The 576,716-nt window shown below is 43.5% G+C and overlaps 6 protein-coding genes, 2 long non-coding RNA genes, 1 other non-coding gene and 1 pseudogene across 21 annotated transcripts in view; 5 read left to right on the top strand and 5 right to left on the bottom strand.

Moving 5' to 3' along the window:
- The first annotated feature begins 11,762 nt into the window (after positions 1-11,762).
- On the top strand, positions 11,763-114,075 carry LOC100345369 (transcription factor SPT20 homolog). Its single transcript, XM_089324675.1, has 3 exons — positions 11,763-12,839; positions 109,413-112,852; positions 113,270-114,075. The coding sequence occupies exons 2-3, from the start codon at positions 111,040-111,042 to the stop codon at positions 114,073-114,075; spliced, it is 2,619 nt and encodes an 872-aa protein (XP_089180801.1). The 5' UTR covers positions 11,763-12,839; positions 109,413-111,039.
- On the bottom strand, positions 70,272-74,891 carry LOC100345113 (transcription factor SPT20 homolog). Its single transcript, XM_089324674.1, has 3 exons — positions 72,599-74,891; positions 72,384-72,460; positions 70,272-71,633 (listed from the first exon to the last, which is right to left on the bottom strand). Exons 1-3 carry the CDS (start codon positions 74,073-74,075, stop codon positions 70,713-70,715), a joined length of 2,475 nt encoding a protein of 824 aa, XP_089180800.1. The 5' UTR covers positions 74,076-74,891; the 3' UTR covers positions 70,272-70,712.
- Positions 114,076-117,096: 3,021 nt separating the features above from the next.
- On the bottom strand, positions 117,097-118,287 carry LOC149119553 (uncharacterized). Its single transcript, XR_016227962.1, has 3 exons — positions 118,180-118,287; positions 117,866-118,020; positions 117,097-117,730 (listed from the first exon to the last, which is right to left on the bottom strand). It is a non-coding gene; the product is annotated as an uncharacterized LOC149119553 (long non-coding RNA).
- Positions 144,656-145,213, bottom strand: LOC100328970 (dynein light chain LC8-type 1 pseudogene; annotated as a pseudogene).
- On the bottom strand, positions 201,726-212,656 carry LOC103351780 (uncharacterized). Its single transcript, XR_519484.5, has 3 exons — positions 212,516-212,656; positions 202,255-202,519; positions 201,726-201,997 (listed from the first exon to the last, which is right to left on the bottom strand). It is a non-coding gene; the product is annotated as an uncharacterized LOC103351780 (long non-coding RNA).
- Positions 212,657-212,817: 161 nt separating this feature from the next.
- PDK3 (pyruvate dehydrogenase kinase 3) lies at positions 212,818-315,388 on the top strand. Of its 3 annotated transcripts, none has more exons than XR_016228472.1 (12): positions 212,818-213,067; positions 243,959-244,100; positions 248,830-248,901; positions 254,186-254,370; positions 255,641-255,730; positions 268,406-268,483; positions 279,834-279,910; positions 281,593-281,694; positions 293,589-293,699; positions 296,451-296,564; positions 298,579-300,529; positions 303,728-315,388. XR_016228472.1 is itself a non-coding variant. In XM_089324868.1 (12 exons), exons 1-12 carry the CDS (start codon positions 212,962-212,964, stop codon positions 303,756-303,758), a joined length of 1,248 nt encoding a protein of 415 aa, XP_089180994.1. In that variant the 5' UTR covers positions 212,818-212,961; the 3' UTR covers positions 303,759-304,401. The 3 variants fall into 3 exon arrangements, 2 of the variants coding, with proteins under 2 accessions (XP_089180994.1, XP_089180995.1); XM_089324868.1 differs by having other exon boundaries at positions 298,579-298,718; positions 303,728-304,401; XM_089324869.1 differs by lacking the exons at positions 268,406-268,483; positions 279,834-279,910; positions 281,593-281,694; ... (2 more) ...; positions 298,579-300,529; positions 303,728-315,388 and adding an exon at positions 267,539-267,678.
- Positions 315,389-324,310: 8,922 nt separating this feature from the next.
- Positions 324,311-447,864, bottom strand: PCYT1B (phosphate cytidylyltransferase 1B, choline). 8 transcript variants are annotated; one of them, XM_008272466.5, is made up of 9 exons: positions 447,523-447,857; positions 437,956-438,033; positions 390,949-391,048; positions 377,954-378,070; positions 358,979-359,130; positions 356,399-356,477; positions 343,214-343,356; positions 340,195-340,383; positions 324,311-328,105 (listed from the first exon to the last, which is right to left on the bottom strand). In XM_008272466.5, the coding sequence occupies exons 1-9, from the start codon at positions 447,595-447,597 to the stop codon at positions 327,893-327,895; spliced, it is 1,146 nt and encodes a 381-aa protein (XP_008270688.1). In that variant the 5' UTR covers positions 447,598-447,857; the 3' UTR covers positions 324,311-327,892. The 8 variants fall into 8 exon arrangements, with proteins under 8 accessions (XP_008270688.1, XP_089180998.1, XP_008270690.1 ...); XM_089324872.1 differs by lacking the exons at positions 437,956-438,033; positions 447,523-447,857 and adding exons at positions 408,202-408,325; positions 420,983-421,368; XM_089324870.1 differs by lacking the exon at positions 324,311-328,105 and adding an exon at positions 329,650-334,846 and having other exon boundaries at positions 447,523-447,864.
- A 3,018-nt stretch (positions 447,865-450,882) lies between these two features.
- LOC100345882 (large ribosomal subunit protein eL42-like) lies at positions 450,883-451,685 on the top strand. Its single transcript, XM_008272469.5, has one exon. It carries the CDS (start codon positions 450,910-450,912, stop codon positions 451,207-451,209), a length of 300 nt encoding a protein of 99 aa, XP_008270691.5. The 5' UTR covers positions 450,883-450,909; the 3' UTR covers positions 451,210-451,685.
- A 20,306-nt stretch (positions 451,686-471,991) lies between these two features.
- Positions 471,992-576,716, top strand: part of POLA1 (DNA polymerase alpha 1, catalytic subunit) — a 330,362-nt gene continuing 225,637 nt past the window's right edge. For all 4 annotated transcript variants that reach the window (XM_008272470.5, XM_089324875.1, XM_089324876.1 and 1 more), the window contains exons 1-26: positions 471,992-472,303; positions 477,429-477,544; positions 481,395-481,491; positions 482,488-482,568; positions 489,797-489,912; positions 490,369-490,431; positions 491,734-491,826; positions 492,254-492,341; positions 492,606-492,807; positions 492,897-493,081; positions 498,488-498,600; positions 499,318-499,434; positions 502,020-502,094; positions 502,970-503,108; positions 503,778-503,932; positions 509,892-509,976; positions 511,633-511,694; positions 513,257-513,346; positions 515,974-516,090; positions 517,731-517,906; positions 521,077-521,206; positions 521,688-521,807; positions 523,523-523,619; positions 525,601-525,725; positions 529,563-529,712; positions 530,441-530,563. In XM_008272470.5, coding sequence (XP_008270692.3) covers positions 472,261-472,303; positions 477,429-477,544; positions 481,395-481,491; positions 482,488-482,568; positions 489,797-489,912; positions 490,369-490,431; positions 491,734-491,826; positions 492,254-492,341; positions 492,606-492,807; positions 492,897-493,081; positions 498,488-498,600; positions 499,318-499,434; positions 502,020-502,094; positions 502,970-503,108; positions 503,778-503,932; positions 509,892-509,976; positions 511,633-511,694; positions 513,257-513,346; positions 515,974-516,090; positions 517,731-517,906; positions 521,077-521,206; positions 521,688-521,807; positions 523,523-523,619; positions 525,601-525,725; positions 529,563-529,712; positions 530,441-530,563 — 2,958 coding nt within the window. In that variant the 5' untranslated portion in view covers positions 471,992-472,260. The remainder of the gene's footprint in view (positions 472,304-477,428; positions 477,545-481,394; positions 481,492-482,487; positions 482,569-489,796; positions 489,913-490,368; positions 490,432-491,733; positions 491,827-492,253; positions 492,342-492,605; positions 492,808-492,896; positions 493,082-498,487; positions 498,601-499,317; positions 499,435-502,019; positions 502,095-502,969; positions 503,109-503,777; positions 503,933-509,891; positions 509,977-511,632; positions 511,695-513,256; positions 513,347-515,973; positions 516,091-517,730; positions 517,907-521,076; positions 521,207-521,687; positions 521,808-523,522; positions 523,620-525,600; positions 525,726-529,562; positions 529,713-530,440; positions 530,564-576,716) is intronic.
- On the top strand, positions 524,946-525,075 carry LOC127485049 (small Cajal body-specific RNA 24). Its single transcript, XR_007912249.1, has one exon.

Genomic DNA, 576,716 nt, shown 5'->3' on the forward strand with positions numbered 1-576,716 from the left:
TCTGATTAGAAATGTATCATTCATAACATGTTCCATTTTAAAAAGTCTTTGTGCTTTTATCATTTTGATTTTCTCATGGTTTAGATTAATCTTTTGCAAGCAGAATATAGGAAGATTTTAAAAATTGAATATGAAAATCTTAGTCTTTTAACTAATTTTTAATGCCATTGATATATTTGCTATTTAGTCAACCCAGCATACTTTTTCACATTTTATCATCAAAATATTTCAACCATAAAGGAAAGCAAAATGGAATAGGATAATGAACCTTTGTTTACTCATCATCCTGATTCAGTAATGACCAACATTTTGTCAGTCATTTTCTTTTAAAGATTTATATATTTTTTTTAAGGTAGAGTTATAGAGAGGCAGAGGCAGAGAGAGAGAGGTCTTCCATCTTCTGATTCACTCCCCAGATGGCTGCAACAACTGGAGCTGGGCTGATCTGAAGCGGGAACCTGGAGCTTCTTCTGAGTCTCCCACATGGGAGGACTTGGGCCGTCTTCCACTGCTTTCCCAGGCCATAGCAGAGAGCTGGATCAGAAGTGGACAAGCTGGGACTAGAACCGGTGCCCATCTGGGATGCTGGCACCACAGGTGGCGGCTTTACCCTCCATGCCACAGTGCCGCCCCCATATTGTTTAAATTGCTCTTTTCTGCATCTCTGATCTTCCTTCTGTTACCATTTTTTGTTGTGCCAGAAGAATACTTTTTAGAGATTCCTTTACTACAAGTCTACTGGCGGCAAATTTGCTCAGTTATTTGTCTGAAAATATCTTGTGCTGTCTTTACTCTTTTTAAAATTTTTAAGATACTTATTTGAAAGGCAGAGAAGGAGGTGGGGAGAGAGAGAGACCTTACATTCTCACTGGTTCACTCCCCAAATGCTACAACAGTCAAAAGTGGATTAGGCTAAAGTCAGGAGCCAGGAACTCCATCCGGGTCTTCCACATACTTGAGCCATCACGTACTGCCTCCCCGGATGTGCATTAGCAGGAAATGGCATGGGCAGCACAGGTGGGACTTGAACTAGGCACTCCAATATGGGATGTGGGTGTCCCAAGTGGTGGCTTCACCCGCTGTTCCACAACATGTGCCCCTGTTCTTATTCTTTTATTTATATATCTTTAAAGGATGCTTTTGTTAGGTATAGAGTTCTAGGTTGGTAATTATTTTCATTATATTGCTTTCAGGTGTCCATTGTTACTAATGAGAAGTCAGTTAATTGATCCAGTTATTGTTCCTTGGAAAGTAATCATTTTTCCCCCACCTCTTTGTGCTTCCCACCCCCACCCCCCGGCAGTTTCACTATGAGATGTCTGGGTGTGAATTTGTTTTTATTTATGCTGCTTAGAATCAGTTGGGCTTCTTGAATCTAGATATTAATGTCTTTCGGTATCTCTTCAGATGTCGCTTCTTCCCCAATCTCTTAATTCTTTTGGGAGTGAAATATACAAATATGTTAGATCTTATCCTCTGTGTCTCTTAAAATTTTAAAAATTTATTTATTTGAGAGGCACAAAAAGGGGGAGGGAGAGAGAGAGAGAAGGAATATGAACTCTTCCATATGCTGGTTCACTCCCCTAAATGCCCTCGATTGCACAGACTGGTCTGAGACCATAGCCAGGAGCCAGAAATACAATTCAGGCCTCCTATGTGGGTTGCAGGAACCCAACTACTTGAGCCATCATTGCTGCCTCCCAGGGTCTGCATTAGCAGGAAGCTGGAGTCAGGAGCTGGAGGTGGGTATCCAGCCCAGGCACTCTGATATGGGATATGGGTGTCTTAATCTGCTATCTTAAGTGCTAGGCCAACTGTCCACCTCTCTTATACTTACAGTTATTTATTCTAAAGACACAGAGAGAGCTCCTTCCACTGGTTCACTCCTCCAATGCCTGCAACAGCTTGGGCTGGGCTAGACTGGGCCAGGCTGAACCTGGAAGCTGGCTGGGAATTCAGTCTGGGTTCCCCACACGGGTGGAGAGGACTCAACTACTGCATTAGTAAGAAGCTGGAATCGGGAACCAGAGCTAGCTGTCAAACTAGGTATTCCAGTATGGGATGCAAGCATATTAACTGGCGTCTTAACCACTAGGCCAAATGTTTGCCTCGCCTCTTAAACTTTTTAAAATGTGTTTGCCATCCTTTAGGTCTCTCTATGGTTCATTTAAGAATTGTTATTTATTTTTTTAAAAAAAATATTTTATTTATTTGAAAAGCAGAGCCATGGGGAGATGAGGGAGAGAGAGAGAGAGACAGAGAGAGAGAGAGAGGCCTTCCATCTGCTGGTTCACTCCCCAAATGGCCGCAATGGCTGGGGCTGGGCCAGATCAAAGCCAGGAGCCAGAGCTTCCTCCAGGTCTCCCACATAGGTGCAGGAGCCCAAGCAGTTGGGTCATCTTCCACCATTTTTCCAGGCACATTAGCAGGAAGCTGGGTCGGAAGTGGAGCAACCTGGACTCAAACTGATGCCGATAGGGGGTGCCTGGGTAGCAGGCGGTGGCTTTATGTGCTATGCTACAACACTGGCCTCTAAAATTTATTTTTATTTATCTTATTTATTTGAAAGGTAGAGTTAGAGGGAGAAGCAGAGAGGGAGAGGTCTTCCATCTGCTAGTTCACTCTCCACATGGCTGCAAACAGCTAGCATTGGGCCAGGTTGTAGCCAGGAGCCCGGAGCTTCTTTCAGGTCTCCCATATAGGTGCAGGGGTCCAAGCACTTGGGCCATCATGCATTGTCTTCCCAGGCACATTAGCAGGGGGCTGGATGGGAAATGGAGCAGTCAAGACTCAAACTGGCTCCCATATGGGATGCTGGTGCTGCAGGCGGTGGCTTAACCTGCTATGCCACAATGCTAGCCCCTATATTTTAATAGTTTCTTTTGACTACCTTCTAGTTAAATAATTTCATCATTAGCTACATATACTCTGGTATTTACTATGTTTTTTTTTTTTAATTATTTACTTTTGGGGCTGGTGCTGTGGCATGGCAGGTAAAGCTGCCCCTTGCAGTGCCAGCATCCCATATAGGCGCCGGTTCAAGTCCCGGTTGTTCCACTTCGAGTCCAGCTCTCTGCTATAGCCTGGGAAAACAGTGGAAGACGGCCCAAGTCCTTGGACTGCTGAGCCTGCATGGGAGACCTGGAAGAAACTCCTGGCTCCTGACTTTGGATTGGCCCAGCTCCAGCCATTGCAGTCATTTGGGGAGTGAACCAGCAGATGGAAGACCTCACTTTCTCTCTCTCTCTCTCTCTCTCTCTCTCTCTCTGCCTCTGCCTCTTTGTAACTCTGCCTTTCAAATAAAACAAATAATTCTTTTAAAAATTATTTATTTTTATTGGAAAAGGAGGGGGGTGGAGAGAGAGAGAGAGAGAGAGAGAGAGAGAATCTCCCATCTGGTTCACTCCCAAATGTCTGTAACAACTAGTACTGGGTCAGGCTGAAGCCAAGAGCTGGGGATTCGATCTAGGTCTCCCACGTGGATAGCCAGGAGCCAGTGCTTGAGCCTTCACCTTCTGACTCCCAGGATGTGCGTTCCCAGGAATCTAGGATCAGGAGCAAAACCAGAAGTGGAACCTTGGCTTGTCCAAAGCAGTGTCTTAAAGGCTATGCTGAACGGATGCCTCTTTCCTTCTTAGTTTTATTTCTTTGATTCCGCATGATTATTTTGATATTCATGCATATTGCTGTTGATTCCTTTTAGTTGCTGAATGTTATTCCATTGTATAGACAGATCAGAATCTATCCATGCATCTCTTGATGGACACTTGAATGTCCACAGTTTCAGGTTATTGCAGTAAAGCTGCTGCAAACATATATTTGTGTGGACATATGCTTTCCACTCTCTTGGGTAGATGACCTGACTGGTTTGTATGGTAGATCTATGTTTAACTTGTTGGATGTGGCCTGACAATTCTACTAGTAGTGTTAAGATAAGTTGCTCTGTATCCTCATCAACACGTGTTGTGGTCAGCCTTTTGACAAATTTTCTAGTGGTTATTTAGTAGTATCTCACTGTGTTTTTTTTTTTTGTCTTTTTATTTTACTTTTAAATAGTATATAGTACAATAAGCCTTTTTGGTAAGAGGTCTGTGGCTATTTTGCAAAATAACAAAATTGAATCTACTCTTATTTGGTTTTGGTGTAAAGTTCCATGAATTTTAATGAGTGTATGTGTTTGCTTAACCTCCACCACAAACTGGGAACAAAAAAATTCCACTGTCCCAAAAGTCTCCCTGCAGCTGCCTTGTAATCATACCCTCATCCAACCCCAGTCCCTGGCAACTAGCCATCTGTTATATCCATCGCTATAGTTTTCCTTTTTCCAGACTGTTATATGAATGAAATAATATAGTATACAGTATTTGAGAGTGGCTTCTTTCGCTCAGTAGAGTGACTTTGATTCATCCATGTTGTGTGCATCAATAGTTTGTTCCTTGTTATTGCTTAGTAGTAGTATTCTATTATAAAGGCTATATCACAAATATTTATTTACTCATCCATTGAAAGCTGTTTGGTTGTTTCTCGTTTTTTTACTCATGATTTGAGCTGCTATAAACATTCATGTACAGGTTGTTGTGAACATAAATTTTCATTTATGTAAGGTACATACCAAAAGTAGGATTTCTGGATAAAGCTTTTCCTTGGAGTGATTATACCATTTTATATTCTAAACCAAAACATGTGAGCATTCTAGTTTCTCTGAATTCTTATCAGCACTTGATAATGTTGGTTTTCTTTTTTTAGTCATTTTATTAGGTGTGTAATACTATCTCTTTTTTTGGTATTTATTTGAGAGGTGGGAGTTACAAACAGAGTCAGAGAGAGAGAGAGAGAGAGAGAGAGAGAGAGAGAGGTCTTCCATCCATTGGTTCACTTCCCAAATGACCACAACTGCTGGAGCTTTGCCGGTCTGAAGCCAGGAGCCAACAGCTTCTTCCAGGTATACCACACAGGTGCAGGGGCCCAAGGACTTGGGCCATCTTCCACTGCCTTCCCAGGCCACAGCAGAGAGCTGGATTGGAAGAGGAGCAGCTGGGACACAACCAGCACCCATCTGGGATGCCGGCACTGCAGGCGGAGGCTTAGCCCACTATGCCACAGCGCTGGCCCCTCATTATGGTTTTAATGTACATTTCCCTAATGACTAGTAATATTGAGCAACCATCCATATCCCCTCTTTGGTTTATTAATGTATTTTGCCCATTTTTAATGGAGTTGTTTTCTTACTGTTGTGTTATATTTATATATTCTGGATACAAATTCTTTGTTTGGTATGTGATTTGCAAATATTTTATTCTAGTCTGTGGCTTGGAAAAGTTTTGGCTATTATTAATCTGCTGTTAATCCTATCCACTGTAATTTCATGTCAGACACTGTAATTTTCATCTGGAAGTTCAATTTGAGTCTTTTGTTCATGTGTTCATGTCTTAACTTTTTTTTCATGTCTTAACTTTTTTTTTTAACTTTTATTTAATGAATATATACTTCCAAAGTACAGCTTATGGATTACATTGGCTTCCTCCCGCCCCCCCCCCCCGGTACATGTCTTAACTTTTTGAACTTACCATAACTCTTAACGTTTGTGTCTACTTATTCTGTTTATTTTAGGGTTGGTTTTAATTCCTTTTCCCCCACATTATTTTGGGTTGTATTTTCCTACTTTTTCCCATGACTAATAATTTTTTAAAACAATTTATTTATTTAAGAGGCATAGTGACAGGAAGAGAGAGAGAGAGAGAGAGGGAGAGAGAGAGAGAGGGAGAGAGAAGCCTGGAACTCCATCCATGTCTCCCACATAGGTGGCAGGGACCCAAGTACTAGAGCAATCTTCTGCTCTTTCCTAGGCACATTAGCAGGAAGCTGGATCAGAAGCAGAGCAGCTGGGACTGCAACCTGCACTCTGATATAGGATGCCAGCATTACAAGCAGCCCCTTAACCCATTGCACAATGCTGGCTCTGACTAGTAATTTTTGATTGGGTATCAGACATTGTGAATTTCAGCTTGTTGAATGCTGGATAATTTTATAATCCTATAAACATTTTTAAGCTTTATTCTGGGAAATAGTTAAGTTACTTGAAGACAATTTGTTCTCTTCAAGTCTTTTTTTTATAAAGATATGTTAGGCAAGACCAGAATAGTGTTTAGGATCAATTATTCCCACAAGTGACCAAAATTTTCCTGAGTATTCTACCGAATTCTCTGAATTTTGAGATTGTCCAGTCTGGTTAGTGGCAACAGGCAGTGTTCTTGTTGCTGTTTAAGCTTTGAGTCCTGTTCCTTTTCATCTCTTCAGTTAGTTTCTTCCGTGGCCTTGGGTACTTTTCTAACAAGCTTTCACTGATTAGTGCTCTGCTGGATACTCAGGGAATCTCTGTTCATATCTGGGGCTGTGTCTTTTTGTATTTTCTCTTCTCTAGTGCTCATTCCCACAGATCCTAGCTCCTTTATCTCCCCAGATTCTCAGCTATGTCTCTTTTTTAAAAAATATTTTATATAAATTCTTTTAAAGATTTATTTATTTATTTGAAAGTCAGAGTTACACAGAGAGAGGAGAGGCAGAGAGAGAGAGAGACAGAGAGATCTTCCATCCACTGGTTCCCTCCCCAGATGGCCACAATGGCCGGAACTGCACTGATCCAAAGCCAGGAACCAGGAGCTTCTTCCCGGTCTCCCAAGTGGGTGCAGGGATCCCAGGACATCTTCTAATGCTTTCCCAGGCCATAGCAGAGAGCTAGACAGGAAGTGGAGCAGCCGGGTCTCGAACCGGCAACCATATGGGATGCCGGCGCTTCAGGCCAGGGCGTTAACCCTCTGTGCCACAGCGCCAGCTATGTCTCTTGAACTCAGGGAATGCACCATTACTTAATAACTCTTCCAGAGCAGTAAGGGGGCAGCAATCCAAGGGCTTGCCTTGATTATTTGCCAGCTCTCCCCATCACCATCACTTGTTTCTTAATGTTCCGTATCTTGTAACCTGTTGTCTCATTTGTTTTTTTAAATCTTTTTGGTTGTTTCAGATGAGGATAGGTTCAATCCTTTTATTTCATCTTGGTAAAAATCCAGGAATACTTTTCATTTAAATATTTGATGTTGTCCATGAAAACCTTCTAGAGATTAGTTGATTCTCTGCACAGTGCTGTTTTCTTACAAAATGGCTTTGCTTTATCTTCAGGTTGGCAGTTGCAAGTGGGCTAGTTTTCTTCAATCTAATCAGGGACTGCACTGATTTGCAGCTGGGAATGGCTTTTTGAAGGCTTATTCATTTCCGATTCACCTTTCTCCCTACTATGTAGCCCTTCAGAGACTCCAGTTGAAAACCTGGCGTGTTTACCAGGGTCCCTTATCCTTGGTGTGCTCTAAACTCTATCTAATGTCCTCCTGTCTTAGTCCATTTTCAGCTGCTATAATGGAATACCACAGACCAGGTAGTTCATAAACAATACAAGTTTATTTGGCTCATGGTTCTGGAGGTTGGGAAGCAAGATCAAGCATCCAAATGTAGTGAGGGCCTTTGTGCTGTATTATAATATGACAGAAAGCATCATATGGCAAGGGAGTACCTGAGAGAGAGAGAGAGAGAGAGAGAGAGGAAGGAAGAGAGAGCAAGAGGGGGAGGGAGAGAGAGAGAGAGAGAGACGTGGTCTGAACTCTCATGATAACTAACCTACTCCTGTGATGGCATTAACCCATTCCTGAGGTCATAGTGCACATGGCCTAATCACCTTTAATTTTTTTTATTTTTTTTTATTTTTTTTTTTGACAGGCAGAGTGGACAGTGAGAGAGAGAGACAGAGAGAAAGGTCTTCCTTTGCCGTTGGTTCACCCTCCAATGGCCGCCGCTGCAGCCGGCGCACCGCGCTGATCCGATGGCAGGAGCCAGGATCCAGGTGCTTTTTCCTGGTCTCCCATGGGGTGCAGGGCCCAAGCACCTGGGCCATCCTCCACTGCACTCCCTGGCCATAGCAGAGAGCTGGCCTGGAAGAGGGGCAACCGGGACAGAATCCGGCGCCCTGACCGGGACTAGAACCCGGTGTGCCGGCGCCGCAAGGTGGAGGATTAGCCTATTGAGCCACGGCGCCGGCTCGCTTTTTGTCTTTTCTTAAGATTCATTCATTTATTTGAGAGGCAGAGTTACAGAGAGAGAGAGAGAGAGAGGTCTTCCATCAGCTGGTTCACTCCCCTAAATGGCCACAATGGCCGGAGCTCAGCCAATCCAAAGCCAGGAATCAGGAGCTTCCTCTAAGTCTCCCAAGTGGGTGCAGGAGCCCAAGCACTGGGCCATTTTCTTTTTATTCTATTTTTTTAAAAAAAGATTTTTTTTATTTATTTGAAAGTCAGAGTTACACAGAGAGATGGAAAGGCAGAGAGAGAGAGAGAGAGAGAGAGAGAGAGAGAGGTCTTCCACCCACTGGTTCACTCCCCAGGTGGCCACAACAGCTGGAGCTGGGTCGATCCGAAGCCAGGAGCCTGGAGCTTCTTCCAAGTCTCTCACGTGGTTGCAGGGGCCCAAGGACTTGGGTCATCCTCTACTGCTTTCCCAGGCCGTAGCAGAGAGCTGGATCAGAAGTGGAGCAGCTGGGACTTGAACTGGTATCCATATGGGGTGCCAGTGCTGCAGGCGGAGGCTCAGCCTACTGTGCCATAGCCCTGGTCCCTCAGCTGCTTCTTTAAAGTCAATAAATTCCTTGGAGAGTAAAGCAGCACTGAAAGTTTGTCTCGCCTTTCTGTGTTTCTCAAGTCTTTTTAATCTTGGCTCTCAAGTACTCATTGCATTGGTAGCTCTCCGAAACCTTCAAGTAGATTGTAAGTGATACCTTACCCTATTTTTCTGGTGATACTTAGTGAGAGAGTTTGGTATTCGAGAGGTTGGTCCACTTTTGCCAGAAACAGAAAATCTACCTTTTATTTCTTGTTCATTACTTTCTTATAGTTCATCAAAGATTTGAAACTTGAGTTCTGTTCTATAGTTGTAACTCCCAGAGTTGATTCGTGTTAGCTCCTAGTTTAAATGGATACGTCGTTCACTGTCAGGTGTTTCACCATTGCAGCGCCATTTCTGAGCTCTTTAGCTGGCTTCAGCATTGATTGGTTGGATTTTTTTTTTTTTTTTTGGACAGGCAGAATTAGACAGTGAGAGAGAGAGAGACAGAGAGAAAGGTCTTCCTTTGCCGTTGGTTCACCCTCCAATGGCCGCCACGGCCAGCGCACCGCGCTGATCCGAAGGCAGGAGCCAGGTGCTTCTCCTGGTCTCCCATGGGGTGCAGGGCCCAAGCACCTGGGCCATCCTCCACTGCACTCCCGGGCCATAGCAGAGAGCTGGCCTGGAAGAGGAGCAACCGGGACAGAATCCGGCACCCCGACCGGGACTAGAACCTGGTGTGCTGGCGCCGCTAGGTGGAGGATTAGCCTAGTGAGCCGCGGCGCCGGCCATTGGTTGGATTTTATTCACAAAAGTTTTTCTGTGGGGTCTTCCTTCCCCTGTCCCAACTGCCTTGATTTCTCTCCATGTCCATCTGTAGTTGCTAACCTTGAGTTATTTCTTATTATTTTCCTGGGTTTATTTTACTGTTTCTTTAATATTGCGTTTTTCTAGATTTACACAGTCGCTTGCTGGAATACATCCTCTACATTCTTGAAACTTTAGGTCCTGGCATGTCTGAATATGCCTACACTATTTTCACTCGTGCTAGATGAAGCTGTATTATTCTATTTTTACAGCATTTGGAGGTACTTATGAGAGTTCCAAGGATAAACTTATTCTCTTGCTTTTGAAGCAGTATGTTTTTCCTTTTTGGACACTTTAGATTTTTTTCCCCTTTTATTCTTGGTATCCTACTATTTCAGCACAGTAGGTCCAAATATGTATTTTAAAATTTATCTTACTTGGATTTAAATGACTCTTAAATATGAAAACTGGTGTCTATTTTTTCTTAACCTCTGGGGAATTTTTGTCTTTTTTTTTTTATGACTTCAAGCCAATAGTCATTCATTCCATTTAAATGAAACCATGAAGAGACACAATTAAATCATGAAATCTATTGTAGGCAGTGAATATCTTTGACAGCACCTCCATGCCTAGGCCCATCCCATTCCACTTCATTTTAATTTTCAAGAAAATTTATTGGAGAGGGAGAGGAGGAGGAGGAGGTGGAGGAAAGAAAGTGAGCAAGAGAGTGAGAGAGCACTCTCATCCACTAGTTCACTCCCCGATACCCGCAGTGGCCAGGGCTGGGCCAGGCTGAAACCAGGAGCGGGAACCCAATCTGAGTGTCCTCATAGGTGGCAGGAACCCAATACCTGTACTAGTACCTGCTGTCTCCTGGTGTGGACCCTAGAACAAAGCTGGAATCGGGAGCAGAGCTGGGACTCAGATCCAGGCACTCTGGTGTGGAATGTGTGTATACCAATGCCTGCCCTTCCTCTCATTTTTTTTTTAGATTTTTATTTATTTATTTGAGAGGTAGAGTTACAGACAGAGAGAGGGAGAGACAGGGAGAAAGGTCTTCCTTCCATTGGTTCACTCCCCAAATGGCTGCAATGGCTGGAGCTGTGCCCATCTGAAGCCAGGAGCCAGGTGCTTCTTCCCAGTTTCCCATGAGGGTGCAGGGGCCAAGACACTTGGGCCATCCTCTACTGCTTTCCCAGGCCACAGCAGAGAGCTGGACTGGAAGAGGAGCAGCTGGGACTAGAACTGGTGCCACACGGGATGCCGCCACAGGCATTAACCTACTGCGCCAGGGCGCCAGCCCCCTTCCTCTCATTTCAAAAAACTATTTTCCCCTTTATTTTCTTTAGCTCCCCCTAGAACCTTGATTAGATCAGTACTGATACTTCTGTTTGTCGCTCCCCGTCTTCATGGGGGAACGACACTAAACCCTGCCTAGGCTTCATATCCGAGTCACGGCACCATTATGTCACTCCCCGTCTTCGTGGAGGAACAACACAGGACCCTGCGCTGTTCTTTTGTCTGCTCGGCCATCCCCGGGTTTGCTGCTGGTTCTTCCCGGGTTGGCTACTGTCCCTTCCACCTCCATGGAAGGGCGGTTCCCCCTGGCCACTTTCCCCACTTCCGCAGGGGAGCGGCACACCGCCGGCCGGCTCTTCTCGGGGGCTGCACAGGTGTTCCCCTTAGATGTTCCCCTTAGATGTTCCTGGTGCATGCCGTCTCTCTCCTCCTTTATAGTCCTCCTCCGCCAATCCTAACTCGGCTGCCCACACGCCGAGTATGCTGCTCTCCTCCAATCAGGAGCAAGTCCTACAGTTTATTGGCTGAACTGGAGGCAGCTGTGTAGAAGCTGTTTTCTCCTCTCCCAGCGCCATATTGTGGGAGAGCAGATGCATAGAATAAGTCTTAATTCCAGTAACTTAGTCTAGTCCGAATTGCTCCCCACACTGTTCTCTTTTCTTTGACATTTTACTGCCTGTTGCCATGTGTTCTAAGAAAATCACTCAGAAAAACTTATTCTCCAGCTGGAGTATTTTGATATACAATTTTTATTTCCCAATCTTTAATTGGTTTGTTTTAAACAGCCAGTTGTTTTATGAATGTGATATTCTCTCTAATTTTGCTGTGGATATTAAATTATAATTAATTTTAAGTCATCTTGTGTTTGCTACATCTACACTTAATAATTTTAATATAAACCAGAGCCTTACGTGATGCATTGATTGCAAGTCATCCATCCAAGGAAACCTAGGTCAGCAGTCAAAATCCATGACAAAAAAAGATTTATTTTATTTATTATTTGACAGGCAGAGTTACAGAGAGAGGTAGAGACAGAGAGAGGTCTTCCATCTGCTGGTTCACTCCCCAGATGGCCGCAATGGGTGGAGCTGCACTGATCTGAAGCCAGGAGCCAGGTGCTTCTCCTGGTCTCCCATGCTGGCGCAGGGCCCAAGCACTTGGGCCATCCTCCACTGCCTTCCCGGGCCACAGCAGAGAGCTGGACTGGAAGAGGAGCAGCTGGGACTAGAACCCGGCGCCCATATGGGATGCCGGCGTAACCAAGTGAGCCACAGCGCCGGCCCCCCATCCTTCTCTTGAGGTCACTTTCATTGCCTTTTGTGGCATCCGGGAGGCACTGCCATGCTTCCTTCTCACACGCCTTAGAGCCGGGCGGAGGTGGGCAGTCCACAGCTCCTGCGCCGTAGGGGACAGTGAGGATGACTGTACTCAGTAAGTAGGTAACTTCCCATTTGCAGGCTGCTTCTGGGTGACATTCTTTCTTTACGACTCGAAGCAACTTCTTTCCCCTAGAATCCCAGAATCATCTGGGTCCGCTGTATAATTTAATCTTGCTTTTGGAGAACAGATGTGGGAACATTTTCCTCTTCCTCATATTTCCTGCACGTTGGTGAGAATTCCGGAGCTTGTGATCACTGAATACATCTTGACTATAAATTAGGATTATAGGCCCTTCGTCTAGCTTAGAGGTTCTCAACTCTATAGCACGTTGGCTTCACCTGCTGCTTTGGTTTGGCTAATAGTTTGGGTGTTCCCCAATGGCTGGTGGTGTGGGGGCTCGGTTCCCAGAACCTTACGAAGTGATGGTTAGTGCATCAGTGTTAATGGGTTAAGGGTGGAGACTGAATCTAATTATGGTCTCTCGGAGGTGGTGTCAGTGGGAGGTCTTCTGGTCATTGGAGCCTTGCCCCCACAGGGCGGTTCTAAGGAGAGGGCTGGTTTGATAGGCTGAGGCCCACCTGGCTGCTCTCTCTGCTTCCTGGTGCACGGTGGTCTTCCTTCCACGTGCTTCCCCACTGTCATCCTCCAGCCTCACCAGGAAACTGAACTGAAGGACTCTACCTTATCCTGGGCTGTGATTCTCCAAAACTGTAAGTTGAAGTACATTTTCCTTCCTAAGTAGCTCCTTTTCGATTTCCGTTTAAGTAAGGAAAAGCTGACTAACACACCTGGGCCAACTGAAGGCGACGCTATGAGGGAGGGGCTCAGGCAGCAGTTTAACAAAACTCCCCTCTACGTCAGCACGCAGCCAACATCGACAAGCGCTCCTCTGGGTGCTTCTGCCCTCCTCGCTATTGCCTCCCTCCCCAGGGACTGACTGCTGCAGGAATCGCTCCAGTCTGAAAAATGCGGAGTGTACTTTACCCCTTGTCTCCAACACCTGCCGGTGAATTGGGCCTGTGAATTGCAGCAGCTGTCCACTGTGCTTTTCTGTCCTCAGAAACAAAAACAAATCCAGTAACAAAGACAAAATGCTGTTTTGGTGACCCAGGGTCCATGAGCAACTCGAGTATGGGAGTCGCTTCATGGATGCACAGTTCTTGGGGCTTTCGTCACTGTACAACTGCACTGGCAATCCCAGATCAGAATCTTTTGATCTGGTGCCTTAAGAGGTACTTCTCACTCATGTATTATGTTTCTGTGACGCCTACCTGGTTCCACACCTCCAGAGGCTGCTAGGTCCCAGGGAGCTGATGGTACTGGTGGGCCTTAAGTGAGTGCCATGGGTCCTCTGTCTGCATCCAGAGACAACTTACGTTTCCCAAGAAACCGGACATCTGTGCTGGTGAGGTTTTAAAAGGCACCTGACTTAAAATATCAGATTTTCTTAATTGGGTAGACTTACATAATACCACATATGTTTGGTTTTCTCTCAGGTATACACAGTTCTGACAGCATATTCTCTCCAGATTTGCCACTCTGACTCCAGATTATGGTGTCTTCCCGGGGCTCCACAGGGTGAACCTCAGGTCTCTCATGACTTGGGCGTGCACAGCTCTGGCTCTTTAACACCATTGTTCTGACAGTCTGACATTCATGGTGAAAATTTCTGGTTTGGGTTTAAGCTGAAAGCGTTTTTTTTTTTTTTTTTAAAGATTTTTATTTCTTTGATAGGCAGCATTAGAGAGAGAGAGAGCTGGCAAATGAGCTCTTCCATCCCCTGATTCACTGCCCAAATGGCCACAATGATCAGGGCTGGGCCAGATAGAAGCTGGGAGCTTCTTCCAGATCTCCACGTGGGTGCAGGGGCCCAAGCACTTGGGCCATCTTCCACTGTTTTCCCAGGCCACAGCAGAGAGCTGGATCAGAAGTGGAGCAGCTGGTGATGCCAGCACTATGGGCAGTGGCTTAACCACTGTGCTACAATGCTGACCCCAACCTGAAAGTTGTAATATGAAGTCCAACTAAATATCACACCTTAAGTCCAAAGATGGCTTATAGCACCCCAAAAGTAACCTAGACCTTATGTGCCTTGCTCTGTTGGAGAAGGGCTGGGACAGTCAATAACTATCCCACATGAGCTTTTCCTCTCTTGATCTTCTTTGGGAAAAAGCAAAATTTTATGGGTGACTGGAGAGGTAAAAGATAAACTGCGCATACCTTAAACCAGGGCAAACGCTCAAAGTTGTTACTTTACTTCATAATCTATGCCACGTGGAGGCTAAAGAAGACCTTGGGAGGTTTCCCCCTCACCCATCCAACTCATATAATGCAGCTGTGTCCAGTACACCTTCACCCCTTCGCTACAGTCCTTGATCTGTCCCCCTGGACTCTGAGTTACACTGTATGCCATCCAGGTCCTCTCTTGGGTAGGGGTGGGGCTGAGGGGGGAGATGAGCAGTGGAAGAATTCATCATGGGGCTGTAACTGGTGGGTGAACAAGTTAGAAAGCAATCAGACACTCTGTGGAGGAGAATTTCCTGTAGTTACTTTTAAGGATGTTTAACTATTGATTTGCAATGAGAGCAAGCAAGCGAGTGAGCGAGCGAGCAAGCACTCCCCTATGCTGCTTCACCCTCCACATGCCCTTGACAGCTGGGGCTGGGCTGGGCCAAGGCTAGGAGCCAGAAACTCAATTCAGGTCTTCCACGTGGATGGCATGGCTCCAATTACTTGAGCCATCACAGACAGCTGGAGTCAGGAGCTGGCACAAGGAGTTGACCACAGGCATCTTAACTGCAGTCTCTACTTCTAGGGTAAGTGCTCAGTCCTTAATGACATTTTTGAAAAAAAGACTTTTCTGTTATCTCAGCCTTGAGAGGTAGAAGGCTCCTCAAAGTGGAGTGGAAAGAAAAAACAGCTCACATGAATAAAGCTAGCCCTCTGTAAACATCAGAGGCAATGTTGGTATTTCTTGGGGTTAGTTGAGCTTGGTGCCTGGCTGATGGCAATGAACTTCCTAAGGTGTTCTGTGGTTTTTGTCTATGTGCTCGTGTTGGCGTTTGAGAACTCTGGCTTGTATCGCTACGGACGTTGGCTTTGATTGTGGAGCTCATTTCAAGTATTTTGGGACTGGAGTAGGGAGAAGGGGTAGAGAGAGACAAAAGAGAACCGTATGTGGTCCTCAAAAGACCCACCTGGAGGATTGCTGCACGATCCTCACGCTCCTTACATCCCTCGCTCCCAAACTTGTCCAGCTTTCCCAGTCCCTTTCCTCAGTTTTCTCTTGGTTTTGTTGGGGTCACAAATTTGGTACTATATTCTATTCTATTTTATCTTCAAGAGTTCCTCAAAATTTGAGGTTTGCAGTGTTTGGCTCTCTAATAGTGTTATAAATAAGAAATCAAATGCTTTTCCTATTATTTCAGGCATGTGGGAGGGATTTAGGTTCATGTGACCAGTTTGCTTTTTTATTTAAGTGCCAGGAGACTTCTAGAAAGGGAGGAGGTAGAAGCTTCTTCGGGTCTCCCACGTAGGTGTAGGAGCCCAAGGACTTGGGCCATCTTCTACTGCTTTCCCAGGCCACAGCAGAGAGCTGGATCAGAAGTGGAGCAGCCGGGACTAGAACTGGCACCTGTATGGAATGCCGGTGCTGCAGGGGCTTTAACCTGGCTGCACTACAACGCTTTATGCAGCTTAAGGTTTAAGTAGAGAGGAGATGGAGTATATCCATATATGTGATAGGAAATTATTCTATGTCATTGAATTAAAATTTTTGACTTTGCCCTGTATGAAGAAATAAATATCACATAGAAAGTCATTAATGATGCACACATCAAATGGGTGATAGTGATTTTTCTGTTGTATTTCATTAAGGCACTTATTTTTCTAAATATGACATCAAAAACATGGGAAGCAAAAGAAGAAATAGATAACTTGGACTTTATCAAAATTAAATCATACGTGTTGGGACTTGTGTCTCTAATAGCAGTTAACACTCCATTTGGGAATGCCCACATGCCATATCAGAGTGCCTGGGTTTGAGTGCCAGCCCTAGCTCCAAATTCCAGCTTCCTGCTAATACACAGCATGCAGTGGTTCAAATAGTTGGGTCCCTACCACCACATGGGAGACCTCATTGAGTTCTAGGATCCTGGTTTCAGCCTGGCCCAGCCATAGCTGTTGGAAGCATTTGGGAAGTGAACTAGTGCATGGAAAGATTCTCTCTCTCTCTCTGTCTTTCAGATAAGCAAAAATAAATAAATCATTTTTCTTTTTTTTTTTTTAATTTTATTTTTGACAGGCAGAGTGGACAGTGAGAGAGAGAGACAGAGAGAGAAAGGTCTTCCTTTGCCGTTGGTTCACCCTCCAATGGCCGCCGCTGCAGCCGGCGCACCGCGCTGATCCGATGGCAGGAGCCAGGATCCAGGTGCTTTTCCTGGTCTCCCATGGGGTGCAGGGCCCAAGCACCTGGGCCATCCTCCACTGCACTCCCTGGCCATAGCAGAGAGCTGGCCTGGAAGAGGGGCAACCGGGACAGAATCCGGCGCCCCGACCGGGACTAGAACCCGGTGTGCCGGCGCCGCAAGGTGGAGGATTAGCCTATTGAGCCACGGCGCCGGCCTAATAAATCATTTTTCAAAACCACATATATCAAACAACACTAACAAGACAATGAAAAGATAACCCACAAAATGAGGGAAAATATTTGCAAATCATATTTGAGAGTTTGTTACACAAAACATATAAAGAACACCTACAACTCAACAAAAACAAGTAAACATCCCAATTAAAAAGTGGATAAAGGACTTAGATATTTCTCCAAACAAGATAGGGAGATGGCTGATAAGCACATTAAAAGATGCTCAACATGTATTCCAGTTAGGACAGGATTTGAATCCTCAACTCATGCAGATGCTAAATCCCTAAGATCATAAGTTAATGGAACTGGGATGGTGGAGACTTGATCCATTATGGTATTTAAGTGGGTCTAGTAGGACGTCTAGGTTATTGGGGTTGTCCCCTCACATGGTAGTTCTCAAAAGAGAAATGGTTGAATAAGCCTGAGTCTGGCCCAGCTCTATCTGCTTTCTGGCTCACTGTGTGATAATTCCTTTGCACACGCTCAGCCGTCACCAGATGGCTGGATCTATGGGGCTCATCTGATCATGGACTGTGAACCTTCAAAACCACGAGCCTAAATAAACCTTTTCCCTGAAAAAGTAGCAGTAGCCTGTGTCAGACACTTAGTTACAGGGATGAAAAAGCTGATATAATATCATTAGTCATTAAGGAAATACAAATCAAAACCACAATGGAATATTGCTTTGTACCCAACAGAATAGCTGATATGAAACAAAAAGTGGAAAGATGACAAGTCAACATCGCAACTGATAACAACGTGATCACTTGTGCCTAATAAAATATTGTAGTTGTCCAAAGTGGCTGTACTAAATTTTAACATGTCAGTAGCTACCTTTTAAACCTTTCTTCATATGGTTAATTCTCTATTAACAAAAATACTCGATTGGCTGCTTAAATCTCTTTATTCCCTGGGTCTGCTTTTCTCAAGGGGATGGGTCCCGGCCCATAGTGTTGGGTGTCACCTACTAGACTTGCGATCTTCTCACGACACAAGGCTTCCTCTTCCAGGACGCTACTCAATGTTATGATTTCCTCCGCTATTGGGTCATTCCCTTGCCCCTTATCCCATGGGCCCCCTTTAATCACCACATAAACAGAGCCCAGAATTTCCATGGAACTGTGGCAGGCCGTTAAGGCGGTGCTTCCCAGAGATGCTCATCTCCACTTGAATATGGGCTGCTCTAGTGACTCGCTTCTGGTGAACAGAATGTGACAAAAGAGATAGGATGTGCCTTCTGAGATCAGATTGCAAAAGACGGCCACTTCTGTGTGGATCACTAACTGTCAGCAGACACGAGGGGCTGGTGACCGGGCGTGTTGCAGAATGATCAGCCTCAAGTGGACATTGCTCAAAGGAAGGCTTTGTTTACTTGTGATAAGTAAGGGAAACAGTGGGAAGGTGGAGTTCCCTAAAGAAACTGCCTCCCTGAGAAGCAGCTTGCGAGGGCTTTAATAGCCAGGGTTAGGGGAGTGTCCAGGATGTGGAAAAGAGGGAGCAGGAAGGCCCTTTCTGCTCAATTACCATGCACCGCCATGCATTGCCAAAACTGGCTCACACTGGATTCTTGCAGCTTTCCTTGTTTGTGGTGGTCTGGCCCCTTCTGGGTAGTGCTGCACCGTCAGCCTTCTCAGAACTTCCCCTGAAAAACAAGCTCAAGAGATAAAACTGCTGCAGCCTCTCTGCCCTGTTCTTGTTCCTCCTCTTGCCGGGATCCTACACTTGGTTAGAGAACTCTCTCAGTGCTTATTTCAAAAGCTTGTTCTCATAAAGCCAGATGCCATATTGTCAACTACCCCATGGGAGAGGTCCACATGGCAAGGAACTGAGGGCAACCTTGGGCCAACAAATGAAAAACAGAGAAACCAAGGCCTTGGGCCCAACAGCTTAAGAAAAATAGAATCCTGCCAACAACCACATGAGTGAACTTGAAGCAGATCCTTCTCCTGTGGAACCTTCCAGTGAAAATGCAGCCCTGTGAAAGACCTGGATTCTTCAGCCCCAGGAACTGTGACAAAATAAATGCTGTTTGGGTTCATGAAGTTTTAGCATAGCTTTTTTTTTTTTTTTTTAAGATTTATTTATTTATTTGAAAGGCAGAGTTACAGAGAGTCAGAGAGAGAGTCAGAGAGAGAGAGAGAGAGAGAGAGAGAGGTCTTCCATCTGCTGCTGCACTCTCCAAATGGCTGCAATGGCTGGAGCTGAGCCAATCCGAAGTCAGGAGCCAGGAGCTTCTTCCCGGTCTCCCATGCGGGTGCAGGGGCCCAAGGACTTGGGTCATCTTCCACTGCTTTCCTAGGCCATAGCAGAGAGCTGGATCAGAAGTGGAGCAGCCTGGCCTCGGTAAAGATATGGTGGCTTTTCAGCCAGTTACATCTTGGTTTCTCAGGGAAGTATTCCTAGAAGCTTCTGGGCTCACTCGGTTGTTCTGCAAAGAGGATGTCAAAAAAGGAAGTCCTTATTATACACCACGTGACTGAGCATTTCAAGCTTAAGTATACTTTCTGGAGTAACGTACATTATTTTCTATTATTAGTTCTTGATTCTAAGAATGTAACATGAACACATTCTCCTTATGAAACCAATTATGCTAAAAATAGAGTCCTCTTTGACCATAAACCAATCTGAGTCCTGCTTCTCCCTTCCTTTCCTTACCCTCTATGAGTTTGGAGGAAGCTTCCCAGATCTAAAGAAAAGTTATATATACATGCATCTGTTTGCTTTTACAGCAATGACATTCTTCCTATATCATTCACTTTTTTCATTCCTGCTTTTTCAGCTCAGCCGTCTCGTCCAGTTTTGAAATCCCTGTTGATACATGTGCATCTAGTTCATGGCTAGCTACACAATGGAAGCATCACATTTTACTTCTCTTTTCTGCTGATGGCCTCGAGCTGCTTTGCAGGTTTTCATCCTTTTCCACAGTGCTACAGGAAACCTCTTCTACCTGTGTATGTCAGAGCACGGTTTTCTATGGTAGACACCTACAAGGATGAACACCGGTCACATAATGTGCACATCTTTAGTCTTAGAAATGCTGCCAAATAGCTTGCCAAAACGCCTGTGCCAGTTTACACTTCCTGCATTAATGAAGGTGCTGGCTTATCTTAAAGCTTGCCAAAATGTCATGTTTTCCAGTCTGGTAGGTGAAACATGATTCTTTGTTGTCTCAGTTTGCATTCCCTTGATTATTCTTGGAAATTGAAAATCATAGTGGGCTTCAAAATCTTTTCATGTATTGGTCAGCAGCTCCTCTCCCTTCTAATAGGGCTCTTAAGGGAAGAGTTTTGTAGTGGTTAGGAGACGGCGGACTTGGGCTTTGATGCCAACCCGTCAGAGGAGTTGCATGCCAATTCGGAGAACATCACTTGCCCAGGGCTGATGACACTGGGAGAGCTTGGGAGACAACTGAGATAATGTACAGCCCGTTCTTCTAGGGTAAAGAACAGCCATTAGTTCCAGCAACGTTCTTAATCTAGGGAGAGCCAGGGGGCTTATCAAGTACACAGTCTACTTGCCTCTTGGCAGTACTGCTGTGTGAAGGCCAAGACAAGGGAGCTGGGATTGGGCTTGACTGTTTGCCTCTGATCAGTGCAAAATGGTTTGCTGCCACACTCTAGGGATGGGGCTGGAATTCAGGGCACCCCCCTGGTAAAAGCTAATTAATGGCAGACTACTGGTTGCGTAAATCTGCAGGACCAAGCAGGGCAGAGACCTCTGGAATTAAAGTCTGGGGCTCCTCACCACAGCAAGGCAAGTGGAATTAGGATTGTATGATGGCAGAGGGAAACCTCAGGACTAGTCATGAAGATAGAAACTGTTGCTGAGCCTCAAATTTTCTTCCTTATCCTCTATACATGTTTATTAGGTATTTCAAAGAGTTTCTCATCTCTTTGAAGGCCCCTCTGTCCTCAGCCCGGATGAAGACTGATAGACTTGCTGGTCAGCTCGTAGGTCAGAGACTGGTGATGGGATTAGAAGAGGATTCCCTCTGATCTAAACATTTTCATCTTGGAGCTGGGTGCAGACCCTGCGGCTGCTTTGGTATCTGGCTCCAGGCAGTGTGAATAGATTTTATGTGGCAAGGGGGAGCATCACATTTTTTTAGGCAACAGAATTTTTGGAAGTGTTTATATGGGAATATGGGTCCAAAGAGAAGGCCCGTTTGGTGGGGGAGGGGCTCCCATCACCGTTCATTCATCCTTCCTGACGACATGCACAATTACTCCTGGCCACTTCCCAAGGTGCGTACAATCTGGGTGGAACAATTTATCCAGGATCTGGCAGAACTCCCACTACAGAAACTCCAGAGGCCCCTGAGGGTGCCATCTGCCAGATTCTTCCTCTAATCTCTGCAGCAGAGCGAAGGTGCCAGCATGTTGCCTCAAGTATGTGGGGTGACTCATTCCCTTGGAACTTTTAATCTTTTAATCCTAAACGGAGTGAAGCAAGTCTGCTCACTCCAGAGGCGGTGCTGGGAAAGGTTGTCAAGCTGTTCCAGCGTCAGAGACTCTCTGGAATTCCCTGATTCTGTTTTTTCCATAGGAGGAATATACTCCAACTAATTTTTCTCTGTTAACACTTGGGGATATCTCAAATACTGCTCCTAGGAACATTCTTGCACTTCTCTTCGAGTGCACATTGTTCACACGTCTGTCTTGGTTATGTACCCAGGAGTCAAATTACTGGTCGTTATTTTATTTTATTGATTTATTTTTATTTATTTTGACAGGCAGAATTAGACAGAGAGAGAGAGACAGAGAGAAAGGTCTTCCTTTTTCCGATGGTTCACCCCCCAAGTGGCTGCTACGGCTGGTACCTTGGTATCTGAAGCCAGGAGCCAGGTGCTTCCTCCTGGTCTCCCATGCGGGTGCAGGGCCCAAGGACCTGGGCCATCCTCCACTGCCTTCCCGGGCCACAGCAGAGAGCTGGACTGGAAGAGGAGGAACCGGGACTAGAACCCAGTGTGCTGGCACTGCAGGTGGAGGATTAGCCTAGTGAGCTTCAGCGCCAGCCTCGTTATTTTATTTTATATTTTATTTTTGGGTCATGATTTTAATAAATATTACAAGATGCTGCTTAGATTTACTAAAATCTAATGTTGATTGGCATTTTTCCTACTTCTAAGACAATTTAGGCATCCTAGAACATTCCATTTAGGCCCTCTAAGGTATTACCATCATTCTATGGTTCAGGTAGTGCTAGTTTAGAACTGCTCACATATTTAAAGTTTCAATTTCACTTGCTCTTCATTCTTTCTTGAACATACAGACTGTCATCTGGATCATTTTTTGTCTGCTTGAATGATGCTTTTTAGTTATTTCCTTTAAGAAAATTCTACAAATAATGATTTCTGTAAGTTTTTTGTCTGACAGTATTTTTCATTATTTTATTCTGAAAGATTTATTTATTTATTTATTTGAGAGAGAGAGAGAGAGAGAGAGCGCGAGCTCGTGCTCTTCTATCTGCTGGTTCACTCTCCAAAATGGCTGCAGCAGCTGGAGCTGGGCCAGTCCAAAGTCAGGAGCCAGGAGCTTCCTCAGGGTGTCCCATGTGGGTACAGGGGCCCAAGTGCTTAGGCCATCTTCTTCTGTTTTTCTAGTTGTATTAGCAGGGAGCAGCATGGGAAGTGGAGCAGCCAAGACTCAGACTGGTGCCCTTATGGGACGCTCGCACCACAGATGGGCAGCAGCTTCACTCGCTATGCCATAGCCCTGCCCCCTGAAAATATTTTTATTTCACCTTTATTTTGGACGGATATTTTCATTGAATATGTAATCTGGGGTGGGCAGTTAGTTTCTCTTGACACTTTGAAAATGTCACTTTACTTTCTTCTAATTTGTCCTATTGAGAAATCAGCTGTCAGTCTTGCTGCTCCTTTGAAGGCCATTGCCATTTTTTTGTGTTTTCTTTGTTTTTCATTTGCAGCAGTTGGACTACGATGTGCTTAGGTGTGGTTTTGTTGGTATTTATTGTGCTTCAGATTTTTAGGGATTCCTGAATATATGGCTCACATGTTTGATAAGTTTTAGAAATACTGCATCTGTCCTGTTTAGTCTCTTCTTTCCCTCTGGAACTCTGATCAGGTCATTGTAACCTTTATTTTTTGCACTGTTTTCTAATTTTTTTTCTGTTTTTTCTTCTCTACTATGTCATGGATTTTTTGTACTTCTATCCTATCTTCCAGTTCAGGAATTATCCTTTTAGCCATGTATAACATGGTTGTTCTCAGGATGTATGATGGCTTGGTTCCAGAACCCCCCATGATTATAAAAATCCTTAGATATGCAAGTCCCTTATATAAAATGATGCCATGTTTGCATACCATCTATGCACAACCTCTGGTATACTTGTAATCATCTCTTGATTAGTTGTAATAATCTAATGCGATGCAAACGCTGTGTAAATAGTTGTTTGCTGTTTAGGTATTAATAAGAAAAAAGTCCATACAGGTTGAGTACAGATGCCATTTTTTTCAAGTATTTTCAGTCTATGCTTGGTTAAATCCATGGATATGAAACCTATGGATCTGGAGGGCTAGCCATAGGTTGTAAAACCCATGAATCAAGTTTTAATTTCAGTGACTGTATTTTTTGATTTTAGATTTCTGTTTGATTCTTTCATAGCTTTTATTTTTTTGGCCAAAATTTTAAACCATTTCTTTGAATTCTTTGAACATATTAATCATAGTTATTTTTAAGTTGGTGTCTAATAACTTCATTATCTGGATTTCCTGTGATCCTAGTTTGCTTTTTATTTCTCATTTATTCTTTTAAAAAATTTATTTGAAAGGCATAGAGTTACAGAGAGGGAGGGAGGGAGGGAGAGAGAGAGAGAGAGGTCTTCAATCCACTGATTTCACTCCTCAAATGGCTGCCATGGCCAGAGCTGGGCCTATCTGAAACCAGGATCCAGGAGATTTCTCCAGGTCTCCCATGCAGGTGCAGGGGCCCAAGGACTTGGGGCATCTTCCACTGATTGCCCAGGCCATAGCAGAGAGCTGGACTGGAAGTGGAGCAGCTGGGACTAGAACCAGCACCCATATGGGATGCCAGCACTGCAGGTGGTGGCTTTACACCACAGCATTGGCCCCTCATTTATTCGTGAAGAATGCTTTCACTGAAAATATTGTTAGGTTGGCTGTTATTTTCCTGTCAGTTTATGGAAATGATCTTTACATTTTCCTCTGGACTTGTTTATTTTTGTTGAAAAGTCCACTGTCCGTTTCCTCTTTGTAGGTAGTATGGCTTATTTTATGACGCCTTTAAAATTTTTATTCAGGGGCCCGGTGCTGGAGAACAGTGGGTTAAGTCTGCAGTGCTAGTTCAAGTCCCAATCCAGGTCCCTGTTAATGTGCTTGGGAAAACAGCGGAAGATGGCCAAGTGCTTGGGCCCCTTTACCATATGGGAGACCCAGAGGAAGCTCCTGGCTCCTGGCTTGGCCCTTACCTATCCCCAACCATTGTGGTCATTTGGGGTGTGAACCAGGGGATGGAAGACCTCTGTCTGTCTTTATTTGTCTTTTTCTCTCTTTAACTCTGCCTTTCAAATAAAGTAAATCTGTTTAAAATTTTTATTTCTGAAGACTTATTTTCCTGTAATTTCAGGATGATGTGTTAGGTATGGATTTCTTTTTTTAAAATAAAGATTTATTTATTTGAAAAAGTTACAGAGACAGAGGGACACACACACATACACACACACACACACAGAGAGAGAGAGAGAGAGAGAGAGAGAGAGAGAATCTTCCATCTGCTGGTTCACTCCTCAAATGACCACAATGACTGGGGTTGGGCCGGGTTGAAGCCTGGAGCCGGGAGCTTCATCCGGGTCTCCCATAAAGATGGCAGGGGCTGAAGCAAATGGGTCATCTGCTGCTGCTTTTCCCAAGCCATAAATAAGGAGCAGGATCGGAAGTGGAGCAGCCAGGATATGAACCGGCGCCCATATGGGATGCCAGCATCGCAGGTGGCACCTTTACCTGCTACGCCTCAACGCTGGCCCCAGGTATGTTTTTTTTTTTTTTAAATAAAAATCCTGCTTGGGATGCATTGAGCATCTTGAGTCCATGGATTAATGTCTTTCATTTCAGTTTATTTATCTTGAAAAATATGCCTCTATCTAATATTTGCTCTCTTTATCCTTATATGAAACTTCTCATCCAATTTCTTATATTAACATGTCTTTGTATTTTGTTTTTGTATGTGTTTTGTATATTTGTTTTTGTCTAAATTCTGGATGATTTCTAAACCATCTTTCATTTGGCTCATTGTTCATCTCTGCATTATCTTTTGTCAAACTTTTCCATTGAATATTTCATATTTCATATTTCATTTTGCTTACCATTTTTTTTATCTCTAGCAGTTCTGTTTTCCAAATGTTTGGAACTTTTTTTAACAAAATAAACTTTCAATATTACAATATTTTTAGATTAACAGAAAAGTTGCAAAGATAGTGCAGAGATTCAGTATCCGCTCCCTTTATAAAGTCTAGCCTCTTGTTAACATCTTACATTACTGTGGTACATTTATTGCAACTAATGAACAAATATTGATAGTGTTAACTAAACTTCTGTACTTTATTAATTTTAAATTAGTGTCTTCGAATCTTTCCAATATCTTTCTTGTGTTCCAGGATCCCATTCAGAATACTGCATTATGTAGTTACTATATCTTCTTAGTCTCCTAAGATAGTTTCTCAGACTTGACTTATTTTTGGTGACCACGACACTTTGAGGAGGAGCCCAAGTCATGCTTTTGGTAGAGTATTACTCAATTTAGGTTTGCCTGATATTTTGCTCACGATTAGACTAATATTATGGGTTTTGGGGATTAAGACCTCGGAGGTGAAATGCCCTCTCATCACATCATATCAAGGATGCACTCTGTCAACGTGATTTATCACTGATGTTAACCTTGATCACCTGGCCGAGATAGTGCTGGCCAGGTCTCTCTACTGCAAAGTTGCTTGCCCTGTGCCTTTCCATACTGTGCTCTTGGGAAGTAAGACTCTAAGCACAGCCCACACTTAACGGGTGGGGTTGCTTCTGTGTCCTGTGATGCACCTACATCATTTCTGCAGCTTCAAGATGCTCCACGCTCATCTTGTATTTTCTTTTGTGCCTCAGCCCTAGAATCAACCATTTCTCCAAGGAATCTTGGTTCCTTTAATTGGTGAATGCAGTTACAAAGAAAGAGATCATGTTTTAGTTTTTTGTTCCTATTGCTGACATTTTTAGTGGTATATTTTATTTCTTTAAATAAAGTGGTTTTGTCCAATTAACCTCTGGAATTTTGGTAATTTTGTTCTGAAGTCTGTTGTTTAAACAGGTTCCCACTCCTGGGGCCTTGCTCTCCCGTACGTTTGGTTATTTTTCAGTTCATATTGGTCATCACACTTGAACAATTATTTTGGAGATTCTCTGAAGCTTTGGATGAAGCTGCTTTTTTCCAAAAAGGCTTTGTACTTGCTTGTCCTCCTTGAGGTAGTCCTAATCTGGGCCCCTTTAAGTGAGCCATAGAACTCTAATTTCCTGGAACTGCCCAGACAGTGTGAACGTGACCTCAAATACACGCCAAGGCCAGATTTCTGGTCACACATTGCTTTTATTCTTCCCTTTTTAATTCTTGCTCCAAATATCATTTAGCCAGTGTTCTCCCAATTTAAAATGGGAGAAGGTCTCCTGTTATTTTCTCTACCTTGAATCTGCCTTTGGTTTTTATCCAAATTTCCCAATTAATCTGAGAAAATTGAAGCACAAGTGTTCCTTGTTAGCAAGTCACCTTGAGGCAAAAGTGGTTTTGTATCTTGAAGCTGTTGCTTTCTACAGACTCCTGCTTCCTGTTGGATTTTGACCTGATGTTTACTTATTTTTACATTAGCTTTTTAGTACTCTTTTTTTTATTTTTATTTTTTTGACAGGCAGAGTGGACAGTGAGAGAGAGAGACAGAGAGAAAGGTCTTCCTTTGCCGTTGGTTGACCCTCCAATGGCCGCCGTGGCCGGCGCGCTGCGGCCGGTGCACCGCGCTGATCCGATGGCAGGAGCCAGGAGCCAGGTGCTTTTCCTGGTCTCCCATGGGGTGCAGGGCCCAAGCACCTGGGCCATCCTCCACTGCACTCCCTGGCCACAGCAGAGAGCTGGCCTGGAAGAGGGGCAACCGGGACAGAATCCAGCGCCCCAACCGGGACTAGAACCCGGTGTGCCAGCGCCGCTAGGTAGAGGATTAGCCTAGTGAGCCGCGGCGCCGGCCAGCTTTTTAGTACTCTTTTTAAAAAATATTTTATTGTCCACTCTGCCTGTCAAAAAAATAAAAATAAAAAAATTAAAATTTTTATTTATTTATTTATTTGAGAGGTAGAGTTACAGACAGTGAGAGGGAGAGACAGAGAGAAAGGCCTTCCTTCTGTTGGTTCACTCCCCAAATGTCCACAACGGCCGGAGCTGTGCTGATCCGAAGCCAGGAGCCAGGAGCTTCTTCTGGGTCTCCCACATGAGTGCAGGGGCACAAGCACTTGGGCCATCCCCCACTGCTTTTCCAGGCCACAGCAGAGAGCTGGATTGGAAGTGGAGCAGCCGGGACTAGAACTGGCACCCATTTGGGATGCCGGCACCGCAGGTGGAGGATTAACTTACAGCGCCATGGCGCCGGCCCCTGTAGTACTCTTAAGACTTAAAACAATTTATATCATGTTTATTTGTTTTCAGTGGAATGGTTGATACATATAACAGCCCATTTTTTTTTTTTTTTTAGAAATAACTTTTTCCATATAGGGATACCATCTTTCTTCAGTTCTGGAAAATTCTCAGACATACTGTCCTTAAATATTCTACTTCATGATTGATTCTAGTTGTTCTTTCTGGAGCTTTCATTAACTATGTTTTGGTAGACTGAGGGCAATCTGTCCTCCTAGCTCTTACTCACTGTTGAATCTTGTTATCACTGTGCTGCCTCTGAGTGCCTTCCTCAGCTCAGTCTTAAAAATCGTGAATTCACTCTTTGTGCCCATTCTCTTGTGTATCTCATTATGTTGGGCACTTGTCAGTTTGTTCTCAGATTCATTTCCCATCCTACTTTGCATTGGGCTGTATTGCAAGGAAGATCTATCCCACAATCCCTTCTGGGCAGGTTTGACGAAGGGGAGAGGGTTATGTGTCTCTCCCTCTGTCTCTGCTTTGGGCAGCGTCTCTGCAAGTGACTGTGTTGGGTCTTCTGTGCCTTCATCTCCTGCCAGACCTGCACCTGTCATAGTCCCAGCTCCTATCAGAGGCTTCTAAAACCTGCGTTCTCATAGTACAGCCTCCTCCTGTTGTCCCTCATTAAGGTAGCGGCAGCTTCTGGTTGTTCTTTATCTGTGAGAGGCCTCACCATCCCCTCTCGACTTCTCAGTTCCTCATCATGTGTAACAAGTCCTTATATACAGTTCCCTTTGTTGAACATAGCCAGAGAGATTTTTCTCTTCCTGACTGGACCCTGGATGATACACCATCTAAAAATTATTTCAGTGATTTTAAACAAATTTCACACAGCTTTTATCTGTTCTTGAATCAGCTTTTGTTTGCTGATTTTAATTGCACTTATTTTATAATCCTTTCCAGATTGCTGAACTATCTCTGTTTTCTTTGATGTGAATCCTCCTATATATTGGGTCTGTTGGCTTCCTTTTGCTGGGTTGGGTTTCACTGTGACCTTTGTAATACTTTTTGAGTGCTCATTTTACAAGCAGGCTTCCCCGCCCTTCCCCCCCACCCCCAACTCACTCTTCCTGGACAATGATTTTGTGGTTGCTTTAGCCTAGTTTTGTCCTCAGGATAAAATTCAGCAACCCAGTGCAGTCACACAGTTTGGAACCAGGAGCTCAAATGGAATGTGTACTGGGCGGTTGTTGTGCAAATATCTCTGCTTTTTTTTTTGCTCTGTCATATGCAGAAGTTTGTTCTTAGCTGCATTTCCGGGCAGACAGGTAGGAATATTCCAGCCTTGAAATATGGCTGGTGGAGCATGAGCTCAGTGCATGAGTTTCCCTGCTGTGCACGGGAGTGCAGGGCTTCCCTATTGCTTGGTTGGAGTTGAAATTCTAGACTTGATTTTCTATGTCAGGTCCTGAGCTCTGTGGGTCCCTGCATTAGGTGCCCACTTACTGCTATGGGTTTCCACTTAGTTTCTGGACAATGATTTTTAAAAATCACATCCCTGAGTATTTTCTGAAACACTCTAAAATTTTCACCTTTTTGAACCCAAATGAGGAAGGTTTGGCATATGTTTACCCCAAGTCAACACCATACTCAATCATAATGTTGTCTGGCTCCTATCAGAGGCCTCTAAAACTTGGCTACACAAAATCTGGTCTGTGGAGTTTGTTTTAGATGCCCAATCTCCGGTCTACCTGACACCTATTAAATCCTAAGCTCCTCTTTATCAAAATTTCCATGTGATTTGGATACAGATCAAAATTTGAAGAGCACTAGTCTGAGTCACTCTCTGTGTAACCTACCTGAGCAAAATAAGTCCCTTAGAAAGCTTTTATTTCCTTTCTTCCCTCTCCTATCTCTTCTATGTTGATATATTTTGAATTCGAGTTACAGTCTGGTATTAAATATTTTTATCTACATACACACTACTAACAGATTTGCCGTATATGTTATTGATTTCTTTGTTCTCCATTGCTTCTTGCATCCACTATTTATTTTAGTTTGATTTTCCTCTTGAAGTTCTGGAACCTCTGGTATGATAGAGTTTCTTAGTCCGTTTAATCTGAGTGTCTTTATTTCACTTTCCTTCCTTTATTACTTTCTTTCCTTTATTTTACTTTCCTTCTTGAAAGACAATGTTAACAGACATCAGTTGGAAGTTCAAAGCTGTTTTCCCTTTGCAGATATTAGTCTGTTATCTTTTTGCATCCATAAAAAACCCCCAAAAGGAAATCTTTTTATTATAAATATTGTAAATTTTACAGAAAAGTACGGAGTAATAAGCCCTCAAGCATTTATCACTTGACTTCAGTAATCAGGAATATTTTTGCATTCATTTCACTGATGGGAAATCTCACATCAATCCCATTTTCATGCCTTTTTGTTTTCTTCTTCTTTATTCTGGCATCTGGACATGGGTCTTTTTTATTAAGAATCTTGATTAGAAGTGAGTGGTCTTTCTCAATCTAAGGGCTTGTGTTTTGGTTCAGTTCTGGGAATTTCTTTTCTGCTATTTTTTAAAATATTGTTTCAGTTGTCTCCTGGAGATTCTTCTAGAGGAGCTAAACCTTTTTTTCATGTGGCTTTTACAGTTTCTTTTATTCTTCTTATGCCTTTATCTCCTTGTGTTCTGAGAAAATTTCTCCAAGTAACCTTTCAGCTTTGTAATTTATCATGCAGCTGTATATGGTTTGATACTCACTGATAGATTTTTCTTCCTAAGCTGCTGCTGCGTTGTGGTTACAGTGCTTGACTCTGTACTCCTCTCCTCCAGGAGGATTGTCCTGGGTGCACGTGGGGTGGAGATGCTCTCCCAGCAGGCCTGGCTGGCAGAGAGGCTGGTCACACAGGAATACTGGGGCTGCGGCGGGAGCCGGGGCTTTCCAGCGGGGAGGGCCGTGTCTCTCTTAGGTAAGGATCTCTGTTATGACTAACAAAACCCAACTGATATTCTAAACAGAAAAGGAATTTTATGTCTACGTTTTATTGAGGAATGGAATGAAATACTTAAAGGGCATTAATGCATTATACATCTCAATTAAGTTTTACCTCTGTATGCGTTTGTGTAGTCACCACCCAGATGAAAATACAGACTATCCTTAGCCTTCCAGAAGTGTTTTGCACCTCTTCTTAGTCAGTGTTTATCTCTTCTCCCAACAGAAGTAACCATTTCCTCTGCTTTCTAGCACCGTTGGTCAGTTTTCCTGCTTGAGCGTTACACGCACAGAATCACGCCATTGTTGTCTTACTTCCTCCACAGCACATAATATCTCTGAGGTTCGTCCTTGTTGTGTATGTAAGTTGCCGTTTTTTGTTGCAGTGTAACATATTATTGGATGAATAGACCACAGTTTATATATTTGCATTCCTAATGATGTTTATCCCAGTTTTATTGGATTTTGTTTATTTATTTGTAGAGATTCATTTATTTATTTGAAAGAATTACAGAGAAAAGAGTGGAGAGAGAGAGAGGCAGAGACCTCTTTAAAAAAAGAAAAACATAAGCATAGATTTCAAAGAATTTTGCACCAAAATCAATGTCTCTTTTAATTCCATCTTCCGTGAACTTTCTGAAGCTACAGTTTGCGCCTGCACTGGTGAGAGCCAGATTCTAGAATCTGAATGCTGGATGCTGGATGCTGATGCCACCCTCAGCAGAACAGGGCTTCCATGTGTCCCCTGCTTCTTCACCTTGGTCACTTTTGAATCACCGATTCAGGGTGTCTGATGTACAAGCCCTAGGTCAGGTGTGAATTGCCTGCGTGGGAAGCTGAGAAAGGAACTTGTCTGGCTTTTACTGGGGAGTCAGGGCTAACAACGGAAGAGCGTTCCAAAGATGGAACCAAGAACCTTAACAAAATCCCCTGGCAATGTGATGTTCGAGACTTGTTGTAGATGTAACTTAGGATTACTACAGAAGAACTCATGTGATGACTTTTCCACAACTTAGCGATTTTTAAAAAGATTTATTTATTTCTTTGAGAGGCAGAGTTACAGAGGGGGAGCAAGAGAGAGGGAGAGAGAGAGGGAGAGAGGGAGGGACAGAGGGAGGGAGGGAGGAAGAGAGGGAGGGAGGGGCCTTCCATCTGCTGGTTCACTCCTCAAATGGCCACAACAGCTGGAGGTGGGTCGATCCGAAGCCAGAAACCAGAAGCTTCTTCCAGGTCTCCCATGTGAGTGCAACAGCCCAGGACTGATAAGTAGAAAATGGGTACAAAGTGTTTTATGACTAAAACAAAATGTGAGTCTCAGTATATTGATGAAACTCATGTGAAATTAACATTTGTATAATTCAAAGGGCTGTAGGAGGTTTCTTTTCTTTTGGTTTTGACAGTTATTTGATATAGAAAAACAAAGAACACCCTTGCATTTTTAATATGTGTATCTTAACCTGGCAGCTTCTGAAGAGCTTGTCCGATAGGTGGCAGTACTGCCTAAGAGCAGCTGGAAAGTTGTCCAGGCTGCCTCCAAGCAGTAGTTCTCAAACTGGGGTGGGCAGCACAGGGACCGTGCTGGGCCCTCCCCGCAGTTTCTGACTTAGTAAGTGTCTGAGTCTGTTAGTGCTGCTTGAACAAGTTACCCGACGACACTGGGTCATTTGCGAAGAGTAGAATTGTATTTCTCACGGTTCTGGAGTCCGGCACCTCCTCTCCGATGAGGTGGATGGCTTGTTTATGCTCCTGGGCAAGAACAGCCTCTGCCCCAGGCATTAGATTGCACTCCCACCCAAGGATAAAGTTGCGCCATCCTCCCTCCCTCTCGGCTGCCTCGCTGCTTCCCTGCTAATCACCGTATGAAATAGCTGCAAGAGTTGCTTGTGTTCACTGTCACCAATTTCTTTGTTCCTTTTCTTCTATGAACCCACTCACCTCTTTTGTCTTCTCTCTTCTTTTAAAATAATTTGTATTTATTTCTTTGGGAGGCGTGTGTGTATGTGTGTGTGTGCGCGCACACAGATTGAGAAACAGTGAGTTTCCATCCATTGGTTCACTCTCCCAATGCCTGCAACAGCTGGGGCTGGGCCAGGCTGAAGCCAAGAGCGGGGGACTCCATCCAGTTTTCCGATGTGGGTAGCAGGGACCTAATTACTTGAACCATCACTGCTCTCTTCCAGTATATGCATTAGCAGGAGGCTAATCAGTAGCAGTCAGGACTCAATCCAGGCACTCTGATATGGGATGTGGGTGTCCCAAATGGTGTCTGTACTGTGACAAATGCTCGCTTCTTTTCTTCTCCCTGCGATCACTCTTTCTTGTCTCATTTTCGGATTTCTCCTCACCTTCCCAACTTCAAGTGTTAAAGCGCCCTACAGTTTAATTTTTAGATCCCTTTTGTAACTACTCTCATTTTCTAGTGATGTAATTTAAGGTCTTGGAGCTTTACCTACCATCTGTATGCTGACAGTGCCTCAATTTATATCTGCAGCCTGGGGCCATGTCCCTCCAAATCTGAACACCCAACTGCCTACCTAGCGTCTCTGCTTGTATATGTCCCCTCACTTACCTGTCCCAGAGAGCATCTTTGGTATGTAACCCCATCCCCCCTCCAAGCTACTCTGGCTAACTTCCCACCTCAGTTAATGGCAGCATTTGTTCAAGACACAGACTTTGGCATCATCTTTGATTTCCTTCTTTCACAACCCACATCCAGTCTGCTGGGATCCATCTTCAGAATAAACAAATTCACCACCTGCCTTACCTTCTTTCTGCTCCTGACCGCTTGCATGCTGATCCAAGCCTTCTTCATCCCTCACTTATTCCAATAGCCATCCCCTGAAATTTCATATCTTCTTGCCTGCTTTATTTTTCTTCTTACCACATGCTGCTCTCTAAAATACCGTAAATCTTGTTTATGTATCTTGTTTACTGTTTGTAAATGACTTGAAGGTAAGCTATTGGGAAGTTGGGGGGATTCTGGAGGATCAATAATGTGTAATTGAAAATAGTAGTTAAAATGTATCCTATGTCTAACATATGATAGTAGATGCTGAGTATTTGTTAAACAAATGAATGAACCAAAGTATGACTAATTGACTAACTAAATGAATAGATGAATGAAGGTGAAGTAGCTCCTGAACCAGGCCCTCCAGTATGGGATGTGGACATTCTAAGCGGCGTGGTAACCAATGCATCAGATGCCCATTGCTATATTTTTAGCTCTTTTCTCTCTCCCTTCCTTTGGTAGTTCCTCTGACGTTCCGTGTTCTCCCATGGCATTTTCTGCAGCCTTTCATGGTTTATTTTTTTTTAAAAGATTTTATTTATTTGAGAGGTAGAGTTATAGACAGAGGGAGGGAGGGAGGGAGGGAGGGAGAGAGAGAGATCTTTAATCTGCTGGTTCACTACCCAAATAGCTGCAAAAGCCGGAGCTGTGCCAATCTGAAGCCAAGAGCCAGGAGCTTCTTCTGGGTCTCCCACGTGGGTGCAGGGGCCCAAGGACTTGGCCCATCTTCTGCTTTCCCAGGCCATAGCAGAGAGCTGGATGGGAAATGGAGCAGATGGCACTAGAACCAGTGCCCATATGGGATGCCGGCGCTGCAGGTGGAGGCTTAACACCGCAGCACCAGCTGCCATTCATGGTTTAAAAGCGGATGCTGAGCACTTAGTTTCAGATGAGCCTGAGTGTCCAACCCCCTTGTCGGTCTCCTTAGGTGCTTCTTCATTTAATGATAAAACTTATTCTCAAAGAAAAAATTATATTATTGTAAAAATTAAAAGAAAAATAAGAAAGGAAGTAGGAGGAGGGATGGGAGGGAGGGAGAATGGAATGGGAAGTGTTACTATGTTCTTGAAACTGTATGCATCAGATACACGAAACTTGCTCCATTTATATAAATAAAAATTTTAATAAAAAAATAAAAGCATATGTTGCTAAGAGCCCGTTGTGAATTGGCCTCAGGAGTTATCTGTTCTCCAAGAACAGTATTTCACCAGGCTCTGGGCTTCGGCCTGGCCCTAGCCATTGTGGCCATTTGGGGAGTGAACCAGTGGATGGAAGATCTCTTCCTCTCTCTGTAACTTTGCCTTTCTAATAAATAAATGCATCTTTTAAAAGGATTATGTATAACTCTGTACACATATACACAAAAATGTGCATACGGTTTTCCTGGTCTCTGTACCCTATCCCCAGGCCCTGAAATTAAGCCCTGATAAGTGCTGAGCTCAGTAAATATTTGTTAAATAATTGGATGTATAATTGAATGGTGCGTTCAGTGATCTCTTGAGGGTTTAATTCACAGGCCACATGTATGAGCATCGTGACAATCATTTCAGTGATCCCTTTGCCAAGGAAGAATTGTGTTCCAGAAAGTTGAGGTTGTCAGCGGGGTGGCTTTCAGAAAAGCACAGCACTGCAGTATCCATTGCTTTATAAAAAGCAGATGAATTGTAAAACATTAAAAAGGCAGTGTTGGACCAGGAATCTGAGTCTAGGATTCTGTAGATCATCCAACAGCTAGAAGCTTGACTTTCAAAGTCAACCACTTCTCTGCACTTCTGTCTGCTTGTTTTTAGTAAAGTGATACTGGATTAATAGTTCTTCACTGCTTTTTGTTTGCGAACTCCTTTGCAGGTCTGATGGCTAAGAAATTAGCTCTCTAGGGGCCGGCGCCGTGGCTCACTTGGTTAATCCTCCACCTGCAGTGCCAGCATCTCATATGGGCACTGGGTTCTAGTCCTGGTTGCTCCTCTTCCAGTCCAGCTCTCTGCTGTGGCCCAGGAGGGCAGTGGAGGATGGCCCAAGTGTTTGGGCTCCTGAACCCGCATGGGAGACCAGGAGGAAGCACCTGGCTCCTGGCTTTGGATTGGCGCAGCGCCAGCCGTACCGGCCAGTTGGGGATTGAACCAACGGAAGGAAGACCTTTCTCTCTGTCTCTCTCTCTCTCACTGTCTATGACTCTACCTGCCAAATAATAATAATAAAAAAAGAAATGAGCTCTCTGTCCTTAGTAATGCACATTTACGTGTAAACACAAAAATCCGTGTTCAGTTTTCCTATTCTCTCTGCAATCCATCCCCAGACCCAAAATTAAGGTCATGTGCCAGGAAACTCCCTTAACTGTCTCTCACTTTGAGTGAGAGAAATTTCTGAAACTGTAATGTCTGACTTAGAGAAAATTTCAAGGTTGTAGTGTTGTTCCAAGGGCTCTTCCATTGTATGATCTCAGGAAACTATTCCAAAACTCCATCCCAAATATAATATTTGACATTTAAATTCTGAAATAGGTCTCCCTCCTGTGAGCCCAATTGCAATTTTTGGCTCCTTGAAGTAATTTTTACATAATAGAAAGGAGTGTGCTATGCATTTTTTTCTTTTGTAAAAGTTTATTTATTTGCTGCCATGAAGGGAGACAGAGAGGGAGAGACTGAGAGATCTACCATCTGTTGATTTACTCCTCTAATGCCTGCAACAGCCAGATCTGAGACAGGCCAGAGCCAGGGACCCAGAACTCCATTCGGATCTCCCACGTGGGTGGCAGGGCCCTGATGACTTTGACAATCACTGCTGCCTCTAAGGATCTGCATTAGCAGGAAGCCGAGACTGGGAACCATAGCTGTTACTTGAAGCAGGCACTCTGATACAGGAGGCAGGCGTCCAACCTGGCATCTTAACCACTACACCAAACGCCCAGCCCAGGACACAAATTTTTAAATGGTAATTCTAGACTAGCTTACCTATAGTTCCTACAAAAGCCCAAAGAATTTGCTTTTAAAGGGATATGTTTCAGAACCAAGACAAATGAGTGGGTGACTGTGAAGGTGACTGAGTGGGCCCGCACACACAGGCTTCTCTGTTCCTGGTCCATCTCTATGAATCCCTGCCATCATCCTTTCCATCGTTCCCAATGCACCAAGTTCAACCTTAACCCACCCATAAGCTCCTTTCCGGGTTCACAGATCCATTACTGTCCCGGGTTTTATGGTGTCGCACCCACTGAGCCCATAGATGCTGCCACACTGGTTTGGCAAACCAGCTAGTTTGGTTAAAACCCACCAGATTCAACCAGTGGAATCACTCAGATGACCTTGACCTCAACTTGCATGACACAGCATTCTGCTCTGGGGATGGTGCTCCTTGAAAGCTAGCAGGGGTCACTTCCAAGGGCTGCAGGGAGCCTCTCACTCATCCTGGGAAGAGTTAAGGCAGGCAATGGCTAAATGCAGCGCTTGCATTGCAGAACTCAAACCAGCACGTGGAAGCCGCAGCTCCTCTCTTTGACCACAGAATGAAGACAAGAAAAAGAGTAACTGAAGAGGAGTAAGTGCCTGTGAGGGGAGCAATTCCTCACTCAGGGCAACGTTAGCCTGGAATAATGCGGAATTCAATAGAAACGTGTGTTACATCCCTTGGGAACCAGATCCCTTCACCACAGCTAGTGTTATTACAATGAATATACAAGAAATTAATGATTTGCTGTTTAGTTACCTTTCTCCCTTCCCCCAACACCTTTTCTTCAGCTTTAACTAACTGGTCTGGAGCCAACCGCGACATCAGTTTAGTAATGACTTTAAGCACCATTTACGCTGCTATCATGGCAATTTAAATTGTCACTTTCTATTAAAAGGTCTACCTCAGAATGGTTTTAAGTGAAAGCGTTCCACACTGACAGTGCAATTAAACAAGAAAAAAAATCCTTTCTCGGGATGTCAGTGCAAACGCATTTTAAATAGCGGTTCAGCAGTGCCTTGCTAATTTAAACTACAGTATTGCTTTCTATGAAAGAATAGAAGCTGATTTGGGTTTTTTTCTCCTCCCTGTACTGTGTGACAGTTTGAATTGGCACCGTGTCCCAGTCAAAGCCCTGATGTGCCAATGGGGTCTCTGAACCTAAAGTGTACCCCTGCCATGGCAGGCATTAAACAGAAATAATCTACCCGTGTGATGGGGAAGCATCACCTTTCACAGCGTTTGCTTTTAAAATTGCCCTTTTCTGCTCCGCCGTGCCTCTTGCAAACTGTGGCCTCACTTGCTCTCCAGGGATAGAACCAGGAGTTACAGAGGATCTGCTTTATCCACACAACTTCCAGATTCCAAAATGGAACGTCGCCCCTGGAGCAGCTGGAGTGTGGAACGCGATTCCAAGGATAGGTGTGTGAGCCTTTCTCCTCCTTCCCCGCCGAAGGCTGAGTTTTGAACCTCACGTGGTTTATGCATTTCCCCAACCTCTTCTTCAGTTTGGTCGAGGAGAGACCCTTCAGGCACTTCAGGCTTTGGATGCATTTGAACACATCAGATGGTAGCGGAGCACAAATGTTGAATGCGCCCGTACAAAATAACACGTTTCATCCACCTCATTTGTCTTCTGGACTCCCGGAGCCCCAATAGTCCATAATTCCCAGGCATTTGGCTTAGATAGATTCCAGCTATCAGAGAGAATAACACAATTACATTCTTAGGTGTTGGCGCCTTAAATTAGAAGCTGAAGAATATTTGAACAGCAGGAATGGCTGGCATTTTATTTTAATGGTCTCGAAGTGTTTCTAGCCTCTCCGAGAGCACCTTATGTCATGAGCAATAGCCTTGCTCCGAAGCACATTGGTTTCCCCGAAGCAAGCGAGGCATCACATTTAAGTTGCTTCTGTTACGTTCTCAATTGGTATCGTTATTGCTCTGAAGGACACCGAGATAGCATCTTGAGAAAAGTGTCCCGATGATGGCTATCGAGATGCAATTTTTTATGTCTACACAATTACACTTCTAACTTCATTGTATTCCACACTTGACTGCCATGGAAAAGATGATCGATGTAAAACCAGTCCTCGCAAGAATAATACATAAGCCACTGGGATCGAAACTCATTTTTATTTTACAAATTAGGCAAACTTTCTTTTGGTTCCATTTTCTTCCCGTTAAGATACCCAATGTTTTGCATTTAACTCTGGGGCAGCTGGAAATGGAAGAAATGGCCTGTGTTTTCGGGGGGCTGATGGGCCAGGCCGGGGTCACCTCCAAAGAAGGACTGCTTCTTGAAAGGTGGACGTGCAGGGAAGACGAGAGACCCACAGGTGCTTTCTTTAGAACAAGGCACAGAGGGCAGGTGGTGCAATGAGTGAGATTCCAGAGAGGGACACAGAAGAGGTGCGCGGCAGGTTTTGTCTTTGTTTGTTTGTTTGTTTTTTTTTTTTTGTTTTTTTTTTTTTTTTTTTTTTGCCTAAAAAGATAGAAACAGATTCTGTTGCTTTAGAAGTTTGAATCAAAGTATTGGTGGGGCTGAAAGCTCTAGAAAAGATTACTCCCTTGCTGCATCCTAGCTTCTAATGGTTGCTGGCGATCTTCGGTGTCTGTCTGCTTCCTGCTGTGTCACTTCGATTTCTGCCTCTCTGTCCCCATGAGGCCATCTTGTTTCTGCGTGTGTCTCTGTGTCCTTCCTTTTCTTTAAGGATGTCAGTCATATGGGGTTTAGTCCCCATGCCAAGCTAGTATGACCTCATTTTAGTGAATTGCATTGGCAAAGATTCTATTTCTAACATTACTCATCTTACTTTTTAAATTCTTATTTGACAACAAGCTTCCATCCACTGGTTTACTCCCTAAACACCCACAATGGCTGGGGCCAGGCCCAGATTCAAGCCAGGAGTCAGGAACTCAGTTCAGATCTCCGACCCTGGGTGGCAAGAACCCAACTACTTGAGCTGTCACCACTGCCTCCCAGAGTGTGCATTAGCAGGAAGCTGAGGAGTTCATGGTGGGTTTTGGCATCTCTCATCTTTTTGACCCTTCCAGTTCTGGCTGCAAAGACAGTGTCAAGAGAAATGAGCAAAATGGGCCACTTGCTTTATTGCCCGAAGCACAGTAGGGATTGCAGTATGTGGCAAGGCCTCTGCTCCCCGAGGGACACCTCAGGGCTTAGGTGGCCCTTTCTCACCCACCCAGTTTTAGACTGTGAGCATGGAGAGCCGAAGGTTTGCTCTGCAGAGATGGGAGCTGCGGTGGGGGAGATGGTCGAGAGCCCCATCCAGGTGAGCTCAGAGTATGGGAACAGAAACAGAAGAGAAAATGGCAAGCAGGAGGTGCCATGGAGCTTGGGCTGGGCACACAGGCTGATTGGTAGCCTGCCCTTCAGAGAGCAGTGGGTGGCCACTTTCAGGATCTCCTCGAGCAGCTAGGACTCCCCCTCCTCCCCTGAGGAGGACTCGGGAGGAGGCTGGAGAGAGGGCCTGAAAATCTGTCCCTCTTCCCTAAACACGTGCCGCCTTGAGCTTTCCAGCAGCATTTGCAGAATGACACCGAGAGGTTCTCAAAGAACTCTGCAAATGCAGTTTATTGGAGGTTAGAGGCTGAAACTTACCAAAAACCGTAGAGCTGTAGTTGCTCATTTTCCTGGGCTCTCCTTGCTTCTAGCCACTTTTTGTGGGAAGAGGGGACTAACTTCTGTTCAAATGTAACGCATAAGGAAGTGCACAAAGAACAAGTGTGTGGGTTGATGAATTTTCACAACGTGGACATGGTGTAGATGGAGCCCAGATAAGGAATCGAGCCCCCACCCCCACCCCCGGCTCCCTGTGCTGCCCTTGACAGAGAACCTAGAAGCAGCACCAGAGGAGGGGCTATGTGTTCCTGAAAGCAAGTGATGGGGAATTACTTGGCAAAGAGTTTTCTCCTGGTGGAAACAGGACTAGCCACGGACGTAGGCTTTCACCAGCAACATCGGGAGCTGCCTGGACCATGGGATAATTGTGCCCCTGGCCACAGTCTCCTATTTGGTGCCATGCTGTAGTTTTTTTTTTTTTTTTTTTTTTTAGCCTATGCTGAGCCTATGAAGATCTGCTAGAATAGAAGTCATTTCTCAAGCTAATTGCCCACTCTGGCTGGCACATACACAAGGCAACTTGAAAAAGTTCATAGAAAATAGAGTTAAAGGCTAAGTTTATTTTGGTTCAGATAATTGAAGTCCACGAATGGTTTTTCATAATATGTATTTCCTTGAACTTTTTGCATACCCCTTGTATACACAACACCAAGGTTATTTTGAGGCCGAAGACTTCCAGATGGCCTCCCCTAGACTCATTCTGCCTTGCCTTTGTCCAAGTACTGATGAAATGGACGAGGTAGCTGGCGAAATGAAAATTGATCTTGAAGGCAAGAAGCTTGTATCGAGGCAATATTTTAAAGTAATTTCTTGGGAAAGAAGTAATTTGATGAAAGCTTTGTTTTTATGTTTTGGAGTTAAAGCAATTTTCCCTTGTTACATTTAGAAATGTTGTGGATTCAATTAAATCCACTACATTTATTGAACTGATTGAAGAAAGTGCTATGTGCATTGAAAGAATAAAAAGCCTGGTTCCTGCTGTTTGAGAGAATGCTCTAACTCTCGGTGGCTTTTATTATTTTTTTTTTCCCATTGCAGCAAAATATATGTAGCATGAAATTTACCATCTCGACCGTATTGTAGCGTCCGGCTCAGTGGCATTGGATCCACTCCTGCTGCCATTGCTACTCTGAGTCTGCAGAACTCTTCCTCTTGGAAAACGGAAACCCAGTCCCCGTCAGACGGTGGCTCCCCTCTCCCCCCAGGCCTTGGCAGCCCCCGCGCTACTCTCCGTCTCAGCGAGTTTGACTGCTCTGCATGCCTCATATGAGGTGGATCAGGCAGCGTTTGTCTTTCCTGTACTGGCTGCTTTCATTGAGCCAGATGCCCTCCAGATTCACCTATGGTGCTGCTTGTGGTCAGCATTCCCTTCCTTTTTAAGGTTAAGCAGCACTCTTTGTTGCTCTCAAATTCTTCATCTGTCTTGTAGTATGAGTGTGATTATTAAAATATGCCGTCCTTGGGACTGGTGCTATGGCACAGTGGGTTAACGCCCTGGCCTGAAGCGCCGGCATCCCATATGGGCACCGGTTCGAGACCTGGCTGCTGCACTTCTGTTCCAGCTCCATGCTATGGCCTGGGGAAGCAGTAGAAGATGGGCCAAGTCCTTGGGCCCCTGCACCTGCATGGGAAGACCTGAAGAGGCTCCTGGCTTTGGATTGGTGCAGTTCCAGCCGTTGTGGTCAACTGGGGACTGAGCCATCAGATGGAAGACTTCTATCTCTCTCTCTCTCCCTCCCTCCCTCCCTGCCTCTCCTCTCTCTATGTAACTCTTTCAAATAAATAATTTTTTTTTGACAGGCAGAGTGGACAGTGAGAGAGAGAGACAGAGAGAAAGGTCTTCCTTTGCCGTTGGTTCACCCTCCAGTGGCCGCTGTGGCCAGCGTGTTGCGGCCGGCGTATTGCGCTGATCCGAAGGCAGGAGCCAGGTGCTTCTCCTGGTCTCCCATGGGGTGCAGGGCCCAAGCACTTGGGCCATCCTCCACTGCACTCCCGGGCCACAGCAGAGAGCTGGCCTGGAAGAGGGGCAACTGGGACAGAATCTGGCGCCCCGACCGGGACTAGAACCTGGTGTGCCGGCACCGCAGGCAGAGGACTAGCCTAGTGAGCTGCGGCTCCGGCCTCAAATAAATTTTTTAAAAATAAAATATGCCATCTTTGCCCTCAGAGAGGTAACACTATGTGGCACTTGACTGAAAACATGTGCTATTAGTTTTATTTGGGTCCCTGACATAAAGATACTTGCTGAACAGACAGATGGCAGCAAAACATGATGTCAGGTGGTTCCTCTGGGCAGAACCTCGTGGAATGCCCCCACCCAGGTGGGATCAAGGATGAGTCCAGATTCTTTAGTTTTATTTTATGTATTTGAAAAAGTTACAGAGAGCAGTAGAGATAGAGAGAGCTTCCATCAGCTGGTTCACTCCCTAGATGGCCACAACAGCCGGAGCTGAGCTGTTCCGAAGCCAGGAGCTCCTTCCGGGTCTCCCACATGGATGTAGGGGCCCAAGCACTTGGGCCATCCTCCACTGCTTTCCCAGGTGCCTTAGCAGGGAGCTGGATTAGAAGTGGAACAGCTGGGACTTGAACCAGCATCCATATGGGATACCAGCGCTGTAGGCCAGGGCTTTAATCCACTGCACCACAGCACTGGCCCCTTGTTTTTTAATTTTTTAAAAAAGATTTATTATATTCATTTAAAAGGCACAGTTACAGAGAGAGAAGGGGAGAACGAGGGATCTTCTATCCATTGGTTTATTCCCTGAATGGCTACAATGGCTGGGGTTGGTCCAGGCCAAAGTCAGGAGCCCAGAGCTCCATCTGGGACTCCCACGTGGGTGCAGGAGCCCAAGCACTCAGGACATCTTGTGCTGCTTTCCCAGGCCATTAGCAGGGAGCTGGGGAGGAAGTGGAGCAGCTGGGACTCGAAGCAGCACTTGTATGGGTTGCTGGGCATTGAGAATGGTAGCTTAACCCAGTGTGCCACAACCCCAGCCCCCAGTTCTATTTTTTAAATAAAAATTTATTTTCATATATTTGAAAGGCAGAGAGAGAGAGAGACAGACTGATAGAGATTGCCCGTCCACTGGTTTACTCCCTAAATGCCTATAATAGCAGAGGCTTGGCCAGACCAAAACCAGCAGCCTGGTTCAATACATTCTCCATATGGGTGGCAGGAACCAAAACACTGGAACCATCATCTGCTGCCTCCCAGGAGGTGCATTAGCAGGAAGCTGGATCCGAAGCATAGCTGGACTCAAACCCAGGTACTCTAATGTGGGACCTATGTATCCTAAGTAATGTCTTTTTTTAAAAAGATTTATTTATTTATTTGAAAGTCTGAGTTACAAAAAGAGAGAATGAGAGGCAGAGAGAGAGAGAGACAGAGAGAGAGAGAGGTCTTTCTTCCATCTGCTGGTTCACTCCCCAATTGTCTGGGCTAGCCAGAGCTGTGCTGATCCAAAGCCAGGAGCCAGGAACCTCCTCTGGGTCTCCCACATGGGTGCGGGGGCCCAAGAACCTGGGCCATCTTCCACTGCCTTCCCAGGCCATAGCAGAGAGCTGCATTGGAAGTGGAACAGCCGGGACTCAAACCGGCGCCCATATGGAATGCCAGCACTGCAGGCGGCGGCTTTACCCGCTACACCACAGCGCCGGCCCCCAAGTAATGTCTTAACCACTGAGCCGGATACCTGCCTCTGACTTTCAGTTTTAAAGTTTTAGAATTTGGTAATGAAGCTCTAGAGAGCTGAGTTTTGCTAGCTCATGAGACATTCATTCTTTTTTAAAATAGCAACATTATTGAGATGTAGTTCACATACCATAACGTTTAGTTTTTTAAAATTTACAACCCGGTGGTTTTTAGTCTACTCACAGGCCTGTGTAAACATCACCACAGTCAGTTGGAGCACTTTTGTCTCCAGTTAAAGTAACCGCTGCACTTTACCAGTTCACTCTCCAATCGCCCCTTGTCCAGCACTTGGCAAACACTAATCTACTTTGTGCCTTTATGAATTTGCTTGTTCTGAATATTTCATGTCAGTGGAATCACACAATCATTGTTCTTTCATGTTTGGCACCTTTGACTTAGCATAATTTTTTTTGAGGTTCATCTTTGTTGCTGTACCTCATTCCTTTTCTATGGCCAAATAATAGTCCATTGTATGGATATATCACATTTTATTTAGCACTCAGTATTTGATAGATGTTATGAGTTGAATTGGAATTGTGTTCCCTCCCACCTCCAATGTATTGAAGTCCTAACTCCCAGAACCTCAAAACGCGACCTTGGGTGAGTGTTACGGCACAGCAGGTTACACCACCACTTGGGATGTGCACATCACGTATCAGGGTGCCAGTTCAAATCCTGGCTTCTCCACTTCTGATTCATCTGTGATGGCTTGGTAATTGGGTCCCTGCCACTCATGTGATTTCAGCCTGGCCCAACTGTGGCTGTTAGAGGCATCTGGGGAGTGAACCAGAGTATGGAAGATTGATCTCTCCTTTTCAAATACATATTTTTTTTTTACCTAGAAACATTTTATTTAAGGCATACAAACTTCATGCATTTTATATATACAAATTTAGGAGCATAGTGAATCTTCCCACCATTCTTCCTCCTCCCTCTCCTATTCTGATTCTTATTTTTTTTACAAGAGTCTTATTTTCAGTTAACTTTATACTCATAAGATTAATCCTACACTAAGTAGAGTTCAACAAATAGTCTTAAAAAAAAGTACAAACAAAAAACTTCCCAACACTGTTCTCCAAGAGTCGATACAAGGATTGTTAAAATCATCACATCTCAAAATGTCAATTTCACATCTTTAGATTACCTTTTGGGTACTCTATTAGTTACCACAGATCAGGGAGAATATATGGTATTTGTTCTTTTGGAACTGGCTTATTTTGCTAAGTATAATGGTTTCCAGTTGTATTCATTTTGTTGTAAATTACTGAACATCATTTTTTTAACTACTGTGTAGTAATCCATAGTGTACATACACCATAATTTCTTGATCCAGTCTTCAGTTGATGAATATCTATGTGGGTTGATTCCATAACTTGGCTATTGTGACTTGAGCTACAGTGAACATGGGGGTACAGATAACTCTTCCATATGCTGATTTCATTTCCCTTGGGTTAATTCCCAGGAGTGGGGTGGCTGGGTCATATGGTAGGTCTATATTCAGACTTCTGAGGTATCTCCATACTGTCTTCCACAGTGGTTGTACCACCTTACATTCCCACCAACAGTGGGTTAGGGTACCTTTTCCCCCACATCCTTGCCAGCATTTGTTTTTTGATTTCTGAATGAGGGTTGTTCTAACTTGGGTGAGGTGAAACCTCATTGTGACTTTGATTTGCATTTTGCTGATGGCTAGTGATCTCAAGCATTTTTCAAAGTTTCTGTTGGCCTTTTGAATTTTCTCTTTTGAAAAATGCTTGCTCAATTCCTTTGCCCACTTCTTAACTGGATTGTTCTGTTGTTGTTAAGTTTTTTGAGCTCTTTATGGATTCTGGATATTAATCCTTTATCAGGTAGATTGCAAATATTTTCTTCCATTACTTGGTTACCTTTTCGCTTTGCTGAGTGTTTGTTTTGCAGTCCAGAAGCTTCTTAGCTTGATGTAATCCTGTTTGTCAATTTTGGCTTTTTTTTTTTTAAATTATTTATTTATTTGATAGGCGAAGTTACAAAGGCAGAGAGAGAGAGAGAGAGAGAGAGAGAAAGTCAGTTTTCCATCCACTAGTTCACTCCCCAAATGTCCACAGTGGCTGCAATGGCTGGAGCTGGGCTGATCTGAAGCCAGAAGCCTGGAGTTTCTTCCGGGTCTCCCACATGGGTGCAGGGGCCCAAGGACTTGGGCCATCTTCTACTGCTTTCCCAGGCCATAGCAGAGAGCTGGATGGGAAGTAAATCAGTTAAGACTTAAATCGGTACCCAAATGGGATGCCAGCACTGCAGGTGGTGGCTTTACCTGTTATGCCACAGTGCCAGCCCCCAAATTTTGGCTTTGATTCTCTGTGCCTCTGGGGTCTTTTCCAAGAAGTCTTTGCCTATGCCAGTATCTTTCAGGGCTTCCCCAATGTTCTCTAGTAATTTGATGGTAGATGGATAAATCTTATACAAGAAAGTGACTTTATTTGGAAATAGAGTTGTTGCAGATATAATTAGATGAGTTCATTCTGGAGTAGTGTGGGCTCTTGATGCAGTATAACTAGTGTCCTTTTTTAAACTTTTATTTAATAAAAATAAATTTCCAAAGTACAGCTTTTGGATTACAGTGGCTCCCCCCCTCCCCATAATAAAAAAAGATTTATTTATTTGAAAGTCAGAGTTACAGAGAGGGAAGGAGAGACAGAGAGATCTTCCATTCTCTGATTCACTCTCCAAATGGCCACAACAGCTGGGGCTGAGCCAGGCTGAATCCAGGACCTTCTTCCAGGTCTCCACATGGGTGGCAAGGTCCCAAGCAGTTGGGCCAACCTCCGCTGCTTTCCCAGGTACATTAGCAGGGAGATGGATCGGAAGTGGCACAGCTGGGACATGAACCAGCACCCATATGGAATGCCAGTGTCACAGGTGGTGGCTTTACCTGCTATGCCACCATGCCAGGTCTAGACTAGTGTCCTTTGAAGAAGAAAATAGACCCAGATGCACACAGGAAGAAAGCTATGCACAACAACAGCCGAGACAGGAGCGAGGCAGCTGCAGCCCAGGGAACTCTAAGGCTTGCCAGTTGACACTGGAAGTTGGAAGGGGCAATGATGGTTTCCTTTGTCACCCTTAAAAGGGAGCATGGCATGCCATGCTTCATTTTGGCATTCAAGTCTTCAGTACTATTAGAGAATACATCTGTTTCAAGCCACCCAGTTTATGGAATTTTGTTACAGCATCCCTGGTTTGCTTCCAGTGGGGATTCAGTGTTAATGATATGTTGGGCTTAGTCAAGTTCAAGTGTCTCAATCCACATGACAAACTTGTGAGGAAGGTTTAACCCTTTTCACTTAGTCACTAAAGAAACTGAGGCCCAGAGAAGATAGCAAGAAGCCATGCCAGAGTTTCAACTGAGATCTTCTGACTCCAGGTTCAGCACTCAACAAACTGCTTAGTTACCAGCCGAGTAAGATAGCACCAGACGAGACAAGTGGGTGAGATGGTACACGCTTCCCTGAGGAAGCTACCAACCACAGTGACAACAGCGGCCAGCACTTGTTGGTAGTGACTGAGTGCCAGGCCCCGTGCCAAGCACTTTCCCACTGGTGACATGCAACATTTGGTGCCCACAGAGTCTCCTCAGTTTCTTCCTTGCTAACAGAAACCCCAGCTACCCAGGACTGCAGCAATACTGGTTGAAAAATTTCCTGGCTCTTCCTGCAGCTGGAGGTGACTGAGTGTTTAGTTCTAGGCGCTAACATTTACATGCAAGTTGGGTGGATTGCCAGTGCGGCAGGGATAGTTGCAGCCTTCAAGGGTTCAGGCTTCCTTTGCACTGCAGGGAGACGTTGCTGGGGAGAACTGCCCACCCAGGGACTGTATTTGTGGCTTCCCTTGCATTCAGATTGGCCTACGTGAATAAAGTCCGTGGAACTCCCTGCACAATTCCAAGGTGCTTTGCCTTCTGCTGGCCTACTATGATCCTAGAAGCCCCATATTTTGAGTTGGTCCCTGTCAGTCTAGACTGAGCAGAGCTGCTTCCCATGACTTTCTGCCCCATGCTATCAATTTACCTTGGCAAGCACGAGAAATGAACTTCGAGTGTGTTAGTTGACTGATGAGTGGGGCTTGTTTGTTAAATCACTTAACCTACCCTGACTTAAACATCTGGGGAGGTTTTTGTTTTGTTGATTCAGCCACCACCCCACCTTCCTTTTCCTAGTTAGGAATGTGGACATGATGGCAGAAACTACAGCAGCCACATTAGGGTCATGAAAAAAAAATCATGGGAACTGCAAAGAGCTCAGCTCTAAGGTCTTTGAGCCTCTTAACGAATACCAGTGAGCATCTTCCTTTGGACTTCATGGTTAGTGAGGGAAAAATAGTGTCCTGGGCTGAGCTAGCCACTATTTAGGTGCTTTTGAGGTTGCTCACAGTCAAGCACAATCCCGAACTTGGACAGTTCATAGTTTCAAATAAACCTTACACAACTCCTTGCAAGCAAGTACTGTTAACATTCCTGGGTTATGATGAGAAACTAAATATTTTGTTGAAGACCACACAGCTACTTAAGAGGCAGTGACCAGGGCTTGAATCACTAGGCTGCAAAGCCTGAATATGAACCAATATATTATATTGCTTTCTCCTATTTCATGTTTTTCCTAAATATGCATAGTGCTACATCTTGCAGGATATCATTCCATAAGAACATTAAAATCCTACACCCAAACCTAACCAGCTCTTTTTTATACAAATATATGGTTGGGTCTTTGTCAAGAGATCCAAGCACCAATATTGGAAGATAATGCCTCCCAAAGCTGAGCCTAAGGACAGAGAAGCAGGCTGCTTCAGCAGTGCAGCATTCAAACAGAAAGACATCATCATCTGAACTTGCCATATTAGTACTAAAGTAAGGTTAATCATGGAACAAAAGAATCTCTTGGTGGCTGAGTCATTGGGTTTGCAAAATATGACTCAAAGGCAACAACTTAAAATAATCCTTGAAGCTTTCATGCTTAATATATACTTATTCTTTTCTTATTCCATTTTTCCTCTTAGAAGTAATGTGTCATCCTTTGATGTTGAAAATATGCTCATTCGTTCCTTGATCTAACTCTCCGCTGTCTGTGGCATAAAAATACTTATCTTCTTCCTTTCTTTCTCTCCCAGGGGGTGCCAGTTCGACACCTGGCATCCTCCAGGAATGAAAGCATCAGCCCAAAGCCTGGTACCTTCCGAATGTAAGCTGGTGTAGGTGGCAGCCAGCAAAGCACCTGAAAGTGTGTGATGACAGACATGCCCTGGAGATAACTTGACTCCCCTAGTGGACAGTTTTTGGACTATCTACCTTGCCACAAAGCAAGTGAGTCCCCTGTCACCAGGAATTGTCCTCCAAATTCCCCCTGCCTTGCCCCCCACTTTTCAAGGTGACACCCCTTGGAGGGATGTTTGCACACATCTCCCTGTCTCCTTGCTCTGGGGTTGATCCCCATGATCAGAATCTCTTTCCCAGGAAATTTGGAGGTTCAGTTTTTTTTTAAGATTTATTTATTTGAAAGGCAGAGAGAGACAGAGAAACACACAGAGGTATCTTCCATCCACTGGTTCATTCCTGAAATGGCTGCAGTGCTGGAGCTGGGCTAGGTTAGAGCCAGGAGCCTAGGACTCCATCTGGATCTCCCACATGGATGAAAAGTGTCCAAGTACATTAGCTGTCATCTTTTGCCTTCCCAGGCATACTAGCAGGGGGCTGGATAGAACATGGAGCAGGTGGAAATATTGAAGCATCACTTCAATATGGAATAGAGGTGTTGTAAGTATTGGCATAACTATGCCACAATGCTGATCCCTCAATTCTTTTTTTTTTTTTTCAAATTTTACTTATAGAGGCCAGCATTGTGGTATAGTGGGTTAAGCTGCTGCCTGCAATGCCAGCATCCCATATGAGTGTTGATTCAAGTCCCAGCTGTTCCACTTCTAACCCAGCCCCCTGCTATTGCACCTGGGAAAGCAGCTGAAAATGGTCCAAATGCTTGGGCCCCTGCAGTCACTTGGGAGACTTGGAAGAAGCTCTGGGTTCCTGGCTTCAGCCTGGCACAGTCCTGGCTATTACAGCCATTTGGAGAATGCACCAATGGATGGAAGCATTCTCTCTCTCTCCCCCTCTCTTTGCCTCTCCCTCGGTACCTCTGCCTTTCAAATAAATAAAAGCAAATCTTTAAAAAATTACCTTTAATTGATATGTAAGACTGTACTTTATTTATGAGGTCTCATGTGGTATTCTGACACACGAATACATTTGTTGCTGTTCAAATCAGGCTAAGCAGCTCTATTTCCTCAAGCATTTATCATTTCTCTATGTTGAAAGCATTCAAATCCTATCTCCCAGCTTTTAGAAAAATCTGTGGTACATTAGTATCGACAGTCACACCAGTGTGCAACAGAACCCCAGAATTTCTTTCTCCTGACTCTAACTTAGTACCAGTTAATCATGTTTTCTCCTTCCTTCCCTCCCTCCCCGTGTTCTCCCTGGCCTCTTGTAACTGCTGCTATACCATATACAGAGGTCAGATCTGAGAGGGCCTTGCAGGCTGTGGTGAGGACTTTGGATTTTATTCCACTGAAAATGAGAAGCTAATGGAAGGTAGACATACATTGGGAGGGAAGGATGGAGGGAGAGGGGAGAGACACACAGAGAGGGAGAGACAGAGAGGGAGATAGATAGAAAGAGCCAGATGTAAAGAGCCTTGGTATACGTTACAGAAGCCAGTCCACTTAGTGCAGGCTCGTACTATACTACTATACTTGTGACACCAAGGATGAACTGCTGGGGAGGGTCTTGGTCTCCCAAAGGTGGTACAGGCTGCAAATCACACGTGTATTTCCCTGGAGAAGGAGGTGGGCAACAGGGAGGGAGGGAGGGAGAGACTGAGTAGCAGAAGTGAGTGCGAGGCCTGCCGCAGATTACTTGTCATATGGGTTAATTATTTCTGATGGGAGGACAAAATCGACTCAGAGTGAGCTGACTTACTGCAAGGTGCGCTGTCGCGGAGTGTGTGTCCCAACCCCACATATTGGTTTCAAGGATTCTCGACGGTTGTGATTTCCACAAAGCAGTGGCTCTAATCCTGGCTCTGCATTAGCATCTCTTGGAGAGCCATTTGAAATGTCCGCTGCCCAGGATTCACCCTCCAACAATGAATCAGAAGCTTTGGAGTAGAGTCCAGTTAGCAGTATTTTGTTCAAAGCTCCCCTAAGATTATTCCAATGTCTAAGTATGGTGTGAAAACGATTGGGAAAAAAAGCAATGTAAACCCAGCTCATGGCATTTAAAAATGGCCATTTTGGTAAGCTCTTAGCTTAAAGCAAGGACTCTAAACTGAGCAATGCCTTGAACCAAGGAAAGGAACAATTTGTCTTGATTTTCCTTGAGTGCTTTTTCATGCCACAGGGTATTAAATCTGTCCATCACTCAATGCCAGTTTTCCATAAGTAAATCTCTGTAAAGGAAAACTCAGCAGCTAACTCACGTCCAAACTACCCACATGGTGGATGACTTTAATGCATTACTTCTTAGCTGATTGATTGTTTATACCGGGGATGGAACCCTCTCTGTCCGTGAACAATATCCTTGCTTTCCTCACCACGGCGTCAGATGGCAGCTCCGAGTCTGTCTCTATTTGGAGTACACAGTGGCTTGCAAAACCAGTTGTTTCCATGGCCCCGTGTTTCCCACAGCTTGGCTTCCGTCAGAGCCCTGTTCATAGGGACCCTGCTGCTGCTCAATTCTGAAATTTCCTGATTAAGGAAATAAGAGGGAAAAAGTCATTAACTAGCACCTACACACAGCACACCAACTCGGGGAGTTCTTTTTCCTTCTTTCATCAGGAAAATTCAAAGCAGGAGATGTGGCTGTTGTCATTCTCTGAAATATGACAACAGATACGAGGATGAACGTCGCACAGCTGCTTTGGCACGGATCCTGGCAATCAACAGAAAGCTGCCTATGGTTTTGCCACAGTTAAAAAGCACAGACTCCCGGTGATTCATGCACAGTCTATAGCGCGCAAGCCGAGCCAAGGAAACCATGCCAAGAAAAGACAATGACAGAAGGGGAGGTTTAATCATCACCACGGCTGCAGTCCTAATGAAACGGAAACTTGAGAAGAGGATTGCTGCACTCTGGCCAACGAGGCCAAGGGAAGCCCAGAGCAAGTGGCCTAAAGGCTGTCGTGAGATTGCTTTTCCTACCCAAGAACTTTTAACGTCGCCTGATGAGTCATATTTTAAAACTACGGGACAATAGTATTTTGAGAGCTGGCATGACAGTTCCTCTTAGAACATGGCAATTCTCTCTCTCCCTCTCTCTCTCTCTCTCTCTCCCTCTCTCCCTCTCTCCCTCTCTCCCTCCCTCCCTCCCTCCTTTGCACCTTTAAGTGTTTAAAACCAAACCTGTTTAGAGGCAAAGCTGAGATGGGAAGGGGCCTACATGTGAGCACTGGCATGAGCCATGGGAAGATACTTGTGTGTATGTGTGTTTTAACGATTATTTTATTTGAAAAGCAAAGTTACAGAGAAGGACGGGGGTGGGGGGGCAGAGAGAGAGGGAGATCATCCATTTGCTGATTCATTCTCCAAATGGCTGCAACAGCCAGGGCTAGGCCAGGCTTTACTTTCTACGCCACAAAGCCGGCCCCAGGGTATTTGTGTTTTGGACCAGAGAGGGAGAGGAGAGAGAAAAATGAAATAACGAAGTGGAGTGAACAGGATGGCTATGGAACGAGGGCTGCAAAGGCAACCCGCCGTGCTTTAGTCACATTCCAGTGCTTGTCAGGGGCAGGTTGAGGAGCTTGTGCAACCGCGAGAGCGTCTGCCCTTGGCAAGAGAGAAACCCGGAACACGTGAAACACCAGCGGATCAGCCCTGTGAAGTAGAGTGCCGGGAATGTGTAGCAGGGGTAGCGAGGGCTGGGGATGTTCATTGCCTGTGATGCTTGGGGTCGCTGCCAAGTTTACCTTAACTTCTGAAGGCCAGCCAGGCTTCATCTGGGATCCGTTTGCAAGCAGAGGTTTGTCGCTTAAGCTGCATGGCTGTGACGTCACCTGGTGGGTTTTCATTGAGTTCTGTGCCCTGTATTTTTTGAGTCATATCTGGAATGATTGTCAAATTTCTATGGACCATGTGAATCCCTAATGCACATTTCCCAATCCTGACTGCAAAGGGTGTCAATGTAACAGGTTAGATGACATCCATTACCTGAACAACCACCATCAATCTATCCACTCACTAACTCAGGAAGCACCTTGAGCACTTTCTACATTTAAGACACTAGAGTAGGCCTTTGGGACACACAAATATGGACAAGACATAGATGCTGATCTCAAAGAGCTTAGTCTAACAGTGACAACTGTCGTGGGTTGAATTATCTTCCTTTTCCTTAAAATGATATGTCCAAATCCTAACCCGTGTTGCCTGTAAATGCTACAGGTATTTCCTGTTACCTGGTAATAAGGCCTTTGCAGATGTAATTGAGTTTAAGATCTCAGGGTGAGATCATTCTGGATTTAGGTGGGCTGCAATTCTGACCACAGTATCCTTACAAGACACAGAAAAAGAGAAGACTCCAAGAAGAGAGAGCCATGTAAGGGTGGAGGTACAGAGACTTATGCAGTTACCAGCCAAGAAGCACCAAGGGGTGCTGGCTGCCATCAAAAGTGAGGAGAGAGCTGTGGGCCCAAGTTCCCCAGAGAGCTTTCAGAGGGAACCATCTGTGCCTGCACCTTGATTGTGGAATTCTAGCCTCCAGAATAGTGACAGAATACGTTTCTCTTATTTTAAGCCCCTGAGTTCGGGCTTATTTGTTCTGGCAGTCCTAGGAAAGCACTAGAACAGCTTGGAGTGACATAGCAGGTACCAGGTAGAAAGGGGCAAAGCCACAACCGAAGTGCAGTAGGGCACTTTGATAATTCAGAGCAAGAGTTGATTGAGGGTGGGAGCTGGGGAGGGGTAGCTAGTGCAGGAGAGGAGCAACTGAGAGGTTTTGTGGTGGTGACATTTTTGATGGAACTTCATTAAAACTATGCTTTTGACTGTCAAAATCTCATTTGAGGGTGTAATAAACTGGTCACATGGTTCCTATTAGTTCACTCCAACTCATGCCAAACAATGGTGGGGCTACCAAGGCAGCAGGCAGCGCCCTCTGGTGAGAATGTGAAGCCACTCCTCAGCTGTAACCATCTGTCACTGAATCATTTCTGTCTGTCTGTCTGTCTGATTTGACAGGTAGAGTTATAGACAGTGAGAGAGACAGAGAGAAAAGTCTTCCTTCCATTGGTTCACTCCTCAGATGGCCGCTACAGCCGGCACTGCACCGATCCAAAGCCAGGAGCCAGGTGCTTCCTCCTGGTCTCCCATGGGGTGCAGGGCCCAAGCACTTGGGCCATCCTCCACTGCACTCCCGGGCCACAGCAGAGAGCTGGACTGGAAGAGGAGCAACCGGGACTAGAACCCGGCGCCAATATGGGGTGCCGGCGCCACAGGCGGAGGATTAACCAAGTGAGCCACAGTCCCGGCCCCCACTGAATCATTTCTTAACAGTTTTGTGCAGGGTATAATCAACACACAAACTTGTGCGTATTTTATGTGCACAACTTGTTGAGTCTGGACAGATGCAAACACCCGTGCAATCATTACCACAATCAAGGTAACAGCCATTTGCATCACTTTCCTGGAATCCTTTCGTTTTTTGTTTTTAAAATTTTGTTTATTTATTTTAAAGGCAGAGTTACAGAGAAAGGGTGAGAGACAGGGAGAGAGAACTCTCCCAGCTGCTGGTTCACTCCCCAAATGGCCAAGGGCCAGGGCTGAGTCAAGCTGAAGCCAGGAGCCAGTTTTGTTTGTTTTTGTTTTTAAGAACATTGAAGAGAGTAGCGTGAGAGCTACCCTCTTAAAAGACTGTTAAGGGGCCGGTGCTGTGGTACAGTGGGTAAAGCCGCTGCCTGCAGTGCCAGCATCCCATATGGGTACCGGTTCTAGTCCCGACGGCTCCACTTCCCATCCAGCTCTCTCTTATGGCCTGGGAAAGCAGTAGAGGATAGCCCAAGTCCTTGAGCCTTTTGCATACATGTGGGAAGACCTGGAGGAAGCTCCTGGCTCCTGGCTTTGAATCGGCACAGCTTTGGCCATTGCGGCCAATTGGGGAGTGACCCAGCAGATGGAGGACCTCTCTCTCTCTCTCTCTCTCTGGGTCTACTTCTCTCTCTGTGTAACTCTGACTTTCAAATAAATAAATCTTTTAAAAAATACTGTTAAGTTGACAACACATAGGCACAATGTTGATCTCTACAGCTAATTCACCCAGCATAATGGAACCGTTATACCCATTTCACAGCATCTCCTCATTTGCCCCACCTCCTAGCCCCTGGCAACTCGTGTATTCTTGGCCTCTGGCTACTGTAGGCAGCCCTGGCCGGCTACACGTTTAGGCTCCCCTGCTGCGGGACTGGGGCCAGTGAGCTTTCACAGGTGCTATTCACACATTTATCCCACAGGTAGGTGCTGGGGAGGCTGGACCAAACAGCCCAAGAATGCCTGTCACTGTGCCCTGAGCACCTAGAGACTGGCCACACAGCTTCCCTTCCTTTCCCTGGGTCTCACTTGCTTCTTCCAAGGCAGAAGGCCCTCCCCCACTCCGCCCCCAGCTCCATCTGAGGTCGCTGAAGGGACAGGGGGCACAGAATCCACTTCTACAAGCAGGAAGCGATCTTTGCTCCCTCTGCTTCCTTGCTGACTGCTCCCCCACAGCTTGCCCTAGGAAGAGGATGACTGGGGGACCCCAGTGCTTCACTTTGCCCTAAATCACATAGACACTCTCCCTCATATTGAGGGCCAAGGCTAACAGTAGAGGGCTGGAGGACTACATGGTACAAATGGTTTTGCATTTGTTGTCGAACTTCATTGTCATACGCAATTGCATGTGTTAATTGCAGTTAGAATTTCTCCCCATTTTGTAGTTGAGAAAACTGAAGTTCAAGGAGATGACACAGCTTTTCAAAGGTCAGGCCACTCATAAGAGATGAACTCAGGCAAACTGATTATTTTCCTTTTAAAAATTTACTTATTATTAAAAGATTTATTTATTTATTTGAAAGAGTTACACAGAGGGAGAGAGGTTCACTCCACAGATGGCTTCAATAGCTAGGGCCAGGCCAGGTCACAGCCAAGAGCCAGCTGCTTCAACCAGGTCTCCTGGGCCATCTTCCGCTGCCTTTCCAAGACCGTTAACAACTCTTTGTTTTATAAAAAACGAAAGGGGGGACTGTTAGTAAAATGGTGCAGTCTTACCTGTGGCACGATCTACACCCTGGATGCCGTCCTAGGCTCAGCCCCGCCACCATTGCTGGAAGCCAGGTGACCCCATGCCCCAACCACTGGTGTCAGCTCCACCCCCACCCTAATGGGATTCGCTGCTCCTACTTCCCTGCCCCCCCCCCCCCCCCGGCAAAGGTTTAAGAGAACTTGTTCCTGAACACGTGGCTTGCTCTGTCTCTCTCTTTCTTGATCTCTCTCTCTTACACTCTCCTTCCCCCTCTTTTCCTTCTTCTTTCCTTCTCTCCAGTCCATCGGGCTTCCCCCAATAAACCCTTTTCCCTAAAAAAATAAATAAATTTACCCCTTGAAGGCGTGTAATTCAGTGTTGTTGTTTTTCAAGTATACTCAGGAAGTTGTGCAATCATCATCACTATCTAGTACCAGAAGACTTTGATCACCCTACAAACAGACTGCACCCATGAGCAGTGAGCTGCTATCCCCCCTCGGGACGGGCTCTGGCAACCGCTAATCCCTCTTCTGTCTGGACAGCTTTGCCTGTTCTGGGCACTTCCTGTGGATGAAATCACACAGTATGGGGCCTTTTGTGGCTGGCTTCTTTCACTGAACAGAATGCGTTCAAGGGTCATCCAGATTATAGCAGGAATCAGAGCGTCATTCCTCTTTGATGGCAGAATAACATTCGGTGGTACATCCTGAACACATTTTTCAATCCATTTACTGGTTGATGGGCCTTGATGGGGTTGTCTTCACCTCGTGGTGTTATGATCATGCTGCTGTGATGACCCACAAACACACGTTTGCGAGTGAATGTATGCTTTCACCCTCTTGCATATGCACCTGGGAGTGGAGCTGCTGGGTCTGGGGTAACTGTACTTAACTTTTTGAGGAGCTGCCCAAGTGATTTCCAAAGTGGCTGCACCACTTGGCGTTCCCTCCAGCCGCGTGTGCATGTGCCAATTTGCACACATTCTTACTGGCAAAATGGATTTTAAAATTTGTTTCCCCAGCCTCCCTTTAACCCTTAGATATATCTTTATTGCTTGCTGTGTATGAGGCCCAGCGCTGGGATTCAAAGACAGCAGCCCTGGGCTCCACGCTCCAGGAGCCCTCAGCTCAGGAGAGACCATGGCAAATTCAGCTTCGTGCAAAGGGCCCAGCCTCCAGTGCCTCTCACAAAATGGAAAGATGAGCTGTAAAGATTCATGGGAATCATTTATTTATTTGTTTATTTTAAAGATTTATTTTTATTTATTTGAAAGAGAGACAGAGATCTTCCATCTGCTGCCTCACTCCCCAGATGGCCACAACAGCCAGTGCTGGGCCAGGCTGAAGCCTGGAGCCAGGAGCTCCTTCTGGGTGTCCTTCACAAGTGGCAGAGGCACAAGCACTTGGGCCCTCCTCTGCTGCTTTCCCAGGCCATGACCAGGGAGCTGGATCACAAGTGGAAGAGCTGGAATACAAACTGGCACCCATGTGCCATGCTGGCGTCACAGGCAGTGGCTTTACTGGTGACAGCATGTTGCCGGCCTCAATAATTTATTTTTTTAAATTTTATTTATGAGAGAGAGAGAGAGAGAGAGAGAGATTTGTTTTGCAAATGCCGAATGCCTGCAAGCAGACCTGGGCCAAGGCTGAAGCTGGAAACGAGGAACTCAATCCAGGTCTCCCATGTGTATGGCAGAAACCTAAACACTTGAGCCATCACTACTGCAAGACTCTGCGTTGTACAAAGTTGGAGTCATGAGCCAGAGACAGATAGCAAAGCCAGGTATTCCACTGTGGGATGCAAGCACCTTAACAACAAATGTCCGGTCCCGTACTCATAATTTAAATTTTCTATAGAGAAGAGATGATAGACTCCAAAAATACAGAAATGGAAATACCATTTGGAAATGCTAATTGCCTGGTTTGAACAGTTTATGCTGTATGCCTGTATTAAAACATTGCACAGGGCTGGTGTTGTGGCATAGCGTGTTAAGCCACCACCTGTGACGTCAGCGTCCCCCATGAGTGCTTGTTTGAGTCTGGCTGCTCTGTTTCCTAACTATGCTAATGCTCCTGGAAAAGCAGCAGCAGATGGCTCAATACTTGAGCCCCTGCTACCCACGTGGGAGACCAGGATGGAGTTCCTGGCACCTGGGTTTGGCCTGGTCCAGCCCCTACTGTTGCAGCCATCTGGGGAGTGAACCAGAAGATGGAAGATTTCGACTTTCTCTTGGTCTCTCCCTCTCTCTAACTCTGCCTTTCAAATAAATTAATCTTTTTAAATTCTAGCTTTTTAAAAAGATTTATTTATTTATTTGAAAAGCAAAATTGTAGAGAGAGAGAGAGACAGAGATCTTCCATCTGCTGGTTTACTCCCCAAGTGGCTGCAATAGTCTGGGTTGGGCCAGGCCAAAGCCAGAAGCCAGGAGCCTCTTCTGGGTGTCCCATATGCGTGGCAGGGGCCCAAACACTTGGGCAATCTTACACTGCTTTCCCAGGTGCATTAGCAGGGAGCTGGATTGGAAATGGAGCAGTGGAGACTCCAGCTGGCACCCATATGGGACGCCGGCACAGCAGGCGGCAGCTTAACCCACTGTGCCACAGTGTAGGCCTCAAAATACATCTTAAAAAAGAAATACAGTATAGTATTACATAAAAAGTGCAAGTATTACATGTTAATAAAAAATTTAGAAAATAAATAATTTAGGTCTTTCTTTACTTAGAGTGATATGAAATAGCACATAAGAAACTACTGAGACAAACTGAGAGAGACCATGGAAGAAAGGCAAGAACTTTATATTTGTGTAGTTACAATGACACTCATCTTTGGATTTTTGAATGAGGAATCCTACCTTTTCATTTTGTACTGGATGCTGCAAGTCACGTGATGGGCCCTGCACCTGCCCGAGCTGCATCGAGAGAGAGAGAAACTGCTACAGAGTTACACAGCCCAGGTTGTGGATGCGGGGAAGGCTGAAGAACTGGGCCTTCTGTCTACCACATGTGATAGGTGGGAGAGTTGAGAGTTGTTGTTTCGTGAGGATGGGGGGAGTGGAGACTCCTAATTCGCAGATCTTTGAAGTTTCTTTAGCGTGATGAAGGATGCTGTCTGTTTCAGTGGGAACAGTTGAGCACACATACTTAGTTTTCTTTCGCATTTACGAATGAGATTTACTTTGAAGCCAGTTGTTGTTTTCTCTCTCAACCTCAGACTCTGGTCTTGCTCACTGCTGGCAGCCCGTAAGAGGGTTGTTTTCGCTAAGGATCCCATAAAACTCTGAATAGATAGCCCCTTGTGCCACAGGGAAGGTGACGGAGCAGCAGTGACAGCTGCTATCGGCAGAGAAAATACCGGACTTGAGGATTGCATCATATGGATCTTCTCTTCTGGCAATAAAATTTTATTGCTGTTATCTTCTTTTCATTTCTTGACCTGATTTCTAGCATTTGTGTAATAAATAAACTCCTATTTGGTGGAAGATGCACACTTCCACCCAAGGTCACTTCCTTTCTTTCCCAAAGTCCCTTGGGTAATATCAGGAGACCCAAGGCTGGCACCTGTGTATCCATAATTTTCTTCTCACTTGAAGAGAGGGTTGCAGTACCATTTTTATGGACTATTAAGTCAGTTTTGCAAATATCATTTGGGGGCAACATGTTTGTGTTACTTTGGCCTTTTTTCCACTATAATTACTGCGTTGTAAACCTCTGCGTGGCCATAAAGTTTATTTTGCACAAAGACATTATCACAGCAAGTTTCTAAGACTTCAAAAAAGTTCTTCGTTGGCAATTCTATTAGAAATTAGAGAAACAAGCCCACTGTCTGCTTAATTCAGCTCTTCAAAAGAGTTTCGCTTAGGAATATGTGTTTCCATCCCAGAAATGATTAGTGACGGGTAAATTACAAGAGGAGGAGAATTAACATTTTGAATGAAAGGGTATATAATGAGAGAGTTTGAAGTGGAAGCAAATTGCTCCCAAATAGAATAGGATTTTGAACAAGAGGAAAACGGGTCTGGCTATTTATGTACATCATGAGTTTCAATCACTACACTTTGAGCTGCTTTGCAGTGCTGGCCAGTCTTTCTTAACCTGCTGAATGCTTCAGCTTAACTGTCCAGGGTTTTGCTGCTGAAAATAGAGATACATGATCCGCCTAGAGCTCCCCGAGCAGGTTGCAGCCTGCTCACTGCCACAGGGGCAGCATCAAGCTAGTTTCTCTTCCTTTTCTGTCTCCCACTCTCCTTCTCTGATTTATCTTTTTAAAAAAATTTTATTTATTTGACAGATAAAGTTAGACAGTGAGAGAGACAGAGAGAAAGGTCTTCCTTCTGTTGGTTCACCCCCTAAATGGCTGCTATGGCTGGAGCTATGCTGATCTGAATCCAGGAGCCAGGAGCTTCTTCCTGGTCTCCCACAGGGGTGCAGGGGCCCAAGCACTTGGGCCATCCTCCACTGCCTTCCCAGGCCACAGCAGAGAGCTGGACTGGAAGAGGAACAACCGGGAGTAGAACCCTGCGCCCATATGGGATGCCGGTGCTGCAGGCGGAGGATTAACCAAGTGAGCCACGGCGCCGGTCCCACGATTTATCTTTAAAACTGCATTTTGTTGTGGTAAAACACATGACTTCCCATGTCAGTCCTTTAAGTGTACAGTTCAGTTGTGCCAAAGGTACTCCCCTTGCTGTCGAGCAGAACCTGCCATCTTGCAAAAGTGAAATTCTGTCCCCAAGACGCACTGCTTCCTCCACCCACCTCTCCCTAGCCCTTGCCAACCACCCTTCTCCTTTCCGGCTTTGTGCTTTGGACCACTTTCGAGCCTTCAGATGAGTGGAATCAGACAGCGTTCGTTGCTCTCTGCCTGGCTTTTTTCACTTAGCCTAATGTCCTCCAGGCGCATCTGCACTGTAGCATAGGACAGGATTTCCTTTACCCTTTGATCTTGATTCTCCTTCTCATCCCGAGGCCAGCAGCGGTCTGGTTCCTGGGAGATGCACTCACTGGGGATCTTACCCACAAGAACAGAAGGACCTTCAGGTTTAGACTCCAGGTGTGACTCTAACTAATTACTTAAAGTCCGAGAGGTGAAGAACTTGTCTGGGGAGAGCCGGGCAGCTCAGGTCAAGTCTAAGGACTTCCACTGGATTGCTATGCCACAGCCTCTCTGGGACTTGAACCTGCTAACGAGATGGTCAGAGAGGTCATGGAAAAACTGTGAGCAGCAAAGTGCCAGCACATTTTGTTCCATTTATTACCTATATTTTTAAGATTTATTTATTTATTTGAAAGAGTCACAGTGAGAGAAAGAGAGATGAGAGATCTTTGATCCGCTGGTTCAATCCCCAAATGGCTGCAACAGCCAGGGCTGGCCCAGACTGAAGCCAGGAGCCAGGAGCTTCTTCCAGGTCTCCCATGTAGGTGCAGGGGCCCAAGCACTTGGGCCATCTTCTACTGCTTTCCCAGGTCATAGCAGAGAGCTGGATCGCAAGTGGAGCCGCCAGGACTCGAACCAGCACCCATTTGGGATGCCTGCAATGCAGACGGCAGTTTAACCTGTTGGGCTACAGCACCAGCTCCCATTTTATTCCATTTATTCATTTATTAAATATTGATGAAATGCTGAATATCTGCCAGGCAGGGGACACCTAACAGAGGCTGCCATTTTGTCAAATCCACACCCCTTGAAGGGCGAAGGTGTTAACGCTCACAGGGTGTCGTGGCCATGGTGTGTGTGTTGGGGGGATGGACGAGGACTCCCTTTTCTGGGTCTCAGGTAGCCTGTCATGGGGAGGATCTTCTAAGGCCCTCAGGTGTGTGCCTGTGCAGTTGAGCTGCTCCTGCTGAAAGGGATAACTTCTCAGGGCAAACAACTTTTACGTAAGCTGTCACCCCCAGATCTGCACTTAGAGGGAACTGAAGTGATCAGCCAGCATTTGCCTCTGGTCAGAAAGAATGGATGAAGGAAAAGGAGTAACTGAACGTAGCTGTGTCAAAGGACACTGACGACAAAGCAGAAACAGCCTGTCCGAGACACGTCACGATCAACTTCCGGCATCTCCTGGCACATTCACAAATGGCCAAAATTATTCCCCTGGTGACTGATGCAGCTGTTCAAGGACAGAGTGCTCTGAGTTGTGTGGACCGGAACCCCACAGATGAATGTCCTGCAGGCTCAACTTCTCTGCCCATGGCCAAAAGGAGGGCCTGAGAAAGTGAAAAACAGTCCTGGCAGCTAGGTCGTGATGTTCCCAGCTGGAGGCAATTAGCACTCAGGAAATCAAGTCCAGGGAAGGCCACTCCACCGCCATGCTAGAAAGTAGACTGAGACGAGGCTGCTCCTCAGTTGGGTAAATGCTTATCAGCCCTATGCCATAGCCCCAGGACTCCTTACTGTTCCTTTTCCAATGGTGATTGCAACCCTAAGCCAGGCAGGCAGGTCCAGAACAGTCAGCTGTCCATTGTAGACTCTGGGTCTTCATCTGTTCCTGTCTTGTTTTTATTTTTTAAGTTTCATTATATATATTTGGAAGACAGAATGATGGGCCGGGGGAAGAGGGAGGGAGACAGAATGAATGAGAATATCTTCCACCCATTGGTTCACTCCCTAATGCCTGCAACAGCCAGGCTGGGCCAAGCTGAAGCCAGGAGCCAGAAATTCCATCTGGATTTCTCCCATGGGTGTCAGGAACCCAAGAGCTTGCACCATCACTGCTGCTTCCCAGGGTACACACCAGCAGGAAGCTGGATTGGAAGTTGAGATGGGATTCGATCTCAGGCACTCCAGTGTGGGATGCAGGTGTTCCAAGTGGCGGGTCAACCTGCTGTGCCACAACATCCGGCCCCAGTCCTTTCTTAACCTTCCCAGATTTCAGATAAAAATGAAGATTCCCTACTATTGTATTTCCTCTTCCTCCTGACAACATGGAATTCAGGACATACTCCTGCTGCTTCAGACTCTTAGAATCCCCCTATGCTGGATTAAATCCCAGCGTAACAACTCCCACCCATTCCCACTTGCTGGAATGCCCTGCCACAGCCAGGAGTGACCTCCTCTGGGTCGCAGCAAACAAAATGAGGGGAATTTGGTGTGGACTCCAAGTGTGCTCCTGGTCTTTCTTTGGTGGGCGTCCACCTGAGCCTTTGCTTTGGCTGTCAACTGGTCAGCATCAGAAGAGATGCTAAGGACTAAAGAAGGCTCCAGTTTCACATGTCTGCCCTTTCATTTCCCTGGCATATTTCCATATCACTCATTCTTCTCTGGAAAATGTCTCTCCACTGTTTCCTCCAGCTCTGTTGCCAGTTGCTTGGCCCTCTTTCTTCTCTGCAGTCTGCCAGAAAACAAACACAAGTCCCGCAAATCCCAAAACATCGAGAAAGCTCCACTTTATTAGACGTAGCAATTTATCACTCAAGCCTCTACCGCAAGACTTGACTCCTTTGAACGTCTAAAGATTTGCGCGTAAATGGAGGCATGTCCATGAGTCAGAAGCAGCAAAGCACGTTGCTGTAGCAACCTGGGCACCCGGGGCACCACTGGCGTTGGAATAGCCAGGTTTAAAGAAGGCACTCTGTGTGTGTACAAAAATATATGTGAGACAAATAAGGTCCCCTGCAAAGAGCCAGAGGCAGGCGCATGAGGTGAGATTCTGTGTATGCTGCAGGCTGGGGCTGGGTGGGGGGTCATCTGGAGCTGCTTTGTGATGCTTGAAAATCAACTCAACAGCTGGGCTGGGCAGCTTGTGAAAATTAAGTTCTGTGTGCAGATATGTGAGGATTAGAGGCTAACGTCCCTAAACATAAATGACTGTATTAGAGACATAGTATGAGGGTACTTCAAAACGCTTGCAGAAAATGGAATTAAAAGATAAATTTATTTTGGTGCAAGAAAGTTTGAAACCCATGCATAGTTTTTTTCATAATACACATTTTTGTGAAGTTTTTGAAGGCCCTTCCTATGCATGGATTTCATTTTTTTTTGCACCAGAATAAAGTTATCTTTTTTAAAAAAAGATTATTTATTTGAAAGGCAAAGTTGCAGAGGAGGAGAGGCAGAGGCAGAGAGAGGGAGAGAGTGCCAGCCCAGAGAATATGGGTTTCTAACAGGCTCCCAGGCGATGCTAATACCATTGGCATACAGGTAACACTTTGGGACATCACCAACCCCTTACCTTTCCAGTTATTCTCCAGCCCCATTCCTTATACACATGTTCATTAAAAATGCCAGTAAAACCTGGACGAATAGGGGCTGGCACTGTGGCATAGTAGGTTAACCCTCTGCTTGTGACGCCGCCATCCCATATGGGTGCTGGTTCGAGTCCCAGCTGCTCCACTTCCAATCCAGCTCTCTGCTATGGCCTGGGAAAGCAGTGCATGATGGTCCAAGTGCTTAGGCTCCTGCACCCATATGGGAGACCTGGAAGAAGTTCCTGGCTTTTGATTGGCCCAGCTCCAGCTGTTTGGGGAGTGAACCAGCAGATGGAGGATTTCCCTCTTTATAACTGTACCTCTTAAAGAAATAAGTCTTTAAAGAAAAACCGGCCTTACTGCTGGTGCAGTGGCCCAGTCGCAGCACGGTGACTCTTGGCACCCCTGCGAACAAGGCACTGTGTGTGAGTGGCATGGAGTGTGTGGGCCCCACCCTGCATCTTGCCTGTGGCCTCGGCTCCTGCTGCACCCTGCTCACCTCTGCCCTTGCGACTGTGGGCAGGTGCCATCCGGATCCTGTGCTGTGCACAGGGCCTGCTCTTTCACAGAGAAACATGAATAGATAACAACAGAAGACGGTATTGGAACAGTGGGAATCAGCAATTTCGCACAGGAAGCTTTGGGAGATGTTGCTTATTGTAGTCTGCCTGAAGCTGGGACAGAATTGAAAAAAACAAGATGAGTTTGGTGCTTTGGAAAGCGTGAAAGCTACTAGTGAACTCTATTTTCCTCTAGCAGGAGAAGTAACTGAAATTAACGAGGGGCCGTTGCTGTGGCGTAGCAGGTAAAGCCACCGCCTGCAGTGCCGGCATCCCATATGGGCACTGGTTCGAGTCCCGGCTGCTCCACTTCCAATCCAGCTCTCTGCTACGGCCTGGGAAAGCAGTAGAGGATGGCCCAAGTCCTCGGGCCCCTGCACCCATCTGGGAGACCTGGAAGAAGCTCCTGGCTCCTGGCTCCTGGCTCCTGGCTCCTGGCTTTGATTCAGCTCAACTCTGGCTGAGTTGTAGTCATTTGGGGAGTGAACCAGTGATGGAAGACCTCTCTCTCTCTCTTGCTCTACCTCTCTATGGAACTCTTTCAAATAAATATGATTTTAAAAAAGGAAAAAAATTCCCTAAAATTGCTGCTAAAACTTGATGTCCATCATAGATTCCTGATTAGTTGTTTGAAAAGGGGATTTTTCGTGGGCAAGAAACATCACATTGTCTTAACATGGGCTGACTTTTTAAGTCCCAGAAAGTTAAATGGATCTTTTAATGGGAAATAATGAGCACCCTCTTTTTACTTCCACATACTAGTGTGTTCCACAATGTCACCCATACATTGGGCAGCTGTTCCTTTCTTAACAACACTCCAAGCCTACAAAACTCCCATTTAGATAAAAGAACTGAATTCCACACTGTGCATCTCAATTACAATCTGCTACAAATTGCAGATGCGGGAGAATAGAGGGTTGTGTGCAAAAGCCGAGTCAGCCTCCCTGCAGGGAAGGGGGTATGGTCACCTGGATCCTGTCCTCTCTGACCACGGAGCTGGCCCGGGAGGAGGTCACTCTGAACACTGTTGCTCTGGTCATGCTTACCTGTCGCCTGGGACTCCCCGGGTATAGGAGTCATAGCACCATTTCTGACTTTCCCATGCTTTCTCTGTTTCTACTACTGTTCCTTAGCTTTTCTAGTTTTCTCTTTCCAACCTGTACATATTGGCATCCTTCCAGACTCAATTCTGGACTTTTTTCTTTATATATTTGGCTGATATGTTGAAGACATACAAGCTTATGGCACTTCTTTTCATAAACTGTGCCTTCTGTCATTCCATGTCCCTTTGCAGTCTCTGCAGGATTTTTCACCTTCAGTTCCTCCCTTCCTGATAATAATATTGCCATTTCTGTATTTCTGGTTTTTTTTTTCTGATGCTGGCCTGCTATTTATTTATTTCTTATTAGCGTACATCTGGGTTTGTTTTTTAAAACTCATTTGAGTGTTTCCCATCTTTTGATAGAATTAAGTCCATTCACATTCACTGAAATGATGATCTATTTGATTTTATTCCTTCCATTATGTGTTTTTGCTATGTCATTTTACTTTACTGTTTCTTCTTTTGCCTTTTCCTTAGTTTTGCTGGCTTTGATAAGTTGCTATTCATTCCTTTTTTTTTTTTTTGCTAATTTGGAAATTATATTGTATTCTCTTAGTGACAACTTATTAGCATCTGGTATTCACAACTAATTGTAGTTTTTGAAATTTTTATTTGAGAGGGAGGGAGGGAGGGCGGGAGAGAGAAAACAGCAGAAGCACTGGGTGAGAAAGTCCAGCTATGCAGGTATAATTCAGGTTTCTGCTTGTATCCTATTCACTAACATTCCATTGGCCAAATCCAAAGTCAAGAGGCAGGGAAGTACAGTCCGCTAACTTATGTTAGGTATGTTAGATAAGGATGTTGAACAATAATTTAATGTACTATAGTGTGTGAATTATCTGCCATTCTCATGGGAACTACTAGGAGCTTGGTGCACTTTTTCAGTAGATAAACTTGGATCTGTGTTTTGTTCAAGTAAATTTTAATATATTTCTTACTTAATTATAATTATCCTGCATCAGTTCCTTAGTTCCTCCTTGATCTCCTATTTTTGCTTGTTATGTCTCCTAAATTTATTCTCAAAGTCTCTTTTCTTGTTATTCCACCTTTTCATATTTTTGAGATATTAAGCTTTTAGATATTTTCTCCTTCACCCAGATTACTAATTCTGGGTGCAAGTCATACCCATCTTTTCCTTTAGCTCATGTACTGTATTAAAAAAATTTTGTGGTGTATAAACATACATGACTATCTCTGGACAGTTTGCCCAAGGCTATCCTGATTTTAGTACTGAAAGTCCCATGTCCCTGGAATTCCCTCAAGTGTGAAGCAATGCTGTATTTGAATCTAAGTCTTAGTTTCATTTTTTTGAAAGTTATTTGTCTCCGCTAGCAATTCTGTTTCACTAGGTACGTGTTCTGTTTGATCTTCCCCCTTCTGGATTCTGGGAATTCTTAGATATCTTATTTTTTTCTTTATCCGTTGTACTGAGAACATATGGGTCTCCCCTGTCACGCACGAGCACTGGGAGTGAATTAAGGCATAGGCTTATTGGGGGAAAGGAAAAGTTACAAGGCCAGGAGTGAAAGAGAAGAGAAGACACAGGTCCTCTACCTCCCACCACTCACTAGAGAATGTACCGGTACTGCAGTACCCTCCTGAACACTTGGATGGGTCCGTGCTCCAATAAGCATCTTTACTGCTCCCTTTTACAGATCAAGCATGAGAAAAATACCTTATCAATGAAGGGATACACAAATCACTGGGGTGCCAAGCAGTCTGAGGTTGGATGCTGTCTGTTTCAAGGAGTAATCTAGGAATTCCAGCCGCCAGCCTCTGACGCCTGCTGGGAGGCACTTCTCATGGGTGTCTCATGTTTCTGCCTATCTTGCGACCAGAGGCATTAACAGCTTTTACTTCAGGATAACTTTTCAAAGAAGTTTGTGTGGTGAGCAGTCTTAGGAGATACGGATAGAGTTTCCCTATGGAGCTAAGGACAAATTTGTTGACCAAATCATGATAACGTCTCCCTGGAGAGCACATCTTGGTGCGTTTGCCTGCAGCCACCTCTCAAACCCTGATGTTGCTTAGGCTTGGCTTCCTACTCTATGTGCAGTGCCCTTCTGGGCCTACCACTGTGTTGCCTCTACAAGACTGGAAGGGGTAGGACAAGGGAACCAATGTAAGCATGAGGGTTATGCAGCTCACTGCACTCTGAATAACAAAATCCTTTGCTTTTGACCCAGTATTCTTTTTTTAATTTATTTTTATTTTTTATTTTTTTTTTTGACAGGCAGAGTTAGAGAGAGAGAGAGAGAAAGAGAGAGAAAGGTCTTCCTTCCATTGGTTCACCCCCCAAATGGCCGCCACGCTGCGCCAATCCGAAGCCAGGAGCCAGGTGCTTCCTCCCGGTCTCCCATGCGGGTGCAGGGCCCAAGGACCTGGGCCATCCTCCACTGCCCTCCTGGGCCATAGCAGAGAGCTGGACGGGAAGAGGAGCAACTGGGACTAGAACCCGGGGTGCCAGCGCTGCAGGCGGAGGATTAGCCAAGTGAGCCATGGTGCCAGCCATTGACCCAGTATTCTTGTGTCTTTCGCCAGTATCCATGAAGCTGTGGCAGGTGAACTTGAACTTGTTAGCTGGCAAGCAGGGTAAAGTGTCAGACCCTTCACAGTTTTTGACAGAGCCCATTTGAAGTGCGCTCTCCCATTAGCGGAAGGGAGCCACTGGTCCCACAGGAAGCTGACTTCAGTGCAAAACCCATCTCCGCTCTGCTTCAGCCTCAGCTGATTTGTGCTCTGAGCAACCTTGAGTGAGGTCACTTTGGATAATTCTGCTTATTTCAGTGCAGTGCATAACAGGCAACTACAAGGCGTTTGATAATCCCTGATCTCTGTATTGAAGGACTTTCAATCTACAAAAGAGTTGTCTCCCAAGGATATATTTATAAGTATTTTCTTTAAATCATGGGGCCTGGGGAGCTGGTGTTGTGGCACAGCAGGTTAAGCCACGGCCTCTGATACCAGCATTCTATATTAGAGTGCCAGTTCAAGTCTTGGCTGCTTTGCTTCTAATCCAGTTTCCTGCTAATGTGCCCGTGAAAGCAGTGGATGATGACCCAAGTACTTGGGCTCCTGCCACCCATGTGGGAGACCCAGATGGAGTTCCTGCCTCCTGACTTCAGCCTTGCCCAGCCCCAATAGTTGTGGCCATTTGGAGTGTGAACCAGCAGATGGAAGATCTCTGTCTCTCTCTCTCTCTTTCAAATAAGCAAATAAATCTTTGAAAAAAAAATGACATGAGAAAACCTCTCTCTCTAAAAAAAATCTTAGAGCCTATTTTTTCTTATTTTTGAAAAATTTATTTGAAAGGTAGAGAGACAGAGATCTCTCACGTGCTAGTTCACTTCTCAAATGATTGCATCAGGCAGGGCTGGGTCAGGCTAAAGCCAGGAGCCTGAAACTCAATCTGAGTCTCCCATGTGGGTGGCAGGGACTGAAGTACTTGAGCCATCACCTGCAGCCTCCCACGATGTTTGTTAGCGGAAAGCTAGAATTGGAAGCAGAGTCAGGACTGGAACCAGGTGCTGTGATGTAGGATGCAGGTGTCCCAAGTGGCAACTTAACCTCTGCATCAAACGTTCACCCCTTTGTAAGTATTTTCTTACAGAAACAACCTTATAAATGGTATACTTAGCCCTCATTTTCCATAGACTAGCTCTCTAAGCTTATTATGCAGCTTCAAAGTAGTAACTAAGACAAATAATCCTGAAGCCCTTCTACTTAGATTTAAATCCTGGTGCCTCTGTTAATTAGATGTGTGACCTTTGACAAGTTATACTGTCTCAAATTCCTCACTTGAAAGTAGAATGACCAATACTAACCACTAGTAGGATTGCTTTGAGGATTAAGTGAATAATGTGTGCCTTGTAACCCACTCCTTTCCAAGCTGCTGGGATAAACGCTCAATAAATTTGACCACTATGTACAATTCAAGTAAACTTGATTATCACCCAAAGTCCTGCTCAACTACTGTATGAGTCCATTCGCAGGAAATATGTCCTAGAGGCAGAAAGCACAGTGCTGGCTGCCAGTGGCTGGGGGCAAGGGCACGGTGATGAACCAGGGCTTAACAGGTACGGGATGTCCTGTGAGATGCTCAAAATGTGTGGCACTAGACAGAGGTGGTGGCGGCACAGCCCTGGGAACTGCTGGATGCCAGGGAAAGGTACTTTAAAATGGTTGTGAGGCGAGTAACACCTGAAGTATCAGTATGACTACAAATATAGTTTTCTTAAACTTTGTTTCACATCTTTGTCCAACCAGTGGTTAAAAATGATATACTATAGTTTTAACAAACTGTGATTATTTTACAATTTATTGTATTTGAGTGAAATGGTCATATTTTCATATGATTACTGTTTGTAGTCATTGCCTATATTCCCGCTAAAATAGGGCCTTTTAATTTTGAGTTGTTGAACTCTTTATTAAAAAAAAAAGAAAATAGAAAGCTTTTATTTAGTAAATATAAATTACATAGGTGCAACTTTTGGATTATAGTGGTTCTTCCCCCCATACCCGCCCTCCCACCCCCAAACCATCCGACCTCTTACTCCCTCTCCCATCCCATTCTTCATTAACATTAATTTTTAATTATATAGAGAAGATCAACTCTATACTAAGTAAAGATTTCAACAGTTTGCACCCACACAGACACACAAAGTATAAAGTATGGTTTGAAGATTTGATGGCTCTGTCACATGGCCATGGGAACAGACTAAATGCTACTGAACCGCAACCTAAAAATGCCTGCGTGGCACACTTGGTTTCTTATGACAATCAAGAACTCTGTGAAAAGCTCATCTTGCTAAAACAGCTACTTAAACCTTGGTATTGCAATTTTATCGCTGCAAAGACACTGGAAGCTCGGGGCTGTCTGGACGAAGCTAGTAATGAGGATAACTACAGTAACAAAAGGGAACGTGAGCAAAAGCTCCTTAGTTTCCTAAGCCCTTCCCTGGTTCGATAGAAAACCCAGGGACGGAGCTTGGGTGGACGGCAAGCTTGGACCTGAAACTAAAATACCGACACAGCAGCCACAGGTGAGAGAGTGAAGTGGCGCCTCAGAGCGCCTCTAGGCAGGGCTGCTGTGTGTTTACAAGAGAGCCGGCCACGCAGGACTCAGGAAGGCGGGGGCGCTGTGCTGTTCCTCCGGGCTTTCCCTTTGCGCTGGTTTGTGCTCCTCAGCTGCGGACAGGGCTGAGCTGCCCGGGCTGCGGCTGGTGCCGCGGGCCTGCGCTGCTGCCTCAGTTGCAACCCTGGTGGCTGCAAGGTGGAGGGGAGCCGGGACTGCTGCTGGGGGAGGCTCTGCCCAGCTCCTCCCTGGGCGGGGCCACGCTGACCCGCCACGGTTGTCTGGGGCGGCACATCACCTCTGGCTTGGCCGATCCTGATGAGAAGGCCTTGCTGAGCCTCCAGAGCCCATTCCTGCTGGCCTGCGCCTGGGCCAGAGCCCTGGGGCACGGGCTGTGGGGGCTGAGCAGCCCTGGGTGGCTGAAGCTGTTGGAGAGCCACCTGACAGAGCCGGGGCGGCGGCGGCGGCTGTGGCTGCGGCCCCTGTGGCCTCTGTGGCTGCTGCTGCAAGTTCAGAATGAATGAGCCACGCGGCAGCTGCAGCTGCAGCACAGTTACAGGGCTGTTTAAAACCAGCTGAAGGCTCACCTGGGCCTGTGGCCGGGGCTCTGTGGCCTCAGGCAGGGCGCTCGGCAGCTGCCCTGTGGAGGGTGTCAGGCCACTGATGGCTGTGCCGGCCGGGGCAGCACTGACACGGCCCGGAGCAGGCACTGAGTCACTCACCACTGCCGGCACTCCGGGGGCCACGGCCCCCACGTTCATGACGTTCCTGCCGCGGGACCTGGCCAGGACCTGGGTGGCTGGGGGTCTCTGCGATGACTTGGCTGGGGTGGGGCCGGCAGGAAGAAGCGTGCTGACTGGTCGACAGGGAACTGCAGACAACTTCCTGCGAACTCTGCCCTGCACAGCAGTGGGAGTAGAAGCAAAAGTGGGATAGGCAGGGGCAGGGGCAGAGACAGGAGGAGGACCAGGGGCAGGGGCAAGGGCAAGGGCAGGAGGAGGACCAGGGGCAGGGGCAAGGCCAAGGGCAGGAGGAGGACCCGGGGCAGGGGCAGGAGGAGGAGGGGCAGGGGCAAGGACAAGGGCAGGGGCAGGGGCAAGGGCAGGAGGATGACCAGGGGCAGGGGCAAGGGCAAGGGCAGGAGGAGGGGCAGGGGCAAGGGCAAGGGCAGGGGCAGGGGCAGGAGGATGACCAGGGGCAGGGGCATGAGTAGGGGCAGGGGGAGGAGGGGCAGGGGCAAGGGCAAGGGCAAGGGCGGGAGGAGGACCCGGGGCAGGGGTAGGAGGACCCGGGGCAGGGGCAGGGGTGGGAGCAGGGGCAGGAAGAGGGGCGTGGGCAGGGGCAGGAGGAGGACCTGGGGCAGGGGCAGGGGGAGGAGGGGCAGGGGCAAAGGCAAGGGCAAGGGCAAGGGCAAGGGCGGGAGGAGGACCAGGGGCAGGAGGAGGACCCGGGGCAGGGGCAGGGGCAAGGGCAAGGGCAGGAAGAGGACCCGGGGCAGGGGCAAGAGGATGACCAGGGGCAGGGGCAGGAGTAGGGGCAGGAGGAGGACCCGGGGCAGGGCCAGGGGTGGGAGCAGGGGCAGGAAGAGGGGCGTGGGCAGGGGCAGGGGTGGGAGCAGGGGCAGGAAGAGGGGCGTGGGCAGGGGCAGGGGTAGCAGCAGGCTGAGGAGCAGGAGCAGGAGCAGGGGCAGGAAGAGGAGCAGGAGCAGGAGCAGGCACAGGCGTAGCAGGAGAAGCTGCATCCACAGCAGGAGTGGGCGCCAGTTCAGGAGGAGGAGCAGGAGTGGGCGCAGGAGCTGGAACAATAAAAAGGGACAGATCCAGAGGGGGCTCAGGGAGAGGATCCGGGAAAGCCGGGGGAGCAGGGGGAGAAGCGGGAGCCAGAGGAAGCGCTGGAGGCGGGGCGGGTGTGGGAAAGGAGCAGGGGAGCTGACATGAGCAGGCTGCCTGCCCCTCGGGCAGCACCCCTGCAGCCAGCCGGAGCCTCGCTCTCCCGAGCTGGCTGGCGGGAGGACAGGCCCGGCCAGCCCCACGTTTCTCTCCCTGTCCCCGCGTGGGGCCCCGCCCCGCACAGCCAGCCACGCCCTCTTCTAGTGGCTTCCCAGAACAGGCTGAGGAGACAGCCGCCGAGCCACTGGGGCAACGGGCCGCCGGCCTGCACAGGAGGCTCTCCTGCGGCCCGGGGCCCGCTGCTGACCGACCGCCCCCGGGCATCCACCTTACACCCATGCCGGACACCCTGGGCACGCGGCTCTCCGCGGAGGAGGGGAGGACGCAACCCGTCTCCACGCGGGGCTCCTTACACTGTGGGGCTGTGTCGCAGAACACGGGATCCTTAAGCGACTGCATGCCGCTCAGCTTCGTGTCCCAGGACCCGTGGCCGGCTTCCCCTGCGAGCCCCCAGTCATCTTCCTCCGGAGCTGGCCAGATGGTGCGTGGGGAGGCCGCGGTGCTGGAGGACCCTTCCCCCCTAGCGCATTTCTGCACGTCCACGTCCGAAGGCACAGCCAAGTCGCCGGGTGCCTGTTTCCACGCGTCCAGCTCACCTTCTGCTTGCGGAGGAAGCAGGTCGGGGGAATGGGCAGCTGCTGCCCCGGCCTTCCGGGCTCCGGACCCAGGCGAGGTGCTGGGCTCAGGGGCGCGAGGACGGGGGGCCAGCTGCTGCTGCTGAGCCAGCGAGGACACAGAATACCTCCGGAAGTACCGCCTCATGGGGTTGGTGTTCATCTTCTGCCTGTTGTACAGCAGGCGGTTGGCAGCGCAGGCCACCGCCACGGAGGGGTCCAGACACAGGGGTTCTGCGGTCGCTAGGATCAGCTGGCTCTCCAGGGCGAGCTTGTCTTCCTGGGTCCACTCCTCGCGGCCGCTGGTCATGGACTGCACGTCACAGAGTAAAGTCTGCATGGTGGGGCGGAGCAGAATGTGCTTACTGCGGAAACCGGGAGGCCCCGGCTCGCCGCACTGCCTGTAGTCGCGGATCTCCGCCACGACGCAGCCACGGTGAAAGACGTCAGCCCGCGCTCTCTCCAGGCTGTCGACCAGAACGGGAGGCAGCTCTTCGGCATCCAGGTACTCCAGGAACTCCCGCTGGTCGTAAGGCAGCCGGATGCTTTCTGGGGAGCATGTCTCGGCGTCCTTGAGCATCAGAGAGTAGCCCTCACTTCCGGGGTACAGGCTGACCACTAAGCGTGACAAGGACTCCTTCTGGACGAGCTTGTCTAGCAGGTGGACACTGCTTCTCAGCTCCGCGAACTCGGGCTCTCGCTCGCACTCCTTCACGTAAAGGTCATAAAGCTTTTGATGCAGACATCTGTCCCCGCTGGCTGACCTTCTCCTCTTGGGCGGTCTCCGCTGGGCTCTCTGGATGACCGCCTCGGCGGAATCTAAGGCGTGCTCTAGGGCGTGCTGCATGGTGCTAAGAGACGAAGGCCCTGAAGGGAGAGAAAAGGCACGTGGCGCTGGAGAGGCGGGCGCAAGGTCGTGTGCGTGCGTGTGTGTGTGTGCGTATGTGTGTCGTCCTGTGAGGTCTCCCCTCAGGAGGCGACGCGGCACGGGCCGACGGCCTCCATTCGGAATGGGCGCCGAGACCCCACCCCCGAGGAGCACCGCCCGACAACCTCGGGCCTCTCTGAAGCCTGTACCTGTGGCGGCCGCCGTCTGGGCTCACGTGGACGCCCGCGGGTGGGAGCCCTCGGCGCTGCCAAGCCCGTTTGTGCGCACGCGCACGTGGCTCCTGGGCGTTGGCCGCCCGCCGTCGTGGCCTTGGTGGCCCGGGCTCGCCAGCTGAACTTCCGCTCGGGCACGCACACTTCCGCTAGGGCGCGGCCGTGGCTGGCGGGTGGGCTGCAGCAGCTTCCCCGGCTCTTCTGGGTCTGACTGGCACCGCTCACCGACGAGACTGTGGGTCGGGGCGCGGTCTGCTGTGTGCCCGGTTTGTGAGAGCACGCTGCCGAGGACGTGTGGGACGCTTCCCTCTCTCTCGCTGGGACTTTGTGCAGAGCCGTTCTGTCTGGGGACGCCCTTGTCGTCGGGGCGGGCTGCCCCGGCATCCGGCGGCAGCTCAGCGCCCCTGAATCGGCACGGCCCAAGCACTGCCATGCTTCTCCGAGTCCCGCCGCCCTGCCTCCCGCCGGAGGTGCCCGGAGAGCTGGACGCCTCGCGGGGCGTCTCCCGCATAGCCCCTCGCCTCGACTGCCCCGTGCCCTTCATAGATTTTCAAACCTCGAGTGGTGCGTCGTAGTCTGTCGCCGGGTTGCAGCTCGGGATAGGAGAGACGTGACGCTCTTCTGCAAGCGCGATTTGCCTCTGACGGGGGTCAGCACGCGCGTCCCGGCTGGTGGCAGTAAGTGTGCACGGGCTCCCCGGAGGTGGAGCTACCGTGCTGCTGGTGGGTGGGGAACCACCGGGCGCTTGACTCTCAGATCGTGGACGGGATGGCCTTCCCCGGTGACTGCGGCCCCGAAGTACGCCAGTCTTTTTGGACACGTGCTTAAAAACATCTCCTCGGGTTCAGGCATGGTGATGAGACCACATTTATAGCCAAGAGTCAGTAATGGGAGGAATCCAGGACAAGTGTTACAATTTCTGCCTTACGGACGACTATTAAAGTAATCTGTAGCGGGGCCGGCGCTGTGGCGTAGCAGGTAAAGCCGCTGCTGGCAGCAGAGGCATCCCACGTTGATGCCGGGTCCGGTGGCTCCTGGTCCTCTTCCGAACCAGCTCGCTGCTATGGCCTGGGATGCACTGGGGGAGCGCCCACGTGCTCGGGCCCCTGCACCCGCCTTGGAGACCTGGAAGGAGCTCCAGGTTCCTGGCTTCAGTCTGGCCCAGCCCTGTCCGTTGTGGCTATTCGGGTGGTGAAAGAACCAGCGGACTGAGTCTCTCTCTTCCTCCCTGTGTAATTCTGACTTACAAATGTATACATCTTTTTTTTTTTTTTAAAGAAAAGTTAAAACAATTAAAAATCCATATTTTAGAGTTGTTTTTTTAAAGATTTATTTATTTATTTGAAACAGCTACACAGAGAGATGGAGTGGCGGAGTGTTGCTCCCCCGCTCGCGGAGGTACGACTCCGGACCCTGCAAAGCTCTCTTTGCCCGGCCCTTCCTGGGTTTGCTACCAGCCGGACCCTGCACTGTTCTCTTTCGCCGGCCCTTCCAGTGTTTGCTGCCGCACCCCCCCCCCTCCGCCTCCGCCTCCGCCTCCGCGGAGGGGCGGCACCCCCACCGCTTTCCCCTCTTCCGCGGAGGGGCGGCACACCGCCGGCAGGCTCTCTCACGGCTCTCTCAGGGGTTGCTCAGATGTTCCTGGTGCATGTTGTCTGGCTCCTCCTTTATAGTCCTCTTCCACCAATCCGTGCTCTGCTGCCCACACACCGAGCACGATGCTCTCCTCCAATCAGGAGCAGGATCAGCTCCTGCAGCTTGTTAGTTGAATTGGTGAGGCAGCTGTGTGGAACTTGTTTATTCCTTCTCAGCGCCATATGGTGGGAGATCAGATGCATAGAGTTAGTCCTAGCAGTTCCAGTAATTTAGTCTCGGTTGCTCCCCACAGCAGAGAGAGTGAGAGAGAGAGAGCGAGAGAGAGAGAGCGAGAGAGAGGTCTTGCATCCGCTGGTTCACTCCCCAACCAGCCACAATGGCTGGAACAGCCGATTTGAAGCCAGGAGCCAGGAGCCCCTTCTAGGTCTCCCTCGTGGGTACAGGGGCCCAAGGAGTTGGGCCATCTTCTAGTGCTTTCCCAGGCCATAGCAGAGAGCTGGATCGGAAGTGGAGCAGCCGAGTCTCGAACCAACACCCATATGGGATGCCAGCGGTTCAGGCCAGGGCTTTAACCTGTTGTGCCACGGTGCAGGGCCCAGAGTTTCCTTTTTTTTAATTAGTGGATTTATTTTTAGGATTTTTGTTTTATTTAGGCAGGCCAAATAAGGCAGGAGCCTGGAACACAATCCAGGTCTCCCATGGGTGGCAAGGACCCATCTATTGGAGCCATAGCCTGCTGTTCCCACAGCATACATTAACAGGTATCCTGAATTCCAGACAGTATTGGAACTTGAACCCTGGTCCTTCAATATGGGATGCAGGCAATCCCAGTGGCTTCTTAACTGCTAGTCCAAATTCCTGCCTGATTTCTTAACTATACATCTTTCCTTGTCCCTCTCTTGTTTTACTCCAAACATTCCAGTTTAGGCTAATTATAAGGGCTATCCAAGAACTGAAATGTCCAACTGATTAAAACCAAGGTCATGATATGTGACCATGAGTTAGTTTTCTCCTGTGTTCTTAGTACCACCTCATTCTTCCAACTTGAACGGATGAGCTTATGTTCCTGCCATACTCTTAAAGACTTCTCACCAACCACCTTGACTTTCTGTCTTCGGAAAGTTGTGGCTAGATCTCGAATGTCTCAGTTGCACAGCAGCATTCCCTTTAGGTAAGGAACTAATTTGAATGGGAAAGCCGAGTTTTCTTGCTGCTCTGAACTAGAGGTTTTGTTGGATGAGAAGCAGCACAACGGAGCTTGTTTGAGTCAGGTTGTCCTCCTAAACAGTAAGTTCCAAGACTTTGCTGTCTCCTCTTGGCCTGCACACTGGACTTCCTCGTTGCTTAGTGTGGTCGGTGAACATGGCCATGACTAGGGTGATGCAAGACAGGGGCCTAGGACACCAAGTGGCAGGTACATTCGCTGTCAGCGAGGTGAAAGTCCTGTTAGGGTCAGTGCCCTGGGCACCTCAGCGCCCTTCCCCTTCTACCTGGCCCTGCACCACCTGGCACCTGCCTTGCTTCCATCCTCATCTCTCGCTCGCTCTCCTCTTTTACCTGTTTGTGGTGCTCTGAGCCATTAGGCACAACCACCCTTTCGAAGCTCTCTGCTTTGCCCAAGAGACCCCTCCTTGCTTAGGTACCTGCTGACTTCTACTGATCATCTCAGCTGTCCTTCCTGACCTCCAAGAAGCGTACCTCTTCATGTGCTTCTGCACATGCCTTAGTAGAGCCAGGCATCGCATCAGATAGGAATGCAGTGTGTGCTGTTTCTCTGCACTCAGCCTTGCGGTTCTCTGAGGACGGGAATGGTGCCTTTCCTATTTTGTTTGGGCACAGACTCGGTCAGTGCTTGGCGCTTAGTAGAGTATGAAGGAATTAGCCGTTCGCATCTCCAGTTACCTCAACTCAAGGCTCATGAGAGTGTGTGAAGGAAATGTTTCACCCTCTTTTTAGAGATGATAAAGGTACCCAGGATCACGTTTTCTGGCTTCAGGGCTCTATGGTGGTGGGGTTTCTCCACCTTGGCACTGTTGGCTTTTGTTGTGGGAGATGCTCTGTACACTGTAGGAGGGTTAACAGCATCTATGGCCTTGCCCACTAGATGCCAATTGCACTCCTCTCCTGTCTATCAAAAATGTCTCCAGATATTGCCAAGTATTTCCTGGAGGGGAATCACCTCTCTGGTCAAGGACCACGCTATACCCTGCTGTGCAATTCATGTGTGCAATCCAAATGCTGCCCCTTATCTCCCTTCCTGGGTGCACCTCACTTTGTAGAGGGGTGTATCTGCTCCCCTTACTGTGGGACTGACTAGACCTGCAGTTGTTGCATTGACTGTGTCTTAGCTTGGATACCTCCAGAAGCATTGCTCAGAAGATTGGAGTGTAAGTAGTTTATTTGGGAGCTAACCCTGGGAAGCACTGGTGAGGGACAGAGTCAGGGAGTCAGAGGCAGGTATGTGCATGAGCAGAGGTGGTTGTGGAGAACTGGTCCGTGCTGGGGAACTCTGGAAGGAAGAGTACAGAGCATCCTCAGATTGTCCTAACTAGAGGCATGGGTGCTGGTGTACATATTCACCCATTCTCTCTCTCTCTCAATGACTTATGACAGTCCAGGGAGCTTTATTTTCTGACACTTCTTGTTGCCACACACAACTCCACACAAGCTGATGTGGCTCAAGAATGCCCTCAGAGAATCACAAGTGCTTGCAGTGAGAGTCTGAGTGTACAGAGTGCTGAATGCCATGGGGAAATGAGCAGGGCCCTGGCAGTATTTGCTCCACCTACGACTGAAGTCAGCCATTCATACTTTTTTTTTTTTTTGACAGGCAGAGTGGATAGTGAGAGAGAGAGACAGAGAGAAAGGTCTTCCTTTGCCGTTGGTTCACCCTCCAATGGCCGCTGTGGCCAGCGCGCCGCGGCCGGCGCACCACGCTGATCTGAAGCCAGGAGCCAGGTACTTATCCTGGTTTCCCATGGGGTGCAGGGCCCAAGCACTTGGGCCATCCTCCACTGCACTCCCGGGCCACAGCAGAGAGCTGGCCTGGAAGAGGAGCAACCGGGACAGAATCCAGCGCCCCGACCAGGACTAGAACCCGGTGTGCCGGTGCCGCAAGGCGGAGGATTAGCCTAGTGAGCCGCGATGCCGGCCAGCCATTCATTCTTAATGACAGAGATTAATGTGCTATGTCACATGTCTGGACAACTAGAAAAGTGAAGCTGTATTCTAAGTCAAATGGGCGATTTCACATAAGTTTGTTTTTTTTTGTTTTTTTTTTTGGTTATGAAAGCCAACGAGACCAAAAATGGAAGGTATAACCAACTCTGTTTCACAAAGCGAAGTCCCCAAGGCTGCCTGGGCCACAGGTGCACTGGAAGAGGCCCTGGGCCTTGATGTCTGTGTTCCAGCATGCCTTCAATCAGCTGGCCCTGCTTATGGTGCCTCAGCTCTGAACTAATTCGCCCAGTCTTTCCCCAAGATGAAAGGAGTTTTTTTTTAATTACCATGAGTGTACACCGTCCTTCAAACATTCCAAACATGTTAATGAGCTGGCTGGCTAATTATGAAAACTCTGACTGCAGCTCTCACCTACACCAGCTCAGTGGAGGATAGCATGAGCTGGGAAATCTCATGGCCAGATTACAATAACCTAGAGGAAGAAGAGAATCAATTAATTGCAAGATAATTGACCTAATAGACAATTAGCAAGCTCCTTTGTACCATACCCATTGAGGTCTAAGTCTAGGCCTTTGCCACCTCTCCCCTGCTGCACTTAATTGGAGGGAGGAACACAGAATGTGAAACTGCAGGGCACAGAAAGTGGAGAGGCTGAAGATACGATGCCTGTTCGTCTCATCCTGAGTTAATCCTTGAACACTTGGCTTAGATTTCCTGTGTTTCCCCTGTTGACCAGGTCCAGCCCCAGTAAAGCCAAGCTCACAGAATGCTGTATCTCTGTGTGATGTGTGTGAAGATCGCTTCCCATAGCCAACTACATCATTCTGTACTCCCATATCTGCTACGAGTTTTTTTTTTAAATTGGATTTAAGACTATAACATATATATGTTGCATAACGTATTCACCTTCCCCCTACTTTTTCTTCCTGCTTTTCCTTCTCCTGACCTTTCTCCCCTTTCTCTTTCTTCCACTTGCCCATCTTCTTTCCATTTTACTGTGGCAGGGTAGGGAGGAACACGAAGGTTTATAGAAAAATTGAGCAGAGTGTACGGGGAGTTCATACATGTCCCCTCCTCCTCACTACCCAGAATCACCCACTGTCAACATCCCCCACCAGAATCATACATATGTCCTAATTTATATCTCTCCTGGCATGTCATTGTCAACCCAAATCCATAGTTTGTGTTAGTGTTCACTCTTGATGCTGTACTTTCTTTTGGGCTTGTAAAAATATGTAATAGCATGGATCCACTATTATAGAATCATACAGAATAGTTTCGCCACCCTAAAAATCTTCTGTTCTCTGCTTGTGTATCCCTTCTTCCTTTCTAGCCCCTGACAGTGATCTTCTTAGCATCTCCATAGTTTTACCTTTTCCAGAATGCATGTTGCAATCAGTGCATATGATGGAAGCAAACAATAGGTAGCCCTTTCCAACAGGCTACTTTCACTTAGTAATATGCAATTAAGATTCCTCCATGTCTTCATGGGTTGTTACCTCATCTCTTTTTTTTAGTACCGATTAATATTCCATTGTCTAGATGTACCACAGTTTATTTGCCCATTCACCTACTGAAGGACATCTTGGTTGCTTCCAAGTTTTGTCATTATGAATAAAGCTGCCACAAGCATCCTGGTGCAGGTTTTGGTGTGGACATGAATTTTCAATTCATTTGGGTAAATGCCAAATAGTGCGATTGCTATATAGTACAGTAATAGTATGTCTAGTTTTGAAAGAAACTGATAAACTGTTTTCCAAAGTACGTGTGCACTCTCACCTAAAATGAATAGGAAAAGTTCCACTTGTTTTATATCCTTGTCAGCATTTGGTACCAGTATTTTGGATTTGGCTACCCTACTAAGTGTGAAGTAGTATCTACTTGTTTTGATTTACAACTCTCTGATGACATAGGACATTTAGCATCTTTTCAGGTGTTCTTGCCATATGTATATCTTTTTATTAATGCTTATTTTAAATTTATTTTCATTTACTTGAAAGGCAGAGAGAGAGAGAGAGAGAGATTGATTTTACCTGTAGGTTGACTCCCCAAATGCCCACAACAGCCAGTGTTGAGTCACGTTGAAGCCAATGTGGCAGAGGCCCAAGCACTTGAGCCATAATCCACTGCTTTCCTCATGTATCCACAGGAAGCTGGATCAGAAGCGGAGGTGCCAGGACTCAAGCTGGCATTCCAAGTGAGAAGTGGGAGTGAGAAGTGGGCATCCCCAGCAGCAGTTTAACCTGCTGTGCCACAACACTCACCCCTATATATCTTTTTTAAAGGTTTATTTATTTATTTGAAAAGCAGAGTCACAGAGAGGCAGAGAGGCACACACACACACACACACACACAGAGGTCTTCCATCCACTGGTTTACTTCCCAGATGGCTGCAACAGCTGGAGCTGTGCGGATCTCAAGGCAGGAGCCAGGAGCTTCTTCTAGGTCTCCCATGTGGGTTCAGAGCCTCAAGGACTTGGGCCATCCTCTACTGCTTTCCCAAGCCATAGCAGAGAGCTGGATCAAAAGTGGAGCAGCTGGGACACAAATCGGTGCCCATATAGGGGATGCTGGCACTGCAGGTGGCGGCTTTACCCACTACATCACAGTGCCACTCCCCTATATTTCTTTAGTGAAGTGTCCATTCAAGTTTCTTGCTAATTTTTAATTGGTTTATGGGGCTGGCACTGTAGTGTAGCAGATTAAGCCTCTGCCTGCAGCATAGGTATCCCATATGGACACCGGTTCGTGTCCTGGCTGCTCGTCTTCCAGTCCAGCTCCCTGCTAATGCACCTGGGAAAGCAGTAGAAGATGGCACAAGTGCTTGGGCTCCTGCACCCACCTGGGAGATCCAGGAGAAGCTCCTGGCTCCTGGCTTTGGATCGGTCCAGTTCCAGCTTGTTGTGGCCATTTGGGGAATGAACCAGTATATGGAAGACCTCTCTGTGTGTCTTTCCCTCTCTTTTTCTGTAACTCTGCCTTTCAAATAAATAATTTTTTTTAAATTGGAGGAGCATCCTGGACTTGAACTGGGTTAAAGATTTATTTTACTTATTTAAAAGGCAGAATTACTAAGAGAGGGAAAAACAGAGAGAAAGAGATCTTCCTTCTGCTAGTTCACTGCTCAAATGGCTGTAACAGCCAGGGCTAGGCCAGGCCAAAGCCAGGAGGCAAGAACTCCATCTGGGTCTCCCACATGAGTAGTAGGGGTCCAAGTACCTGGGCACATTTGCAGGGAGCTGGATTGGAAGCAGAGCAGCCAGGACTCAAACCAGCACTCCTACATGGGATGTGACATCGTAGACAGTGGCTTAACCACTGTGACACAATGCCAGCCCTAGTTGGTTTTTTCCTATTTTTGAGTTTTAAGAATTCTTAAAATTATTGTTCTTTTGGACAGTAGTCTTTTGAATCCTTTGAATAGTGTATTGTATGGATTTATTACATATTGCAAACATTATTTCATTAAAAGGAAATTATTTTACTTAGGAGAGGATGTTTGGTGCAGTGATTAAGACACCACTTGGGACGCCTGCATCCCATAACAGAGTGCCTGGATTTGAATCCTGACTCTGCTTCCAGTTTTTCCAATTCTCCTGGAGGAGAGGGGTCCAGATGAGAAAAAAGCAGGTATGGCTGAGTGACCCAACGTCCTGGCACTTGTAGGTAAGCTGGAAGTCAATCTGGAACCAAGAACTGACCTTGGGGGAGTTGTAGAAGGCCATGGGTCAGTAATCATAGCCATCTGTCAAATATGTTAATTATTCAGCTTTGCAGAGAGAAACCCAGGACATGCTTAGTTCCTCATCTGCTGGAGTTTGACATAGGAGACATTGAATAGCCCTGGTGTCCCCCAGATCTGTGCACATGCAAGCCTCACAAGAGTTTCAAAACTTGCAGCAATTAACTTGAGACTGGATTCAGGAATATCTGTGTGCCTAAATCTGTCCTCTGAGCATGTAAACATTGAAGTTTATCAGCGTGGTTTGCAGTCCCCAGCCTCTCTTCACCCTGCCTTGGAACCACATAGCACGACCAGGAGGAGTCTTATCATCAGCACAGTGCCAGGGTACAAGGCCAGCAGCAGGAAAGCTTCCTCTAGCTTAGCAGCTCATCTTATGGTACTTTTGGATCAGTAATCACAGCCATTTGTGACATCAATATAATATTCGGCTTTGCAGAGAGAGCCCGAGGACACTGTTGGGACTTCATCTGTTGGAAGGTTTACTTGTACCCTTCACGTTCCAACAGGTCTAAGGGCTGTCTGGACACCCTTGGGTCAGAGCTGGAATCCTGGAAACCTGCATAGGGCACGTTTACAGGCCAACCTGAGAGAGGGAGGAAGGGCGAAATGGAGAAAGAGAGACATACAGACAGAACTCCCATCTGCTGGATCACATTACAAATGGCCAAAATGGCCAGGCTGAGCCAGGCTGAAGCCATGAGCTTGGAATGCAATCCAGATCTTTCACATGGGTGAAAAGAACCTAATCACTTTAGCCATCACTAGTGCCTCCTATGGTTTGCTTTGGCAGGAAGCTGGAATCAGGAACCAGGGCTAGGACTAGAACTCAGGTATTCTTACCTGCAATGCAGGCATCTTTACTGCTAGGCTCAATGCCTGCTCCGTCAGATATTTGAACCTCCTGAAAGAGCAGATTAACTTCAGATAAAAGAACCTGTGCTTTTGTTTGTTCATTATTTGTTTATGAAGGGGTGGTGTGGGAAGACAGAAAGCATAGGATGACAGCAGAAGGTGAGAAAGAGAATCCCTCTAAGGGAAAATGAATCTTCTAGGTGAGGGGCCAAGAAGACACATTTCATCCACCTGACAACTTTCTCAGGGAGTGAAGGAAAAATCGCCACCCAGGAAGAAACCACTGGACATATACTGTGTAGGCTGGCAGGACAAGCTGAGCTAACCCGTGAGATTCTAAGTCTACAGGAAAAATATTTCCTTGGGAAAACTGTGTGCAGTAAAACCACCAAGTGAACAGGAAATGAAACATAAAGTCCAGCCATTCAAGAATAGTCTTTTCCTTCCTGTATCCTGAAGGCCAAATGCCATTTCCCAGCTGTTCCCTTTCACAGTTTCTCTGATGTTGCAATCCTCCAAGGACCTCATGATGATTTAAAAATACGGAGGTCAGACCACAGTCCAGCTCATTTTAAAAAGGTAATTCAAGATCAGCACAGGTCTCCATGGCTGCTGTCTTTCGTCTGCCCAATATACTAGCCATCAGGTGAGTTTTCTTTGGAAATCCGCAAATGAAAACTGTCCTAAACACTTAAGGACCCACTTTCTGAGTGGTCTCTTCAACGAAAGTCCCCATCCCTGTACACCTGCCTTCCCAGCTCACAAATGTTCACTGGCCCTTGTTACTCCAGCTAGTCATGGCAGTGTTGCCAGTGAAGGGTGATTTGTAGTTCTTTAATTAATTGGAGAGTGTTTCTCCTGTGTCACAGCAGATGATTTACTGTAGAGAAAGACCTCAGGCTCATAATAGTAGTTGCTCCCTAAATAGCAGCTGTGCGATATGCCGCCCAGGTTCTAGACAAGGAAACAGGAGCAAGGAGACTAATCAAAATCTCCTGGTTGATGATGCGTGAAGTCAACCTTTGAAGCAGTGGTTTGCAACCATAGCTGTTGATTAAGGTCACCTGGGGAGATTTTAAAACTGGCAACAAGTGGAATCTCCCCCAGAGATCCTGTTTAATTGGTCCAGGCTGATGCCTGGGCATCAGTAACTTTTAAATCTTCCCATGGGATTCTAATGTGCTCTCAGGATTGAGAACCAATACTTTAAAAGTCTCATTCCCTTCTGTTAGTTCAATTTGCCTCTTCTAAACAGATCGAGTCCAATGTCCCTATTGTATAGATGACAACAGTGAGGTCCAGGGAAGTTGAATGATTGTCTTAAAGCATCAAAACTGAAACTCACTATTTTTATTTTATTATTTATTATATATTTGGAAGGAAAGAGTAACAGACATCTATCTGCTGGTTCACTCCCCAAATAACTACAACAGCTGGGGCTGGGCCAGGTCAAAGCCAAGAACTCGGAGCTCCATTTGGATTTCCCACGTGGGTCGCAGGGACCCAAGGGCTTGAACCATCTCTGCTACCTCCCAGGGTAAGCATTAGCAGGCAGCTGGAATTGGAAGCGGAGTCAGGACTTGAACCCAGGCACAGCATGTGATGCAGACTACCAAGCAGTGTCTTAACCACTGTACCAAACACCAGCCCTCACTATTTGTTAAATCACAGTTTATAACCCTTTTTTGCTTCTGCATTAGCTAAATACACACTTGGCCAAGCCTAAGAATCAACTGATTGCTCGTTAAAACTAAAAATCTCCAGATTCCTCCCCTGGACATTGCAATTGAGTAGGTCTGTGGTAGGGTCCAAGAATCTGTAATTTATTAAGTATGCCAGTGATTATTATGATGTGGCCAATTTGCCAGTTGTGAACTAATGTGATTGTTCATGTTAGTTAAGTTAAAGGAAATTTGAATTAATGGCAGTGCAAAAGAGAACTTATATTTCTTTGTAATGATTTTCCCCTAAGGGAAGACATTAAGAAATGCTACCAAACCTTCTCTATCCAGCTCGATTCCAGTTACAATTCAGTTGTTCTTATTATGTTTGGTGGTTGTTTTAAAATGAAGTGAGTAGTTCTTATGTCAAAAGAACATGTATATGTTCTTCATTTTGTATTAAATTGTGAGTTGAATTAATGCAACTTACTAAGCTTCAAGAATGGAAAATGAATTGGCTACTACTGTGACCAATTATTATTATTATCATTTTTGACAGGCAGAGTTAGACAGTGAGAGAGAGAGAGAGAGACAGAAAGGTCTTCCTTTTTTCCATTGGTTCACCCCCCAAATGGCCGCCAGGGCTGGCGTGCTCCACTGATCCGAAGGCAGGAGCCAGGTGCCTCCTCCTGGTCTCCCATGCGGGTGCAGGGCCCAAGCACTTGGGCCATCCTCCACTGCACTCCCGGGCCACAGCAGAGAGCTGGCCTGGAAGAGGGGCAACCGGGACAGAATCCGGCGCCCGAACCGGGACTAGAACCTGGTGTGCCGGCACTGCAGGCGGAGGATTAGCCAAGTGAGCGGTGGCGCCAGCCTGTGACCAATTATAATGATAAGATCTTAGCTTCTACCCACTCTGATCTCTGCCCCAAGTTTTGTGGATTCCAGGCAGGAACATGAAGCAACTGAAGTCTTAAGTGTTCCAGTTGGAAGTGCAGCTCAGCAACCATTTGTCACAGGATCTTTACTGGAGCATGTGACTCCCATAGGAATGCCCTTAAACTCCACTCTCTAAGGCAGCTTTTCTAAGACATGCAGTGTTAAGATCCCTGGAATTGAATCCCAAAAAACTTGGATCTGAATTATTGCTCTTATACCTACTTCTGTATGACTATGAAGTCTTCTAACTTCTGTAAATCTCACTTCCACATGTGTTAAAGTGAGAATAATGATATCCATCCTACTTATCTAATGAGGAATCTTTGAGAATTATATTAGCTAACATACTATCATTTACATCATAACAAATAATCACAAGACCTTTGTAGTATCTGACAACATACCTTTATTTTTCATGGACTTACAGGGCTCAGCTCATGTGTGCTGGGCATTGTAGGAAGCTGGGCTGCTCTAAGCAGGATGCACATGTTTGGGGACATAAGAGCTTCAAGCTGGGCTGGGTAAGGGTGATTGGCTCTGTTCTACCTGTTGTTCATCCTCCTCCTGAATTAACCCAGGTGCATCCTTCTCATTGAAATGGCAGAAATGCAGGATAGCAAACTCAATTGCAAAAGCAGTTTTACATGCCTCTCCTGTGTCATACCTACTATTGGCCAAGGAGAGTCACATAGCCAACCTGAGATTTAAGAGATGGGAATATATACTATGCATTTTTTATTTTTATTTATTTTTTTCTGACAGGCAGAGTGGACAGTGAGAGAGAGAGAGAGAGAGAGAAAAGTCTTCTTTGCCATTGGTTCACCCTCCAATGGCCGCCGCGGCTGGCGCGCTGCGGCCGACGCACTGCGCTGATCTGATGGCAGGAGCCAGGTGCTTATCCTGGTCTCCCATGGGGTGCAGGGCCCAAGCACTTGGGCCATCCTCCACTGCACTCCCTGGCCACAGCAGAGAGCTGGCCTGGAAGAGGGGCAACCGGGATCTTTAAAGTGACATAGTAAGCGGCATGCATACTGAAAAGGATAAAGAAATTGAGTTTTTCATGCAATCTTACATAGCAAATGCTTATAAATGCTATACAAATTATACTTACACAATCCAAAATTATATGTAAATTAACCATATGTTAACTAAATAATTCATTAGCAACTTTTATGGATAAAAGAAGTTATAAACAGTAGTCACTGTGCACTTGCTCCCCAGGTAGGACCTCTGTCCCTATTGAATTGCAATATGAGAATTGATTGCAAATTCTCTCCCCAAACTGTACTCTATATGTTGTGCGTGGGCGTGGGGGCAAATTGTTGAAATCTATGATTTGCATAGAGATGGTCCTCTATATATAAAGTCATAATAAAAATGATCCATAATGAAGAAGGAGATGGGAGAGGGAATGGGAGGTGGGAAGGGAGCGGGGTGGGGGGCATGAGGGAAAGAACCACTGTATTCCTAAAGTTGTACCCATGTAAAAATGCATTCATTAAATAGATAAAAAGTTACAAAACAGTTTATGTAAAACAATTTTCAGTTTTAATGGTTTTATGAGTAGCGTTCTAGATAGCACCTTTGTATATTATTGTGCTACATGATTTACAGTATGGGACATAAGTTTAAATGACTTGGGTTTTCTTAGAATGCTTCCTTTTCTCCTAGATTAAGCTGCTATCATCAAAACCACTAGAAGTCTGGTCTTGGATAGAGCCAATTGTGTTTATCAGAGGTTCAACTCACAGTTTAAAATTCCATTTCTCTGGCTGATTCCTGGGCTGAGCAAGGTAAATATGAGTACGGAATATCTTGAGATGCTAGGAAGAAATGATCAGGCAAAAGATGAGGACGTGTCCCAGGACAGAGACGCTAGCTTGAAGGGACTCCCACTGGCCAAACCTTAGCATCAAAATTGTGCACTAAATACAGTAATGAAGTATAAGCCAACAGAAGATTGGGGACATTGGCTCATACTGAACAGGTAGATAGGTACATGAAAGGATGCATGCGAGAGAAGGGAAGGTTCTTGCTTATGGTAGAATGCCAAGGGCTGATAGCCAGTGTGGCCAACTGGAAAATTATCATTTTGTAGCCACCAAAGTAAAGACTGGATCCAGTAAAAATCATCAGTAGACAGTAAGTCTAGGGGCAATTCTGATAAAGGACAGGATATTTCCATGACCTTTAAGTGTTTTCCCCACAGACTACTCATTAGTTGTAAGGAAAGAAAAAAGCAGCAATTCTACAAAGGAAAAATTAGACAACACTTTGTTCAGGTGGCTGAAATTAACATCAACAGTGGAGGAGAGATGGATTTCATAATGATCCAGACGTGATATCCTAAAAAGGATACAATATCGCCTATGCATTATTCTGACTGAGAAAGCCTAATCTGAATCTAATCATGAGGAAACATCAGACTCAAAACAAGGTAAAGGGGGAGTAGCAGGCTTCTTCTTAAATGTCAATGTTATAAAACACAGAGGCTGTGGAACTGTTCCAGATTAATAAAGAAGGCTAAAAAGCCATGACAACTGATGCAGGACTTGAGCCCCAGGCTCAACATGATGCTGGAGGGGAACTAAAATACGATAAGAGCATTATTAAGTCAGCTGACAAAATTGAAATATGACCAGTATTTTAGGCGAAATATTCTGGCTAAGATAAATGCCAAGGACCAGATTTCCCCTCCTATTGCAGACAACTAAAAAGGCAGAGAAAAATGCTTCTTCGACATTGGACAATAGGCAGTGCAGGACAGAGATCCCCAAGAGAAGAGAAATAAAGTGAACTTCATAACTGCTTCCGCTGACTGCCTGGAGTGAGTTTCCAGGCCACAGTGCAGGGAGAGGAAACCCAATCAGAGCCCCCCAGCCCTCAGCATTGGGGGCTGGAGTAAAGAATTTAAAGGGATCAAGGTGACTATAATTTTCTAAGCAGAGGGCCAGAGAAACGAATGCTACCCAGAGACTGAATTCTGAGGTTTACAGAGGGTTTTCCTCAAATCTGCAGCCTAGTACTTATTAGCAGATATCTGTAAAGAAACCAGGACAACAATCTCCAAAAAAGATCAGGTGGAAAAGTTCTTGGAGTTCACACGGGGCTAGGAACAGTTCAACTTCCCAGTAGCTAGAGTGGTGAACCCTTGCAACGTACAGGTATTAGGTAGAGTTATTGAAAAGGTATTATCTCCATTTGGAGCCAAGCCCACCCTAGACTAGAGGCTTCTCTTGTCAGAATCAGCCTGATAATAAAGCTGAAAAGGAAGCCTTGAAAGAATCAAATTGTTTCCAAGTAACAACTACATCCAGAGTAAAACTCAAAATTGTTTATAAAAATTATGAAATATTAGAGAAATTACCCCCCCCCCCCAAATCCACCTCTTAACAATGTGCCCAGTGTCAGGCATCCAATCCATCAGTGTCTATACTGTGGTGATGTAAGAGATCATCTCTATTCTTAGGAAATATATACTGAAATTTTTAGGCATCAACAGCCATGATGTGTGAAACTTGCAAAAGGGGAAAGGTGGAAAACAGGTGAATCTGGGTAAAGGATACAGATTTCTTTGTACCACTTTTGTTTTTACAAGTTTGTATAAGTTTGAAGTTATTTCCAAGTAAGATAATCCAAAAAAAGATTGGGGAAAAAGTATGTTTCTCATACATTAGAAACTAGTCTTATCTCCTCCATTTAGATGGTTCTCAGTCTATCCGCAGGAACATGTATAACTTTTACTTATCCATTGCTTCAGAAAGCACAAAATAACATTTAGGGGGGCCCCTGCAAAGGCAGCAAACTGGAGGGAAAAAGAAGAAAAATTTAATAAATAGCTATTTGTAACCTCAATGGGCACTTGGAAATCCTTTAATTAAATATTGGGCTTCTCTCCCTCATCAGCCAATCCCTGTGTTTTCCAGTTTACTTTCTTCCAACCTGTTCTTACATTCCTATCAGTTGTGGGATATAGAGTCTTTCTGACCTGAGTGTTGGAGAATCTAACTTACTGTGCAAAATCCTCCTGGTATGAGGCAAGCTGTTTCTGGCCACACTGGGGCAGAGAAGTGCCCAGTGGAGCCAGTGGTTCCCTAAAGCACTTGATGCTGCAGCATTTCCCCATGTTTGGTCTAAGTTGGGGTTATATGAATATTCAGTCTGTTGTGAACTGAATTTGCCAGAACAGCAGGACATAGCTCTAACCAGAGAATTCTGGTTCATTCCCTTCCTGGGTAACCCTGGAGGTCCTACAATGTGGGCCCATTGTTCTACTGATGTCTTCCTTGTTATTGCCCTCTGACCAGTTGCAGTCATTTTTTTCTATACCAGGTGATTCTCCACTGCAAGAAGAGAATCCCTAAATTTGTGCTGTATCTGAGTGAAAAATGTGAATTCCCTGGTCAGTTTGGGTTTTGTGGCACATGCTACATGCTAGCATTCGATCCTGGGAAAATGAAGGCTGTATGACAGATTTGCAAGCCAATAGAACAGTCTGCACTTCTGATATTTGGAAATAAATTTGACCAAAACAAACAGGTTATTAACTGTGTGTGTGTGTGTGTGTGTGTATGTGTGTATGTTGAAAGAGAGAGAGAGAGACAGAGAGTGAATTACAGCCTCTGTCTTTAATAGCACTTGAACTTAAAATTCTAGGATGTCCAGAAAAGTGTTCACTGAACATTCTTCTGTGTCATGGTCTATATACACGTTCTAATATGAAGCTTCTATTTCCATATTGGTTCTTCCCAATCAGAAACATCCAACAAGCCTATAGTATTAAGAAATTTTATTTTAGGAGACCATGAAATTTAGTCTCATCCATAACTAAAGGAAATCTGTTACATACTATCTCTAAAACTCCCCAAAGGGGCAGGCATTTGGTGCAGTGGTTAAATTGCCATGTGGAATGTCTGCGTCCTACATCGGAGTTCCTGGTTCATATTCCAGCTCCTCGGCTACTGATCCAGTATCCTGCTAAAGCACACCCTGGGAGGCAGCAGATGATGGCTCAAATACTTGTGCCCCTGCCACCTACATGGGAGACCTGGATGGAGTTTCAGACTCCTGGCTTCCACATTGCCCAGCCCTGGCTGTTACAGGCATTAGAGGAGTAAACCAGATAAAATGAAAATAAATAAATAAATAAATAAAAATCCCTAAGACCATACACAGAAGTTACTGATTAAATGTAGTGGCCTATTGGTTAAAGTGCTGGTTGAGCTGCCTGGGTCCCCTATCAGAGAACCTGGGTTCAACCTAGCTGATTCCTGATTCCAGCTTCCTGCCAATGTAGACCCTGGGAGGCCATGGTGATAGCTCAAAGGATTGGGTTCCTGCCCTGCACATGGTAGACCTAGATTGAGTTTCTGGCTCCTGTCTTCATTGTGGGCATTTAGGCGAGTGAATCAGCTGATGGTAGCTCACTGCTCACTCTCTGTTCCCCATTTATATTTATTTAAAAAATTTTTTTGACAGGCAGAGTGGATAGTGAGAGAGACTGAGAGAAAGGTCTTCCTTTTGCCGTTGGTTCACCCTCCAATGGCCACCACGGCTGGCGTGCTGCGGCCGGCGCACCATGCTGATCCGAAGGCAGGAGCCAGGTGCTTCTCCTGGTCTCCCATGCGGGTGCAGGACTCAAGCACTTGGGCTATCCTCCACTGCACTCCTGGGCCACAGCAGAGAGCTGGCCTGGAAGAGGGGCAACCGGGACTAGAACCTGGTGTGCCGGAGCCGCAAGGCAGAGGATTAGCCTATTGAGCCACGGCACCGGCTAGAGCATTAGTTTCTAAAAGTCCCCAGTTAGTTCTCATGTGCAACAGCCAAGGTTGAGAAACATTGATATAGAGTGATATCTGATTTTCACCACCACTGTGAAGCATATACTTCAAAGAAGAAAACGTGGGGAATGATCTTAAGTTGCTCTACATGTAGATGTCAACTATAACTATTTGGTTAAACTGTAACCCCAAATTCTATTCTAGACCCAATAAGCAATTTTAAAGACTACTTTTTAGGAGGTAAAAAGGTCACTGTTTTACCACTACCTATAAATTTAAGGAACAAAAAAAATCAATGAATGGGTGGAGCTAATGCACATAAAATATGTAACACACCATATGTTATTAGTGCACGCTTTTCAACACTTAAAGAAAAAATTTCCATAGAGCCAAGAATTGATGGGTACAGAGGTTTTAAAATTTCGTTCCTTGTTGGTGATGAATGGAGGGAAAGAACAGCATCCATCAGCTGGAAAGTCTGTTCAACACACACACTCCAAAGTCCCCCACATTAACTCATTTTCATTCGTTTCTCCCTTTCTGGAATCACTGTCAGTTTCAATCTTGAAGTTTGAAATGCTGGTGTGATATAATAAGAGCTCTATATTTGATCTTTGTCCCTGTTCTTGACAAAGAACTCTTAAAACCCTTGCAATTTCCTGAGTGATAGGAGTGTCTTTTGTTCTACTAGTTGATCTTTGACCCCAGTTCCTGACACAGAGCTCCTAAATCCCTTGCAATTTCCTGAGTGATAGGAGTGTCTTTTGTTGCTGATACAGAGTTCCTAAATCCCTCGGAATTTCCTGGGTGATAGGAGCCTATTTTGATCTAATGAGGCCACAGTTGGAGCTTGGAGACTGGTTGCCAGAAAGATCAAGGCTGCATTAGAAGCCTCTAACTTTCAGGCCCACTCCCCTCGACTTCCCAGGAGAGGAAAGGGCTACAGAGGAAGTTCATGATCAGTCATGCCTACATGATTTAATCTTGAGCTTCTGGGTCATTTGAGCGCATCTGCATGTTGGGAGGGTGGTGCACCTTACTCCATGGGACTCTTCTGGCATCGCCATATGTACCTCTTCACTTGTATCCTTTATATTCTTTATAACAAACTGGTAAAGATAAGTGCTTTCCTGAGTTCTGTGAGCCATTTTTGCAAATTACTAAACCTGGGGAGGGGGTGTGGGAACCTTCTGAGTTTATAACCAGCTCGTCAGTATCTGCAGTGATACCGGACTTACAACTGATCTCCTAAGTAGGATCAATCCCACAGAATTCAGTAAAATTGTAGGATACCCAGCTGATGTCCAGGAAGTTGGTGGGGTGGCAAGGAGTTGCAGTTTTGCCAATTTTACCGTATCCTGGGGCCGGCGCCATGGCTCACTTGGCTAATCCTCTGCCTGTGGCGCCGGCACCCCAGGTTCTAGTCCCGGTTGCCCCTCTTCCAGTCCAGCTCTCTGCTGTGGCCTGGGAAGGCAGTGGAGGATGGCCCAAGTGCTTGGGCCCTGCACCCACATGGGAGACCAGGAGGAAGCACCTGGCTCCTGGCTTCGGATCGGCACAGTGCTGGCTGTAGCGGCCATTAGGGGAATGAACCAACGGAAGGAAGACCTTTCTGTCTTTCACTGTCTATAACTGTCTATAACTCTCTCTCTCTCTCTCTCTAACTCTGCCTGTCAAAAAAAAAAAAAAAGATTAAAATACCGTATCCTGAGCCATTACCTCATCAACCTACCGGCTATGATGAAGTGACTTCCTGTGGGTCACCTTTCCCTGCTTCAGCAAGAGAAACTGGCGATGAGTAATGGAAAATTCTGCATTTGCCTGGCATTTGAAGTATTCACAAGTTTGTTCCAGGTCCAAGCTGGGGAACGGTACTTGGGCTTACTTATGGCAAAAGGAAAGAATACAAGGACTGTCTTAGGGAGTCTCCTGGGGGCCAGTTACTGATTAAAGTTATTGGAACGAATGAGGCCAGTCAGGTGAGTTCTGAATAAGTAAGCCTTCTTGTTGTGGGCTAGGTTGGGCCTAAATTACTATTTCAGGCTCTTGCCTTTTACTCGGTATAGGCACAAACATGCTCTGCAGCGTGATAAGGTTCATTTGCAGAGTGAGAAGAATACACAGGAGCATGAGGGCTTTATTGTTTTTTAAGATTTATTTATGTATTTGAAAGTCAGAGTTACACAGAGAGAGGAGAGGCAGAGAGAGAGAGGTCTTCCAGCCAATGGTTCACTTCCCAATTGGAAGGGCTTTATTAAGGCAGAGTGGGTCAGGAAGAGTAAGGAGGGACCATAGAGGCTTTCCCGGGGTCCACAAGGGGAGAGAGAGAGAGAGAGCAAGAGAGCGCCCTGTGGCCACCAAGCTTCTTATCCACTTCCCAAAGGGGAGTGGTTATACAGTCTGATTGACAGCTAGGTGACAGGATTACAAGGGGTAGGGGAGGTGTGGCCTCCAGCTCAGGAACTAGCTATCTACCTGGAGTTTCCCTACATCATTCTGAAGAACTTTCTTTTGTTATTAAGTGGATTTTAGTTAAAAATAAAGTACCACCAGCAAACTTGGAATGTGAACCAAGATTTGGATTTCAGAAGTAGTGAAAAATAAGGTTGAGTTTTTTCTGAGGCTAAGGTGCTCTTTCAAGAACCTGTGACCATCTAGGAAGGCTCATATACTTGTATCTCTCAATGGAATCATCCTGTCCCCTTTGGGAAACTAAACCCCATCTGGCATAACTCTACTTAGTTTGGGCTCCTCCCCTTGATGTGGCTCAAGCCCTGGTCTGGAGATGTTTTCCCACTGAATGTGCTCTTTGGGTACTTGACAGCTATACCCATACTTACTACTCTAAACCTATTGTTTGTGAGCTAAGACAGGGATGAAATTGGCAAATTATGGGGCCATTGCTGTGACATAGCCGGTAAAGCCACTGCTTGTGATGTTGGCATCCTGTATAGGTGCTGGTTTGAGTCCTGAATGCTTCACTTCCCATCCAGCTCCTTGCTAATGGTCTGGGAAAGTAGTGGAAGATGGCCCAAGTACCTGGGCCCCTGCAACCATGTGGGAGACCTGGAGGAACCTCCTGGTTCATGGCTTCGGTTTGGCCCTCTCCCTCTCCCCCTTCCCTCTCCCCCTCCCCTCTCCCCTCCCCCTCCCCTCTCCCCTCCCCCTCCTCTCCCCTCTCCCCCTCCCCTCTCCTCTCTTCCCCTCCCCTCTCTGTAACTCTGCCTTTCAAATAAATAAATAAATCTTTAAAAATGGCAAAGTAGACTTCTTAGAGTCAGAAAAGTTATCCAGTATCCAGCTTTGCTGATAATTTCAAGACTATGAGTAATTATAAGACACAGCCGAAGCAACCAAAAGTCAGTGACAGCCAGTGCAGCTCTTCTGATCTTGTTGTGCCACATTAAGATACTTACCAGGCCAGAGTGAACATGTAAGTCTGAAAGCAATGTCACCATAACTTACAGAAAAGAAAGCTTCTTTGATCATGGAATGTACTCATTTTATACTCTGATAATAATTTACATGGCATCTTCCAGGGAACTGTGCCCCATAAATATACATATTCCATATTTGTTTACCACAAACAATACCAAACCAGGAACAGCCTCCTAATGGCATTCCACAGAAAGGACTCCCCCACTAGTTAGCATTATTAGTGTATTTCTGTGTCATCAGCATGTATGCAAGGAAATTTGGCTGGATCACTTTTCTTTCCTTCCCAGGGAGCCCTTCAGTAGGAGAGGCTGGCTTAGAACCTGGGGCTAGTCTTTCCTTCCCCGCTCCCAGGAAGAGGAGTGGAAGGTGGAATGCTTCCATGTCAATGGTTGCCCAGACTACGTAGGCTCTGGGGCACTGGGGAAATGTGAGTTTGGGAGCCGGACACATAGAGAGATGACTTAAGCAGCTGAAGATAAAATCTCAGCCGTTGCCTTTTTCTGTGTTACAATAAGGAAGTCATTACGTCTCAGTCACCTTATATGAAGAAAGGAAATATTATCTATTTCACTGGTTTTATGACTATATGAGTCGTTTGTATTAAAATAATTTTAATCTATAATGAGCTATACCTATGTAATGTATGAAGATACTTTAAAAATTTATGGAAAATGGAATTAGAACATAAGTTTATTTTGTGCAAAAAATTGTTATTCATGCATACAAGGAGTTTTCAAAAAAGTTCATGGAGGGCTGGGCATTTGGTGCAGCAATTAAGATGCCACTTGGGACACCCTCATCCCAGCACTTACTTCCAGTTGCAACTTTCTACTAATCCACACCCTGGGAGGCACCAGGTGGCTCAAGTTGTTGAGTCACTGCCATACTTCTGTGTGTCTGTCGTTCTACCGTGAAAGCAGCCATAAACAACCTATAAATGGATAAGTATGGCTGTGTTCCAAAGAAACTTTATTCACAAAAGCAGGCACAGGCTCTCTTTAACCCATAGGCCATAATTTATTGATACTTTGTCTAGGAGATCTGACAGAAAGAAAGTAATACAAGTAGCCAAAGCATTAAATAATACAAGTGAAGAAACAGACATTTTCCCTAAAATTGGTAAATCCTTTATAGAAATAGGTATTCTGTCCATGGTGTCCTAAATAAAGAAGTAGAACGTCACAGCAAATGTTTTCAAACGGGGATTTATGCAGGAAAGAGTTCACATACCATGCCTAACTGCTGTCCTATGAAAAGCCTGTTTACATGTTTGGACATTGACTGGTGTCTGGGAACTTAGATTTTGGGAAAGCTTCCCACCCTTACCTGTTAAGAGTGGCTCACTAGGGACCGGTGCTGTGGTATAGTAGGTTAAGCCTCTGCCTGTGGCACCAGCATCCCATATGAGCACTGGTTCAAGTCTCAGCTGCTCCACTTCCATTCTAGCTCCCTGCTAATGGTCTGGGAGAGTGGGGGAAGATGGCACCCAGGAGGGAGACCTGGAAGCAGCCCCTGGCTCTTGGCTCCAGATCTGCCCAGGTCTGGCCATTGTGGCCATTTGGTGAGTGAACTAGAGAATGGAAGACCTCTCTCTTTCTCTCTCTCCCTCTCCCTCTCCCTGCCTCTCAAGTAAGTAATCTTAAAAAAATAAGAGTGGCTCACTGTACAAACTGTACAATTTGTGCTGAATCCCTGCTTTCCTTCTGGGAGTCTAGAGTGTGCAGAGAGATGCTGCCTATGTGAGAAACCCTCAAAAAGAACCCTGTGTGTATTTCACAGCTCAATGTGGCATGGGGGTGGGGGTGTGAATTGTGCATATGTCCTGTGTGACTCCAGTGGTGGAGGATCCTTGGAAGCTTGTGCCTGGTTTCCCCCCCGATTTCTCCCCATATGCCTTCCCCTTGGTTGACTGTGTGTGGAATCCCCTCTCTGCAATAACTCACAGTGACAAGCATGACCGTGCTGAGTCCTGTCGTCCTCCTAATAATCATTAAGCTTGGCAGGGGTCTTGGGACCTCTCAACATGAGACGTGTTATTTTCCACCTTGTGCACTTAATGTGCTTTCCTGCAGATGTAAGCCATCAACATTTAATCATGGACGTGTTCTGATCGCAGTGATAACTCCTTGATTTAATATAATAAAAGGTGTACAGAACCCTGCGCCTGGAGGGTATGAGGAGTTACAAGACACCATGTGGTCAGATCCCCCTAAAAGGAAATGATCAATCACTAGAAAGCTGGTTTGAATCAACAGAAAAGTAGCTTGATGATGAAACTGATTGCTTGAAGCCTGTGTATCCAGGGTCAACCTACCAGACTTAGTCAACACAATTCCTAAAAACCACAACCAGATTTGGAGTTCGGTAAATGGCCTTATGTTCACCCTACTGTGTTTCTGTACCCATTGCCCAACCTCCCTCCTCCCCTTACCCTTCCCAGCTTGTAGTAACCATTATTTTAAATTCAGATTGAATATGTAAGTTGGTAGGCTCCAAACACAAAAATAAGGAAACAGAAAGCTGGTATGCTTAGTTTATGCTGTGTATATGCATTGAAGTATTGCACTATACCTCCTAAAATGTACAAGTATTACCTGTTTAATTTTAATTTTAAAATAAAAACATTTAAAAAGCTATACTGTCTATTGCTAGAAACCAAAGCACTCAATGAGATAAATTTAACTCTAGAATTTTTTATTCTTTTTAAATTTTTTCATTTATTTGAAAGAGTTACAGAGAGAGGTAGAAACAAAGACAGAGGTCTTCCATCCACTGGTTCACTCTCCAGATGGCCGTAATGGCAGGAGCTGCGCCAATCCGAAGCCAGGAGCCAGGAGCTTCTTCCAGGTCTCCCTCGTGGGTGCAGGGGCTTAAAGACTTGGGCCATCTTCTACTGCTTTCCCAGGCCATAGCAGAGAGCTGGATAGGAAGTGGAGCAGCCAAGACTAGAACCGGCGCCCATATGGGATGCCAGCACTTCAGGCCAGGACTTTAACTCGCTGTGCCACAGCACCGGCCCCCAACTCTTGAATTTTTTAAAAGGTCTGCTGTATCACACTAGAGACCTTACACTCCTCTGCTGAGCTTTGGAGACATACTGTGAGTTACAGAGCCCTTGAGCACAACTTAAGTGGATGGAAATATGCTTTAGATGGGTTCTCAGAAGACGCTGAGATGAGACTTCATCTGCAGGTTTTTTTTTTTTTTTTAAGTGTTTCCAGTGAGACCTTGAAAAGGGTGGTGGAAGATGGACAGGGAAGAGAAGAAGCAAAGGGTATGATCTCAAAGACCCAGCCTCAGCCTATTCTGCAGGGAGCTCTGGATGTCAGTTAAGTTATGCCTCTGGGGTTGTCCCAGATTAAGGTCACATAGCTGGGTTTTCATACCCCTGTCCCTTGTCTGTCCTTGGCTTTTTCTGGTTCTTCCAAAATACTTCTAATAGCCCAAACTTAGTATCCAAAATGAGTCTCAGGTACAGACTATTGGAAGTAAAAGCACACAAGAGTCCAGGGAGGAGTGTGTAGAAAGGAAAAGGGATCCAAGCAAATCTGGGGAGGGAGAAGAGGGCAGTGTCGGGCACCCCCCAGCACAATGGACTGCATTTTTCCTAAAGTAGAATGAACAATGTATACTGACAAAATGTGAAAAATGAGGTGCTCACTCTCTTTGGAAGGGAGAGAGGACCCGGGGCCTGAAGACCAATGGGCAAAGCTGAGAGAACTGGGATGGGTCTTCAGAGGGACCCCATGCTCCTCAGTGAAGTGTTTCATGTCCTTTGTTCTTTTCCTTTAGACTCGGGACTCAGTTAAAAATCACTTGCCAACTTCTAATGCCATTACGTTATCCTCATCTGGTCAGGAGAGTCACCTGTCGCAGTGGGGTATGGAGGTCAGAGTATGACAGGAGGGGTGATAGCCCTATCCCACTCTCCTCCTGGAGCACCATCCGGTCGGTGCTGGAAGTCAAAGCTGTAGCTGCTGGCCCAGAACTGGAGCTCATGAAGCAGAAAAGATGTTAAGTGGATGACTCAGGAGCACACGAATGACAAAGCCCAAATATAATATGAAAAAAGTCACCTTTCAGGAGGGTAGGGGCAAAGTAATGCTTGGGTTACACTTCGAGTTTGTCACACCAGATGTGAGAGTTTCTTCAAAGAGATGACACTTTCATACCCTAGCCTTGTAAAGACCAGCTTGTTATCAAAATGGTGATGGCACAAGGCATTGCCTCTCTCAGCCAGATGAATGGATAATGAACAATCTTCCCAGAAAAATGTAGGCCAGGAGTCACATCCAGCTTTTATATCTGACAAAATGAAAATTATAGTTGGGGTTATCATCTTTTCTTAGCAATTTATTTCAACTATAATTTGGTATTAGACAGTGTTATATACTTAGTAACATTAGTCAGCCTTATTAAAATGGAACCGATGACACAATTTTTTTCTTTTAAAAATATTTTAAGTCTTTACTCTTCAAAATGTAGCATGACTAAGTAGGAGATAGTTGGTATATAGGAACTTCTTTAGATAAAGTAATGACTTTCAATATATGTAATCTTAATAAGCACATATATTATATAAATATTAAAATTATATGTATACTGAAGCCTGCTATCTTCCCTTATATATTTACCTTTATCATATATTTATATTTAACTCATGTGTACCACTTAAAATATTTACATATAAAATTTCAGTGTTTATATATAAAATTATCGGGGGCTAGCAATGTGGCACAATGGATAAAACAGCCACTTGTGATACCAACAGCCCCAATGAGGACCAGTTCAAGTTTTGGCTACTCTGCTTTTGATCCAGCTCCCTGCTAATGCTCCTGGAAAGTCAACAGAGGATGGCCCAAGTACTCAGATCCTTGTCACCTATGTGGGACACCAGAATGGAGTTCCAGGCTCCTGGCTTTGGCCTGGCCCAGCTGTTTTGGCTTTTAGCAAGTGAACCAGCAGGTGGAAGATCTCTTTCTCTCTCTAACTGTGCCTTTCAAATAAATAAATCTTTACAAATGCTTAAGTGAAAAATAAAATTATACTATATAGACACAAATATACACAATTATAATATTATCTTTGTGAGCAGCAAGTAAATTTTAATTTTCCAAGCTGCACTTGGTAATTCTTATAAATCATGCAATCTATGCACTGCTTTGGCACTAGAGTATTGTAGATAATGAAAATGGGTTTGGGTTTTAGCCCTTGTCCTGGGAAACCTTTCTAGGTAGAAGCATGTATCTACTTTCCTAATTGAATAGGTATGGGGTAGTGAATGTCTCCATCTATTTGGCCTACTAAAACAAAGTATCATAGCCTGGTGGCTTATAAAAAACAGAAATTTATTTCTCACTGTTCGAGAAGCTGAGAAGTCCAAGACTCAGTCGGCAATAGGTTCAGTGTCTGATGAGGGTCTGCCTTCTCACTCACAGACCATGCCTTCTTGCTGAGGCTTCTCATAGAAGCAGGGGCAAGGGAGCTCTCCAGGCTCCCTTTAATAAGGCCACCGTCCCATCCATGAGGACTCAGCCCTCACAACCTCATTGCCTCCCCAAAGCTCCACCTCCTAATAGCATCGCCTTGGGAATGACGACTTCAACAGATGGATTCTAGAGGGACATGGTCAGTGCATAGCACCGCCAGTCTTGCTTTGTCTCTGTATCCTGATCCTGAATTGAATTTTGTGTCTCAAAGATGTGAGTACATTTTGGACCTGTTTTGTTGTCCTCTTTCCAGGCTTTTAAAAACTCTGTTTGTTGGGGCTGGTGTTGTGATGTAGCAAGTTAAGCTTCCACCTGCACTGCCAGCATCCTATGTGGGCACCAGTTCCAGAGCTGGCTGTTCCACTTCCGGTCCAGCTCCCTGCTAGTGCACCTGGGAAAGCAGTGCAGGATGGCCTGAGTGTTTAAGCGCCTGCACCCACATGGGAGACCCAGAAGAGGCTCCAGGCTCCTGGCTTCAGCCTGGCCCAGCTTTGGCTGTTGCGGCCATTTGGGGAATGAAAAATATGCCTTTTAAATAGATAAAAATTAATATTTAAAAAATTGATTTATTTTCACTTATTTGAAAGGCAGAGAGAGAGAGAGGAGGGGGGTAACTTCCAAAAGTTTCTAGGCAACACATTTTAGTTTAAGGAGAAATCTAAAGCTTGCCTTCTGGAAAATAACCCAAGCTAGATGCATCTCTTGCTAGCAAGGTTTACATGAGGGCGTCTCCAAGGCCAGCGCTGATGGAGGAGGGGGAGAAGGTAACCAGCTGCCACTCTGTGCGGAGGTCTGCAGGGGCCATTCTGCCTCTGCAAGCTTGGGCTGACCACCTTCCCAGCGCGCACACTCCAACTCCGCTCCGCCCAGCAGTCACATCCTCCAGCTCTCTACTCTGGATGGAAAGCAGAGGCTGGGAGGAAACTCCACGATGTAAAGTGAGATGGTCTAAGCCGAGATCTTATTATGAATGGAGATGAACTGCTCTCCAGTTGTGTTTAGCTTTACAGAACGACAAAGGCTAACATTTATTATGTGTTCTCTGTGTACTGACTTTTTTTTTTAAAGATTTTATTTATTTATTTGAGAGGTGGAGTTACAGACAGTGAGAGGCAGAGACAGAGAGAAAGGTCTTCCTTCTGCTGGGTCACTCCCCAAGTGGCCACAATGGCCAGAGCAGAGCCGATCCAAAGTCAGGAGTCAGGAGCTTCTTCTGGGTCTTCCACATGGGTGCAGGGGCCCAAGGACTTGGGCCATCTTCCACTGCTTTCCCAGGCCGTAGCAGAGAGCTGAATTAGAAGAGGAGCAGCCAGGACTAGAACTGGTGCCCATATGGGATGCCAGTGCTGGAGGCAGAGGATTAACCTACTGCGCCATAGCACTGGCCCCTGTGCACCAACTCTTTACCTGCCTTAATCTCAGAGTCTACTAGAGTCTTAGTTTTACAGATGAGGAAATAGAGACCAGAAAGGTTTTAAAACCCATCAAAACCCATGTAACTGGAAGAAACCCAGGCATATGTAATGGGCCTGTCTAGTCTTAGAGCCAGAGTTCCTGCCACTATACTGTTTTTTTCAGGTTGGCTTCTGCATCCTCCGAAGACTGTGTACTTGCCTCTGATTTGTTTCTCGGGTCTGAGATCTTGGAAGCAAAGCTTTTTAGAAAATTAAATCCTGCCCTCTCCTTGATTTCAAGCAGATGTTAGACAAGCAGGTAGCTCTGTTTTGTTGGAGAGAAGTATGGAGTTCCACAAACCTCCATTCAGTGAACTGCAGGCAACAGAACACAGGTCTTCTCCACTTCCCCATACCAACCATCACTAAAACGTGTATAACTGTTCCACTTCCTATGGTCTGACAATTTGTGTCCACTCAAAATTCATGCACTGAAACCTAACCCCCAAGGTGATAGTATTAAGAGGTGGGGGTCTTTGGGAGGTGATTAGGTCATAAAGACTGAGCCCTCATAAAAGAGATTAATGCCCCCCCTTTAAGATTTATTTATTTATTTGAAAGAGTTAGAGAGAAAGAGGGAGAGACAGAAAAATATATCCGCAGGTTCACTGCCCAAATGGCCACAATGGCCAGAGCTGGGCTGGTCCGAAGCCAGGAGCCAGGAGCTTCTTCTGGGTGTCCTTCATGGATTCAGTAACCCAAGGAAATGGGCCATGCTCTGCACATTAGCAGGGAGCTAGATTGTAAGTGAAGCAGCTTGGACTCAAACTGGCGCCACAGGCAAAGGCTAAACCTACTACACCAGAATGTCGGCCCCGATTAATGCCCTTATAAAGGAGACCCGAGGGAGCATGTTTGCCACTTCTGGTATGTGAAGACACAGCAACAAGGTGGCATCTAGGACCGGGATTGCAGTGTAGCTGGTTAAGCCATCACTTGCAACACCAGAATCCCTATATCAGAGCACCTGTTTGAGTCCTGGGTGCTCCACTTCCAATCCAGCTCCCCGCTGATGTACCTGGGGAAACAGTAGAAGAAAGCCCAAGTGCTCGGGTGTCGCTCCCCGTCTTCGTGGAGGAACGACACAGGACCCTGCGCTGTTCTTTTGTCTGCTCGGCCCTCCCCGGGTTTGCTGCTGGTTCTTCCCGGGTTGGCTACCGTCCCTTCCACCTCCGTGGAAGGGCGGTTCCCCCTGGCCACTTTCCCCACTTCCGCGGGGGAGCAGCACACCGCCGGCCGGCTCTCTCGGGGGGCTGCACAGGTGTTCCTTCAGATAGATGTTCCTCTTAGATGTTCCTGGTGCATGTTGTCTCTCTCCTCCTTTATAGTCCTCTTCCGCCAATCCCAACTCGGCTGCCCACACGCCGAGTACGCTGCTCTCCTCCAATCAGGAGCAGGATCAGCTCCTGGAGGTCATCACTCAAGTTGGCAAGAGGCAGCTGCGTAGAAGCTGTTTTCTCCTCTCCCAGCGCCATATTGTGGGAGAGCAGATGCATAGAATAAGTCTTAATTCCAGTAACTTAGTCTAGTCCGGGTTGCTCCCCACACTCGGGCCCCTGTCACACATGTAGGAGACCTAGATGGAGTTCCAGGCTCTTGGCTTTAGCCTGGCCCAACCCTGGGTGTTGCAGGCATTTGGCAAGTGAACCAGCAGATGGAAGATTTCTTTCTTTCTCTGTCTCTCCCTCTGTCTCTGTCATTCTTCCTTTCAAATAAATAATCTTTTAAGTAAAAAAACAATAAGGGGTCATTTATGAGGAATGTGCCTTTACCAGGCAACAAACCTGCTGGTGCCTTGATTTTGGACTCCCTAGACTCCAGAACTGTGAGAAAATAAATGTCCATCATTTATAAATTGCCCATTCTAAGGTATTTTGTTACAGCCATCTGAACAAACTAAGACATCAGTGTTCCTGTAACAAATGTTGTGCCTTTAAATAACACAATTGATTACCTTCTGGAAGTCAGAAGTCGGGAATGGATCTCAATAGACAAGAAATCAAGGTGTTGAAAAGACTGCATTCCATTTTGGAGGCTTTAGAGGAGAATCTGCCTCCTGAATTTTTTTAGCTTTTAAAGGCTATCTGTATTACTGGGCTCATGGTTCATTCCTCCATTTTCAAAGCTAACTATGCAGCATCTTCAAGTCTCTCTCTTTCCCTCCCTCCCTCCCTCCCTCCCCAACTCTCTGGCCTCCCATTAAGTTGCAACAATCCACAAAACCAGGCATGATATCTCCTTATCTCAAGCTCTTTTTTTTTTTTTGACAGGCAGAGTTAGAGAGAGAGAGAGAGAAAGGTCTTCCTTCCGTTGGTTCACCCCCCAAATGGCCACTACGGCTGGTGCACTGCGCCGATCCGAAGCCAGGAGCCAGGTACTTCCTCCTGGTCTCCCATGGGGTGCAGGGCCCAAGCACTTGGGCCATCCTCCACTGCACTCCCGGGCCACAGCAGAGAGCTGGACTGGAAGAGGAGCAACCGGGACAGAATCGGTGCCCTGACCGGGGCTAGAACCCGGAGTGCCGGCACCACAGGTGGAGGATTAGCCTAGTGAGCTGCGGCGCTGGCTATCTCGAGCTCTTAAGGATGCCTGAAAAGTGCCCTTTGCACTGAAAGGTAACACACACAAACACAGGTTCCAAGGATTAGAATGTGGACACCTTTCGGGGTCATTGTGCAGTCTACCTCAAGTGCCTAGTTCTGTGGAAGGCATTGTGCTATGGACAACAGAAATAGCAGTCCCTGTTCTCATGGCAGTTACAGTCCAAAGAATGTCACCTTACCCTCACATCTTACCATCTTGACCCCAAAAAAGTTTTTTAACCTCTTTAAAAGATTGTGAATTATCTGTGATACCAAGATCAGCAATTTTGTGTCAAATTCTGCCCTTTTCTTGTTTCCAACTCTTACAATTAGTAATCAAGTTCTGTCCAATTTAGCCGAGATATGATTCTAGTGTTTCCTTCACCTGTCCACTAACATTGACCTCATCAGTTACCACTGGGGTGTTGCAGTCACTTCCTAGCCTGTTTCCTGCCACCAGCCTCATCCCACTCTAGACCATTGTCCTCACAGCGCCACAGCTGACATGCAAAAAAAGCTTACTCTCCCTCTTAAAACTGTTAATTAGTGCACTACTGTCCCCAGAAAGCAAAAAGAAAAAAATTTCCAAGAAAATTAGAAGAGTGGTGATGAGGGGAAAAATCATTAGTCCTGAATCAGTTCTTACAGTGTGTCAGGCCTTGTTCTATGGCCATATTTCTGTAAACTGTGTCATTTAAACTGTGAAACAACCAAATGAAGTAGCATCATCATCACCATCACCATCATCATCATCATCCTATTTTAAAGTAAGAAGCACAAATAAGTGCCTTGTTCAAGAGCACGTAGATAATTTGAGAAACTAGGCATATATATATATATATGTCAGTTTGCACCAGAGGTTTATTTTGCTCATGGCTCTGGGGATCCAAGGCTGAGGGTCAGTATCTGGTGATTATCTTAATGGCTGAGTCCCAATCTGACAAATGGCATCACATCACAAGAAACATAGAGCACAGATATGTGTGTATCTATATACTCCATTGTCTCCTCATAACCACCAGTATTCAATTGTGGGGACTCTACCTTAACGACTATCTAGTCCTAATTGTTCCCAGAGGCCCCACCTCTAAACCCCACAGTCAGATAAAGTTTCCAGTCTCTTAATACTTCCCAACAGGGATTGAGTTTCAATACATGAACCCTTGAGGGACACACTCAAAACCATATCTAAACCACAGTAATATGGAAAGGTAAAAGGATTAAGATAGCCAAAACTGCTTTGCAAAGAACAAAGTCAGAGGCCATCACTACCTGATTTCTAAACTTAATAAGGCTAGAGTAATTAAGACACAGTGGTAGGCCGGCGCCGCGGCTCACTAGGCTAATCCTCTGCCTTGCGGCGCCGGCACACCGGGTTCTAGTCCCAGTTGGGACGCCGGATTCTGTCCCGGTTGCCCCTCTTCCAGGCCAGCTCTCTGCTGTGGCCCGGGAGTGCAGTGGAGGATGGCCCAAGTGCTTGGGCCCTGCACCCCATGGGAGACCAGGAGAAGCACCTGGCTCCTGCCATCGGATCAGCGTGGTGCGCCGGCCGCAGTGCACCGGCCGCAGCAGCCATTGGAGGGTGAACCAACGGCAAAGGAAGACCTTTCTCTCTGTCTCTCTCACTGTCCACTCTGCCTGTCAAAAAAAAAAAAAAGATTAAAAAAAAAGACACAGTGGTATTGGTACAAAGATAGACAAATATATCAATGGAACAGAACTGAGAGGTCAAGAATAGAGCTTCTCATATACAGTCAATAGATTATTTACAAAAGTACAAAGGCAATTCAATAGAGAAAGGATTATCTTTGTCACAAATGTTGCTGGAAGACTCAGACATCCATATGCAACAAATTAACTTTGATTCATACTTCACATCTTAAATCAAAATGAACTCAAGGGGGGCAGTGTCAGGTGCAGCAGCTAAGATACCACTTGAGACATCCACTCCCATATTGGAGTGCCTGGGTTTGAATCCTGGCTCTGCTCCCTATTCCACCTGCCTATTAGTGTGCACCTGAAAGGCAACAGGTGATGGCCCAAGCACTTAGGTCCCTGCCACACACAGCTTCAGCCTGGCCCAGGTCTGGCTGTTGTGGGTATTTCTAGAGTAAACCAGAAGATCAAAGATCTTTAATTTTTCTCTCTTTCCCACTCTCAAATAAAAAAATACCTCAAAATGAACAATAATCCTAAATGTAAAGGTTAAAACTATAAAACTCCTAAAAGAAAACATGGGAAAATCTCTTTGTAACCTTGGGTTAGGCAAAGATTTCTTAGATCTGATACCAAAAACACAACCCAGAAATAAAAAGTGATAAAATGGACTTCATCAAAATTAAGAAATTCTGCTCTTCAAAAGATGCTATTAAGAACATGAAAAGATAAGCTATGGATTGGGAAAAAATATTTATAAAGCATGTATCTCTGAAAGGAGTCATACCCAGTTCATTTAGGAAGGCTCAGATCTCAATAATAAGCAAACAAGCCATTAAAAAATAGGCAAAATACTTGAATGGACATGTCACCAAACATAGGAGGGTATTTCAAAAAGTTCATGGAAAAAGGAATTAAAATATAATGTGTATTTTCCAAAAAATGTTTTGAAGTACCTTTATATATGGATGGAGAATAAGCTATTAAAAAGATAGCAGCAGTAGCTGTAAGAGAAGTGCAAATTATAACCACAATAAGACAGACACCTACTGGAATTGCTTAAAACAAAACTAACCTGCCAATACCAAGTGCTTACAAGCACATGGAGGACCTAGAACTCTCAACATGCTTGTTGCTGAAAATGTAAAATAGTACAGCCACTTTAGAAAATAGGTTGGCAGTTTCTTATAAAGCTAAACATATACTCACCATGTGACCCAGTATTGCCCCTCCTGGATAGTTGTCCAAGTGATATGAAAACTTTATGAATATTTCCAGCAACTTTGTTCCTAACTGCCTAAAACCAGAAACAATACAAATGTCCTTCAAATGGTTAATGGGGAAACAAACTGGTTTGTCAATTCAATGAAATCCTCTTCATCAAGGAAAAGAAACAAACTACTAATACATGAAACATGGCTCAATCTTAAAGGTAGGTATATGAAAGAAGCCAATCACAAAGGCTACATGCTTTATGATTCCATTTATGTGACTTCCCTAAATGCCCTTCTAGAAAAGGCAAATCTAGAAGAGAATATCAAACAGTTCATGGGAAATGCATATTGTGGGGAAAAAAGGCGTGGATTTCAAGAAATGTTTGCACCAAAATAAACACATTGTAATTTCATTTTTTGCCAAATTTTTAAAAGTCATCCTTGGATATGCACAGAAAATAGATAAACTGTAGCTAATGACTCTGGGTGGGGGGGGGGAGTATTCCAAAGTGGCAGGATGGAATGTTATGCATGATGGGGGTTTTATAACTTCATTGCAGTGGTGTTTGTACAACTCATAGAAGTATACACTGAAAAGGATGAATTTTACTCTGTGCACGATATACTTAATTTTCTTTCTTTCTTTTTTTTTTTTACAGGCAGGGTGGACAGTGAGAGAGAGACAGAGAGAAAGGTCTTTCTTTGCCGTTGGTTCACCCTCCAATGGCCGCTGCACTGATCCGATGACAGGAGCCAGGTACTTCTCCTGGTCTCCCATGGGGTGCAGGGCCCAAGCACTTGGGCCATCCTCCACTGCACTCCCTGGCCACAGCAGAGAGCTGGCCGGGAAGAGGGGCAACCGGGACAGAATCCGGCGTCCCGACTGGGACTAGAACCCGGTGTGCCGGCGCCGCAAGGCGGAGGATTAGCCTAGTGAGCCGCGGCGCCGGCCCTATACTTAATTTTCAAAAGTTCATTATCTCAGGAAGCTGTCATTTAGTGCTGAGAGGACTTTACTTAAACTGCATTATTCAAGAACATAATATATTGTCACTAACTATAGTGAATTTCCTTTAAAGTAGATCTCTATGTTGTACACAATAAACTTAGACAATGTTGTTACTGATGTAAATTTTTAAAAATCGTTTTTAAATTTATTTTAAAGGAGAGTTTCATAGAAGCAGAGGCAGAGAGAGAGGTCTTTCATCTTCTGGTTCACTCCCCAATTGGCCACAACGGCTTGAGCTAAGGGGATCCGAAGCCAGGAACCAAGAGCTTCTTCCAGGGCGGCTTCGGATGGGCACAGCTGCAGCTGTTGTAGCTGGTTGGGGAGTGAACCAGCAGATGCAAGACCTCTCTCTCTCTCTCTCTCTCTCTCTGCCACTCCGTCTCTGTGTAGCTCTTTCAAATAAATAAATAAATCTTTAAAAAAACAACTCTAAAATATGGACTTTTTAATTGTTTTAACTTTTCCTTTTTTTTTTTTTTTTAAAAAAGATGTATATATTTGTAAGTCAGAATTACACAGGAAGGAAGAGAGAGACTCAGTCCGCTGGTTCGTTCACCACCCGAATAGCCACAACGGACAGGGCTGGGCCAGACTGAAGCTAGGAACCTGGAGCTCCTTCCAGGTCTCCAACGCGGGTGCAGGGGCCCGAGCACGTGGGCGCGCCCCCAGTGCATCCCAGGCCATAGCAGCGAGCTGGTTCGGAAGAGGACCAGGAGCCACCGGACCCGGCATCCAGGAGCCACCGGACCCGGCATCAACGTGGGATGCCTCTGCTACCAGCAGCGGCTTTACCTGCTACGCCACAGCGCCGGCCCCGCTACAGATTACTTTAATAGTCGTCTGTAAGGCAGAAATTGTAACACTTGTCCTGACTCTTGGCTATAAATGTGGTCTCATCACCGTGCCTGAGCCCGAGGAGATGTTTTTAAGCACGTGTCCAAAAAGACTGGCGTACTTCGGGGCCGCAGTCACCGGGGAAGGCCATCCCGTCCACGATCTGAGAGTCAAGCGCCCGGTTCCCCACCCACCAGCAGCACGGTAGCTCCACCTCCGGGGAGCCCCTGCACACTTACTGCCACCAGCCGGGACGCGCGTGCTGACCCCCGTCAGAGGCAAATCGCACTTGCAGAAGAGCGTCACGTCTCTCCTATCCCGAGCTGCAACCCGGCGACAGACTACGATGCACCACTCGAGGTTTGAAAATCTATGAAGGGCACGGGGCAGTCGAGGCGAGGGGCTATGCGGGAGACGCCCCGCGAGGCGTCCAGCTCTCCGGGCACCTCCGGCGGGAGGCAGGGCGGCGGGACTCGGAGAAGCATGGCAGTGCTTGGGCCGTGCCGATTCAGGGGCGCTGAGCTGCCGCCAGATGCCGGGGCAGCCCGCCCCGACGACAAGGGCGTCCCCAGACAGAACGACTCGGAGAAGCATGGCAATGCTTGGGCCGTGCCGATTCAGGGGCGCTGAGCGCCGCCAGATGCCGGGGCAGCCCGCCCCGACGACAAGGGCGTCCCCAGACAGAACGGCTCTGCACAAAGTCCCAGCGAGAGAGAGGGAAGCGTCCCACACGTCCTCGGCAGCGTGCTCTCACAAAACGGGCACACAGCAGACCGCGCCCCGACCCACAGTCTCGTCGGTGAGCGGTGCCAGTCAGACCCAGAAGAGCCGGGGAAGCTGCTGCAGCCCACCCGCCAGCCACGGCCGCGCCCTAGCGGAAGTGTGCGTGCCCGAGCGGAAGTTCAGCTGGCGAGCCCGGGCCACCAAGGCCACGACGGCGGGCGGCCAACGCCCAGGAGCCACGTGCGCGTGCGCACAAACGGGCTTGGCAGCGCCGAGGGCTCCCACCCGCGGGCGTCCACGTGAGCCCAGACGGCGGCCACCACAGGTACAGGCTTCAGAGAGGCCCGAGATTGTCTTGTCGGGCGGTGCTCCTCGGGGGTGGGGTCTCGGCGCCCATTCCGAATGGAGGCCGTCGGCCCGTGCCGCGTCGCCTCCTGAGGGGAGACCTCACAGGACGACACACACACACACACACACGCACACGCACACGACGTTGCGCCCGCCTCTCCAGCGCCACGTGCCTTTTCTCTTCCTTCAGGGCCTTCGTCTCTTAGCACCATGCAGCACGCCCTAGAGCACGCCTTAGATTCCGCCGAGGCGGTCATCCAGAGAGCCCAGCGGAGACCGCCCAAGAGGAGAAGGTCAGCCAGCGGGGACAGATGTCTGCATCAAAAGCTTTATGACCTTTACGTGAAGGAGTGCGAGCGAGAGCCCGAGTTCGCGGAGCTGAGAAGCAGTGTCCACCTGCTAGACAAGCTCGTCCGGAAGGAGTCCTTGTCACGCTTAGTGGTCAGCCTGTACCCCGGAAGTGAGGGCTACTCTCTGATGCTCAGGGACGCCGAGACATGCTCCCCAGAAAGCATCCGGCTGCCTTACGACCAGCGGGAGTTCCTGGAGTACCTGGATGCCGAAGAGCTGCCTCCCGTTCTGGTCGACAGCCTGGAGAGAGCGCGGGCTGACGTCTTTCACCGTGGCTGCGTCGTGGCGGAGATCCGCGACTACAGGCAGTGCGGCGAGCCGGGGCCTCCCGGTTTCCGCAGTAAGCACATTCTGCTCCGCCCCACCATGCAGACTTTACTCTGTGACGTGCAGTCCATCACCAGCGGCCGCGAGGAGTGGACCCAGGAAGACAAGCTCGCCCTGGAGAGCCAGCTGATCCTAGCGACCGCAGAACCCCTGTGTCTGGACCCCTCCGTGGCGGTGGCCTGCGCTGCCAACCGCCTGCTGTACAACAGGCAGAAGATGAACACCAACCCCATGAGGCGGTACTTCCGGAGGTATTCTGTGTCCTCGCTGGCTCAGCAGCAGCAGCTGGCCCCCCGTCCTCGCGCCCCTGAGCCCAGCGCCTCGCCTGGGTCCGGAGCCCGGAAGGCCGGGGCAGCAGCTGCCCATTCCCCCGACCTGCTTCCTCCGCAAGCAGAAGGTGACCTGGACGCGTGGAAACAGGCACCCGGCGACTTGGCTGTGCCTTCGGACGTGGACGTGCAGAAATGCGCTAGGGGGGAAGGGTCCTCCAGCACCGCGGCCTCCCCACGCACCATCTGGCCAGCTCCGGAGGAAGATGACTGGGGGCTCGCAGGGGAAGCCGGCCACGGGTCCTGGGACACGAAGCTGAGCGGCATGCAGTCGCTTAAGGATCCCGTGTTCTGCGACACAGCCCCACAGTGTAAGGAGCCCCGCGCGGAGACGGGTTGCGTCCTCCCCTCCTCCGCGCAGAGCCGCGTGCCCAGGGTGTCCGGCATGGGTGTAAGGTGGATGCCCGGGGGCGGTCGGTCAGCAGCGGGCCCCGGGCCGCAGGAGAGCCTCCTGTGCAGGCCGGCGGCCCGTTGCCCCAGTGGCTCGGCGGCTGTCTCCTCAGCCTGTTCTGGGAAGCCACTAGAAGAGGGCGTGGCTGGCTGTGCGGGGCGGGGCCCCACGCGGGGACAGGGAGAGAAACGTGGGGCTGGCCGGGCCTGTCCTCCCGCCAGCCAGCTCGGGAGAGCGAGGCTCCGGCTGGCTGCAGGGGTGCTGCCCGAGGGGCAGGCAGCCTGCTCATGTCAGCTCCCCTGCTCCTTTCCCGCACCCGCCCCGCCTCCAGCGCTTCCTCTGGCTCCCGCTTCTCCCCCTGCTCCCCCGGCTTTCCCGGATCCTCTCCCTGAGCCCCCTCTGGATCTGTCCCTTTCTATTGTTCCAGCTCCTGCGCCCACTCCTGCTCCTCCTCCTGAACTGGCGCCCACTCCTGCTGTGGATGCAGCTTCTCCTGCTACGCCTGTGCCTGCTCCTGCTCCTGCTCCTCTTCCTGCTCCTGCTCCTGCTCCTGCTCCTCAGCCTGCTGCTACCCCTGCCCCTGCCCACGCCCCTCTTCCTGCCCCTGCTCCCACCCCTGCCCCAGGTCCTCCTCCTGCCCCTGCCCCTGGCCCTGCCCCGGGTCCTCCTCCTGCCCCTGCCCCTGGTCCTGCCCCTGCCCCTGGTTATCCTCCTGCCCCTGCCCTTGCCCTTGCCCCTGCCCCTCCTCCTCCTACCCCTGCCCCGGGTCCTCCTCCTGCCATTGCCCTTGCCCCTGCCCCTGCTCCTCCTCCTCCTGCTCCTGCCCTTGCCCCTGCCCCTCCTCCTCCTGCCCCTGCCCCGGGTCCTCCTCCTGCCCTTGGCCTTGCCCCTGCCCCTGCTCTTCCTCCTCCTGCCCTTGCCCCTGCCCCTGGTCCTCCTCCTGTCTCTGCCCCTGCCCCTGCCTATCCCACTTTTGCTTCTACTCCCACTGCTGTGCAGGGCAGAGTTCGCAGGAAGTTGTCTGCAGTTCCCTGTGGACCAGTCAGCACGCTTCTTCCTGCCGGCCCCACCCCAGCCAAGTCATCGCAGAGACCCCCAGCCACCCAGGTCCTGGCCAGGTCCCGTGGCAGGAACGTCATGAACGTGGGGGCCGTGGCCCCCGGAGTGCCGGCAGTGGTGAGTGACTCAGTGCCTGCTCCGGGCCGTGTCAGTGCTGCCCCGGCCGGCACAGCCATCAGTGGCCTGACACCCTCCGCAGGGCAGCTGCCGAGCGCCCTGCCTGAGGCCACAGAGCCCCGGCCACAGGCCCAGGTGAGCCTTCAGCTGGTTTTAAACAGCCCTGTAACTGTGCTGCAGCTGCAGCTGCCGCGTGGCTCATTCATTCTGAACTTGCAGCAGCAGCCACAGAGGCCACAGGGGCCGCAGCCACAGCCGCCGCCGCCCCGGCTCTGTCAGGTGGCTCTCCAACAGCTTCAGCCACCCAGGGCTGCTCAGCCCCCACAGCCCGTGCCCCAGGGCTCTGGCCCAGGCGCAGGCCAGCAGGAATGGGCTCTGGAGGCTCAGCAAGGCCTTCTCATCAGGATCGGCCAAGCCAGAGGTGATGTGCCGCCCCAGACAACCGTGGCGGGTCAGCGTGGCCCCGCCCAGGGAGGAGCTGGGCAGAGCCTCCCCCAGCAGCAGTCCCGGCTCCCGTCCACCTTGCAGCCGCCAGGGTTGCAACTGAGGCAGCAGCGCAGGCCCGCGGCACCAGCCGCAGCCCGGGCAGCTCAGCCCTGTCCGCAGCTGAGGAGCACAAACCAGCGCAAAGGGAAAGCCCGGAGGAACAGCACAGCGCCCCCGCCTTCCTGAGTCCTGCGTGGCCGGCTCTCTTGTAAACACACAGCAGCCCTGCCTAGAGGCGCTCTGAGGCGCCACTTCACTCTCTCACCTGTGGCTGCTGTGTCGGTATTTTACAGTTTCAGGTCCAAGCTTGCCGTCCACCCAAGCTCCGTCCCTGGGTTTTCTATCGAACCAGGGAAGGGCTTAGGAAACTACGGAGCTTTTGCTCACGTTGTTCCCTTTTGTTACTGTAGTTATCCTCATTACTAGCTTCGTCCAGACAGCCCCGAGCTTCCAGTGTCTTTGCAGCGATAAAATTGCAATACCAAGGTTTAAGTGGCTGTTTTAGCAAGATGAGCTTTTCACAGAGTTCTTGATTGTCATAAGAAACCAAGTGTGCCACGCAGGCATTTTTAGGTTGCGGTTCAGTAGCATTTAGTCTGTTCCCATGGCCATGTGACAGAGCCCTAGGATTTGCATCTTGCAGAATGGAAACTTTGCACCCATCTGACCCCGACCGCCCAGTCCCCCTCCCCCAGCCATCCCCTGCTTCCTGCCCTGAGGTTGACCAGGCCGGGGAGCTCGGGATAGGGGTGTCCTATGCTAGTCGGCGTTTTAGGACTGGCTTACTGCAGCCAGCATGGTGTTCCAGGCTTCCGCCGTGCTGTGCCAGGTCACAGGCAGCCAGTGCTATTACAGACACACAGAATGGACGGAAGAGCCCTGTGAACCCTGAGGACGTCTTTCAGAGGATTGCAGTCGGTACTGATTTAGTCTAGCAGTGTTGTGCATAGTGGATGAAGTGTCATGTGTAGAAGTCTAAAATAGAGCTCGAGTCCACCGGACAGGTTCCGCCCCGCGCGGTGGGATGGGTGGCAGATTTGCCTGTGTGACAGTCCCAGGCCTCTCCAGGGTCCACTGCGCTCAGTGCCCCACAGAGCCCAGCTCTCCTCCTCCAGGCCACAGCCGTGGCCTGGAGAAGGCACCCGTGCCATGTCTCTGCTTCTGCCTCCCTGGAAGACCATTTCTGTTTTCAGAGCACCAGGTTATGTGCATACAGTTACAGGTAACCAGTTAGAAATTTGTTCTGGTGGTTTAGCTCTCACGTGCCTTTGGCCTCGTTTGGATTCTTGGGTGTGACCGCCCCCTCCCCTCCCCTCCCCTCCCCTTGTTTATTCATCATCAATTGTCCAGCAGGCCCTGCCCCCTCAGATCGCTTTCCCCTCTTTTCTTGGTTCATGGGGACGCAAAAGAACCCTGAACTTTTCTGCCCTCTTTCTCCCTCTTTTTTAGAAACTTGAGGTATGCGCCTCACAAGCATTTTAAAGTACCTTTCCCTGGCATCCAGCAGTTCCCAGGGCTGTGCCGCCACCACCTCTGTCTAGTGCCACACATTTTGAGCATCTCACAGGACATCCCGTACCTGTTAAGCCCTGTTCATCACCGTCCCCTTGCCCCCAGCCACTGGCAGCCAGCACTGTGCTTTCTGCCTCTAGGACTTATTTCCTGTGTCTGACCTGTTTTACTTGCCATACTATGTGGAGGTGCATTGCCACGGTCAAACGTGTCACTGTACTGCAGTCGTTTTTATGGCTTAGAACTGTTCCATTGTTTGTATTTCACACCATCTCTTTCTCGGTTCATCCATCATTGAACACTTGGGTTGCTTCTGCCTTTTGGCTGACATTGATAGTACTGGTACCAACATTTCTGTACCTCTGTTAGTTCTAATGACGCTTATAGTTTGTTCTCTTATACCTTGAAAGGGCAACCCTACGCACATAAAATTTGTTATTCTAAGTACACGTTTATGGTTTATTTGCATTTTGCCCTACCAAAAAAAGGAAATTTGGCCTGGCTGTTCAGAAGGAGATCAGTGAAGAGACGGGTAACTGGTGATTCTGGTTGGATTAACCTGCCTACCCTAATGTGCCACTTAAAATGCTGTTCAAGAAAGTTTCAGGCCACTTCAAGCAACCCCGTCAGATCTGCGTCTGACACTGAGCCCCTTCGAGCATTTTGCATACAGTTGGGAACAGGGCTTGAGCAAGTGAGCCTGTGTGGTGTCCTGCTGCATTGAAGAGTCGTGCTCAGCCTTCTGAGCCAAAGAGAGCTGGACCTAGAATGTAGCCAGATTTGTTTACTGCCTGCCATTGCTCTCTGCCCTTTCAAGTACTACAGAGAGTCACCAGCTGAACTTGTGCTTGAGTGATGGGGCCTTCCCTTACCCAAACAGGAAAATAAATTCAGCTTTGCTTCGGACTTCTCTCTGGCCATGCTTGTTTATTTCCTTCTAATGATCCCTGTCTGTCTGGTACTTTGATGCAAGGTTCCTTTTGTGGATAATAGCTGGCTACATTTTGTAAATAAACCTTTGATTTATTTTCGTGTCAGGGAAACCTGGATGCTCCTCCAGAGCAAATCTGTCCTCTTATCAAACATTAATTTTCTGCAGGCCGAGTCTTCAGGGCTCATTTGCAGGACATGGTAGTGAGGCGTTTGAGTGAAAACAGATGGCCCCACGATGTTTTGATGGTTGCTAGAAAAGGTGGTCCTGCCAATGAACATCTGAGAAAGTCCAGGGTGGCCCAGTGCGGTAGGACATGTCTGGCAGAATGGGGGCTTTGTCACAGGGAGGAGGTAGGGGACAGGATTATATTCCTTGAGCATCCTTGTAAGTGATGGGAGAGTCTAGCTATAGGGCAGCACTGTCCCATAGAACTATAATGTGAGCTCCCATATGGAATTGTAAACTTCCTAGTAGTCACCTTTGGAAAAGTAAAAAGAAGTAGGAGAAACCAGTTTTAATAATGAAAGTTACTTTATTCATCTAAAATATTTCTATGTTAACAGTGTTTTAAAATTATTAATGAAGTAGTTTACATGTTTTTTTTTTTCTGTTTTCAAACTCCAGACACTATCTCCAGTTAGAGGCTAAATTTTAATCAGAAACACTTAATGTGTATTTTATTTTTTATAAAATTTACAGTGGAAAATGCAGGCTTAGCTTTCAAACATACTTAGAAGTTTTCCAATAATTGAGTCATATAATGAAAAGTAAATGAAAATTTTAAGTCAGTTCGTCATTCTCACTGGCTAAACTTCAAGTGCTTAATAGCCACGTATAGGGGCCAGTGCTATGGTGTGGTGGGCTAAGCCTCTGCCTGTGGTTGCTGGCATCCCATAAGGGCGTTGGTTCTAGTCCTGGCTGCTCCACTTCTGATCTGGTTCTCTGCTATGGCCTAGGAAAGCAGTGAAAGATGGCCCAAGTGCTTGGGCCCCTGCACTGGCATGGGAGACCTGGAAGAAGCTCCTGGTTCCTGGCTTGGGCCTGGCCCATCTGCGGCTGTTGTGGCCATCTGGGGAGTGAACCAGTGGATGGAAGGCCTTTATCTCTGTCTCTCCATCTCTCTGTAACTCTACCTTTCAAAAAAACAAAATCTTTAAAAGAAAAAGTTCTAAAAGTTTTTTAAAAAAATAGCCACATGTGGCTCCTGGCTGTCTAGGTCTGGAGGAAGTGAGGCAAAACAGATAAAAGAGAGCCTCATGTCTGAACTGGGTTCCAGCTCTTGAGATCTGGGAGCTTTATCAGGGCACACAGTGCAGTGAAAGTGATGGTGGTGATTCCAAGTGCTTGTCTGGCATTTCCTGAATTCCTTGTGGCTGTGGTCATCTGGGCTGGAACCTGCAGATAGAAATCAAGGGGCCTCAACCATGAGGCAAGGAGGGTGGTAGAGATGCATATTCAAGGATCAGCCTTTTGCCAGGCTCGGCACAGCCATGGGCAAAATGTCTATGAGGAAGACACGAACCATCCTACCTGTACCCCAAGCAACTTGGAAGCTGAGAGAATGGGAGCAAGGAGATCGCCACCTTCTCTTTCACTCTTTGCTCCTCCTCCTGCTCATCTTCTGGAATTTTAGTTCCTCAGGCACAGATGAAACCAGATCAGCCCTGAGCTGAAAACTGCAGGAGCTGGACAATGGGTATATGGAGGCTTATTATAATATTCTGTCTACTCTGGTATATAATTGAAGTAGGCTATATTACATACGTATCCCTTTGAACAGTCAAGTTTCTGATGTTCTTAAAGCCCCTGTAACACTTTTCCCCACCACCACCTCCATCTTGTACCTGAAGTCCTGCCGGGCCTCAGCCCTCCACCTGTCCTCTGGCTTCCCTGTCTTACTGCCATAGCCCTTAGCCGCAGGCAGCAAAGGGTGTAGGAGTTAATTGTTAAATTCAGTTCAACAAGTTCCTCATTAGGGACAAATTACCTGAGTTTGAAATCTGCTAATTTTCCAATCAGAGTGAGTGTTTGCACTTGTGATTTGGAAATAATTACCATATGGTAAAAGCAAAACCTATGTGGGGATTAAAGTAAAGGCGAGGGAGGACAGGAACTGATTTTGGCATCTTCCCTGGAAACCCAGGTTAGCATATGCAGGATTAGCTGAAGTGCTTCTCTTTGGGGGTGGGGAAGCTCACCTGTAGCCCTGTTTTGCAAAGGATGTTTACTTCATGTGCTAATACCCCTGAAATGTGGCCTTGGCCTTTGGCCTTCCCAGGCCAGAACTGGGTGGGGGAGAGAAGGGCCTTTTGAATTTAGCTATTTCATCTAAAATACACCTGTACTTTTGTTTAAATCTGAAGCTTCCGTATGAGTTACAAAAATAAAAACATGACTTGGAGGGCAGAGATGATGAGACTTAATGCTATTTGGGTAATCTCACAACAAATGTATTAGGGAAAGTTCTTCTGAAAGCATGTGAAGAATTAGTGAGAGCTGCAGAATACTGTTGTGATCTTAAGTGTAGAAATCTGGGTCATTCACTTTCCCTGTGTTGTCCCGAGTACATCACCAGGTCTAAAGCTTTGGAAACCCATAGTAAAAAATAGTCAGGTATTCATGTAATTTACAAGCCATGGCAGAAAAACTCCTGAGACATCGCTTTTGAAATTTGTAGCCAGGAAAAGCTTGGTCTGCCCGTGAGAAGGCAGTATCCTTCCTCCTTTCTGGTAACTTGAATTGCGCAAGTTTCCCTTTGCACCTCACCTGCCAGGAAACTCAAAACCAAATGTGAAGCTCAAATCAGTGAGTGACATTCATGGTTAGCATTTCAGCATTGCTTTTGGTCCTTATTTTTATGTCTCTAGTTTTAAAATTTAGTTATTTTCATCATAATTTGAGAGAGAGAGAGAGATCTGTCTTCTACCTGTTGCTTCACTCCCCAAATACCTGCCACAGCCAGAGCTGGGCCAACATGAAACCAGAAGCCTGGAACTCAATCCTGGTTTCCCATGTGGGTGGCAAGGGCCCAAGTCCTTGAGTCATTGCCAGTCTCCTCTCAGGATGTGCATCAGCAGGAACCTGGATGAGAAGCTGAGCAACTGGATCCAGGCACTGTGATACGGCATGTGGGCATCCAAAGCAGCTGCTTCACCACTCACTGCACCAAATGTGCGCCCCCTAAAAATGTGTTGTTTGTCATAGATGACGTCAAGTTTTTCATGAAGGAAAACTGAGAACAAGAGCCTCCCTTACACACACATAAAGAGCAGCTTCTGTTAATTGAGGTGCATTGCCTCTCATCTTTGCAACAATCCAGTTGTAATGCTCACGAGGGATTATTAGCCTTACTTGCAAAGGAAGAAACTGAGGCTGATAGGACTTCCTGAGGCAGTCAAGCTAGTAACTGGCGCACTTAACAGTCGGGCTCCCTTCTGTCTGCTTCTGAAGTCCATGCCTTATGTCTGCGCATGCGTACCAGGTGGGCGGGTGAGTTTGTTTAGTGGTGGATGGTGTATGTGAAAGCATTTGACTTTTTCCAATCATTGGTTCCAACTATGTGGCGCCAAGTCCCTTTCCCCATCCTCTAATGACACCTTGGGCATGTCTCAGATTCCTGAGCTCTCTTGCTTAGTGAAGTTGACAGTCCCAATTACAATTTCACCATTGTCACCTCTGGGCCGGAGAGGGGAGAAGGGAAACAGATCTTGCTGTGTAAATGGTTCTTTTCCAGGTCTGATGCTGTGATCTGAGTGGGGGTCTCCCTCAGGGGGCTGTTCTGATTTTCTGAGGCAACAGTGTTCATATTCCCCCGGGTCCGTCCCTCCTCCCCCCCGGGGCCTCCCGCAGAGTGGCTCTCAGCCTGGCGATCCTCCATCTGGAGCCCTGGGAACTGCTGAAGCCTTTTCCCGCCTTCTACGGGCTATGCGGACCTGTGATCAAGGTGCAAGTCCTGCTCTGGGTTTCTTTGCAGGCGCACCGGCTCTCAGTACCTTTGGAGTCTCCTCCGTTCAGCTATTTCTGGACCACACGGGGGCACCAGACTCCAGGTTCAGACACAACACACATCCACACCCTCAGAGATTATTTGCCAGACTTGTTCTAGAATTCTCTCCCTGAGAGTTCCAAAGGTTCCCGTGGGACCTCGCGGGCCCATGCAGCTCACCAAGAGCCCAGGCGGGCAACTGGATGCCAACTTCTCCTTCTCGGCCCTCCCCACTCTCCTTGGGCGACTCCTTCATGGCTCTCCCTTAGGCAGGTCTTGGCTGGGGGGAGCAGGAAAGCCCCGCGCTCTTGCACTCTCCCCTGCCCTTGCCCTAGCCACACTTAGCTCCTCTCGCTCCCCTGCGAGCCCAGAAAGCAGCAGGGGTGAGGGAAAGTCAGAGTCCAAATAGGGCCATTTTTTGCGCTCTCTGTATTCTGAGGAGGCCACGGCCGCCGGCTGCTGCTGTTTGCGGCCTTTGTTTTGGATGTGGCAGCGAGCACCCGATGGGTTTTGTACCCAGCGTTAGCAACCCCGCTACAAGAGAGAACGTCCTTGCTCGTGCACGCGCATGCGCAATGTTTCCCAGTCACCTACCAAACTTCCTATTTAGGATCTCTTAATTTTGACCTCCCAGAATTACCGTCGGAAAAGAGAAGGAGGAGAGAGGAGGCCCAGAGCCGGTGGGTCAGTTTTTCGAACGACTGTTTCAAGTGAGTTGGATCCATTCCAGAGAGTGCCTTGGGAGACTGGAGTGAGTCCGCGCGGGGGTGGGGTGGGGGGAGCGAGGGTGAGGGGTGGGTGCGCACACGGAGAGGTGGTGGGGGGCAGCTGGAGAAGCGGCTCAAGGCCAAGGGGGCAGTCTCTGACTTGGGGAAGCGACCTTCACTCAGGAGCCCGTAAAGTGTGAGGCAAACAAATCCCTCAATGGCCCGCCCCTTTCCAAGCAGGAGTACTTCCGGGTCTGGGAGGCGGCAGTACAGGAATGGAAGTGAGAGGGGAGAAGGTGGTCGTAGTAAGGGTTGTTTGGAGCTGTGCGTCTTCTTCATGCTCTTTGCAAAACCAGTTATTTTGAAATTACTGTTTGGCGGTGCTTGGAGAATGGGACGTTAGAAGTTGAGCCTTGGAGGCCTTTTTATAGGCACTGGCAAATGCTACGGGCCTGGGTAAAACCATGGCTCTGGCTGCCCCTGGTCCGTGTGGAAGGGTAGCATTGGAGGAGAGGAGGTCGAGGGGCGGGGGACAGGGCCATTAGAAGGATCACCTGTGTGGGTGCTCAGTCTTACCTGCATTCTGTTGGAGAGAATGACAATGCGTCAGGCCCTAGAACCTCCAAGATATGGTGGGCAGCTGACTTTTCACAATGCATAAGGAGAGAGGTTTGGTTGTGGAGGTCAGGTAGATGAAGATGACCCTTAAAACTGGCTGTTGGAAAAGCATTCACTGTTCGTTAGTTTTTAAAGTGTTGAAAGCGTGCTTATATGCAAGGCCTTTTGCTAGGTACCTGGGGAAGAGTAAGGCACCTTCTCCATCCTTAGTGGGATGACAGTCTACTCGGGGACAGGAGGGAGATAGACAAATGACAGCAAGTCAAAGACTATGTCAAATACTGGTAAAGAGAAATCTTACTGGATGAGACTGGAGAAGCCCTCACAAAGGAAGAGCCTAGCTCAGATTTCAGTTACTGAGGGAGTATGGGAAAGAGGGTCTTCTAGGCACAGGAACAGCATGTTCAGTTGGTTCGTGGAGGTGGTGAGTGCAGAGGAAAAGCTAACTATAGTGTGGTGTGCCTGTAGAGGGGAAGCAAAGAAGGCTGAAAGCAAGGCTGGCTCCACAGCATGGATCATCTTGGTAATTTAAGTGACATAGACTCTCCTGTTTAAATTCGCTTTTTAAAAGTTGTTTACTGGGACTGGTGCTGTGGTGTGGTAGACTAAGCCTCCACCTGTGGTGCCTGCATCTCATATAGATGGTGGTTCGAGTCCCAGCTGCTCCACTTCTGATCCAGCTCCCTGCTGAGGTGCCTGGGAAAGCAGTGGAGGATGGCCCAAGTCCTTGGGCCCCTGCACCCATGTGGGAGATCCAGTAGAAGCTTCTGGCTCCTGGCTTCAGATTGGCCCAGCTCTGGCCATTGTGGCCATTTGGAGAGTGAACCAGCAGATGGAAGACCTTTCTGTCTTTCCCTCTCTAGGTCTGTAACTACCTCTCAAATAAATAAAATCTAAAAAAAAAGAAACCCTAAAAGTTACTTATTTGGGAGAGAGTGAGAGCAACTATACTCCTGCTGGTCCACTACCCAAATGGCCACCATGACTGAGCCTGGGTCAGCTAGGGTCCATGCCAGAAGCCAGAAACTCAGTCCATGCGATGGCAGGGACACAACCACTTGAGCCATCACCTTGACTTCCAGGAGCAGGAACCTGTAAACTCTACTATTTGAGTAAGGAATAAACAGTCAAGGGCTTTTAACATCCTTGTGCTTAAAGGCTGAAAAGGAAATTCTAAAGCTCTTCTTCCACTTAACAAAGAACTCTAATAGAAATATTTGTTGCCTCACAGAAAACAGAATTGACCACTTAAATATTATTATTAGAACAATGCATGATCTTCCTTTTGGCCTTTTGCCATTGTGGGCCCTTGCTGCCCTGCGCCTCCAGGGTGCGTGGCCTTTGGGCCACCCTCCCCATGCTTCCTGGCCTACATGCTCCTCCACGCGGCTGGCTCCTGGTACTCAGTATGAACCCAGATTTCCTTCAGTTTTAGATAGGGCCCTCACTCTCCTATGCATTTCTCCCACTGAATAAGAAGCTTAAAAACTAAAACAAAAGAAGAACAATACATTATTAATAAGGACCCAGAGTTGCAGACCTTTCAATGTTATTACAGATTCCATTTTACAAGGCATAGTGATAAACTCTGGTATCCAGGTATGTTAAGGCATATATTTCTTTACAAAATAACACTTCCAAGGGCATTTTTACAGCAACAGAAGGCAGATTACGACTGTGGCCTTTTACTCAAGCCTGCACACTGGCCAGGAGGGTGGGAAAGGTAATGGACTCCACGTTCCCAGTTCTAATTGTATACACAGAACTGTTGTGCCGCACGTGTTTGCTTTCCCTGCAGACTCAAGGGAAGAGGGAACCTCCTCCTTCTTTTTCAAGTTGGGGACGGCAGTTTCAAGGTTAAGCATTGAAATCCCAAGAAGTTTTGATCTTACAGTATAGAAAAGGAAAAGGCTATGGAGAAGTCAAATATTAAATATGAGGTAGATAATATTAGGGTGAACCATATGAAATTGCTAATATTTGACAGTTTCATTTGGTTGAGTCTAATAGCTACAGTTTTGGAGTCAAACTGCAGATGAGGAATATGAAGTGAGTTTGGTAAGTTTTGAGGAGCTGCCCCTGGGCAGAGAATGCTGTGATTGGAGCTGTGGCTTAGCACGGCTTAGCTGGTAGGAATGCAAAGGAAGGAGTGGAGGGATAGATCCTGCAGATAAAACCATACTTATGTTCAATTCATCAGAATTAAAATAATACCATAGATCGATCCATAGTGTAAATCCCTTGAAAAGATAAATTAGCATTAACCTTTTAAGTTAAAGACTAAGAGTTTTAATCTCTCCTTGATGGTAAGCCACCATTGAGCTACCATTGGCAGACTGTCAAAGTGGACTTTTATGATCCAGTAGGTGTTCTACAGACTTGAGTTTAAAATACACACACACACACACACACACACACCTACGTTAGGAAAGGATATATTTTCAAGCTCATGGCTTGTCATCCCATGCACATAGCCTGTTGAGACCCCCTTTCTCAAACAAATCCTTTTGAGAAGCAGAGATTTGAGTCTACAGAGTAATACTTTGAGTGGCATTACTGTTTTTAGTGCCTTTTCAAGGATAAGGCCCACTGACAATGCCTAACATCCCATGGGCTTGTGAGCTATTCATGTGGGCTGCTGTGGCTGGCCTGTGGTCACTTTCGGGCATCTCAGAACAAACTGAAGTCCCAGTATAGGCTCCGGGGCAGGGAATGCTCTTATCTCATTGCTTCTCAAATTAGAGCATGCATCAGAATCACTGTGGTGGTGGGGAGCTTGTTAAAACATAGACTGCTGAGTCCCAGCCTCTGAGTTTCTGATTCTGTATGGCCAGATCTGTGGCCTGAGAATTTGCATCTTTAGTTAATTTGCATAGATGCAAATTGTGGATGCTGCTGGTCCTGGGACTGCACTTCAGAGAACCAGTGCTCTCCTCTATGGGGAATAACATGAATGTAGCCGTGAGAAGGGTGCTGTGTGTCTGAAGAAAGAAAGAGAAGCACGAAAGCTTAAAAAAGAGTAGCATATTCAGATAACTGAAGTCATCCAAGAAGGTCTGTGGGTTGGCATCTCTAAGTTCTTAGATGTTGCTGCTGCTGCTGCTTTTGGACCAGGGACCACCCACACTTTGAGAACCATAGTCTGAGTGTCAGTGACCTGGCTGCCCTCCAAGGAGAGCGCAGTATTTCCAAATTAGAGCCTGAGTTGTTCTTAAAGGAGCGTGTTCAAACGCTAGGGTTCTCTGGGCAGAATGCCAGTTGTCTCTCAGACTCAATACCTTGTCTTAGTGAAATGGGTAGAAAAGACAGAGAAGGAGTCTATGGGAGGAGAGGAGAGGAAAGGTGGAGGAGAGAGGATGTAAGGGGAGATGAAGGGAAGAAGAAGAGAAGACAGCGGAAGTCTTGGATCAGCTAATCTCTTGCTGGAGATCCATTGGTTCCTAAGTCACCAAAGGGGGCCATAAATCCATGTGAGTATTTTAAGCAATAGAGGAAATAGGGAACTCTCAAAGATGATGGTCTAGACACAGTGCTACTGTGGTTAGTTTCAAACCATTGGCCATGTTTGTTGTATTAAAGCATTCTTTTGGAAAAGAAAAAACACAACCATTACTCTTTGATCTGAAAATCCTTGGAAACAGGAGCGCCTGGGTTTTATACCATCAACTTGCTTTCTGGAACATCATTCACTCCATAAAAATACTGTTTTCATTTCTTTGCTGTTCCTGGGGAAGGAGTGCCTACTCCAAAGTTAATTCCTGAAATTAAAAATGATGTGAGTACATTCCTACCTAATAATAATATAAAAGAGTACATTAGTTTTTTTTTTTTTAAGATTTATTTATTTATTTGTAAGAGAGAGAGAGATCTTCTATCCACTGGTTCACTCCCGAAATGGCCTCAATAGCTGAGCTGGGCCAGGCTGAATCCAAGAGCCTGGAAGTCCATCCTGGCTTCCCACATGGATGACAGGGGTCCAAGTACTTGGGCCAATTTCTGGTGCCTTTCTAGGTACGTTAGCGGGAAGCTGGATCAGAAGTGGAGCAGCCAGGACTCAGAATAGGCACTCTGATGTGGAATGCCAGCAGAGCAAGTGGTGGTTTAACCCACTGTGCCAGAATGCCAGCTTCCAATACCTTCTTTATTTTATCAAAGATGAGCTTGCAAGGTCTGAAGTATTGGTTTCTTGTCAATACCAAAAGAAGGGATATGAGGACACTTTAAAAAGTTCATAGAAACATAAAGTGAAAAATACTGTTTGAGTACTAGTTATAGCATTAAATCACAATGTACAGCACATCAAGGACAGAGATCCTACATGAGGAGTAAGTGCACAGTGACTCCTGTTGTTGACCTAACAAAATGACACTCTTGTTTATGGCATCAGTAATTACCCTAGGCTCTTGTCATGAGTTTCCAAGGCTATGGAAGCCTTTTGAGTTCACCGACTCTGATCATATTTAGACAAGGTCGTAGTCAAAGTGGAAGTTCTCTCCTCCCTTCAGAGAAAGGTACCTCCTTCTTTGATGACCTGTTCTTTCCACTGGGATCTCACTCGCAGAGATCTTTCATTTAGGTGTTTGTTTGTTTGTTTGTTTGCCAGAGTGTCTTGGCTTTCCATGCCTGAAATACTTTCATGGGCTTTTCAGCCAGATCCGCGTGCCTTAAGGGCTGATTCTGAGGTCAGAGTGCTATTTAGGACATCTGCCATTCTATGAGTCTGCTGTGTATCTCGCTTCCCATGTTGGATCGTTCTCTCCCTTTTTGATTCTATCAGCTAGTATTTGCAGACACTAGTCTTGTTTATGTGCTCCCTTTGGCTCTTAGTCCTATCATTATGATCAATTGTGAACAGAAATTGATCACTGGGACTAGTGAGATGGCATTGGTACATGCCACCTTGATGGGATTGAATTGGAATCCCCTGGTATGTTTCTAACTCTACCGTTTGGGGTAAGTCAGCTTGAGCATGTCCCGAATTGCACATCTCTTCCCTCTCTTATTCCCACTCTTATGTTTAACAACGATCACTTTTTGGTGCAAACTGTTATAATCTTTACTTAATATATGCTAAACTGATCTTCTATATATAAAGAGAATTGAAAATGAATCTTGATGTGAATGGAAGGGGAGGGGGAGAGGGAAAGGGGAGAGTTGCAGGTGGGAGGGAAGTTATGGGAGGGGAAGCCATTGTAATCCATAAGATGTACTTTGGAAATTTATATTCATTAAATAAAAGTTAAAAAAAAGTTCATAGAAAGTATGTGTTATCTTTTAATTCCACTTTCCCGCTGACATTCTGAAGTACCCTCTTAGTTACAGCAGAGAGGAGTGCTAGAGTGAATGGATGGGTAAAGATAGCTCCATCTGATCACACTTTGAAATTATAAGGCTGTTGGGAAAATATTATTAAGTCCCAGAGAACTAGCAACATTCTAGTTGCCATCCATTTAATCGTTGTTTTTTTTTTTTTTGACTGGCAGAGTGGACAGTGAGAGAGAGAGACAGAGAGAAAGGTCTTCCTTTGCTGTTGGTTCACCCTCCAATGGCCGCTGCAGCCGGCGCACTGTGGCCAGCGCACTGCGCTTATCCGATGGCAGGAGCCAGGTACTTCTCCTGGTCTCTCATAGGGTGCAGGGCCCAAGCACTTGGGCCATCTTCCACTGCACTCCCTGGCCACAGCAGAGAGCTGGCCTGGAAGAGGGGCAACCGGGACAGAATCTGGCACCCCGACCGGGACTAGAACCCGGTGTGCTGGCGCCGCAAGGTGGAGGATTAGCCTATTATGCCGCAGCGCCGGCCGCATTTAATCGTTTTTGAAACAAAGGAAAAGCTAAGTCACAGGAAAGAATATGGGTCTTGTTTTTAAAAGTTCCCATGATGAGTTTGATATGGTAATCAGCCACTGAGATTATTAAGGGATTAAGCAATTTAGTAGGGAAAATCTGCTTTACAATCAGTAGTGTGACCCCAGATACCATTTATCCCTGCTGCTCTCTCGTACCTAGGACCATGCTCCAAACCCAGAATGATTCTTGACTTAATCAGAGCTCTGGACTGCATCCCATTTCCCATTGCAGCCTGTTAGTGGAGGATGGATTCAGTTGCATAAGTATGACCATATGAATAGGAGTACAGATTGGATTTTATTTATGAGCTATATTGATTTTTTTTTACCTATTATTTAACAGAAAATTGTCTTCAGGAAAGTGTGGGGAGCAACTGGGAGCAACTCGGACTAGACTAAGTTACTGGAATTAAGACTTATTCTATGCATCTGCTCTCCCACAATATGGCGCTGGGAGAGGAGGAAACAGCTTCTACGCAGCTGCCTCTTGCCAACTTGAGTGATGACCTCCAGAAGCTGATCCTGCTCCTGATTGGAGGAGAGCAGCGTACTCGGCGTGTGGGCAGCCGAGTTGGGATTGGCGGAGGAGGACTATAAAGGAGGAGAGAGACAACATGCACCAGGAACATCTAAGGGGAACATCTAAGAGGAACACCTGTGCAGCCCCCGAGAGAGCCGGCCGGCGGTGTGCCGCTCCCCCGCGGAAGTGGGGAAAGCGGCTAGGGGGAACCGCGCTTCCACGGAGGTGGAAGGGTCGGTAGCCAACCCGGGAAGAACCAGCAGCAAACCCCGGGAGGGCCGAGCAGACAGAAGAACAGCGCAGGGTCCTGTGTCGTTCCTCCACGAAGAGGGGGAGCGACAGAAAGAACACCAGCAACATATCCTTTCTAGGCAAGATAATACTTAATATGCTTCCACTGGTCATGTGCAGAGAACCTTTCAATCAAAATTTCCATTCGAAGAGTCAAGGTCAATGTTACTGCAAATCTATAACTAAAGTTACCAGATTTAGCAAATAAAAATATAGGTTGCCCAGTTAAATTGAATTTCAGGTAAACAGTGAATAATTTTTTTAACTAAAACTTGAACCCTCATATGGGTATTCAAATTTAATTCAGTTAAATTTAAATAAAAATTAAAATACGGTTCGTTGGTTTCACAAGCCAATGTTAAATGCTTTGGTGGCTAGTGGCTAACATGTTGGATGGTGAAGCTTTGTGCAGGTTATAGCAATTAAGATGTCCAGGTCTCACATCAGAGCGCATGGGTTTGAGGCTCGGTTCCTCTCTGACTCCAGCTTCCTGCTAGTGCAGACCCTGGAAGGCAGCAGTGATGCCTCAAGTGATTAGGTTCCTGTAATCCATGTGGGCCACCTGGATTGAGTTCATGGCTTCCTGCTTTGATCCTGCCTAGTCCCAGACAAATTTGCAGGCATTGTGGGTGTAGACCAGTGGATGGACCTTGATCACTCTCTGTCACTCTGCCTCTCAAATAGATAAAGAACATTTCCATCACCACAGAAAGTTCTTTTGGACAGTGCTGCCAAGTCCCCAGGCACATAGCTTAAGTTAGCAGGCTCTTGACATACCAGCTCTTCCTCCTTCACGTTTAAAGGTGCAGGTGATCGGCCATTGAATTTGGAACAGTCCAAAGTTGTACCTGTTAGCAGGGCTGATTGATCAATGCTGTGCAGACCAGCTGTTAAATTTGCTGACTAGCACTCCTCGTGAGAGAGACAAATGCTTTGTGTTTGTGTAGGGCTTTGCAGGTAATGAAGCATTTCCAAGTCCACATGAGAACTCGGTGTGAGCAGGCCCCTGAGAAAAGTGAGAATGAGAACATGAAACCAGTTCCAAAATGAATTGCCTTTTCTGTAGTGCAGGTTCTCACACTTGAGCCTCCATCAGAATCCCCCGGAGGGCTCATTAAAACACAGATTTCTGGGCCCTGCTTCAGAGTTCCTGATTCAGTAGATCTGAGTTGGGGCTCAAGAATTTGTGTTTCTCACAAATATCCAGTTTAGAAATGCCGGTCTGGGAACCATCCTTTTAAAATTACTGCTATTGTGATGTGGCCCTGCCCCAACCTACTTATATAATGAGTTTGGGCTTTTTGTTTCTCTGAACCAGTGGACTCCTCCTCACTGTTAGGGCTGCTTAGATGAGCTACATCTGTTCACTTACATGGATCATTATTTTATTTTTACTTTATCTATTATATTTACTTTTATCTATTGTTGGTTTGACAGTAAATTTAAATGAAAACAACTTGGAGCAGGTGCTGTGGCATAGCAGGTAAAGCTGATGCCTGCAATGCTGGCATCCCATATGGCTGCTGGTTTGAGTCCTGGCTGCTCCACTTCCGATCCAGCTCTCTGCTATGGCCTGGGAAAGCAGTAAAAGGTGGCCCAAGTGCTTGGGCCCCTGCACCCACGTGGGAGACTTGGAGGAAGCTGTTGGCTCTTGGCTTTGGATCAGCCCAGCTCTGGTCATTGCAGCCATCTGGGGAGTGAACCAGCAGATGGAAGAGCTCGCCCTCTGTCTGCCTGTACCACTCTGTAACTCTGCCTTTCAAATAAATAAATCTTTTTTTTTTTTTTGAAAAGAAATGAAAACAACTTAAGTTCAAGTTGACATTCTTTCTGCCTTTGCATGTGACTGTGGTGTCCCCAGTCAGGCTCACTGAGTGCATATTTAAATTCATTTATTTATTTGTTTATGTTGTGTTTGTTTTCACTTTATCTGAAAGGGATGGAAGGAGGGAGGGAGGGAGGGAGGGAGGGAGAGAGAGATCTTCCATCTGCTGGTTCACTCCCCAAATGCTTACAACAGCTGTGGCTGGGACAGGTTGAAGCCAGGAGCCTAGAACTCAATCCAGGTCTCCCATGTAGGTGGCAGAGACCCAAATATTTGACCTGTTCTGTGCTGCATCCCAGAGTGTGCATTATCAGAAAGTAGAAGAACCTGGACTTGGTTCTGGTCACTTCAATGTGGGATGTATATGTCTCAAGTGGCAACTTTAACTGCTGTGTCAAGCACCCATCCCTAGGTACGTATTTAAAATTTTCTTTTGTATACACACAAACTGACATGACAAAAAAAATAATTTGCTCAAGGTCACAGAGCTAATGAGAGGTCAAATTAGGATATGAATCCAAGCTTTCCACCTAATGTTTCAGCACTAAGAATAGCCAGAGGTTTGTGAAAGTATTTAGAGGTTCATAAGTTATATTTTTAAAAAGAATGTTTTTTAAAATTTGTTTTCATATACTTGAAAAGCAGAGCAACACAGAGTTATCTCCCATCTGCTGCTTCATTCCCCAAATGCCTGCAGTAGTCCGGGCAGGGCCAGGCAAAAGCCAGGAGCCAGGAACCCAATCCAGGTCTCCCACATGGGTGGTGGGGGCCCAAATACTTGGGCCATCTTCTGCTTCTTTCCCGGGTGATTCAGGAGCTGGATGGGAAGCAGAGCAGCCAGCATTCAGTCCTAGGCACTCTGATATGGGATGTGAGTGTCCCAAAAGGTGGCTTAACCTGCTGCATCACAAAGCCATTCCTCATTCATAATTTTTAAAAATAATAATAGAATTTGAAAAGCTTCCAAGTGTTAGCTAAGTGTTTGGGGGAGTTCATGATCAGCTGGGTCTGCTCCTGTGGTTTTGACCATTTTACAGCTTCCAGTTACTTTTATTCAGTTGCCTAATTTATTCTCATGATAGATCACTGGGTAAGGAGAGGAGGTATTAAAAATACTGATTTAGGGCTGGCTCACTAGGCTAATCCTCCGCCTAGCGGTGCCGGCACACCGGGTTCTAGTCCCGGTCGGTCGGGGCGCCGGATTCTTTCCCGGTTGCCCCTCTTCCTGGCCAGCTCTCTGCTGTGGCCCGGGAGGGCAGTGGAGGATGGCCCAAGTGCTTGGGCCCTGCACCCCATGGGAGACCAGGATAAGTACCTGGCTCCTGCCTTCAGATCAGCGCAGTGCGCTGGCCGCAGTGTGCCAGCCGTGGCAGCCATTGGAGGGTGAACCAACGGCAAAAGGAAGACCTTTCTCTCTGTCTCTCTCTCTCACTGTCCACTCTGCCTGTCAAAAAAAAAAAATACTGATTTAATGAATCAGTAGATTTATAAAATCTGATGAGCTACTGAATTGTATACTTAAACATGGTTAAAATAAAGAAGTAGAATGAGCTGATAAGGACATAAAAATGGTAATCTTGAATTTTGACCTAAGACTTGTAAGATGCAGTCATATGATCATTTTCTAGTACATCAAGATATTTCTGGTTCTTAAAAAGAGTTAAAAGAATTTTTTTATCCAATTTGGCTTTTCCTTTATTGGAAATAAAATTATCCAACCCCACAGTGTGTTATTTCTGGAGAAGTACTTGCAAATAGCAGCCAGAAAGTGCTCATGTCTCCTCTTTTAGAAACAAAACATGAAAATTACAATAATAAAGTAATTGATTTTTTTGAAGTGCAAAATTCAAGAATTCCAAATATCAGGTCATGGGAGCAATTTTCAGAGTTTCAACACTGTTAAATTTCAATCTACATATTAATGCACATTTGGTCCCCAAACACAAGATTAATGTGTCATTTCGAGTTTGTAGTTAAACCATGCTGTTTCTTGCATACTTAATTGAAATAAATTAAGCAGAGTATATCACTTACAAAGTAAGAACAAATCAAGGTTTGTCCTTCAATATTATAAATATTAGAGAATATATTACAGTTATAATCTTTAATGTACTTATATAAATTCCTTTTTAACTGTAATTTCATTTACTTGAGAGACAGAGTGATACAGAGAGAGAGAGAGAGAGAGAGAGAGAGAGAGAGATCTTCAGTCTACTGGTTCACTCCCCAAATGGCCTCAATAGCCAGAACTTGGCCAGATCAAAGCTAGGAGCCAGGAACTCCATCTGGGTCTCCCACATGGGTGCCAAGGACCCAAGCACTTCAGCCATCTTCCACCGACTTCCCAGGTGCATTAGCAGGGCGCTGGATCAGAAGCAGAGGAGATGGGAGTTGAACAGGCACTTGGATGTGGGATGTAGACTACTTATCTATGCTATAACACCTGCTCCTAGATTCTTTTTTTTTTAAGATGTATTTATTTATTTGAAAGTCAGAGTTACACAAAGAGAGAAGGAGATCATAGAGAGAGAGGTCTTCCATCCGATGGTTCACTCCCCAATTGGCTGCAATGGCCTGAGCTGTGCTGATCCAAAACTAGGAGCCAGGAGCTTCTTCTGGGTCTCCCACATGGGTGCAGGGGCCCAAGTACTTGGGCCATTTTCTACTGCTTTCCCAGGCCATAGCAGAGAGCTGGATCAGAAGTGGAGCAGCTGGGCCTTGAACTGGCACCCATATGGGATGCCGGCACTGAAGGCAGGCGGCCTCACTCGCTATGCCACATGCCAGCTCCTAAATTCATTTTTAAACACTTAAAGTTGCTTGCTCTCATGTTCATTACTAAAGTAACACAATGATGTAGTGATTCTGCATGGTTGATGAGATCACAGATTTCTATTGAATGCAGCTTATAAGAATGAGACAGAGAGAGTGGGAGTGGCTGCAGTGGAGACTGTGGAATCGGTCAGTGTGTGTTTTCTGTTAGGGTTTTTGTGCTACACAATTTATAATGCAGGCAATAATAATATAAATGAATTCTAGACAGTTTGAGCAAAATGGAAGATTTACTGGCATGTCCAAAGATAAAGCTTATGTCATGACTCTAAGACACTAATGACATCATGAGGACTGGCTACCACTCCTTCTCAGCTCTCAGCTCTCATTCTCTCTTTGCATTGGTCCCTTTTGTCTCCTACGTATTTTTCCATATGGTGGAGGGAGAGGGCAAAGTTCATGTTATCACAGCTTAGTTGACCCCTGAGAAAAGACAGATTGCCTCTTCTGTTATCTGTTGATGGATAGATGAATGGATAAGAGGAAGGAAGCAAACAAGGACAGAGAAAGGAGAAGAAATTCTGGAGGCAAATGCCATTTGGTTCTACTTAGGTCATGCTTCTCCCTCAGGTGGATGGGGAGATGGGGTTTTAAGATTGGCCAGGTGTTGATGTCATGCCACTCTTGTCATTAGGGAAATAGATAACCACAAACAATGAGAGTCATTTCCACATGACACAGCAGCTTCTGTTAGCAGACTAAGGGAGACTGAGTTGCCAGAGACAAGCCACACACAATCACTCTGCTTAGTGTATGAAGGATATTCAAATTTTCATAGAAAATATGTATTTTGAAAAAACTATGTGTGAATTTCAAAGTTTTTGCACCAAAGATGTATCTTTTAATTCGATTTTTCCATGAGCTTTTTGAAATACCCTTGTGTGTGTAACTCATATGTCTTCAAGGTCCCCAGATGTTTTCAGTGCCTAATGGAGAAATAGCTTGAGTTCCTGAGCAAAATATTTTTCATTGTCCCTCCAGATCCAGTCTTGAAAAATGGCTGCTTCCAGCAGGACCTAGCCAGTAGGGAGCATCAGCAGGAGATTGGAGATGGGAGCTGAGGCTGGGACGTGCGTTCCTCCAGCTTGAGCCCTGCCAGGCTGGCTTGGACAGCAGATGTTTTCCTCTAGAGAAGGCCACAACTCCCATCAAGCAGCTTCTTCCCAGAGCTACAGCTCCTGCCAGTTTTGATAACTGCCCTCTCCCCTGGCCCTTTCAGGCCTACATGTGAGGGTGGCTTCCTCTGTTACTGCCCTGGGGTGTTTCACCATTTTTTGTTGATTTTCTTAGACCCCACCCTCATTTGTATATAGTTTGTTTAACTCTCCTCCATTCCACCATTTACAAATTATTTATTTAATTTGAGAGGAAGAGACAGAGAAAGAGTGAGAGTGACAGTGTGAGAGAGAGCCAGAGAGAGCACTCCCATCCATTAGTTCATTCCTCAAATGTCTCCAACAGCCAGGGCTGGGTCAGCCAAAGTCAGGCGCCCAGAACTCAATCTGGGTTTTCCACAGGAGCCATCACTTGCTGCCTCCATGGATCCGCACTAGTAGGATGCTGGAATAGGGAGTGGAGCTGGGATTTGAACCCAGGCATCATGATATGGGATATAGTTGTTTCAAGTGACATCTTAGTCATCGCACCAAATGCCTGCCCCAAATTCTGCTTTTGGATGTGTCATCTCTTTCCTGCAGGGACCTGATACACTGCCCTATCCTTTTCACCACTGCAATTCTGGTCCTCCTGAGTTCTCCCTTCCACATATTTCTGCCATCTTCGCCATTTTTAAGTGTACATTCAGTAGTGTTAAGTATTTTCACACTATTGTGAGACGGATCTCAAGTATTTTTATCTTGCAAATCTTTTTTTTATCTTGAAAATCTGTACCCATAAAACAACACTCCCTGTTTCTCCATGCCTCCATCCCCCCATCTTCATTCCACTTTCTATCTCAATGAGTTTGACCATGTTAGATGTCCCATATAAGTAGAATAATACAGTCTTTTTGTGACTGGCTTATTCCACTTTAGCATAATGTCGTAAACTTTCATCCATATTGTAGCATGGGACAGGATTTCCTTCTCTTTGAAGGGTGAATAATATTCTATTATAAGAGTCTACCACATGTCATTTATTCATTCATCCGTTGATGGAGTTTGGATGTTTTCCACCTCTTGGCTAATATAAATGAATATGGATGTGCAAACATATCTTTGAGACCCTGCTTTCTATTTTTTTGGATTTATACCCAGAAGTGAGATTGCTGGACCATATGGTAGGCCTATTTTTAATTTTTGAGGAACTTCCACACAGTTTTCTGTAACAATTGCACCATGGGGCCAGCGCTGTGGTATAGTAGGTAAGGCCGCTGCCTGTGGTGCTTGCGTCCCATATAGATGCTGGTTCAGGTTCTGGCTGCTGCACTTCCAAGCCAGCTCTCTGCTGGTGCACCTGGGAGGGCAGCGGAGGACATTGCAAGTGCTTGCCCCTGCGCTCATGTGGGAGACCAAAAAGAAACTCCCGGCTCCTGGCTCCTGGCTGTGGTCTGGTCCAGGTCTGGCCATTGAGGCCATTTAGGGAGTGAACCAATGGATGGAATATCTTTGTCTCTCTCTATCTGTAGTTCTGACAAATAAATACATAAATAAATATTTTTTCCCCAAAAAACGACCTCACCTTTTTATGATTCCACCAATAGTGCAGAAAGCTTCCAGTTGTTTTTTTTTTTTTTTTTTAATCCTAGTGGTTTTGATTTGCGCTTTTCTCATTGTGGCTTTGATTTGTATTTTTATAGTGATTCATGATGTGGAGTATCTTTTCATGTGCTTGTCAGCAATTGTATATCATCTTTGGAGAAATGTCTCTTCAAGTCCTCTGCTGGGTTTTTAAATGGGATTATTTGATTTTCTATCACAGAGTTTTCTTTTTTCTTTCAAATCAGGGATTTCAACATTGGGAGGGGAAAAAGCTTACTGTGTAGTTTTGTGTTATGAGCCCCTTTACATGTCTATGTCTTTTGAGAACTGGGGACTCAGGAAAGAGGGCCGCTAGCAAACAAGAGAGGATGCGCTCCAATGTTCTAGATGGTCAAGAAAGTTTCCCTAGGTAAGGAAGTAGAGCTGCAGGCAGCAGATGTCTTCCATATTGTCTGGAACCCAGTGGGCTGGGGAAAATTACCTTCACCCTCATTCTCCAGCGCACAGCCCAGGCAGCATATTAGCATCCTTGTAAATTAAGGCAAACGTCAGTGTGACTTGAGTAGCAGTGTGTACCGTCCGCAGATGCTGACAGAAAGAAAGCCTTTAATTTCATCCTGAAGAGACGACGGCACTCTTGTAGCCTCTGAAGTAACACTGTCTAGGAGAACTTACTGCAGTGATGGAAAATGCTCCAGATCTCTGCTGTCTCCTCTGGTAGCTGCTAGCAATATGTGGTTGTTGAGCACTTGAAGTGGGACTGAAGAAGTAAAATTTTAATTTTATTTAATTTAAACTTTAACAGCTACATATGGCTAGTAGCTATGACTTTGGACAACACAGCCAAGTATGGTAAAAATATATTTTAAAGATTTTAATTTATTTGAGAGGTAGAGTTAGAAAGAGAAAGAGAGAGAGAGGCCTTTTATCCACTGGTTTACTCCCCAGATGGCTGCAATAGCTGGAGCTGGGCCTATCTGAAGCCAGGAGCCAGGAGTTTCTTCCAGGTCTCCCAATTGGTTGCAGGGGCCCAAGAACTTGGGTCTTCTTCTTCTGCTTTCTCAGGCCATAGCGGAGGTCTGGATTGGAGGAGGAGCAGCTGGGACATGAACTTGTGCCCATATAGGATGCCGGTGCCACAGTTGGGGGCTTAGCCTACTATATCACTGTGCCAGCCCCTGGAAAATATATTTTGATTTAAGTAGAAAGGTAGGTGATTTATGGAGGCTTACATTTCACTAATATTAGATGTTAGGCCTGTATATCTATAACTTGGATATATAGTATTTAAGCCAGGAGCCAGAATCTCAATCCAGGTTTCCCAGTTGCTGGCAGGGAACCAAGAACTTGAACCATTACTTGCTGCCTCCCATGGTGTGCATTAGCAGGAAGCTGGAATGAAGAATGAAGCCAGAACCCAAACCCAGGCTCTCTGACATGCATGTGTCCCAAGTGGTGTTTTAACTGTTGTGCCAAGTGCTTACCCAGTATGTAAGATATAGATGACCAACTGGCCATGGCATGTGATGATGATGGATGAGGAGGAAAAGAAGTCTGGACCTGTAGCCAGAGGAGATAGTTGAAGAAAGTAGATCAAGGACGAGGCGGAGGAAATTGGTGCAAAGTATGATCAATCCATGTGCAAGTATTGACAGGGCATGTTCTGTCCTGGGGGAAGCTACAAGTGGTGTGAGGAGTTGCCTCCACCCACAGGTGGCTTACTGTCTTTGGGGTGAAGTAATATAGAGCCACATAAAATGCATGGTGAACAAGACAGGCTGTTGTCGAAGTTATGCTACGCCAGTAAATTCAGTGTGCCTCCAAGAAGGGAGTGAGCCTTGTGAGCCACAAACATCAAAACAAGTCTCCCTGGAGGGAATACTGATTCTTCCACTTATTTGGACAAATCACTGATACGTAGATTCTCACTTTGCTCATCATAAAATGAAAGGATGAAAATGTCAGTATCGTAGTGTTGCTGTGAAGATTAAATGACATAGTGGGGGTGCTTAGAACACGACCAGGAATACAGTAAGTGCTACTTAAATAGTAACTGTCATTGAAGAGGAAGAGGAAAGGGGGCATTGGTTTTCATAACCTCCTACAGGCACCCAGGTACCTTCTTTAAATAACTTAGATTCTTTGTGGACAATTTGATATTGAGCAGAATTGTTATTTGCAGCGTGATTAGCTACTGTCAAGTTCACTTGCAATAGCAAAGTCAGGAAAGAAGTAAGATAGGTTCCTAGGCAAATGTCCCCAGAAGTAGACCCTGATATGAGGAGTCACGTGCAAGTGGCTTGTTAAGGACAAGCTTCTGGGGCAGGCAGGGAAGGGAATGGCAGGACAGGACAGAAAAGGGCAAGAAGGCAAGCAAGGCGATGGGCTTAAGCACAGGCCCCGTCTTAGCTCAATCTCAGAGGGAGCACTGGAGGGTGAGTTACAGCCCAAGAGTGTGTCCCAAATGCAAGCAAGGCAGCAGGGCTTGCAGATACCCAGGCCCGTCAGTCCCTGGCCAAATTCTATCTTGGGCAGTCTGAACTGCCAGGCACTTTTGCACAGTGAACAAACCAGTATCAGGAATCCACAAGGACTGGACAAGCACACAGAAAGCTGGAGGGGCCGTGAGAAACAGCAAAGGGCATGGAGCCATTTGCGTGAAGCACTGCTGAGCCTGCGGGGTTTGGGGAACGAACTGCTGACTGTGCAAACTTCTGAACAGTATAAGACTGCTGTAAGAGCTCCTGAGGAATTGTTTAAAAGTGGAAACTTCTAGGTTTCATCTCTAGAAATTCCAACTCAGCTGATAGGACTCAGGGAACTTTGTTTTCAACATGCTCCCAGGTAATTCAGGTGCAGGGACCTTTGGACCACGCCCCGAGAGCCTCTGTCTTAGGGGACTGGTAGAGACCAGCAGGAGGGTGATCGTGTACACGGTCAGGCCGGAACACAGGCAAGGGGTTCCCATGGGTGCGTAGTGTACTCAGGAGCCCCGTTGGGAACAGATGCGGAAAAGCACAGCAAGTGCCTCATGACTAGGCTCTGGGGGTGGCACAAAGTCACATGGCTGCTCAGGGGGCGGGAATATTTTCTTTGGAGTAGCCATGATGTGAGCCCTGAGGGAAGAGGGGCAAGAGACGTGATTAAAAAGGCTGTCGTCAGGGCGCGTGTTGGGCTGTCTCCCCAGGAGGTCTGAGACTGCTGGTTGCAAGTGGTTTCCTAATGAGCTGTTCCTCCGAAGCACCAGTATGGAAGTGGGGAAGGGAAGGGAGTCCATGACACAGGGTGTGTGATCGGTGTCCCGGGACAGCTTACCCCTGTGGGCGGCAGGGCTTGGATCCTGCTGGGAGACGGTGTGGCACATGACTCCACCTTGTCCTGCCTGGGAGTAAGATCTGGCCATCAGTGGCTAAGGGCTGCTTCCTGCAACGTGTGGCCTCCTCTGGGTAGGTGGTGAGCCCCCTGGTGCAGCTGGAGAAAGCGCAGGCGAAGTTGCAGCTGCTGCCAATGGGAAGCTGTCAGCACAGGGAGGGCTGCAGAGAGCTGAGCGGAGAGGCCAATTGTGCGTTTCGCAGACAAGGAGTCTCTCATACTGAATTGCCTGTGGCCTGTGGGGCTGCTTGTCTTCAGTCAGGGCCCCCAGTTTGTCAGCTGCAGGCTCTGCTGCCTCCAGTCTGTGTCCTCCTGTTGGCCAGGTTCCTGGGACAGTCTTGGTCAAGCAGCTGCGTGAGGTTCAGGTCTTCTAGTTCATGAGGTTGCAGCAGGTTTGTGCTTCCGGTGGCTTGGGATTTAGTGCACCTAAGGTAAGAAGGAGGCAAGGGCTTCCGCCCACCTTGGCCTTGTACATTTCCTGTTCACTCTCTTGCTGGCTTTCAAAGCCACACTCAAATCTCTGAAAATTCACCTCTGCCACCATTGCACCAGGCTGACCCCAGGAGGAAAACTGAAAAGCAGACAGCATTCATACGGCTCATTTAAAAAAAAATTATTTTTACTTTGTTAGAGGGAGAGGTGTCAGATGCATCCAACAGCCAGGGCTGGGCCAAGATGAAGCCAGGACGTGGGAATTCAGTCCTGGTCTTCCACAGGGGTGACAGGGACTCAATTCCTTGAGCCATGATCTGCTGCCTCCCAGGGTGTGCATTAGCAAGAAGCTGGCATCGGAGGCATAGGAGCCGGAACTCAGACGAGGCACTCTGGTACAGAATGCGGGTGTTCTCAGCGGTGACCCCAGGGTTCCTCCTCTTTCTGCCCAGTTTCATCTCAGACTTTGATCCTAAGTCACTGTCTCTTGTTGACCTCACGTTACCTTACAGTGCTGACAAAGCCTGGACAAAGCTCATTATCATCTATGAGGTGGCAACAAGAGCTACAGGGAAACTGGAGGAAATGATAAGGATCATTTGAGATGGCCAAGGTAAGGATCTCGAGAAAAAAAAATGGGCATGAGTTCATGGCCAAAGAGTTCAGAACTGAGGGACGAGCAAGAAAATGGTTGCTTCCGAAAGCAGCTGGAGAAGAGAGAAATGGAGGAGATCTAAAGGAACCATCAAGGCTGCAGCTCTGCAGCAGCTTTGATTTTACAAAAAGGAGCCTGGCATCATTAAAGGGTAAACACAAAACAAAGCATGCCGTGAGTGTGCCAGGCTGGAAATCAAAGGAGCGGAGTAAAGTCAGATCTGAGGAAGAACTACTGTTAGCAATCAAAAAGCTTTTATGCTGTATTTGAAGTAGAAATAAAATAGGAAGGGAATAGGGTTGCTTGGGGTGAGGGAAGTGACCCAGAGGACAGGGAGGAAGAACACGCAGCTCCTAGTTTGTTTCCCCCGCCTTCTTATTTATTAAGGGGAGTGCCCTTTCAACGAGGGGTGACGGGCAGCTAAACCAGAGAGACAGAAATAGAAAAGCGTGTCTAGGTGTTCTGAGCAGGTTCAAGACAGGCCATCTGTAGGTGGAAGGGGCTGTCATTTGGGGGTAGTGCATTCAGTTTTGTATGTCAAGTTTTCTTTTTTAAAATTTACTTGAAAGAGTTACAGAGAGAGGTAGAGACAGAGAGAAAGGCATGTCAAGTTTCCAAAGAAGCATTGTTTCTAAAAGGGGAAGGGTCCCTGGGAAATGAAGGCTCTGAAAAAAACCAACCAACCCATGGCAGATGAGAACTGCAGGTGCTAAGTAAGTATGGTGTAGCAAAGGGGAGGCATGGAGGAGGGACATGAAGCTGGCATGGAAGATGTGGCGGGATGCTTCTGGAATTGGGAAATGGACTACACTATGCTGTGGGATGGTAGCGAGTAGAACCAAGCCCAGTGGGTGCCATTCCAGTGAAGCACAGCTCAACTCAGTAGTCAGCTTCGGAGTGTTTAGAAGCAATCAGCCTTCGAGAACTGCCTCAAAGCAAAGGTCTCCCCAGCACAGGAAAGCTCACACCGAGAGGAACTGATTCTGTGGAAGCTGCTTTCAACAGGATTTTCATAGAGAAAATGAGGTTAGGCTAGGACCCCAAGCATTCACTCTTGTACTTTCTTAGACCATGGCCTCCTTTGAGAATCTGATAAAACGCATGGATTCTCCATGTATTGAAATGCTCATATGTGCCACTACTCTTCATGTTCACTGTCAAGTTTGTTTTTCTCAACAGGACCGCAGTCCCCAGCATAAGCCCACTTCTCAAGTAATTCTGTTTTCTAAAATGCAGTGATTCTGTCTTTCCTCCTAGACATTGCATTTTCACGATTCTTCTCAGTGCCCCTTTGTACAAATTTTCATGGCTTAATAAAAAAAAAAAGTGTGTGTGCTGTGGAATGTTCAGGCTAACAAAGACAATCTTTCTGAAAGTCTGATTTCTACATTGTGGCAGCTCTGTAGCAATTTCAGCCACCCCTCAACACCTGTGTGCTGGACACCTGCCACCTATGATCCATCCATTGCCAAGTGCTGAAGGTTCAACTTCATAAATCATGAAAGGTTTCCATTCCAAGCTGTTCCCTCTTGTTTCCAGCAGTGTCTGCATGAGGCCAGAGCCATGTGGTAATGCACAGAAGCACCACAAGATGGCACCATTGGGAAAGTCTTGCTTTGCCAGTTGGTTTCCCAGCTCTGACGTCGATTCTAAACATAGCCTTATAAAATGCTTGTGGAAGACAGAAGAGAATCTATTACTAGGGAGGAAAAACACCAGTGACGACACAGCCCTGGCATCTTCCTGGGGCTTGGTATACAGGGTCAAGCCTTGATTACTTTCTTCTACTTCTGAATTGTCAGCTTTGTGAGGCAGATATCGGTGTATATAAGATGTCAGCACCTCTCTCTCTCTCTCTCTCTCTCTCTCTCTCTCACACACACACACACACACACACACACACACGTGTATTTGCTGCCTCTGCTGAGGCACCCTGTGATACAGAAGCTGCTCATAGCTTGCTTTTGCTCTTTACTACTTCTGTGCCCTGCTTCGTTTCCAGTAAGAATCTCAGGTTTGTAGGGAGACCTCACCAAACACCTTTCTGGAAAGGAAAATCTCAGTTCGGTCAGCTTGCTCTGTTGTGACCACCAGGCCAACCGGAAAGCAGATCAAAGGGAAAGGGGAGGGCAAAAGGGGGCTGGCTGGAAAGGGGGATTCGCTGCCGAAATTGACTTGTCTGTTCAATCTTCTCTCTTTCTCCTTCCCAATTGTTCGTTAAAAAAAAAAATTTTTACACCCCCCTCCCCCCACGTTCATGCTCCATTAAGCCTTGCATTTCCATTTTCCTGCTTGGATGGCACTTGCTGTCACTTGGTAAGCTTGCTTAAGAGAGGAGCAGTGTCGATTAGAGTGCAGTTACCTGTGTGGAGAAAGCCCGCCTCTGGTTTGTGATCTTTGGCAGGCAGCTGGCAAAAAATAATATGCTGGGAACACATGCCATGTTTCTCTGGGCACAGCTCTGACCAGCTCTCTTTTTCATTTTTGTACCTGCAAGTGGAAAATCACTGCTTTAATGAGCCAGGTACCCTGTGATAAACATGTTTGAAATTACTCAATGGAGGAAAGCAGCCTTTTGTAAGATTGGTGGGAAGAGGTAAGGCAGAACCCTCCCAAATTCCACTGGGGGAGCCTTTCCTCTTTCCGTTTCATTACAAGGACAGTTCCGCTAGAAGCGTGCATTTCTGAGCGAGGGGCTGTGAAGCAGAATTCACAACTATTTCCAACTGCGCGAAACAAGGCGCATAGTCTTTGAGAGAGCATCTTTCCTGGCCTGGCTCTGTGCTGGGCGTTACTGGTGACACAGAGATTAAAGCGACACTGTTCCTCTCCTCTGGAAGCTTCCAACATAGTGAGAAAGACAAACATGCAGAGACCCCATATTATGCCTGGAATTATAGTTGAGTGCCAAGAGCAAAATAAAATCAAAGTACAGCCCTACTTGGCTGGGCATGGCTGCAGCAATTCCAAATCTACTAAAATGCAGACTGTTAGCAAAGACAAATTATCTTTTGTCCTTGAAATGTAAGTAATTGGCTGGATATGGGTTTTTCCCCCTCCTTTTTTATATTTTTCTGTTCTTTGTAAAATTTCTAAAATAGGCATGTTTCATTTTTTTTTGCCCTTATTATCAAAAGCAAGTGGGAGTCTGAAGAGGAAAATGTATACTCTTTTGGGGTAATAGTCATAATAATGTTAACAAAAGCAAACACTTCCTTAGTGGTTACTATGGTGCCAGGTACTGTTCTAAGTGCTTTTATGTATTAACTCATTTAATACTCACAACCACCCTATGAGAGAAGTACTGTTATTAAATTTGTTTTGTAGAGGAAGAAATCAAGGCACAGACAAGGTGGTAACACATTCAAGGTTACACAGGAGTTAAGTGGCTGAGCAGGCTGGCTCCAGAGTTCAAGCTGCCTGATTGAGTGGATGTGATAAAGGAAGAGTTTTCCTCCTAGCCTAACCGATCAGGGAATTGAAGCTTGCCACTCTGTCTCAGGCCTGAGCTGGCGAACAAATCATTCTTGCAAGCAGGATGGGAGATGCTAAGACTCCCATCCTGCTTGCAAGAATGAAAGTCAGACCCAACTCTAATTCAGTCATTTAGGGGAACCTCCCAATTGTAGACCAAAGAGTTTAGCCTAAAGGGTTCAGAGAAATACCAGTTCTTTCGAAGTTAGTCTCTGGAAAAGCAGCTGACCCTGGGAGGGAGCCTGGGGAAGGAGTTGCAGTGGGGCAGTGGGGTGAAGGGGGTCAGGAGTCAGATTGGGAATAGGAGTTAGGGTATGACTGGAAGCTAATGTTGGGGTATATATGTTGGTGTTGAATTTGGAGTTAGAGCTAGGGAGCAGTGATTAGAGTTACGTGATAGTGCTTGGGGTTAAAGGGCTGGCGTTAGAGTTGCGGGTAGGATTTGGTGTTTGGATTAGGATTAAGGGTTTGGATGACCATTAGGTTTAGGATTTAGGGCTAGTGTTAGAGATTTGGATTATGGTTAGCAGTTAGGATTAAAGTTCGTTTTAGGGTTATGGGTTACGAGTCACGATTAGTATAAAGGTCAGGGCAGGCAGTCAACATGCAGCTCTTTTGAGTGGCTAAAAGCTCTGGTCACTTCTGTGCTGTTGGGAAAAAACCTGAGAATTTGTGGGAATGATTGGCAAGAGCCAAACGAGAAGTTGGCCCCAGGAGGAGCTCAGGGTTACAGGCAAAACCAGGTCTCCTAAACAGAAACAGAACAGCACCAAAGATTCTCCATGACAGGAGCTGGACTGGGGTTTGGAAAAGGAACCATGAACAGGCAGGGCCTCGACATGGGGAAGAAATCCTGGAGTCATAACTATGATGCTGCCACGATCAGGTGACCTGTTAGAGCAGGGCTGAGCTGCAAGGTGAGGTCTAGTGTATATTTATGTAATTAATTTTTTTTCACATCTCCAACAGATTTATTTTTTAAAGGAATGAATTGAGAGAAAAAAAAACATGGGGAAGACAAGTATGGAATAGAAAATAAATACAAATGTAAGCTGTTTGGCTAATTGGCTTTATAACCACAACAAACTAGTACAGAGAATGCCCTGTACAAACCACAATAAAGGTTCAAAGATCGGGTGTTCCCTTAGCAAGGCTGCAGACTCAGTCTCTGGTATTTGGAATTTCGGCTGCAGTCCTTGTTTTTGGGTGGATCACTGGGTTTGTGGCAGAGTCCATGCTTCTAAGCAGATTTGAACAGAAGAATGGCCGCCTGGCCCAGGTAGAAGTAGATGAAGTGTTCGGTTTCATGTGTCACGTAACTACCGAAGTTCCTCCCCACAATGCAGTGCCAGCTGGGGTTGTACTTCTTGTCAGACTCCTTGATGTGGGCCGCGATGTTCTTCTCGATGTTGTATTTCTCCAGCGCTTGAGTGGCGCACTCCACCAAGTCCTGTTGCATCTCTTCCAACTTGTCCCTTACGACTTGTCCGCGTTCTTGATCACCGCCTAGCGGTCGCACATGGTTACCGGTGGAGCTGGGGCTGACCGACTGGACCGGTCTCCTGGGGTGGGTGCTGACACCGCTCAGGCCAGGCAAGAGACAGCATCGCTAGCGAAGCCGTGGCGCATCTCTATGTAATTTAATTTTTAATAATGACTATGGCTAACAACTGGCTTGCAAAACTCCTCACAGTTTATCTTATCAGGTCTTGCAAGCTGGTGCAAGTCTGCTGCAGCACAGCACTGATCTGATCCCATATCCACAGCTCACTACATCATTGAGGTTTTTCATTACTCATGACTATCTAGGAGATAATTGAGTTGTCAGGTGTCACCCATTGAGAGGAAAACTTTTAGAAGTTTCTCAGTCACAAAATTCCAATTACGGGCATTGTAGAAAAGCTGTGCTATCATTTAATTAATTTTTACAAAAACAAACAGAAGAGATGCCCTTATTTTATATATATTTATAAATATATATATAAATATATATAAATATTTGTTTATTTATTTGAAAGGTAGAATTACAGAGAGAGAGAGAAAGATCTTCTATCTGCTAGTTTACCCCCCAAGTGGCTGCAATGGCCTGGGCCGGACCAGACTCAAGCCAGGAGTCAGGAGCTTCATTTGGGTCTCTCACATACATGCAGGGGTCCAAGGACTTGGGCCATCTTCTGCTGCTTTCCCAAGTGTATTAGCAGAGAGCTGGATTGGAAGTGGAACAGCCAGGACTCAGTTGGCACCCATATGGGATGCTGTTGTCTCAGGCAGCAGCTTAACCTGCTATGCTACAATGTTGGCCCAAAATACCTTTATATTGATATTCATGTAAATGCATTTGTCCTTTTGGCTATGCATTCTGGCTGTGAGGGTGATTCTATGGAAGGACTCTTACATATTATCAAGGGGAAGGATGCATGCTGAAACCCCCTCTGTGGTACACACACACACACACACACACAGAGTTATCTACTTACTGTCTGGTGCTACCTATGACTGTATATCCTCATGTTTTCAGCTATTGCCACAGTTATGATACATCTGCTAAAAAAATCCCATTGGCCAAAGCATGTCACAAGGCCAAGCCACTGAGGTGGGAGAATATGTTCTGCTTCTAGTGAGGGGAATAGCAAAGCCCCAAGACTAAAGGTGAGATGCGGGAAAAGGTGAAGAATTGAGGACAACAGTGAAATCTGCCACACTGCCGCGTATTTACTTTTGACCCTGAATTCGTTGTTTAAATCTGCTGAACTAGCAAGTTCTAGACTATGTAGGTAGAGAAGGGAAATGATTGTTATTATAACAATACCACGGAAGACAAAGCTCCTCAGATTTAGTAACTTAGAGCAAGTTTTTCCTGACATTTTAAGACTGAGCCGTGGCTGGGAATGTGTGGAAGTTCTTCTCCATCGTTGGTCAACTATTCATGTCGCCGGGCATTTTTCCTACCTATTATATTGCTGTGCTTACACACATACCTGTCATCCATCTTTGTCCATCTAGCACGGCTGCCACCACCTCCATCCGAATGGATGAGGGGAAAAAACAAGAAATTCTGGATACTCAATGTCAGGAGGTAGTAGACGCACACAGGCTTGGCAGGCAGCCGGATCAGGGTTTGAAATCCTTACCTTTTAACAAACTTCTATGTGAATTTGATGAAGCTTCTCTGATGTCAGTTCCCTCATTCACAAAGTGGAAATAATTGTACATATCTCATAGTATTAGTGTAAATGACTAAGGTTATTAACACCAAACATGAAGCCTAGCACATGGAAGACACTTGATAAATGTTTTTGATTGGGACACAATGTCACAAAATGTAATTCCATCTTGGATGGATTTTAGAACCTAGATTATATCCTCAAAACTTGTAGAGATGAATCAAGCCATAAGTTGTTTTCCGGGAAAATTCCTTGTCTTTCAGTAAGGTATGAGGTATCAGCCAATGTCAAGATGACCAGTGGAGGCCACCTACAGGTTATTCGATTCATAACCTGGTTCTTAGTTTCTACATCTTTCTTCTTTCCCATAGCCAGTTTATGTTACTCCATCCACAACACATACACACTTCTGAAGATGGCTATATCTTTACCAAACTGGAACACATTCTCTCCGAAGGCCCAGGCAAGGAATTCTGGGGGATTATAGCCTTTAAGATTTAGGGTGAATCCTTACTGCCAAACCTGGAATGAACTCTCCTTCTCCTGTCCTTAGGTATAATTGTGCTTTATTAAAATATATTCACAGTTGATCCAATTCCAAGGGAGTATGCTTGTCTGAAATAACCCTTATCTCACTACCTCATGTGGGGAGCAACTCGGACTAGACTAAGTTACTGGAATTAAGACTTATTCTATGCATCTGCTCTCCCACAATATGGCGCTGAGAAGGGAGTAACAACTTCGACGCAGCTGCCTCTCGCCAATTTGATTGACTGAGCTGCAGGAGCTGATCCTGCTCCTGATTGGAGGATAGCAGCGTACTCGGCGTGTGGGTAGCAGAGTTGGGATTGGTGGAGGAGGACTATAAAGGAGGAGAAAGACAACATGCACCAGGAACATCTAAGGGGAACATCTATCTGAAGGAACACCTGTGCAGCCCCCGAGAGAGCCGGCCGGCGGTGTGCCGCTCCCCCGCGGAAGTGGGGAAAGTGGCTAGGGGGAACCGCCCTTCCACGGAGGTGGAAGGGACGGTAGCCAACCCGGGAAGAACCAGCAGCAAACCCGGGGAGGGCCGAGCAGACAAAAGAACAACGCAGGGTGCAGTGTCGTTCCTCCACGAAGAGGGGGAACGACACCTCACTTGTAATTCCAGTCAATGAACATTTACAGGGAGTCTTCAAAGACAGAAGTGGGAATCCAAAGAGAAATGTAAGGTGACAAAGATTGGAGTACTGAAGGAGGGTCACTGACGTTTTCAGGGATAGTAAACCCACCGACTGGGAGGGTGGGAAACTGTAGTGAAGATTATTCTCGAAGTCTTGTCACCTTAATATTTCTACCAGACTCTTCTCTGTTCCACTCTTCTACTAAAAAAGAGAGAAGGATTATAATTGGATACGTGAAAAAATTTCATTGTTATTCCTCCAGCAAATTCATGATTCGCAGAGTTTGAATGTTGCTAGCTGGGTGTGTGTGTGGGGGGGGGGAATAATAGTTTGCATAAGAAGGCCAGGCATTGTTAGTACCAAGACTTACTTTCCCCTGAGATCCAGAGAGGAAATCTGTTGAAGTAAACGTAGGTGACATATAGCAAACACGAATGGATAGGAAGTGGCTTAAAGGATCCTCTCATGCAGTTACTATGGCGGGAGGGGGGCAGACTAGAGCAGTTGGCTGCTGAAGCTTTGAATCAGAAGTCTTCCGAGGTCTATAGTGTGGGGTATCAATGAACTTGTCCCATTTCTGCCCTCCTGGGGACAGGCTTAGACTTGTACAGTGGCCATTTGGATGGACACTGAGAGCCCAGGTCACTGGATTCATTCTTTCTCACATCAGATGACTTCTCAATCTACAGTCCTTCTCGGTCAGCTACGGTGGGGTCAAGCAGTCCTATCACTTGTGGTATTCTTATCTGCTGGGCTGGTGGCTAATTGGCAATAACTGTGGTGGTCTGCAATGCTGAGGTGCTGTGAGTTCTGCTCATGAAGAGAGGCAGAAATTTTCAGCCTGGCCGCCAAAGATTTCTGAGGCATTCTTATCATATACGAGTACGCCAGGTGACCCAGAATACATGGACTTGCACTGTCCTGCGCAGGTAAGGACGTAAACATTTCGTTCTGGACAGTTTTGCAGGGCCCACTCTTGAAATAAAAATCACTGTGTCACACCCCAGTTGTGCAGTAATATGGGGCAAGAAAAAAATCAATATGGAAATGTTTTTCTTTACATATTCTCAAATGCTGACAGTCACACTAATGGTAGAATGTATCTGGATTTAATGTGTACCTTCATGTTATAGTATTTTGAAATACAGAGACTTTTTTTTGATCTTTTTTTGATTGTGGCAAGAAACTCATAAAACTTAGTATCTCAGCCATTTTTTTTATTTGAGGATCTTATTTTTAAAAAACTTTTATTTAATATAAATTTCAAAAGTACAACTTTTGGATTATAGCGGTTTTTCCCCCATAACCACCCTCCCACCCACAAAGCATCCCATCTACTCCCTCTCCTATCCCATTCTTCTTCAAGATTAATTTTTAATTATCTTTATATACAGAAGATCAACTTAGTATATACTAAATAAAGATTTCAACAATTTGCACCCACACAGACACACAAAGTATAAAGTACTGTTTGAATACTAGTTTTGCCATTAATTTGCATAGTACAACTCATTAAGGACAGAGATCCTACACGGGGAGTAAGTGTACAGTGACTCCTGTTGTTGATTTAACAATCGACACTCTTATTTATGACATCAGTAATCACCCAAGGCTCTTGTCATGAGCTGCCAAGGCTATTGAAGCCTCTTGAGTTCACAAACTCTGACCTTATTTAGAAAAGGCCATAATCAAAGTGGGAGTTCTCTCCTCCCTTCAGAGGAAGGTACCTCCTTCTTTGAGGGCCCCTTCTTTCCGCCGAGATCTCACTCACAGAGATCTTTCGTGTAGGTCATTTGTTGCCACAGTGTCTTGGCTTTCCATGCCTGAGAAACTCTCATGGGCTTCTTAGCCAGATCCAAATGCCTTAAGGGCTGATTCTGAGGCCAGAGTGCTGTCGAGGGCATCTGCCATTCTGTGAATATCTCAACCATTTTAAAGCATACAGTTCAGTAGTGTTAAGTACATTGGCATTGTTGTGAAGCACCTTTCCATAACTTTTTCATCTTGCAAAACTGAAACTCTGTACCAATTAGAAAACATCCCATTTTCTCTACTTGTAGTTCCTGGCAACCACCATTCTCCTATAACTATGAATTTGACAACTTTAGATACTTCATATAAATGCAATCATTCATATAGTATTTTTCTTTTCGTGTCTGACTTACTTTACTTAAGATAATGTCCTCAGAGTTCACCCATATTGTAGCACATGACAGGATTTCCTTCTTTTTTTTTATAAACAGATTTTATTTATTTTTGACAGGCAGAGTGGACAGTGAGAGAGAGAAACAGAGAGAAAGGTCTTCCTTTTCCATTGGTTCACCCCCCAAGGGCCGCTGCGGCCAGCGCCCTTCAGCCGGCATACCACGCTGATCCGAAGCCAGGAGCCAGGTGCTTTTCCTGGTCTCCCATGCGGGTGCAGGGCCCAAGCACTTGCACCATCTTCCACTGCACTCCCGGGCCACAGCAGAGAGCTGGACTGGAAGAGGGGCAACTGGGACAGAATCCGGCGCCCCGAGCGGGACTAGACTCAGTGTGCCAGCACCACAGGCGGAGGATTAGCCTAGTGAGCCGCGGCGCCGGTCAGGATTTCCTTCATTTTTAAGGCTGAATTATATTCCATTGTATGTATATACTTTGTTATTTATCCATTCATCTATTGATGGACATTTGGATTGCCTCCATCTCTTGGTTATTGGGAAGAGTTAGGAGTATGAGTGTATAAACATATCGTTGAGATCCTGCTTTCTGTTTGGATATATATACTCAGAAGTAAGATTGCTGGGTCATATGGAAATTCTCTTAATTTTTTGAGGAGCTTCTGTACTGTTTTTCAGAGTGGTTGTGCCACTTTGCAATCCTAGAAACAATGCATAAGGGTTTCAACTACTCCACATCCTTGGCAACGTGCATTTTCTGATTTTTAATTTTCAATATTTTTGGATAGTAGCCATCCTAGTAGTTGTGAAATGATATCTCATTGTGGCTTTGATGTACATTACCTGATGACTTGTGATGTTAAGCATCTTTTTATATGCTTAGTGTCCCTTTGTATAACATCTTTAAAGCATTTCTATTCAAGCTCTTTGCTCATTTTAAAATAAGTTTATTTGCTTTTTGTTGTTGAGTTGTAGGAATTATTTTTTTAAGGATTTATTTCCTTGAGAGGTAGAGTTACAGACAGAGAAGGACAGACACAAGAGAGGTCTTCCATCTGCTGGTTCACTCCCCAAATGGCCACAACGGCTGGAGCTGGGTCCATCCAAAGCCAGAAGCCAGGAGCTTCTTACAGGTCTCCCACACAGATGCAGGGGCCCAAGCACTTGGGCCATCTTCCACTGCCTTCCCAGGCCATTAGCAGGGAGCTGGATCAGAATTGAAGCAACAAGGACTCAAACCGGAGCCTATGTGGGATGTCAGCGCCTTTGGCAGGTGCTTAACCTAATATGCCACAGCGTAGGCTTCAGGAATTCTTTATACATTCTGTATATTAACCCTTTATCAGATATATGATTTTAAAATACTTTTTCCCATTCTGTATGTTGCCTTTTCATTCCATTGTTTGATGTGTGGAGGTTTTGAACTTTGATATAGTCCTATTTGTCTACTTTGCTGTCATTGCTTTTGCTTTTGGTGTCACATTCTAGAAATCATTGCAAAATTCAATGTTATGAAAATTTTTCCCTGTTTTCTTCTAGGAGTTGTTTTTTAAAAATATTTATTTATTTATTTGAAGATCAGAATTACACAGAGAGAGAAGGAGAGGCAGAGAGAGAGAGAGAGAGAGAGAGAGAGAGAGAGAGAGGTCTTCTATCTGCTGGTTCACTCCCTAATTGGCTGCAATGGCCGGAGCTGTGCCGATCATAAGCTAGGAGCCAGGAGTTTCTTCCAGGTCTCCCATGCAGGTGTAGGGACCCAAGGACTTGGGCCATCTTCTACTGCTTTCCCAGGCCCTAGCAGAGAGCTAGATAGGAAGCAGAGCAGCTGGGACTCGAACTGGCACCCATATGGGATGCCGGCACTGTAGGCGGTGGCTTAACCTGCCATGCCACAGCGCCGGCCCGCTTCTAGGAGTTTTATAGTTTTGGGCCTTATGTTTAGATATTTATTCTACTTAGAGTTAATTTTTGTATGATATGGGTACAATTTCATGTGTTTGCAAGTAGCTATCCAGTTTTCTTTTTTTAAGATTGATTTTATTTATTTTGAAACAGAGTTAGAGAGGGAGAGACAGACAGATAGGCAGGCACACACACATACACACACACACAGATCTTTCATTCATTGGGTCACTCCCAAATTGGCCTCAATGGTCAGGACTGGGCCAGGCAGATCCAGGTCTCCCATGTGGGAGGTGGAGGCCCAGGTACTTGGGCCATCTGCTGCTGCTTTCTCACGAATGATGGAAGGGGGCTGGATGGGAAGTAGAGCAGCTGGCACTTGAGCCAGCGCTCATACGGGATGCCAGCACTGCAGGCAGCAGTGGCTTAACCTGTTGAACTGCAACTCTGGCCCTAGCCTATCCAGCTTTCTCAACACCGTTGGTGAAGAGACTATGCTTTTCTAATCGAGTGGTATTGGTGTACTCTGTCAAAGATCATTTCACCATATATGCATGAGTTTATTTCTGGGCTTTCCATTCTATTGATGTAAATGTCTGTGTTTTCCTAGTAAAACATTTTTTGATTATTGTTGCTTTGCAATATATTTTGAAATCAGGACATATGAGTCATCTGAATACATTCTTTTTTTTTTTTTAAAGATTTTATTATTTATTTGAGAGGTGGAGTTACAGACAGTGAGAGGAAGAGACATAGAGAAAGGTCTTCCTTCCATTGATTCACTCCCCAGTGGCCACAATGCTGGAGCTGAGCCGATCTGAGGCCAGGAGCCAGGAGCTTCTTCCGGGTCTGCCACGCGGTTGCAGGGGTCCAAGGACTTGGGTCGTCTTCTACTGCTTTCCCAGGCCATAGCAGAGAGCTGGATCGGAAATGGAACCCCCGGGTCTCAAACTGGCGCCCATATGGGATGCCGGTGCCGCAGTCAGAGGATTAATCTATTGTGCCACAGCGCCAACCCCTGAATACATTCTTCTATTACGAATTGTTTTGACTATTTGCAGGTCTTTCAGCTTACAGATACATTTTTGTATTTTTGTCCTATTTTTCAAAAAATGTCTTTGGGATTTCTATAGGGATTTCATTGAATATGTGTTACTTTGTATTATATTGATGTCTTAAAAATATTAAGTCTTAAAAGCCTTGAATATATAATATCTTTCCATTTGTTTATCTTCTTTAATTTCTTTCATTAATGTTTTATAGCCTTTAGTCTTTGATGTCCTTGATTAGGTTTATTCCTTAGTATCTTATTCTTTTTGGTGTTATTGTGAAGAATTGTTTTCTTAATTTTTATTTTCATGTAATTCGTTGTTAGTGTATAGAAGTGAACCAATTTTATATCCTGAAAATTTTTTGCATTCATTAATTAGTTCTAACAGCTGTGTGTGTGTGTGTGTGCGTGCGCGTGCGTGCATGCACGTAATATTTAAGGGTGTAGGGTTCAGATTATTTTAAAGTCAACTTTACTGGAAGAAAAAATATTAGTGTATGCCTGAAATTATGAGAGTCCAGATAGTTTTCATGAAAGTTAGTGGAAATTTTACTAGGGAGGAAATTTGTGCCAATTTCAGTAATCCTGAAATTCTTGGCATCGTCTGTTTTACCCTTTGAGATTAAATTTTAAAAGTGATCCAGTTGTATAATAGTTACTATTATCTATTATATAATGGAACGAAGTGGGCAGACTCTGTCAGTTGTGTCTGTTAATTCATGCATGTGACATTTTTGTTTTCAATGACATTTCTAGTCCTTTATCCTTTAGAGATTTCTGATAACCATAAATAGTTTTCACCATGGCAGTGTAGGATGCAAAACACTGCAATAGGGCTTCTGGATATTTACGATTTCCTTGAGTAGATGGTACATGATATTCCAGTCTCACAATACAAAGTTTACAGTAAGAGATGATGGTACTGGTAAATGAAGGGCTGACTTTGAGGTTCCTTTTTAAAGGTCAGTGCCAGGTATCTTTTTTTTTTTAAGGTTTATTTCTTTACTTGAGAGGCAGAGTTACAGACATAGAGAGGGTGAGACAGAGAGAGGTAGAGAGAGGTCTTCCATCCGCTGATTCACTCCCTGAAATGGCCACAATGGCCAGAGCTGTGCCAATCCGAAGCCAGGAGCTTCTTCTGTCTTCCACGCAGGTGCAGAGACCCAAGTACTTGGACCATCTTCTACTGTTTTCCCAGGCCATCAGCAGGGAGCTGGATAGGAAGTGGAGCAGCCGGGACTCGGAACTGGCACCCATATGGAATGCCAGCACTGAGGGCGGATGCTTAACATACTGTGCCACAGCACTGGCCCCAGTGCCAGGAATCTTTTAATGAAGCTCTTAGATACACCATGAAAGAAACAGCCAGAAGTATGTTGGCAAATTATCATTGCAAAGTAGGAATCTGGTTCAATCTCTGTGAACATTCTTCATCTTGGAGGCTGTTGGCATTCATTGAGATGCATATGCGGAAGAACCAAAAACATTCTTTTTTTTAGTTTTATTTTTTAATGATTGATTTATTTATTTGAGAGGTAGAGAGAGAGGTCTTCCATCTGCTGGTTCACTCCCCATATAGCTGCAATAGCCAGAGTTGGGCCATTCCAGAGCCAGGAGCCAGGAGTTTCTTCCAGATTTCCCACATGGTTCAGGGCCCAAGAATTTGGGTCATCTTCCACTGCTTTCTCAGGCCATCAGCAGTGGTGTGGATAGGAAGTGGAGCAGCTGGGACCCGAACCAGTGTCCAAAGGGGATCCTGGCACCACAGGCGGAGACTTAACCTACTATCTTTGAAACAATATTCTGAGATATTGATTCCCAACCTATGGGAATTGTGGCAACATTATCGGGTTGACTTTAAACATACCTTCTTCTGATTCCTTCAGATTTCTGAGTTACCAACATCAGGATCTGCCTGGTTGAAGGCCCCCCCCCCCCACAAAAAAAATATTAGCTAGCTTTCAGAATCCCTGGGAGGACCAGAGAGCCAGGCTGGGAGGACGCACACCTAGGCGTAGCATAGCCAGAGAAGCAGGCACAGCTTTGACTGTGTCATATGACCATTCCTGAGGAACTTCATGTCTCAGTACTCACGGTCCTAGATATACTATTCAGCTCTAAGTCTCTGGTAGACTTCTCCATTTATCATCATTTAAAATCGATAAATGAATTTGTATTAGAGAAGTTTACAATAGTCTTTGATCTATAACGAGCTAGGAAATCTCTTTAGTCGGTTTGAATCAGGCCTTTCTGTTGCCTGCAGTCAATACTGTGCCTAATTGGCAGACATCCTGGCTACTAGCAGTCTCCCTGGAAGGACCCATAGTTGAACCATACTCTAAAGACCCCCTCATGGAATTTCTGTAGGCAGAGAAAGAGGATAGGAGCCCTTGGGGGCCATTAAGACGAACATGAGTTCATTTCACAGGTTCGTGCCTGGCAATCCTGACTGGCTTGAGTTTGGGGTTGGTTTTGGCCACTGTCACACAGAGGGTATCTTGATTTACTGATCTCTGAGAGAGAGAAAGGCTCAAGATTGGAACCCAAGAAATGGGCAAAGGATTGAATATCACCTTGGAGCTGAACCAAAGACAAACCAGTGGCTTCCCTTCCAAACAAATGTTTCTACACCTTCTCTCTGTATCTTTTTGTAGTCACAGAAATGATCCTTATGTGATTTAAAAAAGAAGTGCCACATTCCTCTGTTAATCTTACTATGGAAAACACTAACACACTCCTTTGGAAAGAGACGTAAAATTAGACTCCAGACTTCAAACTTCCAGGTCAGGCTTCTGTGCCCTATGGTGGAAATTGAGGTTGTGTTAAGAGTAGTTTAGTTATCCATCTGTGATGTATGTGAAGGTCCCACAAATGGATTTGTCTCCTTTATCAAAGACTTGCTGGTCAGGCAAATAATAGACCTTTGTTGGGAACACCTGGTATCTGGTAACACACTACTCCAGTAAATGATGAAATATGCTGGCATTTGATCATCTCTGGGATCAGAGATGACTGCCTTTCATTTGCTTCTCCAGAGTGCAGAAAATGAATTATTATTTGAGTAGCAGCCATGGAAGTCACTGCCCAGATCTCCTTCTGAAGAAGAATCTGTAGCTCAGCTGGAAGCACAGTAGTTAACTGTCAGCACCTGCAGTCAGCAGTCAGGCATGGCGAGGGGCTAGGGCCTGGAGATTTCTGCCCAACCTGGGGCTTTTTCTCCAGGGAGTCCTTGCTCTGGTGCTCTCCATGGGGTTGGCTGAGTCTTTGCCAGAGCAGCCCCATAGTATGAAGCTCTCCCTGCCCAGTTCTGTTTTCCATGCCGCACGCCCACCTTACCTTTTATGGGTATGCTTTGTGGTCTGCAGATTTTCCCTGACCGGCCTGGCTTCTTCCTTGTTTATTTTTCACAGGTATTATTCAGTCCCCCCACTAAATGTTTCATGCACACCTGTGTTTATTAGCTTTCTATCACATAAAATAAATACCTGAGAGAAGCTGCTAAGGAGGGAATAAGGCTTTTTTTAAAAAAAGGGATTTATTTATTTATTTGAAAGTCAGAGTTACAGAGAGAGAGCGAGCTCTCTTTCATCTGCTATTTTACTCCCCAAATGGAGTACAAGAACTTTGGCCATCCTCCCAGGCATGTTAGCAGGGAGCTGGATTAGAAGTGGAGCAGCCGGAACTCAAATCAGCACCCTTATGAGACGTCAGTGCTGTAGGCCATGGCTTTAACCCACTGCTCCACAGCAAAACAGCTCTGGCATTTTTAAAAAATATTTATTTATTTGAAAGGCAGAGTGATAGAGATGTTTCATCTGCTGGTTCACTCCACAAATGGCCACAGCAGCCAGGGCTGGGCCAGGCTGAAGCCAGGAGCCTGGAACTCCATGTGGGTCTCTCACATGGGTGGCAGGGGCCCAAGTATTTGGGCCATGTTCTGCTGCCTTCCCAGTCGCAGCCAGGACTTGAACCAGCACCAGCTGCACCATGATGCTGGCCCTCACAAGAACTACTTGTTTTCTTTTTAAAGATTTTATTTATTTATTTATTTGAGAGGTAGAGTTACAGACAGTGAGAGGGAGAGACAGAGAGAAAGGTCTTCCATCTGTTGGTTCACTCCCCAAATGACTGCAACGGCCGGAGCTGCGCCAATCCAAAGCCAGGAGCCAGGTGCTTCTTCCCAGTCTCCCATGTGGGTTCAGGGGCCCAAAGGTTTCTACTGCTTTCCCAGGCCACAGCAGAGAGCTGGATTGGAAGAGGAGCAGCTGGGACTAGAACCGGGGCCCATATGGGATGCCTGCGCTGCAGGTGGAGGGTTAACCTCCTATGCCATGGAGCCGGCCCCAAGAACTACTTCTAAGGACACATTCCCTGTTGCTTAAAGATCTCCCAGTGGGCCCCAAACCTCCTAGACTTCCTAATTAGATCTAGTTTCCACCCTTAATCCATTAACATTGTCTATTAATCATTAACACAAGACTTTAGCTACAAAGCCCCTAGTACTAGGGCCTTTGGGGAACACCCAAACTGTTATCCAAATCAGAACAACTCCTAACTGTTTGATTATCTGCTTCCTTGAGATCCCAATGGACATAATTTATATTATCCATTTTTTCCTCATTTCCAGAGAAAAAATTTTGATATTGTTGTTTCTTAAAGATTTATTTATTTGTTTGAAAGTCAGAGTTACACAGAGAAGGAGAGGCAGAGAGAGAGAGGTCTTCCATTGATGGTTCACTCCCCAGTTGGCTGCAAGGCCTGTAGCTGTGCCGATCTGAAGCCAGGAGCCAGGCGCTTCTTCCAGGTCTCCCATATGAGTGCAGGGGCCCAAGGACTTAGGCCATCTTCTGCTGCTTTCCCAGGCCATAGCAGAGAGCTGGGTGGGAAGTAGAGCAGCCAGGACACGAACTGGTGCCCATATAGGATGCCTGCACTGCAGGTGGCAGCTTTACCCACTACACCACAGCACCTGCCCCATTTGATACTGTTTTTTACATCTTCCTTCTCATATCATAATAGGAAATGGGATCTTCTTTAAAACCTTACTCTTTCTTTATTCTCCATTTCAAGGAATGTGGGGTCTACATTCACTTCCCTACTGCACTGACAATCTATAGCACTGAAAAAGTGTTGCTCAGGAGGCAGGTGTGTTCAGTCAGCAAAGATAGCCCAGCTGGGCCGTGATCTGTGCTCACAGTCACACCATTTCACAGAGGCCTGATCCTCGTTTTAGTGGTTTTTACTTCCTTTGGCTCTCAGAACCCACGATGAAAGCCATGGACCCTCTTCAGTCAAGTTGCTTCCAGAGCACCATCCAAAGATTTCAGATCGGACACTTTGCATTGTAGCCAAGCCAGATTCTCATTTTCAGGGGGAGGGAAGGAGATGAGATGACTAGTTCAGGGTCATCCGATTCCCAGGCCAATAGGGAGGGAGGCACTGGGGAGGGAATGGATCTGCTCCGGGCTCGTAAGCAGGGTCGAAGTACATTGTCTGTGGGCACAGATATCCTTACTGGGCTGGACTCCCTTTGCTAATTTGTCATTGGAATGACAAGGTTTACATTCTCTCCCTAACTGTAACCTGACCCTAACTAACTCTGGGACATTGGACAATTCATAAAGCTTCTCTGGTTTCAGTAGCCTCACATCTAAAATCCTTGGGGAATTGAGCTTGACGCTAACAAGAAACTGTCCTTTGCAGTTGGCCTTCCATACCTGTGGGTTCTGAATCCATGCATTCAACAAACCTCGGATGCAAACTATTCAGAAAAACAGAATTGTGTCTGTCCCAAACATGAACAGACTTTTCCTCTTGTCATTATCGCCTTGACAATACAGTGCCACAACTCTGTACATAGCACTGACATTGTGTTAGGTATTATAAGTGATCGAGAGAGAATTTACAGGAGGATGTGCATAGGTTATGTGCAAATACTATGGCACTTCAGATAAAGAACTTGAGCATCTGTGGATATTTGATGTCCATGGAGAAAGAGGTGTCCTGGAACCAATCCCTTGAGGATACTGAGTGTTCTGTTAAGAGCTTCCTGTGTCCTATCTTAAAGTCACACAGTGAAGCGGATACTTTCATTAGGTCTGTTTTATAGATGAGGAAATTAGGCTTAGAAGAGTTCAAAACCTTGTCTAAAGGGGCGGGGGTTAAAAATCAGAGCTTCCATTTGAGTAGAGAACTGGCTAACTGCAGGATATTTGCTCTTAAACCCTGCCTCTCCATCTTTACAGAAAATTCCAGCTTTCATACTCTACTATTCTGCAATTCAACCCTGGTATTCCGGTGGGAACTGAGTGCCCTGTGTGTTCCTGCAATTGCCTGCTGACCTGCACTCCTGGTTTTCACCCAATGTAGTGTAATGACACTGGTCCCTGTTTAACAGGGAAGAATGTCTGGCCTCAGAATCAGCCCTTAAGGCATGCAGATCCGACTGAAAGGCCCATGGGAGTATTTCAGGCATGGAAAGCCAAGACACTCTGGCAAAAAAAAAAAAAAAAAAAAAAAAAAAAAAACCAAACCCACACAAAACCCACCACACACCTAAATGAAAGATCTCTGTGAGTGAGATCCCAGTGGAAAGAACAGGTCATCAAAATCAAAGAAGGAGGTACCTTTCTCTGAAGGGAGGAGAGAACTTCCACTTTGACTACGACCTTGTCTAAACAAGATAAGAGTTGGAGAACTCAAAAGGCTTCCATAGCCTTGGCAACTCATGACAAGAGCCTAGGGTGATTACTGATGCCATAAACAAGAGTGTCAATTTGTTAAGTCAACAACAGGAGTCACTGTGCACTTACTCCCCATGTAGGATCTCTGTGCTTAATGTGCTGTACGTTGTGATTTAATGCTATAACTAGTACTCAAACAGCATTTTTCACTTTGTGTTTCTATGTGGGTGCAAACTGTTGAAATCTTTACTTAATATATGCTAAACTGATCTTCTGTGTATAAAGAGAATTGAAAATGAATCAATGTGAATGGAAGGGGAGAGGGAGTGGGAGATGGAAGGTTGCGGGTGGGAAGGATATTATGGGGGGGAGACATTGTAATCCATAAGCTGTACTTTGGAAATTTATATTCATTAAATAAAAGTTAAAAAATAAAAAAAATTGTAAAAAAATAAATTAATCTTAAAAAAAACCAGGGAAGAGTGTGAGGATTAATGAAGTTATGATTGGTGAGTGTTTTGAGTCTGTTTAATAAAAGCTCGGTGTCAAGAGTTTCCATATAAGAAAAGAATGATTTTTTTATAGATTTATTTTATTTATTGAAAGAGTTAGAGAGAGAGGTAGAGACAGAGAGAGAGGTCTTCCATCTGCTGGTTCACTCCCCAGATGGCCGTAATGGCCGGAGCTGCGCCGATCCAAGCTAGGAGCCAGGAGCTTCTTCCAGGTCTCCCACATGGGTGCAGGGGCCCAAGGACTTGGGCCATCCTCCATTGCTTTCCCAGGCCATGGCAGAGAGCTGGATCAGAAGAGGAGCAGCTGGGACTAGAACAGGTGCCCACATGGGATGCTGGCACTTCAGGCCAGGGCTTTAACCCACTGCACCACAGCGCCGGCCCCAAAAAGAATGATTTTTTAATAGGAGTGAGAAACTGATGAGCGCTCAATAGCCAGAAGCATTTTGTCTTTAGATGGTAGTCTCTTAAACCAAGAGCTATCATTTTGTTTAATGATTTCCAGCCCACATAAGCAGTATAACAAGTGAGCCTCAAAATCAGTCAACCAAAAAGCAAACATTTTTGTAACCAGGAAAAGGAAAGCTTCACAGCCTTTAAACAGTATAATCTGGGAATACCTGTGCCATCTTACCAACTGGCAACATAAAATATGTGGGTTTTAATCATTATACTGTGATCACTGGAACAGCCCCTAATAGAAAGCTTCGTGGAGAAAATATGCCTAGAACCATGTGGCGTGTTTACTACAAGGCTTTAAGAATTCAAAGGCTATAAACATCACAGTCAAGTGACACCCTCTCCTAAAAATGATGTGCTTAGGGGCCGGTGTAGCATAGCAGGTTAAGTCACCACTTACAAAGCTAGCATCTCATATGGGCGCCGGTTTCAGTCCTGGCTGCTCCACTTCCGATCCAGCTCCCTGCTATGGCCTAGGAAAGCAGCAGAAGATGGCCCAAGTGCTTGGGCCTCTGCACCCATGTGAGAAACCCGGAAGAAGCTTCTGGCTCCTGTGGCCATTTGGGGAATGAGCAAATGGATGGAAGATCTCTCTCTGTGTGACTCTGACTTTCAAATAAATAAAGTCTTTTTATTTGAAAGGTAGAGTTACAGACAGAGGGAGAGACAGAGAAAAAGGTCTTCTATCCACTGATTTACTCCCCACATGGCTGCAACAGCTGGAGCTGGGCCAATCTGAAGCCAGGAACCAGGAGGTTCTTCCTGGTCTCCCACGCGGGTAAAGGACCCTAAGCACTTGGGCCATTTTCTACTGCTTTCCCAGGCCATAGTAGAGAGCTAGCTTAGAAGAGGAGCAGCAAGACATGAACTGGTGCATGTTTGGGATACTGGCACTGCAGCACTGACCCCAGTAAATAAATCTTTAAAAATTATTTAAAATGGGGGCTAGTGCTGTGGTGCAGCAGGTTAACACCCTGGCCTGAAGTGCCGGCTTCCCATATGGGTGCCGGTTTGAGACCTGGCTGCTCCACTTCTGATCCAGCTCTCTGCTGTGGCCTGGGAAAGCAGTAGAAGATGGCCTGAGTCCTTGGGCCCCTGCACCCACGTGGGAGACCCACAAGAAGCTCCTGGCTCCTGGCTTAATATAGGCATAGCTCTGGCCATTACAGCCAATTGGGGAGTGAACCATCAGATGGAAGACCCCCCCCCCGTGGGGAGCAACTTGGACTAGACTAAGTTACTGGAATTAAGACTTATTCTATGCATCTGCTCTCCCACAATATGGCGCTGAGAAGGGAGAAACAGCTTCTACGCAGCTGCCTCCAGTTCAACCAATAAACTGTAGGACCTGCTCCTGATTGGAGGAGAGCAGCGTACTCGGCGTGTGGGCAGCAGAGTTGGGATTGGTGGAAGGACTATAAAGGAGGAGAGAGACAACATGCACCAGGAACATCTATCTGAAGGAACACCTGTGCAGCCCCCGAGAGAGCCGGCCGGCGGTGTGCCGCTCTCCCGCGGAAGTGGGGAAAGTGGCTAGGGGGAACCGCCCTTCCACGGAGGTGGAAGGGTCGGTAGCCAACCCGGGAAGAACCAGCAGCAAACCCGGGGAGGGCCGAGCAGACAAAAGAACAACGCAGGGTCCTGTGTCGTTCCTCCACGAAGACGGGGATCGACACCCCCCCACCGCCTCTCCTCTCCTCTCTGTGTAACTCTGACTTTCAAATAAATAAATCTTAAAAATTATTTAAAATGATGTGCTAGGCCACTGGAAGATACAAACAGGCCCTGTAGAAGAAAAGTAAAGTGCAGGGGCCTAGCCTCTGGCAGTTCTCATGCTCTAAGTTGCCTACACATGTGCTTAGGCTAGATGCCTAGTCTACTAATACCAATGCCACTTCTTCCTGGGGCACTCATTGCATTAGACTCATTTTGACATTCCTCATGTCTCTGTTTCCATTGGGTCTGTCCTATTTTCTCTCCCAAGGCACCTTGAACTTTGCCTTATATCTTTATCCATAATTTTTCATGATTATGTGTTAATATCTACCTCTGTCACCATTCTGTCAACTCCTGGTACAGACTCAGCATAAAAGTGGGGTTTACAGTTAGAAAAATCTCAGTTCAAATCATAGGCCCACTGTGTCTTTACTGGCCATGTGGTTTTAGGCCCAGCTCTTGCATTTGTACCCAGGCCATACTTACTAGCCAATGATGGTACACAGTTAGGATTTGGGGTAGTAGCACAGGCTATTCTGTGAGATGTAGGATTTTTCCAACCAATCACTTTCGCTGGAGACCTGGCTGAGACTTTGCAAGAGTTGGACCACAGTCTCAGACTCATGCTAGCGTCCATGTTTCCTCCCTAGGTCAGACTGGCACGTGACCTTGGAGGCCATCTGAAGGCAAAACTTGCATTTCCCTGCTCCCTCCCTCTGAGCCCTTCATAGACATTTCCCCCATATATCTCCTGTACGTGTAATCCTTTATAGGTCTCTTCTTCTCAGAGGCCCTGATGAATTAACACAACTGTAGCTTAACCTCTCTCTGACTCAGTTTCCTCCCCTGTTAATTGGAGCGAATTTAACCTACCTGTAGAGTTGCTATGAGGACCAATGTAAATAACTTCAGGAAAGAGTCTGGCACCTTGCCTCACAAAAAATATTATTTCCCAGCTTCTTGCCTCCATGCTGACCACTCCTGACCCTTCCCATTGACCCCTGGCAGCAGCATTTTTAACTTAAGTCCCCCATACAATAGCCCACAAGCCATTCTAATGATGGAATGACTTAAGTAAGTTCGAAGGTGGTGGCATCTCTTTGGCAGTCTTCTAAGTCATTTTTCAATCATTCCTTCTGTTCTTACCCTGTAGTGACAGGAGGAATCCCTTGAGTTATCTCTTCCCTGTCTCCAGTAAAAACCTATTACCAAAGATGATATGCCAGCTGGGGTCCCCCATGTTTTGCTCTGTATCTGGCTGCCTAGCCTTCCTGCCCATACAATGAGCCTGTTTGAGCAGCTGGAGGGTAGAGCAGTAAGGCTTCCAAGTCCCATTGGCTCTGGCTGCCTTTCTGTCGTGCTCTGGGACTTCCTTTGCAGCACTCCATTCTCTGATGACAGTCATCCCTTATATTTCTGGCCTGAAACACAACTTCTTGCATCAAAGCGGTGGACCAAATAGAGTGGCAGTTGCTTATCCCTTCATGCCCACATGCCTCAGGCACAGTCCATAGAAGACTTATTCGGTACAGGGATGGCCTTAGTCTAGGCCGGCTATGGGCAGAGTCTGCTCTCTCCTCTAGTGCTGCGGCCCTTCAAAATGTCTACTTTGCTACCCACAGCAAGTCACAGGTGGCTGATCTTCTGGGACAGACCTGGCCTTAATTTAACTTGATTTTGAACTAAGGCTAAACTGAGTATCTTTGCTTCATTGCTAAGTGAACACCTTCCTGTGTGTATAGTCCAATGGCCCTGGAACTCCTTTAAAATGGGCAATGGACTAGCATGGGCTAGATTTGGGCCATAATCCCCAAAATTCACCTTCTGGTTTTGTTTTCCTTGTGTCCCTGGCCATTTGAATGGTGCCAACCCACACTGAGGGTGAATCTTGCTGGCCTGACCCACTCAGACTCCCATACAAGTATCTTCTGGAAATCCCTTCACAGACATACCCCAAATAATGCTTTAGCAGGTGTCGAGGTATTGTTCTAACATGATGCAATTATCCTGCATACATCCTAAAACACACCAATCCCTTCCCTAGAATTTAGCTTTCTACCCATTTTATATGGTCTTTTTTTTCCCCAATCAGAATTGCACTTTGAGGAATTTCAACTTTCAGGATTTTAACATTCAGGATTTTAACCTTTGAGGATTGTGGTTTTCAGAATTTTAGACTTCAGAAATTTTAATCTTTCGGGATTTCAGCATTTGGGATTATGCAGTTGGGGATCTCGACTTTCAGGATTATGATCAGCACCACTGTAGGATGGCCCCAAGGCTTGCGGAAGAGGCTGCCTGGGCTGTTTCTCTGCCTTTGACGACATGCTGTTTCCAAGGCATTCAGGACTCTTATGCATGGGCTCACTGCCCCACCAGGGTTTGACCATTTTAAAGTTTAAAAAGAATAACGAGACACAGAGAGGAAGACAGAGAATGAATACTGCCTATTGTAAAACTTCAAACCATGAAAAAGCCCAGGGAGCAGACATTGTGGCTGCCCCATCCACCTTCCTCTGACCCTCACTAATCCACTGCATGCCAGTAGCTTCCTGTTCCAAGCCCCTGTGACTGAGAGCTTTCTTGCTTGTTCAAGCACAGAGAAAAAGGGGAAGTTAATTCCCCAGGAGGAGTTGTCGATCAATGGAGATAGAAGTTGGTGTGTAATTGTACCCTTTCCCTTTCCCCTCGGGTGAGACAGGTAATTCTAAGGTGATCCTGCACAATTTCCCTGCTGTCCCAGTCTCCTGCAGTGGTAACCTCACTAGCACATCCTATACGGGTTTCTTTTCCTTCCCTGCTTCACAACCACATTTCTCTCCCAGTGTTTCTCAGATCCATCTCTTAAGTAGACTACTTGCACTCAAATCCTTGTTTCCAGATCTTCTATGGGAACCCAACCTAGAACAGCCCATCGATGAGCAATGGCCATCAGAGAATGTACTGTTCTTTGAAAATAAATGCTCAAATTTGCTGCTTTTGTATATTCCTTAGTATACTTCCTGTTATATGCATAATTGTTATAAATGATATGCCATCATTTAAAAAGAGATTTATTTATTTGAAAGGCAGAGTTAGAGAAAGGGGAGAGAGAAAGAGAGAGCAAGAGCGAGAGAGAGAGAGAGAATGAGAATTTTCCATCTACTGGTTTATTCCCCAAACAGCCACAAAAGCAAGGGCTGGGCCAAGCCAAAGCCAGGAGCCAGGAGCTTCATCCAAATCTCCCACATGGGTATAGGGGCCCAAGGAGATGGGCCATTTTCTGCTTCTTTCCCAGGCACATCAGCAGGGAGCTGGATCAGAAGCAGAGCAGCCAGGACTCGAACGGGTGCCCATATGGGATGCCAGCATTGCAGATGGCAGCTTAACCTGCTACACACCACATCACTGGCCCCATGTGCCATTGTTAACCAATATACAGGCACAGGCTACAACTTGGGAAAGCTATATATATCTATAAATTCAATACATATCTGAATAATTTTGAGTTCTTTGAACAGTTTTTTCCTGATATGAATAGATTTTTTTTTAAATGAAGTTTTATTTTGAGAAAGCTCAGCCCTGTTTACCAGCTGCCTTCCTAATGGTAGCCAAGATATTGTTCATCTCATCTTGCTTTCTTAGGGCAAAAATGTGTGTACCCACCATTTCTTTGATGAACTTAAGAGACTGTTTGTCCTTGGAGATCTTGGAAAACTTCGTGGTGTTCCACTTGTAGGAAGGCACTTCAAAAAGTTTGTGGAAAAAAATTGAATTAAAAGAGAATGCATGTCTTCTGTGAACTTTTTGAAGATTCCACATGTTTGGCAAATCCATCACCTGTCAGATCATGTCCCGCAAGAACTTGATGAGACAAGTACTTGGTGAGGCAGTGGTGGGTATGCCTCAGCTTGCTTATGTTCTTGGTCAGCTTATAACCCTTGTTGAAGTCCATGGCCATGGGATATCATGGAGCCATGGCTGTTGTGGTGGAAAGGCAGATGGTCATTGCTTTGATTTAACCATGGCAGGCAAAGAATATTTTAGGAGGAGGAGAAATGCAACATTTATTGCATTCTCAAAAGAAGAAATCTAGCATTTTCCACTTACTTGTTTCTTTTTGACTCATCAGTAGTATTTTTCAATCAGGGGTTCCTTTTGTGGGATCCTTTACAGTCACTGATTCTTCTTGTGAGGCTTGGTTTCATTATACCTGGATGCCAGAATCTACAAACGCACTTTAATCAGGCAGAAGGAAAAAAGCAAATTCCTCAGTTGAAGAATTTCCACTTTGTTTTCAAGACAAGTTGGGAGGCCCGCGTTTGGCCTAACAGTAGATGCTGCCTGGGTTCGAGACCCAGCTTCAGCTCCTGACTCTAGCTTCATACTAATGCACACCCTGGGAAAGTAGTTAGATTCCTACCACTCATGTGGGAGAACTGGACTGTTGAGATTCTGGATCCTGGTGTGGCCCTGGCCCATCCCTGGCCATAGTGGACATTTGGGGAGTGAACCAGTAGATGCATGTGTTCTCTCTCTCTCTCTCTCTCGTCCACTCAAATAAGAAAGTCATACCTTGAATGTTGTTCTTATGACTGTTCTACAGGTGCAAAAGGGTGGTAGTACATCAATCTGGATATTACTTTCTATTTGAGATTGTTTTCTTAGTCTTTGGATCAAAAGCAAATATAGTACAATTTACCATTTTTTCCTCTCTCCACCTCATTGGATCATCTTGACCACCCCTTGAGGGCATGTACTCTTTGCTTTGGAAGCTGCTAGTTCACTGGTATTCAGTCACCATTCCTCCACCTGTCCTTCAAGAGCTTCCCTGCCCTATGCCTACCTTACCACACCTGCCCAGCCTCTCCAGGACTCTGCTACAGTCAGTCTAGCCTCTGACCTCCTTAACCCTTGGTTCCTGATCGTGATGTGTGCCCTCCCACCCTGTTTGCATCCATGTTTTGTTCATTCTTCCTTTTCCAAGGGTCTCTGCCATGCTCTTACAGCCTAGAATTATGTCACTCTGCTCCAGAACCTTGGAACACATCTAACCCTCACCACACATACTTTATTTTTCCCCCAAAGAAGCCTTTTATTTAATGAATGCAAACTGTGTACATTTTATAGGTAGAACTTCAGGAATATAATAATTATTCACACCATACCCGCCCTCCAACCCACACTCCCATCCCTCCCCCATTCCTAGTCCCATTCTCCACTAAGATCCATTTTCAATTAACTTTATGCACAGAAGACCAACTCTATACTAAGAGTTCAACAATTTGCATGAAAAAAAAGAAAGAAAAAAAAAACCCTGTTCCTCCCCATATCAGTTGAGACAAGGGCTATTCAAAGTCATTGCATCTTGAAGTTAATTTCACTTTTTTTTTTAAGAAACTTAATTAACTTTAAAGATGCACCCAAGAATGATACATCTTTTGTGAGCGCTTGGACATAACTATAACTTATGAGACATCAGAATATCCTCCACTTAATACATTAAAAGAAAGTAAGTCCTTGAGAGTGAATTTTATCATTAATTAAGGAAGCAACTAAGAAAACAGGCAATGGAGTTGGACACTTAGGTATAACTAAAGACATAGGAATATCTTCCACTTAATACACTACAAATAAATCTTTGAGAGAAAGTTTTACTGTTAACTCTTACACAACAACTCTTTGAGGACAGAGGTCCTACATGAGAAGTTAGTGCACAGTGACTCCTGTTGTTAATTTAACAGTTAACACTCATATATGATGTCAATGATCACCCCAGGCTCTTGACATGAGCTGCCTAGGCTATGGAAGCCTTTTGAATCCACAGACTCTGTCAGTATTTAGATAAGGCCATAAGCAAAGTGAAAGTTCTCTCTTCCAGAGAAAAGTACCTCATTTGGTGACCACTTCTTTCCACTGGGGTCTCACCCACCGAATTCCTTCATGTAGGACACTTTTTGCCACAGTGTCTTGGCTTTCTATGCCTGAAATGCTCTTGTGGGCTTTTCAGCCAGACCAGAATGCCTTAAGGGCTGATGCTGAGGTCAGAGTGCTACTTAAAGTGATTTTCATTCTATTAATCTACTTTGTGAACTGCTTCCCATGTTGGAGCATTCACTCCTTTTTAATTCTATTATTATTACCAGACACTTAATCCTATTTATATGATCACTTTAACTCTTAATCTTATCCATATGATCACTTTAACACTTAAGGTGGTATTTTTACCACCCAGTGTAAGGGGATTTGGGGTCCCATGGCAAGATTTTAAACTGTACTCTTAGAAGTAAGTCCTTAGGGGCCGGCGCCGCGGCTCACTGGGCTAATCCTCTGCCTTGTGGCACCGGCACATCGGGTTCTAGTCCCGGTTGGGGAACCGGATTCTGTCCCGGTTGCCCCTCTTCCAGGCCAGCTCTCTGCTGTGGCCCGGGAGTGCAGTGGAGGATGGCCCAAGTGCTTGGGCCCTGCACCTCATGGGAGACCAGGAGAAGCACCTGGCTCCTGCCATCAGATCAGCGCGGTCCGCCGGCCGCAGCGCGCTGGCCGCGGCGGCCGTTGGAGGGTGAACCAACGGCAAAAGGAAGACCTTTCTCTGTCTCTCTCTCTCACTGTCCACTCTGCCTGTCAAAAAAATTTAAAAAAGGAAGTAAATCCTTAGGAATGTATGTAGAACTATACAGTGTTACAGTTACAAAGTTCATACACTTTATAATTACAACTTTAGGAACATGGTGATTCTTCACACCACACCACACCACACCACATGTTTAAAAACTCACCACCCACTTACTTTTCTCTATAACCCAGCACTTTAACTGTTGCCCACAGATTGGAGCTACTTGAGTACACAGAAGACCAAGAGCCAATTAGAGGTGGCATGGCTTTTGTTAGGTGGCACCAGGTCCACCAGACCATGGACTCCTAGCACAGATGGTGCTTTTTGCCTCACCCAGTGCTGGTCTCCTCTGATGATGGGCTAGGGAAAGTAGAGGTTAATTGCTCTATGGCACAGAGGCAGGAAGAAAGCCATGGAGAAATGACTCCAACTTCTAGCTGAGAAGACAGAACTATGCCAGGCTCAGGGTGACTTAGCCTCAAATTCTAATGCTCAACAGCTGCCATCTGACTTCCTAGGCTGGCTCAACACATTCCTAAGAAGACTGCTTTTAAGGATCTCACATTTATTTGTTTTTAATTATATCTCTTGAAGCATGGGATTAACTCACTTTTAAAAACAGCTTTATTAATATATATTTCACATACCATATAATTCACCCATTTAAAGTATATGGGGACAGCATTCTGGTGCAGCATATTAAGCAGCTGTGTACAACTCCAGCATCCTGTATTGGAGGTCTGGTTCAAGTCCCAGCTGCTTCACTTCTAATCCAGCTTCCTGCTAATGTGCCTGGGAAAGCAGCAGAAGATGATTCAAGTGCTTGGGCCTCTGCCATGCACATGGGAGACCTAGATGGAGTTCATGACTCCTGGCTTCGGCCTGTACCAGCTCTGGTCATTGTAGCTATTTGGGGATTGAACCAGTGGATGGAATATCTCTGTCTCTCCCTCTCTGTAGCTATGCACTTCAAATAAATAAATAAATCTTAAAGTATATGATGATTTTTAGTAAATTAATAGAGTTGTCAATCTAACCCTGTGATTTTCAGTTCCATGTGTCAGTGTGGTTAGCTACAGTCCCCAGTTATTCAGTTAAATACTAATCTAGGTGTTGCTATAAAGGTATTGTGTAGATATGATCAAAATCCAAAACCAGTTGACTTGAAGGAACAGATTACCCTGGGTAGTCTTGGTGGGCCTGATTCAATCAGATGAGAGGCCTTAAGAGCAGAGCTAAAGTTTCCCAGAAGAAAGAGGAATTCTATCTGTAGAGTAAAGCTCATGTCTGAGAGTACCAGCCTGCCCTGACAACCTGCTTGCTCTACAGATTTCAGACTTGCCTCACCAATCTCCACAGTCGCATAAGACGATTCCTTGCAACAAATCTCGTGGTGTCTCCTCCTGCTTGCATTTTCCTGGTTGATAGTTGACTGTACAAACCCACTTTAAAACCATTACAAAAACACAGTTCCATTTTCTGTAGGAGCTGCTTTGCTTTCTTATGATCTCTTGAAATCTCTTCCCCTTTGGGTGTGTGTTCTTGGGACTATGTCTGCTTTCCTCCTTCTCCCAGAGCCTGAGTCCTGGATTTAATCTTGATTGTAGATAGGTACAATCAAAGACATTTTCACCATGACCAAAACCATCTTTTGGGAATCAATTTGCAGTTTTTATGATTGTAATTTCTGTTAGAATGTGGATTCCACAAGAATTAAGGTCTTAGTCTGCTTATCCCACTGAGATAACCCACAATTATTCTGGCATGCAGTAGGTATTTTCTATGGTTTCAATGTCCTTTCTCAAATTCGTGCTAAAATCTAATTTCCACTCTGACAGTATTAACAGGTGAAACCTCTGGGCGGGCCTGGTGGTGCAGCAGGTTACCAGCTGCTCATGAGCCAACAGCCCATATTGCAGTGCTGGCTTGAGTCCAGCTGCTTGGCTTTGCATCTAGCTTCCTGCTTATGCACCTGGGAAGACAGAAAATGATGGCTTAAGTGCTTGGCCCTGTGAATCACATGGAAGACCTGGCTAGAGCTCCTGGATCCTGGCTTCAGTCTGGCCAAGCCCTGGCTCTTGTGGCCATTTTGGTGGTGAATCAGCAGATGGAAGACCTGTCTCTGTCTCTGTCTCTGTCTGTCTCTCCCTTCCTCTCTCCCTGCCACTTTGCCTTTGAAATAAAAAAAAAAATCTTTAAAAAAGAAGTGACTAAGCCATGAAGGCTTATTTTTTTATTTTTTGTACTGTATATATTAGCTACAAAAATCACATGAATGGATTAAATCCACTGTCTTGGCAGTAGGCTCATTATCGAGGCAGTGGGTTCCTTACTGTCTCTCTTCCTCCCTTCTCACATTCTGCCATGGGATGACACACCAGGAAGGCCCTTGCCAGATTTTGGTTGTTTGATCTTGGACCTCCTAGCCTCATAACTGTGAGAAATAAATTACTGTCCATTATAATTCACCCAGTCTGTGATATTGTTACAGCATCATGAAAGGGGCTAAGACAGTATTCACTAAATATCTCTTGAATGAACAAATTCCCACAGTGATGTAAACTGCTTGAAAGGAGGAGAGAATCTCTTAATAGTGCAAGGAGCATAGAAGGTACTCGTGGCTGATTGCAAAAATGGCCACAAATTCTTCCCTTCTCCAGAGCAGGAGTCTACTTCTCATCCCTTATATATGGGTTTGGGAATGAACTTTTGGCCTAGTGGTTTAGATGCTGCTTGGAATGCCACATGCCGTATCAGAGTGCCTGAGTTTGCGTTCTGGCTCTGCTCCTGATTCCAGCTTCATGCTAATGTGCACCCTGGGAGGCAGTGGTGATGGCTCAAGTAGTTGGGTCCCTGCAACCCATGTAAGAGACCTGATTGAGTTCCCAGATCCCAGCTTCAGTCTGGCCCAGCCTTAGTTGTCATGAGTATTTGTAGTCAATCAGTAGGTAGAGACTCTCTGTCTCTGTATCTCTGATTCTAAAATAAAATAAAGTTTTTGAAATATGGGCTTGGTTATATCAATTGCTTTGACCAATAGGGCACAAATAAATGTAATAAAAGCAGAAGTTGAAAAGCACTTGAGGGGCCAGTACTGTGGCATAGTGGGTAAAGCCGCCACCTGCAGTGCCGGCATCCTATATGGGTGCTGGTTCGAGTCCCTGCTGTTCCACTTCTGATCCAGCTCTCTGCTATGGCCTTTTGGGGAATGAACCAGCAGATGGAAGACCTTTTTCTCTGTCTTTCCCTCTATCTGTGGCTCTACCTCTCAAATAAATAAATAAACAAAACTTAAGAAATCTTGTGACTAAAGGGGCTGGAATTGTGGCACAATGAGTTAAAACACCACTTGCAATACCAGCATCCCATATTGAAGTGCCAATTTGAGTCCCAGCTGCACCACATCCAATCCAGTTCCCTGCCAACGCACGTGGGGAAGCAGCAGAAGATGGCCCAAGTTCTTGGACCCCTGCTACTCATATGGGAGACCCACATGGAGTTCCTGGTTTCAGCGTGGCCCAACTCTGTGGTATTGTGGCCAGAGGCAGAGAGAGAGAGATCTTCCCTCTGCTGGTTCACTCCCTCAATGGCCTAATGGCCAGATCTGAGCCAATCCGAAGCCAGGAGCCTGGAACTTCATCTGGTCTCCCGTGTGGATGCAGGGGCCCAAGCACTTGGGCCATCTTACACTGCTTTCCCAGGCCATCAGCAGAGTGCTGGATTCAAAGAGGAGCAGCCAGGACATGAATTGGCACCCATATGGGATGCCGGCACTGCTGGTGGGGGCTTTACCCGCTATGCCACAGCACTGGCCACTAAAATAAATCTTTTTTAAAGGTTTTATTTATTTATTTGAGAGGCAGAGCTACAGATTGGTAAACCATCCTCTTGTTTACTCCCCAAATGGCTGCTGTGGCTGAAGCTGAGCTGATCCAAAGCCAGGAGTCAGGAGGCTCTTCTGGGTCTCCCATGCAGGTGCAGGGCCCAAGCACTCGGGCCATCCTCCACTGCCTTCCCGGGTGATAGCAGAGAGCTAGATAGGAAGAGGAGCAGCCGGGACATGAACCAGCGTCTGTAAGGGATGCTGGTGCCACAGGTGCAGTCCTGGCCCACCCTGCCACAACACCTGCCCAATAAAATAAATCTTAAAAAAACACGTGTTACTAAAGCATAAAAGCCCACATTTCCTAAAGTGGACAGGTACATTTTCACAAAGTGAGCACACCTGTGTAACCAGCAGCCCGCTCAAGTCCCCCATCTGCCAGGTCATTTTTCAGTTTCCATTGCTTCTCGGCTGGTAACACATGAAATTGGGAAATCCAGCGAACCCTTTGGAGCAAGATCAGCAAAGATGCTGCCGATGGCTTTGGTGTGTCTGCTCTCTGTGCCTTGCCTCTCCTGCTCTTAGCACTCAGGAATCTGTCTGAGCATCGACTCTACTTTTTTGTGCAGCTCCAGTAACTGAATGGACAGTGAGCAGGGTGGGTCAGCCTGGCTCAGTGGCTTGACAGGCGTATGGGGTCTTCTCCCTGGCTACACACACCTGATGGGGGCCCAAGCAAGCGTGAGCAAGCTCAGGTGTTCTAAACTAGTAGATCTGAATCCTGGCGGCTTATTGGAATCCCTGGGGACCTTAAAAATGCTGTGATGCCTGGGACCCACCCAAAGGACTCTGATGTAATTGTCCTGAGATATGGCTTGGCCATGGAGACTTTAAAAAATACGTGTTCAAGTGATTGCAATGTGCAGCCAAGGCTGGGAATGATTCCTCTCAACTCAGATTCTCCTGGGCTTCTGTGGCTGCACTGTGCAGTGTCAACGTGAGCCCAGGATTAAATGCCATGTCTCACTGACTCTGTAATGTTTTTGTAACTCACACCAACTTTGTTTTTTTGGCTTTCCTCAGAGGACTTGTGCAATACTGTTTTGACAACATTCCACTCTGCATAGATTGAATCAACAATCTCTAAGATGGCTGTGAATATACCAGGTCATTTAGGGCCTGGATGGGAACTAAGACTTTAAAACAATAATAAGTTACAAAAGTAAGTCACTCCCCAAACATAGTTGATGTGTTTTCCTGCCTCTAGTGCTGATGATGTGCCTTGACAAAAGAGTGTGTTTACTGGAAGGAGTGACGGCTTCAAATGTGGAAATTACACAGGAGAGACTTGCACAGCTTCCATGCCTGGTCTGTGTGAATTGTTAGGGAACAAGAGAGTCAGGGGACTCTTCTACAGAGGACACCAAGCTTTGGAATGGGTCTGAGGGGCAGGGAGGCCTTCCCCAGACAGTGGCCTAGGCAGCATATTTGAAAGATGACTACAGATTTCCTTTATATGTTACTTTCAAGAAGGAAAAGGACATGCCTGACTTATGAGCCAAGCAATTGGGCTGACCAGAAAGCAGACGCTTGAAGTAGAAAATGGAGAGAAAGGAAGAAGAGAGATGAGTCCAGGCCAAGTTGGCACTTGCGGGGGGGGGGGGGGTCCAAGGTGGGTGACTGACACCCAGGAGAGTGAATGAACAGCTGGCTTACTTTGTTAGCTGTTGCAAATACAAGTTAGAGGCTCCTAGGCACCAAGGAACAGGAGACACAGGCAAGCGGAGCCTGTGTTGGAGAGGGTTACAAACAATGAAGGCAAAGGTACACATAGGATTCCCAGGAAGATGTAAAGCTGTCCCCGATCTCATTCCCTTGGGCACGGGCCAGAGTTCCCAGGAATGCCATCATTTTCCGAGGAGTGCTCAGTGGAGCCTAGCCAGAAGCTCCATTCCTGCATACCTCGGGCTGATGACACATTTTCCCATGCGATTTCAAGGCAGTGGTGGGCTCTGTCTTATATTTATACAACCAACAGAAAGAACCTATTTTAGAGAAAACAGGCAAAGAAGGGAGTTGAGGGTAGCAATTTTGTAGCCTGGTCTGTAATTTAGTCTTGTATTCTCTGTTGAAGGAGAAAATAGTCCCTGTGTTAACAGTCAGTGGAGGATGAGGGAAGGAAAGAACAAGTAATTTGGGCCCTGGTCCTAGAATTTTCAGTGTGCTGGGAAGGGAAGAAAAAACTTTTTACATTTTCTCATCATAGAAAGGTACTGGTTACTTGTGGAGGAGACAGATGCACAGATTAAGATGGATGGATAGATGGTAGGTAGGTAGATAAATAGATGATAGCAGGGTGAGCAGTGCAATAATAGAAAGGAAACAAGAATATTGGCCCAACAGCATGGGCTCTGAAGTCAGACTGCTGTCTGGGATTGAGTTGGAGCTGCCACTGACTAAGTAAGTGACCTTGGGCAGCTAACACAACCTCTCTGTGCTCCAGTGTACTCACCTGTAAAATGGGTTAATAAGAGTACATACCTCATGGGGTCTGGCACCAAGGAAGCCAATAAAAGTTAGCTTTTGTTTTTTATTAACATGTTACCATTAGTATAACTTCCAGGATATGATGAGAGGACAGATGGGAATTCCCTAATACAATCTGAGGACATCAGAGAAAAATTGTTCCCCCCAGCCCACACCCCAGGCCAGGGGAAGTGGTGGCCTGGGATAAATAGGATTCAGTGTGAGAGAAGGGAATTGGTGTTTGATTTTAGGCGGAAGAGAAGGGGCCTGTGAGTGAGAAACAGCGTGTGTGTGAAGAAGGTGGTTTATAGTTTTGGAGCCACAGTTGATTCCGTGTTTGAGAAATAGGCACACCTAGTTGTGGAAGTCACTGTTGTTTTCAGGCTACAGAATATGACTAGAGGGCAAGGAATTTCAAGAACATCTCCAGGGGTCTAGAGTTCAACGTGGAAATCACTGCTGCCCTTCAGCAGTGCTATCCCGATGCAGAGTCACTGAAGGTTGCCAGCAGGGGCTCCATGATGGAAATTCTTATCCAGCATCTATTTCTTTCTCCTTTTTTTTTTTTTAATTTTTGACAGGCAGAGTGGACAGTGAGAGAGAGAGACAGAGAGAGAAAGGTCTTCCTTTGCTGTTGGTTCACCCTCCAATGGCCGCCGCTGCAGCCGGCGCACCGCGCTGATCCGATGGCAGGAGCCAGGATCCAGGTGCTTTTCCTGGTCTCCCATGGGGTGCAGGGCCCAAGCACCTGGGCCATCCTCCACTGCACTCCCTGGCCATAGCAGAGAGCTGGCCTGGAAGAGGGGCAACCGGGACAGAATCCGGCGCCCCAACCGGGACTAGAACCCGGTGTGCCGGCGCCGCAAGGTGGAGGATTAGCCTATTGAGCCACGGCGCCGGCTCTCTTTCTCCTTTTTTAAAGATTTATTTATTTATTTGAAAGGCGGAGTTACAGAGAGGCAAAGAGAGAGAGAGAGAGAGAGAGAGAGAGAGGTATCTTCCATCTGCTGGTTCACCCCCAGGAGTCAGGAGCTTCCTGCAGGTCTCCCACATGGGTGCAGGGGCCCAAGGACTTGAACCGGCACCTATGTGGAATTCCAGCAGTACAGAGGGCAGCTCTATCCGTTATGCCACAGCACTGACCCCTCTAGAATCTATTTCAGCCTCCTTTCAATGTGCCCTTTATGTGTATTAGAGTTCAGAAACATTAGAACTACATTTCCCAGATTCCCTTGCAGCTGAATGATTTAAGTTCCACCAATTAGATGTGGTCATGTGAGACATTCAGAACCCATTTAAGTGGGGGAAAAGACACGGTAGGAAGCTTCTGTTTTGCAGGTGCAGGTTGCAACAGGTCCGAGGTGATGCTGACGCCAATGGCTCAGCAGTGCCTTCCTGATTCCCAGATTAAATCTGAGAGCTGCAATATTGGCGCCAGCTGCCGAAAGGGCACCTTCCTGATTTGCTCACCCAGCTCTTCCCTGAGGGTAACTGAGTTAGCACTTGTCTGTTGTCTGCTGTATTCTCCACCCACATCCTGCTTGCTTGCCTCAGACAGTGCTATCCAGTGCTGGGCCCAGCCTCACTTTCCCTGTCCCCTTTCTGCCTGCCTGTGGCCCTCCATTAGAGTCACTGAATTGACACTGAACTGGGGTCTTGGTTACCTCCCCCCAAGAAGGCACCTGGGCTTTTTATGTAAATTTTCCCACTCCTTTCACACTTAGGCGAATCTAACCATTCCCCTGCCTTTAAACTTTGCTTATCATTAAAAAAGAAAAGGAAAGAGATTTGCTTCTCCTAGCACCTTAACACAAAGTGATGCCACTTTGCCTAAGGGGGTAGGGATTGTAGCCCTGGGGTGGGGAGATGCAGATAAAGCAGGCCAATGATCTAGGTCAACTAGCTGAAAGGAGAAGCAGGGATTTCCAGGTAACTTACAAAGGTAGCTGGCTGAAGCAGGCATTAGGAGATGTCTTCCTAAGTAGAAAATAATTTTCCAGGAATCTGAGTGAGGTGCTTACAGAGCAGTGAAATGAGGAAAAAGTGGAGCGCTGACCTGGGTTGTGCTGACCTACGGCAGTCAAGAGACTGGGGTGGGGGTTTCCTCCAGTCCTAGTGGCAGTTCACTTGTGTGGTGTGTGGGCTGTGTCCCAGGTGTGGGACACCTGGCAGAAGGAACCCAGTGGGAGCTGAAATTCAGCTCATGTCTCACTTGCCAGGCTATGGGTCCTGGCATGGGGCTGCATGTTCTAGAAAAAGGGGTGCCTTTTAAAATCGACGTTAAGGAGGCCAGTGTTGTGGTATAATGGGTAAAGCTGCTGCCAGTCCCTGCTGCTCCACTTCCAATCCAGTTCCCTGCTAATGCATCTGGGAAAGCAGCGGAAGATGGCCCAAGTGCTTGGGCTCCGGAACCCACAAGGGAGATCTGGGAGAAGCTCCTGGCTCCTGGCTTCAGACCCACCTAGCTTCAGCTGTTGTGACCACTTGGGGAGTGAATCAGCAGATAGAAGATTCTCTCTCTCTCTCTTTCTCTCACCCGCTCCCCTTCCCTCCCTCCCTCTCTCCCCCTCTCCCTCTCCCTCCTGCCCTCTGTTGGGGAGTAGATGGAAGATTCTCTCTCTCTCCCTCCCTGTTCCCCCTCCATCTCTCTCTCTTTCCCCCTCCCTTTCTCCCTCCCTCCCTCTGTAACTCCCTCTCTCTCCCCTTCTGTCTCCCCCTCTCCTGCTCACTCCCTCCCTCCCTCTTTACCTCCCTCCACTGGGGAGTGAATCAGCAGATGGAAGATATTCTCTCTCTCTCTCTCTCTCTCCTCTTCCCTCCCTCTCTCCCTCTTTAACTCTGACTTTCAAATAAATAATCTTTTTTTATTTAAATCCACATTAAAGAGTAGCTGAAGTTCCAGGTGATTGGACAGAGAGGCCCCAACCCTGCCCACGTCAAAGCCGCCTGACACACAGAAGGGTGTGCCTTCCTCCACCTGCCACACCCAGATGAGTGCAGAGCTATTGGCCCAGCCCTGTCCCAGCTCTGCATGAGACAGCAGTTTGACCTTTTATTACAAAAGCACATAGAACAGGCAAGGTGGCACTGGCTTTGTGATTGTTCCCTCTGCTAAGTGTTTTCATGCTGCAAACTGCACGTTACAAACTGCAATCATTCTTTGTACTTTGAAAATTGCTTAGGCGAGAATATCTCATCTCAAGAGAGGATGTGGGGAGAGGAAGGGAGGAAGAAAAGAGAAGGAGAGGAAGTCCTCTTGGAACGCAAGCCACTCGCCTGCCTTCTAGAGTGACTAACTGCATTTGGGCTTTTCCTTCCCCAGGGAACATGTCCAACCAGTGTAAAACTGGATCAGGTTGTTTGCGGAAGGCTTTGCAGGGCCCAGGCTGTTTTGCTGTAATAACTACCCAGGCTGGGCCGTCTGCTGCCTGAACCACATCCACCACGAACAAATAACAAGTCTGACCAGGAGAGGCCACCTGGGCACTGAGGCCCTCACCCTGCTGTGAGCCTGGCACAAATTCCAGGAAGGGAGGGAGGGCACACAGAAGAAGCCTGCGTTGGCAACGGCATGCGCACAACTTGTGTGTCTACTGGAGCAAGAGGAAGAGATGTGCACAGAAGAGAATATGATAGGTAGAAAGTCAGCCTGAAAGAAATCCACCGTAAATGTGAATCAGCAAAACCACTGAAGAAAAGCATCGAAGTCAACTAAAACACTACGCTTGGGATTGTAAGTGGGTACTACAGCACCTGTTGCCCTTTCCCACTGCCTTGCTGGGAGTTCCTGAGCATTTACTATTTCCGTGCGTTCCAGCCCAACTTCCAACAGTCAGCAGTTGCCACTCTGCCCTGGGATTGTCTCTGGACACAGAGCAGCCCTCCAAAACAGCCCTCGCTTTTCAGCCAGAGATCCCCAACAGGATTAAGCTCCTGCTGCTCACCATGGTAGCTTGATTGACAACGCACCCAGCAGTGGCTCCTTCCCTTCACGTTCCCACTGCCTTACTGCAAGTTCCTGAAATCCCCCCAGTTAACCTACTTGCACTGAAATTCTCATATCAGGACCTACTTCTGCGGGGGGGCGGGGGGGAAGCCAAATAAGACATTCTTCAACTTTTGTCCGTTTTATTAAAATTTACTTTCTTGTTTAACTTTCCTCTAAACTGTTCATTCTGAAAGTCATCACAAAGTTAGGGTGGCTTCTCTCTCCAAACAAAGCAAGACATATCGAGATTTTAAAAATCCTTTTTGGGAACCAGGAGGGCCATGTCAAATATTTAACTGAAGTTAGGGACCATTGAACTTTGAGACATTTCAGTTGTCAGTGTGCTGTTCAGATGATGATTGTAGAGGACTGGGAAGGCTCAGGAAAAGGGGCTCATTAGGCTCATGTGTCACCATTGACACCCTGATTGCATTTGTTGGTTACTGGCGGGAGGGGAGTCATGCTGTCATCGCTGATCCATGGGTGAGGCAGCTCCAGTACTCGGACTTTGAGTCCAGATGCTTAGAGGACCCAAGTTGTAGATACTTATTTACAGCAAAAGAATCATTTCTCCCACTTGTGCTTAAGTGCTAATACCTCTTTTGCACAACCAAGAATTTGCAGTCTTGTTCTGTGTTGGGCATTCTGCTGCAAAACAGTAATACAGGAGCCTGAAACTCATCCTTTTCCAATTCTTTGGTATACTGGAACTGATTGAATTAGTTACTTGTTCTTGCATATGAATCATAACCAGGACTCTGTAGGCTTTTTCTTGGTGATTGTGTGTTCTGGTGAGTTAAATCAGCAGGGCCATGTTTTAAATGTATTAGGGGAATTTAGACTTTAAGTTAATTCTCTTCTGAGTTCTTTTTATAAAAACAAGCTTACTTTTATGAATTTCATTTATTTTCTTAAAGTGAACTATATCAACCTTGATATTTCATTGTTTTTTTTTTTTAAAGATTTATTTGAATGAGTTACAGAGAAAAAGAGATCTTCCATCTGGTGGTTCACTCCCCAGATGTCCACAACAGCCGGGGCTGGGCTGACCCAAAGCTAGGAGCTAGGAGCTGCTTCTGGGTCTCCCACATGGGTGCAGCATCCCAAGCACTTGGGCCATCCTCTGCTGCTTTCCTAGGCTCATTATCAGGGAGCTGGATCAGAAGTGGAACAGCCGGGACTCAAACCGGTGCCCATATGGGATGGTTGGCACCGCAGGTGGTGGCTTTACCTACTACGCAACAGCTCCAACCCTGATATTTCATTGTTAAATCTTATATTTGAATGTAATTTCACCTGAGCCCCCTTAAAAAATACAATTTCTGCAAGTGCTATTTAGCCCTTACCAAAGACCTAATATAAGGGTCCAGCGCTGTGGCCTAGTGGGTAGGGCCACGGCAAGTGGGGCCACCGCCTGCAGTGCCGACATCCCATATGGGTGCCAGTTTGAGTCCTGGCTGCTGCACTTCTGATCCAGTTCTCTGCTATGGCCTGGGAAAGCAGTACAAGATGTCGCAAGTCCTTGGGCCCCTCACCCTCGTGGGAGACCTGGAAGAAGCTCCTGGCTCCTGGCTCCTGGCTTCAGATCGGCGCAGCTCCGGCCATTGTGGCCAGTTGGGGAGTGAACTGGCAGATGGAAAACCTCTTTATTTCTCTGTAACTCTGAATTTCAAATAAATAACTAATTCTTCACAAAAAAAGAAAACAAAGACCTAATACAAAACTATCTGAAATACAATATTGATGGTATTCAGCCTACAGGAAATTTGTTTTTGTTTCCAAACTTCAACTCAGGACTATGGTAATATTTTAGTGTTGGTCATTAATTTATTTGACATACTGATAAATCATTCTGACTCTGAATTCTTTTTTATTTTTAATTATTTATTTATTTATTTGAAAGTCAGAGTTACACAGAGAGAGAAGGAGAGGCAGAGAGAGAGAGAGGTCTTCTATCTGCTGGTTCACTCCCCAGTTGGCCACAATGGTGGAGCTGCGACGATCCGAAGCCAGGAGCAGGAGCTTCTTCCGAGTCTTCCCATACTAGTGCAGGGCCCCAAGGACTTGGACCATCTTCCACTGCTTTCCCAGGCCATAGCAGAGAGCTGGATTGGAAGAGGGGCATCCGGGACTCGAACCGGTACCCATATGGGCTGCTGGCACTGAAGGCAGCAGCTTTATCTGCTACACCACGGTGCCGGCCCCTGACTTCTTTCTTTAGTTTTTCCAGTATACTGGACAACAAATTAATATTTCAAGTTATATGAAGTAAAGAAGGAATGGGACTATATTCCTTTCTCAGAAATATAATATTAGGGTTTATTTCCATACAAAAGGAATGTCTACACAAGTAAAACTAGAAGAATTCAAAAAAGTAGATGAAAGGAGCATCATCTGTATTTCTTTAAAGAGCAAAAATATTTATGTATTTATTTGAAAGGGAGGGGGCAGAGGGAGAGTGAGAGGTCTTTCATCCACTGGTTCAGTCTCCAAATATTCACAATGGCCAGGGCTGGGCTAGACCAAAACCAGGAGCCCAGAACTCCATCCAGGTCTCCCACATGGGTGGCAGGGGCCCAAGCACTTAAACCGTCATCTGCTGCCTCCCAAGCACATTTTCAGGAAGCTGGATTGGAAGCAGAGCCATCAGAATTTGAACTTGAAGCCCAATGCGAGATGTGGGTGTCACAAAAGGCTGCTTAACTTGCTGTGCAACAGTGCCCGCCTTCAGCACCTGTATTTTTACTGCATAAAAAAACTTATCATTGTGTTTCAGTTTATTTTCTCCCACTATTCTTAGTATGTTTGGCGTTTTAATTATAATCTTGGCATAAGGATGTTTTATGTTATTAAACCTAATTGGACATCACGTGAATAGCAACATAAAATACCAGTGAGGGGCGGTGCCGTGGCTCACTAGATTAATCCTCTAACTGCAGTGCCGGCATCCCATATGGGCACCGGATTCTAGTCCCGGTTGCTCCTCTTCCAGTCCAGCTCTCTGCTGTGGCCCGGGAAGGCAGTGGAGGATGGCCCAAGTGCTTGGGCCCCTGCAACCGCATGGGAGACCAGGAGGAAGCACCTGGCTCCTGGCTTTGGATCGGCATAGCTGCGGCTGTAGCAGCCATTTGGGGGGTGGACCAATGGAAGGAAGAACTTTCTCTCTCTCACTGTCTAACTCTATCTGTCAAATAAAAAAATTAAATACCAATGAGTAGATAGATAGACCATCATCTCCTTGTCCAGCTCCCTATGTTCAGCTACTTCTCTCTACTTTTTACTATTATAAGTAATACTCAGCAGAATTTAATTTGTGTTACAGTGTGTTCCCCTACTGTACTTTCCCAATGATTGTTCATCTTCATTCAGGATGGATGGGTCCATCTCACACTTCACAGGGGTTTCTGTCTCTCTCTTCCATGTATATTGAATGTTCTGTGCTGGACACCTTGAGAGAGCCAAAGATAAATTAGACACAATACCTATCTCTAAGGAACTTGGAATCTGGAAGGGGAGCACAGACCTATAATTCACAAATAACAGCAACTCAGTAATAGAGCTCTACACAGGGCATTAGAAAGGTACAGAGGACCAAATCTGTTAACTCTAGCAAGAGAAGCGTTTCAGAAGCGTGAATAAGAATTTTCTTATTTAAGTATGGGTAAGTATGATAGCAGGAGGAGAAGGGCAGCAGAAGACAGAGTGGATAGGGAAGGCTTCTCTGCAGAGGGGACATTAGAACTAAGGCCTGATTGACAAAAAGTTTCTAGCCTCCAAGGACATAGCAAAAGAGTGCTTAAGGCAGAGGAACAGCAAGCACCAAGCAGACTTGAGTGATCTTGGCTTGTTCAAGGAAGAGTGGCAATGTACATGTGTGAGAGTAGTACAGTCAATATCAGGGCATATGAGAGCAAAGTAAAGTGTCTCAAATAAAAGGATTGTAAGGCAAGTTTGAAAGTCCAGCTCATGTTGGAGAACATGCAGGGCAGGTTTGACAGTCCAGCTCATGTTAGAGAACATGACTCAAGAGTGGCAGCAAAGACAATGGAACAAAGGAGTGGCTTACAGTGGGGGTGGAGACTTTGTCGAGTTATGCTCTGAGGTCTAGGCTAGATAAGAAGAGTAGATGTGAAAAGGTTGGGGAGAGGCAGAGAGTGACAAGTGAAGAAAATAGATGACTGAGGGATTGGAAGTCTTAGATGTGGTAGAAACAAGATAGAGAGCAAGCTATAAGGATAAAGGGTTGGGTTCTGAGAGTTGAACCCTGGGGTTCAACAGCTTTGGGTGATGTCAGGGTCCATCACTAAGATGAAATGGAGGTGATGGCTGTAAAGGAAATCAGGGATGGGTGGTCTAAGGTAAGATGTTAAGACTCGATCAAAGTACAACCTTTGTGCTTCAGAGTAAGCCATCAGCAAAGTGAAAAGTAATCACATAAATTGGGAGAAAATATTTCCAAATAATTTGTCTGTTAAGGGACTTATCTCTAGAGTATGTAAAGAACTCTTACAACTCAATACAACACGTTTAAGTTCATAATTGATCATAAAGATAGGATTAAGTGTCAAAGGGATCACATAAATAAGACCAGTGTCTGCTAATAATAATTGATAGAATTAAAAAGAGAAAACGATCCAACAAGAGAAGCGGGATACACAGCAGACTCATAGAATGGCAGATACCCTCAATAGCACTCTGGCCTCAGAATCAGCCCTTAAGGCATTTGGATCTGGCTAAGAAGCCCATGAGAGTTTCTCAGGCATGGAAAGCCAAGACACTGTGGCAACAAATGACCTACATGAAAGATCTCTGTGAGTGAGATCTCGGCGGAAAGAAGGGGCCCTCAAAGAAGGAGGTACCTTCCTCTGAAGGGAGGAGAGAACGTCCACTTTGATTATGGCCTTGCCTAAATAAGGTCAGAGCTTGTGAACTCAAGAGGCTTCCACAGCCTTGGCAGCTCATAACAAGAGCCTTGGGTGATTTACTGATGTCATAAATAAGAGTGTCAATTGCTAAATCAACAAGGAGAGTCACTGTGCACTTACTCCCCATGTAGGATCTCTGTCCTTAATGAGTTGTACTATGCAAATTAATGGTAAAACTAGTATTCAAACAGTACTTTATACTTTGTGTCTGTGTGGGTACAATCTGTTGAAATCTTAGTATATGCTAAGTTGATCTTCTGTATAAGAAGATAATTAAAAATGAATAGAATGGGAAGGGAGTAGGAGATGGGATGGTTGCAGGTGTGAGGGTGGTTATGGGGGGAAAAACTGCTATAATCCAAAAGTTGTATTTTGGAAATTTATATTTATTAAATAAAAGTTTTCTTAAAAAAGAAACAACTCAGTACAACTCAGTTTATCAATAAAGTGATAAATAACCCAATTTAAAATGGGAAAATAATCTGAATAGACATTTATTTTAAAAAGATAAACACACAGCCACATAAGCACAGGGAAAGATACTCAACTTCATCAGCCTTGAAGGAAATGTAGATCAAAACCACAGTGAGATACCGCTTCACACCTTCAAGCATGGCTCTAATCAAAAGATAATGAACAAGTGTTGGTGTGGAATGCTTGTGAACTGCTGGGGGAGGGGATGTTAAATGGGACAGCTGCTTTGGAAAATAGTTTGGGAGTCCCTCAAAACTGATTCGTAGCAAGTGATTTGTAAGTATCTGTGGAAGCATGAAGGAAGATGGTCAGTCAAGGGCCAAAGTTCTAGAAGAACAGAGTAACCTAGGGAGAAAGCAATAAAACATGGGGATGTGGATGAGCTCTTTAAAATAAAAGTCTCTGTTTTTCATCCTGGAGTATCACAACACACTAGAGTTGTGAAAATGATTTACTGAGTTGTGGCTAGCATTTTTTTAAAGGAAATTACAATAGATTAGAATAAAATAGATCAGAATGTCTTGCACATAGTAAGAGTAAAAATTTCTGTGAAATGTTTGCTTAGATTATTATACATGCATGAGTGCGTGTATATTATACAATGATTTTACTGTGAGTCCCAATAAAAAAATATAAGAGGCAGTGCTGTACCATACTTCTGGCTCGAACATTGGTAACTGTAATTCTTTTCTGAATTGTTGATTAGCCTGTCAGATTTAGAATCAGTGTTTATAAATATAAGACCTTTCATCATCTGTACTAGTAATAGCATAGCTTTTTAAAATGTATTTCTAATTGACAGATAATAATTGTATAAATTAATGGAATACAATGTGATGCTTTGCTTGGTGTACAGAATACATTACAAAAAAGATTCAAACTAATTGACCTATCTGTCACTCATAGCATTTTAAAAATCATTTGTTAAGTCCAAATAAAACATTAATTCCTCTAATATAAATTAAGAAAATTGAATTTCCCAAATCAAAACATGAATTTGTTAAGAACAAATCAAAACAATAGCTGCTATCTGTATTAAAATGTTTTTCAGCCTCTAAAATGTATCAACAGTTATAATTATTTCTAATCATTTATGATTAAAAACATCTAGGAAGCCAATGTTTAGTTTGTGGCAAAACCTATGTCTTTGATATCATTTCTTTTACAATGAATTACTCCAAAACAGTTAAGTCAAAGATTTCTTGCAATGCATGCAGGACATCAAATGTATTTAACAATACTTTCATTTATCAAGCGTCTGTGGGGGGGAAGCACATGGGCTCAAGGGCCAGGCAAGTCTACAAGGAATCCTGGCTCTGGCATCTATAGCTGTTTGACATTTGGCAAATTGGTATATTGGGGTCTTTTTAAAAAAACTTTTATTTAATAAATATAAATTTCCAAAGTACAACTTTTGGATTATAGCGGCTTTTCCCCCCCATAACCACCCTCCCACCCGCAACCATCATAATGGGGTCTTGATTTCCTTGTCTTTAAAATGGAGCAAGTAATACTAAGTGGAATCTTACCAAATTGCAATTTACAGCTGTCAAAATGGTCAAACATCAGCAATTTCTTTTTGTTTGACCTGGTAGTTACCTTACAGGTGGTTGTGATTGTCAAACAAGATAATATTTACTTATTAAGTGTTAGTACCTGCTTTGATAAAAGTGAAAAATGTTAGCATCAGTGTTAAATTGTCTGCTTTAAAGTGGCAGTGTATGCATTGTTCCATTATACATTGTATACTTATTTATTTTATGTGTTGTTTGTTCTGGAAAGGGTTCAAGGAGATTGATTTGCACATGGTTGGTACTAATGAATTAATGCTAATGAATTGATGTTTCTGTGTAGCGTGGGTTCTTTGGTCATTTATGAGCCATAATTTGATACCGTACTAGAATTTGATCAAACATTACAGAGCCCAATTTTGGACTCATCACTTCCAAAGGAGTTTGCAACGACATTTCAATTTCCATAGCAGGTTGCTCTTTGCTACAAGCAGCCCATGCAGTGGTAGCTGGTAAATATTTAATGGTAGGCTCTCCAGAAGTGGTGGGGAAGGGGATGGAGCTGCTTTGTGGCATTTGTCAACTTCCATGGTGTGAATAATTCCATCGGTGCTGGTTTCAGGCCATTGACTTGATGTTACAGAATGCAGAGGTGAAAAGAGATGCGTGTATTCAGCTGTTTGGCACCAGTACCAGCAGCCCCAGCACACCGCTGGCCCTGAGACACGTGAAGCACCCATCAGAAGACAGTGCTGCGGAAACTGGGACTGAGAGCATTGGTAGGAGATCTGCTTCATATTCATGTTGCTAATAAAGCATTTTCACAGTTACTGAACGTTTTTGAAAGATATAGTTAAGCTGAATAACTGAAAAATAAGAAAACAATAATGACAATATTTATCATTGTCCTACATCTGTATAGCACCTTCTCATTAGATTGCTTTTCTTGATGAGACAACCTATAAGACTTTGTTCTTTTTCCTTTTGTCAACCTATTTTATTTAAAAAATGTTTAGTTAATTTATTCTACTTAATAGGGAGACATAATAGGCTTCTAAAAGTCATTTTTTTTAAAAAAAGATTTATTTATTAGATAGAGTTACAGAGGCAGCAGGAGGGAGAGTGATCCTCCATCTGCTGGTTCACTCTCCAGATGCCTGAAACAGCCAGGGCTTGACAGGCCAGAGCCAAGAGCTAGGTGCCACAAACTCCATTCAGTTCTCCTACATGGGTGACAGGGGCTGATGCACGTGCACCATCATCTTCTGCCTCCCAGGATGCATTAGAGGGAAGCTGGATTGGAAGTGGAGGAGCCAGGACTTGAGCTGGCACTCCAGTATGGGATGGGGCATTCCATGCTGTGCCCCAACATCTACCTTGTCAATCTATTATTTTAATGACTAAAATGCTAAGGAAGTAATTCCAAGAAAAAAATGTACTCTTGAATTTTAATTACTGACCCCATGATCTTACCGACTCTGGTATTGGTAGGATTGTAAAATCAAAGATCAGATTTTAAAAATATGTACAGGAATGTGAATCATAAGTAGGGGAATCACTGAGCTATGGATACTTTGATTGAGGATATGTTTTAAGATTTTACAAAATGCTTTGCAGATAAATTTTTTTTATTTTTTTATTTTTTTGACAGGCAGAGTGGACAGTGAGAGAGACAGACAGAGAGAAAGGTCTTCCTTTGCCGTTGGTTCACCCTCCAATGGCCGCCGCGGCCGGCGCACCGCGCTGATCCGATGGCAGGAGCCAGGTGCTTCTCCTGGTCTCCCATGGGGTGCAGGGCCCAAGCACCTGGGCCATCCTCCACTGCACTCCCTGGCCACAGCAGAGAGCTGGCCTGGAAGAGGGGCAACCGGGACAGAATCCAGCGCCCCGACCAGGACTAGAACCCGGTGTGCCGGTGCCACAAGGCAGAGGATTAGCCTAGTGAGCTGCGGCGCTGGCCTTGCAGATAAATTTTTTAAACTCTAAATCAGAGCTTCTAAATGGGAGGTGGTATTGTCTGGGGAGACATTTAGGAATCCACAGTAGCATTTCTCTGATTGTTAAATAATTTGGGGACTCTTGACATTTAAAGGGTGGGGCTAAACAATTCTAGAGTTGGAAACTGTCTCATGTGCTGCGTAACCTTCAAATGCCCTGATGGACCTTCACGTGGAGGAAAATAAGCACTCAGTCTTCCACCACACAAGTACCGTACAAATAGAAGGAATGTGCTTAGAATTTTCCAAGAGCTGTTCACCACATTGCAAGAGCACAGCAACACGGTCAGTAGTGCCCTTGTGATTTGAGTTGCCACTAACACACAGTCTTGTCAGTCTGCATCACCAGCTGTCACTCACCATGCTGCCATGCTTAGTGTGCACATCGGGATGCTTTATTTTGTCTTTTGGTGTCGCCATGCTTGAGGTTTTACATTTTGACATGCATGTTATTTTATTATACATTACTTTGCTTTTATTTCTTCTTTCTACGATGGTATTAGGGTAGGCTTTTACACTTGTATATAGAGGCAGGTGGTAGCACCTGAAAATTTTATTTCAGGTTATTACGGGGATGAGGTTGTTGCTAACTATGAGTAATAAAACAGATCATTGGGTCTGAAGCTGTTGGTCTGAATAACTAATCCTTAGCAGATGGCAATACCTTTCCTGTTTCCAAGGTGCCCAGCGTATCTGCCTGCCATCCGACCTCAGAGTGGTGTATCATATTTCCTTGGCTTCAAGACTGTACAGAGATTGTTCAGCGATGCCTAGTCACTACCTTTTGTGATCCAGAATAACAGTTTCATCCATGTCCTTGATCACAATGCTTAAAGCTTTGCCATTTATTGTTTGGAACATGGTGTGCCCACTTGGAAAAGCACACAATCAAAAAGTCTAGTGGATCAAATCTTTAGGCATTTTTAAAATGAAGCGAACCTGAATTTCCTTGAGCTTCAAGTTTTTCCCCAAGGAATATGGAAGCAAGCATTGAGAACGTCTATTTAGTCTTGTGCCATACACATGGGCAATAAACACTGTAGTAAGAAAATAAGCAGGTAGTGTTATGTACACATAGCAAAAAATAAATATATAGTGTGAGCTGGATTCAAATATGAACCTACAGATCATGTTGTCAATGCAGTGAAAGATGAAAAATGCGCCATCAGTGAGTAAACCTGTAACAGATATTTGAGGCTGACCTTTGGCAAGATTGCGAAGTAGCTGGTATTTGTTTCCAGCACCTTCCATCTTCTTTATTTGGTTGCCTTTTCTCCTCTCAGCAACTCCCATAACCATAAGCCCAAGGCTGTCAGTGAGCACAGAATTATTTTTTTATTTTTTTAAAATTTTTTGGACAGGCAGAGTTAGACAGTGAGAGAGAGACAGAGAGAAAGGTCTTCCTTCCGTTGGTTCACCCCGCAAATGGCCGCTACGGCCAGCGATTGCAGCCGGTGCGCTGCGCTGATCCGAAGCCAGGAGCCAGGTGCTTCCTTCTGGTCTCCCATGCGGGTGCAGGGCCCAAGCACTTGGGCCATCCTCCACTGACCCGCCCCCCCCCCCCCCCCCCAGGCCACAGCAGAGAACTGGACTGGAAGAAGAGCAACTGGGACAGAATCCGGCGCCCCGACTGGGACTAGAACCCGAGGTGCCAGCGCCGCAGGCAGAGGATTAGCCTAGTGAGCTGCGGCGCCAGCCCGAGCACAGAATTAGCAAGCAGTTTTGAGCTACTTTTGTATGCCAACCAGTGTGGTAGGCACTATCAAATTCCTTTTGGATTTGGAGGCATTTTCCTGTCAGAAGGAAAGAAATCTGATAAACTATTTTCTCCCTTAGTAACTCTAGAATCTTTGGAAAGCAGGTGGGCTATTTTTAGAGATCAGGATTGTGGTTATCTTGGATAAGGGAGGTAAATAGGAAGGGGCCTGAGGGCTGCTGGGAAGCTGATACTGTTGTATTTCTTTCTGGTTTTGTTGTGGAAAAAAAACCGCATAACATGGAATTTGCCATCCAAACCTTTTTCAAGTGGACAGTTCAGGGCTGTTAAGTATATTCAAAGTGCCATGCAATAGATTTCCAGAACTCTTTCATCTTCAAAAGCTGAAACTTTATATTTATTGGAAACAAGTCCCCTTTGCCCCTCTCCCAGCCTCTGGCAGGCTCCATCTTTACTTTCCATTTCTCTAAATTTGACTGCTCTGGTACCTCACATAAGTGGTACTTGTCCTTTTGTGTCTGGCTTCTTTCATTTAATGTAATATTTTCAAGGTTCCTCCATATTGTAGCCTGTGGTGACATTACCTTCTTCATGCTGTGTTTCTTGCTCTGTGTTCAGGCTGACTGGGAAGTCCGCTTGGGTGAATTCACCCAGCTGTGCCCTTTTTTATTGGGCATACTTCTGTGTGCATGTTTTACTTCCAAAAGAGTTTACTTGAAGTTGGTTTATACACAACTTAAAAATCATTCCTACCATTTTTTTATTTTCTGTTCAGTTATGTTTATTTTTTTAGTCCTTAAAAATAATTTTTTTTTAACTTTTATTTAATGAATATAAATTTCCAAAGTACAGCTTATGGATTACAATGGCTTCCCCCCCATAACGTCCCTCCCACCCGCAACCCTCCCCTTTCCCACTCCCTCTCCCCTTCCATTCACATCAAGATTCATTTTCGATTCTCTTTATATACAGAAGATCAGTTTAGCATACATTAAGTAAGGATTTCAACAGTTTGCTGCCACACAGAAACATAAAGTGAAAAGTACTGTTTGAGTACTAGTTATAGCATTAAATCTCAATGTACAGCACACTAAGGACAGAGATCCTACATGAGGAGTAAGTGCACAGTGACTCCTGTTGTTGACTTAACAAATTGACACTCTTGTTTATGGCATCAGTAATCACCCTAGGCTCTTGTCATGAGTTGCCAAGGCTATGGAAGCCCCCTGAGTTCACTGACTCTGATCATATTTAGACAAGGCCATGGTCAAAGTGGAAGTTCTCTCCTCCCTTCAGAGAAAGGTACCTCCTTCTTTGATGCATTTCTTTTTTTAAAAGATTTATTTATGTGAGAGGCAGAGTTACCAAGAGACGGAGAAACAGAGAGGTCTTCCCTCCATTGGTTCACTCCCCAAATGGCCGCCAAGGCCAGAGCTGGGCTGATCCGAAGCCAGGAGCCAGGAGCTTCTTCTGGGTCTCCCACATGGGTGCAGGGCCCCAAGGACTTGGGCATCTTCTGCTGCTTTCCCAGGCCATAGCAGAGAGCTGGATTGGAAGAGGAGCAGCCGGGACTAGAACCGGCGCCTATATGGGATGCCCGTGTCACAGGCAGATGCTTAACTACTACACCACAGTGCTGGCCCCCTTACTACCATTTGTAACTTACTGTGTTAATGTTTTAGAAGTACCGGGTAGGGAAAGAAGTGCTCAACTGAAAGGACTAGCTTGTCAAAAGACATGGTTTCAGTGAGGCTCTCCTGAAATATCACCTGAGCAGTGGCTCAGTCCCTCTAGATCGAAGGCTGGTGCTCTTCAACACGATCCTAGATCCCTAAAAACTAATAATGCACCATTAATGCTCACAAATACAAGCAGAAGGTAAAGAATCCTTAAAGAGGAGAGTGAAATTAGGAAGAGGGCCCATTAAAGTAAAATTTTAGGATAAAGAACAAATCAAAATTGGAAGAAGGGAATCATGTAGGATTGCCAGATTTAACCCAAACCAAAACAACAAACAGTCCAGGATGCCCAGTGAAATGCAAATTTCCAATAATCAACAAATAATGTTTAGCAGTGCATGGAGCATACTTGTGCTAAAAAATGTTTTTATCAAATTCAAGTTTTGCTGGACATCCTGTGTTTTATCTGCATACCCTAAATTCAGGAGAAGGAAGAGGGAGGTAATGCTCACAGGCCATGTTTTTTAAAAAATGTCTTTTCAATATGGGCAAACTCCAGGAAGTAAGATTCTCAGGAAAATACATAGCATTGGATAGCAATACCTGCCCTATGTGAGAGAAAGAACTTGCCACTAATGTCTTCATCTGTGTTGTGTTGCTATAACAGAATACAAGATGCTAGGCCCTTATTAAGAGGTTTATTGAGATCACAGGTTTTATAGCTGAAAACCCAAGATCAGATGGCCCTACCTGTTTGATCTCTGGTCAGGGCCTTTTTGGCTGCATCCCAATAAGGCCTGGAGAGGGTGGAAAGGGAAATGTCAGGGTGCAGAAGGGGGCGAGTGCATGGATGGGCTCACTTTATAACTTGCTCTTAGGGGAACTATTAGAGACCACCATTTATCCCTTCTGATGGCGATGCCCCCATGATCTAACTACTTCCCATTTGACCCCACCTTTGTTGGTGATGGGGCATCTACCACCTGGGGATGTCACGCTGAGGGCCAAGCTTCCAACACATGAACCCTTAGAAGACATGCTCAAACCAAATCCACATCATACCACCTAGGAATCAATTTTATTTTGCAAGTGACAAAACTTCAGGGGATTTTTTTTTTTTTTGACAGGCAGAGTGGACAGTGAGAGAGAGAGACAGAGAGAAAGGTCTTCTTTTGCCGCTGGTTCACCCTCCAATGGCCGCCACGGGCGGCACTCTGTGGCCAGGGCATCGCGCTGATCCGATGGCAGGAGCCAGGTGCTTCTCCTGGTCTCCCATGGGGTGCAGGGCCCAAGCACTTGGGCCATCCTCCACTGCACTCCCGGGCCACAGCAGAGAGCTGGCCTGGAAGAGGGGCAACCGGGACAGAATCTGGCACCCCGACCGGGACTAGAACCCGGTGTGCCAGCGCCGCTAGGCAGAGGATTAGCCTAGTGAGCTGTGGCGCCGGCCCAGGGGATGTTTTTAAATGTCTTTTTAGGGGACCAGAATTGAAACCAAATCCTATCACGTTCACTGATTTCCAGAGGGCTAGGAAACTGGTGTGTGGGCTGCAGGCAGGAAGCACAAATAAATTCCAAAAGGCCTTGTAGTGACTTGCCTTGCTGTCAGTATTCATCTGAAGAAAGTCTTGATGTATATAAATAGAGGTTGTCATTAAAAGTATGACATTAGTACTGGAGGGGAAAACAGATTTTTTAAAGCTTTTATTTAATGAATGCAAATTTAATATGTACAGCTTTAGGAATATAATGGTTCTTCACCCCACACCCACCCCCCCACCCTCCCACCCTCATTCCCATCCTGCCTCCTACTCCCTCTCCCATCTCATTCTTCATTAAGATTTATTTTTAATTAACTTTATATACAGAAGGCCAACTCTATATTAAGTAAAGATTTCAACAATTTACACCCCCCCCACACACACAAAGTATAGAGTACTGTTTGAAAACAAGTTTTGCAGTTAATTCTCATAGTACAACACATTAAGGACAGAGATCCTACATGTGGAGCAAGTGCACAGTGACTCCTGTTGTTAATTTAACAATTAACATTCTTATTTATGACTTCAGTGATCACCCAAGTCTCTTGCCATGAGCTGCCAAGGCGATGGAAAACAGATTTCTGAACACTCTGCCCTTCCCATTCATCAAAGCAAAAGTGTATAAGCGTCACTCAAGGTGAAAGTGCAGTTGCTGTGGCAGACTCGGTCTCGTCACATAATTTCTGGTTCCCCTTTGAAATTCTATAGTTAATTCTAATTTTGAGTTAGTAGAAGGAATACTCTGACCAAATCAATGAAATCTTAAGCCCATTGTTAAAAAATGTTTAATTGCAAGTTTACAATGAAGATTAAATATGTAGCCAAATGATTCTACATTCAAGATTTGCAAGGCCTATTTAAATGAATATTTTAAAATTATAAATATATCGTATATAGAATCTCAAGTACTCTTTATCCTGCTTACTCCTAGAAATAAACTGTGTAGGGATCAGCACTGTGGCTCAGTGGGTTACACCATTGCCTGCAATGCTGGAATCCCACACAGGTGCCGGTTCAAGTCCTGACTGCTCCACTTCCCATCCAGCTCCCTGCTAAAGCCTGGGAAAGCAGTGGAGGGTGGCCTAAGTACTCGGGGCCTGCACCCTCTTGGGAGGTCCTGATGGAATTCTGAACACTTGGTTTTGGCCTGACCCAACTCCGGATATTGCGGCCATTTGGGACTTGAACCAGCTGTGCTGCTCAACCTGCTATGCTACAGCACTGCTAAAAAAAGAAATAAACAAACTGGTGCTGGCATCTCATATGGGTCCTGGTTCACGTCCCAGCTGCTCCTCTTTTGTTTCAGCTCTCTGCTTATGGCCTGGGAAAGCTGTGTAAGATGGCCCAAGTACTTGGGCCCCTGCACCCATGTGTGAGGCCTGAAAGAAGCTCCTGGCTCCTGGCTTTGGATCAGCTTAGCTCCAGCCACTGTGGCCATATGGGGAGTGAACCAGCAGATGGAAAACCTTTCTTTCTGTCTCTCCCTTTCTCTGTAGCTCTCTCTCTCAAATAAATAAAATATTTTAAAAAAAGAAATAAACTGTATATTCTATAATCTTTTTTCCACTACTATTTGCTTAGTAAGCTTTTATTTCCTAGAGGCTTTCAAGTAAAATTTGACCTCTCAGGTTGAATTATTACAAAACCTGAAAACATTGAAGAGTATGTTTCTTTTTAAAATTAATTAACTGTTTCTTTTTATATGAAAGGCAGAGAGATGAGGAAAAAGAGAGAAATCTTCCATCCACTGGCTTACTCTCTAAATACCTGTTGCTCCCCCTCTTCGTGGAGGAACGACACAGGACCCTGCGCTGTTCTTTCGTCTGCTCGGCCCTCCCCGGGTTTGCTGCTGGTTCTTCCCGGGTTGGCTACTATCCCTTCCACCTCCGTGGAAGGGCAGTTCCCCCTGGCCACATTCCCCACTTCCACAGGGGAGCAGCACACCGCCGGCCGGCTCTCTCGGGGGCTGCACAGGTGTTCCCTTAGATGTTCCCCTTACATGTTCCCGGTGCATGCCGTCTCTCTCCTCCTTTATAGTCCTCCTCCGCCAATCCTAACTCGGCTGCCCACACGCCGAGTACGCTGCTCTCCTCCAATCAGGAGCAAGTCCTACAGTTTATTGGCTGAACTGGAGGCAGCTGTGTGGAAGCTGTTTTCTTCTCTCCCAGCGCCATATTGTGGGAGAGCAGATGCATAGAATAAGTCTTAATTCCAGTAACTCAGTCCAGTCTGGGTTGCTCCCCACAATACCCACAACAATGGCCACAACAACCAGGGCTGGGCCACTCTAAACCTAGGAGCCCAAAACTCAATCTGGGTCTCCTGCATGGGTAGCAGGGACCCAAGTACTCGAGCCGTCATGCAGCCTCGTGAGATGCACACCCGCAGGAAGCTAGATTGGCAATGGAGCCAGGACTCAAACTCAGGTACTCTGATTTGGAATGCGAGGGTTCCAAGCAGCATCTTAATCACAATGCCAAATGCCCTCCCCAACAGTACATTTCTAATATGGAAGCTGTAGCTATGACTGTTACCTGCTGGATATGTAGACTCTTGCTTGATACTTTTTATGATCTTATGAAGCTGTCAACAGCCCTGACCTGTATGTCTTTGGATGATTTACTCCATTGTCAAGGTTTTTGCTTTCTCATCTACAAAATGCAGTGGACCAGCTGATTCCTATTGCCTCCAAGCTCTGAAAGGTCATGACTAGATTATACTGTAGATGTGGCCATCTCTCATGGTTAGAGGATTTGCAACAGTCTGCATAGAGCTTTCCTTGGAAGTGATATTTGCATTTTAATCAATAAAAGTAAGAAGAGCATAGAAAAATGTTTTCACTTCCATCTCGCCCCTGGAAGTTTTTCACAGGTAATCATGATTTGGGATAAAAACAGAATACTCATAATGTCATAACATCTAAATGGGAGCAAGGCTTAAAGAATTGAAAGCTAGGTACTTCAAGAAGAATAAATGAAAGAAAGACACATTTGTCTTTGCTTCCATAAATATCTAGATTTTGCCCATTGGGAATAATTCCATCAGAGTTGGTACATTCAGTGCTGCCAGAAGTGATGTCTTCTATTTGATTTCCATAACAGTGAGAAGAGTGTGTAATGGCAGTTGTAATATGCAAGACAAGGTCTACAGGGCTGAATGCTTCTACCCACCTGAGCCCTGAAATGCATGTATGTAGTGATCCATTGGTAGCACTTTTTTTTACGATTTATTTATTTATTTGAAAGGCAGAGTGACAGAGATGGGGGGAGGGAGAGAGGAGGAAAGAGAGAGGAGGCAGAGAAAGAGGAGAGAGAGAGAGGGAGAGAGAGAGATCTTCCATCTGTTGGTTCACTCCCCAAATCCCCACAACAGCTGGGCTGGACAAGGCTGAAGCCAGGAACCAGAAACTCCATCCAAGTCTTCCACATGGGTGGCAGGGTTCCAAGTACTTGAGCCGTCATCTGCTGCCTCCCAGGCAGATTGGCAGGAAGCTAAATCAGAAACACAGAGTAGGCTGGCACCGAGGCTCACTCGGCTAATCCTCCACCTAGCAGCGCCAGCACCCCGGGTTCTAGTCCCGGTCAGGGTGCCGGATTCTGTCCCGGTTGCCTCTCTTCCAGTCCAGCTCTCTGCTGTGGCCCAGGAGTGCAGTGGAGGATGGCCCAGGTGCTTGGGCCCTGCACCCGCATGGGATACCGGGGGAGGCACCTGGCTCCTGGCTTCGGATCAGTGTGGTGCGCCAGCTGCAGTGGCCATTGGCGGGTGAACCAACAGCAAAGGAAGACCTTTCTCTCTGTCTCTCTCTCTCACTGTCCACTCCGTCTGTCAAAAAAAAAAAAAAAAAAAAAAGCACAGAGTAGCCAGGACTTGTACACCCACCCCCATTGAAAGCACTTTGAGGATCAGGATATCTCAGTCTTAAGAGTATGCATGTGCACTAAATCAAATATTTAAAAGGCAAATTATTTCTATTATGAAGCCCTTTTTGCCAAAGATGGAGTTGTGTCCTTTCTGAACTTTGGCCTACAATTCATAAATGTACCTAAAAACATTCAACCACAGTTTCTTTTCTTAAAAAATATTTTTGTCATTATGATTAAGAATATTAAACATAAGTAGATTATCTTAGATTATCTAAATGGGCCTAATATAATCACAGACACTCTTATATGAGGCAGACAGGTTGATAAGATTCAGAGAAGCTGTGACAGTGGCAGAAATTGGACAGTCAAGACAAGGGTTGTTCAGCTCATTGCTTCTCAAAGTGTCAACTTCACTTCTACAAATTTCCTTTTAGGGACTCTATTAGTTCTCACAGATCAGGGAGAACATATAGTATTTGTTCCTTTGGGACTGGCTTATTTCACTAACTGATGTTTTCCAGATTCATCCACTTTGATGCAAATAACTGGATTTCATTTTTTAAAAAACTGTGTAGTATTTCATAGAGTACATATCCTATGATTTCTTCAGCTGACGGGCATTTAGGTTGATTCCATGTCTTAGCTATTGTGAATTGAGCTGCAATAAACATGGGGTGTAGATAACTCTTTTATTTGCGATTTAATTTCCCTTGGGTAAATTTCCAGGAGTGGGGTGGCTGGGTCATATGGTAGGTCTATATTCAGATTTCTGAGGTATCTCCATAATGTCTTACATAGTGGTTTTACCAGTGTACATTCCCACCAACAGTGGATTAGGGTACCTTTTCCCCCATATCCTCGCCAGCATTTATTGTTTGTTGATTTCTGTAGGAAAGCCATTCTAACTGGGGTTAGGTGAAACCTCATTGTGGCTTTGATTTGCATTTCCTTGATGGCTCATGATCTTGAACATTTTTTCATGTGTGTTGGCCATTTCAGTCTCCTCTTTTGAAAAATGCTTAAGTCCTGTGCCCGTTTCATAATTGGGTTGTTTGTTTTGTTGTTGTGGAGTTTCTCGATCTCTTTATAGATTCTGGTTATTAATCCTTTTTCAGTTGCATAGTTCCAAATTTCACCCATTCTGTCAGTTTCCTCTTCACTTTGCTGAGTGTTTCTTTTGCAGTACAGAAGCTTGTCAATTTGATGTAATCCTATTTATTAATTTTGGCTTTGACTGCCTGTGCCTTTGGGGTCTTTTCCAAGGATTCTTCCCTGTGCAATTTTCTTGCAGGTTTTCCCCAATGCCCTCTAATAATTTTATGGTATCCAATCATAGATTGAGGTCTTGAATCCATTTTGAATGGATTTTGTTTAAGGTGTAGGGTAAAGTTCTGCTTCATACTTCCACATGTGGAAATCCAGTTTTCCCAGCACCATTTGTTAAAGAGATTGTCCTTGCTCCAGGGATTGGTTTTAGCTCTTTGGTCAAATATAAGTTGGTTGTAGATGCTTGGATTGATTTCTGGCATTTCTATTCCATTCATTTGATCTATTTATCTGTTTTTATACCAGTACCAGGCTGTTTGATTCTAACTGCCCTGTAGTATGTCTTGAAATCTGGCATTGTGAAGCCTTTGGCTTTGTTTTTGTTGTATAAAATTGCTTTAGCTATTCAAAGTCTCTGGTGTTTCCATATGAATTTCAGCATCATTTTTTCTAGATCTGAGAAGAATGTCTTTGGTATTTTGATTGGTATCACATTGAATCTGTAAATTGCTTTCAGAAGAATGGACATTTTGATGATATTGACTCTTCCAATCCATTAACATGGAAAATTTTTCCATTTTTTTGTATCTTCTTATATTACTTTCTTTAATGTTTTGTAATTCTCATCTGTGCAGTCATCAGTGTAAGCACAGATTCCCCAGCAATGTTCCTCACCAGGTAACCAGGGAGCCCTGATTCTGTTGAGCCTCCCACAGTGACTGCCCAAAGTCCCAGCCACACCCTGAGAACTCCCACACAGCCTCAGTGTTTTCACAGTCCTGGCACACAAGCCTCCCACAGTCATGAGCACCCAGCCCCCTGTCTGTTCTCCCCACCAGAGTCAAGAGTCTCCACTTGGCTGGTTGCTGGCATAGCTGTTACATGTGTCCAAAATGGTATCTGCTCTCTATCTGTTGTTGCTGGATGCCATTGTAGGGTGATTGTGGAGAGAGAAATGTGCCTCCCTTTGTTTTTTGTCCTCTAGTTTGACAGGTAGACTATCCCCTTCAGGGCTCCAAGCCATCTTCTCTCTAGGTTCTTCCTGCAGCTTTTTTGCCAGTGGCAGTCTGATCTCAGCTCACTCTGCAACACTGGTTCTGAGGCTCTCGGCTGCTGAGGTCCTGAGTTGTGCATGACTGTGCCCTCCATGTAGGTCCACTGTATCTCTCCAATTTGCATGGAGTTTCCTCTGCTGTTTTCTCCCTAACTCTTCCCTGAGACTATACTCTTTCTGCTTTTTAAAAACTATCTTCTTGTAGACAAGAGCAGCAAGCTCCTTCCCTACTCTGCCATCTCAATCCAATCTTTAGGACTTCTAATCTGCAGACTGTAAGAGAATAAGTTTATGTTACTTTAAGCCACTAAATTTATGGTAATTTGTTATAATAGTAATAGACAATACAGGAGGATTAAACAGGGTGTTTTCAATTCTGCACAAATGGCTTGATGAAAGCATTGGGGGCAGTCACTGGTTGGCATGTTCAGAGAGCCTTGTTCTTCTAGCAGCTGGATACTATGCTAGGAACTGAGACCTCAGCAGTAGTCAAACATGCATGGGCCCTGGAATTCTGGAACTTGGCCATGAGAGGAAGGCTGGCATTAAACCAAATGGGCTATTAATTAACTTCCAGTGTGCAATGTGCTATGGAGGAGGACTGCACAGTGCAATGGGAATTATTAAAAGGAGGCATAGTCCATCCAGATGGTCAGGGAAGGTTTCCTTAGGATGCAATGTTTGAGGCAGACCATAAGGATGAATAGGGATTAGCTGTTTCGGGTCAGTGGGAGTGGAATGAGCATTTCAGACAGAAGGAGAACATAGCCTAAGGCTTCAGGCAGGTCAACATTTCATTTTGAGGGATTAAAATAAATCTAATATTATGGGAATAGATGAAGTAAGCGCTAGACCAAGAGGAGAGGAGGGGAGAATGGGGACCATGGAAGGAGAGTGGCGAGATGTTTTTTTATATTTGTAAGAATTACTTAGGCTGCAGTAGATAAAAGAATTCAGTGGGGGGATGAGAGATGATATGAGGGGACCAATTAGAAGGACATTGCAAAAGCCAGATGACAAGTGTGCTCTGGCCAGGTTGGTGGCAGTTGGGATGGAGAGAAGCAGAGGATTCAAAAGATACAGAGGACACAGAATGAAAAATCTTGATGATTGATAGGATGCAAGAGGTGACAGTGAGGTAGGTGCTGAGGGTGCCTCCCAGATTCTTATTTTAAACAAGCTGGTCAGCAGAACCACCGTTTTCTGAGCAAATATGTTAATTCATTTCCTATCGCTGTAACAAAATACCTGAGACTGCGTAGTTTATAAATAATGAAAGCTTATCTGGCTCGTAGTTCAGGAGGCTGGGAAGTCCAAGAGCAGGGTGCCAGCATCTACTTGGCATTTGGTGAGGATGTTTTTGCTATGTTGTAACATGTGGGGAGTGTCACGTGGCCAGGCAGAGCAAGCATGCCATCGTGGGGGCTCCAGCCTTTTGACTTCATCTACTCCTAATTACCTCTCAAAGGCCTCACCTTCAAATATCATTAACATCTGAATTTGTGGATTAAGTTATCAACACCTGAGCTTTTGGAGCTACTTTGGAACCATAGCAGGAGGGGAACATTACTGGCTGAGGATTTGGACATGAATAGCTTGAGGCGATCACTAAGACATTCAAGTGAAAATGGCCAGTAGGCATTTGGCAGGAAGTTTAAACTTGGGAGTCAAAATCAAAATGGTAAGGTGAAGCCATGGAGATGAGGAAGACTTCCTAGAAGAGAGAGGCAAAGAAGAAGAGAGTAGAGGATAGAGCTCTAAGAAACCCTAAAATAAAGAAGAGAAGCAGAAGTCAGGGAAAGGTACCCAGTAGTGGCCAGAGAGCAGGAGGAACACAAGGAGAGTATGAAGTCACCAAACCTAAAGGAAGAGAGAGGGTTTTTCAACAAGAGGGAGTGACCATGGGATTGAGAAAAACAGGACTAAAAAGTCTCTCCAAGAAGATCACTGGTGACCTTAGCATGAATTTCGTGTGCTGGAGGAGTGGAGGCAGCGCCCAGGAATGTCAGTGAGAACGTGATCTTCAGGAAAACCTGTTTGGCGATGAGAAGTCCAATCGGAAGCTGCTACTGGGGAGAGGTGGAAATGTGTGTAACCCCCCCCCCCCACAATCACACACACACATACACACACTCACTGCCTTCCCAGAAGGGCAAATGTAGGTGATAGATGCAAGTCTGGAACCGCTAGACCACAACCATATATATTAGCCTTTTGAGGCTTCTGCAATGGCTTATAAAGGACAGCCATGTATTTCTCCCAAGATTGAGTTGCCGGCAGGTTTGGTGTCTGGCAAAGCCTGCTTTCTCGAAGATGGCACCCTCTCACTGCATCCTCACAAGGAGGAAGGGACTACTTAGCTCGCTGAGGCAGTTTTTATTTTATTTTTTTTTTAAGATTGATTTATTTACTTGAAAGCTAGCATAACATAGAGAGAGAAGGAGAGGCAGAGAGAGAGAGAGAGAGAGGGAGGGAGGGAGGGAGGGGTCTTCCATTGATGGTTTACTCCCCAATGGCCGGAGCTGTGCCGATCTGAAGCCAGGAGCTTCTTCCAGGTCTCCCACGCAGGTGCAGGGGCCTAATGACTTGGGCCATCTTGTACTGATTTCCCAGGCCATAGCAGAGAGCTGGATCTGAAAAGGAGCAGCCAGGACTTGAACCGGCGCCCATATGGGATGCTGGCACTACAGGCGGTGGCTTTACCTGCTACACCACAGCACCAGCTCCTGCTGAGGCCGTTTTTTTAAAGGGCACTGATCCCATTCACAAGGACTCCACCCTCATGACCTAATCATCACCAAAGTTCTCACTTCCTAATACCACTACTCTGGGGTTAGCCTTCAACATATGGATTTGGGGGGACCACAAGCATTTAGATCCCAGCACCTACCTCCTTGTGCACTTGTCACTGTCGGCCAGACTCACGCTACTTAGCTCTGTAGTCCTTTCTTGCTGCCATCTCCATCCATCTCAAGTTTTGGTTATTCTGTGATGTGAGCCACCAACTCACCCCCTCCTTTACTTTCTTCCTCTCAGTAACCTAGTGTTGTGGGAGAGATTTTGTGTCTCCAGGGAGTCTGAGTGAAACAACATTTCATTGTAACTTTCTCATCCAGTGAGTACCCAGTGGATTTTCATCAGAAACATTGCCAACCCTGTAAGCAGACAAAGGACAATAGAATATTAGTTAGCAAGTGATTGACAGAGAATTATAAGGGGAGCTTACAGGCAAGTCTGCTACTCATTAGAAGCCAGGGTGGCTATTGAAAAGCCGAATTGCCTGAGTTTAAGGTTTAAATAAGGAGAACAGAGCATGTTTCTTTATTTTTTTATTGAATTGCGAAATTCCCCTTATGCCTAATTCACATGTAATTTCTTGTCCATGACCATAAGGTATATATGGGAACCCAGCCTTCTCCACTCCATGAGGCAACATAGCATAAGAATGGGGACAGGTGCTCCTCAGAATATGCTGCCAAAGAAAACCCAGGACTAAAGTGACTTTTTTGCTGCAATCAGAGACAACAGGAATGCTGAGAAGGAAGAAAATGTGGTAGAAGAATGAAGTCATTTGTGGGAAAGGACAGAAGAAGAAAAAGGTTATACAAGGAGTTTGTTACACAAGGAGAAACATAATACAGCTCTGACTCATGCAATAAGCTTGCTTTGTAAGGTGGTGAAAAAATAATTGGAGTAATTGGAGAGTAATATCAGAGTTCTTAACTCGGTTTTGAACACAAACATCTTTTATTTATACATTTTGGGGTATTTTCCTCCTCTTTTCATCATTTTCTTTGCCTTATTTTCTAGGAAAGTGCTTGTCCTAACTCTTCCCTCAGGATCTATTTAATACATTAGTGCTTGAGGAACAACAGCTGTGGATGACTATGTTGGTATTGATCAATAATTTAGTATGTTAGACCTCTTCTCATAGGCTCATGATCTCCTTTTTAGAGATCAGCTGAAGTCCAGCTCACTCACTTTACATATGAGGAGTGGGGTGTGGAAACATGAAGCAATTTCTCCAAATCCACAGAGCTAGTTTGTGGCAGAAGCAGGCGTGGGACTTCAAGGTCAGGTGTTTGTGTAGGCTATGCTATCATGTTTGAATGTATTAAAACAACAGCAGTGGATCAAGTAATTGGGAGCTGACCAAAGTCAGGAGGGTACTGTTACTCGTCCTCACAAGAAACCTGTGAAGGAAGCTTCATGACTCCATTATCTCATTGTCCAGATGAAGCAGTCGAAGCCCAGAGAGGTTAAATAACTCACCTAAGACCACACAGTCAGTAAATAACAGCGCCACCTAATCTTGTGGGATGATCAAGTAGGGATTACTAGTGTCTATGGCTGATCTTATATCTCCATTGGAACAGGTAGTGGCCTCCCTGGTGGCATAAGGAAGGTCCAAAGGCCCACCCAACCAAAATGACTGACCCAACTTCTTTGCTGTGGTGGCTAAAGATTGCATTTAGGATCATTGCTAGAAAAGAGTAGTGTTGGGGACCAGTGTTGTGGTGCAGCAAGTTAAACTGCTGCTTGTGACACCAATATCCCATATCGGAGTGCTGGTTTCAGACCTAGCTACTCCTCTTTTGATCCAGCTTCTTGTTAATGCACCTGGAAGGTAGCAGAATATGGCCTAAATACAAGGGTTCCTGCCACCAGGATGGAGTTCCTGGTTCCTGGCTTCAGGGTGGCCCAGATCTGGAAGTCACAGCCATTTGGGGAGTGTACCAGATGGAACATTGATTGATTCATTCATTCTCTCTCTCTCCCCCTTCCCCTCCCTCTCTCCCTCTCTCCCACTCCTCTTTCCCTACCCTCCCTCTCTGTCATTCTGCCTCTCAAATAAATGAATACATCTTTAAAAAGAAAACAGTAGTCTTGGAATGCGGCACCAAAGAGCTACATTTTGTTGGGCAATGAGAAGGGAAACTATCAGAATCCAGGAGAATTCTTCAGGCGCATGAATGATACTGGTCAGGCGGAATCAGCATGAAGGGCTGTGATAGCTGAGGAAGAAACGCTAACATGGAAGTGGGTAACACACACCTCAGAGTTATCTCTAGAATAAGGCTTGATCTTTGAGCCTCTAATTGGACTGTGATATTTATGGAACTCAATAGCGTTCATTTATAGAACTTGGTCAGTATGCTGTGGCTCTATTATTTCAGCTTAGTTGGAAAGAATTGAATTAACAGTATTCCTGGGCTCAAGATACATGGGTAAATGCTTGGCCCTCAGTTAAAATAAGTAAAAACATACATAAATATGAACACCCATGCTGGGGTTTGAATGTGTCCTCCAAAACTCATGTTGAAATTTAATTGCCATTGTAACATTAAGAGGTGGGACCTTTAAGAGGTGATCAGGTCCTGAGGGCTCCACCCTCATGAATGGATGAATGCAGTTGTTGAGGGCGTAGATTAGTTATCACAGGAGCGTGTTGCTGTGGATTTGTTCTGAGAGGAGGAGTGTGGTGGGGGCAAGAGGTGCAGAGTCACCACACAGACCCCAGGAGTCGGGTGAGAGCAAGCCAGAGGTGAGCAGCCTGCAGACTTGTTTATTTCAGTTGGTACAGCAGCTTAAATAGCCAAGGCAGCTACTCTGGTGTATGCCCTAATCAGTCAGAGCCTGTTGCCATGTGGTTTCCGAAGCCATCCAATCACAGCCTGTTGCCAGTCAGGCTCTGTTGTCATGTGGTTTCCGAAGCCATCCAATCACAGCCTGTTGCCAGTCAGTTTCTGTTGCCAACGGCCATCCTGGCATGGTCTTCTCATTCCACCACAGGAGCGGGCTTGTGATAAAAAGGCTAAGACCCACCTGACCTTCTCTCTGTCTCACATGCTTGCTTGCCCTTTCCCATCTTATGACACAGCATGAAGGCCCTCACCTGATGCTGGTACCATGCTCTTGGTTTCCCAGTCCCCAGAACTGTGAGCCACATACATTTGTTTATAGACTATCTAGGCTGTGGTATTCTGCTAAAGCAGCAGAAAATGAAATAATACAACATATGAATTAAACACCCAAACCAAAAATTAGAGTAGTTGATGAAGTGCTCTGACAATGCCAAGTTTTGAAGAGGATATGGATTAACAAAATTTCTTGGTTTTACAAATTTGCATTATCTTGCAGAATTAAACATTCTCACATCTTTTAATCAATCATTCTATCTTGTTAAAGCCCCCTCCCTGTGGGGAGCAACTGGGAGCAACTCGGACTAGACTAAGTTACTGGAATTAAGACTTATTCTATGCATCTGCTCTCCCACAATATGGCGCTGGGAGAGGAGTAAACAACTTCTACACAGCTGCCTCCAGTTCGACCAATAACCTGCAGGAGCTGCTCCTGATTGGAGGAGAGCAGCGTACTTGGCGTGTGGGTAGCAGAGTTGGGATTGGTGGAAGAGGACTATAAAGGAGGAGAGAGACGGCATGCACCAGGAACATCTATCTGAAGGAACACCTGTGCAGCCCCCGAGAGAGCCGGCTGGCCGGCGGTATGCCGCTCCCCCGCGGAAGTGGGGAATGTGGCAGGGGGAACTGCCCTTCCACGGAGGTGGAAGGGTCGGTAGCCAACCCGGGAAGAACCAGCAGCAAACCCGGGGAGGGCCGAGCAGACAAAAGAACAACGCAGGGTCCTTTGTCGTTCCTCCGCGAAGAGGGGGAGCGACATAATGGTGCTGTGACTCGGATATGAAGCCTGGGCAGGGTTTAGTGTCGTTCCTCCGTGAAGAGGGGGAGCGACACCTCCCCCTGGTTTTCCCTCCATTCTATCTCTTTCTCCCTTCTTCCCAGGATTGCTCTAGATCCTTCTCTCAGTAGTTCCAACCCCAAACTTGTATATCTGAATCCATCAAGAAACATCTTGAAGAGCGTCTTGCAGATGCTCTTTGAGAAAAAGGAAATTATAGGACTAGCTAGTGGAGTTTTCTTCCTGCTACATCTAAAAATACAGACATACAGGAATCTTTTTTTTTCTTGAATGGGGAAAGTCTAGATCTTCAACAACACCCACTCGAAAAATCGAAGTTATGGTTAGATAAAAAGGAAAGCAATACTACATCAGTTGTTGCCAATTATGGGTTTGCTAACTTGATATCAAGGACTAGGGAGGTGTCGTCTTATTTTTTCAGTGAGGTTCATCTATGTGAAGCGATTTCAATTTTATATTTTAAAACTTATTAAAGATTTATTTATTTTGAAAGTCAGAGTTATACAAACAGTATTTTTCACTTTGTGTTTCTGTGTGGGTGCAAACTGTTGAAATCTTTACTTAATATATACTAAATCAATCTTCTGTATATAAAAGAATTGAAAATGAATCTTGATGTGAATGGAAGGGGAGAGGGAGCGGGAGATGGGAGGGTTGTGGGTGGGAGGGAAGTTATGGGGTGGGGGAAAGCCATTGTAATCCATAAGTTGTACTTTGGAAATTTATATTCAGTAAATAAAAGTTTTTTTTTTTTTTTTAAAGAAAGTTATGGGGGGGAGGGAGGGAGGGAGAGAGAGAGAGAGAGATTGAGATTTTCTACCTGCTGGATCACTCCCCAGATGGCTGCAATGGCCAGCTCTGGGCCAGGCCGAAGCCAGAAGCCAGGAACTCCATCCAGTCTCCCATGTGGGTGGCAGTGGCCCAAACACTTGGGCCATTTTCCATTGCTTTCCCAGGCCATTAGCAGGAGGTAGATGAGAAGTGGAGCAGCTGGGACATGAACTGGCGCCCATATGGGATGCGGGTGTTGTAGGCGGCTGCTTTATTTGCTATGCCACAGTGCTAGCCCCAGCAATTTCAATTTTAGAGAACACATCTCCTCCCAGGTTTTTGTTTTGTTTTTTTTTTTTTTTTGTATCACTTCCTCTGTTAGGTCTTCAAATCATGGCAGAGAAAAAAGCCTTGACAACTGAGTAACACCTTAAACAATGATTCAGTGTTTAATTCACTGTATGTGCCATACTTAAGTGGCTGACCTGGGGCAGTTTACTTAACTTTTTTAAGCCTCAGTTTACCCCTCTGTAAATGGGTATACTCATATTTGCCTTGCAGGATTTAAGTGAGGATTAAGAGGTAACTGTAGGCCGGCGCCGCGGCTCACTAGGCTAATCCTCCGCCTAGCGGCGCCGGCACACCGGGTTCTAGTCCCGGTCGGGGCACCGGATTCTGTCCCGGTTGCCCCTCTTCCAGGCCAGCCCTCTGCTGTGGCCAGGGAGTGCAGTGGAGGATGGCCCAGGTGCTTGGGCCCTGCACCCCATGGGAGACCAGGAAAAGCACCTGGCTCCTGGCTCCTGCCATCGGATCGGCGCGGTGTGCTGGCGGCAGCGCGCCGGCCGCGGCGGCCATTGGAGGGTGAACCAACGGCAAAAGGAAGACCTTTCTCTCTGTCTCTCTCTCTCACTGTCCACTCTGCCTGTCAAAAAAAAAAAAAAAAAAAAGAGGTAACTGTACCTAATGCAACCCTGGCATACAGCAGCCCAGGAGCAAATTCTTGTTAATTTACTGTATAAACAGAAGCATAAGAGACACTCTGTAATGTATCTAGCACAGCACTGTGCAATAACAACTTTAATAACATATTTTATTTAATCAGTTTATACAAAAGTTTATCATTTCACCACGTAATTGGTATAAAAGTTGTTAATCAATAATTTACATTCTTTTTCATATGGAGCCTTTGAAATCCAGGATAAATTTTGGATAATACATCTCAAGTTGGACCAGCCACACTTCAAGGGCTCAAGAGCCCAATGTAGCTAGTAGCACTGTACTGGCAGGGCAGTTCTAGCATTTCTTATGAGAGTGAATCTCTTTCAGTTTTGAAATCTGGGCTTTTCTATTCCACTCTATGGCACATGTCAAACAGTGGAAGGCATGAAGCCCCCGGTCCTGTTCCTTTTGCATCACCAGTTTACATGGTTTCATGCATCAGGTGATATAAGGGGCAGATTAGTCTAGAGCAGGAGTCCCTAAATTCTTTCCTCGAGACTTTCAAACCTCCAGAAAAGTAGGTAGAGCTGGGGATGGTGGGGTGTGGGGGAGGGAGGTTAGAAGAGTTGAGACTGAAAATAAGGCTGCTGTGGCCTGGGGAAGAAGCCCTCTTAGCCACACAACCCTCCCTGATGGAAATCATAGCAACTTGGAAACTAACCCGTGGTGAGTTCACTGTTGGTAGCCATGCCTGTTGTGGGGAGGGGACTAAAGGTGGGAGGTGTACCTTGGCCAACAGTTTGGTTGGATAAAGGCTTTACTAAACTTGCTGATGTAAGAAATGCCAAGTTTCCAGATAATAGGTGGCACTTTAGATGTCAGAGTCCACCGCAAATAATGGTACCTGCTCACTTAATTATGGGCACTAAGTAAATATTAATAGAAGCAGATAAGATCAAGTTTTAGATAAAAAACAGAAGAGCAGTGGATTCTGACAAGTATGTAGGATTAACCTTCATCTTCTGAGGTGAAAGAACTGAGAAAGGCTGTTCATGTTACCTATCCTTGGTTTATAATTTTAGAACATATTCCCACTTAGGGACTCTAGCATTTCTTCAATGTCAAGTCTAAGCATAACATCACTCTAAGCATCCTTAAGTGACATTTTGCTCTATCCTTCCACACCTTTTTCTACACAAAAGTTTAGATCTCTTCTAAACTGAGCTCAAATTTAAAATATAATTTGGTATCTTTATTTCCCTTATTCTTAATGTTTGCATTTTACATGTTCTCATGCAGAAATCCTATAATAAATCTTTTTTTTTTTTTTTGACAGGCAGAGTGGACAGTGAGAGAGAGAGACAGAGAGAAAGGTCTTCCTTTGCCGTTGGTTCACCCTCCAATGGCCGCCGCGGCCGGCGCGCTGCGGCCGGCGCACCGCGCTGATCCGATGGCAGGAGCCAGGAGCCAGGTGCTTTTCCTGGTCTCCCATGGGGTGCAGGGCCCAAGCACCTGGGCCATCCTCCACTGCACTCCCTGGCCACAGCAGAGGGCTGGCCTGGAAGAGGGGCAACTGGGACAGAATCCGGCGCCCCGACCGGGACTAGAACCCGGTGTGCCGGCGCCGCTAGGCGGAGGATTAGCCTAGTGAGCCGCGGCGCCAGCCTATAATAAATCTTTAATGACAGTATAATGGTCCATGGAGTGTGTATGCCATGATTTGTTTATTCTTTATTGTTGTTTTTCTTTTCTGGATATTATAGGATAAATGAAATGAAGTCTGGGTTTGAATGTTCATGTGAAGAGCTAGTAAGACACCCAACAAGTCATTACTGGAGGCTTGTCCCTGTGTGTAGGTACAGGGTAGCTGGAGAAGGCTTGATGTGAAAGGCTACCTTTGACTCTAAGTAACGCATCCATTTAAGCTGCCCCAAACCACAAGGGAGATGTATTGTCCTCTGTAATTGGAAGTTCAGAGAAGGTTTTAGGGTTTGATTTAGTAGCCTGACAAAATCATTGGGGACCAATTTTCTTCCCCTTTCTGCTCTGCTTTCTGCAAAATCAGGTTTGCCCTCTTCACAAGATGAGTGTTGACAGGTACTAGTTGCTTTACTGTGTATACTCAGAAATGGGGAAAAAGGTAGAAAGAGGGAAGGAGAAGACAGAGTTTGAGAGAGATGCTTCCAAAAGCTTCCTGAGAATAGCAAAAAAGTTTGATCACAGAATCCCCCAGGGAATGTCTCCTCCTTTCCCATTGGCCCAATTGGGTCATGTGTCTATCCCTGAACTGAGAGCCATGGCCAGCAAGCAGAATTAAGCTCATTAGTTTTTAGATGGACTGTATATATCATGACTGTTATTTTTCTCTCCAAAGCACAAATTCACTGCATGGGGAAGTGAACCAAAGTGGGAGCAGTTACCAATAGAAGACAAAATTAATTTTACAGCGATTATTAAATGTCTCCTCTGTCTTCCAATGTCTGTTTTCAGCCTCAGAAACAAAAGCACTCAGCTATACACAAACTTTTGCAACTCTAAGTGCAGTAAAACAAAACCCCACAGATTTAGTTGCTTAATATTTATCCTGTAAGGCCGGCACCGCAGCTCACTAGGCTAATCCTCTGCCTTGTGGCGCCGGCACACCGGGTTCTAGTCCCGGTCGGGGCGCCGGATTCTATTCCGGTTGCCCCCCTTCCAGGCCAGCTCTCTGCTGTGGCCAGGGAGTGCAGTGGAGGATGGCCCAAGTGCTTGGGCCCTGCACCCCATGGGAGACCAGGAGAAGCACCTGGCTCCTGGCTTCGGATCAGCGTGGTGCGCCGGCCGCGGCAGCCATTGGAGGGTGAACCAACGGCAAAGGAAGACCTTTCTCTCTGTCTCTCTCTCTCACTGTCCACTCTGCCTGTCAAAAAAAAATTTTATCCTGTCACACCATCCTTGTCCTTACAATCTTTTCTGATCTCCTTTGGAGAAAGAGATAGAGGTTAAAGGCCAAAAACTCTTCATTAGAAACAAAAGGAGGACCAGGATAAACAGACTTCAAGAGGGTTGGGACCATCCAAATAGTCTGTGCAAAACAACTAGAATCAGACACTTGTAAGAAAAGAACTACTGTTTAAAATCATACACAAATTTGATTAAGGATGTAAATTTTGCCAAAAATTCATTAAGTAACACTTGCTTTACTAGCTCATTCATTTGATTGTAACAAATGCCAGGGAGAGAAATCAGGAATATCCATCTATAAAAATAACCAGAACACAGAAAGGCTAGGTGACTTGTATAAGGGCACACAGATAATTAATGAAAGAACCAAGTTTAGGACTGGATTGTTTGAGCCATGGACCAGTACAGTTGCCATTATACTAGGCTCTTTCATGTTGTTCTGCAGTTCTAGAACTTAGCTACGTTTTGGAGAAACAAAAGTAGGGACTTGAAAGTTTAAATAATCAAAATCAACAGAATAAGTAGATTTAAGGTAGCATTTTGTGGGATGAAAAGGAGTGAAAAACTGATTTTCAGATTCAGAAAGATCAGCACCATTTGTTGCTTAGGTTGGGAAAATATCCCTCTCCACCACTAGCCAACTTCTTCCTGATGACTGACTACTCCTGCCGCCAGTTATACGCCACTGCCAGGTAGCACCTGAGAAAGTCACTGGGGGAAGCACAGGCCACTGGGCTTTTTTGTCTGCTTAGTTCTGGTAGCAAACCTCCTGGTTAAAGAGGCTGTTAGCCATCCTTGTCAGGTTTTAGTTTGAATGGAAAAGACATAGTAGTCAACACACCATCACCAAAATCACCAAGAGGTACTTGATTCAGAAGTATAAGACCACTGGATGTCTTAACAGGACATGTGTTACTTTAAATTCAGAAATCAGGGGCCAGTGTTGTCGTGCAGCAGGTTAAACTGTTGCCTGTGATGCTGGCATCCCATATGGGCACTGTTTTGAGTCCCAGCTGCTCCACTTCCCATCCAGCTCTCTGCTAATGTACCTGGGAAAGCAGTAGAAGATGGCCCAAGTGCTTGGGCCCCTGCACCCACATAGGAGGCCTGGATGCAGTTCCAGGCTCTGGCTTTGAGGGTGATGAAAGGCGGTGTCAGTAACCTTGCATTTGATCCTTTGCAGTGGAAGTGGTGGAGAGCAGGGCATGAATCAGAGAATCGATTACCTTAAAATCAATTCTGTCCAACAGAGTTGGAGGCAGGGAAGAAGAGCACCAGAGTGCTACTTGATCTTGTCCTGTGATGGTCGTGGGAGGCATGAAAAACAATCAGTGTCCTAACAGTTTTGTTCAAAGGTGTTTGCCCAGGTGGGAATGAAGCTGGAGGGTGAGGTTATGAGAGAACCACTGGCTTAACCATTCTGACCACAAGGTGTTCTCTGGAGTGGGCAGGGGGCGGCGCACTGGGGGCCACGACAGTGACATTACAATTATTCTGTCAAACGGTGGTGGACAGGCATGAAACAGAGTCAGTGGGCCTACATTTAATTCTGTCCAAAGGCGGTGGTAGTAGTGGAGGGCATGAAGTGATCAAACTAACACGCAAATCAAAATGTCAAGATACAAACACACAGCCTGAAGGGGCGACAGTCAGCCGATCCAGGGAAGGCCTCCCAGAAGAGAAGATTTTGGTTGAGAAGGGCCCTGAGCCGAGCATAGGATCCGATTCCGGGCGTAGGCTCCCAGCCTCCTCCCAGCCCCCCCTAGCACCTCGGCTACCTCTGGGCAGTTGAGAACCTCGTCAGGGGCGGAGCTAGAAGCGGCTGTATTGGCCGGGCCTGAGCTGAGTCCCACCAGCAGCAGAGAGAGACGCCGGAGCGGCGCCGCACCCGGGCAAAAAAAAAAAAAAAAAAAAAAAAAAAGCCTGTGCGGCGGCGGCAGCCAATCAGCGGCGAGCGCGTGCAGAGGCTCTCCCCTTGCGCTCCTCGCACTCCTCGCGCGCCGTGTACGTGCAGCAGTCGGCCCCGCCCCCCGGGCGGAGCCTAGGGAAGCCGCGGGCGGCCGGCCGCGACCCGGGAGTTGTCGCGGCTGTGCCCGCGGTGCAGAGATAGAGACGGAGGCCGGGGTGCGTGTCTGCTGAACGTGCCGGATCCGCGCGGCTAGGCTGCGCTAGCCCTCGCGGACGCCTGGGCATCTAGGCAGGTCAGTGCTCTGCTCCAGCGAAGATGCGGCTGTTTCAGTGGCTGCTGAAGCAGCCGGTGCCCAAGCAGATCGAGCGCTACTCGCGGTTCTCGCCATCACCGCTCTCCATCAAACAGTTCCTGGACTTCGGTAAGTGCGAGGCCGCGGGGCCGCTGCCATCCGGGACCTCCGCCCCGCTTCCGCAACCTCCGGGTAAAGTCCGTGGGAACCGCGGGCGGGGCTAGGGAATGCCCAGGGGCTCTCCTCCGGGCTCAGATTTCGGGGCGCGGAAGGGCAGGGCCTGGCCCTCTTACACCCAACCTCCGGGCTGAGCCGGAGACACAAACCGCGTCCGAGAATCCTCATCCCTGGCGGGACTCCCCAAACCTGCCATCATTAGCTTCAGATCAACCTGACATAAACCTCACCGCCCTGAAAACTTAAGAACCCAGTGTGGGTGGCTTTTTAATGTTTTTATTTTTAGAGTTTTAGAGGGGTTGGGTAAGCGCTGTTTAGAAACACCTTGAGGTTGAGAAGATTATGCAATGGCATTTTGTCCCCTTGTTGCTCTGAGGCTGCAGCGGTAAAACTCGAACTGTGGTCTTTAGCATGTTGTGCTAGAGCAGGTCCAGAGCTGCACTGCAAAAGCTTGAAATGTTAGGAAATGCCGACCTGTAGTCTCCTAGCAGCAGAATGGATTGTGTTACAACTCGGGCCTCGGCGCCAGCACCTTTCCCTGCTCCTCTCCTTTGGCGTCCCATCTACCTTCTCCTGGTCGGGTGGGCTAGTGGGCAGGCAGTGGGCAGCTTCCACAGATTGGAGAGGGAGCACAGAAGGCCCAGGCCCTCAACCTGCCAGAGGCCCGAGATCGGAATAGGTTTCCACCACCTCCTGTGTACTGGATCGTGTTTCTCTAGAGTGGGGCCGTTTCACCAGACACTGAATGTGGGGGAGCTGGTTGCGAAACACCTAAAAGTCACACAAAAGTGTGCATCCAAGCATCGGAAAGAGACTAAGTAACCCTGAAGGAAAATAAAATCAGGCAGCAAAGGCATTCTAAACTCTCAAGAGAAAATAATGGGGTATCTCTTCATTTATGTGAATGTCAAAGGGATGGTATCAGCTGGGGAAAAAATAAAACCAAAAAAAGAACCAAACAAAACCCAAAGTGCACAGTACATGGAACATTCCAGAAGACCTGAAATTACAAAATGTGATGTTCATACTTAACAGAATAGTTGGGATAGGAATAAAGTTGACAGCAAATTAAAAAGAAACCACCTTGCCAGAGAATGATGATGAAAGCTAGAGTTCTGTGAGATGTTGATTTTTGCATCTTAAACTTCGTTCCCCAAAGCTTTTCAGTAGTTTGACTCTCCATCCTTAGGCACTTGTGGAATTTTAGAGGGTTGAGGCAGTTCCTCATTTCAGAGTTCAGATAGAAAATGCTGCCATTATTATAATCATGCTTTCCATTTACTTTATGTTTTAGAGAACTCTGGAGGTCTCAACCTTTCATTAGGGTAAACTGAGACAATAAAAGAAAGAAAAGTAATCCAGAAACTCCCAGTGTCTCCAACCCTTGAAGTTTAAGTGATAGCTCTATAGCATGGCTCAAATTTCAATTCATTTATTTCTATAGCAGCTAGTGTCTACCCATGTTAATAAATGTCTTGGCAAGGATGTTATTTGAGTAGGAAAACCACAGTAGGGGATAATGTTATCTTGGAAAACCTATAAGGCCAGTATCTGGAAGTGAATGTTCTAATTCTGACCCTGCCTGGTGGCCTTTGGCTAAGTGACCCATCCTCACTGGGGGGTCAATTTCCTTGTTAATAAAATGTGTAGATTGTATCAGGTAATCTGTAAAGCATAGCCCCCAAACCATATGACTGCAGTTTCAAAGGAAAAGGGATAAGCTCTTAACAGGAAAATTACAGAATCTTTTGATAGATATTCACCATAAAGTCTTCTGACCTATTTTGGGATAGGTGGAAGAATTCATTAAAATTGGATCATGAGAGAAGCATAATAATTTGTCTTTGCCTTTAAGGAAGCACACAGAAGAACTATATATAATTGTAGTGGAATGTGCTGGAAACTACAAGGCTGGTTTTTAGTGCCCGGAGATGAATCAGGTGCTAGTGAGCCTATCTTTAAGAATATGACAACTTAAGGGGATTGTCATACAAAGGCCATTCCTACTACTTCTCTTGGTTCTGTCTCTTGATAACAATTCTTTTGGCAAGTGATGAGGAAATTGGAGATTTCAGAATGGATGGAGGGATTTTTTTCAAGATGCGGGGTGGGGGGGAGCGGCATAGAAACTTTATGCCCCCATGTGATTGCAGAAAACCGAGGAGGAGGGAGGGTTGCTCAAATGCTTAGAGTACTAAGTAGGAGTAGCAGGTGAGTGAGGGGAGCCAGCCTGGCGGGGCTGTGGCAGACTCCTGATTGGCTCTGGAGGGAGTAACTGATGGCTACCAATTCAGTGTATATTTTAAAAGACCTTTGGCACAAACAAAATAGCTGATGGACCATGTTGTCCTGCAGGCTGCCAGTTTGTGAACTTTGTGTCTTTCTCCCTGGGCACTGTACAAATGACGCATACGTTTTGATGAGGGTAACTGGATAGTGACAAGAGAAAGAATGTACACAGTATTTTGGTTGCAGTATTTGTTTTAACCATGTACACAGAAGTTACAGTTCCTGTGGCCACTGAAATAGCTTTCTTAGGCTACTGTATACTACATCAGTGAGTCGTGAGATTGTTTCTTTTGTTAGGAGTGAAGGCTGGGGCAGTCATTTGCCCTAGCAGTTAAGATGCTGCTTAAGACACCTGCATCGCATGTGAGCGTGCCTGGCTACGATTCCCAGCTTCCTGCTAACTCAGACCCCTGGGAGGCAGCAGGTGATGGCTCACTCAGTAGCTGGGTTCTCATCTGCAAGACCTGGATTGAGTTCCTGGCTCCAGGCCTAGGTCCAGCCCCGGCTTTTTGAGACATTTGAGAAATGAATCAGGAGATGGAAGCTCTGTGTCTGTCTCTCTGCCTCTTAAATAAATAAACAATAATCATAATTAAAAAATAAAGACTAACATTGGTATTTTAAAGCAGGGCTTCACAGTCTCAGCGCTCTTCATGTTTTAGGCCCTATCATTGTTGTGAGAGACTGTCATGTGCACTGTGGGAGATTTAGCCACATCCCTGGCCTCAACCCCCCTAGGATGTCATTAGCATGCCCCCATCCCAAGTTGGGACAGCCAGCATATCTAGCGTTGCCAGATATTCCCTGGGGTTCTCATTGTTGAGATCCCTTGTTTTAAAGCATTCAGATCTGTGGTTTTCAGGCTTGGCCTCCTACCTCAAATTTTCTGATGTAAATGGTTTGGGGATGGGTTCAAGGCATTGATACTTTTAGAATATCCCAGGTCTGTCTAAAGCATCAGCAAGGGGGCAGGCATTTGGCACAATGGCTAAGCAGCTGCTTGGGACACCCACATCCTGTGTTGGAGAGCTTGAGTTTGAGTCCTGGCTCTGCTTCTGATCCAGCTTCCTGCTAATGTATACGCTAGAAAGGCAGCAGATGATGGCCCAAATACTTGGATCCTTGCTACTCATGTGGGAGACCTGGATTGAGTTCCTGCCTTTGGCTTGGCCCAGCCCTGGCTGTTGCAGGCATTTGGGGAATGAACCAATACATACAAGTTTGTTCTCTGCCTCTCTACCTTTCAAATAAAATGAGAATAAATAAAGCATTTTAAAAAAATCCCAAAACATCACCAAGGTTAAAAACCATTAAGTTGATGATCTTCCTTCTAATCTACTATCCCCCTTTGATGTGTGTGCAGTGTTTCTCTGTGCCCTTTAAAACAATAAACTCTTGAATTTGATCTTTTCTTGAAATATGGCCTGCCACACAGTTAATGAGTGCAGCAAGAATCACAAGTGTCCTGAATGGATTGTTAGTTTATTTTGACACTAGTCCATCCCAAAGAGTGAGAATTTTTAATTAATTAATTTATTTATTTATTTGACAGGTAGAGTTATAGACAGAGAGAGAGACAGAGAGAAAGGTCTTCCTTCCATTGGTTCACTCCCCAAATGGCCGCCATGGCTGGTGCTACGCCAATCTGAAGCCAGGAGCTTCCTCCTGGTTTCCCATACAGGTGCAGGGTCCCAAGCACTTGGGCCATCTTCCACTGCCCTCCTGGGCCACAGCAGAGAGCTGGACTGAAAGAGGAGCAACTGGGACTCGAACCCAGTGCCCATATGGGATGCCGGCACCACAGGGGGGAGGATTAACCAAGTGAGCCACAGCGCCGGCCCCAAGAATTTTTTTTTTTAATGAGGTTTTCTTTTTGGCCTGGGATTGTAGTCACAGTTGTAAATTCAAAAGATCGAAGCAGAAAGGCCTACTTCCTGCTTCTGTCCAGTGGCCTCCCCTTTTTTGCATAACGGGCAGCCTATATCTTTGTACCTTGTTTTTAAAAACATAGTACATTAAAGAGCTTTTCGTATCTGTTCTACACAACTTCCCTTTTCTTTTTTATGGCTTCTGAGAACTTGGTTATATGGTCATATTGTAGGTGGCAAACTCCCTATTAGTGGCTTGTAGATTGTTTGCAATATTAGCTGTGACAGCAGCACTACAGAGAATTACTGTGTACATTGTAATTTCATGCATGTCTGAGTGCATGTGCGTGTGCGTGTGTGTGTGTATAGAACAGATTTCTAAACATGAAATTGCTGCATCAGTGGGTATGTACATTTGTAATTCTAATAGACACTGTCAGATTGCTTTCTGTCGAGGTTGTCTGTTCACACTGTTTACATTGTGCTAGAAGTTTCTGAGAGTGCTTATTTTCCTACACTTTCAACACGTTGTTGTCAAACTTTTGATAGGTGAAACAAATATCTAGGTAGAATTTTTTCCCCCTTGGGAAAAAAATTTCTTCATTTTGGCTTTTTATTATAGAAAATTTTAAACATATGCAGAATGTAGACTAGTATGATGAACCCCTGGATTCATTTTATTGATATTCATGTACTATTTGCCTCTGGCTATTATGTATATATACAGTGTGTTAGGTTTTTTTTTTTTAACCAGTCATGCTTTGTTCACAAAGATAATTTTTTTTCTTTAATCTGTTCTTTAAAGCTTTAGTAGAACCCCTAAAAAAAGAACCCCTATATGAAAATTATTAGGTCTTTTAAATGTGTTGGGAAATTATTGCTCTGTGACAACTTTTTCTGTCCTATGATATTTTCTGTATAGGTTTTTGGTCTCTTCTAGAATAAATGTGTTTTGTTATATTTTTCTAGAAAATTATCCTAGTCATGGAAGCTTTTAGTAAGTCAATTTGGATAGCTGAGAGAGTAGTCAATATATTAGCAATCTCATTTTTCTCTAGCTGCTTCCTTTTTGTGTGTGTGTTTGTTTAGGTAATTTTTTTGGTTGGATTTATTAGTTTTATGACTTTTGTTTTCTAGTTCATTGATATCTACCTTGACTTTATTCATTTCTTCTGATCTACTCAGGTTTATTCTTTTTTTAAAAAATTGCATCTGAGTTTCTTTGCTGCTGGGTTATTTATGTTAGTATTTCAGGTTACGGTTAGTCCTCTGAGCACTGCTTTTGCACCTAATGTTTTGAATCCTTTTCCTTCCTCCAGCTCTTCTGCATCCTAGATTTTTATTCTTCTACAACCTAAGAATAGTTTGAGGGAGCTTTAAAATCTCTTGTGTAGGTGCAGTCTCTATTTTTATTTTTGTTTAGTTTTGCTACATAGTGATCGTAGAATGTTTTCTGAATTATTCTGACTTCCTTATGTTTACTTTTAAGCCCAGTATATTGTCATTTTCTGCATATGTTCTTTGGGCAGTAAAAAAAAGGTTATGCTCTCTTCTCAGATTACAGTTTGATATATCAGATGAACTATATTAATTATGTTACTTAGGTCTTTTTTTTTTTTTGACAGGCAGAGTGAACAGTGAGAGAAAGAGACAGAGAGAAAGGTCTTCCTTTTCCATTGGTTCACCCTCCAATGGCCACCACAGCTGGTGCGCTGCGGCCGGCGCACCACGCTGATCCGAAGCCAGGAGCCAGGTGCTTCTCCTGGTCTCCCATGGGGTGCAGGGCCCAAGCACTTGGGCCATCCTCCACTGCACTCCCTGGCCACAGCAGAGAGCTGGCCTGGAAGAGGGGCAACCAGGACAGAATCCGGCGCCCGGACCGGGACTAGAACCTGGTGTGCTGGCGCCGCAAGGCGGAGGATTAGCCTATTGAGCCGCGGCGCCAGCCCGTGACATGTACTCTTTTAGCATTACACAGTGTTGCCTTTTACCAGTTGAATGCTCTTTGGCCTGGATTCAACCCTATTTGACATTGAAATCTAGTTCCCTATTTTCTTGTTTACCTTTCCTGGTACAGCATTGCTGTCCTTTTATTTTCAATCTTTTTGATTACTTGTTTTAAATATGTCTCTCAATGTAGTATAGAGGTGAATTGCTTTGTGACTTGACCTTTTGTGACTTGTTTATATGACACATCTGTCATCTGTAATAAAAGTCATCTAGTTTTCTTTTGCTTTCTGTTTTTAAGCTCTATTTTTCTACCATGTTGTGTATTTTCTTTGCTTTGTTTTTACCATATTTTTTAACAAATAATTGAGTTTGAATTTTCGCTTCCAGTGATTATAATTATCATTTTATTTCTTTAGAGCATCTTTGTCCTGTGTGGTTGCCACCTCCCAGCCATATAAGCCTCTTGAGCACTTGAAATGTTGCTAGGGACAGGCATTTGGCATAGTGGTTAGGATGCTGGTTTAGATACCTGTGTCCCATGTCTGAGTTCCTGGGTTTACATCCTGGCTCTGGCTCCTGATTCCAGATTCCTGCTAATGGAGACCTGGGAGGCAGGCAGTGGTGATGCCTCAGGTGTTTGGGTCCTTGCCATCCATGTTATTGTAGGCATTTAGGGAGTGTACCAATGGATGAGCTCGATCTTCCACCTCCTTCTCTTCTTCGCTCTATGTGTCTCTTAAATAAAAAAAGTAAAACTCAGTAAATACCTTAAAAATTAAATATGGCTATTGTGGATGAGAAACTGAATTGATTTAATTTAAAACTGATACTTGCTTTGGTTAACCTTTAAGTATGTTTTATGTTTAAAAGAGGTTAGACATTTGAGTTCACCTATGAACTGTAAATTTTATGAAGTCTAATTGTAAGTCAATTATTTATGATAAAAATTGAACTTCTGAAATGAGATATGCTTAAGTATAAAATGCACACTGGATTTCAAAAAATATAGAACTAGGGGCTGGTGCTGTGGTGCAGCGAGTTAATGCCCTGGCCTGAAGTGCCGGCATCCCATATGGGCGCCAGTTCTAGTCCTGGCTGCTCCACTTCCGATACAGCTCTCTGCTATGGCCTGGGATAGCAGTAGAATATGGCCCAAGTCCTTGGGCCCCTGCACCCATGTGGGAGACCCAGAGGAGGCTCCTGGCTTCATATCGGTGCAGCTCTGGCTATTGCAGTCATCTGGGGAATGAACCAGTGGATGGAGGACCTCTTTCTCTGTCTCAACATCTCTCTGTAACTCTTTCAAATAAATAAAATAAATCTTTAAAAAAACATATAAAGCTAGTAAAATGTCTCAACACATTTTTATTCATTACTTGTTTTTTTAAAGAGATTTATTTATTTATTTGAAAGTCAGAGTTACACAGAGAGAGCAGGAGAGGCAGAGAGAGAGAGATAGGTATTCCATCCGTTGGTTCACTCCCCAATTGGCCACAATGGCTAGAGCTGTGCCAGACCGAAGCCAGGAGCCAGGAGCTTCTTCCAGATCTCCCACAAGGGTGCAGGGGCCCAAGGACTTGGGCCATCTTCTACTGCTTTCCCAGGCCATAGCAGAGAGCTGGATCGGAAGTGGAGAAGCCAGAACTTGAACTGGCACCCATATGGGATGCTGGCACTGCAGGCAGTGGCTTTACCTGCTATACCACAGCACTGGTCCCTCATTACTTGTTAAAAAATAATCATATGGATATGTTGGGTTAAGTAAAATGAAAAAATGTTCATGTTTCTTTTTATGTTCATGTGGCTACTAGGAAATTTAAGATTATATATGTGGCTCACGTTTATTGGACAGTATGACTTCAGGTAGTATATATTAATTCCTTATTAAGAGCAATGGAAACATATTTTAAAGCTTAAAAATCAACATTTATTGATTTAATTTCTTAATATAACTTTGATGTGTCTTGTTCCATTGTTTTTTTCTGTGAACCTTGCTGGATGTTTTGGACAAATTTATTGTCCTTGAATGGCAGTTAATGTTACAGTGGCTTCTTGTTATATCTGTGCAAATTTGAGTTCAGTCTTTCTCTTTACTGGTGGCTATGAATTAAAAATTCTCTTGGTGACATAAGAAAAGGAGAACTTAGTCTGTAATGACATAAAGATAGAACTGAGTGTTTAATAAATTGGTAGGAAATGATGCACATTTTCATTTGTACTAGCTTTTTTGTTTTAAGAATTATTTTATTTATTTGAAAGAGTTACAGAGAGAAGTAGAGCCAGAGAGAGAGAGAGAGAGAGAGAGAGATAGGTCTTGCATTCCACTGGTTTGCTCCCCAAATGATGGCAATGGCCAGAGCTGAGCTGATCTGAAGCCAGGAGCCAGGAGCTTCCTCTGGGTCTCCCACGCAGGTGCAGGGGCCCAAGCACTTGGGCCATCCTCCACTGCTTTCTCAGGCCATAGCAGAGAGTGGGATCTGAAGAGGAGCAGCCGGGACTTGAACTGGTGTCTAAATGGGATGCTGACACTGCAGGCAGGGGCTTTAACCTGCTTTGCCACAGCGCCGGCCCCTGTACTTGCTTTTCATCTTTCAGTGTCACACTGTCCACTTGTGGTTTCTTCATTTAACTACTTTCTTTTTTTTTTTTTTTATTTTTTTTTTAATTTTTTTTATTTTTGACAGGCAGAGTGGACAGTGAGAGAGACAGACAGAGAGAGAAAGGTCTTCCTTTGCCGTTGGTTCACCCTCCAATGGCCGCCGCTGCAGCCGGCGCACCGCGCTGATCCGATGGCAGGAGCCAGGATCCAGGTGCTTTTCCTGGTCTCCCATGGGGTGCAGGGCCCAAGCACCTGGGCCATCCTCCACTACACTCCCTGGCCATAGCAGAGAGCTGGCCTGGAAGAGGGGCAACCGGGACAGAATCCGGCGCCCCAACCGGGACTAGAACCCGGTGTGCCGGCGCCGCAAGGTGGAGGATTAGCCTATTGAGCCACGGCGCCGGCTCTCATTTAACTACTTTCATCCTACTCCCCTATTACTTGTTTTCTTGCCCTATTACTTGTGCATGGTCGCACTTGTATTAAACATGTTCGCTCCTGCCTCCTTTCCCTTCGTTTATCCCACAGTGCCTCTGCACAGGGTAAGCACTTACCTCCTGGGATTGCGGCCTTGCGCTTCCTCAGCTCAGCTTGCTCTGCTCAGAGTGGGGGCTCCATAAATGCTGATTGCTGATGGAGTGCCTGACTCCACATAGGGTGTATTAAACATGGTGGAACTTTAATTTAGTTAGTTATTATATATGTTTAAATACAGTATCTTCTGCATAAAGCCGCCCAGAAGCAGTTTGTCTGGCAATGCTGCCTTTTTGGCGCAGAACTGCTCGTATTTTGATTTCTACCATAATCTTTCTGTGAATCTCACAGTCTTCAGCTACTAGAAGGCAGCAACCAGTTTCCCTGTTCTTACTGTTGTTGAGGTCCAAGGGCTCGGTTGCCTTCTTTAGAAAGTATTTGAAGATTCAAATACCCACCAAGAAGTTGACTTTGGTTCCAAATGACTACTCTTTGCAAAGTCTCAGCTTTTTAAAGTCATTTTGTTCCTGAAGCCTGATTACCTCTGGGGAGAGCATTGTTTCTGGTCCTGGAGAAGATGAAATTGTTTCCTTAAAAACACATTAGGAGACTGGCGCTGTGGCTCACTTGGCTAATCCTCCGCCTGCGGCCCAGCGCCCCGAGTTCTAGTCCCGGTTGAGGCGCTGGATTCTAGTCCCGGCTGCTCCTCTTCCAGTCCAGCTCTCTGCTGTGGCCTGGGAGGGCAGTGGAGGAAGATGGCCCAAGTGCTTGGGCCCTGCACCCGCATGGGAGACCAGGAGGAAGCACCTGGCTCCTGGCTTCGGATTGGCGCAGCACCGGCTGTAGCGGCCATTTGGGGGCTGAGCCAACGGAAAAGGAAGACCTTTCTCTCTGTAGCTCTCTCTCTGTCTAACTCTGCCTGTCAAACACACACACACACACACACACACACACACATTAGGAAAGGGGGAAAAGATCTCACTCTGCTTCCAAGTGTGTTTATTTTGTATCTCTACTATGTATGTCATATATATTTTTTGTAAGCCAAAATGTTTTTCTGCTGTGCAGTGTTGCCAAGAATTAGACAAACCTGTTTGGAGACAGAAACCAACTATTCAGAATCAAAGGGGAAGAGAATAGTTTAGGGTAAAGATATCTCAAATGACTTATCGGATCTTGGTTGGTTTTTATGTTTAAGGAAAGAATTGGGCTTTGGGACCTTTAAGATCTGATAGGGCTGGATTTTCATATAACCTGATTTCTTGGGCTCCAGGACATCTTTAAGGCATACCAATTGTACGTCTGGCTCCAGTGCCTTCATGGTACTTGAGTATGTTTTGTGTGCTGGTGAATGGGAAACATAGCCACACTTATTATTACCTATTGATGGCTGGGTGGGAGGAATCCCAGCAAGCTTTTGGGAAATTGACCAGACTATTGGCAAGATTTGGGAAACTTTAGTTTTGTCATTGGATGTCATCACAAAGCATCACTTCTTTCCCTGTTCCTTTATGATGTATGGACATTCAATTACTTTTCTTGTGTGATACTTCAGTTTCAGAGTCGGGCAAATTCTTGTGTTTTTAGAATACTCTGCTCTAAGATAATATATCAAAGTATAGTCTTACCACCAGGCTTTTTTTAAATAGATAGACTTCATTTTGTTTAAAGATTTATTTATTTGAAAAGCAGAGTTAGAGAGGCAGAGAGAGAGAGAGAGAGAGAGAGAGAGAATCTTCCTCCACTGGTTCACTTCCCAAATGGCCACAACAGCTGGGACTGGGCCAGGGTGAGGCCAGGAGCCAGGACCTTATTCTTTGTCTCCCACATGGGTAACACGGACCCAAGGACTTGGGCCAACCTCCGCACATGAGCAGGGAGCTGGATCAGCAGTGGAGCAACTTGGACTTGAACCAGTACCCATATGGGATGCTGGCATTGCAGACAGTGACTTAACCTGCTGTGCTACAATGCCAACCTCAGTAGACTTTATTTTTAAGAGTAATTTTAGATTCACAGCAAAATTGAATAGAAGGTATAGTGAATTCCTACATCTTCCTCCCTCAACACAGCGTCTGCCACCATCAACATCCTGTGACGGTCTGGGACATTTGTTAAAATTGATGAATCAGCAGCGACCCATTATTCTCATTCTGTGAGTTTTGATAATACCTGTCTTTGTAAATAAAGTTTTACTGGAACACAGCTATGCCCATTCATTACATATTGTCTGTGGCTTTTGTCTCTCCACAGCGAGAGAGTTGAGTAGTTGCCAGAGATAGTATGGCCCACATAGCCAGAAATGTTTACCATCCGGTTCTTTTCAGAAAGTTTGCTGATCCCTTGTCTAAGATAATTCAGTTCCCAGTTTAAAGAACTGAGCAGTGATTGCTCCTGATTTGCATTTCAGTGGTGAAGCTCTTTTTGTCCTGTGTGCTAGTAACACTGAAACTCCCCTATCTGGATTGTGTGTCACTTCCGTGGGAGCCAAGACTTTTCCGGGTAATCCAGTGGTTCACCCCTAGGGTATCTAGCTTTGAATGGAATTACCATGTCAAAGGGTTTGAGGGGACTTACAGCTTTAATTTACAGGCTATCAGCAAAGTGTATCAGTTTCTTCACAGCCCTGCCAAGTGAGGTTTTATTATTTTAATTGTTTAGCAGGTATGGTAGGCACTAAAAGTTTTTTCCCTGCTTGAGACTGCATTTTGTTGTGTGTAAAATGCCTTTGATATTTTAGTAAATGGACTCTGGAGTCTTAAGCATTGTCATGAATTGTTTGTGTATGCTAATAAATTAGTCAGTGTTCACATTGATTAGCACATTACTGAAAATGTGCCAAGGGGACTGTGGGTGGATTACCCGCTGTTCCTAGATTTTCTACCTAGAAAACAGTGTCATGTAAACTGGCATTGAAACTAGCATTGAGATGCCTCCAGTTAGTCCATTTTGCTTTTATAGCAGGGGGACCAGTTTACCTCATTACTTCCCTTTGTGGCAGAGCTGAGTCTGATTGTGACCCATAGTAGGTGTCCTTCATATCCCTCAAGGAGAACCTTGCTCCTGGTCATTGTCTCATTTTAACTCTGAGATTATACCTTCTGTTATAATGAATGGCACAAAAATTATAGTAAATTATTATGTTTACACAGGTCACTATTTATAGTTCCTCTAATTGAATACTTTGGATTCTAACTCAGTGGTATGTTATTTCCCTAAGGGTCACTCAAAGAGTTATGATTTTCTTTTCATTCTTAGACTTGATCTGTGGTTTTACTCAACTGTTGTACCAGTTGTAACTTTCTCTCTTAGTAGGGCACGGGGGTCAGTGTATAATAGTCTTACTGTTGAGAATAGATTATCATCTCTGTAACATTTTCCCATACCACGAAGTTAAATATTTTCCCACGTGTTGTTGGCCAGAAAACAGTAAGGCGCTTTGAAATTTGTAACATATGTATCTTTTTCCAACAATTGTTACATTTTCATACTGAGCAAATCATACTCAGTCTCCCTTCTCTGTACTTTATCCTGGATTACTTCTAATAGAATAGGATGCGTCCCTAATCTTGGCAGCACATGTTCCTGAATACCTGATGTGGACTTCATTAAGTTTGGTTGGTTTCTCCTTGTGATTCTGTGATTAAATGGGAAAGTGGTGGTTGCTATATTACTATTGCCTTACTGGTCACATAATGTGCTAAGTCAGCACTTTACTTGTAATAAGCTCTTCTGGGAGGAAGCTGCTTGCCTCACAGTGGGTCTCCCATTATCTAGAAATTGTCCTTCATGAACAGGGTACAGCTTCCTTGATTATTGCACACCCCACATTCTGTACACATGGTAGATGTCATCTGTGGCCTTTGTAGTCATCTTCCTGCTTCTTTGACTTAATGTTGGCTTAAGTGAAGTTGTTTGAGAAGGAAATAAAACAGACTCTGTATGTAACTGCAAAAGGTTCCATCAACCCAGATGTCTGTCAGCTGATGAATGGATAAAGAAATTATGGTATATATACACCGTGGAATACTACACAGCAGTAAAAAAAAGAAACCCTTTCTTTTGCAACAAAATGGATGCAGTTGGAAACCATTATACTTAGAGATATAAGCCCGTCCCCAAAAGACATACTGTATGTTTTCCCTGATCTGTGGTAACAGAGTACCTAAAATGTAATGTATAGGAGTGAAATGGATATTTTGAGATTCGATGATTGTTTACAGCCCTTGTCTCTGTTGAGGAACAGTGGTTTTTTTCTTCATACTATTTGTTGAACTCTTTCCTTAGTGTATGGTTAATCTGATGACTGTAAAATAAACTGAAAATAGGTCATTGTAAAAACTTAGAGTGGGAATAGGAGAGCGAGGAAGAAGGGTGGGAGCATGGGTGGGAGGGAGGGTAGGGTGCAAAGTATCATTGTGTTCCTAAATCTGTATATATGAAATACATGAACTTTGTATACCTTAAATAACAGTTTTGTTTTTTTTTTAAGAAAAGGATTCCTTAGATTCAACTAGCACTTATTGAGTACCTACCAACATTTGGCTGTAACACGTAGTATCCTTCACTTCTCACAACAACCATACCAATTTTAGAATTAGGAAACTCAAGCTTCAAGTAGATAGGTAAATTACACACACGGGGCTAGTGCGGTGGCGCAGTGGGTTAAAGCCCTGGCCTGAAGCACCGGCATCCCATATGGGCACCGGTTCTAGTCCCGGCAGCTCCTCTTCTGATCCAGCTCTCTGCTATGGCCTGGGAAAGCAGTGGAAGATGGCCCAAGTCCTTGGGCCCCTGCACCCATGTGGGAGACCTAGAAGCTCCTGGCTCCTGGCTTCAGGTCGGCACAGCTCCGGCCGTTGCGGCCATCTGGGGAGTGAGCCAGTGGATGGAAGACCTCTCTCTCTGTCTCTACTTCTTTCTGTAACTCTTTCAAATAAATAAAATAAATCTTTAAAAAAAATTACACACACAATGGGTGGTAAAGCCAGGTGTCTGCCCACCTGGTAACCTTTTTTTTTTTTTAATTAAGATTTTTATTTACTTATTTGAGAGGTAGAGCTACAGACAGTGAGAGGGTGAGACACAGAGAAAGGTCTTCCTTCTGTTGGTTCACCCCCCAGATGGCCACAACGGCCGGAACTGCGCTGATCCGAAGCCAGGAGCCAGGAGCCTCTTCTGGGTCTCCCATGCAGTTGCAGGGGCTCAGGGACTTGGACCAGCAGAAAGTAGGATTGGAAGAGGATCAGTCGGGACTAGAACCGGCACTGCTATGGGATGCTGGTGCCGCAGGTGGAGGATTAACCCACTGCACCATGGCGCTGGCCCCCCACCTGGTCATCTTGCATCCGCTTTATAGCTTAGAGAGAAGGTGCTAGGTTGGGTGCAGTACCTGAACAGAGCAACTGAAGGAAGGAAGCAACAAGTGCAGTGTCATTGCTTGTTAAGCATCGGCATATCCTGAAGTACAGGTATTTCCTTCATGAATTCTGCAATTTTTATCGTCCTCATCGAGGAAAGAAGAAAAAAGAGAGTTGATAATACTGAGAAGTCGCTTATAGATTGTATTTGTGGCCAGTTTCCTGAGAGATGGAAACAAAACTCAAACACTGACATAGTCACTAAAAATATATGGGCAAACCAAAAATTCCAGAAGCTGTATAGCCGTGGTTTGATGAATGCTTTGACTTGTCTATGAGGATGATGGGAGTCCTCAGTCCTGACTGCTAGTGAGAATCATCTGGGGGGCTCCTTAAACCTGGTGCCGCCTGCCCGACGTAGAGTGGTTCAGTCAGCCTCCGGGGTGGGGTCTAGGCACGGGTTCTTTTGAGTTATCCAGGTGATTGTAATGTGCTTCCACTTAAGGATTACGGTGTTAGATTCTCCAAAAGGTTTTTCCAAGAGCTGTGAACCATTTTAGGAGATAGTCTATGAAATGTCAATGGTTGGCACTTCAGTATACTGGAGTCTGTTGGCATAAGTTGAACATCCTTGATTTAGAATGAAATAGAAACTGAGAAGTGTTGGGAAATTGCAAAGACCGTAGTAACTACCTTTGAGGAGCTCATTGATAAATGAGAAGTTGGGACAAACATGAGGATACTTCACAAAGTTTATGGAAAATGAAAATAAAGGATAAGTTTATTTTGATGCAAAAGATTTTGAAATCTATGCAAATAAGGGTTCTTCAGAAAGTTTGTGAAAATGTATGTTATGGAAAAACTGCATGAACTTCAAAGTTTTTGCACAAAAAAAACCACATCTTTTAATTCCATTTTCCATAAACTTTTTGAAGTCTCCTCAGACATACATTTATATATGTTAGCCAAAATCTGTGAACCCTGTGATGTTGTGGTATCTTTTCTTCTGTCCCTACCTTCTTCTGAAAAGTTTTGAAAAAGGGATACTTGGGGCTGGCGCTGTGGCACAGCGGATTAACACCCTGGCCTAAAGCGCCGGCATCCCATTTGGCAGCCGGTTCTAGTCCCAGCTGCTCCTCTTCCAATTCAGCTCTCTGCTATGGCCTGGGAAAGCAGTGGAAAATGGCCCAAGTGCTTAGGTCCCTGCACCCATGTGGGAGACCCGGAAGATGCTCCTGGCTCCTGGCTTCGGCTTGGCACAGCTCCAGCCGTTGCGGCCAGTTGGGGAGTGAACCAGCGTATGGAAGACCTCTCTCTCTCTCTCTCTCTGCCTCTCCTGCTCTCTCTGTGTAACTCTGACTTTCAAATAAATAAATAAATCTTAAAAAAAAGAAAAAGGGATACTTTCTGGGAACATGTATGGTGCTAAGCCAGTTGCCCTTTATCCAAAGTCTCCTGGGGCTTTCTGGATGGAGAACATGGAGAAGAATAAATGTCAATGTGCATACTTTTTTCTTGATTTCCGCCTCATTTACTTGGCTGTTTACCCTTAGCACTGCTCTCCTGAGTGCTCCCAGAATTTGTGTTACTAGACAAAATTGGTGCAGGATAAATAACTATAAAGTATAGAGACATAAAGTAAAATCTTACTCTCTCAGACTCATTCAGTGGGAGCTTGAGTTTAGGGATAGCCTGTAACCTCCCCAGTTTTACACATGAGATAGTTGCAGCCCAAGTAATGAAGGGACTGTTCCAACCATCAGCTGGCCGTTGATAGTACATTCTGGCCACATTTTCTAAAGGGAACCAAAAATTATTTGCAGGAGGCCAAGAAGTTTACATCTGTGTACCACTTTGTCCATACACAACAGTTGACAGAGTTAGCTGTAATTCTCAATACATTCATGTGAAGTGGATGTTTTCATTTCTTAGATGATGAGGCTAAAGCTTAGATGGTTTAAGTCCCTTACCTAAGCAGAGTCAGGGGCAAAACTGTAGTTAAAATACAGGTAGGTTGAGCTTTTAAATCTATGCGCTTTACAGTTGAATATAATATACCATTGCCTCCAATGCAGTTCTTTATAGAAAACATAGTGTCTATTGATAGTGCTGTAGTTTTGTCTAAATTTGTTCTGTTACACATTAGGAAGTGGCATAATCTAATGCTCACCTAGTTTTATAATTTCGGAACTATCAGTCTGCTATCTACTCTGCTTGCATTGACACAGTTCTGATTCCAAAGACCACCTTGTTGTCTCTGGGAGTATGTGAAACAGTATATACAGACTTGTATTCACATCTTAATTTCTGGGGCCTCCCAGTAGTGTTAGCTTGGAGAAATCACTTAATCCCACTATATTTCAGTGTCTTTATCCACAAAATAGAAATTATAGCACCTAATCATCAGGTTGTTGCATGATGAGATTGAGAACATGCAGGACACAATGCATGGAACATGGCAGGTGCTCAGTAGATGTTAGTTATGATTTAATTATTAGAAACAAAGTGACACAGCACTTCCTGGATGAAATCAGCTTCCTGCTAAGAATAAAAGCTGAGCTCTTAACCTTGAATTTTAATTATTTTCAAGTTTGTTGGCTGAAGGTCTCAGCTGTAGAAACTGATCAGTTTCCAAGAAACACAGCACTTTCAGCACATTTGTGCTGTGAGTGTGACTGACTTTGGGCTCCCTTAATTCAGTGTGATGGCTAACTGAACGTTTTGTTTCAATTAACCTCCAAGATGGGTACATTGTGACCTTTACCAAGCTATTCCTGCTTCCATGACAACAAGGCCTCCTGTGAGCCACCAGTTTACCATTAGGAGTAGGTCCTACTCCCCCTTCTGGAATTAGGTTGATATGTGTGGCAGCCTTGGATACATAGCAGTTGTTACTCATGCCCTGTCTGCTCACAGCTCTGTTTGTGATATCAGTTCTGTACACATCCGTGCTGCTTCTTTCTGCTTTCCAGCCTGACTCATCATATTGACTGCTATTGCCACTGTAGCATCACCTTTTACTTCTCTTTTGATTCTTCTCCTAGCTTTAATTTTTTAAATACCCTCAATCAAGTATATAGAATGAAATTGATCTGTAAGAGGAATTTACCATTAGCATCCCTAATCTGAAAATCCAAAATGCTTCACAGCCCAAATCTTTTTGAGTGATCACATGATGCTACATGTGGAAAATTCCACAGCTGACCTCATGTGATGGGTCACAGTCAAAATGCAGGTGCACTAAAAATATGATATAAAATTACTTTTTAGGCTATATGTATAAAGTGTATATAAAACATAAATGAATTTCATGTTTAGATGTGGGTCCTATCCCCAAGATATCTAATTATGTATATGCAAATATTCCAAAATCTGAAAAAATACCCAGTCCAAGACGTTTCTGGTCCCAATCATTTAGGGTAAGGGGTAATCAGCCTGTATCAGCAAATGTTATTTTGAACCCCTGAATTTTGTTTACAATGATAAGGTTATTCTTAAGCTTACTAGATGCTTTAATTTTCAGTTGCAATTAAAAAATATTTATTGAAGTTCAGTACACCAGGTAGTGTGCTAAGTGACTATTCAGTTTTCTTTTTAAAACATTAAATTTTTTTAAATTTAATGTATACAAAATTTCATGTATTTTATATATACAGACTTAGGGCATGGTGATATTTCCTACCCTATCCTCCCTCCTGCCCACACTCCCAGCTTTCCATCTCCTTCCTTTCCTATTCTCACTCTTAATTTTTACAGTGATCTACTCTCAGCTTACTTTATATTCATATAAGATCAACACTACACTAAGTGAAGAGTTCAACAAATAATAAGAAAAAAACTGTTCCTCAACAGTAGAGACAAGAGGCAGTAAACAATCATCAAATCTCAAAATGTCCATTTCACTCCTACATATAACATTTTAGGTACTCCATTAGTTCCTGCATATCAGGGGAAACATATGGTATTTGTCTTTTGGGGACTGGCTTATTTCACTAAGTATAATGGTTTCCAGTTGCATCCATTTTGTTTAAAATGACAAGATTTTGTTTTTTATGGCTGAGTAGTATTCCATAGTGTATATTTACCATAATTTCTTTATCTAGTCATTACTTGATGGACATCTGGGTTGATTCCATATCTTAGCTGTTGTGAATTGAGCTGCAATATGTGGGAATGCAGATAACTCTTTCATATGCTAATTTCATTTTGGGTAAATTCGCAGGAGTGGGATGCCTGGGTCATATGGTATATCTGTTTTCAGCTTTCTGAGTGAGGTATCTCCATATTGTCTTCCACAATAGCTGTACTAATTTACATTCCCAGCAACAGTAGATTAGGGTACTTTTTCCCCCTCATCCTAGCCAGAATTTATTGTTTGTTGATTTCTGTTTGAGAACCACTCTAATGCATTGAGGTGAAACTTCATTGTGGTTTTGATTTGCATTTCTCTCATGGCTAGGTATTGTGAACATTTTTTCATGTGTCTGTTGGCCATTTGAAATTTATGTTTTGAAAAATGCCTGTTCAAGTCTTCAGCCCATTTCTATATTTTTTTTTTTTTGGACAGGCAGAGTGGACAGTGAGAGACAGAAAGAAAGGTCTTCCTTTTGCCGTTGGTTCACTCTCCAGTGGCCGCCACAGCCAGCGTGCTGCAGCCGGCGCACCGCGCTGATCCGAAGGCAGGAGCCAGGTGCTTCTCCTGGTCTCCCATGGGGTGCAGGGCCCAAGCACTTGGGCCATCCTCCACTGCACTCCCTGGCCACAGCAGAGAGCTGGCCTGGAAGAGGGGCAACCGGGACAGAATCTGGCGCCCCGACCGGGACTAGAACCCCGTGTGCCGGCATCGCAAGGCAGAGGATTAGCCCAGTGAGCGAAAGTGCTGGCCCAGCCCATTTCTTAACAGAATTGTTTGTTTCATTGTTGTTGAGTTTCTTGAGTTGTTTTTATATTCTGGTTATTAATCCTTTATCAGTTGCATTGTTTGCAAATCATTTCTCCCATTCTTCAGTTGCCTCTTGACTTTGCTGAGTGTTTGTTTTGCAGTGCAGAAGCTTCTCAACTAGATGTAATCCCATTTTTCAATTTTGGCTTTGACTGCCTATACTTCAAGGGTCTTTTACGAGAAGTGTTTGCCTAAGCCAATGTCTTGCAGAGTTTCCCCCATGTTCCCCTCTACTAATTTGATGGTATCTGGTCACAGATTTAGATTTTTCATCCATTTTGAGTTTTTTTTTTCTTTTGTATAAGGTATAAGATAGGGGTCTTGTTTCATACTTCTGCATGTGGAGATCCAGTTTTCCCAGCACCATTTGTTGAAGAGACTGTCTTTGCTCCAGGGACTGATTTTAGCTCCTTTCTCAAAGATAAGTTGGTTGTAGTTTCATGGATTGATTTCTGGAGTTTTTATTGTATTCCATTGGTCTATATGTCTAGTTTTGTGCCAGTACTGGGGTGTTTTGATTATAAATGCCCTGTAGTATGTCTTGAAATCTGGTATTGTGAGGCCTCCGGCTTTGTTTTTGTTGTAAAAGATTACTTTAGTTATTCAGGGTCTCATGTGTTTCCATATCAATTTTAGCATCATTTTCTAGATTTGGGAAGGATGTTGTTGGTATTTTGATTGAGATCACATTGTATCTGTAGATTGCTTTTGGTAGTATGGACATTTTAATGATATTAATTCTTGCAGTCCATAAACATGGAAGATGTTTCCATTATTTGTGTCTTTTATTTCTTTATTTAATGTTTTGTAATTTTCATTGTAGAGGTATTTCACCTCCTTGGTTAAATGTATTCCAAGGTATTTACTTTTTGCTGTAGCTATCGTGAATGGGATTGATCTTAGAAGTTCTTTCTCAGCCATGGCATTGTCTGTGTATGCAAAGGCTGTTGATTTTTGTGTGTTGATTTTATATCCTGTCATTTTACCAAACTCTTTCATGAATTCCAATAGTCTCTTAGTGGAGTCTTGGATCCTCTATATATAGGATCATGTCTTCTGCAAATAGGGATAGTTTGACTTCTTCCTGCCCAGTTTGTATCCCTTTGATTTCTTTTTCTTGCCTAATAGATCTGGCTAAAACTTTCAGGACTGTATTGAATAGCAGTGGTGAAAATACGCATCCTTGTCTGGTTTTGGATCTTAGTGGAAATGCTTCCAATTTTTCTCCATTCAGTAAGATGCTGGCTGTGGGTTTGTCATAAGTTACCTTGATTATGTTGAGGAATGTTCCTTCATACCTAATTTGCTGAAGGTTTTCATCATGAAAGGATGTTATATTTTATCAAATGTTTTCTCTGCATCTGTTGAGATAATCATAGGGTTTTTTTCAGTTTGTTAATTTGATGTATCACATTTATTGATTTGTGAATGCTGAACCATGCCTGCATACCAGGGATAAATCCCACATGGTCCACATGAATGATCTTTCTGATGTGTTGTTAGATTTGATTGGCTAGAATTTTGTTGAGGATTTTTGCATCTATGTTCATCAGGGATATTGGTCTGTAGTTCTCTTTCTCTGTTGTATATTTTTTTGGTTTAGGAATTAAGGTGATGGTGGCCTCATAGAGTTTGGGAGGTTTCTCTACCTTTCAGTTGTTTTGAATAGTTTGAGAATTGGATTTAGTTCTTTTAAAATCTGGTAGAATTCAATAGTGAAGACATCTGGTCCTGGGCTATTTTTTGGGGGGACGGAAGGGTCTTTATTACTGATCTAGTCTCCACTTTGGTTATTGATCTGTTTAGGTTTTATGTCTTCCTGACTCAATTTGGTTGATTGTATGTGTCCAGGAATAATAAATGTGTTCATCCATTTCTTCTAGATTTTCCATTTAGTTGGCATAAATTTGTTTGTATTAATTCCTGATAATTCTTTTTATTTCTATGGTAACAGTTGTTACATTTCCTTTTTCATCTCTTATTTGGGACTCAGAGGATATAGAACTCAATGAGTGGGGCAATAGTGGAGGGGTTGCCCAAGCACAGGGAACAAGTTCTGGGCCTACAACGATATCTGTTAACAGCTTGCCTTGGTTTTATCTGGTATACAGAGGTGATAGACTTCTCACTTGTCTTGTTTCAAGAGATATATGCTTCTTTTTTTAAAAAAATCTTTTTTATAGAGATTTATTTATTTATTTGAAAGAGGAGAGGTATATATAGAGAGAGACAGTGAGAGTGTGTTCTTCCATCCAATGGTTCACTCCCCAGTTGGCCACGATGGCTGGAGCCGTGCTAATCCCGAAGTCTGGAGCCAGGAGCTTCTTCCAGATCTCCCACGCAGGTGCAGGGGCCCAAGGACTTGGGCCATCTTCTACTGATTTCCCAGGCTATAGCAGAAAGCTGGATTGGAAATGGAGCAGCTGGGTCTTGACCCAGCGCCCATATGAAATGCCAGCGCTTCAGGCCGGGGCATTAACCCGCCACGCCACAGCGCAGGTCCTGAGATAACTGCTTCTAAAAAGCAAGCTAACCAAATTCGTGAAGAAAGAGTATCAAGGTACTAGTGTGCATTACTTATTTCTCCTCAGCACAGGCACAGATGCATTTCAGATAAGGATTCTGTAACCCTTGCCTCCCTTAATCGAGAATCCTGTCACGGTCACTCTGTATCTTCTTTTCCTATCATAAGAACAGAAATCATTCTATGAAGCTACCATGGGCTTCAAGCCCCATTAAGAATATCTGGGCCGGCGCCACGGCTCACTAGGCTAATCCTCCGCCTTGCGGCACCGGCACACCGGGTTCTAGTCCCGGTCGGGGCGCCGGATTCTGTCCCGGTTACCCCTCTTCCAGGCCAGCTCTCTGCTGTGGCCAGGGAGTGCAGTGGAGGATGGCCCAAGTGCTTGGGCCCTGCACCCCATGGGAGACCAGGATAAGCACCTGGCTCCTGCCTTCAGATCAGTGCAGTGCACCGGCCGCAGTGCGCCAGCCGTGGTGGCCATTGGAGGGTGAACCAACGGCAAAAGGAAGACCTTTCTCTCTGTCTCTCTCTCTCTCACTGTCTACTCTGCCTGTCAAAAAATAAAAAAATAAATAAATAAATAGAATATCTGCATGTTTTGGTATATATTATATGAAATTTTTGTATTTAGTTTAGAATAGAATGGTGCCAGTTACAGGAAGACTTTGTTTTTAGAAATCTTTTCTTCAAGAACATGCCTTTTAAGAGCTACATATTTCTCCATATAAATATATAGTATTGTAATATATTTTAGTTTTTCTGTATCATGGTATATTTAGGTTATTTTCAGTGTCTCCATTTCTCAACCACTTGGAGAAATTTCAGACTTTTAGAATAAGTTGCAAGAATATCATAGTTAGGGCCAACACTATGGTACAGCGGGTTAAGCTCCTGTCTGTGATGCTGGCATCCCACATGGGTGCTGCTTCACTTCTGATCCAGCTCCCTGCTGATGCACCTGGGAGTGCGGCTTTGTCCTGGGACAGCCCTAGCTGTCTTGGGGAGTGAACCAGCAGATGGAAGACTTCTCTCTGTGTGTCTCTCTGTCTATTCCTCTCTGTAACTCTGCCCCACATCCTTGCCGGAATTTATTGGTTTTTTTAGTTTTTATTTTTATTAAAAAAAGATTTAATTATTTGAAAGGCAGAGTTACAGACAGACAGGGAGAGACAGGAAGAGAGAGAGAGAGAGAGAGAGAGAGAGAGGGAGGGAGAGAGAGAGAGAGAGAGAGAGAGAGACAGAGAGAGAGAGAGAGAATCTTCCAGCCACTGGTTCACTCCCCAAATGGCCGCAGGGCCTGAGCTGGGCTGATCTGAAGCCAAGAGCCAGGAGCTTTTTCTGGGTTAACCATGTGGACATCTTCCACTGCTTTCCCAGGCTGTTAGCAAAGAGCTTGATCAGAAATGGAACAGCTGAGACTTGAAGCAGCTCCTACGTGGGATGCCGGCACTGCAGGCAGAAGCTTAACCTAGTACACCATAGCACCAGCCCCTAAATAAATCTTTTTAAAAAGGACTGCTATAGTTAACACCCATGTGCAACACCTGGGTTCACCAGTTACTTTGCCGTTCTTGCTTTATCTTTTCCCTTTTTTTTTTTCCATTCTTATCCTTGTCTTCCTCCCTCATTCTCACCCTTCTTCCCTCTCTCACACTTTGTTTTTCTGAACCACTTGAGAGTAAGTTACAAGCATCATTAATCTAGATGTGTCCTAAGCATAAGGGTGTCCTGCTAATAACCCTGATGCAGCTGTTACACTTGGGGAATTCATCATTGGTATAGTCATGAAAGTGGGCATTCACAGTTCTCTGAATGACCCCTGGCTGCTGAGTTATAGAGCTCATGCCTGAACCACTGTGGCTGAGCAGGCTGCTGAACAAGGTGCCACAGAGTCCAGGAGGGGCTCCCACCTCAGCAACACAGTAACCAATAGAGGGCAGGAGTGCCAGGTAGAGCTGGCTGGGTACCAACCAGAGAATGAACTAGAAGTCTGCCCACGAACAGCCAGGGCTGTGCCAGGCTGAAACCAGGAACTGAGAACTTGATCTGGACCTCCCATGTGGGTGGCAGGAGCCCAACCACTTGAGCCATCCCCTGCTGCCTCCCAGGGTGCACATTAGTGGGGAGCTGGTACTGGGAGAGCCAGGATTCAAATGCAGGTATTCTAATATAGGATACAGGAGTCCCAAGTGGTGTCTTTAACCCTGTACCAAATGCCCATTCCTGTAGAAGCTCTTTTTTTTTCTCCAATTTTATTTAGAAGATTTCAATATTTTGGAAACATTGAATTTTAGATAAAAGTAATTAGTTCTGGCAAGACTAAGCAAGACTAAGCAATAGTAATTCAAAACGAAGTGTGAAATTTGCGTGTTGTAGAGTGAGCCAGTGAATGTGAGATTTCTGTGTCTCTGCCTTTCAAATAAAAAAAATTAAAAATTTAAAAAGAATTAAGAAGCTGAACTGAACTGTACCGAACTGTGAAGATATTTCTGATATATTACTTTCTTAAAAGAGCTTCTTCTAAATAATTTTTTAAGATTTGTTATTAATATAAAGATAACAGGTTTCATGTGTCTCATAGATACAATTCTAAGAAAATAACCATACTTCCCTCCATCTCCTCTCTTTCCTTCCTTTTTTCTCCTTTAATTTTTTTTAACTTTTATTTAATGAATATAAATTTCCAAAGTACAACTTATGGATTACAATGGCTTCCCCCCCATACTGTCCCTCCCACCCGCAACCCTCCCCTTTCCCACTCCCTCTCCCCTTCCATTCACATCAAGATTCATTTTCGATTATCTTAATATACAGAAGATCAGCTTAGTATACATTAAGTAGGGATTTCAACAGTTTGCTCCCACACAGAAACATAAAGTGAAAAATAATAGATGATTTTTTTAAATGATGATGAAATCAGATCAGACCTATTGTCATGTTTAATCCCAGTGAGAGTCAAGTTTTTCTCCTCTAATTTTTGCAATAACAGAATTTCAGTTTACTTTATAAACACAGGCTTAATGCAGCGCTATCCATAATGTTCAACAAGTAAAATGTATAAAGACCACTGTTCCACAGGCATATAGACAAGGGCTATAAACAGTAATCAAGTCATAAGATGTCAGTTTCATTCTAATACATTTTAAAATTAGCAAATACTTGGGTCCTTGCCTTCCATGTGGGAGACCCAGATGTAGTTCTGGGTTCCTGGCTTTGGCTTGGCCCTGCCCTGGCTGTTGTTGGCATTTGGCAACTGAACCAGTGGATGGAAGATCTCTCTCTCTCTCTCTCTCTCTCTCTCTCTTTGTTTCTTTCTCTCTGCCTTTCAAACAGAATGAAATAGGTAAATTTTAAAAGTTACTGCTAAAATCCTATTTCTCATTTATATTTTGCCCATTTTAACATGGTTAATATATTGCAAACTCATTTAGTTGACAGTATTAACAAAAAACATTATCGGAATGAAGTGGTTCATTCTGTTGCCTTTACTGCCTTGCTAGTGATTTCCCCACGTATTGCTCTCCTTTTGTACTCCTTTATCCCATTACAACGTCTCCCAAACCACCCCAGTGAGTGGGAAAGTTGAAAGATGTGCACAAAGATGGCCTTCAGATTCTCCCTCTCCCTCTCCACATTTTGGGTGGCATTGTTTCTTGTTGATGGAAGAGAACACAAAATGCAAGGAGACTTTTAAAAGTTCGTAGGAAATGGTATTAAAATATAAGTGTATTTTGATGTAAAACTTTTTTGAAATACTTTCATAGTTTCTTAATGTGTATTTTTCTTTATTTCTTTTTTCAAAGATTATTTGAGAAGGGAGTTACAGAGGAAGAGAAGGAGAAACAGAGGGAGAGATCTTCTATCTTCTGGTTCACTTCCCAAATGGCTGCGATGATCAGTCCTGGGCCAGGTTGAAGTTAGGAGCTTCTTCCAGGTCTCCCATGTGGATGCAGGGGTCCAGGCACTTGGGCCGTACTCCATTGCTTTCCCAGGTGCATTAGCAGCGAGCTGGAGCAGAAGTTCAGCAGCCGGGACTCGAACCAACACCCATATAGGATGCTGGAGCTGAAGGCTGCAGCTTCAACCTGCTGAGCCACAGTGCTGGCCCTTCATGTGCGTTTTTTTCCACAGAATTTTGAAGAGCCTCAGTGTGTCTTCAGCCCTCTGCCTTAATTATAAGATACTTATTTTCAGGTGACTTCATTAACTGAAACTTTTTTCTACTTTCTGTGAATTAATCAAAAATAGGATTAAAGACTTGCCAGAAATACTGGCCACTGTGGAAACCAGGTGACTAGTCAGATGCTCCTGGCCACATCCTGGTCTCACCATAGGGAGGGCTCCCTGCGTTCAGTCCAAAGTCATTTGTATTTCTGTATCTGCTCATCCTATTCTTGGTGAATGTAAAGCTCTATGGAACCTCTAGACTGAGCAGCTCATGCCTTTTGCATGGTGTAGTAACTGTCTGCAACTTCCAATTAAAAGGCAAAGTATAAAACCAAACAGAAAGAGAAGAAAATTAAAGGGTTCTGAAATTAGGAAGAGAAACTGAAGACATACATGAGTGTTTTTAAGCTAATGACTTATTTATGTCCACTGAGTCAGATTTTTCCAAACCACCTCCCTTCTGTCTTTGTCATCTTCTGGACTGATACAAGGGAAAATGTCGTTGGAAAATTGTAATAAGATGAAGTGTATGGAAAAATGCTGAATGAAAATAGAAAATCAAAATTAAGGAATGTAGACAAGCTAAGGAAGTGGGGAAAAATGAAGGCGAATAACTGGAAAGAATAAAACTGGAAGATACTCAGTATGGTAGAAGACTTAGAAAAACGGTATCTTTTTGAGAGGACCTTCATTTAAAACCATACTTTTCTGAGTAAGTTTATTATTAAAAAGATTGTTAGAGCCCTTTGTTTTAAGCTAAGTATCCAGTATTAACACCTAGGGTGAAACACTTTCAGTGTATATGAGGAAAGCCACAGAAAAGTTACAAAAATCAGTCATTTCATATTTATTTTTAGGTTCACTAATTAACTGACTAAAAAAGACTTATCCTGTTTAAGCTGATGTATAATTAAGGTATCAGAGTACAAAGAATTTGTCCCTAAAGCTAAATTATAATGTAGGAGTCAAACCTGCAGATTTTTCAGCTAGTCTTTTTAAAAAAATACAAACTTCTAGAAGTATTGTCTATTATATATGTGTGTGTATGTGTGTGTGTGTGTGTGTAGCACTATAATAGATATTGTGAGGGATAGAGAGACAGATGAAGTTTCTATCCATACGTGTTTTGAGCAGTTTGATAAATCCAAGGAGGGTAGGGTGAAATGCTTCCTGAAATTTGGTTGTCTTCGACTTTGCATGTTTCATCCTCTCTCTAATTATGTAGACTCATCAAATGAGCCCAAGAGATCACAATGACCCTAAACTATGTGGTCACATTCTCAGTGCTGACCAAGTGTCAGCCAATTTGCTCTTTTTTATTTTTATTTATTTATTTATTGACAGGCAGAGTGGACAGTGAGAGAGAGAGAGAGAGAGACAGAGAGAAAGGTCTTCCTTTGCCGTTGGTTCACCCTCCAATGGCCGCTGTGGCCGGCGCACCGCGCTGATCCGAAGGCAGGAGCCAGGTGCTTCTCCTGGTCTCCCATGGGGTGCAGGGTCCAAGAACCTGGGCCATCCTCCACTGCACTCCCTGGCCACAGCAGAGAGCTGGCCTGGAAGAGGAGCAACTGGGACAGAATCCGGCGCCCTGACCAGGACTAGAACCCGGTGTGCTGGTGCTGCAGGTGGAGAGTTAGCCTGGTGAGCTGCAGTGCCAGCCCCAATTTGCTCTTGCATCCCATGGCTTCAGGCTGTTCTGCCAGATCATCCCTGGCATCGTTAGTGATTGCTAAATAATGAGCTCCCCTCTAAGCTTTCAGAATGTGTTAGTATTCAAGGTTAAGTACATTTTGAACCCCATCAAAGGTCTGCAAAGTAGATACTGTTCTTTTTTATAGTTGGTTACACTGAGGTTTAGCAGGTGTAAAGACTCTTGCCCACATGCATGAAGCTTATAAGTGCTCCAGGCAAATTTCAAACTCAAGTCTAATTCCAGCACTTGCTCTTGTCATTATCATTCCATAGGACCAGAGCCCCTTATCTGAATTCTGAGGTCTAAAAGGCAATATAAATTTAATTTCTTTTTCATATGTTTGGTGGCAAATCTCATTCTGTGACAAAACATGTGTTGAACTAGCTTGGGAAGATAGTCTTTATCCTATTCAGTGTGAATGTTCATGGATTTGACTGAAGCTAGATTGACTATAGTATTCTGTTACATAGTGAAGGACTGTTGACCTGCCAACCTGCTCTGGCTGCTCCCAGCCCTCCCTGCCTACCCTAGTATTGTGCGTCTAACCTGTTGTTGGCTATGGACTTGGCAGTTTAAGCATGCAAACTTTTACTATGCAACCCCCCCAAAAAATCAGATTTTTTTAATCATGAACTCATATAGATACTGTTAGGTACCATTCAGCTCCATAGCGTTCTTGCACTTTTTCCCTATTGAGAAACCATTGTTTGAGATAAGGAAGATTTTATTCAAGAGGGACCACTGCAGTGGGGAATTTGCAGTAGGGGAGGGAGATGGAGTTCAACCCTGAATGCAACAAGGATGCATGGAGGTAGATCGCAAAAGAGCAGTGTCGTTAGTGGGTGAAAAATTGCTAAAAGGAAACATCACAGCTAGGGGACTTTGCTGGACCAACTCAACTGGATTCTTGCTGAAGGCAGGCCAGAGTGATAATATATTAAAGGCATGGTAAATTTCTTTTATTTTTAAAGAGCTATTTCAGTCATTTTTACTAGATCTTTATTTTTTTTAAAGATTTATTTATTTATTTGAAAGGCAGAACTATTGAGAGGCAGAGAAAGAGAGAGGTCTTCCATCCAGTGTTTCACTCCCCAAATGTCCTCTATGGCTGGAGCTGTGCCGATCCGAACCCAGAAGCCAGGAGCTTCTTCCAGGTCTCCCACGTGAGTACAGGGGCCCAAGGACTTGGGCCATCTTCTACTGCATTCCCAGGCCATAGCAGAGAGCTGGGTTGGAAGTGGAGCAGCCAGGACTCAAACCGGCACCCATATGGGATGCTGGCACTGCAGGCAGCGGCTTTACCCGCTACGCCACAGTGCTGGCCCCAGGGAACTTTCTTCTATTTCACTAACATGACTGGGAGAGTATGAAAATTGCATTTACTTCTGAATCTCTGTTTTGCAGCCTTCATCACATAGGGAAGAATAAAGAGAGTTTGGAGGAGGAAAGTGTTTGATGAGCTCTGTGTCCCTCTTGGGCCTGGCCCAGGGAGCATAAAGCATCAGGGGGCTGGTCTGGCTAGGGCCTGGGAGGTGGGATGGACTCGTATCACAGAGCGTAAAAGGACTAGTGCTGATGGAGTACTTTTTCCATGTCAGACTCCATAAACAGTTACCACATTTAGTCTGCACAGAAGCTAGAGTTTGAGCTGCACTTTCCAGATTCAGATGGGCAGCTGAGGCTCAGAGCTGTAAAACTTACTGAATGTTTACCACCCCAAAGTGGGAGAGTTGGGGCAGGAGGATAGTTTTTCTCCAGAGCTCATGTGCTTCCTATCATGCCTTCTACCTGCCAGACACCATCAAGTTTACAGCAGGGCTGGCAACCGGTTGTAGGCCAGACCAATCTCAATCTCAGAACTGTTCTGGCCATGTGGCAGCTGCGGCAGGCGAAAGGGCTTAGGGTTTCTCTTTCAGGGGCCAGGCAGCTTTTCTCATTGTGTCCTGTGTTTGTAAATTTTCTGTACAGCCAACTCAGGGCAGTTTCCAAAGGGCTCCCTGACTGCCTTCTTCATAGTCCCCACTATGCCTTCCCCTCTGGGACACGCCATAGCAGATAGCCCTGCGTCAGTGCACCGGGAGCTGGTTTTGCTGGCACAGACAATGGGCCTGAGTCTGAGTTAGAGCCCCCACTGGGAATCCTGGAGCTTCCAGAATGGCAGAGCTATGGTCGCTAAAGAAACACATTGGGAGGAGCTTAAGAAAGAGCTGATTCGGCTGGTGCCGTGGCTCACTAGGCTAATCCTCTGCCTGTGGCGCCGGCACACCGGGTTCTAGTCCCGGTCGGGGTGCCAGTTCTAGTCCCAGTTGCCCCTCTTCCAGGCCAGCTCTCTGCTGTGACCCGGGAGTGCAGTGGAGGATGGCCCAAGTGCTTGGGCCCTGCACCCCCATGGGAGACCAGGAGGAAGCACCTGGCTTCGGATCGGCGCAGTGCACCGGCCATGGCAGCCATTTGGGGGGTGAACCAACGGAAGGAAGACCTTTCTCTCTGTCTCTTTCTCTCACTGTCTAACCCTGCCTGTCAAAAAAAAAAAAAAAAAAAAAAGGCTGATACATAGTAGGTAAGTGTTTGTGGAATGAATCAATCTGTTGCCTCCTGCAGGCCCCTATGGTCAAGAGTGGATGTACCTGTAGCACTATTTTTGTATTTGGCAGTTTTCCCACAGTGTTTATTTGAAAACAAGTTCACATTATATTCCAGGTCACTTTTATATCACCATTGGTAACACTGGGAATGTATTTGTGTTAAGAAAAAAAAATACGCGTTGAAGGTTATTTCTTGGAATAAATGTTCTTTTTCTCTTTTGATTAAGTTGTTTTCTTAAAACTTGTCTTTTCAAAGGATAAAAAATTATCTGGAGACTGCAGGATCATTGAATTTCTCTTCTCAATCAGTAGTAACTGTGCTGTCAGGAGAGCGCTGTATTTCTCCATCTGTTAGACTGTAAAATCATGGAACATTTCTCATCTCTTAATAGGGAGAGATAATGCATGTGAGAAAACTTCATATATGTTTCTCCGAAAGGAACTTCCTGTGCGACTGGCCAACACCATGAGAGAAGTTAATCTTCTGCCGGACAACTTACTGAATCGCCCTTCGGTGGGCTTGGTTCAGAGTTGGTAAGTCAGTAACGTGGCTTAATAACATGGTGCTGTGAACATGTGGCACTGGAACCATTTCCATAGAAGGGCACACACTGCCCGTCTGAGAATGAGTCATTCAGGATAGCTGGGTTTTCCAGGCAGTTAAGCGTTGATTTTTAAAAAAATTGTTCAATTGAAAATCGTTTTAATGAAAAAACTGCCAAACTGTACTAGACACTTTCTTGACTTCTCAAATTTTATTTTTCTGGCTATAGATGTGATTGTTCATCGAAAGAAAATTGAAAAGTAGAGAACAATATAAAGGAATAGCACTGTGCAGCCCATGTAAGTGGGCCCGTGATGCTTCAGATAGGAGGATGTTTGCCACTTTTATCCAGTGTCAAGTTTGCTTCTTTTGTTTTCCTTTTAAAGTTCCTTGAAAACAGCAGTTCTCCTTGAACCATTGAAATCATTTAAAGGGGAGCCTCAGATTAGAAAAATGTCAGATCTCTGCTGTGTTTCACCTACCCTATGAAGAGCATGAAAAATTTTAACAGAATGTGACTTTAATAAGTTACAACTCTGATGATTCAAGCCTGTGTTACTTAATTGAGGAAGTTGAATTTGTGACACACCTCCGCAGTAGGCCAGCAGAGAGAGACCGTGTGTGGTAGGATGTAACAGGAGGTGGTGTGTTTTTCAAAAGGCATTTGCATATATTTGAGATGCGTGTGCAGATCTGGTCTGTGTTATAAAGCAAGGTGGAAGGCACTGTGTGGAGGTCTGGAGGAGTATGGGAGGCCAGATGCCCTGAGTGTCTCCAGCCAGCACAGTGCTGTGGGAGCCCAGAGGAGGGGAGAAATGCTGGCTGAGCTTTCGCACTGCCCCTTGATGGGTGAGTGGAATTGACAGGTACAGGTCAAGGGAGAATGCGTTAGAAGGAGGGAACAATGTGGACAAATGAAAGGAGAATGGAACTATTAATTAGCTTGCCTTTGGAGGGTTACTGGAGGCCAGGCTACGGAAAGAGAATGGACATTCAACAGGCATCTCTCAAAAATATTAATGATAGTAAGTGCTTAGGACTTAAAATGAACATGAGAAACACCATATTGGGTGGTCATAGAGGCCCATTGTTCAGTCCATTTCCCAGACAAGCAGCAGCTCCTCACGGGATGCCAATCGCAAGTCCTGGGCAACCTGTGCTTTTGACTGACTGGCTATGAATGAGGTTTCTACGACCCACTTCTGTGAGGTACAGGATCTTTAGAATATTGGAGAGGTGAGGCAAACAGTGTCCATGGCTTTGATACCACAGTTAGTTACATTCTGTTTTAGATTCATACCTTGTTTCAGGAGAAGCAGCAAGTACTTATTTGCATATGACTTCTTTATTTCAAAGCCTTTGTTAGGAGTTTTCTAGTAGAAAGTATAAAAGCACTATTGGGGAACCCTATGGTGGGGATTCTAGGTAGGCCAGATCAAATGCCCTGATTCTGGTAGTGGTAACAGTCCAACATTTAATATAATCTATGTAAATAAATTCTTCAGGGGCTTCAAAGTCAATTGTTCATACTTTGGTGTTTCCTGACACTAAAAATCAATTCTCTGATTCTTTGGATACCAGCTAGTGTTCACCCTTTTAACTTACTTCTGACACTAACTACCTGAGTTAGTGCAGACCCAACAAATTTAGGGTTCAGTCCCTGGAGACTGCTCCCGCTTCGTATGTCCATCACAAGTCCTGGGCCACCTGTGCTTTTTTCTTTTTATTAAAGATTTATTTATTTATTTGAAAGGCAGAGTCACAGAGAGGCAGAGGAGAGAGAGAGAGAGAGAGAGAGAGAGAGAGAGAGAGAGAGAGACAGAGATGCACATGTCTTTCATCTGCCGGTTCACTCCCCCAGTGGCTGCAACAGCTGGAGCTGTGTCAATCCAGAGCTAGGAGTCAGGAGCCAGGAGCTTCCTCCGGGTCTCCCACACAGATGCAGGGTCCCAAGGACCTGGGCCATCTTCCGCTGCTTTTCCAGGACATAGCAGAGAGCTGGATGGGAAGTGGAGCAGCCAAGACTTGAACCAGTGCCCACATTGGATGCCAGCACTGCAAGTGGTAGCTTCACCTGCTATACTGCAGTGCTGGCCCTGCCACCTGTGCTTTTGATGGACTGGCTATAAATTGGGGTTCCATAACCCCCCTCTCATGTCTGGTCATCTACTAGGATGGTTCACATACCCCAGAAAGGCAGGTGGCTCATGCTATTATGAACGTTACTAATCAGGAACATCCAGATGGAGGCAGTGTAGAGGGCAAGGTTTGGGGGAATGTGTGTGGGAGGCTTCCGTGTCTTCCCTGGGCAGAGCACCGTCCCAGCGCTCAGCAGTCCGAGTTTCTCCTTGCTTAAGAGTTTCTGTAGAGCTCATTTCCAGGCCCTTCTGTCGTCAGAGAGTAGGGGTGGGGCTGGAAGTGTCAGCCCTGTAGTCACTGTGTCTTTCTGGTGGGCAGCCCCATCCTGAGGCTCCTTGGTGGCCCCACTCTGAGCCACGTTATTAACATAAGCTCAGGTGTGGTCAGGGGGCCTCCTTATGAACAAGAAAAGCATCTCCAACCAGTCCAGAGATTCTAAGGGTTTTAAGGAGCTCTGTGCCGGGACCCAGGGGCAGACACAAAATCTGTTTTATATGTACACACTGGCGAAGTATAAACTCAGATTGCTGAACCTACTCTTTTTTGTCTCTTCATTAATCCTCTTCCATGTCCATTTCAAACATGTATGCTGTACTTTCCTTTTTGTTTCTTAAACATTCTATTTTGAAATAATTTTTTGCTTAACAAAAAAGGATTGCAAGACTAGTAGAATTCCCACAGATCTCCACCCAGATTCACTAATCATTGGCATTTGGCATGTTTATTCTATCATTGTCATTCATATTCATTTGATCCCTCTTTATTATGTATATATGTGAGTACATGGGGCACTCACAGATATGTAGTATACACATATGTACACACAGACACTCATCCATGTTAGGTTTTTTGCTGAACCATTTGAGTTCAGGTAGACATACCCATTTACCCCTAGATACTTTAGGGTGTATCACCTTGAAACAACTTTAAAACACCAATGAGCATTATATTTAGAAATTTAATATTGATGCAGTAGTATTTCCTACTATATGGCGATTTTTATCATTTGACTAATTGTCCCACTAGTCGCATACCTCCCCTTTTTAAAAAAAAAAAAAAACAATTCCCCTCCTGATTTAAGAATCTAGTTCAGTGTCATATGTTGTATTCACTATCATTTCTTTTTAAAAGTGAATCCTGTAAGTCGCAGGATGTGAACCATACCACCATGCCCTCAGTCACAGTGTGTTCTCCCTGCTCCCTTGACTGCCAGGCTAGGAACTCAGGGTTATCTTCGATTCCTCTTCATTCGTGACTTTGCTGTTCACATGACTGTCCTTGCCTGCCTAAGTTTGCTTGCGTGTTGCAGGAGAGAAGACATCACCAGGGCTGGCTGGCTGACCTCTCGGCATGTTTTGAATTGATGACTTTAATGATATCTAATCTATCACTTTATGTGCCCAGGGACTTGAAAATTATACCCGTAGATGAGCATGCGTTAGTGTCAGATGCATTGTCCCAAAGTTCACATGAGGCTTATTAACCAAACGTCATTCCTGTTTGTGTATCTATGTATGTACATTTTTAGTTACCCGAGTATCTGTATCCTCTATCCAAAGACAGAAAATAGGATTAGTGATAATTAATTGTTAGAAAGAATTAGTTGAAGGGATAATTCTTTCAGGATGTGTTAAGCCCCAACATGGAGATCACACACTTCTAATGGAACAGGTGACTCCCGACCAGATCGAGCCAGTCAGGGCAGAGGGTGGCTGCTGCTCTGATGTGCCTCTGAATCCCACTGAGCTCTGTTCTGCAAATCTTAACGTTGGACACACTGTTTCCTACACTGGCCCTGACAGAGGTGTGCAGCTGTTCTTAATCTAGAGCTGTTCCAGAGGGTCTAAGAGGCGTTCCTCCTCTCCACTGTGTATTGATGATAATAGTTTAACTCTGAGAAGGAAGCTTCTCTTCTAGTTTCTACGTTCTTGGTGTGCACTTCAGTGTCACAGATGTGCTTCTTGAAATTCATGTGCATTTGGGGGTAACGAAACTGTAGACTTGTGCTGTCGGTTAGGGTGTGTGTGCTTGTAAGCAGCACACACTGAGACTGAACATGGTGCGTGTAACTAGAAGTCCAGCCGTCGTAGGATGTTGGTTGGATTCAGAGCTTCGTGAGACTCTCGAGGTCCTGCTTTTGGTGGTGTCAGCCTCACTTTCAGGCTGGTTCCCCTCGTGGTGGCAGAACGGCTGCAGCGGTTCTAGGCTTCCCATTCCCCTAGCACACTGTACAAAAGCAGAGCAAACTCCTTTCTCTCCTGCAGGCCTCCTTCGAGTCTGCTGTCTTCGAATGCTGATCTAAATTGAGGTGGGATCCTCTGTTCAGGGAAATGCACTCAGTGCTAGGCTGAGATTTGGACTATTGGGCTAATAATCAGTGATAAGAGAAATATCTAGAGAAATTATCTAGAGAAAACTGGGGTCACCATGTATTTTGGAGACATCAGCTTCTACTGAAGCCCTTGAGCTATGTGTGGGAGTGGATGGAGATCCGAGGGAAGACGTGGAGTGCTCTCAGGAAGAGGGGAAGAAGGAATGGATTCTGGGTAACAACTAACACAGTATACTCTTCTCTTTCAGGTATATGCAGAGTTTCCTTGAACTTTTGGAATATGAAAATAAGAGCCCTGAGGATCCACAGGTCTTAGATAAGTAAGTATGGTATCATTTACCTGAAAGTAAAACTGTTGAATTAAAAAATGTTTTGATAGGTGGAACTCATGTCATTAAAGCCCAAGAAGTATAATTCTGATGAAACATTAGTTTTCCTAGTGGGTATTGACACAAAATTGCGTCTTCAGAATTTTGAGTTAAGAATTTAACTTAGTGCAGAAGGAATAATGACACTTCAAATTACACTTCAGGACCTAATTCTTAATACATTTAGTCAAGGTGATCCGGGCACTCAGTATAAATATTGCAGTAAATGTTCCATCTAGTGGTAGCTTTAAGAATGCAATTGCCTTTGCAGATACATGAATTATCTACCCGATTCTTTATAATCTTTAAACAAAAATCTCAATGGGGTATTATATTTGAGCTTAGAAAAACTGTAAAGTTTTTATTTTGGAGAAGCTTAAAAGGGTGTGTTTTTTTATATAACAAGCTGAATTCTATTGCTGCCATTATGCACAAAGGCTGTTAAATTCCCATGCACAAAGACTGTTACATTCTCATGCTGATGGAAAATATTTGCTTTTCCCTTTTATTTAGCCAAGAAACACTAACCTTAGCTGTGAGTGTATTTTTTTCCACAAGAGAAATTATGTAGAAATTCAAAATGCCTGGGACCAGGAGGGTTTTAGATTTCAGATTTTTTAAGATTTTGGAGTATTTGCATATAATGTGATATCATGGGATCTTCCCATTATCATTTATATTCCATATATACCTTATAAATACAGCCTGAAGGTAATGTAGAATATTTTTAATAATTTTGTGCATGTCTCACGGTGCAAAATTTTCCATTGTGGTGTTGTGTCAGTGCTCGAAGACTTTTGGATTTTGGAGCATTTCAGATTTCAGACTTTTAGATTAGGAATGCTGAATCAGTATCCATTTTACTTTATTTTTTTAAAGATTTATTTTATTTATTTGAAAGAGAGTTACAGAGAGAGGTAGAGACAGAGAGAGAGGTCTTCCATCTGCTGGGTCACTCCCCAGATGGCCACAACAGCCAGAGCTGTGCTGATCCGAAGCCAGGAGCCAGGAGCTTCCTCTCAATTTGTCTGAAAGGAAACTTAACCTTGATGGCTCAATTCTCAGAATGCTTCCCAATCGTCTCGGCTCTTCTAAGCTCTACCATTATGATCGTCACGTTTATTCTTCCACCACGTGGGTGCAGGGGCCCAAGGACTTGGACCATCTTCCACTACCATCCCAGGCTATAGCAGAGAGCTGGATTGGAAGAGGGGCAGCCAGGACTAGAACTGGTGCCCATATGGGCTGCCCGCACTTGAAGCCAGAGCTTTAACCTGCTGTGCCACAGTGCTGGCCCCCCATTTTACTTTAATTTCCTCCTGTTTCATGTATACATACATGAGTGCATGTAATAGGCCTGTGTGCTGAAGAACTTCTTTTTATGTATAAACCTAGTCCACATAGTTGTGAGATCAAACACCTGACATACAATTGCATGAAAAAAAACTAGGGAGGCGTGTGCATTTTGGCATAACGAGTTAAGCCACCACTTGGGATGCCCACATCCCGTATTGGAATGGTGGGATTGAGTCCCACCTCTGCTTCCCATCCAGCTTCCTGCTAATGCACTTGGGGAGCAGCGACTGATGGCCCTAGTATTTGGGTCCCTGCCACCCACGTGAGAGACCCGGATGGAGTTCCTGGCTTAAGTTTGGCCCAGATCTGCCTGTTGTGGGCACCAGCAAATGGAAGATCAATCTCTTTCTCTCTCCCATTCTGCCTTTCAAATAAACAAATTTTTTATTAAAAAAAAAAAACTAGGAAAATACCATGTTACACCAGCAACCTTAGGGAGTATTTAATCCATTCCTCTGAATTCACAGATAAGGAAACTGAGGTAAGAGATATGAAATGATTTGCCCAAGATTGTAACAGTTCATAGTACAGCTGAACATATAAATTAGGTTTCCTTTTCCTTAGTTAGTGCATGGTTCTTTACAACATGCTGTGCCATCAAAACTCAGTCTGAGCCATGAATCACTGGCTCAAAGTAACTAGCCCAAGTTTGGTTGTAAATTAAAATATAAAGGGAAATAAAGCCCTGATCCGCTTCATGCTTTTCCAGGTGTTATGTCTTACGGGTCTTTGGAATGTAGAAGGGACAAGCAGTTGGGTTAGAGCCCCTGACACAGTGTTTTCCTTATTACAAGCCACCACTGTCATTTAGGCTGTGAATATTAAATCGGTTGAATCCAGGAATTTTGTTTCTCAAAATTCACTAGTTGCGACATTTTGTTTGGTTGCAATCCTAAAACTTAGCATTGACTTCTCTAACTTCAAATTTTGACATGTGAATTTGTGGAAGTACATAATGTATTTCTACTCTTTTGTCCCATGTCGCTCCCCCTCTTCGTGGAGGAACGACACAGGACCCTGCGCTGTTCTTTCGTCTGCTCGGCCCTCCCCGGGTTTGCTGCTGGTTCTTCCCGGGTTGGCTACTGTCCCTTCCACCTCCGTGGAAGGGCGGTTCCCCCTGCCACTTTCCCCACTTCCGCGGGGGAGCGGCACACCGCCGGCCGGCTCTCTCGGGGGCTGCACAGGTGTTCCTTCAGATAGATGTTCCTGGTGCATGTTGTCTCTCTCCTCCTTTATAGTCCTCTTCCACCAATCCCAACTCTGCTACCCACACGCCGAGTATGCTGCTCTCCTCCAATCAGGAGCAGGTCCTGCTGTTTATTGGTTGAACTGGAGGCAGCTGTGTAGAAGCTGTTTCCTCCTCTCCCAGCGCCATATTGTGGGAGAGCAGATGCATAGAATAAGTCTTAATTCCAGTAACTTAGTCTAGTCCGAGTTGCTCCCAGTTGCTCCCCACAGTCCCAGGGTTCCATCTCAGTTTCTAGAACTGGTTATTAGGCAGATGCAGTATATGGACATGAAGTTGGCAACCACCAGCACTGACTCTATTGTATGCTCATCAATGTGATAATAGCTCTCAGTCAGTTTCAAGAAGTTGTTTAGGTTCAGTCAGCTAGTTAGGCTAGTTGGGATTTGAGAAGCCTGATGCTCTTGGTGAAGGAGGGAGTGAAAGTGAGTCAGTATCACAATAGCAGCTTTTTCTGCTCAGTGAGATCACCGGTGGGGCAACTGTGTTAGTAAAGTGAAAGAAGCTTAGAGGATAAACGTGGCGATCATAATGGTAGAGCTTAGAAGAGCCGAGATGATCGGGAAGTATTCTGAGAATTGAGCCATCGAAGTTAAGTTTCCTTTCAGACAAATTGAGATATTTCTGTACTGTAAAGAGCTGTTTTACTTTGGTAATACTTAATTTATAGATAAGTTAGAGTTTTATATAAAGGACAAATTGTTCTTTATGAAATTTCTTGTAAATAATGCTGACTTTCTAATTTCACAGTTGGCTTATTTATCTTTACTGTCAAATGAATTCACTACAGAAACATTTCATCACTAAGAAAAATGAGACTATTTGAAAGTCACCCCAAATTTCTACTACCTAGGGGCAACTGCTGTTAACATCTTCCCACTGCCCATACTTTTTTCCTAAACATGCATATTTTTAGATGTATAAAAGTCTTTACAAAATAACAATGTCTATATTACCAATCTACACTTTTATTAATAACTTAATGATATTCATATCAATAGTCCATTTATGGCTAGGTTATGCAGTTTGACCTCCTATCATTGGATTTTAGATTGATTTGTAGTTTTCTTTCTTTTTAATACAAAGTACCATCACTGATACTCTTTTTTTTTTATAAAGATTTATTTTATTTATTTGAAAGAGTTACAGAGGTAGAGACAAAGAGAGAAGTCTTCCATCTGCTTGAAATTGGGGACTTAACTTGTTGGCCTGCTGTCCCCATTAATTTGATTATTTCCCTACTGACTTGCAATGTCAATTTCTCAGTATGCTAAATTTTTGTATGTGCATACTCACTTTTTGGCCTGGTTCCAAACTTTTAATTTGATTCCATTGACTAAATTGCCTTTTTTTTTTTTTTTTTTTTTTACAGGCAGAGTGGACAGTGAGAGAGACAGAGAAAGGTCTTCCTTTTTTTTTTGCCGTTGGTTCACCCTCCAATGGCCGCCGCGGCTGGTGCGCTGTGGCCAGCGCACCGCGCTGATCCGAAGCCAGGAGCCAGGTGCCTCTCCTGGTCTCCCATGCAGGTGCAGGGCCCAAGGACCTGGGCCATCCTCCACTGCACTCCCGGGCCATAGCAGAAAGCTGGCCTGGAAGAGGGGCAACCGGGACAGAATCCGGCGCCCCGACCGGGACTAGAACCCGGTGTGCCGGCGCTGCAAGGTGGAGCATTAGCCTATTGAGCCACGGCGCTGGCCCTTTTTGTTCTTAGTTACCATTCTTAATATGTTTTCCCCTTGTGTGTCTTTTATTAAAACGATTTTTTATTTGAAAGGCAGAATGACATAGAGAGAGGGAAAGACAGAGTTGAAAGATCTTCCATCTGGTAGTTCACTCCCAAAATATCCACAACAGCCAGGGTTGGAATAGGCTGAAGCCAGGAGCTAGGAGGTGCATCTAAGTCTCTCATGTGTGTGGTAAGGACTCAAGTGCTTAGGCCATCATTCACTGCCTTCCCAGGCACATTAACAGGAAACTGCATCAGCAGCTGAGTAGCTGGGAATGGAACTGGCACTCCAATATAGGATGTGGGCATCCAAGTGGCAGCTTAATCTGTTGTGTCACGACACCTGTCCACTTGTGTGTCTTTATACTAATATGCCAGGATAGTTGAATAAATTAGTTGTCCTGTTTATATTTTATTGCTATATTTTACTGCACTGAGACATTTATTGGAAAATTTTACTCTTAAAAAATGTGACATTAGTTTTTTATTTATGGAAGCTCTGGATTTGAGGCTCCATTAAATCCTTGAAGATTTGGGGAGGATTGTCCCCATGTTATCAGGAGAAATCTTGATCTGTTCTGTAACTTTTTATTCCAGCAACATTTATAGAACCTGTACTACTTACCCAAAAACTCAGTGGATGCCTAAAAAGGTATTTGAACAGGTTTTTCTTTATTAAGACCTTTTGATTTTTTGCATTTGTGAAAGAAGACTTTCTGTAGAAATTAAGTTTCAAGCAAAATCTGGAGTAGTGCTTGAGTTTCTTGTGAGTACTTCCTGTGGCATGTAATGGGAATGATGTCTCTACATATAAAACTCCCAGCTGACAGTCTGCGAACAGAGCTGGTAAATCTGCATCCAACCTTGACATACGGGGACTGACCATGCTTTGTTTCCCTCCCTCATAGCTTTCTGCAAGTTCTGATTAAAGTCAGAAACAGGCACAATGATGTGGTTCCTACCATGGCACAAGGAGTGATTGAATACAAGGAGAAGTTTGGGTTTGATCCCTTCATTAGCAGTAACATCCAATATTTTCTGGATCGCTTTTATACCAATCGCATCTCTTTCCGCATGCTTATCAACCAGCACAGTAAGTTGGGTTTTATTGGTCCTGTTTTGGAAAGGTAACCAGAATGATTTCTCCTAAACGTTTTCCTGTTCCTTCACTTTCAGTGTACTGAGCTGTATTTTTGCCTGTAGAGATTTTATTTCTAGTTCAGTTTTTCTTAAGTGAATCCCATCTATTAAAAGATTTTAATTAGTATTGTTGATTAAAAGGGATCCTTGAAAGACTAATTCATCACTGTGCTGAGTCCAAAGACAGGCAGAGCGTCTTTATTTTACTCATTCAATTTATTGAGATAAGTGAATGTTATACAGCTATTAAGTGTGAGTTTATTTTAAATGCATATCTTTTAGAAACAGAAATGTGTGACAATTTATAGGAAAAAAACTTAAATGCTATCCAACATAAATACTAACCAGCCAGACTACTTACATAACTAAAATTTCTTTCTGATCTAAATATGTGTGTATACATTTATATGTATGTTTTTAAATCATTAATTAGGCCTATACATCACTGTTTTTCTTCACTTCAGTTAATTATGACTTTATTGGCCTAATGCCCATGTTTATCGTTTTTCATAATTAAAATCTCCCCTATTTTATTTAGGTACTTTCCTTTTGTGGAGTCTGAATTATTCTCAATTTTTCCTTCATTTAAAAATAAGTACACATACAAACATTTGCGTTGAGATTGCTTTTTTGTTTGGAGCTTCTTGTGGCTTTTATTCAGAAATAAAATTTTGCAAATCTTAAGAATTGTGAAATTATCTGAATGTACTTTTAAAAACACTTGCACAAATAATGTTTGTGTACGTGACATCGAAAAACAGTCTCCATGATGGAGGGATTTGAAATGCTGCCAGTGAAGAAGCTTTGCAGGTCTATCCAGACAGTGCAGATTGTCTTCTAAAGACTTAGTCAAGGTTGGAATCAGTGTCCAGAGTAGTGGTGAGAAGGAGGCTAAACTTGGCTAAGGGTGAAAGTCCGTTTCTTCATCCAGGTCCCATTGGGTAGGGGAGAAAGGGTTGGACACCTGGCACGTATCAGTGCTTTAAGAGCTGCTGATTGGAACTCACAGGTCTTAAAACGCACCCTTTCTCCTTCATTGGCTGATAGAGTTGCTCACCCATTGCTTGTTGCGTTATAGTGCTCTAAGTCACTGTGGATGCTAAAATGATTCTCAAAAATAAGAGATCCTCTTAAAACGTATAAAGCTCTGTATTTCTCTGCTGGACCATCGTAGCCTGCCATGTTTCAATCCTCTCCCCCTCCTCCCTTTTGTGTTTGTTTAGCACTTCTGTTTGGTGGTGACACTAATCCTGCTCATCCTAAACACATAGGAAGTATTGATCCCACCTGTAATGTGGCTGATGTGGTGAAAGGTAAGCAGTGTAATGTTATTGATTGCACTTGCAGTTCGAATGGGATTGTGGCTTATTTGAGGCAGTTTGGCTATGGGTTATGTTGCTATAATGTCTGCTGCGTCATCAGGCCACTGTGGCCCCAAGCCACTTGATCCGAATATGGAAAGTTTTTCCTGGGTGGTTCAGGAAAAGATGCATAATTCATAATGTTCAAAATATGAGTTTCTACTTGCAAGTCTTTCTCAAACAGTAAATATTAATGTAAAATTATAAATTCTCATTGCTACCATTATTAGAAAATTTCAGAGAATGCAAATCCTTCCTATAAAATGAGACTGAATTTACATGTTTGTAAAATTTAAACATCTTCCTCTCGTGCACCCCTGGTTTTAGAATCTCTGTGGCACACAGGCTTCGTGGGTCTGTTGGACATTCAGCTACACTCTATGCCAGTAGCCTCAGGGTAGACCTGAGCCCTATGGTCATAAGTCCTTGGTACCCAGGCACTTTGAATTTAAGTAGCAGTTTCCTCATCATTCATGTAAGATAAACAGTGTCTCCAGAAAGCCTGCCTGGTTGTGAGTGATCCTCCAGGTCCCTGCACCTCTAAGGTTTCTTCAGTGTTATGGTACCATGTGCAGCCTCAGCTCTCCGGACTGGGTCTCCTATGAGGGCCCTCACCTTCCTTTCTGCACTCCCAAGTATTCATGACTGCGTTCCCCGGTCTTTACCAGGCATCGTTGCTGCTGAGGGAAACCTGGGCAATTTGTTTATGCTGCCATTCCTAAGCCCAGGAAGACTTTAGGTCTTGGCTCAGCCTGTGATTGGTGAGCTGCTCTGGCTACTGTTCAGTTAGAAAATGGTTACTCAAAGCTAGTGCTGTGGTGTAAAACGTTAAGCCTCCCTGTGCAATGTTGGCATCCCGTATAGGTGTCCTTTAAGTCCCAGTGCTCCACTTCCAATCCAGCTCCCTGCTCATATGCTTGGAAAAGCAGCAGAAAATGGCCCAGGTCCTTGGGCCTGTGCCACCCACGTGGGAGACCTGGAAAAAGCTCCTGGCTCCTGACTTTGGCCTGGGCCAGCCCCGTCCATTGCAGCCACTTGGGGAGTGAACCAGCAGGTGGAAGATCTCTCTCTCTGCCTCCCTTCCTTCTCTGTATATCTACCTTTGAAATCAATAAATAAATATTAAAAAAAGAAAATGGTTAGTCACATTATTTCAGCTATAAGGTGAATAGACCCAGACTCAACCCCTTAAGAATCCCGTAGTTGCTCTCTCCCATGATAACCTTGTGATTGATCGTAACACCTGCAGGCTTCCATGGGGCAAGGGAGAAAGGATCATTCTTACCATAGCTTGTATTTTCCTTAGGCCTTAGCCCAGTGCCTGTTATGCATCAAAAAACATAATTCAGACAGTTGACTACCCCTTCGATAAAAAGGCACAAAATCAGAAAGTAAAAATATAGTATAAAACATAGCATTTGTGCCTTTTTTCTTGAACTGTAATCAATTTGTGGTCAGGGTATGTGTCTTAACTTGGTTTTGTAGCTCATGTAGAACATATTATAGTGCCTATGGAGATGATTAGTAAATATTCCTCGGTTTGATAAAATTTTAAGCCTCTTGATAATTTACTTTTTAAAAAAGCTTTATTGAGATATATAGTTCTCATATCTTAAAATGCATCCATGTTGAGTTTCACAGACTTCTGAAACTATCACCACAAGCTAGTTTTGAAATATTTTCATCACTTCAAAGAGAAACTCTAAGCCCTTTGGCAGTCACTCCCTGTGACCCTTCTTCCTGCTCTAGGTAACCATTGATCTACTTTCTGTCCATATAGATTTCCCTGCTCTGAACATTTCATATAAACAAAATCATATGATAGGTGATCTTTAATGGCTGACTTCTTTCACTTAATATAACGTTTCAAGAGTCATCTATCTTGAAGAATCCATCATACTACCATCCTTTTTATGGCTCGGACATACTCCATGGTATTGATATATCACATTTATCATTTTATCAGCTGATGGGGAATTGGGTTAGCTGGGTGACCTTGGACATGTTAGATGACCTCTGTGAGTCTGAGCTTCTTCTTCTGTAAAATGATACTATTGGTAATTCACTTGTGTATTGGGGCGAATTGAGTTACATGCGTAGAGCCCCTAACACAGTTAAGGCTGTACATAGGTTTATTAGCAGTAGTTCTTGGGCATTGGACAAGTCATTTGGCTTCTCATTTATCCCATTAGTAGTAAAGGTTGGAGCCTTTACGTTTATTTATGTGATAAATTATAAAATATTTTAAAGCCACTTTGGGCTTTCATAAGAAAATTAAAAATTTGAACACTGGTATTTCACATTAAGGAAATATTACTTATGTTTTAGGTGTGATATTGGTATTGTGGTTGCTTTCCAAAAGGAATCCTGGCTTTGAGAGAGGTATTTTCAAGTATTAACATATGGTATGAAATAATGTGGGATTTGCTTCAAAATTACACAGCGGGAAAGGAGTGAAAAATATTGGGCTTATGTTGAAAATGGCTGAGGCTATTGATGGGTGCTTGGTAATTCATTATACTCTGTACTTCAGTATCTGTGTGAAATTCATGATAAAGTTTTAAAAATATCCTTTTTACTACCTTGTTATTCTTCACAGATAAGGTCTTTTACTAATTTTTAGGGAGCTTTTACTCAAGAACCAGTACAACAAGGAGTTATATGAAACTGTTACCAGTTCCACAGAGCAGAGAGCAATCAGATTCAAAGGCACTGTAAGAGAGTTCAAGGTGGTATCTGCAGACTTGAGCCAAGGCTGCGAGAACCTTATTGTTTTACAGCACTTACTGCCAATGTTGTATTTAGTGCATATTATCTGGTTTTACATTTGTACTGAGGTTAATCTCTCTAACTGGGGTATAAATTTCTAAAGGTCTGAGATTGTCCTTAGACACACACACTTTTGCATCGTTTCTCTTAGGGACAGAAGTTGCATAACAAAAACTAGTTGAAGATGTATGTAGTTCATTTTGAAGAAAAACCTAGATGTTCGTGTCTACCCTCTACCTCATAGCCTCCTGTTTTCTTTGTCTTTTTTATTCACAATTTTAACCTTGATCCCAGATTCCTTCCCTTCTCCCCCTTCTTCTTGTATTCACAGCTGTATCTTCACTCTTTGTCCTGCCCTTTTTTACTTTGTAGCCAGTAATGTTCATAAGCTTGCTACATCTTCTGGTGAACTCATTCCCACCACTTGATCCATGTAACTGAAGCTTCGTGGCCAATCCCTCATGACAGTCACTCTCCAGCCCCCCCGGGACTCAGAATTTCACTTTCCCCAGTGTGCACAAGCTTGAGCACACACAAATACACACACACCTCCTACCCCGCAGTCATGGGGTAAAGAGGAAAGACTGGCATGTACCCTGCTTCCCACTGCGTCTTTCAAATCATGTGTTTTTTTTGGCTCAACAGCCTTGAGGACAAAATAGCGGCAGGTGGTTTCAGACTGTGAAAGTGTGTGCATGCCGTAAAGCAACATCCATGTAATCAACTTTGCTGACACCTGCTTCCCTTTGTCAGTCATGTGTACTGATACGCACAGCACACAAAGTCCTCTTGGTTTGTATATGTTTTCTAGAACGCTTTTGCACTTCCGTTTCTACCCGGCAAGTCCTATGCTTACTGGGGGGTCACTTAATTGTACCCGAACTGATCGTATAAGTTATACTACCTGTTGTGACTGCATATTCTATTTTAATATTATATAAACTGAAGAAATAGTGCTACAGAAAGAGGCTTATTACCATTAAAACCGAGTTGAATGCTTTGTAAAGACAATAAGAGGAAATCTTTTTAAAATGTAATGAAATTACTGTGAGTAAGGAATTCATTGGATTATGGGCAGCGCGGAGTGAGATTCTGAGAAGGAACCTGTATTCGGGTTGCTTCACAAGTCTCTCTACATTTAGTACACTTTAAAGACGCAGGATTGGAATTCAGAGATGTATGTGGTGTCCTCTTCGTAAGAAAGATGACTGCAAATCAATCCATATTCAGAGAAAAGGATGTGGACTTATATGACAGGATTGGCAGAGGAAAACATTGTATTTTCAAATGTGCATTTTAAGTTTACGGTTATGGTAGTAATCACATTTTATGGTTTCCTACCTTATCCCACATTTTTGTTAGTCATCCAATTTCTGTTCCTAATTGGGATGGTTAAGAGGACTAATATTGGGGCCAGCACTGTGGCGTAGCAGGTAAAGCTGTCACCTGCTGTGCCGGCATCCCATGTGGGTGCCAGTTTGAGTCCCAGCTGCTCCACTTTCCATCCTGCTTTCTGCTATAGCCTGGGAAAGCAATAGAAGATGGCCAAAGTCCTTGGGCCTCTGCACCCGTGTGGGAGACCCGGAAGACACTCCTGGCTCCTGGCTCCTGGCTCCTGGCTCCTGGCTCCACATAAGCGCAGCTCTGGCCATTGCAGCCAACTGGGGAGTGAACCAGTGGTTGGAAGATCTCTCTCTCTCTCTCTCTCTCTGCCTCTCCTTCTTTCTCTGTGTAACTCTGACTTTCAAGTAAATAAATAAATCTTAAAAAAGAGGAGTAATATCATATTACCACAACAATAGAAGTGCTCATTGAATAAAATTTAGCAAGTGTGGAGAAAGAAGAAGTAAAATTTGCCTGTTTTCATAACCCCCTGAGAACCTGACTTTTTTCTTTTTTTTTAACATTTCTCTTTTTTATATTTTACTTATTTATTTGAGAAGCAGAGTTAGAGACAGAGAGAGGGAGAGACAGAAAGGTCTTCCATCTGCTGGTTCACTCCCCAAATGGCTGCAGCAGCCTGAACTGTGCCGGTCCAAAGCCAGGAGCCAAGAGCTTCTTCCAGGTCTCCCATGCAGATGCAGAGGCCCAAGGACTTGGGCCATCTTCCACTACTTTCCCAGGCCATAGCGGAGAGCTGGATTGGAAGAGGGGCATGCAGAACTTGAACCGGTGCCCATATGGGATTCGGCACCGCAGGCAGAGGCTTAGCCCACTACACTACAGTGATGGCCCCAAGAGAACATGGTTTTATACTTTGAACTCATACCAGATTTACAGATTGGCGTGTAACCGTATATACTGTGAGCAGTCTTGGCCTCTAGGAAATGCATGGTATTTGTTGCTTTCCCATCTTCAGCACTAATGGCCATCACATACAACGTCCCTGGATGAACGTAGTACCTGACAGTAGCAGCCTCTGTCCTGCTGTCTGTATCAGGGTTGTTGGCTTCCTTCCTGTGTCTGATCTGTGATACTCATAATCTGTATACTCACATGGGTTTTCCAGCCCAGTACATATAATCTTTATCCCTCAATGATGGGTTAGTTATTTTTCCTATCATGGTAAGATGGACTAGGCAATCTAGAAGGAAACTTGAAAGATCTCCTTTTTCCCTAAAGACTAAAGCAAATTTTTAGTCAGCTTTCTGTTTCATTTCCTTTGAATTCTACTTTTGATTTTATGAGTGTCAGAATACCTAAGCAGGAGTTCTTCTTAGCTCAGAGTAAGATAGAATAAATAATACAGACAGAATCAAAGGTCAGAAGGCCTGAACATTCTTCCGTATCTTCTGGCTGAAAAGCAGTGGAGTTTCCCTCTGTAGACACCCAAGGAGAAGTGATCAGAAAGTCTCAAGCGGCCTGGGCCTCACCAGGTCTTCTCCCCTGTACCCCAAGGGGTACATGTTGCCAAGGAGAGGAAGAAATCGATGCCAGCTTCCTTGTACTCTTAGTAGAGTCTTACTACTCGCTTCCTGTGTGTAGAGCGATTGGTGTTTTGCCCCTTTCCCTTCTCTCATGACCATCTGGGGTTTCTCAGTTAATCTTCTAACTCAGTGTCCCTCTATCTAAGATTTTTTTCCTTTCTTTTATTTTATGCAGCTTGATGTAGAGGGAGTATGGTTCCAGGTTTAATGACAGCTCCACTCATGTTTTTCCCAGCTGGGAAGATCCTGCATGGTGTAAGCATAGTCAAATGGGCAGCCCAAATGAGCCTGTGTGCACACATATGTGTTTTAACAGCCTTACTGAAACGTAAGTGGACCAGCACTATTCCCATACTTAGCTCTCTTGAGACAGACTACTTTGATGTAGAAGGGTAGGGACAATATTTTTATTTTGGGCTAGACAGTTGTATAAACGTCTAAGAGTGGGGGTGCATCCTGTACAACACTAACTGAATGCGCGGAACACTGAAGCATGCCTCCTTGCTGCTTGTTTAGCACATTAATGTCTACCTTTGCACATCTGGAAATTACAGACTCCAGGTAGTGAATGCTGGAGTTAGTGTTGTGAAGCAGCTCCTAGTGCCCTTTGGGTGGTGCCTTCCACTGTGACCCTTTTCCCTCCTTTATTTGTAAGAAACCAGGAAATAAAACGAAAACTCCTGTGGTAAGATCATTTTAAAGGCACAAACTTAAATACTTGGCACAAAAATCGGCCCTCACAGTGATGTTAACTTGTCTGGGTTGTTCCTGTGTGCTATTGCTGCTTAGCATGACAGCATACAAATGGTATCCTGAGAGACTGGCATTGTTCTGGCTCAGAAATAACATCTTACACTCTCTCCTTGGGCTCTTCACGTTGTAGATAACAGAGACCCACTCATGCTAGTTCAAGAAACAGATTTATTAGAAGAACTTAGTAAATCCCATGGTAACCCAAGAACAGGAAGCACCGTTCAGTGGGAGCTGTAGAAATTGGAGTTGGGATGGCGCTGGAGTTGCCAAGTCATGGCCTCTCCACCTTTCTCTGTGCCTTCTCTGTTTATCTGTATTTTTTTTTTTTGTCTTTGCACTGGCTGATGGCTGCAGCTTCTTTAGGCGGTGTCAGACATTGCAGGCTTTCCCAGATCATGCTGACTATCCGTGTGCCCTTTTGGCTCCTGCCTTACTTGAAGATTGAGAGTATCTTCAGCCTAAATTTCCAAAGATGAATTTTAGTTGGCTTTTTTTTTTTTTTTTTGCCACGACCACAGCTTGTAGGATTGCAGTCATCCTTGAAAGATGGACTTCCCTTACCTTAGTTGTTTGGCTGCAATCTCCCCATTCTGCTGTGGTTTGAAGGTTGCAGGGGGACCTACTGCTTAAAATCACCCTGGCGGCTCCGGCTTGGGATGGGTTTTGGTAGGAAGGATGGTGACAGACATGCCTTGTTAGACTCGCTTCATCAGTTAAAAGGATTTCCGAAAAGCATCATATCGGTTCCAGGAGCTCCTTCATAAGGTAGTGTGTGGCTTAGTGTGGTCTTCATGAGCTTCCGCCGTGGTGCACTGCAGCCAGGCCAAACAGGGCAGAAGTAGTAATGCGGCCCCTCAACCTCGTCTGCAGGTGCTTGCAAAGCATTGCAGTCAGGCTGGCTCTTTGAGCAAGTGCATTTGTGGATAAAGGGGCATATCATTGGTTTTGATGAGTATGTGAGCCTCCCATCAGGTGATGGCAGAAGGGAGTCATTCTGAAACCAAGTCAAGAAGACAGCTGGGTGCATCATGCTAACAGGAGATAATATTACCTGGCTCCAAAGTGTCTCCAACTAGAAATGATCAATGAAGCAAGAAGATGTTGAGAAGGAGTAGTTTCCTTTTTTAGATGTCTTTTCTTGGGCTTATGGTTCTGAAACATTAGTTCATGTTGTTCAGATTACCTTTATGTTGTTACCAGATGACAAGAGTTACTGTGGGATTATTTTTTATTAAAAAATAAAAATTGAGGGGCCGGCACTGTGGCACACTAGGTTAATCCTCCGCCTGTGCCGCCAGCATCCCATATGGGCTCTGGTTCTAGTCCCAGTTGCTCTTCTTCCAGTCTGGCTCTCTGCTATGGCCTGGGGTAGTGGTGGAGGATGGCCCAAGTGCTTGGGCCCCTGCACCCACGTGGGAGACCAGGAGAAGCACCTGGCTCCTGCTTTGGATCGGCATAGCTCCAGCCATTGTGGCCATTTGGGGAATGAACCAATGGAAGGAAGACCTTTCTCTTTGTCTCTCTCTCTCTCACTGTCTGTAACTGTACCTTTCAAATAAATAAATAAAAAATCTTTTTAAAAAATCAAAAAATTAAAGTGTGACTTTTGTAATGCTTTATGGTACTTAAATCCTACTGTGTTCTGGCAGTGGCTTCTTCTGTTGGAGCTTTTATGTTTTTCTGTGTTTTTTTTAGGGGAATGTTGGGCATTCTAGGCACCTTCATTTTAACTTTTTGGCTCCTTCGTTTTAACTTTTTCAGCACTCATGCAAAATTCATCCTAGTCCAGCCTCTTGTAAGATATTTGTAAACTAAATGAGTAATTGCCTATATCTGGGATAGAGGCTAATATCTGATAACAGAATTCTGTGGTGAATTTTGAATAATAAAAGTCTTAACAATAGGAAAAATAATAAAATGACCTCCATAATCTATTACCTTTTCCTGTGTGTTGTTCCTTAAAACTGATTCATGACTACTTTGGATCTGTTGGGCTGGTTGCTGTGTGAACCATTACTCTACTTTGTTTTTCTTTTTCATCTGTCTGCGATTTGGATATTTTAGCCAGAGGAAGTATTCCTGTGCCATACCCACAATTTTGTTTATTACTTTATGATCAACACCTTACCACCTTTGAAAACAGTTTATTAAAATAATGAATGTTGGGTCTGGTGCTGTGGCGCAGCAGGTTAATGCCCTGGCCTGAAGCACCGGCATCCCATATGGGCGCCGGTTCTAGTCCCCGCTGCTCCACTTCCAATGTGGCTCTCTGCTATGGCCTGGGAAAGCAGCAGAAGATGGCTCAAGTCCTTGGGCCCCTGCACCTGCATGGGAGGCCTGGAGGAAGCTCCTGGCTCCTGGCTTCAGATCGGCACAGCTCCAGCTGTTGCAGCCAATTGGGGAGTGAACTATCGGATGGAGGACCTCCCTCCCCCACCCCCTCTCTGCCTCTCCTCTCTCTGTGTAACTCTGACTTTCATGTAAAAAATAAATAAATCTTTAAAAAAAAATAATAAATGTTGGCCCAGTGTTGCAGTACAGCAGGTAAAACTGCCCCCATGATGCCAGCATCCTATTGGGGTGCCACTTTGTGTCCTAGCTGCTTCACTTCTGATCCAGCTCCCTGATAATGACCTGGGAATAGCAACAGAAGATGGTCTAGGTGTTTCGGCCCCTGACACCCACGTGGGAGACCTGGAAAAAGCCCCTGGCTCCTGGCTCCAGATCGGCACAGGTCCGACCATTGCGGCCGATTGGGGAGTGAACCATCGGATGGAAGACCTCTCTCTCTCTACCCCTCCTCTCTCTGTGTAACTCTGACTTTCAAATAAATAAATAAATCTTTTTTAAAAAAAGTAGAACTTGAATTTTCTTCTAAAGATAAAGGAATTTTACAAACCAGCAATTGAATTTTGGTTGTTATGATAGTGATTTTCGTAAGCTTTTCATTTAAAAAAATTTTAAAGGTTTATTTATTTATTTGAAAGGTAGAACAACAGAGAGAAAGGGAGAGACAGAGAAAGAGGGATCTTACATCTGATGGTTCCCTCCTCAACGTCTAGGAACCTGGGACTCCATCTGGGTCTCCCATGTGGTGGCTGGGGTCCATGTTCTTGGGCCATCTTCGGCCGCTTTCCCAGGCACATTAGCAGGGAACAGGATTGGAAGTGGAGCAACTGGGACTCGAACCCACACTCACATGGGATGCCAGTGTCACAGCAGCATAACCTACTGTGCCACAACACCAGTCCCAGGCTTTTCATTTTTATATTAAATTATTCTACTTAAACATAAGTGTCCTGTTTTGTGTATATATGTGCTATGTCCAAAGCATATTGTGATGTGCAGTGGGAATTTATAAAGATGTATATCAATATACATTTTGTCAGTGATGGCTCCAAAATGCTTTTGGCTGACTGGTACGTTGTGATGTCCTGAGTTTTTCAAGGATAATCATGAACTTCTTAATTATAGCCTTGACATACTATAAATTATGATGCTTTAAAAATTCATATTCATATGTATTTTTAGGAGCCATTCTGTGTCTTTGAGTTTTCATTGGCTGTTTCTATCTGGACTCGCTGTCTTCCACGTGTTTGATTTGTGTAGCACTGGTTCTTAACAGTGACATCACAGTCATGCTACTACTGGGCAAGCTAATACCATGAAGAATTAGCACATTGGGTGGATTTAGGTTCTCTTTTATAGTGAATGGAAGATAAGTGTTTAAAAATCTTTATGATATACCTGCAGGAATTGTTTTGTGGAGATGTATTGGCTTTGTATATAGGTAATGAAGCATCATTTATAGATTTTCAGTATTTGTGAACTTGGAAGTCCATGGTCGGCTTTGTGCTATTGCGTCACTAGGTGGAGATGTAGCATTGTTTGGTGGTGTAGCCAAAGCGAAAGGAATGAGTCTTGATTTCTTTTTTCAAAGGTACTTTCCAGATATTCGATGATGTTTATTATATCCAAAAAAAATTGTCAACTAAGTATAATCTTTAATTTTAACTCTCTTTTTTCAGGGTTGAAATTCAGTCTTACTTTAATGTCTGCTTTCACATTGATCAACTCAACATTTTTTTTTCTCCTCTTACTGCTGTTTCTTCTTTGCTATTCCTCAGTATTTCATCTTGTCAGAGTTATTCTAAGGTGCCTATTTTTGGTTCTTTGTAGTGTTTAAATTCTAAAAATATAATAAAATCAGAATTTTTACTCTGAGGTCAAATATATAAAATTATAATCTGGCAGCAGTATGAGATAAGTGAGTCAAAACTCATAGTCTAAACAGTGTCCTGATCCTATCTTTGTATTACTTTAGGTTAATAATGTCATATTTTTAACATATTCAATTCTGGAGAGCTTATTATTTCCCCCTTTCTTTGTTCCTTTTGTTCTTTTTCTGTCCTCTTTAATCTTAACAAGATCTGTTCTATGCGCAGTATCGATATGGGAAATATTAAAAAAAATACAAGCCTGTCTCCAAAGAGCTGATACCCAGTGGAGAATGTTGCAAATGTGTCCATGAATCATTTTAACATAACCTGGGTCTCTGTTCTTTAGAGAGTATAAAGGTAAAACTTAAAAAAAATTCTTGTTTTTAGAAACAGTCTTACAGTTCCTTAAGTGTTTAAATGTAGCCTTACTGTGATGTGATCCAGCAGTTTTCCACTGCAAGATATATATCCAAGAGAAATGAAAGCATATGTTCACCCAAAAAGTTGGACATGAATGTTCACAGCAGCATTATTCCTAATAGCCAAACAGTGGAAGCATTCCAGGTATCTTATCAAGTGATGAAAGGATAAAGAAAAGTTGGTATATTTGTACAGTGGAATATTATACAGCAACAGAAAGGAGCCAAATACTGATCCGTGCTATTTTATATATATATATATATATCTCTCTATCTGTCTATCGATCTATCTATCTGACTGTTGAAAACATTGTTAAGTGAATGAAGCCAGTCACAATAGACTATATATTATATGATTTCATTTATATGACATGTCCAGAATAGCAAATCTGTAGAGACCAGGAAGACCTGTGGTTGCCTAGGGCTGGGTAGAGGGGAGTGACTGCTAATCAGTGTGAGCTTCTTTTCATAGTGATGAAAATGTTGTTAACTTAATGGTGGTGAGGGTTGCACAACTTGGCAAATGTACTGAAAGCCACTGAGTTGTGTGTGCAGTCCAAATTGGTGAATTGTATGGTATAAGAATTACATCTTAATAAAGTTTTTAAAGTACATTATAAAAAAGTTTAAGATGTCAGACCTAGTAATATTCATTAACCATCATCTGTACAGGTGCTATACCGAGTTCTGTGCAAATTACCACACAAGTGGAAGACACAGATCCTGACCTCAGATTATTTACAGGTCAGGGGAAAAGGCGCACATGCAATGTGTCGTGGTGTATCTTTGTTTTCTGACTCTGTTGCCTGTCTTTTGAACCTCCTGCATTCCCTCTTCCAGCTTTTTCTGTCATGTACCTCAGAATCGCCAATTGTTCGTTTCATAACCTAACTTTTAAGAAAACTTGGAAATGAATTATACCCTTTCTCCTTTCGAAAGAGAACTGTTGTTCCTCCGTCTTTGATAGTGTCAGCCCCAACCTGTACCTTTAACTTTAGAGGATGTTTTAAAGCAGCAGTGGTGTTACTAATAACTGAAATTTCACGACTCACAGAAACCATTCATTCAGCAAATTCTTACTGATGTTTCATTTACAAATAGCGCCATCAAACCATAAGGCTGCTAGCATTGTTTAGAAAAATTACAACAAATAGGTTTTTGCTACAAGTTTATTAGGTTGCATGGCATTCAGAAGCATAGTCTTGAATTCATAGACTTACATGAAAAATAACTTGTAGGGATATTTAAACAATTGTGTGCTTGGTATGGGGCTAGCTAGCTGTATTGTCCATCTATTCTAATATTTTGACATGGTTGTGGTCATTAAGACTTTAAGGAAATAGAAATTTACTTTAGTTACATTAATTCTATTAAAGCCAAAAAGACTATTTTTTAGGAGATGCAGTCAATGAATTCTAAGCCCACTAATTTAGAGAGTTTGTTTAATACGTGTGTGTGTGTGTGTGTGTGTGCGCACATATATATGTACTTATGCCTATATTATTAGTGCAGCAGCTTAACCTTCTGTTTTCTTTGCAGATGCATATGAGACAGCCAAGATGCTGTGTGAACAATATTACTTGGTAGCTCCAGAGCTGGAAGTTGAAGAATTCAATGGTAAAAGAAAAATAATTTTAACTCTAAATTCCAAGAAGCTAACCAAAAAACTGATTATACCTGAGTTTTATTTCACTGATATCATAGATCTATGCTGCCTTTTCATCTTTTATCTCTTGAGAAACTTTGTGCAAACCTTTGATCAAACAGGTATATTGTTGTAAAGAGATGTTGCATGAAAATTGGAATGTATTAGACCTCAACATTCTTGGAACAGAAGTAATCAAGGTAAAAAATGTACAAGGGAGGCAGGTTTTGAGGTACAAGGGGTTAGGCTTCTGCTTGGAACACCTGCATCCCATATTAGAGTGCCAGTTTGAGTCTCAGCCACTCTACTACTTGTTTTGTTTTTTTTTTAAAGAATTATTTATTTATTTATTTGAAGGCAGAGTTACAGAGAGGCAGAGAGAGGTCTTCCATCCACTGGTTCACTTCCTAGAGGCGCACCAATCTGAAGCCAGGAACCAGGAGCTTATTCCAGGTCTCCCACGCAGGCGCAGGGGCCCTTGGGCCATCTTCTACTGCTTTCCCAGGCCATAGCAGAGAGCTGGATGGGAAGTGGAACAGCCGGGACTCAAACTGGCACCCACATGGGATGTTGCAGCTTTACCTGCTACTCCACAGCACCAGCCCCTCAGCTACTCTACTTCTGATTCAGCTTCTTATTAATGCACCTGGGAAGGCAGCAGATGACGGCCCAAGTACCTGGGTCACTGAGACCCACAAGGGAGAGACCTGCATGGAACTCTGGACTCCTGACTTCAGCCTGGCCCAGCCCTGGCTGTTGTGAGGATTTAGGGAGTGAACCAGTGGATGCAAGATCTCTCTCTCTCTCTCTCTTTATCTCTTCCCCCATCTCTCATCACTCTGTATTTCACATAAATAAATAAAATAAATGTTGTCAAAAATACACAAAGATATAAATAGAGTTCTCAAAATAACAAAAGCAAGCAGTCAGTAAAAATGAAAGGAATGCAAACACAATCAAAGAGAAATGCCATTTTTCTCATTCAAGATGACAGCAAGTACAATATCTTAATACTTTGTGCTCAGAAAAATACTCTTACCAGCACATGTATTTCATTTATATGTTTAAATTGGTATAGCCTTTCTTAGAAATGCTAACAATGTCCTTTCTCCTTGGCCAAGTAAATTAAATTAATCATAGTCATGCTCTTTGGTTCAGTAAATTAAACTTTAGAAAAATTATAAGAAAATAGAGATGTGCACAGATTATGTACAACACAAATGATAATAGTTTTCTTACAGAGAAAATCTAGTAAGAAAAAAACCATTTTCCATAATAGAGGATTTTTTTAAATGAATTGTGGTATACTCATAAGATAGAATACTACACAACTATTGAGAATAATGCTTTACAAAAATAATGTATGGAAAACATTGGATTTTGTAAGAGATTTAATTTCTTTATTTGAAAGGCAAAGTGTCAGAGAAAGAAGGAGACAGAGAGATCTTCCATCCACTGGTTCACTCACCAGATAGCCACAAGGGTCGAGGCTGGGCCAGGCCAAAGCCAGGAGCCTGAAACTCCATCCTGGTCTCCTATGTGGATGTGTTGGCAGAGGTCCAATAACTTGGGCCACTTTTGCTTTCCCAGGAGTATTAACAGGGATCTGGATTGGAAGCTGAGCAGCCAGGACTTGAACTGGCGCCTGATACATGACATTGGCATTGGAGGTGGTGACTTAACCCATGACTCCACAATGCTGGCCAAAAAGTTGGAATTTTTAAAAAAGATTTATTTATTTATGTATTTATTTGAAAGGCAAAATCAGAGATTGAGAGAGAGGCAGAGAGGTAGAGAGAAATATTACATCCGCTGTTTCACTCCCCAAATGGTTTCAATAGTCGGTGCTGGAGTGATTCAAAGCCACGATCTTTTTCTGGGTCTTCCACGTGAGTGCAGGGACCCAAGTACTTGCGTCATATTTTTTAAAAAATTATTTATTTATTTTATTTGAAAGTCAGAGTTAAACCCAGAGAAAAGGAGACACACACAGAGAGAGAAAGGTCTTCCTTCCACAATTGGCCACAACGCCCAGAGTTGTGCTGATCTGAAGCCAGGAGCTTCCTCTGGGTCTTCCCATGTGGGTGCAGGGGCCCAAGGACTTGGGCCATCTTCTACTGCTTTCCCAGGCCACAGCAGGAGCTGGATCAGAAGTGGAGCAGCTGAGACTCAAACTGGCACCCATATGGGATGCCGGCACTGCAGGCAACGGCTTTACCTGATGTGCCACAACGCTGGCCCTGGTTTATCTTCAGCTGCTGTTCCAGGCACATAGGCAGGGAGCTGGATCAGAAGTGGAATAGCTGGGACTTGAACTGGCACCTATATGGGATGGCAGTGCTACAGGCGGTGGCTTTCCCCACTATGCCACAGCACTGGTCCCCAAAGTTGAATTTTTTTAAGCACAGGATATACAAGTTTGTGATCTTACAACTTTATTGGGAAATATTTAGAAAGATTTCATACTACCAAAATACAAACAACAGCTCGCTGTATAGTAGAGTTATAGTTGATTTTTGTATTTATCATATGGTTCTGTATTTACTTTTTGTTACTTTTGTATTTTATTTGTAAATTACAAAGGAAACATGTACATTGTAAAAACACAAATACAGAAATGTGAGTAAAAAGTGAAAATCCTTGCCACTCTCTCAGTCCCATATAAAGCTTTATTTTTTACATAAATGGGATTGAAACTATACATGTCTTGTAACTTGGTTTTTATACTGCAGCCTGAAGATCTTTAAATATATTAATGTTGCTCAGAGATTACCCCTAGTGTAGATAACCATGATTTAACCATTTCCCTGTGGGCTTACACATAGGATTTCTAATTTTCCCATGTTGTGTATCATGACCAATGAAAGTGTGTGTGTGTGTATGTAGAATGGGAAAAGTTGTGAATATGTGGGAGCATTTCTTTTTGTTTATTTATTTATTTGAGAGGCAGAGTTAATCACACACACACAGGAGAGACAGAGAGCTTCCATCTTCTGGTTTATTCCTTAAATGGCTACAACCGCTGGGGCTGGGCCAGGCTGAAGCCAGGAGCCAGGAGCTTCTTCTAGATCTCCCATGTGGGTACAGGTGCCCAAGCACTTGGGGAATCTTCTGTTGCTTTCCCAGGTACATCAACAGGGAGCTGGATCGGAAGTGGAGTAGCCAGGACTTGAATTGACACCCATATGGGATGCTGGCATTGTGGACAATGGCTTAACCCATTATGCTACAACACTGGCCATCTCCCCTTTTTTATTTAGGAAATATTTCTATAGGTTAGATCTCTAAATGAACAATGACTGACTCTTGTTTTTTAAAAATTTATTTAGTTTAAAGACATAGAGAGAGGCAGACACAGAGATATCTTCTATCTACTGATTCACTGTCCAAAGCTTGCAACAGCTGGTGCTGGGCCAAGCTGAAGCCAGAAGCCTGGAATTTAATCCGGGTCTCCCACAAAGGTGCCAGGGACACAAGCAGTTGGGCAGTCACTTGATACCTCCCAGAGTGCACATTAGCAAGAAGCTGGATCAGAAGTGGAGACAATACTCGAGACCAGGGACTCCTATACAGGATGAGAGCACCCCAAGCAGTGTCTTAACTGCTGTGCCAAATGTCTACCCCAGTTACTGAGTCTTAAGTTGTGGGCATTTACAATCAAAGTTAAAAACCAAATTTCCTCTCAAAAAAATACCAAAAGTTTTTTCTCTTATAATGAGAGCAAAAAGGTAGCCTTCACATTTCTACTAGGCGGTCTGATCCGCAAGCCGCTTTCAGAGTCTGGTTGTTTCCCTGAGAAGAGTTGTGTTCCCATCTGGCATAAATACACAACCAGAACTCAGTGGACTTGGCTTGAATATTCCACTTTAGAAACATCTTAATCTTAATCTTAATCTTAATCTTCTTCCTACTGGCCGTGCAGGACCTGACCTAACCATCCAGATGTGTGTCTCAAACAAGCCTCTTCTTGCTGTCCCAGGCCAGTTGTGTCAGCACATTCCTTCCCAGCAAGGCACCCAATATGACAGAAGCTTTGCAGCTATTTTTGGTGGTATCTCATGAGTGCTCTAAGCCCCCTTTTTGTCACATTTATAAAAAAGATTTTTATTTATTTATTTGAAAGGTCAAGTTACAGAGTGAGAGAGAAATATCTGCTATCTGCTAGTTCACTCCTGAAATGGCACAATGGCCAGGGCTTGACCAGGCCAAAGCCAGGAGCCAGGAGTTCATCCAACTCTCCCATATGTCTGACCAGGGCTCAGGCACTTAGACCATATTCTGCTCCTTTTCTCATGCCCTTAGCAGTGAGCTGGATCAGAAGTGAAGCAGCCTGGACTTGAACCAGTGTCCATATGGGATCACAGGTGGCAGGTTCACCCACAATGCCGGGCCTTATGTCACATTTTGAAGTTCCCTTTCCCATCACTGAGATAAGTGATGGTAGTTATAGATTCCTGTTGCTTTGGGGAATGTAGTTATGAGTTCTGTTGTTATTCCTCGAACTTCAAAGCCCTTTGTCCGAACGATGAAGGGAGTGCTTTAGTTCTCAGAAGTGCCATATTAGAGCCATAGGCTGGATGCTGATCCTGAACATCTTACTTAGATTCTTTTGCTTTAGAATGAGACAGCATGTGTGTCCCACAGTGACAGCTGATTCCAGGTTAGTGTAGGGAGGAGTCAGATCCAGATGCATGTAGATCCAGAGCTTGTCTGATGGAGGACAGCATCCCCATGCAGGATGCTTTCAGACCACTGAGTGCCTTTCATAACAGGGTGCTGCCACATGCTGCTCTGCCTTCAGCAAGGTCACAGTTAACCCCAAACGACAATTTGTTGCTACCTGAAGACCTAGGTTCTGTTTCTTTCACGTTTTCTATTTTGTGTCTGAACTTGGTTTTTTGTTCTCCCTTTCCCTGTGTAGAGCCCCAAGAGGATAGTAACTGGGACTACCTGGAATGCCATCAGGATTGTGCATCATTAGTATAATTCTGACTGTAGGGGGCAAGCTGACATTAATTTCCTTCGTTGTCCTTTCCTTAGCTCATTTGACAGATACCATCTGACTAGCCATCTGTGGCAACCCGTGGTCAGTTTTTCCGAAGGCAGGAAACAGTTTCATCACACTTGTGCATATTCTCTTGCTTTTCTTATTCAGTTGCCAAAATATTAAGCAAATAACCATTTTCCTTACCTTTTTTCTATTTGTGGTAGACAGTGTGATTTAGCAGCAAAGTGTGAGCTTACCAGATAGTGGAAATCCTGGTTCCGACACTTCTGCAGCGTAGGCTTTGAACAAATCACTGCGCCTCTGCAACGCTCAGCTTCCTCATCTCTGAGCTCGTCTTGCTGGGCTGTGGAAGGAGAGCGTCGCTAGGGCCTTAAATATTGCATCGGCAACATACTGAATACCTAGTAAAGGGTGGCTACTGGGAGTCAGTGTTGTCACCACTTGCATTTTTTCACCATTTCTACATTAGTCATTCCTGTCGAGAGGGCACTTCGTAGCTTTGGATTTGGTGGGAAACGTGAACATTTTAATTTCTATATGTATATTTTGTTTTTAAAGGGCTCACAGAAAAGGTGTGTGTCTTTCCTGGCATCTTTGACCTCTGGTGTCTCCATATAGGAAACTTGTATGCATACTTTCAGTAAAGTTTTCTATATAGTGGAATAGCTATTACTGATTGCTCTGTCAGCACTATAGAAATTAATGTTTAGTAATGCTGAAACCAAGACTTATGGACTACTTTCTATATGGAAGGCTCTGTGTATACCAACTCATCACCATTATCGCACTTAATATTTCTGTTCAACCAGTGAGATACATACTGTATTCATTTCAGAAATGGAACCCTGAGCCCAAATGGGTTAATATCTCTTAAAATAGCTATCCAATGCCAAAGTCTGGTCTTGAACCCAGTATAACTTTGAACCATACCATATACCTGTTTCTCATAGCCTTCTCCATTGACTTTGGGTATAAATGAACCACTTTAAGTCTACTGCTGTATTTTTTTTTATCTTTTATTTAATGAATATAAATTTCCAAAGTACGACTCATGGGTTACAATGGCTTCCCCCCCCATACCGTCCCTCCCACCCACAACCCTCCCCTTTCCCACTCCCTCTCCCCTTCCATTCACATCAAGATTCATTTTCGATTATCTTAATATACAGAAGATCTGCTGTATTTTAAATGCATTTTTTCCTGGTTAGCTCTCAGGGTTTTTTTCCTATTCAGTTAGAAGAACCATCTGAGAATAAAATTCCTTTAGTCTATGTACAGTACTATTGGTATTTATGCTGTTTCAACTAATGGTATTTGGAACAGTGGCTGTGCCAAATAGACTTTTATTTTTTGAATCTTGAGCATGAAAAAGATGAACCATTTTTTCTTTTGACTTTTAAAAATGTACTCTTATGTGGAAAATTCATATTCCATTTGTGTTTTATTTCAAAAGTCAACAGACATCTATTAAGCACCCACTAGTTAATAACTATTAGATCCAGGATTACCGAAGAGGGGAAGAGTCATGGGCAAAAACATTTTATGTGGTTTTAAAAGGAAGGAAAGAAATCTAAAGTGTAATGTTTCCAAAGAAAAGTGCAAGTAATTGAGCAAGCCCTTAAATGGCTCCTAGAGAATGTTGTTTGAACTTTTAAAAAAAATCTGTAAAAGGCATTTTCATTTCCTTGAGATTTGGAGCGAAAATGTTAAATTCTGAAGACTGTATACGTACATAATCATACCTTTTGGTAAGAGCTAGACTAAGCACACAGCTTGCTCCACAGGCTCCATTCAAATGGCAGCAGAGGGGGCTGGCACTGTGGTGTAGCGGGTAAAGCCACTGCCTGCAGTGCCCGCATCCCACATGGGCATTGAGTCCGGTCCACTCCACTTCTGATCCAGCTCTCTGCTATGGCCTGGGAAAGCCAGTGCAAGAAGGCCCAAGTCCTTGGGCCCCTGCACCCGCATGGGAGGCCAGGAAAAAGCTCCTGGCTTCTGGCTCCTGGCTCCTGGCTTTGGATCGGCGCAGCTCCGGCCATTGCAGCCATCTGGGAAGTGAACCAGTGGATGGAAGACACCTCTCTATCTCTCTTTCTCTCTTTCTCTCTGTGTGTGTGTGCCTCTATCTCTGTGTAACTCTGCTTTTCAAATAAATAAATAAATCTTTTTTTAAAAATGACAGTAAGGGAATCCAAAGGAAAACAACCAGGGAAACCAGAGGTCATTCATCAGTGGACCATTCCCTTAGTCCATTCAGGCTGCCATGACAAAAATACCAGAGATTGGTGGCTTAAACAACAGACACAGATGTCTGACAGTTCTGGAGGGTGAGAAATCAAGTTCAAGGTGCACACAGATTTGGTTTCAGGTGAGAGCCCGCTTTAGTGGTTCATAGACAACTTCTCTTGGCATCCTCATGTGGAAGAAGGACTGAGGCAGCTCTTGAGGTCTCTTTTATGAGATTTCCAGTCTCATGATCTGATCACCTCCACAAGACCTTACCTCCTAAGAACCATCACTTAAGGGAGTGGTTTCCAGTGTACAAATTTTGGGGGGACACAGTCCATAACAACCATTAATCCCAAATCCTGAAGGACAGTCACTGGGTTGAAGTGTGCTGGTTAATGAGACAGAGCAGAGGCAGCCACACAGCAGGGATGGCGACCAGTTAGCTGAGGGTTGTCCTGGAGGGACCCTAGGGGCAGTGCTGACAGTGAAAATGGAAAGCCACATGGTTGGGGTTAACTGAAGGCTTGATCTAAGAAAGAGCATGGAGGGATGAGAGCGAGAACAATATGACTCTGGCTAGGCTCTGCCAGCTGATGCCAAATAATACTACTTTGTTCAAGGACAATCTGAGAAGAGCTGGGGTTGTTCATGTTTGGGTTGTTATGTCAGTGTAAATCTCTCTTCATTTGAACATTTGGACGCCCCTCTGATCAGAGGCTGGCTGACAACCTGCTCCTCCAAAAAGCCAGTTAGAAGTCTTAAAAAAGTCCAGGATCTTAAAAAGGTCTGGATCTTAAAAAGATCCAGAGATCTTCAGGTCAACCTTCCCATTTAGGGGAGAGCCCCGGGGGGGGGGGGGGGGATGAAAACTAGCTACCTTGAATGATGAATGCTACAACCAAGCTGTATCAGACTTTGGTCAAAAAGTGAGCAGCATGAATGAAATCTAACTGGCTTTAAACTTACCAGCAGCGCTGTTATTGCCAGAAGCCCCTTCCAAATTCTGAGAAAATGATTTCAAATCTAGAATCCTCTACCTAGCCAAGCCTTCAGTTGAGTCAAAGGTGTAAGCATTGAGAAATGGGTCTTCCATGCTCATTTCCATGACGTAGACTTCTGACTGACTCAATGGGAGGAAAAACAACTTTAGGGTGATGGCAGTGCAGAATTCTGGCAAACAATCTATTCTAATTTGCAAAATCTATGAAAAATGGCCTGGATACCATGCAATCGAATGAGAAACTGGAAGATCTAAATGATATGGTAAGGGAAGCAGGCTTCTTGTCCAGACACCCAAAAGGAGGTGTAGAAACTCCAGGAAAAATATAAAACTGTGAGAAAGATGTGGACTAAATATGAAGCAACCCGAGAGAGTAGCATGATACTGAGCAGTTGCTGTGATTTCAATGTGGTTTGCTCAGGAGTGGGTCATGTGCAGGAGGCTTGGCTCCTAGTGTGGTGGTGTTGAGGTGATGGAACCTTTAAGAGGCAGAGTGTAATGGAAGGTGGTTAGGTCATTGAGGCGGGGCCAGCCTCGGAAGGGATTGCTGTAGTTCTTGTGAGACTCTGGTTAGATCTCGTGAGAGTAGGTGGTTATAATGCAAGTCCGTCCCATGCTTGGCCCCCCTCATGCAGCTGTTGCCCTTTCTGCTCCTCCATTTTGTTCTAATGTAGCCAGAGGGGTCTTCACTGGAGTGCAAACAGATGGGGCCACCTGATCTTAGACTTCCAACCTCCAAAACTGTAAGCTAAATGAATTTTTTTTTTATTTTACAAAGTACCAAACCTCGGGTATTTTGTTATAGCAGTAGAAAACAGACAAAAACAAAGAGTACAAGGGTACTTTAAAGGAATTTTATTTGAGTACAAAAATTTTCAAAAATCCATGCACATGAGGGGGTCTTCAGAAAGTTCATGGGAAATATATATGAAAGAACTATGCTTAGATTTCACCATCTTTTCTTGTACCAAAAGAGACTTATCTTTTGAATTCCATTTTTCCATTAACATTTTGAAGTACCCTAATATAAAGAGAATTCATTTCACCTTAAGGCTGAAAATATTCTCCTAGTGACACATGAGTCTTCAGACTCTTAAGGAAGGGAATGTTGTCCAGGTGTACTGTTGTGCCAGCTCTGTAGTGATCAAAATTTGCATAGCTATAATGTCAACAATACTATTGATTTTCAACTTTGTTAAAAGATTGTATAGGCAACATACAGAACAGTTAATTAGGGTTACAGAAAAGAATGTAAATGTGAGGGAGCTTCAAAAGATTCCTAGAAACTCATGTTATTTTTTAACTGATTTTTTTCTATGAATTTTCTGAAGCCATCTCATTACAGTCCAAAAGACTATAGCAGACATAGTAAAGTGGCTGCATCTGGGTGTAGACTGAGGGGTGAGGTGGGAAGGATGGGGGACTTTTGCTTTTCTTTTTTAAAAAATAAATTCTAAAAAATTTTAAGTTAAAAACATTTTAAGCCCATTTTGGGTGGGTTTTTAGCTTAGTAGTTAAGATGCCTGTGTCCCATATTATATTATCTGGGTTTCAATCCCCGGCTCCAGCTCCTAACTCTAGCTATGGTGATGGCTTAAGTTATTGGATTAGTGCCACCCACTTGGAAGACTTGGGTATAGTTCCCAGTTTCTGGCTTTGGCTCTGGCCCAGTTCTGGCAATAGTGAGAATTTGGAGAGTGAATCAGTGGATGAGGGCTCTCTCTTTGACTCTGCCTTTCAAATAAATTTCAAAAAATCATTTAAAAAAATAAAAAGTTGGAGGCTGGCATTGAGGCATAGCAGGTAAAGTTATCACCTGCAATTCTAACATTCCATATGGGCACTGGTCGTGTCCTGGCTGCTGCAATCCAGCTCCCTGCTAATGTACCTAGGAAAAGCAGCAGAAGATGGCCCGAGTGCTTGGGACACTGCCACCCATGTGGGAGACTCAGATGAAGCTCCTGGCTTCAGCCTGGCTCAGCACTGGGCATTGTGGCCATCTGTGGAGTAAATCAGTAGGTGGAAGATACTCTCTCTCTCTCTCTCTCTCTCTCTCTCTCTTTCAAATAAATAAGTAAATCTTTTTAAAAAATTGAAAGCATTTGCATACACTACTAGGTAGTTCTTAAAATAATTGATAGTCAAAGAGTTCCCCAATTAGCATCAAAAGCCCCTGCTTCAGCTGCCCAGTTTTTGTGTGTCATCCGTCACACAGCCACTCCACAGCCTGTTTGCTCACCTGTAAACTGTACCACCCACCCTCTGCAGCATGAAGTACTGTTATGAGTATTCCACTGGGTAATGTGTGGGAAGGCCCTTTAAAGTGCTAAGAAACAAAGTTTAACTCTAGTTTACAGTGTTTTACTTCGCTGTATGAACTGGTGAGGTTGAAGTGCTGCTGTGGGTGAGTGTGTCTGCTTCTGCTTGGGATTATTCATGTAGCTTCAGTCTCTTAAGTGATTTGGGGTTGTGAGGAGGAGAAAGGACTAAATTTTTGAGCAGCTGATCTCTGCACATGTGCTTGCCAGTGTTTGATGTGGGCTCCAGTATTCCTCCCACTTGCCTCAGAAGATCCCTGATGTGAGGAGAAAGGACTGTAGGTCTCCAGGAGTTCAGTTGCTACCTGCCGGCAGCAGGAGCTATGAGAACCTTACATTCTCCTCAGCAATACGCCTTCCTTGTCTTAATTTAGCAAAATGTAACACTGGTGGCTACACGTTCGCCCTGCTGACCAGTTGGGTCAGTGGCAGGGGTGTCCTCCACTTGGAAGAACACAAAGTGACCTTTGGACGTCTCATGTAGTGCTTGGAATGTTATGACATAGGTTGTGCTGTGCTCATCTAAGCATCAGAGAAACTGGGTGATTTGTCCAAGGCCACATAGCTGGGAAGTGAAGGAGGTAGTTTTCACCCCAGGTTTGTTTGAATCCAAAGCATACACTTTTGCTCAGCCCTGCCTTTAGAGGTGGGAAGCTAAGTTAGCTTTTTCTCAAGCTGTTTTCTGAACCTGGAAAGTACAATGCAAACATCATTGTTTACTTTGCTAGTTTTGGTCCTTATTCATTGATGGTTTTGTCTCTTTTCAGCCAAAGCACCAGACAAACCTATTCAGGTAGTTTATGTGCCCTCACATCTGTTTCACATGCTATTTGAGTTGTTCAAGGTAAGTGGAATTTAAAAACATGGAAAGAAGTCTTGATTTTAAATTACTTTGATTCAGGGCATAATGGATTCATTAGATTAGCATAAGAAAAAGATTTTGCATAACCATTTAAAAAATTCTATTTCTGATATCCTGTGGGTTCTATAATTTGTACACTGTGAGATGAAAACTTGCTGTGTGCAGTATACTTTTTGTGAATATTAGTACATATTGATTTTCAAACTTAATTGTACTGTAGTGACTTTATGCAAAATACATAACTGTTTTTCCTTCAGTTATGAGATTAGAGATGCTTTTTAGTTTCCAAACCTGGCAAAGGCTTTATGGGTCATAGCCAGATAAAAATAAAACATATTTATGCCTCTGAACATTAACTGTATTGATGCATTAGTAATTGTTCCAGTCCTGAGAGATCCTGTAATCCTTTTGCATATTTGAATCAAGTCAGAAGATCTGACAGAGGCAGCTGAGAAAGATGTGATGGGCTGGTCCAAAAAGCACAAAAGGAAAAAAAAAGAACTCTTCTGAATTTTCTACTTAAAGCTGTTGTTTTTGTTAACTGGTAGCTATTGACATTTACCATAGCAATATTATAGGCACAAGGCATTTGAGTTAAGCATTTGATTTCTTCCCATGTGTAAAACACTAAATTGAACACATGAAAAAATCAATTATGCTGATTTGCTTCCAAAAATTAGAATGTTACTGACATAACCGTGAAAGGTTGAGATGGGCCTTCAATTATGAGCTTGCACTTCAATAGCTGTGGCTTTTTCAGAATTTCTTTTTAACTGATATTTCTTCTACTTATATTTCAGCCAAATGGTTGATTTTTGTGGGAAGCGTGAATCCTTTGAGTTTTTCTGCCTTCCTTAGAGGAAAGGTGATCTATAAATGCAGACTGATAAATAGGATTCAAAGTGCACAAATCAGCCCCTGCAGCCTCATTACTTGGGATAAAAAAATTCCTCTGGGTTGAGTGACTTAAATACCCTGAAGCAAGAAAAAAGATAAAAGAAGGAAATGAAGAAAAATAAATATTTAGCATGTTGGTTGGGACTAAAAATAAATGAAAAATAAAGTATCAGGAAATTTTTCCTTGATCTGAACACATGTTCAATAGCTAAGCTTTTTTTTAAAAAAATTTTATTTTATTTAAAAGGCAGAGAGCCAGAGTGCAAAAGAGAGAAGAGAGAAAAAAGAGAGAAGCAGAGAACTAGTGAGCGAGCATGGCGGGAGGAGCAAGTGAGTGAGAGTGAGCCTCTATCCCCTGGATCATTCCCCACATTCCCTCAACAGTCAGGACTGGGCCAAGCTAAAGCCAGGAACCTGGAACGCACGCCAGGTCTTCCAAGTGGGTGGCAGGGACCCAAGTACTTGAACCATCACCTACTGCCTCCCAGTGTGCGCATCAGCAGGAAACTGGATTGCACGCAGATCCAGGTCTCAAACCAGGCACTCTGATATGTGAAGTAGGCATTCCAAGTAGCATCTTAACCATTAGACCTAATGTCCACACATAGCTTAGCTTTTAAGAGGGAAAGAAATGCCACAAAAATCCAGCTGATATTTGCTTCACGAAGGAATTATTGTATGTAAGTAATGTTGTGCTTGTTTCTTTTTTAAAATTGTAGTTTAAAAGTCAGTGAGTGGTTTGGTTAAAAAGACATGTCTTCTTCTAGAATTCAATGAGAGCAACGGTGGAACTCTATGAAGACAGAAAAGAGGGCTACCCTGCTGTTAAAACCCTGGTTACTTTGGGTAAAGAAGATTTATCCATTAAGGTAGCTGTTTTATTTGCATGCATTCTTTTTTATTATTTATATAAGATGAACAAATTTCATGTGTTTCATATATATAGATTTAGGAGCATGGTGATACTTCCTACCTTACCCTCCCTCCTCCCCATGCTCCCTCCCTCCTCCTTCCTTTATTATTCTTTCTTTTAATTTTTACAATGACATACATTCAGTTTATTTTATAATCATAGCTTAACCCTCCACTATGTAAAGAATTCAACAAATAGTAAGAAGGAAAAAAACTTTTTCAACAGTAGAGGCAAAGGCTGTAAACAATAATCGAATCTCAAAATGTCAGTTTCACTCATATATATTTTTTGTAGTCTATTAGTTACCACAGATCAGGGAAAACATATGGTATTTGTCTTTTGGGGACTAGCTTATTTCACTAAGTATAATGGTTTCCAGTTGCATGCATTTTGTTGCAAAAGACAGGGTTTTGTTCTTTTTTTATAGCTGAGTAGTAACTCCATAGTGTATAATATATACCACATTTTCTTCATCCAGTCATTGGTTGATGGACATCTGGGTTAATTCCATATCATAGCTATTGTGAATTGAGCTGTAGTAAACATGGGGGTAACAGATAACTCTTTCATATGCTGATTTAATTTTGTTTGGGTAAATTCCCAAGAGTGGGAATTGCTAGGTCTTATGATATGGTAGATCTGTTTTCAGATTTATGAGGACTCTTCATAACATCTTCCACAATGGCTATACTAGTTTACATTCCTACCAACAGTGTATTAGGGTACCTTTTCCTCCACATCCTTGCCATCTTTTATTGTTTTTTGATTTCTGTTTGATTTTATTTCTGCCATTCTAACTGGGTTTAGGTGAAACCTCATTGTGTTGATTTGCATTTTTCTGATGGCTAGTGATCCTGAGCATTTTTTCATGTGTCTGTTGGCCATTTGAATTTCCTCTTTTCATATCCTTTGCCCATTTCTTAACTAAATTATTTGTTTTGTTGTTGTTGAGTTTCTTGAGTGCTTTATAGATTCTGGATATTAAACCTTTCTCAGTTGCATAGTTTGCAAACATTCCTCCTCATTCTTTTGGTTGCCTCTTTACTTTGTTGAGTGTTTCCTTTGCAGTGCAGAAGCCTCTTAGCTTGATGTAATCCCATTTGTCTATTTTTGCTTTGATTGCCTGTGGTTCTGGGGTCTTTTCCAAGAAGTCTTTGCCTATGCCAATGTCTTGCAGTTTACCTAATGTTTTCCTTTAGTAATTTGATGGTATCAGGTCATAGATTTAGATCTTGATTCATTGAGTTGATTTTTTTTCTATAAGGTATAAGGTAGGGGTCTTGTTTCATACTTCTGCACTTAGAGATCCAGTTTTCCCAGCAGCATTTGTTGAAGAGACTTTCCTTTCTCCAAGGATTAATTTCAGCTCATTTGTGAAAAATGAGTTGGTTATAGATGTGTGGATTGATTGCTGAAGTTTCTCTTCCATTGCATTGGTTTTCATGTTTATTTTTTTGCCAGTACCAGGCTGTTTTGATTATAACTGCCCTGTAGTATGTCTTGAAATTTGGTATTGTGTTGCCTCTGGCTTTGTTTTTATTGTTTAAGATTGCTTTATCTATTCTGGGTCTCTTATATTTCCATATTAATTTTCTTATTTTTCTAGATCTAGATAAATGTGTCATTTGTATTTTGTTTGAGGTCACATTGTAAATTATTTTGGGTAGTATGGAAAATTTGATTATATTAATTCTTCCAAACTATGAATGTTGAAGATCTTTCCATTCTTTCAAAAAGATTTATTTTATCTATTTGAAAGGCAGAAATACAGAGAAAGAGAGAGAGAGAGAAGAGAAGAGAGGGAGAAGAGAGGGAGAAGAGAGAGAGAAGAGAGAGATTTTTGATCTGCTGGTTTACTCCTTGAATGGCCGCAAAGGCTGGGACCAGGCCAGGCAGAAACCAAAAGCAAGGGGCTTCCATATCTCCTATGTGGGAACAGGGGCCCAAGCATTTCAGCCATCTTCCACTGCTTTCCTAGGTACATTAACAGAGAGTTGGATCAGAAGTAGAGCAGCTGGGATTTGAACTGGTGCCCATAGGGGAAGCAGGCACTGGAGGTGGAGATTTAATCTTGTATGCCACAGCACCAGCCCCACATTTTCCCATTTTTTTATTTCTTAAATATTTTGTAATTAATTGTAGAAATCTTTCACCTCCTTGATTAAACTTATTTCAAGGTATTTAAATTTTTTGTAGCTATTGTGAATGAGACTGATCTTACAAGTTTTTTCTCATCCATGGCATTGTCTGTGTTGATCTTACATCCTGGAACTTTACCAAACTCTCTTATTAGTTCACGTAGCCTCTTTGGTGGAGTCTTTTGGTTCCTACCATCCCACCCATACTCCCATCCCTCTTCCACCGCCCTCTCTTATCTTGACTCATATTTTTTACTGAGATCTATTTTCAATTGACTTTATACACATATGTTTAACTCTATATTAAGTAAAGAATTCAACAAATAATATGAAAAAAAAAAACCTGTTCATCAGTCAAGAAAAGGACTGTTAAAGTCAGTGCTTCTCTTTTTTTTATTATTTATTTGACAGAGTTAGACAGTAAAAGAGAGAGACAGAGAGAAAGGTCTTTCTTCCTTTGGTTCACCCCCTAAATGGCTGCTACAGCCAGAGCTACACTGATCCGAAGCCAGGAGCCAGGTGTTTCCTCCTGGTTTCCCATGCATGTGCAGCGGCCCAAGCACCTGGGCTTCCCGGTGCCTCCAGTGCCTTCCTGGGCCATAGCAGAGAGCTGGACTGGAAGAGGAGCAACCGGGACTAGAACCCTGTGCCCATATGGGATGCTGGCACCGCAGGCAGAGGATTAACCAAGTGAGCCATGGTGCCATCCCCAAGTCATTGCTTCTCAAAGTGTCAGTTTCACTTCTACAGATTTCCTTCTAGGTGCTCAATTAGTTATCACAGGTCAGGGAGAACATATGGTTTTTGTCCCTTTGGGACTGGCTTATTTCACTAACTATGATGTTTTCCAGATTCATCCACTTTGTTGCAAATGACTGGACTTCATTTTTTATAGCTGTCTAGTATTCCATGGTGTATGTATCCCATACTTTCCTTATCCAGTCTTCAGTTGACAAACATTTGGGTTGATTCCATGTCTTAGCTATTGTGAATTGAACTTCAATAAACATGGGGGTGCAGATAACACTTTTATTTGCTGTTTTCATTTCCCTTGGGTAAATTCCCAGAAGTGGGATGGCTGGGTCATGTGGTAGTACTATTTTCAGATTTCTGAGGTACCTCCATACTGTCTTCCATAGTGGCTTTACCAGTTTACATTCCCACCAACAGTGGGTTAGGGTACTGTTTTCCCCACATCCTTGCCAACATTTGTTGTTTGTTAATTTCTGTATGATAGCCATTCTAACTGGGGTGAGGTGAAACCTCATCGTGGTTTTGATTTGCATTTCCTTGATGGCTAGTGATCCTGAGCATTTTTCATTTGTCCGTTGGCCATTTGGATTTCCTCTTTTGAAAAATGTGTAAGTCCTTTGCCCATTTCTTAACTAGGTTGTTTGTTTTGTTGTTGAGTTTCTGGAGCTCCTTATATATTCTGGATATTAATATTTTATTAGCTGCATAGTTTGCAAATAATTTCTCCCATTCTGTCGATTGCCTCTTCATTTTATTGAGTGTTTCTTTTGCAATACAGCATCTTGTTAATTTGATGTAATCCCATTTGTTAATTCTGACTTTGATTACTTATGCCTCTGGGTTTTTGTTTTTTTCCTGTGCCAATGTCTTGCAGGGTTTCCCCAGTGTTTGCTAATGATTTCATGGTATTTGGTCATAGATTTAGGTCTTTAATCCATTTTCAGTGCATTTTTGTGTAAGGTGTAAGGTAAGGGTCTTGTTTCATAATTCTGTATGTGGAAATCCAGTTTTCCCAGAACCATTTGTTGAAGAGACTGTCCTTGCTCTAGGAATTGGTTTTAGCTCCTTGGTCAAATATTAGTTGGTTATAGATGCCTAGATTGATTTCTGGTGTTTCTATTCAGTTCCGTTGGTCTATCCATCTGCTTTTGTACCAGTACCAGGCTGTTTTGATTATAACTGCCCTGTAGTATGTCTTGAAATCTGGTATTATGATGCCTCTGGTTTTATTTTTGTTGTATAAGATTGCTTTAGCTATTCAAAGTCTCTGGTGTTTCCATATGAATTTCAGCATTATTTTTTCTGTATCTGAGAATAATGTCCTTGGTATTTTGACTGATGTCACATTGAATCTGTAAATTGCTTTCGGAATAATGGACATTTTTATGTTATTGATTCTTCCAATCCATGAACATGGAAGATTTCCCATTTTTTAAAAATATCTCCCTGTATTTCTTTCTTTAATGTTTTGTGATTCTCATCAGAGATCTTTGACATCCTTGGTTAAATTTATTCCAAAGTATTTGATTTTTTGTAGCTAAATTGTGAATGGGATTGATCTTAGAAGTTCTTTCTCAGCCGTGCCATTGTCTGTATAAACAAAGACTGTTGATTTTCGTTTATTGATTTTATATTCTGCTACTTTACAAAGCTCTTCTATGAGTTCCAATAGTCTCTTAGTGGAGTCTTTTGGATCCCCTATATATATAATCATGTCATCTGCAAATAAGGTTAGTTTGACTTCCTCCTTCCCAATTTGTATCCTTTTGATTTCCATTTATTGCCTAATGGCTCTGGCTAAAGCTTCCAGGACTGTATTGAATAGAATTGGTGAGAGTTGGCATCCTTGTCTGGTTCCATATCTTAGGGGGAATGCTTTCAGCTTTCCCCCATTCAATAGGATGCTGACTGTGGATTTTTCGTAGATTGCCTTGATTTTTTTTAAGAGATGTTTCTTCTATACCCAATTTGCTTAGAGCTTTCATCATGAAAGGGTGTTATATTTTATCAAATGCTTTCTCTACATCTATTGAGATAATCATATGTTTTTTGTTCTTCAGTTTATTAATGTGATGTATCACATTGATTGATTTGTGAATATTGAACCTTCTGTGGATACCAGGGATAAATCCCACTTGGTCTGGGTGAATGATCTTTCTGAAGTGTTGTTTTATTCAATTGGCTAGAATTTTGTTGAGGATTGTTACATTTCTGTTCATCAGGAAAATTGATCTGTAGTTCTTTCTCTGTTGCTTCTTTTTCAGGTTTAGGAATTAAGGTGATGCTGGCTTCATAGAAAGAATTCAAGAGGATTCCCTCGCTTTCAGTTGTTTTTAATAGCTTGAGAAGAATTGGAGTTAGTTCTTTAAATGTCTGGTAGGACTCAGTAGTGAAGCCATCTGGTCCTGGGCTTTTCTTTGTTGGGAGAGTCTTTATTACTGATTCAATTTCTGTCTTGGTTATGAGTCTGTTTAGGGGATGTCTTCATGGCTCAATTTAGGTAGGTTGTATGTGTCCAGCAGTCTATCCATTTGTTCCAGTTTCCTGGTTTGTTGACATACAGCTCTTTGTAGTAATTTTTGACGATTCTTTTTATTTCTGTGGTGTCTGTTCTTACATTTCTATACTTTTATTAATTTGGATATTCTCTGTTTTTGTTTTTTTTTGTTAGTTGGGCCACTGTTGTGTCAATTTTGTTTGTTTGTTTTTTCAAAAAACAACTCTTCGTTTTGCTAATCTTTTGGATTGTTCTTTGGATTTCAATTTTGTTTATTTCTTCTTTAATTGTAATTATTTCTTTTCTCTTACTAGTTTTAGGTTTGGTTTGCTGTTGTTTTTCTACATCCTTGAGATGATTTGATAGCTCATTTATTTCTTGCCTTTTAAATTTCTTGATGTGGGCACCAGTTGCTATAAACTTTCCTGTTAACACTGCTTTTGCTGTATCCCATAAGTTTTGATATGTTGTATTGTTGTCTTCGTTTGTTTCCAGAATTTTTTTTTTATTTCGCTTGTTTGATTCTATGACCCACTGTTCATTCAAGAGCATGTTGTTCAGTCTCCATGTATTTGCATAGGTTCTAGAGATTCCTGAGTTGCTGATTTCCAGCTTCATTGTATTGTGGTCAAAGCTGCATGGGATTATTTTGGTTTTTTTAAATTTGATCGGACTTGCTTCATGGCCTAGCATGTGGTCAGTCCTAGAGAGATTCCATCAGTGCTGAGAAGAATGTTTATTCTGTGGCTGTAGGATGGAAAGTTCTGTAGGTATCTCTTAGGTCCATTTGGTCTTTTTTTTCTTTCTTTCTTTTTTCCTATTTGGTCTTTAGTGTCAATTAAATCTGTTTTTTCCTTGCTGCTTTTTGGTCTGGTTGATCTGTCCATTGCTGAAAGTGGGGTATGCAATCCCTCATTACTATTGTATTTGAGTCTGTGTCTGCTTTTAGATCCCTTAACATTTCTTTTATAGCCAGGTGCCCTGTAATTAGTTGCATATTTATTTATAATAGTTAGACCTTCCTGTTGAATTGATCCCTTATTCATTACATAGTGCCCTTCTTTGTCTCTCTCTCTCTCTCTTTTTTTTTTTTTGACAGCCAGAGTGGACAATGATAGAGAGACAGAGAGAAAGGTCTTCCTTTGCCATTGGTTCACCCTCCAATGGCCGCCGCGGCCGGCACACCGTGCTGATCCAAAGCCAGGAGCCAGGTGCTTCTCCTGGTCTCCCATGGGGTGCAGGGCCCAAGGACCTGGGCCATCCTCCACTGTACTGCCGGGCCACAGCAGAGAGCTGGCCTGGAAGAGGGGCAACCAGGACAGAATCTGGTGCCTCGACCGGGACTAGAACCCGGTGTGCCGGCACCACAAGCAGAGGATTAGCCTATTGAGCTGCAGTGCTGGCCCTGTGTCTCTTTTAACAGTTTTTGTGTTCAAGTCTATTTGTCTGATATTGAAATGGCTACAGAAGCACTTTTTTTGGTTTCTATTAGCATGGAATATCTCTTTACATCCTTTCACTTTCAGTCTGCGTGCATCCTTGTTGATGAGATGTGTTTCTTGTAGGCAGCAAATAGATGGGTTCTTTAATCCATTCAGCCAGTCTGTGTCTTTATAACTGGAGAGTTGAGGCCATTTATATTCACTGTGATTATTGATAAGTAATGACTTTGCTCTGCCATTTTTCCATAAACATTCCTGTTGTTTACTTTGGATTTCCTTTGTATCTTTCCTGGGAGATTTTCTTTCTTTACCTTCTTCATAGTGATGACCACATTTCTGTGTGTAGCACATCCATAACCATCTTTTGCAAGGCTGCATGGGTGGTGACAGATTCTTTCAATTTCTGTTTGTTATGGAAGGTCTTTATGTCACCTTCATTCATAATGAGAGTTTTGCAGGGTACAGTATCTTTTTTTAACAGTTTTCTTCTCTTAAGACTTGGAATATATCTCACCATTCTTTCCTAGCCTGTAGGATTTCTGATGAGAATCCACTGTGAGTCTAACTGGAAATCCTATGAAAGTAATCTGGCGTTTCTCTCAGGTACATTTTTAAATGTTTAATTTTTTTTGCTCTGGGGAGTTTGATTACAATGTGTCTTGGTGAATATCTTTTCTGGTCATGTCTATTAGGAGTTTTATGTGCTTTCTGTACTTGGATGTTCCTTTCTTCAAATTAGTCAAGTTTTTTGTTATTATTTCACTAAAAAGGCCTTCTAAGCCTTACTCTCTTTTCATGCCTTCAGCAACTCCTAGAAGCTGTATGTTGGGTCGTTTGATAGTATCCTGTAGATTCCCAACAGTGTTTCTTAGCTTTCTAATTTCTTCCTCTTGTTTTTGGTCTGACTGTATAATTTCCTTTGCTTTGTGTTCTAAGTCAGATATTCATACTTCTGCTTCATTGATTCTGTTGTGAAGGCTTTCCACTGCATTTTTTATTTGTCTTATTGAATTCTTCATTTCCAAGGTTTTATTTTAATTTCTCTTTAAGATCTCAATTTCATGAGAGAAATTTTCTTTCATGTCATGTATGTATTTCATTAGTTCATGCATTTATTTCTGATTATTTGTAAGTAATCCTATGATCAATTTTTTGAACATTTCTGGCATTTCTTCAGTCTCTTCATCCTCACAGTCTAGTATTGAAGTGTTTTGTTCTTTTGCAGGCGTCATGTTGTGTTCCTTATTCTTCTTTCTTGAATTGGTGCATTTGTTATTTGACATTTGTGGAGGTAGTTGTTTGCTTTTGTTGCTCCCCCTCTTCATGGAGGAATGACACTGAACCCTGCCTAGGCTTCGCATCCGAGTCACGGCACCATTATGTCGCTCCCCGTCTTCGTGGAGGAACGACACAGGACCCTGCACTGTTCTTTCGTCTGCTCGGCCCTCCCTGGGTTTGCTGCTGGTTCTTCCCGGGTTGGCTACCGACCCTTCCACCTCCGTGGAAGGGCGGTTCCCCCTGCCACATTCCCCACTTCCGCGGGGGAGCGGCACACCGCCGGCCGGCTCTCTCGGGGGCTGCACAGGTGTTCCTTCAGATAGATGTTCCCCTTAGATGTTCCTGGTGCATGTTGTCTCTCTCCTCCTTTATAGTCCTCCTCCGCCAATCCCAACTCTGCTACCCACACGCCGAGTACGCTGCTCTCCTCCAATCAGGAGCAGGTCCCACAGTTTACTGGTTGAACTGGAGGCAGCTGTGTAGAAGCTGTTTCCCTTCTCAGCGCCATATTGTGGGAAAGCAGATGCATAGAATAAGTCTTAATTCCAGTAACTTAGTCTAGTCCGAGTTGCTCCCAGTTGCTCCCCACAGCTTTTTTTTTTCTCACTGAGGTGGCTTTCATCTTTGTACCATGCCTCTATAGATCAGTAGAGTGTCTACTTTTTGAGTGAATCCGTAAAGGCATGTGATGGGTGTGGCCAGAGAACTCTGTTCAGTGCTCCAGGGTGAAGGGAGTGTCTATGGTGACACGTGGGTTGAGTGTGGTAAATCTCTCTCTCTTTTTTTTATCAGAGGAAAGGTCTGTTCTGCTCTGTTGGCATAGACTCAGCTCACCTCCTCTCCTCAAAGGACATCAATGCCTGGGCACTATCCCCAGTGGGTATTATGTTGGTCCATGCTGCCACAAGGACCACACAAAGTATCTGTGTAGTCCTCAGTGTAAGCTTACATTCCCCAGCAATGTCCCTCACCAGGTAACCAGGGAGTCCTGATAGTGTGGAGTCTTCCACAGTGTCTGCCCAGTGTCCCAGCCACACCCTGAGCCCTCCCACACAGCCTCAGTGTTTTCATAGTCCTGGCACACAAGCCTTTTACAGTCACAAGCACCCAGCCTCCTGTCAGTTATCCCCACCAGACTCAGGAGTCTCCACTTGGCTGGTTGCTGGGCTCAGACACGAGCTGGCGCAGCTGTTACATATGTTCAAAATGGCACCCGCTCTATCAGCTTGTTACAGGACGCTATTGCATGGTGATCAGGGAGAGAGAAACGTACTCCCCCCCCCCTTTTTCTCCTCTAGTTTGGTAAGTATACTATCCCCTACAGAGCTCCAAGCTAGATTCCCTCCAGGCTCTTCCTGCAGCTTTATTGCCAGTGGCTTGTACTGCTGTAGTCTGGTTTCACCTCACTCTCCAAAACTGATGCATAGGTTCTTGGCTGCTGGGGTCCTGAGTTATGGGCATCCATGCCCTCCAGGTAGGTCTACTCTGCCTCTCTAATTTGTGTGAAGTTTCCTCTGGTATTTTCTCCCTCGCTCTTCACTGAGACTTCACTCTGTCACCTTTTTTAATAAACTATCTTCTCCTAGACTAGATCAGTAAGCTCCCTCCCTACTCTGCCATCTTAATCCAATCTTAGTGATCTTTTGTATTTTTTTAGTTGCAATTTTGTCTATTGCTCCTCTAATTTTAATTATTTCTTTCCTCCTACTATTTTTTGAGTTTGGTTTGTTGTTTTTCTAGGTCCTTATGATACATCGATAGCTCCTTTATTTGATGCCTTTCCAATTTCCTGATGTAGACACTAATTGCTGAAAATTTCCCTATTAACACAGCTTTTGCTGTATCTTGTAAATTTTGATGTTTTATTGTCATTTTAATTTTTCCAGGAATTTTTTAATTTCCATTTTGAGTTCTTCTATGACCCACTGTTCAGTATCCATATGTTTTCGTAGTTTCTAGATATTCTTAAGTTGTGAATTTACAGCTTCATTTGATTGTGGTCTGAAAAGATATATGGTATGATTTCAGTTTTTTTTAATTTTCTGAGACTTGCTTTATGGCCTACCATATGGTGTATCCTAGAGAAAGCTGTGTGAAAAGAATGTGTATTCTGCAACTGTGGGATGAAATGTTCTGTAGATTTCAGTTAAGTTTATTTGGTCCAGAGTCTACATTAGCTTTGTTGTTTCTTTATTGATTTTCTGTCTAGCTCATCTGTCCATTATAAAAGTAGAGTATTGGCCGGTGCCATGGCTCACTAGGCTAATTCTCTGCCTTGCAGCGCCGGCACACCGGGTTCTAGTCCCGGTCGGGGTGCCGGATTCTGTCCCGGTTGCCCCTCTTCCAGGCCAGCTCTCTGCTGTGGCCAGGGAGTGCAGTGGAGGATGGCCCAAGTCCTTGGGCCCTGCACCTCATGGGAGACCAGGATAAGCACCTGGCTCCTGCCATCAGATCAGCGCGGTGCGCCGGCCACGGTGGCCATTGGAGGGTGAACCAACGGCAAAAAGGAAGACCTTTCTCTCTGTCTCTCTCTCTCTCACTGTCCACTCTGCCTGTCAAAAAAAAAAAAAGTAAGAAAGTAGAGTGTTGAAGTCTCCCATTACTATTGTATTGGAGTCAGTGTTTCTCTTTAGATCCATTAATATTTGTTTTAAATATCCAGACGCCCTGGCATTGGGTGCATATAGTCATATCTTGCTGTTGAATTGATCCCTTAATCATTGGATAGTGTCGTCCTTTGTCTGTTTTAACATTTTTTGTGTTGAAGTCTATTTTGTTTGATACTAGGATGGCTGCACCTGCATGCATTCCTTAGTTAAACATTGATTTAATAGTTTCTGTACATTGAGAAATCTGAGGGAAGCAAATAAAACTGACATATTTTGTCTAGTTGCTAAGTACAGTCATGCACTGCCTAACGATGTTTTGGTTCACAATGGACCACAAGTATTGTGGGGAGCAGGGCCTGCCTCCCACAACATGGCGAAATGAGTACTGAGACTACCGAGACTAGACTAGACCACTGAGACTATTAAGACTAACTCTATGCATCTGATCTCCCATCATATGGCGCTGAGAGAGTAAACAAATCTTACACGCTGCTTTGTTAATCAGCTGATTCCTGACCCAACCCCTTAAAAGGGGGAGAGAGACAACATGCGTGGCCGTGCCCCCCCCCCCCGAGAGAGTCGGTCGGAGAGCTCACCAGTGCCGCTCCTCCGTGGAGGCGGGGGAGCGGCAGCAAATCCGGGAAGGGCCGGGGAAAGAGAACAGCGCAGGGTCCGGTGTCGTTCCTCCGCGAGTGGGGGAGCGACAAAGTATCATGGTGATCCTGTAAGATTCTGTAGCCTGTTGAGGTGGTAGCCATTGTAGTTTGTGTGAGTGTGCTCTGTAATGTTCACACTATGATGAAATCCCTAACGAAGCATTTCTCAGGACTTCTCCTTGTCATTAAGTAATGCATGATTGTACTGTGCTGGATTCTTAGCTTAAGGCACCTCACTTAGACTTCATTAGAATCCCATTATACAGGGAGCTGAACAAGATCTCAAACCCAAGCCTATCAGACCCTGCTGTATTACTCTGCCTGCTTTGTTGTACACTGTTCCCAAAGGAGCCAAACTTCATTGAGAGTTCAAAGCCCTTGTGTCTTCTAGAGTACTCTGTTTAATGAGCTTATTGCTGACTCCTGGGTACAGATTGACTTATTTTTAATTTATTTGTAACATTTTATACACTGCAGATAAGTGACCTAGGTGGTGGAGTCCCACTTCGAAAAATAGATCGTCTTTTTAACTACATGTATTCAACGGCTCCTAGACCCAGCCTGGAACCCACAAGAGCTGCCCCTTTGGTAAGCGTCCTACACTGCTGCACGAAGGAAAGATCATTTACCTGGAGAGGGGCTCTGTTTACTGGAGGGAAAGAGCTTCCCATCTCCCCAGGTTGTGGCACTAGCCTTGCTGAATTAGAATGTTTCTGTGTGGTTTGGAGGAGGGGCAGTTTTTTTCCTTTGGCTCCTTCCATTATGATTGCTTTGAACTTAGATTTCTTCTCCAATTTGTGTCTGAGAAGTACTCTGAGTTGAGTGCCTCACTTCCAGATACAGAGGAAAAGCATTTCACAGTGGAGCACCATTTACCACCTTCTGCTGCCCTTAGACGGGGTGGATGCTCCCAGTGGGTGGCCCAAGGGCCAGGTGCAGGGTGTAGGGCTAAAGCTTGTTCCTGGGTACTCCTCAAGGCCCAAGTAACCCAGGGCCTTTGATTCTCCACTGTCAAATTTGTTTATATAATTAAAGCATTCAATTATGAAAACACTCAATTTTTATTTTTTATAACATAAGCATGAAACATATAGGTGGTACATGCATTTTCAGAGCCCTTTCTGTCACACTCTGGAAATAACCTTCAGCCCTATTAAGGCAGAGAGAAAAAGCTTCTGGTTACCATGGTAGCATTTAGACCCTGGTAGGGCCACACTTTCTTCCCCCTGCTGAGTGTTTCTAATTGACAAACAACAATTGAACCCTTTGTCATTAAACACAGCAACATACCTATCAGTCTGCAAAACCATTCAGGGTATAAATTAAGTTTCATTTTAAAGGCCTACCTGACTGATAACCACATAAGATTGTATTTTATTTGTATGAATAAAATCAAATGCTCGGCATCATTTATTTGAGACAGAGTTTGTTAACTCAGCATGTTGAAAACAGGGGAAGTCATTTATACAGGATTCAAGAAAATTCATGAACAATTTGGAAAGGCATTGCCTTGACCAACTTCTGGCACCTTCTTAAATGAACACCCAGAGAAAAAATGGCACTAGTGCTTTCCCCAGTTTTTTAAAATGAATGTAGGTTGTCTCTTTCAGGTCTTAAAATAGCATCTTGAGGGTAGCTTTATGTCATGGGTTTTTATGAAATGGAGGAGTAAGAGACCTTAAAATGTGCCCAATGCGTAGATGATGAGACTGAAGTCATGGCACAGTGGTACAGGTTGACTGTGTTCTTCCAGTACAGAATCCTCCCACTAGTGTCTCTCCCAGTGCATAAACTTCTCTCAACTTTAAAGTGGATGTGTGGCCATGTACTACTAGGAAACGAAATTTCCCCACTGACCACCTTAGCTGTTTAAGCCCTGTGCCTTGACAGACACACTTCTTTGTCAGCAGTGTCTGCCCACCTAATGCCTTTGGCCCTTTTGTGTCTTGGGAAACCTTCTCTGAACGTCACCAAGGCCAAAATAGGGGCACCTTCCTCTGCATTCCCTGGAACTCCAGGCTTCGCTGCCTCCTTGGCTTCAGTGCTGCGGTGTTCTTGGCTGGCCTCCATTAGATCTGAGGGCAAGTTCTGGGCCTTGCTTGACCACTGAGGGCAGATTTCCCTCGGCCTCTCCTTGGGGTCCACAGCTTTCCTTGCTCTGTCAGTACCATGACTGGCTGTTCTTCCCTCCTGGCCGTAGTCAGCCCATCCTAAAGCCCTTACGTGATGGGGTGCATTCCATCACTCTGCCCTTGCAGTCACGCCCTACCCTCAGCGGGGTGTCCCTGTGAGAGGTTCGATGTTTGAAAATGGCAGAAATCCATGTTACTTGGTCAAATTGCTACTCCTAGTAACTGTAATACCAGCTCTTCCATTTATTTAGTTTTACTGGGTGTTAGGCACTCTGCAAAGACTTTACATTTACATCATTTCACCCTTACAGCAGTGCCAGGGTAAGCTTTTTATTATATGTTCCGGTGAGAAAACATTCTCAAGGAGGTTGAGTAAACTGCTCAGAGTTGCCCAACAAAATTGGATTTCAACTTAGATGTGTCTGAATCTAAAGCCACAGTGCCTCATGTACATTACCCTCCTGCCTGCCCCCTTCCTTGATCTTGTTCATAGATTTAACCAAGGGTGACAAAATTTGATGGTAGAACACCACCCCCGCCACTGCCACCATTTCAGTTTCTGAATTTAGTCAGTTATTCTTACTGTTTTTTTTTTTAAACTTCTTACTGTTCTTGCCAATAAACACCAATGATTTACAGTCAGAGTTCCATGACTTAGAGATATGGGAGGTAACTGGAATATTTTTGTCTCTAAAAATGCATGAAGGGCCAAAAAGCAAACTACTCTGGCATTCTGAGAACCTTAGGGTGTAGCCTCTCAGAAAGTTGTTTTCTTTTCAGTGTTTTAGTCTTGTCACTGGTAGATTAGAAATCTGGTGCTATTACTTTTCCTTAAGAGCAAGAAATCTGATAGTGGAACTTTGAAATGATATGGGTTAGTTTTTAGTTTTGTTATCCAAGTAAATTCTACTTTAAGATTTGAAAAAAAGATAAATGCTGAAAGTTTGCTTCAAAAAGCATTAGTCAAAAACTAAGTTATGTCTATTATTATCTAAATATATGAACAGTGTTTCTGCAGGGTGAAAATAGAGAGATTGTGGGGACGAGTATGTGTGTGAATATATATATCATTGTAAAAGTTGAATCAATAATTCATTTTATTCAAATCTGAATCAAGAATTTATTTTCATCTTCTCTGAATATTCTTCATACAAAATATGCCCACATTTGTGCCTGTCTCACTGCATTAATTTTCTTTTCTTGATAGGCTGGATTTGGCTATGGTTTGCCAATTTCTCGTCTATATGCTAGATATTTTCAGGGAGACCTAAAACTGTATTCCATGGAAGGAGTGGGTACAGATGCTGTCATTTATTTAAAGGTACTGCATTTTATTTTTGTTACTGAAAAGGCATCTTTACTAAATTCTAATAACTACACAAATTATTATCTCTTCTATTCAGCTCAAATTTATGTCAGTTTCATGGGAAAACCATGTTATGCCTCACCTTTTATTTTAGGCTTGGAGATAGCAAAATATCAAGGATTGAGATATAAAAACCATATTATTATGTTCTTAAAGACATAAATATGAAAGTTGTTCCATTTCTATAAATAAAAAACATTGATTCTTAAAACCCTAGTTCTTTAATTGTGAGTTTAAATAATTGTGGTCCATTGAAAAGTTTAATCCAAAATGAGGCCGATTTTCATAATCTGAACATTTTAGTCTTTAGCTTTAAAAACTTTTTGGCTTTGCCAGAGTTATAAGAATTCAGTAATCATAATATGGTTTCATAAAAGGTTGACCTAATAATAAAGTTCTCTCTAATTCAATTTTTCTCATTTATTGGTGATGTTAGACTTTTGTCTCTATACTGTAGAATATTTGTAGCATTTTTTGAATGGGTAATATAGGCAAATGATAAAAATGTAAAAACTACCAAAGGGAAAGCTTACTCTCTCCCACTACTACCCCTAAGCTACCATTTTTCTTCCCCAGAGGAAAACCCAGGTCCCACTTTTTATGGATCCTCTAAAAATTAATTCTGCATTTATAAACTTAGGGGAAAGATGAATTTTTCCCACATAAGTGGAATGTTAGCACCTTGGCTTTTAAGACTTTCTAATATATCTTGGAGATTTTTGCCTATCAGTTCTTTGAGAACTTTTTTTTAATTTATTTGAAAGTCAGAGTTACAGAGGGGGCGGGGTATTCTATCCATTGGTTCACTCCCCAATTGGCCGCAAGGGCCAGAGCTGCGCCGATCTGAAGCCAGGATCCAGGAGCTTCTTCCAGGTCTCCCGTGCAGGTACAGGGCCCCAAGGACTTGGGCCATCCTCTACTGCTTTCCTAGGCCATAGCAGAGAGCTGGATCCGAAGTGGAGCAGCCGGAACTAGAACCGGCACCCATATGGGATGCCAGCACTTCAGGCCACGGCGTTAACCTGCTGCGCCACCGCGATGGCCCAGAGTCATTATTCTTAACTATAGCATAGTATGCTGCTATATGCAGTGCCATAGTTTAACCAGTTAAGAGTATTTCTCTTAGATGCCAGTACATCTAAATGATTTGATATTATTTGATGGCATATGTTTATAATTCTGGTATATATGAGTCTTTATTTATTCCAGACCAGTTAGAGAGCAATTGTGTGGTGACAGTAGTCAAAACAGTTGAGTATCTCAAAGCAGTACTAACTGAATTAAAATGCGTTCAGTTCTGGTCATGTGTACTTGAGTACTGGTTTTGAATAAGTGAATGTTTTTAATTTCTTTTAAAAAGCCATGGGATGGGAGGGAAGGAAGGAAGGAAGGATCATTATATTCTGAGGATTGTATCTATGAACTGCATGAAATCTGTTCTCTTTATAGTAATCATAATAATAATAAGCTTTTGGAGTAAGTGTTATGGCACAGTGGGTTAAGCCACTGTTTGGGACACCTGTATCCCATATCAAAGTGTCAGTTTGAGTCCTGGCTACTCCACTTCCAATCCAGCTTCCTGTTAATGCTCCTGGGATGGCAGCATATGATGCCCCAAGTACTTGGGTTCCTGCCACCCACGTGAGAGACCTGAATGGAGTTCAAGGCTCCTGGCCCAGCTTTGGCTGTTGTGAGCCTGTGGAGAGTGAACCACCGGATGGAAGATCTCTCTTTTTCTGTCTCTTTGTCACTCTGCCTTTCAAGTAAATAAGTATATATTTAAAAAAAAAAAGCTTTAATTTTTTTCCAAGACACTGTAAGTAAAAGTACTAAAATGTAATTTTAATTCAAATTCAAAATTACATATTAAGGTTTCTGATGTTTTAAGTAGTGAAATTTGGAATAGTACTTCACATGAAAAAATATGATACTGTGGACCTTCGGGTGTTTCTCTTAATTTTTCCAATAGGCTCTTTCAAGCGAGTCCTTTGAGAGACTGCCGGTTTTCAATAAGTCTGCATGGCGCCATTACAAGACCACGCCTGAAGCTGATGACTGGAGCAATCCAAGCAGAGAACCCAGGGATGCGTCAAAATATAAGGCTAAACAGTAATGTGCCACTTTGATTTTGTTATAAAGAATCTGATTTGTCCCTTGAATGTACTAGCCAGATGCTTGATACTTTCTGCCAGATTTTCTTTGTTTTTTTTTTTTAATTGATTAGCAGGTAATACTTGCACATTTTGATGGTATGCAGTGCAATATTTCAACACATACATGGAATAGACTGATCATTCCAGGCCAGTAGCATTTCATTTCTGTAACTTCCCTAAGTGTTTGGAGCCACCAGCTCTTTTCCAGTTCTTATATACATTATGCAATCCATTATTGTGGACTGTAATCACCCGCACTGTGCTATAAAACACTAAAACTTCGTACTTCTATCTGACTGTGTTTTGGTACCCATTATTCAACTTGTTTATATCTCCACCCTTCCCAACCTCTAGTCATCAGTATTCTAAGTCTAAATTGAGCTTTGTTTTTAACTTCACATAAGAGAAAACATAAGATATTTGTCTTTCTGTGTCTGCTATATTTATTTCTCTTAACATAATCATCTCTAGTTCCATTCATTTTGCTGCAAATGTCAGGATTGCATTGTTTTTTTGTGGCCAGATCATATACTATTGTGTGGACACCTAGGTTAAGTCTGTATTTTGGCTATTGTGAATAGTGGTGCAGTGAATATAGGAATGCAAGTGTCAACTTCAGATGCTGATATCAAAATTCCTTCTGATCTATACCCACTAGTGGGATGGCTGGGCTGTAGGGTAGCTCTATGTTTATTTGTTGAAGACCTCCATACTCTTCTCTATAATGGCTGTACTAATTTGCATTCCCACCAAGAGTGAATAAGAGTTTCCTTTTCTCTACATCCAGCATTTGTTATCTTTTGTCTTTTTTATAACATCCATTCTAGCTAGAATAAGATGATATCTCATCATGGCTTTGATTTGTATTTCTCTGATGGCCAGTGATATTCAGTTTTTTTTTTTTTTTCAAGCAAAGTGATCCCCAATGAAGGTAAGATTAGAGCAAACTTTTCACTTCAGACAAAGGCTAGCAAGAATTGGATACCAGAGGTACAGTATGAATAAAGATCCCACTGTTCTAGGAATCCTTGCACTGTAGAGGTATTAACAGCAAGAAGTAGGGGTTTGTCTTGCTGTATTTTATTTAAAAAACAATTAAATTTGCTATTTGTTGTGATCCTTAGATATTTATAGAAGAATGTTTCGAGAAATTTTCTGAGTTGAAGCTAAAAAATATAGGAGTTAAAATTATCAATATAAACAAAATATGATCTATCTATACAATGGAATACTATCAGCCATTAAAAGGATGGGCATTAAAAAAAAGAATGGGCATTCTAACGTATGCTACAGCATGGATGAACCTTGAAGTCATTATGTTAAGTGAAAACAAGTCAGACTGGAAAGGACAAATATTGCCTAGTTCCATTTATATGAGATGGCTAGAGAAGTCAGATTCATAGAACCAGAAAGTTGAAAGATTGTTTGTTGCCAGGCGCTGGAAGGAAGAGGGGATGGGGAGTTGTTGTTCAGTGGTTGCAGTTTTAGTTTAGGCTGTGAAAAAGTTGATAGAAATAGTGGTGGTGATGGGGGCACAACACCGTGTGTGTACTTAATGCCACTGAACTGTACACTTAAACATGGTTAAGATAGTTAAGTTCTATGTTATATACAGTTTATCACAACAAAAAAATTTAGAAGAAAAAATTGTCAGTCACAGGATAATGAATCTTCACTATTTTATGGTCATAAGGAAAATAATCCAGTCTTTGCTTTCCAATTTTTTTTTCTTCTGACTACCTGTAAGCTCCAACTCTACTAACAAGGGTAAGAGTGCTTTTGGTTTATTTAAAAGTTACCTTTTAGTAATAGAAAAGCAGGATATATACATTGTAAAAAAATTAGAAAACTTAAGTTAAAAAAAAGCAAGGAGAAACGACTGAATTCCCACAGCCAGAGATTGCCCCATTACAGTTTTATGTATGTTCTGTCAAATATTTTGCTATGTATGGGTGTGTTTGTGTATTTTTCCCAAAATGAGATCATGCTATTCATACTGTTTTACAACCTGCTTTTGTTTTGTTTAACCATCTTTACCTTTCCATATCAACAAATTTTCATCTCATTAAAATTCCCAGTGTGTCTGAACCAGGATACATTCCAGGATCATATCTGTGTAGTTTCAACTTGTCTTTAATGTAGAACATTCTGTTGTTGAGACACCATGTCAGTTATCCTGCAAAATGTACCACTTTGATTTGTTTGATTTCTTTGAAATGTCATTTGGCTTATTTGTCCCCAGTCCCTATATGTGAACTGGAAGTTGTTCTAAAGGTTCAGTGGAGCATTTTTGCTACAACACTCCATAAGCCCTGTTGCAGAATTACACTGTGAAGCACATGGTATCTAATTGATCCACCATTAGTGATATTAAGATTACATCAGTTTAGGTGATGGTTGTCTGATCTATTCCTTTTTTTTTTACCTTAATGTAAGCTGAGTGGTGGCATTTTGGCACTATACAAATGTCTACTTATACATCAGCCATTCTTCCTAATGGTTTTTTAACTCCATTAGATAATTTTGGCCTGAACCAATAATTTTATTGGTGTTTGTAAACGATTTTTTAAATCATTCCCTTGACAGTTATTACCTGACTTTCCCCTATAAAGTAAAGCTCTTTCTCACCAACTAAAACCATTCAGATACCTTCATGTATAGTTCTTCAAATATGTGTTCAATTCTTTCCCTTTAAATTTAAAGAGAAACTTAAATTCTCTTTAAGTTACCACTTTTCAAGGTAAGAAGGTAGGTTAAAAGCCACCTCAGGGGGCTGGCACTGTAGCACAGTGGGTTAATGCCCTGGCCTGAAGCGCCAGCATCACATATGGGCTCTGGTTCGAGACCTGGCTGCTCCACTTCCCATCCAGCTCTCTGCTGTGGCCTGGGAAAGCAGTGAAGGATGGCCCAAGTGCTTGGGCCCCTGCACCCGTGTGGGAGACCCGGAATAAGCTCCTGGCTCCTGGCTTCCAGTTGGTGTGCATTGCGGCCAACTGGGGAGTTAACCATTGGATGGAAGACCTCTCTCTCTCTCTCTCTCTCTCTCTCTCTCCCTGTCCCTGTCCCTCTCCCTCCCTCTTTCCCTCCTTCTCCTCTCTGTGAACTTTGACTTCCAAATAAATAAATAAATCTTTAAAAAAAAAGCCACCTCAAATTTAGTATTATTATGAATTATTATTTGGTGGTTAAATAGGCACACCTTTGGCCAGTGAAAGTTATTTTAATCTGAATCCTCTGTATTCCACTGACAAAAACCCATCGAGAGCTTTTATTTTAAAATTTATTTATTTTTATTTATTTAAAAGGCAGAGTTACAGAGAGGCAGAGGCAGAGAGAGAGGTCTTCCATGCACTTGTTCACTCCCTCACATAGCCGCAATGGTCACTCCAAGACCTAGTCTTGGAGTTCGGAGTCTCATTATGTCTTTTCTAGGCCTCTTTCTGGACAGAACCATAAAAATGCATTTTTTAAAGATTTATTTTATTTATTTGAAAGAGTTATAGAGAGAGGTAGAGAAAGAGAGAGAGGTCTTCCATCAGTCCACTGGTTCACTCCCCAGATGGCCACAACGACCGGAGCTGTGCCGATCCGAAGCCAGGAGTCAGGAGCTTATTCCAGGTCTCCCACGTGGGTGCAGGAGCCCAGGGACTTGGGCCATCTTCTACTGCTTTCCCAGGCTACAGCAGAGAGCTGGATTGGAAGAGGAGCAGCCGGGACCAGAACCGGCACGCACATGGGATGCTGGCGCTTCAGGCCAGGGCTTTAACCCACTGTGCCACAGCACTGGGAAAAAAATACTTTTTTAAAATCATGAATCCATGTTGGTATTTTGTATTCTATTTTATCATTGGATTGTTTCTAATGTATTTTAATTGTATACATGTTTTACCCTGAAAACCTTTATTCTTAACATCCTGAATACATCAGAAAGTTACTTGTATGCAGATATAATTTATAAAGCTTTGTGGTTTTATATCATTATAGTAGTATTGGTAATGTTTATTTTTCTTTGTGAAAGTCTCATGATAGACCTCTGAGCAATATTGAGGGGCTGGCCACTCATCTCCAATGATGAAATTTGGAGGAGTTTGGTTTGTGCCTGTATGCGGATACACACATTCACTGCCACCATTGCCAGCCAAGAATAAACTAAATCAGCTTGAAATGCCAGATGAGATAAGTTTCCCTTGATTCCACTTTCAGTCTGTATATATGTAAGTCAGCATGCTGGACATCGTATGGCCAGTAATTCAAACTTTTGCTCTGATAAATGGAGGAATTTAGATCATGTGGGTGCCATATTTATAGAAAATAAGATCTATGTGAGTTCTAATAAGGTGAATAGGTTAGTAGGTTGTATACTTATGTGTAAGTCTTAATTTCTAATATATTATTAGACAAATTATAACAGAAAGCAGTTTTTAAACTTCTACAATGCTTAGCCTGAGAGTTAAAACTGTTAAGCTATACAAATAGGATAATTGGTAGAGATTTGGTGAAATGTATTTAACAGGAATGATAAATTCACTAGATGGTTATACATGAAAAATTCCAAAAAATTTATTCTCTAAGCAGTTTTTAAAGTAGCAGCTTTATTGAGATATAATCCATACCCCATAAAATTCACGTTTTAAAAGTTCAGTGAGTTTTAGTATATTCACAGTTGTGTAGTCTTCACCTGTATTAATTTTTGAATATTTTCATCATCCCAGAAAGAAGCCTCATACTCATTAGCAATCACTCCCCATTTCTAATCAGATTTTTAACTGAGAATAAAGAACTGTTTAAAGTAGACATGAGTAATTGAATGGTGATTTTTTTTCAATAACCATAGAAAATAATTCCGAGATAAGGCAAGGATTTTTGAATTCTCACCATATTAAGTACTCTAAGTAAGTCTTAGTTAAAATACAGGTGGTTGTACTTGTAAGCTCACTATGGATATTCCCATTATTTTCTTTGTAGGGACAAGATCAAGACAAATAGAACTTTCTAGAGAACTGAATTGTTTGGTCCTCTCTGTGAAGAAAGATTGTCTTCTGCAAGTCAACCAGAGAAAATTCCTTTCTTCTACCAACTCTGAGCGTGGCACCATAGCTGTCCCCAGTGCTTGAATGTGTGTTTTCTTCTGTACCAGACGGACTTTTCCACGGAGCCTTTCCGATAGCTACTCCAGATTTTCCACTAAAGTAGTGACTTGAGTAATTTTCATAATACCTTGCTATGGTGTGGTTGATGCCTGCCACAAATGAGCACAGAGCCTCCTTGGAGCTTGGGTGCACTCCTACTTTCCATCTTGTTATAGAGTCCCGTGTCTGAGACTTCCCTGGGTACAGAGCTCCTTCCCTATTCCATATACAGCAGTTCCTGCGGCTGCTGTTTGTGACCAAATAGCAGATTTGGTACCTCTAACTAGGGCCTAGGAAGCTGGAAGTAGAGGACATCCGCTGACCATGTCTTGGTAATTCAGTCCCAGGGCCCTCTCTCCACGCTCCAATTTAGGCTTTAGCCTTCTTCCATCTGCTCATATTTTCACTGTGAGGTGTGGTACTTGTATGTTAGATCTTACTGATGCATTGATTTTATTTTAAGAATCATTTGTGTATTTCCATTCTGTTGATTAAAACGTTCCAAAAGTTGTCTTGGAATTTTTCACTGAACTGCTTGGTTTCCAATATCTTAAGTGAAAAGCTGACTTTTGTCCAATACTGAGTATTGTAAAGAGTGGGAAGTGAAGTTTTTGTGCTTCTGTAAGAATTTCACCAAATATTGTACCTTTGCCATCTTATATTCCTTTGTAGTCTTCTAAGGAATTGCAATTCCTGCGTGATGCACTTTACTAGTTGGAAAATAGACTACTTAAGGCAGAAGTTCTATTTTATTTTGAAAAATGCTTATAGGTCTCTGTAATTTTAATTTTTATTAATGTTACACAGTTTTAGAATTGTTGGCCTAGTCTGATTTTCACAGTCCTTTATGATTTGCCTAGAAGGTGGAAGTGGGAAGTAGCAGAGGACTTAGAGTCAAGGAAGAAGAATGGTGTCATAATATCCTGGGCTTTCTGAGGGTTTAGATTTAAACCAGCCTCTTGCGCATCTGCACAGGTTATATTTTCTCTTGATGATACTTTTTCACATATCTCATCTACTCCAACTTCTGTTCTCTTTCAGTGTGTGTATAAAGGTTGTTGTCCACTGGTGTAGAAGTTGAAGCTTCTGAAGTCTTCCTTCGCCTTCAGTCACATGATAGTAGCAGCGCAGTTATCTGCTGCATCCATAGCAAGGGACCGTGCCCAGTTGGCACAGTTTGACTACATCTCTGTTTCCCTCCATCCCGCTGAATCTACTTTTCTTCCCTTTCATTGTATCACCTGAGCTCATGGTAGCTCACTTCATGTGAGAAAGATCTCATCTCTTCAGTCCTTAGAAGGATCTAGTCAGAGAACATTTTTAGTCAGTCGGGTAAAACAAATACCCATCAACTTCCCAGAGACAGGAGAGAGATGGGTCATATGGCAGCCTGTTGGTTTGAGGACAGAATCAGTGTCTTGGGGATGCAGCTTCTCTATATGATGATTTTTTTGTATTATAAAAGATGTCTTCAGAATAATGATCCTTTACATTTAAAGACCGTCGCCTCCTTATAAATATTAGCTAGCGTTTCAGTATTTTGGTAGGCCTCAGTTTCCAACCACATTCCTTTACACTTTCAAATGTGATACAGTGCAGGAAAGGAGGCAACAGAGTCCAATTGTATCACCTACTACCCTGTCTTGGCACTGTTTTCAATTATTTGAGAAGTGCCCATTGCTCACCAAGCCCTCACAACAAGTACCCTGTAAGGGGCTGAATATACAGGATATAGTGCACAAGAATTCTATCACATTCTTCCCTTTACAAGTCTTTTCCAAAAGTACAAATTTATTTCAATGTTTTAATGACTTCATCGATGGTCTACTAATATTCTTTTGGATTTGCTCATTTCCATCTGACCGAAGTACAATATTGGTTCTCTTGCCTTTGTTTTCTTCACTAAGAACTTAATTTTTCTCCTAAAGCAACCACAAGAAGAGTTTCTAGGACATCTCATATTATTACAGTTACCAACTTCTTTATCCAAGTATTGATTTATATACTCATTTTCAATATGTATTTGGTTTTTTTGAAAGAGTTAGAGAGAGAAAGGGAGGGATAGATCTCCTCTCCACTGGGTCACTCCCCAGATGGCTACAACAGCCAGGGCTAGTCCAAGCTGAAGCCAGGGGCCAGGAGCTTCATCCAGGTCTCCCACATGGGTAGTAGGAACTCAAACACCTGGGCCACCCTCTGCTGGTTTTCCAGGTGCATCAGCAAGGAGCTGGATTGAAAGTAGAGCAGCCAGGGCATGAACTGGCACCCATATGGGTGTTGGTGTCATAGGCGGCAGCTTTACTCCCTGCACCACAACACCGGCCCCCATTTGTATTCTCTTTGTTGGATGAACTCAGGCATATTGCTTTAGCCATTTGCTGCGTTTGTCTGTAAGCAAATGGTCAGATTTCTACACATAGCTTGTAATGTAAATAGACAGTGACCACTTCTCAGAGAAATTCTCCCCCCTTCCTCTGTTAGGCCTTCTCATTTACTCCCTTTTAAGTGTTTGAGAACTGTGTCTACTGTTTGAAATAGTGCCTGGCATATAGTAGGTGCATAGTAAATATTAGTTGAATCAAAGAGGAGAACTGATGGACATTTCCCTTGAGTAGTGAGATAATACCTCTCTAAGGCCTTAAACTGTCATTGTCTCCAAAATAAAAATAATTCAGATCTGAAGCTATGGGAGTGCTGAAATTCCTTTTATAGTGCTAAGAGGTAACTTTAAAATGTAGGAACACGAAAGGAAGGAAGTAGGGATGGATCCTCAGGAGCTATCTGATCCTTTCTTTGTCTCAGATATCTAACTTGGCCTTAATAAAGGGATTCTTTCTGTGCGAACAATGGTGATTTAACAGCCTTGCTTTTTAGATTCTGGAGATCGTTCACACACTGTCCCAGTGGATCCTTACAGTGCCATGAGGTGAACCACACAGGCCTATCTCTGTTTTCCATGTGAAGTCCAGAGCAGTTAAATGGTTTGCTAAGGTGGCATGGTAAGTGATTGGAAGAACCAAAGTGAATAGTTGGGTTTTCTTGTTCCTCAACTGGAGCTGTGAACCAAACACCAGGTAATTACCATTCTGTCTTTTGAGGAATTTCTTGGGTGTATTAGTCCTCAAGGGTAAGCTCAAAACCAAAAATTTTATATAATGCCAGGTAATTCTACTCAGGAGAGGTTTTCTTTTGTGTGTTTCCATTTTGGCATAGGTAGAGGAGATAATCAGATGGATTTGGCAGCTTGTACCGAGAAAGATGGGCAACATAAAAGTATATAACTGTAGGTAATTGCTACAGTTATTTAGACTTAATTCTATGTTTGAGTGAAGTCAGTGTTTACTGCCAGCCCTTTCATACAAAGACTCCAGATTTGAGAGTTGATGCTTTTATCTTTGGTGGACTGGATTGCAGATTCAGCTAGATTTCCTCGCATATTTACACATGTATTTCTGTTGCTGTAACTTAGGAATAAACAGTAACTTGGCGGGCTTTCACTGTCCCTTTCCTTTGGCGATGTTACCATGTTGTCATTACTGTGTTGTTGTGTGTCTCTAACTGGTGATTCTGAGAAGTCTGACTCTAGATGCATTTTTTCCCTTTTGTAACTGACCTGATTGTTTGCCCTGGATGCTTGTGATTCTTTGTTTATCCTTGAACTTCAAGAACTTCATTCCAGTATATCTCAGGATAAACAGTTGTCTGTTGACTTGGCTTTTTCTTGTACACATTAGATTTTGACATTTCAGGCCTTACTGCATTTCATATGGGTTTATTCTTTTCTCTTCTTCAAAAATTTGTCCTTTTATTGGCTGTCTCTCATCTGTTCTTGGGATTTCTCTTTCCTTTGGTGGCTTTCATCTCCTTGTCTTTCCTTGTGCTGTGGGATTTTTGTGTCACTTTTTATCCTCGATTTCACTTACAGGTTTTCCTGTACTATTGAGTCTAGATCTTTTTGCTTATAATGTAGCTTTCGCTTTGGTAACCGTTTTTTTTGTTTTTATTTGTTTCTTTCCTTAGCTCCTTACGTTGTCCTCTTTGAGTCCTTATTTCATTTCTTTGTTTTATAATTGTCTTGGTTTCTGAAATCATTCTTTTTCCAGAGAATTTTTATGTGTTTTTGCTCCTTGTGTTTCTTTTCTTGTATTGTGTTGCTGCACAAGTATCATGATGGCTGTTTGTGCTTATTATTTGTGTTTTGCATAAGACCAGTTTTCTCTGCCCAAGAGAGAACTCAACTCCTCCTGTTGAAAGCAATTTTATGTATAACTGACACATAATAATTGTGCATGGGGTACAGTGTGATGTTTCAATGCATATGTACTTTGTATAATGGTCAAATAGAGATTAATTAGCTTATACACCACCTCAAACACTATTCATTTCTTTGTGGTGATTCTCTTTTGTAGCTATCTTGAAATATACATCATTATTATCTATAGTCATCCTAGTGTGCAACCAAACACCAGAATTTACTCTTCCTGCCTAATTTTTTAAAGATTTATTTATTTATTTGAAAGAGTAACACAGAGAGAGGAGAGGCAGAGAGAGAGAGAGAGGGAGAGGTCTTCTATCTGATGGTTCACTCCCCAATTGGCCGCAACGGCCAGAGCTGCACTGATCCGAAACCAGGAGCCAGGTCTCCCACTTGGGTGCAGGGGCCCAAGGATTTGGGCCATCTTCTACTGCTTTCCCAGGCCACAGCAGAGAGCTGGATTGGAAGTGGAGCAGCCAGCGCCCATATGGGATCCCGACACTTCAGGCTAGGGCGTTAACCCGCTGCGCCACAGCACCATCCCCTTCCTGCCTAATTTTAGCATCATTCCCATTGACCAACCTGTTCCCCTTCCACCTACTCCTACCTATCCCATACCTCTTCCCCCCTCTTTTTTTTTTTTTTAAGTGAGAAGTGTTTGAATGATCACCTTAGCTCTTCAACTGTAGTGCCTTCTGTGGACGCTTGGATCTTCTGGCCTGAAAGTGGCCAAGTCCCACAGGAAGGAAGAGTGTCTCCTTGTGCTGTCTCCTCAACAGGTGTCACTCTAGGAGGAGTGAGGTGGGCCTTATCATTCTGCTCTGCTGGATGGTATGGAGTGAGCTTCTGTGTGATGGGTCCCTGACTTTGTCTTTCCACTTTTCCTCCCCACTGCTGTTCCTGTGTGGGATACCAGAGGGAACAGAGAGAAAGAATACAAAGGGTGCATCTGAGGTCTCAGCTTCCCCTTAGATTGTGTTTCTGGAAACCTGCTGCCTGTCTTTATTTCTCCAACTTAGGAAAGGATTAGTGGAGTTCTTTGGTACCCTCTCACAAACTGTCCTGTAATTTTTATCTGCTTGAGACTAGGAGAAATGGGAGAAATCTTTTTTGATTAGTGCCCAACTTCGCTGTGTCTGTCATATATTCCCCCTGGAGTCCATGGTATGGGACTGTGGTTTTTATTAGTTTCGTTATGGACTGCTTCTTGCTCAGTTTTTGGATATGTATGCTGAAGGGCAGGAGCCCTTATGTAAACATGCACTTATTCTGCCAAGTTTCCCAGCAGCCCAGGTGCTTAAACATTGACTTTGAAGATAATGTCCTTCATAATCTATATGTTAGTAAACAGAAGGAGCCAATATTGCCAGCAGGAAAGCACCATTAACAATGTAATCAATACAGGATTTTTGTTTACTGTTCCATGTGGAAAGATAACTGTTAACTCAGGTTCCTGTGTCATTGATTAGAGATATCAGTACCTTCTGGTTTGAAAATAGTGAACATGTGACATTTTAAAAAATTTCAGAAGTTATCAGTCATTGACAGTGATTAATTAGTTGATTAAATATGATCGAATATTTCAGACTTGCATAAAATCAGAGTTATGAGAAGTATAAGCTCTTTTTTTATTACCAGGTTGTAGTCCGTCTGTCGCACTGATGGGGTTAACCCTCTGGGATCAGGCTTTAGCGTGACTGATTGCCTCTTCAGTCAACCCATTTCAAAATCTGGCTTATTATGAAATAGAAAATATTAAATCTTCACCAAGATTTTTTTTCTTGTTGTTCATGAAACCTTCAGTTGGTTTCTAAGTCTGGGGCCTACATTGAAACACACAGGTGAAGGTTTCAAAAGTGCATGTTACTGGTGGATCATGGAGTGGGAGTTTTATTTGGCCTGTTTGTAGGCCTGAAGCCCCTTGCTTCAATAGCCAGCACATTCCTCTAGACAGTCAGCATCACACTTGTGTCACCTTCAGTGCTCCAGTTTAATGACCAAGGAACAGGAGGGACGACCTTCCTGTATCACCAAACTCCACCCTTGGCCGTGTCTGCTTAGAGGACTATCTTTTCCCTACTGTCTGTCTGGTGGGAAGTAGAGGATTGATTGCAAATCCCTCCATGTGTCACAGAAACCAAGGAAATGAAGGGGACAAAGAGTAGAGTCATGTGAAGGGAAACTGTTGAGTCCTCCATTTCAGTAACACCCAGTGCCTGTTGCGTGCTAGAAACGGTGCCAAGTGCTGGGCACATGGCAGTGGTCAAAGAAGTCAGAAGTCGCTGCCTTGTGAGCTCATGCTCTATTGGGGAGACAGCCTAGAAACCGAATAAGGCCCTGTTATAGTCCAGTTGGGAGGTGAGTGCTATGGAGAAAAAAAGCCAGGAATGGGGGATACGGAGGTGGCCCCAAACGTTCTGAGTGTTGCTTTCATCATGGACAGGTGTTCCTTAGAGGAGGAAGTGTTAACGTTCCCTGAATCCTTTTCACCATTGTGTCTGTTGTCCTGAATTTTGAGAGTCCATCTTGTATGCCTGGCTCTGCACCCAGTTCTGCAGGGGGTCCTGTGGAAGCCCCTGCATTGTGGCCTCAGGTGCGCAGAGTAGGCTGAGCCCATTTCAGTTCACTGTCTTACTGACCAACATGGAGCCATGTCAGGTCAGAGGAGCCAGCTTTCACAAGCAAATTTTCTTGAATGCTGTCCTCATAACAAAAATCCAGTTACAGCAGTTCCAGACTTTTTAGGACTTCGGAATCCTTTTTTTTTTTTCTTTTTTTGTAAGTTAAAGCCTGTGGAGGATGATTACTGGAGTTAAGATAGCTGTTCTGCAGGAGGAGGAATCTCATTCCCTATTTGCAGATTCTTTCAGAGGTGAAGGAAAGGATTGTTCAAGAGGGCCTCCCTCTCAGGGCTGTGGAGTGCTGTCAGCTGTGTTCACTAGCCCCAAATGAGGAAAATGCAGCAACAGCCGTGTTGTAGTCATAGAGTTCTTGAGAAACCTCTGGTTCTGCCTTTCTGTCCATCTGTAAAAATGGGACAGAATTCCCCATGATGTCCGGGGTAGGCTTAGGGCAGCCAGAGTGCAGCTTGTTATTTTGCCTGTGACACAGGCTGTCTGAGGAGAGCTGAAGTTCCTCATAGCCACCTACCTGACTGCCCTTTGGGGTAGAGCCCAGTGACCCAGTAACTTGAGGTTTAACTGCCGAGAGGGAAATGGATTGTGTTTAGTTATTCCTGTAGCTACAGCTAGTTTGTCACCCTTAAAATGGACATAGTTGCATAAACAAAAGCACTGGAGGGTATTATGAGAGTCTCCAAATATCTGATCCAGTTACATGCCTACAATCAACCCCCCTCCCCCCCCGTCTTGTAGTGATACCCTTTCAGTGTTGGAATACTGCCACCAGGCAGCTTGTACATGTGTTTCTTTGCCTAAAACACCCAAGATGTGGCATCAGTTTCCGGTCTCCCCATCCTTTCCTGCTCAGTGGTTGGCTACTGCAGGAGCAGTGTGCATCCCAATTCCAAATGGAGACTTCATTCTTTGACAGAGGTCTCGATTGTCTCTTTGTTTTAAAAAAAATGTATTTGAAAGAGTTACACAGAGAGTGAAGGAAAAGCAGAGAAAGAGAGAGCTTCCGTCATGTGGTTCACTCTCCACATGGCTACAATGGCTGGAGCTGGGCTGATCTGAAGCCAGGAGCTTCCTTCAGGTCTCCCATGTGGGTGCAGGGACCCAAGGACTTGGACCATCTTCCACTGCTTTCCCAGAACTAGAACTGGTGCCCATATGGGATGCCAGCACTGCAGCCAGCGGCCTTACCTGCTATGTCACAGTGCCGGCCCCTGGATTGTCTTTTGAAAAATGATAAGAAGCAGAGCTTGAAGTCTGAACTCCAATGGCCCAGTTTGGACTGTTGGGAATATTTTTGTGGCTTTTTTTTAAATGTTAGAGAATTAAAGTAGTAAATTTATGGTGATAGTGGATCCAGGAAGCTTACAGTGAGAAGAGTATGAATATAACCTGAAAAATATTTTCTCTGTTCTATAAATCTCTCAGTGACATTTGGATTAATCAAGCATAATTAAATGTAGTTAGATTTTTGTCAGATTGTAGTTCAAAATAATATTCATCTATGGAGAGGGTAATATATTCTGTGGAAATTTTATTAAGCACTTTAGTTAAGCAAACACTAAGGAGAACAAAATCAGCCTCAGGAAGGTTAATTACTAAAAAAACACAAAGTATAGTAGATTATGTAAATCATTTTAATTTTGAATACCATGGCTTGAGCTTTAATTTACATCAAGAGGTATTTTGGATTTGTTTTTCACATTATATTTTCCAAAAGCACAGAATTACAATTGCATTCTATAAAAGTTCTAATCATTTTAGGATTCCATTAGGTTTGCTTAACTTTTTCATGTTATAGTTTCTAAAAGTACATTCTAACTAATTACTTTAGGATTCAACTTAGTTTGTATACATGGTAAGACCTGCATTTTTATGTCTGTGCAACTGATGGTTTTAAGAGAATTATCAGGCGAGAGAATGCCTGTGAAAGCATCTTCCCCATGCCTGGCCTCGCAATAAATGTTGATGTAAAAGAAAAAAAAAAAGTTAACAGTTAAGGAATATAGACTATAGTGATGAATCTTTTTATTTTCATAATTTCTTTGAAGGGAGAAATAGATCAAAATGATTTTATATGTATTTTTTTTTTTTTGTACTCAGAGAATTACATTTTCCCTATCCTTGCCTGTCTCAGGGAATAGCCTTTGCTACAAGCCCCATGGAAATCTTGGGAACTCTATCATAATGTGTTCAGAGTTGACAGTCCTTGTCTCAATTTTAGAGCTAGAATTTCAAAGTCTTGTTATCTCAGGAACATGAGATTCCCCCCCATGGTATCTGAGCTGTGCCATTTTCTTAATAAATGACATCCAAATTTCTTTTGTCTTTTATCAAAGATCTCTTTATCATGCCTCTCAGATTTTCATAGCGAGAAAACCCTGCAATTTGGTATTGTTTGAAAATTTTGCTTCTTGGCTTCTCAGTGAGGATTCTGTTTTCCATTGAAACTTACTCCTTTGGGAACAATAAGCTTTCACTTGAAAGAACATCCGTTCTCTTAAATAATTTTAACTTCTGTTAACCTAAAAGTGGCTTGTTAATTTGAATACTCCAGATAATTCTGCAAATGGGCCCAAACAGCAGCAATGTCAAAGATCATATGTGTACAAAGTGATGTTTGCCATACACTTGGCAAAGTAATGCTTAATTCATCCACATAGGATTGGGTTAACTGCTCTCCAATTCATCTTTGTCTTCCCACTTGTTTGAAAATGGCAAACTTAGAATGGAATGTATATTAATAACAGAACTACTTAATGTTTTAAAATGTTCTTACCTTGAGATTCCTTTTTTTTTTTTTTGAGAAAAAATCTTAACATTCAATTCTGCTCTGTTTTGACTGTTCACATATGCTAGACATTAAAAAGGCAATTGCAAAAGTGAAAACTGATTGGAAGTCAGTAGCATTCTCCATTTTGCCATGCTAAATGATGTGTCACAGAAGGACTTTGTGAGAACAGGTAGGTTGAGTGTAAAATGTTATACTATTGTTTATACCCCTTTCTTATCAATTCCATTTTTTTATCATTTAAACTGTTATGACTGTGAGGAATCTCATTCTGTATTTTAAAAGGCACTATATTTACAGTAAGAACTGACATTATATTTTTATCCAAAGAAATGCTGAGGTTGGTATCCATCTCACATGTTTAATTAAAATGCTTTAGAACAGTTAAGACAAAAACCTGGAACTGTGGGGATCTGGCAGAACTTGACACTGCCTGTGGTGGAAGGGACCAGGCTGAATCTTTTGGGTCTCACTCGCCCAGTCCTCTTGGGAGACGGGTTTTTGCCTGGCTGCTGTAACCAGCAGAAAAAGTGACATAGAAGGGACTTGATGAGAGCCCGTGTCTGCTCCCTTTTCAAGATACCTACGTAACTCTTCTTGGGGAAAGCATTGCATCAGGTCCTTTGGAATCTTGCTTTTCCCTTTTACGATTCCCTGTTAGAGCTGACTGACAGGTGATTTTGACCAAGAAATTATGCATATACTTGAAAAAAATTTTTAGACTAAATGTGTCTTAACTCTGTAGTGGGCCGCCAAGGCAAGGTTTACCTATAAAATATAAAGTACAAAGTACTTGGGAAATTGAAATGGACTTTATGCAATGTTGGTGGAATCAAGTTCTGTTGCCTCTTTTATTTCCAATATGTTTATTGTTGCAGTTCTAAATCTCTTCTCCCAGCGTCGCACTGCACTAAAGCTGAATGCTACATTCTGATGAGAAACCAGAGTTGTGCCTGAGTCAGCCCTGGCTGGCATGGCACGTTTTTTAGAAGAATGGAACCTCCCGCATTAGCATTCTGACTCACCATAGTCTTGGCAGAGTTCCTTGGTATTAAAATCATTTGAGGTCGTACTTGCAGCCTAAGGTTTATATACATGCAGTCTGCTGCTCTGAGGCCGCATCCTCACATTGTACGCAAGTGCTTGAAATTTAAACATTGCCCAGGTTTAGAACAACTCGTGGATGCTTAAGAAATATTGGAACTGAATACGAAAAACCGTTGTAGAGTAAAACGTATCATTTTGAACATAGCTAGTGCTGCAATTAAATGTAAACTTGCTTGCTTTGCTGGTTTTTCATCATAATTCCTTGATTCTAAAACGGAGTCTAAACTGGGAGCAATTGCTGATTTGATAAGAGAAAATATTAACTTGTACATGAAATATATGCTCATTACAATCTTTGTACCCACAAGCTTGAATCTGACCTAGTTCACCCTGTGCCTCTGTCAGCTTCATTACAATGATAAATGTACACACATGTTCATGTTTCCAAGCAGCCTTGTAGTTTGTGGAATGAAGCCAGGCCCCCCCAAATTCTGTGCTCTTTTGGTGGGTGGCCTGGCTCGTAGACACTGTCAGGAGTGAAAGGTGACTTTGGTTTAAGGTAATTTGTCACTCCGCGTTTCATGGAGAAAAATGTTTTGCTGCGATTGTTGGGAAAAAGTGTGACCAGAGAAGTGTGGGAACCAGATACCATTTCCCGTAGGTTGCAGAGCAATCTGTGGTGTCCGTCATAGCCAAACTAGTCCTGGAGCACATGGACGATTCTGTACCTGAATACCCAAAACAATAAAATAGTAGTTGTGATTCACTGTGCATCAGTGTGGTGTTTTCTTAGTTCTAGTCTGTATTCCTGTCACTCCTACCTGTAAACTTCATCTTCTCTCTTGGTTTCTGAAATTCATCTATGAACAGCACCAAGAACCATTACAAGTTGCTGGGAATAAATGAGGTTGTTTACTTAAATTCTTATGATCCATTAAAGGAAAAATCAGTTGTTTCGATTCCATGTAGCAGGAAAAATGGAGCTCACCTTTTAGAGGGCATCCTTTGGACAAAATATGGGAGCTGTGTAACAGTAAATTGTGATAGTGGTAGTTTTCAAAATATGGTCTATGGATGGGGAAAGAAGCCCGGATAATATATTGCCCAAGCTAGGACACTTTTGCGAATGAAAAAGAGCACTATTAGTATTCTGTGAAAATGGATGTAAACCTCAACTGCCCTGGATAAACTGGAGGGGCCCGGCTGTGGACCGCCTACAGCAAATTACCTGAAACGCAGCTTAGCACAGATGCAGGGTCCTGGGCTCCACTTCAGCTCTACCGACTTTGAGTCTCTGCAGTGAAGTCTGCACAAATCTATATAGCAAATGCCCCAGGGGAATTCTTTAAGAAGTATGAGTTTAGAACTGCTGCCATGTGGAATATTCGGAAGATAAACCATTTGAATATTTTTGATTAAAGGGCTGTTGATTGCTGTGTCTTGTGTCAGGAGTCAGAACAGCACTAGCACCAGAACCCAGGGCTGCGAAGACATTTGACTGCAGTTATGTGCTTCCCCAGCAATAAGAGATGTATAGTCATGTTATTTAGCAATATGTCATCCTTTTACTAAACGCTCAGTAACTAGGGGATGTCTTGTCTTTTTCTAAATGAATATGAGAGCCATGTAACTGCTGTCTTGCATATTTGTCACTAAAACTCAAAAGTTAGAGAAAATCTGAGGGGAAAACCATGGGTTTGAACGATTCTTGGGCAGTGTTGCTGTGGAAAATGAGGTCGTTTCTGCTACCAGCTAGCTGTGTGAACCACGCCTTAGTTTCCTTATCTGTAAGATTTGGGAGTTGGACTGTGTGGATCCCAAGGCCCTTTCCCAGTTTGATGCTTCATGGCACTGTTTAAAATAGGAAGCAGTTACTAATCAGCTACTTTCAGGTTGTAGTATATTTGGCCCCCAAAATACAAATCCAGTGACTCTTGAAAGTGACAGTGGTGTTAGTCAGATTTTTAAAATGATCCGTCTGTATTTGACTGAGATAACCACTGCACTAAGGCATCATTCATAACTTGGGACTAGCATTCTCGGAGCAGCTGCTTGTGTCCTGGATTGAAATTCATGAAGAAAGCATGCTTTAGACTCACGAAGAGCGTCCCCCTCAAGATCACGTGGTTCACTGGAACTGCTGCAGAGCGCTAATGGAAACATTCCATGTTTGTGTTGCCAAATATGGTAACCAATGGCTACTGGAACAGTTGGAATTAGGCTAGTCCATTCAAGGAAATGATTTTTAAGTTTTACTTTTTGAAATTGAATAGTTATCTTTGGCTCATGGTGATCTTAAGGGAAGGGACCATATCTAACAGCTATTTCATCGGTTGAGCTTTTTGATTAAACAACATCAAGCACTGATTTTTGCCAGTCGCTGGGTTAGGTGCTTAACAATAGCTATGTCATTTCTAAAATGTTGGTCTTAATTATTTGGGACAGGCTTTCTGGTACAGCAGGTTAAGCCTCCGCTTGCAGCACCAGCATCCCATATGTGTGCTGGTTCGAGTCCCAGCTGCTCCACTTGCAATCCAGCTCCCTGCTAATGCACCTGGGAAAGCAGCTGAGGCCGGCCCAAGTGCTTGGGACTCTGCACACACGTGGGAGACCTGAATGAAGCTCCTGGCTCCTGGCTTCAGCCTGGCCCAGCCTTGGCTGTTGTGGCCATTTGGGCAGTGAACCAGCAGATAGAAGGTATCTCTCTCTCTCTCTCTCTCTCTCTCTAACTTTCAAATAAATAAATAATTAAAAAATAATTCTTTGTCTTCAGCTCTCTAATAACAGTATCTTTGGATAAGAAAATAAATGGTATTAAGACATTTTCCATTGCTATAACAAAATACCTAAGACTGGTTAACATACTAAGAAAAGAGGTTTATGTAACTCAGTTTTGCAGGCTGAAAGTTTCAGATCTGGGAGCCCCATTGTCGCTCCCCCTCTTCGTGGAGGAACGACACAGGACCCTGCGCTGTTCTTTTGTCTGCTCGGCCCTCCCCGGGTTTGCTGCTGGTTCTTCCCGGGTTGGCTGCCGTCCCTTCCACCTCCGTGGAAGGGCGGTTCCCCCTGCCACATTCCCCACTTCCGCGGGGGAGCGGCACACCGCCGGCCGGCTCTCTCGGGGGCTGCACAGGTGTTCCTCTTAGATGTTCCTGGTGCATGTTGTCTCTCTCCTCCTTTATAGTCCTCTTCCGCCAATCCCAACTCGGCTGCCCACACGCCGAGTACGCTGCTCTCCTCCAATCAGGAGCAGGATCAGCTCCTGGAGGTCATCACTCAAGTTGGCAAGAGGCAGCTGCGTAGAAGCTGTTTCCTCCTCTCCCAGCGCCATATTGTGGGAGAGCAGATGCATAGAATAAGTCTTAATTCCAGTAACTTAGTCTAGTCCGAGTTGCTCCCCACACCCATGAGTTTGGCCTCTAACGAGAGATTATTAGATGGCATCATGATGGGAGCATGTGCAAGGCAAGAGATCACAGAGGGGCCAGCCCTACTCTCTTATTACAACTCACTCCCTTGGTAACTAAGAGGTCCCACAAAATCACATTAATCTCTTCAGAGGGTGATGTCCACAACTTAATTACTTTGCTTTAGGCCCACACCTTAAAGGTTCCCTCACCTTTTAATACTACCGCACTGGGGACCAAGACTCCAACACCCGGACCCTGGGGAGATACACTGAAACCATAGCAGATACTCTCTTGGTATGGCCGTATGGCAAGCCAGTTCTCATTTTGCCTTTGCCCTTGATGAGATGAAGCCATTGATCTACCATTTGAATCCAGTTACTCAGGCTCCCTTTGTTTTCTGAGCTCTGATGTAATGCTACAGCCCCAGAGGGTCTCAACCTGGCTCCATGACAGAATCTCTGAGACTTGAATCCCACTTCAGACCCGTCACAGGGGTACTGGGAAGTATTTTTATGTGTTTATTCACAGGTTATAATGTGTGACAGGGTTGAAAACCACTGATAAAGTTCAAACTATAGGCCAGTGCCGCGGCTCACTAGGCTAATCCTCCGCCTTGCAGCACCGGCACACCGGGTTCTAGTCCCGGTCGGGGCGCCGGATTCTGGCCCGGTTGCCCCTCTTCCAGGCCAGCCCTCTGCTGTGGCCAGGGAGTGCAGTGGAGGATGGCCCAAGTGCTTGGGCCCTGCACCCCATGGGAGACCAGGATAAGCGCCTGGCTCCTGCCATCGGATCAGCGCGGTGCGCCAGCCGCAGTGCGCCGGCCACGGTGGCCATTGGAGGGTGAACCAACGGCAAAAAGGGAGACCTTTCTCTCTGTCTCTCTCTCTCTCTCACTGTCCACTCTGCTTGTCAAAAAATAAAAATAAATTAAAAAAAAAAAGTTCAAACTATAGACCAGTCTTTGAAAACACCAAGAATGCCGGCAGCAGCAAATCCTGTCTGTGGTACAGAGCAGGCCTAAGGTCCTTGCGACTACTGGTGCTCTGACGGGGCGAGGAACATTTTTTCTGCCAAGGGCCACTTGGATATTTGTAACATCATTGAATGGGGGTGCAAACAAAATTATCAACTTAAAAATTATCTTACTGTTGATGTACTGAATTTTGGGTCCCGTGTGTGGTTGCCCTGGCAGGGCCGGGTCTAATGATTCCACAGGCTTTATATGGCCTACAGCTGGGACGTTCCCCTCTGTAGGAACAGATAATTGGAAAATACTTCAAAAGGAGGACAGGCCATATCGGTTTGGATTTGAGGCAGCCAAACAGTCTTGCTGTTCCATTCTGTGCAGGAAACTCTAAGCTAGGCTACTACTCTTACTGTTCTCTGTCATTCTTGTCCAAACAGAATTTGCCAGTCCTCAGAACACACATGTTAGTGATTTCACCAACCGTGACGGGTGCGGGAGGTCTCAGCACTTCCATAGTAACAGCGTAATATAACAGTGTCATTATTTCTAAAGTTAGAGATAATTATTGTCACCTTAGCACAGTAATGGGAATGGGGCTTCCTATATGAAAACTCTTCCCCTACGGCTTCCACTGGTAATGAAATAACAGTTTACGAGGGCAAATAAATGTCCCATTCTTCAGGTGAGAGGCCCATCAAGCATGCTGTCATCCAAAGAATCTAGCGTGAGACCTGGAATGACCATCTCGCCCATAAAACAGCCCTGTCCAATTAGGAGAGTTTAAATGATCACCCTCGAGGCCCCAGCCTTATTTGTCGAGGCCTTGGAGGAAGGAGTATGTGTCAATGACTTTGGTCGCTCTCCCGGAACCTTACCACTGTTCATGGACCTAGCTAAGGCATGACATTGTCAGTCTCCTCTTTTAAGAACAGAGTGGTTCGAAATAGAAAGCTTTTTTTGAAATCTCATCTTCCTGTTTTCCTCTACTCTGAGTAAGAGTTGGCAGTCTCCACACATTAGGACAGTTAGAGCAATCCACCCCGAGGAGTCAGGAAAATAGTTTTCAGGTTCTCTTTGATATCATTAGAAGTCTTGGTAGCCAGCAAATGGACTTTCCATTATGAGCTTTGTCAAGTCAAAAGTAGGGCCAGTAAGGAGAGAACAGAGCTGTTAGGCTATTAAACTGAAATTGGGGGCAGGGGACGGGGATTGTGTGTCTTTAATCTTTATATCCATAGCACCTAGTGGCTCACTCAAATGTTTATTGAATACTTTAGATGGGAATGTATGCCAAACCTTAAGGTAAAATGTGGATCAAAGGCCACAATAAAGATAAAGAGTGTGGAATAGCTTGCTACTGGATGGCTAACAGTGAGTTGCAGCTTAAACTGCCTGTTGGTATCCAAAGGACCAGAAAAAAAAAAAAAAAGAATGGGCTAGTAGGCAGGAGAGACGCTTGCCTGTGGTATGGTGTAACCAGGTAGTTAAAGTTCGGGCAAGCTGAAACTCTTGTATCCCTGCAAAAATAATGCTTTAACTGTCTCTTTAACTGTCGGCTTGATACGCCCACTTTCCCAGGATGCACTTGTTGCATCCGGGACCAGGGCACAGGCTCAGACCCCAGCCAGGTCGAATACCCGATTGGAGGGTCCATCCCCTTCCTTATAAAGAGGCGGAAGGCGGGAAAGCGGAAAGTGCTGTCTCCACCGCGGAAGGTGCTCGGGTGCACCACTCCCGTTTTTCTTCTTTCCGCGGCAGTCCGGACGGAGCTCTTCTGCTCTCGCTTAAGGTACCGCTTCCCAGGTTTTTCTGCTTCGCGGTTGCGGCCAACTCTGGCTCACTCATGTTGGGTATTTCTCAGTGTGGGGCGGCGCACACTGGAGCGCCTGAGTGTGTTTCTTTCCTGACTGCGAAGTAAATTCTCTTCCTATTTGCACACAAGTCACCACTTAGCGTTTTTACCTCTTTGGGAGACAAAAACCTGGATTGGAAGTGAATACATTCATTGCCCACATCTCCCGGAGACCGGAAGGTCTATGCCTGTCCAATGATCAAAGTCTTTGGCTAGTCCTTGGTTCCAGTCCGAATATGGATTGGAGGATGTGTACAGGGAACAGGGGAAGGGCCTCTCAAATTTCCTTCTCTGTTGGCCATAGCTCCATGTTCAGAAGTTGAAGATTCCATTGTTCCTCTCCCATGGGCCAATTCCCATGTTCCTTTGGGTCACACATCTGGTCTGTCTAGTCCATGCCTCTCCAGTGGATATCAGGGCTTCAGAACCATTTATGCAAAGCAATCACTAGTAATTGTTAAGTAGGAATTTAAATGGTAAATAGGGATTTTTTTCTAAGAAAAAAGAAATCTGTCTGCATGAGGGTTACTGCTCTTCAACGCTGTCAGGACTTGGAAAAGATTCAAGGGTTTGTGATCGCTATTCTGTCACCTTGTGGTAGAATAATGGCAACAGTCTAATCCTCTAAAACCTGGGAAGATGTTGTATTACAAGAAGTAATTGGCCGGCGCCGCGGCTCACTAGGCTAATCCTCCGCCTAGCGGCGCCGGCACACCGGGTTCTAGTCCCGGTCGGGGCGCCGGATTCTGGCCCGGTTGCCCCTCTTCCAGGCCAGCTCTCTGCTGTGGCCAGGGAGTGCAGTGGAGGATGGCCCAGGTGCTTGGGCCCTGCACCCCATGGGAGACCAGGAAAAGCACCTGGCTCCTGGCTCCTGCCATCGGATCAGCGCGGTGCGCCGGCCGCAGCACCCCGGCCGCGGCGGCCATTGGAGGGTGAACCAACGGCAAAGGAAGACCTTTCTCTCTGTCTCTCTCTCTCTCTCACTGTCCACTCTGCCTGTCAAAAAAAATAAAAAAAAAGAAAGAAGTAATTAAGCTTATTGGTGAAATTGCTGAGGACCTTAAAATGAGGAGAGCTCGCTGGATTATCCAGGTGGGCCCAGTGTCATCACAATAGATCTGTGAGTGGAGGAAGGAGGTAGATGGTGGTTGGAATGCTGTGATGTGGGAAAACTGGACTGGCCATTGCTGGTTTTGATGTGAGCAGACCATGAGCCAAGTGAACATCAGAACTAGAAAAGGCCAGAAAGCACTCTCCCTTAGAGCCTCCATAGAGGAACTGGTGACACCTTAATTTAAGACCCATTTGGGACTTCTGTTGCTGTAAGCCACTAAGTTTTCCTAATTTGTTACAGCAGTAAGAAAATAATAACTCTTCAACTGCTTTTATGTATCATTCATCCGTGGATACCAGGTATGGAAGCAAATGGAAGAAGAATCACTGACTCAGTTGTGTTAACATGGATTTGTGATCTGGCTAATGAATGCTATCTTGTCAACATCCGACCAGTGATTATCAAACAAATGAAAAACATTGGTTATCTTCTCAAGCTATGTACTGGGTCATGTACATGAGAAATGGTCTTTTCTTTGGACATAAATTTTATTGTGATAAGGTTATTTGCAAATAGAGTAAATTAAAAAGGTCCCTCTGGAGAGAGTCATGTGCAATATACTCTTTCAAGTATGGATTCATTAATTGCTTTTAAATGGAAAATAACAAAAAATTTTAGTTGTTTCTAACCCGTCACAAGAACTCTGCTTTTATGAATACATAACCTTGCAAATTAAGTCATTCTCCCCACACCACCCACCCAAGAAATTATCAAGTTAAAAGAATAGAAATTGCTTATAGAAGACAGTACAAGTGAGTGCTACTGTATTTCTCTGTTTCCCACATTTGGTCAACTGAGATTCAGACAATATGGTGTCTTTTCCAAAATACAAATCATTGCAGAAGGGCTTTACATAAGGGTTAGTTAGCACCCACAGATATTGGTGCTCTTAGTGATATTTCAGACTTTACTGGTTATTTATTGGATTTTGCTTGATGGATTCTTAAATAATTTGATCACTAGGTATACTATAATGCTTATAAACTGTTACACGCTGTCTGAAAAGCATCTCCATGGGAGTCTTATAGCTCCTGCTGAATACCTGCAGAAGTTGTTTAAAATTTCAACCCCAGTAGCCTATGAGGACTGCAGTACAAGAGGATTGTGGGGTGTGTGTGTGTGTGTGTGTGTGTAAACATCTGTGATCATGTACATTTTTTTCTCAGGAGTTGTGTTGATTTACAAAGATGAATTCTCTCTGGTACAAATTTCAAGATTCTTAAGTATGAGTCTTATTATACCTTAAAATTGTTTTACCCTTGAGAACATGTTTGAGGATCATGAAAGACAAGAAGAAACCTACAACTGTTGCTTGAAATAAAACCTGTCAAGAATGTGTATGATCTGTGTGGCAAAGTAAAGAAATATGGTCTATGAATCATAACTATTCCATTTCTAAAATCATTTCCTTGCTGACTGCAGGCCTGGCTTTATTCTTCCTACAGCCTAGGCCAGTGTCAGAATTGTGGTCATTTCGAAGAGCAAAACTTCTGCAGATGGAATTAATGTAAGCATAAGCACAATTCTCAAAACACAGACATAGGCCTTCATTGTTGACATCTGGGGCCTGGATTGAGGGTCTCCCCCTGTCTATGCAACTCTCAGTTGATCACAGGAGCTTTTCCCCAAAGATGGGAAAGCGGTCCAGATGACCCCTTTTCAAAGTTGAGGTCCACTTGAAAGCCTTCTGTCAAGTGGCAAGAAAAGAAAGGTGGAAGGCACCCAAGAGCCTCCGTGTGGAGTCTGAGGCGGGAACCCGTCACCAACCCTGTCAGTGGTGGAGGCCCCAGAAGACTAGGGGCGCCCTTTGCAGCTTTCCACTTTGCTTCTGTCCCTTCAGTGACAGCCTTGGGGGTGGGGGTGGGGGGCCGGGTGGGAGCTGCTGGGGGAGGGGGTACGGAGGTGGGAGAAGCTTCAGGACAGTGCAGGCTGCGTCAAAAATTTAGACACAGGTAAAGAGGAATCTCAGATGCCATTTTATTCAAATCCTTCACTTTACAAAAGCAGACACCAAGGCCAGAGAAATGAAGTGGTTTGGCCAAGGTTACACATCAACAAATGGTGCAGCCTCCAGTTCAGGGGCCTGACTGGGCTCAGCACTTAGCCTCCCCTCCTCCTGGCTCTTCCTAGTCAGCTCTTAAGTAAGATGTGAGTCCTTTGGCACCTCCGGGACCTCGCCCTGGCCTGCACAGCCGGGTCTGATCCTTCTGAAGCGTGGGGCCACAGCCAAGCACAGGCAGGCCCGGGGCCAGCCCACCGCTGCAGTGCCCGTAGCTTTCTGCACATTGAGCTAGAGCTCAGAAATAGGAACACCCAGCGGCACACTTGGAAGAAGCATGACAAGCAAAAGTGCAATTCTGCATCCCTTTATTTATAAATGAGTTGGGAAGGCTGTGTTTCATTTGGGGGCAGGAGCGGGATGGGAGCGGGGGTGGCATGGGAACGCAGGGTGGGGAGCTGATTCCAGAAGTTTGCGATATTCAGCACCACAGCAAATGCTTGGGCCTAAGGTCATGCGTGAACCCAGGCGCGTGGTCTTTTTGTCTTATATGTACAGCACAGTCTCAAGTGTGTATGCTCTTCTTATGGCTTTGTCCCTGGACACATTGCAGTGACACAACAAAACACTACAGGAGAGTAGATGGTGCAAATGCCTCAGGAGCTATTTCTTTTGTTAAAAAAAATATCTGACAGCCAACACGAGTGCAGAAGGGATGTCTGAGAAACGGGCACCTCTTTGCTAGAGTCAGTCTCAGCTGATTCAGCTGAGCCTGTGACGTCATTTCGCATCTCTCCCTGGGGGGATGACCAGGTGCTAAAATAAGTCCTTGAGATGGAGAGAAAATAAATCTATGCTCTTCCTGTCCCTCCGTCAAAGGATGGACTCATAGTATCTAGCAGCCTAAGGCAGAGGGGAGCAAGCTTGCAGTCCCGCTGCTGTGTCTTTTTCTGAGCAAGGCAGAAGCCAGGCTGCCGTTGGTGTCTTGTTTGTCTTGTAGCTGCCTTTCCTTGGCATCTGTAGGGTCCTGGTGCCCAGGAGCTTGCTTGCCAGAAACAGGCCATTCAGTGTGACTGTGGCGTTATAATTGTACCCAAGTTTCTTAGCTGGAGGATGGCTAAATGTATGACTTCAGGGTCTCCCATAAGGACAACATGGGGAAGCTAGCAAGGCAGGAACCCCACACCCTGCATGGGTATCCATAACCCTGGAGATATATATCAGGAGTCCTAGTTCTTTACCTGTTGGAGGCGTGATAACACTTGAAAGGGAGCAGAAAATAAGTCCCCTCCCACTGCCGCCTGACTTGAGACCCATGCTCTCCCATCTTCACAACCTGCCCCTTCCACAATCCAAAATTGCGGTCTTGTGGCTCTCACAATCTGGACCTTCGTTCCTTTTCCACGGCAAAGGGGATCTCTGTCCTTGCTTTCTGTAATTTCTGCTTACCTCTCTCAGCTTTAACTCACTCTAGAACGATAAACCTCTGGGAGCAGGAAGGTGGCTGAGGGTTGGGGAGAAGCTAGAAGAGACAGAGATGGCCATGAGATAGCAAAAGGTGGGTTGCAGAGTGTTTAATTCCTTGTCAGTAGGCTCCTAGCCTTGGCAGGGTAGCGAGGTTTTCTTAGAGCTAGTAGGGTGAGATTCATGGTTTGTATTGCCGGAACATCCCTGGCATCAGTTTCCTGTAATTGGCGGCTATGGCAGCACTGTTGGATAGGTCATGTAGGTGGCACCTGTCGGTATGGGGTGTGACGTCTGCAAATTTGTCAGTCTATTACATCAACCCCACACAAGAAGCAGACTCCAGTAAAAGTGGATCTTTCTGCCCTGGGCCATGGAGTAAGAACATAAAAGGCTTTCCCAAGAGTTTCACCTATGAGGGGAGGTCCTGAAGGGGTTTAAGAGAGCAAATTTTCTTTAACCTCCTTTCTTCTCTCCAGGAACCTGTTTTCTCCCTTGTTGTTCCCTTGTTCTCCCCTACTCTTCCTCGTGCCTGGCCAGTCTCCTTGTCCCTTCATTGCTATACGTGGCAACCAGCTGAAATGGAGGGCATCTATGAACTGTTTGTCCTGGATACATGATGGAGAACAGAGGTCAAATGGGCACAATGGAAGAATGGGGCCCTTGCCTTTCTCTGTGGAGCAATAGTCTGGGTGGGCCTTGTGTCCAAAATGTTTTCTTCTCATGCGCCATGTTCCTGCCAGCACTCTGTCCCGCATGAGTACTTGGCAGAGTTCTGGGGAGAGAGAGTGAGCCAGGAATGAGGAGGTTCCAAGCCAGCTTGACCTTGTACTTTTGCTTGGCAACAAATGCCACTCCTCTCCAGGTGGCCAGGGAGGTAGTTTGACCCCAACACGAAGGGGAAAGACATGCCACTTTCATTCATGGGTTGCCCGCCTTGTCACTTAGAAAGCTGGTTCCCAAGGCCTCTGAAAAGGGATATCAGAAGAGATGCTAGGCTCTGCCCCCAAGTTGCTGGTTTGGGCCTCTGCTCAGTCAGGCCCCAGCTCTGTCTCTAACTTTACTGGGATAACCAGGCAAGATCTATTTCTATCAAAGAGTTTGGTTCCAAACTTTGTCTGCTCCTTGACCTACGTGTGATTAGGGAGCAGTAAATTCAGACAGCTCAGCAGAAGTGTTCAGAGTCTCCATCCCACTTGGCAAACTGAGGGCCAGAGATAACTGCAATAGTACCTACACCATTCAGACGCTGAGAGCCTAACTGACGCCATGGTTCTCTGCAAAGCTCTTCAGAGCCTCTCTTCACCCACCAGTATTCGGGGAGACCACAGTAATGACATATGAATTTCTTGGTTGGAACAAAACATTTCTACAGAGATCTGGGATGACCTTTTGACAAACTGCCCAAGTCACAAGGGAACCAGATGCTTCTTTAGACCAAAGATCTCAGTGGGGTATTGATATGGTGAGCAGGAGAGGAGTATATTGTAAAATGCCATCACCATAGATTCATATTGTATATGACATCCACCCTGGGGTGGCGTGTTTGAAGCATACACAGAACAGATACGTGCAGGTAGCACCCCTATCGGTACACTATCTGTTTGGTACATCAAACTGTTACTTGAGGTCTATGACGCTGTTAATTGGTCAGAAATGGGAAAGGCCATTCCATAACAGCATCTTTAAAGGAGAAGCTGGGGGAGCCATTTATCATTGCCAAACGTGGAGCTAAAGGCTCACAGCTCCTCATTTTCTATACTGCCCCATTCTTCCAAGTTTCTTTGTTGCAGGTCCCACTGATTTTAGGTACTTTCTGGGAAACAATGACATCAAACCAGTGAAGAGAGGGTACAGCCAGGAGCACAGTAGACCCTTGACACGAGGTGTTCAGGTGCATACTTGGCGGCCTTGCCACATTCCTGTCTCTGAAAAGAGCTGATGCTTTACACCAAGTATTAGTAGCTGAACCAAGAAGGTTGGAATCTGTTTTTAACTCGACTATTTCAGAAGTACTTGGTCACCTCTATTGGAAACATTTATTCTGGCAGAGCTTGGGTGGCAGGAGACAACGTGCAGGGCGCTCATGGAGCCAGAAGTAGCAGATTGGAGGAAACAGCGACTTCCACAGGTGGTTTACTTGGTAGGGTTGGGTGTAAGGACCAAAGCAGAGGACACCCCACTCAGTGCAAGTCTCCTGGGGGGTGCTCTGCCTATTTCCTTAGCAAGGTTAAAGTAGAGTGATTCTAGATGATGCTAAGAAGGTTTGTGTAGTTTGCCTGGAAACCTCCATGCCGAGCCCAAGTCCTGGGCTATGTGGACAATGAGGGAGAACTGACAGAGTTCAGAGTCCCTCTGCTGAGCCAAACAGCGCCTGTGAATCTTCCCTCCGAACACCACCCAGGCATTCCCCATGATCCCTCCCACCTCCCCGATCTGTGTGGTGTGGCTCGTGTGTGCCAGCCGCCGTTACTTCTCATCCTCATCCCCCTCACTCATGCTGCTGATGGAGGCAGAGGCTGCTTTAGGCGAGGAGGGAGGCGAGGCTTTGGCTGGCAGCCAGGAGAAGGTAGGCGATGGGGAGCGTGATGGGGACCGGCTCCTGGTCGGGCTGCTCACAGGGCTCTGCTTCGGAGATAAGGCCTGTAGCATCCGGCTACTCCTCTCCTGGAACATCTGCTTCTACAGAGGAATTTCAGAGAAGGCATCTGTTAGCAATCTGAGGTGGCGGCACAACAGAAAACAAAGGCAGCAAGGAGAGCCACCATTCCCAGACACCTGCAGCCGCCGACACAATGGTACCCTAACAACTCCATGTTGCTGAAAACCATGGTGGCAAGGAACTGGGTATCATTCAAGGGGCAGCCAGATGCTGACGCTCAAGATTGAAATCACTGGGGAACAGCGCTGTGGTGTAGTGGTCTAAGCCTCCGCCTGTGGCGCCGGCATCCCACATGGGCACTGGTTCGAGTCCCAGCTGATCCAGCTCTCTGTTATGGCCTGGGAAAGAAGTGGAAGATGGCCCAGTTCCTTGAGCCCCTGCACCCACGTGGGAGACCCAGAAGAAGCTCCTGGCTCCTGGCTTTGGATCGGCGCAGCTCCTGCCATTGCGGCCAATTGGGGAGTGAACCAGCGGATAGAAGACCTCTCTGTGTCCCTCCTCCTCCCTCTCTCTCTCCCTCTCTGTAACTCTACCTCTCAAAAAAAAAAACTTTTTTCTTGACAGTCACACATGAATTTTATTGAAAATGAGAGGCAAAGCAAGTGATCGGGACTGGCAACCGATCGGGACTGATACTCCTTACGAGTGCGGCCCCCAACAGCGGGTTACACAGCGTTCTTGTAGTATTCTGTCCACTAGGGCTCACAATTTCAAACCCCTGGTATCCAGAATAAAATGTTTTTAAAAGGTTGCAATTGCTACTGTTTCCCAAGACTCTTGCATTTTTCCTTCTACTTATAACATTAAACTGAGGATCTGTTATTTGGCAGGTAATTAATAATGTCCTAGGTACTAGGGAGGTAGGAGAAAATAAGACAAAATTCTCTGTCCTCATGAATATGAGGAGAAATCACAAAATAAACAAAATACCAGCTAAGTCAGGTGGAAATGTGTCTATGCGAAAAATCAGCGGGACAGAGGATAACAAGGGGTGGGGGAGGGGGACTGTGACTGCAAATGGGGTGCTCAAGGGGTGTGTCACTGAGAAAATGCCATTGAAGCCGAGACCTAAAAGAGGTAAGGGTGGCACCCCATAAATAGCAATCAGCAGCAGTGTGTTCTTAACAAAGAACCCTACAAAGGGAGCAGGCCATGCATGTCCAAGGACGAGCTGGAGTAGGGTCAGCTGGGAAAGGAGTGGGACAAGTCATGTAGGAGATCAGGGAGGTGACAGAGGGCTTGGCGGCCATTTTGAGAGCTCTGGGCTTCCCTCTGAGGAGAACCACATGGGCTATTCATGTTCGAGGGGAGGAGGGAGGCCTTTTGGGAGCAGTGGCCTGAGCTGGTTGGGAGGGGAGAATGTGAGGCTTATGAGGGGGTGGGAAATTGAAGCAAGCAGCAGGGGGCTGTTTTGCCATGGAGGAGAGAAACCTCTGGAGAGTGCCCCGCAAAGGAGTTGCAAAATAAGCTTTTTACTTTCAGAGGGCTGCGCTGGTTCCTGCCTGGGAACGGCCTCCAGCGAAGCCAGGGCAGGAGCAGGGAGACCAGGTAAGACTGTCACAATAAGAATGCAAGATTATGGTGGGGCCTGGACCACAGTAATGGCTGTGACAGTAATAATGAGTCATGGGCGGATTCCCAGTGTATCCCTCCCCTGTATCTTTACTAAGGTATAACAGACTCACCCCTTTAAAAGGTTATGCAGTTTGACAAATGCGTACAACCACATGACCGCCACAGTCGAGGCATAGAGGAGTTCCAGAGCCCAAATGCCCTTCTGACCCTTTGGAGTCATCCCCTGCCAGGCCCCTGGCAGCAGATCTCTTTTCTGTCCCTACAGTGAAGCCTTTTCCAAAGTGTTACTGAAGTGGGACCCTACAGTATGTGGTCTGGCTACAATTTGAAGGTAGAGCCCACAGGACTCGCTGACAGATGGGATGGTGGCACGTGGGAGGAAGAGGAATTAAAGGACTGTTTCTGGCCTGTGAGACTAGAAAGCAGTGCTACCATTTGCTGGGGTGAGGCAGACGGGCGGGGGGAGGGTTTGGCGGTGGGACCTGTTTTCCAGTTGGGGACTTGAGGTGACTGTTGCTTGGTGCTTTCAGAACTGAGACCTTCCCTGAGGCTGTCCTTCAGCTTTCTGGGAAGCCTGGTTCTGGCCTTGGCATTGCCGGTGTCCTTGGCTTCGTGCCTTTTGCCTGCTGCTCACTCCCCCAGACTCTGTTCTACTAACTTCAGAGTGTCCTAACTGTACTGAGGGGGGTCTTTCCATTGTTCATAACTGAGCTTCACCCTCACTTTGATCCAACCTTTTGATCCTAAACTAGTTGAGTATCCCTTACCTAAAATGCTTGAGACCAGAAGTACTTCAGATTTGGGATTTTTTTTTTTTTGGATTTGGAATATCTGCATATACATAATGAGAAATGTTGGGAACGGGACCCACGTCTAAACATGAAACTCATTTATGTTTCATATGCATCTGATACACATAGACTGAAGATAATTTTATACAGTATTTTTAGTGTAACTGCAGTCTATCATGTGAGCTCAGGGATGGAATTTTCCACTTCTCAATATGAAAAAAACGTTTCAGATTTTGGGTCTTCAGATCATGGATGTTCAATCTGTATTAATCCATGGTGGACTTTGCTTGCTATTTGGGTTATTCATTTTACAAACCATTCTGGAGACTCTCTGGGGACCAGGTGGGTCCTGAGCGGGGTCTCCAGTACACACACGGAAAGGGTGTAGACGAGAGAAGAGGGTCTGCCGTAAGGGCTCTGTAAGCAGGAGGTGCTTAGTAGACAGTACTGAGTACAAGCTGTGCAGCATGATGAGGCCCCCCAGTGCCATGAGGTGGCACTAGCCTGGGTCTGTAGCACCAGAGGAGGCTGGAGTTTCTCCTCAAGAGCTCTAGGAAGATTTTAATTAGGAGAAGAATATGGTTAGATTTGCATTTTAAGCATATCTTGGTGTGGGAGCATAACAGAAACCATAAAGGAAAAGATTGATGTTCAACTTTATATACATTTAAAACTTGTGTGCCTCAGCTACCACCACAAGCTTAGCGGTTAGGCTGATGGTTAGGATGCCAGCACCCCACATCAGAGTACCTGGATTCAATTCCTGGCTCTGGCACCTGATTCCACCTTCCTGCTAATACAGACCTGGAAAGACGGTAGTGATGGCCCAAGTAGTCAGGACCCTGTCACCCACCTGGGAGACATGGGCTGATTTCTCAGTTCCCAGCTTCAGCCCCGTAGCTATTGTTGGCTTTTGAGGAGTGAACTAGTGGAGGAGAGATCTCCACCTAGGATACAGCTCCCAGCTAATGTGCCTGGGCCCCTGCACCCATGTGGGAGACCTGAATAAAGCTCCTGGCTTCAAGCCTGGCCCAGTCCTGGATGTCGTGGCCATTTGGGGAGTGAACCAGCAGATAAAAGATCTCTCTCTCTCTCTGTCTCTCTCTGTGTGTGTGTATCACCCACTGCCTGTAACTCTGCCTTTCAAATAAATTTTTTAAAATCTTTAAAAGATTTTCTTCCTGAAGAGATAGAGATGTAAGTAAATATTTGCTCTGTACCTGAATGTTCGTTATCCCAGTGTCATAATAGAGAAAATGGCAAGCTCCCTAAATATGTTAGATCTTGTTCCACTACAGGATGACATACTAAACACTTGATGAAAATCAGATTCTTAAAGAATAATAATGTGAGCAAATGCTCATGAGTGATGGCAAAGTCAGAATGATTTCTGAACAGTAGAGTGTACATATGTGAACATAGAAAAAAGATCTAGGTTATACAACTGCCAAGGACATTTAGACTTATTTTAGCTTTACTTTCTAAAGTTCTGTAATGAATACACTTGGCCCTCTGTATCTGGAGGTTCTGCATCTGCAGAATTTACTGACCACAGATGAAAAATATTTGAAAAAAATTGTGTCGGTACAGAACAGGTGCAGACTCATTTTCCCCTCAATGATACAGTGTAACAACTGTTTACACAGCAGTGACATTGTGTTAGGTATTGGAAGTCATCTAGGATGAGTATATGAGGGTATGTATAGGTTATACGCAAGTCTCATGCCATTTTATCTCAGGGACTAGAGCAGCTATAGATTTTGGTATCCTCAGAGTCCTGGAACTGATCCCCTGAGGATACCGAGGGACAACTACTTACTATTTTTATCAACATAAAGAAGTATTATGATAGGCAAAAAGATCAGGTAACCCTAGCATGCAGGTTAGGAGGAAGAATAAGCATTGCCTTAAGGACGTGAGTGAGAAAAGAGGCCTCAGTTATCAGTTCCCCCAGGCATCATTTTCCCTTTCTAAACGCTAGCCCATTACTGTCCAGAGCCCCAAGTTTCCTGTAGCAGATAGCATGGAGATGTTTGCTGATCGCTAAGATCCTTTCCAGATTTAAAATTCTACATGTCAACGAATACGCCAATTATGTACCTTCCATTAAGAGCGCTGATGATTCTGCAAAAGACATTCAGACCACTGTCAAAATCAAACAAACAAAAAATAGCACAGTACAACAGCATTACCTTAGATTAAGCCCATTTAGGAGACAAAATCAAATGCCAAAGGACTGGGTGGCCTATTATTAACAGCAACATTAAAAAAATGCTTGAACTCCTGGCAGGCACTTTAAAATATGTGTTTGTATTACTGTAATCTTTAAGCATATTTTTAGTGGCAGCCATTAGCCCTCCTGCTGTTAATGGATTGTCAGCATTTCCATTAGAGGCCCACTTTCTAAGAAATCTACAACTTAGCTGCTCTAGTTTGAATCAAACTCATAACTGAGAATATTCTGCTGAAGGGGGATGCTAGAATTTGAATCCTTAATGATAAACAATGGTGTCACATTTCATAAAATGTGGTATCCGTGCGAAACAGCTCGGGGCCTGGGATCTGTTTTTGGTGCATTTGGAAGGGTGGTTTCCTTGCGAAGGAGCTGAAATCAATCTGGTCAGGAGACAGTTTGTAATGAGTTTCCTGGGAAGAAAAGCACTTTAGAAATATAACAAATAATGAAGACTATGGCATGGCATTTTCAAGGAGAAAAGGTATTTAAATTCAGTCTTTGACTGTATTAAGAGGTTTCCATTTATAAAGTTTTCCCCCAAGAAAATAATCCACTTATAGTCCTGTCCATATAAAAGTAATTTTCTATTTCCCTCCTACAAAGTTTTCCCTTTTAAGAAGTACTTAACATCTAGTGAGGCAGTAAATGTCTTCACAAATGCCTTTAAAGGTTTCAGTATTTCAAATATATTCTGAAATATCTTCCAAAAAGATGGAAAAAATCCAGGTAAAGTCTGGGGTGGACCCCTGAAACTGAAGAAGATGGAAGGGCTCAAGCTTCAGTTTTGGCCAAATCAAGAAACAAGAGGGGCTCTTGTTGTGGCACAGCAGGCTAACCTACCATCTTCAGACCAGCATCCCACATCAGAGTGCTAGTTAGAGTCCCAGCTGCTCTGTTTCCAATCCAGCTCCTTGCTAATGCACCTGGAAAGGCAGAGGAGGATGGCCCCCTCCCGCCCATGTGGGAGACCCAGACCGGGTTTCTGGCTCCTGGTTTTGGCCTGGCCCAGCCTCAGTCATTGCAGCCACTTAAGGAGTGAACCAGCAGATGGCAGATCAATCAATCTCAATTCATTCTGTGTGTGTGTGTGTGTGTGTGTGTGTGTGTGTGTCTGTGTCTGTAACTGCCTTTCAAATAAATAAGTCAATCTTAAACAACAACAATAAACCCTTAGAGTGCGGGTACACTGCTCTAAGGTCCTTAAAGTATGAACCAATTTAATCCTCCCAACATCCCTAGGAGTCCTAGGAAGTAAACTACAATTACTTCCCCCCGTGACAGATGTTGAGACAGGCCCAGAGAGGCAAAAGAACTTGGCTAAGGCCACCCAGCCATGAAGTGAGTCCTTGCTCATCACTAACTCTTGTAATTAGCCACTTTTAAATAAGAATCTTTTCATGTTTACTCACATTTTATTGTGCATTTAAAGATAATGTTTAATATCAATTATGAAAAAGTTTTCAGCTGTATTTTGTATCTCTTTTCTGGAAATCAAAGTCTTAAAAATCAGCAGTGCCTAAAATTGTGGCTATTATAAAAAATGGGTGAATATATGGAGAATTTAGAACTGTTGTTTATATATTGCTGGTGGGAATATAAAATAGTGCAGCCTCAGGAAGTTAAACATATAATCCAGCAATTCCACTTCTGAGTATATATCCAAAGAGCTGAAAGCAGGTATTCAAACAGATATGTTCACAGCATTGACATTCATAATGGCATTATTCACAACTGCCAAAAAGATGGCAACAACCCAAATGTCCATCAGTGGAAGACTGGACAAGCAAGACGTGGTACATACATGGACTGTTACTCAGGGAAGGAAATTCTGGCACATGCAACAACATGGATGACCTTTGGGAACATGACTAAATGAAATAAGCCAGACACAAAAGGACAAATACTGTTTAATTCTACTTACATGAGGGATTTAGAGTAGTCAGATCCATAGAGACAGAAAGTAGAATAAAGTGGTTAGGGACTGGGGGGTAGAGGAGCTGTGAAGTTGTTTAGTGGATACAGTTTAGGGCAATGAAAAAGTTTTGGGGGCCAGCATTGTGGCAGAACAGGTAAAGCTGCCGCCTCCAACACTTGTATCCTATATGGGCGCTGGTTCAAGTCCTGGCTGCTCCACTCCAATCCAACTCCCTGCTAATTGCCTGAGAAAAGAAGCAGAAGATGGCCCATGTCTTTGGACTCCTACTACCCATGTGGGAGACCTGGACAAAGCTCCTGGTTCCTGGCTTTGGCCTGGCCCAGTGCCGGTTGTTACGGCCATCTAGGGACTGGACCAGTAGATGGAAAAATCTCTATCTCTGTCTCTCTCTGTTTCTCTGTCTCTCTCTGTGTAACTCTGACTTTCAAAATAAATAAAATCTTTTTTAAAAGTTCTGGAGATGGATGGTGGTGATGGTTGCACAATGTCAATGTACTTAATATCACTGAATTCCATGTAGTTTGTCAAAATTGCAGATTTTATATTATGTATATATTTGCCAAAATTTTAAAGAATTCTCACACTATGTCAATCTGTTCTTTCCAAAATGAAACTACCTAGTCAGGTTTCTCACAAAGGGTATTATTCGTTTATATCAGATGGCAATGCCTGTTGGATTCGCAGAGGAATCAGTGAGACTGATAAGATGGATCGATGAGAGGCCGGCACCGTGGCTCACTAGGCTGATCCTCTGCCTGCGGCGCCAGCACCCCAAGTTCTAGTCCTGGTCAGGGCACCGGATTCTGTCCCTGTTGCTCCTCTTCCAGTCCAGCTCTCTGGCCTGGGAAGGCAGTGGAGGATGGCCCAAGTGCTTGGGCCCTGCACCTGCATGGGAGACCAGGAGGACGCACCTGGCTCCTGGCTTCGGATCAGTGCAGTGCGCTGGCCATAGCGGCCATTTGTGGGGTGAACCAACAGAAAAGGAAGAGCTTTCTCTCTGTCTCTCTCTCTGTCACTGTCTAACTCTGCTTGTCAAAAAGAAAAAAAAAAAGATGGAGCGATGAGAGTTTGCTGATCTAACTAAAAAAACTTGCAACTGACTTAAGTTCATTTGTTCCTGCTGCATAAGGAAAGGGTCTATGTTCACATGGAAAAGTAGACCCACTTCACCTTAAACAGGAATGGATTCTGTTTTCTGCTAATGATGGGATACAATGGCAGATCATTAAAAATGATATATAATGATTTAAAAAAAAACACCATGTGGTTGAAGTGCTGTGGTGTAAATAGAGTGTTTTCTCTGAGAATTCAGACTTGTCAAACAAGCAAGCTCCAAAGTTTCATTGGAAAGAACCTACCCTCAAATCAAACCCTAAATGCTGAGCAAACATCCCCTGACCCAGGCTCCTTGACCCTCAGTATTGTATGCCATTTTGGGGATGAAAAATATCCTATCCAAGATGGCAACAAAGTTTGAAAGTTATGCTCCCTTACTGCTACTTTGAGAAATTCTGTCCATTAGACACCCCCTAAAGAAAGTTAATACCTAGCCTCTATTGGGAAATTTTCCATTTTCCCCCTGGTTGAGTTACAGGCTACCTTCTGACTATACGTCAAAACCAGTTAGAAGAATCAGGCAGAAGTCATTAAATGAGTAGAGTGGGGAGACTGAAAAACAGTACCTTGAGCTCAGATCACGGACTCATCAGACTCAATTGGAACCGATAATCTGTTATGGGGATTAAGAAGTATCTAGATTGCTTGCTTCAAATTCTCAGAAACCATTTTAGTAGGTAGCCTCCAAACTGCTATTCACATTCTTGTGTGGTGTCCTCCTACAGAGTACTGGGGTTGGATATGGCAGAACATGGCAGAAACAATGGCAGGTTACTCCTGATACTAGGTCTTAAAAAGGCTACCGCTTTTGTCTGGGTCACTCTTTCCCTGTCATTCACTCTGGAGGAAGCTGACTGCCATGTCATGAGGACCCTCAGGCAGCCTTGGGAGGAAGCCCATGTGTAACCAAGATCATTAACAGCCATGTAAACGATAGCCTGGAAGCCCCAGATGACTGCAGCCCCAGTGGACATCTTGACTGCAAACATGGGAGACATTAAGCCAGAACCACACAGCTGAGCTGCTTCCCTATTCTTGAGCCTCAGAAATGGTGTGAGATAATAAGTGTCTTCTGTTTTCAGTTGCTAAGTTTGGGGGCAATTTGTTGCACATCAACAGATGACTAGTAGTAAATCCTTAAACAACATGCTTTTTACTTGCTTAGGACTAGGAAGCCAGCATGGCCCTGAACCTCGATGACCTGGCTGAAAGTGCCATTTTGGCAACTGGCTCTGTTAGAAGGCCTTAGATGGGTTTTGGTAGGCCTCAGTTTCTCCACAATGCCACATACCAAAACTTGACCAATGGAAAGCAAAATGACTGATTTCATGGACTTTCCTACAGTAGAAGACACAGGGCTGGCCAGGAGAAGGCAGCCCAGCTCTATCCCAGCATGTCCTTCCAGATCTTAGGAAAGTTTCATAATTTTTCTAGGCTTTAGTTTCTTTACCTATAGAATGGCTAAGATACTACCTTCTTCCATATTTAAAATGGGTAGGAAAGATGTGAAGAATATTGGAAAAAATTCAACTTGCTGTACAACTTCTAGGCAATAACATTTTCATCTTCATTGCCATCACCATCATCACCACTTTTGACTCAGCTGGGGTGTAAGGGTTTGGATTTATGTCACAGTCTTTGATAACAAGCATGCAGTGGCTTGGGGTGACTTAGAGATGTGTACCACAAGAAGTAAATTCAAATATCCCATGGGCCAGATAGACAGCATAAGTTATGAGTCAGGTTGTGGCAGGGAGTGAATGAGACAGTGGGGGTTAGTGTGGTCGTGGCAAATTAGAGAGTTCACTTCCTCTCTAAAAGAAATTTTAAAGTACTATTCAGGGCCAAGCAAACCGAATCTGCCTGCTGAATTTGATTCACTAGTTACCAAGTTGTATACTTCTATATCCAGCACCACAAGCAGAAAAATGCTAAGGAGAATATAAATATATGGAGGATTGAGGCCTCACTACATCCTTTGCAGAATCTGGAAGGTTCTGTGAATAGGTCTTCCTCACACATCCATTCATTCAATCCAGAAACATTTAAGTAGTACTGACTATAATCTACATACTACTACAATCCTGTAGTACCAAATTTTATATGTCAGATCCTTCTATTTTGCACCTAAGTTTGGGTTATTTGAATCACTACTGTATTGCAGGTAATGCAAATCTTCTATTTTAAGAAGTGATTTCTAGTCCCAAATCCACAAATAAAGAATTATTATAATAATAGCATATTCATGAAAAGCAAATTACTTATCTTGGCGTTTAACATCCTTGTAACTATTCCTGTACTTTTAATGTCAACAGAAAAAAAAGTAATGTCTAAGTCTGGCTGATATGGTAAATTAATGTTAATAACAGTTTTGACACTAATAGCAACTTTTAAAAAGAAAAAACCTCCAGTCTGTAGGCTGGGTCTCATTTCTTAAGAATCACCTCAGCTTGCTGTCACCAGACTTCCCAAGAACAATTCCAGCTACTATTTCACCTGCACTGGGTGCCTGAAACGACTAGGGTCTATCAAGTCTCTGTGAAATTACACCCTTTCCCTGCTTTTGCTCACTCCAGGTGGAGAAAACATCCACCCCCTTAAGTTACAATACCAGGGCTCCTCAGCAGAGACACGTTTCTGAATCTCTGTAAGCAAATGAATACCTACATGGCTTCATTAAAAACCACTAGCTGTTTCTTCAGAGCCTGAAAATCACTTGTGAACACGTGAACTATTAAAACACATACTAGATTAAATGGGAACCTTGAGACTATGTTGCAGAGACCAGGGAACAGGGTCTGCACTTGTCTACCTTTGCAGTCTGTCAAAGTACTGGGAACAAATAAGAATGTTAATACAAGTCCTGGGACCGATGCAATGGCACAGTAGGTTAAACCTCCACCTGCCATGCCGGCATCCCATGTGGGCACTGGTTCTAGTCCCAGCTGCTCCTCTTCCAGTCCAGCTCTCTGCTGTGGTCTGGGAAAGCAGTGGAGGATGGCCCAAGTGCTTGGGCCCCTGCACCCACATGGGAGACCAAGAAGAAGCTCCTGGCTCCTGGCTTTGGATCACAGCTTCAGCTGTAGTGGCCATGTGGGGAGTGAACCAACAGAAGGAAGACCTTTCTCTGTGTCTCTCCCTCTCACTGTAACTCTACCTCTCAAATAAATAAAGTCTTAAAAAAAAAAAAATCACAAGTCCCATGAGTTACACTGAGCTGAAAATTTTAACAGGCCTCAGGAAAATGAAAAGAAGCCCAGTGCCTAAGTCCTCACTCTTGCCAGCTTTTTTAAGTCATTGAGGGCTTAAGCAGCCCTTGCAAACCTCCCACCCATTTCAGACTCAGCCTATAGATAGGACGCGGTTGCCTATTATGCTCACCTCTATAATCACTTAAGAGGCCACTAGGCTTTAAGAAAAGCATCTCTTCCAACTTCCCAAGCGTTTTTCTTCTTCTATTACTAATTGAGTGTTTTACTTTTAGATGATCATATAATGAATGAGCTCAAGTGAGCAAAGGCAGCAGTGACAACCCATCAAAAAAATTAAGTTGAAGTGGATTTTGTTAGAAATGTCTCATAACAGGGAAACGTCTCATAACAGTTTAAGGCCACTTAAATCAAGGAAATCAAATGGAATCATTTCTTTTAGCCTTCAAAGTAGCTATTTCATAATATTGATTATTTGCTCAGGAAGGGCATGCACAACAGAAGTACCAATGGAGTACACAGTGGTTTCCAGAACTTTCTTTTCCCTTTTGATAGCTATCATTCAGAAATGTCTATAGAATTTAGGCAAGGAGATCCTCTTTATTATCTCTCTGAATTTTAAGATCCACACTGTGACCTTAGTCCCCAGAGGCTTTGGTGCCTTATCCCAACACTTACATGCCCTGGAAACAGGAGAAACGCAGGGCATGATGGGCACAGGTGCAGGGCAAAACCTTACCTCTTCTTTGTCTCTTCTAGCCATGGAAAGAGGGAGGGTTCCTGACAACAAAAGCTGAACAAAGCAGCTATATTTCCTTTGCATTCTCTTTCCCAAAGAATAGACTCCTTCTGGTTAATGCAACAGCCTGTTGACCTTGTCTGGAACACAAAGCCATGCTGCTTGATCTACTTCACCCCTATCCCCAAGCTTTGCATCATTTCCAACTGGGAGACTGATGTGAGCTATGGAACCGACCTCCGCAATAGCAGACATTCAGTGATTACTGAATGGCATTCCAGCTCTGGACTAGAAATAGAAAAAAGAGACTGGACTTGGCTTCAAGTACTATTGGGTATCAAATTGAGGGGTGAAGCAGAAACTCAATAAAGAAGTGACCCAGACTTGAACTCATCAACCTGATGCTCAAAGTAGACTGAGATAAGGGACACCCTTGAGTGGCTCCATGAAAAGAAAGGGAAACTGCAAACACCAATCATTGTGGGGCCAAGTGAAATAATTACATACCCACGCTCCGTCAGGCCCAAACAATTCTAAGAAGTTGCCGATAAATTCCCTTGACTTCTCTTCCCACTTTTGAATTAGATCGTGACTCTTCTCTTCTACTTTGTTAACAAATTCCTTTGATCTTTCCTCCACGTTCTTGACCTTTTCCTTCATCTTATCCACCTGGTTCTGGAAACGATACTTCTTCTCCTGGTCAATTTACAGGAGAAAGAAACAGATTGATGTAAGAGTGCATCACACTTAGGGTCACATTTTATTTCAGTTTGTGTATTTGTGTTTGTTTATAACCGGAAGATTAAGAATGTTGCCATTTCTCAAGGGTTAGATCAACGGTAAGGCACAGACCTTATAGAAGAGTCATTTGTCATTCACCTATTTAAATATGTAGAGGGAAGTGCAAGTGGCTTGAATGTTTCCTTTCTTCTAAATGTCTATGAATTGGATTTACGTATATCAGAGAAGAATAAAAAATACACAGCTGTCCTTTATTATGAGTAGATACTGGGCAAATATCACCACTGAATTCTGCTGGGACTTCGATAAAAGTATGAACTGTACCCAGAATGGCTGATCAGAGGCCACCTGAGTTCTATTTTACTGGGACATTGTTAAAACCAATATTGCTTGAAATCAGTGGGCCATTGACTGGGCTTCAGACCCCATATGTTATAGTTAAATTGTCATAACACTTTAACGTAAATTAGTTGAACTGCATCAGTTTCCTAAGTGATGAAGACAGCTTTAATTCTGATGGCTTCTCTAGACTTGGATTTTGTTTTTCTTAATAGCCTTTGTGTAGCAATGTTCTCTTTCTCTCTCTGCTTGGAAGCCATCCTATGTTGTGCTAGTCCTATATCATCTGTAAATGATCATCTCCACCTCAGAGTTTCTGTGACAATTAGGATAATGCATGTGAAGTGCTTGGCACAAAGATGGGCACTTACTAAATGCTCAATTCATGTTGGCTCTTTCATTACTATTTAGTGGCATAAGCATTTATGTGTGCTACCTGATGTGAGTAGTATGGAAATAACATGAGAGAAAGGGTCTTCCTCCATGAAATCATGCTTATGTTTTCTCCTATATGGGTAATAAGGGTTATTGTTTCTCTTTACTACATGGGACTACATTTTGTATTACAGAATTTTCTGAGACCTTGGAATATTGCAGAATTGGGTCATAATTCTCCAATTTAAACCTTCCAAACCTCGTGCAGCCTCAGGGTGGGTTGTGAGCCATGTGTGTTGCCACTTGGCTGTATCCATATATATATGCACTATGTGTAGGAAGTCACTCTGTCTTCCAGGACCCACTAGATGAGTTGTTAAACCTCTCTAGGCCTCTGTTTCCTCATCTCTGGGTTGGGTATAGTAATTATACATATGCTTGTACCTTACGAGGATTAAATGAAATAATCCAAGTAAAATATTTAGATGGTCCATGATATCTGTTAGCTGCTGTCTTTGTATCATTCCCTCTCATGGTTCATTCTGCCTGGAAATAATGATTCCGTACAGCTCTCAGAGGGTAGCACAGAATAGTACAGTGAGCACTGGGCTTGGAGTCATGAGTCTAGGAGGCTAGCTACTGCTGTCTCCACCCCTGCCTTACTTGAGGGATCTTAGGCAGGTCCCTTCTCTGGGCTCAGCTTTCCTCATCTCTACATCGAGGTACTTGGATTGGGTGACTGACCCCCATCAGGTCCCTGCCACTTCTGAGCCTCCATGATTCATCTATACGCCCATCCAACACGTTCAATTTCGCCTCTGAGCTGTGGCCAGGTTTAATTGTCACAGAAAGGCAGTGAGCGCATCCACTATGTGCACGGTTCCTTGAGCTAAGTGGCTTATCTAAAGAGCATTTAAAGAGAGAGCAATAACTTTTGGAAATGGCTCAACATGCTTGACTGGCTGACTGAATTCAATTTAAAAGAACAGACAGTTTAATTTATTGAAATAACCAGGGCTTTATTCTCTATAAGATACCAAATAATCACTTGGACAGAATTCTTTTCAGCCACTTACTCTGGTGCCACTTGAACCCAACATTTCCCATTTTGTTGCCTGGCTTGTACGAAGACACAGAGCCTGAACCCCCAGAATTCCCTGCCCCATGGGGCCAGTAATCACTGGTTTACAATTAAGAAACCTCTCCTATTTTGAAGGCACCAATGCCCAACTGTGTGAGATGCTAGATAATGATGGCTGCAGAAAGTTAGAAGTACCTACTTCGGTAGACAAATCACCCTTTGGAAATACAGTCTCTGCTTTGGCAGGGAGCTGGTGGTGGAATTCCATATGTATCGAGAGCTCTCGTTTTGATCAAACACATCAACTCCTAAGAAGCCAGCAAATCCAGTTGTCCAGATGCCCTCACATTACCTCCAGCCACTGCACTGCTCCCCGTGCTTTGTAGCAGCTTGCTTTGCTTGTTTTAAAGATTATTTTAACAGTTGTTCTATTATTAGACTAACCGTAGTTCTGTGGGAACAATGTGGTAGAAATTTAAGCAGCTGTAATTTCTCTGGACAATAATAAATGGCTGTTAAGGTTGCTGATGAGCATCTGTAAGGCCTTCATAAAATGAACATTGACAAGCATTACAAGAAGGCAGAATTTTCTCCAGGTTCAGCATAGTATTGCTTCTGCTCTCCTTCCTTCCCTTGGAGTGGAACCTAACTCGTCCCTTTCCCCGGGGGCAGATTTCCCAGAAACGCCTTTCCTGAGCCTAAAAACTCAAAAGAGGGAGGCTGGGATGAGGGGAGGGAAATGAGGAAGTCCCTTTCTAAAATGTGAAGCTCACTACCTTTGTTCTTCAGCCAACTTATGTTACCCCTTTGGACACCAGTCTCCTCTGTAAAACAGGGACAATACACCACTGGCTGGTTGTGTGGGTTGAATGAAACAATGGAAAGCATTCAGAATGCTACATAGCACAAAGTAGGTGCTTAGTAAACAGCAGTGGAGGTAGCAGTAATGTGATGTGATGGTCCTCATATGGTATGGGCTGGCATGCTTACATTGATAAAGCTGACGTTCAGTTCCTTGGCTGTGTATCCTCTCTGGAGGTTGCGTCTGGCATAAACATCATAGTCACGGACAATCCTGGTGATGATGTCTGATGTTGAGATGCCTTCTGTTCTCTGTGTTGGAACAAACATTCCTGTTCAAGAAAGAAAAGATAAAGAGATAAAACTAAAACTGCCTCAATTGACCCATTCCCTTAAATGACCCTCTTTTCCAGAACAAAGCTGGAGCTCTTGGGTATGCCAGTAAGGCCTTCACATCTGGCCTCAGCTGCCTCTTTCGGCCTCAGTTCAATACACTTCCTTCATACCACAAACACTCCCTGTTGACCATCCCAGACCCATTCCCAGGATGTACCACACATTTACCCTGCTCATGGCATTTGCTCATGCTATGCTGAACCCTTTCCATTCTGCCTCAGGTGCCCATTCCCTAGCACAGTTCCTGTTCATCCTGTAAGGTCCACTTCCAGGTCGTGCCTCCAGCAGGTCTTTTCTAACAGCATCAGAGAGAATCCACAACACCTGGGACATAAACTTATCTTCCATGAACAAAATAATTTTTAGCATTTGTCTCCATGTAGGGAGTAAACATTTTAAACACATAGATCATGTCTTGATTGCCTTTGCAGCTCTGGCACCCAGCTCAGTGCTCCTGTATCTGGCACAAGGAAGCTGCCCAATGTAAATTTAATGAGTAAATAAATGAGGAATAACAAGTGAGTCAATGAATTAGTCAGATCATGGCAGCTCCCCTCCTTCTCCCAAGGAAGTCTGAGTCATAGTACACCAAAAGGAAAGAAGAAGAAGTATACAATTTTTGTTGTCTCTTATCTAAAGACATGCCTGTAGGGTACTAGATGATTTTATCTCCCTCAGAACAGTCTACTCTCTGCCTAGTGGTTTCACCACTCACTGGCCTTTTCACCTAGGATATGTGGAATGGAATAAAAGTAAACGAGCATAAAAGATGCCAAGTTCTGTAGAACTTCAAGTCTTCAAATATATACTTAGGTATACTACCAATGCAGGACTAAAGAGAAGTCATAGATATTAACAAAGACAACAACTGGGTTTATGTTCACACTTCTCTGGTCTACTGAAATAACGTGTTGGCAACTGAGATCTTTCTTCCCAGTATCATTCTAGCTGTTCAGTCAGAGACACCAGGCATGGATCTGCATGATGGACAAAGTTTGGGGACGGGGACACTGAGTTTTCATTTTACAGAGAGGAGCAGGTCACGCAAACCCTCTGAAGGTAAATTACTTAACCTTAGTATCCTCAACTGAGAAATGAGGCTGGATAAGATGATGTAAGACACATCTGTGTCATTTCCCTCTCCCTCACTCCACACAGCCAATCCATTTTTGATCACCAACTTTTTTTTTTGACAGGCAGAGTGGACAGTGAGAGAGAGAGAGAGAAGATCACCAACTTCTTAAATGTTTACCTAATCCACCCACTTTTCTCCATTATCTACCCTAACCCAATCCATCTTTGTCTACATCAACCCACATAGCAAGAAGCACAGAGTAATCTTTCTAAAGACAAGTGAAATGCCTGCTCAAAACTCTTCATTAGTCCTGTGGGTGAAGAGTCAACTTCTTAACTTGGTTCTGTGGTTGGTGGCATGATCTCTTCCCTGTGCGTCTCTGATCTCAGCTCAGGCCCTCTGCCCTGTATAGTATGACCCATCCCTGGTCTATTGGAAAACCCTGACTGATCCCAGGCCAGGAGGCTAGGGATAACGTCTCCACCTTGGAAAAAGGGAGCTGTGGGGAGCTTTCTGGTGAGAAATCTGCCACCATCTTTTAGATACTTCAACCACATCCCTGCCTGCTCAAATGTTAAGACTTCTCTAGCTACTAACAGATTTTTAGCAAGTCATTTATACAATGGTGATGTGAGTTCATCTTTTCTTTGATGCCAAAAGGTGAGGTCTCTGTGATTGAGTGACTGAAAGTAGATTTGGGAGTGAAGGGAGATTCACTTTGGCTGGTTGGGAGGTAAGTCTCAGAGAAGCCAAGCCCTTTGCTGACATAATGAGGCAACCAGTTTCCTCCAAATCCTAATTATTGCTCTGCTAAAAATATTCAGTAATGAGCATGATCAGAGAACCTTTTTTATCATGCTTTTCAGAATTGCTGTGTTTGGTTATGGAGCTATTTTAAGAAGCAGCAAAGCACATGTTAATGAAGGAAACTTTAAACAGTAGTGGGCAATATTAGAATGATGATGAGTAATGTGGACCTTACAGTCTATTTAATTTAAACTCCATCTCTTCATCCAGCTCTGCTAGAGGATTTTGACATGTAGTTCTGACAAAAAGAACCAAATGCTATAAAGCTTAACTCATGCTGTGATATTGCTGGCTTCATTTAAAGTGATTTTGACTTTCAAAGTAAACACAATTAGAGTATAAAAACCAAATGTAGACACTCAAGGCTTTTCTGAGCATCTTCTCCCACAGTGACCTCTGCACTTGCTACCGAGGCCCCTAACAGATCTTCACCATGACTGTCCCTCCAGATGAGGAGTCGGTGAGGCAGATTAATGGACCACAGGAAGGTCCTTGTACAAAAGAGTCTTACGCCTGTGCCTGTAGGGCAAGCAAAATACTGCCTGACTATTCAATTTGGAAAGGGAATTCTGGTGAATTAAAGATGATCACAATTCCCTTCCCCCATGAATCTGAACTGGCCGGGGGGACTTACTTTTACACAATAGGATGTAGCATGATGCTGTGTGACTTCTAAGGTGTTGAGGTTGCTTGCTCTCTAAATACCATGCTGTGAGAAGGCCAAGCAACATGAAGAAGCCATTTGTAGGTGCCCCAGTGACAACTGCAACTGAACCCTCTGTGGAAAGTATCCAAGCCCAGCCAGGCACCATCTGGGAACCCAAGCCTAGTTGAGCCTTCAGATGATTTGCAGCGCTTGCCAACATCAGACTACACTTTTTTGAGAGACTCAACCTGAGAATCACCCAGCCAAGACCTTGCTAAAATCCTGTCCTACAAAATCATGGGTTAAATGAATTGGCTCTTTGAAATCTCTAATTTGGGGAGTAATTTTGTCATGTAACAGTAGGGATGCTGGATTACTGGAATTAGGAAAATGTTAGACCTGTTTCTTATACCCAAACAACCTGAACTTGACATTTTACTCCATAAAAGCAGGAAAGCAATGTAATCTTAGCTCACTAGAGGCCAACTCACCCAGAAAGAAAAGCACCACAAAATGCTTATTTTTTCCCCAGAAAAGTATACAAACTTTATGCATTTCATAAATACAAATTTAGGAACATAGTGATTCTTCCCATCCTACCAGTCCTCCCATCCACACTCCCACCCTTTTTCCGCCTACCTCTGTTATTCCCATTCTTATTTTTTACTAAGATCTATTTTTTTTCTTCAGCAGGTGGGAATGGGTTCATGTTTATCAATGTATTTTTCTTTTTTTAAGATTAATTTATTTATTTGAAAGGCAGAGGCAGAGAGAGAGGTCTTCCATCTGCTGGTTCAACTCTCCAGATGGACGCAATGGCCGGAGTTGTGCCAATCCAAAGCCAGGAGCCGGGAGCTTTTTCTGGGTCTCCCACACGGGTGCAGGGGCCCAAGCACTTGGGCCATCTTCTGCTGCTTTCCCAGGCCATAGCAGAGAGCAAGTTCAGAAGAGGAGCAGCCGGGACTTGAACCGGCACCCATATGGGATGCTGGCACTGTAGGCAGCGGCTTTACCCACCACGCCACAGTGCCAGCTCTATTAAGATCTATTTTCAATTAACTTTAAACACATAAGATTAACCCAATACTAAGAGTTCAAAATAGAGAATGAAAAAAACCTGTAGTGAATTGAGCTGCAATAAATATGGAGGTACAGGTAACTCTTTCATATGCTGATTTAATTTCCCTTGGGTAAATTCCCAGGCATGGGATGGATGGGTCATATGGTAGGTCAGGTCTATATTCGGATTTATGAGGTATCTCCATACTGTCTTCCACAGTGGCTGTACTAGTTTACATTCCCATCAACAGTGGATTAGAGTACGTTTTTCCCCACATCCTCACCAGCATTTGTTGTTTGTTGATTTCTGTATGAAAGCCATTTTGGGCTGGCACAATGGGTTAACACCCTGGCCTGAAGTGCCAGTATCCCATATGGGCACTGGTTGGAAACCTGGCCACTCCACTTCCCATCCAGCTTTCTGCTATGGCCTGGGATAGCAGTAGAAGATGGCCCAAGTCCTTGGGCCCCTGCACGTGCATGGGAGACCTGGAAGAAGCTCCTGGCTCCTGGATTCGGATTGGTGCAGCTCTGGCTGTTGTGGCCAATTTGGGAGTGAACCATCGGATGGAAGACCTCTCTCTCTCTAGAACTCTAGAACTCTGACTTTCAAGTAAAATAAATAATTCTTTAAAAAAAAAACTCAAAAAAGAAAAAAACGCCATTCTAACTGGGGTAAGGTGAAACCTCATGGTTTTGATTTGCATTTTTTTGATGGCTAATGATCCTGAGCATTTTTTCATGTGTCTGTTGGCCATTTGGGTTTCCCTTTTTGAAAAATGTCTGTTTGAGTCCTTTGCCCGTTTCTTAGCAGCTTTATTGCTTTATTTGTTTTGTTGTTGAGTTTCATGAGCCCTTCATATGTTCTGGATATTAATCCCTTATAAGCTGCTTAGTTTACAAATAATTTCTCCCATTCTGTTCGTTGCCTCTTCACTTTGCTGAGTGTTCCTTTTGCAGTGCAGAAGCTTGTCAACTTGATATAATCCAATTTGTTAATTTTGGCATTGATTGCCTGTGCCTCTGGAGTCTTTTCCAAGAATTCTTTGCATATGCCAATGTCTTACAGGGTTTCCCCAATGCTCACTAATAATTTCATGGTATTGGGTTGTAGATTTAGGTCTTTAATCCATTTTGAGTGGATTTTTGTGTGAGGCATAAGGTGTGGGTCTGTCTTCATACTTCTGCATGTGGAAATCCAGTTTTCCCAGCACCATTTGTTGAAGAGACTGTCCTTGCTCCTTGGTCAAATATCATTTGGTCATTGAGGCTTGGATTGATTTCTGGCATTTCTGTTTTGTTCCATTGGTCTATCTGTTTTATACCAATACCAGGCTGTTTTGGGTGGATGATCTTTCTGATGTGTTGTTGGATTCGATTGGCTAGAATTTTGTTGAGGATTTTTGTTTCTGTGTTCATTGGGAAATTGTTCTGTAGTTCTCTTCCTCTCGTATCTTTTTCAGGTTTAGGAATTAAGGTGATGCTAGATTCATAGAAGGAGCTTGGGAGGATTCTCTCCCTTTTAGTTGTTTTGAATAGCTTGAGAAAAACTGTAGTTAGTTCTTTAAATGTCTGGTAGAATTCAGCAGTGAAGCCATCAGGTCCTGGGCTTTTCTTTGTTGGGAGAGTCTTTATTACTGATTCAATTGCTATCTTGGTTATGGGTCTGTTTAGGCTTTCTGTGTCTTCATGGCTCAATTTATGTAAGTTGCATGTGTCTAGGAATCTATCCATTTCTTCTAGGTTTCCCAATTTGTTGGTATACAGCTCTTTGTAGTAATTCCTGACGATTCTTTTTATTTCTGTGGTGTCTCTTGGTATAGTTCCCTTTTCATCTCTAATTTCATTGATTTGGGTTTTCTTCCTCATTTTTTGTTAGTTGGGCCAATGGTGAGTCAATTTTGTTTATTTTCTCCAAAAAAACAGCTCTTTGTTTCCCTGACATTTTGTATTTTTTGTTTCAATTTTGTTTATTCTCTAATTTTGTTTCTTCTAGTTTTGGGTTTAGTTTGCTCTTGTTTTTCTATGTGCTTGAGATGGATTGATAGCTCATTTATTTGCTGCCTTTCCTATTTCTTGATGTAGGTGCCAGTTGTTATACATTTTTCTCTTAACACTGCTTTTACTGTATCTCATAAATTTTGATACATTGCATTGTTTTCATTTGTTTCCAAAAAGTTTTTGATTCTTCTTTTGATTTCTTCTTTTTTTTTTTTTTGAAAGGCAGAGTGGACAGTGAGAGAGAGAGACAGAGAGAAAGGTCTTCCTTTGCCATTGGTTCACCCTCCAATGGCCACCGCGGCCGGCGCACTCAGCTGGCACACCGTGCCGATCCAATGGCAGGAGCCAGGTACTTATCCTGGTCTCCCATGGGGAGCAGGGCCCAAGGCCTTGGGCCATCCTCCACTGCACTCCCTGGCCACAGCAGAGAGCTGGCCTGGAAGAGGGGCAACTGGGACAGAATCCGGCGCCCCTTGATTTCTTCTATGACCCATTGTTCATTCAGGAGCATATTGTTCAGTCTCCATGTGTTTGCATATGTTCTATAGATTCCTGAGTTGTTGATTTCCAGCTTCATTCCATTGTGGTCAAAGAAGATGTGTAGTATGATTTTGATTTTTTTTAATTTGCTGAGACTTACTTTATGGCCTAACATGTGATCTATTCTAGAGAAAGTTCCATGCACTGGTGAGAAGAATGTGTATTCTGCAACTGTAGGATGAAAAGTTCTGTAGATCTCCATTAGGTCCATTTGATCTTTAGAGTCAAGTAAGTCTGTTGTTTCCTTGCTTATTTTCTGTCTGGTGGATCTGTCCATTGCTGAAAGTGGGGTATTGAAAGGCCCCATTACTATTGTATGGGAGTCTATGTCTCCCTTTAGATACCTTAACATTTCTTTTAAAAAGCCAGGTGCCCTGTAATTGGGTGCATATACATTAATTATAGTCACATCGTCCTGTTGAATTGATCCCTTAATCGTTACATAGTGCCCTTCTTTGTCTCTTTAAACAGCTTTTGTGTTAAGGTCTATTTTGTCTGATATTAGTATGGCTACAGCAGCTCTTTTTTGGTTTCTGTTAGCATGGAATATCTGTTTCCATCTTTTCACTTTCAGTCTGCATGCATCTTTGTTGGTGAGATGTGTTTCTTGTAGGCAGCAAATAGATGGGTCTTGTTTTTTTTAATCCATTCAGCCAATCTTGTATCTTAACTAGAGAGTTAAGGCCATTTACATTCAAGGTGACTATTGATAAGTGGTGACTTGAACAAAATGCTTGTTCTTACGACATAAGGTAGCTCAGGAACTGTTACCCTCAGGACACACTGATTCAGTCAGCCCTGAAGCTAACTCAAATACACTAGAATGACTGGTCTAGATTTTTGCTGCTCTAAATGAGGTCTGTGTGTCTGTCCTATCTAATAACCAAGGAGCTCATTGGAAATAGGAATTGCAGGCCCTCCCAGACCTACTGAATCCAAATCTAAGTTTTCACAATCTCTTGCAGATGATGTGTAGGCACATTTAAGCATTTGTCTCTATCAGACCCTTAGCACAGTTTCCAAAAAAAAGGGGCAGATGGCTTGCAGCTCAGATCTTACAAAAGCTTATAAACGGTATTAATCATGAAATGCCATAATGCATCATGATGTAACTGATGCATTGGCCGGTTTCTTCTCCCTCCCTGTACCATTTTCCTCAGCTTCTTAGCAGCCTTCCAAGTCTGAAGTGGACAGTATTCCTTTTCTTGAAATTCCTTGCAAACGAGATTAGGACTTAAGAATGTTATCTCTCCCCTTCTTATCAAATGTGCCTGAGTCTTGGGGGAAACCTTGCTAAGGACAGGACAGACCCAAGCACCAGTCTTGCTGGAGTGGCATGGAGCTTCCCTGGCTGATTGCAAAATGATGCGAACCAACAGAAACACCAGTAGGGAGAATAAATACATTCTATGTAAGAGGATAATTTTATGAGCTATTATTTACTGTGATTTCCATTGTCAGGGATCAAGTCTGTCCTGAGGTCTGGTTCTCAGTGACACTGAGACCCCTGTAACTTTCTTAGGAAGTAGATGTAGCTGAGGATACAGGAGACAGTGTTCAGCTGGCAACTTCTAAAATAGGCTCTTCTTAGGGTTGGTTGGAAGTAGAGGAGTTAAGAATAGCAAAGATTTCAGTTGAAAGAGCCAGGCTCTCAGGAGTACAAATCCCAGAAGTATCCCTTAAATTGTTAAGAACCAGAGGCTGAGCAGACTCAGGGTGAAAATGTTTCACTGTAACCCTAGAGTGGGGAAAGGCATGAAATTAACAAAGGGGTGGTGTTTTGCTCTCTGGGAAGAAAAATACCACTCCTGGGGTTGAGGCAAGGAGCCCAGAGAGGGATCGGGAAGTGAGCAGCAGATGGGAGAGAAGAGGAGCAGGGCATGTCCTTCACCCCGACTCAGGTTCAAACTTCAGGGGCAGGGGTAGAGAAGGGAGCTCTTTAGAAGTTCCAGGGTGGCGGTTAGAATGGCTCACATACAGAAATCTACCAACAACAGATGCTGGCGAGGATGTGGGGAAAAAGGGACACTAACCCACTGTTGGTGGGAATGCAAACTGGTCAAGCCACTATGGAAGTCAGTCTGGAGATTCCTCAGAAACCTGAATATAACCCTACCGTTCGACCCAGCCATCCCACTCTTTGGAATTTACCCAAAGGAATTTAAATTGACAAACAAAAAAGCGCTCTGCACCCTAATGTTTATTGCAGCACAATTCACAATAGCCAAGACCTGGAACCAACCCAAATGCCCATCAACAGTAGACTGGATAAAGAAATGATGGGATATGTACTCTTTAGAATACTATACCGCAGTAAGAAACAACGAAATCCAGTCATTTGCAACAAAATGGAGGAATCTGGAACACATCATGCTGAGTGAAATAAGCCAGTCCCAAAGGGACAAATACCATATGTTCTCCCTGATCGGTGACAACTGACTGAACACCAAAAAGGAAACCTGTTGAAGTGAAATGAACACTATGAGAAATGGTGACTTGATCAGCATAGCCCTGTTAATAAACAACTTAATACATTATCCCTCTTAGTAGTTTTTTTTTGTCTGTTCTACTTAATATGACTGGTTTAATTCTGTAATTAATACACAGTTATTCTTAAGTGTTGAAATTTAACTGAAATGTGATCCCTGTTAAACATAAGAGTGGGAATACACTTCTTTTTTTTGACAGGCAGAGTGGACAGTGAGAGAGACAGAGAGAAAGGTCTTCCTTTGCCATTGGTTCACCCTCCAATGGCCGCCGCGGCCAGCGCACTGTGGCCGGCGCACTGCGCTAATCCTAAGGCAGGAGCCAGGTGCTTCTCCTGGTCTCCCATGGGGTGCAGAGCCCAAGTACTTGGGCCATCCTCCACTGCACTCCCTGGCCACAGCAGAGAGCTGGCCTGGAAGAGGGGCAACCGGGACAGAATCCGGCACCCTGACCAGGACTAGAACCCGGTGTGCTGGCGCCGCAAGGCGGAGGATTAGCCTATTGAGCCACAGCCTTTCTTTAAAGAAAATAATTCCCATAATTAGGTAGAACATCCATCCTTACAGAGTGTGAGGGCTGCCAGACGTTGGTAACTCGGTCTTAATCTGGACAGAGCAAAGCTGATGCGCATGCTTGGAGTCTTCCCTTGTGCTTCATTCCGTCACATATGCATTCTCATGTTCAACTTCCCTGTCCTCCTAAATTAATTTTCCAAAGTTGGAGTGTAGTCTCTCCCCTTAAGCTATGCATTAATTGAAGCTTTCTCTTCCACATGATTTATAATGTCTAGTATACAGTATTCTGCTTCCCACATCTTTGCTCTGCACAGTCACCTTGCCCTTCCTTTCACCACCTACAGAAAACAAGATGGTCATCCTAACAGGTGAAGTGTATAAGGTGTCTGTGTGTTTGTGTAGCTTCAGAGTTAGATTGAAATTGCCAGGCACAGATTTAGTCTTGTCATTTTGTTTACACATTGGGGAAAAAATTCGGTTTATTAAACGTTTCATGTAACTGCACCCAAGTTTTGCCAAGCTGGAAACTTGGACATTTTCTGTGTAGTGACTTTTTAATTCTAGTTTTCATAACCTGGAGATCAGACTGTTGCTTTCGCATGATGTATGTAGTGTCTCATGACTGGAGTTTGCTTTGTTTTATAGTATCTGTACTCCTTGTATTTTTCAAGAGCTATTTTGTAAACAGATGATGTATTTCTCCATTGAAAACACAATAAAAAAACAGCACAAAAAAAAGAGTGGGAATAAGAGAGGGAAGAGATGTACAATTTGGGACATGCTCAAGCTGACTTGCCCCAAATGGTAGAGTTAGAAAGATACCAGGGGACTCCAATTCAATCCCATCAAGGTGGCATGTACCAATGCCATCTCACTAGTCCAAGTGATCAATTTCTGTTCACAATTGATCATAATGAAAGGACTAAGAGTCAAAGGGAGCACATAAACAAGTCTAGTACCTGCTAATACTAACCGATAGAATAAATAAAGGGGAGAGTGATCCAACATGGGAAGCGAGATACTCAGCAGACTCATACAATGGCAGATGTCCTAAACAGCACTCTGGCCTCAGAATCAGCTCTAAAGGCATTCGGATCTGGCTGAAAAGCCCATGAGAGTATTTCAGGCATGGAAAGCCAAGACACTCTGGGGAAAAAAAAAACCTAAATGAAAGATCTCTGTGAGTGAGATCCCAGTGGAAAGAACAGGTCTTCAAAGAAGGAGGTACCTTTCTCTGAAGGGAGGAGAGAATCTCCACTTTGACTATGACCTTGTCTAAACAAGATAAGAGTCGGAGAACTCAAAAGGCTTCCATAGCCTTGGAATCTCATGACTGGAGCATAGGGAGATTGCTGATGCCATAAACAGGAGTGTCAATTTGTAAAGTCAACAACAGGAGTCACTGTGCACTTACTCCTCATGTAGGATCTCTGTCCTTAATGTGCTGTACATTGAGATTTAATGCTATAACGGGTACTCAAACAGTATATTTCACTTTGTGTTTCTATGGGGGTGCAAACTGTTGAAATCTTTACTTAATGTATACTAAACTGATCTTCTGTAAAAAAAAAAAAAAAAGAAAGAAAGAAAGAAAGAAAGAAATCCCAACTTGACTCTCACTGGGATTAAACATGACAATAGGTCTGATCTGATTTCATCATCATTTAAAAAATCATCTATTATTTTCACTTTATGTTTCTGTGTGGGAGCAAACTGTTGAAATCTTTACTTAATGTATACTAAACTGATCTTCTGTATATTAAGAGAATCGAAAATGAATCTTGATGTGAATGGAAGGGGAGAGGGAGTGGGAAAGGGGGGGGTTGCGGGTGGGAGGGATGTTATGGGGGGGAAGCCATTGTAATCCATAAGCCGTACTTTGGAAATTTATATTCATTAAATAAAAGTTAAAAAAAAGAAAAGAATAAAAGAAAATATGTACTGGATATAAAAACAAAATATGTTAATAAACTGAAGCACCTAAAAAAAAAAGAAATTCCAGGGTGGGGGAAATGTTTACTGCCAAGAACTTTGGAGAGACTTGCTTATGGCACTACCCTACCAAAGTGCAGTGTCTGGCTCCATGTTACACACAGAAGTCAAAAGCAACTTGTCTTGCCAGTCTCCATCTCTGCCTTTGCCTCTGCATGACCTACACTGCTTTAGCCTTTTTATTTTGTCCAAATGTAGTACACGTCATCTTACAGTCACACCTTTGTACAGATGCCACCAGCACAGGATTGTTACATGAGATGTCAAGATGTTCTTAGAAATGCAAATTATGAAAAAGCCACGCATGTATTTAAAAAATTTTTGCACTAAAATAAACTTAGCATTTCATTTCATCTTCCCTGAACTTTTTGAAGCACCCTCTTATTTTGGTGTACTTATTTTTTTCTGTCTCTGCTTGCTGTCTCTCAAGGGTAAGGGAAATGTCTTAGTCATATTTGTATCCCATTTTCCCTCAGACAGTTCCTGGTTTGTGGACGCATTTAAGGGAATCATGGGCCATCCAATGACAGTCAAAACCATCCAAAGAGCGTGGGCCTCTGGTACAGTGATTAAGATGCCACTTGGGACACCCATATCGGAATTCCTGGTTTGAGCCCTAACTACTCTGCTTCCAATCTAGCTTCCTGTTAATGCACCTGAGAGACAGCAGAAGATGTCTCAAGTACTTGAGTCCTGCTGCCCGCATGGAAGACCTGGATAGAGTGTCAGGTTCCTGGTTTTAGCCTGGTCTAGCTCCAGCTGTTGTGAGTGTTTGAGGAGTGAACCAGCAGTGGGAAGATTTTTCTCTGACTCTGCCTTCCAAATAAAAATAAATAAGTAACATTTAAACTTAAAAAAAAAATCCACGGGTGGATTTGGCTGCCTTATGAAGCAAGGAGTTGCCCATCACAGGAGATGTTCTACCAGGAGCTGGTAGTGATGCCAAAGAGGAAATGGGAATCTGGGTTAATGGCCCTTAAGCTCCCTTAGAAGCCTGTCCTACCTCAAGAGTCTGAAGATTAAGAAGACCAGGAAAAGGCTATAGCAACAGCAGGCTGAGAGCAGAATGGTGGGAGCAAGATGAGGGGAGATCCAGTGGTTCCTGGGAGTAATGGAGATGGTGCTGATGGCAGATGTCAGCAGTGGGCCAGCTCTGATAGTGTGAGGTGGACCAGACTTCTTAAAATCCCTAAGCATTTGGTAAGTCACTAAACCAGATTACCTGTCCCATGCCAGATAATGGTTTACTGTGTTTAAAAAGGTATGGATGGCTGTGCCTACAGTGCCAATAGCAGAGGTGCATGGGAGATAGTAAAACAGCAGAAACTAAGCCAGGCCATTACAAGATTTACCCATGCTTTTTGCCTCCACATGTGGTACCTAAGGATATTCCTGTCACATGACAAAATGACACTAAAAATATGGCAAGGCTGACTTTAGTGCCAAAGAGTCCAGATTATTAATTAGGCAGTTGTCTGACTTTTTCTGGAAGGAAATTTCTTAGAGTTATCAAATAATTTCATTATGAAGACTTAACTGTGGATGGGGAAAACGTCCTCTAAGCAACACAGTCCTGTTATTTAAGTCCAGTAAGCCCAAAAATGGAGCACTAGGTCTGAAGTTGAGTACTTTGGGTGCTCAGGTTTATTCCCATGTAAATATCTAATCAGTGTGTGTGCCATGAATGAGCCTTAGCATGTGTCAAAAGAGGTTTATAGAAGCTGCTTGGGAGATGCCTGACATTCCAACACCCTGTCTGGAGTGTGCTGCAGCTACAGGGTGCATGTCTATAATTACACCTGATTATTGTGAATCCAAACAGTGGACAGAAGGTGATCAGAGGGGGAATGACTTACCTGCTTCCTTGATATGCTTGTAAACATCATCAGAGCCAGCTGACGAATATGGAATGTCGTCATGAGCCACAAAGTCAATCTGTTGAAGAGAGAGAAAAGTGATGTCACCACTAGCATGGATGTCCCCACTGCAGATTTGAAGGGGATTGATGACCCCCAACTGCCTTTACAGAATAAGACAGTTATGTGTTGACAAAGTACAGATCTGAGACCCAGACTGAAAGATATTTCCAGTGGTCCCCATTTCCATGTGATAATGAGAACCAGAGAAGAAATTATTGCTTTATCTGCTTTGTTGGTCACTCTTGCCTCTCCTAACTCTGATGTGTTTTCTTGGCTCTTTTGCATCTAAGCTGTATCTTCAGGAAACTTACCTATTCTTCAGATTTTAATCCCTGTTGCTGTGATGCAGAACCCAGATCTCCATTTTCTGCCCCATTGGTGGCAATATACCTTCACAATTTGGTCATATTTTATGTGGTGAAAATAAATATCTTTCCTCATTTGGCCTTCATAGCCACCTTGTGAGCCAGGTAGAGCATATATTATTACTTCAGTTAGGACATAAAGCACTGAAATTGGGAAAGCTGATCAGATTAGCCCAAAGACAGATAGCCTGTTAGTAGTCTGAGGACAGCAGCCAGGGAACCAAGCCAGGCTCTTTTAACTCCCATTACAGATCTCTTATTTTCTGCAAAACACTTCTTACAACCACTTGAAAATTAGCCTGTCTGAACTTAATCTTCTGGAGAACTGGTGCCCCTTCCAGTAGCACTTCCATTTTCCCAGTTTCCTTAGGCTTAAAGTCTTGGAATTGGCCTTCTTTCCTTCTTGCCTTCACTCTTGGTACATAGGGCACAGGTGCCACTGGTGTGTGTGTGTGTGTGTGTGCGCGCACACGCACACATGCACATATATACACATACCCAGAACTTCTCCCCCATTGCTACTACCCAAAATCCAAGGCATGGCACTTGGATTCCTGACACCAACTTGAATTTGGCCTTCCTCACTGTAGGCTGTCTTCTCTCCAGCCCATCATGCTGTCTCATGGGGTATCCTCTTTAATCAGAGTTTTCTTCTGCTCATCCTCATGCCTGCTAATCTTCATCCCTGTATCCTACTACTTGGGAGATGCCTAACACATGCAAACACACTCTGCATGGCTTTCAATGTCTTTTATAAAGAGACCTCACTCTACCTTGAGAGGCAAAGAGTTTAATAGTTTAACTTGCCTGGGTATGTCTGATTCCTGTTCTATCACTTACTAGCTATACACCTCCTAAATTGGCAGTAGGATTTAATCAGATTTCTCAACCTCGATACTAGCAATATCCAAGACATTATCCAATAATGTCTCCAAATGTCCCTTGGGTGCCCACCGGTTGGGAATCACTGTATCAAATTATATAATTTTTGTAAAAGTGCTTAAAATGATAACTGGCTAATAGTAAATATACAATAAATGTTTCTTGTTATTATTTCTTCTATTCTCAATACTCAAATTTAGTTTCTCCCCCTCTCCAATGTATAATAACAACAACAACTTCTCATGGTTGCCATGAGATTGAATTCAATTCATATAATAGCAAAGCTCTTAGCACAGTTCTGGGCACATGGTAAATACTGAATAAATGGCAGTCATTGTTACCATTATTCATGCCTAGCACATGTTGAATATACAATAGATGCTTAGTAAAAAATGTGTTAGTGATTACTGGAAGTAAATCATATTGTAGTTTTTCCCTTTTCTTTTTATTCTTGCTGAGAAATTGTCTCCTCTGCTATTACCCATGCACATTTATCAGTGTTCTCTATTCTCTTCTGCATTGTGGATTTAAAAATAGAAAAGAAAATTCTTAGAACAGCTTAATCTTATTTTTTTTGTACTGCTTATAAAAGGAAAGAATAGCTCCTAATGTGGGACTGGTAGGGAGATACAAAGCACATAATTTGATGCATATCAAAAGAATTTCTCGTGTTTTCAACTAATAAAAATCTTATGTCAGTGGGAGTCTTAGGGTTGCAAAATCACAGATATAAAGTTCTTTCCTTATAGGCTGGCCCCTGACCTTCTGGATAAGATATGTATTCATTTGCTCCATGAAAAGAATGTCTGTGAATCTATAAGCACCAACAATGGTGGTGATAGTGATGACAGTGACATTTTTGGAGCTCTTACTATGGGCTAGTGTTCCAAGTACTTTACTTAGATTATCTCATTAGATTCTCAAAATGGTCCCAAGGAGGAAAATACCAATATCATTTCATTTCACAGTTGATGTAAGGGAATATAATTTGGGTAAATACCTTGCTTAAGGTTCCACAGTTGGGAAGAGACAGAGGTAGTATTTGGCCCTGGATGGTCTAGCTGCAGTACCCATGCTCTAGGAAGTGAGAAGATATCATGTTCCACGGTTGGGCAGAAGAGAGATGTTTTCTCAAGTGATGTCACATGGCAGTACCTAAAGTTACCTCTTCTAGGAATTGGAGCAGTCTGGGTTTTCTGCAGTCTTGGCTGAAGAACCAAACTCCCTAATCCTGCTCCTAAGTTAGAGGATGTGGAGAAATGAGGAGTACCTTGTGTTTTTCCAGAAACTCTGGTGTGAGTGTCCATGGAGCGTCTCTGATGACTTCGTCTACATAGCGACAGTGTCTGAGAGCTTCATATCTCTCTGCTTCATTCATCACGGTGAACCCTTTGAATTTGTGGGTGAGATCATCACTGCAGACTGAAACAGGCAAATGCATTAAATGCTGTTACCCCACCAGGCTCTCCTCATGCGGACATAGCTTCCTCAGCAAGACAAAGGAGCACAGCCTCACTAGGTGCTCGGCATAATTGAACTCAGATTTTTGCAGGAACAAAGGATCGGGAGAGTGAAGCAAACTGAAATCCACTAGGAATTCATAATTTTGTCTTAGTGCTAATTGCAAGTGTATTTTCCACTGAGGCTATTATTAAAATTATTCTCCACACTCCCTGACATGACTTTCATATCTTTTCTATTTCCCTATCCTACTCATCAGTGAAAATTACTCTTCAGAAATAAAATGACCAAATGAGCAGAAAAAGAACAGATAGGAGAGGAACTAAGAGGTCTGAATTATGAAATTTTGAACACCAGTTCCAATTCTTTTACTGGATTTCTATACTTAGTAACCCATTTACAGTTTTATACACACACACACACACACACACACGTCTCTCTCTGTCCATGTCCCTGGCCCCATTTTTCCCATTGCTCTGCCTTTCAAATCAATAAATCAGTCTTGAAAAAAGTAAACTATAAATATTACTCATGATCCTATCTTTTGGTTGGCAAGGCAGATTTCCTAAGGTTTCTTATATGTCAGGAAAAAACTATATGTGGGTATAGTTCCTATTTAGATAAATCCCAGGGAAGGTCTTGTTTTAGGCAGTCAGAATTACTTTGACTACTCCTTGCAATGAGGTTTTTTAAAGGTACTGTGTAAATATAATATATTCTCTCATTTTAAGGATATAAGATGTATTCTAAAAACACAAATATGATCATTTCCTTGTAACTGAATCATGGGCCACACTCAGAACTGAATCTGCCACAGAGTAAGTGCAGCCAGTTGCCATACCCAGCATCCTTGGAAAGCCTCTTACTGTAACCCCTTTACATACTGTACTTCCAAACCATAAGCAAAATTGCTGGCTCTGCCTTCAAGGGGTAGCAGGAAGGTGTTGATCCAAGTATCCAAAATTGTTAGACTGGAAGAATAAGTTTCAGTCATCTATCGTGCTGCATGGTGGCCACAGTTAACAATAATGTATTAAATATTTCAAAATTGCTAAAATAGATTTTTAATGATCTTACCACAAAAGATAAATTTGGTAAGGTAAGGGATATCTTGTTCAGCTTGATCGAACCTTTCTATAATGTACACAGTAGATCAAAACATCATACTCTACTTCATAAGCATACACAATCATTACTGCTCAATACTATGTGTCTTTTTAAAAATAATTCACCAGGGGCTGGTGCTGTAGCATAGTGGGTATAGCCGCAGCCTGCAGTGTTGGCATCCCATATGGATGCCGGTTTGAGACCCGGCTGCTCCACTTCCAATCCAGCTCTCTGCTTTGGCCTGGGAAAGCAGTAGAAGATGGCCCAAGTCCTTGGACCCCTGCACCTATGTGAGAGACCTGGAAGAAACTCTTCGCTCCTGACTTCAGATCAATGCAGCTCCAGCCATTGTGGCTGTCTGGGGAGTGAACCAGCTGCTGGAAGACTCTCTCTCTCTCTGCCTCTCCTTTCTCTCTGTGTGTAATTCCAACTTTCAAAATAAATAAATCTTAAAAAAAAAAAAAGATTCACCAGAAAAAAATAAGGTGATAAAAATGGGAATTCCTTGTAGATTGGGAGAAAATAAAAATAATATTTTAAAGATGTAATTATTTCTTTATTTAAGAGAGAAAGAGGGAATTACCTTCCATCCATTTGTTCACTCCACAAATGCCTACAACAACTGGGGTTAGGCCAGGCTGAAGCCAGGAGCCAGAAACTCCATCTGGGTCTCCCATATGTGTGGCAGGGACCAACTACTTGGGCCATCATCTACTGCCTCTCAGGCAGAGACCTGAATCAGAAGCGCAGGTGGGACTTGATCCCAGGCACTCCAAGGGGGGACATGTGGGAGTCCCAAGTAGCAGCTTATCCCATTGTGTCACAACTCCCACTCCCCAAAATTTTTAAAGTGCACCCAGAAGCCACATTCTCACTCTCTCTACTTTTCCCATCCATTCTCATTCACTGTCTCCTATGGGTTCCTGCAGTGACTTCTTAATTGGTCATCTGCTGCCAGCCTTGCCCACCCCCTTAGCCGATTTTCATTAGCCAGAACAAGCTCCTTGAAACCTGTCAGATTGCATCATTCCCACACTCAAACCCCTTTCCGCCTTCCTCAGGGTAAAAGCCAAAGTCCTTCAGCAGCCTACGGGCCCCTACAAGGTGCACACCTCTGCTCATCCTTGCCTCTCTGAGCCATCTCCCAATGTGTCCAGCCCAAGCCTCCTTGCTCTTTACTGAATCCACCCCAAATGCTCCCTCTCAGGACAGGACTTTGTATTTCCCATTCCCCAAACCTGGAAAAATTGTGCCTCAAATACAAGTTACTCCCAAATGTTCATTGAAAATGGATACGGTTATTTCTGTGCAAAAGAACTTTGAAATCCACGAAATAGTTTTTTCATAATATGTATTCTACACAAAGTTTTGGAAGACTCCCTCGTTCCTGTAGCACTCACTCCCTCTCTGTCCTAAGTTTTCCCCCACAACCCTCTTCTAAATCACAGTCCCTCCCTGTTTGACTTCCTGTTATCATACTCTATATCTTATCACTGGCATGTCTTATTGTTGGTATCCTCCTAAAACGTAAGCTCCCTGAGGGCAGGGACTTCTGTTTCATTTTCTGATGAATGGTACCTGGCCCCTAGTAAGCTCTTAATAGTTATTGAATGAATTAACACTGCCTGAAAATATTAGCATAGATAATGTTTACTGTTATTTAAAACAATAAATATATTTATGCAGGGGTATATTTCAACAACATACATACAAAATAAAAGGCTACTGAATCTCTAGATGCATCAGTATATGCCTGTAAGGGTATAGCTCCTACACATGCTGCCTGAAGTGTTTTCTGTTGCAACAGTTCACGTTACCACACAACCATGAGGCTGGCTGGAAAACATGGGTAAGTGAATCGCCTAAGGAGTTTGCTAAGTATCAAGAGGCCCAGGCCTCACTCCTTGAGATTTTGATTCAGTGGGTCTGTAGTGGGGCCCAGGCAGTTCTGGTTTGGACATGCTTCTGAAATGATTCTGATACATACAGCATTTGTATCCCTCTGAAGCTTACAGGGAACAACTTGAGTGAAGAACCTACCTGTCTTTTTTTTTTTTTTTAAACTTTTATTTAATGCATATAAATTTCCAAAGTACGACTTATGGATTACAATGGCTTTCCCCCCGTACCGTCCCTCCCACCCACAACCCTCCCCTTTCCCACTCCCTCTCCCCTTCCATTCACATCAAGATTCATTTTCGATTCTCTTTATATACAGAAGATCAGCTTAGTATACATTAAGTATGGATTTCAACAGTTTGCTCCCACACAGAAACATAAAGTGAAAAATAATAGATGATTTTTTTAAATGATGATGAAATCAGAGCAGACCTATTGTCATGTTTAATCCCAGTGAGAGTCAAGTTGGGAATTGATAATTTCTTTTTTTTTTTTTTTTTTTTTTTACAGAGGATCAGTTTAGTATGCATTAAGTAAGGATTTCAACAGTTTGCACCCCCATAGAAACACAAAGTGAAATATATTGTTTGAGCACTCGTTATAGCATTAAATCTCAATGTACAGCACATTAAGGATAGAGATCCTACATGAGGAGTAAGTGCACAGTGACTCCTGTTGTTGACTTTACCAATTGACACTCCTGTCTATGGCATCAGTAGTCTCCCTATGCTCGAGTCATGAGTTTCCAAGGCTATGGAAGCCCTCTGAGTTCTCTGATTCTTATCTTGTTTAGACAAGCTCATAGTCAAAGTGGAGGTTCTCTCCTCCCTTCAGAGAAAGGTACCTCCTTCTTTGATGGCCTGTTCTTTCCACTGGGATCTCACTCGCAGAGATCTTTGTCTACCTGTCTTTGATTCACCCTCATGACCAGAGGTGGGAGAAGGAGGAGGGCAGGTAGTAGGGCCATAAGGAGCATGTATTGATTTACTAACTGTATTGGCTTTTGACTCTGTAGTCAGGAATTATTTATAGGACATATATATATATATATACATATATACACACATACATACACACATATATGTCATATAATTGAAAAATTGGTCTGAGACTTTTTAAAATGTTCATTTAAGACTTTATTAAAATGCTACCTCAAGAACCACATGGAGCAGAGATAGATTTCAGATCCATCAACTTTATATTTTAAACAGCACAAAACTAGTCTGGGCCGTATCCTCCCTAACACTGAACCTGCACCTAAGCAATTTGGTATAACATCCACATGACCAAGATAGATAATGGCCTCCTTACAGACCAAAAAGAAAACAAACGTCCTGTTTATGCCAATACAGGGCCCTATTTTCATATCCCAGGAGTGACCTCAAGAAACAGCTGAACATGCTGACCAATTATTGTCTAAACATTAATTATGCCCAAAGCAGCACTGTTGTTCTTGAGTCTTGGCAAATGCACTCTGACAACCAGATGGAGAACTCTGAGCGGTGGTATTCCATGGATGAATTCACTGAGCTCTCCGGGAGCTACTGCTATAGCTAACATCTCCTGGCAGCTCATGAGGCTCAAAATCAAATACCCGACAGGAGAGAAAAATATAACAGAGATTGGACTTTGTAGTCCAACAGGCTTGAGTTCTAATCCCAGCTCTGCTACTTACAACTGGGAGACTTACTCAAAATCTCCAAGCCTCAGTTGCCTGGTCTTTGAAATAGAATGAAGCTTTGAGAGTTAAACTTGATAATCCATATGAGCAGAGAACAACGCTCAATAATACTGGCCATTTATTAGTACTAGTAGTAATATCAGTCATTTAGACAGCCATTCCTTTGAATCTTGTGTGCTATATTTTTCCTGTGCCTGCTGCTAGCAGGTGTCCATGCCTCATGGTATACACTTTGCAGAAGCTGTGAAGCTCAAGTTGCTGGTAGAGAGCCTGGCTTCCTGGATGCTATTTTCCCAAAGCCATAGCTACTTGGGAAAGAAGAGAATGACAGAAACGTTTCCTCCAAACTGCAAGGAAAAGACCAAATGTTTGCAGATCCTATAAGTAGCAGGGGCTAAGCAGCAGAGTCTAAAGAGAGATGAAGACACAAAGCCCTAGGCACTGAGGTTCCCACATGGACATAGACTGCAGGTGCCTCGCCTGTGACAGGTGCAGCAAGTCTGCTTCTAGTAATTATGAGGGCTCCAGTGATGAAGGCAGTACAAAAATAGCACTGGCTTGAAAAGTGAAGTCCCTCTCCTGTTTCTATGTACATTTGGAACATTTGACTCTGGGGAGGTGAAGAGAGTCTAAGGATAACTAAGACTGAACTTCAAGCAAAATAGTATGTTACAGAAAAGTTTACCTTCAATTAAAATATAATAGACATAAACCGAGGCTATGGAATAATATTATATCTATTATAGTAGCAATAGTATGTATGTTTATTGGTGTTATTTTTATTCTCTTCCTATGAGGCAGAGGTGGGTATTTGATGACTCTTAACCCTTAAAAAAACATATAGAGAAGACGATTCTGAATGAATTTTATTTTCTTGACCTGTTTTTAAATAACATGAACTGGGGCCAGTGCTGTAGTGTAGCAGGTAAAGCCACCACCTGCAGTGCCAGCATCCCATATGGGTGCCAGTTTGAGTCCTGGATGCTCCATTTCCAATCTAGTTCCCTGCTGATGCACCTAGGAAACCAGCAGAGGATGGCCCAAGTGCTTGGGCCCCTGCACTTACTGGGGGACCCAGAAGAAGCTCCTGGCTCCTGGCTTCAGATGGGCCCATCTCTGACTGTGGAGACCATTTGGGGAGTGGATCGGTGGGTGGAAGTTATCTCTCTCTCTAACTCTACCTTTCAAAATAAAGAAATCATTTATAAAAAAAAAAAGTGCATGGAAGAAGGAATTAAACATTTGAAAAAAGTAAATGACATGAACTTTTAAGTTAAAATGGGGGGAAAAGGGCTTTAAAACTGGATAGTCTTGGCCGGCGCCGCGGCTCACTAGGCTAATCCTCCGCCTAGCAGCACTGGCACACAGGGTTCTAGTCCTGGTCGGGGCGCCGGATTCTGTCCCGGTTGCCCCTCTTCCAGACCATCTCTCTGCTGTGGCCAGGGAGTGCAGTGGAGGATGGCCCAAGTGCTTGGGCCCTGCACCCCATGGGAGACCAGGAGAAGCATCTGGCTCCTGCCATCGGATCAGCGCGGTGCGCTGGCCGCGGCAGCCATTGGAGGGTGAACCAACAGCAAAAGGAAGACCTCTCTGTCTCTCTCTCACTGTCCACTCTGCCTGTCAAAAAAAAAAAAAAAAAAAAAGTGGATAGTCTCAATTCATTAAAATAATGCCAACAAGGTCAGCTTGCATAGAGAAATTTTCAAGTCACTACTGGCTACATGTTTAAAACATTAGAAATGCAGGTATTATAATCAAAATGTAAAACAGTGACAGTTGTTTCTGCGTAAGGTTCAGAAGTAGACTGTAGTACCTCTAGTTATCACAGTTTCTGTTCTTTCTAATAAGTTATATCTGCCAAATATCAAGTGTATCCACCAAATTCCTGCCCATGTACTTGCCTCAACCTGAGTGGCTTCATGAGTGAAGCCCTCGTTCCACCCAGGGGAATTCCTATGGCAAACCTACCTACTTATTGTGAGGAGGACCACAGTTAATAGGGCAGACTCTTCCAACTCATCTTAAGTGTTTCATTTGCTGACTACACACAGAATATCAAGAGCCAGCCTTTCAGCTAACAACATAGAATACCTATTCCTTTTTTTTAAAAAAAAAAACGGCAGAGTTAGAGAGACAGAAAGGTCTTCCTTTTCCGTTGGTTCACCCCACAAATGGCCACTACAGCCGGCACACCGCGCTGATCCGAAGCCAGGAGCCAGGTGCTTCTCCTGGTCTCCCATGCCAGTGCAGGGCCCAAGGACCTGGGCCATCCTCCACTGCCTTCCTGGGCCACAGCAGAGAGCTGGACTGGAAGAGGAGCAACCGGGACAGAACCGGCGTCCCAACCGGGACTAGCACCCGAAGTGCCAGCACTGCAGGTGGAGGACTAGAACCCGAAGTGCCAGCACTGCAGGTGGAGGATTAGCCTAGTGAGCCGCGGCGATGGCCTACCTATTCCTTTTTTAAAAAACAAGTTAAAAATTTTAACTGACATAAAAATTGCATATAGTTATGGGATGTCACATGGTATTGTCATATGTAATGTACAATCAGGGAAATATATATATATGTCCTCAAACATTAACATTCCTTTATGATGAAAACATTCAAAATTCTTTTTTTTCTGTTTTGAAGAGAAATATACAGTACGTTATCACCCAACTGTGCAATAGAACAGAATACCTATTCCTAAAGGGCTCCTTAGTTTTCCTCAGTATAGAAGAGTCTGCCATTAAGTTGGTTTGTAATAAACCAAAAAGATACTCTAAGATCAAGGTATCCTCAAGCTAGGGTACACGTACCCCTAGTGGCTTGCAAAGACTTTTCAAGGGGCATCTGAGCACAAGGGTTTTAAAACAGTCAGTGTCCATATCCTCAACTTCCAGTGGTACCCTTTCCTACAATTAATGGACCTAAACAGTCTCTGTTCAAACCCACCCTTGCCCCACTGTAAAAAAGAAATGCACCATCTAAACCTTACTGTGTTGCATTTCAGGGGTTGAGGGGTTTAGTCTTTAAGCCAAACCAGGTAAAAAACTCATTTACTTATTATTCAAAATACCATGAACCTATAAAGGTTCCCTGTCTTTCTCTTACACACATTCCTTTGAGAGGTGAAGACTGGTGCTGGAAACTAAATGTGGAGGAATGGAGAATAATGCACAGTTTTACCTGGCAACTTTACCTCCTCTTCTCCCAAGTATTATCAGAGAACATGCTGATCTTGAGATACAGGCCCAGGAATTCAAAGCAAAAGGCGCATTGCAAAGTAATATTGAATGCTAAAAATGGATTTTTCATGTAGCTAGGAGTAAGCATTTTTCTAGCTATTCTCTATACTCATATTGAATCCTAAAAATGGCTTTTCTCTTGTAGTTAGGGGTAAGCAGTTTTTTTCCAGCTATTCACTTCAAAATCACTTTAATAAGCCAAAGGTATATAGGCTGGTACTGCTGCTGCTTAGAAATGTAACTGGAATATTTTCTGGAATTATCAAGATTTTCAGGTTACACTGAAGCATATGGATAAAACATTTACATGATTTTTTTTCAGATGCCATGTGCATAATTTTAAAAGAAAAGTAAAAAAACCTCTTTTATCAACTCACGTAAAATATTTGTTCCATTTAGAAACAATCCCTATCCTGTTTCATATAAAATGTTTATTTTCTATTTTTTCAGAATAAAAACTATCTACTTCCATACCAATTACTTTTTAGTAGTACATATCCCTTTTTATCTTTAAATATATGGTATCTAAAAAGATAATTTATTTCTGATTTTTATATTTTTATTTTTCCATAAAGCCAAACACTAGAATTTGCTACACACAAGCAATATTTAGAGAAAGAATAACATCCCTTTTCAAAATCATACTTCTCTCTTGATATATATGTTTATCTATAAATTACATTACCTTACTGTAAGTTTAGTACATTGATTCAGTGTTTTGTTTATAATCTATATTAGATCTACATTTTTTTATTTCTGTTTTATATATAACATTCTATAATTTATCAGTTTTTATAAACTCCTTGAAGTATATCAATATTTTTAAATTTATAATTATAATAATACATTTAATTATAAAGGTATTATCTTGGTTTTTAAGTTCTTAGTAGGTATGACACTGAGAATCCGTTTTGTCAATTAGGTTAGAAGTTGCTTCTGCAAATTTAGTAAGCTAAAACTGTAGCCCCCGATTTTTTTTTTTAATTAAGTTTTAAGCAAATGATGAAAACTTTTATCAAAAAGTATTGGATCATCAATGGTATAATGAGATTACCAATGCTTCCATTTTCCCAACCCTTTGGCATATATCTGGTTGTATATGCTGCTTTCAAATAAAAGAATAAGGGTTATAATTAAGAGTCATTTGATAACTCTTAACATAGCCTTTTGTTGTAATTCTCAGAAAGGGAGAAAGCAAATTATTCTAATTGCTTGGTAACAAATCCTTTTGCAATCTATTGTTTGCAACAATTTTGAAGGAGGATCTTAACAAACTGTCACTTGATACAGCATTAAAATTACTTTTGATAACAAGAATAATAAATCATTTTGTGATTTTTGGCAAATAACTCAGGAGTTCAAAGAATTGGGTAGCACCACTATAATACTCCTTTCATTCAAACACTTACATATGTAATAAGGAAAAATAGAAATAAAATTGATGTTAAACCCTGCCTCATTCTAGCAGGAAGTTATATTCATCCATAGGTACATCTACACATAAGAAGGTTCCATTCATTTCATTAAGTGATATGTTGCTGATTAAATTTGTTTACATATAAAATGATTATTTATCAAATTTATAATGTGTTCTTTGGTTACTTGTGTACTAATTTATATATTCATTTCAAAGAAGTATGATAGAATGATAATTAAAACAGCTACAAGCATTAAAACACATCACATTAGGAAAAATTGTAGAAGAAAAGCAGAATGAAAATACAAGTTTAAGGAGAAAAAGGGAAATTTGTAAAATATTTGAAAGTGAAAAAGGCTTGTTATATATTCTGTAAATATAAGATGGTGTGTTTCAAAGCATATAGTATTTAGACACCATGGTATGCATTTAAGCAATTAAGTAACAACTCCGATTTTAAAATGTGAATATTGGATTTTTGGTTTCTATCTGGCATGTAAAAAACTTAAATGTTGCCACTGCATTCTAACAGTAAGAAAGAAGTTGAACATACTGAAAAATCAGTGATAGTTCTTAGATCTATCAGAAAAATCAGGTCACAGGGCAAACTGCTGCCCCCCAGTTGGAGAGACAGACAAGCAGGTGCAGATTTGTAACTTACTGGAGCAGAACGCCCTAAGTAGAATCCTCCAAGGAAATCAGTGCTGGGCTTGGGCTTAAACTGACAGATTGTGAGGGGCTTAGTGTGGACAAGTCTGAGAGTTTAAAACTCCAGGGGCACACAATCTTGGGAAATCCTCACACTTTTGTGAGTTTTACCACCAGGAGTTCTACCTGGTCCTCAGAGTACGTGTGGGAGAAAAATTCCCTTGTGGGTCTAGCAGGGGAAGGAGAAAAAGAACCATTCTGAAATATGCCAGAGCACCGTGTTCTTTAAAAACACCTGCTCTGGCCGGCGCTGCGGCTCAATAGGCTAATCCTCCGCCTTGTGGCACCAGCACTCCGGGTTCTAGTCCCTGTCGGGGCGCCGGATTCTGTCCTGGTTGCCCCTCTTCCAGGCCAGCTCTCTGCTGTGGCCAGGGAGTGCAGTGGAGGATGGCCCAAGTGCTTGGGCCCTGCACTCCGTGGGAGTCCAGGATAAGCACCTGGCTCCTGCCATCGGATCAGCGCAGTGCACCGGCCACGGCGGCCATTGGAGGGTGAACCAATGGCAAAGGAAGACCTTTCTCTCTGTCTCTCTCTCTCACTGTCCACTCTGCCTGTCAAAAAATAAATAAATAAATAAATAAATAAATAAATAAAAAAAAACACCTGCTCTGAGCAGAAACTATTTTTTAAAGAAAAAAATTAAGGCAGGGAAGAGAGAATCATCCATCTTCAAGTTCACTGTTGGATGGCTGCCATGGCTGGAGTTGGGTTGGTCCAAAGCCAGGAGCCAGGTGCTTTTTCTAGGTGTCCAATGTGGGTGACAGGGGCCCAAGCATTTGGGCCATCTTCTGCTTTTCCAGGTGCATTAGTAGGGAGCTGGATCAAAAGTGGCGGCAGTTTTACCTGCTATGCCACAGTGCCAGCCCCAAGGAAAAATCATTTTATCTGAGTAGCCTGGGGATTCACTGGAACCTAACCTACCTAGGGGAACGAAATTCCAGATTTCAGCCCTCTCAGCTCTTCTTATCTCACATGAGTGGAGAAGAAATAATACTGACAAACACTGGTGAAGTTCACAGTTCAGGACATGGGTTCAACAAAAAACTGAGAACTAATTATAGGACCATAGAATGCTTTCTCTCTTCCTACAACTTGCCTCTGCTTAACTAAAGGCCTATTTACTGCAGTTCCTTTTACCTACAACTTCAACTCTGCCTTTCAACAAAAAAACTACAAGGCACACCAAAAGGCAAAGAACACAGTTTGAAGAGACTGAACATGCATCCGAACCACAGTCAGATTGTCAGGAATGTTAAGATTATCAAACCAGGATTTTTTAAAAAAAAAAAACTATGATTAACATGCCATCAGAAATGGACCAATACAGCTGACAGAAATTGGTGAGGACATAGTAAACTCAACAGTACCATCAATCAATTGGATATAATTAACATCCATAGACTAATCCATCCAACAACAGAAGAATATATATTCTTCTTAAGCTCACATGGAACATTCATTCGCTAAGTCAGACCACATTATGGGCCATAAAATATATCTTAACAAATGTAAAAGAATAGAAATCGTACTATGTCTGTTCTCAGGCCATAATGGAATTAAATTAGAAATCAATAACAAAATGTTAAGTGGAAAAATCCCAAAATATTTGGAGATTAAATAACACATATCTAAATAATATATGGAATAAAAAATCTCAGAAATTTAAAAGCATTTTGAATTACATAAAAATTAAAATATAAAATCAAAATTGTGGGATGTAGTGAAAGTAGTGCTTAGAGGGAAATCTGTAACATTGATGCATATATTAGGAAAAAAGATCTAAAATAAATAACCTAAGTTTCCACTTAGGAAAATAGAAGAGGAAGAGCAATTAGATCCAAAGTAAACAGAAGAAAAAAGAAATAATGAAAACTAGAGCAGAAATCAATGAAATTGAAAATTGGAAATCAATAGAAAAAAAAACAAAATATAATTCCTTGAAAAATTCAACAAAATCAATAAGCCTCTAGTCAGGCTAATAAAGATTAAAGGAAAAAAGACAAATTACTAATATCAGAAATGAAAGCAAGAGGCCAGCATTGTGGCATAGCAGGTAAAGCTGCTGCCTGTGACACTGGCATCCCATATGGGCACCAGTTCAAGACCCAGCTGCTCCCTGCTGATGCACCTGGGAAACCAGTGGGAGATGGTCCATGGGCTTGGGCCTCTGCATCCATGTGGAAAACATGGAAGAGGCTCCTGGCTCATGGCTTCAGCTTGGCCTAGCCCCAGCCATTGCAGCCATTTGTGAGTGAACCAGTAGATGGAAGATCTCTCTCTCTTCTTGTTTCTCCCTCTCTCTCTGTAACTCTGCCTTTCAAATAAATAAATAAATATTTAAAAAAAGAAATGAAAGCAAGACCATCACTATAGTTTACCTGGACACTAAAAAGACAATAAAGGAATACCGTGAATAACTCTATGCTGACAAATTTGATAACCTAGATTAAATGGACCAATTCCTTAAAAGACACAATTTATCAAGTCTCACACAAGAAGAGACATATGAATAGGCCTGTATCTGTTTTAAAAATCAAATCAATAATTAATAACCATCCAAAACAGAAAGTACAAAGTTAACATTGGTTAACTGGTGAATTCTACCAAACATTTAAAGAATAAAATATACCAATTTTCTATAATCTCTTCCAGAAGATAGAAGCAGAGGTATTTCTTCCTAATTCATTATATGTGGTCAGTATTACTGTTATCCCAAAATCAGACAAAAATTACAAGGAAAAAAACCTACAGATTAATAACTGTCTTGAACATAGATGCAAAAAATCCTCAACAGAATATTAGCAAATAGCATTTAATGATATGTAAAAAAATTATACACCATTCCCAAATGGGAGTTATCACAAGTATGTAATGCTGGTTTAACACTCAAAAATGATTAATGCAATCCATCATATCAACAGCTAAGAAGAAAAATCGCATGATCATATCAGTAGGTGCAGAAAAACAGTCTGACAAAATAAGACATTGATTATTTAAAAAAAAAACAACTCAGCAAATTAGGAGTGGAGGGGGACTTCCTCAACTTAATAAAGAACGTCTGCAAAAACTTACAGTTAACTTCATATTTAGTGGTGAGAAACTTGAAACTTTCCCACTAAGATTAGGAACAAGGCAAGAATAATGCTCTCCCAATTGCTTTTCAAAGTTGTACTGGAAGTCCTAGCTAATAAAAAAAGGGGGAATACATATGCAGCTCATGGGATTTGAGCTCCAGTACCATGCCCACACAGCAGTTGGCCTACACACAGGAGTCTGTTTAACAGACTCAGGATTAATAGAGACAAATAAAATATAGGATACCATTAAAATTGATAGAATGGTTAAAAGATATTTCATAGTATTATAATCCAATTATTTTTAAATAGTATAAGAAATCTGTAGAGAAAATACATACAGAAACTATTCTTTATATTGCCTGTGATTTATTTCTTATTGTCACTGTCTCCAGAAGTCTATGCTCCACTTTTTATAGTTTCCTGTAGTGTTGTTTCAATTCTCATCCGTAATCTATTCGTTGTCACTTATGAAAGGATATGACCTCCATGGTCATTTAGGTAATTTAACATGCCCCTGGCTTCCACAGAGAGCCCATACACTAGCCTTGAAGGGGTATCTGAATTTCTTTGTAAGTTGCTACAGAAGACATTGTTCATTGCATTATTTAAAGTCCCATATTCAGGCCGGTGCCGCGGCTCACTAGGCTAATCCTCCGCCTAGCGGCGCCGGCACACCAGGTTCTAGTCCCGGTCGGGGCGCCGGATTCTGGCCCGGTTGCCCCTCTTCCAGGTCAGCTCTCTGCTGTGGCCAGGGAGTGCAGTGGAGGATGGCCCAAGTGCTTGGGCCCTGCACCCCATGGGAGACCAGGAAAAGCTCCTGGCTCCTGGCTCCTGCCATCGGATCAGCGCGGTGCGACGGCCACAGTGCGCTGGCCGCGGCGGCCATTGGAGGGTGAACCAACGGCAAAGGAAGACCTTTCTCTCTGTCTCTCTCTCTCACTGTCCACTCTGCCTGTCAAAAATAAATAAATAAATAAAAATAAAGTCCCATATTCAGTGACCTCTGAAACACTTATCCCGGAACTCAGAGAAGGAAAGATAGATCTTCCTCATGGAGCAGTATTAGCTGGTGGAGTTTGAGAACTACAGAGAATTGCAGGATTTTTTGGTAGGAAATCTGCCCCTCCTCTGCTTTACTTCTTGGCTCCCAACTCCTGCTCATATTAATTGTCCTAAGTGTTAAATTGTCTGTGCTGGTCTGGAAAGCTTTCCGTAAGACAAACAAATTCACAAAAATGGCATTGCTGTAGCTGCCATGGCTGCTGCACTTGCCCCAGTGTCGTCCTCACTGGCGAGAAGAATGCTGTGCAGGCAAATTGGATATTTTGGCTTTTGTGTGCCCTCTGTTCATTCATGCATTCATTCTGCACAAACATCACCTCCTCTGAGAGGCCTTCCCTGACCTTCCTACCAAAAACATCCCTCCTTCCTGCACCCAGTCACTCTCCTTTCTCTATTTTATATTTCCTCATAGTACCTCAACTGCGTATTTACTGTTTCGTGGGCCATTTCTGCCTTCTCCGCAGACTGTTAAGTTCTCTGGGGACATAGTGTGTTTTTTGATGGCTACATTCCCACTGAAGAGTGCCTGGCACATAGTAAGTGTTCAGTAAACAGCTGGTGAGTAGAGTCATCATTCACTGAATCAGTGAAACCACTGTTGTTGCCTAATGACCTAGAGAGGTGCTCAGGTTAATTTCCTGCCTTCTCCACTTTACAAGAATGTACTGAAAGCTGCACATTTCCTTTCATCTTACTTTGGGTGTGATAACCCAGGGCCATGGCTTGTGTACCTATTAACTGTGACTGACTCATTAGCACCTCCAAACCCAGGTTACCCAATGACCAAAGCCCAAAGAAATGCTGCAAAGTTGTGTCCCCACCCTCAGTAGACTAGGACAAGATTCTGGTAGTAATGCTCATATTCATTCATATTCTCCCTCCCTGCCTCCCTCTCTCCCTCTCTACCTCTCTCCCTGTACCTTTCAAATAAAATGAAAATAATTCAATTACACAATTTTAAAGGGGATGTAGGCATTTGGCACAGTGATTAACTTGCTGTTTGGGATGCTTACATCATATATCAGATTACCTGCTTTGAGTCCTGGCTTCTCCACTCCTGATCCAGCTTCCTGCTAATGCACACCCTGGGAAGCAGCAGATAATGGCTCTAGTACTTGGGTCTCTGCCACCCACATGGGAGACTTGGACTGAGCTCCAGGCTCAAGGCTATGGCCTTGCCCAGCTCAGACTGTTGCACACATTTGGGAGTAAATCACCAGAAGGGGATGATTCATTCTCATTCATTCTTTCTCCCTCCCTCCCTGCCTCCCTCCCTCACCTTCTCACCCCCTCCTTCTCTCCCCCCTTCCCCTCTTCCCATCTCCTTCTCTCCTCCTCCCTCTCTGCCTTGCTCACATCTTCCAAATGAATGAAAATAAAGAAATAAAAACTTCAAAAAATAAATGTTTTTCTATTCAGGATAAATGGATAATGTGATCAGACGTCACAGTCCCTGCCTGTTCTGCATTCCATCTGCACAACTTCCGTAGTAACCACTACCTTTCACCACCTCTTCCTTCTGGAAAGAATTCTAGTCAGTGGCCATGTGCCCATGTGGTCATCACTCTCAGCAAATTTATACTAGGGTTCCTCTTAAATATCCAAAATGTAGGGTTTTTGTTTGTTTGTTTGTTTGTTTGTTTTTTGACAGGCAGAGTTAGAGAGAGAGAGACAGAGAGAAAGGGCTTCCTTTTCTGTTGGTTCACCCCCCAAGTGGCTGCTATGGCAGTCGTGCTGTGCCGATCCGAAGCCAGGAGCCAGGTGCTTCCTCCTGGTCTCCCATGCGGGTGCAGGGCCCAAGCACTTGGGCCATCCTCCACTGCCTTCCTGGGCCACAGCAGAGAGCTGGACTGGAAGAGGGGCAACCGGGACAGAATCCAGAGCCCCGAACGGGACTAAAACCCGGGGTGCTGGTGCTGCAGGCAGAGGATTAGCCTAGTGAGCCCCAGTGCTGGCCCCAAAATGTAGTTTTAAACTTGAAAAAAATAACATAACTTAAGCAACAGGTACTAGCAGACTTACTAGCACCTTTTTCTCACGGTGGAGGTGTTTGGGTCAATACTAACCCATTACACGTAATGCTACAAAAACCCCTCACGGCAAATGGATGTGCCATTTGCAGAAACTGAAGAAGTGAGGTGCAGATGCAGGTCTCCCTGGTCGGTTCCCGTCTCTTTTACCCAAATTGAAATAGGTGGGCCTTCAGGAAGGGAAACATTTCAATCACTTCTAACCATGCTTCTCTTTCTCTAGGCTTAGGAAATCAGTCATTCCCTTCACTGTGACCCATGATCCCCTGGGTGTACAAATCTCCACTTTTTTTTTACTTTCCTTATCTTTGTTCTTAAATCCTACTAGCTCCTCTTTTCCAGTTTATTATAATTTATATAATATGTTATTATGAATTAAAGTTGTCCCACTGTGCTTTGGAACACTAGAAATTGGTACTTCTGTCTGACTTGCTTCAGAACCCGTTATTCAGCTCCTTTTTATTCCTCCATCCTTTCCAGCCTCTAGTGAACACTGTTCTAAGTTCAGATGGACTACTTAAAAAAAATTAATGTAGTTATTTGAAAGGCAGAATGGTGGTGGTGGGTGGGTGGGTGGAGATCTGTGTGCTGGTTCACTCCCCAGATGGCCACAGCAGGTAGATGTAGGCTAGGTTGAAGCCATCAGCCAGGAACTGCATCCTGGTCTCCCACCTGGGTGGTAGGGCCACCTTCCGCTGCCTGATTGGAAGCAGGGCAGCCGGGATGCCGCTCTCTGATGTGGGGTGCCGCATTGCAAGTGGTGGCTTTTACCCGCTTTAGCTTCCATATATATGTGAACCTACAGTATTTGTCTTTCTGCAGGTGGCTTGTTTCACTTAACAGAACGATCTACAGTTCTGTCTACATCTCTGAAAATGTCAGGATTTCCTTCCTTGTTATGGTTCAGTAGTATTCCATTGTGACGTATACCACGTTGTGTTTATCCATCAGTGGGCATCTGGGCTGATTCCATAGCTTGGCTGTTGTGAGGAGTGCAACTGTCTCTTTCATGTGCTGATTTTGTTTCTAGATCTTCTGTTTCCCTTTTTAATTCTGACAATTTTTGCTTCGTATATTTTGGTGTCTATTATTAGATTTGCATAGGTTGACAATTATACCTTCTTTCTACTGAACCTTTTGGTAATATCTTGTTTTATTAATATATTCTTTGTCTCTGGCATCCTTGTTTGATTTAAAGCCATTTTGTCTGATACTAGAGTAGACACTGCTGCCCAGTTTTGGTTACTGTATGCATGGGGTATCTTTTCTGTCCATTCCCTTTGAGCCTTGTTGTGCCTGTGACTCCAAAGTCAGAATTGTGCAGGTGACATTTAGTGGGATCGATTTTTTTTAATCTCCACTGTGCCAATGTCTGTCTTTTGGTTGGCAAATTTAGTCCATGTACATTTCATTACTGATAAGGAAATCTCCACTTCTTTACTGCACTATATAAATTTAACTAATTAGGACTGTGTTAAGCCACTAGTGTTAGCACAACATCATTCTAAGTGCTGTGGGTCACACAAAGGGAATAGACAATGACTTTATTTGCCCTTAATCATCCTGAACTTCCTCAAGATTTGAAATCAGAATAATATTGCTTTTTCCCTAACTCTCTAGAAAATGCTATATACATGCCCCAAGCAATAGGAGAAAAACATTAATGGAAAACATGAAGCAATTGCCCTGGATGGTATTATCTGTCTCTCTGAAGATCAGTGGTATACAATGCCATGATGTCATTTCCTCTATAGTTTTTTTTTTAAGATTTTTTTATTTGGAACTCAGAGTTATAGAGAAAGGGGGAGAAAGAGAGAGAGAGAGAGGGAGGGAGAGAGGGAGGGAGGGAGGGAGGGGTGAGGAGCGAGGAGCGAGGAGCAAGGAGTGAGGAGTGAGAGCTGGGCCAAGCCAAAGCCAGGAGATTATTCCAGGTCTCCCATTTGGGTGTCAGAGACCTAAACACCTGGGTCATCTTCTGCCTCTTCTAGCCCATTAGGGAGCTGGATCGGAAGCAGAGCAGCCTGGGATTGAACTAGGGCCTATAAGAGATGCCGCTGTTGCAGGTGGCCCCTCTTCTGTAGTTTTTTTTTTTAATTATGTATTTTTTTGAGAGGCAGAGAGGAAGAGAGAGATACCAAGACAGAGAGCTCCCATCTGCTGGTTCACTTCCTAAAGACCCACAACAACCAGGGCTGGGTAACACTGGAACCAGGAATTGGAAACTGAATCCAACTCTCCCACAAAGGTGGCAGGAACCCAAATACTTGGGCCATCACTGTTGCTCTCCAAGATCTTCACTGAGATGAAATTGGAGTCAGGAACCATGGCTAGGAACTGAACCCAGGAACTCTGTTTTGGGACACTAGAGTTTTAACCACTAGGCTAAACATCTGCTTCTACCCCTATAGCTTTCTAAATATCATTTTGAATTTTAGTTAGTGAACAAGTAATCCAGTATGAGCTGAATTGGAAGCATAAACAATGTCAGATTCTATTGATGGAACTCTGAAAGGGACCCTTTTTAGGAAGCATAGTACAAAGGAGTTTTCTGGACAAAGAGAAAATGTTCTTACCTCCTACCAACAAGTAGCTGTTGGGAAACAGTGTTTTTGCTTGCATAAGTGCCCTTGCATGACCTGAGTGGAAGAGGTCAAATATTCCATCTGCATATACTCTGACAGGCCTGTCAACTGTGGAAGAAAGAAATCACTGTTAACACAACTGCTGAATAACAAATCCGAGTTACTCTCCATCAGTACAGCTCCATAAGAAAGTTTACATGCGTAAGACACAATCTCTATGTACCATCAACTTCAGATTGGTATGTGAAATTGACTTTAAAAACAGGTTCTTCTTGGGCTGGCGCTGTGGCATAGTGGGCTAAGCCTCTGCCTGCTGTGCTGGAATCCCATATGGATATCAGTTTTAGTCCCGGCTGCTCCACTTCTTTTTTTTTTTTTTAAGATTGATTTTATTTATAAAAGGTTATAGAGAGAGACAGAGACAGAGGTCTTCCATCTGCTGGTTCACTCCCCAGATGGCCGCAACGGCTGGAGCTGTGCCGATCCGAAGCCAGGAGCCAGGGGCTTCTTCCAGGTCTCCCACGTGGGTGCAGGGGCCCAAGGACTTCAGCCGTCTTCTACTGCTTTCCCAGGCCATAGCAGAGAGCTGGATCAGAAGAGGAGCAGCTGGGACTAGAACTGGTGCCAGGGCTTTAACTTGCTGTGCCACAGCACTGGCCCCTGCTCCACTTCTGACCCAGCTCTCTGCTATGGCCTGGGAAAGCAGTAGATGATGGCCCAAGTCTTTGGGCCCCTGCACCAGTGTGGGAGACCCAGAGGAAGCTCCTGGCTCCTGGCTTCAGATTGGCTCAGCTCCTGTTGTTGCAACCATCTGGGGAGTGAACCACTGGATGGAGGACCTTTCTCTTTGTCTCTCCATCTCTCTGTAACTCTTCCTCTCAAATAAATAAATACAATCTTTAAAGAACAGGTTCTTCTTAAGATATCAAAATATAGTAAGAGCAACAAAATTAAAATCAAACTGGAACATACGTTGCTGTCCAACAGGAAAGACAAACAGAGCATTGGGTATTTCTCTCAACCCAGAGTGGAGCCTGGATGTCTGAGCCAGAGCCTGGCAGGAACATCAAGGTAGGGGTAACTGAAGAGCCCAATAGAAAGGACATGTGACTTCATCCTTGTCTGACAGTCCTAAGCGAAGACCCCAAGTCTTGTTCCCTGCTAGAGTCTGCTCATGGCACTCAGACATAACTTTGAGCCTTTCTTACCAGGTCTGAAGTCAGCCATGGTAGGAGGGTTTACACCATACAAACTGGCAAATGCTGTAGATCATGGATTATTCCCCCTTGGAAGGCCAGTGGTTAACATTTACCAGCATGTTAGTGCACAAGGCCACCATAACCTCTTTGGCATCATAAGAGATGGGGAGCCACATGATGCAAAAGGGAATGAAGTCGGGGTGTAAATGTTGCACATGGGGGTGGTGCTTAGGGTTGGAAGTGAGCAAGCAACACTATAGTCCTTCCTAGATATAAAGATCAAAAGTGAAGAGGCCACACACGGTAGACACTGATAGTAGCATATGGTGCTCTGGGAAGTGCCATTCCATGAGGAAGAGGGACATACTTCACCACCACCTCCTGGGAGGCAAGCGACTATACTTGAAACGGCAGGATGACAGTATTGCCAAGCCAGGACAAAGTCCCAACCCCTTCCAGTCAGAAGTACCAAGAAAGAACTTAGAAAACAAAAATGGTAATGACAGTGGACAAGAGGGTGCAACAACATTTTGGGAAGTTGATGATCAAGTTCTGAATGCTTACAAGGAGTAAGAATGAAGAGTGCAGCACACAGGGAAAGGGCTCACTGGACTTCCTTGTAAGCCTAACAGGCATCCTGACTTTTTAAAATGTATGCATAATGTTGATTTTACAAAAACACGTTTTTAAAAGAAGGAAATCAATGCAAACTTCTATTGAATGAACTTTAAGACTTAGATTTTTTTTTTAAATGGGAGGGATAGGTGTTATGTTGCAGCAGGTTAAGTCACTACTTGGGATGCCTGTATCCCCTATCAGAGTGCCTGGGATCGAGTTCCACCTCTGCTTCCAATCCAGCTTCCTGCTGGATTAAATACTGATGGGTTAAATACTTGGGTCCCCTCTACCCATATGGGAGACCTGGATTGAGTTCCTAGCTCCTGGCTTCAGCTTGGCCCAGCCCTAGCTGTTGAAGGCATATGAGAAGAGAACCACTGGATGGAAGATTCATATTTCTCTCTCTCTCTCTCTCTCTCTATATATATATATATATATACACACATATATATATCATTTCAAATAAGTAATCTTAAATACTTAGATTTAAAATCATGATAGCTTCTTGATGCAATGCAACTTCAATAATTTGAAACATACAGAAATGCTACATTAATAAATTCAGATGATACACTGTTTTTAATAAATTAAATTTCTCTAATAAAAATTGAGACACTTTATGTCACATTGGGAATTGCAATTATTTCCAATCATACACTATTTTGAAAAGGCAGAATTGCCTTTGCAAGATTATACTGTATTCTAAATAAGGCACAGTAAATAGAAATGCTTTGAAATAACAAACTGTCTAATGAGGGATCCTTGGTTTCAATGCTCTTATTCAATTTGAATTCAATTGAGGAAAATTTGTTTTAAGATATAAATCCCAGGGGAACGCAGATGGCAGTTTTGTAGAACTTTTTGTTAATGATTCAGAGGTGATCAAGATAAATGAATTCAGGAAGCAAGGAAGAAAACAAGTAAAGAAATATGACATAATTACCGAGAAAAAAAGCCATTTAGGAAATCTGGAAAGTATTTGCAGAATTGATTTTGCAGTAAGCTTACTTTTTAAAAGTGTAGTGTGTCAGCAATTTCATACTGGAAAACTCGGCAGGATCAAAACCAAGACAAAACAAAAAACAGGGATCTGATTTGTCTCTTGACAAATAAACTTTAAGGTAAAAGAAAACAAGAGAAAGAGAGAAGGAATGGGGATCTGCAGATTGAAAGACTTAAAAGCCATATCAATCTACTGTCATGTGTGGACTTTAGATTTGAGTTAAAACACGCTATCAATAAATGGTGAAATAACAGGAAATTGAATGCTGGATATCTGATTATCTTAAAGAATTACGGTAAAATAATGGTAAAATGGGTTTTTTAAGATTTTACTTTTATTTATTTGAAAGGCAGAGTAACAGAGAGAGGAGGAGAGACAAAGAGAAATCTTCTGCCCTCTAGTTCACTCCCAAAATGGCTACAAGACCCAGGGCTGGACGAGGCTGAAGCAAGGAGCCTGGAACTCCATCCATCTCTCTCTTCCACATGGGTGCAGGGGCCTAAGCACTTGGGCTATCACCTGCTGCCTTCCCAGCTGCATTAGTAGGGAGCTTGATTGAAAGCGGAACAGCTAGGGCTCAAACTGGTGCCCATATGGGATGCCAGTGTCACAGGTGGTAGCTTAACCCACTGTACCACAATGCTGGCCCTTTAATATAAACTAGAGTTCTTATTTTCTAGACACTTATCTAGACCAGGAGGAAGTATCTGGCTCCTGGCTTTGGATCAGCGCGGTGCGCCGGCTGCAGCGCGCTGGCCACAGCGGCCACTGAGGGGTGAACCAACGGAAAAAGGAAGACCTTTCTGTCTCTCTCACTGTCCACTCTGCCTGTCAAAAAAAAAAAAAAAACTCATGGATTATTTGGTAGCCTCATTTATACATGAGCATTAAGTCTTGTTAGTTCTTCTCTTCCTTTTACTAAATAATTGAATAAAAGAAATAAAAATTGTAATGATGGTGATGACTGACTATACCCAGCAATCTAGGAAGTTTGGAATAGATATGGTGGGAGATGAGATGCAGAGAATGTAAGAGTTTATGGTATTAAGGAGGCAATCTTGGGGTATCCTTTACATATTGTTGAGTTGCCGCATCTCATGTTACAAAGCCCGAGTGTGCAGCCTGGCTCAGATAAGTCTGTGTGCATCTGGGGAGTGAATCAGTAGATGGCAGCTGTTTTTCTATCTCTCACTCAAAGTAAAAATTCTAAAAAGATAAAGGAAAACAGAAAATTATGACATATTAAGCCATAGAAATAATGTACAAATCACACAATATGATAATACTTCATAAAGTTCATGGAAAATAGAATTAAAAGGTAAGTTGATTTTGGTTAAAAAAAAAACAACTTGAAACCCATGCATACAGAAGTCTCACAAAGTTCATGAAAAATGTATATTATAGAAAACTATACATGGATTTCAAAAATTTTTACAACAAAATAAACGTTTAGTTCCATTTTCCTTTTGGAAAATTTGTATACTACTTTCATTTTACAGATTGGGAAGCTGAAGTTAACCTTCTGAGAGGTTAAATAACTTTAAACATATTATTTAACCAGTAAGTAGTTGAACTTGTTTTTACCAGCTTTGTCTCACCTGGTAGTTCTAGACACTTATCTAGAAATACTTGTGAGATGAAATGATAGAAAGCCTGGAATTTTGTTTGAAATCATTTCAGAGGAGAGAGTAGACGGGGCGGACGTGGAGCACGACTGACCTTGATGGCTGTTAGGTATGAGGGACAGATACATGATAGTTCATTATATTATTCTGCTTTTGTGTGTGGTTGAAATTCTCTTATAAATAAAGCTTTCAACAAATATTAGCATGACTTTTTTAGTTAGTTTGTATGATGGTTTTAATCTTTTGTTTGAGATTTTTCCAGTCATCCTTTTAGACATGGGTGGGGGGTTGGAGGGAGTGGCTCTCCGGAGCCTCTAAGTTGGGAAGCTCTGGCCTGTGGAGCTGGAGGTTTGGCAGCATCAGAAGTCAAAGCACAACCGTGGCATTGGTGAAGAGACATGCTGGTGGCTCTCAATGACCTCTGCATCCTGGTGCCCATGACTTTGTGTAATCCCCTTCCCTTGAAGTGTGTGTGGGATATGTGGCTTGCTCCTAGCCAGTAGAATATGGAAAAGGTGATAAAGTCACTCTCATAGCTTTGTTACGTTATATACGACTCCATATTGCTAGCAGATGTATTATCTCTCTGTCTCCCCTGGTGGCTTTGGAGAAGCAAGCTGCCATGTTGTGAGAGAGCTACATGGCAAGGCACTGCAGGTGGCATATAGGAGCTGAGGATGGCCTCTGGCTGACAACCAGTAAGCAGGTAGACCTTTTGTCTTACAGTCACAAATTCTGACAAGTTGAGTGAGCTTGGAAGTGGATCTGCTTACCAGTCAATTACTAGATGAGAACTAAGCGCTGGGTGACCTTGAGCAGAGGACTCAGCTGAGCCAGGCTCAGACTCTTGACTGACCCATTGAAATGAGATTATATACATGTGTTGTTTCAAACCACTACCTCGGTGGTAATATGTATGTTACCAAAGCAAGGAAAATACATACAATGGCATTATAGTCTTTGTGCCCATAGATAATTACAAATTTTGAAAAGCACTGCAAGTAATTTCCTGTTTATCCTAAATGGTCAGAGTAAGGCATATTAGATAATTATAATATTATGGTAAAATGCATGATTGTATACTATACATTGATTACCATGTTTCAAATAATTTAAATATAGTAAATTACACATAACACCAAAAATAATGGTGGGCATTTGCTTGAGGATCATGGATACAAATAATGACTATGGTACAGTATTGTGGGAAGTAGCTGATTATTTTAGCTTCCTGGATCTTGTGTTTCCAATTTTTATAAGTTATTTTGTACTTACAAGTAAGTGGAACTGTAAAAAGGGCTCGCAGCTCAGATCATACACAACAATTAAATTTAAAAATCAAGTGAATCATACCCTAACTGTTAAGAGCTAAAAGTATAAAATTTCTGGAGAGAAAACAGAAAACATTGGTGACCTTGGGTTTGACAAGAAATTCTTAATTAGCACCCCAAAAGGATCACACTATTAAAAAATGATAAACTGGACTTCATTTAAGACTTTCATTCTTACAGGTCTTCAAAGAAGGTGGTGCCTTTCTCTGAAGGGAGGAGAGAACTTCCGCTTTGACTATGACCTTGTCTAAATAAGATAGGAATCAGTGAACTCAAAAGGCTTCCATAGCCTTGGAAACTCATGACTGGAGCATAGGGAGATTACTGATGCCATAAACAGGAGTGTCAATTTGTAAAGTCAACAACAGGAGTCACTGTGCACTTACTCCTCATGTAGGATCTCTGTCGTTAATGTGCGGTACATTGAGATTTAATGCTATAACGAATACTCAAACAGTATTTTTCACTTTGTGTTTCTATGTGGGTGCAAACTGTTGAAATCTTTTCTTAATTTATACTAAACTGATCTTCTGTATATAAAGAGAATTGAAAATGAATCTTGATGTGAATGGAAGGGGAGAGGGAGCAGGAAAGGGGAGGGTTGCCGGTGGTAGGGAAGTTATTGGGGGGGGGAAGCCACTGTAATCCATAAGCTGTACTTTGGAAATTTATATTCATTAAATAAAAGTTAAAAAAAAGAAAAGTATTTTTATTGGACAAATTACAGAGTTCAAACCAACATTTTTTATAGCAACATCATGGGGGCAGAGAGCATCTTTTTCAAAAACAAAACATTAATAAACTAAAAAATAAAAATGCAAAAAAAAGACTTTCATTCTTTAAAAAGTAAAAGGTGAGTTATATACAGGAAGAAAATATTTGCAAAATATATATCTGATATAGGACTTATATCTAGAATATGATAAACCAAAATTCAATAATCAAACAACCCATTTACATAAAACAAAAAGACTCATCACCAAATAAATATATGATGACAAATACACACATGAAAATATCCTCAATATTGTTAGTCATTAAGGAAATACAAATTAAAACCACAAGATACTACTTCATATTTACTAGAGTAACTGATTTAAAAAAAATTGACTATCCCGAACGCTGGCAAGAATATAGAACAACTGGCACTCTCATACATTGACACTCTCATACACTGCTAGTGGGAATGTAAAATGGTACAGTTACTCTAGAAAGCAGTTCAGCAATAATAGATGATTATTCATCTTTGTTTTTAAAGATTTATTTTATTTATTTGAAAGACAGAGTTACACAGAGAAAGGGAGAGATAGAAAAAGAGAGATCTTCCATCTACTGGTTTGCTCCCCCAAATGGCTGCAACAGCCAGGGCTGGACCAGGCCAAACCCAGGAGCCAGGCGCTTCCTCAGGTCTCCCATGTGGGTGCAGGGGCCCAAGGACTTGGGCCATCTTCTACTGCTTTCCCAGGTGTGTTAGCTGAGAGCTAGGTTGGAAGTGGAGCAGCCAGGTCTCAAACCGGTGCCCACATGGGACGTGACATTGCTGGCGTCGGCTTAACTCATTATGCCACAGTGATTATTCATCTTTGATTATGGATATTTTAAGGCATTTAAGCAACACCTTAAAAAATACTTACAATATGGGGGCCAGTGTTGTGGTGCAGCAGGTTAAGCTGCAGCTTAGAACACCAGTAGCCCATATCAGAACATTGGCTCAAGTCTCAGCTACTCTTCTTCCGCTCCAGCTCCCTGCTAGTGCATTTGGGAAGGCAGCGGAACATGGTCTGGGCTGCTTCCACTAATGTGGGAAACCAGGATGGAATTCCTGGCTCCTGGCTTCAGCCTGGCCCAGCCCTGGCTGTTGCAGCCATTTGGGGAGTGAACCAATGGATAGAATATCTGTCTCTCTCTCCCTCTGTCGCTCTGCCTTTCAAATAAATAAATCTTTTAAAATTTATTTATAAAGCACACAGGAGGGGTATTCAAAAAAAGTTCATGGAAAATGTGTTATGAAAGAACTGTACATGGATTTCAAATAAATTTTTGCACCAAAATGAACTTATCTTTTCATACCATTTTCCACAACATTTTTGAAGTATGCTTATATAGTCTGCTTAACTTTTGCATTAACCCTATGAGATAGTGTATTAGTTCATTTTGTGTGGCTGAAACAAAACACCAGATGCTGGGTGACGTACAAAGAAGAGAAGTTCACCAAGCTCACAGCTCTGGAGGTTCCAGGGTCTGGTGCCAGCACTTGCTCAGCTTTGTTGAAGGCCTTCTGGCTACATCAGAACATGGTGGATGACAACATGGTAGATGACATCATGGTGGGAGCATGTGCCAGAGGGAGTGATCACATGGCAAGACAGGAAGCAGGGGCCTGGGGAGGGGCCGGGCTCTCGCTTTTTATAACAGCCCATTCTCAAAGGAAATAACTCATTCCTGTGATACACAACACACTCCTTAAAACCAGCATTGATCCATTCATGAAGGTGGAGCCCCCATGAACTAATCTTCTCCCATTAGGCCCCAACTCCTAAAGGTTCCCCGACTTCTCAACACGTCGCATTGGGGGCAAAGCCTCTGGCACAGGAAGCTTTGGAGAACACACTCAAACCACATCCAGACCGATCCTCACATCTCGGAGCAGGGCAAATGCAGCATGAGGGAAGCGAAGTGGCTTACTCAATGGCATACACCCAATCTGTGATGAAATCTGAGTGCAAACCACGCTACCCCCAACCACTCTTCTACCTGGTGGTGCCTTTGAAAAGACTGCATGCTGCTATGGGTTCTTTTAAAAAAGTAGACACTACTACTAAATGCCCAGTAATTATGATAATTAGTGCTGTTTTGTATACAATTATTATGCAAAAAGAGTGGCACAGAAGTTAACCTTCTAAAATCTATTACATATTTATTTTATAAAATGTATAGTTTTATATAAATTTTATGGTTACCTTCTACTTATAGCCAGTGATAACTATTTTCTATAAATTATAGTGATTATGGTTTTTAAGTATATCAGATTTAGGTGATCAAAAAGTATATTTAAAGAAATATTAAGTAAATTATAGCACAGGTGGCACAAATATAAGGCAAAATTCATTAAGGTAACTCTTGAAAACATAAGTCTGAGAAATTCTACACACTGTGGGAGAGAATAATATAAATTCCCCCCCTTTTTTTTGAGAAGAAAAATGGAAAATGAGAACTGAGTTTCCCTTTAAGAAAAAGGTCAGCTTCATTTAAAAGGAATCCATGAAACAATCTCTTGGACTTTCCTTTATGTCAAAACAGTAATGATTCTCTCTGCCTCAGGATAGATCCAAACTACATAAAGGTTCACAGAGCCACAGCTGAACTAGCTAAGACCAAAGGTGCCAATTTTGGTTGCTTTTTTGCTCTATTCGATTTTTTCTGTTTTTCAGAAACAAGGTTAAGGAGCTATGAGCAGAGTTTGTCATGATCTCTTTTAGAATTTATGACCCAGCCCTGGTTTGTATAGACCTAAACTTGTGCAACCATAATGTAGGCAATTGTATTAAGTCAGAGAATGTGGCTAGTGTAGGAGATCGTGAGAAACTTCAGTTATAACTATAAAGGGTCTTCAAAAAGTTCATGGAAATGCATTTTCTAAAAATAAAAATCCAGGGTACATGATTTTCAAAAGTCTTTGGCATTGTAACACATTTGTCTTTTAATCCTATTTCTCCATGAACTTTTTGAAGTCTCTCCTAGGTTACTGAGCAGCATTTCCATTTTGACTTTTTGATAGAATGCTCAAGACAAAGTTCTCTTAGAAATTACCAAACCCTTCCTACAAGTAGCCAAACAGCAAGGTTTTTCTAAACCCTTTGAACTTCCCTGGCAAGGCTACAGTGCTCCAACAATCACGATATTTGCATAATCCCCCTGTTAGCAGATCCCATGACTGTCAAAGGTTACTCTTAAGCAGTGGTTCTTTTTTTAGTTTATTTTTTATTTATCCCCCCCCAAAGAAACCTTTTATTTAAAGAATACAAACTTCATATATTTCATAAGTGCAGCTTTAGGACTATAGTGATTCTTCCCACCATACCTGCCTTCCCACTCCTCCTCCTCCTCCCTCTCATATTTCCAGACCAATTCTCCACTAAAATCCATTTTCAATTAACTTTATGCACAGAAGACCAACTCTATACTAAGTAGAGTTCAACAATTTGCGCAGTAAGAAAAAAAAAAAAAACTTTCTCAATGGTTGAGACAGAGGCTGTTCAAAGTCATTGCATCTTGAAGTTAATTTTACTTTTTTTTTAGAAACTTAATTAATTTTAACGAAGCACCCAAGAATGATACATCTTTTGGGAGCACTTAGACATAGTTATAATACAATACTTTTAGGGACTGGCGCTGTAGCGCAGCGGGTTAATGCCCTGGCCTGAAGCACCTGCATCCCATTTGGGCACCAGTTTGATACCTGGCTGCTCCACTTCCGATTCAGCTCTCTGCTATGGCCTGGGAAAGCAGTGGAGGATGGCCCCAGTCCTTGGGCCTCTGCACCCATGTGGGAGACCCAGAGGAAGCTCCTGGCTCCTGGCTTCGGATCAGCACAGGTCCGGCCGTTGTGGCTAACTGGGGAGTGAACCATCGGATGGAAGACCTCTCTCTCTCTCTCTCTCTCTCTCTCTCCCCCCCCCTCCCCCCCCCCGCCTCTCCTCTCTCTGTGTAATTCTTTCAAATAAATAAATCTTTAAAAAAAAACGCAACACTTTGAGGACAGAGGCTCTGCATGGGAAGTTAGTGCACAGTGACTCCTGTTGTTAATTTAACAATTAGCACTCTTATGTATGACATCAGTGATCTCTCGAGGCTCTTGAAATGAGCTGCCTAGGCTATGGAAGCCTTTTGAATCCACAAACTCTGTCAGTATTTAGACAAGGCCATGAGCAAAATGGAAGTTCTCTCCTCCCTCCAGAGAAAAGTACCTCCTTCTTTGATGACCATAAGCAGTGGTTCTTGAAGTGTGTTCCCAGGACCAGCAGCAGTAGCAGCAGCAACATCAGCTAGAAACTTACGGGAAATGCAAGTTCTTGAGCCCCACCCTAGACCCACTGAATCAGAAGCTGTGTGAGTTGGGCCCTGCAGTGTGTTTCTGCAAGGCCTCCAGGGAATTATAATTTTAGGCACACTGATGAGTGAGGAAGGACCACTGCTCTCAAAGTTGGGTCTAAGACTGTTTCATACCTTCTAGATAATCAAAGAACTAAGTTCTTATTCCCTGGCTAGGAGCCAATCAACATCCCAAAATTCTCTTCTAAGACACTGCAATGTCATCACCTGAGAGAAGAGGGAACTTTCCCCTCTAAAGATCAAGCTCTATCTCCCTCCCCTGGCAATTCCACAACCTATTTCAAAATATACCGCCATCTTACTCTGGCTTATTCTCAGGGCTTAAACTGCTTGGTGGTTACATGAGGTATAGATGCCTAATGTCACCCATTTAATTTGAAGCCAGCTCAATGCATTGGAAAAAATCTCTGCTTCTATTTCCAGAAGACAAGCTCCTTCTCTTGTCCCAAACTTCCATTCACTCACAAAGTGTTTCCTGAGCACACAGTATGTTACCAGTGCTTCTCTGGGTACTGGTGAAACAGCAGTGAGCCTGGCAGATAGTGCCACTACAGAAAGTCACAGCTACTGTCTGTCTTGTTCATGCTCTTTCCAGCTCAAGCTTGAGTGTTTCCACTTCACCCCATGGTCTGCTGTGGACTGTGTTTCACATGGCAGTCCAATGTGGTGGACAAAGCCAGGGGCTGAGGTTGCTAAACTTGGGGTTTAGTCCTAGATCTACCCAGTCAGCTAGGATATTTAACATGTTACTCCTTGGTTCACTAGTTATTTGCATTATCCCATAGATTCATTTAAGTTTGGACTGTTGGGTTTTTTTTTTTTTGCAATGGCAAGTGGAAACCATTGAGTCATACTATTAAGTGGCTCAAAGCTGAACTACCACCCAGTCCTTCTTCACTCCCCATTCACCTGGAGCAGCACTCATTTACTCCTACACAGCTCGCTCTCTGTGTGCTTTCCCTCTTCCTGTTCCTCAAAATACCTATCCGTGTTTCTGCCACACATCCCAAATCGTGTTTGTGCCCCAAAGTATTCGGTCTCTAATGTTCTCTCCTTCAAGTTTTGCCTGACCACCCCAGGCCAAGTGAATCTGCCCTTCTCTAAACTGTCTGTTATTGTCTCTGTTATAGGATTTAACACCAAAGCACATGCATGCATTCATGCTACATGTCAATTTTACTTCATATCAAGCTGTCTTGTCTCTTCAATTATTGTGAAAGATATGTGAAACAGAGATGATATCTTATAGTCCTTTTTAAATCCCTTCCTCTATCCGTCCTCTGGTATATGCTAAAGAAATGAACAACAGAACAGAACCCAGATGTTTAAGGTGTACTTGAGGGGCAGGCGTTTGGCAAAGTGGTTAAGTCACTGCTTGGGTCACTGGCATCCCACACTGAGTGCATGGTTGGAGTCCTAGCTTCTCCGCTTTGGCTCCAACGTCCTGCTACTGTGCATCCTGGGAAGCAACAGATAATGCTCCCTCCCACCCACATGGGAGACCCAAATGGAGTTCTGGGTTTCTGGCTTTGGCTTGGCCAAGCCCTGACTGTCTCAGACATTTGGAGAGTGAACCAGCACGTGGAAGATGTCTTCCTGTCTATCTCTGTCTCTTCACTTCAAATACAATGAAAATATAAATTTTTTAAAGATGTACTTGAAACTTTTATAAAATGCAGACTTTTACGGGTGGTAATAATTATAGTAGCTTAGGTTCATACAAGTCTTCATGGTTTAGAAGTGCTTAAGTACTTTTCACCAAATCTAGCTGTCAGAAAAACTTTGTGAAGCAGGTATCATTATCCTTGTTTGGCACATGAGGAAACAGATTCGGACGTTTCTATGACTTGCCTGAGGCTGTAGAACTAGCAAACGGCAGAGCTGGGGATCACACTCCCACATTCCACCGCGTCTTTTGCCTGACTACTCTGGCTGGGCGAATTTATCACTGTTAGTATTTACCTGCCTTGTACCATGCTCTAATTTCTAAATTCAACCCTCTGATTGAAAGCAAGTACTGTTCAAACAGTGATGGGCTTCTCTGATATTTTAAATGTCAGGGCATGGCCCACTTGGGGAACAAGAAGTACAGCCTCACCTGGTGTTCCTAAGCGAGCCTGAGCAATGGTCAGTTTTTCATGGGGTGCTTGGCACTGGCAACTGGTTTCATCTGCAAATGGGGCAGGTGCAGTCAGGGTCTAGAAGGGAAAAAGAGAAAGGAAATGTAGTCTGACAAACTTGCCTTTAGCGCTAGCTTCCCCTGGGGTTTTATTTTTGTTGGCTACATGGGTATGATTAAGAAGTAGAATATATCTGCTGAGTCTTCCAGAGAAATATTGGATTGTTAAAAATAAAGAAAAGGCATCGTCACTGAAATCTTTTCTTTTCCTGTCTTTTAACTGATGCTTCAGAAAAGAGCTCTTCAGTGTCTACCACATGCAAGGTACCAGCGGAGGCATTCAGGATACATCATGTCTTTCAGGCCCCGTACCCGCTACGATGGATAGATAGTATAGGATAATACTAACCCTGTTTCACAGCAAAGGCACTGAGGTTCAGAGGACTCAGAAATATGCCAAGTCATGGCCTCAGAAAGTCACGATGCCCAGCTTTGAGCATTTCACAACCAACAGGGCAGTCTCCGAGCATTTAGACTCACCCACACCCGGGGTAGTCGGCTGGAAGCAACGGCACAGTCAGAAGGGCGGCACCACGTTTCCTGTATTCCACACACAGCAGCCTGGCCAATCACCAGCTCTGACATCTCTTCAGCGCAAAGGCCAGGGCCGTTATCTGTGCCCTGGGAGGGCCTAAAGGCACAGCAGTTCTGGCCCGCTGCAGATAACCGCCCCTGTGGTAGCTTTACCAGCCACCAACGGCTGGAGGCCCCGCCCCAGGCTGCTTGGGCTGGGGCTCTGGGGAACGCTGTGAGAAAGATGTAGTCACTTGGAAGCCTGCCCAGGAAGTGGCCCTGCATTTTTCAGTCAGCCTCTTAAAATGAAAACCTCACTCTCTCCAGACAGAGGAAGACAAAGCAAGTGGTGTTTTTGTAAACAGGGCAAATGCAATCCGGAGTTGGCCATTTGTAGTCCTTGAACTGTGTCATTACCACAGTCACCACTACATCATCTTTGGTATTTTTAAAGCTAAAGTTGACTAGTCACTGTAAACATCACTCAGAGTGCTGTGTGAATTGTTTCTTGCAGATGGAGACAGGTGTTCCTTAACTCGCAAGCACTTGAACAGGGGCTGTGACCCGCTTCTGCCATTCGTTTATTCATTCACTTATTCATTCACATGTATGTCAGGCACTATCTTAGAACTTGGGCATAGAAATAGGCACATGCTCACTCGGACTTACCTCCAATGGTGCAACTAGAAATGAGCCAGGGGATTTTAACTCAATCTTACCAAGAAGGCAGGTACCAATGCCAGTGCACTTGGTAAAGTGATAAGTATAAATACACAACCGATCAAAAAGATAGGGTAAGTTTCGAAGAGATTTCACAAATAAGACCAGTGTAAGCAAATAATGAAGGATAGAATTAAAAGGGAGAGAATGATCCTGCAGGGGAAGCAGGACACACAGCAGACTCATAGAATGGCAAATGCCCAAAACAGCACTCCTGCCTCAGAATCAACCCTTGGGGCATTCGGATCTGGCTGAAAGGCCCATGAGAGTCTCACAGGCATGGAAAGCCACAACACGGTGGCAAAAACAATCTAAATGAAAGATCCTGGTGAACAAGACCCCAGCAGAAGGAACAGGCCATCAAGGAGGGAGGCGCCTTTCTCTGAAGGGAGGAAGGAACCTCCACTGTGATATGGCCTTGACTAAACAAGTTCAGAGTCGGTGAACTCAAGGGGCTTCCATAGCCTAGACAGCTCATAGCAAGAGTCTCGGGTGATTGCTGATGTCATAAATAAGAGTGCCAATTGTTAAATCAACAACGGGAGTCACTAGGTACAGGCTCCCCACGTAGGATCTCTGTCCTTAATGTGTTTTACTATGAAACTTAAAGACAACACTACTAGTCGAACAATACCCTATACCTTGTGTGGTTGTGTGAGTACAGCCTGTTGAAATCCTTGCTTAGTATATACTAAGTTGATCTTCAGTATATGAAGGTAATTGAAAATGAAACTCGATGAAGGGCGGGATGGGAGAGGGAGTGGGAGAGGGGAGGGCCACAGGAGGGAGGGAGGTTGGGGGGGAGCCACAACAATACAAAGGCTGCACTTTGTAAATTCACATTTATTAAAAAATAAAAAAGCTGGAAAAAAAAAAAGAGCACAAGAAGTCAAATACATTTCTTGCCCTAACCATAGCTCCTGCTCAAGAGGCAATGATGGACACTCATGACGTCCCTTGGGAAACCTGTTAGGCACCAGGGTGGGGACCTGATCCAATGCCAGAAAAGGGAGGACATAAGAAATGGAAGGCAGAGAAAAGTCCTAAGTGTGCAAGTGCACTTGCATGTGTACTCATGCATATGGGAGCATCTTCAGTAGCACTTGACTTGGAGAAGGGGTATTTCTTGTCAGTGCAAGGCACTGGACTTGGAATGGGGAGAATGCAAAAATAAATAAGGCACAGTCTTGTTCCCTGAACATTGTCTTCCAAAGCAAGGCAGAGTATTCTAATTTGAAAGTCAACTTTCAGCTTTTTCAGGAAGACCTGGTTAAGACCCAGATACCAATAATGACCTGAGGCAGTAGTTCCTCAGTCCAGGTGCCTCCAGATTGCAATTTAAAAAAAAAAAAAAAAAAAAAAAAAAAAAAAAAAAAAAACTCCTACGCTGAGCCAGAACAAACAATTTTATTTATCGGAAATTTTTTGCTGTGTCCCACCCACATAAGAGGAGGGACCAACCTCCAGACATTTGGGAGTAAGAGAGCCCGAAGTTCCCGGCAGTGGCATGGACTGGGCCAACCTGGCATCCCACTGTCAAGCAACCTGCAGGGGACCAAGGTCCAGACAGTCCTTAGCATTTGCAAAAGCCAAGATGCTTCCAAGGATCTTCTGGTCTAGGCCCAGTAACAGAACATAATAGCAAAATCTGTGAGTGCCTACGTAGTGCCATGTATCCATGTATATGCTAAGCGCTTTAAGTGTATTTGCTCATTTCCACTCTGTGAGGTAGGTACTATTTCCACTGAATGGTGCAGGACCTGTCTTCCAACAGTGACACCAAGTGACAGCAAGAAACAACAGCAATGGCCAGTCCCTTGACTCAGTTAACATTGTGGCTCCTTCTGAACTGAGCAAACTCCCCGGATTCTACAACAATTAGAATGGAGAGACCTCAAAGAGGAGATACAGCTCTTCCTGCTCACTGGAGAAGGGGGACGCTAGATAATTAATTGTAGAAAGAAAGGCGCATGGTCATATGTTACCCAGTCTTCGTGAAGCAGGTTAAATGACTCCCGGGTAGTTTCTGGCAAGCCTCAGCTTAGACCCTAACAACACAGGTCACATCCTTTGTGTTTATTAATACATGCCAGAGGTTTACTGTGATGCTACACACTTGGAAGGTGAGTAAATGGAGGAGAGGATTGATAGAGGAAGGAACAGAATTGGCTCTGGGGCCGCAATCTTCTGGAGTAAAGGGTGGACCTTTTAGAATGGGAGAAAATATTAGTTGGGAAAGCACATTCAATTTCTTTAAAGATTATTTATTTGAAAGAGTTACAGAGCGGGAGAGAGAGAGACAGAGAAACAGAGAGAAAGAGAGCAGACAGATGGAAATCTTCCATCCACTGGCCCACTCCCCAAATGGCCAGGAGCTCCTTCTGGGTCTCCCACATGGTGGCAGGAGCTCAAGCACTTGGGTCATCTGCTGCTGCTTTCTCAAGCACAATAGCAGGGAGCTGGATAGGAAGCGGAGCAGCCATGACATGCAGTGGAGCCCATATGAGACGCCGGCATCACAGGCTGTGGCTTAACCCAGTGTGCCACAACGTGGGCCCCGGTGTGTTCAATTTTGAACAATGTCCTATTTTGACAAAAGTTCTACTCTTTTCAACATGCAAATCACTGAAACTAAGCCTCTGGACTGGGGAAAGTCACCAGAGGCTAGACTGTGACCCCCTTGGGAGCCACATTCCAAATTCGGGGTTAGGGAGGCATATGAGATTTTATATTTGCAAAAAGGAATAGGTATTTTAAAGGGTTAAGAAGCCCTGTCCAGGCTGGCGCCGCGGCTCAATAGGCTAATCCTCAACCTGCAGCGCCGGCACACCGGGTTCTAGTCCCGGTTGGGACGCCGGATTCTGTCCCGGTTGCCCCTCTTCCAGGCCAGCTCTCTGCTGTGGCCAGGGAGTGCAGTGGAGGATGGCCCAAGTGCTTGGGCCCTGCACCCCATGGGAGACCAGGAGAAGCACCTGGCTCCTGGCTTTGGATCAGCGCAGTACGCCGGCCGCAGTGGCCATTGGGAGGTGAACCAACGGCAAAGGAAGACCTTTCTCTCTGTCTCTCTATCACTGTCCACTCTGCCTGTCCAAAAAAGAGAAAAAAAGAAAAAAGCCCTGTCCAAGCATCCTGCAGCTTGTGTGTGCCAATGGCCTTGCCAGATCATGGTCATAGAGCTAGGCCACAATAAGACTTCTTTTTACCTAATTTAGGATTAAATAACACCCAGGAACTGCCTGTGTATACTTTTCCTGTTTGTCACACAAGTTCTCATCGTGTAAATTGTACCATAGTACCATACCAATGCCATAGTCCTATCAGGCTTTTTAAAGGGGAAGACATGATATGTTGGGTATTTCATTGCGGAATCTTTTCAATTAGACATCATCAAATATTTACCTAAAAACTATTAGGTACTGCATAAAATATACAATACAAATATTACTTTAGTGCAAAAAATGGTTGATAGAACCTGTACTTGTGCAGTGTGCATCACTGATGACTGGACCAATCAGACAACAGGCTGATAAACCAGTGAGAACTTAACATAGGACTACTGATGGTGAAGGTCTACTGCAGAGTTGCTTGTTGAAGCTTAGCCACTCTTTAACTGCAGTGGTTCAATTCAGTCAGACAGATCTGAGTTCAAATCCTAGCTCTGTTATTTAATATACCCATTTGACTTTTTAAAATCTGACTTTTAGAAAACTGCTGGTTCTTAACTTCTGTAACTTTCAGTGTTCTCACCTATGAAAGGGGGATAATAAAGAGATCTACCTCAGAAAGCTGTTTTAAAAACTAAATGAAATAATGTATGAATGATAAATACCATTTTGCCTCACCATAATCTAATCTCTTCCTGTCCATTTCCACTCCTCTGTATGGCTTCCCACATGGACTGCAGCAATGGGCTCCCTTGCTCTCCTGCTTCCAGCTGGACTGGGTCCATGAAAAGCATGGTGGGCAGCACAAGAAGAAACTCAGGGTGTTATCTCCTTGGCTTCCTCTCTGCTAAGAAGCAGTGTTTTTGTCCTTTGACTAGAATTCATGGTTCCTGTGAGAGGTCTCTCTTTATATAGCTCTCTGTGAGGTTATGTTCACCACACACACCCCTTGCACTGAAAGCCTAGGGGCATGGCAACCCCAGTGTTTCTAGGCCTGGTCCTTGAGGTTCCTGAAACCCTGCGCATACTTTTGTAAATAGTCCCTTTATTAATCTCTCTTCAAATTTCCCCTTTATAGTGATCGGTCTATGTCAGTGATCTGTCTGTGACATGGCCTTGCTTATACAGCATCTGTGTCCAGCACTATAATGCCAGACTCAACAGACATTAGCTAGCCAACGTTGATGAGACATGTTAAAAGCAAGGAGATCAGTTGAAAAGTAATTGCCCATAGTTACAAAGTTTATAACCACCTCCAGAATGTCTTCCAGTAGCCAAGAATGTTACAAGCACAGAACAATTTAATCAGCATATGCAAAAGAGGTAAGAACAGGGCTCCGGAGTCCATTTCTCCCGAACAGGCATTCTGCCTCAGGACTCAGCAGGTGTAGCACTACAAATCCAGAATCACAAAAAGATATCACAAAATCTCATCTTCCTGTGTCCGTTTGAATTTACGAGTCTCTGGGGCCAGTGCTATAGTGGGCTAAGCCTTTGTCTACAGCACCGGCATCCCATATGGGTGCCAGTTCGTGTCCCAGCTGCTCCTCTTCCCATATTTTATGAAAGCTTGATTTAATTTGGAGTTTAAATATTTTACTCTGTTTGAAAATAGAGAGGAAAGGAAAATAAAAAAGATTGTACAGTTGGCCATAGGTCTACCGCAGGTAAACTCTTAGATTGTTGGACTGTGTCATTGATTATGTACAATCTCACATTAGGCAGCTGGTGCAAAGGCCTCACCAACAGATGTCACTGAAGTGGAGCAAAAAGAGGCCCAGTACATGGTTCAGTGCCAAGAAACATCCATTTTTCATTTAGTTAAGTAAGGTGTGCACACATTATGAAGTGACAGGCACCATTGAAAACAGTAAGACAGACATGTACTAACAGGAAATGATTTCTAACACATTTTGTTGAGTGCAAAAAGCAAGTCAGAAAACAATATGTATAGTATGATACCATTTATAGGAGGGGAAAGAGAGAGAAAGGTAATTGCATGGAAATAGTTTAGAACTGTGCTAATACAGTAGCCAGGTTCTATTTATATTCAAATCACAATTGATTTACATTAAATTAAAAAGAGTGTCTCAGTCCTAGCCGCATTTCAAGTGCTCAGTAACCATGTGTGGCTATCATGGGTACTATACTGGACACAGCAAATACAGAATACTCCTGTCATCACAGTAAGTTCTACCATTGGCCTAGAAGGATACACATTAAGGTTGTCTCTGGGAAAGAAGGTAGCATTCTGGAGAGACAATGAGGGAATGCTTTCATTGTTTATTCCACATACGTTGGCTATTTTGCCTTATTTTTATAATGGGAACACATACATGAAATGTACATAATGGAAAAGTAAATTTAAAGAATTGTCTCCTGTGAATTTAGAGATGTAGGTTCAGATGTTGCACATGTAGAAGAATGGGAGTAGTTATAGAAAAGAGGGGGATATTTTAAAAAAATGACAATTATTATCTATAAATTGTTAAATTATGATTCCCAGGTACATGGAATATTTAAAACTCATTTGAAGGACAGGCATTTGGCTTAGTGATTAAGACATTGATTAAGATGCCTATATCCAAGGCTGGCACTGTGATATAGTAGGCTAAGCCTCCACCTGCGGTGCCGGCATCCCATATGGGCACCCGTTTATGTCCTGGTTGTTCCTCTTCTGACCCAGCCCTCTGCTTATGGCCTGGGAAAACAATAGAAGATGGTCCAAGTGCTTGGGCCCCTGTACCCATGTGAGAAACCCAGAGGAAGCTCCCAGCTCCTGGCTTCGATCTGCACAGCTCCAGCCCTTGCAGCAGATGGACGACCTTTCTGTCTGTCCCTCTCTGTCTGTGACTACCTCTCAAATAAATAAATAAAATCTTTAAGAAGAAAAAAAAAAGAGGCCAATATCCCATATCAGAGTACCTCAGTGCGATACTAGTTACAGCTCCTGACTCCAGCATTCTTGGTAATGCAGACCCTGTGAGGCAGCTGTGACAGCCCAAGTTACTGGGTTCTTGCCACCCATATGTGAGACGTGGATTGAGTTTCTAGCCCCATATTTCTGTTCCCAACTAGGGCAATTACAGGCATTTATTTATAAATAAATAAAGCTTTAAAATTCATTTGAGCAGGACCAGCACTGTGGCGTAACAGGTAAAGCCACCACCTGCAGTGCCAGCATCGTATATGGGCTCCGGTTCGAGTCCTGGCTACTCTACTTCCAATCCAGCTCTCTGCTATAGCCTGGGAAAGCAGTACAGGATGGCCCAAGTCCTTGGGCACCTGCACTCACATGGTAGACCTGGAAGAAGCTCCTGGCTCTTGGCTTCGGATCAGTGCAGCTCTGACTGTTGAAGCCAATTGGGAGTGAACCATCAGATCGAAGACCTCTCTCTCTCTCTCTCTCTCTCTCTCTCTCTCTCTCTCTCTGCCTCTCCTTCTCTATCTGTGTAACTCTGACTTTCAAATAAATAAATATTTTTTTAAAAACTCATTTGAGCTTTTTTTAAAAAGATTTTATTTTATTTATTTGACAGGCAGAGTTACAGACCATGAGAGAGAGAGAGACAGAGAGAAAGGTCTTCCTTCCGTTGGTTCACCCACCAAATGGTTGCCAATCCGAAGCCAGGAGCCAAGTGCTTCCTCCCGGTCTCCCATGTTGGTGCAGGGGCCCAAGCACTTGGGCATCCTCCACTGCCCTCCCGGGCCACAGCAGAGAACTGGACTGGAAGAGGAGCAACTGGGACTAGAACCGGTGCCCACATGGGATGCGGGCATGGCAGGCAGAGGATTAACCTAGTGTGCCACAGCACCGGCCCCTCATTTGAGCTTTTAAAAATTAAATTGCTTTCATATTATCTACATATTACTCATTTTTAATAAAAGTTTTTTTAGTGTTTGTACCTTTTATTTTTATTTGACAGGCAGAGAGACAAGAGACAGAGAGTTCCCATCTGCTGGTTCACTCCCTAAATGCTTGCAGTAGGTGAGTCTGGACCAGAGCTGAAGCCAGAAGCTGGGAGTCAAGAGCCAGAGCCGGGAATAGAATCCAGGTATTCCAATGGGAGATGCAGGCCTTTTAACTGGCATCTTTCTTTTATAAATGATTTCTTTTATTCATTTGAAAGGCAGAGTTACAGAGAGAGAGAAAGAGATCATCCATTTGCTGATTCACTCCCCAAATAGCCACAATGGCCAGGGCTGGGCCAAGCTGAAGCCAGGAGCCAGGAGCCTGGAACTCCATCTGGGTGTCCCACATGGCTGGCAGGGACCCAAGCACTTGGGCCATCTTATGCTCCCCTCCAGGTACATTAGTAGGGAGCTGCATCTGCAGTGGAGCAACCAGCACTCAAACCAGTACCCGCATGGGATGCTGGTATCACAGGTGGCAGCTTATGCAGTGTGCTACAATGCTGGCCCTTTAACTGGTGTCTTAACTGATAGGCCAAATGCCTGCCCCTGGGCGTTGTTCATTTTTCCAACATGCACTACCTGAATGCTTACTGTGTGCCAGGCATTGTTCTAGCTTCTGAGGATGCATAAGTAGGCAAAACAGACCAAAAACATCTGTGCTCATAACATAGTAATAATAAACAGCAACAGAAAACACAAAAGATGTTTTATGTCAAAAAGCGATTAAGTGCTATAAAAAATAATTAGGCTAGAAGGGGGACTAGAGAATGTAGGTGGTGTAACTGTAAGTAGCACAGTCAAGGGAGTCAATAGATGTGTAAATATATAAAGGATCAGTCAAGCTCCATGGAGAAAGCTCTGGAGAAAAAACACTGCAGGCAGAGAAAACAGCAAGCGCAAAGGCCAGGAGCACATCTGGCTTCTTCCAGGAATAACTAGGAGGCCAGTGTGCCTGGAGGAAGTGAGCAAAAAGTAGTAGGAGATGTAGCCAGGGAAATGAGACAGGAAGGGAGAGGATGGGAGGCGCCCAGTGTGTGTGTGTGTGGGGGGGGGTTGGGAATGACTGACTTTCACTGCAGGGAATTGGGAGCCATTAGATGGTTTGAGCAAGGCATGATATGATATGACTTAGCTCTAACAGGACTCCTGCTGATATGTTACCAATAAACAATAAGAGGTCAAAGGTAGAGTCCAAAAAAATAACTGAGGCTTCTGGTGTAATAAACAGGCAAAATAAGATAGAGGCTGGAGCGAGAGCAGTAGCAATGCAGATGGTGAGAAGTGGTCAGATTCTGGCTAGATTTTACATAAATAAAACTTGGAATAGATTGGATGTACAGTGTGAGAGGAGTCCAGGTAATTCCAAAGATATCTGCCTGAAGAACTGGAAAGACAGCATTGCCGTGCTGTAGGACAGGAAGACACAGGAAAAGGTCCAGGTGGGAGGGACATCACCAGCACCAAGGATTCCGTTCTCCAGCATTTGGTTTGGCATGCCTCCTAGATTTGCAAGTGGAGATGTCATGGAGAGAGTTCTATATGCAACTCTGGAGTTTGGAAGAGAGGACTAAGCTAGGGATAGAGGTATAGAAGTCAACAGAATTGAAATGATATTTAGGGGCTGGCACTGTGGAATAGTGGGTAAAGCCACCTCCTGCAGTGCCAGCATCTCATATGGGCACCAGTTTGAGACCTGGCTGCTCCACTTCCAATTCAGCTCTCTGCTATGGCCTGGGAATGCAGTAGAAGAAGATGGCCCAAGTGCTTGGATCCCTGCACCCACATGGGAAGACCAGGAAGAAGCTCCTGGCTCCTGGCGTCAGATTGGCGCAGCTCTGGCCATTGTGGCCAATTGGGGAGTGAACCATTGGATGAAAGACCTCTCTCTCTCTGCGTCTCCTTCTCTTTGTGTGTAACTCTGACTTATAACTAAATACATCTTTAAAAAAAGAAATGATGTTTAAAGCCATCGGGATAGTATTCATTTATTACTAATTATATACTCATTCAGCTATGGGCATGAATGCAGACAGAAGAGAGGTCTACTGCTGTCAGATGAGACATTCAAACAAAGACGGATTCTAAACTCAACAAGACAATACATTTACCAATGTTTCACAATGTTTTCTTATAATTATCCTGTTATGTATTACAGAACACTTGGAACACTGAGTTGAAAGACAAAAGTCACCAACAATTACATTTCCCAGAGACAACCATTGCTAACTCTATATTTCGTTGCAGGCTTTCAGATATGTCATATATACACCTTAGCAGCTCGGGACTCTTACTGCCATAGGTGGTTTTATTTTGCTCAATCTCATGATTATTTTATCATGCCATTAAAGAATTTTCTACCTCAGTAATTATAATAGCTGTAAAACATTCCACTGGTTAGAAAAATCAAACGGGCCAGCACTGTGGTGGCGTGGGTTAAGCCATGGTTTGTGACACTGGAACAAGAGCGCTGGTTTAAGTCCCAGCTGCTGCACTTCCAATCCAACTCCCTGCTAATGCACCTGGGAATGCAGTGGGAGATAGCCCAAATACTTGGGCCCTTGCCTCAAAAGTGGAAGACCAGGACAGAGGTCCTGGCTACAGGCTACAGGCTTCAGCCTGGCCCAGCCTTGGCTGTTGCAACCATTTGGGGAGTGAACCAGCAAATGGAAGATCTCTTTCTCACCCTGTCTGTCCCTCTCTTTCTGTCATTCTGCCTCTCAAATAAGCACATCTTTTTTTTTAAAGAAAAATCATAATTTAAATATTTCTGTAATGTTGAATATTATTTATTTATTACTAATACAAATAGTACTCAAACATAATTTTGAACCTCTGATTATTTCCTTATAATAGATTCCTAGAAGCTGAGGTAGTTAGATCAGGGGTATAAACATTCTAAAGATAAATATTTGAAGAACATTTTAACATGTATTGGTAAATTACTCTCCACAAAAGCGGTATCATTTACACTCACATTACAGTGTATGAAAGCACCTATCTTGCTGCCATCTCACCGGCACGGAGTATTATCTTTGTCAATTTTATAGACCAAAAAATGGCATCATGCTGCTTCTATTTGCATTATTTTGATTACAAGAAAGATTGAACATTTTTCACATGTTTATTAGCCCTTTGTATTTTCTTCTGAGAATAATCTATCCTTTGCCCATTTTCTCTATTGTTGAGAAGTATTTTGAGGTTGGTTAAATGCAAAATAGTAGCACAGTTAAAAATTAACTTCAGTGTCTTTTAGAAATCACATTTTCCAGCTTTATTTAAAGTTCCCTCATAAGAACTCCATTTATAGAAATGTATTTGAAAGGCAGAGGGGCTGGCGCCGTGGCTCACTTGGTTAATCCTCTGCCTGTGGTGCTGGCAGTATCCCATATGGGCGCTGGGTTCTAGTCCCGGCTGCTCCTCTTCCAGTCCAGCTCTTTGCTGTGGCCCGAGAGGGCAGTGGAGGATGGCCCAAGTGCTTGGGCTCCTGCACCCACGTGGGAGACCAGGAGGAAGCACCTGGCTCCTGGCTTCGGATCGGCGCAGCACCGGCTGTAGCGGCCATTTGGGGAGTGAATCAAAGGAATGAAGACCTTTCTCTCTGTCTCTCTCTCTCTCTCTCACCGTCTATAACTCTACCTGTGAAATAAAAAAATATTAAAAAAATAAAAATTAAAAAAAAAGGCAGAGAGAGGGAGAGAGATCTCCCATCTACTGGTTAATTCCTACCATGATGCCTACAATGGCTGGAGCTGGGCCAGGCCAAAGCAGGGAGCTGGGAACTCATTCTGAGCCTGACATGTGAGTGGCAGGGATCAAACTACTTGAGCCCTAACCTGCTTCCTTCCAGAGTGTGCAATAGCAGGAAGCTGCAACAGGGAGCAGAACGTAGAGCCATTTACTTGAGAGCAGGCACTCTGACATGAAGCAGCTCAACTGCTGCACCAAACGTCCATCTCTAGAACTCAGTTTTGTAAATCAGTATGGGAACACATTACTGTTCTGACAATCAAGGATCAGAATTTTTATTATGCCCTAGGGATACAGGCTTCCTTCAAACATTGGCCACCTGGGGCCTACAGTATGACATAGAAGGTCTGCAGTGCTGGTATCCCGTATGGGCACCAGTTTGAGTCCCAACTGCTCTTTTTCTGATCCAGCTCTCTGCTAATGAACCTGGGAAAGCAGTGGAAGATGGCCCAAGTTCTTGGGCCCCTACCACACACTTGGGAGACCCAGAAGAAGCTCCTGGCTCCAGGCCTCAGATTGGCCCAGTTCCAGCTGTTGTGGCCATCTGGGGAGTGAACCAGCAGGTGGAAGATTCTCTCTCTCTGCCTTTCAAATAAATGAATAAATATTTTTAAAAAACTGACCACCCATCACCTGTAACTCCCCCTCTTCACCCCCTACTATGGTCACCTTCTTTAGAAACTCATAGCAGAGGCTGGTGCCGTGGCTCACTAAGCTAATCCTCCGCCTTGTGGCGCCGGCACACCGGGTTCTAGTCCCGGTTGGGGTGCCAGATTCTGTCCCGGTTGCCCCTCTTCCAGGTCAGCTCTCTGCTGTGGCCAGGGAAGGCAGTGGAGGATGGCCCAAGTGCTTGGGCCCTGCACCCCATGGGAGACCAGGAGAAGCACCTGGCTCCTGCCATCTGATCAGCGTGGTGCGCCAGCTGCAGTGGCCATTGGAGGGTGAACCAACGGCAAAGGAAGACCTTTCTCTCTCTGTCTCTCTTTCTCACTGTCCACTCTGCCTGTCACAAAAAAAAAAAAAAAAAAAAAAAAAAAAAAAAAACCAACAACCTCAACCTCATAGCAGGGGCTGGCGCTGTGGTGCAGGTTAATCCTCCGCCTGCAGTGCCAGCATCCCATATGGGCACTGGTTCTACTCCCAGCAGTTCCTCTTCCAATCCAGCTCTCTGCTATGGCCTGGGAAAGCAGTAGAAGATGGCTTAAGTGCTTGGGCCCCTGTACTTGAATGGGAGACCCGGAAGAAACTCCTGGCTTCGGATCTGCACAGTTCTGGACATTGTGGCCATTTGGGGAGTGAACCACTGGATGGAAGAACTTTCTCTCTGTCTCTCCCTCTCACTGTCTATAACTCTACCTCTCAAATAAATAAATAAATAAAATTATTTTTAAAAAATAAACATGAGACTTTATAATCATTTAAAAAATGAAACTCATAGCAGTGAATTCAAACAGCTAGAAGACACTTAATACTATAAATAAAATCAAATCCCATTGATTCTTTTTTTTATTTAATAAATGTAAATTTACAAAGTGCAACTTTTGCATCATTGTGGCTTTTTCCCCCATAACCTCCCTCCCACCCACAGCCATCCCATCTCCCACTCCCTCTCCCATCCCACTCTTCATCAAGATTCATTTTCAATTATCTTTATATACAGAAGATCAACTTAGTGTATACTAAGCAAAGATTTCAACAGACTGCACCCATACAACCGCACAAGATATAGAGTACTGTTCGACTAGTAGTTTTTCTGTTAATTCTCATACTAAAACACATTAAGGACAGAGATCCTACGTGGGGAGCCTGTACCCAGTGACTCCCATTGTTGATTTAACAATTGGCACTCTTATTTATGACGTCAGTAATCACCCGAGGCTCTTGCCATGAGCTGTCAAGGCTATGGAAGCCTCTTGAGTTCACCAACTCTGAACTTATTTAGTCAAGGCCATATCACAGTGGAGGTTCCTTCCTCCCTTCAGAGAAAGGTGCCTCCTTCTTTGATGGCCCGTTCTTTCTGCTGGGATCTTGTTCACCGAGATCTTTCATTCAGGTCGTTTTTGCCACCGTGTTGTGGCTTCCCATGCCTGTGAGACTCTCATGAAATCCCATTGATTCTAAAATGCACATTCCATTCCCCACCCATCCACTATTTTAATATCTTTGATATTTGAGGGATTTTACAATAAATATTGTCTTAAAATCAGTGTTGGCCCCTTTTTTCACATTGTAGCACTCCCAAATAGAAATGCAACTTAAAATTAATGGCATCTTTTTTATTTTTTAAAGGCAAAGTTACAGAGAGGGAGAAGGGGGAGAGAGAGAGAGAGAAGGTCCCCCATCCACTGGTTCACTCCCCAAATGACTACAGTGGCTGGAGCTTCTTCCATTTTTCCCACACGGATGTAGGGGCCCAGGAACTTGGGTCATCTTCCACTGCTTTCTCAGACTCATTAACAGGAATCTGGATCAGAAGCAGAGCAGCTGGGACTCAAACCGGTGCCCATATGGGATGCCAGCACTGCAGACAGCAGCTTTTCCCTCTATGCCACAATGCCGGCTCTAATTAATGCCATCTTTGATTAATGAAATGCATAGATGCTATTACCAATAGCAAATATTTTTCACTTAGAGTTAAGAAATTCCATACCCTAAATCATTTTTTCCTTAGGCCTTTGAACTTTAGGAATTTATAATGAACATCAATAATAATCTTAAGTTATAGTCATATCCCATTTCCTTCCCCAAAGGACTTAAAGATGTGAGGTTAAGGAGAAAATATGATTAAAAAAAAAAGGTCGGGGTGAAATGGGCAAGCAGGAATGCATATCATACTTCTACATTTCAGACAGGTGGATCACAGAAATTGCTTTAAGCTCTCAGCAGTCATAGCAAAGAGGAAAACAAAGTTAATGGTATCCTTTGCAAAGAACAAAATACGTATTAAGAAAAAGCACAGGGCTTGGTACATGCACATCCTTTATCAGAGTGCCTGGTTTGAGTACTGGCTCTGCTTTCTGGTTTGTTGTTGTTGTTGTTGTTTTGCACAGGCAGAGTTAGAGAGAGACAGAGAGAAAGGTCTTCCTTTCTTCGTTGGTTCACCCCCCAAATGGCCATTACAGCCAGCGCTGTGCCTGATCCGAAGCCAGGTACTTCCTCCTGGTCTCCCATGCGAGTGCAGGGCCCAAGGACCTGGGCCATCCTCCACTGCCTTCCTGGGCCACATCCAAGAGCTGACTGGAAGAGGAGCAACTGGGACAGAATCTGGCGCCCCAACCAGGACTAGAACCTGGGGTACTGGCGCCGCAGGCGGAGGATTAGCCTAGTGAGCCGCTTTATCATGACGTGGCTCTGCTTTCTGATCCAGCTTCCTGCTAATGTGCACCTTGGGAGGTTCAAGTACTTGGGTCCTTGCCATTCACTGGGAGATTCAAATTGAGTTCTGGGCTCTGGGCTCAGGCCTGGCCCAACCCAGACTGTTGGAGGTACTTGGGGAGTGAACCACTGGATGTCTGTCTTTTTGACTTTCAAATAAAATGAAAATAAATAAAAATTTATTCTTTAATTTAATTAATTTAATTTAATTAATTTGATCTCTCTCTCTCTCTCTCTCTCTCTCTGTCAAATAAATATAAATGAATAATTAAAAGAAAGAAAGAAAAAGCACAGCATTTCCTGATGCTGAGTTCCGACAGAAACTCCTCCCATGGTACCACCTTAAGAGGCATGCTGGGTGATGCTATAGCATAGATGTCCACACTCAACAACATTTCCCAATAAAGGAGTCCTGTTCTTTCTGTTTGTCTCCATAGTGCCCTCCATACAAGGCAGAGTCCCAGCACCAAAACCTATCTCTGCAGGGAGCCAAATGTGCAGTCTGAAAATGCAGTTCGTTCTTCCTAATAGCTGCATGCGTGGGTAATATTTAGAACTTCTAGATCAGTGTTTTCTAACATGGGCTGGGATGGGCAAGATAACCCCCTGGAGAGCAAGACTTGTGTTTGTATTTATTGTTCATGTCAAAAAGAAAAAAAAAAAAAAACAAGAAAGGAAGCATTGCTAACAGCTAAGTCTAATTCATAAGTTTACACTGGCATCCTATCTGTGTCACTATAAAGTATACGAGGTGTCCTAAGGGAGGAGTAAATGTTGGGTGGCCTGAGCCTCCTGACAGTTGCATTTGCTTTCAGCTTATCACAATATAGGGCAGTTCACCTGGGCTTTCATAAATACATTTGTGGTTTATATTATCTAGTTGTAACTACAGCAGTGCTTATAAAATCAGCAGGTGGCTTAAAACATTTCCTGCAATGCAGTAGGAAGCAAAAATAATACCAGCTCAGGAAAAAGAAGAAAATGGCAGGGCTGACCCTTCTACTCCCAGTATGGTTCTGCATCAGTCGCGTTATCAGGTATGAACAATAAGGACCTGATCTGATCTGACAAGACAGTCTAATCAAAATATCTGCCACCATTAGCATTAAACCTTGCCTGGAGCATATATTGTGCCTTGAGATATTAGCTAATGATGGTATTGTTATTACCATGATACTTTAAATTGAAGCATTTTGAACATGAAGCCAAATCTCTTGATTTTTTCAAGTTTTAATGCTTCAAGTCATGTGCTACTCAATCCAGTACTTTACAGCATCCTGCTACATATAAGGATAAATGTTTAGAAGCCTTTGTTGGGTTTCTATAATCCAATACAGAAAAAGACAAAAGTCCCATACCATTGCAGAAACATCTGTTCTTCATGCCACAGTAAAACTAGCTGCTCTAACGCATAGAAAAAAATTGATGTCAAACTGAAATGCATTCCTTTGTCAGCAAATATATTTAGAAGACATATAGAAAACATTGCTGAAGATTGGAAGAAACAAGCATTAGAACAAATTATGCAGTGTGGGAGGTTTGCTATACAGTTGGATGGAAGTACAGATATTTCTATCATGTCTCAGCTTGAAGTATTTGCTAGAGTCTATTTCCATAACAAAACCTTTTTTTCTGAGCCACTAAAAGAAAGCTGTTCCAAAGAAGATATATTCTATAAAGTGGATTACTTCTTTAACAAAAGTTATTCTTTATAGGAAAACTGTGGAAGTGTAATTACCAATGAGGTGACTGCTTTGCTCTTAGACCTCTGGTCTCCCACCTGCTTGAGAAGTACCTCTCTGTCTTCTTTCCATAACCTTTTCTTTACTGATTCTTTAAATGTTGTTCTTCTGGGTTCCTTCCTGGAAGATTATGGGGCAAGTAGATTAGCCAGATTTCATGTAGAGATAGGCAGATATAAGGAGGATTGTAATAGCTTTCATTTCAGCTGTTCTGATTTTTCCCTCTCCGAAACCATGATAGAATGGCTCTGGGCCAGATCTTTTCTAGAACCCACCCTGTAGCAGGATTATTCTGAGGCACTCTCACAGCTAACCATTTCCTTCTGAGTCTAGAAACTGTCTGAAAAGGACAAGCCCTTGTTAGAGCATACAAATTGAGGGCCATGGATTTTAATTCACAGATTACCTGACTAGGGCTGAGCTGGTCCTAGAAATAAGGCAAGCTGGGACCAGTGCTGTGGCGTAGCGGGTAAGGCTGCCACCTTTGGTGCTGGCATTCCATATGGGTACTGGTTGGAGTCCCGGATGCTCCGCTTCCAATCCAGCTCTCTGCTATGGCCTGGGAAAGCAGTAGAGGATGGCCCAAGTCCTTGGGCCCTGTACCCATGTGGGAGACCTGGAAGAAACTCCTGGCTCCTGACTTCAGATCAACCCAGCTCTGGCCGTTGCTGCCATTTGGATAGAAGATCTCTCTCTCTCTCTCTCTCTCTCTCTCTCTCTCTGCCTCTGCCTCTCTATAACTCTGCCTTCCAAATAAATAAATCTTAAAAAAAAGGCAAGTTTAGTTCAAGGGCTTTTCCTAAGTCTCTTCAGAGCTGGATACCCTGGCTGCTAAAAGGGCTGAGCATGTTGAAGCTCTGTTAGTGGCCAAGAGCTGTAATTTATGTAGAACCTGGTATCATTCCTCAGAGTGTTGTCTGTTAGACCACCACAGTTATTTGGGAATGGGACGTATGCTGTGCACTGTATTCTTTCTCCATTACTGTGGTCAGAATTTGTCTAAACTTTGGACTAAAGAATAATACACATACAGAAAAGTATAGACAGTAAATTTTCACGAACTTAGTATACATAACCATCAAATCAAGTAACTGACTCCTGCCAGCATCTGTCCCATGCCCTGTCAACTACACTGACCTCTAACAATACAGATAAGCTTGGCTTAATTTATTTTTTAAGACTTATTTATTTGAAAGGCAGAAAGAGATCTATCGATCTATCTATCTATCTGAAATCTGCTGGTTCACTCCCCAAACGGCCACAATGGCCAGGGCTGGGCCAGGCCAAAACTAGGAGCCCAGAACTCCATCAAGGTCTCCCACATGGATGGTATGGACCCAAGCACTTGGGCCTTCCCAGGCACATTAGCAGGGGGTTGGATTGAAAGTAGAGCAGCTAGGACTTGAACCAGCACACATGTAGGATGCCAGCATCCAAGACATAGGCTTAGCCCACTGTGCCACAGCATTGGCTCCCTGCTTAGTTTATTTCATAGAAACGTAATCATGCAATATATATTATTTTGTGTCTGGCTTCATTCAATGTTATATCTGTAAGATTCATCCATATTCCTACAGATGGTTGTACATTCTTCAGTCTCATTGGTGTACAGCATTATATTGTTCAGATACATTACAATCCATTTATCCATTCTGCCTGTGCTTAACATTGGGTAGTTTTCAGTTTGGGATTATTATGAATAATGCTACCAAAATATACTAATATTAGTTTTTGGTGGCCCTGGGTGCAAGTTTCCTAGGAGTGCAACTGCTGGGTCAACATATTGATTTTGAATGTCTAATTTTACTACAAAGAGCCCAGCCATCTGATTTGTTTCTACTCCTGATCCTGAAAGTACAAGCTGCAACACGGGAGGACTAAATACAGCATCTCTCAAAGCGCGTCCAAGAATATCTTTCTTCTGAATCACCTGGGTGCTTGAGCAGGCAACTTTTTGCTCATTGATGCCTGAGAATTGTGTGTAGTAGAAACTGGACTTTAGAATTCAGACAAGCCTGATTTTAAATCTCAGCCTAACTAGTTAGCATCTGATCTTTGGGAAATTACTCAATTCTTGGTTTCATTACTTATGATATCAGGAATACTAATTATTTTTAAAATTATTTATTGTATTTACTTGAGAGAGAGAGAGAGAGAGAGAGATTTCAGAGATCTTCCATCCTTTAGGTCACTCCCCAAATATCCACAGAAGCCAGGGCAGCGGCAGGCCTTAATCTGGGTCCTCCATGTAGGTGGTAGGGACCCAATTACTTGAGCCATTGCCTGTTGCCTTCCAAGGTGTACAGGAGCAGAGAGCTGGAATCAGGAGCAAGGCCAGAACTTGAACTCATGTTCTCTAATATGGGATGCTGGTGTCACAAGTGGCAAATGCCCACCCCAAGAACAGTAGTTCTTACTTCATGGGTCTATAACCTGGTTAAATGAGAAAATAGGAGCAGGTATTTGGCCAAAAAATTAAGACACTTGTTAAGACACCTATATCCCATATCAGAATACTTAGGCTCAAGTCCTGGCTCTACTCCCAATTCTAGCTTCCTGCCAGTGTGTACCCTGGGAAACAGCAAGTGAAGGCTTTAGTAGTTGAGTTGCTGGCATCCATGTGGGAGACCTAGATTGAATTCCCAGACTGGCCCAGTCCCAACCACTGTGGACATTTAAGAAGTGAATCAATGGATGGGAGTTTCTCTCTGTACTTCTCTTCTTTCCCTAACTCTCCAATAAATCAATAAAATTTCTTTTTTAAAATGACTGGACCTGGGAGCCGGTGCTGTGACTCTGACATCCCATATGGGCACTGGTTCGACTACCAGCCACTCCACTTCCAATCCAGCTCCCTGCCTATGCACCTGGGAAAGCAGCAGAGGATGATCCAAGTGTTTGAGCCCCTGCACCCATGTGAGACACCTGAAAGAAGCTCCTGGCTCCTGGCTTAGGCCTGGTCCAGCCCTGGCCATTGCAGCCATTTGGAGAGTGAACCAGAGGATGGAATATCTCTCTGGGTAGGTGTTTCTCTCTCTCTCTCTCTCTCTCTCCCTCCCTCCCTCCCTCCCTCCCTCTTTCCTTCCCTCCTTCTCTCCCTTTCTCCCTCTCTCCTTTTCTCCCCCTCTCCCTCTCTCTAACTCTACCTTTAAAATAAGTAAATCTTTTTTTTAAAAAAAATGACCAGACCTTGTGAGCCTCTAATTTTTAAAAAATGAGATAACATAAATAGAGCATTCAACACAGTATATACTATGAATTGTTGAATGGTTGCTCCATCCCCCCACACACACCTTGCCCATGGAGAATAGTCTCGAACCCAGTATAGAACAATTACCTTATAACTAAACAATTTGGAGGTATAATAAAATTTATTATTATGTGCCTGTGCCTACAAGCAATATTAGGCACACTAGAGATGAAGCACAGAAGTCTGTGTGTACCAGGAATGGGCTGTCAACATCATTTGGTTGGCAATAGACTGTACACATCATTCACGATGTTTCTATTAACCTATTATTGCTGTTGTTATTTTTTTAAATGCCAGTTTAAATACCCCAGCATCCCTTTGCACTGATGTCAGGTTCAGCGTGCATGAATTACTGAGTGGAAAACAAAAACACCAAAGTCAGAGACTTTGGCGGGAGGGAGGAGATTATATGAAAATGAATCTTGCTCAATAGGCTAGCCCCGTGTGGCACTGCACATTATTATACAGGCACACACAACCAGGGCTAACTGCTTTATTTTCTAATCACTGTGTTTTCAAGTCTGCCTTCAAGATTGTTGAGTGCTAAACTCTCTCTTTATCCCCAAGCAAGGTCAGCTTCCCCAGCTTCCCATACAACCCAGTTCATGCTGGGATAAAGAGGAAGGTAGGAATGTTAAAACAATAATGCTATGGTCTGAGGCCAGCAACGGGTAATCAGATCCTAGCAAGGTAAAGGCTGTTACCTCGGAGATTATTGGAAGAAAATAGGCCTAGCTTGCAATGCCTTGGTTTGTTCCTCTCTTCCTGGCTTTCTCCTTTTTATCCTGCCCCCAGTGGACAAATGGAATAACACTTTTTCTACATTAATTTACCCAGGGATCACCGAGAAGCTCTGTGCATGCACTAGGTTAAGATGCGAGAGTTTCAGGTCTATGGCCTAACTCATCACTATACTTCCACCCCTAGCATCAAGCTTAGATGGATAGCAGTTAGTTTAAAAAGGCCACTTTAGTCCAAAGCTATTCCGTATGCTATTTTTCAGGCCTCAAAAAAGCTCAGTGTTGCAAACTTCAGTTTTATGAAATAGATAAACCAGGACACTATTGTTTACAGTATGAAAAGATTCAGTATAGATTTCCTTAAACAATGAATAGAGCTTACCAAATATGATTCAGAATATGTTTAGTCTTTCTAAGGACGCATCTCAGGAATAAAGCAGAAGACAGCAGAAATCAATTGTACAACATAAATGTAAAATTCTAAAGTGCTTTGTGAACATTTGTTATTCATACTTAAACAATGTGTTGTAACATAAGATCATTCAAGCTGTTTTTTACTTCAAATGGATAAAAACAAAAGAAGGTAAGGAGTGGGGTGGCCCTGACTGTGGCAGAAGGATCAGGTCAAGATAGAAACTAGAAACAGTCTAAGAACTAGAGATCATCCATCCAGCTCATTGTAGGTGGTGGAATTGGGGTCCAGAGAGGAAAAGCTATTTGCCCAAGTCCACGTGGTAATTTGGTGGCAAAACTGAGATGAAAGTGAGACTGCAGGCGCCACTGAAACCAAGCTTTAGTATATTTGTGTCACCAGCCTCCAGCCTTTTTGCTGTGGGCCACATCTGGATTTGCTTTGGTAAGGTTTGGTATGGAACCTTGGAGGTCATCAGGAAGCACACCCATCTTCTCTCATCACTGCATCTCATTCTTTCTACTTCTGTCTCCCCCCAGCTTAGAAGCCTCTGGAGATGAAAGACCCTGGGGCTATCCCAGAATCATACTTGTGCACCTGCCAGAACTAAGCCACTCTGAATTTGCCTCCACCTTCACAGAAAAAAAATGAAGCTAGCAGATAAGGGAGTCTTTCAGCTTTTAGTCTGCTTCCTCTTATAACTTTTTCTTACCCAAACCATCCTTGCTAGCCTCTTAACCAGAGGGAGGGGTATCTCTTTTCCTGCCTGAAGCCAGTCCTTCCACTGAGTCCAGTACCTCCAGGCTCAGGGATATTCTCTCCATCTGTTGCCCCATCCACCTTCACCCTCTGCCTCTTTCCCATGTATAATTGGTAAGTTGCTATCATCGTAAAGAATGATGCCAAAACCTTTGGCATCTTAGTTGGAAAGAAAGAACAAAGAATGGAAGGAAAGAAAGATAAAGGGAAGAAAAGAAGGAAGGGGGAAAGGTAGCCTCTCTCCACCTTCAACTCTGATTTATCCATCTTCATCCTATGAATTCTGCTTTCCCTCTTGGACAAGCGTCCACTTCCCTACCTCCTAGAGGTTCCTTTATGTACTGCCACCTGGCAAATGCCCCTACCACTTCACTAAAACACCACTGACCTCTTCTCCCTGAATCCAAAAGCAGCTTTCTCTTTTCATCTCACTGGATCTCTCTCCTGCATTTGGTTCCATTGGACATTTCCTTCACATAATTTACCTTGCCCTTGGTCTCCCAATTTCTCAGCCATTTGAGAAATACCTCTCTGTCTTCTTTTCATAATCTTTCTTCTATTGGCTGTTTAAATGATCTTCCTCAGGATTGCATCCTGGAAATATTCTGGGATAAAATGAATTCATTTAACCAGATCTCATGTAGGGGATTGTAGTATCTTTAATTATAGTTCTGTTTTTCTCCCTCGAAGAACCTGATAGGATGGCTCAGAGTCAGTTACTTGCTAGAATTAGTCCTGCAGTAGGATTATCCTCAGACATTCTTCCTAGCTAATCATTTCCATCTACTTCCTTCTCAGGCCAGAAATTGTGACTCAATTTCACTACCTCGATTTTACTTTCATCTCCTTCATGCTGCTGTCTCCCAGATCTTTATCTCAAGCTCAGTACTCTCTACTGAGTTCCAGAACCAAATATTAACTAGATGCCTCTAAGTGGGAGTCTCCATAGTATCTCCAACATTTCTTATAAACTCTTCCCCACTGGTGCTCCCTTGTCTGTGACAGCACTCACTCGCTGGAGCCATAAAACTGGGTCTTCATTAACCCTTCCTTTATTTTGCCCAACTCAGACTCAGTTATCAAATTCTGGGGCATTTACCCCCTTATGGTTTCGCATATGCAGCCAGTTCTCTCCTTCCCCTCTGCCTGTCCATAGCTGCAAACTTATTAACTCTCATCTAGACTACTGCAACAGTCTCCTAACTGAAACAGAATAGGATACCACAGAAATTGTAAGAGTGTAAATTATGAGGCCGGCGCTGTGGCTCACTAGACTAATTCTCTGCCTGTGGCGCCGGCACCCCGGGTTCTCGTCCCGGTCGGGGCACCGGATTCTGTCCCAGCTGCTCCTCTTCCAGTCCAGCTCTCTGCTGTAGCCCGGGAGGGCAGTGGAGGATGGCCCAAGTCCTTGGGCCCTGCACCCGCATGGGAGACCAGGAAGAAGCACCTGGCTCCTGGCTTTGGATCGGTGCAGCGCTGGTCGTAGCAGCCATTTGGGGGGAGAACCAACGGAAGGAAGACCTTTCTCTCTGTCTCTCTCTCTCTCTAACTCTGCCTGTCAAAAAAAAAAAAAAAGAGTGTAAAATATGAAGTGATGGTTGTATTTATGCCTCTCTCTCTCTTTCTCTCTCTCTCTCTCTCTCTGTGTATGTATATATATGTATATATGTGTGTGTGTGTGTATATATATATATAAATGTATGTACTGTTCAGTGTGAAAAGTATTTATTGGGGCCAGTGTTGTGTTGCAGTGGGATAAGCCATTGTTTGTGACACTGGCATCCCATATTGGAGTGCTGGGTCAAGTCCCAGCTGCTCCACTTCCAATCCAATTTCCTGTTGGTATGCCTGAGTAGGCAGCAGGTGATGGTATAAGTGCTTGAGCTTTTTCCACCCACGTGGGAGACCTGGATGGAGTTCCTGGCTTCTGGCTTTGGCAGTCATTTAGGGAGTAAACTAGTGGATGGAAGATCTCTTTCTCTTTCTCTTTCCCTCTCTGACACTCTGCCTTTCAAATAAATACACAAATATTTTTTAAAAGAACAACATTTATATTGAAAAAATAAAAGTATTTATCATTGTATGCCCTCAGAGCTCATCCTGCATAGAACTGGGGAGGTGGCCGGCGCCGCGGCTCACCAGGCTAATCCTCCGCCTAGCGGCGCCGGCACACCAGGTTCTAGTCCCGGTCGGGGCGCCGGATTCTGTCCCGGTTGCCCCTCTTCCAGGCCAGCTCTCTGTTGTGGCCAGGGAGTGCAGTGGAGGATGGCCCAGGTGCTTGGGCCCTGCACCCCATGGGAGACCAGGAAAAGCACCTGGCTCCTGGCTCCTGCCATCGGATCAGCGCAGTGCGCCAGCCGCAGCGCGCCGGCCGCAGCGGCCATTGGAGGGTGAACCAACGGCAAAAGGAAGACCTTTCTCTCTGTCTCTCTCTCTCACTGTCCACTCTGCCTGTCAAAAAAAAAAAAAAAAAAAAAAAAGAACTGGGGAGGTGTCTGAACTCCCACTAGCTACAGGTAGCCACTGCGCGCTTGAAATTGGCTAGTATGAATTGAGATGTGTTTCAAGTATGATATACACACTGGATTTTTGTCTTAATATGAAAAATGCAAAATATCTCAATCATTTTTATGATTGCATGTTGACATAATACTTGGGACATATTGTGTTAGATAAAATGTAATATTAAAATTAGTTTCACGTGTTTTTAATTTTTAAAAATGTGGCTTCTAGAAAGCTTTAAATTATACATGTGGCTCAGATGGTTCAAGGCTACTCCCAAAAGTTCATAGAAAATAGAGTTAAAAGATAAGTTTATTTTGGTGCAGAAATGTTTTTTGAAATCCATGTATAGTTTTTTCATAATCAATATTTTCCATGAACTTTTAGAAATACCTTTGTATGTTTTATTTTGGATAGTAATGCTCTAGAGTCTAGAGTATACCATATGCAATGGGAGCTTAAGATCCCTTCAAAACCAGACTGATCCTTTCCATATCAAAAGCATGTTTTAGAATTTTTTTTTTTTCAAATGCAGGGCCTTGTCTTAAGTTGGGGATCGGATGGGGTTAACAGAAAACTCTCTGCTGGGAAGTACTTCTTCTGCTCAGTGGATAAAATATAGCTTTTAAGAAAGTCCAATATATTAAAGTCAAACTTCCATAAAGGTTCCCTTAAGGGATGTTGGCGTCCTGGCATGCTTCCACACGCCAAGCTACTGCTTTCTATCAGATGGAAACGATCTTTAAGGGCAGGGGCCGCTGATCACTTCTTTTCTTTCTCTCTACAGCACCTAGTGCATTGCTGTGTTCGGAAGTTGTTAACCACCTGGCTGACTGTGACTCCTGTTGGTAGGGGTTGGTAGTTGGTAGGGGACCGAATTTTCTCTCGGCTACCTTCTAAAGCCCTGCATCGCTGAATTGTTTAAATCCTCCTCATTACCTGAATGAGGACAGATACACCTTTTTGATTTCTATATACTCAAACACCAAAACAAAACCAAGAAAAACCTAGCTTATATTTAATTTAGGTGTATTTCTTCCATTAGGAGTTTTGCATTAAGCAAAGTGGAGGTGGTGGTGGCAGGGGTTGTGGGGTAGTGAGAGAACGAACTTAAAAGAATAGAGGAAACAAATTCATTGATTCCCATACACCTGCCTATTATCACTATGCAAGAAATAGATGTTGCATTTGGACAGAGACCAAGAAGATGTCTAATAATAACCTTGGGCAGAATTCCAGTTGACCACAGAAAATGCCCAGGGAAGCTCATGTTTGTCTGTTTTCACCAATACAGCACATTAAGAGCATCTCACTTTTAAAATGCTGTTCTAAGGGGTTAAATAGACGGTGGTACTAGTAAGGGAAGTCATTGAGTTCTCTGGACACCTGGTTATCTTTTTGTGCACTACCAAGTGTCCTACCTCCCAACTGATACAATGCACCGTTGGAAAGACAGCAGTCTCTTGGCACTGCTCCACTTTGAAGTAAATCCTGAAATGAACTCCTGCGACTGTGGCTCATTGAACCACCCCTTTCTTATTTCTAAGCCTTTGGCAGTCCATCCATGCTACCTCTATCTTCATGGAAATGTCTTTGCAGGCTAGAGTTAGAATTTCTCTCTGACAGCAGAATGCACCCCTGGAAGAACTTGACCAAAGTCATTCACCAAATCCTCAAGACAGCTTTCATGGTGGCTGGGGACTTGTTTAAAAAAGGGAGGAAGGGTAATGGAACACTTGATGGACCTAGAGCATTTATCTAGGCATAATCTGGGGTGGGGGGAGATGAGGACACAGTCCTTTCCCACAAAGGGTCCTGATCCCTCAGGAGTTAGGGTAACAAGAAGGTCTGTTACATCACATCATCCAAGGCCACTTAGATTATATTCTTGACAGTCAAGCTTGTGAGTCACCTTACGTCATGTTTAAGCAGGGAAGTAGTAAAGAATGGGGAAACAAGTCAGGGATTAAGTATAAATATAACAATGGAAATGAATTCTCAAGAACATCGCAACCTAGAACACCATGGTAAAGTGGCAAGGGTAACAAGATTTACTCCTAATATACTGGCTTTATCATAAACCCAACAGAATTTTCTATTGTTTCTTTTCAATTTATTGATTAGTGTTACTTTATTCTGTTTGCTCCTGTCCTCTCTTATATTTTTCTCCACTGAAGAGCAACGCAAGTGGGAAGACTACACACATTTCTTTTATAAAACTTTCCCCTTGAAACATGATTCGATCATATTCTTGATGTTATCAATTAACTACTTAGAGGGATCTAAAACAAAGATTGCTTTAAAGTCCCATGTGATCAGGTGTGCCAGCTTCCCCCTTTGTTTCAGCAGCCAGGAGAAGGTGCCTTCTGTCAGAAAGAGATCTAAGTGTAGGGGTTCATCCCTAAGCAGGCCCCTGGCAAATCTGTCGTGTGTTTTCCAAAGTTAGTTAAGCAACTCAGTAGCCACTGGGTGGTCCATGTGTATCAGCAAAGGTGCAAGATCGACAGAAGTGATGAAAAATCACAAAAAGGAGGCTGGTGATGTGGCACAGTGGGTTAAGCTACTGTCTGCAATGCCAGGATCTCACATGAGCTCTGGTTTAAGTCACGGCTGCTGCACTTTACATCCAGCTCCCTGCTAATGTGCCTGGGAAAGCAGCAGGAGATGTCCTAAGTGTTTAGGCTCCTGCTGCCCACGTGGGAGACTTGGATGGAGTTTCAGGCTCTTGGCTTCGGCATGGCCCAGCCCCAGACATTGCGGCCATTTGTGGATGAACCAAGGGGTGGAAGATCTGTGTGTGTATCTGTGTGTGTGTGTCCCTCTCTCCGTAACTCTTTCAAATAAATCTTTTTTAAAAATCACAAGAAGGAATGCTAGTTTTCTAGTTTCACTTGCCAGTCACTCTGTTCATCAACAAACTTTAATTAAGAGGTTAACATATGCCTTAATAATTAAAATAAAACCATCAGGAAAGTTGGGCTATGAAGTATAAACCCAAATTCAGAATATAATCCTACAGTAATCAAGGTTTACTAATAAGAGAAAAGGTGCTTCAAAAATTTAGTAGTGGTTCATAAATTTGTTGCAAGTCTCTAAGTAGTCAGTTTTCAGTAGCCCATGAAAATGATGGACACTGTGGAAAATTGTTATTAAAGGTAGATCAGAACAGTCGCTTCAACAGTTCAACATCTGTACATTCCTTTCATGCTTGTGCACCTGTGTAATACACACACTTTAAACCAGAACTACCAAAACGATGGGAAAGGCAGGGAATGTCTTTCACCTTAAAAGTATGTTGTAGGGCAAAGACCTTCCACTTCTACCATATGGAGTTCTTCCCCTTCAAAGCAGTGTGAAGCTCTGGGAAGCAGTGTGAGGCTTTGGGAGGTTGCTTACTCTCTCTGAACCTGTTTCCTCGTTTCTAAGGTGGGTGGGAGATGAGGATGTAACATTACCAGCTCTGCATGGTTCTTGTGAGTTATCACCTGGAATGAGGTGTCACAAATCAAAGTGGAAAGCAAACTTGAACTTCCTTGATTTCCTCTGCCTACTTCTCTAAGGCAGAAGCAACCAAGGAGCAGAATAGTTCAAAGGTGAGAAGGAAAGGAAAAGAAGTAGACACAAGAGACTAAAATAATACCCAGACTGGAGCTGGATACTACCTTTTTGTTCCATGCCCTTTGCACAAGATAGGTGATGCAGATTTGAGCACTGAATTCATATGAAAAAAAATCTTGAGTGACCTTCTAACACACTTTTAGTGATGAATTTTGTTTTTGATATTAAGCCATGAGTTGTTTAGTGTCTCAAAGGAATCTTAGAAACAAACTTATAGGAATGGTTTGTATCCCACAAGAACATAGATACTATATTGTGCATGTCATTCACTAAGCAGCTAAAGTACTAGAGACCAGTTAATATTAAACTGCTTGAAGAATATATATTTTAAAAAACAGGAAAAAAAAGCCCACAGGGCTCCAATATAACTCCCTTTGTTTTTGTGCTTTTTAGGAAGTTGTTCTAAGCCTGTCTTTGAACCCTTATTAACCTTTGTTAAGAAGTAACAATTCCAGGGTGAGTTTTCCTTAGAATCTGTGGGCTCTCATTTTGGAGGTTAACAGAAAATACTACCCGACAAAATTCTTAAAAAAAATAAAAAACACCTCTTCCTAGGATCAAACTCCACAGCCAATCAAAATACTGCACTTTTTAAATTGGAGGAAATTGATAAAGGGTAGCTCTAACTAGTGAGTCTCTAGGATTTGGAGGTTCAAAGAGAGGTTTCCCCAAGTTCCACAAGACTTCAGGGCACAGTAAGCCCACTACCCATTTGATGCTTTTCATTCCTTGGGGACACATGTTAAGGTGATTGAGGACGAACTTCCGCATGCACCTAAAGGATGAGATTGATCCAATCTGGTATACCAGTTACTGAAACGGAAGGAAGTGCTGGGTGCCCCGTTTCAACACTTTCATTATTAAAGGCATGCAGCCCCTTTCCAAACAGATGTAGCTTCAGGTTTTCAGGTTTCCACGACCCAAAAAGAAAGCACAGCATACTCTAGAAATTTTTATGATTCATCTTAAACACACATTATTTCTAAATACATCCTTGAGGGACTCTTTGATATTTATTTTCAAATGAATGGGGAAGTTTTGCCTCCATGTCGCTTTCATTTTTCCATAATTAACATTAGGCTCAAAAATCAGTTGAGGACCGAATCATTCCTGAGCTAGAATTCCTAACTTAAGAAGAGACTCGTTCCCGGCTTTGCCAAGAGAATACCATTTTAAAATTACACTGTAGGATCTTTACCTTCAGACGAAGAATACACCTGAAAGGAAAAAGGTCATCCCCTCCTCCCAAAGCACAAAAACACCGCACAACCCAAGCAGCCCGTTTCCTACCCAGCCAAAACAATGATGCTTTGTAAGCTGAGAGCAGCGCCCGGTAGAGAAGCTAAGTATAAACAGCTGAGACGGATTAGGCGGTAGCTCCATTCTCATTTACATGAAAATCCTCTAAGCATCCTTTTCCTCGCTGGCTGCGGGCGCGTAAGGAACTCTTTTGTGCCATAGCCACGCATACATTTGCATCCTTTGTCTTTACTTACCAGTCGAGGCTGTGGGCATGTGTGCTCTATTTCCTCCATGGTTTCTGAGGGAGGCTCATTAGAAAGGGATTTTGGGATACCTGTTTCTGACTCAGCATCAATGCTAAGTACTGGCATGGCCAGCGAATGCTCCCTCAGGCTCTACACTCTCTGTGAGTCTCCTCCCAGACAGAGAATGTTTTCTTTGTCACGTATTTTTCTCTTCCCTACCCATCCCCCTGCTTCTTCCCTTCTTTCTGTCTTCCCTGGGGGAGGTAAAAGGTTAGCCACCCACCCACCCTCGCCGCCGCCCCTTTCTTTCTCGGAGGAGCCAAGAGGCAAGGCCTCAGTTTATCACTATAACAACCAGACGGCACTGGAGCGGCGGGTGCGGGAATACAGTAGCCTCATTTGCATGGAACGCGCTGGTTGGCTACTGTCATCATAGTACCACTCCGTCGGAGAGCGGCCGGGCCCTATTGGCTGGCCGGCCGGCCATACCCACGGGCCCCGAACTTGCTGCTTTGTTTCTTCTATTTAATTCTGTTATGAAGGTCTCGGTCCGTTCCCGGCAAGGGACCCGGGCTGCACTACGCAGATAAGATAAAACCGCTTCCTGAGGAGCCCAGGATGCCTTGAGAAAGAACATAGCAAACCTCCACTAAAAAAGGGGCCACGTCCCTGGCATGAGCCTATGATGTGCTGTGGTCAGAATATTTGTCAAATAGGAGTCACCCTGAAGACAAAGCCACTTTTGAGCCCAAACTCGCTGTGTCAGTTACTAGCTGACCTCGGAGAGCTTTTCAGGGCGTTTGCTGTGAGCACCTGAGGGTTCACCCCTTGGGGCAGGTCCCCTGGGGCCTTGTAGCCCTGGAGCCTGCCCCCTGGGGCTGCCTAGGAGAAACTTTGAGAGAGGTAGATTGTTTTTGACAGCTTGCCTCCCACCTCTGGCTGCCCGTGCCCATTGCTCCCTCCCTCAGCAACTGTTGGACTCTGCAGCTGCTGGGAGTTTCCCCAAGGAAGTCTTGCTGTTGTCTGCCCTTCACTAGTGTCTGGCCTGCACTGGCCTGTGCCTCTGCTCTCATTTTCCTATTCGGGTCTCTTTTCCTAAGCACACAGCCTTCAACCAAATCTCATGGCAATCAGAGAAACATCCCAGATGGAATATTAAAGATGATGCGCCTTCATGTCTAAACTGTAAAATTTGTTCTAGTGCAATGTCATACTTTTAACATTAATAGAAATCGTAGTCATCACTAGCATGTATAAGCACAAGAACAGTGCAGTACTTAGCTCTTTCTTCACAAGAACCCAAAGAGATAGATTCTATTATTATTCCCATTTTACAGATGAGGAGATTACAATTTAGAGTAATTGCTCAGGGTGTCAAAGCTCAGAAAGAATGGCTGGGATTTGAAAGACTGGAGGGGTGCTGGCAAGGAGCAGGGATGCAGCACATGCTGTGGGGAAAGAACCAAGGTAGGAGTGCTCTGAAGACAAGTCCCGGGCTTCCAAAGCTTTCATTTTACTTAGCCAAGGTTTTTATACAAGTGTGATCTGGGGCTGGCAGCGCTAACAGATGCATCACCAGGGAACTTGTGAGAAATGGGAATTGTTGGGGCAAGCATTTGGCATGTGATTAAGATGCTCCTTGGGAAGCCAGTGCTGTGGCATAGTGGGTAAAGCCGCAGCCTGCAGTGCTGGCATCCCATATGGGCTGCTCCACTTATGATCCAGCTCTCTCTATGGCCTGGGAAAGCAGTAGAAGATGGCCCAAGTCCTTGGGCCCCTGCACCCACGTGGGAGACCCGGAAGAAGCTCCTGGCTTCAGATCTGCGCAGCTCTGGCTGTTGCAGCCATCTGGGGAGTGAACCAGAGGATGGAAGACCTCTCTCTCTCTCTCTCTCTCTCTCTGCCTCTCCTCTCTCTATGTAATTGTGACTTTCAAGTAAAATAAATAAATCTTAAAAAAAAAAAAAGGATGCTCCTTGGGATGCCTGCATCCCATATCAGAGTGCCTGGTTCAAGTCCCAATCCAGCTTCCTGCTAATGCACATCCTGGAAAGCAACAAGCGACGGCTCTGGTACTTACATTCCCGTGACCCACATGAGTGACCTACGTTGAGTTTCTGGCTTTTGGCTTCAGCCAGGCCCAGTCCCAACTTTTGTGGGCATTTAGGGAGTGAACCACCAAGTGGAAGACACCTCTCTCTCCCTCTCTCTCTTCCTCTCCCTCTCCCTCACTATCTCCCTCTCTCTCTCTCCCTCTCTCCTTCTTTCTCTCTCTGCCTTTCAAATACAATAAAAACAAAAATACTTTTTTTAAAGGAATGAAAATTTTGGTCCTACACTGGACCCCAGACCTGATTCAGTAGGCCTGGGATGAAACTGGAATTTCCTTTTCTAATGAATTCCTCCCCAGTACTAATTCTGCAGGTCTGTGCACTACTTTTGAGAACCAGTAGTCCAAAGGATGGGTGAAAAATATTGTGTCTGCTTCCCTCATAGAATTGTGGGAAACCAAATGGAGTAAAATATGAACACACTTTGTAGTTTAAAATGTCAACATAAGGGGACATTATTTTTATTATTCCTCAAATACAAAAAAGGCTAGCCCTAAAAAACGAAGAAAATGGATTCTGGGCCGGCTGTGGCTCAATAGGCTAATCCTCCACCTAGCGGCGCCGGCACACCGGGTTCTAGTTCCGGTTGGGGCACCGGATTCTGTCCCGGTTGCCCCTCTTCCAGGCCAGCTCTCTGCTGTGGCCCGGGAGTGCAGAGGAGGATGGCCCAAGTACTTGGGCCCTGCACCCCATGGGAGACCAGGATAAGTACCTGGCTCCTGCTATCGGATCAGTGCGGTGCATGGGCACAGCGCGCTGGCCAAAGTGGCCATTGGAGGGTGAACCAACGGCAAAGGAAGACCTTTCTCTCTGTCTCTCTCTCTCACTGTCCACTCTGCCTGTCAAAAAAAAATGGATTCTGTAGCAGAGATCTGCACGATTTGAGTTACAGATCCTGCTGTTATGATGACATCACTTGACAGTACCTTACCTGTGCTCAGGAGAATGCTAATGATGTACGGATTCCAGTGATCTTTTGAAATAGAGCATTTCCTTCCTGCCTCGCTGGCCACCTGGAAGTACAAAACACCTCAAGCTGCAGGTTTAGCTCTACTGAGCCCATCAATCTGGAAGAGTCAATTCTGCGTTATATCTGTGATTCCCCTTTCCCAGCCCTGCTGGGTGACGTGAGAGTCAGATTATTTTTTGTTAATTAAATTATATATGTATTTGAAAGGTAGAATGAGAGAGAGCAGGAGCACTTCTTTCTGCTGGTTTACCCCCCAGATTCTTCACATGCTCATAATGGCCAGCCTAGAATGCTGAGCCAAAGCCGGGAGCTGGGAACTCAGCCCAAGTCTCCCTTGTGAGTGGTCGGAATCCAAGTACGTGAGCCATCACTGCCACCTCCCAAGATACAAATGCAAATTAGCAGGAAGTTGGAGTCCGGAGCCGCTCTGGGGCTCCAGCCCAGGTATTCTAATGCCAATCCCAGGTGCTTTAACTAAAACAAAACAAAACAAAAAAGGTTTATTCATGTATTTGAGAGACAGAGAAAGAGGGGTCTTCTATCCACCCCATTCTCTCCCTTAATGGCCTCAATGGCCAGCCTGAGCTGCACGAATCCGAAGCCAGGAGCCAGGTGCTTCTCCTGGTCTCCCATGGGGTGCAGGGCCCAAGCACCTGGGCCATCCTCCACTGCCTTCCCGGGCCACAGCAGAGAGTGCGACTGGAAGAGGAGCAGCCCTGCACCGCAGGTGGAAGATTAACCTACTACACCACAGTGCCGGGGGGCCCCCCAAATTCTTTTAATCTCAATATTTTTTATTATTTTTTAATAAAGTGCGCATTCTTCAGCTTTCTATTCTCTAAACATATCTTTCCCTTCGATTTTCCAATCTTCAGTCATGCTTACGGAAATTTTATTTAAAAAACTGTATATAAATATTGGCAAAACCCTACTGTAAATTGTAAATTATTTACCTACAATTTGTATGGCACTACAGATATTATACTGCTCTTAGTATTTATCAGCTAGGCCACATGTAAAACCTTCATTCCAAATTCATCTCTAGTGCTGTCACTCGTGATTCCACTATTTCTTCTACATTTCCTTTCCTATTCACGTTCCTTCTCACCTCCTTCGATTTACCAAACATGGAATTTATTACAAAGAAACAAGATGGAAAACACAAAGTAAAGTTGACAGAAGAATTTAATATTTCCTGAGACCATTATTACCTCCTGTGAAATTTTGTCACTTTTACATCTCTGTTTTGAGTCACTTCCTCAGTTGTCTACATGTATCTTAAGGTTTGGGCCTAAAACCTGACGTGGTCCAGGAAAAAAAAAATCCACTGTACTAAGTAATAAAACCCGTGTATAAATCGTTTCTACTCCTGCCCCAGGACAGCTATAGTAATAAAAATATTTTTCAGTGGAAAGCGTTTCATCCTTCATGTGTTTTTTACGCATTAAACTATGATAGCCCTCTGAGATTGATCTTAACACTCAAAGTTTATTCAGCTGAATAAGGAAGATTCAGAGAGGGTAAGTGACTTCACCAAGGTCACAGAGTAAGTGATAGATGTATCACTTGAATCCAGGTCATTTGAATCAAAGGGAAACTCTTTTTCCATCAAACTACACTGTCTCACTGTTTGATATAGTTAAATTTGCTTATTAACAAGGTTATTGTGTAACTCCTGCACGTCTAGTCATCCAACAAAGCCCTCCAACTATTTTCTGTTGAATTCATGTAACATGAAACACTATGCACTTTTATTTAGTTAGTTCATTTCACATCATGTGTGTGCACCTTGGATGGACTCACTGTAGGTGTTTGAATTTACATATGATAAAAGATGAACACAGACCCATCAGTGGATCAAGATCAGGACTGATAAATGGTCATAACCTATAGTAGCCATTAGGGGGGGGAATTAATGGCAACACATCAAAAGTCAGCCTTTCAAAACTTACATTTTGAAAATTAAAGAAAAATCCAAGGTGATAGAAAGAAAGTGCTTTGTCTTATTCTTAAGATGGATTTTCTTCTCCCAATTCTGTAATAACCATAATAGAATTGACCTTCACTGATCCATTTGACCAAAATGTGTTGATTCTAAGCACGGTCTTTAAGGTGCTATGGAGCAATTGCATAGATTCAACATGACATAAATAAAGATATGGCTAATGAAATGTCATCTTACATCTTATATTTAAATAAATATTTGATGTAAGTTGGAGGGTTAGCAGTAAGGAGCTCCAGAATTCTTAGCATTCAAGGATATCGTGCTGTAATGGTTGCACCTGTGTTTGAGAAGGTCTTAAAAGAGATTTTTTTGATCAAAATGAGATCTATTTATCTAAATGCTGATGATAAAAATCAGTTGTAAAAATATTTTATTTTGCTGTAGCAAAACAGATATGATGGCAGAGTTTTTTGCATAAATTAATGTTGCCCTTAGCTAGAATAAATCATTCTTATTGACATTAGCAGCTGTGCAGTCAGTAAAGAATTATTATTGCTATTACTTGGTGGTATTTATAAACACTTTTATTTTTTAAGTGCTTTACAATCACTTATTGTCTAATTAATATCTAATCATCTGTTTACAAGTAATAATCACACATGTAGTGCAGCTTAATCAAAACTCCAAAGGCAGCCACCATCATATTCAAGAATGCTGTGTAAATTTGGGTTTTTCCTTCATCGGGTTAGGGTCCAGACATGAAACTGAACCAGATAATACAACAGACAAAAAAAATTAATAAAGATTCCTCACTTAGCTTTGAGCATGATTTGAAATTTTGGAATCATTTTTCCATGCCAAATATATTATCTGAATATCACTGGATAAGTAACATACAGGTAATTTCCAACACGTATTGGCTCAATTCTAAACACATAAAATTTTAAATTATTGAACCCAGAAAATTGGATAATAGTTTATGAGAAATGTAGAAGGCCAGGCACTGACTTAACATTGAAACTATTAGTCACAATCACTGTTCCAGTGATTTTTAATGAAAACGAGAAACTATATCAACGATAGTTCAGGGAACATCAAGGTTAATAATCTAACCAAATTCAAGTCTAGTCCAAGATGTAACCATTTCAAACACCTGCCAGTCTTAATTATCCAATGTAAGTGGATATACTTCTGTCTCCTTTCAATCTCTCCAAGTATTATTCTATAAGCAATTATGGGAGCTATGAAAGGATTTTTGAGCAGGTGAATGATATGCATATTAATCCAGTCTTCCCCCAGGATGAATTTTCTTTTCTCTTTTTAAAGATTTGCTTATTTATTTGAAAGGTAGAATTACAGAGAGAGAGAGAGAGACAGAGACAGAGAGAGAGACAGAAATATTCCATCTGCTGGTTCACTCTTCAAATGGCTGCAATAGCCAAGGCTGTCAGGCCAAGGCCAGAAATCTGTAACTCCATCTGGGTCTCCAAAGTGGGTGCAGGGGTCCAGGTACTTGGAACATCTTCCACTGTCTTCCCAGGCGCATTAGCAGAGGGCTGAAAAGGAAGTGAAGCCGCCAGGACTCAAATCAGTGCTCATGTGGGATGCTGGCATCACAGGCAACAGCTTAACCAGCTACGCCGCAACGCTGGCCCCTAGGATAAATTTTCTTCTAAGTAAAACTGCTGAGTCAGAGTAGTTGCATTTTTAAGGCTTTTGATACACTTTTTTTTGGATACTAATTGTCAAATTGCCCTCAGAATAGTTGACCACATTTATGCTTTTTTCGTATACTAAATAATTTCCCTCCTTGGCTATTGATATACCATAAACAGTTTTCTTCCTTCTTGCTGTCCAACTAGGTACAACTGGTCAGAGCAGCAGCAAATATTGCAGGGTCCTGAGGATGTCACCTGAGTCCTCAAGGTGAAACAAATGAGCTTGAGTGGTGGTGAGTAATCAAGATCATCTGATCCCAAGATGAATATGCTAATTCACCAGTAAGCTGTTATTACGATCTTTGGACTTTACTAATAGATTTTGAATGACAGGCTCTGCAAAGCAGCTCTTTGTCTTACAAAGTCTGCACTCAGAATCTTTGAATGCTCGGATATTTGGTTTGATCATCTGGCTTACTTTCCTATGGCTGCTGTAACCATTTACTACAAATGAAGTGGCTTAAAACAATATTAATTCGTTATCTTCAAGTTCTGGGCCAGGGTCTTAAGTCTGAAATGTGTGTCACTGACTCAAATCAATGTGTCAGCATGCTTGTGTTTCTGCTGAAGTCTTTAGGGGCGAATTTGTTTCCCAGATTCTAGAGGCTGCCTTCACTCCTTGGCTCATGCCCCGTGTTCTTCCATCTTCAAAGCCAGCAAATGCATCACTCCAGCCTCTGCTTCAGTAGCACATCTTCTTTTCTAAGTCTCCTGCTTCCCTTTTGCACTTAGAAGGCCCCTTGTGATGACATTAGGCCCACCTGGGTAATCCAGGATAATCTCCCTGGCGCAAGCTCTTTAACTTAATCATATCTGTAAAGCCCTTTAGCCATGTGAGACAACATATTCTCGGGTTCTGGGAATCAGGATGTAGAGGCTGTTATTCTGCCTATAACACCTGCCTTATCATAGGCTGGACATGGCGTATCATCTCCAGATATTCTGAACAACACATTGTCTATGATTGTAGTACGTAGTAATAGTATGGAAGCCTACTCTGTGTCAGGTGCAGGCATTATGCTCCGTTTTCAGATAACAGCAGCAGCTTAGAGATGTGGAATGATTTGCCTGAGGTCACAGAGATCCTCTATGGCAGAATGAAGTTTCCAATTCAGAGCCACTGCACGTCAGAGGCCCCGCTCATTGCATGCTGCCTTGATATCTCATCATTTCCCCAGCTCTGTTCATTTTGCTGTTTTTGGATAGCTTTTCATTTAGTTTGTTTGACATTTAATAATATAACCTAGCTAGATAAAAGCTTTTATTAAGTCCCTATAAATCTCATATTTGACTCGTTCAGTAGCTGACAGTGCGGCATGTCATTTACAAAGCACACATTCAAGATGATGTCTTGAAGTGGGCGTTTGGTGCAGCACTTAAGACACCAGTTAAGACACATGCATCCCACCTCACAGTGCTGGGGTTCAATGCCAGGATCCGGCTTCTGACTCTAACTTTCTGCTAATGGAGGCCCTGGGAGGCAGCAGGTGATGGTTGAAGTGATTGGGTCCCTGCCACCCATATGGGTGACCTGGATTGAGTTTCAGGCCAGTCGCTGCTGTTGTAGGCATTTGGGGAGTGAACCAGCAGAGGGAGCTCTTTCAGACTCTCTTCTCCATGAATAATAGGTTCTTCCCCTGCAATACAAGCAGAGGTGAACTCACCAGAAGATTCTCTTCTTTGTGAGTGAAGTTTAAATCTCTGAATAGTTATGGGTGGTGTTGGCGATAAATGACCCTTCCGAAAGCCCTCAAGTTTATCAGCTATCCTACACTGGAAAAAGAGAGCCTAACATTTCAGAAGTCTAAGCTCGTATCTTCATAAATCCTCTCATAGTGTTTGCATCACTACACAAGGTTCTCAACTTTTGTTGTACATTCAAATCACCTGGAAAGCTCTCAAAAACACTGATGCCTGGTTTGCACCCCCTAAACTTTCCAAAGTCCTTGTGTTGCACTCCAAGCCAGAATCATTGTGTTGAAGCAGTGATGATGAAGGGCCTTATTAAGAAATAGATTTTGACCCCCAAACTATCAGCCCCTCTTTTTTCAAGAGTCTCCATTTTGTTTGCATCAAGAGAGAAAAACCCTATTAGAATTTGTGTTCCAAGAAGCTGGCTGTGTAAAAACCTTCAGTATGTCCAAAAGCAATCATATTAAGCACATAATCTACTTTTTTAAAGATTTATTTATTTATTCAAAAGTCAAAGTTACATAGAGAGAGGAGAGGAAGAGAGAGAGAGAGGTCCTCCATCTGATGGTTTGCTCCCCAGATGGCTGCAACAGCCGGAGCTGCGCCGAACCGAAGCCAGGAGCCAGGAGCCAGGAGCCAGGAGCCAGGAGCCAGGAGCTTCTTCCGGATCTCCCACATGGGTGCAGGGGCCCCAGGACTTGGGCCATCTTCTACTGCTTTCCCAGGCCACAGCAGAGAGCTGGATTGGAAGTGGAGCAGCCAGGACTAGAACTGGCGGCATATGGGATGCCGGTGCTTCAGGCCAGCGCGTTAACCTGCTGCGCCACAGCACCGGCCCCATATATAACCCACTAAAGTGTCAAATGGGAGGCTGTGTCGAATGACTCACTAACAGTGCTAGAGGATAACTCTGAAGCTAATGGTTCTCCGCAGAAACCCAGCTTCACTACATGAAGGTACTCTCTTGAGTAAGCAAGCGAGCAAGCAAGGGATAAGCACGGTTTCAAGGAAAAACAAACCTTTATTTCTGCAAAATGGTCTAAATAACCTCACCATTCAGCTATAGGAACTCAAAAAAAGCAAAACCATTGGCAGTGAACCATGGAATTCCCTAGCACATATAAGCAAAATACTGCCATTGCTCAAAAACATTTTTTAAATAAATCTATTGAATTTTCATCATGACTGCGGCCAGCATTGTGGTGTAGCAGGTAAAGCCGTAGCTTGGGGCACCGGCAACCCATATGGGTGCACAGTTCTTGTCCTGGCTGCTCTACTTCCAATCTAGTTCCCTACTGATTGTCTGGAAAGAGCAGCAGCAGATGAACCCAGTACTTGGGCATCTGCTACCCACATGGGAGACCCAGATGAAGCTCCTGGCTCTTGGCCTTGACTTGGCCCAGCCCTGGCCTTTGCAGCTGTCTGGAAAGTGAACCAGCGGATGAAATATCTCTTTCTGTCTCTCCCCTTCTGTGTAATTTTGACTTTCAAATAAATAAAAATCTTTTTTAAAGCAATTAAAAGAGAAATTTTCATCATGACAACTTAATAAGGCCACTCATGAAAATCAGTTACTATGTTATAAAGTCATAATTTTTGGATCCAAAGGTGTATTAACCAGAATTATCATGCACCTATCAAATTTTCACTTATGGTTGTTGCAAAAATTTCAGAAATATCCCCCACTCCCACCCCAAGATGATTGCACTCCTGCTGATATCCAACAAGAATAGAGAGATGGCCTGCTATGGTGAAAGGTTCCTGAAGGACTAGAGATAATCCCTGTGATCTTGACCTTAAACAGAAGATGCCAGGTACCCAAAGCTCTGAAGTCAGTTCTTACAGCAGAATTTCTGCAACTTTGATGTGCAGAAGAACCATGTTTAGATCTTAGTAAACTGCAGTTTCCTGGGCTTCTAATTCATTAGGTCAGAGTAAGGCCCATCAATTCGTGTTTTGAACAAGCTCATAGGCATTACCTGAGGCCCACACTTCCAGTAACACAGTTGTAGAGCAATTGCAAAAATATAGTAAGTACAGTGGTTCACCAGGTGAAGCTGTGAAGATAGCAATACGTGAATATGTAAGTTATATTAAACTTTGAAAATGGTAGAGGAGCAGACATTGATGCAGTGATTAAATCACCTCTTGGGATACCCACAACCCTTATCAGAGTGCCTGATTCAAGTTCCAGCTGTTCTGCTTACAATCCAGTTTGCTACTAATGCATACCCTGGAAGGCATTGGTTAATGGCTCGAGTAGTTGAGTTCTTGCCACCCATGAGGAACACTGGATAGAATTATGGGATCCTGGCTTTGGCCTGGCGTAGTCCTAACTGTTGTAGACATTTGGGGAATGAACCCGCTCATGGAAGACTGATCTCTGTCTCTGTCTCTCTACCTTTCAAATAAAAAATGAAAATAAATTTAAAAAAATTTTAAATGACAGAAATTGTCAAAAGAAGTTAAGCCAATTTGAGGGGACCCCTGCCAGTCAAAGATGGAAAGTTTAAGCATCAATAAGGGTAAGAACTGTAATGGATTGAAACCCATCGAGTATGTTTAAGGCATGAGTTCATAATGCTATCCAAAAACAAGCAAGCCTCATTTATCTGCATTGGAGAACCCAAAAGAATAAATGCATAACTTTGAAAACTGAAAGCAAGAGAAAGTGTCAAGCATTTATCGTACTTTTCCTATACACACTATCCCTCTGGATAATCATATAGTGAAGAAGAGTGTCTTGCCTTAGCATGAGTAATGAATTATCCCTACTTTATAAACTTTAATAACCAGGTCTAGGCACTGTTCATTAACTACTACTAGCACAACAGAAAGGCAGACAACCCAGATGTTATGTACTATTGACAGAAGTAGGTGCAGCATCTATGAAGTAGTCTACTAAGTAAATAGAATCTGTCTTTGATCGCGTCTCTGGATCCAAGACCAATTCACAGGAAATACACAAGTGAAAAAGGAGTATTCTAACACCATGGGGATGTAATCAGCAAATCCTAGACTATAGGAAACTCTGTGGAACAAACTTAATTTCTTTAACCAAAACATTGGGAGAAATATATAGATTAAGTGGAATGTAAAAGACATATCAACCTGTATATTGCATTAATAGAGTCCTAATTCAAAGTACTGTAAAAATTTATGAGATAATTAGAAATTTGAACAAACTGAATGCTATAAAGGAAATATTGTTAATTTGTTTATATATAATGATGGTATTGTGTTATGTTTTCAAGACTTTATTTTAAAAATAGATTTGAAATATTTGTAGATCAAATATGAGCAGTCTTCAGAAGGTTCATGAAAAATGCATATTATGAAAAAAACATGAACAGATTTCAATTTTCTGCACCAAAATAAAGTGACCTTTAAATTCCATGTTCCTCAAACTTTTTCAAGTCCTCCTCCTTACAAAGTCTGTTTTTGGATGTGGGATGCTGTAGATCGGAGGTTCTCAGCTGAGTGTACCTTTCCTCCAAGGTACATGTAGCGACATCTGGAGACATTTTTGCTTGTTATAACTTGGAGGTGGAACTAAAGGCATCTGCTGAATGGAGGCCATGACTGCTGCAAAACATCCTAAAACACACAAGACAGTCCTCCACTGTAGGGGAATGGTCCTACCCTGGCACCCTGATGACCTTGAATGTGTTCACATAGATCACGCAGCCAAAGGCTTGAAGTGCAGTTCATCGGAGCACTGGGAACACCTTGTGATTCTCCGGGCATGTGAAAGGATGGGAGGCTCATCACTCCAAAGCCATTGCCCACTCATCTCCTTAGCATGAGACAGTTTCTAATGGCTTCCTCCCCTCTGTGGAGATATGGGCCTTTCTGCCCTGCCCCTCTCAGTACAGAGCTGTAATCTCTTGCAAGTATTTAGTTTTTGTTCTACAGTGGGTTCCATAGCAGTGGGAGTCAGGGTCTTCTGGCCCCTTTTGTTTCAGTGTTGTTCTTTTTGGTTTGTGGGGCGAGAACCAGGAGAAGCTGGCACCATTGGCTATCGTTTCTTTGACTGTGAACATAGTAATAAATTGTCTGAATCTGAAAGTGATTCATTGTAGTTTCACCAGTCGAATCAGTGAGACCTTGACCTTGCCTTGTCTTATGTGTGTGCTTGACATGCTCAACAAAAAATTATCCAGCCCAAAATGTCAGTAATGCTGAGATTCAAAAGCTTTAGGTGAAGCAAAATTGGTCATGAGCTGCTCACCATTGAAGCTAGGTGGAGAGTACATGAATAGTACAAATGGGAAATTATGTTTTTGGTTACTTTAAATTTTAAGGTTTTATTTTATTTTTAATTGACACATAACTGTACAGATGTATGGGGGTACAATGTGATATGTCCACACATGTATACATTGTATAGGGAATATACTGCTTTGTCTAATTTTGTATATGTTTGAAACTCCACACATACAAATTATATTTTTAGGGGTTGATGCTGTGGCATAGTAGGTTAAGTGTCTACCTGCAGTGCTGGCATTCAATATGGGTGCTGATTTGAGTCTCAGTTGCTCCACTTCCAATCCAGCTCTCTGGTAATGTGCCACTTGGGAGACCTGGAAGAAGCTCCTGGCTCCTGGCTTCAGATTGGCTCAGCTCCAGCCATTGCGGCCATTTGGGGAGTGAACTAGTAGATGGAAGATCTTTCTCTCTCTCTCTTTCTCTCTCTCTCTGTAACTCTGCCTCTCCAATAAATAAATAAACTCTTTTTAAAAATTATATTTTTCAGAAAGATAAATAAGCCAATATTCATAAATGCCAAAACTTTGCTGTCAGACTTCTAGCTCCACTACTCAATTACAAACTGTGTTTTTGAGCAAGTATCCTAACCTCTTTAAGCCTCAGTTTCTTCAAGAATAAGAAAAGGTTCATAATTCCCCTGAGGGTTTTGTGGCAATTGAATACAAGTAAAGTGTTTAGCTGAATGCCCTAAATACTTTAATAGACCTTGCTTTGTTCTTTTGTCTGCTACTTTTATCTTTTATGCTTTGTTTTTCTTGTCTACTTCTGGTTATCTGCACAAGAAATTTTGATACAATTTCTTCTTGAATGATTTCCCTAAAAATGAAGAAGGATCTGGTATGAACTGTTTTGTTCTGAGGGTTTAAAACAGCAACCTCAGGACCCCAGGAGATGGGCAGTTAATTCACTGGTTCTCAACAGGAAGTGATTCTTCCCCACAGGGGACAATTAAAAATGTGACATTTTCGGTTGTCACCACTTGGCAGAGGAGATTACTACTGGTACCTAGTGGGTGCTGCTAAACACCCAACTATGCACAGGATGCCCCTTTTCCCCTGTCTGCAACAAAGAAGTATCTGGCTCAAAATGACAGTAGTACCAAGGTTCAGAAACCCAGGCTCATGTAACCAAAATTCCTTGATGAAACTTTTCCTGGGTAATTAACTTTGTCTCTCTTTGTTCTTCTTACACAACACGTAGAGGTTATTAAAGGCATGCTCAGGAGAAATCATTCAAAATGTGATTACTCTAGCTCCGTGGCCCTAATTTGTTATTCATTTCTTTATGAGAAAAAAATCTAAGTAGTGTTCTGATTTTATTGCCTTTGAGTTTCAAATAGGAAATTCAAAGCATGCACTGATTACCTTCCTAATTAATAGACTATGAAGGCAGGGCATCACTTTATTAACTAGTGGAGAGGATGTAACATCTCCCAACCGTTCCATAGTCTTTGTTACCAACGATTATGCCCATGGGGGAAGGTTGTAATGAAGGGAATTCAGACGGTGCTTCCCACAGACTGTATTTCTGTTGTTGAAATACCCCATCACCATTGAGATGACACCTGGTTACCATGGCATTATTATATGAAAACCATGATGTATAATTTACCCTCCACCCCCTTTCTAGAGTCAGGATACTTGAAGTCAAGCCCACAGTGCTATAGTCACTGAAGGAAAGACTTGGATGAATAGTGGTACTTGTGTACCAACTGTTAAACAATAGTAAGTAAGGCCCTTTCTATGAGGTGCTTTGTGCATTTCAGGGGACAATGGAGTAAAATCGTTTGAGGAGATAAAACGTGGGGAGTGGAATATGTACAGATGTGGAATTGCTTAAGGATCTATGATATGGTTCCTACTTCTTTATTTCTCCCTCACCCAGCTACACTCATTTTATGAAAACTGCCCCCATCCCACAGCCCAGGGAATCATGCTGGGCTACTTGACCAAGACAGCCAAGGCATTGCTTGTGCAGTAGTTCCTTGGATCCCCAGATTCCTTCCCTCAGGACTAAGAACTAAAGCATGGAGACCACGTGGGTCGAGAGCTGAGTCATAGGGCTGTAGGCACAGCATTAAATAGACAAAATGGCCGCCACTGAGACTCAAAGCTACCCGGTTCCTAGCTTTGCTGAGGTCTGCTTTTCAGCAGTGGATTCTACTACATAGTCCTTTGTGTCCTCCCAAGAAATGGACCTGCTGAAGGAGCTAGCTGGATGGATGCTGTGCCTTGCAAGCATACTATCTGTGTCTGAGACATATGTAAACACAGTCCTACGGGAGAAAAGAAGCTGAGAGCTTGTCTACCGTGAAGGGAGGGCCCACTTAGTAGTCATTTGCACTGCATGCCTGAGAGGGTCAAGGGGTGATGTTCTGACCCAGAAACCAGCTCACAGCAAATCTCTTTCCCAGAAATCATACTGTTCTACAAACATCACCTTTTTTTTTTAATTTGAGAGACAGAGATACAGAGAGAGAAATCATCCACTCAGTGGTTCTCTATCCAAATGCTTGCAATGACCAGGGCTGGGCCTTGTTGAAGCTGGGAGCCATGAACTCAATCCAGGTCTCCCACTGAGTGGTAGGGACTCAATTACTTGAGTCATCAGCTGCTGCCTTCCAGGGTGTGCATTAGCAGGAAGCTCAAAGTAGGAGCAGAGCCGGGACTTGAAGGCAGGCACTTCGATGTGGGATGCTAGCGGAATGCCTGCCCCATAGGTGTACCCCACTTGTGATACTTTTATAAGCAGTCTTACTACTCTTTTTGTGTTAATATTTTGAATTATTATGCATATCATAATGTTACCTAATCTTCCTTTGTAACCTGAATATTTATCTCTAATATTGTTAATTAACACACCAACCAAATTTAGGAAGTGTGAATTATACTCCCATGGTCTACAGGGTTTATTTTCTTTTTCTTTTTTTTTTTTTCACAGGCAGAGTTAGACAGTGAGAGAGAGACAAACAGAAAGGTCTTCCTTTTTCCATTGGTTCACCCCCCAAGTGGCTGCTGAGGCCAGCGCTTTGCAGCCGGCGCGCTGCGCCAATCCGAAGCCAGGAGCCAGGTGCTTCCTCCTGGTCTCCCATGAGGCTGCAGGGCCCAAGCACTTGGGCCATCCTCCACTGCACTCCCGGGCCACAGCAGAGAGCTGGCCTGGAAGAGGAGCAACCGGGACAGAACCGGCACCCCAACAGGGACTAGAACCCAGGGTACCGGCGCTGCAGGCGGAGGATTAGCCAAGTGTGCTGCGGCGCCAGCCCCCCAGGGTCTATTTTCTTAAATCATCCTCAACTCACTCAGATGCTTCTGCCTCCACCATTCCACTGAAACTGAGTTATGTTTCCGCGTTAGCGTTTCTTAGTGACTAAGGATGATCTTTTAGGGCGGTATTTTTGATTGGGAGAAATTTTATGCCCCCCAAAGTGTTATTTTACAGTGTTGAGAGACAGTTTTGAGTGTCACATGGGAAGTGCTGCTGGTATCTGGTGGGTAGAAGCTAAGGCGGCTGTTAAACATCCTACAGTGTCACAGGACAGCTCTCTGCAATAAAGAATGTTCTGACCTAACATGTCAGAACAAAGATGTGCCTTTGAGATCAATAACACAATTCAAAATGGGGAAAATATTTAAGTAGACACTTCTCTAAAGAGTATATTACAAATAGCCAACAAGCACACGAAGAATGCTCAATATCATTAGCCATTAAGAAAATGCAAACCAAAATGACAGTTTGATATCACTTCACACCCACTAGCATGGCTATAATATTAATTTTTTAAAACTCAGCGTGACAAGGATTGGTGAGAAGATGGAGAGATTGATGATGAGAATATAAAACAGCGCAGTATCTTTGGAAAACAGTTTGTCACTTTCTCAAAAAAGTGAAAAATAGAGTTACCATTTGACTTACTAGTTTCACTTCTAGGTATATACCCAAGAGAACTGAAAGCGTATGTCCACAAAACTTCTATATGAATGTCATAGCAGCATTATTCCAAATTATAAAAAGTGGGAACAACTCAAATGTCTGTTGACTAATGAATGGAAAAACAACTTGTGGCATATCCACAATGTGGTATATCCATACAATAGAATATTATCTAGACCAAAAATGGAATGAATTACTGGGACATGCCACAACTTGGATGAACTTTGAAAACACATACTAAGTGAAAGAATCCAAACACAAAAGATGATATATTATAGGATACCTCTAATACGCAATGTCCAGAATAGGCAAATCCATGTAACAGAAAGTAGGTTAGTGCTTACCTGAGGCTGAGAGTGTTGGGGGGATGAGGAATCGTTCCTACTCGACACAGAAATTCCTTTGCGGGGTGATGAAGTGTTCTAAAATTAAATTGTGGTGAAGGTTTCATAATCCGATAAATAAACCCAAGAAAGTCCCACATTAAATTGTATACTATACATTGTATCTTTAAAAATGTGTCTTTGAATCTCCTGCGCACCTATCACAAAAGTAGATAGATGCTTGCGAAATATTGCAGTAGACCTGAGTTATGGAAGACAAACATGAAGAGATCTGTGCCTGACTATTAACACTATGCACAAAAAAGAACAGCAGTGATTACCTTAAGCCGCCGCCAAGTGGGTCAACCTGCAGAACTAAGCAATGCTTTCCATTTCCTCTAAGAGTGCTCGGAATGCCTCTGGCTAGTGGGTAAACAACTCTGAGAATGCCCGGGCACTTGTGCTCCCACCACTTGAATTTCCAAGAATTAACGGATCTTTTCTTGAGACCTGTTTATGCCTGTTACACTTGTGATTTATAATTATATAATTTGATCAAATATTGTATGAGCCTATAAAACGATGCAAAAAAGTTGTTTTTAAGAAACTAGGCTGGCGTTGTGGCATAGCGGGATAAGCTGCCACCTGCAAAGCCTGCATCCCATGTGGACGCCAGTTCGAGTCCTGGCTGCTCCACTTCTGATCCAGCTCCCTACTAATGCACCTGGGAAAGCAGCAAAAGATGGCTCAAGTGCTTGGGCCCCTGCACCCATGTGAGAGACCCAGAAGTTCCTGACTCCTGGCTTTGGCCTGGCCCAGCCTGTTGTGGCCATTTGGGAAGTGAACCAGCAGATGGAAGATCTCTCTCTCTGTCTCTCTGTCTCTCCCTCTCTCTCTATAACTCTGACTTTCAAATAAATAAGTCTATCTAAAAAGAAATGAAATTGCTTTCAAAAGAAACATATGATTATATGACTTAAAAATTGCTGTTGAGAGGCAGGCATTTGGTCCAATGGTTAAGCTACTACTTGAAACACCCGCATCTCATATCAGAGTACCTGGATTCAAGTCCTGGCTCTGCTCCTAGTTCCAGTTTCTTATTAATGTGGAGCCTGAGAGGCAGCTAATAATGATGTGATTGGGCCCCTTACACCCATGTGAGAGACCCAGATTGAGTTCTGGGCTCCTGGCTTTGGCTTGGCCCAGCCCTTGCTGTTATAGGCATTTAGGGACTGAACCATCAGAGATTTCTCTCTCTTCTCTCTCTCTCCCCATTTCCACATAAGCTAACTAAATATTTTGGGAAAATTATTTTTAATTTCTGTTGAACTGCTTGAGGGCAAGACAACTGTAAAAGCTAGGGGGAGAAAAATCACAAAAAAAACTAGGATTCTATACCTAGCGTGTTTTGAAAGTATCTTAGGCTTTAACTTCAATTAGAATAAACCAAAAATGGAAATAACAGGCAATGTGTATGTGTCTGCCTAATGAAAAAAGATAACACAGAGCTCTAATCAGTGGTCTAATCAAAAGATTGGCAAATTAATAATACAGGTATATTTTAAATTTAAGTAAAATGTTTAATGTATGTATCTATCATTTTTAAATGATTCCTCATTATGACTATTTTATTTTTCAATGAACTGATCTACTAGTCCCCATTATATATGATAAGAAGGCTCCTACTATGCTTCCTAGTGATTACAACTCTCTGTTACCTTGTATAATGGAGAAAACTCTACAAAGCTCTTTTATTAATTCTCCATTTCTTTTGCCTTGAATTCTTTCTGTGGTATTTAAGAAAGCCCTTAAATTGTCATCCTAAGGAAAGGTGTATTAGTCCCATGGGTAAGAGTTTATGAGGCAGATATGTGACAAAGTCTTACCAATTTTGCTCAGTGGCTGGTCCAGCTCTTGCCCCCTGAGAAAAAGTAGGAAGCATTGTAGAATGGTGAGCCTACAGTCTGTGATGTCTGCAAGCGAGTCCCACCTGGTCTTCAGACATTGGAAACATAAAACAACCCTAGAAGCTTGGCACCATTTTGGGTGCAGAGCCTTGTGAATAATGATTACAATATCTTTGTCGGTGGTATTAATGATAATGTCAACAATGTAGAGGCTGGAGTCAAGTTGAAATTGGTCCACCCAACATTAATCCATACCTCAAAGATTAGGTTGACAGATGTCCTTCAACTGAGGACTAGATAAAGAAATTATGGTATGTATAAACTATGGAATACTACACAGCAGTTAAAATGAAATATTTTCATTTGCAAGAAAATGGGTGGAACTGGAAACCATTATACTTAGTGAAATAAGCCAGTCACAAAAAGACAATACCATATGGTCTCTCTGATGTGTGAAAACTAATAGAGTACCTAAAATGTCATCTATAGGAGTGAAACTGACAATGTGAGATGCATTAATTTTGAACAGTCCTTGCCTTGACTGTTGAGGAACATTATTTTTTTTGCTTGTTTGTTTTGTTTTTCTCTTCATACTAATCGGTGAACTCTCTACTTAGTCTAGGGTTAATTTTATGAGTATAAGAATTAACTGAAAAATTGATCTCTGTGAAAAGTAAGAATGGGAAAGGAAGAGGGAGGAGGAAGAAAGGTGGGAGTATGGGTAGGAGGGAGGAGGGTGGGGAATCATCGTGTTCTCTATCTGTATATATTCAATGCATGAAGTCATAGTCCTTAAACAAAATAAAATAATAATAATAAAAAGATTGGGTTGAAACCCATTCATTCTCCTGGATGACCTAGAGGTGATACTAGATGGAAAAATACAGGACTCTCCTTGGGCAAGTAGGATACAGAATTGTGATTTGAATTCCTTTTTACTCATTCAAGATAGCCATACATCTAAGATGAATAATCTATACTCTTCAAGACTATTGGGGCCGTTGCTGTGGCACAGCAGGTTAATCCTGCACTTGTAGTGCCGGCATCTCACATGGGCTCAAGTTCTAGTCCTGGCTACTCCTCTTCTGATTCAACTCCCTGCTAATGTGCCTGGGAAAGTAGTGGAGGAGGGCCCTGCACCCGTGTGGGAGACCTGAAAGAAGTTCCTGGCTCCTGGCTTTGGATCAGCCCAGCTCCAGCCATTGTGGCCATTTAGGGAGTGGACCAGTGGATGGAAGACCTCTTTGTCTCTCCTTCTTACTGTCTGTAACTTTATCTGTTAAATAAATAAATATCTTTAAAAAAAAGACTATAGGGATGGGTTTTTGGGAAACTCACATCCCATATTTGAATGCCTAGGTTCAAGTCCCAACTCATGACTCAAGTGCTTGGGTCCTGACGTAGGGTGGGAGGTATCACTATGCTCCTAAATCTGTATATATGAAAGATGAAATTTGTTCACCTTATATAAATAAAAATTATTTTTAAAAGTTCATAGAAATGCATATTATGAAAAATCTGTTTATGGATTTCACCGTTTTTGCAGAAAAATAAATTTAGTTTTTAATTCTAAAAGCAACAAACAAATATTTAGGTCCCTGCCACTCTTGTGGGCTACTAGGATTGAGTTCCAAGATCCTGGCTTCAGCGTCTGGGGAATGAACCAACAGATGGGAGTGCTTTCTCTCTGTCTCCGTCTTTCAAATAAATAAGGTAAAAGAATGAATATGTAGGGCAAATTCTTGAAGATTATCTTTAAATATGAAGGTACTACAAAAAATTCTAATCATGTTGGTATTTGCTTTCAGAAGACAGCATCATTTAAATTCTTCCATGCTTGTATTTATGGCATAATGGAGCCAAGGAAAACAGATTTGAAATGTTATTTTTCTCTTTGTCCTGGACAATACTTTCTAATTTTAAAAATTTCCTTTCCTTATCAGAGAGAGAAGGAGGGAGGGAGGGAGGGAAGGAGGGAGGGAGAGAGAGAGAAAGAAAGAGAGAGAGAGGAAATGAATTTGTAGTGCATGGAACAACAAAGAGAACTTTAAAATGTTCTAGTACTTGGGGTGCAATTGAAATAAAGACTATATTTTCTCACTTTGCAGCCTCATTGTGAGAATGGGAAAAATTAGTTGTATGCCAATTCCACTATTTTCTTTATCCCATTGTATTGGAAAGCTGACTCTGAGTCCTTGAGAATAAAGAACAAAAATGAGACAAAACACTAAGCCTACTTTTCTCCCCATTGTCCCCAGCCCTCAGAAGACCAGGGAACCCCTAGTTTGACACGAGGCCCTCTCTCCACATGTTTTTGCATGTAAGTGGGCCATTTCCATGAGCTGAGGAACAATTAGGGAATGAGTGTTCACCGGGAGTGCCTTAGGGGAACACAGAGGGTGGGGATCTACTATAGAGAGAGAGGTTAGTGCGCTCCAGAGAGCAGAATTCAGAGTCAGCTTGTGCTGTACCCGTCAATGTTCAGAAAGAGCAATAGCAGCGGAGCAGCCCATGGGAGCAGTTACACATTTGCTGATTGAGTTAAGAGCACGTGAGACTCTTGAATCAGCCTACAACCATTTCCAAGGGAGACAAAGATTGTCCAGTTAGCTGAAGATTGGGCAAATACATTCCTGTTCCTGTAATATTAGAGTTCACGTGTAGAAATTACAGAGATGAGGAGAGAGAAGGCCTAATGATGTTTTGGAACATAAAGTAAAAATATATGGGCCAGTGTATTGGCACAGTGGGTTAAGCCACTGCTTGGGACCATGTCCCGTATTCAAGTGCCAGGTCTAGTCCTGGCCTCTTCACTTCCAATGCAGGTTCCTGCTAATACACCTGAGAAAGCAGTGGAGGATGGCCTGAGTACTTGGATCCCTGCCAACCACATATAGGAGACCAGGATGGAGTTCCTGGCTCCTGGCTTTGGCTGGGCCCTGGCTGTTGTAGCCATTTGGGGAGTAAACCAGTGGATAGGAGATATCTCTCTGTCTTTCTCTGTCTCTCTTGCTCTTTCAAATAAACACATTTTTTTAAAAAAGGAAAAATATAAGATCTGCTTTTCAGTGACTTACTAATATCTAAATAGTAAATTAGTTCTAGTTTGTTTAATAAAAACTAAATATTTAATACACACTTACATTGTCTGTTTATTTTCTTTATTTATGCCTGCAGGCTGGAAATCTTCCTTAAAGAAGATAAGGAAGCAATAAATCATATTTTTTAAAGCTTACTGATAAATTGAGGGATTGGGTTTTATTTTTGCTAAAAAGGCATTAATGTTTGATGTTGGCCAGTCCTGGCAAGCTGTAAGAAACAACCTTATTTAAGGATTTAGAAATGCAAGTGCCATTCTTCTCTACACAGCCAGAGATTCGCTCTTCTGTCCTATTTATTACCTAGAACCAGCGCAAAGCCTAGCAGAAGTGCTCAACATAGCGTTCAAGGACTGTTGAAGCTAACTGATGACTGGTGCCCCCAGAAAGCAACATGCTTGCCACTGAGCTCCCCCTCCTGCAGGAGCCAGCAGATTTTGTTTCGAAACCCTCAGGCCAGATTACAATTCCACTCTTCCCACCTGAATGTCTAGGAGGCATCTCCTCGTGTAAACAGGAAGCCCTTATCTCACCATGAAGACTTGGCAGCAAAGACTGGTAAAGGGAAAAGAAAAAAATGGAAGATATGTTTTCCGTGCCTATTGTAGAAGATAGGAGTCTGCTTCTGAGTGCTATCTTGAAAGAACTGTCTGTGGTAGTGAATCAGCAGACATGTATCAGGCTCCTTACTGTGTGCTAGGCTCAAGGCAGTACCCACAAGAGAACCCCATCCAGGGAATCACAGGGTTTAGAGGAAGAAGCAAAAGGTTTGAAATAAGATATTCAGTTAGTCAAAAATTCAGTGTGAACGTATTTTATGCTACCAATTTATTTTATGATCCAGAGGAGAGGAAGCTAAATCAGTAGTAGTATAAAATGATTTTACAGAGAACTTTGAAATAGCAGAAGGGTTGCTAGAAATAACTAGGCTAACCACATTATTTCCTACAAGAGGACCTTAGGGGATCCCTGTTTTAATGAATAAATAAAAATGATGTGTAATTATCATATCAATTGCTTGCATCTAAGTGTGCCTCTGGAGTTATTTGATGATGCTCAAAAATCTTTGGTCTCTGAAGTGCGTTTAACAGTCTCCTTGACTCTTATCTATATTATTAATTTCCAGATGAAAGTTAACTTGGTACTATGCAAATGAAGAGACTTCAAATGAATTAGATTTTACTGCAAAATTTTAAATTCATATTACTTGTAATGGAACTGCGGTGTATTTTGAGGACACATGTCAACATATCTAAAAGACATTATGCTTTAAAGCAGTGTTAGTCAATAGAGCTTCCTGTGATTATGGAATATTCTGTATCTGCACTGTTCAAACAGGGTAGCCACTAGTCACATGGAGCAACTGAGCACTTGACATGTGGTTAGTATGACTGCAGAATTTTAATTGATTTAAATTTAAGCTGACCTATATGGTTAGTGACTATCTTATTCAATGATAGTATAAATTTAAAGAAAAAGTGAAATTTAATATTAGGAATCTGAATTCCAGCTCTACCATTAGTATCTGGGACAATTCACTTAACCTCTGGGAGCTTCAATTTTCTCATGTGAGAATGAGAATATAAATAATATCTACCCCCACAGCATCTGGGTGAAAGGAAATAAGATAGTGTTTGAGATAGTCTTTGTTTCCAAAGAGATGCCAACCAAATGTAAAATTAAATATGCAGAAAATAAATAACCAACTCTATCATTTAAAGGAAGTTTCTATTCCCTGAGAACTCTAAAATATTAAATTCATAATTATCCTCAACTTTCAGATACAGTGTTTAATGACAGTGTGCTTGTACTATTAGCTAGTAACGCCAATAGTAATAGGCAGAAATGGTCATGTGTCAGCTTGCGGTTATCAGTATATGGTGCATAAAGGGGCTGGCAGGGGCCAGCATTGTGCTGTAGCAAGTAAAGCTGCTGCTTGTGATACTGCCATCCCATATGGGTGCCATTTCCAATCCCGGCTGCTCCACTTCTGACCCAGCTCCCTGCTAATGTGCCTGGGGAAAAGCAGTGGAAGATGGCCCAAGTGCTTGGGCTCCTGCTACCCTTTTGGGAGACCTGGAAGAAGCTCCTGGCTTCAGCTTGGCCCCAGCGCTGGCTGTTGTGGCCATTTTGGGAGAGAACCAGCAGATGGAGGATATCTTTGTAACTCTAATTTTCAAATAAAGAAAGAAAAAAAATCCTTTTTTTTTTTTTAAAAAAAGGGGGGGGACTGGCAGTCAGAAAGTTAAATTTATAGCAGTTGAGATCTCCTGTGTAAGAAAGGTATTGCATGCTGAGAACTGAAAAGCATGATAAAAATGTTAATGACATCACTGTTTCATTATTACAATTAAGAATGTAGTACGTTTTCATTGTCTAAGGAGGTTAAATAGACCATTCCATTTAACTGGGAGAAATCGAAGCACAAATTAGCAGGATAGGTGAGTGCTCGAGAGCTTGAGCCCCCACCTCACTTTTATTTAACACACTCACATGAAATAAGGCATGGGAAGTACTTAGCACAAGGCATGCCATCCACTGAAGACTAAAACATGCTAGTCATGATTGTGAGTACAAGTGATATTATTAGGAGACCGTGAAATTAGAGGCCTTTGTTTATTTTTTTAATTCACTGACAGTAGAGGAGTCCAGAGTGATATTTGCACAGATTTAATTCTGCATGACTGGAGCATAGAAAGATCATCTCAGTTTTTTTATAACTGTACCCGTCAAGAACTAAATCTGGTACAGAGGCATGAATCAATGAGTGATGATATAAATGTCTCCTGATTCCCCTGTTAAGTAAAGATTAAAAGAAACCATTGTTTTGGGGCTGGCGCTGTGGCATATGCTGAGCTCCCACCTGTGGTGCCAGCATCCCGTTTGTGCACCGGTTCATATCCTGGCTGCTCCTCTTCCCATCCAGGTCTCTGCTATGGCCTGGGAATGCAGTGGAAAATGACCCAAGAATGTGGGCCCCTGCATCCGAATGGGAGACCTGGAAGAAACTCCTGGCTCTTGGCTTCGAATTGGCCCAACTCTGGCTATTGTGGCCATATAGGGAGTGAACCAGCAGATGGAAGACCTCTTTTTCTCTCTACCTTTGCCTCTGCTTCTCTCTAACTCTGCCTTTCAAATAAAAAAAAATTTTTTTTAAAAAAGAAACCATTGTTTTGGACTAAGCTCTTGCACTAGGCCCCCAAAAGACCAGGCTAAAAATCAAAATGGAGACTACTCACGCTACAGGTCCACATCACCAAGCTGTTTATCTGACCTGCTGAGAAATCAAAATTAGAGCCAAAGTTCTCAAACAGGCCAGTTTCCATTGGCATGATAATGAAGTTCCCTCTGTTTTAATCCTTACACCGAAAAAGGTAACTGAAGTAACCTGATGTTAACTAATTAGTTACTTTTTTTCACTCTGTCCCTGCCTTACAAGGAAAATCACTTTTTAGTGCTTGTTTCTGCTTTCTTCAGCCCTTTCCTCTCTATGATACTTACCTCCTCTTCTCAGCTCACTGGGACACTTACTCTATTTTATGGAATGAAGGGTTACCTGATTACAGAATCAAAAATCAAGCCAATTAAGATCTTTATGTTACTGTGATTTTGTCCTCTGGCATGCCATTAACATGATCTGGTAAAACACATGGGCCTTCAATATGCAGATTTCTCCAAATATGAGATCACATAGAGGGGACCGAGAAAGGGATCAGTTGGGGGAAATGCTCTATCTGTCATGTAGCTCTAGCGTCCACTAGGTAAGGCCCCAGAATACTCTTCGGGGAATGTGGTGCTTCACCCAGGCATCCATGCCCATCCCAAAGGGCATGGGAAGGCTCCGAAGGAGTGCTGCAGTCACAGGCAAGTGTGCGCAGAGCAGGTGTCCCGAGGCCTGAGAACCCACTCCCAGGGTGGTGGCGTGAAATTCACCTCACTGTTCGGCGAAGAAATTACATCGTTACTGGGAAGCTCCCTCTGGCTTCAAATCTCTTCAGAGCACCTGGAGTCCCTCTTGTCACTTGGTCCCACTGCCTACACTTTCTCCCTCTAGAAGAACTCTTACAGTTTAATGGGGCACTCGCTGTCCTCTGTAAAAGACCATGTGCATATTGTCACTTATGTGACAGTTGCATAAGTAGAATTCAGAAATAGATGTTCTAATCAGGATTCTGTGACATCTCTACTAGGAGAATTTCTCCCACTATAGGATAATAAACATTCTGTGAGAACATTTCTCCAGGGCCCTTGAACTCCCACAGCTTCATCCTTTGCCTTGAACTATCTACATTTCCTTGCATTGATTTGACTATATTTTTTTTTAGAAAGCAAATTTGTTCCTATCATTTAACTCTACTCAGGGAGCTTACCTACTTTGTAAGGGGATACAGAAATATAGATTAGCCACAATTTCTTTTTTTTTTTCATTTTTATGATCTGAAGATGGAGAGAATAACGTTTCCATTGTTAGTACTCTATTAATTGGCACAGGTCTGCTCCATTTGCAGACACCTAGGACCTGATGCTTCCAACTGACTTTGATATTCAGAGGCAAAAATTGACAAAGAAAGCATCGACATTACCTTGCGTAAGAATTTGGGAGTGCAGTTGTCCCTGGTATCTTCTTCCATGGTGCCTTCCTGGTGGCAGCCCACCATGTCCTTCTCTTCTCTGGGATCCTCTTCCCTTTGGAGCCCTTTTAAGGTTTCGTTCTGGGCACTTGGCCAAAGGTCAAGCCAGCTCCCTGTGCCCAGTGCTTGGAGATAAGCTTGGAGGAGATAGGAGTGCCCCAGTTATGGAGTAAGCAGAGATTCAAGTTCCTGGGTGCTCCTCCTCTGTGTGCCACAAGCCTCCACTTGTCCCTCTAGGCTGTCGTTCGTTGACAATTGCTGTGCTCCAGACTGGGACTGGTGCTCTGATGGCCTGTTGTGTGGGGACAGGCAGGTTGTGGTGAAAGCTGCGGTTGTGAAAAAGGCCATTGTTTAATCTACCCTGTCCCTCCCTGGAGCTATGGCAACAAATTCCGTTGGTGAATTAACTATGTCATTGTCCGCTGGCTCAACCGATTATGCTCCCGGAATGACAAACATTTCTCTTGCTTTTTTTTTTCCAAGATAAAAAGTGGTCAAGATCTCAAAGTGTTAAGTACAACTCAGCACTTCCTTTGAGTAGGAGAATAAGGATGGAGAAAATAAATCTTTCTCACACACTTTAATTCTAGTGTACATTTTCTTTCTTCTAAGGAGCCATTCTCACCACTATTGATAATGAATTTGTACATTTTAACAATGCGGGGTCTTCATAATCTGTGCTAAGATAATGTCCCCACAGATAACCGTGTCAGTTTCTTTAACTCTGCAGTGCTTGGGCCATTCTGACAAAAAGATTCCTTCTAAATCTGGCTGCACCAGGGTGCTCTGGGAAACTTCGTCTGCTGACCCCGTTACCTGAGTTCAGAATGAAGACTACCAGCCACCCACATTCACCTTAGCCGGGCAGAGATTTCCTGTGTCCCATGCCAGCAGGAAAACCCTTACGAACTTTCTCTTAGGACCCAATTTCCGGGACAGTACAACTTTCTAGGGTCCGAGGCAGGACGCTCCTCAGTCATCCCACACCCTCTCTGGGTGCCATGCCAGTTGCTCGAGGGCTCTGTCAGTGGCCCCCCGGGAAATCTAGCATGACAGTGCATAGTGTGCCTCTTTGGGAAGCTAGAAGCAGGTTTCCCAGGATATCCTGCCCTTAAGGCTCTGGGATAAGCTGGCCAAAAGAGGAATGAATCTTCGCAAGATTCGGCATGCAGAAGTGAAGCAGGAGCCATTACTTTGCACAGGTTGTTGTGGTGACAAACAGACGTGTAAGTGACAGTGGTCCCAACATGTCTGCCCTCCTTCTCTCTGTGTCCAGGTCTTCTTTCTGTGTGCTGACTCCTGCCCAACAGCAGCCTCAGGCCCTCCACTGGACATCGGCCAAGCCTGAAGCCAGGTGAGAAAGGATGATGATTACAACCGTAGCCCCCTTCATGGAATTATAAATCGGTATACAACTGCTGTTAAACTGATTATTTCCCCGACTTAAATGAATAAACTATTTTACCACTCCCAACTCACCACTTTCTAGTCCCCCTGCTGTGGTTTGAAATGTGCCCTCCAAAGTCCGTGGGTTGGAAACTTGATTCCCAATGCAATAGTGTTGAGAGGTGGGGCCCAACAGAGGTGATTAGGGGATTAGAATGGATGACAGTCATTGGTTATCTCCAGAGTGGGTTTGTTCTAAACCGAATTTGGCCCCCTCTTGCTCTTGCCCTTTTTTGCCCGCCCTTCGTCCCTTGCTCTTGCCTTCTGCCGTGGGATGAGGCAGCACAAAGATCCTCACAAGATGCCAGCACCATGCTCTCCGAGTTCCCAGCCTCCAGAGCCGTGAGCCAAATACATTTCCATTCATGATAAATTACTCAGCCTGCGGTATTCTGTTATAGCACCACGAAAAAGACTAAGACACCCCTCCGACTGCTTTATTTCGCTTCATTGTGGCAGCTACCGCGGGATGTATTATGTTTGTTGGTTTATCGTTGGCCTCTCCCAGGAGGATGTAGGGTCAGGGACTTTGCTTCACTGCTGATATACCCAGTGCCTACAACAGTGCATGTCACATATTAGGTGCTCAGTAAACGTTTTCAGTGAGGAAATTATTTTGGCATTGACATTGCACTATTTTTTGTCTTCTTTGGTGTGCTTTGAGTGGATAAAAGAATAGCATAAGAGCTATTTGCACAACAACCTGTGCAACCTGCTGATTTGACAGTGGGAAATACTTCTGAAAGAAATGAGGCAGGGGTGGTGCAATGGGTTAAGCCACCACTTACGATACCAGTTGGAATGCCAGTGTAAGTCCCACCTGCACTACTTCTGATCTAGCTTCTTGCTAACAGATCTGAGAAGGCAGCAGAAGATGGCCCAGGTACTTGGGCCTCTGCCACCCACGTGAGCAACTAGGATGGAGTTCCTGGCTTCTGGCTTCAGCCTGACCCAGCCCTGGCTATTGCTGCCATTTGGGGAGTGAACCAGCAGATGGAAGATTTCTCTCTCTCTCTCTCTCTCTCTCTCTCTCTCTCTCTCCTTTTCTCTGTCACTCATTCAGATAAGTACATAGCAAATAAGTATCTTTGAAGTTTGTTGCTCCATTAGACCATTAACAGTACTTCTCTAAGCTGTTCGAATAATGAGCCAAGTAGCTTCGACATTATTTTCTTTCCTCCACCTCATAACAATCATTTTCATGCATTGCTGGGATTTTGGACACATTGTTCTCAGAGAGAGACTGACTTTCTGCTTGGTGAGAAACTACTGGGAGAAAGACTGATTTTTTTTAATGCCTCTCCATCTTTCTTATGACTTTTGTTGTTTCCCAGTGGTCTTTGTGTGATGCAGAATTTCTGCACTTGACTCGAGAGCCTGACTCATTGTGTCTGTTTTCCCTTGCCCTTCCCTGTCTCCACTCTCTCACCTACCAAAACAAGAGTCTTCACCTTCAGATGTGAAACTGAAGAAATTGTTTCGTGGGACAGGCCACAAGAGAAAGGATTTCTAAGAACAACTCCAACTTCAGATGTTCATGACTGTGGATAATACAACTGCATCCATTCGTGTTTCTTAGAGGAACATTTAGATGTCCTGTGTCACTTACGAGGAACAGGCTCTCGCCCCGCAAATCCCATGGTGCCTTGATCTTAAACTTTCCAGCCTCGAGAACTGTGAGCATAAATATCTACTGTATTTAAATTACTTATTCTAAGGTATTTTGTTACATTTTGTACTTTGATACAATCTGTATTGTGATACAAAATATCCCCCAAATGAATCTATAAATTCAATGATATCCAAGTCAAAATTCCGGCCAGCATTCTGATAGAAACTAGCTCTAGCTTTCCGTGCCGATAGCGCTCCTGCAACGTGGTGAATGTTCCGAAAATGTGCCGGACCTTCTGTAAGAAGCGTGGCAAGCACCAGCCCTACAAGGTGACACGGTATAAGAAGGGCAAAGACTCTCTGTATGCCCAGAGAAAGCAGCATTTTGATAGGAAGCAGAGTGGCTATGGGGGACAGACTAAGCTGATTTTCCGGAAAAAGGCTAAAACTACAAAGAAGATTGTGCTGAGGCTTGAGTGCATGGATCCCAACTGCAGGTCTAAGAGAATGTTGGCTATTAAGAGATGTAAACATTTTGAATTGGGAGGAGATAAGAGAAACGGGCAAGTGATCAAGTTCTAATCTTCGTCTTCTGTTTTGTTATGAAGACAATAAAATCTAAAGATTAAAAAAACTAACTCTAAAAATTACATAAAAATGCGAAGACAGATTAGCAGAAATAATTTTGAAAAGAACAGTACTGAGGAATTCAAATCCCCTCATTTTAAGGCTTACGATAAAGGTACAGTAGTTAAGACTGTGTAGTATTGCCACTAGTATGGATATCTATAAAACAAAATGGAAAATTCAGAAATAGACCCACATCTATGTAGTAGATTGATTTTCAATAAAAGTGCCAAGATGATTGCATGGTAAAAGGGTGCCTTCAAATGGTGCCATTCTTAGCAGATAATTCATAATAACCAAGAAATGAAAGCAACCCAAGTGCCTACTGATGGAGGAATGAATGAACAAAATGTGTTATAGATGTATTTTCAAATATTATTCAGCCTTAAACAGGAAAGGAAATTCTGACAAATGCCACAACATAGATGAACCTTGAGGACATTATGCTAAGTGAAATAAACCAATCACAAAAGTTAAACACTGTATGATTGGATTTAATATATGGTAGTTGGAGTAGTCAAATTCACAGAGATATAAAATAGAATAGTGGTTGCCAAGAGCTGCAGACATGGTGGAATGTGGAGTTGTTTAGTGGGTATGGTTTCTGTTAAGTTAGATGAAAAGGATCCTGGAGATTGATTGCATAATATTTGAATATATTTGATGGCACTTGTCTTCATATACTTTCTGTCGTTATAGCAGAACACCACAGACTGGGTAAATTGTCAACAATAGAAGTTTTTTGATCTTGTAGTTCTGTAGGATGGGAAGTCCAAGATTAAGAGACCATATCTGGAAAAGACCTTCTTGCTACATCATACTGTGGCAAAAGGGCAAGCTAGCTCACATGAGACATGAAGGATGGGGGCTAAATTTATCATTTTATCAGGAGCTTACTCTCTGAAAATAGCATTCATTAATGAGAGTGGTGCCCCCAGTACATAATCACCTCTTTTAAAATTTTTTATTTACTTATTTTTATTTATTTGAAAGTCAGAGAGAAAACAGACAGAAACAGAAAGATTTTCCATCTTCTGGTTCACTCCTCAAATGACCACAGTAGTTGGGTTTGGGCCATTTTGGGGTGGGCATTTGGTACAGCAGGTAAGATGACACTTGGCATGCCCATATTCCATACTGGAGTAGCTGGGTTTGAGTCCAGGCTTCTCTCCTGATTCTAGGTTCCTGCTGATGCACATCCCTGGGACACAGTGAGTGATGATTCCAGTGGTTGGGGTGGGCCCCTGCCATCTACACGGGAGACCCAGATTGAAATCCAACACCTGGCTTCAGTCTGGCACAGTTCCAGCTGTTGGCAGGTATTTGGGGAGTGAACCAGCAGGTGGAAGATCTCTGCCTCTGTTTCTCTGCCTTTCAAATAAATAAAAAGCTGAACAAACTGCAGATCAGTGCCTTTTCTTAGGTGCATCACAGAACTGAGGTAGGAGGACAAAGTGTCATTCCCAAATCTGGAGAGACAGACACCTACACAGGATAGCTAAAGCCATGCTTACTTGGAGCAGAAGCTGCCAGAGCCATGAACTAGTAGAAACTTGAACAGTGACTCTGATGGCTTGCTGGAGGCTGAGTGTGGACTAGCATGAAGTAAGAGACTCCTGAGAGCTGCGGTTATGGGGAGGCACATTTCTGTGAGTTTCCCCCCAGGAATCTCATCATATTCTGTGAGGAGCTGAGAAAGTTGTCCTGGGGACCCTGGCAGGAAGACCTTTTCAGAATCTTCTTCAACACAAAGGCCCTCTCCCTGGGGGAAAGTCGTTTTCAGAGGGTGAAACTGTCAAATGGCAATACTGAAACTTTTTTTTCTTTTTATTTATTTTTCTTTTGACAGGCAGAGTGGACAGTGAGAGAGAGAGAGAGAGAGAGAGAGAGAGAAAGGTCTTCATTTTTTCCGTTGGTTCACCCCCCAATGGCCGCTGCAGCCTGTGCACTACACAGATCTGAAGGCAGGAGCCAGGTGCTTCCTCCTGGTCTCCCATGCGGGTGCAGGACCCAAGCACTTGGGCCATCCTCCACTGCCTTCCCGGGCCACAGCAGAGAGCTGGCCTGGAAGAGGGGCAACCGGGACAGAATCCGGCACCCAGACCGGGACCAGAACCCAGGGTGCCGGCGCTGCAGGCGGAGGATTAGCCTAGTGAGCCGTGGCGCCGGCCAGCAATACCGAAACTTTGTTCATTCATTCATTCAATGGAAAGGCAGAGAGAGAGGGAGAGAGAAAGAGAGATCTTCCATCTGCTGGTTCACTCCCCAAATACCTGCATCTGATCACCACGCTGATCCGAAGGCAGGAGCCAGGTGCTTCTCCTGGTCTCCCATGGGGTGCAGGGCCCAAGGACTTGGGCCATCCTCCACTGCACTCCCGGGCCACAGCAGAGAGCTGGCCTGGAAGAGGGGCAACCGGGACAGAATCCGGCGCCCCGACCGGGACTAGAACCCGGTGTGCCGGTGCCGCAGGCAGAGGATTAGCCTAGTGAGCCGCAGCACCAGCCAAAAATGAATCTTAATGAAGAATGGGATGGGAGAGGGTGTCGAGATGGGATGGTTCTGGGTGGGAGGGTGGTTATGGGGGGAAAAACCGCTATAATGCAAAAGCTGTACTTTCAAAATTTATATTTATTAAATAAAAGTTTAAAACAATTCTGCCTTTCAAATAAGTAAATAAATCTTTTTTTAAAAATAAGAGTAACAAGGCCGGCGCCGCGGCTCACTAGGCTAATCCTCCGCCTAGCGGCGCCGGCACACTGGGTTCTAGTCCCGGTCGGGGCGCCGGATTCTGTCCCGGTGCCCCTCTTCCAGGCCAGCCCTCTGCTGTGGCCAGGGAGTGCAGTGGAGGATGGCCCAAGTGCTTGGGCCCTGCACCCCATGGGAGACCAGGAAAAGCACCTGGCTCCTGGCTCCTGCCATCGGATCAGTGCGGTGCGCCGGCCGCAGCGCGCTGGTCGCGGCGGCCATTGGAGGGTGAACCAACGGCAAAAGGAAGACCTTTCTCTCTGTCTCTCTCTCTCTCTCACTGTCCACTCTGCCTGTCAAAAAAAAAAATAAGAGTAACAAAAGTATTATAGTGGACTTCTCATCAGAAAGCATGCAACTAAGAGGAGAGCAGAGTGAAACTTTAAAAGAAAGGGCAGATGTTTGGCAAAGTGGTTCTATTACCACTTGGGACACCTATATCCCATACTAGAGTGCTTGGATTCACGTCCTGGCTCCACTCCCACTTCTACCTTCCTGCTAATCCAGATCCTGGAAGATAGCAAGTGATGATTCAAGTAATTGATTCTCTGCCATCCACCTGGGATATCTGGATTGAGTCTTCAGTTCCTGGCTTTGACTGCTGTGGGCATTTGAGGAGTGAGCAGCACATGGGAGATATTTCTGTCTCTCTCTCTGACTCTCAAATAAAACTAATAATTAAACATTTAAATGATTAAGTGTTGAAAGAAATTAACTCTGCTGCCGGCACTGTGGCACAGTGTGTTAATGCCCTGGCCTGAAGCGCCGGTTCAAGACCCAGCCGCTCCTCTTCTGATCCAGCTCTCTTCTATGGCCTGGGAAAGCAGTACAAGATAGCCCAAGTCTTCGGGCCCCTGCACCAGTGTGGGAGACCCAGAAGAATCTCCTGGCTCCTGGCTTCAGATCGGCACAGTTCCAGCCATTGCGGCCAATTGGGGAGTGAACCAACGGATGGAAGACCAGTCTTTCTCTCTCTCTCTCTCTCTCTCTCTCTCTCCCTCTCTCCCTCTCTCCCTCTCTCCCTCTCCTATCTCTGTGTAACTCTTTCAAATAAATAAATAAATAAATCCTATAAAAAAAACGAACTCTGCCAACTTAAATTTTTATATCTAGCAAACTCATCCTTTCAAAGGGAAGTAGGAAAATTTGGTTGAGAACAACTTAGAGAATAAAAAATACGGGCCGGCGCCGCGGCTCACTAGGCTAATCCTCCGCCTTGCGGCGCCGGCACCCTGGGTTCTAGTCCCAGTCGGGGCACGGGATTCTGTCCCGGTTGCCCCTCTTCCAGGCCAGCTCTCTGCTGTGCCCAGGGAGTGCAGAGGAGGATGGTCCAAGTGCTTGGTCCCTGCACCCCATGGGAGACCAGGATAAGTACCTGGCTCCTGCCATCGGATCAGCGCGGTGCGCCGGCCGTGGCGGCCATTGGAGGGTGAACCAATGGCAAAAGGAAGACCTTTCTCTCTGTCTCTCTTTCTCACTGTCTACTCTGCCTGTCAAAAAAAAAAACAAAAAATAAAAAAAATAAAAAATACAACAAATTCTCTTTACTTGCTTAACATAAAAGCAACAAGAGAATTGGAAATCCTAAAGCAATTCTTGGCAATGATCCAAAGTGTTCTTGACTTCTTTTATTCTGATTTTGATGATGTATAAAACCCAGAGAACAAAGAATATTTTGTGAAAAAGTAGAAGATGACCTTATTTTAATTCCCATTATTATGAATATGTAATCATTCTTTCTATGTTTTTCAAGTTTAATTGCTTATAATTTGTTATTTTGATTTTTATAATCTTTTGTGGAATTTTTGAAATATTGATTCAACAAAAATGTTATGCCAACTATGAAAGTTTTCCATTATCTCTAATGCTAGTTAGATCCTGTCCATCTGTTTAATATCAAAAGAATAGGACCTGTTTAATGCTAGCTAAATTTTTCACTGTTTTGGATAATTACCATTTTTGAGTAATTATTCTCCTGTAGGGAATTAAATGCTATTTACAATGTATTCACCTTTCTTTCTTTCAAAATGCTGTTATCAGAGTTAGGAAGAACAAGGTCCTAGTGTTACGCAGCACAGGGCTGGCTGTGGTTCGCAATAGCCTGTTATATATCTTATGAGCCAATAGAAGAGAGGTGCTCCAAGGCTCCAGTCATAAAGTAATGCATAGAGCAGGACATATGGATTGCCCTGATTTTTTTTAAGGTATATTTTTTTATTTGAAAGGCAGAGTTACAGAGAGAGCGAGAGCGAGAGCAAGAGCGAGAGAGAGAAGGCACTTTCACCTGCGGGTACTTTCCAGATGACTGCAGTGGCCTGGGCTGGGCTAGGCTGAGGCCAGGAATCTGGGACACCATCTGGGTCTCCTGTGGGTGGCAGGGGCCCAGGCACTTGGGCCACCCTCCACCGTTTTCCCCGGGCACATTAGCAAGCAGCTGGATTGGAAGTGAAGCAGCTGAGTGTTCACCCAGTGCTCATATGTGACTGCGGCTTAACCTGCTGTGCCGCAGCACCGGCCCCTGGATTGCCCTGATTTGATCAGGGTATTTTGTATATGTGTACTGAAATGTCCTACTCTATCCTACACATATATACAATTATTGTTCATCGTTTTTAAAAGGAAAAAATACTGCTTTGAACTAGCTTCTCATTATATGCAGTCTTAAAAATATTAAATGCATGATGTTTGTATTCCTTAAATTAAATTGAAAAAACTAAAAACAAAAATAATTTAAAAACTCTACAAAAAAAGCTACTGAGTCAGAAAAAAAGTGAAGGAGGGATAATGACTTTCTTAGACAAACAAAAACTAAAAGAATTCATCCTACAGAACTTTTCTTGCAAGAAATGCTACAAGCAATTCTTTGGGTAGAAGGAAAATTATATAGGTCAGAAACTGGAATCTATGTAAAGAAGCACATCAGAGAAGGAATAAAGATAAATAAGGTAAAATAACATTTTTTATTATTTTTAAAATTTTAATTGTCATTTTATTTGAAAGGCTGTGGCACACAGAGAGACACAGAGACAGACAAAAAGAGATCTTCCAACCACTGGTTCACTCTCAGAATGTCTGCAACTCCTGGGGGCGGGGTGGCAGGCTGTAGCCCAGAGTTTGGAACTGAATCGAGGTGCCCCTTGTGGGTGGCAAGGACTCAAGCTTTTGAACCATAACTGTTGTCTTTGAGGGTGTGCATTAGTAGGAAGTGCTGGAAGCAGAGGAGATAGGACTCAAACTGGGCACTCCAGTATGGGATGCAAGTGTCCCACGTGGGAATTAACTGCTGAGCCAAATGCTTGCCCCATGTTTTTCATATTCTTAATTGATTTAAATGATAGCTGTTTAAAGCAAAATCATAACAATCGATTAGTTGATTATGGTATAGGAATAAGTGAAATGAATGACAGCTATGTCAAAGGGAACTAGCCTTTCTGCTTCTGGCAGTTTATTTTAGCATTGACTTGTACTTACCATGAGACTATGGAATTCCACTCATATATTTACCCAAGAAAAACAAAACATGTCCTTGCATAGACTTGTACATCAGACTATAGAAATAGAGAACAGATTAGTAGTCACCAGTGATCAAGGGTAGGTGTGGCGGAGGAGGGAAGCAGGTATGGCTGTATAAAGGCGACGTGAGGAATGCGGAGTGATAGGAATGTCCTGTATCTTGACCATTTCAGTGTCAATATCCTGGTGGGAATATGGTACTATAGTTTTTTTTAGAAGATTTTATTTATTTATTTGAGAGGCAGAGTTACAGACAGTGAGAGGGAGAGACAGAAAGGTCTTCCATCCACTGTTTCACTTCCCAAATGGCTGAAGGCCGGAGCTGAGCCGATCTGAAGCCAGGAGCCGCCTCCGGGCTTCCCACACAGGTGCAGGGAGCCCAATGGGCCATCTTCCACTGCTTTCCCTGGACATTAGCAGAGAGCTGGATCAGATTGGGGAGCAGCCAGGTCTAGAACCTGCACCCATATGGGACGCTGGCACCACAGGCCGGAGGATTAACCTACTGCACCACAGCACCGGCCCCAGTACTATAGTTTTGCAAGATGTTACCATTGGGAGATACTAGGTAAAGGCTATATGGGATCTTTATTAAGTCTTACACCTGCATGTGAGTTTACAATTATCTCAAAAGGTTTAATTTAAAAATGTAAGGAGATCTACAACACGTAAAATACAAGTAAATATTGACAGGAAGTTTTAGGAGCAAGTGCATTGTGTCAAAGTACTATAGGCATAACACAGTAAGTCACTGATTATAATTAATCACTAAATATTTATGCCAACAGAGGAAAATAAAAGTAATGATCCCAGGGCCAGTGTTGCGGCATAACAAGTAAAGCCACTGCCTGCAACACTAGCATCCCATATGGGTGCTGGTTCATGTCTTTGCTGCTCTACTTTTTTTTTTTTTTTGACAGGCAGAGTGGACAGTGAGAGAGAGAGACAGAGAGAAAGGTCTTCCTTTGCTGTTGGTTCACCCTCCAATGGCCGCCGCAGCCGGCGCACCACACTGATCCAATGGCAGGAGCCAGGTATTTATCCTGGTCTCCCATGAGGTGCAGGGCCCAAGCACTTGGGCCATCCTCCACTGCACTCCCTGGCCACAGCAGAGAGCTGACCTGGAAGAGGGGCAACCGGGACAGAATCCGGCGCCCCGACCGGGACCAGAACCCAGTGTGCTGGCGCCGCAAGGCGGAGGATTAGCCTAGTGAGCCGCGGTGCCGGCCGCTGCTCTACTTCTAATCCAGCTCCCTGCTAATGCATGTGAGAAAGCAGAGGAAGATGGGCCAAGTGCTTGTACCCCGGCATCCATGTGGGAGACATGGAAGCAGCTCCTAGCTCCTGGCTTCAGCCTGGCCCAGCCCCAGCCATTGTGGCCATTTATGAGTGAACCAGTAGATGGAAGATCTCTCTTTTTGTTTCTCCCTCTCTCTCTGTAACTCTAACTTTCAAATAAATAAATAAATCCTTGGGAAAAAAAGTAACAATTAATCAAGACACAATCTTTGATAATTTATATGTGGCTCTGGAAGGTGTCAGATTTATACACATAGACATAACTTTTCAGCACACTTATATTTTTAGTAACATGTAGCAGATATTCCCCTCCTGCCTATCCCTTTAAATAATTTTTGTAATTCCAGGTTGGTTTTTAAAGCAGATTATTATAAAATAAACTCTTAAAAAAAGATTTATTGAGACTGGCGCTGTGGCGTAGAGGGCAAAGCCTCCACCTGCAGTGCTGGCATCCCATATGGGCGCCAGTTCCAGTCCTGGCTGCTCCACTTCTGATCCAGCTGTCTGCTATGGCCTGGGAAAGCATTAGAAGATGGCCCAAGTGCTTGGGACCATGGACCCACATTGGAGACTTGAAAGAAGCTCCTGGCTCCTGGCTCCTGGGTTCAGATCAGCCTAGTTCCGGCAGAGCCGAAAGGCAGTTACAGAGAGAGAGCTTCCATTCTCTGGTGCTTTCCCCAGATGGCCGCAATGGGATGCTGGCACTTGGGAGCAGAGGTTTAATTCACTGTTCCACAGCGCCGACCCTCAAATTCACTATTGACCAACCATATCACTGATGTCCCAATCATAATTGTTTCTTATCTTTGTTACAGTATCTTTACTGCTTAATACATGAGTTCTAGTTTTCTATGGGCAAGCGTTAGTTCATGCTGCTGATTTGAGAAGGTTCTGAATCAGTGGTATGGCTATTTGCCTTTGGGGGACAGGTTTTATTCATAATGACATTGCACGTATACACTCTCATCCAGGGCTCAGGTGCGACAAGGAATCTGCTCATAATTCCTGTTGGCTGACTTTAGGGCATGAATCTAATATTGCCGTCTAAGAAATGGGGCCTATAGTATTATGCCTTAGTGGGTTTGAGAAAAGGGTACAGATGGACTTGGCATGCCTGCATCCCATATCAGAATACCTGGATTTGAGTCTCTGCTTCCGATTTCAGCTTCCTGTGGACCCTGAGAGGCAGTAGTGATGGCTCAAATAGCTGAGTCCCTCTCACCCACATGGGAGACCTTGAATGAGTTCTTGGTTCCTGGTTTTGGCCTGGCTCAGCTCTGGCTATTGTGGGTTTTTAGGAAGTGAACCAGTAGATGGAGCTCACTGCCTGCTCTGCTCCACTCTGCCCCTCCTTTCCCTTCCCTTCCCTCTCACCATTTCAAATTTAAAGGAAAAAAAAAAAAGATAGAGATGCATTGACCTGAATGACTACAGTTCATTCTACATAAGAACAATACTCAATACTGGAGCCGACAGTGGGTTAAGCTGTTGCTTGGGACACCCATGTTCCATATCAGAGTGCCTTTTTGTTTTAAAGATTTATTTACTTGAAAGGCAGAGTTACACAGAGAGAGGAGAGGCAGAGAGAGAGAGAGAGAGAGAGAGAGAGAGAGAGAGGTCTTCCATCCGCTGGTTCACTCCCCAGATGGCTGCAATGGCTGGAGCTGTGCTGATCGGAAGCCTGGAGCCAGGAGCCAGGAGCTTCCCCCCAACCCCGGTCTCCCATGTGGGTGCAGGGGCCCAAAGACTTGGACCATCCTCTACTGCTTTCCCAGGCCATAGCAGAGAGCTGGATCAGAAGTGGAGCAGCTGGGGCTTGAACCGGCACTTCTATGGGATGCCGATGCTTCAGGCCAGGGCATTAACCTGCTGTGCCACAGCGCCGGCCCCCAGAGTGCCTTTTCAAGTCCCAGCTACTCTGCTTCCAACCCAGCTTTCTGCCAATCCACCTGGAGGACAGCAGATGATAGCCCAGGTACTTGGGTTCCTGTCACCCACCTGGGAGACCTGGAAGGACTTCCTGGCTTTAGCCTGGCCCAGTCCTGGCTGTTGCAGGGATTTGGAGAGTGAACCAGTAGATGGAAGATCTCTATTCTCTGTCTCTTTCCCTTTCTCTGTCCCTCTGCCTTTCTAATAAATAAATGTATTAAAAAAAAAAAAACAAAGATTGGAGCTGGTATTGTGGCATAGTGGGTTAAACTGTTGCCTGTGACACTGGCATCCCCTATGAGCACCTGTTCGAGTTCCGGATTCTCCAGTTCTGATCCATCTCCCTGCTAATGAGCCTGAGAAAGCTGAGGATGATGGCCTCAGTGCTTGGGCCCCTGCCACTCATGTGGAGACCTGGATGAAGCTCCGGGCTCCTGGCTTCTGTCTAGCTCAGCCCTGGCGCGCTCTCTCTCTCTCTCCCTCTCTCTCTCTCTCTCTCCCTCTCCCTCTCCCTCTCCCTCTCCCTCTCCCTCTCCCTCTCCCTCTGTTTGTGTAACTCTGACTTTCAAATAAATCTTTTAAAAAAAACACAAAGATTGTTAATTCTCACTCTAAGTTTTGGTTTAATTAGTCCTGTCCAGTTAAGATATGCATGAAGATATCTCTGTTTTTACTGTTTGTTAAACTAATTTATTAATTTTCATGGCCACGCTAAGAAGATAAAATTTTCTGTCTGGGAGTCTCTAGAGCTGTAGGAGTGAGGATTCAAGTGACCGAAGAACAGAGCCTGTAGACTCAGTGCTTCACGTCCTTGTCTTCAAGGTTGAGCCTCACAGGGTATACTGCACTGCAGCCTATGTACATAGGCAAGACACATTTAACTGGCATCGGTTTTTCTGGAATCAAATAATACCTGAATTATTATTACCAGATATGAAATGTAGTGATGGGTAATGGCTAATTCTAGAATGTTTCTCCTCTCCTCTCAATTCTTTTCAAGATTTATTTATTTATTTGAAAGGCAGAGTTACAGAGAGGCAGAAGTAGAGGTAGAGGTAGAGGCAGAGAGAGAGAGAAGTCTTTCATCTGTTCGTTCACTCCCCAAATAGCCAAAATGCCTGGTGCTGGGCCTATCTGAAGCCAGGCAACAGGGGCCTCTTCCGGGTCTCCCATGCGGGTGCAGGGGCCCAAGGACTTGGGCCATCTTCTACTGCTTTCCCAGGGCACAGCAGAGAGCTGGATGGGAAGAGGAGCAGCCGGGATTAGAACCGGCACCCGTATGGGAGGCGAGCACTGCAAGCGGCAGCCTCACCTGCTGCGCAAAGCGCCGGCTCCCTCTCTCTCAATTTAAAAGATCTGGAAAACCATACCTCACAAAATGGTTTTTATCTGAAGGGGATTAATGAAAAACAATGTTCTATTCATTTTCTGAATGAATAAATATGAGAGATCTTTGAAAAGTTCATGGTACATCTGGGGCCGGCCCTGTGGCACAGTGGGTTAAAGCCCTGGCCTTCAGTGCCTGCATCCCATATGGGCTCAGGATCGAGTCCCAGCTACTCCACTTCTGATCCAGCTTCCTGCTAATGTGCCTGGGAAAGCAGCTGAAATTAACCTAAGTGCTTGGGCCCCTACATCCACGTGGGAAACCCAGAAGAAGCTCCTGGCTCCTGGCTTCGGCCTGGTGCAGTCCAGATCATTGCTGCCATTTGGGGAGTGAACCAGCGGATGGAAGAACTCTCTTACTCTCTGTCTCTACTTCTCTCTGTAATTCTGTCTTTCAAATAAATAATAAAAAAGAAAAGTTCATGGTGCATGTGCATATCTTCCAATTCCATTTTCCATGATCTTCTTGAAGCCCTTCATATGGTGAGAGACACAGCAGAGATATATTCATGAAAGTCAAGCCTCATGGGGAAGTTCTCTGCTTAGGGATGGTGTGTTTGTGGGACTGGGATCTGGGAGTGCCAAGTGCTGGCTTATTGTAGGAAACGTTTCTTGGGGTCCCTCTACTCAGTTTCCATGATGCAAACTCTTGCCCTTGGAGTTGTGAGTATTGACTGGATTTCCTTAGAGCAACACGAGATGGTCTCTAAAGGGCAGATCCATATTATTTAACTCATAAGATATATGTTCTAGCTAGAATAAGCAGTATCAGTGGATAGTAGAGACCATCACTTTCCAAATGCAAGAATGTTCCCATTCTCTGTTGAGAATTCTTCTGTCCTAGCATTATTTGTCTGAAATACTAACCAGGAGATTTCTTGGTGAGAATAAGGCAAAGAAATAGAATGGTGTCAGCCCGAGACATTAGTTGCAAGCAACAGAAACTGACCTGTGACTGATTTTTAAAGGAGTAGGAAAACTAGGAAAAGGAGGAGAAAAATAGGTTTATGAGAGAATATTAAGTAGCTTACAGAATCACTAGGAAGCTAGGAGGACCAGGCTGAAGTGGGCAGGTGCAAAGCGAGGCTCTGAAGCCAAAATCACTGCTGAAACCACACCATCGAGCAAGCTGGTGAAAGGCATCACAGCCATGTCTGCCACTCCAGCTGACCTGGACACTGGCATATCTGGTTGACTCTGGAGCCATTGCTGCCCTGCAGGAGGTGGGAACCTGCTACCACAAAACACAGAGATGTCTTCAGATTTTTTGAAATGTCTACTTTTTTGTGACACTAGCTTCAGATTAACAAATCTCTTATGGTGATGGCCAGGCCTAAGATATGTTCATGCTATAGCTGTCAAGGGTTGCCGGGACAAAATCACTTTCAGCTTCTAAAGTTACAGATGGCTGTGACCCCTCCAAAACTCACAGTGTGGGGAATTCCTCAGACACAGCAAGGGCATCAGTTACTGGACAGCTGAAATAATGACAAGTAACCACTGCAATTTATTTAAGCCGTTATTTGTCCTCAACATCAGGAAACTCTAAGGTATGTCTGTGTGTTTATATGTAGGCATACCTATTTTGGGACTATATCTAAGTAGTGATGAATTTGCTTTTCTTCCCAGTGTCTCTTTCTCCTGGGAAATGTTAGATCCATTTAGTTTTGTCTTTCAGATCCCTAACTTTCAGGATATCATCCATTCTTGCTTTAGAGGGTATGTGGAGTCCATAATCAAGCCAAAATCTCTCTTCCTTTGCATGCTGAGTCACTGCATTTAAGCATAGGACTCAACCAAATACCACAAAGGTCACATAGCACCTGCACCTCATGGGCACAAGGGCTTTGTAGGCACAAGATGACAGATGCCATACAGAGAGATGTGTTTTGTCCAAGGGCAGCAGGGTGCTTCAGGAGTGGGGTCCTGTTCTGCTTTTTTTTTTTTTTTTTTTTTACAGGCAAGTACAGATGAGATGCAGCACGTTCAGGGTGGTATGGCCGCAGACTATAGGCAAGTACAAAAAGTCTTCAAAAGGTTCATGGAAGGGGTGGACATTTGGCTAACGGTTAAGACATCAAATGGGAACTCCATGTCCCACGTTGGAGTGCCTGAGTTCTACCCCAGCACAGCTCCTGATTCCAGCTTCCTGCTAATGTGGACTCTGAGAGGCTTCAGTGGTGGTTCATGTCTTTGGGTTTCTGCCACCAGTGTGGGAGGCTGGGATTGAGTTCCTGGCTCCTGGCTTTGAAGCCCCATGCCATTGTGTGCATTTGGGCAGTGAACCAGAGGATGGGGGCGCTCTCTCTCTCTCTGTTTCTGATTCTTTGCCTTTCAAAGAAATACATAAATAATTTTTAAAAATTTGTAGAAGATAAGTATTTTGAAAAAACTATGCATGGATCTCAAAAAATTTTGCACCAAAATACATTTATTTTTAAATTTCATTTTCCACAAACTTTTTGAAGTCCCCTTGTAAGTCAACAGAGGGGGTTGGCTACTTATGAGGATGAGGAAATGGTTTGAGCTTGGGCACTGCCAACTGCTCAGGGGGTTTCCTCTGTTCTCCTACCACCTGCAATCCCACAGAACATTGACAGTCCATGCAGCCCCTGTCGTTGCTTGCTGAGTTTCATCCAACAGGTAACCCCTCTCTACACAGCTGCATATATTAAATCACATTCCCTAGTTGGGCTCACATTTGTGCATGGTCACAAAGCTGATTTTGACAATATGTCCAAAGACAATCAGGCTGAAGGGCCCCATACTAACTCACACCAAATTTGAGACCAGAGTTGGAATTGGAAATGTACCTGTCAAACATGCTATTCTTCCTTTAGAAAAATAATCTAGTTTATAAGAGAAAGGTTGCTTGAGGAGTAGCAAACGATTGGAAGTAGAAAATCATTGGTTTTGTGCACCATCGTATCCTTAGGGCATTGAACAGTGCCAGAAAGTTAGTAGGCACTCAATAAATATATGTTGATCAAATGAATGCTATGAAAGTTACTTGTAGGCCTTAATTGCTACTGTCATTGAGTTGAGATAAATACCCATTTATCCAAGACAGTTGCACAATGGGAAGAAGTATCAGCTTTGGAGCTAGATAAGTAAGAGGCTGGATCCCTTGTCTGCTGCTTACCTTACGGAGTTTCAGTTTTTTTCATAACAAAAATAAGTATATTTCATATAATTAAGTTTGGTTAAATATAATAGGAAATTAAAAAAAAAACCCAGTGGCTTTAAATGTGGTAGATATTTATTTCTCTTTCATGTAGGAGTCTGGAGTTAGGCAGTGTGGGGGTGGTATGGTGGCTTCGTGGACGTTGGGGATTGGGGCTCTTAACCTTTTCCACTATCTCAGTGTGTGACTTTCATCTTGATAGTTATCTCCTGTTCCAACGTGGCTGCTGCTGTCTCAGCCATCATATTTGTGTTTCTGGAAGAAAGAGAAAATGAAGAAGGACAAAAAAATCTCTTTTCAGATGTACCAGATTTCTTTAAGTATCCTTCCTCCAAGTCCTTCACAACACTGCCTCTTATATACTTTGGCCCCCAAAGTAGTCACACGGCTAAAACTAGTTGCAAAGAAGGCTGGGAAACATAGTCTTGCCCTCTTTCTGCCAATGTTCCCAGCTGAAAATCCACATTCTGTTACTAAAAAGAAAGGGAAGAATGGATGTAGGGGAAGTCACCAGCAATTTCTTGACATACCTACCTCGCATTATTAGGAGGATCGTTATAATAGGCAAAGCACTGATATGCTGCAAAAACCTGATGATAACCAAATGTATTCACTGACAGAAGTTTCTGCCATTTGAAATACTCGATTTGAATAACAGTTGACTCATATACTTTTGATCATATTATATCAGTGTCCACATGAAGTGACTAAAAGTACAATAAAAACAATAGCTATTTGTTGAATGCGTTTTAGGTGTTGGCATCTTAATGGTGCTGTACACGTATTATTTCTATTAAATTTCACAGTGACCTCTCAGGAAAGGATAAGCATTCTTTTGAAGAACAAACTGAGGTCTCAGTAAACAGTCCAAGGTCACATGCAAGTAGAAGTCTAAGAATCAAACCCCAAGACTCGTGCTGTCCGATTTTTAATCTCACCAGTATAATATAAAGAGACAAATTACAGTTGTCCCTTGGTGTCTGTGGGGATTGGCTCCTGGATCCCTGGGGAACACCCACCCAGATTCTTTTTTTTAACTTTATTTATTTGAAAGACAGAGTTACACAGAGAAAAGTAGAAATAGAGAGACAGAGAGGTGTCTTTCATCTGCTGGTTCACTCCCCAGATGGCCGCAACAGCCGGAGCTGTGTGCTGATCCAAAGCCAGGAGCCAGGAGCTTCTTCCGGGTCTCCCACGCGGGTGCAGGGGCCCAAGGACTTGGGCCATCTTGTACTGCTTTCCCAGGCCACAGCAGAGAGCTGGATGGGAAGTGGAGCAGCCGGGACTTGAACCAGTGCCCATATGGGATGCAGGTGCTTCAGGCCAGGGCCAGTCCCAACCCAGATTCTTGATACGTAAGTCCTTTAAACAAAATGGTGAACTATTCATGACTTACTTACATACATCCTCTTGTATACTTTATTTATTTATTTATTTGGTTAAACATTTATTTGTTTATTTGAAAGGCAGAGTTAGAGAGAGAGAGAGAGAGAGAGAAAGAGAGAGGGAGAAACAGAGACAGGGTAGAGAGATCTTCCATCCACTAGGTCACTGTCCACCTGGCCGCACGGCTGGGCCTGGGCCAGACTGAAGCACAAGAAGCTCCATGTGGAACTTGCACGTGGATGGTAGGGGTCCGCACACTGGAGCCATCTCCTGCTGCTTTCCCGGACGCATTAGCAGGGAAGTGGTTTTGGAAGTGGAGCAGTCAGGACATTAAACCTTTTCTCTGATATGAGCAACTATGTCCCAGTGTTTTTGCTAATGGAAAATGGCAGTCATTAACAACTTTGCATTTCTTTTTTTTTTTTAATTATTTGACAGGTAGAGTTATAGACAGTGAGAGAGAGACAGAGAGAAAGGTCTTCCTTCTGTTGGTTCACTCCCCCAAATGACCGCTACAGCCAGCACTGCGCGGATCTGAAGCCAGGATCCAGGTGCTTCTTCCGGTCTCCCATGCGGGTGCAGGGCCCAAGCACTTGGGCCATCCTCCACTGCACTCCCGGGCCACAGCAGAGAGCTGGCCTGGAAGAGGAGCAACCAGGACAGAATCCGGCACCCATATGGGATGCTGGTGCCGCAGGCGGAGGATTAACCAAGTGAGCCATGGCGCCGGCCCCCATTTCTTTTTGTTTCTATTATTTAGTTTAACACTTTTACCTTTGGATATAATGACTGGAAAGATAGAAACATGTTTATGGTACTTGTGACAAATTGAAATATTTTTTAGAGATTTATTTATTTTATTTGAAATGCAGAGTTACACACACAGAAGGAGAAGGAGAAGGAGAAGGAGAAGGAGAGAGAGAGAGAGAGAGAGAGGGGTCTTCCATCTGCTGGTTCACTCCCCAGATGGCTGCAATGGTGGGAGCTGCGCTGCTCTGAAGCCAGGAGCCAGGAGCTTCTTCCATGTATCCTACGTGGGTACAGGGGCCCAAGGACTTGGGCCATCTTCTACTGCTTTCCCAGGCCATAGCAGAGAGCTGGATCAGAAGTGGAGCAGCCAGAAATCGAACTGGCACCCATATGGGATGCCGGCACTGCAGGTGGCGGCTTTTACCTGCTACACCACAGTGCCGGCCCCAGATGGAAATATTTTCTAAAAGACTGTACCAATTTACATTGCCTCCTGCAATAAGTAAGTGGTCCTTCAACACTAAGGTTATCAGTAATGGATGGAGTTTTTGTAGAGAAATTCAAATATAGAAAAATTTAGAAAAAAATATAGAAAAATATAGGAAAAAAGGCATGGCATTTGGCATATTTGGATACTGGTTAGGTTGTCTGTGTCTCACATGGAGTGCCTAGGTTTATTACCTGTCTCCAGCTTCCTGCTAATGTTTACCCCGGGAGGTGTGGTGATGACCCCAATAGTTGGATCTTACCACCCACATAGATGACATGCATTGCATACCTGGCTCCTGGCTTCAGCGCTGCCCAGGCCATCGCATTTAGGGAGTGAATCAGTGGATGGGAGACCTTTCTCTGTCTCTCTGTCTCTTTCTGCATCTCAAATAAATAAATACAAATGTTTGGCCGGCGCCGTGACTCACTAGGCTAATCCTCCGCCTTGTGGCACCGGCACACTGGGTTCTAGTTCCGGTTGGGGCGCCAGATTCTGTCCCGGTTGCCCCTCTTCCAGGCCAGCTCTCTGCTGTGGCCAGGGAGTGCAGTGGAGGATGGCCCAGGTGCTTGGGCCCTGCACCCCATGGGAGACCAGGAGAAGCACCTGGCTCCTGCCATCGGATCAGCGTGGTGCGCCGGCTGCAGCACGCCAGCCATGGCGGCCATTGGAGGGTGAACCAATGGCAAAGGAAGACCTTTATCTCTGTCTCTCTCTCTCTCTCACTGTCCACTCTGCCTGTCAAAAAAAAAAAAATACAAATGTTTAAAAAGGTGGAAAATACTATCTCGAGTTAGCTTCAATTTGTTTTTCTTTGTTTACAGTGATGACAGCAACAACAACAACAAAGCAAACAGTTCGCCTTGCAAAACTGGTCCCAGACAGGAGTGAGTGAGTTGAGGACAAATTGTGATTTTTGTGCATGATTAGATAACAGAGGTAGGTTTAGTGAAGCTGATGAAGCTTAATCTCTGGGCCTTTCGTTTCCAAGATTCTTAGAGGTGCTCTCACAATGGTCTTATGTTTTTGTAAAAAATGTAGCTTCAATCAGTTAGGACTGCTGTCTACTTGGAGGTTTGCTGGCAAACTGCCTTTTTCTGTGAAAAGAAAAAAGAAAAGCTCTGATTTGTGTCATTTGCCAATTTCCATGATATAAATACTCCCACCGGGGCTGATTTCATTCTTCTGATGGTTTAACATGCAGATTACAAAACTCCTGAATATTTAACAGCCAGCTCTTGACACTGTCCCTCCGATACACTTCCCTTCCCACCTAGAGGTGGTAAAGTGGGATCAGACTATGGGGAAGTTGAGTTGATGCTCCTTAGTTTCTAGGCCTAGGTCATTTATTTATGTGGACTGAAGGCACTTTCACACATACTTGTTACTGGTAGACCCTCCTAGTATGCGAATAGCTTCCAGGACTATTCCTCCTCTACTGTGCTGGTTGACCTGAGTTGTGACTTGAATGCACAGGACCAGAAGTCCTATCATGACATGAGAGTGTCCTGTATGTCCTGGCCCCCTGGAGTATGTGAATACTTGTCTTAGTCTGTTCAGGCTGCTGTAACACAATATGATACACTGTGTGGCTGATAAATAGCAACAATTTATTTTTTGAAGTTCTGGAGACTGGGGAATGCAAGATGAAGGTATCAGCACATTTGGTGTGTGGCTTGCAGTCTGATATTCTGCCGTGGAGATGGTGCCTCCTCGCTGTCCTCACAGGGCAGAAGGCTCTCTGGGGCCTCTTTTGTAAGGGTACTAATCCTATTCATGACCCCTCTCCCCATGACCTAATCGTCTCCCAATGCTCCTACCTCCTAATACCACCACCTTGGTGATTAGGTTTCAACCTATAAATTTTAGGGAGATGGAAACATTGAGACCCTAGCAGCAGTGAAAGAGAAATGAGATTTGAAATACTTATGATTATAAGCTGCCATGTGGAAACTGATCAGACATGTGAAATTATTAAGGAAAGAATTTGGCTCTTATGGATGTCTAGCCAAAATGGTTCTCTCCTGTTAGGAATAAACTTGATAATAGAAGTTCCAAGATTTTTAAAAGGGAAGTGTAGGCATAAACTTGTAACTGGCACTCTATAAACAGTGACTATGTTAATGTGTGAACTGCTACATGTTACATGAGGGGGCTTCAAAAGTTAGTGAAAAATTGGAATAAAGAGCTGATGTGAATTTTCCATGAACTTTTTGAAGCCCCCTTGCTCATATCTTAAACACGTATTACACAAATTGCGAAGTTGAAAGAAAAATTTCTGAACAGTCAGCAAGTAAGAAACAAACATTGGGGGAGGTGTTTCATGTACAGTTAAGACACCACTTGGGATGCCCACAATCCCCTATCAGAGTGCCTGGGTCTGAGTCCTGCCTCTGCTCCCAATTCCAGTCTCCTGCTAATGTGTACCCTGGGAAGCAGCAGGTGATGGCTCAGGGGATGAGTGCCTGCTACCCATTTGGGAGACCAGAATTGAGTTCCTAATTCCTGGCTTTGGCATGGCTGGCCCCTGTTATTGCAGGCATTTGGGGAGTGAACTAGCTGAGAGATCCCTGTCTCTGTTTCTCGGCCTTTCAAATAAATACAGAATGAATTTTATTTTATTTTTTTAAAGATTTATTTATTTGAAACTCAGAGTTACATAGAGAGAGAGAGAGAGAGAGAGAGAGAGAGAGGTCTTCCATCCGCTGGTTCACTCCCCAATTGGCTGCAATAGCTGGAGCTGAGCTGATCCAAAGCCAGAAGCCAGGAGCTTCTTCCAGGTCTCCCACGTGGGTGCAGGGGCCCAAGGACTTGGGCCATCTTCCACTGCTTTCGCAGGCCATAGCAGAGAGCTGGATCAGAAGTGGAGCAGCCTGGACTCAAACCAGTGCCCATATGGGATGCTGGCACTGCAGGTGGTGGCTTTACCCGCTACGCCACAGCGCCGGCCCCTGAATTTTCTTTTTTAGAAATATTTATTTATTTATTTGAAAGTCGGAGTTACATAGAGACAGAGAGAGGTCTTCCATCCGCTGGTTCACTCCTCAAATGGCTGCAATGGCTAGGGCTGGCCTGAGCCAAAATCAGGAGCCAGGAGCTTTTTTATTCGGGTCTCCCACGTGAGTGGCAGGGGCCCATGTACTTGGGCCATCTTAGTCTGCTTTCCCAGGTGCACCAGTAGTAAGTTAGATTAGAAATGGAGCAGCTAGGTCTTGGTGCTCATAGGGGATTCTGGTATTGCAGCCAGCGCTGAAACCAGCTGTGCCAGAATGCCAGCCCCTAAAATAAAGTTTTAAAAGTGATCAACCATGTTAGAAGATGAACTGAATTCTTTGTATCCTCTTTAGAGAAAGTATCAGAAAAATTGTTATGTGAAGAATGTATCAACAAGCATGTGGCCAAACAGGAAGGAAAACATTATAAATGTGTGGCAGGCATTACCTAATGAAAACACATTATACTTACTTAGAAAAAAATAAAATGAAATGCATACATTGCATGCATGATAGTATAAGCAAGAACTTAGTGCTCTTTTGTCTTTGATAACATTGACATTTTGGAGAAGTCTAGGCCGGATATTTTTTAAGTTGCCCTACACTTTGAATTCGTGTGATTGTTTCCTCAGTGTTATAGTCAGGTAGACATTTTTGGCAAGAAGACTACATAGGCGAAGTCGGTCCTTTTCCAAATGCAGCACATCAGAAGGTATATGAGGTGAAATTACTGTTTAGTGATACTTGGTTATTTGGTTAAAATGGTGGCATATATTTTTAAGTGGTGAGATAGATACACACAAACACGCATAGATAAATTAGACAGCCATTGTGTTCACACACTGCGAAGCTAAGTTATCAGGCAAAACTCTGAGAACGCGGCAGGAGGCTGTCGCTTTCCCAGGCTGGGGGGAAAAAACCGGTTCAACCACGCCCACTGTCCTGCCTGCCCGCGCCTCTTTTCCCGGAAAATCATCTCTCAGAACCAGAGAGCCTCTAGTTCCACGCGCCCAAATCGGTTCCCATCATCGTTGGTGCGCCTGCGCAGTCTACAGGCGGGTCCCTTCCCGCGCCCGACCGCTTCGTTCTCCAGCTCTCCTCCGGCTTCCCTTCAGCTCTAGCTTTTCCCTAAGGGGTCATCACAGGGCGCCTAATGCGCGCCCGCGGGAAGGCCGGGGGCGGGGCGCGGCGCGCGCTGCACGTCAGTGTCCTTCCGGGCGGAAGTCCACCTCCTCCTAAGCCGCTGATTGGCTTTTGGGCTCGCGCCTATCTCGGCCCCCGCTCCAGTCAGTTTCGGGCTGGTTGGCGCGGAATCGAGAGACTCCGGGACCATGGCGCCCATACACGGCAACGATTCCGAGCTGGGGGCGAGCGGTGAGGGACTATTCCATGGGCGGGACACTTGGTTGGGAATGTGGGGACCGTGACATTATTGCGGATTGCGGGAGGTCTCTGCATTCTTTTTTCCTGGAGAAGCGCACTCTCCCGGTCTGCCCCGCGGGTGTGTTTGGGTGCTGATCTTAGGCGTCTCGGGCGGGAGCCCTTTGGTGTTGGACAGGATTTCCTTGCAGGGCTGTGTACGCTTGGCAAACTCAAGAGCTCCCTGTAGGATTTTTTTTTGTTCGGGAGACTGCCTTCCCTCTCCCACTGATGGTCGTCATACTCGCTTGCTGTTCTTTTTACTCGTATTTTTCCTGGGTGGTACTCACGTGCTGGGCACAACTTCGTTGAGTCTGGTCCCGGTGGAGCACTGTCTCGATCGAAAGTATTTCGCTGCTGCCAAGGACAGAACAGATGTGCGCCTTCCTTTTTAGGAACTTGCAGAAAAATTGTTCTGTGTTGTAACTAAGGAAAGCTAGCTGTAAGCGCTGTCAACCTGATTCAAATGCGTTTTGTCTTTTTGGGTAATGCGTTTCTACTTTGCGTTAAGAGTTTTTCTTTCAAATTCTTCTGTGGGAAGGTCTTAAAGTGGTGCATAGAAATAATGCTCGACTCTAGTCATTTCTGAGGAAGTTTGTAAAAAAAAATAGTTCAGCATTTTGGGTGCCCTGTATATCACTCAGTTTCTCAGTAGTAATCTTTTATTTCCAAAAATAGAATACCGAAATGCAAATTGCTTTGTCTGATTTCTGATTTTTGAACAGTGTTCAACGAAAGTGTGACTTCAGTGAACTTCTAACTTAAAATCAGATGCTTCGCTTTCTTAGCTCAGGCTCATACTTCCTGTCACTCAAATACATCATCATTAATGAGAACTGGGTTCCTAATCAGCTTCCTTTGCATTCACCTAGTTGTGAATCACAGATTTCAATTTGTTCTTCTAGCCTTTCGTTTTTAAAGACAATTTATTGTGTAGAGTCGACTAGCCTGGATTACAGATGGGCTGTAGGATGTGAGTACGTGAGCAGCCTTTGTAGCACTTGATCAGTGATTTGCCACTAAGTCCTTTTCACCCTAAAAACTGCACGTCATCTGTGAACATCAAGAAATCACTCCCTGGAGGATACTGTGCAATCTTGATACCTCTCTTAAGTCGTGGTGTTGATTAAGTAGTTACTGGGGACTTGTGACTGGAATTTCTGCTGTGGAGGAGGGTGAGATTTTTACCTGATAGCCTGCTGTGGGCTAGTGTCTCTGCTTTGAGGGAGAATGATGGGACTGCAGGTGGTAATTTTGAAACAAATATTTAAACTTGCCTAACTGGATTTTTCTATGCTTGTTCTTTGTTATGCTTACTTACCTGTACCAAGCATTGGAGACATTCAAAAAAAAAACCCTAGGCCTTTTTTCTTTATTATTTATTTTCATTTATCTCAAAGGGAGAGAGAGAGGGAGACAAAAGATCCCCCATCCGTTGGTTCACTCCCCAAATGCCTAGAACGGTGGGTGGAGGCTGGGCCAGACCAGGAGCTGGGAACCCAATCTGGGTCTTCCCTGGTGGATGGCAAGGACCCTAGTACTTGAACCATCACCTGCTGCTTCCCAAGGTGTACATTAGCAGAGAGCTGAAATCACAAGCAGACCCAGGATTTGAACCTAGGAACTCTGATGTGGGCATCCCAAATGGCGTCTTACGTGCTGTGCCTAACACCTGCCTTGGCTTTTTTTCCCTTATGTATTGGAGAGTGGAACACCTTGACAAAAGCAGTGAAAAGTCTAAAGATCTGTAACTAGCTGTTATGTATGAAAAGACATCAGGGGATGTTTAATGATTAAAAAAAAGTGGGTAGAATGGTTCATTCATTTGTTCATTTGACAGATATTTATTATGTACTTACTGGTCACAGGTGTTCTGCCAGGCTCTGGCATTATGATGGTGGGTAGGTTGGACATGGTTTTTGTCTTCAGGAGTCAAGATGGTAAGCATGTCATTATATGTAGTGCTATATTGAGGCTTCCCTGAGGAAAGGACTTTGCTTTTATTTCTTCTTTCTGAAGCTAGCCCATGGTACTGCTAGATGTGGGGTGTAAGCATTCATTTGTATGTGTGTTTGGCTACTTTGTATCTATGTGCACACACAAACTTCAAATGAGCTTTTGCTCTATAGGGAAGTGTAAAGTAACATAGGCATCCTCGTTTATTCCTTAACAGCTCTACGAAGCACACATGATTATCCTTTTTCTGAGGCTTTGTATTAGTCAAAGGAACAACTCCAGCTGAGTTAAACAGAAAAGGAATTTATTAGAATACTGTGTTACTTACAGAAACTTCAGGAGGACTCTAGAAAGCCGTTCTGAGGGCTGCTTAGCCAGGAACAGGTGCTTTAAGTCATGCTACAAAACTAGGCCAGAGAGGAGGTCGTCGCCGACTGTGGCCAAGTGCTTAGTGGTATAGCTTGTATTTACAACACTGCTGGCGCTGTTGCATAGGCTCAGTCCTTCTGCAGCTGTTGCTACTTGTGAAATCTCCTAACCCCCCCACCCCCGCCCCGCCTAGTGTCCCTAGCTTCTGATTATTGTTCTAAATAAATGTGGGGCACTAAAACTTCTATATTTATTTTCATTTTGTTTGAAAGGCAGAGAGGCAGAGATTTTCTGTCTGTTGGTTCACTCCCCAAATGCCTCTAACAGTCGGGGCTGGGCCAGGCTGAAGCCCGGAGCTCAGAACTTAATCCTGGTCTCCCATGCACGTGACAGGGATTCAAGTACTTGAGCCGCCATGCCTTCTGCCGTGTTCCAAGGTGTGCATTAGCAGGAAGCTGGAATCAGAAAGCAGAGCCAGAACTCAAACCCAGACACTGATGGGATGTGGGTATCTCAGGCTGTATCTCAAATGCAGAGCCGCCATGCCTTCTGCCGTGTTCCAAGGTGTGCATTAGCAGGAAGCTGGAATCAGAAAGCAGAGCCAGAACTCAAACCCAGACACTGATGGGATGTGGGTATCTCAGGCTGTATCTCAAATGCAGTGCCAAATGCCTGCCCTCAAGCAGATGTTCCTAATTGGTAGGGCCTAATTTATAAGCCTGTGCACTGGTTGTAAGGGTTTCTGGGAAGGATTTTTTTTCAGCTACAAAGCCTCAGAAAAAGGATATCAGGAGTTATAAGGGGGGAATTTTATTGTCTCCAACAGTTTCAGATGCTGGCAGCTTGAAACAGGACCCTTGTCCACTTCTTAATTGGTGGTCCCATGTCACCCTATAAATGGTAGAACCGGGGTATGCTGCTTCTCCCTAAACTCCCAGTTTGAAGCGCTGTATATTCTCCTGTTGAATTTACCTTCCAGAGTGACTTTGAGTTTCTGAGTACACCTGTCATTTTCATCCCTTTGTAATTTGGCTCATGCCCCTTCGTCTTCTGCTGCTCTTACTCTGTTCTCTGATGATGAAATTCTATTCTTATCCTTAAGCCTGTATTGGAAACCTCCCCTGTGAAGGCTTCCCTGATTTCCCAGGCAAAGTTCAGGCTCGCTTCTCTGTTACTTGAGTGCTGTGGTATAACCTTTTTCTGTGGCAGGATGTTTATAGTATGATGGCACCCTCAAGTTTTTTTACTTGATTGTGAGCCCCTTGAGGACAGGCAAGTAACTGTTGTTTGTTTGTACCCCAGACTCTGTATAGTGGAACAGTGTTGCTTGAGATGTAGGTCTATTTTAAACCCTTGTGTTTTGTTAGGGGTCGGAGGAGTCTTGAATACATTGAAGGCAGCTTTCCACTCTTAGTGGTCATGTTCCTTAATCTCTGAAACCTTTTCATGTAGGCCTGCTTACAATTTTTGAAGTCATTTGAGTGACACCTAAGATTTTATGACTGTCATCATTAAGTACCTGTATTCCTTACTTTACACTTAATGCCTTTCTGAAAATGAATTTAAAAGTCAAATGTGAAAGTCAAACAATAGACCGAGATGTTATAAAGAGAGATTCCATTTCCAGAAAGCTAGGGAAAAAAGAAATAAGATCGGTAATTATATACTTTACCGCTAAGATAGAGTTTTCAGCAGTTTATTGGCAGCATTTGATATGTGTTCTTTAGATTGCATCTTCTATTTCAGTCAAACAGCTTAATGTTATGAATGTTCCAGCAGAGCTGCAGCTTTTAGGATGCCTCTTATCAATACTTCTCCTTTCCTGGGCCTACTCCTTTTTGTACGTTAATTAGCACCAAGTACAATAAAATACTCCATTTCGCAGACATAGATTGCAGTCGTGCTGAGCCTAAACTCATGGCTGGCAGGCAGCACTCTCATGCTTGGTGTGGTTATTTGTCAGCTGGTATACGGAAGTCTTAATTCTGTGAATGAATTCTTTTGAGTATGTGTGTGGGGTGGTCAGTTTATAATGACAAAGCGTGAATAATTCAAAAGTTGAACTCATATCATCCTATAATATCCTAACCAACTGAGTCCTTGAAATCAGTGATAGAATCAAGACTCTCTGCACAGGCATCTTTGTTAAATTCTCCCAGTCCCCAGTCTGTTCCTCCATTGAAATTCCAAGTCCTTTATCCAAACCTCTGTCAGGCATGCATTACTTTTAAATCTTGTTTGAGTGCCAGTTGGCTGCTTATCCCCTGTATTAGATTGTAAGTTCTGAGCGTTCAGGGGCGGTGTCTTTGTGATCTTTGCCTCTCTCCTAGCACCTAGTACTTGCAAAGAACAGAGGCTCCTTGGAGCCTTTTGAATGTTGATTAATAGAATACAAAATGAATGTCCTCCTTTTATAACCTGCAGGATTACTTATGGCCTGTCATTTCTAGTGGCAAGTTTATGGACTAACTGATGGCTGATCTTTTTTCTCCTAGTGCCTCTGCAGGATATTAGGTGACTCTGGGATAATGGTTGATTCAGTTATTTTAGCTGGATCTTAGAGAAAATTTTTGAAGAGCCAGAGAATCTGCATATTTGGCCATGAGCTTTGTGAATTATTCCTATTATAAACAAATCCGTTTGTATAATATTGTGTATTATTGGTCAGAAATGTTTCTTTGTTTTTGAGGGAAGATGGCTGACAATTTTATAACATCTCATGTAAATTTGGCTTTTTTTTTTCCGGCTGTGTCAGATTCAGGGAGTTTTGTAGCTTCTCGAGCCCGGCGAGAAAAAAAATCAAAGAAAGGACGCCAGGAAGCTTTGGAGAGACTGAAAAAGGCTAAAGCTGGTGAGAAGTATAAATATGAAGTAAGTAACCATTTTTCTCTTTTTTATCCTCCTGTGGTTTACCTAAATCATAGCTTGCATGTAGTCAATATACATATTATTTCAAGCTTCTTATAATAGCGATTTCTTAATAGAATGTGGGCATGAGGTAGATAGACAGATTATGGAAAACACACAACCCTTAAGCTTCCTGTAAGGCACTTTACAGATGATTTTATTTATTTTATTAGTTTTTTTATTTTAAGATTTACTTATTTATTTGAAAGGCAGAGTTACAGAGAAGCAGAGGCAGAGGCAGAGAGAGAGAGATCCCCAGTTGGCTGCAACTGCTGAAGCTGGGCTGAACCGAAGCCAGGAACCAGGAGCTTCCTCCTGGTCTCCCACGCGGGTCCATCCTCTACTGCCTTCCTAGGCCATAGCAGAGAGATAGATCAGAAGTGGAACATCCAGGTCTCGAACTGACACCCGTATAGGATGCTGGCACTGCAGGCAGTGGCTTTACCTGCTATGCCACAGCACCGGACCCTACAGATGATTTTAAAATTCCAAAACGGGTGGGCCTTTTGGCAGTAGTTAAGTCCCTGTCCTGGAGGCCACGTTCCATATCAGTGTGCCTGGTTCAAGTCCCAGCTACTCTGCTTCATTTTAGCTTCTTGGTAATGCACTCCCTGGGAGGCAGCAGGTGATGGCTCAAGTACTTGAGTCCCTGCCACCCACACTTAGGAGACCCAGGTTGAGTTCCAGGCTCCTGGCTTTAGCCTGGTCAGTCTTGCTGTTGTGGGTATCTGAGGAGTGAACCAGCAGATGGGAGATCTCTGTTCTGTCTCTTTATGCTTTCAAAAATAAAGTGAAAGTAAGTGAAAATAAAACATAGAATTCCAAAATGAAAGTAGCTCTATTTTTCCCCTGTTGCTGGCTGCATCTCCAGTAAGTTCCATGTCTTTGTTGAGAGGACTGAGGTCCTTTTACTGGTAAGCTGTTGAGCAGTCTAGCTAAGCACTCCTTCTCGGAGAGCACTGTTCTTAATCTCGTTTGTGGAGGGGGTAGCAGTGGAGACTTGGACCTTACTTCTTCCATGTTCGTCTTATAAGATTGAATGTGTTGGGGCTGGTGCTGTGGTGTAGTGGGTCAAGCTGTTGTCTGCAGTGTCTGCGTCCCATATGGGCACCTGTGTGGGTCCTGGCTGCTCTGCTTCTGGTCTGGCTCTCCGCTGTGGCCTGGGAGGGTAGTGGAGGTTGGCCCAGGTCCTTGGGTCCCTGCACCTGAGTGGGAGACCCGGGGGAAGCTCTTGGATCCTGGCTTCGGGTTCGTGCAGCTCTGGGCATTGCGGCCATCTGGGAAGTGGACCAGTGGATGGAGGACCTCTCTCTCTTTCTGCCTTTGCCTCTTTGTGACTCTACCTTTCAGATAGATAAATAAATCTTTAAAAAAAAAAAAAGATTGAATGTAGTGTTCATTTTCCTTTACCCACTATTTGTGGCCTGCAGGCAAAAAAAATAGTGATTACTATCTGTACAACATTGTCTAGCTTCACTTTCCTGAGTTTTATTTCACTTCCTCAAGACTAGAAAGTGATTGACACTAGAAAGTAATAACAACCACGAATGGAGGATTAAATTAGATACTATGATTAACGTTTTCCACATGAGATGTCTGATGTCTTAGTGGCAGATTCCAGGAATTGGACTTTAGAATCCAGGAAGTCTGACTTTAGAATATTCATGTATTTTTTTTATAAAAGTTGTTCTTTTCTTCTTTTTAAAGATTTATTTATTTATTTGAAAGAGTTACACAGAAGGAGAGACAGACAAAGAGAGAGAGAGGTCTTCCATCCGCTGATTCATTCCTCAGTTGGCTGCAACAGCCGGAGCTGCGCCGATCTGAAGCCAGGAGCCAGGAGCCTCCTCCAGGTCTCCCATGTGGGTGCAGGGGCTCAAGGACTTGGGCCATCTTCCACTGCTTTCCCAGGTCATAGCAGAGAGCTGGATCGGAAGTGGAGCAGCCGGGACTCAAACAGTGCCCATAGGGGATGCCAGCACTGCAGGTGGCGGCTTTACCTGTTACGCCACAGTGCCAGCCCTAGAATATTCATGTTTAACCATGACTGGTACTGGATTGGGTAGTTACAACAAATAGAAGACGATTCCTGCCACTTGGCACCTTTTGTTCAAATTAAATGAGACTGCCAGATCGTGAAGAGTTGCTACAGGATTGTAGCAGAGATGCTTCTTGCAGGAGTTCCGAGAGGCATTTCAGAGGATGGCACGATGTGGCACATTTTCCTTGAAGCACTAATGTTAATTGTATGGCTCTAAGAGTGCATGCCGAGCTGTAGCAATGCTCTTTATAAAGACAGAGTGAAAATGACTTTTTACTCAAAATGATTGCTTTTGAAATAGTTTCCTGGTGTCGTCTTGGTAGTATACAAGTGAATTACTTAAATGAGAGTCAACAAATGTCTTCAGCCAGCGAAAACAATTGTGCCCTCCCCCAACCCCTCAAACAGACTTGGTCAGTAGAGTAAAATTGGGCTTGTTGAAAGCTTAGTTTGGCAGGGCAGGTAGTTTCTGTTTCTGAATTGTGAAAGGGCAGTGATCCCTGTAGAGTAGGATAAAAAGGAGGTGAAAACTAAGCCTAATCCTGTAATTATTATAAGCCTGTAGGTGTGGCAGGAATCCAGTCAGCCCTGGCCATCAGGCTCTCAAAGCTCAGAGCTTTTTCCTAGAGTCTTAGCTCTTCAGGTAGAAAAAAGCAGTGGAACTCTTGAGGGAAGAAGGAATCTGTTGAAATGTTAAAGAACAATGTATTTGAGAGGCAGAGAGCCAGAGAGAGACCCACAGTTAGAGATCTCCCATTCACTGGTCTACTCTCCCGAATGCTCGTAATGGCTGGAGCCGGGCAGGGCTGAACACTGGGAGCTGGGAACTCTGTACAGGTTTCCCGTGGGGGAGACTGGGTCCCACCTGCTTGAGCCGTCACCTGCTGCATCTCAGATTGTGCGTTATTAGGAAGCTGGAATAAGGAGCTGGGTATCTAACCGGGCAGATGCAGACTGCCATTTTCATCGCTAGGCCAAGTTCCTGCCCCAGGGGCGGGCATTTTAATGAGATGGCTGCGAAGATCTCAGTAGCCCACCAGAGTGTCATCTAGTGGGCAGTGGTGTCTGTCCCATTTGTTGCTTTCACTCTGTAGAGGTGGAATGCTTCATTCCTGCCAGTACCTGCTGGCACACTGATACTCCGGCAGTGAGGCAGTTGGTACTGTTGGAAGACTTGCCACTCTTCAGGACTTAAGTCCAGTGCTAATGCAAACAGAAACACTCCAAAACCATTTTCCAGCTTGCTTGTAGAATGTAGGATATATTTGTTTGGCTGATTTGTGCAGGGGGATGGATGAGGGAGATTTTCTTTCTTGAATCACATTTGGTTGGGTGAACAGTTATTAAAATGATTGTCTGTTCACTGAGCATCCATCAGTCAGTGGAGAGGGAGATGGCATGCCTTACGGGTTTGCTAAGAAGAAACCAGTCTTGAAATTACAAGTGAATAATCCCCAAAGCAGCTAATGAAGAGTTGGCTATAATTCAGTTTGTTTTTTATGAAGTTGATGAGTAATTGATGGTATGACAAGTATATTATGCTAATGGAATCATTTAATATCTTATGTTAACACCCACCTAAAAGGAATACTAAGTTAATTGATGTCTATTTAAGGAAAACCCTGTAGTGGTGTTGAATGTCAGAACTCATGATTTGGTTGCAGCTACTCCATCAGGCTGCCATTCCAGTTTCAGTTTGACAATTTTTTCATCAGAATGGTTTTAACGCTTTCACTTCATTTGAAGCTGTTTCTCAAACTTGTATAATGGCAGGTCGAGGACTTCACAAGTGTTTATGAAGAAGTTGATGAAGAACAGTATTCTAAGCTGGTTCAGGCACGCCAGGATGACGACTGGATTGTGGATGATGGTATGTGAGAGGAAATTGCCTTCCAGGCACTGTGCTAGTTGCTTCTTCAAGAATTTCTTGCAGTGAGTTGCTGCTCTGTGTGGGCTGTAATGTACTGTTAGGTTCGTATCTTTTATTTGAATTTTCCTTAACTGAGGAACAATAGGAAGTCTCTTTGTGAATGTTTTGGAGAATTAGGCACATACTTCAGGGTATAGTATAACTTCTCAAAGAAATGGCTTAGCAAGAATTGGGAGGAGCCATGTGCCTGTGGGGCTAACACGGAGCATTTGAAATTAAAGGGCACAGGTTCAAGTTCTGTCTTTCCCCCTTTCCTACTGTATTACTTTGAACAAGTTACTTAATCTCTCTGAGCCTCAAATTTTTTAAAAAATCTGTAATATGAGGATAAGAAAACCACCAGTCTCCCAGAGCTGCTGTGAGGAGTACCAGAAGTTCTAGGTGTGAACAGTGATTGACAGTGGAAAGCACCATGTAAGGACCGGTCTTCATGTTCTTATGTTCCATATAGAAAACTCATTACTTTTGCTTGTAGGGTCTATTTTTTGGGTGTGAATACTGAGTACAGGGAGGAAATGTACACTGTGCCTTTGGCTATATTTCTGTTTCTACTTCTGTAAGTGGCAGACTCAGCTGTGTTGCCAGTTTTTCCTTGTAGACTGGGAAGCCTTTCTGGGCTTGTGGTAGTCTTGGTTCTTTTAATTCTTCTGATAGAGGACAGCTGCTATAAAACATCTTGTATGGTAGACTTTGATTCATCAGCCACATCATTTCACTGGCTCACCTAACGTGGTGCAGTGTATTTTGATTTTGTCTCCACATCTGTTAAGTGGATGCTGTGCCTTATCGGACATTTGTTTGAACAGGATTCTGCCACACTTAAAAATGGCGCAGGCTAGGAGAATATCTGAATGGGTATAAGGATTTCTTTTGGTTATGTCTAAAATACTGCCCACGTTTTAAAATTGATACCAATATTAAATTTTGTTTCTGCAGATGGTATCGGCTATGTGGAAGATGGCCGAGAGATTTTTGATGATGACCTTGAAGATGATACCCTTGATGCCAGTGAGAAAGGTGCCTACATTTTGTGTCCTTTTGAGATTTAAAGAATTGTCTGAAATTTTCAGAGAAGCATTGTTACATGGAAAATTAAACAAAAATAATACCAGAGAATGAAAAGGTTCATGTCTTTATTATCTAGAGTGTAGTCTATTTACTTTGAGCTTTTGAGTCCTTTTGTTGATTTACACTTGGTGATTTTGAGGGCTAAAATTTTAAGTGATATCATCTAATTCCTACTGAAGTGGTATACTTAAAATTTTAGCTCTTTGGTAATTTTACAGTACAGTAACAAAGTTTAGAACTGCTATAATCACCTGGCTTTGTTTAATTGAAATTTAAAATTATGTGAATAAATGCGTCACATTTTCTTGGGTACACAGTCACTGGCAGATTTTTTATTTTGAGTAAACCAAGCCATCACTGCTGCCTCCCAGGGTGTGCATTAGCAGGAAGCTGGAATTGGGAGTAGAGCTGGGACTTGAATCCAGGCATCTTTATGTGGGTTGCTAGTGTCCAACCAGAGGCTTAAACCTTGAACCAAACACCCACCCCCATGACATTCACAGTTTAAAGGGACTGGTGATTTTGTTGAATTCTCACAGTCTGGGATTTGCCTGATTGTCTCTTCATGCCTAATTTTAGATTACGTATTTTTGTAACAGTAAATGTTTTTTGTAAGTGTTTTGGCAAAATCTGTAGTATAGATGAAGTTATGACCTTCCCATTGATCATTTCAGGGGCATATCATAATGTCCGTCATGCCATTTGTATTTATATTAAGATGTTGCGTCCGGCGCCGTGGCTCATTAGGCTAATCCTCTGCCTTGCGGCACCGGCACACTGGGTTCTAGTCCCGGTCGGGGCGCCGGATTCTGTCCCGGTTGCCCCTCTTCCAGTCCCGGTCGGGGCGCCGGATTCTGTCCCGGTTGCCCCTCTTCCAGGCCAGCTCTCTGCTGTGGCCCGGGAGTGCAGTGGAGGATGGCCCGAGTGCTTGGGCCCTGCACCCGCATGGGAGACCAGGAGAAGCACCTGGCTCCTGCCTTCGGATCAGCGCAGTGCACCGGCCGCAGCACGCCAGCCACAGCGGCCATTGGAGGGTGAACCAACAGCAAAGGAAGAACTTTCTCTCTGTCTCTCTCTCTCTCTCACTGTCCACTCTGCCTGTCAAAAAAAAAAAATGTTGCTTGACAGATTTCTTTCTTAAAAAGTTGACATTTCCCTCTTTGTAATTAATGCAAATAAGGGATGGTGATTAGAGGCCATGTGTATATCCCATTTCCCCATAAATGCTTACCCAGGGCTTTCAGCATCTATTGATGCTCTCTTTCTCTCTCTCTCTCTCTCTCTCTCTCTCTCTCTCTCTCTCTTTAAATTTATTTGTTATTTATTTGGAAGACAGAGTCACAGAGAGAGGTAGAGACAGAAAGAGAGAGAGAGGTCTTCCATCCACTGGTTCATTCCCCAAATGGCTGCAACGGCTGGAGCTGAGCCGATCAGGAGTCAGGAGCTTCCTCCAGGTCTCCCACATGGGTGCAGGGGCCCAAGGACTTGGGCCATCCTCCACCGCTCTCTCAGGCCAAAGCAGAGAGCTGGATCAGCAGAGGAGCAGCTGGGACCAGAACCGGCGCCCACGTGGGATACTGGTGCTTCAGGCCAGGGCTTTAACCCGCTGTGCCACAGTGCCAGCTCCTCTCTTTTCTCCTTTTAAAAATTATTGCTTCAAGCTCATGGATTTCTAGAAAATTTACTGTTGATATTCAGTATCCAATCTGTCTCTATCTTACTGCCTTTCAAGTAAAAATAAATAAAAATTCTAGTGCCTATTATCATTTTCTCTTTTTTAAAAAAATATTTTTTAGTTAAAAGTCAGAGTTACAGAGAGAGGAGAGACAGGGACAGACAGAGACAGAGAGACAGAGAGAGAAGATCAGTTTTCCATTTGCTTGTTTATTCCCCAATGGCTGCAATGGCCAGAGTTGGGACAGGCTGAAGCCAGGAGTCAGGAGCTTCATCAGGGTCTCTCACATGGGTACAGGGACCTGAGAACTTGGGCCATCTTCTGCTGCTTTCCCAGGTACATTAACAGGGAGCTGGATTGGAAGCAGAGCAGCTAGGACTTGAACTGGTGCCTATCTGGGATGCTAGTGGTGCAGGCGGTGGCTTAACTTGTGCAACAGTGCTGGCCCCTGGTTTTTTTTTTTTATGTTCAAATTATAGTTTTAGTCAGTGGGAACCCTTTTGTGCTGGTTCTTTCATCTTTTTTTGACATGACCCCTTTAGTTTTTTAGCATTTCATTGCTTTCTGGACCAATAAAAGGAAAACATTCCAGAATTGCTTTGTACTCTTGTCCAAGATTTGGGATCAACCAATTCTCCCAAGAATCCTGGTTCTTTTTTATGGGGAATGGCATTCACATCTAGGGATAGCTGTGCCCCTTCCTACTGGGGCATAATGGCTTTTAGACCCTTTCAATGAATAGAGTTAGGAAGTTATATGAGGGTGCTTCAAAACTTGACAGAATGGAATTAAAAGGTAAGTTTATTTTGATGCAGAATTTTGAAATCCACTCATAGGTTTTTCATTATACACGTTTTCCATGAACTTTTTGAGGACGATCATATGTATATCATGAATTCATACTGATGTATTTGATTGAAATCCAGATACCACTGACTTTTTCCTCTTCCCAATTCTCCACTTAGGTCTACTTTCATTCTCAATGAGAAGCCTTCTGTAATGTACTCAGAATAATTTTAGAATTACTGGATTACCTCTACCAAAAATCATTCCAAGAGTTTTTGGTTTCTTTCAGGGTTATTTGCTCTTTTCATATATTTTGCCAAGGGTCTATTCTCAGAGTGTTGTGCAGATGATGGCTTTATCCACCACAGTGCCAGCCCTCCCATACCTATTATGTAGTCTCTCCCCAGTCTGCCTTCCTGGCAACAATTAATCTAATTTCTTTCTTTTTTCTTTAAATATTTATTTATTTATTTGAAGGGCAGAGTTATAGAGAGGCGTTGGGGGGGGGGGATTCCTTCATATGCTGGTTCACTCCCCAGATGGCTGCAATGGCGAAAGCTGCACAAATCCGAAGCTAGGAGCCAGGAGCTTCTTCCAGGTCTCCCACACGGGTTCAGGGGCCCAAGCACTTGGGCCATCATCTTCCACTGTTTTCCCAGGCTGTAGCAGAGAGCTGTATCAGAAGTGGAGCTGCTGGGACTCGAACTGGCACTCATATGGGATGCCAGCACTGCAGGTGGGGGCTTTACCTGCCATGCCACAGTGCTGGCCCGTAATCTGCTTTCTGTCTCTGTAGATTTCCCTGTTCTGGATGTTTCATAAAAAAGGAATTTTATAATAGATGGTCATTGTGACTGGCTTTCATTTAGCATAATATTTTCTTTTTTAAATAAGTTTTATTTATTTATTTGAGAGGTAGAGTTACAGAGAGATGGAGAGAAAGGTCTTCCATCTGCTGGTTCACTCTCCAAATGGCTGCAATGACTGGAGCTGGACTGATTTGAAGCCAAGAGCCAGGAGCTTCTTCTGGGTCTCCCACACTATTGCAGGGCCCAAGTCTGTTTTCTCAAGCCATAGCAGAGAGCTGGATTGGAAGAGGAGTAGCTGGGACACGAACGGGCATCCATATGGGATGTCAGCTCTGCAGGCGGAGGCTTAGCCTACTATGCCACAGCGCCAACCCCAATTAAGATTTATTTGAAAGAGTGAGAGGGTGACATGGATCTTCCATTCATTGGTTCACTTTTTAACAGCTGGGGCTGGGCCAGGCTGAAGCCAGGAGCTTGGAACTCATCCCTCGTGTCTGACGTGGGCTGCTAGGGCCCAGGCCCTTGGGCCATCTTCCATTCCTTTCCCAGGCTTGTTAGCTGAGAGTTAGGTTGGAAGCGGAGCAGTGCGGACTCAGACTGGCTCTCGTATGGGATTCTGGCATCACAGGTGGCGGCTTAACTAGCTGTGCCACAGTGCTGTCCCCCTCCCACCTTTTGGTTATTGTGCATGGTGTTGATATGAACATTTGTGTACAAGTTTTTGTTTGAATAACTGTTTTGTGGTATGTACCCAGGAGAATTGTTTGTATGTATTTATATTTCCTTTTCTTTCTTACCCAAAAGATAATGTCTGTAGATAGTCTTGTACTTTGCTTTTTTTTACTTACCAAGATAGCCTAAAAATCAGTGCATATTAGTGCTTAGAGATCTTCCTTTCTTTTATATATATAGTTTTCCATTGTATAGAGGTACTGTAATTTATTCAAATGGTTTCCTTGGATGGGCGTTTATATTTCCAATAATTTGCTGGCTTAAAGAGTAAAATGCTTGTCAAATTTTATTAGATATTCCAAATTCTTCTTTATAAAGTGGTCCTATTTTACACTCCCACAAATGACATATGAATGTCTGTTTCTCTATAGCTTTGCTAACAGAATCTGTTGTCAAACTTTTGATTTTTTGCCACTTTGGTATGTGAGAAGTGGTATTTCAGTGTATTTTTGTTTGCATTTCTTTTACACATGGAGTTGAGCACCTTTTCATGAGATTAATAACTGTTTATGTATGTTCAAGCACTTGGAGCATTTTTTTTTTGAAAGGCAGAGTTAGACAGTGAGAGAGAGAGAGACAGAGACAAAGGTTTTCCTTCCGTTGGTTCACCCCCTAAATGGCCGCTACTGCTGGCATGCTGCGCCGATCCGAAGCCAGGAGCCAGGTACTTCCTCCTGGTCTCCCATGCGGGCTTGGGCCATCCTCCACTGCCTTCCTGGGCCACAGCAGAGAGCTGGACTGGAAGAGGAGCAACTGGGACAGAATCTGGCACCCCAACTGGGACTAGAACCAGCGGTGCCAGTGCCGCAGGCAGAGGATTAGCCTAGTGAGCCGTGGCGCTGGCCAGAGCATTTTCATTTTTAAGGATTTTGATATGTGATTCATATGGCATTTATGTTGATTTACTTCCTTACAAATGGCTATATAACACTAATTATTATAAAATCCATCTTTTTCCCAGTGATACAAGATGCCATGTTTATTATTTACTAGATTTCCATAAGTAGTTAGGTCTTTCTCTGGACATATTTTCTGTTTCATCTTGTCTCTGCATGTGTTTGTACCATACTATCTTATTCAGTGGAGGTTTTTTTTTTTGAGATCAATATTCTGAAATGAATTAGAATTTAAAACTGACAGTATTAGAAAACTTTGTAGGTGATTTACACATGGCCATAAGAGAGAATATATGGTGAAAGTTGGCCTTTAATGAACAAGTGTTTCTGTGTTGTTTTGTGTTGAGATGGCATGTTGTGTGCATCTGGTTGCTGTTATTCATAGGAAGAAGTCAGAATATTCATAACTGGCTATCATTTCTTTATTGTTGAGTTGTCCTGTTAGATTCAGTATAGAGCTACATAGATAACCAAATGAAGGATACTACTAGGTTCATCTCTTAATTTCAGATTAGCTTTAACTTTTTTTAATTCCAAACAAACTTAATCCACTACTTTTTTAAAGTTTTAAGTTTATTTGAGAAGCTGGAGAAGGAAGGAAGAGGGAGGTATGGAGAGAAGGAGGGAGGGAAAACGCATGCGTTAGGGTAAGCACTCCTATTTGCTGGTTTAATCCCTAAATGGCAACCGGCAAGGCAAAGTCCAGAAGCATGGAACTGGAATCCATGTCTCCCATATGGGCGGGCCTTCCATGTGGGTTGTAGAATCACTGAGCCATCAGTGCTGCCTCACCAGGATCTGCTTTAGCAAGGGGCTGTATCCCAGTATTGAACCCGAATATTCCATTGTAGATTGGGGGAATCTTAACTGCTAGGCTAAGTACTACCTGTGCGTCTACTTGCAAAAAATTTTTAAATTTATACTAACAGTAGCAATTAAATAGTCACAGTTAACTCATCCTGATGTTTGACTGGTATTTCATCAATTTTTGTTATGATATTTGGTTCGGATTTTCTTGAAATAAGCACACTGAAAAGATTCTTACTGTGTACCTTGTATAAAATCTCAGAGAATTTTGAATTATTTTTTTAGAAGATTTATTTATTTATTTATTTGAAAGTGTTAAGCCGGCGCCGCGGCTCACTAGGCTAATCCTCCGCCTAGCGGCACCGGCACACCGGGTTCTAGTCCGGTCGGGGCGCCGGATTCTGTCCCGGTTGCCCCTCTTCCAGGCCAGCCCTCTGCTGTGGCCCGGGAGTGCAGTGGAGGATGGCCCAAGTGCTTGGGCCCTGCACCCCATGGGAGACCAGGAAAAGCACCTGGCTCCTGGCTCCTGCCATCGGATCAGCGCGGTGCGCCGGCCGCAGCGCGCCGGCCGCGGCAGCTATTGGAGGGTGAACCAACGGCAAAAGGAAGACCTTTCTCTCTGTCTCTCTCTCTCACTGTCCACTCTGCCTGTCAAAAAAAAAAAAAAAAAGAAAAGAAAGCGTTACAGAGAAGCAGAGGTAGAGAGAGAGATCTTGCATCTGCTGGTTCACTCCCCAAATGGCCATAATAGCCAGAACTGGGTTGATCTAAAGCCAGGAACCAGGAGATTCTTCCAGGTCTCCCATGCAGGTACACAAGGGCCCAGGCACTTGGACCATCTTGTACTGCTTTCCCAGGCCATAGCAGAGAGCTGGATTAGAAATGGAGCAGCTGAGGGCCGGCGCCGCGGCTCAATAGGCTAATCCTCCACCTAGCGGCACCAGCACACCGGGTTCTAGTCCCGGTCGGGGCGCTGGGTTCTAGTCCCGGTCGGGGCGCCGGGTTCTGTCCCGGTTGCCCCTCTTCCAGGCCAGCTCTCTGCTGTGGCCCAAGTGTGCAGTGGAGGATGGCCCAGGTGCTTGGGCCCTGCACCCCATGGGAGACCAGGAGAAGCACCTGGCTCCTGCCTTCAGATCAGCGCAGTGCGCTGGCCGCAGCATGGCGGCCATTGGAGGGTGAACCAACAGCAAAGGAAGACCTTTCTCTCTGTCTTTCTTTTCTCTCTCACTGTCCACTCTGCCTGTCAAAAAAAAGAAAAAAGAAATGGAGCAGCTGGGTCTCGAACCAGCGCCTATATGGGATGCTGGCACTACAGGCAGTGGCTTTACCCACTATGCCGCAGCACTGGCCCTTAATTTTGAATTCTTAGCATTTTTCTTGTGAGTTCTTCATCTGCAAAGCAGGTGACTGGGCTTTTAGTTATCCATTTTGATTTTTGCTGGTACATGTTTCTAAATAACTTATTCCTATAGGAAAGGATGTTAAAACACACAGCAAAGGCAAGAGGAATGTAAAGAAGCCTTCAGTGACAAAACCAAACAATATCAAGACCATGCTCATTGCTGGTGCTGGAAAGAAAACCGCAGATGTGAGTTTTGTAGTTTCTTTATCATTTGTCTTTTCCTTTGCGAAGTGAATTTCATATTTGATTATACAGATAGTAGATGCCTAAGAAATATTTGAGTAACATTTCCCCAATTTCACGTACTAAGTCAAATGTAGATTTCAAATGAATGTAGGTACCTCAGTGGTTGGAACATCGGAGACAGAAAATGAAACTGAACAGGAAAGTTAAATTGTTTAATTTTAGAGGTTAGCAAGAAGATCATGGAATGAGGATAAAAACAAAAAATGGAAGGTATAGATTATGATTTATGTATACACATATGGTTTTTAAAATCTATGAGTGGTAGAGTAGCAGTCAGTGAGGAATGAAGAGGCAAGGACTGATTGGTTGGATTCTTTCTTTCATACACATGTGTATGGTCTGAGGTAAACATTTAGTGTTTGGCTTTCTCATTTTACTTTGCCTTATAATTTCTAGAAAGCTGTAGACTTGTCCAAGGATGATCTACTTGGGGACATCCTACAGGATCTGAACACTGAGGTAAGTGAGTCTCTGGGAATTGTAAAATATGTAGGGGTCGTAAGCTGAAGAAACAATTACATGATTGGGGCCGGTGTTGCGGAGCAGCATGTTGAGCTACTGCCTGTGGTGTTGGAGTGCCAGTTTGAGCCCTGGCTGCTTCACTTATGTTCCTGCCCCCTGCTAATGCTCCTGGGAAAGCAGCAGAAATCGGCCCAGTTATATGGGCCCCTGGCACCCACGTTGGAGACCTGGATTGAGTTCTACACTCCTTGTTTTGGCCTGGTCCAGCCCTAGCCATTGCAGCCATTTAGGGAGTGAGCCATCAGATGGAGGATCTCTCTCTCTCTCCTTCTCTCTTCCCTCGCTCCTTCCTTCTCTCCCTACCCCCCTTCCATCTCCTCTCTGCTTACCCTCTCTTTCCCTCTTTCCCTCTGTGTGTGTGTGTGTGTGTGTGTGTGTGTGTCTCCGTCTCCATCTCCCTCTTTCTGTAGCTCTGCCTTTCAAATAAATAAATCAATCTTTAAAAAAAATAAACAGTTTAGTAATTTTACCAAACAGAATTGCTGGAATTAAAAAAAAAAGCAGATACTGCCACCACCAATGGAAATGCATAAAAATTAAAAACAAGTCCTTCAGATTGGTTTCTTTTCCTCAGTTTAGGTGAGAAGTTTCCAGCTGTTACAGCTATGTGATTTTGTAGATAAAGCTGTGTGGGTGTGTTTGACGTAGGAATACATCCAGGAGTCAGTTCTCTGAGTGCTCACTGCTTGTGTTTGGTTGCTGTAATGTATGTTCCCTAAATAGATTGAAACCTGTCAATCTGCACAATCAGGCGTGAGATCCTCATCTGAAATGCTGAGTGGGAGTGAGGGAAGAGCCAGTGAGCCATCCCTGGGAGAGCTCGAGTAGGCCCAGTGGCACTGTGAATTTGAAATTTGGCTGTTTCCCGTAAAGACATCTCTTTTTCAGAGGTGTACTACTTTCTACATGACCATTGACTAGAAACACTAATATTTACATCATGGAGTTCTAGCTGGACAGTTTTTAAATGTAATAATCTGGAAGGATAAGTGAAAGACTATGTTAAATTTTAAAAAGGAGAAAATGGTGGGGGGGGGGATTCAATATCTGTTCTGTTTTTCTAGTAATTTCTATAGCATTGTTGCTATAGTAACCACCATGCGTGAATGTAGATTGGGGGGGACAGGTAGGGGGAAAAATGCTTTACTTACTAGGCTTTGATGAGTGAAGAAATACACTTTCTCTATCATGCGGTAAACCAAGCGTGGCAGTGAATGTCTGTCTTACTCATCCTGTTAGACACCTCAGATAACTCCACCACCTGTAATAATACCAAAGAAGAAAAGATCCCTTGGAGCGTCGCTGAATCCTTTTTCTGTGCGTCCCTCCAAGGTAAAGCATGTTGAAATACTTTCAGTCTGGATTTATAATATTGCTTATATTTATTTCATTGCTTTTCTCAGGGAAATGCCTTTGAATTTGTTTTTTATTTTTGTTTTAAATTAGGACTGCCATTCAGTGTATAGTTTCATGTATCTCAAAAATAGCGTGTGCCTGCTTTTTTTTCATAGTAAATTTTGTAGTAGCTAGTATGTGTTTATTATAGGTATTACAGCTGTGCTAAATGCCATAATTTTCCTCCTGGAAACAAGTATTTTTTTGTAAACCTGGGTAACAGTAAAATAATTGAAGCTGTTACATTAATGATACATAAAATCTTTTTATAAATGGGAGCTGTCATTATCTGTGGTCAGGGTAGGACAGTTGCATATTTTTAGCATGCAGGTCTAACTGACTAAACGTTTAAAAACATTCACAGGCAGTTCCTTCAGGAAAATCTGCTTCCCCTGTCGTCGGGAAGGTGCCTCCATTAACTCCTGCTCCTCATAAACGTGCCGAGTTTGTTGGTAAGTCCGAAGTACAAGCGCGTTGAGCCATTGCTGTCAGAAATGGAGGTCCCGGGATAGAGGAAGTGGAGGTGATTTCCAGGGTATTGTGATGGCAAGTTTAAATGTGAAAGATTTGAATTCCTAGCCGTAAAAGTGAAAAATACCCAATTTGGAAATTGAAGAGAAATTTGAGCAGTGTAAGACAAGGGGGTAGGCTGCCATTTTGTTGCTGGGGAAGCCTTTTTTGTGCCCCATGATGGGGATGTATAATGATGCCTACAGGAGATGTGGTGCAGGGAGAGCCACGAGAAGATGAGCAGGAGCCAGGGGCAATGGAGTTTGAAGATGGCGACTTTGATGAGCCCATGGAGTCCGAGGAGGTGGACATAGAGCCTGTTGCTGCCAAGACATGGGCGCAAGAGAGTGAGCCAGCAGAGGCAGTGCAAGACGTGGCAGATCCTGGCAGAGAGAGCACGTCTTACTTGTAAGAGTGTTTTATGACTTTTCTGGCAAATAGCACCATAAGTAGTCTGTCGGATTGTTGAGAGGTTTTTGAAAATGTGATTTTTGCAGAGGAAGTTTCCTGCCAGATGTCTCCTGTTGGGACATTGATCAGGAAGATGACAGCAGTTTGTCAGCTCAGGAAGTGGAAGTTCATGTGGATTCCAGTCACCTCCCGTTGGTAAAAGGGGCAGATGAAGAACAAGTGTTCCAGTTTTATTGGCTGGATGCTTATGAAGATCAGTACAACCAACCAGGTAATCATACATGAGATTACCATATGCCTTTAACCCAGACCGGCTCCATTAAATACTGTAGTGGTTATAACTGGCACAGGCTCTGTCCTTTCTTGCTTGCATCTTAGGAGAGTAGTACTCATTCGTTGTGAAGTGTGTGAGCCACCCTGATGGAGAGCAGCTGTGATGTGAATAATCCTTCAGGATTCTTATTCCAAAAAATGAGTTAGCTCTACGTGGTTTTTATAGTTCACCACTGATGTCTTTGAAGTTATAGGAATGAACTTTAAATGGAATCAGTCACTAGTTTGTGTATTTTTTTAAAGATTTTATTTATTTATTTGAGAGGTAGAGTTACAGACAGTGAGAGGAAGAGACAGAGAGAAAGGTCTTCCTTCCATTGGTTCATTCCCCAAATGGCCGCAATGGCTGGAGCTGCGCTGATCTGAAGCCAGGAACTTCTTCTCAGTCTCCCACATGGGTGCAGGGGCCCAAGGACTTGGGCCATCTTCTACTGCTTTCCCAGGCTATAGCAGAGAGCTGGATCCGAAGAGGAGCAGCCAGGACTAGAACTGGTGCCCATATGGGATGCCAGCAGCGCAGGCGGAGGATTAACCTGTGCCACAGCACCGGCCCCTAATTTGTATCTTTATTTGGAAAATTTGAACACCTGTTGTGTGGCAGGCACTGAGATGAGGTGAACAAGCTGGACAAATTCCCTACAATGTCACGGAGCTTACATTGTGTTAGGGTGGGAATGGGTGGTGGAAACTTAGCAGTAAATAAGATAAAGTGGTAAATGATGTAAAGGAAACTAGGGGATGGCCAGGGAAGGCTTATCTGAGGAGAGGCCCCTCGACTGACATTTGAGGCTCTTGCAGAGCTGAGGAAAGGGCATTTCAGCTTGGCGAACCTGTACGTGCAGAGGCCTGGCACAGGGAAGGAGAAGGCCTGTGTGGTTGTAGCATAGTAATAGCGAAGTGACAACATTGGTATAGCATGAATTTGGAGATAAAGGCAAAGGCCAGATAATGAAGGACCTTGAAAGCGTATCAGCGAGTTTAAATCTTATTCAAAGAGCAGCAGGGAGACACTGGAGGGTTTTTAGTGCAGGGGTGATGGTCACATACTTAGTTAGGCTTACATTTTAACAGGACTGTGCGGGTTTGTGTGGAGTGTAGTGCATGTACGCATATGTGAGCAGGGTTTGGGCCGGAGTGGGGTGGTGGAGGAGTGTGGAAACCTTGGAGGTGTGTCAGTCTAGGGCATGGGTGCTAGTTACTTGGGCCCTGGTGACTGGGGAGGAGGAGAGAAGTGAAGACATTTCACATGCATTTTGACACAAAGTTGTTGATGAATATGATGGGGGGGGAGTGTTGACAAAAAGAATCAAAAGTAATTCTCAAGTCATCCAAATTCTTGACTGGAACAAAACTAGGCTTCCTTATATGCCTCTCTGAGCCCTTCTTCATTGTGGGGACTACACTTGACAAGTTTTTTCAGATTAATATAAAATACGGTATAGAGAGTTACGGCTTGCTCGTAGTTGTGTCCCCTTTTGGATCTGCGTCTGTATATGCGAAGTGTGTTTTTTCAAGTAGTTTGCTAGAAACTGCTTGCAGTGGAAACAGAGGGAGTACCTAAGGTGTCCATAAAGCAAGTATATGACTAAGAAGAGTGAATATGAACTGGAAGACCTGAAGGCCAAAGTTATCTTCAGGACGGTCAGATGGTGATCGTACCAGGAAACAGGAAACATGTTAATGGTGGGGGAGGACAGAAGCATCGCTATAAGCTGTGCACTAAAGTAGCACACTGCCAAGTCTTAGTTTCTTGGGTAAAGATATCAACAGTTTTAGAAGTTTTAGCTAGGGTGAGGTGATTGGATTCGACCCTGTCATCTCTTTGATTACTTCTTATTCTCTCCTGGAAGGTATGCTGCAGGTATGATTCCATGGGGCTGAGCAAATGATTTCCCATCCATTGCTGAACCTCGGGGCTGCCCTGTTATACAAGCTCGGGAAACGACTTGTTCACATGACCACCCTGGAGGTGTGCACATGCTGGGCCTGCTCTTGCCAGTTCTAGTGCCTGTACTTTGGTGTATCTGCTCAGTACCTTATTTTATTCCCTGTGTTGGTTAATGGTCCCATCAAAGCCATCCTTGAGTCTCTGCCTTTCCTTACTTTTCCAATCTTTTTGGTTTTCTGCTCTTAAAATAGACACCCTGTCTTCTCTTTCCCCTCATAACCACCAGCCTTGATCTCTTGCCTACTAAAATCATTGCACCTACCTGCTAATTGATCTCTCAGCCATCCTTGTCCATGTTACTGTTAGAGTGATTGATCAGAAGGGAACTCTGCCCATGTCATTTCCACATTGGAGGAAATCCTCAGCGACTGCTGCCTACAACAGAAAATCCATGCTGCTCAGTAAGGCTTCTGATGCCTGCCTTGTATGAATTCTGTGCCCTAGGAATTTGGTTCCCTATATTTGTATGAACCTTGCTGCCTTTATACCTAGTGTCCCTTTACTCCTAGTGTTTATTGTCAGAAGTGCCCTCATCTGACTCATTCTTCACAGTGTAGGCCAAGTGTCATCTCCTAAACCTCCTATGGGCCTCAGAGCCTCCCTGCGACCCCATCATACCCTTTCCATTGTAGTGTTTGTCATTTTATTGTGGAATGATCTCAATCTGTGTTTCCTTTCCTCCAAAGCCTTTAAGCTCCTGGAGGATTGTAATCTTTCATTTCCAGCATTCAGCACAATACCAGGGACATAGTAGGTATCCAATATATTATTATATAGCATAGCAGGTATTCAGTAACTAAGCTATTTATTGAATAAACCGCACAGTGGTCAGCTATCCTGCAGATGCACGTGAAAGGTTTCAGAGTACTAGAGGTGTATTTGCTGCTACTGAGTTTGCCTCTTGAAGCCTTGTAGCAGTGTAGGGTAATGCGTAATGCCGTAGTGTGTAGCGGGCTCTCCCCAGTGTAACTATACCTGTAAGCATCAGATTGCCAGTGTCTGTTCCTGAGGATCAGAATGTTAAGAAACAACAATCTTTCTTTCCTTTGTGAAAATGACTGTATTATTTCTGTGTTTGGTTTACTGGTTGATACTCGTGTTGGTAAACAGTGCTGTTTTGTAGAGCTGCACTGTCCACTATGGTAGCCATTGGCCATCCATTACCCTTTAAATTTAAATGATTTAAAATGGAAGAAATTTAAAATTCAGTTTCTCAGCCATAGCTACATATCTGGGGCTCAGTGGCCACAGTGTGGCCAGTTGGTACCATACTGGATGGCCCAGAAACAGAACAATTCTGCCATCACAGGAATTTCTGGTGGTCAGTGGTGGCCTGCAGTGGTAAGTGTTAGAGGTTAAGAGTGCAGCACTGAAGCACAGCTGTATTTGCAGAGCAACCAATTTAGGATATGTGTTGTTGAACTCAATGTGCTGACCGTAGTCATTGATAGACTTTTTCAACCAATATTGGGAAAAATTTTCCATTAATTCTCCTTTTTTTTTTTTTCACTTAAAAGAGGTAGTAATCTGTTACTGGCCCATCATCCAGAAGCTAAGGTAAAATGAAATTTCTAAGTCAGGAGAAGGCCTCAGAGGTCTTCCAGTCTAGTTGCTCACTTAGGAGGAAATGGAGACTAAAAGATAAAATCGAGGGAATGAGCTCTGGGCTTCTCCCCCTCTATCCATTCTACTGTTTCACGGTACTTCTCAAGTTGTATCCTTTGCTCTGGCACGACTTTTCTGTTTTTTGATGCCAGTGGGTTAAATAAGCATAAAAAAAGTCCTTTAATCTCAGAGTTGAACAGTTTCATCGTGACAGCAGGTAGTAAAATCAATGCTGCTAATAAAAACGAAGTACTCCCAAAGATCCTGGTATTGTTTCTCACTTTCTGACAGATTCTCAGTCAGTCAGTTGTTGCTGAATGGTCCATAATTATGAAAAGAATCTAACTCTTTGCATATGGGAAGATATCCTGTCTTCATTATGACTTTTTCAAGGTTGAATAATCCTGACTGCACCTGGTTTCAGCTAGTAACTTTGGGGGGAGTGTAATCTTTGTTTACCATGATCTTTTTGTGGCAAATGAGGCATAAACAGTGTCAAATGTGTTGCATGAAGTGTGATATTAGTCTGACTGTAAAATGAGCTATTTGAATCTTTGAATCCAATATTAGTGCCTTTATTTTTCTTTGCATGGAATTTTGTTTTTTCATCTTTAACTGTTGGAAGGATGACTTTTAATTTTCTGAGCTACTGTGATTTTTTTCCCCTTTCTTAATGATCCCCACAGTCCTCCCTTTCCTTTCCCTTCCCCCCTCCGCCTCTTCCCCCTCCCAGTTGAAAAACACACAACTGTTAGAAGAATTTTAATCATTTGCAGAAATGAAAATTCTTAGGTGGTTTTATTTCTCCCAGAACAAGTGACAAAAGGAAACACTGATGAGCTGTCTTGTGAAACTGGGGTAATTGGCTTTGTGAACAGTAGCCTTCGCGTGTGCCAGATTTTCTTAGTATCTCGGATAAACAGCTGCGTTGAGTGGCTATGTTGATCACTGTTGTCTAATTCATGGAGCCCTGGATTTGCACGGTGACCTATCTCTTGGGTTGAGTATTAAATCATTGAAGTCCTTTCTTGATGGCCTATTTTCATGTACAATGACTTGATACCTCCAAAAGCATGTTTTTACTTTTAGTATACTTGCTTAGGTATCTCAAATGAGTGCTTACTGATTTGATTTTGAAATCAATTGTTAAATTGAATTAGATGAGAAAGAACTTTATGAATGCTACCTAGCCAGATATTCCAAGTAGCGTATGAGGTAGAAAGGGTGAAAGAGGAGATAATAGTAGAAATCTATTAGGAGATATTTATTACATGGAACATGAGATATGCAATGAATTATGTTTTTCTCAAGCACATTGTTATATATAGAAAATGACTAACATACCCCGTAATTATCCTGATGCAGGAATACTAGTTTTTATCAGTAAATACTAATGCTAAAAAAAATGAAAATTCTCAGATTCATAAGTTCTCACAAGAGGCTTAAATATGAGATGAGATTTGTTGGAGAATAGTTTGTTTTGTTTCTTTTAATCTGGGTAATCCTCTTTCGTTACATAGGGAACATGGTTATATCAAGTTCAAGAAATATTCTGTCCCCTGTCCTTCCAGTGGTCACAGATTGTATTGTTGTAATAGTGTAGGGTGGCAGAAATGCTGAGTAGAGAACTGGCTGGTCTTGGAGTGTGGGCAGTAGATAGAAATTCGCTGTCAGAATGAGTTATCATGAACATATAAATGTGTGGAGACGTTCTGTGAGTCTTTCATATTGCCCCTTTAATGTAATGTAATTGAAATACTCCTTTTCTCATGGATTTTCCTGCTTCTTTAGGTGTGGTATTTCTGTTTGGCAAGGTTTGGATTGAATCAGCCAAAACCCACGTGAGCTGTTGTGTTACAGTGAAAAACATTGAGAGAACACTCTATTTCCTTCCCCGTGAAATGGTAAAACTTACTGATCAGCCTTTTGTTCTTGGTAGTTGTATCTGTCACTCATTGTGTGTTCTGCCACTAATCCTGTGCTGGAACAGCGTATGCGTTCTCCATAGCTCTGATGCATATTTCTTCTTGATTGCTTAGTGACCACTGATTGTCAGCATCTCTGTTAGAGGTTTGGAAAAGTGGGCAAAGTAGGACTCACTTTTTTATCTTGGTAGAGTGTACAGATGTCTGAGTTTTAGTGTGTCTAATGCTGTCTTTTCCCTCACCCCTCATTTCCATAATAATTGGGGTCGGTACCATAAAGCTTCAAAATGTGACATGGTGTTTGGTCCAGTTTTCATGCCTTTGCTGCACAGGCAGCAGTAACACTTTGCATGGCCGTTTAACAAGGTCAGTTCCATTTGCTCCTTCACTTCTGTTGAAGCTTAACATCCCTGATCCTGTCCCAGACTCAGCCCTAGTTCTCCCTCTGTTGAATTGTGGAGCTCTTGGTCATCTTTACTTCTGGTTCCCTTTTCTAATGTCTTTGGGAGAATTGGGCATTGGGTGTAGTACATTTTTGGGGTCTGTGTGTTTGAACTCATGTTACACTGTTCGGTTAGTGTTAAATGTTTAAATGCATGTGGATGAAAATTGATTTAGACTTGAATTTTTGGTTGTTGAGAAGATCTTATGTACAAACATCTTTTCCCCTCTATCCCTCTCTCCATGGGAGAACAGAAAATGGATCTAAATACAGAGAAAGAAACAGGAACTTCAGTTACCATGAAGGATGTTTATGATGAGTTTGATGAGAAAATAGCAACAAAATACAGAATCATGAAATTCAAGTCCAAGGTTAGTATTTGGTGATTAATTTTTTTCAGCTCTATTTGTTCATTTTCTGATTTAGCAAATGGTTACTGTCTATGTGCTTTGTGCACAATGCCTTCTGCATGGTTATAATACATTGAGTGAAAATTTCATAGATATGAATGTAAAAATAGTGTTAGATTCATACAATTCTTTATAGTGCTTAAAAAAAAACATTAATTTGCATGAAAGATAACTCATAGCAAATTAGTTGTCTCCAGTGCTTGTAACATATTTTGTGCTTTTATTCTGAAGCAGAGGAGAAACTGTTCTAATCTTGTTTGTATTATTGGTTAGAAGATTAAGTAAGGTTTTGTCTTTAAAAATCAGGGACCAAGATGCTGTATCTAATAGAATGAGAATCTTATTCATGTGATTCATATGATAAATTATCTTGATTTCATTGAGATGTTGATGCCTTTGGGAATAATTGTGGGGACTGAAACCATTTTTTTTTTTTAAGATTTATTTATTTGTTTGAAAGCAGAGTTACACAGAGAGAGGAGGAGAGGCATAGAGAGGCCTTCCATCTGCTGCTTTACTTTCCAATTGGCCTCAATGGCCAGAGCTGCACCGATCCGAAGCCAGGAGCTTCCTCCGGGTCTTGCTCTGCGGGTACAGGGGCCCAAGGACTTGGGCCATTTTCTACTGCTTTCCCAGGCCACAGCAGAGAGCTGGATAGGAAGTGGAGCAGCTGGGACTTGAACCAGCACCCACATGGGATGCCGGCACTGAAGGTAGCGGCTTTACCTGCTACGGCCACAGTGCTGGCCCCAAAGCCACTGTTAAAAATGATCACAGGGGTGGGTGTTGTGGTGTGGCAGGTTAAGCTGCTGCTTGGGACACTAGCATCCCATATTGAGGTTCTTGGTTCCTCTCCTGGCTACTCTCTGCTTCCAACACAGCTTCCTGCTAATGCACTTGGGAGGCAGCAGATAAAGATCCAAGTACTTGGGTTCTTGCCACCTACAAGAAAGACTGGTATGATGTCCCTGGCTGCTAACTTCGGCCTGACCACTCCTGGCTGTGGCCAGATTTGGGGAGTGAACCAGTAGATGTAAAATACCTTTCTCTGGCTCTGTCACTCTCCCTTTCAAATAAATAAATTAATACTTGAAATGTTCTTCTTAAATATTTATTGTTTATTTACTTGAAAGAGTGAGAGAGATCTTCCATCTACTGGGTCAGTCCCCAAATGGCCGCAATGGCCAGTGCTGTGGCAGGCCAAAGCCAAGAGCTTCTTCCAGGCGTTCCATGCAGGTACAGGAGCCCAATCACTTGGGCCATCCTCTGCTGCTGTCCCAGGCACATTAGCAGGGCGCTGGATTGGCGGTGGAGCAGCTGGGTCTCAAAACTGCACCTCTGTGGGATGCTGGCATCACAGGCAGTGGCTTTTACCCACTACACCACAATACTGGCACCTGATGGTTTTCTTAACAAAGGAAAATAGTGGCTGCAGTAAGGGAGGGAGGATGCTTTGCTGAAGTTAAGGCAAAAGTCTTACCTTGAACATGTGCTGAGTGATGTCTCTGTACCTGTTTCTTCATCTGAGAAGTGGGGCCGTATTTTAAGAGTTGTTGGGGGTTGGTGCTATGGTGTACTGGCTAAGCCTCTTCCTGCGGCACTGGAATCCCATATGGGCGCTGGTTTGAGTCCCGGCTGCTCCATTTGAGATCCAGCTCTCTGCTATGGTCTGGGAAAGAAGTAGAAGATGGCCCAAGTGCCTCAGTTCCTGCACCCGTGTGGGAGACGTGGAAGAAGCTGCTGGCTCCTGGCTTTGGATGGGCTCAGCTCTGGCCATTGCAGCCGTCTGGAGAGTGAACCAGCAGATGGAATAGAAGAGTTCAGTGAATTCATAATAAGTGATTAGGGGTCGGCTCTGTGGCATAGTGGGTATAAAGCCACTGCCTGCAGTGCCGGCAATCTATAAGGGCTCCAGTTTGAGTCCTGGCTGCTCCACTTCTGATCTAGCTCTCTGCACCCATGTGGGAGACCCAGAAGACGCTCCTGGCTCCTGGCTTTGGATTGGTGCAGCTCCAGCCATTGCGGTGAACTGGAGAGTGAACTAGCAGATGAAAGACCTCTCTCCCCCCACTTCTTCCCTCCCTCCCTCCCCCCTTCCCTCCTCTTTCTCTGTATTACTCTGACTTTCAAATAAATAAATAAATCTTTAAAAAAAGATTAGAATAGTTCTTGACATAAAACTAATGCTAAGTAAATATATGCTCTAGTTATAATGCTAATCATTTACTATTCTAATAAGATGGAATTACTTAATATCAAATATTAGCTAATGACATAATGCATTAACTTTGAAAAAGCATTTGATTACTTGTGTTGAAAGCAAATATTTCTAAGTTTAAGAGCAGTACTTGCAGAGTTTTGTCACTGGGTGTATTAAGTCTCAGTTGAAATGAGAAAGGGTGCCTTTTGACTACTTCCCTTATATTCTGTAAGATCGCTAGATTTCTAATGATTAAATACAGGAGCTTGTATTGTATATGTAATAATAGTCAATTTAATTTGTAGAAACTTTATCTTAATGATTTTTAAAATATCTGTTTACCTAGATAGTGGAAAAGAACTATGCTTTTGAGGTACCTGATGTTCCAGAAAAATCTGAGTACTTAGAAGTTAGATACTCGGTAAGTCAAACAAAGAAAATTACTGGGTTTTGGTTGAAAATGACATTTTTCCATTTTTGAGCTTTCAGCTGGCTTTCAATTAACAGTATTGTCAGGGTTCCTCAAGCCCACAGTTCACAGAGGTGGACTTGTGCAGTAATGAATAATTGAAATGGATAAAATTAAGTACATAGCAGGTTATACTGCTTTTCTCTGCTTTCAAGTATGCATCTTAAAATAAATAAATTGAAGCAGCATGGCTGTTTGTCAAGTGGAATGAATGCCACATGATGAAGCTGGACATCATTAGGCTGTTGAAGTGTCTCTTGTGAACAGTGGAAAGGTGAGAGAGGAGTGTCAGTAGCAGTGCTATAGTGCTCCTCATGCTCCTGTGACAGGCAAGGTCATTGCTGTGGGATGTTAATTAGCTGGACCTTAACCTCTGTTTACCTCTTTCTAGTGTTGATCCCACAATGTTGGAAGAGGGAAACTTTTAAGAAATGTTTCTGCAGTGGTAATGAAAAGTACCATGGAAGCATTTTCAACGAGTCCCACTCTACTGCTTTGATTCTTGTAATGCAGTTGTACTTATTTTGCTATTCTTTGTCAGCAAGGCCTGTACTGCTCTGGACAGAAATTCTCTTTTTGGGGAGTTTCTTGGCCTATTTTTCTTCTAATGGATATCATCAAGATGCATTATTTTGTCATTGTGAATTGTTTTTGTCTCCTACTGTGAATTGTTTTGGATTTCATTTATAGCAAATTACGCTTCATATATATGAAAAGGGGTTTCTTCGGGTGCTTCATAGAGAGGCTTTTGTTTATTTCAAATATAGACTTTGAAAAGTATGAAGTAATAGTTTTAAACAAGAGGGTTTTTTTTTTTGCCTTTTCAGGCTGAATTGCCACAGCTTCCTCAGGATTTGAAAGGAGAAACTTTTTCTCATGTATTTGGGACCAACACGTCCAGCTTAGAATTATTTTTGATGAACAGAAAGATCAAAGGACCGTGTTGGCTTGAAGTAAAAAATCCACGTAAGGAAAAACCTAACTCTGAATGCTAAGTGGGTTGCTGATGTGATTTTTAAAAGGAAACTTTAGAGATTGATCTACTTATGTTAGTGTGTCTACTTCCTTTTTTGTGTGTATGTTTCTTCAAGATTTTTCTTGCGTGGGTGTAGGAAAAACATTTGGAATCATGTGTATCTATAATACCAGGTACTTTTCCAGGGGAGGCTTTAGCCCAGGCAGTCATTTGGGGCGTGTTCCTCTTTGTGTCTTTGTGTTGTTGTTTGTGTGTACTGCCAACCTGGCTGATGTGGGGAATGATGACCCCGAAGTGTATAGTGCTTGTTTGGCCTGTTACCTGATGTTTGTCAGTATTTACACCTGTGATACTCTGTTTGGTCTTCATGAATCTTTTAAAAATGTTCTGTGATTTCTCCAAAGTACTGTTGTGGTTTTGTAAAAATTCATTTTGGATTCTTTGGATAATCTGATGAAAGCTGCGGACCTTTTTCTCAAAAAAATGAGCATATGTACAAGGGCTTGTGTACTACCCAACAGTAGGGTTTATTTTTATTAGATGTTATAGAATGTTATTCTTATTAGAAGACAGAATTGAATATCGCAGTTAATCACAGATTTCTTAATTATCATAGCTTTTCTTTTCCAGGAAATATTGTTGTATCTGTTCTCTTTCAGAACTCTTGAATCAGTCAGTCAGTTGGTGCAAAGTTGAGGCAATGGCTTTGAAACCAGACTTGGTGAATGTCGTCAAAGATGTCAGTCCTCCCCCACTTGTGGTGATGTCTTTCAGCATGAAGACTATGCAGAATGCAAAGAGCCATCAAAATGAGGTGAGGAAATAAGGCAAATTTTGTACCTGTGCCTTAATTGTAATTCTTGCCGAACGTGTTTGGCTTTTTTACAAGGGAACATTGTCCTTTTTTGGAGGGGAAAGGATACTTAATTCATTTCCAAACTGCATTTTGGAGAATGATGTGAATTTTGGTCTGGTGTTGGGATTTTTATGTTTTTAAATGCTAATGATACTGGCCTTGTTTTGTTTTTAAAGTTTTTATTCTGGAGAACTTTAAATGGACACAGACTAATTCAGTGAACTTCCGGTACCAGTCACTCATATTCAGCGGTTAGCAAGATTCTGTCATATTTGCTTATACTCTTGCTTTTGTTTTTTAACTTGGAGTATTTCAGAGCTAGTCTCAGACCAGACCTTGTGTCGTTTTACCCCTACATGCCTTGGTACACCTCTCTCAAAACGTACACTTTCTGATGTAATACTAGGGAACTTCAGAAAGTTTGTGGATAAATGGAAATAGAAGGTAAGCTTATTTTGTTGAAAAAAATTTTTGAAATCTGCATACTAGAAGTCTTAAAGTTCATGAAAACAAGTTTTATGAAAAAAACTGTGTGTGGATTACAATTTTTTTGTACCATAATGATCTCTCTTTTAAGATTTATTTATTTACTTGAAAGGTGGAGTTACAGAGAGGGAGAGGCAGAGGCAGAGAGGGTTCTTCCATCTGCTGGTTCACTCCCCAAATGGCCTCAGTGGCTGGGGCAGACTGAAGCCAGGAGCTTCATCCGGATCTCCCACGTGGGTGCAGGGGCTCAAGCACTTGGGCCATCTTTAACTGCCTTCCCATGCACATTAGCAGGAAGCTGGATCGGAAGAGGAGCAGCCGGTCCTTAAATGGGATGCAGGTGTTGCACGGGGTGGGTTAGGACAACAAGCCACAGCACTGGCCCCACCAAAAAGATCTTTGAATTCAGTCTCTGTGTAAACATTTTTGAAGTGCCCTCATGCCATGAACACACCTTAACAGTGATTTCTTGCTGTAATCTAAAATACTAAGTCCATAATTACATTACTCCATTTCTTTCAATGTCTATTAACAGTTGGTTTGAGTCAGTGATGTTATTTTATTTTTTCTTCCTTTTAAACTTAATATTTTAATTTTTAAAATGATTTATTTATTTGTTTGAAAGGTAGAGTTAGAGATCTTCCATCTGCTGGTTCACTCCCCAAATGGCCACAATGGCTGGGGTTGGGTCAGGCTGAAGCCATGAGCTTCATCCAGGTCTCCCATGTGGGTGCAGGGGTCTAGACACTTGGGCCATCCTCTGCTGCTTTCCCAGGTGCACCAGTAGGGAGCTGAATTGAAAGTCGAACAGCCGGGACTTGAACCAACACTCAAGTGGCCGCTATACCGCTGCGCCAGACCCAATTTTTTTTATATAATTTTTATGCTTCTTGAATGTCTCTTAAATGGAAAAGGCTTCCTTTCACCCCCAGTAGTTGTTTTCTTTTCTTTTTTAAAAGATTTATGTATTTATTTGAAATTCAGAGCCACACAGAGATAAGAGGCAGAGAGAGAGAGAAGAGGCAGAGAGAGAGAGCGAGAGAGCGAGCGGTGCCTATCCAGAGCCAAGAGCCTCTTCCAGGACTCCGAAGCGGGTGCAGGGGCCCAAGGGACCCAGGCCATCTTCCACTGCCTTCCCAGGCCACAGCAGAGAGCTGGATTAGAAGTGGAGCAGCCGGGTCTCAAACTGACGCCCAAATGGGATGCTGGCACTTCAGGCCAGGGTGTTAACCCACTGCGCCACAGTGCTGGCCCCAGTAGTTGTTTTCATTGAATAATTAGAGATCACTGTTGGTTGTCTCATAAAATGTCCTATTTTCTTTATTTGTTTTATTGTCTTGTCATTGGACTTCTTTCTTCCTCTGTATCAGGGATTGGCAAACAGTGGCCTGTGGGCCAGTGCCAGCCTCCTACCTGTTTTTTTAAAATGAAGTTTCATTGGAACACAGCATATGTACAGCTGCTTTTTCACTGTAGTGGCAGAGTTGAATGGTCCTAATGGAGACCATATGGCCTGCAGTGGCTAAAATATTTACTCTCTGCCTTTTATAGAAAAAGGACATTGGCCTCTCCTCGTTTCTTCCTTTTTGTGTATTCTGTAAGTTCATTTTAAAAGATCAGTTGGATTCAGGTTCACCTTTTTTTAGTCAAAATACTTTATATAGATAGTACAGCGAACTTCATATCAAAAGGAATAGTGTCTGGTTAAATTGCTGTTAGTGAGGCTGTGAAGGGTTCATGTGATAACCATTGTGAATTTCTCCAGCTTTTCATCTAATGCGAGTTTTTATTTTTTAACTTCGAACTAAAAATATTTGGTGCTGGGTAGTTCTTGGTTGTGAGGTGCTGCCCTGTGTGTTTGGGACATTTAGCAGCATCCCTGACCTCTATGTGCTAGATGCCAGGAGTACCCCTGCTCCTGGTTCTGACAACCAAAAATGTCTCCAGACACAGCCAGATGTCCCTGGGGTAGGGACTTGGGGGTAACATTATCCCTACCACTGGTCTGTTGGCTTCATTTATTAGTTGTTTTTGTGTGGATTAGTTACTTCATTAGGAATTTGAAAATGGTGGTTTTCTAATTCTGTCTATAATTATCAGTTAAATTTTTCTATAATGTCAATTTTTCTTCACTAACCAACATTATTTGGTTACGCTGTAGTGTTTGTTTAGGAGAGATAGGATAAATACTTAATTCTTTGTCTTTCACTGCCTATTTATTTATGCTTTTTAAGCTTTATTTTATTTTGTTTATTTGAGTTACAAAGAGAGGTAGAGGCAGAGAGGTAGAGAGAGAGAGAGGTCATCCATCCGCTGGTTCACTCTCTAAATGGCCGCAATGGCCAGAGCCGAGCCAGTCTGAAACCAGGAGCCAGAAGCTGCTTTCAGGTCTCCCATGTGGGTGCAGGGGGGCCTTCCTCTCCTGCACATCAGGGAGCTGAATTTGAAGTGGAGCAGCCAGGACTTGAACTGGCACCCATATGGGATGCCAGCTCTGCAGGCCAGGGCTTTAACCTATTGTGCCACAGCACTGGTCCCTCATTGCATATTTTTTGAGTAGGAAGTTGGCCTACATTACGTGCAGTGGAGATGAGACTTTGTTACTTTTTTTACTTCCTTTTCTATGGAATATCACTATGAGCATGAGAGTTTTATATATATGTATATATTTTAGCTTGTTTAAGTCTATTGCATTCATCGTTACTTTTTTAAAAAAAGATTGTTTTATTTATTTCAAAGACAGGGTTACAGAGAGAGAGATCTTCCATCCGCTGTTTTACTCCCCAAATGGCTGCAATAGCTGGAGCTGGGCCAGACTGAAGGCAGGAGCCAGGAACTTCATCCAGGTCTCCTGTGTGGGTGGAGAGCCACGCACTTCTGCTGCTTTCCCAGGCACATTAGCAGGGAGTTGGATTGGAAGTGGGGCAGCCCGGGGTTTGAGCCGGAGCCCATGTAAGATACTGGCTGCTTAACCTGCCATGCCACGATGCTGGCATCTATATATATAAATGTCAGCATCGATATCGCTTTGGTCAGTGAGAGCTTCTTTAAATTTTCTAAGGCCTTTTGACCTTGGTGGGGGTCTTTTAAATGGCATTTTAGCAGTGTTTTCAGTGCTTTACTTTTACCATGTGATTTGATATTTTAATAATTGTTATTAGAGTAGATGAGGGCTGGCACTGTGGCATAGCATGTAAAGCTGCCAGCTGCGATATCAGCATCCCTAATGGGCACTGGTTCAAGCCCCGGCTGTTCCACTTACAATCCAACACCTTGGTAACGGTCTGGGAAAAGTAGCAGAAGATGGCCCAAGTGCTTGGGCTCCTGCCACTCAGGTAGAAGACCTAGATGAAGCTCTTGGCTCCTGGCTTTGGTCTGGCCCAGCCCTGGCCATTGTGGCCATCTGAGGAGTAAATGAGTAGATGAAAGATTGGTCTCTCTCTCTCTCTCTCTGTAACTCTGATTTTCAGATGAATAAATAAATCTTAAAAAGAAAAAAAGATGAACACTAGAGAAAGCTAAAAGAATAGAGTACATGACCAGAGGCAATTGTTAAATGTTTGGAAATGATTTAATTAGTACTTAGTTTAAAGAAGTATTCATCTCCTAGTGCCCAGAGTGAGGTTTCCGTCTACTGTTTCCAAATAAAGCACATAGGATTCTGAGGAGAAATGGCTGATGCAGGGCAGGAAGTGTCTGAGATAAGTCTGGAACATGTCGTTACATTAGAAAGCAAGATGATATTAACATGTACTGCAGTTATGTCTGAAGGACTCTGGAAACTTCTGGCCAAAATTGGGGGAATGTGATTATTAGAAGAAAAACTGCAGATGGAAATATCTCAAATCCATGTGTTCTTAATACTGTCAGTAATGACACTGCCACATGAGTCACTTGTGAGGGAAGCTAGGGAACCAACGATTATTTTGAAAATTGGGTAAATGGAGAATTTTCCTCAGTTTTCTGAATGCATACTCTACCTCTCTGTAACCAAATAATTGCTTGATGGAAGTTTCTCATTGTGGAAGGTTTCCTGCTAAGAAATGATCATGGGAAAATGGAGTATTACAGTTTTTCTTTTTTTTTTTTTTGACAGGCAGAGTTAGACAGTGAGAGAGAGAGACAGAGAGAAAGGTCTTCCTTCCGTTGATTTACACCCCAAATGGCCGTTACGGCTGGCACTGCACCGATCCGAAGCCAGGAGCTAGGTGCTTCCTCCTGGTCTCCCATGTGGGTGCAGGGCCCAAGCACTTGGGCCATCCTCCACTGCCTTCCCAGGCCACAGCAGAGAGCTGGCCTGGAAGAGGAGCAACCGGGACAGAATCCGGTGCCCCAACAGGGACTAGAACCCAGTGTGCCGGCGCTGCAGGTGGAGGATTAGCCAAGTGAGCCGTGGCACCGGCCATTACAGTTTTTCAACCCCCACTCAAATAATGAATTTAGGTAATGGTCACTAGTGACTGCTAATATCACCGAACTAGAGATAAGTAGACATTATGTGCCTGTGCCTTCTGAGAGAGGTAATCAGTAGCACCTCCAGAGTATTCTTGCCAAAATTGGAACCTGATTTTGATCAAGCCTTTAGGTCCAAGTGTGAATTTACAGGCAGTACAGAGAAAAAAGGACATGTTAAATGACATTGTTAGGATAAAATCTGTAAGATCCATATTCTGAGCCATTCTGTAGGACAAGCGACTCAGTATCTTCAGCAAATTGCAATTTCACGGAAATGGCACATGGGGCAGGATTGTACCTGTAGTTTTACATATTAGCCATTTGTAAAGTGTAGGCTTTATTTGGTAATTAAATGTAGATAATTTGGAAAGCATGAAAACTTAAATTTTGCCTGGATATTTAATGATTTTAAAGAGTTACTACTTGTATTATGATTTCATTTTTAAAAGCCTTACCGTTTGGAGGGATTGTTTTCAACTGGGTGAGATTTTGGCAATGTTTGGAGACTGTTTCATGATCACGGCCTGGGGCCTGGGGTATGGTACTGCTGGCCTCTGGTGGATAGAGGCCAGGGATGCTGCTAGATAATCTACAGTGCATAGGACAGCCGCACAGCAAAGAATTATTAGGCCCAAGATGTCAATAGTGCCAAGGTTGAAAACTGCTATTTAAGAGATTCATGCTCAATTATTTCCTGATAAAATTATACTTCTAGATTTTGTTTCAGAATACTCTGAGGGGACACAGGAAGTGGGTTTGGCATAGGTAAATTTGGTAGTTGAAACTGGATGATGGGTATATATGTGAGTTAATTTTATTGTCTTTTGTAATTTGCTTAACTATTTACATAGTAAATAGTTACAAGTGTTCTTGAGTACTAAAATGTATACTTTTTATTTTGTTGGTGGATTGGGGGGAGAATGCAGAATCCATTGTGGGCATCTGCCCTGTGATCCTTTTCTGGCTTGCTTTGCAGATTATCGCTGTGGCCGCTTTGGTCCATCACAGTTTTGCCCTGGATAAGGCGCCCCCACAGCCCCCCTTCCAGTCACACTTCTGTGGTACGTGTTTTTTTAAGCTGGTTCACTAACGGCTTGATTTGCATTTTCTTCTTTTTTCCTCCAGCTGTTAAATCAGTAACTTGGTTTTCAAAAATTGTTTTCAAGAGTAGTGCAAGCATGTTGCTTAAGGTTTTTTTCAGTCGTGTAAACCAAGTTGTTTTGGATTGGTTGTCTCCATTTCAGCTGGTCTGTTTTGTTCTGGGAGCACATTCCTGCGCTAGTTCTACATCATTTTTCGATTCCAGTACTCACTCGTGGGGCTGAGTAGTTTTTCTATGTCAGAGTTAGGCTTTGACGATTTTCTGTGTCATCCGTGAAGCCAGTTTAGGAGCCTGGCCAGAGTTTGCTGTGTGACGAGGCACCATGCTTAGGAATAAAGGAACAAATGCATGTTTGCCTAGCTGGGGTCTTCAGGAGGTTTATGGGAAAATGTGTACTATGAAAATACATGTGTCAGTTTCAAAATTTTTTCAACCAAAATGATCTTTTAATTTCATTTTCCATGAAGTTCCTGAAGCCCACTTATATTTGGGAGGAGATTGGAGTTGGTTTGTGTGATACATAAAATTTGGTGGGTGGAATTATTCCACAGAATCCTACGTGTGTTTTTTTGTCTTCAAGAAATATTCTGACATACTTTGTCTTTAGAGTTTGGCCATTAAGTAAGCATTTTGTTGTTAAAACAGTGCTTTGGAGAGGGAATAGTACTGTTGATTTATTACGTTCCCTAAGGTCTTTTTCAGCCCAGAACTAGAGATTAGGTTTAGTAGCGTCTTTTGTTTGGTTTCTTGACTATTAGGAACACAGAACAAGAATGATGATGAGAATACTTTGGAAAATATCTGGAAGAGAGCGGTCGTTAGCTCCTTTCAGCATGCATATGTTTATTTTCTCTGTGCCTTTACAAATAGCGGTTCAGTATGTCGGGGAAACTGGTCATCTTTAAAAGCTTTTTGAACTTGGAGAAAGTTGAATTGAGTTCCTCCAAAGAATGCTGGTAGAGGCTTTGCTGATGAGGGAATTTCCTTTTAGAAATTCTCCATTTTGACTTCAGTAGATAAAAAGTGTTTCATCAAAGAGTTTTTGAAAATATGTTTATTTATTTATTTGAAAGAGTTACGGAGAGAAAGGGAGACAGACACACACACATACACACACACACACAGCGAGAGCGAACACGCAAGCAGTCTTCCATCTGCTGGTTTGTTCCCTAGCTGGCTGCACACACTAGGGCTGGGGCAAGTAGCAGCTAAGAGTTTTTTCTGGGTCTCCCATGTGGGTGGCAGGAGCCCATGCACTTGGGCCATCTTCTGTTGATTTTTCCCAGGCCATTAGCAGGGAGCTGGATTAGAAATGGAGCATCTGGGACATGAACCGGCACCGACATGGAATGCCTGCATTGCAGGTGGCAGCTTTACCTGCTATACCACAATGCCAGGCCCCATCAAAGCATTTTTAACAATTGTAGGGATATAGGTTTATGTGCTTGGCTAGTCTTTTGAGGTCTAACAACATGACCAATGGAAATACTTGATCCTCTTAAATCTAGGAATTGGAGGGGATTTATTTACATTTAAGACAATTTACCATTCTAAAATATTCAGTCAAAATGTGCTTGAAATATATGTTAAAATCTTTATTTTTTCCTTCTTATAGTTGTGTCTAAACCAAAGGACTGTATTTTCCCATATGCTTTCACAGAAGTCATTAAGGAAAAGGTAAAGAACTTAACTATTTATTTCTTTTAAATATGAAACACCTATTTATTTGTAAAGAGAGAAAATAGGAGGGTGGTATGGACTAGTATAAACAGACTATTATTTAGTAGGTCTGTTCTGCTGGATTGGACTATGGCATTAACTCATTAAAATGTGTTAGAAATATAAAACTAGAAATATTATTTAGCCTTGTTTAAGTGTTTTACCACCTAAAAGCAATAGGATTTTACAGATGAATAGGCACAAACCCTCCCTCAGATTCCTCATTTGGAAGCTTTTCCAAAATGTATGATCACATGATTCCTGCTTTGGGAACAGTGTTGGGTAGAACCCTCCCCACCATGAAGGAAGCCCAGTGAAATTGGGAATACTGTGAATGTTACAGGGCCCTGTATTGGCAATGTTCACATGGACAGACCAACATTGGTGAGTGACTGCTAAACTCCCAGTTTGTTCCATGAAGTAATTTTCATGAGTGGTTAATAAAAAAAATCCGGGGGTGGGTATGGGGGTTGCCTAGAATGATGTATGGTGTTTTTCACAAAGGTAAATTTATTCAGTCATATGAATTTCTTTTGTGGGGGAGAGTATGTCATATCTTTTATAAAATGATGGTGTTGATTAATTTGTAGGTTTATTTTTTAATGTCCTTACTTGAAAAAAATTTTAAAAATTAGCCATCTTGTCAGGTTCCATATATTTTATTTTAAATTGGCTTGAGAAGTCCAGTGGTTGAGGGGGAGACTATTAGGCTCGTCTGTGATTTATGAAATGCTCTGAATTGGAAAATTCTATTAGAGTAAAACTGGCCTTTTTAAAAACAGAGCTGGTTGTAGAAAACATAAAGCTGGAAAGCCTGCCCACTGCCCTGGAGGGTGAACCCCTGGTCTCTATTTTCTCCGTTCTGTCTCCTAAAATAGAGTCTTTTCTACTTAAAAAAAGAAAAAAAACATATACCTATCAACATCCATTTTAAGAGATTTTTTAAAAAATTAGAATCATTCTTTTAAATACCTCATTTGTATTCAGTATTCCAAGTGAAAGCCTTTTATGTAAAGATAGGTTTCGTTTATATTTAAAGCACTTGTAATTCTTAACATGTGTTTGTTTTTAGTCTAGTTTGTTATTTTTTCTTATACCACTATTTGAGATTATTTTGTACAGTCTTTGAGATTTCTTTGCCTGATAAATACATAAACAGTGAAGTCTACCAGGGATTATATAGGAAAATAAGTAATGTTTTTGATAGGTAGTCTGATTTATGAGCTGTAAAATCTGTCCAGATGCTCAAGAATGTCCCTGTGGAGGGACATGTCTGCACTTGATGTTGCTTAGCACTTAAAAATTTTTGCTTTATTCACATGCTTATTACTAGAATGAGCTCCTCAGAGACTTTGCACAATTATTACCATAAAACCTAGAATCAGGAATTTCATTGCTGCATTTAGGTTTGAAATGGATAAGTTTCTTTTAACCCTAACTAGTCTTCCCTTGGTTGAACAGCAAACCAAGGTACAATACTTGAGAGTACAGTCAGTGACTGGAATGTTCTTATTTAACAGAATGTGAAGGTTGAGGTTGCCGCAACAGAAAGAACACTGCTGGGTTTTTTCCTTGCAAAAGTTCACAAAATTGATCCTGATATCATTGTGGTGAGTAGATGTTTGATCACGTGTCGGGGAAGCTCTTCATTTCTTAAGTTCTTTCAGTGTGACTTTATTGGTACTTTTGAGAAGCAGAGTATTTTTTCAGAGTGAAGTGACCCTATGGACATGTTGGAATTGCCATACTTTCTGCTGATGAAAGGGGAAAAAAACTCAGCCCACTCCAAATAGTTTTTTCTCTAATAGAAAGCACATAAGTAAGGAAACTTGTGTAAACTGGTAGTATCTTCAAACTACTTTTTGGCTTAATGGCCCAGTTATATAGTGGTCATGGGAGTTAATTCCCTTGGATGAGTACAAATCACAAAACTAAGTATTTGTTTTAAAGATTATTTATTTGAAAGACAGAGAGAGAAGGTCTTCCATCTGCTGGTTCATTCCCCAAATGGCCCCAATAGCTAGAGCTGGGCTGATCTGGAGCCAGGAGGTTTTTCTGGGTCTCCCACATGGGTGCAGGGGCCTAAGGACTTGGGCCATCTTCTACTGCTTTCCCAGGCCATAGTGGAGAGCTGGATTGGAAGTGGAGCAGCCAGGACTTCAGCTGGTACCCAATGGGATGCTGGCACTGAAGGCGGCAGTTTTACCCGCTGTGCCATAGTGCCAGTCCCAAAACTAAGTATTTTAATTTTGTGAGCATGATCGATCTCTATGACATACTGCTTTGACAGTTCAGGCATAGGAATTTTTTCTCTTGACAGTCTAGTATGTTCCCACTAGTGAAAGCTGATAATAATTCATTGAGTTGTTTTTAGCTCCAGTTCCTCAGAGTCATAAAGCAACATTTTTCTTTTTAAAACTTTATTTGACAGAGGGAGATGTCCCATCTATTGGTTCACTCTCCAAATACCCACAACAGCTAGGGCTGGGCAAGGCTGGAGCCAGGAGCCTGGAACTCATTCTGGGTCTCCTGTTGGCTTGGCAAGGGCCCAACTCCTTGCATGTTCACCGGCTGCCTCCCAGGGTGTATTTTAGCAAGAAGCTGGAATTGAGAGCGGAAACAAGACTTGAACTCAGGTACCCCATCTTATGGATTGTGGGTGTCCCAAGCAGTGTCTTAACTGTTAATGCCAAATACCTACTCCAACAACATTTTGCTTTTGTGTATCCTCTGGCCTTAGTGTGTAACTCCTTGATAGATATTTCTCCTACTGTCTTATTTCTGGGCTAATAGATCAATCAAATTGTATTGTGTTTTGGGGATTTTTTTGGAGGCAGGTAAGCTGTAAATATATTAAATGTTATACCAGTAATTTCTTTACATTGAAGTTTTATAAAATGTTTGCCGTATTCTTCTCCAAGTTCATGTTTACTCCTGGGTACCCTCTGTGGCAGTGGTAAAACTGACATCCTGAGAGTCTGGATTATAACTGTGTTCTGCTTCCCTTATGAGATTTCAGGACCCATCTCTAAAGCACCAAGATTCTGTCTACAGTGCTGTAATATGGTGCTCTAAATCAGCGTGAGGCACTCACCCAGACTCCAGTAACAATATTTTGGACTCCAAGGAGATGTCAGGGAGCTTGGATACTTGATCTAGCTTACAGAATTAGAGCCAAGTATGTGGATGAGAAATGCAGGTAGAAGATGGATTCCTGACATGGGATTGGGTCCTTGATTCCAGGCGGAGTTTGGAAATGAGACTTTCTCAAGTCCTCTGAGTCTTTTAATAGAAAAAAACTGCCATAAATATATACATACATATATATAGTGATAAAATACGTGTAACAAAATTGATCATCTTGACCATTTTTAAGTGCAGCCATTACCACCTCCCATCTTTGTAACTTATTGTATAAAATGAAACCTCTGTACTCACTGACTCCCATTCTCAACAGCCTCTGGCATCTATCATTCTCCATGTATCTCTAGTGGTATCTATTTTTAATAAAACTGATTACAAGTAAATCTATTTATTGATCTGAATTATTTCCAAATTTGATTAATTTTTAGTAAACAGGCATATGAACCATGTTAATTTCTATTTTTATTGGGAATTATCATTTTAGATAGGAAAAATCTGGTTGCATTTTTGAGATGCATTTCAGTTTTATTTCTTTGTTTTGTTGAAGTTTCTTATTTGACCTATTTAATGATATGTATTTATTTTGTTGCACACCAATTAAGGTTCTAACTCAGTGGTATTGAACTCAGTTTTTAAAGAAGAAACTAAGTGCATTCATGAGTTTTCCAAGACGTTGATAATCTGTTATATAACACAGACAAGTTCTCAGTTTTTAAGGTAGTAAAATGAAATTGTTTGAATATAGCTTTTACTGATAACATAAAAATTATGGTACATTAAAATTTGCATTTGCCTCAGAGCCTGTGAGGCATGAGCTGCAAATTAAAAGACATCATATGAGCCTTGCATCAATTAGGATGAAATAAAGTTTATTCCAGCAATCTGCTTAGCAGCCTTGTTAATGTCAAAGCTAATGAATGCTACTGATGAATAAATTCCTCAAGAAGAAAAGACCCCTAATCGGAGGTAAGCTCATGATGTCTTCAATTAGAGACCAGATAAAGAAAGGGCAAAGAGATTCTTTGCATATGAAGATAAATTCTCTAATTTGCGTTTGTTGTAACATTATTGGCTGCCTTCTTTTTCTGACTAGGGTCATAATATTTATGGGTTTGATCTGGAAGTACTACTGCAGAGAATTAACATGTGCAAAGTTCCTCACTGGTCCAAGATAGGTCGACTGAAGCGATTCAGCATGCCAAAGCTTGGGGTAATTATAATTTTCAGAATCTTATTTTTTATTTGGTGTTTTTATGTAGGGTACCCAATGGGGAACACATTCTAATTTTTAAAACAGGAATTCATTGCCACAGTGCTGGCCCCCAAGGAATTCATTGCCTTGTGATAGAAATTTCAGTACATTTTAACTTTTGCACCAAACATCTTTTCCTTTGAGCCCAGCAATTTATGTGCAAAAGCCACTAGTAGTTTTTAAAATCTGTGGTTAAACAACAAGATGATGACACATACATATTATGTTCACTTCCATTTTGCATTCCCTTACAGCATTCTTTCCCTTAGTGATATCTTTTAGGGAAAGGTTGCAGGGTTCAGAAATAATTGCGTGTTACTTGGTAAGAATCAAAGGGAGTTGATGTTGAATGTCTTAAGACAGTGGGTTATGTACTTTTTGTGTTACTTACCTTGCACAATAACCCCATTCTCATGGGGACAACAGAATTTGATCAAGATTATATAACTGGGGAGGGAAAGAACTGAGATTTAAACCCAGACCTGTCTCATTTCCTTAAAGCCCATGTATTTTTTCATTCTGCCTGCTGGCTTCGTGTAGGGAGGCTTGGATGGTTTTTGAGCCTTTTTCCTTAACCTGCTACTGTTTGGTGCTTAAAATCTTATTTTATTTAAAGCTTGTAAATAAAATGGTTATGATGGCCCATCAGAAATCTTAGGACCCTATACCTTTCATAATGTTGTCTAGAGGATTCCACTGTTACAGAGCAGAGTTGGGGCCACTGCTCTTTGCTTCTTTTCCTAGTCATTCTTTAATATGGTAGAGTCATTATTAACATTTCATCAGAACACTTGCCTAGTTAACTCCTTCTTCCTTTCAAAATTTTCTTTATATGGTATCTCCTCAGTAGGTCTACCCTGCTCACTGTGTTAAAACCTGCTTGCCCTGGTAAACCCTACATGATTGGTGGGAACCCTGTTGCTTGTATAATCACTCCGGAGTCTGTATTAGCAGGAAGGTGGAGTCATGAGCCAGAGCCAGAAATCAAACACAGGCAGTCTGCTATGGATACGGGCATCTTTACCACTAGACTGAACACCCACTCCGTGTTTTTTTTTTAATTTATTTCTCTATTGTAGAGGTGGAATTATGGGGTGGAGGGGGAGTGATAGAGAGGTCTTCCATTCACTGGTTCACTCCCCAAATGGCCACAACGGCTGGAGCTAGGCCTATCTGAAGCCAGGAGCCAGGAGCTTCTTCTGGGTCTCCCAAGTGGGTGCAGGTACCCAAGCATTTGGGCCATCTTCCGTTCCTTTCCTGGGTGCATTAGCAGAGAGCTGGATTGGAAGTGGAGCAGCTGGTATTCTAACCAGCACCCATATAGGATGCCAGCACTGCAAGCAGAAGCTTAACTTACTACGACACAGCACTGGCCCCGACTCCTGTTTTTTATTGTGTATTTCAAGCAGGGCCAGAAATTGTTAACTGCTCTGTTCTTAGAGCTTTGATAATTTTCATATATATAGTAAATGTCAATAAATATTTGATTGATAAATAGAATGAGAGTTTTATTACTGGCCAGCTTCAAAATAGGTTAGAATGAAATGTTCACAGTGTATCCTCGTTCATGGGATTTGCTTTTTGTCCCCACCTCATAGGGCCGGAGTGGATTTGGTGAAAGAAATGCTACCTGTGGCCGAATGATCTGTGATGTGGAAATTTCAGCAAAGGAATTGATTCGTTGTAAAAGCTACCATTTGTCCGAACTTGTTCAACAGATTCTGAAAACTGAAAGAACTGTGATTCCAATGGAAAATGTACAAAATATGTATAGGTATGATCCTAGATTCTTCAGAATTTTTTTGTCTTGAAATCAACAAATGCAGGATGCCAGTACCATCATTAGGCTGCAGTGGCACAGCCAGGGCTGGTATGGATGGGAAGTTGCCTGTCTGCATGTCAGAACCACCATCTCCATTACTTTAATAATTTGAGCTAGTTTTCCACTTTAGTTACTTAATTTGATCAGTTTATCTCTATTTCCCTTACCTGTCTTAACACTACCAATTGTAGTTTAGAAATCGGTAGGAAGTTTAGATTTTGATCTTCAATTCATTCTTTCAGGAATTAGTGTAGCTATTTTAGAAATATAAAAACTGAGCTATCATTAACTTATTTAGAGATATTGTCTGCTTATTTCTTTTTTTAAAAGATTTATTTATTTATTTGAAAGAGTTTCACAGAGAGACAAGGAGAGACGGGGGGTGGGGGGTGGGTCTTCCATCTGCTGGTTCACTCCCTAGTTGGCCGCAATGGCCGGAGCTGCACCGATCCGAAGCCAGGAGCCTGGAGCTTCTTCTGGGTCTTCCTTATGGGTGCAGGGGGCCCAAGGACCTGGGCCATCTTCTGCTGCTTTCCCAGGCCATAGCAGAGAGCTGGATCGATAGTGGAGCAGCGGGACCTGAACCAGTGCCCGTATGGGATGCTGGCACTGCAGGTGGAGGCTTTACCTGCTATGCCACAGTGCCGGCCCCACCTGTTTATTTCTTAAATAAGGTTTTTTCCTACCCTCTGGTCATTTTTAAAAGAGATACATTTATTTATTGGAAAGGCAGAGTTAGAGAGAGGGAGAGGCAGGGGGAGAGAAAGAGAGAGTACACGAGAGAAATCTTCTATCTGTTGGTTCACTCCCCAAATGACTGCGATGGCTGGGTGTACCAGGCTGAAGTCAGGAACCTATAACTTCATCTGGGTTTCACATGTGGGGGGCAGGGGCCCAAGCATTTGGGCCACTTTTCAGTGCTTTCCCAGGCGCATTAGAGGGAGCTGGGTCAGAAGTGGAACAGCCTGATACTTCAACCAGCGTCCATGTGGGATGCCAGCATTGCAAGTGGTTGCTTAACCCACTGTGCCACAATGCCATCACCCTGCCCGCCCGCCCCAATTCTTTTCTGCCCATTTGTCCATCCTGAGTCCTTGGATTACTGTTCTTTTCTGGGCTATGTTTTTTTTATTTTAAGATTTATTTATTTATTTGAAAGTCAGAGTTACACAGAGAAGGCGAAGCAGACAGAGAGAGAGAGAGAGAGAGAGAGAGAGAGGTCTTCCATTTGCTGGTTCACTCCCCAGATGGCCGCAAGGGCCAGAGCTGAGAAGATCCAAAGCCAGGAGCCAGGAGCTTCTTCTGGGTCTCCCATGCAGGTGCAGGGGCCTAAGTGCTTGGGCCATCTTCTATTGCTTTCCCAGGCCATGGCACAGAGCTGGATTGCAAGTGAAGCAGCTGGTACTCGAACTGGCGCCCATATGGGATGCCGGCATTGCAGGTGGAGGCTTTATCCGCTATGCTACGGCGCTGGCCCCTGGGCTATGTTTATCTCTAGGTGATCTCCTTGAGCCTTAAGAGATTCATTTCCACATGGGGACTGATGCCACTCATCTGCTCGTATTCACCTTAGACACTCCCACCCCTGAATTCCAGAGTCAAGGGTCCCCCGTGCCTGTTGTGCTTGATGTCTAATATGAGCCTCCAGCTTTTTGAAAACTGACCTCCTGATCTTCACCCCTAGGTTTTTCCTCTAGTCTTTCCTTATTAAATTAATAGCAAATCTTTTTTTTCCATTACTGCCGGAAACCTCCAAAGTCTTCCTCTGTCCAAAGCCTCAAAGACATGCTTGATTCCTCTCTCACGTCCAGTGTTAGCTCTGTTGGGGGAGGATCCTGTCAGCTGTGGCTTCCAGATACATTTAGATATGACCATTTCTGCCTCCATTGGACCCACCCTGCCAAGCCATCATCCTCTTTTCCCAGGATTATAGCATTTTTTTTCTACTGATCTGCTTGCTTTTGTCCTTGCCCCCTTGTGGTCTGACTGGAATTATCTTGCTAAAGTTGAGTCAGATATGGTACTCTTTTATCTGCAGGATCCTATACAGTGTCTCTATATCATTAACTCTTGTTCTTTTACAGCTTTCTTTATCATTGTCTCTAATACAACTATATTGCTCCTTGAATTTGCCCGGTTTGCACCCAGTGAAGGCCTTTATTTAAAATTAATTAATTACTTTTTTTGACAGGCAGAGTTAGACAGGGAGAGAGAGACAGAGAGAAAGGTCTTCCTTCCATTGGTTCACCCCCAAATGGCCACCACAGCCAGCGCACTGTGCCGATCCGAAGCCAGAAGCCAGGTGCTTCTCCTGGTCTCCCATGGGGTGCAGGGCCCAAGCACTTGGGCCATCCTCCACTGCACTCCCGGACCACAGCAGAGAGCTGGCCTGGAAGAGGAGCAACCGGGACAGAATCCGGTGCCCCAACAGGGACTAGAACCCAGAGTGCCGGCGCCGTAGGTAGAGGGTTAATCTAGTGAGCTGTGGCGCCGGCTCTTCAGTGAAGGCCTTGAATATGCTGTTCGATCTGCCTGGAATGCTCTTCCCTCCAATACCCATCTGTAAACCTTGCTCCCTCTCTTCAGTGTCTTTACTCTAAGTGAAGTCTTCCTCCATTTTTTAAGGAAAGTTTCAGTCTCTCCTCCTGATACTTAATATTCCTTTTGCTTCTTAACTGTTTCTCTTTAGCACATGTATGTTTAATTTATTTGTCTTTTTTATAGTCTGTCTCCTTAATGAGGATATGGACTCCATGAGGATGAGAATTTTTGTCTTTTTGTCTGTCGTGGTTACAGCCAGTGCCTGGCTCATAGTAAGCATAATGTACTTATTAGAATGAATTAAAGGATCTAGGTAGATTCTGGTTTGTTGTTAGCATATAACTTCATTTTACCATTATGGGATTTTTTTGTGTATTCTCAAGAAGGGCATTAGGATCAGTGGTGTGAACGAACTTACAGTTACATAACTACGTCATTTTAAATTATTTCCAAAGCAGAAGTGCCATTGCTCTGAAGTTACTTACAACAAAAATTCCTTGCTATATTTTATGAGGTTCTGATTATAGTCATTGTTTCTTTTAATTACTTGATTCTGTTTCATTCTTACCTTTTTTGTACAGTGAACCTTCTCATCTGTTGTACCTGTTGGAGCACACCTGGAAAGATGCCAAGTTCATTTTGCAGATTATGTGTGAGCTAAATGTTCTTCCATTAGCATTGCAGATCACTAACATCGCCGGGAACGTTATGGTAAATTTAACTCAGAAGGGGAAAAAAGCATTTCCTGTTGGATTCAGTGTTTGCTTGGGGTAGTTGTTATATGATAATGAGTCTAAATGCATGCTTATAAAATGAGTAACTTGGATTCTGAAAGCTGGGCTTCTTTTGTAAAAGGAAGAACTGCTTGTGAGAAGGGGAGGAATGCCAGGTGCAGTGTTGAAATTTGGGCGAACATAAGGATGATCTCTCTAACATCTGGATGTGTCTGTCTGGTGAATGGTCCTTTTAAGGGTAGAGAAATAGCCAAGTTATCAATATTTTAAGTTCTCTTTGTCTCTTAACTATAGTGTTTGAGGAAAATTTCAGACATAATTTAGTACCTTTTTCAAAAAAAAAAAAAACCCTTGTTTTTAGAATAGTTTAGAAGGAGGTACTGTGATTAACAACTCAGAGTTGGTGTTGTTTGTTGTGGTTTTGAGCTCCAGTTTTAAAATGCAATTCTGTTTTACAGTCCAGGACACTGATGGGTGGACGATCTGAGCGTAATGAGTTCTTGTTGCTTCATGCGTTTTATGAAAACAACTATATTGTGCCTGACAAGCAGATTTTCAGAAAGCCTCAGCAAAAACTGGTGGGTCCAAAATTGTATACTCTTACACCTTTTCTTAAGATTCTTTATATTACCTGGGTAGCTTTTTTCCTGGCTGTGATAACAACTGCATCCAAAATAATTATTCTCCTGTGCACTGTAAACACTCTGTCGTGATTCTTCTGTTGGATTTATGTGAGCATTTCCTTCTTCACTTTTCTCTATACATGCAAAATTATTTGCGGAATGTCATGTTCCTTGATGGATGACCATACATGGAAAGTATTTTGCCATCTTAGCTCCACCCAAAATTAAATGCCAGTAAAATCTTTTACTTCCTTAAACTTTCCTTTCCTTTACTTTTTTGTTGAATTTGTACTATTATTAAGGTCACCATTGTCAGGTTTCTGAAGTGATCTCTATGACATTGAAACTGAAACCTATTTTAACTACTGTTTTATCAGCACTGATAAAAATGGATTTGTAATGGGAACTGAGTGTTAGAATGTGATTTGGGTTTGTCCATTTGGTTATTTTAGGTACATTATCAGGATTGGTATAGGGAATATTAATTTAGTGGAATTTAACTTCTGGAGTGTTGCATGTTGATCATTAATAAACTACTTGGGAATAGATATTCAGTATATGGGTATACTTATTTTAAGGTATCAATATTAATAATGAGAATACATGAAATATATGTTTTTCCTTTATGATGTTAATGAATTTAATACGATTCTTTCAAAATGTCAAATTTTATGTAATATGAAGTTATTTTAATGATTCATTGAATTTAAAAAAAATTTTTTTTTATGTTGGTTTGAGAGGCAGAGTTACAGACAGAGAAAGATAGAGAGAGAGGTCTTCCATCTTCTGGTTCACTTCCCAAATAGCTGCAACTGCCGGAGCTGGGCTAATCTGAAGCAAGGAGCCAAGAGCTTCTTCTGGTTCCCCCCTGTGGGTGCAAGGGCCCAAGGTGCACTTGGGCCATCTTCCACTGCTTACTCAGGCCATAAGCTGAGAGCTAGATCAGAAGAGGAGCAGCCAGGATTTGAACTGGCTGGGATGCTGGTGGAGGCTTAGCCTCTTACGCCACAGCACTGGCTCTGATTCATTGGTTTTTAACGTGGAATTTTTATGAATTCAGCAATTTTTTTTAAAGGCATAGCTTTTTTTTTTTTTTTTTTTTGACAGGCAGGGTGGACAGTGAGAGAGAGAGAGAGAAAGGTCTTCCTTTGCCATTGGTTCACCCTCCAATGGCTGCTGTGGACGGCGCACCGCGCTGATCCGATGGCAGGAGCCAGGTGCTTCTCCTGGTCTCCCATGGGGTGCAGGGCCCAAGCACTTGGGCCATCCTCCACTGCACTCCCGGGCCACAGCAGAGAGCTGGCCTGGAAGAGGAGCAATCAGGACAGAATCCGGCACCCCGACCAGGACTAGAACCCGGTGTGCCAGCGCTGCAGGTGGAGGATTAGCCCATTGAGCCGCAGCGCCGGCCTGAATTCAGCAATATTAAAAATAGAATTTGTGTATTTTTTTAGCTCAGAGACACAGTATATTTGTTCAGGAAGTTAATATGCTTGGCACTTATTTGGACTCATAAACATTATAATAACTGCCATTCTCTACATGTAGGACCACTAATGATAAGTAAGTAATGTTTGCTAATATTGAGTACTGCACATGTTAGAATGTTAAATTTCTAAGTTAGTTGATTAGTTACAGGCTGGTAAAGTTATATTTCCATTTGGTATTAGGGTGATGAAGATGAAATGGATGGAGACACTGATAAATACAAGAAAGGACGTAGGAAAGCAGCTTATGCTGGAGGTTTGGTCTTGGACCCCAAAGTTGGTAAGCCTGGGCAAGGGACTGGTTATCCACTGGTGTTATGGAATGGCTTTTTTTTCTTTTTTAATTATTTGAAAGGCAGAGTTACAGACAGAGATCTCCCATCTGCTGGTTTACTCCCCAAATGGCTGCTATGGCTATGGCTGTGGCTGGGCCAGGCCAAAGCCAGGAACCAGGAGCCAGGAGCGTCCTCTGGGTCTCTCTTGCAGGTGCAGGGGCCCAAGCACTTCGGCCGTCTGCCACTGCTTCCCACGCATATCAGCAGGGATCTGGATTGGAACTAGATCAGCCAGGTCTCGAACCTGTGTCCATATGGGATGCTGGCACCGTGGGCAGAGGCTTGACTTCCTACGCCACAACACTGGCCCATGAGTGGAATTTCCTAACCTATAGCTTGTCTTGAGAGACTAGAATTAAAGCTTCTAGGTCAGCAAATAGGTCTCTTATTGACTTTATCCTGTGAAAGTTTTTTGCCAGGCATGTGACATGTGACATGGAATTAATTTTTTTTGCTATTTTCCAATAAAAATTTTTATGCACATTGAAGCTTAAATTTCATATGGCTGTCCTGTATCATGAAATACTAATCTGTTGACTTTTTCAAAGTATTCTAAAATGTAAAAAACTTCTTACCTCATGGATGCTACAAAAACAGACGATAGGCTGGATTTGGTCACACGTTGTTTGCCTAATACTGGTTCAGTGTATGGACAGTTGTTTGTCCTGTGGGAGGGGCACCTTTGTCTTCATTTACCCTGTGAGGGTGGGCTCTGCCTCTTTCCAATGAAACAGGGACAGTTCAGTTGGACAGCAAAGTTTAAACAGTACAAACAGTAACCAGCCACCAAATTGAAATTTAATTTTTCCCTATTGTGATAAATGGCAAAGAAGGTGTTTTGTAGTGTACAGATCTAGAAAGAACATTTCTAATAATTTTCTTAATCGTGTTCAGGTGTATGGTTCAGCAGTTGTGTTAAGTGCTTTCACATGGCTATGCAGAAATTACGTGAATTTTATCAAGCAACCTGATCTCTTGAGTAGGAGCTATTTTTGACAAAAGCAATTTTATTATTAGTTATAATGAAATGGAACAGTAGTACATTGTGTTAAGTACATCTGGATTTGAATTTTGGCTATGTGATCTTGGGCTGCCTGTTGTTTAACCTCTGTAAGCCTCAGTTTCCTCTTCTGTAAAATGGAAATAAGAATAGTACCTACCACACAAAGGTTTAAAGTAATAGAAGTGAATAGAAGTGATTGTTTAGTAGAGTGCTAGATGCAGAGTAAGCTGTCAGTATATGTTAGCAATTGTTATTACTGTTTTAACAGTGGACATTTACTTTTGTTTGGTTTCTTCTCAAAGTGAAGATAACTCATTGTGAATGTCCTAGAACAATATAGTAGCTTTCTGTTCACCTTTTGCAAGTGAAAAAGGTGAATCGTTCCACTGCTGACATTTATATATACCTGTCTTGTCTGATTTTTTCGTGGTCTGTATACGCATAAATAAGCTGCTCATTTTACTCTTTGAAAGTGTGATTGTAAAACTACTTATATAATACGTATATAAGTACTCACTGGGGCTTTATTTGGGATGGGCATGGAAGAGTAGGTGGGAGAGAATGCCTTCTTGATAGACAATTTAAGAACTCTTTTAAAAATGCATATGAAACCTCCCTAAAGTAATTGATGTGAAGTGTTTGCCCATGATGATGGTGTGCTTTGGGGGCTGGTGGAAAAAGACTGGTGGTCATTGGTTCCAAGGAGAGAGGACATCTTTTCATCCCTCTTTGGTGGTCTGGCTTTGTCCTCTAGTCCAAGTCAGTTTATGAAGTGCTAGTTGGCCCTTTTTTCCCCTTTTGTGTACTCCTTAGCTCTGGTAGTGTGCAGTTTCTAATTTACTTGGTACTATAGTACTCTGCTGTGATGTTTTGACAGTTATGCTTTCCTTCAGACTTTGACATGATGTGACTTTTTTTCACAGGTTTTTATGATAAATTCGTTTTGCTTCTGGACTTCAACAGTTTATATCCTTCCATTATTCAGGAATTTAACATCTGTTTTACAACAGTGCAAAGAGTTGTTTCAGAGGCCCAGAAAGTTACAGAGGTTTGTATTCAGCAGGGAAGAGGTACTTAAAATTGAGGTTAAAAGTGTCGCTTGGGTCTCTTAACTATTTTTGAAGTTACCGTGGTAGGGGAAAGGGCAAGAATGATAGAGGCTCTCTGCTGCCTGGGAGCCGACGGACAGGCAGAACTTTGAGTCCACAGAGGCTCTCCTTATGGATTTTGCCATGAGACAGGTGGGAAATGTGACCCAACCATCAGTGATTATCAGTTGGAAAGGGGTCACAGTGGTGATTGGGGAGTATTGCACAAGAGAAGACGGAGCTGAATTTCGACCTGGGAGAGGAGCTAGATGAAATCAGTACCAGTGGCAGAACCTCTGAGACTGTCGTTAGCTGGAGTGGAGGCAAACTTGGTCACACACAGAAATGGGATGGCAAAGGAAAATGTTTTGTAAGAAATTAAGGATGACAGACTGGATAAGACTCTTTGTTTTGGTGGTGTGGTTGCTGTTTCTGGTCTGGGGCTGCAGCAGCTCTTCATTGTTTGCATTTACTCAAGTCTCACTGCTGTCCTGCTGTTACTGCATGGCCGATCTCTAGATAGTTACCTTGGTGTGGAGGTGGAAAATGGTGATTTCTAAACTTGTCACTCTAAGCAGCTAGCCCAATTTTGATACACAAATTTACCATGTTTTATAATTTGCATTAAGATATCAAGGCACAATTTTTTAATAAAGAAATGAATCCATTTAAAAATTTCCTTTGGAATGCAAATCAAATTGGAATAAAAATCCTACACACTTGTTAAAAAAATTGCTTGAAGAAGGAAGAGAGAATCAAAGGGGTTAGCATTCTGGTTTTTCTTCTTAAATGATAGGTTAATTACATCTTTTCTTAGTGGTCAAAAAAGGAGAGGGTTGGGTAGAAAGACTCAGACTGGTTCTGTGTCTTTTTTAAAACAACTTTATTGAGGTATAATTCACATGCCACACAATCCACCTAATTAAAGTGTAAAGTTCAGTGGCATTTAGTGTGTTCATGGAATTTGCAACATCGCCACAATCAGTTTTAGGACATTTTCATTATTCTCCAAAGAAACCTTTTAGCTGTCACCTCCTTCAACTCAACCCCTTCATCCTTCCCATTTCTAGGAAACCACTAATCTTTCTGCCTGCATAGATGTTTGTATTCTGGACGTTTCTTATAAATGGAGCCATACAATATGCAGTCTTTGATACCTATCTTGTTTCCCTTAAGCATACTGTTTTCAGGATTCATCTGTGTTGTAGCATATGTTAATATTCCATTCCTTTTTATTACACAATGATAAAGTATGCATTTATTTTGTTTATTACCTCTTTATTGCTTTTTTATTTTTTATATATGGCAGATGTTTATTTGCTCTGCAGCTGCTGAATTTACCTTTTAGTTCCAACCACACATTGGGGAACTATTTTTCAGTCCTAGTTCTGTACTTCCAGAAGAGAGAAGCTGATAGGCTTACCTGGGTCAGTGAGCACCCTGGTCCCATCACCTGTGACCACAAGAGTAAGTTTAGAGTACAAATCTGCTAAGTATGGAACTTTTCTGTGAGGCAAGGCGATAACTTTACAGAGAAGGTATCAGGTAGACGTCCCCAAAGATAGTGACTGTGTTCAATTAGTATTTTTTGGACTCTGACCTCCTACTGTGCCAGCCTTGTGATAATTACTATTGTCCACTGACTCCTCTCTGCCCCATTTTTTTTTATTTGAGCTTTCCAGTTTTGGATTCTGGATGTACAAAAGAATCATTTCAGAGTTTGGAGGGACCTCAGAGGTCATAAGAAATACTCGGCATGCTACAACCTACAGATTCTGTAGCATTTCGTGTGCAATGCCTTCTTTGTTATCAAGACACTTGATGTCACAGGGATGGTAGTGGTAGAACTGGCAGCGGATTGTACATTTCCTTACTCCAGATCTTTTCACATTACTTTTTATCTGACTTTGATAGTTGCCGTAAATAAATTGGAATGTATACCAAGACCTCTTTAATAGGTTTGCTGTCATCTGCTTTATTGGAAAACAATAGTTGGTTCCTATTACTATCGTAAGAGTGTTTATTGAGGATATTGATCATTATAAAATCAGATACTTTGTAAAAGATGGGTTATAAAAGGGCATTGGCTTGACATACTTTAAGCCATGAGGTTTATTTTTAGTTTTGATCCATTGAAATGGCAAATGTGCCTGACATTTCTTTGCAGCTTGTTAATAGAATTAATAGAGGCTTGAGAAAAATGGTCTAATGCTTTTTCTGCCTTTTCCTGATAGAAACTTTCATACAATAAAGGCTATTGGTTGCTTTTCTTAAATGTTTTTTTTCCTCCACTGGTCGCAGGGCAATTTATAGGTAAAATGTAGTATAAATGCTAGAGAATCTATGTGTGTTAATTTTTAGAAATGTCATGGTGTACTTAAATATGCTACAAACTTTTAAAAGAGGCTTGCTGATTTAATATTTAGCTTTTTATTTTTAGTTTAAACATTTACAGTAATTGCTATGATTCTTTCTGGTTTAAAAAATCTGTAGCATTTTGTTTGGTAATACCAATTATTTAAAACAGGAGTTTAGTGCTGGGACTGTTTTAGTAATCCTACAGATCTTTATTGGTGTTTATATTTTGTTATATATTTTTACAATATTTTATTCATTTGAAAGGTGGAATGATGGAGAGATACAGAGAGAGATTCACTCCTAAGATGGCTGTAGTGGCTGAGGCTGGGCCAGGCTGAAGCTAGGAACCTGGAACTCCATCTGGGTCTCCCGGGGCACAAATATGTGGGCCATTGTCTGCTGCTTTCGCTGGTGCATTAGGAGGGACCTGGGTCGGAAACAAAGCAGCTGAGACTCAATTGGAGCTCTGATATGGGATGTCAGTGTTGTAGGCTGGGGCTTAACCTGCTGTGCCACACACTGGCCCCTGGTGTTTATATTTTAGAAACAACATCCCCAAACCTGTTGCTCCTGAATATTGTTGAAGTTAAGATAGTATGTGTGATTCGTTCCTTTAAATGAAATCTAAATTTCTAACTGCAGGGGTGGGAGATACTGGGAGTGACAGGCTGAAAGAATTGGGAGGAAGGGGGACAATGTTGGCTTGTTCTACAACCTTCTCAGCATACCTTGGAGATATTGTGGGTGTAGTTCCAGACCACTGCCATATGGTGAATATTGCAATAAAGCAAATCGTACAAGGTATATTATTGTTTTCAGTAAATATGAAAGCTATGCTTACATTATACTGTAGTCTGTGAAGTAAGCAGTAACGTTATACCTAAAAAACTGGTGTATATATCTTAATTTAAAAATACTTGATCATGTGGGTGGCATTTAGCCTAGCACTTAAGACAGTCGTGAAGACACCTATATCCCACCGTGGATACCTGAGCCTGATTTCCAGCTCCAGCTCCTGACTCTGGGGAGACAGAGGTGGTGACTCAAATATTTGGTTTCTTTAACCCATGTAGGAAACCTGGATTAAATTCCTGATACCCAGCTTTAGACTCAGCAGTTGTGGGTATTTGGAGAGTGAACCAATAGGTAGGAGCTCTCTGTCTCCCTGCCTCTCATAAAATGCTAACTGTCATCTGAGTTGTTGGAAGAATGACGCTGATAGACTTGTTTGATGTGCAGTTACCACAGACCTTGTATTTGATTTGGGGGGGAGCAAGTATTTGTGAAGTGCAGTGAAATGAGCTACACCTATACTACGCATACATTTTTGACATTTACATATACAACAGGGTAACTTTTTAAGATGTAATCAGGTATTTTAGAAATTCATTTCACAAGAGTTTTTGATTTGTCTGAAATTTCTGTTTTATGTTTATCAGGATGGAGAACAAGAACAAATCCCTGAGTTGCCAGATCCAGGCTTAGAAATGGGCATTTTGCCCAGAGAGATCCGGAAACTGGTAGAGCGGAGAAAACATGTCAAACAGCTAATGAAACAGCAAGATTTAAATCCAGACCTTGTTCTTCAGGTATATCTTTTCTTTCTTTCTTTCTTTTTTTTTTTTTAAGACAGTTGCAGAGGCAGAGAGAGAGGTCTTCCATCCGCTGGTTCACTCCCTAAATGGCCTCAATGGCTGGAGCTGGGCCAATCTGAAGCCAGGAGCCAGGTGATTCTTTCGGGTCTCCCACGTGGGTGCAGGGGCTCAAGGACTTGGGCCGTCTTCTACTGCCTTCCCAGGCCATAGCAGAGAGCTGGATTGGAAGTGGAACAGCCGGGTCTAGAACCAGTTCCCATATGGGATGCCAACGCTTCTGGCCAGGCCTTTAACCTGATGCGCCACAGCACCGGCTCCCAGGTGTATCTTTTCACTAAGAGACACCCGAGGGAGAGTCTCATTCTTATGTATTTGATTATTTAGGAGTGGTATGGGCAGGGTGCTGTAGGCTAATGCATATGCTTGTTTGAACGTGATCATTCAAAACGGCTAGAATGCCTCGGAATGGGAGGTTCCTCCTACAAAATCTGTGTCTGAGCAAGGCCCTCTGACTCCTGGGAGCTTTGGTGTCTTTGTTTACTTGCTTCTAGGATGTTAGGGAATTGTGGATCTGGGAGGATGGATTGACTATGCTAAGAGCTTTTTTTTTTCAGGGATATTGAATGTTTCTCTTTTTCAGTGGTGGTTAGAAGGACATATAATGTAATGCTTAAGCATCTGCAAATATTGTTGTTTGTCTTTTGTCCTTGTGTGACCTGCAGTATGACATTCGACAGAAGGCTTTGAAGCTTACAGCGAACAGTATGTACGGTTGCCTGGGATTTTCCTACAGCAGGTTTTACGCCAAACCACTGGCTGCCTTGGTGACATACAAAGGAAGAGAGGTAAATGGCTTAATAATATTTATGTCCTCAGAATATTTTATATATGTTATAGTTCAGGACAGCTAAATTTTTTAGTTTGCTGTATAGCTTCAAATGTCCCTTTTCTTTGGACAGGTTTGAGAAAAATAGATATTTAAGGATTCATTTATTCATGAGTTCAATGTGTGTCTTTACTAACCATCTGCTATGTGCCAGGCTTCTCCTGGGCACTGGGGATAGAGTGTTGAACAAGATCTGAAACGTCCCTGCTGTCACAAGGGTTGCTTTCCCTGGAGTGGCGAGAGTGGAGAAGGGAGACATTGATCTGAGACGTGGGGAGGGGGAGAAGGTAGTGAGTAAACAAATGTAAGAAATAACTAAGGAAATATAATAGAAGTAAATGCTCTGCAGATAGGTAAGACAGGGATGGGCTAGAGAATGGGATGGCTAGTTTAGGTTGGTAATGAAGTCTACTTTGGATATTACATGAATGAGACCTAAATGATAAAAGGGGAATGGGTACTTTTTGCTGATGGATTAGCTTAGAGAATGGGGAAAAGGTAGAAATGAAGAATATTGCTAGTGGAGCATTAAATGAAGATGGGGAAAATTGGGAAGGAGGGACTAGGAGTTGCATCTTAGATGTGTTACCTTGGAGATGAGTAATGGATCTCCAAACATATTAAGCAGCTAGTTGGATGTATACATCCAGAGTTCCAGGAATATATCAGGACTGGAGTAATCGGTCAAGAGTTCCAGGAATATATCAGGACTGGAGTAATCGGTCAAGAGTTCCAGGAATATATCAGGACTGGAGTAATCGGTCAAGAGTTCCAGGAATATATCAGGACTGGAGTAATCGGTCAAGAGTTCCAGGAATATATCAGGACTGGAGTAATCGGTCAAGAGTTCCAGGAATATATCAGGACTGGAGTAACCGGTCAAGAGTTCCAGGAATATATCAGGACTGGAGTAACCGGTCAAGAGTTCCAGGAATATATCAGGACTGGAGTAATCGGTCAAGAGTTCCAGGAATATATCAGGACTGGAGTAATCGGTCAAGAGTTCCAGGAATATATCAGGACTGGAGTAACAGGTCAAGAGTTCCAGGAATATATCAGGACTGGAGTAACAGGTCAAGAGTTCCAGGAATATATCAGGACTGGAGTAACAGGACAAGAGTTCCAGGAATATATCAGGACTGGAGTAATCGGTCAAGAGTTCCAGGAATATATCAGGACTGGAGTAATCGGTCAAGAGTTCCAGGAATATATCAGGACTGGAGTAATCGGTCAGGAGTTCCAGGAATATATCAGGACTGGAGTAATCGGTCAAGAGTTCCAGGAATATATCAGGACTGGAGTAACAGGTCAAGAGTTCCAGGAATATATCAGGACTGGAGTAACAGGACAAGAGTTCCAGGAATATATCAGGACTGGAGTAATCGGTCAAGAGTTCCAGGAATATATCAGGACTGGAGTAACAGGTCAAGAGTTCCAGGAATATATCAGGACTGGAGTAATCGGTCAAGAGTTCCAGGAATATATCAGGACTGGAGTAATCGGTCAAGAGTTCCAGGAATATATCAGGACTGGAGTAATCGGTCAGGAGTTCCAGGAATATATCAGGACTGGAGTAACAGGTCAGGAGTTCCAGGAATATATCAGGACTGGAGTAATCGGTCAGGAGTTCCAGGAATATATCAGGACTGGAGTAATCGGTCAGGAGTTCCAGGAATATATCAGGACTGGAGTAATCGGTCAGGAGTTCCAGGAATATATCAGGACTGGAGTAATCGGTCAAGAGTTCCAGGAATATATCAGGACTGGAGTAATCGGTCAAGAGTTCCAGGAATATATCAGGACTGGAGTAATCGGTCAGGAGTTCCAGGAATATATCAGGACTGGAGTAACAGGTCAAGAGTTCCAGGAATATATCAGGACTGGAGTAACAGGTCAAGAGTTCCAGGAATATATCAGGACTGGAGTAACAGGTCAAGAGTTCCAGGAATATATCAGGACTGGAGTAATCGGTCAAGAGTTCCAGGAATATATCAGGACTGGAGTAACAGGTCAAGAGTTCCAGGAATATATCAGGACTGGAGTAATCGGTCAAGAGTTCCAGGAATATATCAGGACTGGAGTAATCGGTCAAGAGTTCCAGGAATATATCAGGACTGGAGTAATCGGTCAAGAGTTCCAGGAATATATCAGGACTGGAGTAACAGGTCAAGAGTTCCAGGAATATATCAGGACTGGAGTAATCGGTCAAGAGTTCCAGGAATGTATCAGGACTGGAGTAATCTGTCAAGATTTACTGGCTTTAGAAGGATGTCCCTGCTCCCACTCTTCCAAAAAAAGAAAGGCCATTGCTACACAGATTTTCGGTGTTGTCACTTTGAAAACTGTAAACTTCATCTGCTTTAGTACTAGGTACATAAGTTTTGTTTCTTTTTAATAAGAGAGAGTAATAGAGAAGAAGAGAAAGAAACAGAGAAATCTTCTATATGCTGTCTCACTCGTTAAGTGCCCACAATAGCTGGGGTTGGGTCAGGCTGAAACCAGGAGTCAGGAACTCCATCTGGGTCTCGTACCTGGGTGATGGGGCCCAAGCACTTGAGCTGTCTGTCATCTGCTGCCTCCCAGATAGTGTGTTACCAGGAAGCTGGATTGGAAGTGGAGGAGCATTCCAGTTAATAGCTTAACTTGCTGTGCCGCAACCATGAAGTTTTTTTTTTTTCTAAAAGATTTTATTTATTTATTTCAGAGGTAGAGTTAACTATAGTGAGAGGGAGGGAAGGAGATAAAGGTCTTCCAACCGCTGGTTCACTCCCCAATTGGCCGCATGGGCGGGAGCTGAGCTGATTCGAAGCCAGGAGCCAGGAGCTTCCTCCAGGTCTGCCACATGGGTGCAGGGGCCCAAACGTTTTGGCCATCTTCCACTGCCCTCCCAGGCCACAGCAGAGAGCTGGATCAGAAGCGGAGCAGCTGGGACTAGAACCAATGCCCATATGGGATGCTGGCACTGCAGGCAGAGGATTAACCTACTGTGCCACAGCGCCGGCCCCTGAAGTTTTCTTAATTTGTAAAAGAATATTTATATTAAATTCCTTTTAACTTCTTTAAGCTTTTGTTTGCTGCCTCTCAGTGAACGTAAGGCTCCTTGGTCTTAAAGAAGGGAAGTAATAGGGGCCGGTGCTGTGGCGCAGTGGGTTAAAGCCCTGGCCTGCAGTGCCGGCATCCCTTATGGGCACCTGTTTGAGTCCCAGCTGCTCTACTTCCAGTCCAGCTCTCTGCTATGGCCTGGGAAAGCAGTGGAAATGGCCCAAGCACTTGGGCCCCTGCACCTGTGTGGGAGACCCAGAAGAAGCTCCTGGCTCCTGGCTTTGGATCAGCTCAGCTCTGGCCCTTGTGGTCATTTGGGGAGTGAACCAGTGGATGGAAGATCTTTCTCTCTCTCTGGCTCTACCTCTGTAACTCTTTCAAATAAACCAAAATAATTTTTTTAAAAGAAGGGAGGTAGTAGTTTTGGGTAACATGCTTGTATTAGGGAGCTGGACTCAGAGTATTCTAGCGCAGGGATTGGTGAGTTATGACAAGTGGGCCTAATCCAGCCTACCATCTGTTTTTGTAAATAAGGTTTTATTGGAACAGATCCAAGCTCATTCATGTATGTATTATTTAGGATCACTTTTGTGTGACGACAGCGGAGTTGAGTTGTCAGGATAGAGTCTTGCATGACCCAGAGAGCCTAAAATATTTACTGTTTGGTCTATTTTCAAAAAAATGTTTGCTGATTCCTGCTTCTGAGTCTAGACCAGTTGTATCCAGTAGAACATTATGGTGTTCTGTATATTCTCCAGTATACCAACCTCTAGCCACCAGTGGCTAGTGACTGCATGATATTTGGTTAGTGCCAATGAGCCAAAGAACTGGTTGCTTAGATTTAATAATTAGAAATGGAATGAATTTAAACAGCCACAGGTGACTCATGGCCACTGTATTAGTACAGATCTAGCTGGTATATGCAACAAACATCAGAATGCTTCGGGTCACTCTTCTGTTGGCAGCTGTCTCAAAGACTTGGCTTAGGGTGCAGGGAGGAAGGACAAAACATGTGTTAACACCAGTGATATGCTAGAAGTTTTTTTGTTTGACAGAGTGGACAGTGAGAGAGAGAGACAGAGGAAAGGTCTTCCTTTGCCGTTGGTTCACCCTCCAATGGCTGCCACGGCCGGCGCACCGCGCTGATCCGAAGCCAGGAGCCAGGTGCTTCTCCTGGTCTCCCATGGGGTGCAGGGCCCAAGGACCTGGTCCATCCTCCTCTGCACTCTCTGGCCACAGCAGAGAGCTGGCCTGGAAGAGGGGCAACCGGGACAGAATCCGGCACCCCGACCGGGACTAGAACCCGGTGTGCCGGCGCCGCTAGGTGGATGATTAGCCTGTTGAGCCGCGGCGCCGGCCCTAGAAGTTTTGTGTGTATCATTTCATTATATCCACACAAGAGTACTTTTATATAGATAATCCCATTCCCATTTTGCAGATGAGGAATCTAAGCACCAAAGATGTGAAGTATAACAAGAGGCTGTTTCGTTTTCATTCCATATCTTCTTGATTGTTTTTTACTGTGTCAGGGTTGTCCCCCTCTCCGAATGTCTTTCGTGGTTGTAGTTGTGCTTTATGTTCCACCTGTATTCCTTCAAGGTCATCTTTTCCATACTGATCTCAAGATATAGACCTTTTATACATGGGAGAGATGAGATGTTTTAGGGGCTAGTTGAAGTGAAAGAAGGATGTTTTCAGTTTCTTAGGCTAAGTTTGCTTCAAAATTATTTAAATTTTGTTTCTGTATATATATCCAGTGGCTTCTGGTAGAATACCATCTTATTTTTGTATTAGGAAATGCACTCACTATGCCCCAACTGGGTGCTAATACATGGGTTGACTATTGAGATTGGATCAAGGTTACTCTTAAGTTTCTCACGAGAGGCAATAGTTGACAATTTACTCCCTTGGAGAGTGCCTCTTGCTGTTGGGAAATCCCTGTTGTTACATTTTCTGCGTTGGCTCAGAAATCCACAAGCTTAAAAGGGCACTGTTGATAATGACAAGCCCCAAATTTGTCCAATGATCTCCCCCACTCCCTTAATCCATTGTATTTTAAGGGCAATATTTTCGTTTAGCTGTATTTTTTAATAAGGAGTTTAAACGCAGAGTTTTTATTTTTCAGTTGTATGACAGTGATAAATCTTTAATCTGTGAAAAACCCCTAATCTCTCCATTAAAAAGCAAAGAATTTCAAATATATCTAGAAATAATCATGTGATTTAAATTCTTAGTTTTCTACTTTGTTTCCCCCCTTTGTTCCTTTCTACATTTGATGATAAATACAGTCACTGGAATGTAGGCCTTTAAAGTAATGGGCAGTTAATGATACATAAATATACATTTACTCCCTGGAACTCTTATCAAAGAAGATCCAACTTCACTTACAAAAATGACAAAATTATTTCTTAAAGTAGAAATGATTGTTAAAGTACTGGTGATAATTATTAGCCTTTGTGGATGGTAATTGTCTTGCTATGAAGTCTTACTGATTTTCAGGTATGTCTTAATTATTAAAGAGGTGGAAGGGGTAAAGTATAAAATGAGAGGCAGTTTGCTGAGATTTTGGAATATCTTTATAACTTACTAGACTGGGATTTTTGGTAAAAAGATAGAATGGGTAAAAGAATGGGGAATATGATAGAATGCATAAAATAATACAATAATTTGAAGATCCTACCACTGGTATCTTTTTAAAGTCCTTGTAGGATAAATTAGATTAAAGCTCAAATGGAAATTAATGAGAAGGTAACCTTGCAGTATTTCATTGCAAAAGATGATAGCATTTTGTATTTGTATATGGATTAATATACAGTCTGAGGAGACTTTGAAGACCCCTTCTCCATTTTTTATTTCCAAATCTGTTTTGTATGTACTCGGTTTTGTTGGAATCAAGTAGTTTGGCTCTGCTCACCAAATAATTTCTGTAATCAAATGTATTATGGCTGCGAGTAATTACTGATTGTACTTTTAAAAGCAGATTGACAATAAAAGTGCTAATAATTGTGTCAAATGGATATCAAGATTGTTTTTCACAGGTGTGATCTTTTACACTTAAAGTCTTCTATGATTTTTAATTGCTCTGTTATATAAGAATTAGTTAAGGAATTGTACGAGGGACCTCACAATGTGCAAGTTACTTGGAAATAATGAAGTCATTGTTTCCCGCGAAGTAATAGGGAAATTTTATTAATAGACATTAGGAAGTGAACTTATACAAATGCCTTCTGTACTTGAGTTTGCTCTGTGTAGCGAGGCATAAAAAAGAAGTTGGTAAGCCTGTAGCATTGGGTGCACATGCATATTTAAACCATGAAGAAAACATCAGTTGTCAAGTATCATGTGTGGTAATTGAAGGGATTGTTCACTAGATGGCGATAGACACCCTGAGATCATTAATCAATTAAGGATTTTATTCTGTGAACAATAGTGGAGACCGTTTAGTGACCTAAATCCACGTTTTAGACTCTTATAAATTTTGGAATGTTAGAGAAAGACCAAAACTGCTCCAAATGTTTGTATTAGTTGAATCTGTTTGTGATATAAAATAATGATGTTTTTGAATTTTAAGTTAATTGCTAAGAACAATCATTTCACTTATAATGTAGCAAGCTGATTCTTTCAAGTAGCTAAATTTATATCTCTGGCCGGGGAGCAACAGTACATGATTCCCTCAGTTGAAGTACCAGAACTGATTTTTTTAAAAAAGATTTATTTATTTATTTGAAATTCAGAGTTACACAGAGAAGGAGAGGCAGAGAGAGAGGTCTTCATCCGCTGGTTCACTCCCCAGTTGGCTACACAGGCTGGAGCTGAGCCAATCTGAAGCCAGGAGCTAGGTGCTTCTTTCCAGTCTCCCGTGTGGGTGCAGGGACCCAAAGACCTGGGCCATCTTCGACTGCTTTCCCAGGCCACAGCAGAGAGCTGGGTCGGAAGAGGAGCAGCTGGGACTAGAACTGGTGCCACAGGTGGAGGATTAACCTACTGCGCCACAGCACCAGCCCGTTTTTTTTTTTTTTAATGTATCATGCTATATGTGTCCCTTTACAGTTTTCAAAAGAAAGAGGGCAACTATTCTGTATACCACATTTTACATATAACTGTTTTGCTACATGTTTAGATTTGATTCATTCATGTTAACTACTGTGTACTGCTTCCATGAGTAAATACAATACAGTGTAGTTTTTTATTCTTCCGTTGTTTACATTTTTAAAAAAGATTTATTTATTGTTAGAGAGAGAGAGAGAAGGAGAGACAGAACTCTCTGGATGGTCACAACGGCCAGGTCTAGGCCAGGCTGAATGAAGCTGGGAGCCATGAGCTTCTTATAGGTCTCCTAAGTGGGTGAAGGGTCCTAAGGACTTGAAGCATCTTCCGCTGCTTTCCCAGGTGCGTTAGCAGGGAGCTGGATTGGAAGTGGAGCAGCTAGGATGCGAACTGGCGACAATATGGGATGCCAGCACTGCAGGCCTTCGCTTAACCTGCTGTGCCACAATGCTGGCCCCAGCGTTGTTTACATTTTTAAGTTTCCAAGTTTTCATGATTTTTAATTTTTGTGCTATTAAAATAAGTGCTATGGTAGAGAGTGCCCACTGTGCCACTGTGTCACAGTTTTTCTAGTGTATATCTCGGAGAGAAGTTTGCACAACTGCAAGCAGTATGTGAGATTTTATTGATGAGAGCAGTTACTTATCATAGCAAGCTGAATTCTTGTGTGAGATGAGTTTATATCTCTAACTAGACTCTGATCTATCACTTAGGGTATCAGAGGCTAACCTTAAGAACTGGAAATGATTTTGATAAAACAGTTTTGCCTCTTTGAATTTTTTGTTGAGGGATTTTAACAATATACTTGTAAATATGTTCGTTGCATGATCCTTGATATTCCACATCCTTGCTAGTACTTGTTATGACCAGAATTTTCATTTTTTACCAATCTCGGTGTAAAATAACATCTCATTGGATTCAATTTGCATTTCCCTAATTCTGAGTTAAGTTGGGTATCTTCCCCTGTTTATTAAATCTTCCATTTTCTTCTTTGGAATGCCTGTATGAATTTATGTAAATGTTTTGTTGTGTTATATTTTCCTTAGTATTTCTTCTTAGGTGTTCAAAGGCCAATCCTTGTTTCATCATTTGTGTTGCAAATACGTTTTTTAGGTTGTGGCTTGTCCTTTAACTTTATTTGTGGTCTTCCATTGTGCAGAAGTTTCTGATTTTAATGCTAAATATTTGATTTACCTCTGCAGCTGAGGGGTTTTTTCTTAAGAAATCTTTCCCTTTTCCCTTTTTTTAAATTATTATTTGCCTTTATTTTCTTCTAAAAGTTGCAAAATGTGGCTTTTTATACTTAGGTCTTTAATCCTTCTGGAAATTATTTTTAGTGATGGTATAAGTTAAGGATATAATTGTTTTGTTTGCTTCCTTGTGGAACTGTTGTTCTGGTTTCTCCATTCCAAAGGTTGACAAACTATGACCTATATACTTACTTGCTTTCATGTGTTTTAAATAAAACTTTATTGGGACATGCCACACCTGTTTGTTTATAGGTACATTTACTGTATAAGGATAGAGTTGAGTAGTTGTCACAGAGACTAAGTGACCTGCAGAGGGGGAAAAAGGCTAAAACATATACCATACACACACACACACACACACACACACTCACTATCTGGGCCTTTATAAAAAAGTGTGTAAGAGAAGAATAACTCTTTCCTAACAGTATTAGGTATAGTTAGTGAAAACAGAAGAAATAACACTAAAGGTGGTAAGAAGGAAGGAAATAGTCTTTTGGACATAGAAAAAACACAGTCTTTAAAGTTTTCTTTGTTCTTTTATTGTCACATGCGTATTTCTGTTAGCCCAAGTAGAGCAAAGGAGAAGTTTTTGTCCTCAGAAGTTGTGTATAATGTTTTTTATATCTGTGTGTATGTTTTTTTTAAAGATTTATTTTATTTGAAAGACAGAGTTACAGAGAAGTAGAGCCAGAGAGAGAGAGAGAGAGAGAGGTCTTCCATGTGCTGGTTCACTCCTCAAATGACTGCAGTGGCCAGAGCTGATCTGATCGAAAGCCAGGAGCCAGGAGCCAGGAGCTTCTTCCTGGTCTCCACATGGGTTCAGGGGCCCAAGCGCTTGGGCCATCTTCTACTGCTTTCCAGGCCATAGCAGAGAGCTGGAGTGGAAGTGGAGCAGCCAGGACTCGAACCGGCGCCCATATGGGATGCCGGCACTGCAGGCCACGGCTTTAACCCGCTATGCCACAGCGCCAGCCCCTGTGTGTATGTTTTGGAGGAGAGGGTATATAGCATTTCAGAGATACTCAAAGGTGACCATGATGCCAAAGCTGGTCCTTGGATTTCATTTTTCCTTTCTTCTCGTGTAGCTAAAGGGGAAACTTTAGCTTTAAAAATGTGTGGTTTTGTGACCAAAAATGTAGAAGTGTGAAGAATTTTCTTGCCAAACCAGACCCATTGAAGCCATGTGTATGGTAGGAGGGAAGAGTTCTAATTCTGTCTGCGGAATTTTAATAGCCACCACGAAGGCTTCTTTTTGTTTTTAATTCATTTTGTCCTTTTTTTTTTTTTAAAGTGTTATTTATTTATTTGAAAGGAAGAGTTACAGAGAGGCAAAGGCAGAGAGAGAGGGGTCTTCAATCTACTTGTTCACTCCCCAGATGGCTGCACCAGCCGGAGCTGCGCTGATGCGGAGCCAGAAGCCAGGAGCTTCTTCTGGGTCTCCCACTTGGGGTGCAGGGGCCCAAGGACTGGGCCATTTTCCACTGCTTTCCCAGGCCGTAGCAGAGAGCTGGTTTTGTGTGTGTGTGTGTGTGTGTGTGTTTTAAAGATGTTTTATTTATTTATTTGAGAGGTAGAGTTACAGACATTGAGAGGGAGAAACAGAGAGAAAGGTCTTCCATCCACTGATTAACTCCCCAAATGGCTGCAATGGCCAGGGCTGTGCCGATCTGAAGCCAAGAGCCAGGAGCGTCTTCTGGTCTGCCACGTGAGTACAGGGGCCCAAGGACTTGGGCCATCTTCTACTGCTTTCCCAGACCATAGCAGAGAACTGGATTGGAAGAGGAGCAGCCGGGACTCAAACTGGCGCCTATATAGGATGCTGGCATGGCAGGCAGATGATTAACCTACTGCACCACAGTGCCGGCCCCGAGAGCTGGTTTTGAAGTGGAGCAGCCAGGACTCAAACTGGCACCCAAATGGGATGCCTGCACTGCAAGCGGCAACTTTACCCGCTATGCCACAGTGCCGGCCCCGAAGGATTCTAATAACTTCAGCCAACCTACTAAAAGTATAATTTTTTAAATATGATAATTCCTTTTAAGACTGAAAAGAGGGCTTAATGTATTTTGGCAAATGTATTTTATGTTTTAAAGAGAGCATTCTTTCAGTGGTCATATGTTACTTATCACTTTTGAAGTTGTTCACATTATAAAATTTGAAGCCAGAGAAACATTTAAAAAATAATTATTCAGAAGGCAGAGGGACAGAGAGGTGGTAGTTGCGGGAGAGAGAGCTTTCCAGGTTGCTGCAGCAGGTACGCTGAAGCCGGGAGCTCCAAAGTCCATCAGTGTCCCGCATGGGTGGCAGTACCCCCAGCATTCTGACCATCTTCCATTGCCTTTCAGGTGCATTAGTAGCTACCTGGTTCAGAAGCTGAGACTCCAATCCGGCACTTTGATATGTGATGCAGGTGTCCCAAGCAGCAGCTTAATCTGCTGTCCCACAGTGTCGATCCCTGCGAAATTTTTTATTCTTTTTATTATATTCCAGAGATGTTTGAGTAATGCTAATTCTTGATTCAATTTTACTAGTTGAGAACACATACTGTTCAGCTTTATTAATTTGCATTCTGCTGATTCAGAATTTATGATAGTTCAGTTGGAGTGAGTTGAAATTCTTTTTAATACAGCTGGCTATTTAGCACCAGATTATTTTCATATATCCTTAAACACTATAGAAGCAACTGTGTGCAGGCAGGTACATGGCAGCCTCGCTGTAGATCATTGATATTGATGAACTTGCATTAAGGAACATCTGCGTTTGCTTCACTACTTGTCTTTATCCTTTCCGACAACTGAGGAACGTGGTGTTGCTAAATATGAAGATGAGATGGAGAAGCTCTAATTTGGAAGCATCACACGGGATGCCAGTCCATTTGATGGTAACTTGGACGTTGGATCATTTGAGAGAAATACAATGCAAAAAAATCAAATATATAGAATAATTCATGCTTATTGTTATAATAGAATTAGCAAATACAGTATTTGCTAGTATCTAATAAGCATAATGCAGGAGTATTACACATATATAAATATCACATACTTATTCTATTATACTATTGCGTTTACAGAGATAAATATACCTGTTGCAGTTAGGCTTGGTTAGAATTACTGTATGTGCTTTGAAAACACTGAGTATTTCTTTCATAGTAGCCAAGGCTATAGACTTGAGACAAATTCAGAATGACTTATTCTTTACTAATATAGTTGGAAACTAGACCCTCCAGGGTGCCTGGGCGTTGGCATCTGTGTGCCCTTTGGGGTTTTGAACATTGAAAGGTACAGATTTAGGAGGACACAGGCTGAGGATGTTAGAGGCGGCTTGGAAGAGATAGGTGAGATCAAGTCCAGCCTGAGTCTGCTGTGTAACGGGCTGGGATCTGTGGGCGTAAGAGAAGAAAGCTTCATCAAAGAGATCATTTAGGTGCTTTCTCATTTATTCTCTTTACATTTACTGACATTATTGAGTGGTTGGTATGTCATTGTCTTACCTGAGCTTTGGGGAATCCAGGCTGGGCCTGGCCCATCTGCCACAGTTATACAAGTCTTTGTTACAGGAGGAACACCCTCCACACACACACGCATCGTACCACTAGGTGTCAGCGGTATTAAGACATGCTCCTGGGGTTGTGGCTTGGCGTCCCCCCAATCTTTCAGAATCTTCTTTTATTATTAACTGTGATAGTTCCAGGGCTGTTTGCACTGAGGAAGATTGACTTTCTTTATTCTTAATCTGAATTTTTATCTTTCTTCACCTGTACATTGGATTTTTATTACTAGATTTTCAAATGGATCTGTATGAAGTAGTGTCAGTAGTTAGAATTTTTTCCTTATTAATAAAAATGAAGAGTCCTGCAGCCTCAAATTATTTCCATGTTTTCCAGTCTCTGCCTCTGTTTAGTTGGTCAGGGGTCATGGTTTAGACATTTTTTATGTTCCACCTAGCCCTGTCCCCAAGTAGCAGTTTGTTGTTTGTCTTACCTCTAGGTTCTGTAGGTACATATTATTAAATATGGTCTTCATATTTAAGTTGCTTTTGAGAATGACCAGGGTACTCAGAACAAGAATCAGGACACTTCATACGAGGCACTGTCATTTGAGAAGACAGAGGCTGAGTTTCTTTGCTTCTGCATTTTGCCCTTTTAATTATTGAACCCATTGGGAATGTGACTAAGGATGAGGAGATAAATACTGTCAGACTGACCTTGTGTTGTTCCTCTGATCTCAGCTGAGATAAAAGTATCTTTACTTTGTGCTGAATCAGATACATTGAGTCTTACAAGTTTGTTTCTTCCCCAGCCCCAACCAGAATGAGTGACTTTCTGTTAACCCACAATCATTTTGCTTTCTACATATGTGAGGATTTTATGTAAACCTATTTTGGTGTATGTTTTTTTTTCTCAAGCCATGTGCTAATTGACAGGTGTTCTAAAGCTTCTTGCTTTGGCATTGAACCAAGGTGACAGAGCACTAATGGTTTCAAAAGTGCCATTCCTTCCTTGTTAAGAGAGAAAAAAGTGTGAAGTTATTAACTGTTGTTCACCAGTGGCTTAGAAATTGGTATAAGGTTTAGTTCTTTTCTTTCTTTCTTTTTTTTTTTTTTTTTGACAGGCAGAGTGGACAGTGAGAGAGACAGAGAGAAAGGTCTTCCTTTACCGTTGGTTCACCCCCCCAATGGCCACTGTGGCCAGTGCACTGCGCTGATCCGAAGCTAGGAACCAGGTGCTTTTCCTGGTCTCCCATGCGGGTGCAGAGCCCAAGCACTTGGGCCATCCTCCACTGCACTCCCAGCCCATAGCAGAGAGCTGGACTGGAAGAGAGGCAACCAGGACAGAATCCAGCACCCTGAATGGGACTAGAACCTGGGGTGCCAGCACTGCAGGCAGAGGATTAGCCTATTGTGTCGTGGTGCCAGCTGGTTTAGTTGTTCTGTAGTTGACCTGTATAGGAAATTTTCTAGATGATACTACTGTTAAGAAAAGGGGAAAATAGATGATTTCATTCTTTTCTCCCACGTCCGTTTCACCCTCTTCTCACAGGTTGCAGATGGGTGTATTGAAGGGAGAGGATCACAGAAAACCAAGATATTGACCTTTTCTCTGCCACAGGCCTTCCCTCTCCTCCTTTGCCTGGGAATGGACACTATGGGGAACATGGTGGCACTCAGCAGCCTTGCACAGCTCTCGCCCTCTAATGGAATCAGATGCCCATCTGTCTGAATTTGATGATGTATAAGGCGTTATTGCCCGGTCACCCTAACTTTTGCCCTACTGGGTATGTTTATTGCTAATTAGAAGACCCTACTTTTAGCAGCCTGTGCGGTCTGGTGGTTTGAATGCATGCTGCAGCACAGGCCTGTTGGAGACACATCCGTGGCAAATTTGAAAGCAAAACAAGTTTGTCAGGCCCATTATGGCTCAGGACTGGTTAACTGAGGGAAGACTAAATAGAATTTGTGCCTTCTGTTTGTGTTTCGTCACTCAGTGGGCAGTGTGAGCCTGTGTCGGTTTGCCAGATCATAAATACTGTGTTAAATTGTAGCGAGCAGAATTTGGTAAGTTGTGGGAGTTTTGGAAGGCAGGAGACTAGTTTTATGTATGTGTTAAGAAGCCGTTTGATTTTAGGCCAGGGATTCCTGAGCCCAGTAGTCATCGTTTTAGAGATCTTGTACGCACTTTGAAATTCAGTGCCAGAGTTGGGTATGTAGCTGTCCTTGTTTCCTTTCTATTATTACAGTCTGTTGTTGAATTGGCTTGTATCCTTTGAAAACTTGAATGTAAAAACAAAATAGAAAAGAAAAGGAAAAAAATGTTCATCTCAACACTTAATATTTTTCTTTGAAAATTCCCTCCCTCTTGCAAAAAGCAATATGATGTAGAATGTAACAAGAGTGAATTTGCACTCACATTTTTAAAAGAATGACACAGCATGATTTACAGAAATGATTTATGTGTGGTTTTTGGATTTCTTGAAATTATTCTTTAAAGGTTTGGGCCTAGTTTTTTATTTTAATTAGTGTCATTAGTTGATACTTAATAAAAGATTTGACATTTTGAAGCTAGTGATGATGAGGTTTTTTTTTGCCTTAGGACAGAGTTGAATGAGGATGGGTGTGGAACAAAGGTATTAGGTTTCTGTCCGAATTTGTAGTGTCAGACATTTGGCTATATTTGTTTCAGGGGTTTTTCACCCCTGCTGACTTAACTACAGACTCCATATTCAGCCCTGAGCCTTCTGCTGGCAAGGGGGAGGAGAGTGGGGAGGGGGAGGTTGTGGAAAGGAATAAGCTCATGGGCTATTAATAATGTACATTGTTCTTGAGGCCACACGTAATAGTTCTGAGCACTGGTCAACAGGGTAGGATGCATGTTCTATTTGTGTTGGATTGCATGGCACGATGCTATGGACAGCTGATAATTTGATCACAGAAAAAAATCTGGATGTTTCTTTAATAGTGTCCTGATAGGGTAGAAAAAAATAGCTTGTTTTCAAAAGTTTGGCATAGAGTGAGTGAACATATTTAATTAAATTACTAGCTCTTGCCTCATAGCCAGAAATTCTTCAAGTAATATTTGCTGAGTGTGTGCTATGGAGGGAAATGGAAACAAATGACATTGCTGGTGACCCACAGGCTTGAGACGAAAGCCTTAGCTTAGGTAATGATGCCAGTAAAACTAGACCTAGAGCTTGAGAGACCAAACTTGTAATTACTTACTAGTAAACAAGAGAAAGAATAGCCTGTAGGTACTCAACCATGCAGAAATGCCCGAGTATGAACTGGAGAGAGTCCTCAATTGAACATACGGGGTGCCATTTGCTTTGTGGAGCTTTGACCAAGTCAGTCATTCCGCCTCTGTTTTTTCTCTTATCAGGAGGTACTTGATTAGAGTGATTATTGCAAAAAGGAGTTAAGTTACAAAGCACCTTTAAAGGTTAGCCCAACTAGTAGTATTTTATCAGAACAACCAGAGGAAGCATTCATGCAAGGTATTATGTGCTAACCAGGGGTCATCGGCATGCTGTTGGTGCTGGGGAGACAGTGGCAAACGAAGCATTCAAGGCCCTTGTCCTCACGGGGTTTTCTCTCTGGTAGGTGAAAGCCGTTAATCAAATGAGAAAATTAATATTCCATTTTGAAAGACAGTAAGTGCTAAGGAAAAGAACATGAATCTCTGAGTGTTGCTGGCAAAGGCTCTTTACCTGACTGAAAACCTGAAGCTTTCCTCAGCCTGCGGCACTTGGGCTGAGATCTGTAGAGTGCAGGCTGGAGTGAGCTACGTGAAGAGTTAGAGGAATAAGCTTCCCAGGGTCAGGGCTAGCATGTGCAGAGGTCCTGTGGTGGGTGGAAGCATCATGTGTCCAAGGAACTGAGCAGAGGCTGCCATAGTCGGATGTGTGAAAAGGAAAGGGACAGTGATGGAAGGTGAGGATAGACACGTGGCCAGGGGCACACAGGCAAGCCTTCCAGGCCATTCTGAATGAGGGAGAGATAATGGGGTTTTTGTAACAGTGGGGGGATTGACACATTTTAAAAGACCACTCTGGCTGAGTGAGGTGGAGGGGTTTGAGTGGATGAGGCAAAACTGATTTGTAAGTTGTTGTTAAAGTATTCCAGGCAAATGAAGGTAAGTAGCTTGGCTGATGTGATGGCAGTCAGGGGAGGGAGGGAGGGAGGAAGATACAGGCGTGAGAGATTTAAGAGGAAAATCATCAGTGCCGTTTTTGCTAGTGGATAGGAAGTTACCAAGGTCACTCCTAGCTTCCTGACTTGTGCACGTAGGCAGATAGGGTGCCTCTGCTTGAGGTGAAGAACACTGGATGAGCACAAGGTTTGGGGCAGTGGGAGGGAATAGTGAATACTTTGACCTCACACATGTTGGCTTTGAGGTGGCAGGGTAGAAGTTTAGGAGTCATTGGTATGTTAGAGGTAAGTTAAGCCATAGATGTGGATGAGATTAATTTGGAAGAGTGGAAAGAGAAGTGGGTGTTGTGGGGCTCGTTGGAGGAATGCTCAGCATTTAATGACTTGGTTTAGTAAGATGGACTTAAAAAGTAGGCTGTGAAAGAGCAGCCAGAGGAAAAAAGGTAGGGACACATGGTGTTGTGGAAGCCAGTGAAGAGTGTTTCAGGGAGGTAGCTGGGAAACTGTCAGGAAGAGGCACTGATGATGATCTTGACAATTTTTCATTCAGTTTCAGGACATAGAGGTGATCATTCACTTCAGCTGGTACTTGAGTGTAGGAATGTGGTGAGGCTGAATTGCTATGGGATTTTAATTAGCTATCATATAAAGATGAGAATCAAGAGACTTGGAGAAGTAACTTCGAAAACAACTGAACTAAGTGGCAGAATTGGAATCCAGGCCTAGTCCCGGGGCTCTCAGACTCCCAGCTCTACCTGTTCAACCTACCCCCTCCAGACTACTGGTTTACCAGGTAACCTGTGGACCAATGAAGCAAATGCAACTGTGTCCCAGACCTGCTGCTTCCTGGAATGGGGATCCACCGACTGCTTATTTAATCTCTTAGAATCTCAGCTGCCTCATTTTTAGTAATGATGACCAACAGTAGGGATGTTGGGAGAATCAGCATAGAGTGTTAATATCTTGATAAGTGTTTGAAGCAAAGTAAGCACTTAGTAAATGTTAGCTAAAAAAAGTCCTGCCTTCTGCCCTCCTGCCTGCCCTCTCCTCCGAGCCTCTCTTACTTTTTATTTGAACACTTCACAGTCTGGTCTAAAAAGACCAATTGGTGTGCCATTTGCCAAATTGTTTGTGTTTTTACTTTGCCAGTTTCTTCTGCTTTTTAGTGCTTTTGTCTACCTGCACCACTGATTTCTGTGCTGCCTTTTAATTTTCTTAAAAACTCACTGTCCAAGACTGACTTAACCTGATCTACCTTTCCAACTTAATAACCTCAACTTATATTTACACTCATTTATTCTTAGGGCTTAACTTTGTTCATTCCATTGTCCTAAGTAGATTCAAGGGTCAGAAGTGGTTTTTGCATGTCCTTCAGCATTATCTAGTAGACTGCTGTAAAATAGTGGGTGCAGAATGGTAAACACTGTCTAATGTTACATTATTTATCATTCTTCCAACTACTTTTTTCTCACCCTAGTCCTGAGATTCAGTTCTTAGTAAGTCCTGCCAACTTTCCCTCCAGAATACTCAGGTTCATCCATTTCTTGCCATTGACACCACCACCATCTGTAGCCAGGGTCACTGCTGCAACCTCCCTGTGCTGTTTTGCTTCTGCTGTTGCCTCGTCTGGTGCAGCATCAGCCCAGGAAGTAACCTCATTTTCAAAGGTGTAATCACGATACCGTTCCCCTGCATCAAGCCTTCCAGCAGCTTCCCATCTTAGTCCACCAGACTCCAAGGTCCTGTCTGATTTGCTTCACTGTGTCTTTGGTGCTGCCCACTGGCTGCCCACTCCCCACCTGGACTGGACTCCAGTTTAATCCATCAGAACAAGCCACCATTTTCTTTGAGTTCTGCACACAAGTTCGTTTCTGCACCTCCACAGGACTCTTGTGCTTTTAGTCCCCTCTGCCTGGAAAGCTCCTCCTTAGACCCGATGGCAAATTTGCATTTTGCTCTCTTCTTAGATCTCCGCTTAATATCTTCTAGATCCATCTAGCCCATCTCTACCCTTCATTTTTTAATTAAAAAATTTTTTTCACCACATTTTTAAAGGATTTATTTGAAAGAGGAACAGAGGGGTCTTCCATCTGCTGGTTCATTCCTCCAAATGGCTGCAACAGCTGAGGATGGGCTAGGCTGGAGCCAGGAGCTCCATCCAGGTCTCCTACATGGGTGGCAGGGGCCTAACCCCATCCTTGGCTGCTTTCCCAGGCTGTCAGCAAGAAGCTGTGTTGTAAGTGAAGCAGCTGGATACAAACTGGTGCCCATTTTGGTTGCCAGTATTGCAGATGGTGGTTTTACCTTCTGAGCCACAATGCCGGTCCCCTTTCCACGTTTTTATAGGGTAAAATAACATATACCCATGTGCCCATCTTCAGAATGAATACATGTTAAAAATATTCTCATAATTGCCTAAGATTTTCTTGTGAATAAAAGCATCACAGATAGTTAATATCTTCTGTGTTCACTTCTCCAATATTCTCCTTCCATATCTATAGGCATTGGCTATTAGGAAGTTGATACACAGATTTCCTCTAAAAAGTTTTCTTTATTTCTTTTATTTTAAAAATTTTATTTGAAAGGCAGACAGATTTTTTTTTCCATCCTCAGGTTCAGTCTCCAAATTTCCAGAACAGCTGGGGCTGGGCCAGGCTGAAGCCAGGAGCTTGGAACTCCATTTAGTCTCCCACCTTGGTGGCAAGGACCCAAGTACCTGAGCCATCAGCTGCTACTCTCAGGGTGTACATCAGCAGGAACCTGGATTGGAACTGGTGTCAGGACTCGAACCCAAGCACTGTGGTGTGGGATGTGGGCATCCCAAGTAACATCTTTTTTTTTTTTAATTCATCAGTTTTTGAAGATTTATTTATTTATTTGCAAGGCAGAGAGAGAGAGAGAGAGAGAGGGGTCTTCTATCTGCTGGTTTGCTCCCCAAATGGCTGCAACAGCTGGAGTTGGGCTGATCCAAAGCCAAGAGGCAGGAACTTTTTCCGGGTCTCCTACGCGGGTGGCAGGGGCTTTACCTGCTATGCCATAGCACTGGCTCCCTAGGTGACATCTTAACCACAGTGCCCAACACTCTCCCCCAATCTTTCTTTTTTATGAGCATTTGTTGCCTATGAAAATGCCTGTTTATGTAATTAGTATCACATTTAAGTGTACAACTTGCAGTTTTCACTCAGCATTTTACTTTTGAGTGGTATCCATGTTGATACATATAGGTATGATCATTCATTGAACTGCTCTGTGGTTTTCCATCATATGAATATTCTGTGCTTTGTTTTTTCATTTGTCTATTGTTGGGCCATTAGACTGTTGTCACTATTTCACTGTTGTGAACAATAAACATTTCTGTACATGTTTCTCTATACACAGGTGTAAGAGTTTCTCTCTCTCTCTCTCTTTTTTTTTTTTTTACATTTTTAAGCTTTTATTCAGTGCGAAAGATGCATAGGAGAGTGAGTGCCCTTTCTATATACCGAGTAACAGGAACCAGCCACATGGAGGAGCATCTAGGCCAGGAAGCATGGGGTGGGTGGCCCAAAGGCCACGTGCCCTCGAGGCGCAGGGCTGCACAGGCCCTGTACTGGCAAGAGGCCAAGGAAAGGAAGGGCTCAGCACTCTTTCCCATTTTGGTTCTCAGCATTTTTTGTAGCCATTGACTTACATGTTTGTGTATATTCTCTTCCTTATTAGACTGTGAGCTCTCTAAGAGTTGGGAATGTGTTTTTGTCACTTACACATGGTTCCTGGCATGAGCCTTAGCACACAGTGGGGACTTGGTTAGTACTTGTTGCCTTAATTAAGCTGCCTGCTTTCTGTCTTGTGTGAGCCATTTCTTTGGTTTTCAGATTTCTAGCCAAAGGTAAAAATTGATGAGTTGCCAAATTCAGGTAGTAAATGCAGGGGATTAGATGAATGTGGCATGGAAATGAGCTGAAGAGAAAAAAGCTTTTTAAATAGTAGGATACCTCAAACAGGTTGTGGAAAATGCAAATAAAAGATATCTGTTTTGGGTGCAAAAATTTTTTGAAATCCCTGCATAGTTTTTCTTTCATAATACCCATTTTTCATGAACTTTGAAGACACCTTTAATGCATGGGTTTTGTTTTTTTTATACCAAAATAATCTTACTCTTTAATTCCATTTCCTATGAGCTTTTTGTGGTACCCTGGTTTGTTTGGGTTAAACCCTTTCTGTTCTCAAAATTCAAAGGTGAAGGATGACATGGCGCTTACATGGAATAGTAGAGTTGGATTGATCAGCTGTGTTCTCCTGCTACATTTGTAGCATTACCTTTTTTTTTTAAAGATTTATTTATTTATTTGAAAGAGTTACACAGAGACAGAGAGGCAGAGAGAGACACAGAGAGACGTCTTCCATCCACTGGTTTGCTCCCCAGTTGGCTGCAACAGCCAGAGTCGTGCTGATCCGAAGCCAGGAGCCAGGAGCTTCTTCCAGGTCTCCCATGTGGGTGCAGGGGCCCAAGAACTTGGACCATCTTCTACTGCTTTCCCAGGCCACAGCAGAGAGCTGGATCAGAAGAGGAGCAGCCGAGACTCGAACCGGCACCCATGTGAGATGCTGGCACTGCAGGTGGCAGCTTTACCCGCTATGCCACAATGCCGGCCCCAGCATTACTTTTTTAGAATTTTAGAGAATGAGGAGAATCATTTATTTTCTAAAATGATTTTGTTTTGAAAATTGGAAAATAACTGCTAATCTGTTAACATTTATTTTTGGAGAATGACTTGTGACAGGCATTAGGAGATATGTCATAGATAAAGAGGCACGAGGGGAAACTACTGTTAATCTTTGAAGCAGGATTGTTTAGCTCAATTAATTATTTCAGATTCTCATTTTCATTAGGGTTCACTGAATGAATGTGTGTATTCTGTGATTTCTGTTTGGTTTTGATGCTGTTCAATGTTTTCCTTAGCATCACAGATTTCAGATTTAACTATTTGATGCTCTCACATACCGAATTCACATGTAAAAAGGGAAAATTAATTCAGAGGAGTAAATAGCTTTTTAAAGTGGACATTGGTGTCATCAGCAGGCTTTGGGCTTCTTATCATTTTATCCTCTAAGAGCCTGGGCATGCTATTTGCTGATAGACTGAGTCATATCCCATATATTGGGAGATGTCTACTGGAGGGAAAACATGTAGCCATGGTTAAATCTTACACCCTTTGGCTCCAAATTTATACCCTTTCTGTTTGGGCTACATTGATTCTCCCTCTCCCCCTCAGTTCAGTGTGGCACATCTGACTACCCCTTGACTCAGGAACCTGCAAAGAGAATTAGTTTCTGATCTCATTTCCCCCCTCTGTGTGTAAATAGTAAATCTGTAGGCACAGTTAAATAGGGATAATAGTAACAGCTAAGAGATACTAAGTATTTGATTCTTGCCACACACTTCTGTAAGCACTTTATACTAATAGTAAAACCCTCTTACAACATGTAAGCACAGTCCAGATTTTTTTTTCTAATTATGTAAAATGTAGAAGTTACATTATTGTGAGATTTGTATCTTTTGATTTGTTTTCTAGTTACTGGGTGTGGGAGCAGTGTTTTCACTTATTAGATGTCTAGAAATGGACTGAAATGAGAAACTCTAAATGGTCATAGCCTAGTTGTTCCTAAAATCCTTCCTGCTCCTCAGCTGCCTTTGCTTGCAAGCTTCCCCTATTCGTGTAAATGGGAGCTGGTTGAGGAATGGGAACCAGCCCTTGGTTGAGTTGCAGTTGAATTTGCTTGATTTTGAGGCAAGTTAGTATGGGGAGTTATGCTATTTTTCCATTTTATAGATGAAGGAATTGAAGTATAGTGAGTGTAAATAGCGAGTAAGAAACAGAGCTATAATTCAAATCTAGAAATATAGACAGCCTGAGCATTTTTTTAAGATTTATTTATCTATTTGAGAGTCAGTGTTACACAGAGAGAGGAGAGACAGAGAGAGAGAGAGAGAGAGAGAGAGGTCTTCCATCTGATGGTTCACTCCCCACCTGTCTGCAATGGCTGGAGCTACGCCAATCCGAAGCCAGGAGCCAGGAGCTTCTTCTGGGTCTCCCATGCGGGTGCAGGGGCCCAAGGACTTGGGCCATCTTGTGCTGCTTTCCCAGGCCACAGCAGAGAGCTGGATCAGAAGTGGAGCAGCCGGGACTCGAACCAATGCCCATATGGGATGCCGGTGCTTCAGGCCAGGGCGTTAACCCGCTGCACCACAGTGCTGGCCCCAGTCTCAGCATTCTTAACCGCCACAGTACACTGCATGTGTTTTTTCAGAGCTTGTCTGTGCACCAGTCTTGAGGAGATGGGAAGAATGTTTTATCTTTGGAACCATTTTTATTCACTGTATTAGCATGTATCATCCTGGATTGCTTAGTGTTTGCTGTCACTGTGTAGGTTTCCCCAGATTTGCCTTCATTTTCCTCCGTCTGTTTGACACCAGCCACAAGGGAGTTTGAATGGTCATGATGAATGTGGCCCTTGGAAGAGCTCCTATGGGAGAAGACTGCGTGCTGATGCAAGGGTGGAGAGATGAGGGACGAGGAGGGATGCTGCTTCTGTCCCATGTGTTGTGTGGAGTTAAATGGTGGTGATGCCGTCTGGAACCAGGACTGCCCTTGGAACCTGTCTTTGTGTAGCTTGTCTGTGGCACTCTACCTGTTGTAGTGGCAAAGGTTGCAGATTGTTTGCCTTACATGGAATAAACAAATAGACCCAGAAAATGTATTCAGTTAATCTTCTCTTGATGAGCAGAAGCTAGCGGTTGTTTAAAACAAACGAAGAGGATAAAAACTCCTCTAACTTTTATTTACCAATCAGATTGCAAAGGAAAAAATAGCCTATTTTTAGACTGAGGCTCCAATTATGCTAAGCCTTGAAGATAATGAAACAGTCTGACACAAAAGAGTGTGGTGACGCAAGTTTGTGTGGTGAAATTCCAAGACATTCACTGACTTTTTAGGATTCTGCACAGTGAATATTAAGCTCCTAAAGTGTTTGTTGCCCGGAAACAGTGCTTTATTCTTTTACATGCAGTGTAATGAAGCGAACCTGTGTTGTAATTTGTTTTTAGCAAGGAAAGGGGAGAATTAACACACATCATCTATCCCTGCATCTTGTCCTTGGCCTCTTTTTATGTGCGGAAGCCACCAAGTCATGCTGTTGCTAATACTGCAGATTGCCCCAACTCTACACAGTAGGGGTTTCCAGTTGTTCAATTAATTTTGCCTTATAGACTTGGCAGAATTTGGAGGCTTTCTTTTCTGCTACTCTTCTTTCTATGTAAGAATGACCCATAGCTTTTCTGCTGCTGTTCTCATTTAATCATGTCAGGTAATGTCTTTCCTTGGAATTCCTTAGTTTAGGGGGCTTAAATGAACTTTATCCTGGCAAGCGGGATCATTGGCTGGGTTAGTGGAGGTTGGCCATTTGTGCTCTCCTGGTCTCAGGTTGCCTTTTCGTTCACAGGTCTAGTAATGGGTTTCTGGGTTTTCATTTTGCTGGCTGTAGAAGTCTTCCTGAAAACAAATGTGGGATGTGGAGTGCTCATGTGATGGGAAGTATAAAGCTTCTTTCCAAGGCAATGTGTGTTCTTGTTTCCTGAATTCTGCCTTAGTCTGGGTCCTAAGAAATTTACTTCTAGGGTCAGGACCTCGACTTCCGTTTGGTCTCAGAATTTTTCTTTGTCAAAGCGCATGATTGAAGCAATGTGGGAAGGCAGAAGGAAAAGACCTGTCAACCTCCAGGAGCCAGGGGTACAAGCCTCTGGCACTGGTGGTTTGTGGTTGGATTTGATGAAGTGGGGAGGGAGGGGATATGAAGGGAATAAAAGAACTCCTTGATAGAGTCAAATTGAAGTACATTGGTGTGACCTGTGGAAGAGATGAAAACAAAATAGCAATCAGGTGATTGATAAGAACAGCCTGGGTGGATGAAGTGGAAGCTGGGAAATCTCGGGCTGGGTGCCTGCTATTCCCCTACAGTACTGTATTTCATTTAATATCCTGCAGCCCTATGGTAGAGGATATTATTCCTTTTTACAAATGAGGAAAAAGTCTTGAAGGGATTAAGTAAATTGCCATGGTCTTTTTATTTGTAAGTGGCTGAAATTAATGTGGCTTCTCACATCTGTGCCACTCTTTTGAAATACAGGAAACACAGACACCAACAGTATTTATCTTCGTATGCTTGGTAAGTGAAACACTGGGTGGTACAACACTGAAAAGGCCCTAACAGCTTTTTTGTTATTTTATTTCACTAGAGAGCCCTTTCTTAACATTGAAAATTTTAAGGGCCAAATTCAGTTTAGTTTTTTGGCCTGCTGTGTGCCAGGTGCAGGATTAAGTCCTAGGAATACCAGGCTAAGACCATGGTCCATGACTGTAGCCTGAATTGAGAGTAGGGGTAGAGGGGAAAGAAAAGCTGTTGACCTGTAAATCAATACCATACCATATGAATAAGGTATATATATATATATATTTGACAGGCAGAATGGACAGTGAGAGAGAGAGACAGAGAAAGGTCTTCCTTTGCCGTTGGTTCACCCTCCAATGGCCGCCGCGGCTGGCGCGCTGCGGCCGGCGCACTGCGCTGATCCAATGGCAGGAGTCAGGTGCTTCTCCTGGTCTCCCATGGGGTGCAGGGCCCAAGCACTTGGGTCATCCTCCACTGCACTCCCTGGCCACAGCAGAGAGCTGGCCTGGAAGAGGGGCAACCGGGACAGAATCTGGCACCCCGACCGGGACTAGAACCTGGTGTGCTGGCGCCGCTAGGCGGAGGATTAGCCTGTTTAGCCGCAGCGCCGGCCATGAATAAGGTATCTTTAAAGAAAGGGGGAAGCTAAACATTACCTGGAGATTAGTGACTAATGCCCATGTCCATAGACGAATGCCCACTGTGAGTTCCATTCATTGGTCATTGCCAGTATTTTTCTAGAGAAGTTTGAGAGCTGGTTTTGTAGGGGTGAAGCCCAAGAGGAGCCTTATGATGGTGTCACAACCTTGAAGGCTTGACTCTTTTAGCTCGAGGTGTAAATTCATGAGGGTAACAAGGGTTTTTTGTTTTTAGTGCATGGAGAATCTTCTGTTTCTACACCTGTTAAACTTTTTCCTAATTTCAGAATCCCCTCAAGCTGCCTTCATTCCCTTCTCTGACTTAGGAGAGCAGAGGGAGATCTTGTTCCAACTTGGCTACTAACGTTAAGAGGGGGCCAGTGAGATGTCCATTTTGCAGGTGCCTTTCATACAGATGGCACACAGTGAAAGTTGTCCATGGGGCAACAGAGCATGAAATCTGTCTGTGATTAGCTCAAATCAGTCTTTTGGGTAGGAACTGGAAGGGGATCAGGCTTTGATTTTTTTATTTTTAGGATAAAAGACTGCCTCCTTATTCTCAACAAGAGTAACAAACTAACAAAATGAAAGGTGAATCACTATAAAATCAGGGCCCAAGAGAAGTGAAGGAGTATTTCAAATCCTGAAGGGCTCCTTCTGAGATTCTACCTTGCAGCCAGTTGTATGGACGTCTCAGCCCAGGGTGCTGAAGGTACGGGATTCTGAGCACAGGGCCTCATCCATGGACTGCGGACGTAATCAATGAAGAGGAAAACAGCTGTGGCGTGTTGGTGTTCTCTGAGGAATTCTGGGTACTAGGTGTTCTGGAGTTCACTCAGCTAGGAGCACCTGACTCCTAGAACGGATGTTCAGGTCGTTTTGGTCACAGGTAGATGGGAGTCGTAGGGAGGTCATCAGAACATGAAGATGAGTTAGACTGGTTCACATGCTCTCAGTTCTCTAACACACAGTACCAAGCAGCACTGGAGACAGTGCCCTTGGCCGCAAGGTGGGATGCTTTAGCACCTCCTACAATAAAAAGGAAGTGAACCTTTCAGGGCTTTTTTAAGGGAAGAAATAGTAGGGTCATGGAGTCATGATTTATAATTTCAGATGCAAGGTACATACATGCCTATGTCAGGATTTTCTTGACGGTGGCTATCTAGAAGTGTTGATTTTGTTTTCTAAAAGGTGAATTTTAGAAAATTAGAGACTAGTGAGCTAAACAATGTAATTCTAGAAGGTAGAGCAATTTTAGACATCTTATTGCAGTCACCAAGAACAGGTAGTGTTGCTAATTGTTTTTTTTTCTTCTAGTATTAATATTAGGTTGAGTCACAGGAAAGTACTAATTTTGAAAGTCAAAAGCAGTTGATAGTACAAATTAATCCTAGTAGTTCTTATTGTGGTTTTTTTTTTTCTGGTTATAAAGTTAATACCTGTTCATTGTGGTACACTTAGAAAATACTGCAAAGTAGAGAAAAAGTTTACTCATAATCTCACAGTCTGTTTGTATGCATTTTCCCTGTCTTTCCATGTGAACAGATATATACATAGAAATAAATGTTTACAGGAGTATTAAAGACAATGTGGATTACAGTTCCTTTTTGGAGAGTATCTGACTATTTAAAGTGAACCCATTATAAGCATTCTCCTGTTATTAGTGATTTATAGAAACTAAGTTTTTACTATTATGATGTCAGCAGGTAGCTATTAATTTATCCACACCCAGATATTAAGACATAAATATTATTTCCATTGTTTTCCGATTATAGAAAGTGTTACTGTAAACATCACCTGCTTAATCTTGGTCTATATCTTTGATTATTTCCTTAGGCTAAATCGTCAAAAAGGATATTTCTGGGTCAAAGGATGTGAACTTTTAAGACATTTCCAAACTGCTCTCCATGGAGAATGTGCTCATTGTTGCTTTGACGAGCAGTGTGACCTTACTACAACATTGCCACAATTAACTGTTACTTCTAAGATGAGCACAAGAAATGTTTTTCCACCTTTGATATGATGCAATTTGATTTGATCAAAGTGCCTAACAAAGGTTTCTGTGATGTCTTTATGGTCTCATCAACCCAGTATGAACTGAGTGCTAATAGAATCGGGTGTCTTTAGTTTTTGCAGCAGTTATACCCTGGAAAAGTTTTATTAGTGGATTATTGTCAACTGGGAGGGCTGCCTTTATTATCAAGTAGTGAGTCTCAGGTACTCTGTCCTGAACAGTGTTCTTTGTATTGATTTAGTTGGAAAAGCAGAGGAACTTAGCAGATTTGCAGGTGTCATACGAAGGGAGATGGATGACTGTTAGTGATAGTCTACAAGACTCTGGACTTTTTGAGCATAGGAGGCAGAGTGCTGCCGGTTTTCTTTGTGTCCTTGGGCAAGATCACCTAACCTCTCTGCCTCAGTTTCCTCATCAATAAAAGGAGACTCAACCGAATACTTAGCTCATGTTGGGAAGATTAAGTTATTAAAGGTAAAGCACTAGAATAGTTTCTTGGTCATCAATAAAGTTTAACTGCTACTGCTAGTTGATATTTCTCTCTCTGACATGGTAGGTAACACATGAATGACTGAATCAGCATCATAAAGGCTTTGTAGGCAGGTAGTGTGGGCCACTAACTACTACAAATGAAAGGTAATGGTTAAGTCTTACAGTATTAGAGCTGTTGTGTAAAGAAAGGGTTCAGATTTATATTGTGTAGCTCTGGAAAATAGAGATGTAGTTAACTGGTAGGAATTAGCAGTAGGGACTTTTCTACCAGTTAGGTCTGCTCAAAACAGTGGTGTCGCCCTTTCGGTTAGTAGAAGAATTCAAGGAGAAGCCTCCAGATACAGGTATTTAGTAGAAAAGAGAGGCTTTTTTTGGCCAGAGGTTAGAGAAGATGACCTCTAAAGTCCCCTCCAACTCTAGGCTGGTTCTGTGATTCTAAATGGAATGTGTAGGATTATCACAAAACATGCACTAAGGCCCTGTGAGTGCATCTTTGGAAGGGTTGATGCTGCTAATCCTTGCTCACCGCTGTGTGCCCTGCTTCAATTTCTTTCACCTGTTGCATGTCAGCCTGACAGTGACCATTCCCCAGCTTGATACCGTCTTATTGCATGGCTTGGCGACCCAGGCTGCCCCCTTCTCAGCGGCAGTGCCTAGGGGACAAGTATTTGAAACAAGGCCAGGTTTTTCATAAACATAGAAAAAAGTACAAAGAAAATTGTTGCCTGCAAAGTGTATCTCAGAATTGAGTTTAAAAACAAGCAGACGTTTCTGTCTCTTGTTTCTGTGCTCTCGTTGTAGCTTTAGCAGGGCCTGGGATGGACTTCACATTTGTTAGGAGTTGTAAGCTCTGGGTTTCTCTGCTCTTAGGTGTCTTCCCTGAGTTCAGTGTCAATATTCTAATTCCCTGGGAAAAAGTAATTCAGCTCACCCTGTTGTACATATTATTTGGGCTTCTATATCTTGGGCTGAGGTTATTTTCCTGTCATTATGAAGTCTGATTCCTTGCCCTTAGCTATTTAAAGGAACTCAAAATAAAGTTAGAAATCTGAATTTGGAGCCCAACCAATTCCTTCTCGTTTAGAGTTCTTTGCTGAGTGATCTCTGACATATTTTTGGAATTGTGCTCACCACATGTATAATATTTGGAGCTTTGGATTTTTTGCCATACTTGTCACGGGTTTATGGGAGTTAATGACATACAGTATATAAAGTTCTCTGAGATTCTATCATGAAACTTGGTATTATATTGAAAGCAAGCGGTTTAGCTGTTCATTTGTTAGATAACAAGTGGAATTTTAAACAGATGTAACCATATCGTGTCTGTTATTTAATGTATTTGGTGATAAGTACAAACTTTAACTGTTCAAATTTCAAATGAAGTAGCTTGCCTTCTTTCCTGTTAATAAAACCCATTATTAGGAAATGCTTTGGGGAAAAATGCAGAGTCAAGGTCCTGTAAAGAGCTCCAGGCCATGTTTCATAGTGTTTACCTTTAGTTTTGCTGGCTGGCATTTGACAGTTGAAGTGAAGAACCCCTGGCATCAGTGCATTTCACTATTGATACTCACGTGTGTCTGTAGCTTTTGGTACAGAGGCACCAGCTGAGGGCCATGCTATACTGTGAGTGCCACACGGGGTTGCAGTTCTATGTGCCAGGTGGGTTAGGATGTTTTAGAGGAAGCATCTGTGGAATGTTACAGTGGACGTTCTTTTGTAGCCATATTAATTTTGCTCCTTTTGAGTAGTATCACTTTACCAGCCAGAATCTAGAGCATGCAAATGCATTATCAGAGTGATTTGTAACAGTGATGTATGCACCAGCACTGCGGGGATGATTTTGATGCTTTCAAGGCCTGGAGACTCACTGCATGTATTTTGAGCTAGAGTGTTAAGCCTACTGCCTTAAGAAGGCTTTGCTTCCCCTTTGAATCTTCAGAAGCTATAAAACCAACAGCTTTGTAGTCTTCAGTAGGAGCACTGCTCACAGAGCCCCCAACAGTTCTTACATAGGAGCCATAGGGAAATACGTCCAGGTTTACTTTGTCGTTGTGTTATGTGCCTGAGGTAGAACTCTGCAAAATTAAAAATAAAAATAATAGAAGTGGAAGATACTTTAAAAGATTACTAAATATTAAATGCATGGGCTCATTTAGGCTGAAAGGAACAGTCCAGCACTCTTCATTTTACAAACAAACAAAAAAAAGTCCCTTGGGTCCCACTGAGCCAGAATCAAGGCCGATGTAAAATTCAGGTGTCTTCCTTCTCAAGCTGTATTTGATTGGATCACACCATTCTGAAAACTATAAAACACCACTGCAGCATTAAGGGAATTATTGAATCATCACCTAAGAAAATGATTGTCATTAAAACAATGTACTTGTTAAGTTCCTAGTCTAAGCAGGCTTCATCATATGGAGTAACTTACCTTGGCCCGCCCTTAGTTTTCAGTGAGTCTGAGCTGACTGTATTTTTTTGGTCCACCTTTTACCCAGTTAACAGAATGCTTACTCTCTTATTGCCACTTAAAAGTCATCTGGAAGACTCATGCTGATAATGTAATGCACGGTGAAGGAAGGGGGTAAAGTAGGAAAACATAATTATTGCATGCACAGTCTTTTTAAAGGCTCTTTTCTCTTCCCTCCTCTGTCTTTTCCCCAGCTTAGTTGGATGAATCTATTTGTATAGCGTTTTCCCCTCTTTCTTTTTCTAAACTGGGGTTAAGAGCTGCTAAAACTATTCAGGAAAAGCTGTATACCATAGCAAGGCTTGTGAAAAGATAGTAGTTTGTGCCTTTCTCAACCTTGTTAGAGATCTGTGGATATAGTCTGGAGCTTACAAAACTGCACTTAAATATTTTCTGTAATACAGGTTGAGGACAGATTTCTATTTGCTGTTGATGACTGTCAAAACAACTTCCCTAGAGCGATTGTCATAGAGTGTGGGGCCTCATTTTCTCATGGAGGAACTGCTTTGGTTTTTTCTCACCGTGTTCTTACATGATTATTTCTTATTTTCTCAAGTGCTTGTGACATTTAATAAATTTGCAGTTGAGAATTGTGGCAGCCACTAGTGTGGGGAAGAGAAATTGGGCACCTGGAAACTATTTAAATATAAACAAATGACAACAAAACTTAACCAGGAAGAGGATGATTTTGAAATTGTGAATGAAAGTGATGTAGGCTTAAGACAAGCTGAAACTATTTTTTTATTCATTCTTTTCTTCACCAGAATTGCTTCTCCTTCAAGCTCAAGGAAACCTTTTGTTTAATCATTGAGAGTTGGTACTTCTAAAGAATTATTTTTCATTTATCAGTAGACAGTATTCTTAGGATTCAGTGGAGAAGGTGTGTGTGTGTGTGTGTGTGTGTGTGTTTGTTTCCCCCCGGAAGTGTTTCAGTGTATCTCAGGCTTTCTGAAGTTGTGTTTAAAATTTTTTTAAATTTATTTGAGAGGGAGAGAGGATGTTTCCATCTGCTGGTTCACTCCTTAAGTGTGCACAAAGGCCAGGGGCTGACACTGAGAGTCTGAAATACAAAGCAGGTCTCCTGTGTGGGTGGTACCAACCCAGTCACTGGTGGCTCCCAGGGCCTGCATTGGTGGGAAGCTGGAGGCTGGAGCTGGGTCTGGAAATCAAACCCAGGTAGGTACTACATTGTGGGATGTGGGCATTCCACAGGCTAAAACTGGCTCCGTCTAGGTGCATTTTAAAAACAGAACTGATAATTAGACTTAATATAGTTTATATCCTTTTGTTTGTTTGCTTTTTCTATTCTGGAATATAAAACAGTTAAAAGAGGTTTGACAAAAATAACTTTCTAAATGTCCTTGCTATATTCATATTTAGGAAATATTCTGCTCACAGGAAAAATCTCTTAGTAGGTTTTGTTATACCAAAAGCATTTTGAACAACTAACTGTGGCATGTGAGATTAGAATTACTTGAATGCTGAGATTGTACTGATTTGGGGCAAGACCTTTAATACTCAGCATTCCATTTGTGCCATATGTTCTAGTTAAGGTAATGGAAAAGACATATTAGGTAAGTTTTCTTTTCAAGGAATAAACCTAATTTTGGATTATTTTGGTTTTTAAAAGTTATTTCTGTTGTCTTTATTGTGGTAAAAAAACACATAAAATTTACTGCTTATTTTTAGTGCTTGATAATGTTATGTATGTTCATGATATTGTGCAAGAGATCTGAACTTTTCCATCTTAGAAAACTGAGGCTTTGTTATTACAACTCCCTCCCCTCTCCTCCCTCTAGACCCTTTCAACCTCCATGCCACTTAGTGTTTCTGTAAATTCAGCTACTTTAGATAGTTCAGTTAAGTGGAAATACACAATGTTTGTCTCTTTGTGACTGGTGTATTTCACTTAGCATAATGAAGTTTATCCATGTTGTAACATATGACAAGCTGTCTTTACTTTTTAAGGCTGAACAATATTCCATTGCACACACATACACACACACACACACTCCCCATGTTTTATTTACCATTCATCTGTAAATGAACATTTGGGCTTCTTCTGTCTCTTGGCTATTGTGATTAATACTTAATTTGATTTCTTGAATAATACATTTTTGCTAGGTTAAAATCAAACACAAATTCTTATAGATATGTATGTGTAACTGAATATAACAAAATACTTAGGGATTTGAAGTCTAAAATGTACACATTCCTAAAATTCTATAGTTTGGAAATTGATTTAGTGTTTTATGAGTATTCTGTTTTGGTTTTCAGTACATATTTAAAATATTATAAAAATTGATTGTCAACAAGTAGACCCTAGAAAATATAAGATTTTTGATATTGTACAGTATAGAAGAGTTTATCCCAGGCTTGGACAGCTATAAATTTGCTTGAAAGTGAAATTACCTCTAGTTCTAAAATGTTCATTCATAGTTTTACTACATGAAGCCTACTGGTGGTTAGAAAATCATCTCTTTAAAGACTTGTCCATATACCTGATATGAATAAGAGTTGGTGGAGCTATATAATAAGGAAAGCATTATTTTAATATCCACATATATTTTGGAAATGGTAGATGAGCTGATTTAAAGAGCAAACAACTAAAGAAGGTATTCCCGGGTTGGCAAGTAAGTTATTTTATGTGATTTGTTATTAGGATTTACCTTTAACTAGAGTGGCTATGTATTCTTAATGTTTTTTTCCTTTTGATGACATAAAATAAGAGCAGCTTGGCATCTGAGTTTTAGATTATATGTTGCTGCTTAATTTTGAGAATCATCTTAACCATATTGGATGATCTATGCTTATTTTCTGAACCGAAATAGATGAAAATTAATTGAATTTTGAAAAATTATCAAACTTTGACGTGGCTGAAACTCTTTTTCGTATGTGCTGGTCACTATCTTGACCACATTACATATGTTAGTGTATTTAATCCTCTGGGATACTCTGCTGTATCATTGTTTTTCAGAAGGGGAAATAGCCACAGAGAGGTTGTATTACTTGCTTAAGATCACAAAGCTAGTGATGGAACTAGGATTTGAATGCAGCTGGTTGGCTCTTAGAACCACAGTTACAATTTTGAGGTTATGCCAAGTTACCGCATACTTAGCATGCAACAGTTCTTGGCACTGAGCATATTCTAGGGTTTGAGCAAATGATAGTTATATCTGTTAAACTTCTTAGAGTGACTGGAGATAAAGTGACTTTATTTATTTAATTAAAGATTATTTATTTATTTGAAAGTCAGAGTTAAACAGAGAGAGGAGAGACAGAGAAAGAGAGGTCTTCCATCCACTGGTTCACTTCCCAGTTGGCTGCAATGGCTGGAGCTGAGCCGATCCGAAGCCAGGAGCCAGGAGCTTCTTCTGGGTCTCCCATATGGGTGCAGGGGCCCAAGGACTTGGGCCATCTTGTGCTGCTTTCCCAGGCCACAGCAGAGAGCTGGATTGAAATGGGCAGCCAGGACTTGAACCAGGACCCATAAGGGATGCCGTCACTGCAGGTGACAGCTTTACCTGCTACACCACAGCCCTGGCCCCAAAATGATTTGTTTTAAAAGCAAGATACAAAGCCATTTTTACTAGAGACTACTGATTTATCTAATTCATTTCAGTCCAGGAATTGATTCGACAGTGATTTTTTTTGGGGGGGGGGGGACAGGCAGAGTGGACAGTGAGAGAGAGAGAGAGAGAGAGAAAGAGAAAGGTCTTCCTTTTCCGTTGGTTTACCCCTGAAGTGGCCGCTAAGGCTGGCACGCTGCGTGGATCCAAAGCCAGGAGCCAGTTGCTTCCTCCTGGTCTCCCGTGCGGGTGCAGGGCCCAAGCACTTGGGCCATCCTTCACTGCCTTCCCAGGCCACAGTAGAGAGCTGGACTGGAAGAGGAGCAACCGGGACAGAATCTGGCGCCCCGACCGGGACTAGAACCCGGGGTGCCGGTGCCGCAGGTGGAGGATTAGCCCAGTGAGCCGTGGCGCCTGCCTCAACAGTGATTTTTTTAAAAGATTTTATTTATTTATTTGAAAGGCAGAGTTACAGAGAGAAGGAAAAACAGAGAGGTCTTCTCTCTGTTGATTCATAACCCAAATGCCCACATTGGCAGGAGCTGGGCCAATCTGAAACCAGGAGCCAGAGCTTCTACCATGTCTTGCACTTGGGTGCAGGGGCCCAAGTACTTGGGCCATCCTCCACTGCTTTCCCAGGCCATAGCAGAGAGCTGGATCAGAAGAGGAGCGGCCGGGACTTTAACCAGTGCCCATATGGGTTGCTGGCGCTGTAGGTGGAGGCTTAGCCTTCTACGCCACAGCACAGGCCTCTGGAAAGTGATTTCTAATCTTGAAGCTCACTTATCAGTTCCAAGAGAAGCTGAAGGATGACCTAAGATAGGTTTTTAGGCAAACGACATTCTTTTTTTTAATTGAAATATGGTGATATAAAGCTTTTGTCCCCTGCTTTCATAAATTCGCAATAGAATTTAAGAACTGGTTCTGACTTTGAAGTTATCTAACTCAACTTTGACGTTGTACTAGTTGAAGGAACAGGTAGAAGAACTTTCTCAAGGTCACTTAGGGAGTACCAGAACTGAAGCTAATGATACAATAGCTCACATTGGCATAGCTTTTATCAAGTGCTAGGTACTGTTCTAGTTACTTAATATAAGTTAACAAATTTATTCCTCCAAACAAGCCTATAAAGTGGAAACTGCTAAATACCCATTTTATAGATGAGAAAACTGAGGTTATATTACATAACTGAAATCACACCACAAGTAGTAATTAGTGGAGCTAGAATTTGAATATAGGTTTTTTGTTTTCAAAGTCTGTCTGTAAACCTTAATATGGTTGTAATATGTGTAATTGCCATCTTTTTTAGAGCACAACTCTTTGAATATCAAACATCTCATATAGCTCAATCTGACATAGTTTGGTATCTTTTTTTAAAAGGATTTTTTCATGTACTTTGAAAGAGTTAGAGAGGGGAAGAGACAGAAAGAGAGAGGTCGATCTTCAGTCCTCTGGTTCACTCCCCAGCTGACCAATTGGGCAACATTGAGCCAAGCAGAAGGCAGGAACCAGGAGCTGTGTCCAGGTCTCTCGTGCAGTTGCAGGCGTCCAAAATCTTGGGACACCTTCCACTGCTTTCCCAGGCCATTGGCTGGGAGCTGGATCAGAACAGAAGTACAGGAGTTGGGATTTGAACCTGTGCCCAAATGGAATGTTGGTGTCGCAGGTGGTGGCTTTGCCTGCTATATCACAATGCAAGTCCAGCTTGGTATCTTTCCACAGCATTTTTCCAGCTTGCCACAGTGAGTGTATGTGGCTATTATTTTATCCTTCTTGATCATGATGTATGATCTCTTTTGTTGTTGTTGTTGTTGTTGAATGCATCTTTTTTAATTACATAAAGGAACAGATGTCATATATACATTTTTTGAGACAAATACAGTTTTAGGAACATAATGATACTCATGTATGATCCTTTTGACTTGGTGTTAAATTTGGCTTTTTAGTATTTATTGAGGAGTTTTGTAACTGTCAGGGAAATTGGCCTGTAATCTTCCTTTCATTTCCTTGTCTGGTTTTGATATTAGAGTAATACTTGTGAAATGAAGTAGGAAGTATTCCTTCCTCTTTAATTGTTGTGAAAAATTTTTAAAAAGATTGGTATTTTTTTCTTTGAATGTTTGTAGAATTCACCAATGAAGCTATCAGGTCATTGGCTTTTCTTTGTTGGGAGATTTTGCTTACTGATTGAATATTATTCTTTTTAAAAGAAGATTTATTTTATTTGAAAGAGTTAGAGAGTTAGAGACAGAGAGGGATCTTCCATCTGCTGGTTCACTCCCCAAATGTCTGCAGTGGCTGGAGCTGAGCCAATCTGAAGCCAGGAGCCAGGAGCTTCTTCTGGGTGCAGGGGTCCAAGGACTTGGACATCCTCCACTGCTTTCCCAGGTGCATTCACAGGGAGCTGGATTGGAAGTGGAGCAGCCAGGACTAGAACCGCCACTCACAGGGATGCCAGCGCTGCAGGCCAGGGCTTTCACCACTGTGACGCACTGCTGGCCCCGTATTTATTATCCATTCTTATTATTGTTTCACATTTTCAAGTTATACGTGATTCATGGATTGTATGTTTCTTGGAATCTGTTCACTTATTCCTGATTCTTTTGTTTGTTAGCATAGAATTATTCAGAGTAGTCTCTTGTGATCTTCATATTTCTATGGTACCAGTTGTAATATCCATTCATTTGTAATATTGTTTGAGTCATTTTTTTTTTACCTCACTTGTGAAATAGAATGCTCCCATCAGCTGGTTCTCTCCCCAAATGCACACTACTGGGGAGCTGGGAATATAGTACTGGTCTCCCAGGTGAGTAGCAGGAACCCAACTACCTCCTGCATTAGCAAGAAGCTAGAGTTATGTGCTGGAGCTGGGAATTGAACCCAGACACTTTGATATGGGATGTGGGTATCTTAACTGCTAGGCCAACTGCCTGTACCTTTTTTCTTTGTCTAGGTTTCTTGATTTTATTTCTCTTAAAAAAAAAAAAACCTCTTCATTTCATTAATCTTTTCCACTGGTTTTTCCTCATTGGTTCTCATTTTTCCTAATTGTAATTTTCTTTCATTTCCATTTACATATTAAATATTAATTAACAACAAAATCCTTGTCTTATTCCTGCTATTGGGGGAAGTATTTAATGTTTCAGCATTAGATAAGTTGTCAAATGTTGGCCTTTCTTTCATACTTTCTTCAAGTTGAGGAAATTGTTTTCTGTTCCTGCTTTTTTGAGAGTTTTTAAAATCAGGAATAGATTTTGATTTTTTTTCAGATGCAGATACTCTATTGAAATGATCATAAGGTTTTTCTTACTCTGATTTTTTTTTATTTCATCAGTATGGTGATTTTCAAGTGTTAAATTTTATATTTCTATGATAAGCCCCAAGTGGTCATTATATCCAGATGCTTTTAAAATATTTTTGGATTTTATTTACTGAAATGCTTAGCATTTTTACATTTATATTCATGAGGGATATTGGTTTGAAATTTTTTGTCATTTTTTGATCTATCTTGGTCAGACTGATTTTGGGTTTCATTCAGTGTATTGGGAAATATTTTTTTAAAGTTACAGAGAGGCAGGGGGAGAGAAGAGGAAAAGAGAGAGGGAGGGAGAAAAGCGATACCTTCTATCTGCTGGTTCACTCCCCAAATGGTTGTAACAGCCAGAGCTTGGCTGATCCGAAGCCAGGAGCCAGGAGCTTCTTCCCGGTCTCCCACATAGGTGCAAGGGGACCCTCCTCTGCTGCTTTCCCAGGCACATTAGCAGGGAGTTGGATCAGAAGTGGAGCAGCTGGGGCTTGAACCAGTGGCCATATGGGATGCCAGCACTGTAGGTGGTGGCTTTACCCATTGTACCACAGCGCCTCCCCCAGGGGAATATTTTCTCCTATTTTCTGGGAGACTTTGTGTAGAGTTGATAGCATTTCTTCTTCTTCTTTTTTTTTTAAAGATTAATTTATTTATTTGAAAGTCAGAGTTACTTAGAGAGAGGAGAGGCAGAGAGAGGTATTCCATCTGCTGGTTCACTCCCCAATTGGCCGCAACAGCCAGAGCTGCGCCGATCTGAAGCCAGGAGCCAGGAGCTTCTTCCTGGTCCCCCACGTGGGTGCAGGGGCCCAAGGACTTGGGCCATCTTCTACTGCTATCCCAGGCCATATCGGAGAGCTGGACTGGAAGTGGAGCAGCCAGGTCTCGAACCGGCGCCCATATGGGATGCCAGTGCTTCAGGCCAGGGTGTTAACCCGCTGCACCACAGCACCGACCCCAGTATTTCTTCTTTGAATGAGTAATAATTCATCACTGAAGCCGTTTGGGCCTGAACTTCTGTAAAGTTTTTAATCTACAGATTGCATTTTCCCCCCAAGGTTGTTTTTTTTTTATTTTTTTTTTATTTTTATTTTATTTTATTTTATTTTTTTTTGACAGGCAGAGTGGACAGTGAGAGAGACAGAGAGAAAGGTCTTCCTTTGCCATTGGTTCACCCTCCAATGGCCGCCGCGGCCGGCGCGCTGCGGCCGGCGCACCGCGCTGATCTGATGGCAGGAGCCAGGAGCCAGGTGCTTTTCCTGGTCTCCCATGGGGTGCAGGGCCCAAGCACCTGGGCCATCCTCCACTGCACTCCCTGGCCACAGCAGAGGGCTGGCCTGGAAGAGGGGCAACCGGGACAGAATCCGGCGCCCCGACCGGGACTAGAACCCGGTGTGCCGGCGCCGCTAGGCGGAGGATTAGCCTAGTGAGCCGCGGCGCCGGCCCCCAAGATTGTTTTAATTTCAATTGTATTTACATTGTTTAAATTTATTTTTTGGGGCTGTCGCTGTGGCATAGCAGGTAAAGCCATGGCCTGCAGTGCCAGCAGCCCATATGGGTGCCAATTCAAGTCCCGGCTGCTGCACTTCAATCCAGGTCTCTACTGTGGCCTGGAAAAACAGTAGAAGATGGCCCAAGTCCTCAGGCCTCTGTACCCACGTGAGAGACCTGGCAGATGCTCTTGGTTCCTGGCTTCGGATCCGTGCAGCTCTAGCCGTGGTGGCCAATTGGGGAGTGAACCAGAGGATAGATGATTTATCTCTCTCTCTGCTTCTCCTTCCCTGTGTAACTCTGACTTTCAAATAGATAAATAAATATTTAAAATCAAAAGAGAAAAATTATTTGAAAGAGAGGGAGAGAAAGTGTGCCTTGATCTTCTTGTTCACTTCCTCTATATGCCATTAACAGTCTGGCTGGCCCAGGCCAAAGCCAGGAGCCTGCAGCTCAATCTGGATCTCCCTTGTGAGTGGCAGGGACCCAAATACTTGAGGCATCACCTGCTGCCTTCTATGGTGAACTTTAGCAGGAGGCTGCATCAGAAGCAGAGGGGTTAGGACTAGAACCAGGGACTCCTGTATGGGATGTAGCTGTCCCAGTTAGTGTTTTTTAACTACTGCTCCAAATGCCAGCCCCCTCATATTCAGTTTCTTTAACAGAGCTGTTCAGGTCATCTGTTTCTTCTTTAGTGAGTTTTGGTTGTCTGTGTCTTTCAAGATATTTGATTTATTGGCATAAAGTTTTTATCATTTTTTGTCCTCTTAATATCTGTATAATTGGTAGTTGTGTCATCTCATTCCTGATAATTGATATTTCATGTCTTGTCTTTTTTCTAGCTGTTGTGGTTGCCCTGAACTCTGTCTTCTGGCTCTTTGAGCTGGTTAAATGGTTTCACATAGCACATATGGTGCCTGCCTGCACCGAGGCAAGAAGTTGGAGATGGTCAGCTTGCCTGGTGCCTTTACCTTTACTGATTACAGGCTTCCCTCGGTTTTTCATTTGGTTTTGGCCGCTGTCTAGTGCCTTCAAATAGTTGTTTTTTTTTCCTACTCTCTACAGTTTATGCACAGGAATAATTTTCTGCAGATTGCAATGCAAATAATTATACTTTATGTGTTTTTGTACTCTGTTACCACAGATTAGGGGAAATGAACAGTATTTTTGGGGGGACTGGCTTATTTCACTAAGTATAATGGTTTCCAGGTATATCCATTTTGTTATAAAACAGGATTTCATTCTTTTTTATGACTGAGGAGTATTCCATGGTGTATGTATTACCACATTTTCTTTGTCCATTCATCAGTTGAATGTCATCTGGTTTGATTCCATCTTTGCTGCACAGATAGTTGGTTTTTACATTGTCCAGAGGTTATAGTTGTTTTCTGTAAATAGGCTTTGCCTGATAGAGGAGACAGAATCTCTAGGTTTTTGATTTTGTGACATTTTAGCAAAATGAGACCTGCTCTAATAGCTGTACTCCAAGTATAAAACTGGATAATGTACTAGTACTTTTTACTCATTGTTGCCTTTATTGGATCTTATATGAAATAGCTCCACTGGATATTTAGAATAAATTATGGAGTTAGGGAAAAGGGAAAAAGAGAAATGTTGGGTTAGCTCTTTTCAAAATGTTTTTAGTGAAAGAAACCATTATCAGTTTAAAAAGTGAGCCTTTTGAATACTGAATGTGTCAAACTTCTGAATGATTTTGAATGTTTTGCTTGTCATGGGGAAGTTTTTCAAGAGAAAATGATGAGAACTATATTTTAGGCCTGACAACAAAGCATTTCTCAATGCTTAATTTGTATTGTGGCAAATAAATTAGGTCATATTGCTTAATGTTTTATTTGTATTGGGATTCATTTTCTGGTCATTTTATGTCGAACATTAATGCTCCTTTTAGTATATGTTGCAAATCATTTTAGCTCTCTGGACCTTAGCCTGGAATTTACTGAGCAGCTATCATAAACCATACACTGTTCTAGGCACACAAGGTTCAGTGGTGAATGAGCTTATATTCTTAGAGGCTCAGAAATCTGACCCTGTTGGCACACTGCATATGGTCAGATTCACATGTAGTTGCCCTAGTGCCAATTTGTTCATTTGAAATGAGAACTACAGCTGTTAATTAGATTGGTGAGGTCGAACTGAGAGATTAGTGCGTTTTCTCTTTATAGACAAGCCACATGGGAAGCCAAATTACAATCACAAGGTTGCTTGGTGAGAATGGAATCAAAACAAAAGGGCTTGGTTAGATAATCCCTGATTAGGATACACCTGCCACAGGGACTATTTGGGTTTCCCCTGAGTAGTGCTGAGCAGTAGAGTTTGCCAATGTCTTGTTCTTTGGGCCTATTTCTATGCTGACCATTTTCCTTTGTTCATACAATTTTTTCAGACTGAGCTACAATGCAATTTACTAAATTACTAGCACATTCTAGACCTGCTTCCGAAGATTAAACTTAGATCAATTTTGAAAACATATAGAGGCTTTCAAATTCTGGGTCTAAGCACACACATGTAGACAGTCCTTAGGTTGATTTACACAGAATGCTACCTTACCCATTGTGGAAGTAGATTTTACTTTTAGATCGCTTTTTTGCGTTGCATCTGTGGTGTGGAGCAAGAATGTGAGTCCCTTATAGTTGTCCTTGTTTACTGCTACAAATACAGTTTTCCAGCTTAAGTTTTTACAAAACATTTCTGTCTTTAATATTATTTACCGATGGCAAACCTTTGTTCTTAAGATGAATTTTTACTTAAAGATATTTCAGTGGGGAAAGCTAATCTGTCTTAATGAGGTAGAATGAATGTATTTGCAGATGTAGTACATATCTAAATTTGAAGCTTTAAAGTCTTGGAACTCAAACATACATGCTTGCTTTTAAAGATTAGGAAATATAACTAGAATTCCCTATAAGAGGTCCAGGGAACTTGAAACTTAGTTTCCTTCAAGGCGGTATCGCATGTCTTGAGGTGGAATGGAGGCTTAAACATTGGAATTGTGAGCAGTTTCAGTCATTACATTCTTACATTAATCTGCAATCATTATATAACAGCTGACCACAATCAAGATTAAAGTACTACTCAGTTTACTATTTTAAAAAGCAAACAACGTTAAAATCCAATGATAGCCACATTGTCATGTTTTTAGTACAAAGGAAGTGTTGTTATTGTCCTTACATCCGCCACGACTGAAAGCCAGGTTGTAAGGCCTTGACAGGCAATGTTAATCAATTCCTTGGACAAGGCAAGAAGCATTATAATGACAAGCAATGGTAGCAACAATAATGTTATATTTGTGTTGTGCATTGTGGGTTTTCACAGAGCTCTTTTCACCTGAATTATTTAATTTGAATTTCACAAATATAGTGTATGGGTATTTTGATCATCATTTCTGCTTTCTATTCAGTCCTAACCTATACTCTTTCCTACTATTTTGTTGAGGCTTGAAAAATGGGAAAACTTATATTCCTATTTGAACTGCCACAATAGCCTCTGTAGACAACTTTAGACTATACCTATAAGATTACTTAATCTTGATCTTTTGGGATGAAAAGTAAAATCAAGATTCAGTGTCTGATGCTTTTGGATGGTAATTGCCTTTTAAAAGACTTTTATGGACATTTTAATGCTAAATACCACACTATACTGCACTTTTATTTCAGTCTCTACACCATTCATTCTTAAAGTGGTATTTTAAAAATTATACTTAAAATTAATAACAGCTTTCCTTAAACACCTTAGTTCTCTAGATATTAGTGTTTTAGATCAGCACTGTCAAGGATGGTAGCCAGTAGCCATAGGTGGCTATTAAAATCTCAATTTTAATAAATTAAGGTTAAATTAAAAATTGACTTAGTCGTAATAGCCATGTTGCAAGTGCTTAGTAGGGTTGAAAGCCACTAGCCACATGACTCTGTTTAAATAAATTATTTAAAATCAAACAAAATTAAAAACTCAATTCCCAAGTCACACTAACCACTTTTCATGGACTCAGTAGCCATATGTAGCTGGTGATTACTATCAGAGAGCACAGAAGATTTCCTTCCATCCCTGCAGGAAGTGCTGTCAGCGCTATTCTAGAGAATCTGACTTAGTCCTTTTTGGGGGTGGGGGAAGGGAGATTATCAGATAATTCTTCCACTGTTTATAATTTTATCTGCAAGATGTATTTTTCTGAATACTGCAACTCAACCTACCTAGATAGTGTAAAGTGTATATTAAGTATGGTTTTTAAAATGCAGATAAACTTTATTTTCGTAATGCTTCCTAAGTTATAGGTCTTACAGGTAAGCAGCAGTGGGACTGAAGTAGAAACTTATAATAATGTCCAGATTCTCTTCTCATGTATGGATGTCTGCTGAAGTGAAACAAATATAGGTGCAGGCACTGTTCATGAAACACACAGCCATCACATATGGCAAAATGACTGGCTGACAGTAATATTAAGGTGATTCACATGGATAAGATTACTACATGCAAAATGTCAGGTCACTTCAGATTAAATATTAGGGAATTGAGCTTGAAAAAGGCATTTGACAGTGGGAGATTCTCAAGTATAAGGCTGATACTAAAAATTTGATTTCACATTAGCATCTTAAGTGTTATTAGTTAATTCTGTAAGATGTTGAGTGTATCCTATTTGCCTTTTTTTCTTTTTACTTATATATTAGCGTTGTACAGAATTAAAGGAGAAATCCAAATTACTATCCGAGGACTATGTGTTAGCCAGAAGTTCAGGAAACTTCAGATTTAAATATGCAGTATCCGGAGAAATACTCATAAAAAAATCCGGAGAAACGTCTTTGATACTTGCCTGTGTAAGAGTCATCACATGAGCGGAACATATTAGTTATAGGTGACCAGCTCTGTGCCATGGCAAAGGGTTTGGCTATGTATTGGTCAAAAGTTTTTCAGAAAAGATAGCTAGATACACTGAGTTCCAGATAGATGGAGAAAGTTGTAGGAATTTGAAAAAAGTCATCACCTTTCTTTTTTTAAAAAAGAGGAAAATATTCAAATACTTGTGGTTGTTACATTAGCATGATTCTGTAAGATTCCACGTCTCTAATCCCCTTTTCACTTGTAAAAGCCGTCATTCTGTTTTTTTTTTTTTTCTTTTTTTTAAAGATTTATTTGTTTATTTGACAGTCAGAGTTACACTGAGAGGCAGAGAGAGAGAGAGTCTTCCATCCGCTGGCTCACTCCCCAATTGGCTGCAACTGCCCGAGCTGCACCGATCCGAAGCCAGGAGCCAGGTGCTTATTCTCTGTCTCCCACGTGGGTGCAGGGGCCCAAGGCCTTGGGCCATCTTGTACTGCTTTGCCAGGCCACAGCAGAGAGCTGGATCAGAAGTGGAGCAGCTGGGTCTTGGCGCTTCAGGCCAGGTTGTTAACCCGCTGCACCACAGCCCCAGCCTCTACAGCGCTGGCCCCAATGCTCTGTTTCTCCATGTCTGTCTGTCTGTCTGTCTGTCTCTCTCTCTATCTCTCTCTCCCCCACTCTCCCCCTCACTCTCCTTCCCTCCCTCTCTTTGTCCCTCCCTCCCCTTCTCTTTGTAACTCTTTTAAAATAAATAAATCTTAAAAAAAAAACGCCATCACTTTATTGCAAAGACAGACAATACTAAAGCCTCAAACAAATGGTTTTTAAAACTTCTAAATGGCAAATTGAGATGATACATATTGAAGGTATGCAATGTGATTTGATATACATTGTTTAATAATTATCACAAATTAGAATATTCATCACTACCTATGCTGATCTTAGATCCCTAGAATTTGTTCATCTTATGTAGCTGAGAGTTTGTACTTGCTGGCCAATATCACCCCATCTCTTGCACTTCCCACATTCTGATGGCTACTGTTCTGTGGTCTGCTTCTATGAGTTTGATGATTTTGGATTTCATATTTTCATATATAAGTGAGATTGTATAGTATTTATATTTCTGTGTCTGGCATCCAAATCTGAAAGGAATATTTTAAATTTTCTTTCTTTGCAAAGGACATCTTACATGTAGAAAAATGTAAAACCTCCACAAGAAAGCTGTTAGAACTAATAAATTCAGTAAAGTTGAATACAAATGCAACATGCACAAGTCAGCAGTGTTCCTATGTACCAATAAGGAACTATCTGAAAAAGAAATTAAGGAAACAATCTCATGTATAGTAACATCAAGAAAAATAAAGTATGTCTGGTGCCGTGGCTCACTAGGCTAATCCTCCGCCTGTGGTGCTGGCACCCCAGGTTCTCGTCCCGGTTGGGGCGCCGATTCTGTCCCAGTTGCTCCTCTTCCAGTCCAGCTCTCTGCTGTGGTCCTGGAAGGCAATGGAGGATGGCCCAAGTGCTTGGGCCCTGCACCCGCATGGGAGACCAGGAGGAAGCTCCTGGCTCCTGGCTTCGGATCTGCGCAGTACTGGCCATAGCGGCCGTTTGGGGGGTGAACCAACGGAAGGAAGACCTTTCTCTCTGTCTCTCTCTTTCTGTCTAACTCTGCCTGTCCAAAAAAAAAAAAGAAGAAGAAGAAGAATAAAGTACCTAGGATAAATTTAACCAAGGAGGTAGAAGACCTGTACACTAAAAACTATAAAATGATCGAAGAAATTGAAAAAGACACAAATGAAAAGATAGCTCATTTGTGGATTATCTTTTTAAAAAGCCTTTCTACTAGTTGCTGTGATGTGTAATGTTCATATAGAAAACAGATATTCTTTTTTATTTCTTTGTTAATTTTCAATATTCTTTCATAAATTAACAGCTTGTTATGAACATGAGTATAGAAAAGAAATTTTTATTCATATTTAAAGAATATCAGTAATAAAAACATTTCCCTAGCTGTGACAAAGAACAGCCTTTGTTTAAGGGTTAGGTGTGTCTAAAGAAGTGACTCTTGTTAAGAACTAAGGAATAAAATATAATTCATCTTATCTTGTGTAAGGAAAACTGTCCTAACTTGCAAGCCGCTGAGTGCCTAATTTACATTTAAAGTTGAAGTAATGAAGCTTTTATTTTTTGCCAGAAACTCCCATTTCTCTCCCAAATATATTCTCTATCAAAAAAAAACTCATTACTTTGCATGGTAATGTGTCTTTGCTGATGCAGAAAAGCAACATAATTCAAGATGAAGGATTAATTTAAATTTAAACTTCCTTATGTGTTCTTTTGCAGATAATTAAAATTATTTCTAAGGATCAAAAGGTGGGTTTGCAGAGCAGACCAAAAAGAATAGCTTTATCCCAGTGAATTGTAAAGGAAGGATATAGTTCTTTTTCAAAAGAAGGAGGAGGTTCCTAAAATCTGTCATGGATATAGGATTTAAATCTGTGAACTTCATACCTCATGGAAACTGTAGTTGAAAAATGTCTAAAGTTGAGAATTAATCTATAGGAACTCTTTTTTTTTTTTTTTTTTTTTTGACAGGCAGAGTTAGAGATAGAGACAGAGAGAAAGGTCTTCCTTCCCTTGGTTCACTCCCCAAATGGCTGCTACAGCCGGCACGCTGCGCTGATCCGAAGCCAGGAGCCAGGTGCTTCCTCCTGGTCTTCTATGCGGGTGCAGGACCCAAGCACTTGGGCCATCCTCCACTGCCTTCCCGGGCCACAGCAGAGAGCTGGACTGGAAGAGGAGCAACCGGGACAGAATCCGGCGCCCCAGTCGGGACTAGAACTCCGGGGTGCTTGTGCCACAGGCAGAGGATTAGCCTAGTGAGCCGCAGCACCAGCCTATGGGAACTCTTAAGAATAGTGGTATTCATACTCATTTAAGTGCATTTTTGAAATGTAATACAAATGGCCCTTTAGTTTATACTTTAATTATGCCTTTATTATGTATCAGTTTATAACATTTAAAATATAATAGAAAATTTGATTTGTTGCCAAGAATAAGCATGCTTTGAGGCATTTCCTCTCCTCTGCCATGGTTTTCTTTCTGATTTTCAAGGT

Source organism: Oryctolagus cuniculus, chromosome X, assembly GCF_051225735.1.
Source record: "Oryctolagus cuniculus isolate XC-2025 breed Fujian yellow rabbit chromosome X, ASM5122573v1, whole genome shotgun sequence".
Lineage (NCBI taxonomy): Eukaryota > Metazoa > Chordata > Mammalia > Lagomorpha > Leporidae > Oryctolagus > Oryctolagus cuniculus.

Bases quoted from the DNA above. Each gene is read 5' to 3' on its own strand.
- LOC100345113 (XM_089324674.1), bottom strand. From the start codon at position 74,075: ATGCAGCACGCCCTAGAGCACGCCTTAGATTCCGCCGAGGCGGTCATC. The intron at 72,461-72,598 runs GTCAGCTCCCCT...TTATTGTTCCAG, and splicing joins GGGGCAGGCAGCCTGCTCAT to CTCCTGCGCCCACTCCTGCT. The intron at 71,634-72,383 runs GTGCCTGCTCCT...GCCCCTGCCCCT, and splicing joins CAGCTTCTCCTGCTACGCCT to GGTCCTCCTCCTGTCTCTGC.
- LOC100345369 (XM_089324675.1), top strand. From the start codon at position 111,040: ATGCAGCACGCCCTAGAGCACGCCTTAGATTCCGCCGAGGCGGTCATC. The intron at 112,853-113,269 runs GTCCTCCTCCTG...CCTGTGGACCAG, and splicing joins TGCTCCCACCCCTGCCCCAG to TCAGCACGCTTCTTCCTGCC.
- PDK3 (XM_089324868.1), top strand. From the start codon at position 212,962: ATGCGGCTGTTTCAGTGGCTGCTGAAGCAGCCGGTGCCCAAGCAGATC. The intron at 244,101-248,829 runs GTAAGTCAGTAA...CTTCTCTTTCAG, and splicing joins GTGGGCTTGGTTCAGAGTTG to GTATATGCAGAGTTTCCTTG. The intron at 296,565-298,578 runs GTACTGCATTTT...TTTTTCCAATAG, and splicing joins ATGCTGTCATTTATTTAAAG to GCTCTTTCAAGCGAGTCCTT.
- PCYT1B (XM_008272466.5), bottom strand. From the start codon at position 447,597: ATGGTGGGCTGCCACCAGGAAGGCACCATGGAAGAAGATACCAGGGAC. The intron at 391,049-437,955 runs GTAAGCACTAAC...TTTCCCTTCTAG, and splicing joins CCCAACACTCTCAGCCTCAG to ACCCTGACTGCACCTGCCCC. The intron at 359,131-377,953 runs GTAAGAACATTT...TGCCTGTTTCAG, and splicing joins CAGCTACTTGTTGGTAGGAG to TCTGCAGTGATGATCTCACC.
- LOC100345882 (XM_008272469.5), top strand. From the start codon at position 450,910: ATGTGCCGGACCTTCTGTAAGAAGCGTGGCAAGCACCAGCCCTACAAG.